General features: G+C 32.1%; 20 protein-coding genes, 4 long non-coding RNA genes and 1 pseudogene across 36 annotated transcripts; 13 read left to right on the forward strand and 12 right to left on the reverse strand.

Annotated features, from left to right (window-relative positions):
* The first annotated feature begins 6,470 nt into the window (after positions 1-6,470).
* LOC139529881 (uncharacterized) lies at positions 6,471-29,194 on the forward strand. Of its 2 annotated transcripts, none has more exons than XR_011665914.1 (9): positions 6,471-6,574; positions 6,799-6,915; positions 8,326-8,466; positions 9,309-21,518; positions 21,906-21,974; positions 22,337-22,400; positions 23,049-24,727; positions 25,261-25,325; positions 27,109-29,194. It is a non-coding gene; the product is annotated as an uncharacterized lncRNA (long non-coding RNA). The 2 variants fall into 2 exon arrangements; XR_011665915.1 differs by having other exon boundaries at positions 22,342-22,400.
* A 5,798-nt stretch (positions 29,195-34,992) lies between these two features.
* LOC139482769 (uncharacterized) lies at positions 34,993-36,153 on the reverse strand. Its single transcript, XR_011654946.1, has 3 exons — positions 36,048-36,153; positions 35,532-35,642; positions 34,993-35,266 (listed from the first exon to the last, which is right to left on the reverse strand). It is a non-coding gene; the product is annotated as an uncharacterized lncRNA (long non-coding RNA).
* A 13,335-nt stretch (positions 36,154-49,488) lies between these two features.
* On the forward strand, positions 49,489-52,160 carry LOC139529882 (uncharacterized). The gene is made up of 2 exons (XR_011665916.1): positions 49,489-51,469; positions 52,007-52,160. It is a non-coding gene; the product is annotated as an uncharacterized lncRNA (long non-coding RNA).
* Positions 52,161-71,145: 18,985 nt separating this feature from the next.
* Positions 71,146-105,628, forward strand: LOC139529885 (glutamic acid-rich protein-like). 2 transcript variants are annotated; one of them, XM_071325835.1, is made up of 12 exons: positions 71,146-71,261; positions 81,013-81,856; positions 85,266-85,349; positions 86,151-86,325; positions 86,677-86,795; positions 89,193-89,381; positions 98,733-98,851; positions 99,633-99,727; positions 100,222-100,276; positions 100,913-101,086; positions 103,081-103,207; positions 103,968-105,628. In XM_071325835.1, the coding sequence occupies exons 2-12, from the start codon at positions 81,027-81,029 to the stop codon at positions 104,851-104,853; spliced, it is 2,853 nt and encodes a 950-aa protein (XP_071181936.1). In that variant the 5' UTR covers positions 71,146-71,261; positions 81,013-81,026; the 3' UTR covers positions 104,854-105,628. The 2 variants fall into 2 exon arrangements, with proteins under 2 accessions (XP_071181936.1, XP_071181937.1); XM_071325836.1 differs by having other exon boundaries at positions 71,210-71,243.
* A 2,477-nt stretch (positions 105,629-108,105) lies between these two features.
* Positions 108,106-110,497, forward strand: LOC139529883 (uncharacterized). The gene is made up of 3 exons (XR_011665917.1): positions 108,106-108,635; positions 109,378-109,446; positions 110,209-110,497. It is a non-coding gene; the product is annotated as an uncharacterized lncRNA (long non-coding RNA).
* A 710-nt stretch (positions 110,498-111,207) lies between these two features.
* Positions 111,208-127,603, reverse strand: LOC139529892 (eukaryotic translation initiation factor 3 subunit M-like). Its single transcript, XM_071325846.1, has 10 exons — positions 127,492-127,603; positions 122,034-122,172; positions 117,549-117,690; positions 116,917-117,040; positions 116,393-116,487; positions 116,130-116,213; positions 115,465-115,564; positions 114,646-114,727; positions 113,660-113,803; positions 111,208-111,518 (listed from the first exon to the last, which is right to left on the reverse strand). Exons 1-10 carry the CDS (start codon positions 127,531-127,533, stop codon positions 111,313-111,315), a joined length of 1,158 nt encoding a protein of 385 aa, XP_071181947.1. The 5' UTR covers positions 127,534-127,603; the 3' UTR covers positions 111,208-111,312.
* Positions 127,604-133,690: 6,087 nt separating this feature from the next.
* On the forward strand, positions 133,691-329,521 carry LOC139529887 (cysteine--tRNA ligase, cytoplasmic-like). 2 transcript variants are annotated; one of them, XM_071325839.1, is made up of 22 exons: positions 133,691-133,891; positions 135,337-135,461; positions 138,077-138,168; positions 283,160-283,248; positions 284,176-284,272; positions 284,599-284,697; positions 285,536-285,682; positions 287,481-287,621; positions 288,135-288,223; positions 288,808-288,929; positions 290,029-290,135; positions 308,490-308,618; positions 309,727-309,960; positions 317,438-317,538; positions 319,286-319,326; positions 319,867-320,015; positions 320,467-320,532; positions 324,993-325,074; positions 325,942-326,078; positions 326,446-326,505; positions 327,537-327,620; positions 329,307-329,521. In XM_071325839.1, the coding sequence occupies exons 2-22, from the start codon at positions 135,359-135,361 to the stop codon at positions 329,445-329,447; spliced, it is 2,310 nt and encodes a 769-aa protein (XP_071181940.1). In that variant the 5' UTR covers positions 133,691-133,891; positions 135,337-135,358; the 3' UTR covers positions 329,448-329,521. The 2 variants fall into 2 exon arrangements, with proteins under 2 accessions (XP_071181940.1, XP_071181941.1); XM_071325840.1 differs by lacking the exons at positions 133,691-133,891; positions 135,337-135,461; positions 138,077-138,168; positions 283,160-283,248 and adding an exon at positions 283,281-283,295.
* Positions 141,316-226,993, reverse strand: LOC139529894 (uncharacterized). The gene is made up of 7 exons (XM_071325847.1): positions 226,815-226,993; positions 176,988-177,074; positions 161,677-161,774; positions 152,803-152,932; positions 152,222-152,398; positions 144,737-144,915; positions 141,316-144,334 (listed from the first exon to the last, which is right to left on the reverse strand). The coding sequence occupies exons 1-7, from the start codon at positions 226,906-226,908 to the stop codon at positions 144,032-144,034; spliced, it is 1,068 nt and encodes a 355-aa protein (XP_071181948.1). The 5' UTR covers positions 226,909-226,993; the 3' UTR covers positions 141,316-144,031.
* Positions 229,217-240,615, reverse strand: LOC139529890 (DC-STAMP domain-containing protein 2-like). Its single transcript, XM_071325844.1, has 4 exons — positions 240,419-240,615; positions 239,312-240,007; positions 238,514-238,611; positions 229,217-230,486 (listed from the first exon to the last, which is right to left on the reverse strand). Exons 1-4 carry the CDS (start codon positions 240,419-240,421, stop codon positions 229,238-229,240), a joined length of 2,046 nt encoding a protein of 681 aa, XP_071181945.1. The 5' UTR covers positions 240,422-240,615; the 3' UTR covers positions 229,217-229,237.
* On the reverse strand, positions 249,799-255,325 carry LOC139529886 (DC-STAMP domain-containing protein 2-like). Its single transcript, XM_071325837.1, has 4 exons — positions 255,267-255,325; positions 253,175-254,141; positions 252,377-252,732; positions 249,799-251,440 (listed from the first exon to the last, which is right to left on the reverse strand). Exons 2-4 carry the CDS (start codon positions 254,129-254,131, stop codon positions 250,159-250,161), a joined length of 2,595 nt encoding a protein of 864 aa, XP_071181938.1. The 5' UTR covers positions 254,132-254,141; positions 255,267-255,325; the 3' UTR covers positions 249,799-250,158.
* On the reverse strand, positions 258,886-264,088 carry LOC139529891 (DC-STAMP domain-containing protein 2-like). Its single transcript, XM_071325845.1, has 4 exons — positions 264,030-264,088; positions 262,881-263,545; positions 261,907-262,004; positions 258,886-260,559 (listed from the first exon to the last, which is right to left on the reverse strand). The coding sequence occupies exons 2-4, from the start codon at positions 263,535-263,537 to the stop codon at positions 259,311-259,313; spliced, it is 2,004 nt and encodes a 667-aa protein (XP_071181946.1). The 5' UTR covers positions 263,538-263,545; positions 264,030-264,088; the 3' UTR covers positions 258,886-259,310.
* On the reverse strand, positions 276,498-282,065 carry LOC139529884 (E3 ubiquitin-protein ligase DCST1-like). The gene is made up of 4 exons (XM_071325834.1): positions 282,012-282,065; positions 280,237-281,425; positions 278,615-279,009; positions 276,498-277,909 (listed from the first exon to the last, which is right to left on the reverse strand). Exons 2-4 carry the CDS (start codon positions 281,413-281,415, stop codon positions 276,631-276,633), a joined length of 2,853 nt encoding a protein of 950 aa, XP_071181935.1. The 5' UTR covers positions 281,416-281,425; positions 282,012-282,065; the 3' UTR covers positions 276,498-276,630.
* On the reverse strand, positions 314,849-316,394 carry LOC139529898 (small ubiquitin-related modifier 3 pseudogene; annotated as a pseudogene).
* A 590-nt stretch (positions 329,522-330,111) lies between the features above and the next one.
* Positions 330,112-332,700, reverse strand: LOC139529897 (collagen alpha-1(X) chain-like). Its single transcript, XM_071325858.1, has 3 exons — positions 332,567-332,700; positions 331,033-331,086; positions 330,112-330,562 (listed from the first exon to the last, which is right to left on the reverse strand). The coding sequence occupies exons 1-3, from the start codon at positions 332,637-332,639 to the stop codon at positions 330,156-330,158; spliced, it is 534 nt and encodes a 177-aa protein (XP_071181959.1). The 5' UTR covers positions 332,640-332,700; the 3' UTR covers positions 330,112-330,155.
* A 6,160-nt stretch (positions 332,701-338,860) lies between these two features.
* LOC139529889 (sodium- and chloride-dependent glycine transporter 1-like) lies at positions 338,861-387,475 on the reverse strand. 3 transcript variants are annotated; one of them, XM_071325842.1, is made up of 16 exons: positions 387,187-387,475; positions 377,643-377,753; positions 376,578-376,773; positions 359,241-359,375; positions 358,730-358,873; positions 357,444-357,606; positions 354,769-354,901; positions 354,187-354,321; positions 353,583-353,686; positions 352,396-352,520; positions 351,858-351,970; positions 351,475-351,603; positions 350,883-350,982; positions 347,524-347,633; positions 345,557-345,733; positions 338,861-344,745 (listed from the first exon to the last, which is right to left on the reverse strand). In XM_071325842.1, the coding sequence occupies exons 1-16, from the start codon at positions 387,286-387,288 to the stop codon at positions 344,596-344,598; spliced, it is 2,127 nt and encodes a 708-aa protein (XP_071181943.1). In that variant the 5' UTR covers positions 387,289-387,475; the 3' UTR covers positions 338,861-344,595. The 3 variants fall into 3 exon arrangements, with proteins under 3 accessions (XP_071181943.1, XP_071181944.1, XP_071181942.1); XM_071325843.1 differs by lacking the exon at positions 387,187-387,475 and adding an exon at positions 386,639-386,880; XM_071325841.1 differs by lacking the exon at positions 387,187-387,475 and adding an exon at positions 383,159-383,468.
* Positions 387,476-395,616: 8,141 nt separating this feature from the next.
* Positions 395,617-423,484, reverse strand: LOC139529895 (prostaglandin reductase-3-like). 5 transcript variants are annotated; one of them, XM_071325848.1, is made up of 12 exons: positions 423,235-423,484; positions 421,660-421,747; positions 419,813-419,908; positions 418,688-418,786; positions 417,394-417,433; positions 416,862-416,890; positions 415,923-415,997; positions 405,314-405,385; positions 404,797-404,858; positions 403,685-403,787; positions 400,060-400,245; positions 395,617-396,001 (listed from the first exon to the last, which is right to left on the reverse strand). In XM_071325848.1, exons 1-12 carry the CDS (start codon positions 423,369-423,371, stop codon positions 395,930-395,932), a joined length of 1,059 nt encoding a protein of 352 aa, XP_071181949.1. In that variant the 5' UTR covers positions 423,372-423,484; the 3' UTR covers positions 395,617-395,929. The 5 variants fall into 5 exon arrangements, with proteins under 5 accessions (XP_071181949.1, XP_071181950.1, XP_071181953.1 ...); XM_071325849.1 differs by lacking the exon at positions 415,923-415,997 and adding an exon at positions 409,641-409,715 and having other exon boundaries at positions 423,235-423,472; XM_071325852.1 differs by lacking the exon at positions 415,923-415,997 and adding an exon at positions 412,112-412,186 and having other exon boundaries at positions 423,235-423,472.
* A 163-nt stretch (positions 423,485-423,647) lies between these two features.
* Positions 423,648-436,586, forward strand: LOC139529899 (nurim-like). Its single transcript, XM_071325859.1, has 4 exons — positions 423,648-423,782; positions 429,324-429,487; positions 433,088-433,255; positions 434,408-436,586. The coding sequence occupies exons 1-4, from the start codon at positions 423,662-423,664 to the stop codon at positions 434,687-434,689; spliced, it is 735 nt and encodes a 244-aa protein (XP_071181960.1). The 5' UTR covers positions 423,648-423,661; the 3' UTR covers positions 434,690-436,586.
* Positions 436,587-441,247: 4,661 nt separating this feature from the next.
* LOC139482946 (uncharacterized) lies at positions 441,248-442,423 on the forward strand. The gene has a single exon (XM_071266975.1). It carries the CDS (start codon positions 441,248-441,250, stop codon positions 442,421-442,423), a length of 1,176 nt encoding a protein of 391 aa, XP_071123076.1.
* A 4,657-nt stretch (positions 442,424-447,080) lies between these two features.
* On the reverse strand, positions 447,081-456,768 carry LOC139482770 (uncharacterized). Of its 2 annotated transcripts, none has more exons than XM_071266835.1 (7): positions 456,468-456,768; positions 454,911-455,021; positions 452,604-452,677; positions 450,398-450,538; positions 449,779-449,893; positions 448,600-448,672; positions 447,081-447,731 (listed from the first exon to the last, which is right to left on the reverse strand). In XM_071266835.1, exons 2-7 carry the CDS (start codon positions 455,004-455,006, stop codon positions 447,577-447,579), a joined length of 654 nt encoding a protein of 217 aa, XP_071122936.1. In that variant the 5' UTR covers positions 455,007-455,021; positions 456,468-456,768; the 3' UTR covers positions 447,081-447,576. The 2 variants fall into 2 exon arrangements, with proteins under 2 accessions (XP_071122936.1, XP_071122935.1); XM_071266834.1 differs by having other exon boundaries at positions 447,484-447,731; positions 450,398-450,541; positions 456,468-456,589.
* An 8,004-nt stretch (positions 456,769-464,772) lies between these two features.
* LOC139529901 (uncharacterized) lies at positions 464,773-471,626 on the forward strand. The gene is made up of 3 exons (XM_071325860.1): positions 464,773-465,509; positions 469,627-469,672; positions 471,216-471,626. The coding sequence occupies exons 1-2, from the start codon at positions 465,067-465,069 to the stop codon at positions 469,670-469,672; spliced, it is 489 nt and encodes a 162-aa protein (XP_071181961.1). The 5' UTR covers positions 464,773-465,066; the 3' UTR covers positions 471,216-471,626.
* A 14,500-nt stretch (positions 471,627-486,126) lies between these two features.
* Positions 486,127-502,292, forward strand: LOC139529902 (uncharacterized). Its single transcript, XM_071325861.1, has 5 exons — positions 486,127-486,239; positions 492,727-493,047; positions 493,910-494,038; positions 496,764-496,898; positions 500,555-502,292. The coding sequence occupies exons 1-5, from the start codon at positions 486,182-486,184 to the stop codon at positions 501,574-501,576; spliced, it is 1,665 nt and encodes a 554-aa protein (XP_071181962.1). The 5' UTR covers positions 486,127-486,181; the 3' UTR covers positions 501,577-502,292.
* Positions 502,293-511,518: 9,226 nt separating this feature from the next.
* LOC139529903 (rab11 family-interacting protein 2-like) lies at positions 511,519-538,175 on the forward strand. Of its 3 annotated transcripts, none has more exons than XM_071325864.1 (11): positions 511,533-511,904; positions 514,474-514,512; positions 514,763-514,871; positions 515,666-515,794; positions 516,205-516,368; positions 524,909-525,024; positions 525,920-525,958; positions 529,412-529,469; positions 530,129-530,890; positions 531,714-531,874; positions 532,567-538,175. In XM_071325864.1, the coding sequence occupies exons 1-11, from the start codon at positions 511,871-511,873 to the stop codon at positions 532,714-532,716; spliced, it is 1,761 nt and encodes a 586-aa protein (XP_071181965.1). In that variant the 5' UTR covers positions 511,533-511,870; the 3' UTR covers positions 532,717-538,175. The 3 variants fall into 3 exon arrangements, with proteins under 3 accessions (XP_071181966.1, XP_071181965.1, XP_071181963.1); XM_071325862.1 differs by lacking the exon at positions 525,920-525,958 and adding an exon at positions 527,429-527,539 and having other exon boundaries at positions 511,541-511,904; XM_071325865.1 differs by lacking the exon at positions 525,920-525,958 and having other exon boundaries at positions 511,519-511,904.
* Positions 538,176-540,150: 1,975 nt separating this feature from the next.
* On the forward strand, positions 540,151-542,360 carry LOC139529904 (neuronal acetylcholine receptor subunit alpha-6-like). The gene has a single exon (XM_071325866.1). The coding sequence runs from the start codon at positions 540,431-540,433 to the stop codon at positions 541,676-541,678; it is 1,248 nt and encodes a 415-aa protein (XP_071181967.1). The 5' UTR covers positions 540,151-540,430; the 3' UTR covers positions 541,679-542,360.
* Positions 542,361-550,362: 8,002 nt separating this feature from the next.
* LOC139529905 (neuronal acetylcholine receptor subunit alpha-6-like) lies at positions 550,363-552,121 on the forward strand. Its single transcript, XM_071325867.1, has one exon. It carries the CDS (start codon positions 550,689-550,691, stop codon positions 551,859-551,861), a length of 1,173 nt encoding a protein of 390 aa, XP_071181968.1. The 5' UTR covers positions 550,363-550,688; the 3' UTR covers positions 551,862-552,121.
* Positions 552,122-569,747: 17,626 nt separating this feature from the next.
* On the forward strand, positions 569,748-571,933 carry LOC139529906 (neuronal acetylcholine receptor subunit alpha-6-like). Its single transcript, XM_071325868.1, has one exon. It carries the CDS (start codon positions 570,186-570,188, stop codon positions 571,422-571,424), a length of 1,239 nt encoding a protein of 412 aa, XP_071181969.1. The 5' UTR covers positions 569,748-570,185; the 3' UTR covers positions 571,425-571,933.
* Positions 571,934-576,716: the final 4,783 nt, after the last annotated feature.

A 576,716-nucleotide genomic window follows, 5' to 3' on the forward strand; every position in this document is an offset into this window, starting at 1 on the left:
CAATCCTCCCCCTTTATACTTTGGCATTGGAGGGGACCAAATAAAAGAAGTTAAAAGTCACTGTCACCTAGGTCTCAACTTTGAGAGTAAGGCTAATTGGAAATTACATATAAATGCAATTTATAAAAAAGCATGTTCTAGATTACATTTATTAAGACAAGTAAAATATAGTTTGGATCGAAATGTACTTATTACAATTTATACAGCATTTATTTGCCCTATTCTAGAATATGCAAACATTGTATGGGATAATTGTACTTTACAAGAAGCTAACTTATTAGAAATTGTTCAAATTGAAGCTGCTCGTATTATTACTGGTCTCCGACGTACAACTTCTCTTAAAAAATTATACACTGAAATAGGTCTTGAAAAATTATCAGACAGAAGGAAGAAGCATAAACTTACTTCATTTTATAAAATAAAAAATGGATTTTCCCCAAATTATATGATAGACTTATTAGAACCTTGTTTTCTCACACCGAATGATTATAATCTTAGGAGAGACTCTCAGAATTATACCATACCAAGGTGCAGAACAGTTTCATATTATAAAAGTTTCATACCTTCTGTTGTTAAACTCTGGAATGAATTAGACACTAATGCTAAAAATGCTTTGTCGATTAACCAGTTTAAATCTGTACTTGATAAAATATATAAACCAGAGATTCCTCCTAAATATTTTTGTTCAGGTATAAGAAAATTTAATATTATTCATTGTCAATTACGAAACGATGCAAGTAATTTAAATTCTCACTTGTTTCATGATTTTTTGACAGAAGAACCTTCCTGTTCTAAATGTTTATATAAATGTGAAGACAACCAACATTATTTTTTTGATTGTCCATTATACACTATTAATAGGATCACACTCCTTGATAAACTGTCTGCTTATGGAGTTGATATTGATTTAAACTTGATACTATTTGGTGATCAATCTTTGAGTTTTGAAGACAATGTGCAGATAGTTAAGGCCGTTCATGAATATATAAAAAATTCAGAGAGATTTGTATAATGAAATGTATTTTATAGTCCAAAACCAAATTAACTTTTACTTTGTATGTCTGTATTTTGTATTATATTAAGCTCTTAGACCTGAATCAGCAGAAAAATAATTAATATTGAAACAAAAGTTATAATGAAATGACAGTACACTGAAATTAATATTATTAAAGCTAAAAAGCTACTAAATGCAACTTTATTTCTATATCATTCATATATTCAATTTGTATATCTTTAATTTCTTAAATCAATTTTTTTTTCTTTTATTATTAACATTCTAAATTCTTTTTATATTATTATAATTCTTTAATGTATCAATATGGTTACTACTCGCTGTCGTTTTTCTTCAGGTGCAATAATTTAGTAAAAATAAGTACATGATATCAAACATGTTGTTTTAAAAATGAGTTATTAAATTTATTATTTTAGATAGCTGACTGGAGACCATTTAGTTTAATATGAGACCTCTAAATCAATGTTGGAGTTTATAAAACTTAATCTTTTTTTTTTTCATAGTATATTTTTTATTAATTTTTCTGAGTTTACATTTGAAGCATTTTGAAAATAGTCATACTTTTGATCTGAGCTAACTATTTGAAACATCATTCCAGTCAGCTAAGAGGTATTTTTGAAAAATTAATTCTGTTTTGTCTTTATGTTTGTGCATGTGTTGCTTTGTTTGAATGTAATATATTGTACCTTGTTTTGTGGAGAGGGCTTACATAGGCTATGCCTGTTGCCCAATCCAATTCAATTTATTTGAATAAAATATTGTTTAAACTAAAGTTAAGAAAGTCGTTCACAATAATAATAATAATAATAATAATAATAATAATAATAATAATAATAATAATGATAATAATAATAATAATAATAATAATAATAATAATAATAATAATAATAATAATAATAATAATAATAATAATAATAATAATAATAATAATAATAATAATAATAATAATAATAATAATAATAATAATAATAATAATAATAATAATATCTTTATTTAAATAGAGTAACTCATTTGGATTAAACCAATTTTCAATAAGGCACGTATATAAAGTAATATAACAACAACAACAAAAACACCTATCATGGTATACATTGTGGCTTAACTTATAAATTTAACACTTTTAAAAATAAAATGACTTCTAAGAGTTTTTGAATGCAGATATACTTTTTGATTTTTTAATTCCACTGGACAATGAATTCCACACTTTTGGACCACTAAAAGAAAAACTTGATTTGAATTATATGATTCTATGAGAACAAGAAAGGCGACAGCGTTGTTTCTATTAATTCAAATGGAACAAGAAGAGCAGCTATTACAGGCTCAGGATTTACTTTTACAAGTAAAATATTATTTTTTGTCAATTTTTCATATCAAGTAACATAATGAAAATCATAAACGCGCCTCGTACACCAACACTGCAGGTACACGTATATAGGAAAACCAACTTTTTCTTCATTATTCTGATTTTTTATGTATCGTCTCAGTTGTTGTCACACGAATGTTTACTCCATAACCATTTTGTTTTCTATATGTCATATTTTGCCGCATTTTTTGCTCTCCCCACATCCTTCCTTTTGTCTATATTATTATGATATTCTCCTGGAAAGAGCTCTTTTTGAATAAAAGGGATCAACGAACCATTACCTTACCTTTAAGATAGATCAGTAAACATGGGCATAATTATGGGTGATTATTCAGACTAGTGCACACATTTTAAGCCTCGGTCACACCTTACCGGATAGCTCGAACGGACGCCTAACGGATAACTTTTTTTCAATCCGTTCATGTCCGTTAGACGTCCGTTCTTATCCGTTAGGCGTCCGTCCATATCCGTTGCATGTCCGTTAAGCGTCCGTTTTATCCGTTGACGTCCGTTCTGTCCGGTGGAAAATTTTGAGCATGTTCAAAACTTTGAACGGACGTACAACGGATAAAATGTCCGTTGAATGTCCGTTAGGCGTCCGTTTTGTACGGTACTCGTCCGTTTTGTATCCGTTACGTGTCCGTTATGCATCCGTTGGAGATCCGGTAGACCAATTCACCAACGGACGTCTACCGGACGCCTAACGGACGCCTGACGGATAAAACGGATGTGAAATGGACATTAACGGAAGGATAACGGATAAAACGGATGCCTACCGGATGTAAAACGGACAAATGCCAATTGAAATTTCGCGTTAGAAATGCCAATAATTGGTATGTCAGATTTTCTCGAGTGTCATGAATATTTATTATTCGTGATGGATCTTGGAGTAAGAGCACGTCTTCGCTACCAAACAGCTCTTATTCAGGCCAGACTCAACTTAAATGTAGCAAATATAAACCTTATAGCTGTCGAAAGGAGAAGAAGGAGAAGACAAAGGAGATGGTGGACACGACCATGGCTTAGTCCTGAAAGACGATGCAGTTTTGGTCTATATGACCAACTCATTACCGAACTTAGGCGGGAGGATCGGCAGTCCTTTGTACACTTCCTTCGAATGCCCACAGAGATGTTCGACGAGATATTGCAAGTTGGACCTCGCATAGCCAAGAAGAATACCTTTTACAGAAATCCATTGGAACCTGGACTCAAGTTAGCAATTACACTTAGACACCTGGCTTCTGGAGCAAAATATCGTAGCATGCAGTACGGATGAAGAGTTCCGTATAACACACTATCCGTTTGCATACCAGAGGTACATAATATAAACAAATTCAGAAAATCAACTTAAAACTCTATAAGACTGAATTACCACACTGCTTCTACCTTGATTTTATTTTAATCAGAGTAGCTCTATATTTGCACATATATCATGCTAAACAAGACGCAATACAAAATAAAATCAACTAAACCTGTTAACTAAAGTGACCCTCGTGTGTAAAAACGTAAAAAAGAATCTGATAAATTGTTCTATTTGTTTGGTACGTGTGACCTTGATACCTGTCCTACTGACCACACTTTCCCAGAAGCAAATATTATAACATATATACATGTACCAGATACAATCATTTAAAGGTCACGTGTATGTGGTTTATTGCCTTTAATTTTCAGATGGTTTATTGCTTTTAATTTTCAGATGGTTTTGTGCATCCGTTTTATCCATTACGCTTCCGTTAGGTGTCCGTTTTATCCGGTACTCGTCCGTTGGATGTACGTTCGACGTCCGTTCTGTCCGGTACGTATCCGTTTCACGTACGTTCAATGTCCGTTGTGTGTCCGTTAGGCATTCGTTACATGTCCGTTAGTAAACCAACGGACTCCCAACGGATAAAAATTTTGTCAACGGATAACTTTTTTTTTATCCGTTAGGCGTCCGTTCGAGCTATCCGGTAAGGTGTGACCGAGGCTTTACAGTTCAAACAAGACAATGCCGGGCGTGGCATCCCCTCGTATGTAACCTTCGACATATAATTTAAATGCATCGTAAGCTGTACACGACGTCTTTTAGACATCGTATGGCCAGCGCCATCATCGTAATCCATCGTGTAGCCTTCGTAATCCATCGTGTAGCCTTCGGGATCCATCGTGTAGGATTCGGCTGAGATATGAAGCTTAAATACCCGTCTTCGGTTAACCTTCGCATGTCCATCTTTTGCTATCGTATATAATTCCGGCACCATCGTATAGACTTCGTTATTCATCGTACTTGCTTTGGTCACTTTTTGGTATTTTAACGAGATCGGGACCAACTTCGTTCGAACTTACAATTTTCGGGTGTCCATCGTATATAAAAATCGGGACAGTGTGACGCGGGCATTAAGAGTAGACTAGTCCGACAGCGAACCAATCTATTTGTCAGTAGGACTAGGCAAAGTTCTGCGTAAGGAGGGTAGTGCACCTTGCCTAATAATGACTTCACGATTCAGCTAGCAAGCAAGCTAACCAAAGTTATTAAATTTGCCTATACACACTCAATACAATCGGCTGTAATAGTTTATATACTATTATACATAATAGGTTTTCTCATTGTTGAAGGCGTTACAAGATATCAAAGGCAAATTTCTGTCTTTATCCTTCTTCTTGGTGAGCATGCCTTTTTCTAATAAAAGCTACCTATTGTTAGGATTGTACATAATGTGTTTTAGTGTTGGGTATGCATGAAATACTTGCCCCCGGACGTTCAACAAACAACTATCAATTAATCAATCGAATGTATTGTTACCTATTAAATGCTTTCAGTCCTGCTATATACTTAATGGGAAATTTGTGTTTCGGGTGAATCATCAGATGCGAATTGGAGAGATCTTCAAAAAATATTTCTAAAGCACAATATTACTAGATGGAAAATAAGAGTTTTAAAAAGATTATTGCAGTTGGTAAAACAACACGTTATTCATTAGAAAAGAAAAACTTAAACATAATTATTTATAATGGATTGAAAAACAAGTTATTGCATCTTTTATAAATCCCTTTCCACTTTGCGGGTGCGAGTGCTGCCTTTTAGCGGCATTAGCCTACTTTTTTTTCGAAATCTACAAGGGTGTGTTTTACGTGCAAGAGATATGGATCTCTCTTAACACAGATCAGCCATTATCGTCCGGGCCTTCCAACGTTTCCTCAAGACCATACTCGCAAATGGTGTCAAGGGAGAGCCGAAAATGCAGTCCCTAAAATTTTCTCCCCGGAACTGGTATCGAACCAGGAACCCATTCTTTACAAACTGGAAATCGAAAATGCATTTTTTTTTACTTAAGATTTATGATAAAACCAGACTCAACAGACGCCATCTAAAAAGGCATTTATTTAACTAACGTGCCAATAACTGTCTTGACTTCATAATATGTATTCTAACTTTTAAGAGACAAAAAGATAAACCAGCGAGCACAACTTCCACCTCTAATTGAACCAAATGAAATTGTTATCAATGATTTCAATAAGTCTTGAATTCTTGGGGTTCTTTAAAATGCTGAATCTAACTGTGCATTTTTTTATGGTCTCATTTTTGAATCGGCCCACATTTGTGTCTAATAGGTCCAAAATTAAAATTTGTTTGATTTTAGCCAAATTGAATTATTGATGTTCTTTAATAAGCTTAATTTAACTGTATTTAGTTTTTTTGATTTTGGAACATATTTTTAAATTGGTCCACATTAAGGTCCAAAAGGTCCAAAGTTAAGTTTTGTTCATATTGCATATATATTTTATTTTTTAACTAAGTTACCCCAAGTATCATTGGTTATGCATGTACTCATTAAATGCTTAATTTAGACAATATCATGCAAAAGTTTACAAAATTTATGCAGGTTCTTGGAGCCTCATGTTTTTAGATTTTACTCTTTGTTAAATTAATACTTTTCCTCTTAGGGGAATTCTTTATTATCTGAACCAAATTATGTTACATATTTTGTGAAATAGGTTACATTTATTATATTTTTCTACCCAGTCAGTTACTCAAGTGTGAAGTGAGTAGATTTCAAGTAAAAAGTTTTCTACCTGTACATATGATCATGTGATTTACAGGTGAAAATTTGAATTTTGGTTTCAAATTAGTTTAATCTTTACATGGACAAACACTTGCATTTTTTCCTGAAATTGTTTTAAAGACATGAAAAAGTTTAAAGTTTCATGAGGAGTTTAAGGTAAGGAAGCAGTAAAAATTACATCAATGTTATCTATTTTGGATTTCAAACTTTATTTAAGTTCCAGAAAATTACTTTTAAAGAATTAAAGATTTCACAAATTTTTCATACATAATTAATAAGGTTGGATGTGAAACACAATGATAACTCTTAACCATTTCTTCATGCTAATTTATTTATTTGAGATGTATAACATTTTTTCATTGACTTGTTTTAATGTTAAGTTCTTGGCTTCTAGGAAATTATACAGTTATAGTCATCTAAATTGGTATAATTTAGGAAAACCAGACACTAAACACTATTATATAGATTTTAAACAATGAAAGACGCAGAGCATATAGGTATGATAGTCAATAGTAAATTAAAAACAAAAATGATACAAACCCTGTTATATTACCTTTCAGAGACCTAAATGAATAACTGAATAATATCTGCCTGTTTCTCTACTATGATTTTGAGTTACAAATATTTGCTATGTATTATAGTTGTATGTCTATCCAAATGATATTGCAGGGATGGACCTTAGCCAGAGAAGCATCAACAAAAAAAGCATGAAGTTTAAAAAATGTTAATATAAACAAAATTGTACTTTCTGTAGCTATTTAAAATGCCACAAAAGTCAGTAAAAGACATTAAGTTAAACAAGGAGGTTATATGCATCATCTGCTTCAATTTACTAATAAATTTGGACCATGTATTTATTTTGAAAGCTTATTATTCCCAAACTACGATAGTAGAGGGCCATTATGTTTCCTGTTCTGTGTGTCTGTTTGTTCGTCTGTCCGTTCATTCTTCCATTCATTCTTCCGTACTTTCGTTTGTCCGTCTGTTCGTTCATCCATCAGTCTGTCATAGTCCTAGCTCCCTTTCAATTTTTATAAATTTTAAATTTTACGTTTCCCTGTTATAAAAAGGGAGGATTTTCCAGTTTTCGGACAATAAGTCACAAGTGCTTTGAGCAGATTTCATGAAAATTTGTAGAATTGTTTATTTTTATTGACTTAAGCTCCCCTTCGATTTTTATAAATTTTTGATTTTAAGTTTCCAAGTTTATGAGATTTTATTCATAAAAAAGGTGGGATTTTCCAGTTTTCGGACAATAACTCAAAAGTGCTTTGAACAGATTTCATGAAACTTTGGTGACTAGTTTATATCTATAAAAATAACCTCCCTTTAGTTTTTTTTATAAATTTCTGATATAACATTGAGGAGTAATCAAACTTTATTCGTTGAAAAAGCGACGGACGTATCATGCGCCCATGGCACAGCTCTTAATTGATGAAGTTGAAATCTAATCAACTTGAAACTTTGTACAGATGTTCCCTATGATATTGTCTTTCCAACTGTAAAGCCAATTTGAGTTTTGAATCCAATTTCACAGTCCACAGTACTGAACATAGAAAATGATGGTGCGAGAGGGGCATCAGTGTACTATGGACACATTCTTATTATATGTACCTTTGGTTTTAGTTCATCATAATCATATTGCAAACTTGGCTGTGTTTACACAACAAATGTAATTTTCCTTAATTTTCAAAATCCAAGGACTACGGGTAATCTCATTGGTTGTACACCACAATAAAAATAAAGTTACATCATTGGTTAATTTCCATTTTAAAGATTTTTTTAAACCAATCATAATGTTTTGTGTATGCTTTTGAAAAATATCACAGCATATTGATAACAAAAAAAAGTGCAGCTGAAAAAGGCATATATAGATATGGAAAAGTACATTGAATTTTGTATTTCAGAGAATTTACAAGACTATCCACAACATTCTCATTTTGATGAATTGTTAAACCACAGAAACTTAAAAAAGACCTACAGAAAACCTAGGCTGTAGAGTATATACACCAGTATAAAAGAATTGGCTAGTCGCGTTCATCTATAAGGTATGTATTGGTTGAATATTACATTTCCCCTCATTATTTTTGTTGTTGATGGAGTCAAAAAGCGAGACATAGGTATGCTGTTGACGGCGGCGTCAACAATGTATTAGTTTGTGATTATGTAAGTTGATGGTGAACTGAGTCAAAGATATTTAGTACACAGCTGTATTAGCACTAGCACATTTCATTACCATGGAGATTATTTGGCCCTGCCCCCTCAGTTGTGGTTTTATATTGACTTTTAAACTTTTGCTTTAATAGTTTTCATGTATTAGCTTGTGACTATGTAAGTTTATGGGGAACCACTAGTGGTAGGTTAACGATGATTGGTATGTAGTTTTATAAGCATTAGCACCTCTTACTACCATGGGGATTATTTGGCCCCGCCCCCTCAGTTATGGTTTATTGATTTTTAAATTTTTGCTTAGTTATGTATTAGTTTGATTAGGTCAGTTTATGGGAAACCATTAGTGGTTGGTTAATGATAATAGGTCTGCAGTTGTATAAGTATCAGCATATATCATTTCCATGGAGATTATTTGGACCTGTCCCCTCAGTCATAGTCTATTGACTTTTAAACTTTTGCTTAGTTTGCATGTATTAGTTTGTGATACGGTTGGTTTATAGCAATGATTAAAGATGCATCAAAGAAAACATATGACCATGATGACTCTCTTAGATCAACAAAAAAATACCAACATTTTATAAAAAAACAAAAATAATATAAATTATAAACTTTCCATCCGGTGACCAGGCCAACGAACCAAGATTTATAAAGAATGATAAATAATATAGATTTTTAAGTTCCATTCTTTCATATTTATTAAAAAGAAATGATGTTTTAGAGGAGCCAACAGCTGAGCAGAGAGCAGAAGAGAGATTGATGACCTTGAAGAGTAAGCAATGTGAACAGTAAGACAGCTGTTTTAAAAGTATATCTGGGGTTACCAAATATTATGGTAAGAACCTCATCTTTAATCAAACTTGGTGAGTATTCTTTTTGTTGGTTAGATATTATGCATCATTATGAAAAAAGGGGGATGTAGGGTATAAATCAATAAGGCAGCTACCCAATGAAAATAAATAACCAAAGACAGGTCTTCAACTATATAACAAACAACAAACTAATTGGAAATCTTGACTCTCCCGCAAGAGAAAAATGTCACTCTTATTATTGAGGAAAATGGCCACTACCTCAATGGTCTTTAAAATTAATTCAGTTGCTCTGGTCATTTTTCAAAATTTAACAAGTGAATGGAGTTGTTTTGATGAAGCTTACCTTTAATCAATGGGAGATAACTGCGACCACATGGGTCATAATTCTGAAAACTTATCCTGAAATCCTGGGCTTAAAAACTTGAAATCCTGAAGTCCCGAATTTAAATAAATTTAAATCCTGACATCCTGAAATTCAAAAAATTAATTCCCGGATCTTGAAAGGGTCAATCCCGAAATCTGGAGCTTAAAAACACCCAATCCTGGAGTCCCGATAAAGGTCCTATCTACCCTCATATCTATAATTGATAACTAAGATAAAAGAAATACAGAAATTGTTTACATTAAATTGCCTTTTGCCATGCTTTCATCAACAAAAGATTTTTTTTTTCATTTTCCAAAATAAATTCCAAGGCTAAGATGTAGGATGCCATTTTTCTAACAAAATACCACTGCATGGAGACCCAAATCAGCACACTAAAATGTCCAATGTGTGTCCTACATCTTGAAAAAAATATCATTTTATAAATGTTCAAATATCTTCAAAAACATTTTTTTTTTTTACTCATTTCTACTCTGTTGAGACTATTTCACTAGCACTGCACTTTGACTTTGACAATGACTATTAAAGACAAACAAAATGTTTATTGAAGTTGAATGGCCTTAGTGATAACTTGGTTGAGGACATGGAAAGCATTTTGTCATTGTTGGTTGTTTTATGGGCTTTGACCTCTTGAGTCATAAAGACCTTATGTATGTTAGTTCCATTGAAATGTTCAATGCATTGTCAATGCTAAACATTTGATTGACTTTGACTGATTTTTTTTAAGTTTCTGAAGAGTATAAATGAGTTTGAACAAAATGCAGCATAACTTTTTCTCCATGATAAGAAGATTTGATTTTAATATTTTCACCAAATTTACTGTTGATAGCATGGCTTATGGTTTGTGCAATACTAGAATATGCTATTTTTCACAAGGAGCTTGTCACTTTCTGAGTTTCACTCAAAAACATTAAAGAATCCATCAAATTTGTAAAGCTAAGCTTAAGGTTTGATATGTTACACACATAGGAGCTTCAAATTGTTAAAAAAAAATTACTGAATTATCTTGTGTATTTTAGTCAGCTTCCATTCACTTTTTAAAAGTTTGAAAAAATACATTAAGATAATTTATTACTTAAAGAGGCATTTGCTATGAAAAAAAAATACAATAACAGCACTTCATTTTTGATAAACATAAATTAAAGCGGAATAATGAAGTAACGACCTGCAATTAGCAAGTAGATATAGGAAGATGTGGTGTGTCGAGTGCCATTGAGACAACTCTCCATCCAAATATCAATTTATGAAAGTAAACCATTATAGGTCAATGAACGTCCTTCAACACAGAGCCTTGGCTCACACCGAACAACAAGCTATAAAGGGCCCCAAAATTACTAGTGTAAAACCATTCAAACGGGAACGCCAACGGGTAGCAGTCTGTTTAGTTAAATTTTGTAAAAATGAGCTAAAAAACTTTGCATATTTATTATTTTTTTCCAAGACTATAATTTAACCTCATTTTGGTCTGGATGCATGCAACATTTAATAGGTACCATTGTAGTAGAAGGTTGCTCAGCTTGGTCAGATAATAAAAAGAACAGAATGTCAAAATAAAAAAATGAAACAGGGGAGCCACCGCACACAACAGGTTTGGTGACTGGTTTTTCCAACAAAAAATATGAATCTTACACAAGATTGAAAATAATGTCAGAGAAAACAACCCAACCAAAGAGCAGAAAACAGCCAAAGGCCACTTATGGCTCTTCAATTCAACCAGAAAATTCAGCATCAGGAGGCAGGCTTCAGCAGGCCCTACACAAAAATGTGTACTAGTTCGGTAAAAGTGGATGTCATACTAAACTCAAAAACATAAATGAACTAAAATTAAAAAACATACAAGACTAATACAAAGCCCAGAGGCTTCTTACTAGAGACAGGTGCATAAATACAGTGAGTTAAACAGGTTTGTGATCTCAACCCACACCTATACCGCTAGGAGCCAATGTAGAAAAAACAAACACACAGCAATTCACACAGTAAAACTCATTTAAAAAGAAGTCTATGTCCCATGTCAGAAAAGGTAACATAATAAACAGACTAACTAAGCCAAATGGCAATAGTTTTGGTATTTTTACAGCAGTTACAATGCTAAATTTCATGGAAAAATAAAGTAAAAAACGTTGATTAAAAAAAAATAAAAAAATTTTGATTTTCCTTTAAAGAAAACAAAATAAAGTTTAATTGATTTTATTCTTATATGTCCGTATGTAATTTTGTATATTTATTTATGTTTCATTTCAGAGTTCACCAACAGATGTTTAATGTTAAAATTTTGATTTTTGCAGATTGCAGCAGGGAGATGTTACAGTCATAGACCTTGAATAGACTCCGTTGTACTAGACCAGGGAGGGTAGCGCATAGTTTCCGCAGCACTATACAATAGTAACAAGATCACTCTACCATGAGCTTGTTAAAGGGCCCGTTTGATGAAAGTGACACCAACGTTCTCCACAACACTACAGATTTGTTTTTGCAGATGCAGCCGAGGGGATGTTTCAGTCATGGATCCATTTGATGGATGTGACACCAACATTCTCCAACACTAATAATTTACAAATTTGTTTTTGTTTTAGATGCAACCTCAGTCATAGACCCAGAGTATGGGTATGTTGTAACAGATGAAGAAAAGTGGCATATAGATTTCTGTATGTCCATTTCTTTGTATAAAAGTGACAAATTACTTATCTTTCTTATTTATATCCATTTCAGAGTTCTTACAAAGATGTATAGGTATACAATATTTATTATTTTTGTCTTTTTGTGTGTTTTTGTCAATGAGAGAAAACATACAGAACAAATCAATCCGAAGTATTTTAAAACTGGTGTAATTTGAGACAGAAAACCCTGGAACACAAAAAAATATCCTACCTCACAAAATTTAACACAACATCTTATGTTCACCTTTTTTCATTGAAGCAGCACACACAGTGTAATCAAGAATTTATGCATGTCCTTGAACATCTAGAAATGAATATCTCTAATAGTAAACAGTCTGGTATAATGATCAACTAGATCTACACTAAAAATAAAGTAAAAAAAGTTAATTTGAAAAAAATATATATTTAATTTTTGAAATTTACCTCAGAGAAAAGAAAATAAAGTTTAATTGATTTTATTCTTATATATGTGTAATGATGTATATGTATTTATATTTCATTTCAGAGTTCACCAACAGATGTTTAATTCTAAAATTTTGATTTTGCAGATTGCAGCAGGGGGATGTTACAGTCATAGACCTTGAATAGACTCCGTTGTACTAGACCAGGGAGGGTAGCGCATAGTTTCCGCAGCACTATACAATAGTAACAAGATCACTCTACCATGAGCTTGTTAAAGGGCCCGTTTGATGAAAGTGACACCAACGTTCTCCAACACACTACAGATTTTTTTTTACAGATGCAGCTGAGAGGATGTTTCAGTCATGGATCCATTTGATGGAAGTGACACCAACGTTCTCCAACACTAATAATTTACAATTTTTTTTTGTTGTAGATGCAACCTCAGTCATAGACCCTAGAGTATGGCTATGTTGTAACAGATGAAGAAAAGTGGCATATAGATTTCTGTATGTCCATTTCTTTGATGGAAGTGATAAATTACTAATTATTAATTAATTAATTACTTAATTATCCATTTCAGAGTTCTTACAAAGATGTATAGGTATACAGTATTTATTATTTCTGTCTTTTTGTGTATTTTTGTCAATGAGATAAAACACACAGAAAAAATCAATCAGAAGTATTAACTGGTGTACAAATTTGAGAAGGAACACAAGAAATATCCTACCTCACAAAATTTAACACACCAGACATCTTAATTTTCACCTTTTTTCAATGAAGCAGCACACACAGTGTAATCAAGAAGGTATCCATATCCTGGAACATCTTGGAATAGCATATCTCTAATGGTATTTCCATAATATAATCCTCAAAATTCAAACAGTGAGGTATAATGATTAACAAGATCATACATAAAAAAAGGAAGATACCAAAGGGCCAATCTAAAACCATGTGGTGAAAAAAGACATGACAACACATAAACAAAAGAAGTGACAGAAAATTGTCTACACTGATAACAAAATATTGTACAGCAACAACCCAACCAAAGACCTGAGAGGTTCTCAGGCATCAAGCACCAATCCAACCAAAGACCAGGGATGATTTCCAGCACCGAGCACCAACCAAAACAAAGAACAGCCATGAACTAGGGCAAATAGCACCAACCCAACCAGAGACCTAAGAGGTTTTCAGGCACCATGCACCAACCAAACTAAAGAGCCAGGGATGATCTCAGGCACCAAGCACGAACCTTTCCAAAGAGCAGGGATGATTTCAGGCATAACACACCAACCTTACCAAAGACCAGGAATGATCTCAGACACCAAGCACCAACAAAAAAAGGGTGATCCCAGGCACCACAGAATGGTAGCAAGTATTTGATATGTTAACTTATATACTTATTGTTTAAGTTAAATGTTTTTTTTTCATTCTTTGCTCTATTTTTTCTATCAAAAATTGTCAAAATGCAACATGAATTTTTTATGTGTTTTTTCATCTCTTTCTTCAAAATGTTTTACTTAATATAATAGGTAAATAATTTCTTGAATAGAAAAAAATTGGAAATGTTAATTTACTTTAATCAATGAATGAAAAAAGAATTGTTCAAACCTTTTTCATGCATAACCAAATTATTAAATGTGTTAAATAAAAGATTATAAATAACAAATTTCTATATTTTTTGGAGTAAATTAAGATATGCTTCTAGTTCAATTTTTACAATTGAACTGTTCCAAAATTTAATAATGTATCTTTTAAACAGAAAATATAAGGTAAAATAACAAATAATGACTCGGGTTTACATGAAAACACTGATATCTTGAATGACAATAGCATAGGTGGATCCAGGGAGCCTTGCCCCCCCACCCTTTTGTGGGAAGATTATATAAGAAATCACTGTAGCATGGCTGGAGCGGGCCCCCTCATGAAAAGATCTGGATTCGCCACTAAGTAGTGAAATAAAAATTCACTAAATTAGAAGGGGAGGTAACTGGTATGAAATTAGGGTTTCGATACAATATCGTAATTCAACTAATAGATACAATTTTGCTCTAAATTAGTGAACTAAAATTCAGGTACACTATGCCAAGATCAAAATTCATGTATATTTTACTCTTGAGAAAGTTGAGGGGGTACATTATTAAACCTAGGGTGTTTTATTATTAATCTATACAATATACTGCTTAAATGTGATGCTATCTGAATTGAAATCAGTTTGCCCAGGTGAAAAAGCCTATTTTATGGTAGAAGCATTTAGTAATTGGGAAAATGTGATTGAATTTGATTCTGATTTTCTGAAATTAGTTAATATTTATATATAAAACAAAATAATTTATGATTTTCACAAATATTCACCATCAAAATTTTTAACAATGTTTCTGGATTATGATGAGCCATTTTTAATTATAAAAGTTTTCCTCATCTTATTTATTACAGAAGCAATTAGAACATATTTAGTTTGAATACATGAATGACAGTATTTTTAGTAAGCATTTCATGAGAACAACGTAGTTAGAATTTTGACCGTAAAAATGAATAAAAAAAATTCGGGCATTCAATAGTGATGTATAGATACAATTTAGAAAGTACTATAAGAATGGAAATCAAATATAAAACTCAGAAAGAAGATAGATTTGATTTGATTACAACATACACAAAAAGCGTCCTCGATTATTAAACCATTGAACAAAATTTTCTTCCGGAATGCAGTAAAATGATTTGCCCATCAATTTCAGTAGTTCAATTTGGCATACTTTAATATGCAACAACAGTCGAAGCTAAAAAAAGAGGTTGGAGATTAACCCAGAGTGGAAAGCCCGCTTATTTGATTTGTTTATAATATTTTGTCAAATTGATTAATGTAGAAATGGTGATAGTTGAAATAACTTTAGATGAGGTTTATTAAGTTGTAAAACATTTTAGGTCGTTGGGTCCAATGATCAACTGATATTAATAAAACATTTTTAAACATTGTCTTGTTTGCATTGCCAGTGCTTTTGGGTGGTTGAAATTGGGTTTGCATAGCAATTCATGCAATTTTTGCTGGTACACCAGTTTAAAAGGATAAAAACTGAAATTTCAGATTTGTAATTAAACAATTTCCCCAATTTTTTTACTGTTTTCAATACATCATTGGAGAATAACATAGTACATTTGTACTTGAAACTAAATTTAGGTCACAGTCATCTGCATTTAAAGTTTCATAGCTGAACATTATTGTTCATCTTGAAAGTTGTTTTTGAAGATCAAACAAATATCAAATTATCATTTCAGAAATACATTGAGCTTTGAGCGCTGCGTCTCTTACTAACATATAACATAGTTTCTTTTTGGTGTAGCTTTCAGTAGTTAGGGTCTGGTTATTTCTTCTGTTTTTTCATTTGTTCTTTGGATGGTGTTATGGTTTTCAAGTGTTCTGCTTTCAAAGGAATCTTCATATGTAATTCTGAAATGAAAGTATTTGATATTTGTAAGGTCATTTAAATCTATGAAAAAAACCCAATTTGGAGCTTAAAGCTACTTTGAACTTTTTATAATTTTTGAAACAATGTCAAAAGCAAATGTCTTAAATCAAATTCTATATTGTATTTGACATGTTATGATGTTTTGGAAACCAAAAAATTAAATGTATATTTGTATCTTAGATTGAATTCAAATACAGTATTGTGAAAAATGTCCCAAATGTTATTTACTTGAACGTCAACAAAATTATTTCAGGGTATCTGTTTCTTTAAAGCACTTATTGGGAACAAGGTAAAGGTGAAGTAAAAGTAACATTTCAAAATTATAAACTAATTGGATGTATCTCTTATCTATAAAAATCACTTAAATCTTTAACCAAATGGGAAAGCAATTAATTAAATCATTTCACAACCCCCTAAAAAAAAAATTCATTCTGAGTTATCTAAAACTATCATCATTTCCCAGAGAAATTTAAATAATCATCCCTCGCATTAAATGGTAGTAAAATCTATTTTACTTCAGATATCTCATTCTTGGGTTAACTTTTCAACTCTTAATTTCCAATAATATGCTTTCATTCAGACATATTACAAATTCTCCATACAAATCCCAAAAAAATAATCTCGTGAAAAACTAAAATTTGTGGTTCTCATGAAAAATAATTAAAAAAAACTGTCAATAATAATGAATCCACAGTATTCACTTTTTGCTTGAAAAAAATTGTAATCAAGTTTTATCATTAATCCTCAAATGTTGTATATAAGCAACATTTCTTGTTTGTTTCTTTGTCTTTACACAATTTAAATCCATTACTTTTAAGCAAAGGAGATAACTTTTAAAATTTTAATTTTATGATGAAAATTCTAAAAATAATTTCTGGGAACAGGCTATTTGTTTATGTCTTCTTTGTCCATTCAACATCATATTTTTCTAAAATCAGTGTAATTTGTATTCGATTTAAAAATATTTAGTAACTATTTGGTTTATAATTATCAGTACATAATTGACAACTATTTTTAATTTAAACCTTTTCATCACATTTAACAATGGCTCATCATAATTTGTAGATAAGATTTTGACATTTCTTTTCGAAATTCCCCATAAATTTCTTTCAAAAATTGCACGCAATCAGTTATATTAACCAAGCAGGTTCCAATTGGATCATGTACCATACTTTGAGGGCAGTGGCAGATTCAGAGGGTGGGAGTTTTGGTGTTGGATTCCCCTTCTTGTCGAGCCTTTGACTTTAGTTGAAAAAGTGAGACATAGCAGTCTTACATTCCGTCATTGGCGTCGTCCTTGGCAGCATCATGAAATATTCACTCTTTGCTTAAAGTTTGAAATTTTAATAACTTTCTTAAAAACTCTCCTTGATTTGTACCAAGTTTGGACAAAAGCTTTCTCCTGGGAAACATTACATTCACTCTGTGGTTAAAGTTTTAAAATTTATAATAACTTACTTAAATTCTCCTGGATTTGTACCAAGTTTGGACAAAAGCTTGTTTATGATCATAAGATAGTATCCAGAAGTAAAAATAAAATTCCATTTTTTCTGTTTTTCACTTATATATGGACTTAGTTTTTCTTCAAGTTAACATTACATACAGTCTGCTGTTTTTTAAACATTTATGAGATTCATAAACTATTCTGGATTTTTACCAAACATGAACAGATGCTTCTTTCAATCAAAAGATAAAAAAATACTAGGCATTGCTACAGTGAATCAATAAGATAGACATATTTTGGTTCCTATGGGTCCTTCAACAGGATTGAAACTAAAGGAGAGTACAGAGTTCTGTAATGATAATTTGCATTTCACATTGACACCATCAGGATAAATTAGAAATATGGAGTGAACGTAGATGTGAACTTTAACTGGATCAAAAATGTTAAATAAAATATGTTTTTGTAAATTTGGACAACATTTGACTTGCAATTATGTACCATTTACGATGCTGGATGTAGTACAGACTTGCTTACCGTACTATTTCAACACTGGAAGAAGTATGTTTGTCTGAGCGAAGCCAATTGGAAGCACGTACCTCTTAGTGAAGCTAATTGGGAGCCATACCCTCTGTCTTGTTGCGAAGCTGATTGGAAGCAGTACATATATACCACTGTCTGCTAAAGCTAATTAGAAGCAGTACCCCCGGCAGAGTGGTCCCAATTAGAGGCAGTAACTCTGAGCGAAGCCAACTGGAAGCATGTAACTCTCCAAAATTTGATTAAACACTATTCAACAAATTTTATTTAACATTCTTTTTAAACTTTACTCCCATTATTACCTTCTTTTATTTTTTATTTATTATTTTTCTTCCTGTTGACATAATGAAGTACAAATTATCACTTCACCATTTTGTACTCTTTAGTTTTTATTCTGATGAAGGTGCCATAGAAATTAAAACATGCCAATATATAGTTTTATTACTCCAACAATCCCTGAAGTATTGTTAAAAGAATTATCATAAGTGAATCTTTTATAGACAATTCAAATAAAAAAAAAATACTATGCATTTTGCTGATTATATATTTTTCTGGGAATTTCACTTAATGTAACTGTAAATGTAAAATACCATTAATACTTTTTGTCCAGCCTTCAACTTGAGTTGAAAAAAATGAGACCTAGCCATCCTACATTCTGTCATCAGCGTCGTTGGTGGCGATCTCAAATATTCACTCTTTGCTTAAGATTTTTGAAATTTTAATAACTTTCTAAAACTATTCTGGATTTCTACCAAACTTCGACAGAAGCTTGTTTATGATCATAAGATAGTATCCAGAAGTAAATTTTGTAAATAAAACCAATCAATTTTTCCATATTTTACTTATAAATGCCAGGATACAATACATTCACTCTGTGGTTAAAGTTTTTAAAATTTTAATAACTTCTTAAAATATTCTGGATTTGTAACAAACTTCGACAGAAGCTTATTTACGATCAAAATCTAGTATCTAGAAGGAAAAATATTTAAAACGTTGTTCCTGTTTTTCCGTATTTTACTTATAAATGGACTTAGTTAACCTTAAATTCAATCTGAAGTTAAAGTTTTTAAAACATTTATTAGATTCATAAACTATCCTGGATTTTTACCAAACTTGGACAGAAGCTTCTTACAATCAAAAGATAATATCTAGAGGAATATTTTTATTGATTTTTATCCCCTCATTTTTGTTGAGCCTGGGATTAACAGCAAAAGTCATTGAGACACTAGGTTCTGGGGAACCCTTACAATTTTTTTGATGATCAATGCAATAGAATCAGAACATAAACTAGTTTGAACCCTGCCTTTTATCTTGAACCCTGCCTTTTATCTTGGATGGGAGTCCCCTCTCTTTATAAATGGCTAAAACCACCCCTTGGGGTTTAAATAATTGCTTTTTTATCATTTGAAGATGGAAAAATAACTATTTACATTATTACATGGGATTTGTTTCCTCTACAAATGACCAAAAAGAGTTATTTCCTGTCTGTGTATTGACTGGATCTAGTTCTGACTGTTATCAAATATTTATTGTCATATAAACTGAACAATAAGTTTGTGACAAATAATATAAACATACACAAAATACATTTAACAAACAAAACCATGAAAACAAAAAAAGCAAAAAAGCAAAACAATCTATCTATATGATATATAAATATATTTTATAAATAAATCAAGAGTCCCCTGTCCTCAGTTCTAATGCCTGTTTAAAATAGGACCCTAAGCTTTCTACTTCTTTTGAGGTTGATGGACAAAGAAGATATTTAATTTTTTCATTTTCTTGCCAGGACATAAAATCTGGCATATGTTTAATTACATTCCCTATAAAGTTATCTCTTAGTTTAGCAATTTTTTTGCAGTATAAAATAAAATGGGCTTCATCCTCCATTGGAGGAACCAGTCATTCCAAGAGTTACCTTGTTCTAGTCCATCTCTATTAATGTCAAGATATCAGTGATTTCTCTTCTTTTCAAACAGAGGTTTTTGGAAGCAGTCTTATGAAAAACAAAATTTTGACATCACCAATTGATATGATACATGTATCAAACTTGATTTGGGAACAAAAATGTTTCTTTTGAATTGTAAATTTTGGAACTTTTTTCTTCAGTTATTAAAGTTTGAAATTTAATGATTTTTATCACATGCAATTTGAATTTGGACAATTGTTTTTTTATTCTAAAGAATCAGCATGTTTTTACCATTTCTTTAGTTCATAAAAAGATTTTCTACTTCATACCACTGTTTTGCATTTTATAAATTTGTATTTTATATTTTCAGTGTTTCTTGTACAATCAAAACTTCAATGAAAGATTGCACTCATGTTGAAGTTGTGTAACTCCTAGTATGAAATTGTTTATGAAATTTCCCCACTTTTATTAAAATTTACAGACGGTACCAGTTTTGTGTAATTATAACTACTGCAGTTTGAAATGTTTATAATTTTTCTTGAATTGAAGAAGGTAACAATTTTTGTTTCAAACTCACATCTTTAGAACTCTCATAATGAGCATGCAAATTGATTAAGATTAATTGTCATCACCAATTTTTGACCTTTTAAAATTCCATATACTGTATTTAAATTTCAGTATTTAAAAGACCATTCTCCATTGTTAAAGCAAAAATATGAATTTGCACAACTGAGCTACTTCAGGCTATGGTCAATTTTTGGAGTATAATTTTCATGCTTATGATGTGCATGATGATAAACTTAAAAGAAGAAATATTTTATTAAACTAGGCTTCAAAATATTAGAAAATGTTTGTGATTTACAGGTGTTAGCCAATTACTATTCTGTTCTTTTTTTATAACTCCTTATTTTAGGTCTTTACATATTAGATGTCTTTAAACTAATATAAGAGCTATTATTTAGAGCTCTCTAAATAAAAGAAAATACAAGTTACCAATTTAAAAGCACATCTGGTATTTTTACTGTATTTTATGTATGAATTAAAAATATTATTTGTATATTACATTATATTATATTACATTGAGAACTGGAATGAATGGAAAAAGAAAATATTGTGAGATGCTTTGGAACATTCTTTGGACAATTGTACACTTGATAAAATACAATGGAAAGGACATTTCGTTAAGTGCATAAATTAGATTCAGTGAACTGACCAGCACAAAGAATTATGTTGAAAAGCATGAAAAAGTAACCATGGTAGCAGCTCCAAGGAAGATGGTTAAATAAATCTTCAACCAAGTCTGAGGCTTTACAAAGAAAATAAGAAGGCAAGTTTAATTAAGTCAAACAAGTTCTATACATTTTATACATTATTTGATAAAAAGTATATATTTAGAGCTTACAATGCAGTTACAGTGCAGAAAGTGATGTTGCTAACGTAAAATGTTATTTTTTGCCTTTCAATGGGAGATAACTCATTGTAAAATGTGCAGATGATTTACCTTTATGAACAATAAAATATGTTTAAACCATTATTTTTGAGGAGTTGAAACTCAATAAGTAAATTTATAAGACTTTTTTTTAATTTTTCATCTTTTACATTGATTTTACAGTTATTGATGTTATACTTTTGTGTACAGAAATCTGAACCATATTGGTGAATGTAGAGGAAATGGAAATATAAAGTATCTAAATTATCAATTTTTATATTTTAGGTTCTTTCTGTAAGATGTTTTCATGGTGTGGGAATAAGACTTGGTGGTCTAATACAGCTTAATATATAGGTAGGTACCAGTATACAGTTTCGAAAAGCAGAAAGAAAAAAAAGATAAATGTAGTACATTTGTACATGTATAAAAATAATTAGATCCATTTTTTTCTTTCCTTGCCTTGAAATAATCAAACACTAAATTTCTGTTATTTATTTCTACCCCCTCTTTTGATATCAGTACAAATACAATGTATAGTGTAAATTGAAGGATCTAACATGATTATTTGGTTTGTTATGTTGTTGGATTGCTGTCTAGTCAATATGTTCTCAACATCTAGTACATGAATATAACCCATTTCTTTTTAATTTTAATACAGTAACAAGTGATCCTTTTAAACCATTTTTATATTAATAATATGACATTTTATATTTCAGATTAGCTTCACAGCTTGTCTGTAAGGATTGAAGTTGGGAATGGGCACTGGAGCTGGCTTTTATGGTAAGAATCAGTACTTAAATTACTGAATTATTCAGCAAAGAGCATGTACAAACCTAGTTCTTCATTATGCTAAGAAGTACTATACTTTAATTATGCAGAGAAGTAGTATACTTTAATTTTTCTTAAAACTATAATCGTATATATAATCTGGAAGGAGGACATTAGGAGGTATGAAGATAAATAAAGGAAATAAAAAAATATACTGTTACTTAGAAAATCTGTTTTCTAAAATTGTCCCCATATAAAAAGTAAAGAAGATCATTGTCAATGAAATAACTCTCCCAGAGACTAAATGACATGGATGTAAGCAACTAATGGTTACTGTATGGCCTACAACAATGAGCAAAACATATACTTAATTTACAATTAACTATGAAACAGAAAGTAGGCCACCTGAAAAACTGTGAAACAATTCAAACAAGAAAATCAACAGCTAGATTTATGATAAAACAATGAAATAATAACAAATATGTTGGACAACAACCAACTACTTGTCATCCCTTGTTTGCTAAAGAAGACTGGTTGTTTGTGAATTCATGTCAACACATCACTTTAAAACAAAGTAAATCAATTTTCTATGCATCATCAGTGCAACAACCAGTTACTGATTCCAATATTGTTCTGTTAGAATTCATATTTCTTTTTCAGGTGACTTCAACTGTGGCTGCTGGAAATTATTGTGCAATACGACTGAAACAAAAAAGAATGTAATTCAGACTATTTTTGTGTAATGTTGTTTGATAATTTTTATTACAAATAAAAAACAAAAATAATATGTAAAGATTCTTTATTTTCAGCAAGACTGGAAGTTGTATGCTAAATTGATACTTCAGAATTTTACAATATTACTTGTAGACCTACTTGAGACTATCTTAATAATGGTACATGTGTATTCAAAACATTTCCAGTAGGTTAAGAATGGAGAATCTAAAAAAAAAAAAAAAAAAAAAAAAAAAAAAAAAAAATGTATTTTTTTATTTTTCTTATTTGTATGATATAAATATTTTTCCAATGTTTTGTTATTTTTAGCATTTTTTTTAGCTCAAACAAATTATTTCAAAATAATAGTAAAGAAACATCCTGGTGAAAAAAGATTGATTGATTTTTAGTGTTACTCACCACTTTCAGCAATATTGATTATATCTTGGTGACCATTTTTTTCATGGTTGAGAAAGTCAGAGTAATGGGAGAGAACCACCAAGGTGCTAAATATTTTTTGTAAATGTTTGAATATTTTATATCAAATTATTTATTTTTAATTATGGCTCTACCGTTTTGTAATTTTTGTTAGATATAGCAATGATGTGGAGTCCCAACAGGTGAATTTTTTTGGCAATGGGAGGTAATAAATCATTCCCCTGTTTAACTCCTCATTCTTGAAATTTCCTCATGGTGGGAATATATAACTATTTACTTGATTTTCACATTTGTTTTTGCTTTGATATCAGATGCATACTAGCTAATACAAAAACATGTATTGACTGTTATTCAGAGTTCTGTAAATAAAAAAATGTAAACAGAGGTCTAAATAATAGTTTTGAGGGTGGGAGAAATCATGGGTCATTACGGGTAGAATTGATTTCGTGAAATTTTCAAGATATGTGATTAATTGAGAGTGCATCTGATATTTTTTATTTATTTCTATAAATAATGGACCAGAAACTGAAAGATTGCAATTAAGATAATGATGACAGCCATCCTGGCAGCCAGGACAGCAGCTCAAAGGAAGACGGTCAATAAAATCTTCAACCAAGTCTGAGGCTTAACCATGAAATTGAGAAGGCAAGTTTTTTGTAGTCAAACAATTTCTATACATTTCCTAGAAATACATGTGTATAATTGTAAAAAAGTACATATTCATCTTTCTTGCAGAAAATCATCTTTGAAGAATTTATTTACAAGTTTAATATTTTGAGATAGCAGGTACATTAACAAGAATTTCTATAACAATAAGGAGAGTGAATCCTCAGATAGGAATCCACTTTCAAGGGGAGACTAGTTTAATTAACAGCAAGATTTGTTTATTCAATGGGAGACAACTCATTTTCATTATTCAAAGTAGTTGAGTGCAGAATTCAAATCATAAACCTTTGACTATTTTTGTTTGTTTTTCAATCTTTTATATAAATATTACAAAATATGTGAATGTTAAACATAATTAGTACATGAAGTAAGAAATCAGAACAAATTGTAAAGTAATCTTTAGGTTGACATATAAACTAGTTTGTAAAATTAATAAATGTATTAATTTCTTTTTAGATACTTTTTGTGGCATGTTTTCATGGTGTGGGAATAAGACTTGGTGGTCTAATACAGCTAATATGTAGGTAGGTACCAGTAATATTAATCCTGTTTAAAAGAAAATAATTCTATAAGTAATATTATTTGGAAATAATTTAATTTTGGATGTAACGCGTCTTCTGATTGGCTGACGTTATTTTGTTATCAGCCCATAGACATAATTTAGTCATGTGACCGTGACGTCAGCAACGTTTTTCATGATTTTATATTGGGAGATATCATCAAAATGCGATGATTTTATGGATTTTCTGACCTAAAAGCTTTAAGAATACCTTTGGTCCAAAATGTTTAATAAACTAAAGGTGCTAAGGGTAATATTTAAATTACAAGACATAAACTATTTCTGGATCAGGGAAAGTGAATTATGCTATAAAAAGTTCTGAATTGTGAAAAATTAGGCCTTCATTGGGGCTTTTGCGAGAATTGCATACTCAACAGGTCATAACTTAGTAGTTTATATTGTGTGGTGCCAAACAGATGATGTGGTTATTTTGTATCAATAATGATACCAAGTGATCCTTTAAAACAATTTTGATTGACTAAGCATTTTATATTTCAGGTTAGCACCACAGCTTGTCTGTAAGGATTGAAGCTGGGAAAGGGCCATTGGAGCTGAATTTTATGGTAAGAACTAAAAACAGATTGAACTATTCATCCAAGAATATGTAAATGCACCATGGATTTTATTATGTACACATGAAGATCTAACATTTTTAAAATGTTTTCCAAATTAAAAGTTTTAATTATACCGGTAATCATAAGGGTATATAAGAATAAAGAGAGGTTATAAGATTGCCAACTACACAACTATCAATAAGAGAATCAACTTAGTCACCATAAGACATTCAACAATGAGCAAAATCGTTATGAATTTTAATAATACAACAGGTTGAATATCACAATAGGTACTCATATTCATCATTCTAATCCCTGATGCATAACTTTGAAGGTAGATTTTTCTGAAATCGGGATTATTAATCTTGCATATTTATCCATTTATTAAAAAATCAAGAATAGATGCATGCAATAATTTCTGATTTTACAGTATCAATTTTAAAGTAAACATTAAGAGGCCCTGAATATGACAAAATGTGAAACAATTTTAAACAAGAAAACCAACGCAATGATTCATAAAAAAGAATAAACGAAAATTAAGACACACTTTGATTACTTTTTCGTCCTTATTTAGGTCATTTTCAAAAAATGTGGATATTTCAGTTGTGAAATAACAATAAAAAAAATATTCAATTTTCAACTTTAATATATGAAATTGAATAGTTTAATAACAATACAACCTGAAATAAAAATATGCAATCTTAAATGCTACTACAAAAATATTTTAAAAAATAACATAGAAACAAGTATGGGACATATGTCAACTACATAACGGATTTAGTTTCGGTCCCTAATTTTTTTTTAATAATATTTACATTTTGCTTGATATATATTAACATAAAAATCATCACACTTTTTTCAAAACAGTTAACATGGTTAAAATAACACTTTTTAGAAACATATTTTAAAGTGAATTTAATTCAGCATTGTCAACTACATAACGCTTTTTGTCAACTACATAACGATTCACTGCGTTATGTAGTTGACCTATTTGTGGTTTTTGGATGTTTTTCTTGACCCTAATACTACCAGATAAATGGTTTTTATTGAATTAGAGTCAGTATTATAGACTTTGAATGATTTATGTAAAAAAAAATATTTATGCCAAAATTTATCAATGTTTTTGCCGTTACAAAGTTGACATAGAATAAAATTACGGAGTAATTTGTACTCACCAAAACTAATCTATAATGAAATGAATCAATGATGTCATCCTGTAACTTTAAGCACGTCATCAGAGGATGAAGAGTAAGTAGAGAACACTTCCTTAGTTACAAGGGATATAATCAGTTGTTTATTGGCAACATTATTTCATGTGTGTTATGTAGTTGACATTTTTTTAAGTACGAAATGAAAAGTAAAAAAAAATGCTAATAAAATCTAATAATTCCCTGTATTTGTGTATACATACCTGCAGTGACACCTATATATTTATAATAACAAAAGAAAAATAATAATTTCCGCTGGGTATTAAAACCAGCATTTAAAAAAGACTAGTTTTTCAATTTCGTACAAGCAATTTTGGGGTTTTTGGACCCTTTGAAACCCACTGGAAGCAATTTCTGTAGCTAAATTTCATATTGAATTTGCTGGAACTTGTTACACACACCAAAAACTAAATGGTGTATCTAAAAATTGGATAAAAATATTTACACTTTTTTAGAAATATTGATTCTACAAGAAAATCCACATTTTTTGAAAAAGGCCCATTTGCTAATAATTGTATCAGATGATGTTTAAATTTTTTATATAGGTTTGATCATTTGTTTAAGAATGTTTATTTCTTTTACAGGAAACTCTGGCTGCTGCATACATTGATTATGTGATAGTGAAGAATGTTATTCAGAAATTTTTTGTATATGTTTCAAAAAATGTAATTTTTTACACACAAAAAAAATGTGTAAAGATTCTCCATTTTCAACTAGATTGGAGGCTTGTATTTAAAATTTCAAAATTACTCTTACTGTTTCATAATTTAGATCTTATTTGTTATTCCCCACCCCCTGAAACTGTATTTCATTTTTACTTTGAAAATGAAATGAAATGAAACAGACCAATTTTACTTGTAAACTTAATAATGGTCTGTTCAGTCCAAAGGCTTCCAGTCAGTTCAGAATGGAGAATCTAAAAACAAAAAAAGAAAGAAAAACAAAATGTATTGTGTTTTTGGAGTTTCCTGAATTGTTAGATATTTTTACAACTTTTTGTTATTTTTTTGCAGTGCTTTTAGATAAACAAATTAAAATTATTTCACAATAAGCAGAGTAAAGGAACATATTGGTGAAAAAAGATTGATTGATTGAATTTTGGTGTATAATGCCACTTTCAGCCCAATTTGTAATATCTTGATGGCCATTTTTTATGGGTTGGAAAAGTAACAGTAAAATCTTGTTATACCAAGCCTTAATTTGATTGGGTTTGTTCAGAACTAAAAAAAAAATACTTTCACATGCAGATATTTATTTTCATAATGAGATCTGACTTTTTTTATGCTTTTAACTCTGTTAAATTCATAAACATTCTATTTCACCCTTCAACTATTGATGCAGTCCTTGGAAGATTGATCAAATTGTTAGATTTGTGGATGCAAGTCGAGAATCTGCTCTAAATAAATTTATGTTGATATCAGCTGAAATAACCTATCCTTCAATATGAGTAATTAGATATAAAAAAAGAAAAAATCCATTCTTTGATTAGAGAACCTTTAGAAGTTATAAAAAATAGTACACAATGTTGGCAGAGACTGAAGATTATTTGAAAGTATAGGGGAAAGTCCCATTTAATCTTGATAATTGTGGGTTAAAGTTGTAGATGGATGAGCAAACATATCATACACTGAATTACTATACCACATTCTGGCCCAAGGCATAAATCAGGCTATAAAATATTAACTGACCACTAGACTTATCTCCCTTCCTGGGTTCCATAAATAAATATCAAAATATACTACTTAATTTTAAAAACAAATAGCTTAGAAATTTGGAAGGAGTAAAGAAACTATATAGTTTAAAATAGCTTGAGGTTAAAAATGTGAATGAATGAAATGTAATCGGTTCACTTGAGGATCCAGAAATTTTCATAAAGGAAAAAAAAGGGGGTGCTCACCGATTGTTAGAGGGGCCTCCTCCAGTGGTACTTCAGTGATTTCCTAAATAATCAACCAAATTTGTCCCACCTCTGCTATTTCATTGGTAATCTAATCATTTTTGCACCAATCAAGATATTTAGTTTGTTTTAATTACCCAGTAAATAAGTTGAGTAATTCTCAAAAAATAATTTGTACATGCATGTTTTGATATTTTTATATTATAGCTTTTACCACAGTTTTACTTTTTATAAGAATTGTATTGTTTTTGGATGTCATTTTAAAAGTTGAGACAAACTGAGGATTCTTATTTTATATGGAATTCTATTATTTATTTATAAGTTAAGTAAGGACTAGATTGCCTTTAGTTTATATATTAAACAAAGAATAGTCACTAAATGATTACAAAATGTACTACATGTATCAAAAAATTTACATGATTTTATTTTAATTCATAAACTTTTATACGTAATAATATAGACAAAGAAATTACATTAGGATTATTTCCCCTATAATAAAAACAACTAGGAAAATAGATAGTATCCTCAGTACTGTCATTTATTTTGCATTATTGTAATATTTTTCTACTGATACCAAACCCATGATGCAGATCCTTTTCCTCCTTTTTATTTAAAGATAATTTACAACCGTGATCAAAAGCATATCACAAGTAACTGTTTGTTTGATATTTACACACATCTTTAAAGAAGCAGAATGTGTTTGGTTTCATTTGGTTATTTTGTATCATGTAGGATCATAACTAATTGGTAATTAAAATTTATTTGGAAAATCATCTTATCTTATATTGTATCTGGATGACAAGTAAAGGGGGAAGAGGTTTCTGTGATCGAGGGGATGACACATTGACATCTATCATCATCATTGGCTTGGCATTGTATCATCAGCAGAACTTAGGGATACTTAACAGGGTTGTCTTTTTTAAAACTTTATTGTCCAAACTTTAAAGGTGCTGGATAGCTCCATATTTGTATGAAGATGCCAAATGGTCTTTTTATTTGACTAGTTACACCATTTTTATGTGTAATATGGACAACTATATTTGGTACAAATGTATATGGATTCATTGCTAGGTATACATATAAAAAAGAAGTGGTGTGATTCCTAATTAGACAACTCTTCACAAGAGACCAAATGACACAACTAAGGAGTCTTTTATACAATAACATCAGAGTGTTCGCCTCAAGTTGGAACTCTGGCATGTTAAAACCTAAAGACTCAAAAATTGGTATTTGCTGCTGCTCTTCTTGTGGATTGCACAAAGCAGGGTTAATATTCATGTACCTATCCTGAATATGCATTTAATTGCCACAGGACTTTTAACAGCTGTCCATCATTACCATCATGAGAGATCGCCTAGCCTTACAGTCATGGTTCAGTGATTAATGTTCAGTTTTGGGATTAGGTATTTGTTTCTCTGAAACTAAGTAATTCATTATGTTTATTCAATGAATAGAATAATTGTAAGGTTCACACATCTATCTAACAAGGTTCATCTGACCTTGACCTTATTTTCATGGATATTTTAGTCCATAGTTGGTTTTTTTTGTTGAGCCTGCGACTTTTGTCACAAAAAGCTCGACATAGGGATAGTGATCTGGTGGCGTCAGCGGTGTTAGCTAACTTCTTAAAAGCTTTATATTTTAGAAGGTTGAAGACCTGGATGCTTCATACTTTGTATATAGATGCCTCATGTTACGAAGTTTCCGTCAGTCACATGTCCAATGTCCTTGACCTCATTTTCATGGTTCAGTGACTACTTGAAAAAAAAGTTAAAATTTTTTGTAATGTTAAATTCTCACTTATTATTAGTAATAGGATAACTATATTTTGTATGTACGTACCTTGCAAGGTCCTCATGCCCATCGACAGTTTTCACTTGACCTCGACCTCATTTCATGGATCACTGAACAAGGTTAAGGATTGGTGGTCAAGTCCATATCTTAGATATTATAAGCAATAGGTGTTGTATATTCGATATATGGAAGGACTATAAGGTGTACATGTCCAACTGGCAGTGTCATCTGACCTTGACCTCATTTTCATGGTTCAGTGGTTATAGTTAAGTTTTTGTATTTTGGTCTGTTTTACTTATATTGTATGCAATAGGTCTACTATATTTGTTGTATGGAATAATTGTAAGGTGTACATGTCTAGCGTGCAGGTGTCATCTGACCTTGACCTCAGTTTCATGGTTCAGTGGTCAAAGTTAAGTTTTTGTGTTTATGTCTTTTTTTCTAACACTATATGCAATAGGTCAACTATATTTGGTCAGTCACATAGGTTTTATTTGACCTTGACCTAATTTTCACGGTTCATTGCTCAGTGTTTAGTTTTTTTGTGTTTTGGTGTGTTTTTTTTAAACTATAGAAATAGGTCAACTATATTTGTTGTATGGAAGAATTGTTAGCTGTACATGTCTGCCTGGCATGGTTCATTTGACCTTGATCTCATTTTCATGGTTCATTGGTCAATGTAATTTTCTTGGTTAATGGTCCGACACCACAATTGTCGTCCCTTGGAAAGTAGTGATTTGGTCCAGCTGAAAAAAGTTGAAAATTAGCACTTCGGAAGCTGTCAAAAGATTTCAAGAGGCCCTAAACATAAAATTGTCCATATTTTGAGTTAGAGCCGATGAAGTTTTCTATAATTTTGATATAATTTGTCCCAAAAGTAGTACAACACACTGTAAAAGTTTCTTTGAGAAAGCGCAGGTGGGATTTTTTTTATTTTCATTTATGTTCTAAAAAGAAATGCACTACGAAATAATTGTGTTCTCGGACCTAAGAGGTGAAATCTGTAAATATAGAATCTGTACTTTGGCAACTTCCCTAAATGTTTTGATGGTGTCAATTTGTCAAATAGCATGAAACTAAAGGATTTAAACTTTAGTTTTATAGAATTTCTGCAAAAATGACCAATTTTTGCATTTTATGGTCAAAATAGACATTTATAGCTTTTTCAATATTGATGCATAAATGGCATCCTGACTTTCTATTTGACAGGTTTTCATGTGTCAATATTTGTGTTTCTATGCCTTTATCTAGTTCTTTTACTTATTTATGAACTCTGAATCTACAGAAAAGAAGATTATCTCAAACAATATGTGCAAAATGTGTTGTATAAATGACCCTTGTCTAACGCCCTGTTTGGATGAAGTAAAAAGTGGGGAGCTTGGTACATAAAATTTGAAGTCCATAATAAAGACCTCACTAAATTTGTATCAAAAGCACTTTACAATGTCTATTGTACCTGTTCCATTTCACATAATATCTTTCTGTTCTTCTGTAGGATAGCAAGTGATTTAAATATAAGCCTGTTGAGAATCAATTGCATGCAAGTTTTTCCCTAAAAAGGCAAAAATCTTTGTATCAGACCATACTGTTTGTAAGAAAAGTTAATTGCAAGAGTCTTTTTGTGCTCAGATTTGTTGTATCATGTCACATGAGTATAGAAGTTATAAAAAAGACACAAATTTTTATTTCTTATAGCCTCAGTATGCATTTTTTAATGTAAATATATGGCACCGCCTAAATTTACCCTAAATTTTTTCCAGTCTTACTTGGCCTAAGACCCTTTTAAACTAATATGATATGTTATTAGTAACTTTTCTTTCCATTTAAAGTACTTTTAATACATATGTAAGGATCATTTATAACCAAAAAGCTTCACAAATAAAATTGATGGAAAATATTACATCTTCATGTAAGGCCCCCCTTCATTGAAAAACCTCAATTTTTAGGCGCAGGATCATATAAATTTTACTTTTGAATAATTATGCCAAGTCTGATAAATCAAATGAGTACTCTATTGCTTTTAGTACAGGATAAGTTATATATTAAGGCATTTAAAAAGTATTTTTTTGCAATATTTTAATTTTAAAAGCCCCAAATGTTGATAATTGAAATTTTTCAATTTTAACGTCAAAATTTTACGCGCAAAGATGAGTATAGAACTTAACTTATTGTCTATAATATACATCCTATTGTCATGAAACTTTGTAAGCAGTGTTATAATTTATTAAGCTTTGGTCATACCAAGTTTTTTTTAAATTTGTCAACTCTTTCTATCCTATTAGGTCCGAGACCACAATTGTCGTCCCTTGATTTTCATAGTCTCTAGTGTTGACAGTGGGTTACTTGCCATTAATTTTTATACCCCTTTCAAATTTATTTCTCCATGTTTAATGCCTCAAATTGCAAGTAGGGGGGTGAAATTACACTGTAAAAAGATTTGGGTCCAGAATTTTAAAGGAAAGTAGTGATTTGGTCCAGCTGAAAAAGGTTGAAAATTAGCACTTCGGAAGCTGTCAAAAGATTTCAAGAGGCCCTAAACATAAAATTGTCCATATTTTGAGTTAGAGCCGATGAAGTTTTCTATAATTTGATATAATTTGTCCCAAAAGTAGTACAACACATTGTAAAAGTTTCTTTGAGAAAGCGCAGGTGGGATTTTTTTTATTTTCATTTATGTTCTAAAAGAAATGCACTACGAAATAATTGTGTTCTCGGACCTAATGTTAAGTTTATATGACAGTTGTAACAAAGCTTTATATTTTAGGACTATCAACATACTATTAATGATTGGTAAAGAAGGCGAGACATTTCAGCGTGTGCACCCTCTTAGAATTAAAAAAAAGTTATAAAAGATATTCACAAATAGGTTAACTGTATTTGGTATACAGAATGATTGAAGTTAACGTGTTTGTCTGATGAGGTACATCTGACCTTGACCTTATTTTCATGTTTTTTGGTCTGCATTGACTTTTCATGACACGGTTCCAATTAACTAATGTATCAGATTATTGTAAGGTGGTTTATCAAAAATTTCTGTTATTTTCATAGGTCATTGCAATTGATAATGTTGCCTGTTGTAAACCCTATTTCTTTTTAAAGACTTTCAACTATCAGACAGATGCCAAGTGACCAAGAAGAGCTCGGTTGGCCCTTATGGCCTTGTGAGATAAACAGTACAGATCAGAGAGTACTCACAGTTTAAGTGACAAAACAATTAATAAAAAAATTATGTATCTAAGACTAAAATATCAATCGGTACACATTCAACATCCAAAGAATTAAATATAAAGACACCATTACCAGTCATAGAAAAATATGACCTTGTTGCACAGCCAAAATATAGGTACCTACAGATTGTAGTACCCTGAAAGAACATAATGTGTTATATTTTATATGGTTTTAATTTACTAATAAAAAAATCAATACTTATACCAACAAAATCATTATCCAAAGATTAAACTACTGTGTTGAATAGGTAAACCTTTTAGATTTTTTTATTCAAATTGTATTTAAATTTCCAGGCTTGATTAACAACATCAATGTAAAATTTAGGATGTTCCATTTTATTTGAAATAAGTTTTCTACAGGACCAGTAATAAAACTTGCACACCAAATATTTGTATTTATGAGTTAACTGCAATTTCATTCATGTTGACATATTTGTAGATCTTATTCTGATCGTTTTCCTTTTTAGAATAATTTTCTTCAGAAATAGCTGTTTTTTTGATTTCCGGACTGTGCGTCCATTAGTTCGCTCATCTGCCAGTCTGTCCCACTTTAGGTTTAAGTTTTTGGTCAAGGTAGTGTTTGAATGATGAAGTTGAAGTCCAATCAACTTGAAACTTATTACCACGACAGTGCAAGTGGGGCATCCCTTTTGCTATTCCTTTGGTTTTTGTTCACTTATAATTTTGATATTGATGGCAAAGAATAAACAAGTAAAACTATGAGCTACTGCTCACTCAGTCTGATGATACCCCTGCTGTGACTGCATTATATCAATAGTATAAAAAGATGTAATTGTTTGGTAAACAGGAAGTTGTTGATTGATGAATCTGAAAACGCATCACAGGATATAGCTGACTCATTAAACCTTGAACCCAAATTTCAGAAATCATTGTAATTTGGTTCCTGAGAAAGATGGGACAAAAAATATCCATGGAACCAAGGGTGGACAGATGGACCCGACCTTTTTAAAATACTTACTATGGTCTAATCATTTATAGCTTGTTAAGTCTTTGGAGTGATTTAGAGATGAATACTATTTTCCATTTTAGACTACATGTTGACCTCTACATTTTTTCATTTTAAACTTTTATTTGCTGCCTCATTCATGTCCAACCTTTTGCCTTACTCATACTTTCTGATTAATTTTTAACCCTGCCACATTCTGTATGTGCCTGTCCGAAGTCAAGAGTGTAATTCAGTGGTTGTTGTATGTTGTTGTGTAGTATATTTGTTTTTCATTCATAATTTTGTACATATTAAGATTAGGCGGCAAGTTTTCTCGTTTAAATCAGTTTTACATTTGTCATTTCTGGGCTGACTTTGGGGTATGGGATTTGCTCATTGTTAAAGGCCATTCAGTGACCTATAGTTGTTAATTTGTGTCCTTTAGTGACTCTGGTGGAGAGTTGTCTCATTGACAATCGTACCACATCTTCTTAATGTTATATGTCAGATTTCCATAATTTGTTGCAGCTAGAAGTTGTAGCTATGTCACTGGAAATGCTAAATCATTTTTACATTTTCTTAAAAAATTAGAACTGACACAAGGTTGATATTGAAAGTTTTTTTTATTCATTCAACTTTTAAAATCAATGTCATTAAACTAAATGCTAAAAAGGATTATAATAGTCCTTGGTCATTTTTTGCTGGTCAGGTGCAATTGTTGCAAGCTTCTTGATCCTCTACTGAACTAGTGCAGTGTATTCCCCCATGTTGAGGAGCTGGAGTATTACATGACCTTTTCCTTTCTCTATAACCTTGACAACCAGAATTGACGATACATGATGACCATTGTCCCCAATCACTAAATTTTTCATTGACAGCTGTCAAGAAAAAAGCAATTATTTATTTGTGTTGTATGTTAACAAATATAATCCACAATATGGTTCCTGTATCTTTTGCTCATGGTTTATTTAAACATTATTTTTAAATGTCTGGCAACATTTTCAATTTCTTTCAAGTGATAAAAAAAACCCTCTTTAAACAAGAAGTCTAGCTAACATGTCTAAAAGAACAAAACTTTTATTTCCATCTATGAACATATTTTCTTAAGTGGTATGACACATTTTTATATTTCAATATACTTACGACAAGGATGCTCATTACAACTGACAGAATTCACACCATCTCCAACACAGTCAGTGCTGCCATTTGCAGTGGCAGGATTATTACAACTTCTGTACTGAGATTGCTTTCCACCTGTAACATTGAATAAATATTAAGTAGACAAGTATGAATTTAGAGTAGACAATGAAGCCAGCCTTGGGTTGCAGGGTGTTTTTTAGCTGTGGTGACCTTGGGCTGTTTTCTGCAGTGCAAAAATCATTATGGTAAATATGTTCAGTCAAGTAACTAACAAAACTGATTTATCTTACTCTGGTTTGTTCATAGATCATATATATATCATGGTAAAGTTGTTATGCAAATTTGGTTTACCATGTATAAATGTACAATATTTGACACCTTGCTTTACAAGAACAAAGTGATTAGAATTATGATGAAAAATTAATTATTCTATTAATACTTTCTTTTCAACTTCAACAAGCTATGTTCAATATGATTTTCTGATCTCAAATAATTTCTATCATAAGAAGCTATCAATACCTCCACATGTGACGGAACATTCTTTAAATGCTGACCAGCTTGACCAACCACCATTTACAGGTATTCTGGATGTGAATGGAAGCTGAGATCCTGCACCCCAACCCTGTAAACAAATACAAATGTAAAAATAATTAGGTAATGTGTCTCTTTAGCCTTCTGTGTAGCGGTTTGTTGAATGTTGTGTGTCTTTTAAAGATATTATTAAACCATCAGAATTTGTTAAAAATTGTCTTTTCAGGGCATTAATTCATCATTTTGCTGTGTATAGTTTTACTTCTATCTATAAGAATTTTATTTGAATATCTAAAAAAAATTGCTAATTTTGGTCAAATCTGAATTTAGGGCAACAACCTCTAACAAGTTGTAGTCTTTTTTTGATATTTTTGATTTGCTGATCATTTTGTTGCATATAGTTTATAGCTATCTATCATAGTTTTTCAAATGACTCTGCAAAATCCTAAAAGATGGTCAAATATCATCATTAAGGACAATAATTATTGTAAGATGGTCAAATATCATCATTAAGGACAATAATTCCTGTAAGATGGTCAAATATCATCATTAAGGACAATAATTCCTGTAAGATGGTCAAATATCATCATTAAGGACAATAATTCCTGTAAGAAGACTTTCATGATTTTCTATTATGTTGCATTTTTGCACATCTTATACTGATAATTATTTTGCAGTTTAAAGTATAATGTATAACTTTTTATGCCCCACCTACGATAGTAGAGGGGCATTATGTTTTCTGGTCTGTGCCTCCGTTCGTCTGTGTTTCCGTTCGTCCGTCCGTATGTGCGTCCGTTCGTCCGTCTGTGCGTCCGTTCGCTTCAGGTTAAAGTTTTTGGTCAAGGTAGTTTTTGAAGAAGTTGAAGTCTAATCAACTTGAAACTTAGTATTTTTGTTAACTGTAGGTATATTTAGTTTAGATCACCAAATTTTTGTTTCATAATTGTTTGAGACCGAAAGCTTCTGGATTAGTTGTTTGATGATGAATTTCTCCAAAAATTCTTTTTGATAAACTTTTCTCATATTTGACTACTATTATGATTTGGACATTAAAGTAAACAGTGGTATTCATCTTTGATAGACCTAGTGCTACAATTTAATAGGTAAACAAAGAATATGAACACAGGAATATCCATCCAGAACACAAAATCAGTACATAGACAGCATAAGGGAGCTACCATTTAATTTTTATGGGGGGGCTAGGATGAAATTTGAAAAAAATAGGCAGGACAGGATTTTTGAGTAAAAAAAAAGGCAGGATGAGACACTTGCAAAAAAAAAAGTCAGGACGACAATTTATGTAAAAAAATTAAGAATAAACTAAAAAAAAAAAAAGGCAGGACCGAACAGAGTGAAAAATAAAAAGGCAGGACAGAGATTACAGCTAAAAAAAAATGCAGGACAAAAATTTTCATCCTAGCCCCCCCATAAAAATCAAATGGTAGCTCCCTAAATAAACGAACAAAAGAAAGGAACAGTGCTTTTATTGCTGTTCTTCATCTTATACATTATCATTTGCACAAAATTTATCATTTTCACTCAAAAGTTTGAATAACTTTTAAAAAATTAAATGTATGAAAATATTGATGTGTCAGTTGACCTGGCCAATCAACCAAGATGGCCGCCATGGCTAAAAATAGAACATAGGGGTAAAATGTAGATTTTGGCTTTATAACTCTGAAACCGAAGCATTTAGAGCAAATCTGACAGGGGTTAATTTGTTTATCAAGTTAAGATCTATCTGCCCTGAAATTTTCAGACGAATTGGACACCGGATTGTTGGGTTGCTTTCCCTAAATTGGCATTTTAAGGAAATTTTGCCGTTTTTGGTTATTATCTTGAATATTATTATAGATAGAGATAAACTGTACACAGCAATAATGTTTCGCAAAGTAAGATCTACAAATAAGTCAGCATGACCAAAAGGGTCAGTTGACCCCTTAAGGAGTTATTGCTCTTTATAGTCATTTTTACCAACATTTCGAAAATTTTTGTAACTTTTACAAAAATTTTCTCCTCTGAAACTACTGGGCCAAATTTAACCATACTTGTCCATAATTATCATTGAGGTATTTAAATTAAAAAATATGGGGGGTGACCCGGCCAACCAACCAAGATGGCCGCCATGGGTAAAAATAGAACATAGGGGTAAAATGAAGATTTTGGCTTAAAACTTTGAAACCAAAGCATTTAGAGCAAATTGGACAAATGGGTTAATTTGTTTATCAAGTCAAGAATTAGTTGCCCTGAAATTTTCAGATAAATCGGAAAACTGTTTGTTGCCATTTTTGGTAAAAATTACCAATTCAGGGGCAGCAACCCGCCATGGCTAAAAATAGAACATAGGGGTAAAATGTAGATTTTGGCTTATAACTCTGAAACCAAATTAGGATTTAGAGCAAATTGGACAAATGGGTTAATTTGTTTATCAAGTCAAAATCTAGTTGCCCTGAAATTTTCAGTTAAATCGGAAAACAGTAAATTTTTGAAAATTTTAACAAAATATTTTCCTCTGTAACTAATGGGCCAAGTTCATTATAGATAGAGATAATTGTAAGTAGCAAGAATGTTCAGTAAAGTAAGATCTAAAAACACATCACCATCACCCAAACACAATTTTGTCATGAATCCATCTGAGTCTTTTGTTTAATATGCACATAGACCAAGATGAGCGACACAGGCTCTTAAGAGCCTCTATATAGAAGAATCATCCCGTTGTAACTTTTGAACAGACGGTCGGACATTTTTGGGTTTATTATATAAAATGTAGAGCTCGTCGAGAGGAACATTTTATACGCTATATAGTTAAGGTTTTTTGTACATTTTGATTTATTTTATCAGATGATTTTTTTGTATGTTGTAAGGAGAATTTTCTAATGGTTCTTGTCTGTGATCTATTTATCACATTGCATGGATATAAATAAGAAAAATTTATATGAAAAGTTTGCTAGTTTGAGTTTCCAGCACCATTTGATCAACATTTATTTTTCATGATTTGTTCTGTTCTCTGTCTGTTTATCAGACTCTTTAGGTCAACAATGTTTGGTGTACTCTGAGATGGTGTACAGAATGATTGTAATGTGAATATGATTTCCTAATAAGTAACCTCTGACATTGGCCTTATCTTGATGTGTTGTCAACATTTACTTTTTATATGACTGCAAAACTTTTGCTGTCTTATAATTATAAAGCTATGTCGTCATTGTGGTCTGTAGACATATGTTTTCCAGACAATAACTTGAGTATAAGTTTATATATCTGAATGAAATAGAACCACAAGTTTCCATACCCAATAAAATGGTATGGATTGATTTTAGGGTTATTGTCCTAACAGTTTAGCAATAAAAGGCAAAAAAAAAAAGAAGGATTTTCCTGTTTCCAGACCATAACTTTAGAATAATTTTTTCATTGACTTCTATCAAATTGTCATACAAGATTTCAAAACAAAAAAGCAATGTTGGAATTGATTTTGGTGGTTATTGCCCAAACCATTTAGGAATTAAGAACCAAACATACACCAATACTTTGTATAAATTACTTACCTCTCGACCATTTTAAATTTTAATGAGAATAGTCTTGTATTCTTTGGGTTTTTTAATATGCTGAATCTGTTACCATGTTTTGTGTATTTAGATTTTAGATTTTGGGCCTTGTTTTAGAAATGGTCCACAATCGGGTCCAAAGGGTCCAAAATTAATCTTAGTTTGATTTTTTTGTTTGTTAACATTTTGGATTTTGGAATTCTGACCCTGTTATTAAACTGGTTCACATTGAGGTCCAAAGGGTAAAAAAATAAACTTTGTTTCAAACCAAAAATTGAAGTCTTGTGGTTCTGTGATATGCTGAATCTTTTGGATATAGGGCCTTGTTATCAAACAGGTCCACATTGAGGTCCAAAGGGTCCAAAATAAAACTTCAAAATTTAAATTAATTTGGTTTAAAGTTGCAACAGACAGGGTTTATCTGAAATTGACCTTATATTTTCATGGGTCATTGATATCGTAAATGTTCTGTTATACCTAGATTAAAACCTGCATTATTGGTCTTAGACTTTCAACATCTATAATTCTAAAATTACGAGGTTCAATTTGTCAGCCGTCATCAGGTAAAAACGACAAATCAAAGAATTCAACTCTATATATAACTAATATAGGACAATGGTGTAGATTAAAAATTACACCACTCCAGACCTTTTTGTTTTCCACATAATTAATATTGCCAATAATTAACAAGTTCCGGGTCTAATCCGATACCGATACCAATAGTATATTCGCCTGTTAGCTATTACCTTATCTGTACGTTCCGCATTTGACAGGCGCACCACCAAACGGTGTATTTAGGATTTTGCTATATACACGGGTCATAATCAAAGGGCTGACACTACTAAATTCAATCATTGTCGAATTGTTCCCTATTATAGCTTTATTCAGCAATCAGCAAGACTTTCTAAGATAACTAATATAGGACAATGCTGTTGATTAAAAAATACCCCATTCCTGGAAAGCCTGGACCTTTTGTTTTCTTAATAATTAATATTTCCAATAATTAATATTTCCAATAATTGATAAGTTCCAGGTCGACGGGTTCATACACGGAAAGATTTGAAAGCAAAGAAAACTGTGTATATTATAATCGACATGACTTTATCAGATGACAATACCAATTACTAAAATAAGGCATAGTTATATACTTTAATTCAGTCACGGACCCGCGATATCACGGGTGTGTACTTGTAGAATTTAATTTTCATCATTTTCAACATAAAGCAGGGTTAATAGTCATATTAAATTAACATGTTCTCATCCTTAAATATGCATACTTATTTGCAGCTGAATTTTAAGCAGCCAATACCCATCCATCATCAGTTACACTGGCAAGACAGTTCCCTGTGAACATTTCTGTCCAAGTCATACAGACATTTGGGACAAATTTCTGATAACATTGTTTTCCTTTGAACACCTATTCATTTGTTGGCAAATGACATCTGGAATATGATCTAACTACGTTAAAAAAAGTATTGGTTTGTATCCCTTGCAATGCATATGATATTAGTCTTAAATCTTAGGTCAGTGGCGGATCCAAGGGGTTGGGGTATGGGGTTGGAATACCCTTTTTTGGACGATCATTGCATTTGAAAGGGGACATATATGTTTTTCCCTCTTTATCCTAGGTTTGGGAACCCCCTCCTTTTAAATTAAGATCAATCTAATTTTCTTATAACTTGCAAAAATTCAGTTAATAATTTGCATTATAATCTATTAATAATAGGTTGTGTAAGAATTGTCAGAATTTGTAAACTAGTCTTGATAAATGGAAAAAAAACAGCTTTGTTTGATAGGAAGAACGATAAACTGTACTGAGAATTTAAATATCAACTACGAGGAGATATTTTTTATAATCTACTTCACGGTAGGTATACACCTTATCGCGGCTGACCCGGCCGCTTGAACTTTTGACGCATACAACAATCACTTTTACTATTGTGGCGTCAGATATTTTGTATTGTGACGTCAAAATTTTACGGGAACCTGTGTGATATCCAGTAATGGCGGACAAATAGCGATAAGGTGTATAGTCGTGGTTTTTCGGGTGATTTGGTCCATTTTTTTCGAGTGTAGTTCGGGCTTTTTCGAGTGATAAAACATGCGATAAGTTCAATTAACGAATATTTCGTAATTATAACAGTTTTTAACAATACTACCCATCTTATATTGAATACTATATATGTGTTGATCAACAAAAAGAGGCTCAATTTCCTTTTATTTAATCAAAACAATCAGTGCTTGTTATTGTCCGGTTTTTTTTCGAGAGCAACTTTGAAATCGTCCGGGTTTTTAGACAAATGGTCCGGGTTTTTAGACAAATGGTCCGGGTTTTTGACAGAAAAATTTGAAGGTATTCTAGACTTTAAAAAATGTCTTTTTTCTAGTTTATAACTGTAATTAAGTGAATGACAATATCATATATTCCCAATATGTCATCAAAAACATATCAAAATGAATATTTTTTTCAATTTAATGCAAATATTCTGTTTGGAGAGCGTTATACAACTACTTTTCAGTGAATATTTAGAAATAACTTGATCCTTAACAAAACGGTGTCTAGCACTCATATTCATTTTAACTTCATTTCATGCTACTGTTGATTTTACAGAACTTTAATAATATTTCTTGTGGTGAACTCCGGAGATAAATAAAAGAAACCTATTAATAAAAAATATATACTGAAAAACACACACACTAAATCCATCCCATTTTTATTGCCATTGAACACAAAATTTGAATAAAATTTCAGATAAAATCAACAATGAAATGAATAATTCATTAGTCTAAATATGATCCTTTAGCAATGATAGACAAATACAAAATGTGTATACGGTAGGCAATAATGGTGTATATTATATGCTATATCACCAGCTAGATTGTCCAGTGCTTCGAACGACAACAAGAACAACATTGTAATGTCTCGATTAGTATTCATATTTTCCACTTTTTAGACACTTTTCTTTTATTCACGGAAAGGAGGTTATCATGGTGTTTAGTTGCTGTATGACCAATTATTATATTTGTATAATCAGACTCCTCCTCACAGTTGTAGCATTAGGCATTCCCGGTTTCCATTTCGTAATGCTTATGTTCCGGACCACTAGGCATCAATTCCTCTCTTTTAAATAAATGGTTGTCACAATTAAATAAAAAATAACTTCATCTTCAACCTCACCTGTAACTGGCTCATACCAAGAATATGTTTCGTAAATTTATTGTAAGCATTTTCAGAAGGTTCCTCACCAAAAAGACTGTTCCTTATGTATAGTCATTATCTTTTCTACTTGCATCTGAATCAGTACGAAACATTCCCCATATTCACTGTCATATAATAATACTGATTGATAATTTAGTCTTTGATGTAGTTATTGGCTTTGACTGACTAGCTGTCAGTTACTCGTGTAAGTACTCTCAGATATGTACTTTATATATTTAATAAGGCGTTTCCCACGTTAGGGGGAATATTGGGTGCCTACCAACATGACCAACCCCGCAACATTTTATATGTTCCTGTCCAAAGTCGACAAGAGCCTGTTATTCAGTATGGTTGTCGTTTTTTGTTCTTCATTTTTTGCATAAATCAGGCTGTTAGTTTTCTCGTTTGAATTTGCTTCACATTTGTCCGGCATTTCGGACCCTTTATAGCTGACTATGTGGTATGGGTTTTACTCATCGTTGAAGGCCATACGATGACTTATAGTAGTTAATTTCTGTGTTATTTGGTCTCTTTCGGAGAGTTGTATCATTGGAAATCATACCACATATTCTTGTTTTTATATTGTTATATTATAGTTCCTAGTTGCAATTTTGAGACGCACTGGAAATTTTATTTTATTTTTTAGGTTTACACTGACCAAAATTGATCAAAGGATGGGCATGTAGATCTTATGTTTTATCTGTGGTCCATATATTGTAAGGTTAGGTATCCTTTGGGATCATCAATTCTTTTTTTATTTCCAATAAGTATGCATTTTGTATTTGATGGGTTTGTTGAAAAAATCGCATATGTTTATACTTTCATATATCTATAGCACACTAATTTCCTTCATTTTATTAACCAACTATAAATACGGTAAAGGATAACTGTGAGATTTTATCTGTAGTTGTCTTTCAGCTATAGCCGTCATTCTTAGCTCGTATTCGTGATATTTCCAACTATAAAATGATAGCTCGGAGATGGATTTCAGTCAGTTTCTATAGGAGTTAAGTGGTCCAGACAAAATACAAACTGCATAGTCAACTAGATTAGTATTCAAAGCCAAACTTGTTTTTAACCATTTGTTCAGGGACATAGATATACTGTTCCAAGTTTTGTTGTATTTAATAGAAGTATTGTTGTATGTTCAATGTTTACCTTTCGGTAAAATTTATTTCCAACCATTGATTAATATTATTGATGTTGAACAATCAAACTGGATGGAGAGTTGTCTCATTGGCACTCATACCACATCTTCTTATATCTATAAACCCTTTTCTCCGTGCGTTTGGGACAATTGTCCTGTTACATCCATCAGTTAATTTTCAAAAAACGTCCTCCGGCAAGAGAATCAATACATTAATGATACAAACCTTTCAAGATCGAAATAAATTCACGGCACAAAAATCGTAAGACAATTTATACTGGCAAGTTTCAATTCCAAGAGTCATAATTCTTTTAAAAAAAAATAGCTAATCTTCGAACATGTCGGAGACATTACTGACCATGATAGTCCTTCTAAACATGTTTTTGAATCAATGTTTTAGTTATGCTTCAGATATTGGCATGTTTAGATGTGCAGTTTTGCATGTATTTCAATATACATGTCTGTGCTGTATCTATGCATTGAAATAATAGCTGCTCAAATACTTTATCTGCATGTTCTATGATTTACTGTTATGTATATGTTAGCGGCAATAAGGAAAAGCAGGCATTAAGCTTAAATCCTAGGCAATAAGCTAACGCCTAGGCATTAAGTTATTGCCTGAAATTTTCAGGCATTAAGCTTATTTGTCATGAAATCTGATGATGATTATTCAGCCTATTGCCGAACATAATTTCAGGCAATAATTGAGCTTTGGAATTTTTGTATTTTCGGTGATTTATTCCTGATATAAAGTAGTTTCTTATTTATGTTACTAATATTAATGTACATTCATTTGACAAATCTTCAAATTTTAGTATTTTTCATATTCAAAACAGAAGTACCTCGTACTTTTGTGTGGTATTGCAAAAACTAGATTAAAAAAAAAAAGTGATTCTTTCCAATAAAAAAGGGGAGATGCTATATAATATTTATTTGAAATGTTTTCCACTTCACTAGTCAAGCTGATGTGAACTGGTCAAATTTGTTTGCTCACACCATTTTTTTTTAAACATTTTTGTTAAATACCCACAGACAATTTTGACCTTTTCACTTTTTTATTTTGATTGTGAGCATTTTAAATTGACAACATGTCTATGAATAGTTGATGTTTTCCCGATTGTCCCACTTTTTGAAATTACAGGTAAACAAGACGTAATGAAATTTGTGGGACAATCGGGAATATGTTTGTGAGACAATTGGGAAGTTTAAATGGTGTCTTCCTCCTATTCCCACTTTTTAAAAATCACTATTCCCACTATTCCCACTTGCAAAGAACAATAGATATTTTGATAATTAAATTGTTTTATATAACAATCAAGGTTAATTAAATTTCACCTGTATTTTTGAAAGAAAACTTTAAGTATATCATGTGAAAAAATAATTTATAATTCACTGTTTATTCGTAAGATGCGTTTTCTTCATCAAAGGATTACCATAGTATTAAGAATAAAAAAGAAATAAAGATAAACAGAAGTAATATTATATAAAATTGAAAAATCATTGAATTTGTAAATCTAAAAAATTGCCATCCGAACACATAAATTAATGATATTTAATGAAAAAAAACCTTTCTATTTTGCAAGATTTTCGTGAACAATAAACACAAAACGAACCTAGTACGAGTTTTTTCAAAACACTTTGATGAAATCAATATAGAGGGTTTTGGGCACGTATTACCAAAGTTGGAACATTCTTGTTAAAAGAAAACATAGTTTGGTGTGTGTTAATATTTAGTACTCAAAGAATTAATCGTAACACATTAGCAGCAGCAGATACCATATACTATAGTATGATAAAAGTACGTTTTACTCCTGGACATGTCCGAGCCTATTTTCAAACTTTACACATTTCACCCAATGGTTGACGGTGCAATGTATCCACTGGTACACAGTCTAAAAAGATCGAAACTAGTATACACAATGGTCAACAATAGATTAGAAGAGCATATGGATAGATACCTCAACCAGGAAATTATAGTCTTTATCAGCAGTTTGCATGAATCGTGTAATATAAGTGACTGGTATAATGACACACACATTCATTTAACTACAGTGTAGCTAAAATAGAATATAAACTAATAACCGCTTTTAGAAACAAATAGTCGGATGTTCTCATTCGAGTTTCTGCCAGACGTAGTAATGGTAACAAACTAAGGACATATAGAACATTCAAAACCGAAATTAATTGCGAACTTTAGTTAAAACACTGTTATCTCCTTCTCAAGGTAGAGCATGAACTGACTGACCTGCTTTATGTGTGATGGAAACTGAGGAACGTGTACTGCTTGAATGGCCCCTTTTGAAAGAACAACTTTATGAACACATAAACAGTGAAGAAAAATGATAACATGTTAAACGAATCGTGAGAAACTGTCTTTTGTATTGGAGTACAAAAACGTTAATGTTATGCACAAATTAGCCATAACCTGCAAATCTATTTTAGACGGAAAGAAGACGTTGTTTTTGTCGAGCCTGCAACTTTTGTTGCAGAAAGCTCGACATAGGAATAGTGATTCGGCGGCGTTAGCTAACTTCTTAAAAGGTTTATATTTTAGAAGGTGACACAGGGGCGGATGCAGGAATTTTCGAAAGGGGGGGGGGTGCTAACCCAGGGCAAAGGGGGGGGGGGAGTTGCAGGGGGTGCAAAACATATGTCCCGATACAAATGCATTGATCGGCAAAAATAAAGGGGGGGTGCGCACCCCCGGAACCCCCCCCCCCCCCCCCTGGATCCGCCACTGTGACAGACCTGGATGCTTCATACTTTGTATATAGATGCCTCATGTTACGAAGTTTCCGTCATTCACATGTCCAATGTCCTTGACCTCATTTTCATGGTTCAGTGACCACTTGAAAAAAAAAGTTCAGAATTTTTGTAATGTTGAATTCTCTCTTATTATAAGTAATAGGATAACTATATTTGGTATGAGCGTACCTTGCAAGGTCCTCATGCCCGTCAGACAGTTTTCACTTGACTTCGACCTCATTTCATGGATCTGTGAACGAGGTTAAGTTTTGGTGGTCAAGTCCATATCTCGGATACTATAAGCAATAGGGCTAGTATATTTGGAGTATGGGGCTATTGGTACTTTACGGAACGGAACGGAACGGAACGGAACGGAAAAGAATTTCATTTAAGGTATCCAAAGGGGGCATTTATCAAAATTTCGAAAAATCTTTAAAACAAAACAAACTTTAAAATTTCTGTGTTTTACGGTTTTCCATATACAAATAACACAAATGTATACTAAATCTCATCTTCACAGGTGAAATGTGTAATAATGTATAACATCGGGAAATACTCTGTAGATGAATATGTCGGATTGTCCTGATAAATTATCATGAAATTAACGCATTTGCAAGTCATGCATTATGATATCTAGACTGACCTCACGTCGTCCTTGATTAGAGACAGTGATCAAGTTGAATCTGATTTAAACTTTTTAATTTATTTTTCCGTTCCGTTCCGTTCCGCAAAGTACCAATTGCTCTGAGGAATTGGTATTTAACGGAAAAAACGGAAACAGACATCTTTAATGTAATTAAAGCAGTATGATAACAAAAATTGTCTGACACCTCTTTTTGCATGAGTGGTATGTGTTTTAGATAGCATTTTCGACTTGATCAATAATACAAAATTTAACACAAAGGCAGGTTACACAAAAAGTCTTTCTCCTTCCATCGGTAATTATATTTTAAAAAAGAGGCCTTCAACAGCCCGTTCCGACGATGATTAGAGACAGTGATCAAGTTGAATCTGATTTAAATTTTTAATTTATTTTTCCGTTCCGTTCCGTTCCGCAAAGTACCAATTGCTCTGAGGAATTGGTATTTAACGGAAAAAACGGAAACAGACATCTTTAATGTAATTAAAGCAGTATGATAACAAAAATTGTCTGACACCTCTTTTTGCATGAGTGGTATGTGTTTTAGATAGCATTTTCGACTTGATCAATAATACAAAATTTAACACAAAGGCAGGTTACACAAAAAGTCTTTCTCCTTCCATCGGTAATTATATTTTAAAAAAGAGGCCTTCAACAGCCCGTTCCGACGATGATTAGAGACAGTGATCAAGTTGAATCTGATTTAAACTTTTTAATTTATTTTTCCGTTCCGTTCCGTTCCGCAAAGTACCAATTGCTCTGAGGAATTGGTATTTAACGGAAAAAACGGAAACAGACATCTTTAATGTAATTAAAGCAGTATGATAACAAAAATTGTCTGACACCTCTTTTTGCATGAGTGGTATGTGTTTTAGATAGCATTTTCGACTTGATCAATAATACAAAATTTAACACAAAGGCAGGTTACACAAAAAGTCTTTCTCCTTCCATCGGTAATTATATTTTAAAAAAGAGGCCTTCAACAGCCCGTTCCGACGATGATTAGAGACAGTGATCAAGTTGAATCTGATTTAAACTTTTTAATTTATTTTTCCGTTCCGTTCCGTTCCGCAAAGTACCAATTGCTCTGAGGAATTGGTATTTAACGGAAAAAACGGAAACAGACATCTTTAATGTAATAAAAGCAGTATGATAACAAAAATTGTCTGACACTCTTTTTGCATGAGTGGTATGTGTTTTAGATAGCATTTTCGACTTGATCAATAATAAAAAATTTAACACAGAGGCAGGTTACACAAAAAGTCTTTCTCCTTCCATCGGTAATTATATTTTAAAAAAGAGGCCTTCAACAGCCCGTTCCGACGATGATTAGAGACAGTGATCAAGTTGAATCTGATTTAAACTTTTTAATTTATTTTTCCGTTCCGTTCCGTTCCGCAAAGTACCAATTGCTCTGAGGAATTGGTATTTAACGGAAAAAACGGAAACAGACATCTTTAATGTAATTAAAGCTGTATGATAACAAAAATTGTCTGACACCTCTTTTTGCATGAGTGGTAAGTGTTTTAGATAGCATTTTCGACTTGATCAATCATACAAAATTTAACACAAAGGCAGGTTACACAAAAAGTCTTTCTCCTTCCATCGGTAATTATATTTTAAAAAAGAGGCCTTCAACAGCCCGTTCCGACGATGATTAGAGACAGTGATCAAGTTGAATCTGATGTAAACTTTTTAATTTATTTTTCCGTTCCGTTCCGTTCCGCAAAGTACCAATTGCTCTGAGGAATTGGTATTTAACGGAAAAAACGGAAACAGACATCTTTAATGTAATAAAAGCAGTATGATAAAAACAAGTCAGACCCTTCTTTTTTGAATGAGTGGTAAGTGTTTTAGATAGCATTTCGACTGGATCAATATTTAAATAAACAGCTGCGCCATGAGCGCATGATACGCCCGTCGTCTTGTGAAAAAACATTTTAATGTAAGTGCGGTTCTACCCACACATCAACCTATCTTAGAATGAAAATGACCTTTATTTTACACATGAGGAATGTCAGGGAATGAAACTGTACGTGTATTGCTTGGCCGCTCAAGTCCTCTTGATTTATAACGGATTAAGAAACAAATTGAAAACATGTAAGATTATTTGCAAAAGTAATTGCATACATTTAATTCACTGTCCGTTTCACTGCTAGTCATGATAGCCCTACGATACAAACATTTCACTAGATTTTTTCGGGACAAACTAACATGTAAATCAAAGAATTTCAAAGAAAACGTTGTCGGATAAGTCCGAAAATTAATAAGTGCGCTTAGACTAAGAATGTTTTAAGGGTTTTATCAAACGAAGTTATGGGAAAGAAAAGAACGAAAATAGAATGCTTTTTGATACACTCTTAAAAGGACCCTTAATGCATTCTTTGTGTAATCGTAAACTATGACTTACGAAGACTTTAAGAGAAGTTTCTTGTTACCGCGGGCCCCTGTATCATGAAAACCTATCTTAAACGCTTTACAAGAAGATTACGATGGTGATAAGAGAGTATCTGCAATCCCCTCGTGGGTTATCTTAACAATTTAACGGCTATCTTAGTATACACTTACGATAACTAGTTAAGATAGCCCTATTATCGACTTCGAAGTAACCGTCTTTGATTTCTAAGAGAATATTAGTATTTGCGGCAAAATCGGTATTAAAACTAAAGTCGTCTACTGTATGTGTTTAAAAGAATGCTAAAAATATACTATGATTCGTTTTTGTTGCAGACTCTACATCCACTGTCAAGTAAAGCCCTGTTTAATGCTCCTTTCTGGCATAGATAATAAACGAATATTCAAGTTAATAAATTCTATTCTTCAAAAACACATCTACATGGAATGGTAACAATAAATCAAGAGAACAAATCAACTAACATATCATACAAATACGGAATGCAATCCGCAATACGAAAAACCCCATAACTGGTTAAGGCGAGATAACTCTCTTAAAAGGATGTTATCTTTACCAAACGTCTTGACCATACCAAACTGACATATAACACCTGTTCATTGATAATTTGTATTATTCTATGTATTTTTTGTGATTTTGTCCCATGTACATTTTACTTCATAACTCTTTATTAACATACTGTTTGTAGATTTTTTTTACTGATATGTAATAATACGTATCAGTATTACCACCGTAGGTATAGTGTCCGGTTGAGATCGGGTTTTTTCGAGAGCGTCCAGTTTTTTTCGAGAGATTATGACTAAAAATGTAAACAAACAGACATGTTTTCCTGTAACACGTAAAATAAATGCTTAAACTAAATTTACAAGATCAAACAAATTAAGTAAGTATTTGTGATGAAAGGATGTTGCCAACCATACATACTTTGCAGTTAAAAAAGTTTGATTTGGCCTAATAATGCTTTTATGCCAAAATATAGAAAAAAGCAATTTCTATACACATACCAATGCAAATTTCAAAGAGCATGCACACATGATGTCTTTATATCCTTACATTTACATATGCTATAACAAAAGTTTTAGTTATTGTAATTAAAAGGCAATTTTAAGGGTATATTCATTTCCATCTGTTCAAGTTTTTTCGAGAGCAGTTCGGGTTTTTTCGAGAACAGTTCAGGTTTTTTCGAGAGATAAACCAATTTCTTACGGTTTAAAATGTGCTATTTAAGTACATTTGAGTTTAAAAACGAATGAAAAGTCATCGGTTCTTTCAAAGTTTATAACTAATGCATTACAGCAGTTTGATAATGTTGCATAAGCACATACATTTCATAAAAAAAACATAATTTATTTCTATATATTGTTGTATTGCATTATGAATTGCATGGACACCGGTATGCTTTATACCTATATTATTTGGATTAATCAAATCTACCTATGTCTATAGAAAAAAATGTTCACATCATGCATGATCACTGTATTCAAAGGACACTGGTTAACGTATGGTTAGATCAATCAAACATATTGCCATCCATGTTATTGAAATGACGGAACTAAGCTAGTGTACTGACTCGTCCGTAATTATTTCATGATGTTTCCGAAAGTTGACTTACATTTACTATCTTCTTTGTTACTTTTCCCTCTTTTGTAATTTCCCCTTATTTACATGCTCACGTTGATGATTCAGCATCATTTATTGATATATCTGCCAGATTCCGGCACAGTGTACGTTTATAGCATATTGACAATTTGAAGAACTGTTTATTGTAAACATATATAACATGTATTGTGTTTTGATGACGTATAAAACGTTGGATAAATGACAATGATGACAAATATGCCACTTCACCAGATTATTTGTTTTATTGTTTCACAACCGTTTGTTATTACTTGTAAACACACAGATACAACATTTACACTATAAAAATGTTCTATAAACATTCAAATACCCTTTTTTGGTAATTTTTGTATGATTCATAGCACCCCCCTCATTTCGTTATTTTTAAAGTATGGAAAGCAATTCGTGTCATAATTTGCATACATAATGTTTGATACTTGTCGAGTTTTCAACACATTAAAAGCTGAACACACCAGTTTTGACTCACAGTTATGTTACAAACTTGATATATTGTTAATACTTGTATTTTTTATGTGAATGTATGGAACACAATTAGTGTCATAAGCCAACTTTGTATTTTTGTATGTTTTGGCAAATCTTTTTGATTGATAGGTTTTATATTGAGTTTTTATTTGTTCTTTCAGCTTTTTACCGTTTGATGTTCACGTTCAGTTTGGAGTTATACTTACCTGTCATCATTTGTAATCATTCATTGAACACCAGCATACCTTTGTTATTCATGCTACATTGTGTTAATAGAGTGGATTATATGACAATAAATAAAACGGTTATCTTTAATGAAGTCCATTATTTAATGCCCGCAAAGAATAGATGGGAGTCATTACAGCTAGCATGCTGATGTCCAGATAAACATATTGCATAGATCCAAATATACGTATATCGATATGGAATTTATGTGATTTAAAAAATCTACATTTTAGAGTGCCATGGATTTTAAGCTGAAACTATTCGTAATTTGAACAATCGTTTTGTGGGCACGGTCAAATTTGATTGATATTTAAGTACGCATTGCTTTTGCGCCAATTCTTAAAAGTTGTAGTTTTTCATTTGCGCCAAAAAATAAATATTGCTTCTGCGCCATTGTGCAGGTAAACTAATTAAAAAGTGAAAATATAGAAAATTTAAACAATATCTACGGACACACCAGCTGTCATCAGGAGATAGGAGAAAAAAAAACAGATTCAGTGGCGGATCCAGGGGGGGTGGGGGTTCCGGGGGGGTGCACCCCCCCCCTTTATTTTTGCCGATCAATGCATTTGTATCGGGACATATGTTTTGCACCCCCCCTTTGCCCTGGGTTACCTGGGTTAGCACCCCCTCTTTCGAAAATTCCTGCATCCGCCCCTGCAGATTAAATACGGAATGCACCTCTAGAACCGAAATTTCCCGCTGATATTATAGTAAGACCTTTGCCTATAGGTTTTGTAACAGAACAGACTTTTAGTTTTTATAAATACTTTGATTAACAGCAGTTATTATTGTGGTTTTATGACTTTTAAGGAGTTACCATTTTTTATAGTGCTTTGATAAATCCGAAAATGTTTTAACAATTTGCAAACATTTTTTTATTATAGTGTAAACCAGTGTTTAGTGCTCATATTTTTATGAAGATATATTTTAAACATATGTTTTAATATTTATGAGACCTTGTTTCTAATATAAAATTGAGAATGGAAATGGGGATCACTGTTTCTTATCATCTTCGGAAGGCCCCTTTTTTAATTTATAATTACCAATGGAAGTAGAAAGACCTTTTGTCTAACCTGTCTTTGTGTTATTTTTTATACGTCCGTCAATTTTGACGGGACGTATTATGGTATACAAATGTCCAGTGTCCGTCCGTCCGTCCGTCCGTCTGTCTGGTGTAAACATGTCGCACCGTAACTTGAGAACGACTTATCCAAATTTTTTGAAACTTAACATAGTTGTTTCTTATGATGGTCAAATGATCTGTATACTTTTTTTGTGAAAATAAGATTACAACTTTTTGAGTTATGGCACTTTGTAACTAAAACAGGGGTGTGTTTTTTTCACATGTCGCACCGTATCTCAAAAACGATTCTTGATTATGGCTTAAAACTTCAAAGGCTTCTTAGTTATATTAATCTTAATATATCTGTATACTTTTTGGTGATGATTCAAAATGTCATTTTTGAGTTATTGAGTATTTTGTAAAAAAAAAGGGGGGGTTTACATGTCGCACCATATCTCAAAAACGATTTATGATTATTGCTTAAAACTTTACACACTTCTTTGTTATATTAATCTAAAGATCTGTATACTTTTTGGTGATGATTCATTTTTATATTTTCGAGTTATTGAGATTTTGTAAAAAAAGAGGTTTTTTTTCACATGTTGCGCTGTATCTCTATTGCTTAAAACTTAACAGGCTAATGTTGCGTCGGGTTTCCAAATACATCTTGTACAATCTTCCTATTGAGCGGGAATAAGGAATGAGTCAGGATATACTAAGCATGACATCCTGTACAACCCTGTGTTATTCAAAAACGATTTATGTTTTTTCACAAGACGACGGGCGTATCATGCGCTCATGGCGCAGCTGTTTATTTAAATATTGATCCAGTCGAAATGCTATCTAAAACACTTACCACTCATTCAAAAAAGAAGGGTCTGACTTGTTTTTATCATACTGCTTTTATTACATTATAGATGTCTGTTTCCGTTGATTCCGTTAAATACCAATTCCTCAGAGCAATTGGTACTTTGCGGAACGGAACGGAACGGAAAAATAAATTTAAAAGTTTAAATCAGATTCAACTTGATCACTGTCTCTAATCATCGTCGGAACGGGCTGTTGAAGGCATCTTTTTTAAAATATAATTACCGATGGAAGGAGAAAGACTTTTTGTGTAACCTGCCTTTGTGTTAAATTTTGTATTATTGATCAAGTCGAAAATGCTATCTAAAACACATACCACTCATGCAAAAAGAGGTGTCAGACAACTTTTGTTATCATACTGCTTTAATTACATTAAAGATGTCTGTTTCCGTTTTTTCCGTTAAATACCAATTCCTCAGAGCAATTGGTACTTTGCGGAACGGAACGGAACGGAAAAATAAATTAAAAAGTTTAAATCAGATTCAACTTGATCACTGTCTCTAATCATCGTCGGAACGGGCTGTTGAAGGCCTCTTTTTTAAAATATAATTACCGATGGAAGGAGAAAGACTTTTTGTGTAACCTGCCTTTGTGTTAAATTTTGTATTATTGATCAAGTCGAAAATGCTATCTAAAACACATACCACTCATGCAAAAAGAGGTGTCAGACAATTTTTGTTATCATACTGCTTTAATTACATTAAAGATGTCTGTTTCCGTTTTTTCCGTTAAATACCAATTCCTCAGAGCAATTGGTACTTTGCGGAACGGAACGGAACGGAAAAATAAATTAAAAAGTTTAAATCAGATTCAACTTGATCACTGTCTCTAATCATCGTCGGAACGGGCTGTTGAAGGCCTCTTTTTTAAAATATAATTACCGATGGAAGGAGAAAGACTTTTTGTGTAACCTGCCTCTGTGTTAAATTTTTTATTATTGATCAAGTCGAAAATGCTATCTAAAACACATACCACTCATGCAAAAAGAGTGTCAGACAATTTTTGTTATCATACTGCTTTTATTACATTAAAGATGTCTGTTTCCGTTTTTTCCGTTAAATACCAATTCCTCAGAGCAATTGGTACTTTGCGGAACGGAACGGAACGGAACGGAACGGAAAAATAAATTAAAAGATTTAATAAAGATTCAACTTGAATACTGTTTCTAATCATCGTCGGAACGGGCTGTTGAAGGCCTCTTTTTTAAAATATAATTACCGATGGAAGGAGAAAGACTTTTTGTGTAACCTGCCTTTGTGTTAAATTTTGTATTATTGATCAAGTCGAAAATGCTATCTAAAACACTTACCACTCATGCAAAAAGAGGTGTCAGACAATTTTTGTTATCATACAGCTTTAATTACATTAAAGATGTCTGTTTCCGTTTTTTCCGTTAAATACCAATTCCTCAGAGCAATTGGTACTTTGCGGAACGGAACGGAACGGAAAAATAAATTAATAAGTTTAAATCAGATTCAACTTGATCACTGTCTCTAATCAAGGACGACGTGAGGTCAGTCTAGATATCATAATGCATGACTTGCCAATGCGTTAATTTCATGATAATTTATCAGGACAATCCGACATATTCATCTACAGAGTATTTCCCGATGTTATACATTATTACACATTTCACCTGTGAAGATGAGATTTAGTATACATTTGTGTTATTTGTATATGGAAAACCGTAAAACACAGAAATTTTAAAGTTTGTTTTGTTTTAAAGATTTTTCGAAATTTTGATAAATGCCCCCTTTGGATACCTTAAATGAAATTCTTTTCCGTTCCGTTCCGTTCCGTTCCGTTCCGTAAAGTACCAATAGCCGAGTATGGAAGGACTGGAAGGTGTACATGTCCAACTAGCAGGTGTCATCTGACCTTGACCTCATTTTCATGGTTCAGTGGTTATAGTTAAGTTTTTGTGTTTTGGTCTGTTTTTCTCATACTTTATGCAATAGGTCTACTATATTTGTTGTATGGAATGATTGTAAGGTGTACATGTCTAGCGGGCAGATGTCATCTGACCTTGACCTCATTTTCATGGTTCAGTGGTCAAAGTTAAGTTTTTAAGTTTTGGTCTTTTTATCTAATATTATATGCCAGAGGTCAGCTATATTTGATGTATGGAAATATATTATAATCTATACGTCAGTCCCGCAGGTTTATTTGACCATGACCTCAATTGCACAGTTCATTGCACAGTGTTAAGTTTTGTGCTTTGGTCTATTTTTCTTAAACTATAAAAAATAGGTCAACTATATTTGTTGTATGGAAGCTTTGTTAGCTGTACATGTCTGTCTGACATGGTTCATCTGACCTTGACCTCATTTTCATGGTTCATTGGTCTTTGTTTAGCTATCTTGGTTAATGTTAAGTTTATGTGACAGTTGTAATAAAGCTTTATACTTAGGACTATCAATACAATATCAATGATTAGTAAAGAAGGCGAGACATTTCAGTGTGTGCACTCTTGTTTTTTCTAATTTTAAGAAAACAGTTTTATAAAGTTCTTTAAATGTTTGCTGAATTTTTACTTTTTGTTTTTCATAATTCTTATAAGAATTGCATTAATATCTATTTATGTTTTTATGATAAATATGAATATAGTATTTTGTATATTAATATTGGGACTTCAATAAAATATCTATCTATAAAAGAAATAAGACAATTTACTATATTTGTTTCCGTTTTTTCATATCATTTCAATAAAAAAAACACAGAAATATTACACACACACACACAAATAACCTATTACCTATCCAAAAACACTGGTCAATTAAAAGTTGATTAAACGATATTTGGGCGTTTTTCAATAAAAGCGTTCCTTTCAGACCTAAAAAAATGGAAAATCAACTAGTCTAAAATTTAATTTCAAGAGTTATTTTGAATACCTCTATTATAGACCTGTTTGTAAACAAAAAGTGCAATCTTAAATACTCTTTAAAATTATATTATTTTCATAATTTGTGTACTGTTTCGTACGAAACTGCTTCTAAAAACACAAAATTTTGCAATTTTAAATGTTTCCTATAGACATTCCAGTTTGTTTACTTTATATTCTAGAAAAATCTCATTTTTTTCTGAATTGGAGAACCATTTTTTATCGATAAAGATTAGACAGTACTTCACATATGAAGGTACAACTCATGTTACGTAGTGGACATTTTGATGCGTTTCGTAGTTGACAAAACCGTTTCGTAGTGGACAAAAAGTTTCGTAGTTGACATCAACCCTATTCTATGTTAATGAAAACATAATAAAAATTACATGAAACTAACCTTTGTTATTTGCTTTGCACGAATATAATTGAAAAAAAGAGTAAAAAAAGACTGCATGGTAGTGGTAGTGTCCACTACGAAACGTTTTTCTCCCAAACTTGTTTCGTATAGGGGACCGTTTCGTAGGGGACGTATTCACATGTTTTATTTTTTTCTCACAACCCCAATATTGCAATAGTAACAAGACTGACTGTATTCATTAAAGCGTAATTAAGCTGTACACTGATATGTTTTTCACAATTTTAAAACCAGTTACTGAAGGAGATTTGACCCGTTTCGTAGTGGATATTTACAAAAATACGGTATCACTCTGGTCCATTTGATGTGCTCAATTTTTCTTACCAACAGTTTAATTGCCGTTATAAAAGCATCACTTCTTTTGTAAGACCCTAATGTTTATATCTCTTGCAAACAAAAAATTACATTGATTTTATAAAATTGTTTATAAGCAAGTTTTAATGACTTCGTTTCGTAGTGGACATTGTGTTAGGGGCACACCTGCTAAAATAAAAAATCCTATGTTAAAAGCTGTTTATTAAAATATGTTGGCTCTAAACATACTTTTGAATTAACAAAGAACTTATATTCAGTAAAATTAATATTTATTTCTACATTTTTTTTACGATATTTGAGAGTATGAATGTTGAACAGGCGGTCTAGGGACATGTCATTTTGGTTGTTTTGGACCATTCAGGAATCAATATCTTATCAATCCCTCTAAAAAATAAACTGTTTCTTTGCTTAAAAATGTTATATCTAATTCAATGTACTGACTGCACAAAAAATTACTTGCAAAGACCAAACACATTTTTTTTAAAGTGGCTGGGACAAGAAAGTACGTTTTTATTGAAAAACGCCCATTTATACAGTATAATCTTTTGTTTGTTCAAGTTTTCCTCCTATTCCCACGTGAATTTTTTTTACTTTTCTTACCAGATTAATAAAAAGTGGGAATAGGAGGAATGAACCGCTAAAATGTGGTACAATCAGGATTAGTTTTGATAGTGATTAATTTGTGTTTATAGTTTGTAGCAGTTAATTACATGAAAAAATGATAATATTTACATATTTTATTGTGTACATAGTAGGTACAATTGAAGAATCAACAAACATAGAATGTAATACAAAGTCATAAAATTTAAGTCTTAGATGCATTTTAACACTAGTTTTTATTGTCTTTGAACTGGCTGTCGGTAACTACAAGTACTCTCAGATCTATTCTTTAAGTCTTTATTGTGGGAATGCATAAGTAACCGTCCAGGTGTAGTCTGTATTTTTTGTAAGATGTATTTCTGTGTGTACCCATCTAATTAGATAAGCCTTTTTTCAACTGGTTACAACATTTATTGTGAGGGTGGGAACCTTCAAATAAGTTTAACCTCGCCAAATTCAGCATGTGTCTGTCCTGTAATTAAGTGGTTATCTATGGCAAGCCGTTCTCGTCAAAACTATGTTTAAACCCTTTTTTCGAAAAAAATACACACTGAGATTTAAAAAAATAAAATAACACACTGAGAAATCAAAATTACACACTGAAATTTAAAAAAATAAAAAACACACACTGAGAATTCAAAATTACACACTGAGATTTTAAAAAGACACACTGAAATGAAATAAATTGAAAAACACACACTGAGAATTGTTAATTACACACTGAGATTTCAAAAATACACACTGAGATTAATATGCAAATTACTAATGAATATTCATGAGATGAATAATTCAACAGATTAATATCTTGATCTCAAGAACTCTTGTCATTATAATGAAATGCGATTCCTTCAACCAACATTCGTAATAAATTTCAAGACTTAACATCGCTCATATTCATAAGTTTGTTGCCTATAATTCAGATCATTACTACCAGTAATTAAACATGTGTCCCTTTTCAAAAGTCTTCCAACTGTTTCTCTGATTTCGCTAGTTAATCTATAATATTTTTGTTACGTTTATATGCTATAATAGACACTTGAGTAAAAATTTCACTGCATTCTTTTGCAGATTGTTCCAATGTTTTACTTATAATTTTAATAAAGTTTTTCACCATTTGGTTATATTTTGTAATAAGAGTCAGTGGGTATTTTTCTTGTTCTTGTATTTTTAAAGGTTTTTTATTAATAATTTGGAACCAAATCGAAGGACTAACGAGTTATGTCCCCTTGTTGTTTTAAGCTTGTAATAGATTCAGATTAAGTATGCTAATTAGATATGTGCGCATAAAAAGTGCGCACAAATCTCAGTGTGTAATTTTAAATTCTCAGTGTGTAATTTCAAATTCTCAGTGTGTGTTTTCAGTTTATTTATTCTCAGTGTGTCTTTTTGAAATCTCAGTGTGTAATTTTCAATTCTCAATGTGTAATTTTCAATTCTCAGTGTGCTTTTTTCATTTTTGTAATCTCAGTGCGTTTTCATGAAATCTCAGTGTGTAATTTTTAATTCTCAGTGTGTAATTTTCAATTCTCAGTGTGTAATTTTCAATTCTCAGTGTGCGTTTTGAAGTTTTTAAATCTCAGTGTGCTTTGTTGTAATTCTCAGTGTGTAAATTTTTCGAAAAATGGTTTAAACATAGTTTTGACGAGAACGGCTTGCCATAGTATCCCACTGTTGACGGGAACATTGAGAATGGCGAGTACTACTGACTGTAGAACTGATGACTGTAACCTAATGTTTGCGACGGGAACAATGAGAATGACGAGTACTACTGACTGTAGAACTGATGACTGTAACCTAATGTTCAACTTGGTGATGGGAACACTGAGAATAACGAGTACTACTGACTGTAAAACTGATGACTGTAACATAATTTTGGTGACAGGAACACTGAGAATGACGAGTACTACTGACTGTAAAACTGATGACTGTAACATAATGTTCAACTTGGTGACGGTAACACTGAGAATAACGAGTACTACTGACTGTAAAACTGATGACTGTAACATAATGTTCAACTTGGTGACGGGAGCATTGAGAATAACGAGTACTACTGACTGTAAAACTGATGACTGTAACATAATGTTGGTGACGGGAACACTGAGAATGACAAGTACTACTGACTGTAAAACTGATGACTGTAACATAATGTTCAACTTGGTGACGGGAGCATTGAGAATAACGAGTACTACTGACTGTAAAACTGATGACTGTAACTTAATGTTTGCGACGGGAACACTGAAAATGACAAGTACTACTGACTGAATCTTACCGTTGGTGATGGGAACACTGAGAATAACGAGTACTACTGACTGTAAAACTGATGACTGTAACATAATTTTGGTGACAGGAACACTGAGAATGACGAGTACTACTGACTGTAAAACTGATGACTGTAACATAATGTTCAACTTGGTGACGGTAACACTGAGAATAACGAGTACTACTGACTGTAAAACTGATGACTGTAACATAATGCTCAACTTGGGGACGGGAGCATTGAGAATAACGAGTACTTATGACTGTAAAACTGATGACTGTAACATAATGTTGGTGACGGGAACACTGAGAATGACGAGTACTATTGACTGTAGAGCTGGTGACTGTAACATAATGTTGGTGACGGGAACACTGAGAATGACGAGTACTACTGACTGTAAAACTGATGACTGTAACATAATGTTCAACTTGGTGACGGGAGCATTGGGAATAACGAGTACTACTGACTGTAAAACTGAGGACTGTAACTTAATGTTTGCGACGGGAACACTGAGAATGACAAGTACTACTGACTGTATCTTACCGTTGGTGATGGGAACACTGAGAATAACGAGTACTACTGACTGTAAAACTGATGACTGTAACATAATGTTGGTGACGGGAACACTGAGAATGACGAGTACTACTGACTGTAAAACTGATGACTAAAACATAATGTTGGTGACGGGAACACTGAGAATGACGAGTACTACTGACTGTAAAACTGATGACTGTAACATAATGCTCAACTTGGGGACGGGAGCATTGAGAATAACGAGTACTAATGACTGTAAAACTGATGACTGTAACATAATGTTGGTGACGGGAACACTGAGAATGACGAGTACTACTGACTGTAAAACTGATGACTGTAACATAATGTTCAACTTGGTGACGGGAGCATTGGGAATAACGAGTACTACTGACTGTAAAACTGATGACTGTAACTTAATGTTTGCGACGGGAACACTGAGAATGACAAGTACTACTGACTGTATCTTACCGTTGGTGATGGGAACACTGAGAATAACGAGTACTACTGACTGTAAAACTGATGACTGTAACATAATGTTTGTTGACGGGAGCACTGAGAATACCGAGTACTACTGACTGTAAAACTGATGACTGTAACATAATGTTCAACTTGGTGACGGGAACACTGAGAATGACGAGTACTACTGACTGTAGAACTGATGACTGTAACATAATGTTCAACTTGGTGACGGGAACACTGAGAATAACGAGTACTACTGACTGTAAAACTGATGACTAAAACATAATGTTGGTGACGGGAACACTGAGAATGACGAGTACTACTGACTGTAAAACTGATGACTGTAACATAATGTTCAACTTGGTGAAGGGAACACTGAGAATGACGAGTACTACTGACTGTAGAACTGATGACTGTAACATAATGTTCAACTTGGTGACGGGAGCATTGAGAATAACGAGTACTACTGACTGTAAAACTGATGACTGTAACATAATGTTGGTGACGGGAACACTGAGAATGACGAGTACTACTGACTTTAAAACTGATGACTGTAACATAATGTTCAACTTGGTGACGGGAGCATTGAGAATAACGAGTACTACTGACTGTAAAACTGATGACTGTAACATAATGTTGGTGACGGGAACACTGAGAATAACGAGTACTACTGACTGTAAAACTGATGACTGTAACATAATGTTCAACTTGGTGACGGAAACACTGAGAATGACGAGTACTACTGACTGTAAAACTGATGACTGTAACATAATGTTCAACTTGGTGACGGGAACACTGAGAATGACGAGTACTACTGACTTTAGAACTGATGACTGTAATATAATGTTGGTGACGGGAACACTGAGAATGACGAGTACTACTGACTGTAAAATAATGTTGGTGACGGGAACACTGAGAATGACGAGTACTACTGACTGTAAAACTGATGACTGTAACATAATGTTCAACTTGGTGACGGGAACACTGAGAATGACGAGTACTACTGACTTTAGAACTGATGACTGTAATATAATGTTGGTGACGGGAACACTGAGAATGACGAGTACTAATGACTTTAGAACTGATGACTGTAACATAATGTTGGTGACGGTAACACTGAGAATAACGAGTACTACTGACTGTAAAACTGATGACTGTAACATAATGTTGGTGACGGGAACACTGCGAATGACGAGTACTACTGACTGTAGAACTGATGACTGTAACCTAATGTGGGTGACGGGAACACTGAAAAGGAGTACTTCTGGTGTTGGAATCCCGTTGTCGTTGTTCTTGGACAAGGTTTGCCTACACCAACCAACAAACAGTGTCAAGTCAGACGGACTGTTGTAGCTTGTACTCTTTATGTGACGCTTTTCTTTCATTCTTCGATTCTGGAACCACCATTTAACTCTACGTTGGCTGAGTTTCAGTTTCTTTGCTAGCACTTGACGATCTTCAATCTGGAGGTATTTACTGTTACTATAATATCGTTCTAATTCCAACAGTTGTGCGTTTGTGAAGGTAGTTCTGGTTTTCTTCTTTGGTGGTTGAATAGACGACGTCTCAGAATCATCGGAGCACGAACCAGATGAAGTAGATTCTAGATGTTGAGTTTGAAGAGCTGATACTCTCATCAGAGAAAACTGAATCGTCGAGTCATTTTCTCTTATTCTGTGAACGTTAACTAATATTATATCTTGGTACTGCTAGTCGGAGTGTTATAACCTCTGCCGGTGATTGGTTAATGCTGTTGTATGGTAGAGATATTTCGTGGATGTGGCTGACAATCGCATTGGTATTAATAGATTCGGGTACTCTGCTACTCTTTGCAAGTTCTTCGATGCTGAAGGACATCTTAGTTTTTGCATTTTGTTGGTGGGTTTCCATCGTAGTTGTGCTAGTAGTTTAGTTGTTTAAAGACACTGTGACAATGAGATGATTTTCCCATTGATGATATGTGGGTTTTTTGTCCGACTATCCGGTCTGGATATTGCGAACTTTCTACTTATTGTCTGGTTCTGATTCAGTTGACCGTTTAGCTTTTACTTTGTTTCTAAGAGTGAGATAAGGAGTATCTGGCCGTTCCAAGATCATAAGTGCTGTTGTAACTGTCTCTGGAGGTGGCATCAATAGTGGCGATATGTGAGGTGGTGTCCGGAGCAACTCGGGATCGTCTAGGTCGAAGCCCTCGTCATAGTCGATCCGGCATCGCTTGCCTCTGTCTTTAGTTGGCTGGAGATAGTATTGGCGATGGCATGCCTTCCTGGGGTTGTAAGGACTGATGACAGTGTCCGTCTTGATGATAATGCCCTCAGGTTCCCCTTGATATTTTGTGGGTACTATCCCTGCTTCCCTCTCGTGCTGTTTTGGCTTCTGTCTGTTGGTTCTGGTCTACCTTGGTGGTGTGTGGTATGACCTTAGCCGATGTTGCAGCACAGCTTTTGGCCTGAACCCACTGGTCATAACGCTTGGCGTCCCTTCTCCTGGTGGATGGTGGTTTACTTTTTTTCAGGGCCGGCTTGGCTTTATTGGAGGGTATCTCTTGCTCCTTAGCCTTGGTCCACGTCAACTGTACTGTCACCTGGTCAGTACTTGCCGCCGAGAACTTCCAGGCAGGTTCTTTTCCAGTCAACTTCATGGCTGCTAACAAAGCATTCAATTCATCGGGGATTTCCATGATGATTGTCAAAAAACAGTTCACTCATTTAATTTGCTGTCAATCAGCTCAATCATACAAGCTGATTAGATTTGATTAAAACTTCAAATTTCATTTATTAATTAATAAAAAAAACTCCATTTCAATTCAATTCAATTCTTTATTACTTTAAGCACATTATGCTTATCAGTGCAATAAATACAAATAAATTTCTATAACACAACAAGACAAGACAAATACTTTATTAGAGTCTCACCTCAAAATTGACATACATTTATACATTAATAAAATAACAATAATATTTAAAACAACATGAGCCACTCTAAAAAGAGTTATGAGAGACTATAAAAAAAAAACATTTCTATAAAACACATTATTATCTACAATTATATAAAATACCTTTTCTTTTTAATAATACATCACAGCAGATTTTGGCTAAAAAGTAACACACATTTTCATCAGTGAATAAAAATTTGAATTTATCATCATCAGACAAATTAACAAAATCACAATTAAAAGAGCTAGCATGTCTAAATAAAATAGCTCGTAAATCTGCATATACTGGGCAGTTAATTAACACATGTTTCTCATCTTCAATAATGTTATTTTTCTTACATTGCTCATTAAAACATAATCTATTGTCAACCACAATGCCTTCATATCGACCAGTTTCTATTCTCAGAGGTGCAACACCACATCTAAATTTAGCATATGCACTCTTATATTTTCCAGGCATATTAATACATAAATATTTTTCTCTATTAAAACATTGCTTAAACATTCTATACGTTCGCAATTTACTTCTTTCATTGTACATTAAGTCAGAGTACCACTTCTCTTTATATCTACAAAAATTTACATGTTCAATTTGTTTAATTGTATTTTTATCAATAGAAAAATCAGTATTACATAAAAACTCCTTATCCATTTCTTTAAATTTCACATTGACTCTATAATTCCAATTTTTAAATTTACTATTACAGCATTTATTGCCCCATAAGAAAACCTTTTTATTAACTCTACAATGAGACATTTTAGTAAGTCTCGACCATAATCTAAAAATGCATGTCCACTGAGATATAATAGTGGGCATCCAACCCATATCTCCATATAAGGCTAAGTTAGGGGTGTATTTACCCACTCCCATAAAAAATCTCATTGCTCTATTTTTTACAGCATTAATACAAGAAAAATCCTGGTGACCCCAAATTGAGGCACCGTATTCAATGACAGACATAACAAGTGTATCAAAAAGTTTTGTAAATGTATCAAATTGAAAACCCCCATTAGCTTTACATTTAGCTATTAATAAACCTAGTGACCTACTTGCAGATTTAGCTACTGCCTTAGCCATACAATTGTAATCAACATGACATAATACATCAGAGAAGCAAATAAATATTCTATAAATAGTTAAATTTTTATTTTATTTATTAGACAATGTGATTTATAAACTGATATTCAATTATAAATGGAAATGAGAATTTTTATCATTTTTTGTGAAATGAGTATATTATGTTTTATATAACTAATTATTAGAGATTCAAGCTCAGGATTATTTATTTGTGGAAAAGACGTATATTTATTTTAATATTTTATTTTTACGCTATTTTAATCTGTAAATATGCATTTGGTATAACATATAGTGTCTCGTAAGTCAGTTTTTGGCTGGATATTGGTTGTTTTATTATGTATGTATATTGTGTATGAATTATTTTTATTGCAATCAATATGTGACACTTTAATAAACAAATTATTTATTTATTATTTATTTAATATCAAGTATTGACCAATAACAGTTTGGTCCTATGATTAAGTGCATTAAACAAGAATTTACACAAATTACGCAAATCTTTTACATTTTCAGTGCTGAGAAGTTGCACTAATTTGAACGACGATGGACGTCTATAATAATAAGGTTTAATAAACTGTCTCCTCAAGTCTCTATAGCTTTCACATTGTAACACAAAATGGAATTCATCTTCAGTGGTATTCAAAGTACAAAGAGTACACTTTCTATCTAACCTATTTACTCCATGATAACAGCCTACTTCAACAAACAAATTATGAGATGACAATCTAAGGCGAGTTAAATACAGTCTAAAATTCATATGTTTAGTTAGATAATTCTGTAAACATATATTATTGACAATATATTTATATAAATAACACTTGGATGAAACGTTCAGTTGATCATTCAAAGTCTGTTTTGCTTGATCATATATCCTTGTTTTTACAAATAATAATAAATTTGTATCAATAATCAAATTGTCTTGGTTATACCAGATCTCATTTAAACCTAAGTTAAATAATAATTGTTGTAGTTGATAAATCCAACTGCTTCTAATATTACAGAAATTAAACAGTTGTTCCCTGTAGCAGTTTTTAAGAATACAGTTGCTTGTAGATAACAATTTTAACCAGTACTTCACTATTTTGTACATTCTAAAATATATTAAAGGATATCTACCCAATTCAAAATAAACCATAACATTTGTTGTACATTGTTTGACACCTAATATGTTTTTGCAAAAATCAAGTTGTATTTTTTCAATATTTAGAGCTTTATGGAAGCCCCATATTTCACAACCATAACATAAAATACTGCTAATGTAAGTATCAAATAAATTCAAATATGTAAAAACATTCAAATACAATGACGAAACCTTCGACTTTAAACCAAAAACAGCTTTTCTACTTTGCTCAGCTAAATGTTTTTGAGCTTTAACAAATTTACCGTTAAAATTTAACAGTACACCAAGGTAACAAAATTCATCCACTATGTCAATAGCATTGCCATCATAATACCAAATTTCTTCATCTTTTACAAAACCTCCGTTTCTAAATACCATAATTTTTGTTTTGGTAATATTTACAGTCAACCCCCATTTACAAGTATATAATAATAATGTGTCTAACATATCTTGCAAGCCAATAACTGAATCAGAAAATAAAATCATATCATCAGCATACATAAGTAAAAATAATGACAAGTCTTGCACTTCATATGGTATATTACTATTACGTAGAAACTCCATTTCAAAGTCATTTACATATAACGAAAAAAGTATAGGAGAAAGAACTTCCCCTTGCATAAGACCAACTGAACTTGTAAACTGCTCAGAATAAAAACCATCAACTTTTACACATACTTTTACTGTAGAATACATTGATTTTAAAACAGACAGTAATTTGCCTGTTATACCAACTCTTGACAGTTTCAACCATAAGTTAAGTCTGGTTACGGAGTCAAATGCTTGTTTGTAGTCAACGAAACAGCAATATAAACGTTTTTTTCTTGAAAAGTGCTTTCTGAACGAGTGTCAACAAAGAATAAATTGCATCAACAGTGCTGCTACCCGGGCGAAATCCAAATTGCGCATCTGTAATAATATCATTATTCTCAGACCATTTAATAAGTCTTGAATTTATAATAGATGTAAATAGTTTCGCTAAATTACTGACTAAACTGATTCCACGATAGTTCGCTGGATCGGACGAGTCGCCTTTTTTAAAAACAGGAATTAACACTGCGAGTGCCCAAGATTTCGGAAAATGTCCTGATGCTAATATCTTGTTGAATATTTCCTCTAGGAACGGTAGCAGAATATCCTTAAATTCAATGAATAACTCGTTAAATGTACCATCAATACCATGACTTTTACCACGTTTTAGGTTAGAAATACACTTCAAAATTTCATCTTGTGTAATAATTTGATCAAGTTCATCATATGTTGCGTCGGAAACGGACTCTGGAGTATCGACTGTCACATTAATACCATCATTTGTGACCAAATTTCTAAAATGTTCGAAGAATTCAGAAAGTGACACATCAGAAGTTTTGGTTCTCTTCTTTTGAAAAAGTTTATAATATTTCTTTGGGTCGATTTTACGCAATGTAGCTATCATATCACCCTCTTGACGCTTATATTTTCGTTTTAGTTTATTTTCTAAACGCTTGTATTGTCTTTTAGACATAATTAATATTCGATGATTTTCAACATTTTTGTCTCTATTAAATGTATACAAAGAACTAGTATAGATAGATCGAAGTCTTTTGCACTCGTAGTTAAACCATGGTTTGTCATCTTTATATCGGGTCGTCTTACTACGGGTACGGTCACAAGTATTATTTGAATTATGTGATTTACAAAAGAATGGTGAAATAATGTCCATCAAATTGGAAGTAAACGATTCAACATAATTGTCAATACCATCTTGGGATTTTTCAATATCAGAAAATACTATCTGGCTAAGTGAACCACTGTTTAAAGTTAAAGACTCATAACACTGATCTTTTAGCTCTTCCTTACATCGGTAACTTTCATATGAGTTGTTTGACGTACCACTGTTACGCTCAGGCTCTTGTGAATCGTGTAATATGCACCGCGCAAGCGAACATGTCAAGGCGCATGGTCACTAAAAGAAGTGAAGTTACACACAATAAACTGGTCTATAATGTGTAAAAAGTCATATGGAGCCAATAGGTAGTCCACAACACTCATTCCCCGGGAACCACAAAATGTATAGTCAATAGCTAAGCCATCCTTATGCCGACCGTTCAAAATACGTAAACCAGTGCTTCTACACAGATTTAACAATTTTAACCCGAACTCATTAGTACTTTGATCTGGATTTCTTCTTACTGGTAGATTTGTGTCACTTAAATACCCAAAAATATGGTTGAAACTATCAAAAATTGGGCCACATACATTGTCATTTATTATAAAATCATTAACTATAGCAGTTCTTGCATTCATATCACCTAGTAAAAATACTCTTGACGTTTCTGGTGAATATTTTTCAACAGAATTTAACAAATCATAGAATAAATCACAATTATACATTTTATAATAATTTGAATAGGCAGGAGGCAAATATACACATCCAATAAAATAATCAAACCCACAAGTTGATATATCCTTTGACACCTTGAGCCATATAATTGTATCGTTCTGAATATCAACTACTTCAACATACTTTGCAAAACAGTTTTTTATTAACAAATATAGTCCACCGTCTTGTTTATATTTACTTTTTAGTAATGGGACTGGCTTACAAATATAACCATCTACAATATCATCAAATGACTTATCAATCCAACACTCAGACAAAATAACAATATCATATGTTTTAATGTAAGATAAAAAAAAATTGGCTCATTAAGTTTATCATGTAAACCACCATTAATGTTCCAATACAAAAAGTTAATAAAGGAGATGCTTCTCGATGTGTCCTAGTCTGGACCTCTGTGCATATCTGCTAACACTTCAAAGCAGGATCCACTAGACGAGCCATCACTCACTGAAGATTTACTAGGTTTTATACTTGAAACGCTCGGTGTTTTTTTGGCCACTAAAAACCCTGGACCCGACGATGTATCCGACATTCTATCACCTGACTGATCATGACGTGTAATTTTGACTAGCTCGTTTGATTTAACCACAGTCTGCTCACCATCAATACAAAGTTTATCTTTATTAAACGAAACTCGTTTACCTGCCTCCTTTGCTTTTTTATACACAGGAAATAATAGTTTGCGTTTTTCATGTATAGCTTTCGGAAATTGTTCAGAAATTGAAATGGTTGACTCTTTTAATTTTCGAGAGTTTTGACGTACAGTGTCCCTTTGTTGACGTTTTATAAATTTGACAATTATGGGGCGCGGCTTACGCACAATCCGAATCGACTTGCTCACGAATTTCTTTCCCATCCTAAAGGCAGATGCTATTTCGATTGGTTCACGAATTTCCAGAGATAAAGCACATATGCTTCTAATGCAATCAATACAGTCTTCGCCCTCCTCCTCCTCGATACCAAAAAACATCAAATTGTCCCTCAAGTTTTCACACTGTAGTTGTTCAAGCTGATCAACCATTATACTCCTGTTAACAACACGCAATGAAGTTATATCATCGGCAATGACAGCCATGTCAGATTTATTTTGTTCGAACCCGGCAGATATAAACTGCTGACTATTTTCAACGACCTCAACTCGTTTCACAAGACCATCAACAACTGATCCCATTTTCGTTAACTTAGAGTCAATGCTTATAACTGATGACTTTATTTCATCAACGGAATCCATTCTCAAATTAAGATTGTCAATTTTATTTATCAGGTCGGACATCCATGGGGTGGACTGCTGAACGATGTAGGAGGGCAGGGGGACATAACTCATAAACAATAGACAAGACAAGACAAGACAAGACAAATACTTTATTAAAGTCTCACCACTTGTTACATATAAAATATACAGCTTTTTAAAACACAAATTAACAACAAGAGCCACTCTATAAAGAGTTATGAGAGACTATAAAACAATTTTTCTTAAATTATAATACAAATACAACTTATGTCAACTATCATGAATATAAAATATTAACTGTTAGTTACAAATATATTGATTAAAAAACAAAAGACGACAAACGGCTTTTATAATAATATGTATGTATGTACTGGCCGACTGGTAAATGCCTCCGAAATCCGAAGAACCCGTCGAAAGCTGCGAGGGTACAGTGGCATCCATGTACACTCCCTATTGGGATTAATGGAGATGTGTCACTAACGTATATTTATACGACAATTATTTTTACAAGGACAATTCAATCCCCACCCAACACAAAGGGAGTGCTAGGACACCGGGAAGTCTGTTATTATCGAATAATAATATTAATAATAATAAAATTAAAAAAAAATAATTAAAAAATATCTTGAATATTTATTGTTATATTTACAATTATATGTCTCTGTTAATAGCTAATTATTATATAACTTGATTGCAAAATAATGAAGAAAAAAATCTTATTTAAATGATTGGTCTCTGATTGTTATTAGAGACGAATTGTAAGTTTGATGTGAACCTTGTTTTGCTTAATTCTTTCTTGGATTATTACACTACAATATATTAATTACCAGATTTTATAATATTTATGCATTGCTTTCTCATTTAATGAATGTGGTGATGCAATCACACGAAATGGTTGTCCGTTTCAGTAATCTGCTGTAAACGAGGATGTGTGGGTAATCAGATTGAAATTTTACATTCGGTACATCTTTGTTCGTTTTACTGTGCGTATGTACAACTCGAGAAAATAACTGGAACCGGAAGTTGTTAAATGTATGTGAACGTTTTCTTGTAAGTGGAAAAGTGATATTGAATGTATATTACACTATTTACATTGTTTACAACATCGAATGAACCAAAACGATAACTTTATTTCACAATATGAATATAGTAAAAGACGAATTATGAATCTCCGTCAACCATGGAGGGATAGTTTCTGTTGTTGACGGTTGTGCTCGATTCTGCTCATGAGCTAGTAAAAAATAAACCAATAATTAAACTGCATGATCAATCTGTATCTGTAGTGGTACGTGTAGAATCCTGTTTAGGCTTTTAAACACGGTTAAGAAGAGCTCCGTTGTTATGGGCGGTGTTCTTGTAGAGCGGTCTTAAATGCCTCTACAGAACCTGCATGCACAACTTTATTTGGTAGTTGGTTCCAGTGAATAGTAGTTTCCACAAAAAATGAATGTTTATACTGTGGTTTGTTGCTATTCTTTACTTTTAGTCCTCTGGTGTTACTGAGGACTTGACGTTCAATGATATTGTCAGTTTCACAATTTGAATATGTTTTGGCTTTTATCGTTCATTTAGGTCGTGCTGGTATGACAAAATTGTCGGCTGGTAGAGCCAGCACCAGACCTTCAACCACTTTGTAAATCAGAATAAGAAGGAGGCTGTGTCTTCTTTCCTCTAGCGTCTCCATTTCAAGTTGGCGTCTCATGTTTGTTATGGACCCTGTTTCTCGACTCCTGTAATTTTTCTTAATGAATCGTATGCCTCTGTTTTGGATACATTCTAATTTGTCAATATCCCCTTTCATATATGGGTTCCAGATTGTTGCGCCATATTCCATTGTCGATCTTACAAGGGATATGTATGCCACTCTCCTACATTCCTCTGGTACGTTCCTCAAGTTCCTCCTAAGAAAGCCCAAGGTGGCATTGGCTTTCTTGCTGATGTTATTTATGTGGATGCTCCATTTCAGGTCGTTTGAGATTTGGAGTCATAAGTACGGGTTCACTTGTACCTCTTGTAGGATGTGTTTGTTAATTGTGTAGAATTTGTATGCTTTTTTGTTTATGGATAGAACATAGCACTTTTTGGCATTGAAACGCATCCCCCATTTGTTGGCCCAGATTTCTAGTTGTTCCAAGTCTGTTTGTAGTTTTTGTTGGTCTTGGCTATTTTTAATTGTTCTGTATAGTAGGCAATCGTCGGCAAATAGTCTTACTGATGATGTTACACTGTCTGGTAGGTCATTGATGTGGCACAAGAACAGGATTGGTCCTAAGACTGTGCCCTGGGGGACCCCAGAGTCAACTGTTAGGAAGGAAGTTCTTAAGCCATTTGTGTGTGTTTCCTTAAATTCCATATTGATCTAACTTATGTAATAATTTGTTGTGTGGTACTGTGTCGAAAGCTTTTGAGAAATCTAATATGCCTACATGTACATTTGTACGTCGATTTGGTGTCCCTTGTCATGTTCTTGTAGGAAGTCGTTGATGATGGTTGTCTGTGTCGTCTTCCGAAGACACATTTAGTTTCCGGACAATAACTTTAGTTTTAGTGAATGGATCTCTATAAATTTTTTCCAGAAGGTTCAGTACCATGAAAGGATAGTTAAGATTTATTTTGGGGGTTATGGTCCCAACAGTTTTACAGGAACTAGGAGCTGAAAAGGGGGCCCAAATTAAGCATTTTTGTAGTTTTCAAACAATAACTTTTGTTTAAGTGTATGAATATCTATGAAATTATATCACAAGTTTCCATAACATGAAGGGATGGTTAGTATTGACTTTGGAGGGTTTTGGCTCAAAATGTTTTGGAATTAGGGGCAAAAAAGGGGAAAAACTAGGTTTTTCTGGTCAATGGACAATTAAGACAATTTAAAAGCAGTGTAAGGGAGGTAATTAAAAAAAATTGAGTATACAATGTTAGGTATGTTCGGATTTAAATTATGATTAAAAAATGTCACGTTTTTGAATAATTGCAAAAAAAGGGTGGTGGTAGTAATTTTTAGCTCACCTGGCCTAAAAGGCCATGTGAGCTTTTCTCATCACTTGGCGTCCGTCGTCGTCGTCGTCGACAATTTTTCAAACATCTTCTCCTCTGAAACTACTGAATGGATTTGAATGAAACTTAGCATGATTGTTCCTTAGATTATCCTGCACAAAGTGTGTGCTTCGATTTTTGATCCGTCAAAAAACATGGCCGCCGTTACTTAAAATAGAACATAGGGGTCAAATGCAGTTTTTGGCTTATATCTCAAAAACGAAAGCATTTAGAGCAAATCTGACATATGGTAAAAATGTTCATTAGGTCAAGATCTATCAGCCCTGAAATTTTCAGATGAATCAAACAAACCATTGTTGGGTTGCTGCCACTTAATTGGTAATTTTAAGGAAATTTTGCAGTTTTTGGTCATTATCTTGAATATTATTATAGATAAAGATAAACTGTAAACAGCAAAAATGATCAGCAAAGTAAGATCTACAAATAAGTTAATATGACCAAAATTGTCAATTGAATGATCAGTAGGGTGTATAAAATAAAGTTTGTGCTTTATTTTTTATTTCGTCAAAAAACATGGCCGTCATGGCTAAAAATAGAACACAGGGTAAAATGCAGTTTTTGGCTTATATCTCAAAAACTCCAGCATTTAGAGCAAATAAGACAAGAAGTTAAAGTATTTATTAGGTCAAGGTCTACCTGTCCTGAAATTTTCAGCCGAATTGGGCATACCTGCCAACTTTTGAAAGTGCTCATGGGGGTTTTTGTGCGCGAAAACAATTTCAAAGGTTACAATACTTTGCGACAACTATTTTGTGCGTGCTGTTTTGTGGTCTAGAAAAAGTGTCATATTTGTAAGATGAGCTTACATGACTTTTTCTTAAGTTTATTTGCATCATTCTAGTTATCATATATCAGTAGAAAAGATGAACATGTGGCTGCAAGACCAGGAATTAATTTCATGTGTAAGGATATTAAATAATTGTTGACTTTTCCAAATTAAAATTATGCACAAAGAAGGACCTTTATCAGGTTGGGAACAACACCTAGTGGTAACCCCTCAATGTAAGGACATTAAAAACCACTTTTTAAGTAAAAATGAGCACATGATATTTATATTATTTGAAGAAACTTTTCCCAAAGAACAATACACCTTATGATCTATCTGGTATTATATGGTCAACACAAAGAATTTTGATATGTTCTTGGCCTTATATATCTTCTTTATTTTTCAAAATAATTGGACCCTCCATTAAGAAAAGTTGTTCTAAATATAAAGTCAGAATTTCCCATTTTTAAGTTAAAAAATCAACATTTAGTGATTTTTCTATTTTATTTTTTAAAAGAGTAAAATGCCCCCTTTACTAAGGGAAATCCCTCATTTAAGAGATTCCTCATGTGGGGGGTTTTGTTTTGTCCATGTGAAAAAATAAAGAATAGTACATTGTACTTTAAATAATTTGGTAATTTAATTGAATACAAATTTTATAACATTTGTTACAGCAAGTGTAATATCAATGAATTAGTGAATAAACTACTATTTATTATCTTTATGGTAGTACTGCATCATTAAAGTTTGTCTATCAGTCATGCTTTTATTCTTGTTCTGTGTAAAAACCTCCTTGCAGGTGAAAAATCATTTGCCATGTTCACGATTTTAACAAACAGAGGAAAACAACACAAGTTCAAAATCTAGGATGTTAGAATATTCTTGAGAGAAAACTTTTTTGATTGGCTGATTAATTTGATCATGAGAAACATAGAATTTGATTGGCTGAACACAATTGTATTACATTGGACACAGTTCAAAATCGGGAACAATCATATTTTTCGTGTAGATTTTTACAAAATCGTGTTTTAGAGGGATTTTCACGATCACGATCGTGCAATCGTGACAAAGGGTCAAAATCGTGTAGTACACGCCTAAATCGTGAAAGTTGGCAGGTATGATTGGGTAACTGGTTTTTCAGGTATAATGCCCCTGAATTGATGATTTTAAAGAAATTTTGCAGTTTTTGGTTATTATCTTGAATATTATTATAGATACAGATAAACTGTTAATAGCAAAAATGTTAAGCAAAGTAAGATCTACAAATAAGTCAATTTGACCAAAATTGTCAATTGACCCCTTAAGGAGTTATTGCCCTTTAAAGACTTTTTTCACAATTTGTTCATCATGTTGACTTACTTTAAAAAATCTTCTCCTTTGAAACTGCTGTATCAATTTCAGCCAAACTTAGGCTAAATGAGTTTCAGAGTATCTAGTATAAATTTTATATTTCATTTCCTTGTATGTCAGAAACATAGCTCCTATGGCTAAAATAGAACATAGGAGAAAATGATTTTTTTTTTCCTTTTGAAGAAAATAGGACGATTCAAAGAACATTTAAATAAATTGAAAAGCCAAAATAATCATTGATGAGAGATTTAACCAAAAAAATTAAGGTGAGCGATTCAGGCTCTTGAGAGCCTCTTGTTAATATTTTTTCTCCAAATTTCTCCAAATTCCAGTTTTTTGAAAAGTTTGAAAAAGAATCTTTAATTGCACAATATTGGACAATAGATTTGTAAGATCTTGACATTTGTCTTGTGTCAGAAACCCATATTATGTCAAAAATTTGATCACAATCCAAATTCAGAGCTGTATCAAGCTTGAATGTTGTGTCAATACTTGCCCCAACTGTTCAGGGTTCGACCTCTGCGGTCGTATAAAGCTGCGCCCTGTGGAACACCTGGTTTTATCATCTAAAAGAAAGTGTACATTTCATTGTCATGCACCAAAATTATTAGTACCGGTAAGTCATTTGGCAAGAATTTTTACCTGAATTCAACTTGAAGGTACATGTACGTATATACTCCCATTATAGTGTTTAATGCAGGGTGTTTTGGCGTGTAATGGTGCCCTGCAATGTTTTCTTAAGGCTCTGTCCTTTAAAGAAAAAAATTGATGCCATGCCCCTTTTTCTGTCGTATTGTAGAACACCCTGCTTTAATTTCAATATGGGTTCTGTAATTCCTCTTTTAGCAAAACCATTTCGAGTTATTTCCCTTGGAATGAAAATCAAAAACTTTAATTGCCGACATTTTATTGAATTTCGTTAATTACATTTGTACAGTTATGAACTTGAGTTGGCCTCAACCAATTGTTATGAAATTTATACACAATTCTTATTACCACAAAACACAGATCTAGTTTCAATTTTGTTGGCGTCACTTTAACCGTTTTAGAGTTATGCTCCTTTATAAATAGATTTTTTTTTTAGTTTACGTTCTCTCACTTAATTTTACCTAAACCAAATGTTATGAAACTTATACACTATACTTATCATCACAAAATACAGATCAATTTTGAATTTTGGTGGTGTCACTCTAACCATCCTAGATTTATGTCCCTTTATAAATGGAAAAATTACAAATTTTTATGCAGTTAAGCTGCATTATGCGAGCGCCCTAGATTTGTGTTCTACCCAATAAATGCTGAAATACTTGCCATTGTTATTATCTAGCTCGCTACTATGTTATATATAACTAATTGAACATTTTTTTAATACTTTTTATTCTGGATTACAAAAAATATGACCAGAAAAACCTTAAATGATCGTCGATTTATCCAAAAGTTTTGAAGTTACACATAGGAAGTAGTGCCTATTAAGAATCCTTGTGTAGTTCATTATGACTTGTGCTTTTAGCTAAGATGTCAAAGAACAATTGTATGAAATATTTAATCGCCGAAAATCTCTTAAGACAAGTAGTTTAGATTTCCCAAATGGCAAAAGTCGTAGTGATATTGTTTGTCATCAATACGTAGTACAATTACGTCAGTAGTCTATTATATAATAAGTTCAACTGTTCACGCTGTTGGCGGCAATTTCAAATTAGAAAAAGAAATTTTCGTAGCTTTTCAATTTGGAGGCAGGTGTGCAAATTAGCGGTGGTCCGAGGTCCGCGACCTTCCACTTTTGCAAGCGGAATTTCGACTAGGATGGTTGGTTTCTAGCTACGCCCGACGTAGTCACCTTCCACTTGAAAGAAAATAAGAAATTACTTTGCAAACCTTCCATGCAAGTCACCAAAGTCTCCAATTAAACGAGCTAAAAACTTATTTTTATCATTATTATTCATGACAGCGATGTTTATTTTGTTCAACCGCTAGCTTTATACAGAAAATCGCCGACAAATATTGTTCGAATTCGAGTAAAATCGTATCTGATTGACAAAAACAACATTGTAAACACATAACAATGGCGGCCGTGAAGACAAAATTTTACAGTATCGGATCCGATTCCGGAAGCGGATAAGGATAATTCCGGGTTTGGCGATCATTTACAAAATAAATCAAAGCAGGTGAAAAAATAAATCTATGCATGGTAAATGAATATAAACACTAGAATTGTAAACCAAAAGATATATGTAAAAGAAAGAAAAAGCAGAAAAATATTTTATACAGAAACTCAAAATTACTTTTTGACAAATTTTAATTTAAAAATCCAATACAACGTGACAGCTGGGAACAGTATATCTAACAATATACATGTACATGTTCATGGTCACAGTCTAAATTTTCTTTATCAGTGATAAATGATGATAATGCATGTGAGATGCTTTTAAAGTGTAAACATATTACTGCAATTTCGAAGGGTTATTTGTTTTTCTCAATTTTGAAGGGTCAATTAAAGTAGCTGAAAGTTTCTTTATTTTAACAAATAATGCAACTATATTATATATACCTGAATGTAAGTAAATCATAAGATATATAGGTGGCATTCTTTGGGCCACTCTACCCCCTCCTGTTTGATAACTTGGAAACGGTCAAGTTCCCCACCCCTAAACCATATGAGGGGCAGATCCAGGATTTTAGGCTAGGAGGGGCACAAACTTAAATTTTCGCCAAGCAGAGCGAGGCTAAAAAAATTTGAGGTAAAATTATCGGAATATTCTTTATTAAGCTGAGAACAACCCATGCTTTGCAAATTTAAGGGGGTGCAAGCCCGCAACACCCCTCCCCCTGAATCTGCCCTTGCATATATTCAAGTATAGGACAATATAATAAATAAAATGAAATATAGGGGGAGTCCCTGGAGTTACCCCACCCCCTGCTGTTTGAGAACTTGGAAACGGTCGAGATCCACACCCCTTAACCATATATATTCATGTTTGTGACAATATGAAAAATCAAATGAAATATAGGAAGAGTCGCTGGGGGTCACCCCACCCTTCCTGTTTTAGAATTAAAAAATGGTCCAGATCCCCACCCCTAAACCATATATATTCATGTATGGGACAATATAACAAATCAGATGAAATATAGGGGGAGTGCCTTGGGTCACCCCACCCCCTCCTGTTTGAGAATTTGAAACCCGTTGAGATCGCCACCCTTTAACCATATATTCATGTACGGGACAATATAACAATTCAAATGAAAGATAGGGGAGTCCCTGAGGTCACTGTATACCCTTCTGTTTGAGAACTTGGAAATGGTCAAGATCCTTACCCCTAAACCATATATACTCATGTATGGGACAATATAACAAGTCAAATAAAATATAGGGGAAGTCCCTGTGGTCACCACAACCCTCCTGTTTGAGAACTTGGAAAAGGTTGAGATCCCCACACCAAAACAATATATATTCATGTATGGGCCAATATAACTAATTAAATGAAATATAGATGGAGTCCCTGGGGTCACCCTACCCCTCCTGTTTGAGAACTTGGAAACCAATGAGATCCCCACCCCTAAACCATATATAATCATGTATTGGACAATATAACAAATAAAATGAAATGTAGGGGAAGTCCCTAGGGTCACCCTACCCCCAGTGGCGGATCCAGAAATTTTCATTAGTCGGGGCCCGCTCTAGTCACGCTTCAGTGATTTCCTATATAAGCAACCAATTTTTTTCCCAAAAAGGGGGGGGGGGGGGGGCGGGCCCCCTGCCCCCCTAAATCCTCTGCCTACCCCTACCTGTTTGAGAACTTGAAAACTGTTGAGATCCCCACCCCTAAATTATATATATTCATATGTATGGGACAAAATAACAAATCATTTACATTTACTATGAGCAGGTCAGTCAGACCTCACCTTTGATCCCTGTTGTATAGAACATTTATCTAATTCATAACTTTTGTACTATAGAACACAAACTCAGTTTTCTTTCCAGGGAAACCAGTCCATTCATACTATTACATGTTCATACTAAGTCAACTTGAACTTCTAGCAGTCAAATAAAACCAAGGTTAACTACCAAGTAGAACAACTGCAATCATTGGGAACTTGTACCACTGCAGACTCACCATAAAAATATATACATTGATATATGCATTGCTTTTGAAACCTTGATAACATATAAATTATTTGCCTTAATAAATAAATCATTAGATAAACATGAATGTACTATATATGAATGTTTAGTGTTGAGGCAACATTGCCACAGTTTTCATAATTACGGTTGCCTTGGTTTTTGGTTAACTGCCTTCAGCGCTTACAGCGCTTTGATTTAGTTTCCGTTCTCTAACTTACATTTTGTAAGTTTGCCTCAACCGAATATTATAAAACTTATACACAATGCTTATTACCTCAAAGCAAAGATCAAATTTGAATTTTGGTGGTGTCACTCTTACCGTTCTAGAGTTATGCACCTATATAACTGGAAAAGTTGCAAAAAATTTAGTTTCTGTTCTCTAACTTAAGTTTGCTTCAACCAAATGTAATCAAACTTATAAACAATGCTTATTTCCACAAAGTTAAGATTAAGATTGAATTTTGGTGGGGTCACTTTAACCATTCCCAAGTTGTGCCCCTTTATAAATGGGAAAAAAATGTAATTTTTTTAGTTTAGGTTCTCAAACTTAAGTTTGCCCCAACCAAACATTATGAGACCTTTATACAATACTTATTACAACAAAACTCAGATCAAGTACAAATTTGTGTAGCGTCACTATTACCGTTCTTGAGTTATGTCCCTTTATAATGTTATATGCAATTAGGGGCATCATCTGTGTGCATGGGGACACATTGTCCATTTATTTATTGTCGACTTTCAACTTTAGTCGAATGAGACATAGCGATCCTACATTCCGTCGGTGGCGTCCACAAATATTCACTCTGTGGTTAAAGTTTTTGAAATTTTAATAATTTTCTTAAACTACACTGGATTTCTACCAAACTTGAACAGAAGTTTTTTTTATGATTAAAGATAGTATCCAGGAGTTTCATTTTTCCGTATTCTACTTATAAATGGACTTTTTCTGCGGGGAAACATTACTTTCATGTGACAGTCACTCTGTGGTTAAAGTTTTTAAAATTTTAAAAACTTTCTTTAACTATTCTGGGTTTGTACCAAACTTGGACATGTTGGACAGAAGCTTGTTTATGATTATAAGATAGTAACCAGAAGTAAATTTTGTAAAAAATGAAATTCCATTTTTATCTGCATTTTACTTTTAAATGGACTTTTCTACCAGGAAACAACACATTCACTCAGTGGTTAAAGTTTTTAAAATTTTGATAACTTTCTTATGCTATTTTGGATATATGTACATTGTACCAAACTTGGACAGAAGCTTGTTTATGATCAAAAGCTTGTGTCTAGAGGGAAATTTTGTTAAAATTTTGTACCTGTGTATCTGTATTTTACTTATGAATGGACTTAGTTTTTCTTCCAGTTAACATTACATACAGTCTGCAGTTAACGTTTTTAAAACGTTTATTAGATTCATAAACTATCCAAAAGTAGGCGAGACACTGGAACCCTTACAAATTTTTTTTATCTATGAGAATTATGTGATAATGTACATTTGTACATATTTTCAGATTTAAAGAGAGAAATGGCAACCAGAAGATCCAGGATTCAGATTAAACCTAATATTGGTGGTAAAACCTCTTCTGGTTTAAAACGTGGACAGACTAATGAAGAGAAAGGAACCAGTGTTCAAATAAGTGCAGAGCTTGCAGCAGGAGCTGCAACTGCTGTTGGTTTGAAAAAAGGTATCAGTCCAACAAAAGACCTAGGAAGGTCTACAGAAGTTCCTCGAAATTCGTCAGGCAAAGTTGGTATAGTGGTATCATCTCCAAGTATAAGGGGAGATAACAAAGGAAACACAAATCAACAGAATGACAAAAACTCTGCACACAAAACAAGTTCTGGTGTGACTAAACCAGCCTTTACAAGACTCAAAACTCTAGGGTTGAATGTTGGATCACGGGAAATTCTACACAGGAGTGAATCTAAAGAGGAAGAAAATGACAGCTCAGATGAAAATAATGATGTTAGGCTAAAGATAGTTGAACAAAATAAAGAAAAAAGTCCAAGTAGTAAAAGGTCTCAAAGCTCTGTACTAAATAAACCTGGTACTTTTACAAAGAGATTTAATAGTAATGTCCCTAAACCTAAAACACAACTGCCATGTTCTAGTCCTGTGGATAAGATTAGTCCAAATAAAAGTTTGATCCTCTCACCACACACATCAGTTGAAGATAAAAATGTTGAGAAAAAGGTAGTTGATTCTCATGAACCAGAGAAAAATATAGAAAATGTTAACAACCAGATTCAAGATGGTTCAGAATCTAGTCCAAAACCTTCAGTCATACAACGTCTGCCATTTAGATCAAGATTTCCTAAAGCAAAACCAAACATTGAAGCTCTTAAACTTAGAAAGTGAGTATGTTATATGTTAACTAATGGCATAGATTCACCTTGGTTTCTTTATTTCCTTCATTATTATAATGATTTTAAAAAAGGTGGAGAATGTTATTGCAACATTAATTAGTATCATTGGAAGTAAGGAACGCTTTACAGAAAGGTTAAATAATTCACCATTGATACATTTATATTGATTAAAACTTTGATTTTCCTGTTTGAATGGTTTTACACTAGTAATTTTTGGAGCCCTTTATAGCTTTCTGTTCTATGTGAGCCAAGGCTCTGTGTTGAAAGCTGTACTTAACATAAGGCTATGATGGTTTCCTTTTTATACGACCGCAAATTTTGAAAAAAATTTCGTCGTATATTGCTGTCACGTTGGCGTCTGCGTCGTCGTCGTCGTCCGTCGTCCGAATACTTTTAGTTTTCGCACTCTAACTTTAGTAAAAGTGAATGGAAATCTATGAAATTTTAACACAAGGTTTATGACCACAAAAGGAAGGTTGGTATTGATTTTGGGAGTTTTGGTCCCAACATTTTAGGAATTAGGGGCCAAAAAGGGCCCAAATAAGCATTTTCTTGGTTTTCGCACTATAACTTTAGTTTAAGTTAATAGAAATCTATGAAATTTTGACACAAGGTTTATGACCACAAAAGAACGGTTGGGATTGATTTTGGGAGTTTTGGTCTCAATAGTTTAGGAATTAGGGGCCAAAAAAGGGCCCAAATAAGCATTATTCTTGGTTTTCGCACAATATCATTAGTTTAAGTAAATAGAAATCAATGAAATTTAAACACAATGTTAATGACTACAAAAGGAAGGTTGGTATTGATTTTGAGAGTTTAGGTCCCAACAGTTTAGGAATTAGGGGCCAAAAAGGGACCCAAATAAGCATTTTTCTTGGTTTTCGCACCATAACGTTAGTATAAGTAAATAGAAATCTATGAAATTTAAACACAAGGTTTATGACCATAAAAGAAAGGTTGGGTTTGATTTTGGGAGTTTTGGTCCCAACATAATAAGGGGCCGAAAGGGTCCAAAATTAAACTTTTGTTTGATTTCATCAAAATTGAATAATTGGGGTTCTTTGATATGCTGAATCTAACTGTCATGACTGTGTATGTAGATTCTTTTGGTCCCGTTTTCAAATTGGTCTACATTAAGGTCCAAAGGGTCCAAAATTAAACTTAGTTTGATTTTGACAAAAAATGAATCAGTTAGGTTCTTTGATATGCTGAATCTAAAAATGTACTTAGATTCTTGATTATTGGCCCAGTTTTCAAGTTGGTCCAAATCGGGGTCCAAAATTAAACTTTGTTTGATTTCATCAAAAATTGAATAAATGGGGTTCTTTGATATACCAAATCTAACTGTGAATGTAGATTCTTCATTTTTGGTCCTGTTTTCAAATTGGTCTACACTAAAGTCCAAAGGGTCCAAAATTAAACTTAGTCTGATTTTAACAAAAATTGAAATCTTGAAGTTCTTTGATATGCTGAATCCAAAAATGTACTTAGATTTTTTTATTATGGGCCCAGTTTTCAAGTTGGTCCAAATCAGGATCTAAAATTATTATATTAAGTATTGTGCAATAGCAAGTCTTTTCAATTGCACAGTATTGCGCAATGGCAAGAAATATCTAATTGCACAATATTGTGAAATATCAATTTTTTTTTCAATTAGAGTTATCTTTCTTTGTCCAGAATAGTAAGCAAGAAATATCTAATTGCAAAATATTGTGCAATAGCAAGATTTTTTTTTAATTGGAGTTATCTTTCTTTGTCCAGAATCAACTTAAATCTTTGTTATATACAATATACAATGTATATTCACTTTTTACTACCAACTGATAAATTAAAATAATCTTTACCATTCAGTGATAACAAGCAGTTTTTGTACATCTTAATATTTTATGATGTATTTAAATGAGTAGTTATTGTTGCAAACTCCATTAGAAATTTTAATTGAGATTAGTTTTGGAATAAGGGAAAGGGGGATGTGATTAAAAAAATTGGGTTCAATTTTTCTCATTTGAAATTTCATAAATAAAAAAGAAAATTTCTTCAAACATTTTTTTGAGAGGATTAATATTCAACAGCATAGTGAATTGCTCTAAGAGAAACAAAAATTTTAAGTTCATTAGAACACATTCATTCTGTGTCAGAAACCTATGCTGTGTCAACTATTTAATCACAATCCAAATTTAGAGCTGAATCCAGCTTGAATGTTGTGTCCATACTTGCCCTAACCATTCAGCGTTCAACCTCTGCGGTCGTATAAAGCTACGCCCTGCGGAGCATCTGGTTACTAATTGTGACTTCTTACAATGTATATCTGAATATATGTAAATGTTGTAGAATTACTGAATAGATTTAAATGACTGCAGACTTTATATACATTATATAGAATTATGAGAGTTTATTATGGGAAATTTGAATGTAAATTAATATGAATGATTAACTTACTGTAAATTCAGAAAATATTACTGGTACATGCATTTATTACCAAGAATAAACAAAAATGTAAAATTAGTTATTGCGATTTCTGGAAAATTTGCTTGTCGATAAATATCATCTGTGTATTCTTTTTATTGGGATTCTCACATTACTTACATTTAAAAAAAAAAAGATATGATATACAAATGTATATGATGATTCTCCAACATACAGGATTACAGGACTATTAGAATCATATTCAAAACAGTGTAGCTGTGGCCATTGATTGACAACCTTAAAGTATCCCATTGACTGGGGCAGATTAGGTGAACGTGTGTCTGCAACGACAACTGCTCACTACTTACTTATTATAGAATTTAAACTGTGGGGTCACCAAAGGTTCTTAACGCCTTTAATATTAAAATAGTTCGAAAAATTAATCAGGAATAACTTTATGTTTTGATTTATATTATTGATATAAATCAAAACATCGTGTTATTCCTGATTAGTTTTTCTAACTTCTTTATTTAGGTGTTGAGAACCTTTTGTGACCCCACAGTTTAAGTGCCTTTAACAAGTACATAGTGAGCAGCGGTTGTTACAGACAAACGTTCACATAATCTGCCCCAGTCAATGGGATAATTTAAGGTTGTCAATCAATGGCCACAGCTACACTGTTTTGAATATGATTCTATATATATATTTTTTTAAATAATGCATAAAAATGAAAGACTCCTCAAAATATTTTCACTTCAGTTCCTTTATTTTCATGCCAGCTTGGAGATTTATAGTGAGTCTTGATATCTTCTGAAATTAATTTGCAAAATTCCTGTTTGATTTTACAATCATCCAGTTAACATCCAAATTATATTACAACTAAACCCACTAACCATCTATTGAAATAGAAAATTTAAAACTCAGTACATGTATTCACTTGAAAGTTGACAAATTAGATACATGATATTATTGAAATCTTTATTTTTTTCAGTAAAAATATAAATCTGTCTGGAAGTAAAGAAGATATTTCAGCTAGACCTTCATCACCACTTAAATCACCACGACTAGGAAAAATGTAAGTTCACTCATTACTAAGCTGGAATATTGGTAGATGTCATTTATATTTTTTGTCTTATTATATTATAATTAGTAAATCAGTTTATGCAAAAAGCCTTATCATGAAAGTTAAAACAAAAATAAAAGAGCAGATTTAAGAGATTTATGAGAGTTAAGATGAAAGAAGAGTAAAAGAAAAAAGGGTTATAAATACATGTACTGGTATAATTTATTCAATATCATAAATATCCAATTGTTGTACAAAGCTTCTTTACTTGTTTTAAAAATCTGTTGAGTAATTGAGAAGTCAGGCAGTATCACAAAAATTTACACTAAATTGAGTGAAGAAATTATATGCATGGTACCTCTCGAACACTGAAAGTTAACTATGAACCAAAAAAGTATTGAATTACAGGCTCCTGACTCAGGACAGGGGTATAAAGAATGTGAAAGGTTTAAACTTGTTAATGAGTGTCACCATCCCTCTTCCATAGGACAGCACAACATAGGAAGAAGCTGTAAAAATTAATTAGAAATGGCTCAACTCGTCAGATTGACGAAAAGCACAAAAACAGCTAGCATATATATGAAGACAAAAGACACAAAGTACCAATCTGAGAGATCTTTAAGTTGCTGAAAGCAAGTTCAAATCCAATAACAACAAATAAAAATGATTCATGTTCTCCCAGACTCATAGATCAATCACTCACACCCAACAAGTTTAGTGTAAAAACATCATAAACAGTCAGAAAAGCACAAATTGTCTCCCTTTAATTACAGTTATGTAAGTATGAACAACAATGTAATGATTTTATTTTAGTCTGCCTCCTGTAAAGTTTATAAACCACCATGCTCAGAAACCAGTCAGTCCAGTGGAAGTAGACAAATCTCAGGATACCAGTCCAGAAATTAATGTTCATACAGATGGAGCTACAGAGGCCAGGAAAAGACATTACAGTAACAGTTCTATCAGTACTGTACACAGTGATACACAGGTTAGTAGGTACAGATCAGCAGGTTTTATATTCAGTAAAATACCAGCCACAATCACCTGATTAAGCTGTAATAGAGATAAAAGTACTGTGTCAAAAATATCACTTCTGACACAATGATTTGTCAATATTATCTAATTTGATAAACTTTTTAAAGTTTTCAAAAATCTCCATTTTTTAAGTTTTAAAAAATTCCATTGAAGAAAAATATCTTCCTTCAATTTCAATGGATTCTCACATCACTCATCTACAATCACATAGAAATATAGTAAATTTTATACAGAAAATGAAGAAATAGTGATATTTTTTACCATTTATACATCAACTTGAATTTAAATCCAATTTATATGACAGGGATTGTTGAAGAACAACAAACAGAAGAACGGATACACTGATGAGGATGCACCAATAAATAAAAACACTATGACTATGGGGGATCTTATATACTGGAATCCCGGGAAAAATCAAATGGCGTAAGTAGTAGTAATAAAAACACCATGACTATAGGGGATCTTATATACTGGAATCCTGGCAAATATCAAATGGCGTAAGTAATAGTAATAAAAATACTATGACTATGGGGATCTTATATACTGGAATCCTGGAAAAAATCAAATGGTGTAAGTAACATTAATAAAAAACCCATGACTATGGGGGATCTTATATACTGGAATCCTGGCAAATATCAAATGGCGTAAGTAATAGTAATAAAAATACTATGACTATAGGGGATCTTATATACTGGAATCCTGGCAAATATCAAATGGCGTAAGTAATAGTAATAAAAATACTATGACTATGGGGGATCTTATATACTGGAATCCTGGCAAATATTAAATGGCGTAAGTAATAGTAATAAAAATACTATGACTATGGGGGATCTTATATACTGGAATCCTGGCAAATATCAAATGGCGTAAGTAATAGTAATAAAAATACTATGACTATAGGGGATCTTATATACTGGAATCCTGGCAAATATCAAATGGCGTAAGTAATAGTAATAAAAATACTATGACTATGGGGGATCTTATATACTGGAATCCTGGCAAATATTAAATGGCATAAGTAATAGTAATAAAAATACTATGACTATGGGGGATCTTATATACTGGAATCCTGGCAAATATCAAATGGCGTAAGTAATAGTAATAAAAATACTATGACTATGGGGGATCTTATATACTGGAATCCTGGCAAATATCATATGGCGTAAGTAATAGTAATAAAAATACTATGACTATGGGGGATCTTATATACTGGAATCCTGGCAAATATCAAATGGCGTAAGACCGTAAGTAATAGTAATAAAATTACTATGACTATGGGGGATCTTATATACTGGAATCCTGGCAAATATCAAATGGCGTAAGTAATAGTAATAAAAATACTATGACTATGGGGGATCTTATATACTGGAATCCTGGCAAATATCAAATGGCGTAAGTAATAGTAATAAAAATACTATGACTATGGGGGATCTTATATACTGGAATCCTGGCAAATATCAAATGGCGTAAGTAATAGTAATAAAAATACTATGACTATAGGGGATCTTATATACTGGAATCCTGGCAAATATCAAATGGCGTAAGTAATAGTAATAAAAATACTATGACTATGGGGGATCTTATATACTGGAATCCTGGCAAATATCAAATGGCGTAAGACCGTAAGTAATAGTAATAAAATTACTATGACTATGGGGGATCTTATATACTGGAATCCTGGCAAATATCAAATGGCGTAAGTAATAGTAATAAAAATACTATGACTATGGGGGATCTTATATACTGGAATCCTGGAAAAAATCAAATGGTGTAAGTAACATTAATAAAAACACCATGACTATGGGGGATCTTATATACTGGAATCCTGGCAAATATCAAATGGCGTAAGTAATAGTAATAAAAATACTATGACTATGGGGGATCTTATATACTGGAATCCTGGCAAATATCAAATGGCGTAAGTAATAGTAATAAAAATACTATGACTATGGGGGATCTTTTATACTGGAATCCTGGCAAATATCAAATGGCGTAAGTAATAGTAATAAAAATACTATGACTATGGGGGATCTTATATACTGGAATCCTGGAAAAAATCAAATGGCTTAAGTAATAGTATAATTGTAAATAAATGCTATGACTATAGGGTATGTAATATACTAGGAGAAAATGAAAATGTGAAGAAAAAATTGTAGATGAGTTACTTGTATCTGTGTGCTTCAAAATATAATGATTATTTAAGTGGATTTTTTTTGCAAGGATATCACAGAAATATTACATCAGTCGAAGAAAGATACCAATAGGATATTCAAATTTATAAGTCAAAAACAAACTGCAACGCCAAAACAAAACAAAATACCAAAAGTAACAAAAGTAACAAAAGTATAGAAAACAGAATATAGAAAACTCAAGAATGAACAACACAATGCCAACACACATTAGTGGAGATTGATCGCAGGTGTTCCAGAAGGTAAGCTGATCCTGCTCCACATGTGGTGCCCATTATGTTACTCATATAAGTACAAACCTGGCAATAAGCCTAATCCTGAATTCATTTGAGGAAACGACAAGGGATTGTTATTACAACAACAGGAACATATCTGTCATTATGTGTGTGTTCCTAGAAATATAACATGGTGATATTAGAAAAAGTTTGAATAATAGAAGTTCTGCAAGGTTCTAAGTTCCGCTTCAGGGAAATTAAAAAAAAAAAATTTGCAGTTTTGTCAAACTGTTGGATTATCATGCATGGGTGTATCAAAGGCCAGTTTTCCCAAATTAATTGACCAAAAACAATATGTCAGGGTATATATGACTTTACAACATACAAAATTGTACATATTATTTTTATTTTCATAGAACCATCATTGAAACACCAAAGAAGAAAGCAAAAGTAATAGTAGAGAAAGAAAATGTGAATACTGAAGAAGAAGAAGAAAAACCCCAAGAATCAGAAGAAGCTGATGTGACAGATAGTAAAGACCCAGATATGCCTGTACCTCAAGTAAAAATAGGACCGGATGGAAACATTATAATTAATGAAGAAAGGTATGTGACAGATAGTAAAGACCCAGATATGCCTGTACCTCAAGTAAAAATAGGACCGGATGGAAACATTATAATTAATGAAGAAAGGTATGTAACAGAAAGTAAAGACCCTGATATGCCTGTACCTCAAGTGAAAATAGGACCGGATGGAAACATTATAATTAATGAAGAAAGGTATGTAACAGATAGTATAGACCCAGATATGCCTGTACCTCAAGTGAAAATAGGACCGGATGGAAACATTATAATTAATGAAGAAAGGTATGTAACAGATAGTAAAGACCCAGATATGCCTGTACCTCAAGTAAAAATAGGACCCGATGGAAACATTATAATTAATGAAGAAAGGTATGTAACAGATAGTAAAGACCCAGATATGCCTGTACCTCAAGTAAAAATAGGACCGGATGGAAACATTATAATTAATGAAGAAAGGTATGTAACAGAAAGTAAAGACCCTGATATGCCTGTACCTCAAGTGAAAATAGGACCGGATGGAAACATTATAATTAATGAAGAAAGGTATGTAACAGATAGTATAGACCCAGATATGCCTGTACCTCAAGTGAAAATAGGACCGGATGGAAACATTATAATTAATGAAGAAAGGTATGTAACAGATAGTATAGACCCAGATATGCCTGTACCTCAAGTGAAAATAGGACCGGATGGAAACATTATAATTAACGAAGAAAGGTATGTAACAGATAGTATAGACCCAGATATGCCTGTACCTCAAGTGAAAATAGGACCGGATGGAAACATTATAATTAACGAAGAAAGGTATGTAACAGATAGTATAGACCCTGATATGCCTGTACCTCAAGTGAAAATAGGACCGGATGGAAACATTATAATTAACGAAGAAAGGTATGTAACAGATAGTAAAGACCCTGATATGCCTGTACCTCAAGTGAAAATAGGACCGGATGGAAACATTATAATTAACGAAGAAAGGTATGTAACAGATAGTAATGACCCAGATATGCCTGTACCTCAAGTGAAAATAGGACCGGATGGAAACATTATAATTAACGAAGAAAGGTATGTAACAGATAGTATAGACCCTGATATGCCTGTACCTCAAGTGAAAATAGGACCGGATGGAAACATTATAATTAACGAAGAAAGGTATGTAACAGATAGTATAGACCCTGATATGCCTGTACCTCAAGTGAAAATAGGACCGGATGGAAACATTATAATTAACGAAGAAAGGTATGTAACAGATAGTAAAGACCCAGATATGCCTGTACCTCAAGTGAAAATAGGACCGGATGGAAACATTATAATTAACGAAGAAAGGTATGTAACAGATAGTATAGACCCTGATATGCCTGTACCTCAAGTGAAAATAGGACCGGATGGAAACATTATAATTAACGAAGAAAGGTATGTAACAGATAGTAAAGACCCTGATATGCTTGTACCTCAAGTGAAAATAGGACCGGATGGAAACATTATAATTAACGAAGAAAGGTATGTAACAGATAGTAAAGACCCAGATATGCCTGTACCTCAAGTAAAAATAGGTCCAGATGGAAACATTATAATTAATGAAGAAAGGTATGTAACAGATAGTAAAGACCCAGATATGCCTGTACCTCAAGTAAAAATAGGACCAGATGGAAACATTATAATTAATGAAGAAAGGTATGTAACAGATAGTAAAGACCCAGATATGCCTGTACCTCAAGTAAAAATAGGACCAGATGGAAACATTATAATTAATGAAGAAAGGTATGTAACAGATAGTAAAGACCCAGATATGCCTGTACCTCAAGTAAAAATAGGACCGGATGGAAACATTATAATTAATGAAGAAAGGTATGTAACAGATAGTAAAGACCCTGATATGCCTGTACCTCAAGTAAAAATAGGACCGGATGGAAACATTATAATTAATGAAGAAAGGTATGTAACAGATAGTAAAGACCCAGATATGCCTGTACCTCAAGTAAAAATAGGACCAGATGGAAACATTATAATTAATGAAGAAAGGTATGTAACAGAAAGTAAAGACCCAGATATGCCTGTACCTCAAGTAAAAATAGGACCAGATGGAAACATTATAATTAATGAAGAAAGGTATGTAACAGATAGTAAAGACCCAGATATGCCTGTACCTCAAGTAAAAATAGGACCGGATGGAAACATTATAATTAATGAAGAAAGGTATGTAACAGATAGTAAAGACCCAGATATGCCTGTACCTCAAGTAAAAATAGGACCGGATGGAAACATTATAATTAATGAAGAAAGGTATGTAACAGATAGTAAAGACCCTGATATGCCTGTACCTCAAGTAAAAATAGGACCGGATGGAAACATTATAATTAATGAAGAAAGGTATGTAACAGAGAGTAAAGACCCTGATATGCCTGTACCTCAAGTAAAAATAGGACCGGATGGAAACATTATAATTAATGAAGAAAGGTATGTAACAGAAAGTAAAGACCCTGATATGCCTGTACCTCAAGTAAAAATAGGACCGGATGGAAACATTATAATTAATGAAGAAAGGTATGTAACAGATAGTAAAGACCCTGATATGCCTGTACCTCAAGTAAAAATAGGACCGGATGGAAACATTATAATTAATGAAGAAAGGTATGTAACAGATAGTAAAGACCCAGATATGCCTGTACCTCAAGTAAAAATAGGACCAGATGGAAACATTATAATTAATGAAGAAAGGTATGTAACAGAAAGTAAAGACCCAGATATGCCTGTACCTCAAGTAAAAATAGGACCAGATGGAAACATTATAATTAATGAAGAAAGGTATGTAACAGAAAGTAAAGACCCTGATATGCCTGTACCTCAAGTAAAAATAGGACCGGATGGAAGCATTATAATTAATGAAGAAAGGTATGTAACAGATAGTAAAGACCCAGATATGCCTGTACCTCAAGTAAAAATAGGACCGGATGGAAACATTATAATTAATGAAGAAAGGTATGTAACAGATAGTAAAGACCCTGATATGCCTGTACCTCAAGTAAAAATAGGACCGGATGGAAATATTATAATTAATGAAGAAAGGTATGTAACAGAGAGTAAAGACCCTGATATGCTTGTACCTCAAGTAAAAATAGGACTGGATGGAAACATTATAATTAATGAAGAAAGGTATGTAACAGAGAGTAAAGACCCTGATATGCCTGTACCTCAAGTAAAAATAGGACCGGATGGAAACATTATAATTAATGAAGAAAGGTATGTAACAGATAGTAAAGACCCTGATATGCCTGTACCTCAAGTAAAAATAGGACCGGATGGAAACATTATAATTAATGAAGAAAGGTATGTAACAGATAGTAAAGACCCTGATATGCCTGTACCTCAAGTAAAAATAGGACCGGATGGAAACATTATAATTAATGAAGAAAGGTATGTAACAGATAGTAAAGACCCTGATATGCCTGTACCTCAAGTAAAAATAGGACCGGATGGAAACATTATAATTAATGAAGAAAGGTATGTAACAGAGAGTAAAGACCCTGATATGCCTGTACCTCAAGTAAAAATAGGACCGGATGGAAACATTATAATTAATGAAGAAAGGTATGTAACAGATAGTAAAGACCCTGATATGCCTGTACCTCAAGTAAAAATAGGACCGGATGGAAACATTATAATTAATGAAGAAAGGTATGTAAAAGATAGTAAAGACCCAGATATGCCTGTACCTCAAGTAAAAATAGGACCAGATGGAAACATTATAATTAATGAAGAAAGGTATGTAACAGAAAGTAAAGACCCAGATATGCCTGTACCTCAAGTAAAAATAGGACCAGATGGAAACATTATAATTAATGAAGAAAGGTATGTAACAGAAAGTAAAGACCCTGATATGCCTGCACCTCAAGTAAAAATAGGACCGGATGGAAGCATTATAATTTATGAAGAAAGGTATGTAACAGATAGTAAAGACCCAGATATGCCTGTACCTCAAGTAAAAATAGGACCGGATGGAAACATTATAATTAATGAAGAAAGGTATGTAACAGATAGTAAAGACCCTGATATGCCTGTACCTCAAATAAAAAAAGGACCGGATGGAAACATTATAATTAATGAAGAAAGGTATGTAACAGATAGTAAAGACCCTGATATGCCTGTACCTCAAGTAAAAATAGGACCGGATGGAAACATTATAATTAATGAAGAAAGGTATGTAACAGAAAGTAAAGACCCAGATATGCCTGTACCTCAAGTAAAAATAGGACCGGATGGAAACATTATAATTAATGAAGAAAGGTATGTAACAGATAGTATAGACCCAGATATGCCTGTACCTCAAGTAAAAATAGGACCGGATGGAAACATTATAATTAATGAAGAAAGGTATGTAACAGATAGTAAAGACCCTGATATGCCTGTACCTCAAGTAAAAATAGGACCGGATGGAAACATTATAATTAATGAAGAAAGGTATGTAACAGATAGTAAAGACCCTGATATGCCTGTACCTCAAGTAAAAATAGGACCGGATGGAAACATTATAATTAATGAAGAAAGGTATGTAACAGATAGTAAAGACCCTGATATGCTTGTACCTCAAGTAAAAATAGGACCGGATGGAAACATTATAATTAATGGAGAAAGGTATGTAACAGAGAGTAAAGACCCTGATATGCCTGTACCTCAAGTAAAAATAGGACCGGATGGAAACATTATAATTAATGAAGAAAGGTATGTAACAGATAGTAAAGACCCTGATATGCCTGTACCTCAAGTAAAAATAGGACCGGATGGAAACATTATAATAAATGAAGAAAGGTATGTAACAGATAGTAAAGACCCTGATATGCCTGTACCTCAAGTAAAAATAGGACCGGATGGAAACATTATAATTAATGAAGAAAGGTATGTAACAGAGAGTAAAGACCCTGATATGCCTGTACCTCAAGTAAAAATAGGACCGGATGGAAACATTATAATTAATGAAGAAAGGTATGTAACAGATAGTAAAGACCCTGATATGCCTGTACCTCAAGTAAAAATAGGACCGGATGGAAACATTATAATTAATGAAGAAAGGTATGTAACAGAGAGTAAAGACCCTGATATGCCTGTACCTCAAGTAAAAATAGGACCGGATGGAAACATTATAATTAATGAAGAAAGGTATGTAACAGATAGTAAAGACCCTGATATGCCTGTACCTCAAGTAAAAATAGGACCGGATGGAAACATTATAATTAATGAAGAAAGGTATGTAAAAGATAGTAAAGACCCAGATATGCCTGTACCTCAAGTAAAAATAGGACCAGATGGAAACATTATAATTAATGAAGAAAGGTATGTAACAGAAAGTAAAGACCCAGATATGCCTGTACCTCAAGTAAAAATAGGACCAGATGGAAACATTATAATTAATGAAGAAAGGTATGTAACAGAAAGTAAAGACCCTGATATGCCTGCACCTCAAGTAAAAATAGGACCGGATGGAAGCATTATAATTTATGAAGAAAGGTATGTAACAGATAGTAAAGACCCAGATATGCCTGTACCTCAAGTAAAAATAGGACCGGATGGAAACATTATAATTAATGAAGAAAGGTATGTAACAGATAGTAAAGACCCTGATATGCCTGTACCTCAAATAAAAAAAGGACCGGATGGAAACATTATAATTAATGAAGAAAGGTATGTAACAGATAGTAAAGACCCTGATATGCCTGTACCTCAAGTAAAAATAGGACCGGATGGAAACATTATAATTAATGAAGAAAGGTATGTAACAGAAAGTAAAGACCCAGATATGCCTGTACCTCAAGTAAAAATAGGACCGGATGGAAACATTATAATTAATGAAGAAAGGTATGTAACAGATAGTATAGACCCAGATATGCCTGTACCTCAAGTAAAAATAGGACCGGATGGAAACATTATAATTAATGAAGAAAGGTATGTAACAGATAGTAAAGACCCTGATATGCCTGTACCTCAAGTAAAAATAGGACCGGATGGAAACATTATAATTAATGAAGAAAGGTATGTAACAGATAGTAAAGACCCTGATATGCCTGTACCTCAAGTAAAAATAGGACCGGATGGAAACATTATAATTAATGAAGAAAGGTATGTAACAGATAGTAAAGACCCTGATATGCTTGTACCTCAAGTAAAAATAGGACCGGATGGAAACATTATAATTAATGGAGAAAGGTATGTAACAGAGAGTAAAGACCCTGATATGCCTGTACCTCAAGTAAAAATAGGACCGGATGGAAACATTATAATTAATGAAGAAAGGTATGTAACAGATAGTAAAGACCCTGATATGCCTGTACCTCAAGTAAAAATAGGACCGGATGGAAACATTATAATAAATGAAGAAAGGTATGTAACAGATAGTAAAGACCCTGATATGCCTGTACCTCAAGTAAAAATAGGACCGGATGGAAACATTATAATTAATGAAGAAAGGTATGTAACAGAGAGTAAAGACCCTGATATGCCTGTACCTCAAGTAAAAATAGGACCGGATGGAAACATAATTAATGAAGAAAGGTATGTAACAGATAGTAAAGACCCTGATATGCCTGTACCTCAAGTAAAAATAGGACCGGATGGAAACATTATAATTAATGAAGAAAGGTATGTAACAGATAGTAAAGACCCTGATATGCCTGTACCTCAAGTAAAAATAGGACCGGATGGAAACATTATAATTAATGAAGAAAGGTATGTAACAGATAGTAAAGACCCAGATATGCCTGTACCTCAAGTAAAAATAGGACCAGATGGAAACATTATAATTAATGAAGAAAGGTATGTAACAAAAAGTAAAGACCCAGATATGCCTGTACCTCAAGTAAAAATAGGTCCAGATGGAAACATTATAATTAATGAAGAAAGGTATGTAACAGAAAGTAAAGACCCTGATATGCCTGTACCTCAAGTAAAAATAGGTCCAGATGGAAACATTATAATTAATGAAGAAAGGTATGTAACAGAAAGTAAAGACCCAGATATGCCTGTACCTCAAGTAAAAATAGGACCGGATGGAAACATTATAATTAATGAAGAAAGGTATGTAACAGATAGTAAAGACCCAGATATGCCTGTACCTCAAGTAAAAATAGGACTGGATGGAAACATTATAATTAATGAAGAAAGGTATGTAACAGAAAGTAAAGACCCTGATATGCCTGTACCTCAAGTAAAAATAGGTCCAGATGGAAACATTATAATCAATGAAGAAAGGTATGTAACAGAGAGTAAAGACCCTGATATGCCTGTACCTCAAGTAAAAATAGGACCGGATGGAAGCATTATAATTAATGAAGAAAGGTATGTAACAGATAGTAAAGACCCTGATATGCCTGTACCTCAAGTAAAAATAGGACCGGATGGAAACATTATAATTAATGAAGAAAGGTATGTAACAGATAGTAAAGACCCAGATATGCCTGTACCTCAAGTAAAAATAGGACCGGATGGAAACATTATAATTAATGAAGAAAGGTATGTAACAGATAGTAAAGACCCTGATATGCCTGTACCTCAAGTAAAAATAGGACCGGATGGGAACATTATAATTAATGAAGAAAGGTATGTAACAGAAAGTAAAGACCCAGATATGCCTGTACCTCAAGTAAAAATAGGACCGGATTGAAACATTATAATTAATGAAGAAAGGTATGTAACAGATAGTAAAGACCCTGATATGCCTGTACCTCAAGTAAAAATAGGACCGGATGGAAACATTATAATTAATGAAGAAAGGTATGTAACAGATAGTAAAGACCCAGATATGCCTGTACCTCAAGTAAAAATAGGACCGGATGGAAACATTATAATTAATGAAGAAAGGTATGTAACAGATAGTAAAGACCCTGATATGCCTGTACCTCAAGTAAAAATAGGACCGGATGGAAACATTATAATTAATGAAGAAAGGTATGTAACAGATAGTAAAGACCCTGATATGCCTGTACCTCAAGTAAAAATAGGACCGGATGGAAACATTATAATTAATGAAGAAAGGTATGTAACAGATAGTAAAGACCCTGATATGCCTGTACCTCAAGTAAAAATAGGACCGGATGGAAACATTATAATAAACGAAGAAAGGTATGTATCAGATAGTAAAGACCTAGATATGCCTGTACCTCAAGTAAAAATAGATCCGGAAGGATGCATTATAATTAACTCATTCGCCCCAAAGACATTTTTGGAAAATATTTTCTCGTGGGTTTAAACCCACCCCCAGTGAAAAATGGTAATTTTCCGTCTATTTTCTGATTTCAAAACGACCTTGAGAGGTGAACACTGACAAGACTGTGTATTTTTGTCATTCAAGTATTACCCTATAGTTACAGTAGTCCATTCATGGTAGGAGTATATTGGACTTCAGTGTCTTGCTTGGGAATTATTATTGTCAAGTCAGGTCTGCCTAAATGTCCGTTTTTATGGATTTTTGACAAAACGGTGACCTAGATTTTACAGACTAGATTCCTATTGGCCATATTATACCTCGTTGTGTTCCTATACCACCTATGCATGCATATATGATAACAGTTTTTACCAACAGTCACTTCCAGTTACGTAGTGGCCATCAAAAGATGCCCACCCCCACCTGATTTTGGCTACTTTTCATGTTTTTCCGATTTTGAACTCTTAAACGGCTTTCAAAGTGCCAAATTTTCATGAACAGACATCTGAGAAGAGTTGATAGACCATGAACTGCTTAGTTGAAGTCCCTGCTATCATGACAGTTCAGCTGGGGCAGTTAAAAAAAAGAATGGAGGGTCATACGGGCCATCAAATAATGGTTGTCGCCATCACGCCTACAGGCGGGATTGGGGGTTAAAGGGTTAATGAAGAAAGGTATGTAACAGATAGTAAAGACCCTGATATGCCTGTACCTCAAGTAAAAATAGGTCCGGATGGAAGCATTATAATTAACAAAGAAAGGTACCAATCAATTCACCTTTTGCATAGTTTTATAAATATAATAAGGTTGATTTGATTTTCTGTGTTCTGACACTACTTTTAATTAGTGCTGTTAGGCTATTTCATGGCAGCAGGTTATAACTCACAACCTGAGTGTTGACTGGTTAGTGATTACAGTACAGGGAATAACTACTTAGAACACTCAGCCATTGAGGCAGCTGTGTAATAAGGGGTATAAAACATCTGATGATATAACAGTACCTTCAGATAATTGGCTCTTACAAATTAGGAACAGCCAATCTTAAGTATACAATACTGTCCATAATAATAAAATACCCATAAGTGCAATATCTCTTTATCTAAAGATGTTTTTAAATTGAATAGTTGCACAATTAAAAATATTACAGATTATACAAACAGTTAATGTTGTAATACTTTCAGTTTGATTATAAAGAAAAAGGATGAATCACCTGTGTCTGAACTGATAGAAGAAACTGGAAGTACAGCTACATATAATAGCTTTAGAAAACCACTCAGTAGAATTGCCTGGTCTGAATGGGGTATGTCTAAATTTTTAACAGATACATAGGGTAGCTTCAGAATACCAAAAGAAATTGATAAAATCATTTCAGAAATATTAAAAACAATGAAAAGACCTAACTGATTCCACAAATTATGACATCATTAACCACTCCATAAAAAACTGGGGGTGATCTCAGATGCTCTAGAAAGAAAGCCAGTACATTTATGGCACCTGTCATAATGCTCAGTTGGTGATAAGTTTCATTATTAAGTTGCATTGTACAATGTTCCTTTCCATTTTCATTCAATTTTTACCTGTGAACCAGCTTTCAACTTAATTTTACATCATTTTAACAAAAATCACACAGCGTAAACACTAAACACTAAAATCAGATGTCATTGTGTGTATTGAATGGAAATCTTTCGTGTGATTAGTATTACTGCTCCATTCTTCATTTAGGGTTTTATTAGATTAGTTGATATATTGCAAGTCAAGTAACAATAATTATCTATGTTTTATGCAAGAATTGTTTAATCCAACAGAAACAAAGAAGTTTTATAGGGCATTGAGTTATATAGGAACAGATTTCTTACTATTGATTTATTTTACAGAGACAGAAAAGTTTTATGGAGCATTGAGTTATATAGGGACAGATTTCTTACTATTGATTTATTTTACAGAGACCGAGAAGTTTTATAGAGCATTGAGTTATATAGGGACAGATTTCTTACTATTGATTTATTTTACAGAGACAGAAAAGTTTTATAGAGCATTGAGTTATATAGGGACAGATTTCTTACTATTGATTTATTTTACAGAGACAGAAAAGTTTTATAGAGCATTGAGTTATATAGGGACAGATTTCTCACTGATGGTAAAACTTTTCAAAAGAAGAACAAGATATGACATCAAGGTAAAGTATATATGTTAACTCAGATTTATGATTATCTGTATTACATAACCATACACAGGGCATGCTTTACCACTCATAACGTGTCTGCATAAATAAGAGATATAGTGTAATACAACTTCTGCTGGAAACACCACTGGAAAGCAATTCCATTTAATTTATTAAAGTTTATTTCATTAATATTGTGGGTTCATTTATTTTCATGGGTTCCAATTTTTGTGGATTTAGGAAACCTGTATTTTTGTGGTTATTTGATTTCGTGGTTTTGCCAAAGTCTGCATTAGAGCCTATGTAAAATTTGCCATTCATAGAACATTTAAATGTGTGGTTCAACAGTTCCGACCAAACCTACGAACAAAATGCTCAATGAACAATAATGGATCCACAGTAACATAAGTAATATAGTTACTTTTAAAGAATGTTCTTTGGACTTTGGAAGTTTGTGATTAAAACAGCTTCTTTAAACTCACCTTTTGTTACTGTTTCTCATTTTGCAGACCAAGTTTAAAAGAGAAGATAAGCTAAACAGAAACAAAGTGGAACTGGCTCTCAGTAAGTTGGAATTATAGTAAATTGTTAGAAGATTGCTGTTTCCTGAATGTTCAGTGGCAAATATTTGATGCATGTTCAGAACAATGCTTCCAAACAAATAGAGCCAGCAGGACTTCTTTTCTATCCGATTTGAAATCTCTAAAAACAATCAAGTTAATCTTTGTGAAATCAAGGATTTTAAGATGATTACTTTGGACATTTGTTATTGATTCCATGAACTGAAATTAGTTCAAACATTGATTGTTCTGTCAACTTACTTTGTGTATTTTGAAGTTTGGAACTTGAGTGGATTTTCATTTGTTTTACTCTTTATTATCCCTATAACATACAGAAAGATTATTATCCCTATAACATTCAGAAAGATTCTAACGTTTTAACACGTTTCTTAAAACTAAACGTTGACTCGACAGCAGTAAAGATCAGAAAAGAGGCGGCAAAATTAAAATGGGTGGTTAATTTATTCAAGTATCATCGAGTTAAGTCGTGCTCAATGTTATTTTACAGTTAATTTGTCAGGCAAACAAAGAATCTAAGCTGTCAAGTTTGAATTTCAATGATTTTTTTTTAGTTTGACCAAGAGATTAGCTATTTTTGGTTCTAGTTAATATAGCACATATGATTTAATTTATTTTACAGAGAACAAAAAACCATTTGATATGTCATTCTTTGCAAAAGAAGAAAAACTTGATGCGATTGAAACAGAGAGGAAGAAGAAAGAAGATGAAGAAAAATTGAAAAAAACAAAAGAAATGAGACAGGAAAAAAAGAGAGAGAAAAATGCACAGAAAGAGAAACATAAGGAGAAAGAAGGTAAAATTACTAGTTTTGGGCATTGTAAATATTGATTTGTCAAATTCAAAGGATAAATTAACTCCAAAACAAAAGAAAAGAAATCTTGGAAAGATTTTTTTTATAGAAAAGGTCATACAGAGTCTTTAACAGCATCCAAATATTCTGATTTTCTCCAGGATGTTAAAAGTTATAAAGATTTACAAGGTTTTAGAGCTAATTCTTGTAAATTTAAGAGAATACGAACTCTGCTTTGTACCAGATTTGTAACACTGATTTTCACTAGCTAGCTAACAATGTAACATTGCCATAAAAAACAATGTATACATAAATTGACTTTGAGTGACATGTTTTGGAGAGTAGCAGCAAATAACTTAACATGGTTTAATTTCACACAGCAAGGGGAAAATCCAGGATGTCCTGTAGTAAAAGTGAAAAAAATACCTAGATGTTTAACCACACAAAATACATTGCATTCCACTGACACTGAGAATATACACAGCAAGGGGAAACATTGTTTTTGGGATACGATTGCTTTTAAGCAATCTGTAGACTTATACCATTGACTCAGGGCCATGCCCTCATGTCAACCGATCGCAATTTAAACAGAGGAATGTGTACAAAAAGGAGTCTTGCCCACTGAACCAAAGGAAATTAAATATTTAAAGAGTTAGGAATGGGGTTCCACCTAGAATTCACGTAGCAAAATAGGTGATAAGGTATGCAGTGAAATACCTTCTCTCACTCTCAGTGACTGCTGTGGAGAGTAAACTTGGAGTTGATAGTACAAAAATAAAACAAAATTAAAAACCAATTGTTCAACAATTGAAGGCCTTTCCACCAGTTTATATCTATTTTGATATTAAAATATAAAAAATCAGTCTAAAATGTCAGTTCATATGGCTTTATGATGTATAGATATGAATTAAAGCAAAGGTCAAAATTTTAGAACGTCAAATTAACCTATGACCTTGACCTCAATTTTAAGGTCACAAACTGAGGATTTCAAATCAAAAGACCCTAGTCTCTAATATGTATGGTTAATAAGTGATATCACTTTAAACATAATTTAAGATATGATAGGGGCTAAAACTCCCATTCATTGTTTACGCACCCTTTCAACTAAAATTATTTAGTTACCACATGTCGCAACTAACAATTTATACAAAATAATTTGTCGATATCTTATAAGGTTAATGAAAATGAGTGAAAATAAGACAAATTCAAAAATTAGAATATGACCTTGACCTTTGACCTTGATCTAATTTTCATTTTTTTTGGACCAAGGACCTCAAATCAAAAGATCCTAGGTCTCTATCACTTATGGTGTTCCAGTTTAAAATACATTTCAAAATTTCAAATACAAAAAGGGAAATAAGTCTCATATGGGGCGTTCATATTGCTTCGGTCGAAATTGGACAAATCATGCGAAGGATATAACGAGCAATTTTATAAAATAAATTTGTCATAATCTTTTACGGTTGCGAAGGAGTTGTGATCACAAGGAAAACAGTGTTTGGGGAGATAACTCCTACAAAGAAAAGTATTCGGTTACGCAGGGTAAATTTCAAAAGCGCATAAACTGTTCGATATCATATACCAAATATCTAAGCGACATATTGCGAAACAAATGTTTATCGCAAGAACAAAATTTGGCAGGGAAAAAAAAATAATCAGAAGAAAAACAATAGGTCTTTCCACAGAAAAGTGGAAAGACCTAATAAGTACATTGTTCATACACTTGTATCAAGGATTGGCTATTTTTAAAGTTACGTAAATTACATTTTACGAGCATTTCACATGGTCAGTTGAATTATTTTTGAAAATAATACTAATACATGTATCAATGAAAACAATGGCAATTGTATCCCTCAGAGCAATCTGCTCTTTGATTATTATATTTTTTCGAGTCAAATGTATGTCAAAATTATTTTGCTCTGTTTGTTAGGAGAAATTTATATAACTTATGATAATTGCCTTCATTCCTGTAATAACCTTAGAATATTAATTTCTAGAAAAACAAACAGCAAGGAAAAGTACAAGACCCAGAAAAAATATCTACTATGATTACGAGGATGCTACAGAGGAGGACGTGTCAGAGATAGAATCAACACCTCCCACACCTGTAAAGACACCTATAAGGTAGGTTTTAGATATTGAGTGAGGCACATTGAAAATATTAACTATATGGAAAATTGCATTGTAAGCACTCTCATGTGTACATTTTTGCCAGATTTTTATCAAATTTAAATTAAAGTTTTATATGAGCAATGTCTCAGACAGGTTCCAAAATCAATGTTGCTCAAATATTTTTTTTAAGAGTTATGCCACTTGGAAATATTTATTTATGTTGGAAAATGTATTGTATTTGCTTTCAAGATTTCACTTCTCTAAGATATTTGTAAAAAGTTTTAAAGAACAATTTTTTTTTTTATGGTTTTTGCACTTGGGTAGAAAAATATGCGCAACACATATGAGTTTTGTTTCTTTATTGGTACAATAAAGAATTTGAAGTTATCAAGCTTTAATTTTTATCTCAATATGCTAAACCTTTGAAGAAGATTGGCATTTCATGCTGTAAAATTAGAGTGTACATGTATTATGACTCCCTTTTACTTTCCACAAAAGGAGATACTGTGGATTCATTTATTTTCGTGGGTACCAATTTTCGTGGATTAGGGAAAACTTGCATGTTCGTGGATATTTAATTTCGTGGTTTTAATACAGTCTACATACAAGCCTATAGCAAATTTGTCATTCGTGGAACATTAAATTTCTTGGTTCACCTGTAACCACAAAATCCACGAAAATTGGTATCCAACGAAAATTGATGAATCCACAGTACATTGCTTTTTCCCTGGCTACAATAAATGTTACAGAATTTTGTTTTCTCTTTTTGCAGAATTCCATTCAAGCGATATGAAAATGCTCCCTTTGTCCCGCCATTTTGTTTATCACAAGATGAAGATGATGACAGTGACATTATGGAATTACAGGTCACTATGAGTGATTCAGAAATCTTGTCACCACAGAAACAAGCAAGGTCAGAGGTCAGTTCACAAATGGAGAGGTCAGTTAGTATTAATCCTGCTACATTTACTTCCAAAATCAACTCTGACATGGAGGGATCGATAGCTATTAATCCTGCTGAATTTCCTCCAAATGCCAATGTGCAGATTACCCATGATGCAAATAATTCACCTTTGGTTCTTGTTTATCACACACCAGAGGATGGCAAAGGAGAAACTGTAATTCATGTCTACCAACTTCAAAATCAACCAATTGGAAATCTACAAATTCCATTAGATGGGGCATCAAATATTGTGGAATTGCCAAGCAATCTACAGTCAACTGCTGGTACTAGCTCAGCCAATGGCAAGTCATTTTGTATTCAGGCACAAACGGATGAGCCAATGGAAGGACTGGAGAGTGGTGACAATCTTCCCTTTATAATTGCTACAGGGGAAGATAACCCACAGTCATTACTTCTACCTCGAGGAATAAACCAGGAACCATCATCAGAACATGACAATGATGATTATATAAATGTTATTGACATTAATGCCAGTAAAATTCCAACACCAGGGAAGAATTTAGAATCTAAAGAACATGATGTTTCAGACAACTCTATGTATCAGGTGGTCACTGTAAATCAAGACGATGACCTTGACAATGACAATTCAAGGTCATCTCCAAGTGTTAGTATTGACAATGAATTTGTGGCCTCTGATGTTGATCAGAAATATATTGAACATGAAGACAAAGGAACAAGGAAAGGAAAGAGATGATGTTATATACAAATTATTTTGACTTTGAGCATTAAGATTTTTTAACAGAAACACTTCACAAAAAATTAGAATTTTGATTACAGATTTGTCCTATACATAAAAGTAATGTATTGAAGATAAAGTATTTATAAAATTAAGACTTAAAAGAAAAATCTTAAATGTTCACCACACATAATTGAATGCATATGAGCTTTATTATCCTATTTTTACATTGCTCATACACATCAAGTTTCTCTTGAATATCCTCTTATTATCGTACATCCTAGAAAGTAATGAAAACCTAGTCTGTAACTACCTAATGTACAAAAAATACCTAGGTCAGTTGTTTCTAAATTCTTGTATTTACTACCTCTATTTAAAATAAGGAAAGCTTATATACTTGTTGATTTCAGTGATAACAATATTTGGTACAAATTTCTCCCTATACTATTGATTTTTTTACTTCTTCCAAATTCCTGTCTACAGTATAAACTATATGATAAGAGGAATGAAATTGCTTACTTGTTTATTCAATTCTTGTATTAATCTTTCAAGATTTCTCTCCATGCATGTTGAACTTTTGATTTTGTTTTCATAATTTATAATGCAGTTGATAATAAAGTACCAAAATCATTGATTTAAATAATTTTTTAAAGTTTTTATTTTGTCTTAAAATTGTTAAATTTGTATTTGTATTTTATGAATTATGGTGATACATGTTATACATGTATTGATATTAATTGTCTAGTTGTTAGTGTCATAAATTATCTAGAAATAATAAATAAACATAAATTATTATTGATTTAATTTTACACTTACACCATACACCAAATATAAGTTAGCCTATTGCTACTGGCATTTGCAAAACAAACCTCATTATGAAAACTGAACATTGACAAATGAACCATAAAAATAAGGTTAATTTCAGATAAACTCTACCAGATAACATGTACACTATATGCAAACATTCTGTACAGCTACATAGAGTAAACCTTTCTGTCATAGCATCCTAGAGCGCTACACCTCAGATTTAGTTAACCAATTGCCTAAAATATCTGACAAAATCATGAAAACTTGACCTTGATCAATGAACCATGAGGGGTTCCGATCCCGGATCCCGCTTACTGTTTTGTCAGGTTCCCGTATCCCGCTTACACTATGTACGTAAGCAATTCTCATTTTTTTGTCATTTCCTGGGTCCCGCTAGACCTCATTTCCCGTTTTCACGACACAATAATTTGACTTTCCCGCGTCACGCTTACTAAAAATCGGCAATCCCGCGTCATGCTTAGACCCCAATAAGACCCACCATGAGTGCACACGCTGAAACGTCTCGCCTTCTTTACAAATCATTATGTTATGTTAATAGTCCTAAATGAAAGGCTTTCACAACTATCACATCAAATTAACAGGATCTAAGAAAATAAGGTCAATAGATATAGGAAGATGTGGTGTGAGTGCCAATGAGACAACCCTCCATCCAAATAACAATTTAAAAAAAGTAAACCATTATAGGTCAATGTACGGCCTTCAACACAGAGCCTTGGCTCACACCGAACAACAAGCTATAAAGGGCCCCAAAATTACTAGTGTAAAACTATTCAAACGGGAAAACCAATGGTCTAATCTATATAAAAAAACGAGAAACAAGAAACATGTATAAATTACATAAACAAACAACTACTGTACATCAGATTTTTCAAGGTCATATAACCCAAACAAGAAATACATGTACACCTTAAAATCATTCAGTACACAGAATATAGTTGACCTATGGCTTTTAGTTTCTATGAAACAGATTTAAGCAAGAAAACTAAACATTGACCAATGAACCATGAAAATGAGGTCAAGGTCAGATGAACCATGCCAGGCATCATGTACATCTTACAATTCTTCCATACAACAAATATGGTTGACCTATTGCTTATAGTTTCAGAAAAACAGACAAAAACACAAAAACTTAACACTGAGCAATGAACCGTGAAAATAAGGTCAAGGTGAAATGAAACCTGGGAGACTGACATGTACATTATAAAATATGTCCATGCACCAAATATAGTGTTGAATATAGTATGAGAAAAAAAGACCAAAACTCAACTTAACTGTGACAACTGCACCATGAAAAATGAAGTCAAGGTTAGATGACACCTGTCAGCTAGACATGTTCACCTTACAATCATTCCATACACCAAATGTAGTAGACCTTTTGCATAAAATTTAAGAAAAACAGATCAAAACACAAAAACTTAACTATAACCACTGACCAATGAAAATGAGGTCAAGGTCAGAAAACACCTGCCAGTTGGACATGTGCATCTTGTAGTCCTTCCATACAATGAATACAGTAGATCTATTGATTATAGTAACTGAGATGTCGACTTGACCACCAAAACTTAAGCTTGTTCACTGATCCATGGAATGAGGTTGAGGTTAATTGAACTGTGACGGGCATGAGGACTTTGCAAGGTAAGCACAAACCAAATATAGATATCCTATTACTCATAATAAGAGAGAAATTAACATTACAAAAAATGTAACTTTTTTTTCAGTCACTGTCACTAAACCATGAAAATGAGGTCAAGAACAATGGTCATGTGACAGACGGAAACTTTGTAACATGAAGCATATATATATATATATAAACAAAGTATGAAGCATCCAGGTCTTCCACCTAAAATATAAAGCTTTTAAGAAGTTAGCTAACACCACCACCGCCAGATCACTATCCCTATGCAAAGCTTTCTGCGACAAGTCACAGGCTCAACAAAAATGATGTCAAGGTCAAATGAAACCTGCCAGACAGTCATTTCATACACCAAATATAGTTGATCCATCGCATACAGTAGTTTTAAAAGTATTTTACATGAAAAAAAAACCAAGTTTTTGCCAGACATAGTAAGTTATGTGCTATCAAACGTGTGAAACCTTACCTCATTCTTTATATGCATGACCCAAGTCAGGAGGCTGTAATGCACTGGTTGTTGTTGGTACATGTCTGTCATATTTGTATTTGTAAATGGCTGAGGTTTTTTTTATAAATCAGGCTGATAAATTTCTCCATTGAATTGTTTGATATCTTTCATGTCAGGTCTTTTACCTGCAGCAGACTATATGGTTTTATATCATTGTTGAAGGCTGTACTGTTACCTATAAATGCTTACACCCACTTCACTTGAACTTTGAACTCATTGTAGTCAACTAATTGGCATTCATACCTTATCTCCCTATTTTATACTGAGCCATGAAAATGAGGTCAAGGATAACAGACATGTGGGTCAGGATCCCTAATAGACCTTGAGATGAGGAACTCAGATGACGTAATTAAAAAAAATATTAGTCCGCCATACAATTGTGGATGCTGTGATTTTAAAAATGGACATAAATGAACAATAAGAACTGTTTTATAGAGCTGGTGTGATGAGAAAAGAAAGATGTAGATTTGACCTGAAATAAATTATTAGAAAGGACAATTTTTTTATTGAATTTTATGATCCGAATTTTGGGATTATTTCATGAGGAGAGTGACATTTTTCACCATCTTCCGGGGTCCATCAATTTGCGAAAAAAGTAATCTCACTTGCCACCCCGAAAATTTAACCAGACATGTATAAATGTATCAGCTTCGATATGAGCCATCATACATGTTCAAGTAAACGATATGGACTGAGCAACGGAGGAAAACGTTACCATTACGGCCTATGGAGAATTAATTGTAAATGTATACCCAAATTGAGAAGCTTAATTCCAGAAGTTTTCAGGCTGATTTATGGATGATTTCACCTTGTACACCACCGAAAATGATGGTTAGTAGTTTTTTATTTATACCTTGTTATTATAAATGGTTTAAGATAAATATTATTGATAAAGATCAGCAAAAACTCAATGAAACTTTGCTTTTAAAATGCATTACTGGCACGGGGCTGAACACTTTTTTTAGGCACAATCATAACTTTGTTTACTTCCGAGAGATCCGAAAGGAATTTGTTTACTATATTGAAAAAGGCAAGAAACAACTTTTAAATATTATTAAATTGTAAGTAAACATGACACAATATAGTCTTTGTTATGTAATTATCACTTCGGTCTACAGGAATACCTGATAATCAAGGGAGATAACACACTTCATACGAGTAAAGTGAGATACATCATCGCATGTGCTTTTATCCAATGATTTGACCCCTGGTCAGTAGATATCATATGCAAAAAAACAGAAAAAACATGTACATGTTTTAAGAAAATCATGAACTAATATTTTTAATGCACTTGAGCAAAACAATAGATATTGTCATTTCTCAGTGAAAAGGGGGAGGGTCAAACCTTTTTGAAAACAATATTTCTGCACCTATTCAACTATTAAGCTAGTTAGCTACTACCCATTGCTTCTAAAATAAAAGGTTTAAATGAAGGTGACTAAGCCACAAGGGAGAAGCATTTGTCTTTCTTTGTGATTAAACTTTCAAGAATTAGATTTTTCTCTCTCAATAGTATTTCTGTATTTAAATCAAATGATAACACAGCCTGAGTAATTTTTTTGTCTTATTTCAGTTCCAGACATATCATTACTTTTTAACCTGAGATGGCAAACTAGAGGTTTTAAAAAGTCCTGAATAACTGGTAAGCATTTTGCTTTATTAGGCAAGCTCTAAATTGTTTATTTATGGTATTTATGCAATTGAAATTACAGTCGGTATGTTAAAAATATGCAAATATGAAAACTGTTGCTATGGTCTTGGTATTAAATGAAAAGGCTTAGTTACAGATCGTTTCGACTCAATATTTCGAGTTAAATCTTGCGGTAACTGTTTCTCACGTAACACTGCAAACTATATTTAGCTCTATTTTGATCTGTCGTTATTTAATGACGCCATAATACATGTGATGTCACAATGTTTCCTTTAAAACCTCATGTGGATTTCTCACTAATAAAAGGTTTTCACTGAAATACATGTTAAAAACATTTTTTCTCAAATAGAATTATGTGAAAGGACAAGTTTTGAAAATTTGCACTATATTGCACTCTAATTATATGATAAGGATGACTTTCCAAGTAGTTAAGAGTGCTTTCCACAGTTTTAAATACCAGATTTCCACTAGTAAGAATAATTATTTTGGTGTTGGTTTTTTTATAAAATCTTCATTTTTGCATAATTTCTCTGTCAAAATGCACTTTAAGGCACAAGAAAATTTTATAGAATGCTTTAACAGGGTCTGTGTATTGTAATTAAAGGTTATAATCAGAAGTTTTGTCCTTGTTTTGACTAGTGAAGGTATTCTGGAAGAAATTAATTATACAAACACATTGTATTCAAAATAAATGAATATAGCGACGAAAGTGTCATTGCCGTATAGTGCTAAAACAACTTTATTTTTTTTCAGAAATGGACAAAAATACACAGATTTATTCAGAATGTTATACCGATGAAGATCACATAAAAATATTTGGAAAAATCAGAAGTATGAATTTCAATATGGGTCAGGATCCCTAATAGACCTTGAGATGAGGAACTCAGATGACGTAATTAAAAAAAATATTAGTCCGCCATACAATTGTGGATGCTGTGATTTTAAAAATGGACATAAATGAACAATAAGAACTGTTTTATAGAGCTGGTGTGATGAGAAAAGAAAGATGTAGATTTGACCTGAAATAAATTATTAGAAAGGACAATTTTTTTATTGAATTTTATGATCCGAATTTTGGGATTATTTCATGAGGAGAGTGACATTTTTCACCATCTTCCGGGGTCCATCAATTTGCGAAAAAAGTAATCTCACTTGCCACCCCGAAAATTTAACCAGACATGTATAAATGTATCAGCTTCGATATGAGCCATCATACATGTTCAAGTAAACGATATGGACTGAGCAACGGAGGAAAACGTTACCATTACGGCCTATGGAGAATTAATTGTAAATGTATACCCATGTGACGGATAAAAACTTATGAACATAAGGTATCTGCATACAAATTTTGATGCTATAAGGTTTTCTACCGTCTGAAATATAAAGTTTTTAACAAAATGTTAACACCACTGCCTCTAGATAGCAATTTCTGTCTGGCATTCTGTGACTTTCATCATAGGAGACTAAATCAGCAATTTTATTTTAGGTTTTGGGTAATACAATATTCAAATGCAAGCACTTTCATTTTGACCCTGTGAGTCCAACAAAAGAAGGAATAATTGACCCTACAACTCCTGTGTGTCTCTAGAAGATAAATATTGTAAGATAAAAGGTGTTTTGTTAGAAACTATACACCAGTATACTAAAACAAATATTAATTATGGTGAGTTTCATAGCACTATTGTATTGTCAAGATTTTATCCATGAAAATAAATGAATCAACAGTAGCTCAAATATAACAGTAAAATAAAATCCATTGCCTGTATTTATTTATTCTTTCAATATTTGACAACAGTGTCATTTTTTTCTTTTTTTAAACAATAAGCACATCAGATGGTATTTCTTAAACAGTTCTCCTTATTGTGCCCCAACTTGTTGAGTACGTAGCATGTCCAGCTGCTTCAAGCTGGTTTGAACTGTATCCAGGTTGTCTCTCCAGTGTAACAGACTTTGTTGTATCATCTGCCAATGTTGTCGGCCAAACTGTCGATGGATAGAGGAATGGATGACAACTTTCTTCTGCATCTGGTCAATCTTCACTCTCACGGACTTGGTTCTTAAAACTACAAAGATAAATAAAATGTCAGACATTTAAAAAAATATTTCTTGAAAGTGAGATACACAATTTTTTAAAGAAAAATTATAGTTTAGTTTACAGTAATCAAAACCTGAATACTGTAGATTCATTTATTTTCGTGGATGAGGGAAAACTCGTATGTTGGTGGGCATCTAATTTCATGGTTTTGCCCAGGTCTGCATACAAGCCTATTGAAGATTTGTCATTCTTTGAACATTTGATTTTGTGGTTTACTTGTACCCACAAAATCCACAAAAATTGGTATCCAACGAATAATAATGAATATCCTTCTGTTGTCAACTCCCATGTATACGATTGCAAATGACTATTAGTATATTAAGTTACACCAGTTGAAAAATTAAAATTTATTTATATTGTAGTTCTATAACATGAGGCTGTCAGAGCGACAGCAAAACAGATTTATTAATATTTATTTGTGTCTTGGCATTTTTCAATATCACAAGAACCATAACTGATGCACGGTTAAAGTGAAAATAATCAATATCAAACTTGATCTCCATTTTGTCATCAGTTACAACATATTAAAATTTGAAAGGCTTGGTTGAATGGTTCATGAGTAAATGCAACAACACAACTGGAAACACCATTTTTCAATCTTTCAAGAACCAAAACTCCTGAACGGTAAAAGTCAAAATCGTCATTATTGAACTTGACCTCCATTTTTTCATCAGTAACAACATATTAAAATTTTAAAAGCTTTGGGTGAACAGTTCATGAGTAAATGCACGGACAGGACTGGAAAGGCCATTTTTCAATCTTTCAAGAACCATAACTCCAGTACCGTTAAAGTCAAAATTGTCATTATTAAAATTGACCTCTGTTTTGTTGTCAAAAGCAACATATTAAAATTTTAGAAGCTTTGGTTGAATGGTTCATGAGTTAATGCAGAGACAGGACTGAAAACACCATTTTTCAATCTTACAAGAACCATAACTCCAGAACTGTAAAAGTTAAAATAGTCAATATTGAACTTGACCTCCATTTTGTTTGTCAATAACAAATAAAAATTTTAAAAGCTTTGGTTGAACGGTTCCAGTGTAAATGCACTGACAACATTTGGCTGCTGCCCGTACAATCAACTGCCTGGCTGCCCGCCGTACATCCCCAAATCAATAACCGACATTTTTGCCACAAAAATCTGGTTAAAAATATAATTTTCCATGCATATTTCTCTTGTGTTTAAACATTGCTCCTAGTAACAAGTGAAACTGCGAGCTACTGCTCACTGATGATACCCCCGCCGCAAGTGGATAATATTAATAGTGTAAAAAAGTGCAAGTGTTCGGTAAACAGGAAGTTGTCGAGTGATGAATCTGAAAACGCATCACACGGTATAGCTGACTTATATAAATCCTAAAACCAAATTTCAGAAATCCTTGTATTGTAGTTCCTGAGAAAAATGTGACGAAAATTTTCAACTTGGCTATCATGTGTAAAATCATACAAGTGTTCGGTAAACAGGAAGTTGTCAAGTGATCAATCTGAAAAGGCATCACAAGGTATAGCTGACTGAGATAAACCCTGAAACCAAATTTCAGAAATCCTTGTATTGTAGTTCCTGAGAAAAATGTGACGAAAATTTTCAACTTGGATATCATGCGTAAAATCATACAAGTGTTCGGTAAACAGGAAGTTGTCAAGTGATCAATCTGAAAAGGCATCACACGGTAAAGCTGACTTAGTTAAACCCTGAAACCAAATTTCAGAAATCCATGTATTGTAGTTCCTGAGAAAAATGTGACGAAAGTTTCATGGGACGGACTGACTGACGGACGGACGGACTGATGGACGGACAGACAGAGGTAAAACAGTATACCCCCCCTTTTTTAAAGCGGGGGTATAATTATATATGTAATTTTGAATTTTGAAAACAGACTTAGATGATCTTGTATATACTTCCTAGGCCATTCTTCTGTAAATGACAAATGGAAAACTGTAAGACCATTTAAACTCTGGAGTAATACATTTTTTTTCTGAAGATCTGAATTCTGATGTAAGAGACATGTATAGTCTTTCAAGACAGTAAGTTGTGTCCTTGTTGTTTATGTCTAGTCTGTATTTTCTGTTGCATAAATACAATCTTATGAAATGTTATTGAGAACTTACTGTCAATGATAAACTCTTCAATTTCTGACTCCTGAAGATCTAACTCTTTTTGGATGACACTATAATCTAACTCCTTTTTATTTTCTGACATCTGCATAAACGTCAACATTCTCATCTTACGTAAGTTCTGGTCATGTGATAAACCTATAAATAATGAGACAAAAAAATCATAAGCAAGTTCAGATAACTTGGTGTATGTCCACTCCTGTAAACACATCTCGAGAATATAATTTGCAAATACTGTCGTGTTGACAAACTCTAATCATAGTAATGAGATAGCTATAGTGTTGTTATGTCTACTGTACCACAGCTGAACTACAAGACATGTGTGTTGATTTTTTTTTTAAATTCTGTCAAATTATCAATGTACACCAAATAAAGTTATGTTACTTCAGTTGTAATGCAAAAGTCATAATTGATGTTCATATTAAAATTTACAAAAAACATGAACTGTTTATGGGTGTTGCTACTTGCTCCAACAACTGACCATAGGACCTGACATTCGACACAATGTAATATCTGAAATTGATATTGCATAAAAATCACAGAGCAGACAAAAACTTGGAAACTATTAGTAAGATCAATTCTTTTATCACTATTTTACAAATTTTTCTTTGATCTTGCTGAATGATATGAGTGGTATGAAAATTATCGCCAGAAACTAAGGGAACATGTGCCGTTGTCAAGGAATTTAACGTCTTCATAGGTAAAATAGCGATAAACAGATTATCATTGGTCACCTCAACTCAATTGCTTTTCTCACTTTCGCCGTAATGACTCAAGCAGGAAAATCAATCTCGTTGAAATAACCAACGATAATCTATAAACATTCCTGTTTACAAGTGTACTATAGTTTTATTTTCAATTAAAGAACTTTATCCTTTTACATACCCAGTACATGTACTTGAAATATCAGCAGTATTTAAGATTTGACAATGCAATGAATTATTTTATTGAACTGTTGGTACTATATCAGTTATGTTTACCTAATGACTTGACAAAGTCTGTATTTGTTTTATAGAACTGTTGGTACTGTGTTATTGTCCCTGATACAAATATGGATAATAACTGAAAAAAGAGACAAAAGGTTTAAGAACAGTTGACAAATTAATCAAGCTTTAAAAACCTTGTTTCACAGTAAATTACTGACAATATGATAAATATATGATTTCATAGTATTTATTGTCAAAGAAAAATAAAGCATACATCAGGCGTTATATTACTATGGATCTGAAATACAAGAGATGTTTAGCTAGCTATAAAACCATGTTTAATCCACCATTTTCTACATAGAAAATGCCTGTACCAAGTCAGGAATATGACAGTTGTTTACGTTTAATGTGTTTGAACTTTTGATTTTGCCATTTGATTAGGGACGTTTTGTTTTGAATTTTCCTCGGAGTTCAGTATTTTCGTTATTTGACTTGTTTGTCATTGGCTGAATACTAGTATTGTGAATTTAGTGGGTATACTGTGAATTTAGTGGGTATACTGTGAATTTAGTGGGTATACTGTGAATTTAGTGGGTATACTGTGAATTTAGTGGGTATACTGTGAAAGTCAGAATGGAAAATTTCTGACAGTGTTGAACAAAATACAAAGTTTCAAAATGAGATGGTTTTGTAAACTTTTCACAGCTTGTTGCCAAGTCCTGTTCCTTCATTTATTATATGTATAAATCAACAACTTTGACATAAAAAAGATACATTGCATTTGTTAAAAGAGGACTAAAAGCATATACAATAGCATTCAATGTTTCCTTATACATGTATATATGTCACCCTTCTATTCCAATACATACTTACATCATGTATGAGTTCTCCTTCCAGGAACTTGACAGGCTTCAGTAACAACAGATGATCCATCAGAAATGTGTTTGGGTCTGCTAAATGGGTTACTATACATCTATAAATGTACAATATTATTGTTTCATTAGTTCTACATCTAATATTCTTTAATAAGATGATGAATGTGTTGCTGTCAGTGTTAATGAGTGTATAAAAGAGACCGTTCGAAATCTGTATTAAAGTCTGGGTCTCTTCACCAAAAAATCTTTGGATAAAAGTTAATAACTTATACTGGAAAAGTTATGACTTTTTTTGAGAAATGAGTCACTGCAGTGTGTAGATCTGAACCTGCTGGTAACTAATCATGCTGGCCTGCACCTCTAACCTCTATGGTTCTACTTCATGGCAATTTCATTAGGCCTCCTTTTTAACTTACACAATGACACATTCGACTGCAATTTCTAAATCAAACTAGAGAAGTTTAATTTGGAAAAACAAACAAAGTATTTAGTTTTGCTTCAAGGATGGAATTGATATTTATACCGAAAAGTTCAAGGCAATGATTAAACAAGTAACACCATAATTATAATGTTCTTCAATACATTTAAGTCTACATGAAAAAGAAAAGATTTACAGGACAATTCCTAAATTTGTTAGCTTTATAAATGACAAAACCTACATACCTGTGAGCATCATTTTTAGCCTGTGAAGCATTGTCTTCTGTGTATGTACCAAGAAGATCTATCATTACTTTTGTTGCTGCTTCACTGAAAAAAATTATTAAATAGAAAATATTAGTTTGATAAATCGAGTCTTCTCTTACATTGATTGATTGTTGGTTGCTTAAAGTACAGTAGAAATATTTCATGCATGTTCAGGACAATCTTCTCTTACAATACCAACACTAAATCAAGTTTTTCATATATAGCCTCAGTAAAGTTTTTACCTTGTTTTAGTATCTAATAAAGCATCATGTAAACTTCTCAGTATATTCTGGTACTTTGTTGGTGATACATCCCACTGTTTGGCCCATTTCTTTACCTACAAATTAAAGAATAAGCCAGTAAGCTTAAAAAATCTTCATAACTCTCATTAAGCAAAGTTCTCCTATTACAGTTAAGCTTGTCTAGTTTATATCATCTCAATATGACTGTACTTGGACATACCCGTAATACAGAATTAATATGAAAACACCCATTTAATAACACCATAATATAAAGAGAACCCCTGTCTTAACAGAAGGAAAATTCTTCAGCCTTTAAAGGACGGTTACAGACATGTTTTACTGTTTATTAATTATATCTATACATATGTGATAGTCAAGCTATTCATATTAAAGAATTTAAAATTCAGGAACTCAATTACAGGTCATCTCTTATTTGCCATTGTCCAGACCTTCTGTAACTACATGTAACATAGTAACACAAGTGAAGTCTGAGTTATAACTGCAACTAAATAATGACTACTTACATTGGTTAGATTTGTATTGACTAAATACAATAGATCTGTTTGGTGGGCTAATTTGACTAAACATAGGTATACATCAGCTCTGGAGGAACTCTTCTCATCCAAACCAGAAAACAAGTTTGATAATCTGTCAGAAAGGTAGAATATTGTAAAATCAGAGGATACAAGATTCATACAAAAAAAAATTTGTATCATAGAAATAGGTTTGTTGAAGCCGTATAGTTGTTGATTTCTGTGTCATTTGGTCTCTTGTGGAGAGTTGTCTCATTGGCAATCATAACACACCCGTCTTTTTTATATTTGCAACGAAATTGATTATAGCCATTTGATATTCATGCAACGTAAACATGTTGTACTCCATCCCGTTCTTCAGTCTAGTAGTGAGCAATGACCCTACAATAGTCATGGAGTTCTGATGAATCTAAGTGATGATGACAAAACACACAAAATAAAAAAATCCTCTCAATGGCATCTTGTGAATCTATATAATAAAGTTGAGAATGGAAATAGGGAATGTGTCAAAGAGACAAAAAACTTGACCGTAGATCCAGAAACAACACAAGGATTGAGCTCCAAACAACTATGCATACAAATTAAAACAACGCCCCCTAAATTTAGTTACAGAGTTAACTTACAATTTAATTCTCAAACTAGCTCTTTTGTCTCCACTGCTTGATTTAGCAACTGCTTCACAAAACTGGAGTACTGGTTCTTGTATCTGATCAGGTGGCAGCACTAATACAAGGGAGATTATACTGTTCATAGTCATCTCCAAATCTGTAAAATAAAAGGAGATAATACTGTTCATAGTCATCTCCATAGAGATAACAATTGAGGACCTTATAGCAAATATAAGGAAATAAAATAGTTTCTTCAAGTCATCTCTAAATCTATAAAATAAAGGGAGACTTCTGAGTAAAAAACAGCACGTATAAAAGGGAGATAATACTGCTTTTAGTCATTTAATTTGTGGAATAAAAGAAACAAACAGCTTATTAGTTACCACAGAGATAAAGCAGATTATCCACAAAATCGTATTGCTTTTTTGTTTGTTTGGCAAAACTGATGTTTTTCGCAGTTGTGTAAATTTATTTAAAACTTTGCTTTTTGAGGAAATAAAACATTGCCACGTGTGTACTGTTAATAAAAGAGTCATACAAAGTTTAAAATTTAAGTTGGTTCTCAGGCATGCAGTTTATACTCTAGAATTTATTCGTCGAAATCATGGAAAAGGCCAGTATCTCCATAGAATTGAACTTTTAATGAAATAAATTAGAAATTTGGGATACACAAGAGCATCAAATTTCAATATGAAAAGTGTGTTGTTTTTACACTCTATTTTCTTATTTCTACTGTATATTGTAATTTTAAAACTTCATGAGAAAACATACATGTGAAATTTGCAAATACATTCTCTGACTTAAAGAAGTCAAACAATACATGTACTATTTTTTATTACAAGTTTCAGTTAAATGCTATTTTATAATTTGAAGCAGTTTCAATGTTACAGATAAACTATCAATAAAACAATACATTATTTTATGATGGACCACAGTTGAATCATATAGACAATACTAAAATATGCAACTTTTGGTAACTTATCTTTCGATAAATTTTATTTAAACTTTATTCATTCAATATTTCAGGATTAAATGACTATATAAATAAGAAGACGATAAGGAAATTTAAATCTATTTTTAGTATTACAGGTAAACTATAAAAAAAAAAAAGACAAAAGATGGTATTACGAGTTCAGACATTTTGCTTTTCAATAATGACATTCAAACAGTCTACCTTAAAGGCCCAGATACCTATTGGATGTCAGTTTTGTGAAGTAGAAACGAAGATTGAATGGAAATGTTTGGATTGTTCATTATTGATGTGTAATAGATGTAAAGAAAAAGTCCATCTAAAAATTAAAAGTGCCAGTAATCACAGAATAATAAATATAAAAGATTTAGGGTTGTGTCAACAATCCACGGAACATTTCAAACTCAGTGACATTAAATGTCAAGAACATGATGGACAGGTCTGTTGTTTGTTTTGTCAAACTTGTGAACAATTTATTTGTCTGAAGTGTCTGACTAAAGTTCACCGGGGTCATGAAGTAATGGAAGAAGAGGAGTATAAGGCAGAAATGATCAGACAGGAATTCGAAACAGAGAGCAAACTAAGCAAGCTAACTGTTTCAAGTGAACCTCAAGTAATGAAAACTGAATCGTGATAAAGCTAATATCAAAATTAAAGTTGAAACAAAATTTGTTACAGATCTTAGTCGTATTTATTGTCTGGTTTCCTGCCAGGATGGATCAGTTTGGATAGCAGACAACAGAAAAACAGTTCAACATATCAAAATTGAACAAAACAAAATTGAGGTTATATCACGGTTTAGTATGATTGTTTGGGACATGGCAATTACTTCTACTAATACTATCCTTGTGTCGGATGGAGGATCGCTACTGAAGTGGATGAATGCTGGAACTGGACAAATCACTCACACTATGTATGACATTGCACCACTAACAACATGCAGAATACATATTACTACAGATAATAGAGTCATCATTGGAGCTATACCCGCTGGGAAAATATTCCCTGCTAGAGGAAAGCGTGTAGTCATAGTAATGGATTTAATAAGTGGAAATACTCTGACTGAATTTGAATATAACAAGAACAACAAACCCTTGTTTACATATCCTTACTGTATTACCACTACAAGTCAGGGTAATATTTGTGTGGTTGATAAGTTAGATGAATCACGAAGAGGTAGAGTTATAATACTCGGACAATCAGGACAAGTGATACAAATATACACAGGTCATCCTGATATTAACACTGAAGACAGACCATTTAAACCTTCTGATATACTCACAACACCCTTAGATAATGTAATTGTGGCCGACAGTAAGAACCATGCACTACATATCTTAGACAGTAACGGACAAATCATATCTTACTATAGGGTAAATCTTATAGGGATACAAGGACTATATTCTCTAGCTCTATCTACACCAGGACATTTATATATTGGGAATTACACATCAGATGGGAGTCCAGAACAAAAAGCTAAACTGTTTGAATTAAAGTACTCTGGATTTTAAAGATAAAACTGGTTAATTAACAGATTTTGTACATAGGGTAATGGCATTAAAATGGAGCAGTTGCAAGTGAGACTTGTCACCAAAAACTTGGATAAAGGTTACAGAATCACAATTTAAGAAAAGGTCAATCAGAGATCGATATATTCACTGAGATATCAATTTAAGAAAAGGTCAATCAGAGATCGATATACTCACTGAGATATATATATTCACTGAGATATCGTTTAGGAACACTAAGACTGAAAACTGACAAAGCATGTTATCAAGTCATGTCAAACAAAGGTTTCATTGATCATTGTTTGTTTTACAAATGTTTCATGCATTATAAAAATTATCAATTGACATGCATACATTAAAATAATGTCAACTAAAGGCTCTAAAGAGCATGTGTCACTCAACTAGGTCTATGTGCATCTTAAACAATGGGCACTCTCCAATATTGCGGACTAGAGTAGAATTTAGGACAAATCTCTTTTATGTTGATCTTGTATAGCTGATAATTTTTTTCTGTTCACAGTTTCTATCTAGTTTTTTTTTACTAGATACAAAACAAAAAGGGTAGACACATAGTTCTGTGAGGTCAATCACCCAAAAATTGGTTAAATTGTCATGTAAGAGCAAGAACTCCAATAAGCAGTCTACCTTATGATTTCTGCAATGTTGATTTATTTGTAGAATTGTCCTGCTGATCATTTGTGGTTTTTTTTAAAGTGTCTATTTATTTATTATAGTTTTCAAGATGATAAGCAAAAGCAAAAAGGTTGCAAAAAGTTCCAATGATGAATCTTTCCAAAAAAATGGTTAAATTAGTCTGTTCCAGTCAGATTTTATCCATCTACATCTATAGTGGTTTTCAAGATATTAACAGACAAAACTTGCATTTTACCCCTATTTTCTATTTTCAGCCTTGGACCTTGGTAGAGGTGTTGGTTGATGGACAGATATAAAATCAACAGATCTAAACATCCTAAAGTCAAAGTTCAATCTTGTCAAATTTTATTAAAATCTGTTCAGTAGTTTCAGAGAAGAAGATCTTTGAACAAGAGGATCACATAAGCTGTTTACATGTACCTTGTGTTTCACCCAAAAATAAACTTATACAATACAGCAAGTTTTTTTGATGAGCAAGATTGTTTGGTGAAAAAGGGAAGTTGGGAGCTCTTGACATTCTGAGTATTTCCTCTAGCTTTTATGGTTTTCATGATATATTAATGCACTTTACCCATATGTTAAATTTTTAGTCATGGCATTTTTGACTTACTGAAAAAACAACAAAAACATACGACATGCCCTCAGAATCATTCTACCTTGCTTTTGGTTTAAATTGGTTTAGAAGTTTCAAATGAGAAGATATCTGAAGAAATTTACAAGGGATAAGATGGATGATGAATGCTTAGTAATGACAAATGCTCTTGTTGCCTTTTAGGTCATGCTAGCTAAAAAGCATTCAAAATATATATGAAATAATAAAAATCCATAACTTGAGTCTTTAATAAAGCTGACAGATTTTTAGTTATGTCAATTCTAAAATATCCAATATCTTAACATCAAGATGGGGTTTCATTTATGCACTTCCATCATTCAGTCAGTGTCTATAAAAAACGTCAAAAATATGAGGACCATGGAATAAATTTGTAAAAACTATGGAGTTATTTTAAAAATATATGCAAAGAACTAAATTTTCAAAGAACTTATTGGGTGAAAAAAGGGATTTTTTACCTTGAGGAGCCACATCAAGAATGGATTTTCAGGATGTGCTAATCTACGTAAAAATTCATCTTACCTTGTATACTGAAAATTTAATCACATATGTGGTAATGTCAGACAGCTTAGAAACAAGACATCATACATATCCAAGTTTCAGATATGAGTCAAGAAATTGAGAAAAGGCTACCATTACCTGAAATGAATTACACTTCTGTGCCATATTGCTGAAAGCAGCAGTCAGTCATGGGCTTTTTTTAAACCAAAAAGGGAACTAGTAGTGCTGTGTGTGCATTTTATATGAATGATTATTACCTGCATCATTATTTAGATTTTCCCACAGATATTTGCTGGCTTCTATGATCTGACGTAAATCTCCTAAGCTGTTCCCCTCAAGAGCCTCAGCAGAAATATCGGCTCCCACTTCTTTGAGGTAGCCTCGCAGCTCAAGAACCTGAAAATAAAAGATAAATAAATCAAGATGTACTGTGAAAAAAAGTTTAAAGCTAAGAGTTAAAAAGAATACATAATAATAAAAGCCACCATATTGCTTTTGTTATGATTAATTGTTTTCCTTCCACCCATTTTTTTTTCTTGTGAAGTATTGATATTTCAAAAGATTTTGCCTAAATATTTAGTATATGACATTGTAGAGTTACATGTATACACTTTTGAAACTGACCTTGTTTAACAGAACACTTTTATCTCCCCAAGCACTGTTTTCTTGTTATTACTTAGATCTCCTTCCCAACACCGTTAAAGAAAGCAACAAATTCATTTTTCCAAATTGCTAATTCTATACTCAGAATGATACATATTATTTTGACAAAATGCAACAAAGACTTCATATGAGAGTCATGCCCATAATATGATAGTACTTTATTTGTCACCGATTTATCTCACCTCACCTCTGATTAATTGTGACAGTATGATTGGTTTAGGGCTGTCACGTGGTGACCCTATGGATCAATACAGGGTCAGTAGAATTGGTATGTATTTCACTATGCACTTTTATACACATCTTTCATAGCAGGGAAAGTCCTGTGTGCAATAATTCGTTGAATCCATCGTGTCCATAGAGGGCAAGTAAAATCTATAAATTCTGCCTATATGGGTCAACCCCTATGAATTTTACTAACCCTCTACGGATCAGTATTCAGACTCATCCCTATAGATTTTACTAGCCATCTAAGGATCTGTATAATTCGGCCTCAACCCCTAGTATAGATTTTACTAACAGTAACAGACTATGGATCTGTAGGTGGTCAGTAGCAAACCATATAACTTCAGTATAAGATGAGATAGATAAGATAAATTTTATTTTCCAAATTAGGTCCCCAGGGGGGCATATACACATAACATATATAATTGATACAACATACATTATTTTACATAACCATGATAACATTGTAAAATAAGCTATTGAAATAAAGTCATACAGGTATTATTTGTTAAATAAAAAAAGTATTCAAGAGTTGCTACTCAAGAGATGTGGCGAACTTTTTTTATTTACTTATATTTTTTTTAATTTTTTTTTTATCACTTGATTTTATAATATTTGCTGGAAATGTATAAATGTATAAGTTTATTAAAGTGCTCTTGTGAAACTTATCCTGCAATGGCGGTTAGTTGTTCACCCAAGGACATTTTTTCTTTTTTTTGACTGTAGACTTAGATTTGTTTTTTTATTACTGTGCATTGTCAAGCTTGGCTACTCATAATAGTTTCTCAGTCACTGAATGAACGATGTTGTTCCATACTAAAGCTGCTGACCCTGTTTGTTTACATTCAAAGTCCCATGGTGTCAAAATCATGTGACGCATTGAATCGTTCTACCCAATAAAATTGCTCAATTGTCAATCAGGTGATTTTTTGCAGACTAAGGCAATTATATTATTTTTGTGTGTGATATTGCTTGGAAATAAGTTGCAATAAATTAGGGAATTATTCATTACATGCATTAGGAAACCTCATTATTAGCCATGAATTTCGACATCAATGGAATTTGATATGAATATTTTCAAATGTTCCTATGGTCAGAATATTAACACTTTAAATTGAACCAAAAAAATTTGTTTATGAAAAATATATGTAAATAGTTTTTTGTTGACCTACTCTATATTCCTGAACAAAAATCTGGCATAAACATCATCTTTTTTCCCAAAGTTTTTCTTTCATTTTAGATGGGGTTTTTTTTGCAGGATAATCTTGTAAGAAGTACATACTTTAAGGTGCTTGTCATTTTGTAATTCTTAAAAATATGATTTGCTTGGCCTGTTTTGTCTGCCACTAAGAATGATAACGCTTAATGGAATGTACACTTAGCAATGGAGGCCGGAAGTGGGATTATCTTAAGTTCTGAAATGTTTTTTGGCATTTGGAAGTCAGGTTTGAAATGGCCATTAGAAAATTTGCATATTTGTACAATATTTTCAGGGCTTTCCAAAGTAGCCAGTAGACGGCGGCAATCCGCTGTTTACGGTGGCTTTAAGTGCCGGCTACTTCACTGACAACAATCTAAATTCAAAATGAAAAAAAAAAATCTTTTTAAAAACTTTTCAGGCAGTTGAGAGACGTTTTGTCGCAAAGTCACGGTTACGATAAACAGCGTTTACCTTGGGCTAAATACAGTTCATGTGAATTCCGGTCACTGATTGGTCGTCTATTTAAAGTTGGAATTAATCATTTCTTTTCAAGGATAACAAGGGGGTCATTTGTTTACAAATGTACGAGGTTATGCAAAATAAATCTACCAAGATTTCTAATAAATCAGATCATTATATAAATAAAACTCCTGTTAACAAAAGAAAATGAATTTTGAGCATAAGGTAAAGAACATAAAGAACTGACCATTAGGCCAAAAAAAATATATGTCTATTAACGGTTATCCCCGCTCGACCCTAATTTGAGCTCCAACCCTAAGCCATTTTACATAGAGTGAAAAATTAATAGAACTTGTGTCAAAAGCCAAGTGTAATAGATGTGCCTTGATATGCCTAAGTTAATTCCCCTTAATATGGACAGATCAATTATTTAGTATCTAAATGTTTATTTTAAGTTTAATTTGATTTAAATATCAATGAAGATACATATAATGTAAAAGTAAGGATTGTTAATTTTACTGTTCAGTCTATGAACTGAGCCCAAGAATTTGCATCAAAATGATGTTGAATAAAAAGTGAACTTATCTCCTACACTACTTAGAAAACACCATATTTTCAAATTAAACTGTCACATCAATTATATTATGTTAGTTCACAGACACCACATGGTTTCTCTCTCAATCTATAGGTGACAATTGTTGCAAGAAGGGATACTAATGAAATACACAATACCATAAAAAGAAAAGTTTTTTTTTCATTATATATATGTGATTTTGATATTTTACAAAATTTAATTTTTTCAATAAATTGCAAGATTAAAATAATTTAAAAACCATATATAAAAATAATTAGTTTTCAAATAAATCTTGAAAGGCAGGAAACATCAAAGAATATTTCCAAATTCTACTTTTTTTTCAAATTTAGAAAAAAGGGGGAAGGGTCTACCCTAAATGTGCCTGTGCATTTTCCTAAAAATTTAAAAGTTTTACAATTTTGTGTAGAAAACATCCGTTAGTTAAGTAATATTATCTGTCGCCTTATCAGTATGAAATGACAGATTTATAGCACTACTTAACCATTTTATAATTGCGAGAAGATATGAAATTTTCACTTTCTTGTGCATGGATCTGGGACTGTGTTTTATTATTTAACTTTTGATGTTTCTGTAATATTTGAAGCATATATTCATTTATTCAACTTTTCTTCAGTACCTTCTTTGATAAAGTTAGCCTGTTTAATGACAAGTTGAGAATATCATTTGATATTCAGTCGGAGTCGGCCTTGCACAGGCCTCCAAGTACTCGCCGGAATGTATCAGTTCACTCGAGTTAAGAGTAAGCCACCACTTAGGTGCAGTTCGCCAGAGTTAGTCACCCTATTTTGGTGCAAGTTTTACTACCTTAAATAACATAACGCGAAGCTAATTTACTTACTTTTAAGACTAACTCTGCGAACACTTTATTTTACATTTAAAATACTAATCTATTTTTGAACTCCATTTAAGAAAGTTTTCTGACTGTTGTTTATCCGACTTTGTTTAAATTCATGCAATTATTGTATATTTGTGAATAAAATATAGTTTCATTTGATTTATTGTCTGTTGTTCAGCAATAATCTGATATCAGGTATCCCGATGGTCGAATAGGGGCGAAGTACTGGCCACTACATGCCCGGGAGGTGTCGTCACCCACCCCCACCGTTACACCAAGTTAGGATTGCAAATAAATTTAATCAATTGCCTGATACATCCCAATGTTCACAATCGTGAATATGACAGCTGTTTGAAGGAAACTCGCAACTCGTGTAATGAAATAAAAACTTTGCTGCAATTTTTTTCCAACCAATAACCAAGGGAAATAATCCAATCATTAAAAATACGGGTGAACTCGGCCCATGGACAACTCGGACCACGGAAAGACGGACTGCACAACTCAAAATCATGGCACAAAAAATCAAATGGACAAGACAATGGAAATACCGACCGACCTACCCTATTTATTTTGATGATGTAACCTTCAACAGATATATATTTTCTTTTGGCCTTGCACTTGCCAAAAATAAAAATGAATATTTGAAAGATGAAATTACATGAATTATGTGCCAGGAGATTGCCAGAATGCAGGATTTTTTGCGCTACCAGTGGGTTTGAGCAACCCCCTACACCCCCTGCTGTAACGCATGTGACAGCTCCCTATAATTTTAAATTAACCTACTACTTCAATTTCAAGGGAATGCCCTGTACTTAAGAATAACACTGAAATCATATCTTTAGAAAAAAAAAATTTATTGAGAAGAGTAGAAATAGGTATTCTGCTCCTATTTTGAACGCTGGTATTAGCGTACGTAGTGACGTCAATGCTGAGTTTTTCCATGTGATGCAGGCACAGATCCAGAGGGGGGGTTCCGGGGGTTGGAACCCCCCCTTTTTTTTGGACGATCAATGCATTTGAATGGGGACATGTAATTGGAACCCCCACCCCCCTTTTGTACTGGGTTAGGAACCCCCCCCTTTTTAAAATGGCTGGATCCGCCCCTGTGACGAGTACAATAACAAATTCCGAAAGAACCAAAAAGATCATCGATCATAGACTACAGTAGGATATATATGAAAACCTGACTTTTAATTAAGATCATTACTAACTTTACTTATTTATACATGTATATAAAATGGAAAATACAAAAATATAACCAAAAACAACACTAAACAAGAAATATTTTGATTATCTATGAGGGGGGATAGGAGCTTTATCGGGACCCTGGCATAGGCTGTTTTTAAGCTCAGGATTTCAGGATTTATCCTTTTGTGATCTGGAAATTCTTTTCTCGTATTTCTGGATTTAAATTTATCTAAATTCGGGACCTCAGAATTTCATGTTTCAAAGCCCGGGATTTGGAGATCAGGACCCCTCTAAGTTTTGATATAAAAAAATTCTCCATATCAATTTATTTTGGAAACATTAACCAGGCATGTGCCGGAGAATAAACATCAGTACATTGATGGTTTTTTGTAACGAAAGAAGAAGATAAAAGTAACGCATGTTGTGGTTTTACCCGGCTGGTGTAAGAATGTGACCATGTATGAGATTAAGAGAAAGACTGGGATTAACTTAAGAAAATCATAATTCCAAATTCTTGACTGTTATTCGTGTGTAATAGATCTGGCGTTTTACCTGCTCATTGATGGGTAAGTCTATGAATACCGGTATGCTCATTTTTTCTGATGGCTTGTTGTCAAATCACACTAACGTGTTAATTTCTTGTTTATCAGTGGCAACATAAAAATAGGTGATCAGGGAAATTTAGCCAAATAAATGAGTAACCGGTCATTTTGCAATCTTAACACAAGTTAGTTTTGGAATACATCTTATTATTACTGATATCTATTTATTCATTTATCTGTTTATCTTTATCTTTTTTATACATTGATTGATTGATTGTTTGATTGATTGATGTATAGATTGATTGTTTGATTGATTGATTGATTGATTGATTGATTGATTGATTGATTGATTGATTGATTGATTGATTGATTGATTGATTGATTTGTTGATTCGATTGACACGTGTAACAAGGCAGACAGAAGGAATTGCCTAATATTGTTGAGTGATTTAGAATATAAGTGTTCTCGCCCAATGAAATTGTAGGATATTCATTCATTCATATCTTTAATTCCTCATAAATGAGATTCAATGAACATACAATTAATGAATATAAGCAAACGTTACAACATAATTACACACAAATTATTAGTATAAGAGCAAAGTATAAGGTAAATACACAAAAGATGATATATAAATAATCTATAAAAGCAATTAAAGTATAACTGCAGTGACACATCATGTATTGACACATCGTGTATTGACACATCTAATAACACTGTCTAAGAGATCGGCTATATTCTGCTACACACTGAATAACATGTGCATGACACAGCTTGAGAAATTGAACCGATTCATCTATGCTTGAAAAAATTGTCAGTGGTTTTCGACCGAGTAACATTTGAAACAGGATTTCGTCGTCATACATGTTTAATTCACAGTAAAGCTGCACTGGAAAATTGTCACTTAAAATGTCCCACCAGACTTCTCGCTGTGCATTAATACTTGGACAATTGCAACAAGCGTGTACATAAACATCTTTAAAATTCCTTGTACATATATCCCATATATTACTTGTTGTATTTGGTATTTCAGTTAGTAATTTAGTGATTAAAAAAGAATTTTTAATCTCATTAAAAGAATGTGAGTGTTTCCAAAATTCTGTAATTGTCACTGACAGGGGCGGATGCAGGAATTTTCGAAAGGGGGGTGCTAACCCAGGGCACCCAGGGCAAAGGGGGGTGCAAAACATATGTCCCGATACAAATGCATTGATCGGCAAAAATAAAGGGGGGGGGGTGCGCACCGCCGGAACCCCCCCCCCCCCCCTGGATCCGCCACTGACTGATGTATAATAATTCCTGAAACGTTTGAAGCTGTCATCTTTTGACAGTTCAAAACAAAGAGTTTCTACAAATGATTTACAACTCAGTGACCAGAAGCACATTTATCAGATAGAAAGGCTGGATTTATCACAATTGTGGAAACTGACTATAAAACGACTATAACTAAATTGTGAAACAAGTAAATGAGTTGAAGTTCACTTGTCCAGTAAAATTTGTACTTATCATGAGAATATTTTGAAATAACTTCAAATTACAAAAAAAAAAAACAATATCAAAGCAAAGGAAAATAACACAAAGCTTTAGCTCTCTAAAACTCTGTTTACCGAACATGAGGTTGGGAAGAATCAGATGAGTAATTTCAAATATTACGATAAAACAAAATACTAGAATGTGCGGTCCATAGTACAGGAATGTCCCATTCGCGATTCTCAATTTCTATGTTCAGTGGACCGGCGTGAAATTGGGGTAAAAACTCTTATTTGGAATATTGAAAAAATTGAAAGATCATATCATAGGAAACATGTGCATTAAGTTTCAAGTTGATTTGACTTCAACTTCATCATAAACTACCTTGACTGGCCAAAAACTTTAACACGAAGCTGAACAAACGGACGTACGGACGGACGAACGGATAAGGAAACAGACGCACAGACAGAAAAACATAATGACCCTTAGTGGGGCATAAAAAAATAGGATTTTGATTTAAGTTTAGATGTTCAGAATATTTTATAAGAACATTTCGCTGACATAATGCAAAAAGTATTTGATTTTAAAAGTCGGACCAAAATATTGGCAGTGAAATAAAATTAGTTGCAACTCAAATGTATTTATTGATTTTAAACTGTAATAAAATAGGATGGTTCCTCGTTAAAAGATTTACATTCATACTCACAATCAGGAAACATACAAAATTCCTACCTTTATTTGAACTGATGTGTGACCTAATATCTCAAACACAAATATTTCACAAATTTTATGAAAGTCCTTACATCACTTAAATTAACAAATAAAAGAAATGCTGAAAAATGAAGGCATGCATCAATGTTTAACATTGTAAAGTGTTCCAAGCTCAAATGATCTCTTATTTTTTTGTATTCAAGAATTTGTTTCATTGTCAGAGTAACTTTAATATATACGAGTAGATGTGGTATGCATGCCTGTGAGACAACTCTCCACCCAAGTCACCTTTGTAAAGTAAACGATTTTAGGTCAAAGTACGGGAAAACCAACAGTTTACTCCTTATAACTAGACTAGAGGCTCCAAAAAGCCCTGTCGCGCACCTGAAATTTTTATTTACAATTGATGCATTAATTTCTCCCTATGTCCTATTTTTAGCCATGTCTGTTATGTTGGTTGGCAGGCAGGATCATCGGACACATTTTTAAAACTAAATACCATAATGCTGATTGTGACCAAGTTTGGTTAAATTTGTCTCAGTAGTTTCAGGAGAAGACTTTTGTAAAAGCCATGATTACAAAATTAAGTTCGGAAAATTGTTAAATTTAACTTTAATGGACAATAACTCCTGAAGGGGTCAATTGTCCATTTTGGTCATATGACTTCTTTGTAGGTCTTAATTTGCTGAACATTATTGCTGTTTACAGTTTATCTCTATCAATAATGATATTCGAGATAATAACCAAAAAATGCAAAATTTCCTTAAAACTACTAATTCAGGGACAGCAACCCAAAAACAGATTGTCCGATGTGTGAAAATTTCAGGACAGATTGATCATAACCTGAGAAACATTTTTACCCTTGTCAGATTTGCTTTAAATGCTTTACGGTTTCAGAGATATAAGCAAAAAACTGCATTTTATCCCTATGTTCTAGCCATGGCGGCCATCTGGTTGGTTGGCCGGGTCACATGACACATTTTTTAAACTATATACTCCAATGAAGATTGTGGCCAATTTTAGTTAGCTATCGAATTGACCTCAGATGACCATATAAGCGATGTAAACATTAATATAGATATAAATATATTGAGCCAACTCGTGCAATCGGATTTTTAGAGGTCCGTTTAATTTTATTTAAATAAAGATTAGAAATATATGTTTCTCATCGTTTTTACCTGTAAAAGAAAGAATTTTTGTGGATCGAATCAGTCATCAATTGATTAACCTTTGTTTCACTTTCATTGTTGACATTCTTTTCCTTTGAAGAACCAGTACACGTACAATGAATGCGTTGTCCACCTGTAGTTACGAGGTTAAATTGAGGTTCACATGAATACGGATTTAATGAAGTCGAATTCTTCACTTGCAAGTGAATAATTCATTATCAATTCATCATCAATGTTATTTAGCTTATTTAGATTTTTATATTTCTCGTAGCTAGTGTCCCTTTAAACAAGTTACATCAAATTAATTTGCAATAAGATTTTTCCAAAAAATATTTAATTAAATATGTAATTTTTTTCTTGATAAGATTGTGTGGAAGTGTATTGTAGAGGGTAATAAAATCATAACTGTCAACAGAATTAAAAGGACCATCAAAACACGTATTTTATCTTAAACCCCTAAAGAATTTTTAACACTCCAAGAATAATTAATACCATTATTTGCATAGCTTTATCATAAAGTTAAAAACAAGTTCTTAGATAGTAGCAAAGGGGGTAGTTAGAAGCACTGATAAATTAGTATATTGAACACTTACTAGATGCTGAGACGAAACGGAATTTAAATGGTTGTTTGTGCAATTTAGGTATCAAGTACATAGCAGGGACTTTCAAATGTTCGGAAGAGACTTTAAGCTAGGTAGTCGCAGTGATATGATTGTTAACAATTTGACTATCTGTGGACCGTAAGGACCTAAATGTAGAAGAATTGATAATTTCGTTTTATAGAACTTCCGTGTAGTATATGCATCTCACCACCACTACATTATTGGCTGCTTATTTAGCTCATTTCCTAAAATCAGATGATGAATTGATTATTTGTATTGTGACAATGAGGATGTGCTATTCAGTGACTAAATAAAACTGTTTGAAATGGTTTTGTGTGGCTTTGTAAATATTTTTTTTGATTTTATTGTTCAATTTCTTCCATTTTGTGAAAATTGTAACATATCATAAAATTTGCATAGGGAGGGAGTAGTACTAAATCCCGTATATCCAAAGAGTTTTTTTTTAAAGGGGACAGGTTGAATTAGTCGATTTCCAATCAAAGTAAGATTGAAAATGTATTTACATGATGTATCAAGTTCACCTAACAAAATATATTACTAAAGGTTAACGTCAAAAAGTGCTTCTACACAAGTCAGGAATATGACAGTTGTTATCTTTTCGTTTGTTGTGTTTGAGCTTTTGTTTTGCCATTAGAATATGGCCAACTTTCCTTTTTTGAATTTTCCTCGGAGATCAGTATTTTTTTTATTTTACTTTTTTTACAGGTGATTTTATTTCATGTGATCGAAATTCAAACTTTATAGATAAAGGAAGATGTGGTATGACTGCCAATGAGACAACTCTCCATCCATGTCACAATTTATAAAAGTAAACCATTTGTATATAGGTCAAATTAAGTATGGTCTTCAACACAGAGCCTTGGATCATACCGAACAGTAAGCTATAAAGGACCCCAACATATTACTAGTGTATAACCATTCAAACGAGAAAACCAACGGTCTAATTTATATAAGTGCCGCATGTGGAGCAGGATCTGGTTACCCTTCCGGAGCACCTGAGATCACCCCTAGTTTTTGGTGGGGTTCGTGTTGTTTATTCTTTAGTTTTCTATGTTGTGTCATGTGTACTATTGTTTTTCTGTTTGTCTTTTTCATTTTTAGCCATGGCGTTGTCAGTTTGTTTTAGATTTATGAGTTTGACTGTCCCTTTGGTATCTTTCGTCCCTCTTTTATATAAAAAAAACACTTATGAGCCAAATCAACAAACGACAACTACCGAACATCAGGCACTTCTCTCTCATCTGAAACAATAGTGTAACACCACAAAATAGAAAGACACACTATAAAATATCAATTTGAATGGCTCGACTCAATTAAGACGTAGTAACACAAATGAACATACACTGGACGAATAAATTTGATCTATGATACAATGTAAATACAAAGTTAATAAAAATAAGGGATGAATAATTAAAGTAAAAGTATTATACAGCTAAGAAATGCTAAACAATTTCAGGAAACACATCAAGTTCCTATCATCTAATTATAAACAAAATGTATTTTAACTTTGGGTAATATAATTTCTTTTAATTTCCTCTCCTTTTCCTTTTAGGCATAAATCCATTACCACAAATAACATGCCATATTTTTCAGGATTAAATTTTAAATCCTGGGACTTAAGAGTAATACCTTATATTATTTAGGCAATAGACTTACAGCCTATGCGTTTATACTGAGCGTATTGGCATTTGCCTAGGATTTAAGCTTAATGTCTGATTTCACTTATTTCCGTTAATATATATTTATAAAGACATAAGAAAACCTACGAAGCAACATCGCAAATTGTAGGGGAATATATTACAAAATCAGGGAGATTCCAAGAACTTGCAATCCCTGATTCCCGATCCTGCGCCTAAACAAGTATACCAAAGTACCGCGAGATATTACCTCGAGCAACGGTGTACCATAAGAGGAGGAAGATAGCACACAGAGAACAGTAGTGTCAATTATTGACCTTAGGATCAGGATCAGGAAACATTTGAGTATATGGACATCTTATTAACAATGGAAATGAATTCTTCAAAGTTATCTTTATTCAAGAATATGATTATCGTTACAAAAGTTCAGTTATGAGACAAGCAACAATGTTACCCTTCACCGCTTTAGAATGAACACTATAATCTATAGAAGTAGTTCATACATGCTGCTTCCGGTTCTAGTATGTCCATATTTTCATGATTTATAGAATAAAAAGATATGTTTGGTTTAGTTAATGACTTTATTGGAAAATATTGAAAGATTCTTATATCCTAAATAATCAAAATAACCATCTGCTCCCTACATATAGCGAGTTCAACTGCTGTAGAATTAGAGGCGAGTCAGTTAGGTTTGTCCACTCGACTTCCGCTATTTCATCACGTTTCGGCAGCTTCGTTGCCGGTATATAAGCTCCGTTTGTGATCTATTTACACACAGACAGCTTCGACTGGTATGAAAGGTAAGTAGTTTGGTATTTAAAATTGACATTTTCAGTGGTGTGATATATTTTAGCTTATGTTTGTAACATTGGTGACAGCTTTAAAGTTGCTGCATAGCAGACGATTTCTCGATTTTTTACACGTATGATTTCTTTAAAGGTAACAACAGTATGCTTAAAACCTGCAATATTGGTATTTGAAAATGCAAACATGTAAGCGTAATATGATCTCTTGTAGAAAAAAATCCTAAAGCAGTATGCTAAATCTGCAGCAGGTACATTAGTTGTGACTTATAAACTACTTCAGTACTTGATAACAATACAAACAAACGACAAAGATGATTATCTTGTGACTATAACAAAATTTAATTGGTTACCTGTAATTAACTTCTAAAAGACGACATACTCTTCAAATTTAAATCATATATGATACTTTAAATTATACAAAACAAATGATGATGTTTTATATGTTTTGACTAAAACTCTATAGAAATGTGCTGCTATTGTATTATTGTCTTCCTGTACTCAAATTTGCCGAAATGTGTGAAAAAAAACCAAACCCCAAACAAATCAACATTGCCATCAGTGCTCTTTTATTTCACTTTAATATTATACATGTGCATAAACATGATAAAGCATAAGTAACAGCATACAAGATTTATCTAAAGTCTGGTATACATATAACCATACAGCATAAGCTCTGTAGAGCTCACAAGCCATAAAACACACAAAACAGTAAGCACATCATGCAAAGCATAAATACTGGTATAAAGCACAGCAAATTGAAATATATGGCAATCAATAAGCAAATTAATGTGCTCCATGGCTCTGAGTTAATGGTTAAACAACGTCACAATTGATTAACTTTTGAAGCCAATCTTGAAATTGATAAGCAATAAGTCAAAGCTGTCAATCACAATCACAAGATGAAATATTTGTTTGTTTATCATACCATAAATAATAAATGTAACAAATCCTTACCACCATATCAATGTATCTTCATTGTAGCTGTGTCAGATTTGTTCTTTGTAACATTCCTGTGTGATTTATTTACTGATATAAAATAAGAAGATGAGATATGATTGCAAATGAGACATTTGTCATCTAGAGACCAAATGATGTAGATGTTAGCAATTATATGTTACCATACTGTCCTCAGCAATGACAACAAAAACAATAACAACATAGAGTTTAATTTACTAAAGTACCCCCAACACTGTCTAGCTATGTCACATATTATCTGTCTGTCTGAGGTTTAGCACTATGAAACCAGGTTCAATCCACCATTTTCTACATTTGAAAATGCCTGTTCCAAGTCAGGAATATGACAGTTGTTGTCCTTTCATGACCTACTGAATCTCAAATATAAGAGTCAATATAAATATATAATATGTTAAAGTATTTTATGAGATAATTTAGAAATACATGTAAAAGGGAAAAATGATTTAGTTTGATTTATATTTTAGATTAACAAAGTTGTACCATTGAATGGCATTGCGTGGACTAAAATTAATAAGTGAATCTCAGTTGACTATTGGATTATTTAAATCAGTTACTACAGTACAGATACTACAGACAAACAGGATGGCTAGTAAGTTATGTTGTAATGTTGAGGTATATTCTACTAAAATAACACACTGTATCTGCACACAGTTTCCCAGCCTGGCTGTCACTGGTCTTGCCACCAGAAAGTTAACTTTCACCAAAACATTTAAGTACAATCCAATAAAATGTAACAACACACACTTACCTGAATAATTTTGCACAATCTCAAACTATAAAAAATGCAAATTTGAAAATAATTAAATACAAAATCAGGAATTAGATGTTGCACAAATGCCATGGCAACAAACGGGAAACTTGTAAGGACTGCAATAGGAAAATCAGGACCTGTTCAAATAGAAAGATTTTGAAAGCAGAGAAAACAGTGCACCTTATAATCAGCATGAATCTATAAAATGACAATACAAATACTAAAAATCTGAGCTTAAGATGAGGCGTAGGTACTTTAATTTAGTTACCAACATTGTGGGTGTGTTTTTATTAGAAATTAAGAATTATATAAATGTCAGCTAAATTAAAACAAACTCTTACAAGGCCACAGAATTTGTACAGGCAAAACACTTGTCTGTCCTATGGAAGGACTACAAAATGTAAAAGAGGGGCGAAATATACCACAGGGACAGTCAAACTCATAGATTGAAATAAACTGACAACGCCATGGCTAAAAATGAAAAAGACAATACAGACAAATGATAAAACACAATAAAGACTAAGCAATATGAACCCAACCAAAAAACTGGGGGATGATCTCAGGTGCTCCAGAAGGGAACGCAGATCAGGCTGCTCCACATGTGGCACCCGTCGTAACATATCTGAATTAAAGTTTGAATGGATCAACAGCAATAAGATTACAATACATGGTTGTAAAAAGGATAACTGAAGCTAAGCTGGTCACCATAAGGTCTTTAATGATGGACAAGTGTTCACATTTTATAATAGGCTTCAAATCTCCAAAAGTAAAGAGAACTTGTTAAGAGATTCACCAAAATTAACCAAATACCTGACACAAACATTAAAATTTAAACCAATTTTATTTTAGAAATGGACAGATTAGTTTCAGCACTTAACAATGAAACTTAATAGAATCTTAATTAGTATGCTGCAGGTTGTTGAGGGCTGATTGAGAATGAAAGTTTTACAACAAAACAGTAAAATTTTAATTTCCCCTTTATGACTTTTATATTTCTGTGAAGCAACATACACCAAGGGTCTGCATATGGAGTATTTTTTTTTATCATGATTTCAATTACAGACAGATGCTGCTTACAAGGAAGCTTGTAAAGCAAGAATTCCGGTTAACAGACAGCATCAGACTGTATAAAGTTGACCATGATATAATCATGGTAATATCTGTGTCACAATGAAAAGGATCTTCTTGTTAGAGTTGTGATCCTGTGCACTTTTCCTTGATTGTGATATCACTAATTTCTACCTGACCTGTCTGGAGAATCTGGGTTCACTGTCAGTTTTAGGTTAAAAATTTGCTTAATTCAATAGTTTTGTTTTTATTTTTGGTCATCATGGTCAGGTTTTGTCTGTTTTAATGGACCTATGGTATTTTATTACCTCCTTGATAGTCCTCCCCTATTTTTTTAATTTTTTTTTTATCTTATTTGTATTAGCTGAATGAACTGAGACATGCTTGAATCGGAAGCATGAATAAAAGAATATATACAACACAAATAACCAAAATATGTCTCTTCTATTCTAATGGTCTTTGAATATCAATGCTTGCAGTTTCAGGAACATGCTGTCAATACCATGTCTTTCTGTTGGTCTATTCAGTTTAAAATAAGGAGATGTGGTTTGTCAATGAGACAACTATCAACCAAATTTTTAAACAAAGTGGATGTAAGCAATTATAGACAACAATCATGACCATACAGACTTCCATAAGGAAAAAAAAATACCACATAGTCGTCTTTAAATGGCTCCAATACAATGGGCCCTTCCAGTTACTTTCTGACAGGTGGGGATGGATGGTGAGATTTTTTGTTATAGGTATCAGAAAAAACATCATGAAAAACTACCTATCAGATCTAAAAATTTAGACCTATCCGATGTAGAGTGTCTGTTCATATTGGGCGGATGGGCTTTCATGGGAAAAATTACCTACTGCTGCAAGACCCTCAGAAGTGTTTTTGCCTATAATTGTATGTGTCAGATGTTAAAAAAACCAAATAACACCCCTCAGAATATACTTTTTACACCCCTCAGAAAGGACCATCCATCCCCCTTTACCAGACATTAACTGGAATGGCCCAATTATTCAATCGAGAAAACTTTAGACCTAAGTAATAACTATTCATTTGTTTGTTTGTCTGTCAATTTTTTTCAGTTCAGCCCGACTCCATAACAACAGAATGAAGTGAAGCCAAACATACGTCATTTCGGGGCTTTTTATAGCTGACTATGCAGTATTGGCTTTACTCATTGTTGATGGCTGTATTGTGACCTATAGTTGTTATTTTCTGTGTCATTTTAGTCTCTTGTAGAGAGTTGTTTCATTGGCAATCATTCCACATCCTCTTTTTTATATGTATGTAGGTTAATCTTTATGAATGCATTCAGTTCTTCTAACATGTAAGAAAGGACATCATTTAAGGATTTATTTGGCACTACATGCGATACATATATTTACAGCCAAAGTAAAGAAGACCCAGCCTAAGTGGACCCCTCCTAAAGGTACAGAAGTCCCACAGCTCAAGTTATATAACAGTTTGACAAGACAAAAGGTAAGCACTGTTTGACACTAACAGTACCTGGTTTTGGTAAAGACTAACCTATTCAAAGACAAAAAGCAAGATTACTTTCCTGGTCTATTCTGAAATTTAAATCTACTGGACAAAGGTCTATTTATAGCATAGGTGCTCCACATTAATCAACTTATTTTAAGAAAAGTCTGGCTGGCTTTTTTTTTAACTAATACATTTATCTCACATCAACTTATATATTTATAGACAACGTCCAGCTGGCTTTTGTGGGTTAATCTAAGAAAAAATGTGAATTCCACCTGTATTGAACAAAAATGTCCAATTAAGGGTAGTATATATTTTTGTGTTGAATAACACCTGATTATTTTATGGACAGATATCGGTTGTTATATATTAAAGTTGATTTAGTCATTTTCCAGTGGTACTGTAAACGGTCACAGATTTGATCAAATAATTCAAATGCAAATGATGATGACACGTAAATTTCATTGTTTTCCCCCCTGGCCAATAGATTATCAGTAAATATATTTCAGATTCAATAAATATGTGATTCTTGCAATAATGCCTGTAAGTGAAATGTAAAAAAAATAAAAGGAATATATGGTAAATTTTCCCTGAAAATATTATAGATTTCCTTTTTTTCTAATGTTGAATATATTCACTACTTAAAAAAGAAAAAAAATCTAATTAAAAAATGCAGACAAAATAAAAAGTTTGTACAAAACTGATTGTTTTTTAAAACACAGTATTCAGTTTCAATGGCCTGATCTATATATTTGTCTACGTAATAAATCTTTTTTTTGTGTTATAAAAGAGAGAGACATCATAATTATGTTTAAATATAGAAAGTGCAAAATATGAAGAATTTATATTGAATAGACTACAGGGAACAGAAATAACGTCATTTTTTTTTGTACAAAGACATTTTTCTAAAACTTAATGGAGTTGTCTCCATAGAGATTTAGTCAAATTACTTTGAAGGGAAAATTTAAAAATAATTTGTCTTTCAAATGAGAAAATATTTTTAATACATATTAAATATGTATGAGAGACTGTTTGTTGTGGAAATAAAGTACATTTTATGTATAGAAAGAAATGAATTATTCAAATGCTATTGACAGTGAATTTATATTTTGTCAGTTTTAATGGAAAATAATGGTTTTATGAATTTAAATAGATGATGTAATAGACAAATGAAGATGTGTCTGATGCATAATCTAGATTTTGTGTGAGAGAGAAAAAAATCAGTCAAATTTGGATCATCATGGATAAAACTATGTTAGAACTAAATTATGATTATAACAAAAATGAATACACATTAACAGGGTTCGTAGAGATAAGTTTGGTTGGAAGGAACTTTTTGTGTCACATCATTATCAGCTTTTACAGATGGCTGTGAAGTATACACATTTTCATAGATATCTCACTGGCTTTTCCTTATTATTTTTATCACAATTTTCTAAAATGATGCCATATCTTTTTTTTGTTATGATTTTACATGTCATGCTACTTGAATGATATTGGTTTTTGTCAGTTGTGTAAAAAGAGAATGTATGACGCAAAATAGTGGTTAACATATAATATTATAAATGGTTTTCCAAACTTCTAAGATATTTCTGGCTACGTCTATTCTCAGAGATTTCATCCTTCCATGAAATTATATCTTCAAAACACCCTCTCATTTGAAATACCATATAAAATGTACAAATATTTATTTTATATCAACAATACTACATGTACTGTAAACAGAAGTTTATAATTTGAAGAAAAAGGGAAAAACCCCAGAATGCTTAATCTTCTTGTAGTAAAGGAATAAGCTTAATCCAGACACATTAAAATTCACTGATAGATCAGGTGGGTTGTAATAACCTTTCTTTAATACAACACAAAAATTTTCCTCAAATGTCAGACAGATTTTGAGACCTGGGGTAATTAGCTTTGAAATCTAGCATCTTTCTTCACCAGTAATATCATTAATTTCAGGACTGTCACCATTTGATGAGCTGCAAAGCACCCTCTTATTTAAAATCTAGCATCTTTCTCCACCAACAATAGCGGTCAGTCTTGCCTACACTTCTAGGTCTTTTGACACATTAAACTGTAAAATGTGCCTGATGAACATCCATTTTAATGTTTTTACTCCTCATGTTATCTGTTTATATAATGAAACATTCAGTGTAATAAGCTTTTAAGGGCATACAATACAGTTACAGGGGAGGTAATGACGTTGCTAATGTAAATTGTTATTTTCGTGACGTCAAACTATGACTTATTTGGAAAAGATTCAGTTTTCGACTGATTTTTATCATTCAAACTTATTTAACTTGAAAAAAAGTTCATGGACCCCTTATTTTTTAAAATGCAATTTGGTTTGATTATGCGAGAAGATTAGGTGGGCCAATTTTCATGAAAACGTAAAGAGTGCATTTTTTTTTAAATTTGATAAATATACAGCAAAAAATTATGTTTTTTTTCTTTATTCATGAACATTTGATAAATTTGAGTTATTTCTGAATAAAAAATGTATAAATTTTTAGGATAGTTATAAAATACAGAAATTACAAATTATTTAACAAAAAACAATTTGTTTTTATCTTTTAAAACAAAAAAGTTATGGTTTTCTTTCGAAAGGGAAAATACGGCCACAAATCCGAATTTTTTAGCAAATATACAAAATTTCGACCTCATTTTACACAAAAAGTAGCACATGAAGGTATAATTTTCTATTACATATTTGATTTAATCAGGTAAAAAATAGTCTATATGGAAATTTTTATCAAAATGTAAATACAGTATAAAACTGTATTGTATGCCCTTAAAGTCTCAGTACATGACACAAGATGCAACAACAAAAATGACATGACCTTGTAAAATGTTTGAGGTCACCTTGGGGCCTTTAATAGCTGACCATACAGTATAGATTTTTCTCATTGTTGAAGGCTATGCAGTTGCATATAATTGCTTTTTCCAATTTATTTTTCATCATGCTTAAAGATATTGACTTAGTATTTGCTATATAGTTTTCACCATGACAACTCAAAGATCAAGTTAGCATTTTGTTCCAGTACAATGAACTGTTAACCAATAGGGGACTATATATTGCCAAGTAATACTCTCAAAATGCTTGTTAAATCTGCGTAAAGGCAGCTAGAATAAACAAAAAACATATTTAAGATTTTATGATATAATTTTATTTGAATCTCTTATCATTTACAACATTTTTCCCACAATTTGTGTACAAATTTCAAACAAATATACATTAACAAAGTTGTACACTCAAACTATGTATTCACACAACTCCCATGTACACAATTACGCATCCATCACATACCTTTAACCATTCCCATACCACACACCAACAAGCACACATATAAAACAAGAAGTGTATTTACTCTATTAAGCTTGAGCAACACACATAACAAAATATAAAACAATGTCAACTCTATTTATAGAAAATAATTCATCATATGTAAAGCTTTGTGATCCTAAAAGTTACGTAAAGGACTTGTTGTTTTATTATAAAAAAACTTTGAAGTTTTATTCAACTTCGCGTTTATTGATCAATACAGCTCTACCAATGCTACAGAAAGAAAACAAAGACTCTTTCAGTTTTTGAGAAAGATGTCTTAGACTAAACAGACTACCATTACTTGTATCACAAAATCTAAATTGAAAAATATCTTTTATACCTAATGTGTGTCCCAATGTTTGCATGCTGCAAAATGACGGATTTGAATAATGATGAACTGTTTTCTTTTTCCATTTAAAAATTTACTGTCATGACACCAAGTTTTAAATTTAGATTCTACTTAGAACAGTTTTGATAGGCTCTAGCAGACAAAATTATAGCCAATTGAAATATGAATAGCTAACATTTAAAAGTATGTTACCATTGACAGGTAAATTTTGTGAGGATGATACAAATTCTCAAATTTCTGAAGAAATCTCACATGAAACATTGACAAGCATGCAAAAACTGGGACTTCACGAATACACATACCATAGTTCACACTCTCAGCCAGTGATTTTTGGACAATAAGTTAAGGCATGTATATGTCACCAAGTAAAAGAACGCACACTAAAGATGAATACAGACATGTTAATGAGATGTTGTATCACAAATCTATGCTTTAATGAGAGGAATGATTATAAATGGCCTAAAAATAGCAAGAAAACTAACGTAAAGTAAAGAAAACATGCACTTTGACCTGATTTCTTTTTACATGTCTTTTTGTCCACCATTTCCATGTAGATATTTTTATTGGCCTTAGCTATGGGATACAAGTGAGACAAATGACCAACTTTAATTGGGATTCTGTAACTCTTGATACAAGATATATACCTTTCCCATTAAGCTTACACAGCTATTTCTTTCTTGTTATTGCAATAACAAAAAGGTGTGTGTTACATGTACATGAAAGTCTTTGTTCTATGAAAATCATCTGAAAACTCTTAATAAAAATATGTAAAACATGTTAATTTTCAGAGAATAAAGATCTAGAAAAACCCAGCACCCAGACAAGCTTGAAATATTTCATAGACTTTTATTAAACAATTGTTTTTTAAAAAGATATAATAATTTATTCTTGGACCTATTTACATAAATGAAATAAATTCAAATAATACAATCATGATTACCTATTTTTTAACCTATCATTGATAACCAATGTTTTTTACTGTAAACTAAATGAGGTCATTTATTCATCATATGTAGAAATGGGGGAAATAACACTTACGTACCACATAAAATGATTTGAACAAAATCATGCATAGGATTAGAAACCATGTATCATTTAATAATTATAAAAAGTGAGCACAAACAAACATTATAGGGCACTTGAGGAGTACAAAATACAAAAAGGTGGCACCATACTTTGATCAAACTTTACAGTTGTACATACCAGATTCAAATCATCTCCCTGATTTTTTTTTATGAATTCAATGATATATGGGAGATAACTCTGTGAAATGATTTCATGTGAAGGGAGATGACTTTGTAAAATGACTTTATGTAAAGGGAGACAACTTAACATTAACACATTGACAGTGAATGGATAAAATGATGTGCAACAGTTATGAAAATACATTTAGAAGCACCATGGTATCTGTATAACATGAAAGTTAAAGCTCAAATGGAACCTCAGTGTTTGTGGATGGTTAATATAGAAGCCTACTTTTAGTCACAAACTTCTAGAAATACCAGTCCTTACAATAGAGAACATTTTATCTGTGTGGCTTATTTTTTTTAAAATAGTCAGATAAAAAGGATGAGAATAAGTTTGATAAGTGCAATGCTAATATTTAAAACAAAACACAGTATGTGCATTAGAAAATACAATGTATGAAGGAAATGAGATAAGTTGCAATGAAAATGTGGTTTGATTTTGATAGACAACAGATCAGTGGAAATGCTGTGAAATTTACTGCAATTGGTAACGGGTTATCAAGCCATAAGATTTTCTCTTTCCAGAATATATTTTTTTCAAATTGCACAATTTGTTTATATTTTGGTCTGAAATCTTTTAAGAACCAACCCATTGAAATGGGGTTAACAGAGAAGACCTAAAACGATTTTAAAACATTCATTTAGACTGATGATTGTTAAGTAGAATAAGCACTATGATATTCACAGTTTTGACTTGTTATGTTCAGGAAAATGACAAAAATGCTTTTTGATACTTGCTAGTTTATTAAGTATAAATTTGACATCTTATAACTGAGTTTTATTCTCTCTGCTAGAAATGGAATTCATAATGGTAAGGGGAAATCACTCTAAATGGAACCTGACAATTATTGTTTTCAATTAGAGTTACTCCCCCTCTGTCATCAATAAAAATATAATTATTTAACAAAGAAAAACAGCAATAAAAAGTGGCTAATATGGTCACAATTGTAAAATATGATAGCAAGATAAAATAATTAAAACAATAAGAGTGTAATGTAAGGTGTTTCGACTGGAAACATTGTCTGTATTTCTATCTGCGTTTATAATATGATTATCTCTGTAACCAGTCTTATAAGTTATTTTATCTGGCTTTCTTGTTGAAGTTAGTCTTTGCTGTGGCCTTTGTATAATTTTACACAACATTGTATCAGAATTTGGATCTTTTAACCAAATATGAATTCCAAACACTTGGAAATTTTCATTAAACATACACGGTGGTAACTTGCTTGTGTCAAAGGTAAACTGAAAAAAAGAAAAAAAACATGGTTAGATATAGAAACTAGTAATCGAGGATAACTAATATTTTCTTGTGTTATTCTTAAATCAAAGTTTGCATCAAATACTTTAATCTTACACTGCTTCATATTTTCTTACCACATATCAGATGTATTCTAAACTATAAAAAGGAATTAAGAATATTTAATAGCTGTTAAAATAAAACATTGCTGACAAAAAGCCCAGAAAATCAGCAATTTTTCAATATGTTCAAAGTAAACTTTCCCAAAAATATGGACATAATTTTTCAGTAGATTTCCATTTTTACACTGCTGTTGGGTTGCTACCTATAACATTTAACCACACACATTTCTATAATCAGCTCTTAAATTAAAAGCAGTTTCAAATATAAAAAAAACCTTTATTTACCTGATATGTCTCGGGACGTAATTTAAACCAAGACAAATCTGATTGACTACTGTCTAGGGCAAATCCTTGGAATGACCAACCAAAAGCTCCTAGTTTACCCTCGCTGTCATACATTAGGAATACAGGGTAAATTTTCTCACAGGGTAAACTTCTTGATAAGTTATAGAAATAGTGAGTACCTGAAAAAAATAAGATAAAAGTTAGTTATTGTTATTAAGACCAATGTGATTAAAAGGTGATGTAGAGCATATGTAAGTAAAAAAGAATAGTTGGTACTTTTCAACCTTAAAAGTTTTTTAGGGTCACACTTTGATAATATTGTTGACAGACATTCATTTTTTAACAGGCAATTACTTGTAAAAATGAAAAATTATTTCTGACCACTGACAATCATCAGCTGACCACTAGGTCAAACAGGGTCAGGAAATTTGGTTTATTTGAAAGAGAGAGAGAAAGAAAAGATAGCCTTTAAACTAAAAAATTAGAGAGTTTTGAGAAAACATATCATCCTTTTTTTAAGACCATTGCCCATTGAACATTAAGGTTTAGTTTTTGTTGTTAAAGAAATTCATAACTAGAGTTTCAGGAACAGGGTAAATGATTTAAAACAATCCCCACACCTAAAAAAAAAACCCACCAAAATGTTCATAATAGAAAAAAATCTTAGTGATTTTGCTAATGATACAGTATAACTATTGAGACAATGCTTTGGTATGCCTCTTTAACTTATCACTGCTCACCATGCGATCAGAATAACCAATGTTAACTCCTTTACACAAGTCCTCTGGGGGAAAATGTGATGACATAGAAAATTAGTTATGAAATATTGAAAAATTATGGATCACTTGCATTTTCATTAGATAATGTAAATTTTTATTTCGAAACATTGTCAAATAATTCATTAGTTGTCAAGGGAAAATGGGTAAAAACAATTTATTCCATACTTATAGAAAGATTTATGACTTGTAGTGAAAGGTACAAGATTTTATATTACAAATTCCCTAAAGATCTATAGATTATATATAGAAAACAATGCATTTATTGAAAATATCAACAGAATTGCTCCTAGGCAGCTTTTCTAGCTTCCTTAATTACAATGACAATACCTAAAACTACTTGCTTTGTAATATTTCATCTGGAACATAATTGAAAAAAATGACTTCAAACGAAAAGATATCCCACATATTGTAATAAATATGTTAAACACTACACAGTTACAAATGCTTTTGGCTTTTTAATGATAGAATAATTTAATCCGTTTGACTTTTTAAGTACTGCATAAATACTAAATATATTAATTCTTTAAATTGCTTCTGTGATTAGGTTTTAAATGTGAAAATGATGTATTTAAATTCTACATCTACAGAGCCTGTAGCTTAACTGATTTGAAAATGATCACATTATTTTTTGAATTTTTGATTTTACATAACTTGAGGCTGTACGGATGAATCTAGAGTGAAAACATATGGAAATTCTCGTCATTTATGGGTTTGAATTATTTATATATGGCCTTTGGCTGAAAGCTTTTAAAAATGATTAAACTGTATTTTTCATTTTATGATTTTTCTACTATTTTTGATGCCTTTCCTGATAACTATACTACTGAGAATAAGAAATTGAAAATATAAAACAAGTCTATTTTGTCTCTGAAGCTTGTAGTTAACAAATTCTGGATTGTGATTGGTTGAACACAATATAAGACAAAATTGAGAATGGAAATGGGGAATGTGCCAAAGAGACAACAACCCGACCATAGAAAAAAACAACAGCAGAAGGTCACCAACAGGTTTTCAACACACCTCACTGAAAAGTGGGAAGTATCAAATGAAGATTTGAAGACACAAACTAAATTATCCTCATAGAATTATACAGAAATGTAGCATTAATATTACGCTAAAAGTTGTATATATTTTTTTATAAATAGCTAAAAAAAGACTCAATTTAAAGCTTCCTTCAGAATTCATAGAAAAATGGTTTGCACTATAGACAAAAATTGAATATTAAACAAAAATGATGTTTGTAGATCAGAAACTTAGTTTAAGCCCATTTGAGATTTATTGGCACAGTATAGTTTTGGTTCTTGATAGAAGTTATGGGGACAGAAATGAAAGTTTTATTACTCCTTTTGATTGTAACATATATTGTTGAGAGACTCAAAATGTGTCTAGGATACAACAATACTATTTTTCTCTTGCTCAAAGAACAAACTTAAGAAACAGAACTTTTTGTTCCTTTTCATTTAGTTAGTACTAACAGTCCTTATATTGGTACATGACTAATTTGTACCTTCATGAAAAGTCAATTAAGGAACTTACAATTCAAATATTTATTAAACTGTAGATTACAAATTTGATTGAGACAAGATCCACAATATTAATAAGTATAATATATGTAGGTGTACTAAAAGGAAGTTATACCAAACTTATCTATATTAGGTACAGCCGTACACTGAAATCTCATGTCAATGGCGTTACGTTATACTAAAATCCTCTATATTAGGTAAAACCTTACACTGAAATATCATGTCAAATGGCTTTAGACTAAAGACATCTATATTAAATAGATATGGTATTCCTCTAAAATGTCACATCTAATTAGCAATCTTAGAAATCATAATGAAATCTTTGTACTTTATATGACTCATCTTTGTTATTAAGATGCTTATTACTTATTGATGAAGACATATAGATGAAAACTTTTATCTGATGATGATTACAGTCTACTTTTTCATATGTTGAAAAGTTTATTTCTTTGTGTCGTGGCTGTAAAAATAGGTGAAATTAGGGAAGTTATGATCTTCAAATCTCATTTCATTTCATATTGTCTTCTTTTTATGGGAAATCGGAGAAATTTTTAATGATTTTTCATGTAATCTGAATTTTATGATAGAGTTTCATATTGCGGCAAATAATTGATGTTTATAAGCATCATCTTTATGATTTTTACAAAATAAGTCCACCAATCAGAAATATTTATGGTCGCGGAAGAAAGGTTAATGCCAGTAAACTGTACTGAGGTAAAATCTTACAGGGAAAAGAAATTCATTGCAATTTGTGACATTATCATCCCTGGATAGTTGTAAACTTTCCACAACCTAAAGATTTATACTTGGAATAATCTTTAATCCACTACACTGCTGAGATCTGGATTTTAATGCCAGCCTTTAGATAAATAGAACCATCAAAACTTAAAATGAGAAGAAAGACCTATAATGCCTTCTATAAAGTGCTGTAGAATAATGAGTACTTGGGGACCAAAGTTCTAGTAGACTCAGGTGTTTGGTATCTGATTAGTCCCTGGTGAAGATAATCTTTAGATGTCAACAACATGTTTTTGATTGTTCCCTTATGCAGATTATCTTTAAAAGTTAATGGGTAAGAAAGGATTTCAAAACAAACTTGAACTATGTATAGCACTTTTTAACAAAGTGCAGCTATTTTGAAATTTTTATATCATATTTATCCACTATTGTCAATATTGTAACATCATAGCTGTAATACAGATTGTACATCTATGGTAACACATTAACTAGTAAGATAACCTATGTAAGTAAAACTCACTCCAGCTCAGCTCTGTTCAGGTGAAGTACAAATGATAAAAAAAACAGTTCACCAAAAATTATGATTTGCTTGATATGGGCTTATGGGCAAATGTTTTGCCTTGCTTTGCAAAACAGTACAGATTCCTAATTTTGAAACTTAAGATCAGAAATGTTGACAGATATTTACATGTGGTGAGCATATTAACCCAAATGTTGAAAAGAGAATCTGAAAGTTACCATTAAAATGCAGAATTGACTTTATAATCAAGGTCCTGTTTTTCTATATAAATCTGTATTATCATGGGACCAATGTCAATTTATTTTAAAAACAAAAGTTATTCACATCGAAAGGTGAGTATTAAAAGAGAGTTATATTGCTATCTTCAACCTTATAGTTTCTACTGGTCTGCAGGGTACCAGTTGTAATGATAGACAAAAAAGTCATCATGATACTAAATTAGTTTTTTGGAATAATTAGCTTCATGAAATATTAAAATTAATTATGGAGAATCAACAAAAGAATTGTTTATACAGCATTTTTCTATTTGCTTTAAAGTAATTATCCACAAAACTATTTACATAGCTTTTTCAATCTTTATACCCCCAAAAGTAAAAAAAGATGAAAAATAGCAGGTCTCTTAAATGGGTCAAAATGATCAATAGTTTGACTATGTATAACACTATACCAGACTGTATGTTGTAAGATCAGTCATGAGAGTCTATAAGAACTTTCACCATTTAATAAAGCCACATTAACAGAAAGAAGATGTCTGCTTTGTCTAATGTGTGTTGACACATAAATGATTTGTGATGAAATTTGAGATTGTTACATCATTTCATAAAAAGTATTTTGACATTTTCTTCCTTTCTATTAATAAATGATTCGCTAATTGTTGTCAAAACAATGAAATATTTAGATCATTTTTTCAAAGATCTTTATGATTTGGGAACACTTGATAACATTATAAAGGTCTTATGCATCTCACATTCAGTGATCGTAGAAAATGAAAAATTATGTGAAGGAATATGATTTGTGAATTGCGGCTGATTACATTGGGCAGATGGTTTCCCCCGTAATTGGATGAGGCTAATTAATTTAAGTCTTAGTATGACCGACGTCCAAAAAGATGACTTTAAAAACGGTAATGGCGAACCAGCTGTACGATTTGTAATTGATACCTCGTTCCATTTTTGATTGGTTGAGAAATTGTGATAATTGGTTTTAAGGTGTTATCAGGTCTAATAACTGTAATTAAGACATTGATAAAAATCATTCATATCACTTTTGTATTCTTTTCATCAACTTTGTGTTTTGAGGGCACATTTATAAAACCTTTTGTTCCACGAAACTTTTGAATTAATTTTAGTAAAGTGACCACCCCAATCGGTTTGTAAATTAGATTTAACATCATATTGGTATTCATCAATGTCTATTTGACGTCGAGTGTTTAGTAGTGATATATAATTTGCTGTTGGGCATTGGACGTATCTTGTCAACTCGCCATTCATTTAGATATCACAGGCACACTCTCCTTCATTCAGGTTATTAATTATGGGTCTAATATTTTTTGAAAAGTCAATGTTATGTTGGTCGAGTGTAAACAAGAAAAAGACGGACATATGTTAATAGGGAGGAATATGACAGTGTTGACTACAGTTAACATAATTTTAGGCCAAATTTGTTATTTAACCTGCATATAAGGATAATTCTAGTTTCAACTTTTATTAAATCAGGAAAATTATAAGTATGATTTTATTTTCAACTTTTATCAAATCAGGATTTTTTTTTTAATCTTAGAATACAATTTCTACTATTTAGGAAGAAGTTTTGTTTTTGAGTTGTTTTCTCATTAACTTTTGCATTGTATTTTCCTTTTATTAGTAAAAAAAGTCTTGTATAATTAACTTATTTTAAGTTTTGTTGTTGTATAAAATAATAAATGGAGATTAACTGCAAATTATATTGTCATCATCAAGACTGCCGTAAAACTAATGGGCTCCGCTTTAATTAAATTTTAGAATAAGTGGTAAATCTTAGTTTATTAAAGTTTGAGTAATGGTGATTAAATCTTACTTTGAAAAATGAAGTGTTACCTAAAGGCAACATTTGAATTTTCAGTTTATAGTGTTAATTTCATGTACAAGTGTCGTTACCACTATTTTTAATTTGATTAACACTATGATCATGTGTTTTATACTTTTAACATGCATCAGTTTCCTTAAAAAATATCACACTTTCTTTTATAGCAGATTTTCAAGTAAATTTAACATGCAACAAATGCATATTTTGTTGACTTTATGTACTATATAATTAGTTCATGCATTGAATCATCAGTTTAAAAGAATGAGGTACCAAAGATTTAAGTGGAAGAATTTGTTTAATCAGAAGAAGCTGAGAAGATGCTTGTGAAATATTAATTTTGAAAGGAAGTGAAGTGTAATTGCCAATGAGACAACTTTATCCACCAGAGAACAAATGGTGTAGATATAAGAAACTTTATGTCACCAAAGACCTTCAAAAATGAGCATAACCCTAAAAGTAGTCTACTCCAAAAGTTCTCAATATGACAAAATGTGAAGCAATTTAAATTTAGCACACCAACAGACTGAGCAAAAACTGCAGACAAATATCAGGGTGGTCTAGAGCTTTTAGTTGACTGGTTTTATGTATTTTTTATTAAGTCTGTGCATGACACATGATAAATATGCTGTAAGGTAAATCAACATCTGAAATCGTTGACATTAATCGTTGACATATTTCTTCAAATCAGTAAAATAATCATATCGTTTTAAAGCAGATATTCAGTTGATGACATCACTTAAGATATCAATCAATTTATTGTAAGTTACATCAGGTCATATTGTATGAACTGAATCAATTTATTTTCTGCCATAGTGACTTTCCTCAATGATAACTACACACTAATCACGTCAATTTGTGTACTTTTGCATGAGTTATTTTTGAGTTTCATTACATTGCTACCCAAGCTTTCTATGATGTTATACAGGTAAAGTCTATTTCTATCGGGGAGCAAGTCTATAGAAAGTCAATATAATTATAATTATCTTACAACAAAGGCAATAATGGGCACCCCTGGTGTTCAGCTACTGCGATTTCGATATTCATTTTCTGCACCACAGTGAATATATTTTCATATTGTAACGTATTCTTATTCAATTAGTACTTAAGTCGACAGTAGTTAAGTTTAACTAAATAAGGTAGATTGGTGAGGATTTTAAAGGATGTTTGTATAAATTGAGTAACAGACCTACAACAGATGGTCTTAAACCATCCTTTTTCGCAGATGGCTGAAAAAAAACCTCATTTGTGGTTTTCCTTTCAGTAGAAATTTGACTTTAATCAACTAGTCCAAATGGATATAAATGTTTCTCATTCTTAATGTATTTTAAATTTTCTTAAGGAACAAAAAACTGTCACTAACCAAAACCAGTCATTATTTTTACTAATCAAATTTTAAGAAGAGTAAGAATTATTAGCAGGCTTAGTCTAGGATTACACTGCTGTTAAAGCTATTGATTAAGGTAAACCAAAGTTCATAGAATAAGTGGGTTTCACAAAATCTATGCGAAGGCTGTTATTTACATGTATAACTTCATTCTATACTAATATTAATGATGGTTATTATACCTTATACATTCTACAGTTAGAATATAGAATTGCAAGAAAATATATAGGCCATTAGTTTTCTCATGTGAATTGTTTTACATTTGTCATTTTGGGGCCTTTTATAGCTGACTATGCGGTATGGGCTTTCGGGGCGGGTCCAGCCATTAAAAAAAAAAGGGGGGGGGGGTCCCAACCAAGAGTAAAGGGGTGTTCCAACTATATGCTCCCATTCAAATGCATTGATCGTCAAAAAGCCATATTTTGTCCACAAAGTTTCAATTTTGTTATTGTAAATACAATATTATTGTTAACTTACCCATTCTAGGTACACATGTACCCTGGACCCACATTGGACCAAGTTGTTTTGATTCTAATGGTATAGACATATGACTAACTATAGGGTCAACTCCTGTTTGTATATATAGCCCTTTCCCTGTCTGTATATGGTGTTTGGCTATAGGATTGCACACTAATTGAGGATGTTTGAAATATGCTGGAATAAAAGATACAATATCATGTATTAGTCTGTATTTGTATTTAACAAATAGGTAAATTAAAATACCTTTGACTAACCTACTTTTTAAAAAATCGAGTTTATCAAAAGTTAACTATTTGATGAAACCGAAGAAAAATATAATATCTAGAGATGAATTTCAGGTGCTAATTATTATATTGAGGAAAAAATAAACTCAAATTATAGGTGAAAGCTATTCCTACCTGAATAAAAAGAGATACATTCTATGTGTGCATGTCCCAAGTCAGTAGGAGCCTGTTATTAAGTGGTTGTTGTTTGTTGCTGTTGATCATATGTTTTGAGGAAAAAATAAATACAATGTTAAAGCTATCACAACTTAGATAAAGAGAGATAACTCTATGATAAAAGGGTAGATAACTCACCTGTAATTGTATAAAATGTTCTACCAGGTTCATGTGGGTCATGACCATATAACAAAGGAGGCATGATATCATAAGGTGGTAAAGCTATTGACTCATTTAGTGAGTTATAACCTTTCATATAAGCTGGAATCTGAAATTATACACAAATTGTCAAAATATGAAATTACATGTATACACAAACTGTCAAAAATATGTGAATATAGAAATAAGTCTTTAATGTAAGTACAGAGTTCTGGTTAAGACAGGTTTCTGGTTTTGTAACGGTTAATTTAGACAGGTTTCTGGTTTTGTCTAAGTTTGATTTAGACAGGTTTCTATGTCTAGGCAGAGTTCAGTTAAGATTAAGATGTGGTTCCCTATATTATGTTTCATTGTATTCTTTTCATTTTTGAGCAAACTATCTTTTACATTTTTATGCCCCACCTACGATAGTAGAGGGGCATTATATTTTCTGCTCTGTGCGTCCGTTTGTCGGTCCGTTCGTTCGTCCGTTCGTTAGTCCGTCCATCTGTCCCGCTTCAGGTTAAAGTTTTTGGTCACGGTAGTTTTTGATGAAGTTGAAGTCCAATCAACTTGAAACTTAGTACACATGTTCCTTATGATATGATCTTTCTAATTTTAAAGCCAAATCAAACTTTTGACCCCAATTTTACAGTCCACTGAACATAGAAAATGAAAGTGCATGTTTCAGGTTAAAGTTTTTGGTCAAGGTAGTTTTTGATGAAGTTAAAGTCCAATCAACTTGAAACTTAGTACACATGTTCCCTATGATATTATCTTTCTAATTTTAATGCCTAATTATATATTTTTTATCCAATTTCACGGTCCATTGAACATGGAAAATGATAGTGCGAGTGGGTCATCTGTGTACTTTGGACACATTCTTGTTGGTCTCAATTTTACATGCACAGTAAACACACAATACTAAACAAATATTCCATTAATATTATGTGATATTGTTGAGATGTAGAAAACTTTATACCTTTGGAAAAAACAATTTGATGATGATTAAATGTGTATTGGTACATGACAACTGAAAAATGTATTTTTATGATTATTGCTATGGTTAATATGAGAAAAAGGTCGTGGTATGATTGGTATGACCTTGGGGACTGGTTTCCATTCGAGTTAATGTTATCCCTGACCCTATAAGTACATCTTGGGATACCAGTAATTGATTCCAGAGAGGCTTTTAAGTGATTACAGTTTGATGATGGATGTCAAAAGTTACAAAAGTTCAACAGAAATCATTAATGTTTTATTATGTTTTTACTAATTTTAGATGAAATTTAAAATTTTATGGGAACAATACAAAATATGTTTTAATAAATTAAGAATTGAAATGAGGAATGTCTCAAAGAGACAAAACCAAAGAGCAAAAAACAAATGCTCTTTAGTATGTTGTTGTCTCTTTGACACATTCCCTATTTCCATTCTCAATTTTATTAAAAAGTACTTAGAAGTCACATGACCTTTCGTGGTGTTCCGCTTTAATTTTAAATTTTGCACGTTTCAAGCTATGTCATATCTAATGTTCTGATAAATGTTATTAACCAGCAGTACAAAGTTTTGATGATAATGACAGCAAGAATAAAACAGTTTTAACCTTCATTTTAAGTTTGCACTAAGATGCCATGATATTGTAGGTGTTTTGAATTACCAGAAAGGAAGTACATGTAAAACAGAAGTAAATGTCAGTAGTGTGAGAAAGGCATAACAAATTAACATGGAATCATAAAACTGGGATATTTTAAATCCTATACATTGATTCTGAGTTTGTGAACATTGATATTCTGTGAGGAAAGCTGTAAAACAGCCAGTCAAACAGAGAGTGTCTTAATATGGAGAACTCTTGTCCTTATCAAAGGAGGTATAATAAAAATAAGTCATTTGAAAGATTCTGTAGAAAGGAAGTGTCTCCAAGGGGAGATAAATACATTTAATGAAACAAATTAATTACTGATTAGCACTTATAAAAAGTTTATCCCTTGAAAGGTTGAATTCTGATTCTCTGTATCTATTATACAATATTGTAAAATAAGTTGTAAAGAAATAACCTATTCAGAAAATGTTGGCAGCTGGCTTGAGTAAAAGGCTCCTTCATTGTGTAAACAAACTTTCTCTATGTTGAACATAGATATTTTAAAGTTACTGTTAATATATTGTTTAATTTAAATATTGACAGTGTATGCAGAAGCAACGTCCTTCTATTTGTACTTTTTGCTGTATAAATATTTAAAATGTGCTTAAAGTACTCACAGTATTCTATACAAATTTACATTAAAATATAACCATTCACAGGCACAATGTTGTCCTCTTTACTTTTTATCAAATATTTAACTTGGGTAAATAAAAAAATTGGAAGACTTGATCAATTAATTGAAATTTGATAAATTTCTATTTTACAGGGCAGACTGACTTTTTAAGTCAACAATTTTGCTGTCAGAAATGGATAGAGGCTATATTGATGCCTTTGTATGCTGACTATTCTTCCATTGTATTGGGAAAGTCAGCACTAAAAGGCATTGGAGATAAATGAAATGAACATTGCTGGGGTCTAATAGCAGTGTCCCTTGGTCTAACTTAGCAAATGAATGTATTTGAGTTGAAATGTTTTATAACAGTGACTAAGTCACTAAATGAACAATTCAATGTTCCTGGTTCATTGCAGTGACTAAGTCTAAATGAACTGTTGACCATTTGTGGCTAATGTTAATAACTACATCTAGATTTAAAGCCCTTAGTATTTAATAACAGTAAAGCAATTTTAACATTTTCAATAGATAATGAATAAATTTCCAGAAAAAAAATATAGAACTGATATATTGGTTATAAATATTTCAGATAATAATTATTATTTTATTTTATAGGACTGTATAATAATGAAGAAGAAATGAACGAAGCTAACACACAATTAAAATTCATCTACTTTACAAACATCGAATTCAGAATATACATTTCAATAATTTCTCTAAGGATATTTTAAATGTGATAGATTTTTCATTTTATCCCACTCAACTTCTGGTGTAAATTTAATGAACAACATTTTTAAGCTTTTAAAATTAAACAAATTCTGTCATGAATTGGTTTTCATTCAATTTTCACAAAGCATCAGTAAACAGGATTGCATGTCTTTCTCGTCATCTGTCCAACGTTCATTTAAGAAATCAATCCAAGAAATTGCTGCTTTTTGTTTTAAAGCATATTTTTATCAATGTCAGTTGATTGTTTTAAGTTTGCATGCAACAGATATTCATTACGATTTCTTCATTAGATTAGGAGTTTCTTCCTCGGCTAATTATGGTGAGAAGAGGAATTGATGTTTATAAACTGGTAATAGAAATGAATTAAATTTGTGGCCCTGATTTAGGAGTGATATGTCCTTACATGGAAGAATAAAGTTAAGTGCTCAAGAATTTGTTTGTGAGGCGAACATAAATTTTTTTTTTGGGGGGGGAGAAAAGAAAAGCACATTTATTTACTGTGAATAGAAATGAAATATTCACAGGATTTTATAAAGCTTTTCATTTAGGTTTTGATGATTAAAATTTCAAATCAATTCTGACAGATTTTGATTTTTGAATAAAGTCATCTTCCAATCACTTACACTTAATATTTTGCTGCTTTAAAAGGACAAGGATTAAACCAGCCATCACTGCTTGATTCCTATATATTCTAGAAGCTAGTACATTCCTTGCACTGCTTGGCTTTACTTTGTGACTTCAACTATTACATTACCAAAGACGTTTTATATATGAGCATTTCCTTCTAAACCAAGACATAATTTCAAAGCATGTCTTGATGTATACCCCACACCTCCTTTTATCCATGTCTTTAAATGGAAAGAAAACCTTATCCTCCACATCTGTCGTTATGTCTGAAGACCAGTCACTATTATATTACATACTACTTCGTGTCTATAAGGAGTGTTTTATAATAGAGTAATTATATTTTGAGTACATGTATGTCTATTTCTAGAGAAGCCATAGGCAGCACAAATTAGGATATATTTAGATGTTTAATTGATACATTACAAAGAATTGTCTGCTCCATCACAAAACATCTAACCCTGCAGATCGGTAACAAAACATCTTATCCTAATGACTAAAAATCAATGTGATATGATATACAATCAAATACTTTATTTATTTAATGAGTTGTTATGATGCTGCATGTTTATTTATTAAAAAAAACGGATTTTAGGGGAAATTCTGTTAACATAACAAGACAATGCTTGAGTTACATTTCTGCAATTTGATCCTGTTTTACTTTATTTTCCTAATGGAAGACACATTTATTGTAGACATCCTCTTTGACAGGGGTTTATGGTGTAGGTTTTATGCCGACCTTCAGATCTGTAGAATATAGGTTGATTATGTTGAAACTTTTATTGATAGTATTTTTGTTGTTGCTGTATTTCTAGTCTTTGCACGGCATATTTTTCTGGGATACTTTATTCCTAATCTTACAATGCATTGAATATACTGTATTCCTAATTTATAATGCATTGAAATTCATTCCATTTTGGGTCGGTCAAGCACACTAATCACTCTCATCAAATTGTAATCATTTCTTAGACGCAATAACATGTAATACCCTTAAAAAAACTAATAAGCCTGAGTCAATCATTTGAACCAATATCCCAAAAAGTGTCTAGTTTATATTTATATAAATATATTTAAAAAAGCCGTCACTTTGAAACAAAATAAATGTTTTTTTCTTCCTTTTGACCTTTATTAAATGTGGTGTTACCAGTCTACAGTTGTGACAGTTCAGAGATGAAGATGTCTATCTATAATGGTCTATCTAAATACTGTATTACAGACCCTGATAAATCTTGTAAAAACGCATCGGTCTATCTAAATACTGTATTACAGACCCTGATAAATCTTGTAAAAACGCATCGGTCTATCTAAATACTGTATTACAGACCCTGATAAATCTTGTAAAAACGCATCGGTCTATCTAAATACTGTATTACAAACCCTGATAAATCTTGTAAAAACCCATCAGTCTTTCTTTTTAAACTGACCAGTTGAATTATAAATTGATAGAATTTGATGGACTCTCTAGTATGTGGTAAAAATGAAGCTAGAATATGACAAATAGATACAATCTTGTTTACTCAGCTTTTTATCTGCTGTTAAACTGACCAATTGATATATCATATGAAAATCAACAGTAATTCATATTTATCAAAATAAAAATCTTTTTTTTGGTCTCTTATCTTTAAAGTGCAGAAGATAAGGACAGTTTATCTGTGGGGAATTGATAATCTCCCTAGGGAATCAGAGATAAATGACCAATAATGTACGATTTATGTTTCTTTAAGTTTCTTAAGATATTATTCAATTATAAACAGATGCTCCACTATTAACTGTAGTCCCTGTAGTTTCTGACCATTAACTGCAGTCCCCTTAGTTCCTACCTAGTGGTCAAGAATTCATCATAATGACCAAGAAGTGGACAAGATTGAATATCGTGGGTCGCATTATCACATCAAACACAGAATTGTCATTTTCGTCAAAAAGATTTGGAGGTCGGAGCTGGCACAATGCGCTGTTGTTTAGATTCCTAATGATTTGTTTAGGTTTCTTTTATTCAGTGACAATGGCCTAATGGTGTGAATGTTTCTTAAGAAATTTTTACATTAAATTGTCCCCAAGCATCATTTTTTGGTTTGTGCTGCTGAGCTGCCATTTTGATAATTAGTTTAATGGATGCAAAATGCATTTAGAAAATGATGATGACTTTAGCATCATTTCTCAGAGGGACGTGGAGGCTAACGTGACATTTTGACAGTGAATCAACACAAAGTCCACATTTTTTCATACTTGCTTTCATCTAAATGAGCAAAACATTAAAGCTTTTTCTTTGTTCTTCTTAAAGTTTTGTGCAAGTTTGATAGAATCCATATTATATAAATAGCCTTGTGTTTGTGGTTGAATGTGTTCATCAGATATCAGATCTGTTGTATAGCTAAAAGCTTTTTATACAGGGTTTCCTATCAGTAATAGTTTTAGGGGAATAATTTATTTTTGATTTTTTTTAATAAATAGAATAAACATTCAGTGTCTTGAAATATTTACCCTCATTCTGTCTACAGTAACATAATGTTTGTATGATTTTTCAATTTTTTTTTATGAGCTTTGAATTTAAAAAAAATGAAATGTTGATGATGAACAGAATTACAGGCAGGTGCACGGTAGAGGTGTTAAACTTTAGAAATATTTATCTGATATTTTTATTTTTCTCATAATGTCATGAGGTTAACTGGACCAAATACTTCAACAGTCTGTATGCATCCAGTTATATCCAATGGTGAGACAATTTTCTCGTTTGAAGATTCAATCTTTTTTTCACAATTCAAAAATGAATTTGCCAACATTGATATTACTTTAAAGTGCTATAGAAACAATAAATGCAATAGACATTAAATTTGGATTTTATTTTGAAAAAAAAGTTTTTCCATGTAATGAGAATTTACTATAACTCTCATGTTGGAAGAGAATTGGTGTATTTGATGTGGTCTCATATTCACACATTGTATGTTTTAAATGAGTTTGTTACTTCCCAGGGACTAGAACATTCCATTTAAACTATCTCATATATTCTGTTTCATGACAATTAATTGAAATTATGACTTGATTCTCCAACAAATCATCCAACATGGTGATTTCCCTTTACTATCGAAGCTTTTAATTCATAATTCTGTATACAGTTTCATTTAAAAGCCTTAGAAGATTAATAATGTGCCATCTCTCTCTTTTACATTTAGAGTATGGTGTAGAGATTTGTTTTTGATTTGAGGCTCTAAAAAGGCATAAAGCATTCCATAATGAATATCACTCATTTCAAGTTTTAAGTCCAGATCTAAGGCATTCTTTTTGTTGTAAGGATATTTAGTGGTACATAAGGAAGATAATAAAAATCAGAAAAGAACTTTAAAGATTTAACAATAATTTGGACTAATTCCTAGAATGTATAGTATTTTACTTTTATAATTGCACACACTCTGATGTCGAGATATGTTTGGTATACTCCAACACGTAAAAGTTTTTCCTTACATGGAATTTCCACATTTCTTACTAAATAATAGTTGAAATATAGCATTACATTTAAGGTCAAGTGGTCAAGGCTAATTTTTATGAAGAATGTTAAAATTAGTAGTATTGTAAAGCTATAACTCATCTTATGATGTAGAGTAGTAATATTGATCCATCATTTTTGTTTGCTTCCAACATAAGCTGACAAGAACATTGAAAATTTCACTTTACTGTCAGACTCTCTGGAATCAAGCTTCTCAAATATCATCGGTATTGGTATTTTGCAAAAATTTTTAAAAAACCTGCACGCTTAAAAAAACAACATAGAAATCTCTGCTCTGTCTTGGGTATTAGTTTTAATTTTGTGTCTGATAAAGAAAAATTTGTCTGATAAAGAATCAAACTTCTCAAATGTCATATATGATTGGTATTTTAGCAAAAAAAAAAGAAAATAAGTTAGAAAAAAATCAAACACATGCTTAAAAAAACAACATAGAAATCCCTCTCTGTCCAGGGGATAAGTTTTAATTTTGTGACAAATAAAGAAATATTTGTGTAATAAAGTATTAAAATTTCACAGAATTCATATAAAAAGGTATAAAAATGACAAAAAGTTAACAGTAATTTTATTAATGCTACAATTGATGGTTCTAGTAATTATGTTTATATTGACGTTTATGACTCGGCATGATGGGTAACAAAATACGGGTTAATAAAATATTTAAATAAATTTTGTGATTTGATCAATGATACAGTTCTATCAAAGAGAATATATATCAACCGTTCAATAATATTTATGAAGATTTCAAAGAATCCCAAAATATATATTCTACGTTATTATCTTGAAAATGATTATAATTGGTATTAATTAGCTTTATCTATGGTATTAATCTGTATCTTATTATATGTTTTTCGTTCTAAAGTCAATATCTTCTATCAAGATTCAAAGATTGAATTTACATAAAGTAGAGAAAATTGAGCTGATATTAGAAAACATTAAAGGTTCCATTATTGGTTCTCTATGATACTGTGTCTCACAATCTGATCGAAATGACTGTTTCTGTATAATTTGTTTGTTTTAAGAATAAAAAGGAGATATGGAGTTTGTCAGACAGCAGTTATCATGAATTCTAAATCCAAAACAAGAAAAACATAGGATCTTACTAGGGTATGTTCTACTGTCCTCCAAGAGTAAAAACTTAGTAATAGATATATCTATAGAAGGAGACTTAGAGTATAGTGTAAGACAGAAACATTATTTCCGTCATCACTATGAAGATTTCATTTTATTTACTGTCTTGTTGATTTTCATTGATGCCATTTTTCACAGTTTATGGAGTGAACTTTTTTATTATGTAAAAACTATTTCTGCTATCTTTTTAAGATTTATATCAATAAAGTTAGTGTGAAAAAAGGCCTCTTTTTTATCTTTTGGAAGTGATAAGAGTTATAAAAAAAAACATTGTATGACAGAAGGTAAATCTTTTCTTGTTGTAGAAAAAAACTGTTTCTTCTTTGAATACATTATTTTTCATGGATTTAATTTTTGTGGATTTAATTGATTGGTGTTTAACACCACTTTCAGCACTGTTGGGTATTTGGGGTGGGCATTTTTTAATGGTGGAAGAAGCCATAGTGCCTGGTGGATTTAGAGGGTAGAAGCCAATGTTATCAAATTTTTCATTATCCCATGAAAGTGGGTCCACATAAAAATATATGAATAAACAGAATCCTTTATGATTTCTATACAGGTGAGAGAAACAAGAGTCAATGCATTGCTTGAATTCTCACACAACTAATTCATAACTATTATAAAATGTATACTAACCATAGCTTGAATTCCAGCTATCCAACCATTTAAATCATATATTGGTATATCTTTTGTATCTCCTAATCTTCTATACAGAAATCCATGGTATTGATTAGCTGCAAAAAAGAAAATATTAATATATAAGTTGTCATTATTCTTCATTAAAAGTGGATTTAAATTGCTTTGTTTTTGTAATTTTAGACTACAACTGGTGCTGTATGTTTTGTTATTTTACTGGGAACGGCATGGAATATAAACCATTGACCTTTGCTTCACGGAAAATATCAATCAATTGAAACAATTTGTTCCATATCTGTATATTTTCTGAAAACTTAAACATTTTTGAAAATAATCTTTATAAATAAAAACAGTGAAGAGTTTTGTAATAAAATGTTACACTTCCCTCAAACTTCTTATTGATTTTTGTCCTCATTCTTTCAATCAACCTTTACAATGATGACAACTTTGACAGTACTGCAATTATAGTGTGATAGTAAAAACTAGTAAAAACATAAACTTAGGAAATGAATGGAACCCTTCTCTTATGTAATTTTGTTGTAAAATACAGAAACTTTTAAGTTCATTGTGCAAAACACAAAGTATTCCATGAATGATTTCTTCAACTAATAACCATAGCAAACCAAATGAACAGAAAGAGGAATTTTAAAAAAGGAGCTTTTATATTGACATGTTTATCAGTGAGAGCTGAACATCCTTCTGTTGTAATGTAAATCACACCCCAAACAATTCCGCTATGTCTGATTACGGAATTATTCTTAACAACAATTTCAATGACAGGGACAAGAAATTGTTCTGCCGCTGTACGGCACTGAGATCATAGATTATGTTGTATTGAATTGTATATTACATAGAGTTTGTACTTAGTTGATATACAAAAAGAGCAGAGCTCCATGCATTAATCAACTTGTCTGCTATTCTCTAGAGGCTGTATAAGCCATTTACGTCAACTTAAGCAATTGTGGACAATTTATTCCATTATCATATGAAGTCCTATCATTGCTCTCGTAGGATTTCCTCTGGATTTTACATAATGCATAGATCAGATTGCACATCATTACAAGTATTATCAAAAAATCATTTTTTATAAATTCATAGACATTGGTTGTCTGTATTTTTGACTCTTGTCCAAGCTTGTGACATTCTGGTGCTTTCCTTCATTAGACATTTGATAGGTTCTGTCTGGGTACTTCCTCAACAGACTTATACTTAATGTTAATTGTTAAGTGACCACCTTTTATATAATTGTCCAGACAAAATATAAATAAATAAATAGAAATTAGTCTGCTGGACATCCTAGAACACAAAGTTTTGTCCCATAATAAAAAAATATTTGCAATAATTAAGCAAGGTTAGTCGCTAAAAGTGATTGTCCATTGAAACACAGAGAGTTGACCCTCTTCAAAATTTTTGATGTTAACCAATCAAAATCAATGTTGCAAAGAACATTTAATATTGTTTTACAATTTGACTCCTGCCAGTCATGATGATATCATTGATAACACCCTTGTGTTTTCAGATTGATACAAGTTTCTGGACTATGAAATATTTAGTGACCACACTATACTTGTCCAAATATTTCACAGCCAATTTGTCAATTGTTTTAATAATGGTGTATCAGCATCAATCATTCCTACTATCCCTGGGGATTAATGTGTCTGACTATTTAATCCCATACTAAATGTCTGGAACCATGACTTATGATTGACAGGTACCAGTGTGTCTTTCAGATGCTCTGTATCCCTGTCAGTCAACCAGATTCCAAAATTTAACCAGTACAGGGAAGAGTTTGGCTACTGTTTGCATATTGAATGTGATTTCATATTTATTCTTGGAGGAAATTCTGGATTGTCTGAGAATGAGCTTTTTCATGATGTTTGTCATATTCTAGAAACTAATCAGTTACAATTTGAATAGTAGTATACAACAAGTCCATGTGCAAAGACAACCATCTTTTCATTCTGTCGCTAATGTAAACATATCACCATGTCCATTTAAAAAAAATCTTTTGAGATGAAAAAAATAAAGAATGTTATATTAAAAATATCAATTAGAATATTGATTTATAGAAAATGATAACCAGATTTTTTTAGTTCTTTGGTTATTTGATGTGAAGTGATAGATATAATCTCTTCTAATCTCTTTTTCCATATTTTAGAGGTCTTCAAAAGAAAAATGGGTTTTTGGATTTAATCTTGCATAATGCATTACAGAAATTATAAAGGAGGCCATTACTTGAATTATTGGCTTTTTAACCGTATGTTGTATCTTGTGTTTAATAATTTGCATGTGCGTAATGAGTCACAATGCAAGTCTTCGTGCAGCAGACAGGTTACACAGGTGCGACAGACGTCAGGTAGCTAATTACTTCTCTTGCAGTGACAACATTTCACAGTTTTGTCATCTCAGGTGTATAAAAAAGCAATTGTCATTAAAGATAGGATTATGTCATTAAAAAGAAAAGTACTACCAGAGAGCAGTCTGATGAAAACTAAGCTTGGGAACAATAAACATTATATAAGTCACCATTGTTGTAATTAATTCAGGCGGGATACCTTTCAGAACAAACAAAACAAATCGGATTGTAAAAATTATAGAAAATTAAGACAAAAGGCACCATGAATCATTGAAAGAGTTTTTTTTTAAATTGGTTCAGAAATCGAAATAAAGCATTGAATTTGATTGTAGCCATTTGCTAATTGGAGTTTGTATTTTTTATGATCACATATTGAATTATGAGGAAGAAATGAATTGTGATGTCATATTTTGATATTTATGATATAGTTCCATTGATATTTTAGTGCACATACAATTTGTATTCTACATTTATTGAAGAAGAGTCATAACTGCAATGTTATTTATGGATGAGTGTTTTAACTCTATAGTGTGTAATCTTTCAACTGTATCTAGGTCCAATAATCTTTTTACTATTTGCAGGACAACACTTAAATGCTGCAGGCTACACCAAAAACTCTATAGAACATGACAGAGAGGATTCACCCCCACCCCCACCCCCACCCCAATATCATGTTTATCATTACTCCTTAATTTGGCCGTACTCCTAAATGCTCTTATTTTCTATTCCTATTTAGCATGTTTTGTGCTCCTTGTTATTACTACTAAATGTTGTGTAACTAGCTAAAGTGCTGATGTATTTTGTCTTCATACTTTGAAACAGATCACCATGATTTAATTGAATATATTTGCTCGTTGTAGCTACAAGATAAACAATCATTGAAAAAATAAAAGATATCAGTAATATAGCAAATATTTGATAAATGCTTTTTGCAAAAAAATAAAATAAAAAAATTAGATTTGATATTGAATATTTTTTCAGTAAATATTATCAGGGTTTATTTCATTGTTAGGATTTTTCCATCAATTTTCTCCATTGATGAGAACAAAGAAGAGTTAATCAACAATAATTTAGATCAAATAAGTCCATTTCACAATACAACATGCCCCATTAGATATGAAATCAATTTGTCAACGAGACACTGTCATCATTCTCTTCAATCTCCCAACTCTGTCCCAGAACAATGGGGGGAAATCGTAGGAAAGGAAAGATTACGGATTGGGCTTAGTTACAATTGTTTTAATGACTGTAATAGTGTTTTATGTGGTTTACTTTTATTAACTTTTGGTAATATACGGATCCAGGTAAAAGGGACAGATTTTTACACTTTATTACCCCCCCTGTTAATCAAGTCACATGACAGTGTGATGTGATCACAGATTTTTGTCATTTGGTGACTTTATGGTGTTATTCTTGATTTTTGATTCTTGTTTGATTATAATGTTTCTAAGTGACATTAGCAAATTATATTATTTTATGAAAAAGTGTTAACAAGCAATTTTTTTATTTCCTTTTGTCAAAAGAATAAAAACTAAGATATTTTTTTTTTTTTGTGGATATGGAAACAAAGGGTACTAAAGTATAAATAGGATGTCAAAGAGACTGCAACCCTTAAACGACAGTAGTAAATTAAAAGACTTTAGGAGGTCAATATTCATGATCTTTTACAATTACAGTAAAGACCAAATGTGTTGAATAATGTGAAAACATTATAAAGACAAATTCTTTTAAAATTTAGGAACCAACATTTTGTAGTTTTGTACCAGTATATTTTCCAACTTCAATATTCTATAATGAATATGAGTAAAATATGTATTTATATCAATTAGCTTTATACATCCCAATCAAAGGTCTGTCAATTACAGATATTTTGGTAGACAAGTTTTTTTATAGAACGGATATTACATTCCCCAACAAAAATATGTTAATTTACCAAAATCATTTACCAATTAATAGGACATTGTCGTTAATACACAGAGGAGTAATTATAATGGGGGCCAGTCATCGAGTGTGTCCTAACGGTACTTCAACTAAATAGGATCTTTCTTTTTTGTAATTGAGTCATCAACTTTTTCATATTAAATGTAATTTGCACAATTTTTTTTGTCTGTCAGAAACATCTTGAAGCATTTGAGAGTTCCTGCATAACTTTTTTGGATTTCGTGCAGACCTTTGATTAATGGGTGTTTAATTAAGAGAAGAAACCCTCCAAGTCAATGATTTTAATTTGTAACCAGGAAACACAAAAGAAAAGGTTAAATTGAAACCATTATCACTTTCATATAATGTATTACGCCTTTTGTCTTTTTCTCTAGATTTTTTTGTGATTTCCTTTTTAATTACAATATGTCATTTTCGTTTGGGTTAATCTTGTTTACTGATAGAAAATGTTATGCATAAAAAAATCAGAAAATTGGATCATCACCGAATTATGAAAGATTGAATTTTTAAGTAATAAAGACACTTGATTGTGACACCGTATTGGGATGTAATTGACCTCCATGCATTACTTATTAAAGTAATTGAAGTTCTAGTTATAATAAGATTTTAAACAGGATAAAGATAATTGAATATTGGGTAAAAATGAAAGAAATCCCCTTTTAATTTTTTTTTGATATCACTGATTGCAAAAATGTGATTCCCAAAACCATGAAGATTTTTAACTTGGGTCTTAAATTCCTATTAAGATCTATTTTTACCACCAATTTGTTACCAATAGTATCTTTATCCCCTGGCTTTTTACTCAGTTAGCTTAAACTACATATGACATTACAGGTCTCAAAAATAAATGTGCTGATTTTATGAAAAAATTTCATTGCTCATGTTGTACTAATTTTAAACTTATCCCCTTGTAATAATTCCTAGAGTAAGTTTAAAGCTTTTATATGAAATAGAAACATGATAATTGTAGTGAAAATTGAATCCTTCTGAAAATTCATCTGTCAATTGTAATTTTATTCCTGATAATTTAAAGTTTGTGAACGTGAACATGCTGTTTTTGAAGAAAGTTTTATCCCTCATCTGTAACCTATTTCCTTAGTAATGACGGTGAGATCATGGACACTGATTGTACCGATGATATATTTGTAATTAATTAACTCACACTTAGAGGGAGCAGTCATTAAATCATAGCAGGGATCATTTGTTTCACATTAAAATCAGATCTGTCCAGCTTCTGGTTACAATAAATAATAATACTTAAAAGTAATGGTTGATTAGACCTACAGAATGGACGCTGTCCAGCCAGCTATAAATCTGAAGATCAAATGGAGTAGGCTGATCTTATACCTTGGTGATCTTTCTCATAGATACTGTTAATATGCAGTAAATAATGATATTTACCAGCTGGTCAAGCTTGTTTAGAGAGTAGAGTAGAAGGTGACCAGACTGTCAAAACTAGTGGTCAGTGTAGAACTATTGATTATGAGTGTGAGATGTTGGTGATTAACGTTGGGTCAGAAACCTGTCAGTCAAACACCTTAATGCTCTCTATACAGAACATGATAAGGAGAAAACAACTCTATGATATGGCTATGTTAAAAAGCTTAGAATTTCAAATCTGACATAGTTCTGTATTTGAGATTTTGGTACATTACAATGAATGATCCAGCAAGAATGGATTCCTGAGATCATTGTTACCCTCTCCAAGGCATTCTCATATTCTCATTTTTTAGGGGAAATCACGTCAATGTGAACAAATAGTAGGAGCGATCCCCTGAAAACCTCCCCCATATTCTCAGAGAAGAAATTTCTAGATCTGTCTTCATTGGAAAAGCTCTGAAGTAAACTGAAATTCTTTGAATGAGAGATTCAAACTTGATTTACATTAAAGAAGAAATCTTGAAAAGATGTTAAACAATGGTTGGCCAACTCGACTCATTCAAGTCGTACTCATAGAAATGTTATTCCAATAATTTAAAATCAAAATGTGAAATGCCCAATTACACTTCACCTCAAAAAGGTTCACTGAAATTGGTTGAGGAGATGATTAGAAAACTGACAAGTAGTATACCAAAGGAGTAAATAATTAATAAGTTGTATTGTATAGAAACCTATGGTTAGAAACAGCATGAACTGGCTGATACAGGGCAGCAAAGACTCAGATAGTGGAAATTTTTTATGCATTGATTGATAAAACATGCAGTAAATTATGTATTAGATTGGAAAAAAAGCAATTGAATGGATTGTAGGGTATTAGAGGTAGACAGTATTGAGCTATTTTGACAATTGTGACAAGGACAGATTTACTGTCATATTTCTGTAGTCAGATTTATTCATGAAGTAGTCAGAAAAAATATCTTTGTCTCTACAGTTAAATATAAGCGAATCCTAAACTGTTTGTTTATTGGTCAAACAAATTTTTGTGTTTGTTAACCGGATTTTTGTGACAAAAATGTCGGTTATTGAATTGGGGATGTATGGCGGGTGGGTGGGCAGGCAGGCGGGCGGTCAGGCAGGCGGGCGGGCGGCAATCTAATGTTGTCCGTGCTTTAACTCATGAACCATTCAATCAAAGCTTTTAAAATTTTAATATGTTGTTACTGACAACTAAATGAAGGTCAAGTTCAATAATGGCGATTTTGACTTTTACCGTTCAGGAGTTATGGTTCTTGAAAGATTGAAAAATGGAGTTTCCAGTCGTGGCCGTGCATTTACGCATGAACTGTTCTACCAAAGCTTCCCAAATTTTAATATGTTGTTACTGATGAAAAAATGGAGGTCAAGTTCAATAATGACGATTTTGACTTTTACCGTTCAGGAGTTATGGTTATTGAAAGATTGAAAAATGGAGTTTCCAGTCGTGTCCTTGCATTTACGCATGAACTGTTCTACCAAAGCTTTTAAAATTTTTATATGTTGTTACTGATGACAAAATAGAGGTCAAGTTCAATAATGACGATTTTGACTTTTACTGTTCAGGAGTTATGGTTCTTGAAAGATTGTAAAATGGCGTTTCCATTCACGTTGTTGCATTTTCTCATGAACCATTCAATCTAAGCTTTTCAAATTTTAATATGTTGATACTGATGACAAAATGGAGGTCAAATTTGATATTGACAATTTTCACTTTCACCATTCATCAGTAATGGTTCTTGTGATATTGCAAGGACACAAATAAATGTTAATAAATCCGGTTTGCTGTTGTTGTGACAGCCTCTTGTTATAGCCTGCAGCAGATTTATGAAACATATCAATAGAACAGAATTCTAAAGAAGGAAAAACACAATTCAATATTAGTTAAAGGACACGTGGGTGTATACTTAATTAAGAAAGCAAGCTAAAGAATGAGAAAAAGCCATAAACATTTTTTTTATCATTGTTTTCCTTAAAAACTTAACTATCCTTTAAGAAAAAAGAAGAAAGATAAAGAAAAAAAAAAAGTAAAACATGAGGCTGCAGTTCTAAGATTTGGTAACAGTTACAAACAAACTAGTTATTTCAGTCATGTAACGCCTCATTGCTTACAGGAGATGGCATCAAACAATTCTCTGCTCCATTGTACAGATTACTAATATTACCTAATAAAATTACAAAAAACAGAGAATAGCGCCTTAAAGTTATTGTGTAAAGCCTTTGATGTTAAAACAGATGGGTTAGAGAAACCTGTTTTAATGGTTTACCTATTGCAGGTGATTGATTTAAAACACTTGTAATTATTTAAACAACATTTGAAAATAAATGGTTTCTCCATCATGGTCTAATTAGATACAATTGTTTCTGCCTTTGTCCTGGTAATGATGGATGGAATATCCTCACAGAGTATGGCTCACAAGATAAACAGGCAGTCAGTTCAAGTCTGACATTCCAATTTCATCAGGACATAATTACAGTTTTCAATTGAGTAATTGAGCATGAATCCAAAATTTCAAATTGTCCAGTAAATTTTGAAATAATTTGAGGTAGAAAAGTTATTTAAGGATTTTTTTGAAACACACTTTTTGTCTACCTTCAATAGATAAATCTGAGGATTCTTTAAACTCTGGAAGTTTTTAAGGGCCTTGAATGGCTATACAGCCCTCACACTTTAGAAAAGATTATCAAAAATTTGACATCAAATGCACGGAAATGATAAATTTGCAATAATAAAGGAATAATAGATTAAGTATTCATCTTTTTATTAAATAGTACAATATGGGGATGGATATGAGACATATAGTCTTGTTGAAACTAGGGGAGATTACTCTATATGACTGAACTTGGAATCATTTACATAATGTGGGTAGTGATTACCAGAGCTGCACTCGTTCACCTTATTATGGCAACAAAAATATGTCTACAGATATTTCTAAAATCTACCCTGTTTTGTACTTATTAACCTTAATCAATATTTACAGTTCCGTAATTGCATAAAAGTTTGTACTAAAAGAGTAAATACAAATCGAAACTGTTTATTCTAGAAAATCCTGTGCTGATCAAAACCAGTTTTTTTATATTGGAACCGTGGAGTTCTTCCGACTACTGACTATATACAAAAGGTTTATTATCTAAAGTCTGTACTAATATCCGACCCGAGTAGAATAATTATATTGTAAGAGTTAAGACTTGTTGTATTGATTGGACGAAAGATGTTTTATGAGAACTCTTCTGTCATATTTCAATACAAAATATTTCTTTGTCTAAATCGTTCAGTGTCGTGATAATGAAAATTAACTTACATTTGGGTAGAAAACAAAAAGCAATATAGGTTGATATAATGAATGGTTATTTCTATCTTTTATTAATGTTTGTCTCATTGTACATGTACCCCTGGTCCTATCTTTCCCTATACATTTGGTCAAATCGGAAAATATGACAAAGATGAAAATGATTTAATGAAAATATTGAATTCAAAATGACATTACATTTTCATAATTAAGGAACTGAAATGGACCATTTATTGACTGTAAATTATGAACCATTTCAAAACCAAAGTTTGCACTCACACTTTTATATCATATGCTTATTTGCATTTAATCTGGTCCCCTGAGTGGTAAGGTTCAAACATGATGGGAAAAATCGTTCTCTTACAAAAAAATCTGTCAAATGAAAACTTTATTCGTTAATTGACACTTCATTAAAAGTTAAACAACTTAATATTGAATTTCATTACGGAAAGTTTGCATCATTTGCGTGTTAGATTAAAAATTGTTACTTTCGCTCTCGGTGAACTTATAGATTGAAATGCGAAAGTTCTGTCTGATTATCAATTGCAAAAGTTGACACCAATTAATTCATTATTTAAAGATTAACACTTCATTTGATTTAAATCGCTACTATGGATCATTACGAATTGACAATTACTGTCTTAGTAAGATATTCTATATACGTTAAACTAGGAGGAGGGTTTACAGCTAGCTACCATTGTTAAACAGCAGAACTTCCTAGCAGGGTTCTGTTTTATAAATGGTAAAAACGTGATAGTTTGAGAAGACGGAAATCATTGACAATCACCAGTTGGATATGAGATTGATGAGTTCCTACCCAGTCTAGGGGTCTGAACTGAGTTTTTCCATGAGTTTATTACTAAATTAAACACATTTTTCTGGTGAATACTTGAGAGATTGTTCAGGTGAATTATGTGACTAATAAGGGTATCGATTCATTGAAGGATACATCTTTGTTCATTTAATCCTTGATAATCAAGGTGAGCAGTACGTTTATTGATTAAAGAATATGTCTCTCCTTAGCAACATTTTATAAGAATTTCAAAGATGTTTAATTAGTTTGTTATACATGAGCTTCTCAAGATTTGGTACAAGGAGAAATGTCATATATGAGACTTTGAAGCTCTAAAATATTGAAATTTAAAGCTCTGATACTGGCATTTCTGTATACTGAAGTGCTGAAGAGTTTAACTGATAACGGGGACTGTTGATGTCTTGTGCTGTCTGAAGGTTTAGATACCAGGGATACCCCACCCCTCTTGTTTTGCATTTTTATTTCTCTTCAACATATTCTACAATTTCTTCACTACTCATGACTAATCTTAGTTGTATATTTTAATAGATATAGGTTTTTATATAAGTATTTGACTTTTCAACTAGAGCTAGTAATGCAAGAAGGTCTTACAAGAGTCATCAGTTTGTCTGATACTTATGGATCAGTGATTCACTAATGCTTATTAATCATATATTTAATATATTTAAATTATAGATTATACTGGACCAGCTGTTTATATATGTTGGAATATATAATAAATATCAGTAATTACTCATATAGGTACAATTATAATGTGGACTAAATGTAATTGCTTTTGGTTTAACTATGACTTACTCAGCAAAGAAAATAGAACATGCCCTCTGCAGAAATTCTTTAATATATCGTTCTATATATATATACACTCATTGATGATGTCTACTATGATTGCTTGGAATGGTGTTATATGAATTGATGTAATAAATTGTCAAAAACAGACCTTAAGTTAAATAATTTTATAGCCCTTGATTTAAAGTTATCAATGGTAATTTTGAATGCAATTATTTGGCTTTGAGGCAAAAGTAAATATTACTTTGCAGATTGAATTTCTTTTATTTGTGGGTAAAATTAATCTGTTTATGAAGCGATTTGCTGCATATGGCACATAACGTCTATGATCATGGATGTCCCATAGTTAAAATGTCGTGTGTGACCACCCCTTTAAATATCAGATATTCTTTCTCAATTTTCTGCCTGAAGATTAAAACTTTTTTGATTTGTGCATTGATGGAGATAATCTGTAACAGTAATCTTGTCTGATTCGGCCATATTTTTGTCAGTCAGATGGTGGTTTTTTAGACTTTCTATTGTATGCTAATTTGCATTGTTGTGTTGCAAACATCTAATCTTCGTAGGTTGAAATATCAGCGTCTGACACTTTGTTATAAGATCAAAGCTTTGATATAATCCTATTACGACATACGGTCTATTGAGTCCAATGCTGTTCTTCAGACTAATAGAGACACTTTTCAATTGCTTTTTCATATTTTTGTCATTGACAACATTTTCTATTGTAATTATTTTGTGATATTTTAGGGTTAACTTGATCAAACTCCATACAAAAATTGTTTTTCATTGGAAAAATTATACAAGATATTTCTTTTTAACAGTCTTTAAGCGTGGCTGTTATTCTTCCGATATTGTCCTAAATATAGAACATTTAGATTAATTTAATTTCTATGATAGTTTATTTTTTATGTTAAGGTAATTGTCCTACTGTGGGGCCAATTTGTATTCATTTTTTTTATTTAAATGTTTTAAGAAATTTCACAAATATAATGATGTGGGATGGTGATATTACTGACTACAAAAGTGTGGAGCTGATAAATTTCAGGTAAAAGATTCAATTAAATGAAAAGGGATGGGATATACATCACCAATATCACCAATAGTTCATACATCTATAGTCAATGTAAAACCATGATAAAATACTGAAAATCATAATATTTGGCCTGTGATTTCTTAATTTTCTGCTAAATTTAGAAACATAAGAATATTTTATTAAACTTCATAGTAAATTTTCTGATGTTTCTTTTTATTGGATAATAATTTTGCTTTAACCAGAAGGTTTTTTTTCCTGATGTTGCCTGCTTTTCTGACTTCTTAGAGAAATAAACTAGATTAGGTTACCAGATGTTGAAAGTTATCCGTTTGTGGGTTTTTTTCTTGCAATAAAATTGTGTAATATTACGTTCAATTAGGTGTCAACCTTAACCCTCTTAGATGTTCATGGTGACATCCTCATTGGAATTCATTTGCATAATCACGTTTAATATTAGCTTTTTTTGACGAGTGGTTGACACTTTTTTCATGTCAACTTGCAGAAGCTCAATTTGCTTTTATTATTGGTTTGATCTGATTGTAACATCTCAACAAAAAATCGAAAAAATATAAATGTTTAATCATTTTCGTGGAGGGCAGGAGAATTGTTTCTGCTATTTTAGAAAATTTGACTTTTGACTTCAAGTGCACCAGATGTTATTGTAAAAACCAGAGACTACCAGAATGGTTTTGATATTATGAATCAAACTTTGGCTAATGAGAATCGATAAAGATTATCAAAAGTTTTAATTGTTTTACAAGCAGTGTTTTAATGGTATCAGCAGATTGAGTAATTTTATCAATGTTTGGCACTGACTGTTGAAAAGATGGAACATGTTGTTGTGCCTTATAGCTGCAAAAGTAATTAATTCTCCTAACTACATAAGAACACGTGTTTTCTGATGATTCCATAGGTAAAACACATAGTTAGCCTTAGTTAGGACATCACTCACTCGTTACCACCAGTGTACTACAAGTCTGACATAACCACCAACATGTAACCGAAGAATACAAATGAAGACTTTGTGGTTGGGGTAAATGACAAATAGGATATTTTTTTAACCAGGGAGTGAGTTAAAATTTTGAGATGAAAGATAAACCAAAAAATATGATTAAAAAACCAGGCATCTATTAAATAAGTCAAACCAACCAATCAATTAAATACTGTTAACCAAGAATATGTCAAACTTCAGTCTTCTCTTACAAACAAAGTTAAAAAATCAAAAAGATTTTGAAATTGCTGTGAAATAATATCTAAGTATTTGATAAATAAGAAAGTAACTAAGTTCAAAAAGTTGGTTTACTTAGAAATATAACCTTTGAATTTTCAGAAATATATATAGGAAAAACATCTTTCTTGAGAAATATATAAAGTTTGGGTGGTTTTCTGTATTTAAAAAACTAAGCCTTATTTTTTTTTTGCTGTCATAACTGAAGACAGTTTAAGATTTGTCTTGGTGAAAAATCTTGTCATTTTGATAAAGTATTGAAAAACTCCAGATTTGCAATGTTGACATGATAGAGTTGCCATTTGTGCTTCAGTCTAAGTAGATGTTTTACAGCATGTGTGTGCTTCTTATAAGTACTTATACATTTGTGAGAGGTTTTTATAGGAAAAAAGCAATTGTGGATGCACTTGTTTAGTAGATTTAAAAAAAATGTATTTTTGACAACATATTTAGATGCAAATATACAGGCAATTGAAGTTGCTACAATTAGTGTCATGAAAAGAAAGTTTTTTGTTGATGAGGTTCTTAGGTACTTGAGAAATGTATTTGATATAAGATTGAAAAGTCCACTTCAGTCAATGATCATGGGTCTTTTAATCACATTTTTTAGACTGATAACTTTTTACATGATTATTTTTGATAAAATTAAGCTGATATTAAACAGCAGTGTTATATTAAATTTTCACACTGATTTGGAAGTATTTCCAGCTTATTTTAATGGTTTGTAAATAATTGAACACCTAGCAGAAGTATATAACTATGTGTAGGATTACATTTGGAAATGTTTGGATAGGGTCTAGTAATGTCTATGAGCTTTTGATGGGCACAAACAAAGCTAGATGATTATTTCACTGAACATTGTCAATATTTTATCCAGTATCAACCAAAAGAATTCACAGTCTGTTTACATGTTCAAGTTAGTAAACAAAATTGAAAACTATCAAGTCCCTCAACCATTACCTAGAGCTGACACTTATAATGTTATGAAATCATTTCATCTGAGAACTGACAAACTGTTTACTGTGTGTGTAAACAAGTTAACAGAAGATGAAGCTTTATCACCACAGAGCTGACATTATTTACCTTGTTAACAACCTGTGTAAGTCAATTACCAAACTTACATGTATACTGGGACAGTATTTAGTCTGTGTATAAGTCAGTAAACAAGATTATAGCACATCAAGTGGTAAATATTAAGTGGTAAACACTTGATAAGTTCTACACTAATCTGTTTGTTCTGCAGGTTTTTGATCTTTAGTCTAAGTATCAATTAACTTGGAATGCTAAGTAACTTCAAATAGATATTGATAATGTATTGACAGTATTAAAACAGACTGATGTTCACTTCTATACAATTGTTTGGATTCAGTCTACTTTGATGACACTAATATAGTTCTATATACAGTTAGATTTTCTAGATGCTGTTAGAGATACTTTGAAGTTGAGGCAGATAAATTCTTGATTAGAAAAGTTTGTCTTTGATAGGTAGAATCTGCTGGAGGTGAGCAGTCATGATATAAAAGAGTGATAAAATCTAAGCATTCAAAGATTGTATAATGCCTGGCCACCCTTATGGAGCTGCATTTATGGTTAAGCATAGATTTTTTACATGATCCATTTCCAATGTTGCCTAGGTTGTCCCCTTTTATTAGAATCCTGGATTGGCATTTGATGAGAATAGTATCCTATTTAAGACAGTAGACTGTATTAACCTTAAAAGTACAGAGTGTTTAAAAGTCTAATTTCGAGAAAGAATTTTTAGTTTTTCAGTGAAACTTGAAATAAGTTTGTTGGAATGTTACAGTCAAGATTCCTTATGAATATGATCGTATATCATGCAATTACTAAATTTACAATCATGTTGTAAAGTTACAAGTTATGGTTTGTACATGTGATGATATAGTGTAAAGACATTCTGTATCGATTGGTGGTTTCTCCCATTCCGGAAATGATTTTTAATGCTGTAATCACCGGTAGCAGAGTTTGTATATTGTTCCTAGCAGGTAATGATAAGTTTAATCACTGCGATTACGGCTTATTTTATGGACATCTTTCATTTAAAACTCACCTAATTCAGAAATAAATACAACGCGAAGTGAAAATTACAAATCAATATGTTTTTGTAGAAAATTTTGCCTGTGGTGTTTAACAAGTGATTGTGTCAGGCTTATATCAAATCTTATTTCGTTAATATTTTCTTAATTATATTTTATTTTGAAAAGAAAGGATTTGAAATAGGATTTCGTAATCCATTCGTTTCCAACAGTCAACCTTGATATAGTAAAATGGTTTTGTTACTAAGCTGCATGTTTCATAATTTCCTTGAAAAATCTGAATTCCAAATTACTAAGAAGTTGAAAAGGGGCTTAGAATTTTGAGAAAGAAAAAGAGAAATTGTACTGATTAAATTCTGCTATACACTATGTTAGAGTTAAGTCCCTTTTACTCACTTTTGCAGATATCATTAACTCTTGTGTAGCCTTTTCGCTCAGCTTCATGTGAGGTTCGAGGTAGCTCTTTCCATACTCCAAATCTTACTGAAAAACACACAAGAAAGAAATGATTATATTAGTGCCACAGTATTTATGTATGCCATACAAATGAGACTTTGGCTGTTTTGACAACATATTGCCTCGTGTGTGTGTGTGTGTGTGTGTGTGTGTGTGAATCTTATAGAATTGGTGGTATACTGGTATGTCTTTGTCATTCTTAGGAAGTAAACTTTTCATGTAAAACTTCTCTAGTCAACATATAAGGAAAAAAACTGGTCAAGTAGAAAAAAAAATCCAGCTGAAGCATCAAACAAACAAGCTATGGCTAGAAATTACAAATAAACATTTTCTCCATAAGTTTTACACCCATTGCAGCAAAAATAATCCAGATCAAACAAATGTACTCTAAAACAATAAAAACATTATATATCATTGCCCTTGTGGATGTAAGCTATTACTAGTACAAATAAATTGTGTTGCTTTGGTTCTTCCTGGGTTTAAACAGTATAATATACCATAATACCTGTCACATCAGTTATAATAGAGTCGCTGATGTGTCCGTTAAGTCATTTAATGCATGTATGATGAGTACAAATAACGATTTAGATCTACCATTGATGCAACCGATACCGTGCTTAAATTGATGTTTACAAACTTTTAACATCTAGATTGTCTCTGTTTGCGGAAACATTGTGTGTGACTAATGATATGGTAGTGTCACGTTATACTTGTTTGTCTCACTTATATTTTCCAATCCGCTTTATAAAGTATATATTGTTAAACAGTAGTTTACAGAGATTGGCAGTAAAATTATTTTTTAAAGCTTTGTTTGAATGTCAAAATATAAGCACTTTATTACCGTATTAATAATTTCACTGTATAAAGTAGTGAATATTTAAAGCATCAGTGATACAAAATTATTGAAGGTTAGAAATAATTCACCAAAAATTCAGGCACTGAGCAAAGATTTGAGGTGTATAAGGGACCTACCAAATTTTGACCTGTTTTGAGTATAATAATATATTTTTTTTCACCATTTATAAAGGAAAAATTGTGACAAAAATTACAATTACAAAAATATAGCAGATATTAATCATTACTTTTCAATTTAATCTACTAAATCCAGACTTGGAAAGAGTTTAAAAAGGCTGTGTTAAAAACCAAACCAAACCAAGTAAATGGCATTCATTGACTGAATGCTACATGTATATTATAACATAAGTTAATCTTGACAATGCGGTATCAAAATAAGGTGATGCTATTTAGTGTCTGAAAGTTAGTATACCACTAATGGAGCTCTATCTCTATCCTATGGAAACTAATTTACGCCAAATCTTTGGAAGTTCTGAGCTTCTGTTGATGTTTATGTCTCAATATTGAGCTTGAATGACTTTTTGTAAGAGAGTCATTGGTTGATAGCTGTTTCAAACCCTATTACACAACATCATATTTAATTTGTTACCGTTTGTGTTCAATACCACCATCATTGCCCAACATTAGCATGGTAATTAGTTTTAATAATTAATTTTAATGCTTCATTATTTATTTGAAAATATTGACTATGTCATATTAATATTATAGTAAATAATTAAGCCCAATAAATATCACCTCCTTATCCTAATTCTAGAAAATTATACTTTGTTCTATAATAATTGGTCAAATTTAGAAGATGATTGTGTAAATGATAAAAATTATGAGGTGTGGAAATTACCTTTTCTATGATTAAGTCAGACTATCTGGGATTATATTGAAAAAGTTTACTGTAACAGCATATTTATAATTGGTATCGATCATATAAACTATAAATTTGTGTAACGGCAAAGAGTAAGGAAGGAAACAGTGTTTGTTTTCTAAAATTCTCTGTTGATTTAGCATCCGCAACTATTTAACTGAAATAGATTTATGTCCCAATGACAAGTCGGTAAATAGATCAAGTGTTGTCATAAATAACATGACTCGTTGTTCAACTGTTGAGTAAAGATGAAAAAATATTAATCTGTGAGCCGAGTTATCACGTTTCTTTAGAGTAAGGGGAGATCATTGTTTGTAGGGATATCATGTTTCTTTCTGTGTAAATACCAGCAGAATAACTCTGATGGCAGAGTCGACATGTTTATTTCAGAGCTAATGTAAAAGCAATCCTTTTCCTCTGATACTAATAATGTAACTGCAATGTAGCAGGAAGCATAAACTATAAACATGTTTGGTTGAAAATCAAGCATTACTGAATCAACTTTGAAAATGGTTTAAAACATATTTCAAACACAGTATTGCCTGCTTAGTGTAGGGGAGGGTTGATTTTCATTGTTTTTTTGCATTTCTGAAGTGTTTAACTGATGATGTGATTTTTTTCATAAATCCTACATGATAATGATTTAGTTCTGCAACACTGAGACATCAGTTTCAATTTAAAAAAAAGAAAATCCTGCACCAAGAGGGGCTTGTAGCTGGCCCCTAAATTAAAATGTGTACTTGTTCAGTGAAAATGGACATCGCACACAGAACTCCAAAACTAGAAAATCCTGCACCAAGAGGGGCTTGTAGCTGGCCCCTAAACTAAAATGTGTACTTGTTCAGTGAAAATGGACATCGCACACAGAACTCCAAAACTTTTAAAGGAATCCATACAAACCTATGGAATGTTTGTTGAATATGGATATATATGTTTTCATGAGAATGACTCTGAGAAAGTAATTATATACATTGCATAAGTAAAGTATGTAAGTATATGACAGAAATCACAGATACTTAACATACTAAAGTATCTCCAAGAACAATTATTTCACATTGCTACAATAAAGCATCAAATAAAAACAGCAATTTCCACAATTACATATTTATAATGAAACTCAGATGAAAATACAAAGTATTCACTAATGATAACTTATATCATTTTTATTGGCACAAAGAAAGTAGAAAAAGAAAGCATGTTGTTTTAATTAAAAAAAACTATTCTAAATTTTTCATTTGTTCATATCTCATTTGACAATAAACAAAGTTAAAGTGTAAATTAAGTGATCAAATCTATGAACCTGAGTATATCATAAAGGAGTATTCAACATCTGCATGGCATAAAGAGTTGTTTGATGATTAAAGATCTCATTTTCCAATGACATTAAGAGTTGGGATTTGTTTAACTCTTTACTAAGTATAATATTTTTGGGCTGTTGTCTGCTCTTTGGTCAGGTTGTTGTCTCTTTGATACATTCCCCCGTTTCCATTCTCTATTCTATCTAGTTACTGAGATGTTACATGTAGCTAACAGACTGTTACAAGCATCTTATCGATCTAGACTTATTGTTATATCTTACTATCATGAATGTTTTAATCCAAACCATTATGTAAATATGTTTGAGTTTATGTATTGTTATATTTTACGAGCATCTTGGGAAATAAGTCTTTGGCTCCAGACAGCTTCTTCCCTTAAGCTATGGAGGAAGAAAGCCATCATGGTTTGTGACATATTTACAGCATATTAAGAATTGGACATAAAGATCACATCTTATTAATTTAGATTTAATGACTCCCTCTGTCCACATCAATACATAACGGGATTGTATGTCTATAAAGGTACGACTGGATGGCTGCTGATATCATCTCATTCTCCCTATATGGCCTGTTAATATTTACTGCGATCTCTTGTGTACCAGCTTTTATCTGATGTACAAAAGGTACAGATTTTATGTCTTTAGCCTTTTATCATCTCACGGTCCATAGAAGAATTACTTGATAGACTCAAATCAAACTATATCTTCTTGGCCACATGTCAAATGGATGTCAACAGTATTTAATGGACAAACAACTTTCAGATTTAGAAAGTCTGGACAGAAAATTTTAACATTGATATACAAATGTGCATTCCATTTTAAAATTTTAAAGGTTGAAATTTTGAAAAAATTAACAGTTATCATTTAGTTGTTTAACGTTTTTGCAGAAAAAAAATTAAATTAAATAATGGTACTTCTTTTAAGATGAAATTTTTTTAGTCTCACATTTTCTTAAAAGTGTATTTAATGTCCTGAACTATATGTATGTTATGAATATTACCCCTCTTTTGTCACAGCTTTGGAAAGTCACATGTAACTTGACGCCTACTCTTTAATGAGTTTGTGTAAGCTCATTGTGTTGTTTATAATTTGAATAATTGAAGATTTAATTTAACTCATCATGAGTTACATAAACTAAGCTTGCATGATCTCGTATGATTCATATTTTAATGTTGGCTGGGAAAGCATTGTCTAAAACTCACGCAGGCATACCGATTACTGTTTCTTCCTATTAAATAAGTATATATGTGAATTTACGTGTAAAGGCAAACTTGCATCCAATAAGCAATCATTATCTAACAGTTACCCTTCATTAACTACATTATTGACCTGGAAATTAGAAAATTTAATGAAAAATCCGACAGCATCCAATTTCTACATAGCAATCACTTGCACTGTATGATACTGGTACCTAAATGATTATTGGTGTACATGATACCAGTACTACGATCCTTATTGGTATATTAACAATGTTATGTTTCAGATAATGTCTGTTTTTGGCAACAAGTAATTACAAACATTCCAGTGATTTAGATATTGGTCATTCAGATGTTTAAATTAACAGGTTCCTAATGGGGAATAGGAATCAATTGCATATTTCACTGACGTTCTGTGAAGGGTTGATGTTAGGCTATTGCTGCAACTCATGCATTATTCAGTTTGGTCATTAGTCTTAGAACAGAACACATATTTACAAAATAATAGAGAGTGTACTTTGTGTTGTTTGTATGATCATTTACATTAAGTCATAGAACTTGAAGATCGGTAGGAATTTTACCGATTCCGGCATGAGCAGTGATTTTATCATGCAATATTGAGATGATCAGCCATGACAATTGATGACTGAATGAAATATTGTCTAATGCTTCATCAAACTTCTTATAGATGATATGTTATAGTAAATTTAAGCCAAAGTGCCAAGTTCACAAAACTTTCAAAAGGATTTTTAATTTAATTATTTGACAGTAATTTCCAATCATTTTAAGGAATTTCTTTTCAACTAAATTGAACTCAGGCATACTAATATGTATGTTTTCAATAGTTTCCGAAGATACCAGATTTAGAGGATGAATTTAACATATAAATCTGAATGGCAGAAATTATGGTTGAAATTGTCCATCGTAGGATGAGAAAACCACCTAGACCTCTTAAAAAAGCCCAAACAAACTCAAGCTTATTACTAAGTGCATCTATGTAAGAATTTTCCTTTTGTAAGACCTTGACTACCGATTAGACTCAACGTTTAATTCGGTAATCATGTCATGAGAGAAGTAATTATCTTCATACAGACTGCTTCTATTTTAAAATATTAAAAAAAAAATAGCAATTGAGATGAGAAACCTTAGAAACTCTGTCACCAGCTCATCCTACATTTTCTTTATTCGGCTTCGTTCTGTTGTATTTAGTAATAATGGATATTATTTATCTGTCTCTAACATTATATATAGTTCTCTGACATTTTAAAAATTGAAAGAAAGAAAAAAATTGTCTTGACTAAGAAGAATAATGACAATGGTGTTTTCAGCAGAGAACTCTGGGAACTTGGGTAATTGAAAAAAGATATTGTATCTGGAGTGATAGAACAGTTTATATTATAAGAAAGATAGGATTAACTAAGATACAGTAACAAACCTTTGGAGTAATAGATTTTGTTACTTGTTTCACAATAAATATTAAGAATCAAGTTCATCGTAAGTCAGACATGAACTTTTTAGTATACTCAATACGATCAACTTTAGTCATAAGATTTTTGTTGAAAGCCAAGAATCCTGATCTCAAAGTCAGGCCTTTGGTTCATTATTGATTGGTTGATTGATGACTTTACTTTAATGCCACTTTCTACAAAGAGTGATATTTCAGGTAGATTTCAGGACATTCACTACTTTAAGCAAGCAAATTGATGGACAACTTTCAACAATGAGCAAAACCCATATCTCAGGGTATACCCTTTTTGGTATCCGGCATGAATATTTAATAACAAATATAATATATGCGTATTGTTATTCTTTTACTTTTCTACATTGGCTAGAGGTATAGGGGGAGGGTTGAGATCTCATAAACATGTTTAACCCCGCCGCAATTTTGCGCCTGTCCCAAGTCAGGAGCCTCTGGCCTTTGTTAGTCTTGTATGATTTTAAATTTTAGTTTCTTGTGTATAATTCGGAGTTTAGTATGACGTCCATTATCACTGTACTATTATGCATATTTTAGGGGCCAGCTGAAGGACACCTACGGGTGCGGGAATTCTCGCTACATTGAAGACCCATTGGTTGCCTTCGGCTGTTGTTTGCTCTATGGTCGGGTGGTTGTCGCTTTGACATATTCACCATTTCCTTTCTCAATTTTACCAAACACCATAGGATATTTGATATGAATGTAAATGAATACATGTATATTGGAGTTATTTTCCTTTGATATGACCTTTTGCTGTGTAGTTTCTCCTCTATATATTATTAAGAAATGTTCTAATAACTAACTAAGATGGTTTTAATGAAGACTGTTTGAATATGTTGTATATTCTGGTATGTAAATGAAGATATTGGAATTACTTCCCTTTGATATGACCTTTTGCTGTGTAGTTTCTCCTCTATACATTATTAAGAAATGTACTAATAACTAAGTAAGATGGTTTTAATGAAGACTGTTTGAATATGTTGTATAGTCTGCTATGTAAATGAAGACAATATTATTTGTGTGTTGAGATGCACGGATTATCTGGGATCAGTCGGGATAGGAAACAGTATATCCTGAACCAACGTTGTGATTGACATACGTTAATATACATTGATTTATCTACTTCGGTCAAATTAAGAGAAAGATAATCAAAGAAATCACATATCGGGAATTAAGATTCTTCAGAGACGTAGGACATTGAAGAAAATTGTAACATATAGGGAATTAAGATTCTCCGGAGACAAGGGACACCATTCCTCAGTTAGATTTATAGGAGTCTTTTGTACTGTGTTTTATTACTTATGAAACATAAACTAATTCTATTATAATGCTTTCTATAGATTAGGATTAAAAAAACAGCAACTATTTTCCGCCAAAAATGTATCTTTATCATAAACTTGGGAATTTCCATTTGCTTGGCTAAGTGAACCTAATAAAAATCATGAGACAGATATATATCTATTAACACTTCAAAGCAGGACTTATATTATTTGTTGTACTGCACATTTTTCTTCATTTGATGCATTTATATTACACGTTTATGTAACAAGTTAATTCATATGTCTCTTGCATGCACTTTTTGGCTTATGAATAATTCCAATCAAGTGTAAATTAGTTAAAGTAAGGAAATTGTGTTCATTTAATTTAATAAAAAACAATGTTAATTTAACAGAAAACTTTAAGTCTCAAATGCAGATTAGATAGCAGTTGTAAGCAATGAAGAGACTTTTACGACATATAGTGCTTTTGTATGTGTTCCAATCAACATTTTTAGAATATTATTTCCTCCCCCAGAATCTGACCATTTACATTTTCATAGTACAGTCAAAACACATCAGATGCTAAAATATAATATTCTGCTCAAATTTGTTATATCTAGATATTGATTTCCAAGCTCTGTTTTGGGTCACTATGATAAATCTTTATAAAGATTACTGGCTGATATCAGACATGATACACTGCCCTTGTGATAAATCAAAAGAGGTTGGAAAGTACAAAATGGACTGGCTGATATCAGACATGATACACTGCCCTTGTGATATATCAAAAGAGGTTGCAAAGTACAAAATGGACACATGAAATGTTTATCAACACTTTATAAACATCTTGTTGTGATAAAAGTGCAACATAAAATAGATAGTTTTACAGGATTTCTATGTGTTTATTATGATTTGACATGCCTTGGTGTCTCTAGCACCAGACCATCTGTTCATCACACCTGGAAGTACAACAGCATTATGGGTAATTGATTTTACCATTACATTGGAATGATCAGTAATGATTGCCACTATGACTTGATCTACCTCAGGCTTTGACCTTTGTGAATACCTTTACAATGTTGGTATAATTAGAGGGTGTTTTTTCAGGAAATAAAAATAAATAATGACTTACTATGCTCCTCTTGAAGTAAATGATTTATTTTTTCTACTTAAGAAAAAAATCTTACATAATACTTAGTAACATAATCAGACAGTTTGAATTTGTGCATGTACTGGCTCTTTAAACTTTTGGCATTGATATATTTTATCTGATGAGAATCATATATCCCAGGCTACTGTACTAACTGTCATTAACCAGACAAGCAATATTTTGTAACCTAGTTTGAAAGCTTTTATTTATGATAAGAAATTGATGTTGATTTAAACATGCTTAAATTAAAATTGATAAACCAGACATTATCACAGTGAAGCATTTGGTCAAGATATTCAGAATACCCTTTAAATTCCAGATTTATAATGAATCAGTATGAATAAAAGGAGATGTGGAGTAATTGTCAAGTACATAGTATAATGAAGAAAGTTTTGGAAATTATACTGACCAAACAAACTGTTAAAAAAATCAAAAATAAATACATTTGTACCATCATTGTGTGTCAAATCAATGATAAGACCAAAAAATGTTATACACTTGCATGATTTTTGCCTTTAGGCAGAAAATGATAGGATAGGTGGGCTATGTGGGTAAGGTATAAAAAAAATTTCATGGATCATTGTGTATGTAAAAGTATTTAAAAGTCCTTATACAAAATTTCGCAATTTTAACAGTGTTTTAACTAAAATTGTGGTAAAGGCTGTCAAGACCTAAATTATTAATCTGTGGATCTATAAAAATAAGAAACTTCTGAAGTTATGTGTGGCAACGATGTTGTTACTAGAATGTTTGATACCGTGCAACAGGTTCTGTTGCTGAAACTGGCGAAGATGCCGAAACGAATGACAGTGACCGAAGACTGGTCCCCTGCCTATTGAACATAAATCCACTGGCGGAACTAACTCACAGACTGGTAGAGCGAATACAAACGAAGACTTTCAGTATAGATTTTATTTTCACTTTAATGAACGGATGATGTCAGTTCAAAAGGCTGACTCCGACTGAAGAATTAACTTCAGTCGAAACATTATAAAGATAGACAATGTTTACAGGTTGTCAAAGAATTAAGATTATATAACAATAAAGTTGACAAATTTTACAAACATAAGATTAACACTTTAAAGTAACAATAGACCGTAATTGAAAAACGGATTAATGTCATTGTTATCAAACATGTCCTGGACAAGAACTGATAAAATATATATTGAAAAGAATTATCTATGTACGACATTAACGGATTAAAATAATTATGAAATGAAATAGTTGTGTAACATAAATTAACACAATCCCTTGTATAGTTTTTCTCACAGTTTTAGATTAAAAAGTGACACACATGAAAGATCTTTAAGAATGCAAATCAAAGTACATTGGCTGTTGAATTCGAATGAAATTGTCCGAAAGATTAAACAGAAACTATAAATAATATAAGAAACAAGTCCAAATGTCCGAAATAAGAAATACATAAATTAGTGCGACTTTTTCCACGTTCACAGATTTATCCCTCCTCGAATGAAACGCGTCCTCGCGTTTCGCAAGTATTGAAAAAATGACAATTATCTATAAAAAGTTCGTTGGTTGTTGAAACGTCCATTTCTGGAACACTGACTTGCATTGGGACGATTTATATGATTATTCCTACAAATTCTTATTTGATTTTCCATATCGGCAGATTGATCTGTTAGAATTATAAATTTGTTCCGAAGTTCATGGTTTTGAGTAGCAATATTTCCGATTTCATTAGTTTGATAGTCACATTTTAGAATTAGGAAATTGTTTAGATCTGATATTTTTTTCGTGCATGCAGCATTGTCTTCCTTTTCTTTCTCTAGTTTGGTGATTTTGTCTAAACATTCTTTCAACTGCTCTGTCGAATCTAGTTGGTTTTGACTTTTCACTAGTTTGCAGGTGAGAGTTCTTATAGTCTCTTGTGCACTTTTTAAAAGTTCTGATTTTGCGGAAACCACTGATTTGTTTTTCCGTAATTGAATGTTTGCTTGTTTTAGTTCGACTTTCATTGGGGCTGCCTGGTCGAAAAAGTTCATGAATGCTGAATTTCGCACACTGCTGAATGGCAATTCCCTGAGACTGTTTTTATTTGAATAATACTGTATTAAACGGCGATTGTCTCTAAGTTGTTTTTTTGTTGAATTCTTTTGTTCACTTGACACTTTCGAACTTGTTGATTTAGTATATCGAACTTTACCGAATAAACTTGGTCTAGCTGTGAAACACTGTCTTTCGAAATGTCCGAATTTGTCGCACGAGAAACATCTTTTGTTGTAAGCTAGACACATTTCGAAACGATGATGTGCAAGTCCACATTTACCACAAACTGGACAATGATGTGTGAAATGATTCTGTCTCCACATACTCCACTGCGGTCTTAGATTAAAATCCATCACTGAAAGTTGATACGAAGATGGGGAAGAACTCTGGTCGCTTGACTGCTGAGGTACGCGGTAATGTGTGTTGTACTAAAAAGACAACACGCCTCTGGATTACCTCCGCCAAATGTAACCGGGAGACTGGCTACTGATTTGAAGTTGAGATCGAGCTGCAACCCACGACCGGTTGCAGATGTTGGCGATGCCAACATTAGATAATAACTAGGATCTAGTCACTTGACTGTGAATACTCACTTTAACTCCACTTGTAGAATTAGACACAAGTCCTGTGCAGTAGTTAACAATTTAATGATTCAGGATGGAATACATGTAGTTTTACAAAATGATGTACTTTAACACATTGAATAGATTGATACAAATTGAGCGGATGTTGTCAGTACGAACGCCCGACTCTCACTGAAGTTACAAACTTCAGAAAACATATTTAAATCAAGAAATTACATGGTGACAATTTCATAATAGAAAGGAGATAACTAAATGACAATGAAATAATACGATAAGAATTAACAAAAGATTATAACAAAAATATGTCGTTTGAGCTTAAGGCTAAATAGCGCCGTAATTGAAATGACTAAAGGATTAATTATTCTTTACGTAAGAAAACTTAAGAACTATGTAAAGCTGTGACTTTATCTATTATTTACAAAAAGAATTATCTTGAAACAAATTTCTGACTTTGTGAAAATATACTTGACACTTAATTATTACTTATAATACAAAAAGCTTTATAAAGAAAAATCGTTACATCATAATGAAATTACTTTGACGGACAAACATTGCAAATAAAATGATTACGATAAAATAATGAATAGTTTAACAATATAATGACAATTTATGACCGAACAGTTTGTCAGTGAAAGTTCAAAAGTATCAGATTTATGAAGAATACACTTTTTAAATAGTATCGAATAAGTTACACAAATTATCCCTATCACAGATTCCCTCCCCTTTGAAATTCAAAGCGTCCCCGCTTTGTGGTTGAATTAAACTATCTTCTGCGGTAATGTCTGTTTCCTCGAAAAAGTTTGTTGTTATTAGATGATTGACCATTTGTCTGTTGTTGAATTGATTTTAAGCGATAATTTTCATCCGATAATATTTGAATAGTTTTATAAAGTTCATCATGACGCCAAATGAGTCGGTCCTTTTCGGTTTTGTGTTTTTCTTCCTGTTCTGTAATCCATGTTTGAGTTTGCTTGTTAAGACCTGTTATTATGTTAACAAAATTTTCACTATCACTGAGTTTAGATTTAAGTTGAGAAACTTCGTCTGAATATTGTTTGGCAGTTTTTGATTCTTGAATTGCTGAGTCTTCTATTTGCTTCTCTAGACTGGTGTTTTTACGCTTGAACTCTGATAGTTGGTCTTGCAATTTTATGATATCCTTTCTGTGTGTGACTTTACATTCTTGGAGTTGACTTTTTACAGACTTAAGTTCGGAACGAAGAATAAAAGTAACGTCCAAACAATTTTGAAAAGATGTAGATCTTATGCCTGAGAATGGCAACACGCACATTGCATTTTTTCTTTCAAAATATTCATTAAGTCTTTTGGTATCGCGTTCTTTTTTACGATGTGATTTCTGGACGCGCTGTAACTTGTTTGAAGATTGATTCGATTTATTCCAACACTGCCTTGAATAATGTCCGAATTTGGTGCATTTGAAGCATTGTTTATCGATTACTGAACATATTCCAAAGTGATGATTTTGTAATCCACATCTGACACACAGTAGATTTTGACTGGGATAAAATGTCCGCGTTGTCCACTGAGGTCGAAAACTATATTCCATCGCTGAATTAACGAAGATGACGGGAACTAGCGATCATAATGTCACTTGCTGCTTGAGATACTGGTACCGTGTGTCGAACTAAAAAGACAACACGCCTCTGGATTACCTCCGCCAAATGTAACCGGGAGACTGGCTACTGATTTGAAGTTGAGATCGAGCTGCAACCCACGACCGGTTGCAGATGTTGGCGATGCCAACATTAGATAATAACTAGGATCTAGTCACTTGACTGTGAATACTCACTTTAACTCCACTTGTAGAATTAGACACAAGTCCTGTGCAGTAGTTAACAATTTAATGATTCAGGATGGAATACATGTAGTTTTACAAAATGATGTACTTTAACACATTGAATAGATTGATACAAATTGAGCGGATGTTGTCAGTACGAACGCCCGACTCTCACTGAAGTTACAAACTTCAGAAAACATATTTAAATCAAGAAATTACATGGTGACAATTTCATAATAGAAAGGAGATAACTAAATGACAATGAAATAATACGATAAGAATTAACAAAAGATTATAACAAAAATATGTCGTTTGAGCTTAAGGCTAAATAGCGCCGTAATTGAAATGACTAAAGGATTAATTATTCTTTACGTAAGAAAACTTAAGAACTATGTAAAGCTGTGACTTTATCTATTATTTACAAAAAGAATTATCTTGAAACAAATTTCTGACTTTGTGAAAATATACTTGACACTTAATTATTACTTATAATACAAAAAGCTTTATAAAGAAAAATCGTTACATCATAATGAAATTACTTTGACGGACAAACATTGCAAATAAAATGATTACGATAAAATAATGAATAGTTTAACAATATAATGACAATTTATGACCGAACAGTTTGTCAGTGAAAGTTCAAAAGTATCAGATTTATGAAGAATACACTTTTTAAATAGTATCGAATAAGTTACACAAATTATCCCTATCACATATGTTTGAATTTTTGATGATTGTAGTGTCTGTGGAAGACATATCCTTGAAGCAATAGGACAGAGAATCAATAGAATACACTGTTTATATAATGATGACAGAGTTTTAGTAAGTCATGCAATTGACTTATGATACAATTAAATCAGCTAAAGTATTATCAAGGAAAAACCTACATTTGAACATTACATAATATCTAGGCTTCTAAAGCTGTCAAGTTTTTGATAGCAATGAAAACAAACTGCCATTTATTTCAAATCTTTGTAAATTAAGTGACTCTATACTCGAAGTAAAAGCGTTTAAGTGACAGTTACTTAAAACTAACAGAAACTGACAGAAAAAAGAACATTTATTGTGTTTGTATTCACATCAAAGAACCAGCAACCTGGATCCAAAAATGAGCATGTGCATATCAATGTATGACCTTAAATAATGAACAAGTATCTTGCACTATAAAGTTTGAAAGCTCTGCAATGATCCTGAAAAATTTCACGTTTGTTTCAAATGTTATTTTAACACCAAATCCATGAAACACTGCATTGAGAACTATAACTTTGCTTCAAGCTAAGTATATTGCAGATATAATGTCTCCCTTTTAAACATCAATGTATTTCTCCCAAGTAATTTTGGGACTTTAATTTTAACCAATAAATCATCAGTCTTAATAGCTACCTTGACAAAGTTGGAGAGAAAACAAAGAAAATCAAAACTAAATTCCAAAAAAATGTAAGATGACAATTTCAGAATGACAAGCTGATTTGGTGTCTATTTTATGTTACTTTAAATGACTGTATCATATGGTAACGGTTTATGACATGTTTTGAGATTGTTGATTAATGAAAAAATAAATGTTTAGTATCCTCATTTGCATTTTCTTTTTTTTTTCTTTGTTTAAAAAAGAAATGGAATGAAGCATGAAAGTATTATTCCCTCTGGGACTTGCACAACTGTGATACTTGTTTTCAAATTTGCTAACTTTTCCATAATCACATTGTTCTTCATAACGTTTTCTGACCTTTCTCGTTGTATCACCGAATCCAAGATCTGATAAAGTAATTTTTTCCTGATTGATAAATTAACACTGATCGACTTCTTGGAGAGTTCAGTAATTTATCATGTAGCTAAATGAAGAAATATCCAGAGTTGTACTACTGAACCAGATTTAATATTAATTCTACATCGGTTATTTTTTACGTTATTTTTTACGGCGAGGATTTGATATCATGTGAAAGCATATTGTTCCTTGCTCAATTATATAGAATTAAGATTTAGCAAGGATGGGGTCGCAATAATTATGTAATTTGAAGAAGTATAAGAAATAAGAATCTGAGTTACGTCCGTGATAACAGTAGGAAAGCTTTTTCATTTCTTTGTATGTTATATAAAAGTAACATTAAGATGAAGGGTGCCATAAACACATGCAGTTATTAGAAAGTGTTGTGCAATAAAACAAGGGACCATTCTTTTATTATATTAAATGTAGAATTAACTCGCAGACATAGAATTTAAGCCCCAGACAGTGAAAAGACTATCTTGGCATGTTCCTGGTATAGGGGTAGATTGTTTTAGTCTCATTACGTAACCAAATCTTAATGGTCGGGGTTAGGGGGTAATTATAAATACATTTGATATCAAATATAGCAGTAGGAATAAGTACTGTTAAGTCATATCTAATCAAAGATGACAACAGTAATACATATTTACATGTAAAAAACTTTCATGCACAGGATCTGGCCTCTGCAGTGACAATTAACGTATTACATAGTCCTTCACATCCCACTGCTTGACATCACATAAACTTTCATGTTATATAAAGATGTTACCCATGATATAGTTATAACCTGCTCCCGCCCACCCCTTTTAACTGTAAAATTTAAATTTATGCTAGTGTTATTAAAGTCTGATTTATTACAAACACCTCAATATCAACAACATCAGAAAGCCATTCAAGTTGAATGTTAAGATTATTTTTCTAATAAAGAAGCAAAATTGTCATGGTGAATTAGTAAAAATAAAAAAATATTTTCCTAAAAGACACAGTACATTTTATGAATTTGACAAAAAAAATTAAAAATTATAGGCAATAAAATGTATAGTATGTGTGTTGAAAATTAAAAGTACAATTTATGGTATAAAGAATTAGCCATGTTTCTTCAGTTTTCTACAAAGCTAGACTGGTATTAAATTGCACTTAATGAAACATTTTGCAGCAGGTGACCTTACCAAAAGAAAAAAAATATCATGTGTTTTAAATGATACTTGTCTATAATTCTTTTTTTGGTTCCACGATTTAAATTGATTTGTACGGAATGCATGTCTAGAAATTTGTTTATTAATTGATAGGATATAGCTTTACATGATCCACTTGAGATCCTCCGTGGGTTTTGTCGTGTTTCGTCTGAGAATGGTACCAGTTTGACTGGTAATTTCCCTGATAATTCTATTTGAATATGAAATATTAATTGTCTGGATATTATCAATTTCCCCTTGAGACAAAATTGTAAGATATGTTTTTGAGACATGATGTTAACAGTTTTTTCAACTTATAAAAGTGAACTGGAAATTTTTTTAAAACGTAAAATCACTACATGCACACAACAAAACTCAAAGCAAATGAATGTGAAGCTCTTTTTTAGCTGTTCTTCATCAGAAAGTCAGAATCATTCATGGAGTTGTCAAATATCTATGTAGTCAACATTTTTTTGCACTTGTTGGGTATTCAGGAACATCATGCTTCAAGTGATTTAAACGAACGAATCTTAAAAAAAATGTGAATGAATCTCTTAATTTATAAAAAGAAAATGAACAGAGCAGATTCAAGCTTATGACTGACGAGGATTAAACAAGATATCATAAACAAACCTTGTTATATTTCCATCAGAATCCTATTAGTGTTTTACCCAAATGTTTGTTGTCTTGTTAGAGGGTAACAAATCATTATTCACAGTCACATGACTGTAACGAAGATAACTACGGCTGATGCTGGGAAAGTTTGTCATTTTTGAGGTGATATGATTGTTTTTCCATACTAATGTCTGCTCAGTTTACAACCTGATCTGTGTAGTTAATGAAAGAAATCAGACAAGATATGATAAACTGATGACTAAGACTTCTAATGAGGCAGGTATACAGTTTAACTACTGGAGCCCTATATCTGATCCTTATATAATGGAAACCTTTTTGTGTCAGGAATTATAGTTTTGGCTTATTAATATTGTTAGACTGCTGTCTTACTTTCTTATTTAGTATACAGTGAACTTTTGTTGGTATAGGTGAACCACACATTTGAAAGTGTCCACCTAAATACAAATTCTGTTGTATGCAGACTTTGGCAAATCCACAAAAAAAGGTATACATTCCACGTGCATACATTCACAAAAATAAATGAATTGACAGTTGTATATTTGTCTCCAAATCTTGGCTAAATATTCACTGTATCATCTATTATAGGGTTGCAATTTCTACCTTCTGACTTCAGAGTTCAGACCCCAGTGAAGTACAAATGTAGGATCTCACAAGTGGTATTATTGACAGGGATTTGACAATGTTCAGGAAGTCTATAGACAATGGTTAGAAAATTAGATACCCCTTTCAACATATATCCAGACCTTAGAAAATCATTTTTTTTTCACATTTACTTCAGTCATCAGATATGAGTTAATTGGTGGTAAATTATTTCAAGATTTGAGAATTTACAATGCAAAAGATAGTGTGACACCAGCATGTTTTGAAATGGATCCATATTATAACTGAGTTTGATTTTTAGACTTTTTCTGTATCAGAGAAGTAGTGAAATCTATGAACACATTTCTAATTCTTTGTGTTGGTATTAATGTCTAGAAACTTCAATCCATCTCTAATTACATTCTAATTTTCAATGTTTTTTTTGGGGAATGAATAATAAATTGTCTTGTATTGTCGTATGAGAGAAATAAATGTCAATTTTGTTTTAGATTTTGTAGCTTCTTCCTTGACAGTTTAATGCAAGATAATATCAAACATTTTCTCCAAGTGTTTTGTAAGATGGAGAAATTTTGGAAAAGTTGATAAATTTTTTGCGGTAATTGCAATTAACAAATGTGTTTGTAGTACTGAACAGACGCACTATTTTTGTAAGGAATGATTCTTTAGATGATTGGTATTTATTGTGGTGTTAGCTCACACTTTCAAAAGTGCTTTTGGAATAAAGGAAAGATTTCTTTTGAAGAGGAGATAGATTGCTAAATAATAGTTAGTTGTGATGTCTGTGCTGTATGAAGGGAAACTATTGTATATGACATATTAAAGTGTATGGAATTGAAGGAGAAATGTTTTATTGATTTTAAGCTTATGTGTAGTATCTCAAAAGTCTAAAAATGAATTATCAATTTAAAGATATGATTGAAATCATTATTTATCTCTGAAGATATTATATTTCAAATTTGTAATTTTGAAGTATTATATTTATGTGGGTTTATACTTATGATAGGCCAAGTATAAAGGCCAGTTTAAATTAAAATGTTTGCCTATTAGGACACAATTGTTTGCTGATTATAAACAAAACTCTCAGTAATATTAAAGATTACGAAATAGCAGTTTTTTATTTGTCAGTCAGTCTGTTAGACTGATAGTTATTTTTTTTATAGGATGCTAACCTAAATACTTTATATTAGATTGCAACCTTACTTGGGGGTCATTATATTAAAGGTCAAATATAATGAGAATCATAAGATCCCTCCCTATTTTGAAGTTACCATGTCAAAGGTATATTTCAAAGTTACTATACAAGTAGAATAAAATTCTATTTCTACTAAGAAGCACTTTTTTAAGATGTACCTTCAGAAGAAAAGCCCACACCCAAACATTTCAAAGCCAAAACTGTATGTGTACTGAAATACCATACGTTAGGAGCAAAGGGACCTAAAAAATTAAGCAGCTATAATGCAACAAATATAGAACAGAACTTAAACCCTATTACAGACAATGTGAAGAAATAAATATATCTAAATGTCAATCGTCTGTGTAACGGATATTTACAATCAATGTGATCTTGTATTGTAATCAGCCTTCAGAGGGATTCTGTAACATTTATAGGGCAGAATAACTGCAGATCTGTCATATCACTCACTTATTTATAGTTCTTATAGCATACATGTACATTCAAATTAACTTGACTTCTTTGGTAACAGATTTATTGTGGATTGTGTTGCTCTACATTGGGTCAACTTTTAATGTTTTTTTCAGAAAAGCAATTTAGATTGTCCACAGGAGAGAAAACTGAAATGTGAAATTGAAAATCCCTCTATCTAGTGAGTTTTAAGTAACAGTCTCCATTTAGAATGCCCTCTTTCCCAAGTCTACATCGAAGTCATATGTCCATACAGAATGTCCCAGTCTAGGTTATGGTCACTTTTTTTTTGTCCATACAGAACTTGCCTGTCTGTAGTTGTAAGTTATGTCCCCATATGCCCTCAAAGTTGTCCTGTCTAGGTTGAAGGTATGTCTACGTTCATACATTGTAATAGTCAACTAAATTATTTTAGTCCCTCTGTATTTCAATTTAGTTCATAAGTTTAATTTTTATATAAATTCCATACTGTTCCTCTGTCTTTGTTAAATCTAAACAGACTAAACTCCAATACAATCTATATGTCTAGGTTTTAATCTTACCTAGGATGTTAAGTAATACATCATACGTCAAAGTTTAAACTCAGTAACTAGGGTTAATTTGTAGCCCCATGGAGTCCCCATTTAAAGTGCAGGTTAAATCATATCCCCATGCATCAGTCTCCCGCCTTCACATAATATTTTTTATTTCTTAAGTTCAGTTTTTTTAGCTGAATTTAAGAAGATAAAGGAAATAAAGTTTAATAGATAAAATCATTATGTAAAGTTAGAAATGACAGTTATGAAGTGTATATCTGTTATTTTCAATTCTGATAGTGCCAAAGCTTCACATGATTTATATAGGAAATGTTCTCTTTCTGATAAAGAAGTGTTAAATAGGTGTTACATTGAAGTTTTAAAATATTATTTTTAGTTAAAAAAGAAAGTTGAGACAATAACAAATGGTACATTAGAATAGTAATGATTAATCTTGTGAAATACCAGCCTCACAAATCAATGAATTAATGGTCTTTATATTTTGATGTGTTTGTCAGACATTTATACAATAAAACGTAAAAATCATAATCCAAAGTAATTATAGCAATGAAATGAGGGGTATATATTTATGATGATCAAATACACCAAACAAAATTTCCTATGCACTCTTCTGTCAAATTCCATCATTGATAAAATAGTGTTAATTTATCTATTGTCTTCTTTATACAGATATTCAAATCCACTTTGATTAGTAGAAATGGGTATTGAGTATTCTCTGAGCCAGTTATGTGTTTTTTATAAGTTGTAGGATCAATAGCCTGTGATGTAACAGTTAGTTAGAGATGGAACATGCCATTTTAATTGAAACTAGTCCTATATTTCATTTCTACAAATGTGATCCGCAGTGCTCCAATCATTAAAATGGGAAATGTCAAAATGTTTATGTCTTAAATATTCAAATGGGGAATATTTTGGATTAATTTTTTTAAGACAGACTATAGCATTGCTTTTAAGGTCTGACTAATTCAAAGTTTGAAATTAGCTATAGATTTTTTGAAACATGTTGCAGTGTTTTTATGAGGCAATATTGACAGTGCAATAGGCTGACTCTTCAAAAATCTTTTGGAATATTCAGCAAGCTGCATTTTTTTGGTACTAACTTTTAACAATCTTTAGCCTTTTAAAGAATAAACACCAGAGACTTTATTGGTTACAACTGTTAGGTTAATGTACTTTAATTCATTGAACACACCCCAGTAATCCAGTTAGGAAATCTGACATAAGTTATTTTTTTGTTTATTTTGAAACGGTTTTCTTTCATCTCCAGTCGACCATAAGTTACAGTACTAGATGAGAAGCCAGACTGTTTTGGTTTATAAGTATAAACAAACAGGAGAAAATACATGTTAATCTGTTAAATACTGTGGAAATCTGTCAGAACTCACATCAGTCTCAGATCAATAACACTTCCTTACTATCAGCTAACACACTCAATGCCCCAATTGTTTTTCTTCTTTTTTTGAGTTTCATTGAGATGAGTTGGATTTAACTAGAAAAATTTGAAAGTTCTTCAGATAGGATGCCTTCTATAGGATGTGTAATTTACAGTAAATGTTGATGTTTATCACAAATCTTTATAGATATATTACACTGAAAGAAACCTTACAATACCAAAACAAATGTAAAATTCTTAAAATGAACATACATTTTTCAGTGATTTAAAACAAGTTCCAAAAAAAACAACATTTGAAACTCCATACCATGGAGCAACAGTTATAGATAAAACCCATTGAAAGCAAAATAAAAGTTATACAGAAACTTAATATAACAAAAATTCGATGGGAATCTCATATTTTGAAGATACCAAATCATTCTAAGAGTGCAACTATGTACAATCTGCAATCTCAATCTTATAATGAGCCAAAAGAAAATGAATAAAAATATAATTAACACCTTGTATGATCTTGTCTTATCTAAGGGCTACAAAAAACTTTGGCAGAAAATTGTTTTTGTAGCAAAAAATCACGATGTCCGACTGTCAAACATCTGTGATACGATAGAACGGATTTACCCAAACATACAGCAAAACATCGATTCTCGATAAACCATATGGCAACCCAGACAAATAATAACACGCCTTCTTTATGCTTAGAAGATATGATATAATGTTTTGACAAAATCATACATTCGATACATTCAGTTCATATTTTGACGGAAGTAAATGGTGAATGAAATTGTTTAATGAATGATTTTAACAAGCGGAACATCAGAAAGTTTCATCTTCATGCAGTTCAATGAATAGAAAATATTTATAGACGAAAACTTAGTTTTTGTATATATGATTAAAATCGATAAATATTATTTTATTTGGTGCTCATTAATGTGTTTGATTATATAACAGAATTATAGCTTCTATAAATTGGAAAATTTGGAAAAATTTAACATTTTGATAGATATTTCAAAACTTTGGCAAGGAACCTTTTTATCAGTAGATTATTGGTAAAATAATAAACCCATAACGTAGTCATTAAATAACCAAATATTGTGTCAGAGTTCTCTAAAAGTGGTGGTCCGAGGGATTTGACACCAAAATTTTCAAAAGACTGATACAATTTTGATATTTTGAAATAGAATTAATAGTGGGAACCAGCAATTAATTACTCTTCAAGTTCCACCAGATATATAAATATAAAGGTTTTGAGATCTCTTGTGTTACAAAACCTATCTATATAGTATTGATCTGTTGTCATGTTAGTCCAGTGTTTGCCATCAGTAAAGTACCAAGCATGAGTTAAGTCTTAATGTTCATGTATTTTTAACCAGTTCCATTATATGATATGGCATACAGCACAGAAATAATGACAACAGTAGAGATCGTATTGTTTTATGTTCTCTGATCATTGATTGTCTCTCGTTTCTATCCAGGCGATTTACAGACTTATGATGTCATGCTTATATTTCTTCCTTAACATTTTTCTAGTCATCAATTTTTCATGAAACTTGTAATAAAAGCAGAAATATATTGTAGAAGATACTAAGATAATATAATCAAGGTTATCATGTGGTTTTGAAACTTTTATCTTTGAAGAATGAGAATTGCCTGAGAATTTTCACCCCTTTCATCACTAATTATGATTTATAGTTATTTTGCATGTCATTATAGAAGTGAAGTTAGTCTGACACATATGAAACAAAAAATAAAATAAAAAAGAAGAAATATTTCATGAGAATGAAAAGATAAAGACACAGTGGATAATATCTCAAAATTTAACAATTTTTCATTGAAAAGAAGTAACAACAATTTAATTGACAATGTTATCATTTTATAAGAAGTCTTATTAATATATGTCAGTCAGCTTTGCATATTAATAAATATTTCCATTAAATTTTTGATTAAAACAAGAAAAGTATTAACTTAGTATCCTCGATATGCTTTCAAACATCTTTACAAAACTGTGTACCCTCTACCCCTTCAAATCTCTGCATAAGAAAATCAAACCCACCTTATTCATTCTCAATATAAATCATTGACCCTGACTCAAACTAAAGCCCTTACATTGGTTAAATCTAGGTCACTATATGATAGCATTATCCAGTTTTAGACAGAAAAAAATACTACAATTCAAACATGCTATTCCTTAAATTATTGATAAATCTAAAACTGCACTGGTAGCGCTCAAACACACAACTTTCTTGGGACAAAGAGCATCAAAGTCTCTGTATCAAATACAATTTGACCTGACCAGTGAAAAGTCAAGTGCACCTTTTATATTCGGTTATCTCTGTTTATCAAGGATCAAGATTAATTATTGAAATTAAGGTAGATTGATCCAAACATCATAAATTGTAATAATGATAAAATAATTAATCATATAATTTATGATCATAATCCGATTAATAGGTTATACTTATGATTATAGATGGGGAATTAAAAAACTCGATCATGTGTGACACAGAAAAGGACTTTTCATCTGACTAATGGAATCGTCAATAAAATTTTGATGAGTTAGCAAGTATATATTCAGCACTTGGAGGAGATTAAATTGAATTCTTATCTTTTTAGTTGATTAAAGTTGAGTTCATCCTAATTGTACAAATTGGAGTATAAAATATTTACAAAGATAATTATCTGATATGTGACTGTACAGTTTTATGACATTTTCCATAAAAAAATAATAAAAATGTCTTATTTATCTTATCATGGCAAGTTACTTAAGTATATCATGCAATACCAGATAAAACGGTGAAATTTCAAATTTTATTTTATTCTAAATCAGCAGTGTCATTATATTTATCAGATGCAGTGTTCTCGTCTACTGCACTTATAAATTGTTGATAGCTTGGAAATATTGTCATGACAAAAAACAAACATGCCTTGCAGTAAATATTTGGGATTTTTTTCTGTGAATGATAAGGTTCAAATTTATAGTATGCTCCTGTAGTAACAGTCTTCACTACAATTAAAACCAAACTTATGTGTCTTGGAGTCTCAAGACAGCAGCCTGAGATTCAGTGTTTGTTGTGTTGCTGTTTCTCATATATGTTTCTCGATTATTGTTTTTTTTTAAGGTCTTTAGTTTTCTCTTCTGAATTTGTTTACCTTTTATAGCTACCTATGCAGTATAGTTTTTTTGTTTTTTGAAGGCTGTACAATAACCTATAGTTGCTAACTTCTAAGTCATTTAGTCTCTGAGGTGGAAAGATGTCTCAAAGGCAATGCAGGGTACCACATCTCCTTATTTATATATTATATAAAAAAAAAATTGATCATGTGCTATTTAATAACAAAGTGATTTTTAAAGGCCCAGTCCCTGCAAGATCCAAATAGTTAGTATTATCCTACTTCATTTTCAACAGATTTCCAGGAAAACAATTTCTAAACAAAATTTTTTTTATGAACTGGAGTGTTGGTAATATATTTGTGTAATATCATTAGAGCCAGACAGCTTAATTGAATTAATTATTTTCAAGGACTTTATCCTGTACACAAGTGTTTCATCCTAATGTATTTTCAATTGACCATTATACCTTCATGATTACTTTAGAGTTAAGAACCAAGGTCAAGTATTACCTGTATATACCTGTAAAACGTTTTAAATATATTTTTTTCTGGAATGTTTTGGTTTACAAAGGTGCTTTGAAACTTTAAATATTAGCTGATTGCTGAATGACAAAAAGTTGTATTTGAAAAGGAGGTGAAATAATGAGGTGTGTTTGATTTGTTCTTCAAATGTTACATATAGTCATCAGATGTGAAGGTCATATAAAACATTCTATTAAGGATATAGCTGCAACTGTTGGGGTCAAGTTTTAATCCTGTGAAAGAATTTAGCCTGTACCAATTCCATGTACAGAATTGTAGAATGACCTTGACCCTTTTAAGCCAAAAATACCTATACAACTTTTCACTAATTAACAAATTATATAAACACATTAAATTGAGCTTAAACGGTAATAGTTACCATTTTGTAATCGTGCACGATTGGAATGCTTTTAGATAAAAGTTTGTAAATTGAATCTATGGATTGAAGCTGGTAAAATATAAGACAGACAGACGACTCTTCTGTAGCTGTAATACAATAACGATCGTCAAAACTCTGTAGAGTAATTCTATTACTGTCAAATTCCATTATGTCTACCTTGACTTTAATTTAGCTGGATTGTCTCTAACTTGGGTATAATTGGCCTCATCAAGTTACCATAATATTAATTATTGTACAACTTTATTTATTTATCTTCTGTATGTATTCTATTAACGGGGAAACAGAGAATACAGAAATTTTGTTTTATCAATGAGTCATTTGAGAAGAAAACTTTAAATGTTTGAATGAGTTGCAATGATAGTGGTATTAGGAACAAGGAGGATATTCCTTAGGGACGTTTGCTGAGATTTGATATCAGATTATACCCTGTATTATTGAATTTGGACATTGATGGTGTATTGGAATGTAAATGTTTTTGTATGATCTGTATGCTTTTTGGATGAGATTATCTTACTCTGTATTATACCAGGGGAAATAGACCTGCAGATATACTACTATTAGTCACTTAATAAACTAGCTTTGTTCTGGTGGGGGAATTCTGGCATATTTAGTTTGTCAAAGCGTAAAATATTATGGAAATTCCCTTACTGGGTTTGATAAAATTGAGAATGGAAGTGGAGAATGTGTCAAAGAGACAACAACCCGACTTTTGTTTGATTCTGGTGGAATTCAATTGCCTAATTCTAACTCAGAGATATATCAGAAAGACTCCTTGGTAATTGTTATCAAGAAGTTGATATTTGTTTTGTTGGGTTGCCTCCCCCTTGACATATAATTCCTATTTTCTTTCACTCCTATCCACTATGTTTGATGTAGAATATTAATCTGTAAGAGAATATTTACCGTTGGTCTGTATTAGTCTGCAACATAACTTCTCTCATTTACAAGTTTTGTAGCATGATATTAATTATTTTTCTATTCAATAGAAGTTTTATGAATTCAATGGAAGATTAATGTTTTGTTGTTTGACCTTTTCACTGGAGAATAGGTGAGCTAATAGATATTATTCCATTGTCCCAGCTTTTACAACATCGGAAACACAATGTACAATCTGCTGCCATGGAAATGCATGTCTGATGATTTAATATGCACCATGTTTTATTATCTCAAAGTTAGGGTGACCTGGTCATATTAAAAACCTTCATTTTCTATCATATTAAGGAGGGTGGAAATGGGGTACCTCACAAGATGAATACAGGTAGTAACTAACATTGTATCGTTATATTGTTTTTCTGTTTGACGCTTATTGACTTTAGCATTGAAATATCATTCTGCTCATTTTAGACACATTTAATGCTAATGTTAGTGAAAGGAAGTTGTAAAAAGCTTAATGATAAATCCCACTTCCATCCTCATTTAAGGGAATTTTCTTTATAAAAAAAGGTGGCCTGCTGTTACCTATTGAGTTGAAAATAATAGTCTATTGTGTCAGACCCAATCAAATCAATTTCATAAGTCAGCTGTCTTATGGCTTTAGATCATTCATCAAAAATATAAATCATCTTACTAATCCTGTTTCATGGTTACGTGTGATTGTTTTCCAGTTAAAAATAAACTTTGACCTAAAAAGAACATGACTGTTTGGTGCAATGTCCACTCAAGTGCACCTTTCTTTAATTGACCTAAATGACCAAATCTTTATGGGCAGTAGATTTGTTGAACAATTTTAATGACCTTTTGAATTTTTCTGCACTACATTTCTATGATCCAATCATATATAGACAACTTCGATAGAATTTAAAGTTCATTATACACAAACATCACCGATATATTTGACTTGAGTAAATCAGCCAGAAGAGATTTTCATCCTATTCGATAAAACCACTTTCATACGGGATTTAGTTACGTTCAATCAGCGTTAACACAACAACACAGAGATATTAGTTCTGAGCTTCTTTATTAATAGATTTCTATGGCCTTTTGTAAATCTACCAATATATCTACATACAAACTAGCTCACAGATCAGTACTAGTACATTTTACTTATCTAAGGATTTTTTTTTATATCCTTCCATAAATTGACTTTGACTGTATCTTTCTACTGAAATGACTGTTCTGGGACATTTAGAGTACTACAAAAGGCCCGAAGGATTCTTGTTGGTTATTTTCATTTGAGCATGTTGGTTTTCCCAGTATTTGACAAAGCTTAACTTGGGCAATGTTGGACATTTTTAAGTTTGCTGCAGATAACTCCAATGTATTCTGCTTGTCACTGTGAATTATTAAATGCTATAAATTTATAGTTTAAAGTGAGTTGATTTATAATTTCTCAAAATATTTTAGACAAAGCAGTTCTTTCCTCCATTTTGAGTTCTAATAGGTTTCACATTTGATTTTTTGTAACCATTAGAGAAATGTAAGATTACCTTTTCATCTTAGAATACCACCTGTGTCAAAGATTCAAAGAATGATATTTTGCCATTAGGATGTTATTTCAGCTATTAATACAGAATTACTCATAAGTGTAGTAATTAGGATTAGGACAACACAACCAATTTCGAAATTTATGTTGATTATAAGTTATGGTATCACAATTCTTCAACATACGTATAACATTTTGGAAAAATGAATGTAATAAAGGTTTTGTCCCTTTTACATAATAAGAATTAAACAGGAAAAAGTATGAAAAAAAAGCTTTCGGCTACAATGTTTTATATGATTCTTTTTCAAATCATTTAATCATCATCATCATCATCATCATCATCATCATCATCAGACATCAGGATTGAGCTTTATAAACGTTTTATCTTTGCTTTAAAATGAAATGTTGATAATTGTTGGATTTCCTTTCAAAGCACAGTTCCTCTGTGCTGAATAATCAGTTTCTTTTTGAATTTCTGACTTCCTTAGTAAGTGAAATCTATTTTTCACCTTTAAGAGTAAATATTTGTGGTCTGAATAAGAATGGTCATTAAAAGAGAACACCATCATTTCTAGGAATGTTGCTGAGGAATCTCTGACAGTGAGGGATAATGATGGACTGTCAGTTAATTAAAGCTCTCTGCTTTGTTCCTACCATACACTATCATTCTTTTGTTGATCATAGGTTTCTAGTTGCAGTGGAAATGAAATATTTCCATTAATGGCTAAGGGCTGTGTTTTCAAGTTATTTTGATATTTGCTTTGTGTTTGATGATGTTAATGTCATTACCAAATAAACGTTATATTTACCCAGATCAAAGCAGGATTAATTCTCGTCTTCTTTATGATTTTGTTAATCTTTAAGAAAATTTGAAACCGCATGATGCTTATTAGGAAAATTATCAATTAAAGGTCGGCCGAAGTTCCTAGCTGATTATAAAGTTTGCTGGATTAAATTCTTAATGGAGAAAAATTATTTCTCCCCTTGAGATGAGGAAATAAGGCAGATTAAAATATTGGATAAAATTATAAGAAATTTATCATGGCATGTTCCTCACCACACTTGAAGGAGCGTGCTTGATTATACCCTCTTAAAATCATCTATTTTGCCACAAATTTGAAATTAATAACTCCTTTTGTCCATCCCACTACACTATCATTACCATATTTGGTCAAAATTGTGTTAAATTCATTGAGTTTGTAAATGACATTTACAAATTAGTAATTAGCATAAATTGTATTGATTAAAATTGATTAGCCAATGATGTTTGATCAATACAGTAGTGACTGAGTAGCCTGCTGGTTCTCTTGTGTAAACAGTTAAATCTGAGCTCTATAGCTAGCTCCTAATGTAAATAGAGTATTATTGAATTATACAACACAAATCACTAGAATACACAATCACTACCATCTTAAAGCAAAGAAAACAGTAGCATTCAAATAAAGTAAAGAATTGGAATATGCTCCGACTTTACTGTAAAATGTTACTTGTCTAAAGGGATATCAGATATTTCTCCTTCCAGATATTTCCCCTCCACAGAGTTTAAGTAAAGAACTGCATTGTATGCAATCATATGCAAAGTATGAAAAACATGTTCAAACTTAAAGTTATGATTAAAAAAAAAATTTCAAGACAGTATAACCTTGATTCAAGATGTCAATTGGCTTTTTGTGTTGTTTGGTTGATGTTGCACTGTTGTAAATTTCGAACCATATCATCCGATGATCTCCTTGAATTCTAGGAAAATTTTTGATTGTCCTTTGGAACAATGACAGAAAGTGCCATAATGAAGGATCAGCAAACTTATCTTTGACATTGTAATATAAGAATGCAGAGATTTGGCATAGATCAGAATTAGGAGAGCAAAAATATGAGTGGCTAGTTTAACATGCTGTATTTGACCTTAGTTAGTAGAATGAAGCCCTAACTAGAATATTGACCGTTAGATTAACAATACTACGGGGATAAGACTAAAGAAATTAGAGTTGATTATGTCTACTGTCCAAGTTCTCTGTATATATATGATTAGCTCTATTGATAGCACTAATGTATTTTCCATTAAAAAGCATTAATAACCAATTAGATTTTCATTTTCTTTTTCAAATTAGAATTAGAGTATAATATAGCTGGAAAATAGCAGGGCTTGCTTTGTTGATGAAACTACAAAGTACAAAGGTCCGGTTGATTGATTGTGGTATTTGATGATTTTATTGGTAGCTGGACTCATCGATTCCTACCTTAATGTAGACATTTTATTATGAATTTTCACTGATCAATACAGGAGATGTATGTATTTTGTAGAGAAGTCATTTACGGTATCAATGAAGATCTTGAAAGAGTATAAATATTTGATATCTATGTGAGATATTTGTCTTGTAGATATATTGGCTTGTAGATTGTCTATTGTGACAATATCGGCTAGGCTCTCATAGTTCAAAAGATGCTGCTGATTAAGAAAAAAAATAGCTTTTGTAAAGAACCAGAAAAATCAAAAGGTTCATTCACTGATTGTCAAAGTACTAATGACTTTCGGCACCATGTTTCTGTTTATCAGTAGTACGTATCTAAAGGCTATCAAAATATATATGCTTTAGGTAAAAAAATAGTGAAATGTTTTCAGCGAGATTATATTCCCATTATAATGATCTAGAGATAGATATACTGCTTTTGGAGAAAAAAAATATGAAAGTCATTTGTCAAAAAGGCCATAAACATCAGGCATTTCTTTTGACAAAAACAAATTTTAAAATGTTCTTGAGTAAAACTGAAGATAAAATGTACTTTGGTTATGGTTTCTGAAAAAACAATTCTCCATTATTCATCTTTTACAAGTCTTTATCTCACACTTGAGAATATTAAGTCTTTCTGTCATTAAAAGTAAAACGTTTTCAAATATGCATTAGTTTTATTTTGACTAGAAACACGAGGAAATGGAGATTTGCATCATCCAGTATAGATCAATAGCTGGATTGATCTTTCTAACATTGTATGTATGTAAGTAGAATTTGATGACTGCAGCACTTGTTCCATCAACTGCTACATTATTTATTTACTAAAAGGTCATTAAAACTCAGGGAATCTTTTTTTCAAAATTACTGTGGTGTAAAACGTTACCATGCCATTGATTGTTGCTATGGATGTTCACAGTATAAATGGGTTGACTTTTTGTTCAGGATGCATTGACATTTTGTTTCTTAGTTTAAATATTTCCAATCCATGATAACTGCCTCTGAGATCTAAGTAATATGGTGACATGCTTGCCTCAAAGCAGGAGTACATTATGTTCAATTATCAGGGTGGGTCAAACTTAAGGACATATTAACATGAGCTCTGATTTAATAAAATACTCAGTTTGTCGGGTAATCTTAAATATGGGTTTGAATAGACAAAGGATTAATGAAAGATTTTTAATGCAAAAGTTATACTTTGATAGTTAGCATAAACCAACATAACAATAAATAGCAAGCTCAAAATTTACTGTGAAACTTGAAAAAGAACAACACATGACCACAGTAAGGCCAAAAGTATAGGTAAGCTGAACTAAAACCCACATGACTGATCAGCAAGCCAAAAAGTTACAGTTAAACTGAATTGACATGACACAACTACAGTCTAAGTTTGGCGAACAAAATATTTGTGATTTAGAAAGCTACGATAATAGACTAAAGCTGATGTTCATTGATTCTAATCATTGTACTTAAATCCATTGTCTGAAAAAAGTCATAAATTTAACTCACAGTTTTGTGGATTTTCCTTTTTAAGGAATACAAGTTTTAATTGAATTCATTTCAATGCTCAATAATAGATGGTGTTTTCTTGGCATTTATCATTAATTACAATTTCAGTGGCACATGTTTAAAATTGGAAGAAATAAATGTATTATTGACCAAAATGACAGATACGATTCAAATTGTAACCTCACAAATTAGCATAGTGACCGTTTGACTCTGATGGTTATCTGAGTGGCTCAAGTGTTTAATCAAGCTGCCTTTGAAAATAGCATAAGTAAACATCTCTGATGCATTGTCATCTGGTCACTTGTCAGTTTGGCCAAGGGTTTGACAGGCGACCATCGTCCATTGATGTAGTGACAATGAATGCAGTATGGATAGTGGGTCTTTCCGAGACAAAAGTTTTATTGTGTCTGAGGGAGATGGGTGATTATCTACCGAGTCCAACAATAAAACTCTAGCTTTACTTGTAAATCAAGCAATTCGTAGAACCGTTTAGGAAAATAAAGTTGACCAAAAAGAGGCCACAAATAGCATGCTGGGCGGATAATTATAGTGTTTAAGATAATATTGTCTATAAAATGGAAATTTTTATTGCGTTTTTTTAACTAATAATAAGGGAGTCTAATGAACTGTTTGTGAATAGGAAATTACAACTGGTGATTTTCTGAATATAGATATAAAAATGCCGGAAACTGGTCAAGGTTTTTGGTATTCTGGTCATCTCGGAACTGAGAAAAAATCATTTCAGAATAGATAATATTCACATGAGGTTATTTTGTATAACTGTGCAGAATAATTGTTCCATTCAAGAAATGTTAAAAACAAGTACAAAAATGTATATTTATAAATTTCTGGTACAAAATTATACTTTCTTTTATAACTTTAAAAATCCTAGTAATAGTTTTTTAAAGTTGTTACATGTACAATCCATTTTACTTGTTATTGTCAGACAACTGGTAAATTTCATTTTATTATTATTTCTAGAGAGTGATTATCCCACATAAATCAGTTGTTGATCTTGATAAATACAACAAAACTTATCCTCAGATCAAACATGCTGTAATCCTAAACATTTTTTTATAGAGTTAATACCTTTCCAATAAAATTTCACATTTCTCATTTTATTCATCAAAAAGTCAGTGATACTTGTGAAGTTTAATTACTTGATGTGTTCTCTGCTGTTTTCTCCAACATCAAAAATCATTATTATTTAAAAAAATAACGGGTGAATAATATTTAAAGTAGTTGTCAATAATAATGGCCCATTAATGTATCAAGGCTGGATTTTTGTCCTTAGACATCCTGACCATCAGAGAATTGTCATAGATGGTTATCAAAGTTCACTTTAAACAATTTTCCATATGTCCAGGGCATATGACACATGATATTAGTGTTTTCTGCTTTCGGCCAATCAGATAATGCGTTTTATGGTCTTGATATCTTGCATAATTGTGTCAAGTTTTCCCGACTGATTGAAAAGTAATGTTTTGAAATTTGATATTATCCGGGAGAATATCGCTATTGGCTTTGAACATTGATACAAAATAAAAGAACAGATAAACTTTTATGTAAAATATGATAGGGGGATGTTAATGTGAAATGTGAGTCCATGTTGTAGAACTTTCCCTCTAATCATACAGATGGTCAGTCATAAATGGAATAAATTTAATTTGTAACCAACAAAGAATTTGAAATAAAAGAAAAACGTATTTTGGAATTAGCATAATGTGAAAAAAAAATGAAGTTCTTTCTCTAAATGTAAAAAAGTATAAATCGTTACAACAGAATACTAATTTTACTACTATTACAAATAGTAAACTGTCAAAGAACGAATAATATTTTATCAAAATAAAAAAATAAAAATTAAGTAAGCGGATCTAGCAGATGTTAGTTTCTATAAATGGAAATGAAATTAGAGATAAACATGATAGGGAAATGTACAAAGGACAGATGATTTTCTCTGTTTGCCCTCTAGCTCAAGTAATTTCTTCAGTTATATACAATTACTGTTTCTACAAATATAAAATGTTGTCACTTTAAATTTTATAATAAAAGATGAATTAGATGAATTTGGTTAAAAGGTGTTAGACCACAATGTTCAGGTGCTACCCTGTAATTTGTGATTTAGGTCAATATTTATTGGTAAAGAAACATTAGACCTGACGGTGAACACTGTCAATACTACCCTATAATTGTAAAATTATGTAAAAGTTTTAGCCTATGCAATGTCTCTTTAAAAAGTAAATATTAAGTTTCAGTATAAAGAATAACCAACATTTTTTTACAATTAAAATTGATTATAAGTTATATTGGTTTTTTTGTGAAAAGAGCTGAATTAACCTACATTTGAAACATCTGATTATAAATACATAAAAAAAGAAATCTTTGAATAATTTACATCACTGCTATAGCTTCAAATGATCTTTAACCTTATTGCGGTACTTAGGTCCTATAGTAAAGGTATATAAACCGTAGTTAAAAATAATCTGTTGACGATTTGTAGTCCAGTTGGAATCGCTATAAAATCTTTTATTTTCACACTATAACTTTAAAAGTCATTTATAAGAAGATGTTTACTTTTGAAGACTATAATTTTCCACTTGATTAACATAGACCTGTAGTTTTCCTTTACTGTGTAGTACAATAATTATATGTGGAGAGTTTAATGTATTTAATGGACCATTTATAATACAATTACAAGCTAAAATGATACCCTGAGCTTTTAAAGCAATTTGTAATCCGATTTGAGATATTTTCTCATATTAAATTGAGAAAATAAATGATTTTTTATGAGGTGAAAAAGGAATGTATGAGGAATTGAATAGATTTAAAAATATAAATAAAACATATAATTTCTCCCTTCTTTTTTCTTTCGCCAAATAAAAAAGTAAGAACAAGTATGTTTACTGATAAGACAACTCAGTCTTCACCAGAGACCAAATGACATAGAAGTTACAGCACATAATAGACCAAGGAACAAGTAGTACGTTTGCTGATAAGACAACTCAGTCTTCACCAGAGACCAAATGACATAGAAGTTACAGCACATAATAGACCAAGGAACAAACTTCAGCAAGGAACAAAACCCATACCACACAGCAACTTATAAAAGGCTTAGAAATGACAAATGTAAAAAAATTCATAAGAGAAAACAAGTGGCTATATGGATAAAACATTAAATGGTTGATAATGTTTTGGGGTTGCTGTCTCTTTGACCTTTACCCTTATGAGCTTTGATTGAGTGAGATACCTGTACGTGGATGTTATCAATCATGACCTTCCATTATCTTACACAATGTTCGGTATAATTGACATATTTTCCACAAGACTAGATCCCATTACAGCGGAATGACATATTTCGTAACATTTTGTTCAGAAATGCAGGAAGTTTTCTTTTTTATGACAAATTTTGTGTCAATTAAAGCACAAAATAGATGAGAGAAAAAGTTTGTTGTAATGATAATAGTTTCCTTTCGTCTCCGGAAAGGGAATGGTATATCCTGTCAATCTATAAAGACCTGCTTCGTCCTCATTATGACAACTTACCATTGGAATATAGCTTACATATTATGCCAAGTAATTCTTTAAAAGCTTCCTTTCTTACGGAAAAATCACTTCTGTTTATTAATGATTTATAATGTGTAAAAATTTAAACCAGTTAGTTACATGGCTTCAGTGTACTTTAAATATTGGAAATTATTTCACTTAAGCATGCATTATATGACAATGAGACGGCAACCCAACATAAAGGTCACTATTGATACTAAACTTTCAAAGTCCTATATAACTTTTAACATTACATAATGAGCTATTAGCTACAGTCTCTATAACAAGATAATTAGATGACCTTACCAATTGAATGGTTGCTTCATTTAAATTGGTTACTAATGTTATATTGTATGCTGTATTTTTACTTTAGAATTGTTTCATTTACGGGATGTTGTGCTTGAATTGTTTCACTTTCCGGCAGCAATGTTATGTTTAATTTTCTAATTATTTTAAATTCTTTCCTGAATTGGTTGTTTTAATTTTGAATAATCTTTGAATTGTTTCGTTTTCTGTTATTTTTTTGGTTCTTTATGGATAAATTTAAAGAAACGTAATTTGAAGAGGATTATCTGATTGATAAAATCTATTTTCTATCTTGTCCCTTTCATAAAGCTTGTATGCTACATATAATTAAATAAAGAAAATGACATTTTCTTCAAATTACACCAATTTACTGAAGAAAGAAAATTGATACACTTGATTTGGTTGGTATTAAAGTTGTAATCTTCCTAACGGAATGCTCAGTATCTGGCCAATCGATGTTCGACAGCGATGTTCGGCAGCGCTACGTAGAATTGATCTTCCTGATGATCAAAGCGTTATACTCGTCTAACATTATTGTATGTCATGCAACGGTAAAAAGACTTGTTACAATGATCTGTATCTTGTCCTGTTATATAAACGCTTATTCTTAATGACGTCGTCAATAAACTCCAATTGTTTGCAGCCAAGGTAAAATATTTACTAAAGAAAACAATATTGGGAATAATGGATTGTTTGTTTTGTGTTAAGTGGTGTATTATTAGATATTCATCCTCAAAGAGCATTAATATGAAATACCATCAGAGACATTTACAATACATACTGATTCCAGGTCAGAACACGGTCTCAGATTTTTGGTTAGGAAAGTTTTTTCATGTTGCTAACCGCAATGTTATTAACTGTAGATTTTGTTTTCCAAGACTTATTACGGTATACAGTCTAGTGCAAAAGAACATTATTTCTATTGAACTAAAAATGGCATAATTAATGAAATTACGTAATTTGATTTTACATTTAAAAAATTGATTTTTATAACCGAGCAAATTTCAAGTGTTTAACTGTGATAATTAGTTCAATATTTGAATTTCAGAATGTTTTAATTAAATATAATATATATACCCTAAACCTTTATATGGCTTTCAAACTTCAGCAGAAACAAATTCGGAGTTTACAAACGGAAATGTTTTCAAACCTGATATCGAGTTAAGCCTATAATCCTGTTATCTTCACATTTTTTGTCCCATCTCTATCAGGTGGGTCTCATTGGGGTCTAAGCGTGATGCGGGATTGCCGATTTTTTGTAAGCGTGACATGTGAAAGTAAAATTATTGTGTCGTGAAAACGGGAAATGAGGTCTTGCGGGACCCGGGAAATGACAAAAAAATGAGAATTGCTTACATACATAGTGTAAGCGGGATACGGGAATCTGACAAAACAGTAAGTGGGATCCGGGATCGGGACCCCCCAATGAAACCCCCTATAAGCCAAGAATGAGACTTATTGTTCTGCAATATCAAACATTTTAAAACTTGGTGGTTTTTTTTTTTAATTTTTAGATAAATGTCTAAAAAATGAACATTTGTTTACATTATGCCAACTAAATTGGTATTAAACTATTCCAGACTTAAAAATTCTTTGTTTCCAAGATTCTGTTTCATAGGTGACCTTTTAAAAAAGTTTCATGCTCTATAGCAATTTTAATGCATACCATGCAATGACGTCTTTTTTTGCAGTCATGCTTGCTTTGTTCCCATTAGTCTTTTGAAATTTTCGTGATATTTCTACTGAAGCTATGTTAAATAGTTCCACAACAGAATTGATCTCTTACTATCACAACATCTTATGAAGATCGTTGATGGAATAATTCTCTTTTGATCTGGAAAATACATTGGTTATGAAACAATATTTTTCCGTTTTCAATAATTTAATTGGTCATCAAAACACTTCATAATTTTTTTTTTAATCAAAATGAGAGTTTTATTAGAACGTGGTAATGTAGTTATTATTAAGTCAAGTTATTTGATTCAGTTATTACAAAGCTTTGTTTACCGAAAACTTCAGGCATTTTATTACCAATTTACTTCATTTCTAAATGTGGATATCATGTATTATGCCCAAATAACATTAAAATGGCAAAAATGGTTTTATCTGATTTAAAGAGTTTGTTCTAAAAAGTTAATGTGGTTTTAAAAATCTCATGTTTTCAATAAAAGAATAAAGATCAGTAAGTACCATGAATGCCTAAAACAACTGGACAGGTAAAGAAAACATTCAGGTCTTCAGCTTTGAACCTGATCTAATCCACACAGTGGCTCAAAGTTCAAGTAACACACCTAACCCACAGCTTTGAACTAAGCATTTTAGCAATAATTTTTCTAAAAGAGGGACAAAAGATACCAGAGGGAAAGTCAAACTCATAGATAGAAAATAAACTGACAACGCCTGGCTAAAAAAAGTAGACATACAGACAAACAATAGTACAGAAGACACAACATAGAAAACTAAAGACTAAGCAACACGAACCCCACCAAAAACTGGACTTAAGTATATCAATAAAGGACTCATTATAACTTCATCTGATGAGTCAATAGTCTAATGATTTACAGATAGACATGAATTTCTTTTTGTTGCTTGTCACTTTCAAAAGTTTGTCCCCCTTTCTAAAGCGCATCCTTATTAACGTCACTTTAAATTTTTGACCCAAAACCATCTACTTTAGCAATGAGTGTTGTATGAAACCCTACTGATTTATGAACCTCACGGTTAAGGTTCTTCTTCAGCTTTCTGAACAAGATATGTTAATAGCTTACTTATTGTACAGACCTATCATTTCTATTTGTTTATTTTGTATAATGATTTGATATAATAGATCTGACCCAGATATAACCTCTGTCCAGTAATATGATTGGCAGACAGTTGTTCTAATTAGTCCAATAAAACAATCACATAACATTGAACTCTATTTGACTTGGAAGATTTTTGTTTTAATTCTATATATTTTTCTCTGAAAATCAAAAGGAAAATTATCAACACAGCAACAAATTATTTTCCTGGAAAAAGGTAGTGTACCCCTTGAAATAATTATCCCACAAATGCACTCCTACTGAGATACCTAGAAGTAAACATGATAAGACAAAAGACAACATTGTTCTATTCAAAGAAAGACAATAGAAAACATTAAACCTAAGTATAATAACTGACTAAATAACCTCTTCTCTCTTGTCATGTTTACAAACCCCCCAAACATTTCCTTAGTCATGTTAGATATGGGCAGTTGATAATTGAATTAAAAGGTAATTTATTTCATACAAAATAAATAATTGATATTTAATAATTTTATCTTAATCTTGATCTAGATTAATAACTGAGATAGACAGATTGTATAAGAGATAAATAAGATTGACAGACAGATTAGCTAATGAGTTGGTATAAACATATTACAACACAGTTAAAAAAAGATATCTTTAACATTCTTAGTCCTTTGTCACTGGGTGTCCTCAACAATGTGCAGAGGAGACACACATATCTAGATAGATCATTTATATACCTGATTTCTGAAGGAAGACCTGGAAATTATATAATCCACTAAATAAAGGTTTGAAAAGACAGAGTGTTTTGGGTGACTTGTTGACCTGTAAAAATTGTGAAGGATCTTAGGTGATAATTACAAGACAAAAAGTATAATACAAGATGTCTCTTGTCATTATTCTAAGAACATAAATTTAAATCAAGATAGACAGATTGACAAATAGATAAACAAGATAGAACAAAGATCCTAAGTACAAAAGGATTATCAACATATGTATCTACACTGATCACATGATCATACTTTATACAGAGTTACTTCCCATCAATCATCTCTGAACAGGTGCTTGTTATTAAATTGAAATTAATGGCTATGTCAAGTGCATATGTCAAGATTCAATAGTTTTTTGGTAGCTTACTGTAGAGATAAGTTGAGAAGAACACTTATTTCAAATTTAATGAATGGTAAAATAAAAAAAAAAAAGATTTTTGGCAGACACAACATTAAACTGTTCAGTACTAAAAAAATGTTGCCATATGCATTAGTTTTCCAATTTTATTTTTTTTCATTTTCAAATGCTATTCAAATGCTATGTTTGTCATAAATAATAAACTTCAAATTGTGTGAGCTGATGTTTTGAAACTTATTTAAGTTTTGCTCTATTGAATAAAATAAATATTTAAATAATTTGCAGTTTTTTTTCTTAAATATATATACATAAACTGTTAGTAAAACAGAGTCATTTATGATCTTATTTCATAACAGTTTACATAATGAAGTAATATATATGTTCTTAATTTGTTTCACTTGAATAAACATATGAATTTTGCAATGTAAATAAAAGAGGGTTGACTTTTATTACAAGTTGCCTCCCTTTGATATATAATATATTTATATCAACAGTCTAATGTTATGTAATTTATTGTATATGTTTTAATCCAGACCAATCTATTACAGTGTTATTGGCATTCAAGTCCATTGTATTTGACATAAGCTATTCATTCACTTCTAATCTTGCAGTTTTCTTGCTTAGTTGAACAACTTACTTTTGTTTAAACTTTCTCCTCTATTTATATATCTGATTTCTATCCTCAAGATAAAAGGGTTTTGAATAATCCAGAATTGATAAGATTTTTTCAATAACTGATACACATCTTTCTGATTGGTTGATTAAAGAAATTTGTAATTGTTAATCAACAGGTTGATGTAATCGTTGGCTAATTGGAATACACTAGAAATAATTCTTTTAGTACTTGAGGTCTAGACAAAGGAAGACAAGAACCACATAAATAAAATGGAAAAAGGGAGGAACAAACAGAGAAAAAGACTCTATAGCCCAAAACCCAAATGGACATTTTGTTCTGCTGACCATTTAAGACTTGAGACACGCAATTGAATCATTATTGGAAGAATTTGATATCCTATTTAAAATTATTTGAAAAAATAAACTGGATATCAAATTTTACAATTTTTATTTATTTTTTGAAAGTGTCATTGATTGATGATAAATGAGAAAACATCTTTATTATATTATTGTCGACCTGTTTATGATCATACATGTCCCTGTTATACCTTCAAAGGGTAAAGGTATATAGGTTTATTGGTACATGTAGCGTTTTCAACCATAAATATTAATTAACTCTTCTTCACATTAATACAGGATAAACTGAAGAATTCAAAATAATATTGAATGTTGCCCCCGCCATTTGTCATTGAAAAGACGGAGTAACCAGTACAAATTATATTTAATATCTGGAAACAAATTGTTATATTCATAATATCTAATGAAGCTATGAATTCAGCTTTTAAATATTTATGGTACAATACTTTCTGAACAATAAATCTTAAAGTTATATTGTATCTATACGTTATTGGTCAAGGAGGGAAATTAATGAAAATTATAACATGGTTTGATTGATGCTAACATCAAAATCAGAACCTTTTTGAAAAGTTACATTTCAAAAATGATTTGGAAAATATTGCATTAAGCCTTAGGTTGTGATGTAATCGAAAATCTTACGCCTATCTATCTTAACCAATTTCTTATATGTCAAAAACAAACTTTTCAATTAATGGTTTCTCTTTACTTTCTCGTTTCCATCCGTGGAATGATCAGTACGTATTGTAATTTTGACAATTTCTAAAACATATTGATACATGTTCATCTTTAAACCTTCATAAACATATCTTACGTTGTCCGATAGGGGATCTTTATTGGCCAGATATCGTAAACTGATTCTGAAACAAAGCTATTAAACTTTTACCTTTCAAGGAGATGAAGATCATTTTCTATCTATTTGAGAATTCATAAATTCATCCACGGCTCTCTAAGAAATAGTTTTTGATTAATCGTAGCTCTTTATTTGTCCATTTTTTGTCATCAAACTGACGTTATGACGGGAGATAACATCAGACTTTTTCTGAGGTAGATTAGGTCAAATTGATTTAGAATAGTGTCTAGGAACAGGGATACTATTTCATCCATTGTAAAGACGTATGCCTGATTAAGGACAGTAACGTTGCAGAAAATAGATTACACGCTTTATTGTCTTAATCAGAACATTTATATACAGTTGTCTTCTTGGACATTTGCTTTTGACATCTAATCAGTTAACTTATAACAACAAAAAATGTTGGTTCCTCTTTGGATTCCTTGGTACCAAAATGGATATTAAACAACAGGGAACCAGCTGCTGATATGTCACATTCCTCCCTGTTTTTGATATAAACAGACTAAAAACTATAAATATTCATTATTGACTTTTGTATTTTATTACTTCAAGCTTAGAGAGTTTGGAATAGATAGGTCTGAAAATAACAGAATTTATAAATGATCTTTTTATGTTTTGTAAATGGTCTCTTTTTTTCAGTGTCATTAATCTATGTCTTATAGAATATTTAAAATGATGAAAATATCTTCATGCACTTTGATATGCAGTTACCAAGGACGTTTTGTAACCAAGGATATTGCAGTAGAAAAAAATTTGTTATTGTATTTTATGCTTATCAGGACATGTATAGGATTTAATTTTACGATACTTGAGAAAGATTATTCTTAGCATTAAATGTATCAATCCATTCATGTTATCAGCTATGTAGTACTTTGTTACCAATAGTTTTATCCCGATATACAACATCTTATTTTACATTGCTGAATAACATGCAATGTCACACACAATTCAGGCAACATAAAATTTTTATTTCATTGAATTCTTCTGTCAAAACAATTCCCAAAATAGCAACTAATGTCATGAGTTAGCGTGTAGGTTGTATATGCAGCAAAGAAAAAAAAGCAAAAACATCAACAGATCGGATGTAAAATTGCCACTGGAAATTTATTTCTGCGACCTGGAGGTAGAACCATCATGTGTCTGTCATCTTTCTCTCTAATTAAAACTTATTTCTTCCTTACTGTAAATCTATAAATTGACTGAAGAAAACGAAAGTAATTATTTCCTCAGTGATTAGAACGGAGAGTGTATCACCTGGGTCGCTGTTTTCTGTAAAGGAAGTTTGGCACAAACACACGATTTAATCACAAAATAATAAGTCAAATGACCATCAGGCTGTCTCCGCTATTTCCCGCCAAGGAAATAAACTAAGTATTGATAAATAGAATATTGACTGACCATTCTTGATATTATAGGAAGGGTATGCCTTGTAGCTCAGTAGAATATCAAGTAAAATAATGACTGCTTTCTTTGTTTGTATTTCCTGCTGTAGGCAGGGTGTTCCTGTGCAACAACTCATCAATAGAACCAGTTACAATACCAGTACAAGTCATTAGAGAATTACAGATACCAAACAAAACTATATCACAGTTTATTCCATGGGCTGCCATATTGAAATCTTTGCCTAACAATAAAGGATATGTGAGACAGCAACCTATCAACACAAAAGACAGACTATCTCAATAATTAATGGACAGTTTCTGTATATAACAATTACAGATACCAAAATAACACAACAAAACCTTTTTCAGTTCAACAATAATAAATAGTATCCAGATAAGTATTTCAGAACTTTAAAACATCTAGTATCCCTCCCCCCCCCCCATCCCCCCCCCCCCAAAAAAAGAAGATAGTTTGATTGAACCTGTACATTTCGGTGGTCATACTCATTCGTCAGACTTTTATAAGTATAGTATTGAATGAAAACCTTGGATTCAATACTATACTTATACTTGGATCCCCCGTTACTTGATTTATATTTTACAGAACTCACATATATGATCAATCATTGAGCCCTGTTACATTTACCAAGTTCTTCCCGGAGTAAAGTTTGGAATGATGGGAGATTTCTCTTAATTGTCAGTAGTCACAGAAACTGACGTTGATTGTAGCATAGATCAACATAGACAATCAGCGGATAGAATCGGTCGGAAGGTTATATACAACAATAACAGGAAGATAACGGAATGAATTAAAACACATTGATGATTGTTGGGAGGCTTGATTCAGGATATTACAAGTTTTCATTAGAATGTATTTCTGTAGCAATTGTTCTATTTCTTTAAAAATAAAGATTAAACTTAAAATGCAAATCACTTTTGGTTACAATGTATTTCACTGTTGTCTTATGCAGATAATATTTAGATTTTTATCTAAATTATGAAACTTGTAAATATACAAATATAATGAGTACTTTGTTATTATATCAATATAGTGCACCCAATAATGTGAAATCTGCACTCTTTTTTTAAAGGCAGCTTTATTTATTGAGAAGCTCCACCCTGGGAAATGTCACAGTTAAAACACCCGCGAGTGTACTTCATGTTTCATGTTGCAATTTTCCATAGAATTTCCCACAGCATGTAGCATAGTGCTGTAAACTTGATACTATTGTATAAAACAATTTGTTTTAAAGTCATGACCTGTACTCTTGATGTAAAAATGTGGATCAGATATTATAATGTTGACATAAGAAGTCTGAAAACACATAATAATAAGGCTGTATTAAAACCACTGAGTTTGGCGTTACTTCTAGTGACACAATGGACCATTAACGCATGCTAAGTGTCGACGTCTCTAGTTACCCAGTGGTAATGGTGCAGTGTAGGATATCTGTGTAAATTTCCAAGTCCTAATTGTCAGGAGATTCCAATAGTTTTCACAGAATCGTCGCGACGTGTGAACAAAGATTATTTTTTTATTCAGATAATTCTCTCAATGTATGAACTGAAATGAATTTCTAATCTATTTAGACGGACAACAACGGACTGAAGGTCTTCTCTTTGTTCTCCAGACAGATATTAGTTACGTTCAGATTCCATATTTTTTCATTTAGACTTGACATGGAGATAAAAATATCATTTTTTTGTTAGAAGTGTAAAAGTATGATGCAGTCATTATTCTATTGAATTTGTAAAGGAGGTCATACAGATTTCCTATCTTTATTTCTGCAGGTTTCGTGTCTGGGTTATTTTTGGACTATAGATCTTTATATAATCCTCTGAGGCCATGAGTACTGTAATATGTGCTAAATGTCACCAATAATCCTGAATATGTGTCCCTATTCCTTGATGTTTGTTAGGAAGTGTTTAAAGTTAGACCTCTTAATATCTATGTCTCAAAAAAACAAAAATAAATCCCAAATTTTAAGATATTATTTTTCGGCTCGGTCAGTTTGGCTCTATATATATAATTACTAGTAATAATTATAGCCCTTTAAGAAAGATATTTTATAACAACAACAACAACAACAACAATACTTTATTTATTATAGAAAATGGTGGATCCGTATAATACAAAGGCACTTGGTCCAAATATAAAAAATTAAGTGCAAGTAAAAATAATTATGGTGTGTACGTTTTCTTCTAAATGATATATGACACTAAACCATATCAAAGGTTAAAGATAACTAAGATGTAACCTAATACCACACACATATCTCTCAGACAGACTTTAAAATAATTGTGAAGATATCAGTAGATCCAACTTAATAATGCCATTGTATTTCAGCCTTAGTTCTTTACGTCTGTACTTGAGATGAACTTCATTTAACACCTATTAGAAATATGTAATCTGAAAATGGTTTATGTAATATTACATTTAAATATATTTGTGTCTAGGAAATTTTGATTTATACAGTGATTGGATAGTAATTTTGCAGTGCATATTTTATAGTTTGCTACAAATGCAAACAAACTTGTACATTGACACTTTCACAATGAGTTCGAAAAAATTGTTTATGTTTATCTTTAAAAAAAATGTAAATATAAAAACAATCAAGTAGACAAAAGACAATTGTTTATGAATTGAGGTGTGTTTGGTTTTACATAGTTAAGATCTGTTTGTTTTCTTATTTTTAGAGGCATGTGGGCTAACTAAGGACACTCACTGATGTCATAGCCATTAGATAAAGTTTTATTACAAACATCTGGGCTAAATTCTCCTTAAGAAAATAAATGAATCTGGTAGTCACTGAGATAGAACCTGCTTTTTCTATCAAAACTTTACACAATTTGATTATATCCTCATTTTACCATCCAGCTGTATTTATCCTTACATAATCAAGAAATACAAAGTAATGTTACATTATTTATACACAATCTTTATGTCATTTTACCCAGATTATTTATGAAGGTTTACACAATTAAATGAGAATTATTGGGTGTGATTGTAATGTATAGAAATATTGATTAAGGGGAGGGATAAACAAACAATCAGCTTTGTTATTCCTCTTTTCTGTTAAATCACAAAATTTTAGGAAGGAAATTTGAGTGTGGTTTTGAATATTGTCCTTAAAGACTTTTAAGTGCACCATATACTTAATTACTATATTAAGATTGCTTCAATCAGCACTTCACCAAATGGAACTAAATATACAGCTTTTAGTTCATTCATTTGACTGTAATAAAACACACTCTAAAAATCTTTAAAACCAACAAGATATATAAAGTATATATAATTGAATAACAGGATAGCAGGTGCCCCTTTTTAAATTAAATTTAAATGTGTAGATTTATTCACTTGCTTGACAATAGAAAACCATTAAACAAGGAAAATATTTAATAATTGATTATAATTGTCTAATTTGATTAGTGAATATTATTAACAGAGAGAGATAGGTACTTTAGAAATACTTAAGACACTCCAGTATCACATCAAATACTTCTTCTTATCACTGATAACAAACATATACAGATTCTAAGTATTTTCATGGCTAATATAAAACATCATTTTCTTTTATCTATGTATTAGTGGTTGTACTTAGTGATGTCATGACAATTATTATTTATTTTACAACTGCTTTTAATTGTAAAATGTGTTGTTGGTTAAGTCAATGTAAATATATACTTGATTCATCAACATGTTATATTAATTTATTAGGGGGGATAAGTCTTGAAAATTGAGTATTTCAAATTTTAATATTCATCCCTCTTTCAAAAATTTGTTGAAATTACTTAGAACTCAGATAATATATTACTTTATTTCATATACAGACCTGTTATTTTAAGTATGAAAGTATCCATTTACTGAAAGTGCTATCAAACTGAAATTAAATATTGTTGAGTCTGAGAATGAGATGAATCTATACTTCTCTCATGTCTATATGGATATCTATTGTAATAATTTGTTTATAGGAATCAGTAGACTGTAAAAAGTGAGATGATTGAATTTGTTGTTACAGTAATCTGAAGGGGCACCTGTGTTTCTGTAACATCAGTAACTTAGCTCTACTGGATCAAATCTATATACCTTCTTAATTCTCCTAATATTCATATTTTACTAGTAAAAGTGTTTTTGTGAGAAATTTCTCTGTCGAATTTGACCTGAGAATCTTTTTTACATAATTTACCGAATGACTTCTGTGATTCGTTATATAATCAACCAAATTTTTTCCACAAAAGTAGGGGGCAGGGCCCTCCTGGATCAATCTGTGCTTACTTTATTAAAATATTAAAAGATCATTTCATATGAAATTAACTTTTTATATAGTGTATGTAATGTCATGAAAGTTCTTTTAATAGGGCCTTTTAATTAGAAATAAAATATTCTTATTCTTATTCTTATAGTCATGATGGCTAACATTTTCCTTCTCTTTTAATTTATTTGAATACTTACAGAACTTATAACTAATTATTAAAGATTAATCCTGTCTGGTGTTTTGCAGTTTTGTCTTTTTGTGAATTAAAAGTCACAATAAAGTTCTATAAAAAAATAGCCAATTATCACTTTAAGATCACGATAAAATTCTATAAAAATACGAACATATTATCACTAAGATGTAACCGTTTGTGTGGTCTGGTTTAACATTGGTAATAACCAGAACATTTATTGTAGTTTTATAACATAAATCAAAATCTCCCAATTTTATTTGTGAATCCCCTATGATAACTTTGCCTATCTTAACTGATATATAGTGTATATGTACTGATGATGTTCGTTCCTATGTGGGGTCTTCTAACAAAGCTAATTTAACTAGCAGACATTTAAAAAAAATGCAAACTTTATATGACACGACAGAATTTTTATACACCAAGCAAAAATAAGCTAATTTTGTAAAAGATAAAAAAATTGTCTGAATCATTATTATTAAAACATTTTTTTATTAAAAGCAAACTTTTTATAATGTTTTTGTTACAGTTGGCAAATTGAAGTGAATGTTTCAAGATGTTTATATAGCTATGATAAGTATTGCAACAATTTGGCTCATTGGTACAGGCACAATTACAAATAGTAGCATTAAAAAAAAGGTGATGTGGTATGATTGCCAGTGAAACAAATAATTACACTAAAGTTCAAATGAAGAGGACATAAGCAATTACAGGTAACATTGTACAGCCTTAAATAATGATAAAAACCCGTATCTTATAGTTTACTATGATAGACCCTGTCATGAAAAATGCGAGACTATAGGTTCAATTGAGAAAACTTACAGACTAAATATTAACAAATAGAGTTATGAAAAAAAATATGAAAGACATGATATAACAATAATTGACCACCTGAATTACAGGCTCAAACTTATATGTCCATTGTGATTTAGTGAAAGTGAATTGCTTGTAAGTCTAAGTATTCATTTAAAGTTACTCATTCATAATGGTAAATTTTTATACTTGGAAAAGAAAACAAAAAGTTTATACATTTTTCATGCATTTGATATTAGATTGGATGAAAAATATAAATTGGTTTTATTGTCAAGCAAGTTGTATATAGATTTATACATGCAAATTCATCTTAAGAACAAAAGAACAAAAAACAAAAGCAAAGAAAGTCCCATCGATTTGACGGAAGCTTTCACAAAAAGATTGGTTTTGTGTTACGTTGTCTTTGTATGATTTAAACTCTAAGAAGACTAAGACATACAACAGTTTTTGATTAGTATGTTTTGAAGTCTCAGTTCCCAATTAAAGTCAGCCATACCAGTGTGTAAAACGGAAATGAAGAGTCCTAATGCTGTTACCTTTAATCAAGTCAAACGTTAAAGTTAACGCTAAATTGATCGACGATCCTCCAGTATTTTCCTATTTATTTATCGATTGAGAATATAATCTATTTTCTCTATACAATACCAGGGATATGATCGGGTTGTATGATGTCCTACAGCAAGACTCATGCTACACTCCGGATGCTAAATTGAAATTTTACCGTACAAATTCATACATTTACAACCAACAGGAAACTAATTTTTTAGGACCAGGTGGTTGCGTTATGTGGATTTATTTTCAGTAAGACTATAATTAGGTTGATTTTAGCCATTGATTTTTCATTCAATTTAGAGAGAAAAACAAATAAAAGTATGACATTGGTTATATAGCTATGATGGATGAATGGAGATGAATTTTCCCTTGTTACTTGTAATTTGACTTCCTGAGTAGCATATTTACATATGGTCGGGTTTGAAACCAATAATCAGCATGGTGCTTTTTGAAACCAGTAATAGACATGGTGCTTGGTAGTTAAAATTGGTATGTTTCACTCTTTTAGAAAGGCAAAATCAGGAAAAAATCCGCCATTAGCTATTTTAGACAAAAGAGTTTTTAAAAATTCGAAAACAACTCCTGCTGTTCTGAATTTATCTTCATTCTTTAATAATAAATGCTCAGAGTCAGCTAAAAGTTGTGGCAGCCTAAATGAATTTGAATAAATGGGTAGATACAAAATAAAAGGAACCTTATAACCTGAGACTTGCTAAATGCATTTATGATAAATAAATAGTCAATCTTTGTATATATCCACTGGGTAGAGACAACAACACAAATCATGTTGTTCTTGTTAGTATATGTAATGTTTAGAGAATGATCATTTTCATTGAATATTAAAACAAAGATGATTTTCATTTTGTAAATTCAAGTTACTGGAAATTGGAACTTTTCTTACTATTTTTTTTCTTTTTTGTGTGTCTAAAACTCCATATGAATTTATCATTGATATTTTTTTTGAAAACAATAGTATATTTTGATATGCTGTCAATAGAGACAGTCTCAGATTAAACCCTGATAAGATTGATGACAAACTAACCCTAAGTTTTTAAAAGATTTAGATTATGATGTTGCTTATTCCTTTCGACAGCTAATCACTTAAAGTTAAAATTATATTTTAAATTATTTTATGTTTTGTTTTTTTATTGTAGGTAAGTTAAATGGACAGAAAATGGGAGAATAGAAATGGCTGACAGGTTTGTACTGAGAATTTATTTATATCCAGTTATTCCAGTAGTACTGTAGTATCAAAAATTGCAAATTATTTGACAGTTTGTTATAGGCCTGCAAACATATCTTAAAATCTGATTAAATTGACAAAAATACTGAACACCATGGCAAATCAAAAAAGGTGGAACTCCAAAGACTCTGAGACCTAGATGACCCAGTGTACATGGATGTTCTAAATGTAACCTTATACTCCAAAGATTCTGAGACCTAGATGACCCAGTGTACATGGATGTCCTAAATGTAACCTTATATACTCCAAAGATTCTGAGACCTAGATGATCACCCAGTGTACATGGATGTCCTAACCTTATACTGTCTTTGTAATGTGTCAAAAATAAGCAAACTCCATATCATAAAGTAAGCTATGACATGTCAAAATGTGGAACTATGCATTCAACTGACATGACAAAACAGTCGACATGTTTAAAGGAGAATTTGATAGACATTTCCTTCAGACTTTAGTTTTGCAAATTAAAACATTAATGTGTTAACCTTAGCCCTGTCATTATTTGACAGTATATTTACTTTTAGATTGCTTCAATTTATTCTATTTGCATCTAAAAAACTGTAAATCAATTGGGAACCTATTTTTTGGTTTGTCGTGTTATTGTGTCATTTTAAACCGTTCTATCCAAACATTACCAAGAAACTAAACGTTTGATCAGCACTCTTGAGACTCGTCAGTCCTTATGTGGAATAGAATAACGTTAAAATACATATTTAATCAATAGTCTGCAAAATAATAACAGGTGTAATATTATATTTATGGTTTCCATGGTAATCATTTGTAATTTTTCTAAATAAGGATTCTTTTATTTTTCTGTTGATTATCAGTTATAGATCCTTATATCACCTGCCATTATTTCCAATCTTCAGATTCCTATTATAACTTTAAACCTCTTAGGCTCTACCATAGTGAACAGTTTTCAGTTTAATTTGTCTGTCTTTTGAAGTAATACAAATATTTAAATGTAAATAGATCTAACTATTTGATTAACCATGTTGATAAACATTCAGAAGTATTTGTCAATATTTAAAACTTTACCATGTTTTTTACCCCCAAAATATACCTATTGGCAACTTAGCTTCTTTTTTTATGAGGAAAATTAAGGAAATTAAAACCTGATTTTTTCAGTTAAGTGACTTTGATTAAATGTTGTTTTTTTTTCTTCAAATAATTAACAACATTTCTTCATGATTTGGTTGTCTTTTTTTCTGAATTTTATTTTCTTTTTATTAGGGACAGAATCACAAAACAGTAGTTAAAATTTCCTAATGTAAATAGATTGTTTTTAATAGTTTTAATTGATCCAATTAAATTCCAATTGATGTTGTACTTACACGACAGTGCTTCCCACATGTCATCGTTCCTATTGGGAGTCGTAAAGTCCACAAAACAAAGAATAAACACCAAAAATAATGTGATTAAATCCATCTAGGTAAGGTTTTCCATGTGTATACTACTCTGACATTACAGCATGTGCTTTGTGGATAATTATAGGACAGATTTATACATGCAAACATCTACAACCAATCAGATCGCTTCATATTGTTGACACCTTTAAACACAATGAAAAACATTTAAGCCAGACAGAGTTGTCTCCCATGCAACAGCTTCAGGCTTTAATTTATTAGATTAAGTTTTACTCAAATTTAGATTAGGTACTTTTATTGATGTAGTTTGTGAATTAGTGTTTAAATAATTTGAGACAATGCTTATTACAAATTTTCCTTACATGTTTTTTTTTTAACATGATTTAGAACATACTCACCCCTTCTCGTCCAATGAGAAGTCAGTTTTTTGCCCTCTAATTTTCATAGTACATGGTTTTCCATGCACTATGAAATGCTATACATGAATGACTTTTCATTGTCGGTTAATTATGAAAGTGAACTCTTACTAGTTGCACTAACGAAGTGTTCAATCTCCTAAGGCATTTTCCTTGGGAAAATAGCCTACTGATTAAAGATGAAAGAGCAAAGATTTAAATTAAAAAAAAATGAATTTTGCAAAATTTTATGCATTTGTTAATGGAACACATATATAGAATACACAAAAAAAATTGGTAAGGATAAATAAAATGATATTTATTTAATTTATATACCTTACATTTGAGGGAATTATTGTCTTTTTCTTTCAAAAATACACAATGCCAGACTGCTGATATATAAAGCAAAAGATTGTTTTCGGAGAAACACAATACATTTAAATTTATCAAATAAAAGTAAGCATTTAATGTTGAATGGTCTGAATTCAAATATTCATACAGAGAGTACGTCGATTTATATTTATAAAAAAAAAATCAAATTTCAAAAAGGGGATTTACATAGCATTGTGTTGCTTTTTAAAATAAAAAAAAAATCTAAAGATATATAAGTATTAAATTTTACCTGAAGCAGAAGAAAAACAATTTATCCTTCACAAACTATGTCAGTACTATTTCATTTCATCCATTGAAATGATCATTACATGTACCTATGTTTTATATTTAGTTCATTATAAAAAGTGAACTCTTATTTAGGTTTGACTATTACAATGGGAAGGGATAGTTTTGTAAGGTCACTCGAAAGTGTGAATATGTTCTAAATTGGTCAGACAATACTTGGTCATGTTTTATGAAGATTTAAGCCCTCGGCTTCGCCTTGGGCTTAAATCTTCATAAAACATGACCAAGTATTGTCTAACCTATAAGAAAATATATCATGTACAGGGCTAATCAGAGGGATGTACTTAACTTTGGTCGGATTGTTGTCTCTTTGACACATTCACCATTTCCATTTTCAATTTTGATAAGTGGAAATAGGTTTGTGACTTGAAAATAAAATCTGATACTTTGTTTTGTTATTTAACAAATGCATAGAATCAATTTAATACAAATGGAATATCTGTTAATACTTGATGCATAATATCTTTTTTGCATCTTATGATCTGAAGGCTTGTACAAAGAGAGACAATTCTAATATAACTTGAGTTTCATATTCTTTTTTAGTAAAAAAAAAATTAAATGTTTTGAAATATATGATTATTGCTTGCACTATCAAAGAAATATAATTCTTACAAAGAAATTTCTGTAGTTTTTCCAGTCACCTTCATGCTGTGAAATTTTATTTTGTTTTAATATCGGTGAACTAAATTTTTTTGGAAAGTATGTTTTCTGTAAAAATGCAAAGAAAAAAAGAAGATATACAGTATTTAATGTCTTAATATACAGCTTTCCACATATCGTCGTTGGGCTTCAAAAATGTTGTATATGACTTTTTTTGGCTAAAAATACTTTTGGCACCAATGGTCTGGGCGGGAGGAAATCTTTGGTATTACAAAATAGCATACAGTTAGATCAATCAAAATGTGTGAAATAAGACATATTACAAAATTGCCAATGTCAGTTGTTTGTAAAGTTTGCTTCCAAAATGTTGTATGAAAACTTGAAAATCGTTGTAGAATAGCTTTGGGAAAAAATAATTGTACATTTCTTTATTTCTGTGAAAATAATTTAAGTTCTTGGATAATCCAGAAATGTCAAAGTTTTTATTTCACTGCTATTTACGAAAATGTTCAAGTTCACATACGACATTTTGGAAGAATGCATTTTACCAAATTTTCAAAGCCTGTTTGTGAGATATTTTTTTCTTGAAAAATTTGTAATTTACAACATTTTAGAAGCCCAGCAACGATATATTGTTGAACATGATGTTTAGTCTTGATTAAATCTTAATTATAAAAGTAAAGTAAAAATCAGATATATATAATAAAAGCTGTGCTTTCATTTTCTACAAATAGGACAAATACGTTCAAAATCATAAAAGCATTCCAAACAATATGTTCCATCACAGTCCATGTTTTTACATGCTTGTAATGTACAACTGGACCTTTGATTAGCTCCACAGTTCATACAGAATTTTAGATCTGTTTTTTCCACTTTAAAGCAGGGACATATTGCAGATAACATTTGTTTTACAGACATTCTCTGCTCAGCAATTTTTTGTTTCTTTAATGAGGTAACATGTTGTTTAATGAATGTGTGCCTTCCCTTGCGGTTGTAAAGGATTTTCTTCTGCAGAAAAGCAATACGTTCTTTTTCCTGTTCAGGATAGTAGAAGGCACATATTTTACGATTGTATCTTGCTCCATAGGCTTGCAGTAAAACCAGGAGAAGAGCAGCTGCATAAGCTGAACAAAGAACTGGAATGTCCGTAGCATCTGGGGGTGTAGGACTTGGCAGGCATACAGTTGTATTATAGCTAGCTTCGTATGTGTTTTCAATGTTAATGTTATTTATAAAAGTGTTGATTAAGGTAGCCATTTGTCCTCCTCTGACCTTTAGGTTTATTTTACTTTTTCCAGTGACCTCTACATTTACCTGGCCATACCTGTTTACAAGGAACAATATGTAGAACAGTACGTAATTAAGGAACACAATCAGAGCACTCAGTAACACGTGTAGGAGGAGCTGAGAAATACCCATCAAACTCTGACTTCTTTCTTTTGGAGACATCATGAAGGATGTACTATCTGTGTAGAGTTTCTTTTCCTTCTTTTGAAGAGGTAACACACCCTGTTGTCCTTTCTCTCGTGTTTCAGAATCATAACCCTTAAACTGGGAAGTTATGTAAATGTTATCAAATTCATCCTTGGCCAGATAATTTTTCAAATAAAAAAATGATTGGGTTAGGAGCAACAGAAGGGAAAGAGCTAAAAGTTTGCTCATAATTTCCACGATGTGAGTAAATGTAATTTTCTTGTCTGTCAGAGCGGCATCAACCTCCGCTATCAATTCTTTAGCTGTTTTAGAAGCATTATAAACATTGCCAATCTGAGACTTCTTAATGATGTTCAATTGAAACCATTTATTGACTTCCTTGACCAGATTGACAGCAGATTCGGCTAGTTTCTCAGCTGCATTATCAAGTGTTTTGACTGGTGAACATACAAAGGATGGTTTGACTATAACACAGACCTGTTCTATATCTAGGATTTTACAGATAGGTGTTAAATCTAATCCTGGAACATACCTGCAAAAAATGTGACAGCTACTGTAATTTTTGCTGATTGTTATTTTCCAACAATCAACACATAAACTTTTCATACAGACTAATCATATTGTTTTTGATCTATTGAGTCTTATGATTGATTTTGCACTTGAGAACTATTGAGTTTACCATTGAGAACTATTGAGTTTACCATTGAGAACTATTGAGTTTACCATTGAGAATTATCATACCTCAGTATGTTTTTTTTATACAAAAAATAATGAAATAGTTGTGCTATTTCATTCCACAGACTATATGCCAGTCAATAGTTTTAAAGACTATTACCCCGGTTAATAGTTTCATAATCATCTTTCCCGTGCTTTTTCATCCTTATTTTTCATTGGACAATAATGATGTCATTGACTATTTTGCTTGGCAACGTCAAACTCTAATATTGTAAACGGTATAATCTGTTTGTGTCGATTGTAATTTCACTTACAAGAAGCAATTATAATAGAAAAGAGAGAAAGATCTAAAATATAGGTCCTTATTCACAATATGGGTTCGGTCGTCGTATTCTAAAAGTGAATTTGCGTTTGGTGTACTTAAGCTTAAATTTATCATATGTACGGAAAATTTAACACTACAAGTATTTCTAGTCTTTATTGCAATTAATGAAATATTCACAAATACAAGAAGAACTATAAAAAAAAACCGTATATTTCATCTTGTGCATGCCAAGTTACTAGTATGTGACATTCTTTTTTCTTTTCTTTCAGATGATATGTACACTTGAAAATTAGTTAATTTGGTATATAAAAACACTTAATGACTGTGTTGTTCAGTATAATAAAACACCTAATGACTGGTTGTGCGGGGTAATAGCAAGTTTGTTGTCTCTTCGCATACCAACTATTGCTCTCGGCTTTGCCTCGAGCAATAGTTGGTATCTCAGGGACAACAAACTTGCTATTACCCTCACACCCAGTCAATAGGTGTATACTGTTGAGTTTACCATTGAGAACATTGAGAACTATTGAGTTTACCATTGAGAACTATGAGTTTACCATTGAGAACTATTGAGTTTACCATTGAGAACTATGAGTTTACCATTGAGAACTGTTGAGTTTACCATTGAGAACATTGAGAACTATTGAGTTTACCATTAAGTTTACCATTGAGAACTATTGAGTTTACCACTGAGAACATTGAGAACTATTGAGTTTACCATTATTGAGAACTATTGAGTTTACCATTATTGAGAACTATTGAGTTTACCATTATTGAGAACTATTGAGTTTACCATTGAGAACTATGAGTTTACCATTGAGAACTGTTGAGTTTTCCATTGAGAACATTGAGAACTATTGAGTTTACCATTATTGAGAACTGTTGAGTTTACCATTGAGAACTATTGAGTTTACCATTATTGAGAACTATGAGTTTCGCATTGAGAACTATTGAGTTTACCACTGAGAACATTGAGAACTATTGAGTTTACCATTATTGAGAACTATTGAATTTACCATTATTGAGAACTATTGAGTTTACCATTGAGAACTATTGAGTTTACCATTGAGAACTATTGAGTTTACCATTGAGAACTATGAGTTTACCATTGAGAACTGTTGAGTTTACCATTGAGAACATTGAGAACTATTGAGTTTACCATTATTGAGAACTGTTGAGTTTACCATTGAGAACTATTGAGTTTACCATTATTGAGAACTATGAGTTTCGCATTGAGAACTATTGAGTTTACCATTGAGAACTATTGAGTTTACCATTGAGAACTATATGAATATTTTCTTCTAAAAAGAGGGGGAGATTTGTTTTGATTTATCTTGAATTAAACTAGAGGCTCTAAAGAGCCTGTGTCGCTCACCTTGGTCTTGTGCATATTAAACAATGGACACGGATAAATTCATGACATAATTGTGTTTTGGTGATAGTGATGTGTTTGTAGATCTTACTTTACTGAGCATTCTTGTTGCTACAATTATCTCTATCTATAATGAACTTGGCCCAGTAATTACAGTGGAAAATATTTTCTAAAAATTTACAAAAATTTATGAAAAATGTTAAAAATTAACTATAAAGGGCAATAACTCCTGAAGGGGTCAATTGACTGTTTTGGTCATGTAAACTTATTTGTAGATCTTATTTTGCTGAACGTTATTGCTGTATACAGTTTATCTCTATCTATAATAATATTCAAGATAATAACAAACAAGAGGCTCTCAAGAGCCTGAATCGCTCACCTGAATTTTTTTGGTTTAATCTCTCATCAATGATTATTTTGGCTTTTCAATTTATTTAAATGTTCTTTGAATCGTCCTATTTTCTTCAAAAGCAAAAAAAAATAATTTTCTCCTATGTTCTATTTTAGCCATAGGAGCTATGTTTCTTGACATACAAGGAAATGAAATATAAAATTTATACTAGATACTCTGAAACTCTGAAACTCATTTAGCCTAAGTTTGGCTGAAATTGATACAGCAGTTTCAAAAGAGAAGATTTTTTAAAGTAAGTCAACATGATGAACAAATTGTGAAAAAAATCTTTCAAGGGCAATAACTCCTAAAGAGGTCAATTGACAATTTTGGTCAAATTGACTTATTTGTAGATCTTACTTTGCTGATCATTTTTGCTGTTTACAGTTTATCTTTATCTATAATAATATTCAAGATAATGACCAAAAACTGCAAAATTTCCTAAAAAATTACCAATTAAGTGGCAGCAACTCAACAATTGGATGTTTGATTCATCTGAAAATTTCAGGGCTGATAGATATTGACCTAATGAACATTTTTACTCCATGTCAGATTTGCTCTTAATGCTTTCGTTTTTGAGATATAAGCCAAAAACTGCATTTGACCCCTATGTTCTGTTTTAAGTAACGGCGGCCATGTTTTTTGACGGATCAAAAATCAAAGCACACACATTGTGCAGGATAATCTAAGGAACAATCATGCTAAGTTTTAACCAAATCCATTCAGTAGTTTCAGAGGAAAAGATTTTTTAAAGTTAGCAAATATGATGAACAAATTGTGAAAAATTGTCATTAAAGGACAATAACCCCTTAAGGGGTCAATTGACAATTTTGGTCATATTAACTTATTTGTAGATCTTACTTTGCTGATCTTTTTTGCTGTTTACAGTTTATCTTTATCTATAATAATATTCAAGATAATGACCAAAAACTGCAAAATTTCCTTAAAATTACCAATTAAGTGGCAGCAACCCAACAATGGTTTGTTTGATTCATCTGAAAATTTCAGGGCTGATAGATCTTGACCTAATGAACATGTTTACCCCTTGTCAGATTTGCTCTAAATGCTTTCGTTTTTGAGATATAAGCCAAAAACTGCATTTGACCCCTATGTTCTATTTTAAGTAACGGCGGCCATGTTTTTTGACGGATCAAAAATCGAAGCGCACATTTTGTGCAGGATATACTAAGGAACAATCATGTTAAGTTTCATTCAAATCCATTCAGTAGTTTCAGAGGAGAAGATGTTTGAAAAATTGTTAACGACGACAGACGACGACGACGACGACGACGACGACGACGTCGACGACGACGGACGCCAAGTGATGAGAAAAGCTCACATGGCCTTTTAGGCCAGGTGAGCTAAAAACGGCAAAATTTCCTTAAAATTACCAATTCAGGACAGTAACCTAACAACGGGTTGTCCGATCCATCTGAAAATTTCAGGACAGATAGATCTTGACCTGATAAACACTTTCACCGCGTCAGATTTTCTCTTAATGCTTCGGTTTTTGAGGTATAAGCCAAAAACTGCATTTTACCCCTATGTTCTATTATTAGCCGTGGCAGCTATTTTGGTTGATTGGCCAGGTCACGCCACACATTTTTTAAACAAGTTACCCCAATGATGATTGTGGCCAAGTTTAGTTTAATTTGGCCCAGTAGTTTCAGAGAAGAAGATTTTTGTAAAAGATTACTAAGATTTACGAAAAAATGGTTAAAAATTGACTATAAAGGGCAATAACTCCTTCAGGGGTCAACTGACCATTTTGGTCATGTTGACTTATTTTTGTAAATCTTACTTTGCTGAACATTATTGCTGTTTACAGTTTATCTCTATCTATAATAATATTCAAGATAATAACCAAAAACAGCAAAATTTCCTTAAAATTACCAATTCAGGGGCAGCAACCCAACAACGGGTTGTCCGATTCATCTGAAAATTTCAGGACAGATAGATCTTGACCTGATAAACACTTTTACCGCAGTCAGATTTTCTCTTAATGCTTCGGTTTTTGAGGTATAAGCCAAAAACTGCATTTTACCCCTATGTTCTATTATTAGCCGTGGCAGCCATTTTGGTTGATTGGCCAGGTCACGCCACACATTTTTTAAACAAGTTACCCCAATGATGATTGTGGCCAAGTTTAGTTTAATTTGGCCCAGTAGTTTCAGAGAAGAAGATTTTTGTAAAAGATTACTAAGATTTACGAAAAAATGGTTAAAAATTGACTATAAAGGGCAATAACTCCTTCAGGGGTCAACTGACCATTTTGGTCATGCTGACTTATTTGTAAATCTTACTTTGCTGAACATTATTGCTGTTTACAGTTTATCTCTATCTATAATAATATTCAAGATAATAACCAAAAACAGCAAAATTTCCTTAAAATTACCAATTCAGGGGCAGCAACCCAACAACAGGTTGTCCGATTCATCTGAAAATTTCAGGACAGATAGTTCTTGACATGATAAACACTTTTATCTCATGTCAGATTTGCTCTAAATGCTTTGGTTTTTATACGACCGCAAAATTTGAAAAATTTTTCGTCGTATATTGCTATCACGTTGGCGTCTGCGTCGTCGTCGTCGTCGTCGTCCGGCGTCCGAATACTTTTAGTTTTCGCACTCTAACTTTAGTAAAAGTGAATGGAAATCTATGAAATTTTAACACAAGGTTTATGACCACAAAAGGAAGGTTGGTATTGATTTTGGGAGTTTTGGTCCCAACATTTTAGGAATTAGGGGCCAAAAAGGGCCCAAATAAGCATTTTCTTGGTTTTCGCACTATAACTTTAGTTAAAGTTAATAGAAATCTATGAAATTTTGACACAAGGTTTATGACCACAAAAGAACGGTTGGGATTGATTTTGGGAGTTTAGGTTTCAACAGTTTAGGAATTAGGGGCCAAAAAAGGGCCCAAATAAGCATTATTCTTGGTTTTCGCACAATAACTTAAGTTTAAGTAAATAGAAATCAATGAAATTTAAACACAATGTTAATGACTACAAAAGGAAGGTTGGTATTGATTTTGGGAGTTTAGGTCCCAACAGTTTAGGAATTAGGGGCCAAAAAGGGACCCAAATAAGCATTTTTCTTGGTTTTCGCACCATAAAGTTAGTATAAGTAAATAGAAATCTATGAAATTTAAACACAAGGTTTATGACCATAAAAGGAAGGTTGGTATTGATTTTGGGAGTTTTGGTCCCAACAGAATAAGGGGCCCAAAGGGTCCAAAATTAAACTTTGTTTGATTTCATCAAAATTGAATAATTGGGGTTCTTTGATATGCCGAATCTAACTGTCATGACTGTGTATGTAGATTCTTAACTTTTGGTCCCGTTTTCAAATTGGTCTACATTAAGGTCCAAAGGGTCCAAAATTAAACTTAGTTTGATTTTGACAAAAAATGAATCAGTTAGGTTCTTTGATATGCTGAATCTAAAAATGTACTTAGATTCTTGATTATTGGCCCAGTTTTCAAGTTGGTCCAAATCGGGGTCCAAAAACTTTGTTTGATTTCATCAAAAATTGAATAAATGGGGTTCTTTGATATACCAAATCTAACTGTGTATGTAGATTCTTCATTTTTGGTCCTGTTTTAAAATTGGTCTACACTAAAGTCCAAAGGGTCCAAATTTAAACTTAGTCTGATTTCAACAAAAATTGAAATCTTGGGGTTCTTTGATATGCTGAATCCAAAAATGTACTTAGATTTTTTATTATGGGCCCAGTTTTCAAGTTGGTCCAAATCAGGATCTAAAATTATTATATTAAGTGTTGTGCAATAGCAAGTCTTTTCAATTGCACAGTATTGCGCAATGGCAAGAAATATCTAATTGCACAATATTGTGAAATAGCAAATTTTTTTTTAATTAGAGTTATCTTTCTTTGTCCAGAATAGTAAGCAAGAAATATCTAATTGCAAAATATTGTGCAATAGCAAGATTTTTTTTTAATTGGAGTTATCTTTCTTTGTCCAGAATCAACTTAAATCTTTGTTATATACAATATACAATGTATATTCACTTTTTACTACCAACTGATAAATTATAATAAATAAGATTCAGTGATTACAAGCAGTTTTTTTTACATCTTAATATTTTATGATGTATTTAAATGAGTAGTTATTGTTGCAAACTCCATTAGAAATTTTAATTGAGATTAGTTTTGGAATAAGGGAAAGGGGGATGTGATTAAAAAAATTGGGTTCAATTTTTCTCATTTGAAATTTCATAAATAAAAAAGAAAATTTCTTCAAACATTTTAATGCCCCACCTACGATAGTAGAGGGGCATTATGTTTTCTGGTCTGTGCGTCCGTCCGTCTGTCCGTTCGTTCGTCCGTCCGTTCGTCCGTCCGTCTGTCCCGCTTCAGGTTAAAGTTTTTGGTCAAGGTAGTTTTTGATGAAGTTTAAGTCCAATCGACTTCAAACTTGGTACACATGTTCCCTATGATATGATCTTTCTAATTTTAATGCCAAATTAGAGTTTTTACCCCAATTTCACGGTCCACTGAACATGGAAAATGATAGTGCGAGTGGGGCATTCGTGTACTGAGGACACATTCTTGTTTTGAGAGGATTAATATTCAACAGCATAGTGAATTGCTCTAAGAGAAAACAAAAATTTTAAGTTCATTAGAACACATTCATTCTGTGTCAGAAACCTATGCTGTGTCAACTATTTAATCACAATCCAAATTTAGAGCTGAATCCAGCTTGAATGTTGTGTCCATACTTGCCCCAACCGTTCAGGGTTCAACCTCTGCGGTCGTATAAAGCTACGCCCTGCGGAGCATCTGGTTGAGTTATAAGCTAAAAACTGCATTTTACCCCTATGTTCTATTTTTTGCCATGGCGGCCATATTGGTTGGTTGGCCGGGTCACGCCACACATTTTTAAAACTAGATATCCCAAAGATGATTGTGGCCAAGTTTGGATTAATTTGGCCCAGTAGTTTCAGAGGAGAGGATTTTTGTAAAAGATTACTAAGATTTACGAAAAATGGTTAAAAATTGACTATAAAGGTCAATAACTCCTAAAGGGGTCAACTGACCATTTTGGTCATGGTGACTTATTTTTTAAATCTTTCTTTGCTGAACATTATTGCTGTTTACAGTTTATCTCTATCTATAATAATATTCAAGATAATAGCCAAAAACAGCAAAAATTCCCTAAAATTACCAGTTCAGGGGCAACAACCCAATAACGGGTTGTCCGATTCATCTGAAAATTTGAGGGCAGATAGATCTTGACCTGATAAACAATTTTACCCCATGTCAGATTTGCTCTAAATGCTTTGGTTTTTGAGTTATAAGCCAAAAACTGCATTTTACCCTTATGTTCTATTTTTAGCCATGGCGGCCATCTTGGTTGGTTGGCCGGGTCAAGCCACACATTTTTTAAACTAGATACCCCAATAATGATTATGGCCAAGTTTGGTTTAATTTGGCCCAGTAGTTTCAGAAGAGAAGATTTTTGTAAAAGTTAACGACGACGGACGACGGACGCCAAGTGATGGGAAAAGCTCACTTGGCCCTTAAGTCAGGTGAGCTAATAAAAATTAACCTATGCACCAAAAATATTTCCTGATGCAAATAAAGATATTGAAAATTGTTAAAATGATGAAAGTTTAGTCAAATGAAATGTAAATATTGTAAGAAAATATATTGATACAACACATACAGAAGTAGAATCTAAGTTCAGGAAAGTTTGAAAATGACCTTAGTTTAACCCCAACAATAGAGAAATAAATCAAAGCTCTGTGAGACATGTAGGACTACTAATGATACTTACTTCTTTACATCATTAAGTGTATTCTTACAAGCACTGTATGCTTTGTTGAGCTCCCTCACACAGTCATAATACACACCATTCATTACTCTATCACACTCCTGTAAATATATAAAGTAGGACTTAATACATAGGTATCTGAATACTTATTGTTATTTACACTGCAGGATGAATGTACAAAATGTTAAAATACCAAAAATGTTGAAGTCAAAGATGATTTTTTTCAAAATCACAATCTACTATTATAACTTTTCTGGAGGCTTTCACTGAATAACTATTCTACATGTGAAGCAATCAGTTTACCACTTATTATTTTACTTGTGAATCTGAATACACTGTAACACTGGCTTATTATTTTACCTCTGAAACTTTACATATTTGACTTTTTATTTCTGCACAACTTACTTACTAGCTATATTAAGTTTACCTGTGAAGCTGTTTATTATGCTCCACTAGTATCCACTGCCTCACTGGACACTGGCTTTCAATTTACTATGTTACAAAATATCAACTTCATCACTGAATAACTATTTTACCTGTGAAGCAATATCAATTTCATTCCTGACTTACTTCTTTACCTGTGAATCTATATTATCTTCATCCTAGACTTACTATTTTACCTGTGGAGCTCAGGCCACACTCATCATACTGACTTACTATTTTACATGAGAGCTGAAGACACTCGATACACTGACTTACTATTTTACCTGTGGAGCTCAGGCCACACTCATTATACATTATACTGACTTACTATTTTACATGAGAGCTGAATACACTCAACACACTGCCTAATTATTTTACCTGTGAAGCTGTATCCAGTGCACCACTCACTAACTTGACACCATTTTTAACAGCAACAAGAGCTTTATAAATTGGTCCTATGGCTTTATCTATTGCTGTTCCTAACCTCTTTATATCCTCTGCCTGTTTACCTAAAGCTTCCTTAATCTGCTCTATTGGTACCTGGAGCTGTTGTCTGAGAGAGTGTGACTGATTCTGAAAGAGTTCAGTACTACAGGCCATACTTCTTGACACTTCTGAAGTGTTTATAGAGATGTTTTTGATTGGTCTTGATAACAGGAGTCCCAATATAACTGCCAAGATGGCTACCCTTCCTCTACCAGTAAATAGACTAGGAATCATCAATACCACAATACAGCGGACATGGACAGATAGTGCTAGACCTAGACATGCTAGGGCTGTGACTCCAATAGATATATACCCAGCTATATCCAAGGCAAAACCAAAACTGTAGATTAGCAGAACAAACAGTATTCCACCTGTCAATATTCCAGAGAAGATACCAAATATAGCCTTTAGGCAGGTGAATGTATGGCGGTCACTTTTAAATAGTTTGTCAGGAAATGTATGGTGGTTACTTTTAAATCTTATGGCATCATTGTATGAGGGTGGGTCGTCAGCCTTTCTCTTGATAGATTGAAGTTTCAAACTCCCTGGTGTTTTGTCTGCATGTGTCATTCTCAGTTTCCTTTCTGTCTGTACAAAAAAAACCAAGACTTTTTACTCTTTGTCAAGTTGAACCAACTTTAGCTTTATGTTTTTAGATTTTCTGGTTTCTTCAAATGATATTTACTCAACCATAATAAAAAAAAAAAATTTTTTAAATATAATTAGATGGAAAGTATTTAGAAGAAAAGCCTTTACTATTTTTCAATTTCTTTCTTCCTTAGCAATAACCATTTAAACTTTACAGCTTGCCATATTACTAACTTGTACATATGATTTAAGATTTCTATAACTGTCCCTATATGTCTATTTCTGGTAATTTATTGTTGTAAGCTTGCCATCTTTTCTTGCTTTATGTTATACCCTTATCTCTTTTTGGTAAGGTAAAATCAAATAAAATGAAATTTAATAAAAAATAAAATAATAAAAAAACCAGCTTACCATATGAAGCAGTTTAAACTGCAGGAAAAACTTTAATGTTATATATGAATATTCATGTTCAGTCAAACAGTGTATGTATATTGATGATCAGTGAAATTCAGGAAATAGACAATTATATTAATGACCATGTAACATAAGGTCATGTGAAATGATTAACAGTATTACAATTAATATTAATTATTATTCCAAATAAAGCATTGTTATAGTCACACATGAGTTCTTTGGTCCAGGATGATGGAAAAATTACTAATTGGCACTCATACCATATCTCCTTAATATTATATTGAAATCATACGTTGATTTTTTCACACATAACCTAATATGTACTCTGGATAGAATTGGATAAAAAAATCAGGTTTTTACATGCTATTATGGCTATGCTATTTATGGGTGATATCACAGAATTAAAATATGAATCATATTTTTTTTTACAGATATTACTGATCAATCAAAAACAATTTATCAGACAAAGTCAAACTTTATGTAAAAAATGCCTAAACAGTTCACAAATATATTTGTAATGAATTATCACCAGGAAAAAATATTTGATATTTTACTATAATAATTTATGTCAATGTCACACATATAATTTGGTTTGAATACATACTATACATAGGCAACTTTTCCAGAAATATATTGCGTTCCCTTTGTCAGAAAACTGAAATGAGGATAAGTAATGTCATGGCCAAACAAAGATAAAACCTTAAACATTTCTCCATCTTATGGGATTAATTTTATGTAAATGGGCCATGTAGTTATTTGTAATAGTTTTTCAAAAAATATTGGTTTTTAGTTTAAGTGATTGGACATTATTTGAGTGGGAATTAACTTTTGTCCAATGACTGTATATTGCAGTAGTATTTTAAGGATGTCTGCTGGTCATGTTTTTGAATTCTTGTCATATTTTCGATTTTCTCAGGTGTTATCCATACAAATGTATTAAAATATTTTTTACACGAGACCCCACTTTTGTCTTCATAAATCTGTTCAATAGATCATTGATGACCATTTGAATTTTTGTCATGAAATCCTTGTTATTTTTTCTTGGTTTAAAGGGTAAAAAACAATTCCAATGTTAACAAATAGTAAAGTCTGAAGAAAACCCTTTTCCCGCCATTTTCTAAATGTCTCGTATTTTGAAAACTACACACGAGACTATCGATTTTATTACTTCATTTTTTTTAAATATCAAAGTTGTTTTCATTTTAAGCAATCACACGAAATCCTTGTTATTTTAAATTAGAGCAGCAGACATCCTTAAAACTGTACTTGAAACAATGACAAGGGTAAACAGTTTTAAACCATTGCTTTGACTTAAGCCTATTCATTAACAATGGTTTTTAAACCAAAATTCAATCATGATGAGTAAAAAGTAGAGGAGATATTCAGGGATGATTCCAGGTGTTTTCAAATGGGTCCCTTGAACATTAAATTGGGAATTTTTATTCGACTAATTGGGAATTTTTTAAGCATAAAATCTAAGACGAAATAACATTATTTTCCTGTAAAAACGGAAATTGTATATTATTATTAAGTTTAACCTGTACACTAATGTTCATGTATTACAGTTGTAACATTTTGAATAATTCTGGATGGGCTTACTGTTATTACATGAATATCATTGAACATGATGTACTAGTCTATCAACTTAGCTATAGTTACCTAAGCCTATTACAAAAACATATATTTCAGCTAACATAAACCACTGAAAAAATCATTCATCGGGTATTTGTCAACAGCAGGTCATCTCTATAATTTTACCTTGATTCAAATGGATTTCAAATTGAACTGGTCAATTGTCAAATTCAGAAAAGCAATTACAAAAGTTCATATATACGTAATTGATAAGATATTTAAAGCATTGAACCAGTGATCTTTAAATTTATTTGGATCATCTTCAAATCTTTTGAAATAGTTCCATTATGATGACATCGTATTTCATGAATGGTCTATCATCAACATTATTTTCAAAAAACGCTCAAACTTTTGTCTTTTGAGGAAATAATTTCTTTTACAAAACAAGGTTTTAATCATATTATATAACCGGCTCTGCTGGGCTATCTGCTTTTACGAGATCGGCGCCTATTAAACTTTATCCATCAATGTTATATCAAAATTTGAATTTGCTCTCTGCCGAGGTCTGCTTTGACACCCATTTTTATCAACCTGCTGGGCGATCTTCTTTTACAAGATCGAATACTCCCATAACATATTAATCAATTGAATTCGGCTGCTAAAATTGTTTGCCACATGTTGACACAATTAAATCGTTGTTAATAAAATGCGATCGTAAACAGCATTCTTATCCGGATTTTAAAACGTTTTAACAAACTATGAAAAATTATAGTTGCCTTAATCGGTGACATAAACTTTTCTGGAAATATCGATTTTTATTTTATTTCCCTGAATTGGGAATTAATTTTTATGTACATTTTTTTGGGGCCGCTGGTCGATTTAAGGGCCGCTAAGCGGCCCTAAACTATATAGTGGAATCATCCCTGATATTTAAGTCACTCCTGTTTTTGTTGTTGGTCAAGTTTTGTTAGAGCAATACAAATGTACTAGCTAATGAATTGACAGAATTGATTTCTTAATCTTGCTGGGTAAGACACTTTATAATGAACCTAGTAAGGTATTATCCACATATATTGAAGTGTTGGCTAAGACACTTTGAAGTTGTAAACTTTAAAGACTTTAATACTGCAACTGTGCTATGTGTGTTGACCATTTCAGTCACTGATCATATAAATCCTTGTTTGTGTTTTTTTGTAGAGTGTCATGAAGGGTGCAGTTTAAATCAATTGTCTAAGTACATTGTTTTACTCATTTAACAAATTAAAAATTCTGATTAAAACTCTCCGAAGATATCAGGCTTATAATTTAGTACACCCAATGTACTTTTTGTCTACAAAAGACTAACCAAAGATACCAGGATTATAATTTAGTACACCCAATGTTCTTTTTGTCTACAAAAGATTCACCAAAGATACCTGGCTTATAATTTAGTACACCAAAGGTACTGTTTGTCTACAAAAGACTCCCCAAAGAAACCAAGCTTATTATTTAGTACACCAAATGTTCTTTTTGTCTACAAAAGATTCACCAAAGATACCTGGCTTATAATTTAGTACACCCAATGTACTTTTTGTCTTCAAAAGACTCCCCAAAGAAACCAAGCTTATTATTTAGTACACCAAATGTTCTTTTTGTCTACAAAAGATTCACCAAAGATACCTGGCTTATAATTTAGTACACCAAATGTATTTTTTGTCTACAAAAGATTCACCAAAGATACCTGGCTTATAATTTAGTGCACCAAATGTACTGTTTGTCTACAAAAGACTTGCCAAAGATACCAGGCTTATAATTTAGTACACCAAACACATTTTGTCTACAAAAGATTCACCAAAGATACCTGGCTTATAATTTAATGCACCAAATGTACTGTTTGTCTACAAAAGACTCACCAAAGATACCTGGCTTATAATTTAATGCACCAAATGTACTTTTTGTCTACAAAAGATTCACCAAAGAAACCAAGCTTATAATTTAGTACACCAAATGTACTGTTTGTCTACAAAAGACTCACCAAAGATATCAGGCTTATAATTTAGTACACCAAATATACTTTTTGTCTACAAAAGATTCACCAAAGATACCTGGCTTATAATTTGATGCACCAAATGTACTGTTTGTCTACAAAAGACTCACCAAAGATACCTGGCTTATAATTTAATGCACCAAATGTACTTTTTGTCTACAAAAGATTCACCAAAGAAACCAAGCTTATAATTTAGTACACCAAATGTACTGTTTGTCTACAAAAGACTGACCAAAGATACCAAGCTTATAATTTAGTACACCAAATGTACTTTTTGTCTACAAAAGATTCACCAAAGATACCAGGCTTATAATTTAGTGCACCAAATGTACTTTTTGTCTACAAAGGACTTACCAAAGATACCAAGCTTATAATTTAGTGCACCAAATGTACTTTTTGTCTACAAAAGACTCACCAAAGATATCAGTCTATAATTTAGTGCACCTAACATACTTTTTGTCTACAATAGACTCACCAAAGATACCAGGCTTATAATTTAGTGCACCAAATGTTCTTTTTGTCTACAAAAGACTCACCAAAGATATCAGTCTATAATTTAGTGCACCTAACATACTTTTTGTCTACAAAAGACTCACCAAAGATACCAGGCTTATAATTTAGTGCACCAAATGTACTTTTTGTCTACAAAAGACTCACCAAAGATATCAGTCTATAATTTAGTTCACCTAACATACTTTTTGTCTACAAAAGACTCACCAAAGATATCAGTCTATAATTTAGTGCACCAAATGTACTTTTTGTCTACAAAGGACTTACCAAAGATACCAAGCTTATAATTTAGTGCACCAAATGTACTTTTTGTCTACAAAAGACTCACCAAAGATATCAGTCTATAATTTAGTGCTCCAAATGTACTTTTTGTCTACAAAGGACTTACCAAAGATACCAAGCTTATAATTTAGTGCACCAAATGTACTTTTTGTCTACAAAAGACTCACCAAAGATATCAGTCTATAATTTAGTGCACCAAATGTTCTTTTTGTATCTACAAAAGACTCGCCAAAGATATCTGGCTTAAAATTTTGTGTACCAAATGTATTTTGTATCTACAAAAGACTCGCCAAAGAAACCAAGCTTATAATTTAGTACATCCGATGTACTAAAAGACTCGCCAAAGAAACCAAACTTATAATTTAGTACACCCAATGTACTTTTTGTCTAGAAAAGACTCTCCAAAGATACCTGGCTTATAATTTAGTACACCAAACATACTTTTTGTCTACAAAAGACTCGCCAAAGAAACCAAACTTATAATTTAGTACACCCAATGTACTTTTTGTCTAGAAAAGACTCTCCAAAGATACCTGGCTTATAATTTAGTACACCAAACATACTTTTTGTCTACAAAAGACTCGCCAAAGAAACCAAGCTTATAATTTAGTACATCCGATGTACTAAAAGACTCGCCAAAGAAACCAAACTTATAATTTAGTACACCCAATGTACTTTTTGTCTACAAAAGACTCACCAAAGATACCAGGCTTATGATTTAGTGCACCAAATGTAATTTTTGTCTACAAAATACTCACCAAAGATACCACGCTTATAATTTAGTTCATCAAACATACCTTTTGTCTACAAAAGATTCACCAAAGATACCTGGCTTATAATTTAGTGCACCAAATGTATTTTTTGTCTACAAAATACTCACCAAAGATACCACGCTTATAATTTAGTTCATCAAACATACCTTTTGTCTACAAAAGATTCACCAAAGATACCTGGCTTATAATTTAGTGCACCCAATGTACTTTTTGTCTACAAAAGACTCGCCAAAGATACCTGGCTTATAATTTAGTACACCAAATGTATTTTTGTCTACAAAAGACTCGCCAAAGATACCAGGCTTAGGATTTAGTACACCCAATGTACTTTTTGTCTACAAAAGACTCGCCAAAGATACCTGGCTTATAATTTAGTACACCAAACATACTTTTTGTCTTCAAAAGACTCCCCAAAGAAACCAAGCTTATAATTTAGTACATCAAATGTACTTTTTGTCTACAAAAGACTAACCAAAGATACCAGGATTATAATTTAGTGCACCAAATGTTCTTTTTGTCTACAAAAGACTCGGCAAAGATTCCTGGCTTATAATTTTGTGCACCAAATGTTCTTTTTGTATCTACAAAAGACTCGCCAAAGAAACCAAGCTTATAATTTAGTACACCAAATGTATTTTTTGTCTACAAAAGACTCGCCAAAGATACCAGGCTTATAATTTAGTACACCAAATGTTCTTTTTGTCTACAAAAGACTCGCCAAAGATACCAGGCTTATAATTTAGTACACCAAATGTATTTTTTGTCTACAAAAGACTCGCAAAGATACCAGGCTTATAATTTAGTGCACCAAATGTTCTTTTTGTCTACAAAAGACTCGCCAAAGATACCAGGCTTATAATTTAGTGCACCAAATTTTTTTTTTGTCTACAAAAGACTTGCCAAAGATACCAGGCTTATAATTTAGTGCACCAAATTTTTTTTTGTCTACAAAAGACTCGCCAAAGATACTAGGCTTATAATTTTGTGCACCAAATGTATTTTTTATCTACAAAAGATTCACCAAAGATATCAGGCTCATAATTTAATGCATCATATGTATTTTTTGTCTACAAAAGATTCACAAAAGATACCAGGCTTATAATTTAGTACACCAAATGTACTTTTTGTCAACAAAAGACTAACCAAAAATATCAGGCTTAGGATTTAATGCACCCAATGTACTTTTTGTCTACAAAGGACTTACCAAAGATATCAGGCTTAGGATTTTATGCACCCAATGTATTTTTTATCTACAAAAGACTCACCAAAGAAACTAAGCTTATAATTTAGTACACCTTATGTTCTTTTTGTCTACAAAAGACTTGCAGATACCAAGCTTATAATTTAGTGCACCAAACATACTTTTTGTCTGCAAAAGACTCACCAAAGATACCAGGCTTATAATTTAGTACACCAAATGTTCTTTTTGTCTACAAAAAACTAACCAAAGATACCTGGCTTATAATTTAGTGCATCAAATGTACTTTTTGACTACAAAAAACTAACCAAAGATACAAGGCTTATAATTTAGTGCACCAAATGTACTTTTTGTCTACAAAGGACTTACCAAAGATACCAGGATTATAATTTATTATACAAAATGTTCTTTTTGTCTATGAAAGACTAACCAAAGATATCAGTCTATAATTTAGTACACCTAACATACTTTTTGTCTACAAGAGACTCGCCAAAGATACCAGGCTTATAATTAAGTACACCAAACGTGTTTTTTGTCTGCAAAAGAATTATCAAAGATACCTGGCTTATAATTTAGTGCACCAAATATACTTTTTTTGTCTACAAAAGACTGACCAAAGATATCAGGCTTATAATTTAGTACACCAAATGTTCTTTTTGTCTACAAAAGACTGACCAAAGATATCAAGCTTATAATTTAGTACACCAAATTTTTTTTTTGTCTACAAAAGACTTGCCAAAGATACCAGGCTTATAATTTAGTGCACCAAATTTTTTTTTGTCTACAAAAGACTCGCCAAAGATACTAGGCTTATAATTTTGTGCACCAAATGTATTTTTTATCTACAAAAGATTCACCAAAGATATCAGGCTCATAATTTAATGCATCATATGTATTTTTTGTCTACAAAAGATTCACAAAAGATACCAGGCTTATAATTTAGTACACCAAATGTACTTTTTGTCAACAAAAGACTAACCAAAAATATCAGGCTTAGGATTTAATGCACCCAATGTACTTTTTGTCTACAAAGGACTTACCAAAGATATCAGGCTTAGGATTTTATGCACCCAATGTATTTTTTATCTACAAAAGACTCACCAAAGAAACTAAGCTTATAATTTAGTACACCTTATGTTCTTTTTGTCTACAAAAGACTTGCAGATACCAAGCTTATAATTTAGTGCACCAAACATACTTTTTGTCTGCAAAAGACTCACCAAAGATACCAGGCTTATAATTTAGTACACCAAATGTTCTTTTTGTCTACAAAAAACTAACCAAAGATACCTGGCTTATAATTTAGTGCATCAAATGTACTTTTTGACTACAAAAAACTAACCAAAGATACAAGGCTTATAATTTAGTGCACCAAATGTACTTTTTGTCTACAAAGGACTTACCAAAGATACCAGGATTATAATTTATTATACAAAATGTTCTTTTTGTCTATGAAAGACTAACCAAAGATATCAGTCTATAATTTAGTACACCTAACATACTTTTTGTCTACAAGAGACTCGCCAAAGATACCAGGCTTATAATTAAGTACACCAAACGTGTTTTTTGTCTGCAAAAGAATTATCAAAGATACCTGGCTTATAATTTAGTGCACCAAATATACTTTTTTTGTCTACAAAAGACTGACCAAAGATATCAGGCTTATAATTTAGTACACCAAATGTTCTTTTTGTCTACAAAAGACTGACCAAAGATATCAAGCTTATAATTTAGTACACCAAATGTTCTTTTTGTCTACAAAAGACTCACCAAAGATACCTGGCTTATAATTTAGTACACCAAATGTATTTTTGTCTACAAAAGACTCGCCAAAGATACCAGGCTTAGGATTTAGTACACCCAATGTACTTTTTGTCTACAAAAGACTCGCCAAAGATACCTGGCTTATAATTTAGTACACCAAACATACTTTTTGTCTTCAAAAGACTCCCCAAAGAAACCAAGCTTATAATTTAGTACATCAAATGTACTTTTTGTCTACAAAAGACTAACCAAAGATACCAGGATTATAATTTAGTGCACCAAATGTTCTTTTTGTCTACAAAAGACTCGGCAAAGATTCCTGGCTTATAATTTTGTGCACCAAATGTTCTTTTTGTATCTACAAAGCAGTGGCATATCATAAGGTAATGCATATTTCTGATAATGATAGGTAATGGAAGTGATCAATTCATGTCATGGCTAGCAGGTTGTTTGTTGGTTTTTTTTCCTTCAAGGAAATGATATAGATTTTCTTTAACTATATTAATCTTTTCCTTAGGAAAGAAGACATTTCCTACGGATACCACAAGTTAAATTTACTCCTGTGTTGGAGTTTTTCTATTGTATTGTTTCCTGTCACAGGAAATTAGTTAACTTTTGTATTTGATTAATTTTTTAAATACAAATTAAAGACCTTACAAATTTAAACAGAGATAATTGATTAGTTTGTTATTGATATTTTTTGTATTCTTGTCTTTCATTTTTGCTAATGGGCTTTTTCTATATGCCTTTTTGGTTTCTTTATTACATGTTTGTTTTTATTGTGATCATGATAATAACACAATGTTTGCTCCTGTACCCCTATTTTGGACATTTTTAACTATAAAGTCTGTTTGTTTTGTTCACATATCCTTTTCACTACAAAGTAACTTTATGCTATTGTCTTACAAGTGAGAGGTTTAGCTAGATATAAAACAAGGTTAAATTCACCATTTTCTACATAAGACAATGCCAGTATCAAGTCAGGAAAATACAGATCCCATAGATGTTCTTGCTACGGTTCTTTGATGTTTAAAATGCATGGCACCCACCCTACATGGTTGTCAGATTTAATACCCTGCACTTGATTTTACTTCGATATGTATTTACATATCCTATGATCCCAAATTGAGGCATCACACAAGCTTTTTATTGCTGGAAGGGAAAAGTTCAGGTACAAGTATTTTTGTTACCCTTTTCAACCTTTAAGGTCTTTGAAATGGGCATGATTTCATTGGCATCAAATGAAGTACCTGAGCAAACTTTAAACTACAAAGAAATTAAAAAAAACCACTAAAGTCTCCATGTTGATGTGTTTTTACCTGAAGTTTCTGTTGCTATTTTTGTGCAGTGTCTATAATTGAGTGAATGCTGTGTCTCTATTCAGGTGAAAAGCACTGTCTGTTATTGAGGATCATTGAGTGAATTTCAATGTCTTTTGTTCCTTAATTAAAAGAAAGAGAGAATTGGTACACATATATTTATTGATTCATAGTACATTTTTTGGTTAGATATATATATATAGTATGACACTAAATGCACATACTTTACTTTTGTGAAGGATCCATGCTCATGGCAGAATGTTGCATGGGGTTGCATAGATAATCATGGGGTGTCACCGTTTTGACATGTTTGATTTAGCATTACAAACAAGACAAATGTACTTCATATCTCCAAAACATTCCTCACAGTAATTAGATTGACATTTATCACATTGATGGAAGCGAATTCTGCCATCTTCCTTATTTTCACAGCTGATACATGTCTTATATTTAGGTAGACAAGGACAGAAATATTTAGCAAATATCGGACATCGGTATTCCATCCATCCACGGAAAGTTAAACGATTTTCCATATGGAATTGCTTGTTACGAGATATGACATGCTGAGTCAACCAATTCATCAGAGATTTTCTCTGGTGTCGTATTTTCTCGTGAAGATATTTTATCCTCTCAATATCTCGTTCTGGATAGAAGAATGTGACAATTTTCCTTCGTAAACGTAAACCATAAGCTTGCATTATAAGGAACACAAATGCAAAGAAGTAAAGGAAACTAAACTTATAGATATTATCATCATCTGGTTTACTGGGAGTTGGGATGCAAGTTGTTAGGTTAAACTCTACTCCAAAGTCTGAATCCAATTTGATAGTGCTTAGGAAAGCTCTTAAAAATGCTGAAATAAATCCACTGCCCTCTACAGATACACTCAGAGAACTAGTGCCACCGATATTTATATTCAGGTTACCATAGCGATCAATGAGCATCAGAACAAAATAAAGAACATAGTCAAAGAAAATGATTACAGTAGCTATCAAGATATGAATTCCAATTTTAGTAATACCAGTTTTAGCATGATCTATTTCTTTCGATGATAGCCATGGTGACCGAGTGTCAGCGTAGTTTCTGCATTCTTTTCTCTTCAGCGGTAAAACTGAAGGTTTTCCCTGTTCCTTGCATTGCTTGTCGTAAGTCTTAAAAGCTTTTGAAATGTAGATATTGTCATAACGATCCTTACTGAGAAACTTCTTAAGATAGAAGATTGACTTGAGAAATAATAACAATAGAGTGATGACGAGAATGTTACTGACTATACCAGATACTGTTAGAATCCATTTCGTTCTAGACTGTATGTCCTCTTTAACTTGGGAAATGATTTGTGCTGCTGTTTTTGAGGAATTGATATTCCCAATTGTACTGATATCTCCATCAAAGTCAAAATAAAAGAAGGAGATGACATCATTAAGGACAGAATTAACTGCAGTATTTGCACCTTCTATGACAGTGGATATAAATTTAATAGGCTTACAGACAAGTACATTGGCTACTTGGACAACTTTACAAACAGCCTCAATGTCCAGAACCACACATATCTTATGCAAAACACCTCTTTTTGACCTACAAGGAAATTAAATGTTCATCATTAATATACTGAAATACTATAAGTCAACTGATGTTTTGAGGTTCTTTTATTGTGTTTAGCAAACTTTGAAGCAATTTAGATTATGTGATTTTCATCAAATATTCAGTATAAAAAGTACTATGAATAATGCCAATATCATTCCTTTTTATCAAAATACTGAAACCAAACAAAGAAGGTGTTACACAAATACAACAAAGGTATAGATAAATGATGAAGCACAGCTAGTTGTTACACCATTTGTACTTATATGTTCGCAGTAAGAATGTCCTGCACATTAAATTATGCTTAAATGATCTGTCATGGAATTTTCACACTTGTGTAAAGAAAAAGAGTTCATTACCAGTAAAGATTCATTATTATTCATGAAGTATATTACTAAATAAAGGCAACAGTAAGTAGTATACCCCTGTTCGAAATTCATAAATCAATAGAGAAAAAACAAATCCGGGTTACAAACTAAAACTGAGGGAAACGCATCAAATATATGAGAACTACGACACAACAGAAACACAACATTAAAATGTAACAGACACAGAAACGAACTATAATATAACAATGGCCATTTTCCTGACTTGGTACAGGGCATTTCAAGAATAAAAATGGTGGGTTGAACCTGGTTTTGTGGAGCCAAACCTCACGCTTTAATGGCAATGTTAATTATAACATTAAAATGACAACATTACATGACAGGACTACAATACAAATAAATGGGAGAAAATATACGACAGAGAAACAAACAAATTAGTAGCCAACAAAAGGTACTAAATGTGTCTTTTTTTTAATGATTTAAGTTGCAATCATCATGGTTTCTGTGTAATTCTAAGTTACAATAATTTAAGTGCATGTGGTTTATGTTTATTCTCTAACCTATTTTATAAGGGAATGTAATTTATGATTATTCTCTAACCTACCTTTTCAGTAAATGCTTTTTATGCAGTCGTGTTTTATTGGTTATCGTCTCAGCATTCTTAGATTTTAGATAGATACCATATCTTTGTAAGGGGGATTCTTGTCCCATCAACTGTTTAGCTAACTCTATTGCATTTTTCTCTTGCTCTGTAATAGCTCTCCTTCTTTTCCTTTTTTTTCCAAACAATCTACCTAAACCATTTCCTATTGACTTTCCAGTATTGGCCACATCTTTCCCAAAGTTGATAATATCCCTTGTAGGGTCAACAGATTTGAGAGCTTTTTCACACTCAGATTTAGCATTGTTAATTCCCTTCTCACATTTAGACTGGGCTGTATTAATACCATTACTGCATTCCTAGGAAAATAAATTGTAAAGTGAAAGTTTTGAAAGGGGGAAAAGAGAAGTGTATGTCTTCACATGATAGAACTTAGATATATGTTATCTTAAAAATGATAATGATATGTTTGTTCATATATATTTTGCTGATATTTTGGTATCTTATAGTTATGATTTGTAATCCCCTACCATAGCCAAGATCAATTCAGTCATGCTCCTTTACAAATGGAAAAATTGCTGATTCGTTTCCATTCTCTGACCGAAGTTTGCATCAGCAAACAAATGCTTTAAATCTTATACACAATGCTTATATTTATATATATGTTTAAAAGGTTATCAGTTCTACTTCCTAACAAGCTTCTTGTGAAAAAAGAAAAGACAAATACTATTTCATTTCTCTTATTCTTTGAATGCAAAGATCATACCCTAACTTAGGTTCACTAAAGTAAATAAAAGTTACCTTTGCTGCATTTTCTAGTGCATTCTTAGCTGCATTGAGACCATTCACAAAAGCCTCAACTGCATCAGTAACTGGTGCAATATCATTTTTGATAGAATTTGCAATGTTCTTCAGTTTGACAAGGCCTTCATAAATTCTCCTCTCTATTATTCTGATTGGTTCTTCTAGTTGACCTCTGAGAATGGAAGTCTGGTTATAGATCAGTTCCTGGGTGCAGGCCATTGATTGGGATGCTTGCTCTGCATTGTAAACAATGTTTACTACGGGACCAGCAAGTAACAGGGCGAATATAATGGACATGAATACAGTTCGTCCCTTTCCAGTGAACAGGTTGGGAACCATTAGTAAGAAGATACATCTCATGTGTGTAGACATGGCTAATGCTGCACAGATAGGGAGGGAAAATCCTATTGTTATGTAGCAAGAGTTTTGTAGAGAATACTCATAACTGTATCTCAAAAGAACAAACAGGATTCCACAGGTAATAACACCTCCAAATATTCCAAAGATGCCTTTTACGATCCTGTGATCTCCACGGCTGCTGTTGACAATGTTCTTTCCAAAGGATTTGACTGGCTTTGGAACCAGTTTAGGAAGTCTGACACCTATAATATTTGAATGTCCAGGAACATGAGAAAGTCTTTTTTGTAAGATATTATCAGGAATTTTGGCCTTGTTTTGTGGAACCAAAGTTTCTGTACTTTCACTCTTGTTTTTGGACATCAGGACTAATTCGTCAGTCATCTTTTTTGCCATTGACATTCTTTTGACCTTGTCTTTAAATGACAATTTCCTGACAATGAAACTAGTTGGAAATGTGCCAGTTTTACCAGTTGACCTATTATGTCCCATTGACCAGCCGTTACCAACATCTTCAACGATTGATATAGTATCTCCGACACAAAGGTTTATGTCTGTATCTGTGGTGGCCTGGTATGTAAATCTGACTTTATACATGATTGCAGACCTGGAATTTAAAACATTAAGAAGGATGATCTTATGATCTCTTAAAATACTTATTTATTTATTCAGACAGCATTGGAGATTGATCTTCTGTGTCATTGGGTTGCTGAATCATTGACTTAATAAACCACTTCTGTTTTATTTATACTTGTCCTACTTATATGGAAATGTGATAGCAGGTACTTGCTGGATTTAGTTTTCCTAGAGAGATAAACGTTATCCTAGTACTTTAAGCTTGGACTTGAAAGTTACTTCTAATTGTACTTTACCAATGTGAGGGACAGTCACTTGTACTTGGCATAGTTATAAATATTAAAGTAAATTGACAAATTACAAAGATAAAAGAAATTAAAAAGAAGTATTTAACACATAGACTATCATGTATAAATAAGTGTTTCCACTTTAATGATACAATCATGTTTTTTACATTCCCTTATCTGTGGCCAAGTTCGGATGGATATCTATAGTAGATGGGATTGACTTGGTCATATATAACACCTGTTATGATTGGATATAGCTTTCCTGCCATTAAAACTCGAGGATCCCTGTGTTAGTGGCAGTTTTATTTTAGATCGACTCGATATCCTGGATGTTATGATGTCTATCCAATCAAATTTGAATGTAAACATATTCAGAGTATGGGCCTTGTACCTCCGGTAATCTAGACCTTATGACTCTTCAAAATTATTTACCGTTCATATGGAACTCTAGTCAGAACTCAGATTCCATTCGAACTTAGTCTGTTAGTCACATGAATACATATGGTGAGGGGGACACAATGTTCTGTTTTATGGACATCCATGTGGACATTTTGCCACTACATTTGAAAAAAAAGTTATAAGAACTTAAAATTGACAACTTACATATATCAAGCTATGAAAGGTTATGCTGCAATATGTATTTTTTATATAAAGAAAAATAATGTTAATTTAATTTGATTTTTCATAAAAGGAGACATTTTTAGAATTAAATTATACAATCATAATGAATTGACACAATATCGAGAGAACAAAAATATTGAAAAAATTGTTGTTTTTGTTATACATTTAAGTTTAAATGCTGATATAATAAAGATTTAATTTATTTAAAACATTTATTTAGAAAATATAGTGTACAGAATCCAACTTACCTTAGTTTCTACAACTTTAAGTGGATATGAATATATGCATATTCAGTTGACCTCTGAACTTATCTGTCATGTCATTGTTTTTTATTGGTATGACCCATCATTGACAAATTAAGTATCAAATTGTTAAAAACAATTAGTAAATTAGTCTACGATTCATCATATATGTATACATACAAACTTCTATAAATAGTATTCATTGTGTAAATGTTACAAATTTGAAAAGGGAGTCTGATATAGTTGTTACTCATTACTGTGCTATATTTTGTTGGTTATTTCTGGCCAAACAAGGTTATCATTTTCCCTTGGCCTTTTGAGGTTACGGATCATAAGTGATACTAAAAATTAATACAATGAAAGGAGCCAATAAAAACAATAACAATTAAAATTTACCTATCTGCATCAGGAAGATTGAGAGGTGGCTGAGTAGAGTCAGGTTCAAGCAGGTGACTCTAATTGACCCCCCATTATTGTCTTGTTTCTGTTATCACCTAACTGTTATTCACCCTCCTATATTTTCTGGTTTCTGTAATGCCCAAACTAGAGTGTTTCCTCTCCCATTGTCTAGTTGTTTTGATTACCTAACTCTCTAGTGTATCTTGCTGCCTTTTTTCTTGTACTTTGGTCTATTGGACATCATTATTTAAATTTAAAAATGTTTTCTTATATATTGGCATTAGGACTTCCAATTTCTTGCATTGAATGCAAAATTGTGAAATAAAAATAACCAAAATAGCCTTTTGGATAATCTTGTTGCTCATGTATAATTTTTGGACAAAACTTTGTGGGAAATGGAAATTTTAGGTCAGTTATTTGAATTTCGACATATTATGACATCATAGTGTAATGACAAGTAAAATTAAAATCAGATTGGTCTATATTGTTGTCAACTTTAGATACAATGGCAATGAAAATCATTAAAGCCAGACAGAGTTGTCTCCCATACCATAGTTTCAAGTTGTAACTAATTCAGATTTTTATAATCCATTTTTATCAATATGGATTGATTATTTATTTAAAATAATTTGAGACATTACAAAAAATGATGAAAAAAATTATATGTAGGGTTTATAAAACAGTTGTGGCCTTATGTATAATTAACTAAGTGACTTGTAATTCTCAGAAGAGATACATAAACACATATTTGAGACTAGCAAACTAAATCTAATAAACCAATATAGTTATTCAGTCTTGTGCATATAATTAGTTACATAGTGCGCTAGTGACCTAATACGATATATATGTGGTGAGAGTTCGCTCTCACCTCCATATGAAATTTACTGACACCATATATATCATATTAGGTCACAAAGCTTGAATCCCCATATGAAATTTTCTGACCCCATGTATATCGTATTAGGTCACTGGCACACTATGGAACGAATTTATCTTACTGACTATCTTAATATGTGATATTTAGACTAGCTAGTGGATTATAAAAGTGTCCATGTCTTCAATTCTGTTTCAAAAACAAATGCCAACAATTACAACTTTTCTCACCGCCTTGTTGTTTGTATAAAGGAACACAACTCCACTACTAACCTAATATTGAACCTTACTAGCCTAATATGGAATATACACGGTCTCCAGGCGGTTGCTCTTAACCAATCATATTCTTAGAAATGTATAGGAGGTAAGATACATTGTTAACCAAGCCCTAATTTGGACCTGATAAGGATCTTCCATCACTGTATTGGATACCTAAACTGCATAAGTGTCCTTACAAACAAAGGTATATTGCTGGGTCTTCAAAGTGCTCCACGAAACCTCTTTCTAAATTATGTACATCTATTTTATCAGCAATCAAAGATGGGCTTCAAAGTAATTATGAAACTGCCTATTCTAGAGGTGGCGTGAATCAGATGTGGATACTTATAAATTCCAAAGATTTTTTAGAGTACATACAATCTAACTCTATTTCATCTTGCAATAGTATTAAGACATTTGACTTTTTTACATTTTACACAAGTATTCCAGATTCCAAACTAAAAGACTAATTGAAAGAGTTGGTATTGCTTTGTTTCATAAAAAAAGAATGGCCAACGTAGAAACAAGTATCTTGTCTTAGGGAGGGATAAACTCTTCTTTGTAAAGGACCACTCTGATTCAAGCAAAAAATTCTCTGAAACTGACATTATCAGGATGCTTGATTTCTTGATTTACAACATATTTGTTACGTTTGGTGGACATGTTTTTCCACAGACTGATGGCATTCCAATGGAAACCAATTGTGCCCCTCTTCTTGCCGACTGGTTTCTACATTATTATGAGGCTGATTTCATACAGAAGTTAGCAATATCCTTTAACTCTACTTTCCACTATATTATAGATGATGTTCTTTCGTTAATTAATTCAAAATTTGGTGACTATGTTGAATGCATCTATCCCATCGAACTAGAGATAAAGGATACAACAGATACAGTTAAGTCGGCCTCATATCTTGACTTACATCTAGACATTGACAATGAGGGTCGGTTGCAAACAAAACTTTATGACAAAAGAGATGATTTCAGCTTTCCAGTTGTGAACATTCCATTTCTAATTAGTAACATTCCAGCAACACCTCACTGGACATTAAGCCACCAACAATCCAGCAACACATGCATACGGGGTATATATCTCCCAATTGATAGGATATTCCTGTGCTTGCATTTTCTATCATGATTTTCTTGATAGAGTGTTGCTGCTTACAAGGAAACTATTAAACCAAGAGTTCCAAATGGTGAAGTTGAGTTCATCCCTTCGTAAATTTTATAGACGCCATCACAAGTTGGTTGACCGGTATGAAATAACAGTTCACAAATGATATGGGATATGTTCCTTACGTTGTAACTACAATCCCCTTCCCTTTCATGAATGTGACTACCAAATAAGACTATATACTGGATTTGTTATAAAATTAGCAACACGACAGGTGCCACATGAGGAGCAGGATCTGCTTACCCTTCCAGAGCACTTGAGATCACCCCTTGTTTTTGGTGGGGTTTGTGTCGCTTATTCTTTAGTTTTCTATGTTGTGTCATGTGCACTATTGTTTGTCTGTTTGTCTTTTTCATTTTTAGCCATGGTGTTGTCAGTTTATTTTCGATTTATGAGTTCATCTGTCCATCTGGAATCCAGTATATAAAAAATAATAATCCATGTGTGGCTGCCTATAATCTCAGAAGATGATGGGATGAGTTTATGGGTCATTACTTGTATAAGCTCACTGGATGAACCAAAATGTGCTTACAGGTGTTAATGAAATTGCCATCATTGTGGAATATGGATGGTGCTCAAAGGGGATTTTCATTTATCTCAAACTGAAATACCTATCTCCAATGTAAATTAAAAAGAGGAGTCTATATCAAAGGTTAGACTTTATCATCCAACAGAATCAATGGAACACAAATGTCATACTCCTGACTTTGGACAGACATTTTCTGAAGAAAATGGTGGTTGAACCTTGATTTATAGCTAGTAAAATATGCCATTTGTATGACGGTTACTTCGTGTGGTGAGAGTAGTCCATTGACATACTGGCGTCTCATTGGAGTATACCTCACATTTCTTTGTTGATGTACATTAACATAAAAACAAGCGGGAATAGAATCTATAAATAAGATAAATAAGATAAATAAGATAAATGAAAATATTTAATAATAGTAAAAAGCAATACTTGATGTATATTCATAAGCCAAATTACAGCTTGAAATAGCTGGAGCTGTTTGGCAAGTTTGAAATTAAGATTGAGTGATCCTTCTTTATGTATATATTCCTTGTTGGAGGGGATAATATGCATGTGTGTTAAATTTGTAACAAACTGGCTAATAAGGGGTGCAAAAATTAAAGAGTATTAATAAATTTGCCAAATAACATCACACTTTTTTCGAGTTGCCTTCAAGTTTATACAAAAAACTTTGTTACATTTCTACATATATAAGTTGAAAACTGAAGATTGTATGTTTTTTAACAAATCTTGGTGAACATGGGGTCTGTATTCTTCACTGAATCTTATATTTAAAAAACAATAAATATCAGAAATATAATATAAACATGATAAACATGTTATTTTCTACAGATAGGACAAGTATGTCCACAATCATTAAAACACTCAGAACAATAAGTTGATGTGCAGTTTGTGTTTTTACATTTTTGTAATGTATGACTGGACCCTTGATTAGCTCCACAGTTCATACAGAATTTTAGATCTGTTTTTTCCACTTTAAAGCAGGGACATATTGCAGATAACATTTGTTTTACAGACATTCTCTGCTCAGCAATTTTTTGATTCTTTATTGAAGTAACATGTTGTTTAATGAATGTGTGCCTTCCCTTGCGGTTGTAAAGGATTTTCTTCTGCAGAAAAGTAATACGTTCTTTTTCCTGTTCAGGATAGTAGAAGGCACATATTTTACGATTACATCTTGCTCCATAGGCTTGCAGTAAAACCAGGAGAAAAGCAGCTGCATAAGCTGAACAAAGAACTGGAATGTCTGTAGCATCAGGAGGTGTAGGACTTGGCAGGCATACAGTTGTATTATAGCTAGCTTCGTATGTGTTTTCAATGTTAATGTTATTTATGAAACTGTTTATAAAAGCAGCCATTTGTCCTCCTCTGACCTTTAGGTTTATTTTACTTTTTCCAGTGACCTCTACATTTACCTGGCCATACCTGTTTACAAGGAACAATATGTAGAACAGAACGTAATTAAGGAACACAATCAGAGCACTCAGTAACACGTGTAGGAGGAGCTGAGAAATACCCATCAAACTCTGACTTCTTTCTTTTGGAGACATCATGAAGGATGTACTATCTGTGTATAGTTTCTTCTCCTTCTTTTGAAGAGGTAACACACCCTGTTGTCCTTTCTCTCTTGTTTCAGAATCATAACCCTTAAACTGGGAAGTAATGTAAATGTTATCAAATTCATCCTTGGCCAGATAATTTTTCAAATAAAAAAATGATTGGGTTAGGAGCAACAGAAGGGAAAGAGCTAAAAGTTTGCTCATAATTTCCACGATGTAAGTAAATGTTATTTTCTTGTCGGTCAGAGCTTTCTCAATCTCAGCAATGAATTCTTTAGCTGTTTTAGTAGCATTATAGACCTTGTCATTCTGAGACTTCTTGATGATGTTAAATTGAAACCATTTATCGATATCTTTGACCAGATTGACAGCAAAATCAGCAAGTTTCTTAGCTGCTTTATCAAGTGCTTTGACTGGTGAACATACAAAAGATGGTTTGAGTATAACGCAGACCTGGTTTATATCAAGGATTTTACAGACTTCTGTGATACGTAAACCTGGAACCCACCTGAAAAAGAGTATAATAGTTACTGTTTTAATCCTGGAACATATCTGTAAAAGAGTATACTAGTTATTGTTCTAACCCTGGAACATACCTGTAAAAGAGTATACTAGTTACTGTTCTAATCCTGCAACAACTCTGTAAAAGAGTAGACTAGTTACTGTTCTAATCCTGGAACATATCTGTAAAAGAGTATACTAGTTACTGTTCTAATCCTGGAACATATCTGTAAAAAAGTATACTAGTTACTGTTCTTATCCTGGAACATATCTGTAAAATAGTGTACTAGTAACTGTTCTAGGAACATATCTGTAAAAGAGTATACTAGTTACTGTTCTAATCCTGGAACAACTCTGTAAAAGAGTATACTAGTTACTGTTCTAATCCTGGAATATATCTGTAAAAGAGTATACTAGTCACTGTTCTAGGAACATATCTGTAAAAGAGTATACTAGTCACTGTTGTTTTCCTGGAAAGTACCTGTGAAAGAGTATAATAGTTACTGTGAAATCTAACCATGGAACAAAAAAGTACCTGAAAATAGTATATACTGGTACTAGCTTCTGTAAAATCTAAACGTGGAACATACCTGAAAAAAATTTAACTAGTTTCTGTGAAACCTAAACGTGGAACATACCTGTAAAAGAGTATACTAGTTACTGTGAAATTTAAGCAATTTAAATTTTTTGCTTAAATCAGTTTGATAGAATAGTTATCAAAGGTACCAGGATAGAAACCACTTGTGACAGACCAATGAGCATGATAAGATTTTCTATAAAGTTGCATTACCATCAGAACAACTTGACAACTATTTTGAGGCCCTGCCCACCACCCCAAAAAAATCTCCCCTATCAGATATGTTCATTAAGTCATAACTACAATCCCCTTCCATTTCACGAATGTGACCCACCAAGTTAGACTTTTTAACGGATTTGTTATCACATAAGCAACACAACGGATGCCACATGTGGAGCAGGATCTGCTTATCCTTCGGGAGCACCTGAGATCACCTCTAGTTTTTGGTGGGGTTTGTGTTGTTTATTCTTTAGTTTTCTATGTTGTGTCAGGTGTACTATTGTTTGTCTGTTTGTCTTTTTCATTTTTAGCCATGGCGTTGTCAGTTTATTTTTGATTTATGATTTTGACTGTCCCTTTGGTATCTTTCGTCCCCCTTCTACACCATGGTCAATTACAATTAATTACCAATTTTCAGTGTTAAGTTTTCTGCTTAGGTTAATTTGACAGAATATTTCAAGCAGCAGCTGAATCACAGTTTTTATCTATTGTTTGTTTTAATTAATAATCAAATGATTCTGATGTCAGACATGATGGACGATTGATAATAATATTTACTTTGTAGCTCTACGAAGTGTCTCCCTACATTTATTGTATGCATTGCTGAGTTTTCTTGTACAGTCACTATACACACTGTTCATCATTCTGTCACACTCCTGAAAATATATGAATTATAAACATTATAGATCTCTAACAATCAGTAAACAGTTACTCCTATATTCCAAATACAGAATAACGGTACATTATATTGACATACAATGAGTTTGATTTAATTATCTTCAAAATACACACTCCATAAGTAATATTCATTTAACACTGCTTAACACTCTCCTTAATAAGTGTTTTTACCTTTGAAGCTGTATCCAGTTTGACATGGACTAACTATTAATACACTGCACCATTCACCTTAATTTCTGATTTACCCCTGAGTCTGAATATACTCAGCACACTGCTTAACTATTTTACCTGTGAAGCTGTATCAATCGCACCACTGACTTACTATTTTACCTGTGAGGCTGTATCAAGTGCACCACTGACTTATTATTTCACCTGTGAAGTTGTATCCAGTGCACCACTGACTAATTATATTACCTGTGAGGCTGTATTGAGTGCACCACTGACAAATTATTTCACCTGTGAAGCTGTATCCAGTGAACCACGGACTAATAATTTTACCTGTGAAGAAAACCACTGACTTACTATTTTACCTGTGAAGCTGTATCCAGTGCATCACTGACTAACTATTTTACCTGTGAAGAATACCACTGACTTACTATTTTACCTGTGAAGCTGTACTCCGTGCACCACTGACTACTATTATTTCCTGTGAAGCTGTATCCAGTGCACCACTGACTCATGTTTTACCTGTGAAGCTGTATCCAGTGCACCACTGACTACTATTTTACCTGTGAAGCTGTATCCAGTGCACCACTGACTTACTATTTTACCTGTGAAGATGTATCCAGTGTACCACTGACTTACTATTTTACCTGTGAAGCTGTATCCAGTGCACCACTGACTCACTATTTTACCTGTGAAGCTGTATCCAGTGCACCGCTCACTTTCTGGACACCATTTCTAACAGCAACAAGAGCGTCTTTAATTGGTTTTATAGCTCTATCTATTTGTTTTCCAATTTCCTTTATATCTTTAGCGTGTTTATCCAGGGCATCAGTAATTTTCTCAATTGGTACCTGGAGCTGCTGTCTCAGAGTGTGTGACTGATTCTGAAAGAGTTCAGTACTACAGGCCATACTTCTTGACACTTCTGAAGTATTTATAGAGATGTTTTTGATTGGTCCTGATAACAGGAGTCCAAATATAACTGCCAAGATGGCTACCCTTCCTCTACCAGTGAATAGACTAGGAATCATCAGTACCACGATACAGCGGACATGGACAGATAGTGCTAGACCTAGACATGCTAGGGCTGTCACTCCAATAGATATATACCCAGCTATATCCAAGGTAAAACCAAAGCTGTATATTAGCAGAACAAACAGTAATCCACCAGTAAAAAATCCACAGAAGATACCAAATATAGCCTTTAGGCAGGTGAATGTATGGCGGTCACTTTTAAATAGTTTGTCAGGAAATCTAAGGGCATCATTGTATGAGGGTGGGTCTTCAGCCTTTGTCTCTTCAAATCGAAGTTTTGATTTTCCTGCTTTTTTTTCCACATGTGTCATTTTTCTACCTGTACCAAGTAAACAAATTTTGTATACTCTTTGTCAAATCAAACTAAGTTTAGCTATCAACTCTGGCAGAAGGATGTTGTCAAATCAAACTTAAGTTTAGCTATCAACTCTGGCAGAAGGATGTTCACTGATTATGTTGCCCATTTTGTTATCATTATTATTAGCTTTTAAAGAAAGAAAAAATAAAGCTTTTTTTTCAAATTTGACCAGCTACCTCCACTTTTCTTATAAAAAAAATCATAAGATGAAATTAACTACATCACTGCATTATAATGATAACTTGGTTGAATTCTTATTACTTTTACAAAAGATATGAAAATTCAATAGATCTACAGTTTTAAGCCAATTATTTTAATGCTTCTACCTAAAAGAATAAGTGCACAGGTATAATTTTTCTTGCATTTGTTATTTCATTTTAGTAAATGTAGTTCTGTATTTTTCAACTATGAGCCTTCCATTTTAAAAATAAGAGAAACAACTTACCTTCTGAAGCAGTTTATACAACAGAAATATTTGATATGAATATTTATTTTCAAGGAAATATACTTGGATACTTATAACCATTGAAATTCAGGAAATAAACAATTACATTACAATACTTGATAAGTGTTTCTCTCTGTTCATTCAAAATTCTGACTCAACCTGAATTTGTTTTATCCAATCACACTGTTCAACTGGTCAGAAATTTTAACAATATGCTGTAGATAAACAACAGTCATAATACAGTCAAAGTACAATGTGATCAAATAAAGCATACTTATTCTCCTGGAAGTTTTGATTTTCAAGGCATTATTTCTATTCAAGTTTTGCTTAAGATTATTAATGAGGGGGGATAGGAGGGGTCATGATCCCGAAATCCCGTGCTTAAAAACATGAAATCCCAAGGTCCTGAATTTAAATAAATAAAAATCCCGGATCCCGAAATTCGAAAAAAAGAATTCCCGGATCCCGAAGGGGTAAATCCGAAATCCCGAGCTTAAAAACACCCGATCCCGGAGTCCCGATAAAGGTCCTATCCCCCCTCATTAATTATTGTAATATTGTAATGCTTTAGTTAAGAGTCCTGAGTGAGTGTCAGCCACCTGTGATGAACAGAAATTTAAATCAGCACTCAATAGAAAAGTATAGGCAAATAAATGTTCTCCAAGTAACTTATTCCACATAGGTAATAGATACAAATTTCTTATGAATGGTTTCATAAATGTGTTAAGGCTCTTATTATACATTACATATAACTAGCTTTGTCTTCATTGAAATTCCAAGACCTCATGCAACTAATAGTAAAATTGAGAATGGAAATGGGGAATGTGTCAAAGAGACAACAACCCGACCAAATAAAAAACAACAGCAGAGGGTCACCAACAGGTCTTCAATGTAGCGAGAAATTCCCGCACCCTGAGGCGTCCTTCAGCTGGCCCCTAAACAAATATATACTAGTCCAGTGATAATGAACGCCATACTAATTTCCAAATTGTACGTCAAGAAACTAAAACTTTCTTCAAAAGTTAATGAATTATCCATAAAATTAAATAGTTTTTATAATGATTGTTTGTCAGGTTGTAGTCAGTACATAAAATCTATTGAATACCAATGTTTATCAGCTTAGACAGTTTTTAGGCATGGATTCTTGTCAACCCACAGGATATTGTTAAGATTAGGAAATGGGGTAGGTTTATAAATGAGACATTACTATCCACCAAAGACCAAATGATGTGCATGTAACAACTATTATGTCACTGTTACCTACACTTTCAACCATGACCAAAACTCTTACTCTGCCCAAGAGTGCCTGCAATTGGGGAACAGAATGTGAAACTTTTGAGTTCATTAAACACATATAAGGGAGTTTTTTTTCAAATTCTATTAAGACACATATAGTTGTGCTTAACTCAAATTTTGTTTATGAAGTTATTAATTAATATGTCGTTCCTCAGAGTAGGGTTGTTTTTCTAGGAGAAATTATATGATCTGTTATAATCTCATTTTTCAAAGAAAACTTTGAGTGTTTATTGAATTATTTTTCTAGAAAATGGACAATATTTGAAGCTTTATCTCATTTCCTGAGGAAGACTTAAAGGAAAAGAGTCTTTCCCTATAAACAAAGCTGTTTATATCTATTTCCTGGTCATTTGATGATGCCACAGAAAATTTATAAACTTGTATTGTTTTTGTTTTTATGCCCCATTTATGGGCATTATGTTTTCTTGTCTGAACGTCTGTCCGTTCTTCCATCCTTTCGTCCGTCCTGTTTCAGGTTAAAGTTTTTGGTCGAGGTAGTTTTTGATGAAGTTGAAGTTCAATCAACTTGAAACTTAGTACACATGTTCTATTTGATATGATCCTTCCAATTCAATGCCAAATTGGAGATTTCCCCCCATTTTCATGGTCCACTAAACATAGAAAATGATAGTGCGGATGGGGCATCCGTGTACTGGGGACACATTCTTGTTTTTATCTAAAATCAAGTAAGAGACCTTACAATTTTAAACATAAAGTCATTATTAGATATATTTCATTGCTGATATTTGAATTTATCATTCATGAATTGAATCTTGCATGTTTAATGTTTGGGTGGAAAATACATGTGTTAACTCCAAAAACAAGATAAGAATATATTACAAATCAATGTAATAAGCTGCTTCAGAATGTTATGCATTGTGGGTATTATTTTCAAGAGAATTCATTAATATTTTGTTATATGCTAACAACCTCCTAAACAATGGAAATTCAGCCAATGACTGGACATCATATCATTCTGATTTTTAGGTATTAACTATGTAATCTCACATAATCCTTTGGATTTTGAAACAGCTACTTGGTAGGTTCTGCAAAGAAGGTTGGCCAGGATTGATGGAAGTACATTTAGATTGCCACTGTTAAATAAGGATATGTTGTATATTGGCACCAATATTTATCAAGTACAGACCAAATACAGGTCTCCTCAGGAGATGATGCTAGGGTTAAAAAATGTACTGATGACATGGCACTCACCCTCCCTTTGTCAACATATTGTATCTTAAAGGCAACAGTAGTATACCACTGTTCAAAAGTTTAAAAAAAGTTGAAATAGGATATACTTTTGACTTTAAATTTAGTAGTGTGATCTTTCAATTACAAAGATTTAAAAAAAAAAACATAGCACTAGAAACATATCTATGACGCTGAATAATAAAGTATCTTCTAAATACTTATAACTGTATAAACAGTCAGCTCGACAACAGAGCTGAATTTAGGGTCAATGTGCCCAGTCCAATCCCCCCATCCCCCCCCCCCTACACACACACACCCTTTTCTCCTTTTTTTGAGTGGAAAATACATGTGTTAACTCCCAAAACAAGATAAAAAAATATTTTCAATTTATTAATGTGAACAGTGATTCAAACATTAAAAGTTGATTTCTGACAAAATTTCAAAAAGCATTTTAATGTCCCACTGAATAAACCACACAAAGGACAATAGCAATGTATTCAATTGGAGAGTTGTGTAAAAGCATACATTGTACATCATTAAATTTAAATAGTTTTCTTGTATAGTACAAAACTGTTAAATGCTTTATTTATGTCTCCAAGGCATATATTTCATAGTTGAGTTAAATTTGCTTGAATGTTTTATTAATGTCTCTTAAATATCGCATACTCATCTTAGTATGTCCCTCTTACTCTTCATGAGTGATTTGGAAATGTCTGTTGTTGGATGACTTTGGACGTATGTAGTTTTGTTCACTGCTAAAAATTGTTTTACAAGTCTTTTTTTCTGTACTGAGCAAATTAAATCCATATTTTTGTGTTTCAGTTGTCTTATATTTGGCTGTATTTGGCATAATTGTGTAATCAGTATTTTTGCTCTTACAATATGTGTCATTATTGAGTATTGGTACATGTTTTCTATATTTAGTAGGATTTTATTATTTTGTGTAACTAAAAATTGAGAGATGTAAAGGTTCCATTGAATAAATTTCAAAAAGAAAACTAGCTATTGTATTTATAATTCACTGAAACAACACACTTTAAATTGAAAAATGTTGGATTGACAGGTAAACCCCAAATAATTTGCCAAGGGGGAGGGGGGATTGGAATTATACATATAACCATAGATGTACATCTATGATATAACTTACTTTGTCTTCAATCAAATTCAAAACTAAATAATAGTCAGCTCTAAATTAAAAAGGCCTTAAATTGATAAAAAGTAAAAAATCATGTCTGTTTAACCACCATAATGGTTGTTCTCAGATTGTAGTAAGGGTGCTATAAACAGTTTCGTACTAAAAACTAGGGGTATTTCCCCAGTGAGATTTACATACTGATGGAATTCCCTGCTATTTATATACCACTAAATGAAAAAGTTGATTGTTTTTTATGTTCAATGTGAAAAACATATATTGAAGTTCAATTAAAATGCCACTTTTGTCAAGATTTAAAAAAAAAAAAATGTTTTTGTGACTTCCTACTATATGGGAGGCAACTCCATAAACAGCTGATTTTCACCTGTTGCAAAAAGCACTTTGATTTGTCAGGTAAGATAGCTCCTTTCGGAGCAGGCGAACGTAGGCTGAAACTACATTTTCTTAAATCAGCCGGATAAGCTCTTCGAAATGCATATTATAAGAAATCTCAAATATATGCACAGGTTACTGATCCGTGTGTCCAAAGGTGGTCTGTTTTTAAGGTTTTTTAGGGGGAAAATGCCTAATTTCCAGCTGATAACTTGTACCAATTTGCATGTTTAAACAAGAGATGTTGGATTTTTTTTTTATTTATTCAGAAAGTTCATAGAATTATCTTTCCATTGATGTATAGATATCTATATAACTATGAATATCTGACTTCTGCATGATGGGTCCACTATTACATGCCCTGTTACAGAATGAGGTCACGTAAAAAACTGTTGATTGCACCCTTAAGGAACAAATACAAAATATTAGTGATGTTTTAGCATAGAAATGTGTTTGCGAATGGAGTAAAATAATTCTGAAAAATATTGTACGGCATGTATACATTAATTTAAAAGCATCAGTTTGGTATATTTAATGCAAATATTACAGATTTGTACATAGCAACCAGATATAAGAAAACCAGACTCTGTGCGAATATTGAAGTTTTTTAATTTTTTGCGACGTCATGATATTTTTATTCAATCTCTCATATATTTGGAACCAAAAGTTGCATATGAAAAGTGTAGATTTTTTCTACTTTGACCTTTACTCCTGATCAGTGTTACATAAAGTTTTATTCATTATGATATATATTTGGTACTTTTTATAGTCAAAAAGGTACACATGCCATTCCTAAGAAAAACACTATTTCAATATTTTCTCAACTCAGCTATAACTTAGTTCATATAGTACTAGGAACAAAATCTATTTAAAGTAACTTTATTCATGCCTATTTCATAGTTTTTATTCTATTTATTTAAAAGAAACCCTATTTTATGATTTATTTTCTTTGTAAAACTGATGAAAATGTGATACAGGAAATGTTTGGGATTTGCCAGTTAAACTGTTTGCCACTGGCCAATATGCCACTACGGCGCGACATAAAAAAAGAGCTGTAGTTTCACTATTTGTGGTCACAATCCTTAAAGTAAGACATCATTTTAATCGGTATAGTGTACAGATACAGAAAAGCTGAGAATTTTTTATATATCGCATACAAGGTTTTGCTTAAGGAACAAATACAAAATATTAGTGATGTTTTAGCATAGAAATGTGTTTGCGAATGGAGTAAAATAATTCTGAAAAATATTGTACGGCATGTATACATTAATTTAAAAGCATCAGTTTGGTATATTTAATGCAAATATTACAGATTTGTACATAGCAACCAGATATAAGAAAACCAGACTCTGTGCGAATATTGAAGTTTTTTAATTTTTTGCGACGTCATGATATTTTTATTCAATCTCTCATATATTTGGAACCAAAAGTTGCATATGAAAAGTGTAGATTTTTTCTACTTTGACCTTTACTCCTGATCAGTGTTACATAAAGTTTTATTCATTATGATATATATTTGGTACTTTTTATAGTCAAAAAGGTACACATGCCATTCCTAAGAAAAACACTATTTCAATATTTTCTCAACTCAGCTATAACTTAGTTCATATAGTACTAGGAACAAAATCTATTTAAAGTAACTTTATTCATGCCTATTTCATAGTTTTTATTCTATTTATTTAAAAGAAACCCTATTTTATGATTTATTTTCTTTGTAAAACTGATGAAAATGTGATACAGGAAATGTTTGGGATTTGCCAGTTAAACTGTTTGCCACTGGCCAATATGCCACTACGGCGCGACATAAAAAAAGAGCTGTAGTTTCACTATTTGTGGTCACAATCCTTAAAGTAAGACATCATTTTAATCGGTATAGTGTACAGATTCAGAAAAGCTGAGAATTTTTTATATATCGCATACAAGGTTTTGCTTAAGGGTGCTATAAACAGTTTCGTACTAAAAACTAGGGGTATTTCCCCAGTGAGATTTACATACTGATGGAATTCCCTGCTATTTATATACCACTAAATGAAAAAGTTGATTGTTTTTTATGTTCAATGTGAAAAACATATATTGAAGTTCAATTAAAATGCCACTTTTGTCAAGATTTAAAAAAAAAAAAATGTTTTTGTGACTTCCTACTATATGGGAGGCAACTCCATAAACAGCTGATTTTCACCTGTTGCAAAAAGCACTTTGATTTGTCAGGTAAGATAGCTCCTTTCGGAGCAGGCGAACGTAGGCTGAAACTACATTTTCTTAAATCAGCCGGATAAGCTCTTCGAAATGCATATTATAAGAAATCTCAAATATATGCACAGGTTACTGATCCGTGTGTCCAAAGGTGGTCTGTTTTTAAGGTTTTTTAGGGGGAAAATGCCTAATTTCCAGCTGATAACTTGTACCAATTTGCATGTTTAAACAAGAGATGTTGGATTTTTTTTTATTTATTCAGAAAGTTCATAGAATTATCTTTCCATTGATGTATAGATATCTATATAACTATGAATATCTGACTTCTGCATGATGGGTCCACTATTACATGCCCTGTTACAGAATGAGGTCACGTAAAAAACTGTTGATTGCACCCTAAGATAATATTCTGTTTTTCTGCATATACACAAATTTTGTATATGAAGTAATCAATTTAAATTTTATTATGTTGCATATATATATATGACTTAAAGGAAAAGAGCCATTCCCTATAAACAAAGCTGTTTATATTAGGCGAGTGTAATATTTGAAAAAGACGTCTAGTTAAGGACTTTAATGCACCCACCTAACACACGGCTAATTTCTTTTTTAAATGAAAGAATAATGATTTAACTTTGATTTTTGCCCGGTCGTCACAAAATCGTACGGTGCAGTTTTTGTAAAATTGACGTTTATTTCAGAAATTAGTTGAAAATTATAAAATTACGACATGTTTTTCAAGCAAAGGAAATTAGTCGTATCTCTTCTTTTAGACAGAATAATTAGGTGAATTAGATTCTTAAAATAATGAAAAACAATATTAACAACTGTTAGTCCGCATGCTTTTGCATTCCTTCTAAATATTTGACATTTTGTTAGAAAATTTTCATAATCCTGACCCTTTCGAATCTACAATTAAATTTTTATTAAATGCTTTTGCACTCTATCCGTTTTAGAACACACTAAATTACTCATCAGTTATCGTTTTTTCATTCAAGATCAAGACTTTATCTCAACATTTCTTAAAATCACGAATTTCTGTAATTTTATGATGTTGGGTAAAATCACCGGAAAGTTTCCGGAATCCCTTATCTATGTCGTTATCGTTTTTTACTGAATATATTAGTCGATATCCGTGTATTTAATAGTGCTGTTAGAGTACGATAAATCATATTTAAATGGTTCTATTTCTATATTTAACTTCAGTGTAGCTTAAATAGATATAAAATCATTCAAAATTAAGATCAAATCAAAGTAAAACATAGTTTTTGAGTTCTGTAGAATGCACCCCTTTCTAAATAAGGAATCGTATCGGAAAATTGTAGAAAATCTTCCGAGTCGTGTCAAATTTTCACAGTCCAGTTCACAATGAAACCATTCCTATGCTACAAAGCAAAAACTATCCATCGATTGACACAGATATGCATAGTCTGTCATGTATTTACTACATAGAAACTATGTAGTTAAACACTTAAATGAAGATACAGTTGTATTGCCGCAGTCTGAAAACGAAAAGATGAAGTTTACAGAAGACTGGTCGATGAATATGAAAAAAAATGAAAACATCCCATTTGAAAATACAAATTATCATAAGAGTTGCTATAAATATTTCAAAAGTAAGCACAACCTATCATCTTCTGTTTTGTCTGTACAAAGATTTTGTACTACATGTACCAATTCTACCGACCAGTCTCTTCTCATATATCAACGAGGGCAGTAGATCTACAACTATTCTGATTTGTCTGTTTGTATATTTTGCAAATGTATAAAGCCTATAAGTGCTATAAGCAAGTTACACAACTTCATAAGGTATCCTCAGAGAAGCAAACTCAAGCTGTATTGAGTGTTACTATATCTCCTACAATGGTCTGATTTACAAAATAACTCATGCTAATTTTTATTAAATCTTTTTACCATCGAGCTTGCATCGCTGAAAATTTGCTACAAAATTTGAAATCAGAAAGTAAAGAGCTATTTAATTCTGAACATAAAACAGCTTTTACTAACATTTCGACGATTCAAGATGACGTGGCTGTACACAAGGAAGTATTCTGGTTAACAACTTTAATTACTTGATCAGTTAATCGGGCTTAATTTCTGCCCGAGGATCGCTGCCGAGAAAACTACATAATATATTATCAGCTTCAACAAAAACTAAAAATATATGGTCAATTTATAGTTACATGTATACAGCATCAACAAGGCCAAGGTACATCCAATATTGTATACAGTAGCTCTATAATTTTGTCTTATATCGTAATGACGGAAATTTACTCGTTCAAAATGACTGATATACAGTCTGTCAAATTTAAAGATTTGAGCAGTGACTGCGAAACTGGTTGCAAGCACTTTATGCAGGTACTAGCATTTTACGGAAGCAGACATAGGGTAAAGTTGTAATCCAATCAGATGAATATCCATTATCTAAAAACATTTCACTGGATTATCCAATTGAAATTATGCCACCTGCTTTTAAAACATTTCTGTATTGTCTTTTGGAAGATGGCGCATCTGAGGCAGTTAATAAAGCGTACGATATTCCTATTGACAAAGTTCTTAGATGTATGGCTTTAGTAGAATGTATATTATTTATAAATAATTTTTTTTACTCTTTTTCATTGAGGTTTATTATTACAAATGCACCGTATTTATGGACACACCTTTGATGTTTGACTGCTCAGGAGATTAGAAAAATAGGGCATACTTTCTACATGGCATTACTTTTCTTCTGGGGATCAAAATTTTATCCAAGACAATGTCGACCTAACTACAGAAACAATAAAAGTTCTCCGTATGACCTTGGTTGGCTAAAAGGCAACATCGGTCCGGTATGATGTCATCCAACTTTCTACAATATTTGATCTGTTCACGCATTGGTATAGGTATAGTGGGAGGGTTGAGATTTCAAAAAACATGTTTAACCCCGCCGAAATTTTGCGCCTGTCCCAAATCAGGAATCTCTGGCCTTTCTTAGTTTGGTATGATTTTTTATTTTAATTTCTTGAGTATATTTCGAAGCTTAGTATGACGTCCATTATAATTTCAAACTAGTACATTTTTTGTTTTTGCTAGAGAACGCCTCCGGGTTTGGGAGTTTCTTGCTGCATTGATGGTCTTCGGCCGTTGCCTGCTTTTTGAACGGGTTGGTGTCTCTTTGACAAATCTCTCATGTCCATTCCAAATTTTTAATTCAATCTGTATATAGTAGATCTTGTGTCCGCTTTGAGCAAAACCTCTGCTGTACTGATATTATATGCCCATGCCAAGGAAGTTGTCTTTGTATGGATATGTTGACCGATAATAATGATGAGATAACAAGTTAAGATGAAGCTATAATATTCCGATATCACAATATTCCGACACCTAAATAGTCCAACATCCCATTGGTCCGACGTTTCGATCATTTAGGTTATACGCTAACGGGATTTAACATAAGAAAGCCAAATAAAAGGTTCAATATTAGGATAATCTTGTCCTCCGTTTGAAGCGGTGAAACAATATATAAAAAAGTAATACTTATAGTGCCAAAGTAGCCGAACGTCATCACTAGCGTAATTTAAAAAAAGTACAAACTACTTTGTCAAGTGTTGTTTGATTAATTGGATATCTCAAGATACATGGCGGCCGACTAAAGTAAAATCAAACACAGTTTGACGTACTATGAGTGATCATATTTTCCTTGTGATGTTTTATATTAAAATTGTCACAATTTTGTTGATATAAATATACTAGTAGCACTTTACTCATTTTAGTAATGTTAGTACGGTACTCTAATCATATCTGATTTAGTGATGTAAATGAAATTCAGTATGATCCAGACTCAACATATTGCACTACAATAATAAAAAAAAATCTGCCCTATGTTTGTCTGATCTTGAAGCGGTTGGCAGGCTTTCAAACTAACAGGAGACCATACGCTTCCTCAATTTTAATGAACAGCTCATCATGGGACCTTTCTAAACAATTAAAAATACGTCATATGTTATATTTCCCCCTGCTTCAAATATTTTGTTTTTGATTATTTATATCAAATTTGCAGATATATGTTTGTAAATACGTGCAAGGGATACTTCCCTTAGGGGCCAGCTGAAGGACACCTACGGGTGCGGGAATTCTCGCTACATTGAAGACCCATTGGTTGCCTTCGGCTGTTGTTTGCTCTATGGTCGGGTGGTTGTCGCTTTGACATATTCACCATTTCCTTTCTCAATTCTAATCAAATGATATTGAAGTATTATAAGATTTAGATAATGCAAGGGCGACTACAGATACATTTGTGTGACTTAATGGTTGATTTTCAAAGACTCCAAGAGAAAACGTTACGTAACATGCGTTACCGTTAAAATCGATGAAAATTAATTAATACTATGATAGAAATATATTTTCCCAACGGTAATACAGCATTCCTGTAAAATTGTTTCGTTTTTTGCATTTGTTTTGAGTCGATTTTTCTACTGGAAGTATCCGTTAATTGAAATTGCACTCATGACCTTTGACCTCGATTTAAAAAAAAATGCACCATAATTTCTTTTGACGACCGGGATATTTAGAAAGTACACATTTTTAGCTTTCCAGTGATACATAATTTAGCCGTGTGTTAGGTAGGTGCATTAAAAATGTAAATTTGGCTCTCATATCACTCGCCTATATCTATTTCCTTGTCATTTGCTTGTGCCACAGAAAATTTATAAACTTTTCAATTTCTGTTTTCTGATTAAAACAAGAAACTTTACAATTTTAAAGAAAATAAATCCATTGGGCATATATGGTCCAATTGTGACTTTACATTGCTATACATTTAGATATCTTACAATTCCAAATTGAAGTACCATACCAGGTATAAGTGCCAGACATAAAAATATTCTATGCCAGAGTCAACCCTTGGGGTATTGTTGGAGAGCATGATTTCAATGTCATCAAATTGTCAATCACTCAACTACAATTCCAAAAATCACAATGCATCCTTCAATAGACTTAACTCATCAAGAGGGACAAATAAGATGAGTAATTTAACAGAAAGGGACAACACAACATTTGAGAAAATGTCATTCACAAGGAAATATGAGGATGAGTGCCATGCAATCAGTACATTCAAGGACATTAGCATCAACTTTTGAGGAGATCTGTATTTGGTAATCTAAATGAACTTCCATCAATCCTATTCAATCTACTTGGCAAAATCTACCAATTAGCTGTTTCAAAACTTATCCAGAATTATGGGAGATATTTTGGGTACTTAAAATGAAAATAACGTCACATCACTGGCTGAATTTCCATTGTTTAGGAAATCTATTCTCTTAAATCTGTGGCATTGTGCATTCCTGATGAAGTTAGAGGCAGAGAAGCTCTTCCAATGCATAAAATTTATTTAAAGTGTTGTTTTCAATTTTTTTAGGTGGTTGTCTGAGTAGAATGTATATTGAAAAGTTTTGATGTATTCTGCTAAAAGTATTACCCACAATGCATCACAGAATACTTTTTTATTTAAAAATAAAATGTCTCTTATTTGTGGTTCAGAGGATAAAAACTCCAAATAAAAGAGAAAATAAATCTTCTGCGGCATAACCAAATGACATGGAAATAGATGTTAATAAAGGACCAGCAGGATACCGCTGTTGAAAAGTCATAAATGAATTGAGGAGAAAACAAATCCGGGTTAAAAACTGAAACCGCAACTGCTTTGCCTGTAGGAAATGGCTCTTTTCCCTTAAATTCTTCCAAGGAAATGAGATAAAGATTAGAAAATTTATCAATTCCTAGAAAAACAACCAAACTCACACTGACCTATGAATTGATAATTTGATCTACAAAATCAGCATAACAGTATGCTTTGTCTGATAGAATCTGAGAACATCCTCCATTATATTGGTTAAATGAATATTAATGTTCCACATTTTTTCAATAAAGGGTGTTTTTTTGGCAGACTATGCTGAGTGTGTTTTGCTCATTGTTGAAGGCTGACTGGTGATCTATGGTTATTGACATCTTAATCATTTGTTTTTTGGTGGATTTTTGTCTCATTAGCAATCCTACTCCATCTTTTTATAATTATATTATGTCCAATGAGATTATAAGAATGCAGGTTCAAAACTGTCTAAAGAATATTTTGATTTTGTGTTTTTGTCCCTTCCTCTCACCCTTATTAATTGGTCAAATACAGTATCTATTGTTTGGTAAGTTGGTATGTTTCAAATTGAGTTAATTGCACTGTCTGGTAGTTTATTGTACTGTTGGTTTGCTATTATTAAAAAGAGAAAGGACAATTTCTCTACAAATTTTTATTTTTCAAAGTACATTTTTTGATAAAAAATATAACAGGTTTATAAAAATTATATTTATTATATACACTTCAAGATCTGCACTCATGACAGAATGTTGCTATATACATTTACTGGACTAAGGTTTAGATATGTTTGATTCAGTTTTACAAATGAGACAACTGTAATTCATATCTCCAAAACATTCCTCACAGTAATTAGATTGACATTTATCACACCGGTGGAATCTAATTTTACCGTCATCCTTATTTTCACAGCTGATGCATGTCTTATACGCGAGACAAGGGCAAAAGCATTTAGCAAATATTGGACATCGGTATTCCATCCATCCACGGAACGATATACGATTTTCCATATGGAATTGCTTGTTACGAGATATGACATGCTGAGTCAACCAATTCATCAGAGATTTTCTCTGGTGTTGTATTTTCTCATGAAGATATTTTATCCTCTCAATATCTCGTTCTGGATAGAAGAATGTTACAATTTTCCTTCGTAAACGTAAACCATAAGCCTGCATTATAAGGAACACAAATGCAAAGAAGTAAAGAAAACTAAACTTATAGATATTATCATCATCTGGTTTACTGGGAGTTGGGATACAAGTTGTTAGGTTAAACTCAACACTAAAGTCAGAATCCAATTCAACAGTGCCTAGGAACGCTCTCAAAAATGCTGAAATAAATCCACTGCCCTCTACATCAACACTCAAAGAACTGGTGCCACCGATATTTATATTCAGGTTACCAAAGCGATCAATGAGCTTCAGAACAAAATAAAGAACATAGTCAAAGAAAATGATTACAGTAGCTATCAAGATATGAATTCCAATTTTAGTAGTACCAGTTTTAGCATGATCTATTTCTTTCGATGATAGCCATGGTGACCGAGTGTCAGCGTAGTTTCTGCATTCCTTTCTCTTCAGCGGTAAAACTGATGGTTTTCCCTGTTCCTTACATTGCTGGTCGTAAGTCTTAAAAGCTTTTGAAATGTAGATATTGTCATAGCGATCCTTACTGAGGAACTTCTTAAGATAGAAGATTGACTTAAGAAATAATAACAATAGAGTGATGACGAGAATGTTACTGACTATACCAGATACTGTTAGAATCCATTTAGTTCTTGCCTGTATGTCCTCTTTAACTTGGGAAATGATTTGTGCTGCTGTTTTTGAGGAATTGATTTTCCCATCGGCATCGAAACCTCCTTCAAAATCGAATGAGAAGAAGGAGGTGATCCCATCTAAGAAGGAATTTATCTCATTAGTAGCTACTTCTATGATATGTGCTATGAATTTTAGAGGTTTACAGGCAACATAATTTCCTACTTGGACAACTTTACAGACAGCCCCAATATTTAGAACGATACATAACTTATGCAAAAAACCTCTCTTTGACCTACAAAGGAAACAAATATCCATCATTAATCAATAAAGTACTGTAATTTACAATAACTCATTTTTGGACACTTTTTTGTGTTTAGCTCTTTGATACATACTTTAATAAACACTTAAACAAATAGGGGGTAAAATTATATAACAAAGGCAACAGGTACAATGTCTTAATTCTGTACAAACATATTTGAACATGGCAGAGTTAACAAATTGGTCCTTTTAAGCCCAATATCAAAACAAGTTTTGTTGGTGTGTATTATAATACATTATTTCATTCAGGGTTAATAATAAATGTTGCTTGAAGTTCACTAGTGCTTTTCTTCTTCATACTGATATGTGTTTATTCTGTCTGAATTGAAACTTTTAAGTGCATGGTGTTAATGTTTGTTCTCTTGAACCTACTTTTTCAGAGCATGCTGCTTATGTTTGTCTCTAACTTACCATTTCAGTGCATGGGGTTTATGTTTCTCTAACCCTACCATTTCACCACATGTTGATGATTATTTTTATTATCTAACCTATTATTTAAGTGCATGTGGTTTATAGATATAGGAAGATGTGACATGAGTGCCAATGACTCATGATAATGAGACCACTCTCTAAGTACCAATTCATAATAGAAAAAACATTATAGATCAAGGTACATTTATGTGTATTCTCTATCCCTACCATTTCAGTGCATGCTCTGTATGTTTATTCTCTAACCTACCTTTTCAGTGCATGTTGGTTATGCAGTCTGGTGTTATTGGTTATTGTTTCATCATTGTTAGAGTTAAGGTAATCACCATATCTTTGTAATGGTGTTTCTTGTTCCATCAGCTGTTTAGCTAACTCTATTGCATTTTTCTCTTCCTCTGTCATAGCCCTCCTTCTTTTCCTTTTTTTTCCAAATCTAAAAAACCCTCCTATCGACCTCACAATTTTATCCCCAGTTCTTTCTACTTTCCTCACAACGTTTTCCCCAGTTCTGGCTACGTCGTTACCAAATTTGATGACTTTATTTGAAGGGTCTACCCTTTTAAGTTCTTCTTCACACTTATTTTTAGCAAAGTTTATTCCCCTCTCACATGCAGACTGGGCCTTTTCCACTCCTTTACTACATTCCTGGGGAAAATGCAAAGTATTAAAAACATTATAAAGGGAGGAGATCATTTAACATGAAGGAAATAACAGAGAGTAGAAATATATGAAAATGGGAGAATAAAAAAGAAATCATTGAATACATTTGATAGTGGGAAAAAATACATAGCCTGGAAATTTGATAAATGAGCAGAAATAGAACTTGTACTGGTAATGAGGAGAAATAGAACTTTTACTAGTAACGAGGAGAAAAAGAACTTTTACTGGTAATGAGGAGAAAAAGAACTTTTACTGGTAATGAGGAGAAAAAGAACTTTTACTGTTAATAAGGAGAAATAGAACTTTTACTAGTAACGAGGAGAAAAAGAACTTTTACTGGTAATGAGGAGAAATAGAACTTTTACTAGTAACGAGGAGAAATAGAACTTTTACTAGTAACGAGGAGAAAAAGAACTTTTACTGTTAATAAGAAGAAATAGAACTTTTACTAGTAACGAGGAGAAATAGAACTTTTACTGGTAATGAGCAGAAATAGAACTTTTACTGGTAATGAGGAGAAAAGAACTTTTACTGGTAATGAGGAGAAAAAGAACTTTTACTGTTAATAAGGAGAAATAGAACTTTTACTAGTAACGAGGAGAAAAAGAACTTTTACTGGTAATAGAAGGGGGAACAGAAAAAAAGGAAGCTAGGAAACTATTCTACTAAGGAAGGAAAAAAATCAAAAGCTTTGAAATACTTGTAATGGAGAGGAAAAAAATGCAATTAACAGGGATGGATAATTAGAAATTTTGGAAATGTATTTAATTGGAAGGAAAGATAGAAAGCACAGAAATACAGTTAAAAGGGAGGGAAAATAAAATACAGAAAAATGTTTCCAATGAATTATCCTTTGATAAATAATATAAACAGTTAGAAGAAATATGGTAACAATTTATTTAAACTTAGTTTGCCTGTGTTTTATATAATTAAGACTGAAGGAACCATTATTTATTTCATGAAATACTATAGTTTTCTGGCTTGTTTTGTGTTATAGGTGAATCGCAAATTCAAGAGGTGAAAGAAATACAAATTTTCAGTTGCTTTTGTCAATGTAGAAATGATCAAAACCCTAGACTCAAATATCTATGAAAATACATTTTTTTTTATCAATACCAAAAAATAAATTGAATAAATTAAAGCAACGACAAATTTTGTTTTATTTCTTCATTTTTAGCTGCAAAGATGATGCAAAGTAAATAAAACTAATACCTTAGCTGCATTTTTTAGTGCATTTTTAGCTGTGTTGAGACCATCGACAAAACCTTTAACTGCATTAGTGACTGGTGCAATAGCATTTTTGATAGAATTTGCTATGTTCCTCATTTTGACAAGGCCTTCATAAATTCGCCTCTCTATTAGTCTGATTGGTTCTTCTAGTTGACCTCTGAGGATGGAAGTCTGGTTATAGATCAGTTCCTGGGTGCAGGCCATTGATTGCGATGCTTGCTCTGCATTGTATACAATGTTTACTACGGGACCAGCAAGTAACATGGCAAATATAATTGACATGAATACAGCTCGTCCTTTTCCAGTAAACAGGTTGGGAACCATTAGTAAAAAGATACATCTCATGTGTGTAGACATGGCTAGTGCAGCACAGATAGGGAGGGAAAATCCTATTGTTATGTAGCAAGAGATTTGTAGAGAATACTCATAACTGTATCTCAAGAGAACAAACAGGATTCCACAGGCAATAAAACCTCCAAATATCCCAAAGATGCCTTTCACGATCCTGTGATCTCCACGGCTGCTGTTGACAAAGGATTTGACTGGCTTTGGAACAATTTTAGAAATTTTGTTCTGTACAGTATTAGAATGTTCAGGAACACGAGTTAGTCTTCTTTGTAAGACATGATCAGGAATTTTGGCCTTGATCCGAGGAACCAAAGTCTCTGTATCTTCGCTCTTGTTTTTCAATTTAATTTCTAGTGTGTCAGTCGCCTTCTTCGCCATTGACATTCTTTTGACCTTGTCCTTTAATGTCAAGTTTTTGGCAATATAACTAGTTGGAAATGTTCCTGTTTTCCCACTTGACTTATTATGTCCCATTGACCAACCATTACCGACATCTTCAACATTTGATATTGTATCTCCGACACAAAGGTTGATATCTGTATCTGTGTCAGCTTGGTATGCATATATGGCTTTATACATTATCTCTAGTTGGTCAGTGGTCTTCCTGACCCTTGACATTCTTTTGACCTTGTCTTTGAATGTCAAGTTTTTGGCAATATAACTAGTTGGAAATGTTCCTGTTTTTCCACTAGACACATTATGTCCCATTGACCAACCATTACCGACATCTTCAACATTTGATATCTTATCTCCGACAGAAAGGTTTATGGCTGTATCTATGGAGGCTTTGTAGTTATAGATGACTTTAAACATGATTGCAGATCTGGAATTTAAAACAAACAGAAGAATGATCTTATAATCTCTTGAAATATTTATTCTGCATTTGTTACTATGAACTAGTGATTAATTGTAAAAGTGCAGAATTTGTTTCATGTAATTTAAAACATTTACACTTGAAATTATAAGTATTTGTTAATGTTAACCTGATACTTGTTAATGTAAACCTGATACTGTCCCATTTTTCTCAATGATAAAGACATAGCAACAAAATTTTGAATGTATTACTGAATTGACACAGTTAAGATTGTCAATGTGTTGCTGTCGTATTAATATATAACTTTTCTTTTCTTCAATTATGGGATTAAAATACTTCATCATTTTTAATTTACTTTGTTTTATAGATAAATGATGAAAAAAGATAAAATCAAGCATTATATCCCAAGATAAATGCTATCACAGATATGAATCATAAGCTGTATTGATTGTCTTTCAAAACTTGAAACATTTCATTATTTTGATTGCAAATACACAATTTCTACACATTTAAGAAAATATAAATATATAGACTAGAAAATTAATCTTAATAAAACAAATCAATTAAAAAAAGATGAAGAGAAAATGTCCCTTACCTTTCTCCTATAGTTTTGAGTTGATTTTACGACTAGTTACTGAATATTCATTTCACCTCTTTAAGTTAAACTTTCACATCCTTGTATATTGGGTTGATCCATCATTGACAATTCTACTTTTGAATTGTTGTCAAACAATCAGTTAAGATTCATCAGATACCAGATTTTGTTATTTGATATAGATTTAAGAGTGTCTGACGAAGTAGGTTCTCAGTAATGTGTTGGTTTGGTTTTTATGCCAAATTAAGGTGTGATTTTACATTATCCATTAATTCAATCCACCATTTTCCACATAAGAAAATTCCTGTACCAAGTCAGGAATATGACTCATGTGATGTGTTTGAGCTTTAGATTTTGCCATTTAATTAGGAACTTTTCATTTTGAATTTTCCTCGAAGTTCAGTATTTTTGTGATTTCACATTATACATTAACAAATGATACTTACAAAAAAACACAATTTCAACTTAAATTTGAGGATCCTAAGGACCTTTGTTTAAAAGGAAATTTATACCTGAGAATAAGTCTATTTACAAAAAAAAATTGACCAATTGCTTTTAAAGTTTCAAAGACAAATAATGTTTTTGCAATAATTTACCTTAAATCAGCCTACAGAACTTTCTATTGGTTTTTGATGCTCATCAAATTTATGATTAATTTGACTTTCCACAGTGATGATTGAAGTGCCACTGTGGTGAAATGGAAATTCTTCTTTAATAATAGTTCTGAATTGATGTCTATTGATTATTTTTGTTGTTGGATTATTGTCTCATAGATATGTACCCTTTATCCCCTTTCATTTGTCCTAAGACTTGTTTGACTGTGCTGTGTATGCCTTGTTGGGTTAATAATGTTCAAAACAAGTAATATTTTTACCAAATTTTGGGTATTGCATTTCAAATGAAAATAAAAATAAAAAAGAAGATGTGGTTTGATTGCCAATGAGACATCTCTTCAAAAGAAACCAAATGACATAGAAATTAACAACTGTAAGGCCTTCAACAATGAACAAAGACCATACAGATTATCTCAGAAATCTGTCTTAAACCCAAGAATATCAGTGTTTATATATTAATTTCAAAGAAGAATAAGAGCATTTACATCTTTTATTAGTAGTAACATCATCATATGATTTTTTTTGAATTTGTAGGAAGTATTTACCCCACAGAATGGTAGACATGTTCTATGGTACAGCTGTGGACCAACAGTATATGATGCCTCTCATATGGGACATGCCAGGTTTTATATTGTTTATAAATTAATACTTCTCATCTGGGACATGCCAGGTTTTATGTTGTTTATAAATTAATACATTTTACCTTCAATAAATCATCTTACAATTTCTTAAGGTTTAAACATATGGCATATATACTAAATTTAGTCCTGGTATCTATGATGAGTTTAATTACAATAAAATTGAGAATGGAAATGGGGAATGTGTCAAAGAGACAACAACCCGACCAAATAAAAAACAACAGCAGAGGGTCACCAACAGGTCTTCAATGTAGCGAGAAATTCCCGCACCCAGAGGCGTCCTTCAGCTGGCCCCTAAACAAATATATACTAGTCCAGTGATAATGAACGCCATACTAATTTCCAAATTGTACACAAGAAACTAAAATTAAAATAATACAAGACTAACAAAGGCCAGAGGCTCCTGACTTGGGACAGGCGCAAAAATGCGGCGGGGTTAAACATGTTTGTGAGATCTCAACCCTCCCCCTATACCTCTAACCAATGTAGTAAAGTAAACGCATAACAATACGCACATTAAAATTCAGTTCAAGAGAAATCCGAGTCTGATGTCAGAAGATGTAACCAAAGAAAATAAACAAAATGACAATAATACATAAATAACAACAGACTACTAGCAGTTAACTGACATGCCAGCTCCAGACTTCAATTAAACTGAATTAAGCAAATTAGTCAAATGTAGAAGTTTTGATGTCAAATTTATAGTCTTGGGAAATAGAGTGCAGGCTTAGACAACATTAATATTCAAATTAGATAGGTCCTTTTTAGGGCCTTATTGAACCTACCCCGTTATTAATGCAGGTAGCACAAAAGTTACTTTTAGAATATAAATACTTTATACATTACTGTTACCTGTACTTGTATTTTCTGACTCCATAATTATTCTTTTCAATTAATTGATTTATATTACAGATCCTATATATCATTTGACATCTTAAGAAGAGTTCTGCAGGATTACTTTAAATATGAAGTGTTTTACTGTATGAATATCACAGATATTGATGATAAGGTTTGTGCTGTATAGAGAGGGAAAAAGGGGGGGCGGGGGTAAATTGTGTTCCAGAGAGAGAGAGATCCTATATATCATTTGAAATCTTGAGAAGAGTTTTGCGTGATTTCTTTAAATATGAAGCTGGGGGATCATCTGTGTCCTATGGACACATTCCATTTTTTTTTTTATTTTCAAGTTTTTTGCTTTAAATTTAAAAACTGTAATGGTTTGGTTAAAAAACTGCAGTAGTAAAAATGATCAACAACACAAGAAAAAGTAAAGAATAACAAAAATATATATAATTATGTGTTGGTCCAATCACAACAAATGTTTGTATGTTACAGATTATCAAAAGAGCAAGACAGAATTATTTGTTTGAGAAATATGTAGAAGAAAATCACCCATGGAAAAGGATTATGGATGATACTCTAGAGGCCATGAAGGTAACTAGAGATTGAATTATAATCTATAGAACAAAGACAACATAGGTCATATCAATTAGATATACTGTAGATTCATTTATTTTCGTAGGTATCAATTTTCGTGGATTAAGGAAAACTTACATGTTCATGGATATTTCATTTTGTGGTTTTCCAAAAGTCTGCATACAAGCCTTTAGAAAATTTGTCATTTGTTGAACATTTAATGTTGTGGTTCACCTGTACCCAAGATATCCACATTAATTGGTAGCCAACAAATAATAACGAATCCACAGTAAGCTATGAGTTTGTCTGATGCTGTATTACAGATTCCTAAACTGCAACAAGTGTATTACAAATGTACAATATTTCTCCACTCGAGACAGTTAAATTTGATTATCTAAAGCGTGAGGCTTGCCGAGATTTTTAAATAGTTAAAATTTAACTGTCGAGGGTGGAGAAATATCGTAATACACGAGTTTAAGTGTTGGAATCTGTTTCTCTGATGATATTTATCATTCTTTTTCAAAGATTTTCAGAAACTTGTGTACTTTATATGCGACGTCATTAGGCATGGTCCTCTTTTATTGACGTCACAATAGAAAAATTCAGAAGAAAACAAAACATTTTGACGTCATAATCAAATTTCGATTAATCATTTGCTGAGAACAGATTTTTCACTAGTGAGTAGAAATATTTTTCTCACAACAATCAAGAAATGTGAAAATAGTGCAAAAATTAGAGAAACAATGTTATTCTACAGAAAGAAATCTCTGCAATACCTTCTCTCTCCTCCTAATCCTATGCATCCAACTTTCATGAATGTACGTTTATATTGAATCCTTGTCTGATCTTTTTGAAGCCCTTTGCTGAGAAAGTGAGGACAGAAACTGACCCAGATAAGAAAGCCATGTATGACAGAATGTCAGAGAAGGTCAACAAAGCACTCACAGCATTGGAGGCTGTTGTCAATAACAAAGGTCAAGATGAAATCCAGCAAGCCAGAAAAGTAAGGTTATATGACGTTGTCAAAACTGCCATGATTCAGTTATCAGAAATATAAATATATATAAACTAAATTATGAAATTCTTCAAAGTCAAAAACATTAAGGTTTCAGGACAGGAAATTATTATCAATACAAAGACGATAGCATATAGATATATGAAAAAGGCCTTCAAAAATTAATAAAACCTAATCCGTATTTACATTTTAAAAAAGTGTAAAAAAAGAGTAAATCAAGCTTAATTTAAACTGCTATTAAAATAAAGATATGGCAGACTATTTAAAAGTTCTTTCAAGGTGAAACTCTCAAGACAAAAAAGCTTAGATCAAGGGCAATAAGGAAAATTATAGTTTAATGCTTCCAGCAGCATAAAAAACCAGAATAGATATATGAAGCTCTTAAGAAAACACTTTTTTTGACAATTGTCCAAATGAACTCAGTTTCATGTGGAAATAATAAGAAGCTGGCGAGGAGAGGCGCACAGTCAGTTCTCATAAAAATGCTGACATTTTGTATGTTTGCCTCCAAATTCATCAAATATGTTGTCAATAAGAAACTCAGCATACTGATCAACTATTCCTTACTTCCTTGGTTCTTTTAATCTACATATTGTTAATACCACTACCTGAGTTAACAGTTTCACAGTATTTCTGAAGACCCTTTTTTACTGCAGACAGAATTTTTGTCAATTTAATAACATTTATTCTCCTTTGAAACCACACAACAGAATTTCATGAAACCTTTTCAGATAATAAGGACATACTATGTAGTTGTGCATATCGACGGGAAATTGTGATTCAATTTTTTTTCTAGGAGTTACGCCCCTTTGAACTTATTTACTTTAATGAACTACTGCAACAGTTTGTCATCGCAACTCCTCTGAAACCACACAACAGAATTTCATGAAACCTTTTTAGATAATAAGGACATACTATCAAGCCTAATTTAAACTGCTATTAAAATAAAGATATGGCAGACTATTTAAAAGTTCTTTCAAGGTAAAACTCTCAAGACAAAAAAGCTTAGGTCAAGGGCCATAAGGAAAATTATAGTTTAATGCTTCTAGCAGCATAAAAGGCCAGAATGGCTAGAGGTATATAGGGGAGGGTTGAGATCTCATAAATATGTTTAACCCCTCCGCATTTTTGTGCCTGTCCCAAGTCAGAAGCCTCTGGCCTTTTGTTAGTCTTGTATTATTTTTAATTTTAGTTTCTTGTGTACAATTTGGAAATTAGTATGGCGTTCATTATCACTGAACTAGTATATATTTGTTTAGGGGCCAGCTGAAGGACGCCTCCAGGTGCGGGAATTTCTCGCTGCATTGAAGACCTGTTGGTGACCTTCTGCTGTTGTCTGCTCTATGGTCGGGTTGTTGTTTCTTTGGCACATTCCCCATTTCCATTCTCAATTTTATATGAAGCTTTTAAGAAAACGCTTTTTTTGACAAGTGAACTCAGATTCTTGCGGAAATAAGAAGAGGCTGGCGAGGAGAGGCACACAGTTAGTTCTCAAAAAAATTCTGACAGTTTGTAAGTCTGCCTCCAAATTCATCAAATATGTTGTCAATAAGAAACTCAGCATACTGATCAATTGTTCCCTACTTCCTTGGTTCTTATAATCTACATATGGTTAGGTTAATACCACTACCTGAGTTAAACAGTTTCACAGTATTTCTGAAGACCCTCTTTTACTGCAGACAGAATTTTTGTCAATCTAATGGACAATTCCTTTGTAGATTGCAGAATAAATTTAATGAAGTACCTTAGCTATTTCAATATTTATAATGACCTTTGTATATTCCAGGCCTTATTAGAAGCCTCAAGAGACATTGTTGCTGATTGGTTGGATAGTTTACATGGGTCAGAGGTCACAGATAACTCTATATTCACAAGTCTGCCAAGATTTTTTGAAGAACAGTTCCATGGCGACATGAAAGCTTTAAATGTAAGATTTGATAATGTACAAAGCTTTGCCTTCTGTGTCATAAATATTCCAAGACAATGCCGTTGTTTCATAAAAATTCAATGTAATTCATGACATGCTACAATGAGACAGGAATCCAACAACAACCATTGACCAATATAACCATAGATGACATGTAGAGGTCAACTCATGGTTACAAGCGTTAGTAAGTTGTCCATTGTCAATGTCAAGCTGTAAAAACTAACAAATCTGCTCTGTTTACTAACATGGCACTGTAAACATTCAGAGATATCAATTCCAAGAAGGGGATTAAAGAAGGTCACATGGTCTCTTCTGAAATATATCACTCCAACAGTTATGCTGCTGAATTTGGCATTTAAAAAAAAATTTAATGTCATTCATTGCAACAGTCAAATAGATTATATACCTGTTTGTGTAACTTTGTGAATGATCACTAAAGAAGATAACTATATTCTATTGCATTAAATATGTGCCACAATGATGTTTCACAAATTGTAACTTTTTGTTTTGTAGGTTTTACCAGCAGATGTGTTAACAAGAGTTAGTGAATACATACCAGAAATTATAACTTTTGTACAGAAAATTATAGATAATGGCTTTGGGTAAATATCATAATTGATTTTAGCACATTATTTAATGAATAATTCTTGTTGTGTAATGTTCCTTCAAAAATAATTAATTCATATTCAAGGAGGAAACAGATTAACAATTTCAAATGGAAAATGAGACCATGTTTTGAAAGGTACACTAGGCATCAGATTTAATGTTCCCATTCTTAACAGGCAGGACTGCATTTCAAACATCTCAAGCACCTAAGAGACACCCCTTACAGAGAAACGTGGACTTATTTCTATACCCGGGGGGTACCTTTAGGGGGTTTGGGAGTTAAATTAATTGATAATATGGAATGACTTAAAAATACTGGAGAAAAAAATATTTTATTGTAGATTAACCTAAGAAATGTTATGGTGTAATAGGTTTGCTGATCCTGGATTTTATTCATTCTTTCTTGTAAAATAAATCTGTCATTCCATATGCATTTTTACAGTATTGAATTTATTAATGGGGAAATACTTAATGTTTGTAATTAAATGTCACCATGAACACTGACATTGACGTCCTATAGTTATGTTTAAAATGAAGTATGATCCACTTTTTTATGTATTTTTTTCAATACTCATTTCAGATATGAATCAAATGGCTCTGTATATTTTGATACCCCTACATTTGATCAGAGTGAGGGACATTTTTATGCCAAACTTGTACCAGAATCTGTTGGAGATTCCAAGGCTTTAGCAGAAGGAGAAGGTATTAATAAAAATATATATAAGAAATTTGCCATGTCTGTTATTCTTGAATAGATTTTTAAAATAAAGTGAGACGTTTATCAAAAACATGGCATGTAGTATTTCTAGAGTTATATTAAAGAACTTCACCATCTATATACTTCAAACCATTCAACCAAAATGGTAAAGTGAATAAGATGTATTTATGTCTTGTTCTTGTTCGCCCTCATGTTTGTACACAACATATTGGCTCAATTACAATAATCTGACATTTAAGGAGGTGGACCTAGGTTAAGGGAGATAACTCTTTAAATCAGTCAAGCGTTTGTAAAAGTCAAGTTCACCAATGTATTTTAAAAGCATTTACCTGAAACAGATTGAAAATAATCTATGTAACCTAGAAGCTTAGAATATGTTTTTGAAAATGGTTGACACAAACGTACTGATGATTTTAAGAGTTATTTCCCTTAACCTAGGTCTACCACCTTAATTGGAAAGAATTCTCTTCAATTCCCTCCCACTCCCGCCAAATAAAATATCTAAAATTAAGCATATTGGAGCCTCATCTTAATTCAGGGGATTGGTCAATATTGTTAAATCTGAAATAAAACTTCTTTATAGGCTGAAAAAATGCTGAAATAATTTGTTGTAGTACTATGAACTTGTTATTATTTCTATGATACCAATTTTTATGGATTTTGTAGGTGTAGTTGTAAGACAAGAACTACAAATATAAACTTTAAATTTAAATGTTCAATGAAATAAACATTTTCTATAGGCTTGTATGCAGACATTTAGAAAACAATGTGTTGTAATATGACAGTTCTTGTTCATTTGTTTTTGATGCCTTTTGTTATTTGATTTTGTCATGTGATTATGGACTTTCAGAATTGATTTTCCTCTAAGTTCAGTATTTTTGTGATTTTACTTTTTTCATATACATGTATAAAAATTATTTTCCTTAATATTTGAAAAATTGATACACACAAAATTAAAGAATGAAGTGGATTAATTTATTTTTGTGGATTGGGCAAAAGTTACATTTATAGGGTATCAATGAAATCAACCTATGAATAATAATGAACCAACATTACACAGTGTGATATATGTTTATTCTACAGGTGACCTGTCTAAGGATAAAGTTACAGAGAAGAAAAGTCCAATAGATTTTGCCCTGTGGAAGGCATCCAAACCTGGGGAGCCATCTTGGGATTCACCATGGGGAAAGGTAAGGCATCCAAACCTTGGGAGCCATATTGGAATTCACCCTGGGGAAAGGTAAAGCATATATTTGAGGGTTGTCACTTGAATCACTAAGAAGGTGGGTAAAAAAATCATATGATGGGAGCTGTCAATCAATTCTCTATAAGGAAAGACAAGTTATCAACCATGGGAACAATATGGGATTCCCAAGTAAGAAAAGTGAGGCATTTCCTAATTGAAGTAAAAGGTAGGAAAGAGGAAATTTTAGATTTAGTATATAATCTGATCAGATTGGTGACCACGGTCAATTCTTTTAGATGTAAAGGGAAGGAACAAGGAAATAAGTCCAGTTTAATCTGATAAAATAAGTGACAAGGGTAAATTCTTTCAAATGTATAGAACAGGAACAAGGAAATTTTTAAGTTCAGTATAATCTGATCAGATAGGTGACCAGGGTCCATTCTTGTAGAAGGAAGAAGAAAATAATCTATTGATGAAAGATCTCAGATACTGGTCAATGTTTCCCTGATTAAAGATCAACAACTAACTTTAATGTCAGAGTAACTTTGACAAGCATTCAGAAATCTGTTGTAACACAATGAATCATTATTTAGGGTTTCTTTGATAATATGTTGACAAAATTAAAAATATTTTATTGTTTTCCTCCAACTTTATTTACTTATGTATGAATTAAAAATCTAGAAAACATACTCCAACTGTTGTTACCACAACTGATTACATAAAATCAAGTAGAATTTCAGAAGATTGAAAAAAGACCTACTTTAATAAAGGTCAACCCTAATTAAGGATAAATAGTGTTGTCTGTGTACTGATTGAAACTTTAGTCTGGGAAAACATGATTTATTTATTATTTTTAATTGGCTTTGGACTAGCTTTCAGTAAATGAGAGTACTCTCATATCAGTGCTTAGAGTTGATTGTTTTTATGTTAGTTGGTTTATTATAGAACCTGTCGCAGAAAAAGAACGACATACGGAAATTGATTCGGCAGTGGCAGGGTTAGCTAACCTCTTAAAAGCTAAATATTTCTGAAGGTGGACGACCTGGATCCTTCATACCTTGTACATGTTGTACATGTATATAGATAACCTTATGTTATGAAGTTTTCATCTGTCATATGTCCATTGTCTTTGACATCATTTGCATGGTTCAGTGACTATTTAAAAAAAAGTATTCTTATCAGACTGTTTTCACTTGACCTCCATCTCATTTCATGGATCAGTGAACAAGGTCAAGTTTGGGTGGTCAAGTCCATATCTCAGATACTACAAGCAATATGTCTGCTATATTTGGTGTATGGAATGATTGTAAGGTTTACATAGCCAACAAGCAGGTGTCATCTGACCTTGTCCTCAATTTCATAGTTCAGTAGTTATTGTTAAGTTTTTGTGTTTTGGTCTGTTTTTCTAATACTGTATGCAATAGGTCTACTATATTTGGTGTATGGAATGATTTTAAGGTATACATGTCCAACAGACAGTTGTAATCTGACCTTGACCTCATTTTCATGGTTCAGTGATCACAGTTATGTTGGTGTGTTTTGGTCTGATGTTTTAATACTGGATGCAATAGGTCAAGTATATTTGGTGTATGAAGATAGCTTACAATTAACATTTCAGTTTTATACGACATTGACCTCATTTTTATGGTGCATTGCTCACTGTTAATTTTTAGTTTTTTAGTTTTTTTGGTCTGTTTTTTTTCTAATACTTTTTGCAATAAGTCAACTATGTTTTGTGTATATGTCTGTCTGGCAGTTATCATCTGACCTTGGCCTCATTTTCATGGTTCATTGATCGATGTTAAGTTTTCCTGGTTTATTTTGTTTCTTTGTTATTTAATATGTCATCTATATTTAAAACATATTTGGTGTATGGAATAATTGTAAGGTGTACATGTATTTCCAGTTCGGTTGATCTGAACTTGACCTCATTTTCTTGCATCATGTTAAATTGATGTGATAGTTGTATTAAAGCTTTATATTAAGGACTGTCAACATAATATCAATGATTAGTAAAGAAGGCCAGACATTTCAGCATGTGCACTCTTGTTTTAACTTTGTACAAATTTGAGTGAAGCCATTTGCAACTGACTTTTATCTGTCTGCATTTTTTTGATTTTTTTCTCATTGTTGAAGGCAGTAAAGTGACCCATGATTGCTTTTATTCCATCATTTAAACTCTGGTGGATAGCTGTCTCATTGACAATCTTCCTGTTTTTATATGGAAGTAGAAAATACCTTTTACAGTCAGAACATCATTGTAACAAGTAAATCAGATAACCTGACTTGATCAAGTTGAATATCAGTTAATGTTAGACAAGAAATATAAAAAAAGAAGATGTGGTATGATGGCGAATGAGACAAGTCTCCACAAGGGACCAAAATGATACAGAAATTAACAACTATAGGTCACTGTACAGCCTTCAACAATGAGCAATGCCCATACTGCATAGTCAGCTATAAAAGGAAGAAAGTAGAAAATAACCATCAAAAGTCCTGTATTTGATTGAGGCAGGCTATGCAAATAAGACTTGACTTTCTTTTGGTTAATACCAATTAAGGATAGACAAAAAAGTAGGATATACCCATTGTAAAGTCTTGTTTGATTAAAGAGGGTAACACTTTACTATGATTAAAAATCAACACTTTAACTTATTTAAATATGTCCAAGTTTATCAGGCATTAAGAAATCTGTTGTGAGAAAACAATCAAATATATTTCAGGTATTTTTCAGAAAATATTTTTAGTTGATTATTTTTTTAAATTAAAAAAACATAAGTTTTCCTGTAACTTTATTGGTTCATTTACTTATGTATGAATTAAAAATCCAGAAAAAGTGCTCCAACTGCTGTTACCATGTACATAGAATGGCTTTCGACCATATTTTCCATTTTTAGTCATCACAACATGATCTCCTTTCTTTAGTTTTAGGACAACAGAATTTGTTGCACTGTTAAGATTATTCACAGCTACAGGGTACACACACATGATGTAACCTTGGTGGTTAACTTTCATGCAAACTTCCAAACCAGAGCCAACTTTAGTTAGAATAGTACTTGTGAACATATAAGTCCCACTAATTGGTACCAAGAATATCCCTGTAGCAGGATTGTATGCTTTTCCTTCATTTGATTTGATTACATTGAATTTAATTATTTCATTAGGTTTTAATATTACATGGGTCTAACTCCAGCTGAAAATCCTATGTTTTTAGACTTCTCATTGCGTTTGTAGGTAGAAATATCTTTAGCCAGGCTATCATATTTCTGTTCCAACTTTTCTTTTCCAATTGTCAGTTTTTCTATTCTTTCATTTTGTTGTTGAATTTGTGCTTCTAAGTGACGAGTTTTGGTTTCATACACTTCTTTCAGAGAGTTTTTGATAAGTTCAATAGTTTCATACAAATTGAAACTATGCTCTCGTTTTGTCCGACCAAGTTTTTCTTCTGATATTGCAGCATTCTGTTGTCCACTAATTCCTAATACCAGAGAGGAAAACAAGAGCACAAGAAGTAAATATGTGCTACACATAATGGTTGATATGATACAGTTATAAAATAATGTCTACTATATCAAACTTTTGGATTTCAGTTCCAGAATTTTATAGATTTTCCTCCAGATGTTACAATGTATAATATTACACAAGTCTAATTAGATTCTATCAAATTTCTTGTTTTATTTTTAATAGTGACACGTTTTTGAAAAAAATGTTATTTTATTAAATATTGTTAAAAAATTATTGTGTCCATGGTGCCATTGCTATAATGATTTGATTATCATTTAATTATGAATGTGCTATGGCACCATATGTGTTGCTACAGATTTGAACCTTGAAATTCTAGCAACTACATTCTTTCTTAATAAACTATCTCAATTATTTTAGTTGCCAAGCAGTAGATTGTAGATGAAAGCCGAGTTAAGGATGTTCGCTTGTCATGTTTTGGAATTTTTGTCAGATTTTTGGAATCCTCTGGTTTTATTTATTTGAATATCTTAAAAAATTTGCCCATTGATCCCCATTTTTCTTTTTATAAATCTTTAATATGTATAAAGATAAGCCATCTGTGAAAGTCTTATAAAATTTAATTATTTTTTTAATGTTTTTGAGAACTTAAACATATCAATGATAAAGCTATGAAAAGTCAAGAGAGAACATTTTCCCGGCAAATTTCCAATGGCTAATATCTCAAAAAGAACCACATAGACCTATATATTTTTTTGCTTTTTGCTTTCTTTATTAATCCCCTATCAATATAAACTAGTGTTTTGAAAAGCTTATTATTTTGAAACTGAGAAGTGAAGTCCCTTAAGATAAATACATATATGTTTTTAGATAATCACCACTTACCCCTTACAAAAGGTCCTATTTGTAGCTAAGACTCCTTACAATAGGAACCTCTCTTTATCTCTCTTTAACAATATTTACCCCTTACAAAAGGTCCCATTGTAGCTAAGACTCCTTACAATAGGAACCTCTCTTTATCTCTCTTTAACAATACTTACCCCTTACAAAAGTTCCCATTGTAGCTATAAGACTCCTTACAATAGGAACCTCTCTTTATCTTATCACCACTTAACCCTTACAAAAGGTTCCATTGTAGCTAAGACTCCTTACAATAGGAACCTCTCTTTATCTCTTTTTAACAATACTTACCCCTTACAAAAGTTCCCATTGTAGCTATAAGACTCCTTACAATAGGAACCTCTCTTTATCTTATCACCACTTAACCCTTACAAAAGGTCCCATTGTAGCTAAGACTCCTTGCAATAGGAACCTCTCTTTATCTTATCACCACTTAACCCTTACAAAAGGTCCCATTGTAGCTAAGACTCCTTACAATAGGAACCTCTCTTTATCTTATCACCACTTAACCCTTTCAAAAGGTCCCATTGCAGCTAAGACTCCTTACAAAAGGAACCTCTCTTTATCTCTCTTTAACAATACTTACCCCTTACCAAGTTCCCATTGTAGCTATAAGACTCCTTACAATAGGAACCTCTCTTTATCTTATCACCATTTAACCCTTACAAGGTGTAATACCACCAAATCATGGTACGTCACATCCGGTTGCATACGAAAGTAGGTCTAAAAAAATATTCCCTTGAATTTGACCATTGTAGGTAATTAATCCTACATTTTATTGCAGTAAAACTATTTCTGTGTCATAAACATATGTCTTGGGTATTTCAAAACACCATCATTTTTTATTTGTGATTTCTGTAGAAAATTTTGTAATCTTGAGGTTACATGGTGACTAAACCTTGTACACAGATATAATAAGGGGAGAAATTTGATTGGTTAACTTACAATGATGGTTATTTTCTTATATGCAATGAAATGTTATGTGAAACTTTTTCTATAGAACTGGACAGGATAAAACTTTACTCATGCCAAGTATTTCTTTATTTGAAACAAAGATAAATTCTGCACAATTTTTTGAAAAGTGCAAATTTAACAAAGACTAATAGGGGAAAATCAATGGTGGTATTACACCTAATATGGGAAGCTGTACATGCACCTATGGCCTTGTGAGTAATCTCATGTGTTAAAATTTCTTGCTATTTAAGTGAAATAATACAAAAAATGAAACATTCTGAGTGGATTGAGTCTCCAAAACACATTTTATGAGAAAATTGTCTTGAAATAGGACTGTACCATGAATATTCAGTTGACAGAACAAGCCATACTAAGTGCATACATTTATTTTTTTGGAGGGGGGTGGGCTTTTTCTTCTTATTTCTTATATTTTGCTATGATATAACATTTTCCTAGGTAATACTTAAATAAATATATAGTTATAAGTAGATGAAATTATTTTTAATGTTGTAACGACAAGTTAATCACTAAAAGAGAAGCCTTTTATGTCCCTCTTTGGAACGCGGCGTAAATTTAATTTTTACGTAAGGACTTATTGAAACCTTCATGGAGACAGTAAACTTTTATATGGATTGTTCATTCTGCTAAAATGCTTCAATTACTCATTTCTTATAACATTTCCACCATAAATGATTGAAAGTTACCCCAATATTTTTATTTATTGGCCTGAAAAGTTGAAATTTTGAGGAAATGAGAGGTATAAATTGACCCAAAGAGACCTTATAAAGAAGACAAATAGGTTTATTAGTGGTATTTTATGTTCCTAAAATCACCTTGTGTATCATTTTCAACTGTTTGTAGGCAGATAAGATAGATATTTGATCATTTATTGGTCCACACTCTATTCTATCTTGATGCGGCTTGGTTTGGATTTGTCGAAGAAATTTTGCTCGAATCGCTGTAGATGTCGTCTTTCAATATACTAGATTTTTCTCAAACTATTGAACTGATTATGACAAAACTTGACAGAAATGCTTGAAATAACCAGTATTACAAAGGGAAAAAGTCACATTCAGTTTATTGAACAAAAAGGTCTTCTTTAGGTGTAATACCACCAAATCATGGTACGTCACATCCGGTTGCATACGAAAGTAGGTCTAAAAAAATATTCCCTTGAATTTGACCATTGTAGGTAATTAATCCTACATTTTATTGCAGTAAAACTATTTCTGTGTCATAAACATATGTCTTGGGTATTTCAAAACACCATCATTTTTTATTTGTGATTTCTGTAGAAAATTTTGTAATCTTGAGGTTACATGGTGACTAAACCTTGTACACAGATATAATAAGGGGAGAAATTTGATTGGTTAACTTACAATGATGGTTATTTTCTTATATGCAATGAAATGTTATGTGAAACTTTTTCTATAGAACTGGACAGGATAAAACTTTACTCATGCCAAGTATTTCTTTATTTGAAACAAAGATAAATTCTGCACAATTTTTTGAAAAGTGCAAATTTAACAAAGACTAATAGGGGAAAATCAATGGTGGTATTACACCTACAAAAGGTCCCATTGTAGCTAAGACTCCTTACAATAGGAACCTCTCTTTATCTTATCACCACTTAACCCTTACAAAAGGTCCCATTGTAGCTAAGACTCCTTACAATAGGAACCTCTCCTTATCTTATCACCACTTAACCCTTACAAAAGGTCCCATTGTAGCTAAGACTCCTTACAATAGGAACCTCTCTTTATCTTATCACCACTTAACCCTTACAAAAGGTCCCATTGTAGCTAAGACTCCTTACAAAAGGAACCTCTCCTTATCTTATCACCACTTAACCCTTACAAAAGGTCCCATTGTAGCTAAGACTCCTTACAATAGGAACCTCTCTTTATCTTATCACCACTTAACCCTTACAAAAGGTCCCATTGTAGCTAAGACTCCTTACAATAGGAACCTCTCTTTATCTTATCACCACTTAACCCTTACAAAAGGTCCCATTGTAGCTAAGACTCCTTACAATAGGAACCTCTCTTTATCTTATCACCACTTAACCCTTACAAAAGGTCCCATTGGAGCTAAGACTCCTTACAATAGTAACCTCTCTTTATCTTATCACCACTTAACCCTTACAAAAGTTCCTATTGTAGCTAAGACTCCTTACAATAGGAACCTCTCTTTATCTTATCACCACTTAACCCTTACAAAAGGTCCCATTGTAGCTAAGACTCCTTGCAATAGGAACCTCTCTTTATCTTATCACCACTTAACCCTTACAAAAGGTCCCATTGTAGCTAAGACTCCTTACAATAGGAACCTCTCTTTATCTCTTTTTAACAATACTTACCCCTTACAAAAGTTCCCATTGTAGCTATAAGACTCCTTACAATAGGAACCTCTCTTTATCTTATCACCACTTAACCCTTACAAAAGGTCCCATTGTAGCTAAGACTCCTTGCAATAGGAACCTCTCTTTATCTTATCACCACTTAACCCTTACAAAAGGTCCCATTGTAGCTAAGACTCCTTACAATAGGAACCTCTCTTTATCTTATCACCACTTAACCCTTTCAAAAGGTCCCATTGCAGCTAAGACTCCTTACAAAAGGAACCTCTCTTTATCTCTCTTTAACAATACTTACCCCTTACCAAGTTCCCATTGTAGCTATAAGACTCCTTACAATAGGAACCTCTCTTTATCTTATCACCATTTAACCCTTACAAAAGGTCCCATTGTAGCTAAGACTCCTTACAATAGGAACCTCTCTTTATCTTATCACCACTTAACCCTTACAAAAGGTCCCATTGTAGCTAAGACTCCTTACAATAGGAACCTCTCCTTATCTTATCACCACTTAACCCTTACAAAAGGTCCCATTGTAGCTAAGACTCCTTACAATAGGAACCTCTCTTTATCTTATCACCACTTAACCCTTACAAAAGGTCCCATTGTAGCTAAGACTCCTTACAAAAGGAACCTCTCCTTATCTTATCACCACTTAACCCTTACAAAAGGTCCCATTGTAGCTAAGACTCCTTACAATAGGAACCTCTCTTTATCTTATCACCACTTAACCCTTACAAAAGGTCCCATTGTAGCTAAGACTCCTTACAATAGGAACCTCTCTTTATCTTATCACCACTTAACCCTTACAAAAGGTCCCATTGTAGCTAAGACTCCTTACAATAGGAACCTCTCTTTATCTTATCACCACTTAACCCTTACAAAAGGTCCCATTGGAGCTAAGACTCCTTACAATAGTAACCTCTCTTTATCTTATCACCACTTAACCCTTACAAAAGTTCCTATTGTAGCTAAGACTCCTTACAATAGGAACCTCTCTTTATCTTATCACCACTTAACCCTTACAAAAGGTCCCATTGTAGCTAAGACTCCTTGCAATAGGAACCTCTCTTTATCTTATCACCACTTAACCCTTACAAAAGGTCCCATTGTAGCTAAGACTCCTTACAATAGGAACCTCTCTTTATCTCTTTTTAACAATACTTACCCCTTACAAAAGTTCCCATTGTAGCTATAAGACTCCTTACAATAGGAACCTCTCTTTATCTTATCACCACTTAACCCTTACAAAAGGTCCCATTGTAGCTAAGACTCCTTACAATAGGAACCTCTCTTTATCTTATCACCACTTAACCCTTTCAAAAGGTCCCATTGCAGCTAAGACTCCTTACAAAAGGAACCTCTCTTTATCTCTCTTTAACAATACTTACCCCTTACCAAGTTCCCATTGTAGCTATAAGACTCCTTACAATAGGAACCTCTCTTTATCTTATCACCATTTAACCCTTACAAAAGGTCCCATTGTAGCTAAGACTCCTTACAATAGGAACCTCTCTTTATCTTATCACCACTTAACCCTTACAAAAGGTCCCATTGTAGCTAAGACTCCTTACAACAACAACAACAACAACAACAACAATTTTTATTTGTCAATCAAGACGCCCCGAGGAGCAGTACAATTACAGTTTAAATTAAAGTGTACAAATAATTGTGTTGATTTTTTTCATTGAAATTACAATACATGACAATAAAATTAAAACAATATTATATAAGAGAAGGGAGACAACAAATACAGTATATATTCTCAAAGATAATGAGTGAGTGAACACAATCAGTACCGTTTTATAATTAGAAGAAGAGCTGGACTACTCATGTGTTTATGCTTAATTTAACTCTTCTAGATTTTATTAAACTATCTATTAATTTAATCATTATGTTATTAACAAATGGATCTTCATTTGACATCAACCATACAAATTTAGATTGGTCATTTAAAGTTTTAAAATTAGTAAATTTAGAGGATAAATTTGAAATAAAACTGGACCTTTCAGTTTTAAGTGATGGACATTGAAGAAGAAAATGAATTTCATCCTCAACAATGTCATTATTACATAATTTACAAAATCTTTTATCTGGTGGTATTCCCTTATGTCTTCCCTTTTCTATTTCAAGTTCATGGGCACTAATTCTAAATTTGGTTAACTCATTTAATGTTTTACAATTATTTAACAATAAATATTTTTCAAGGCCTATATTATTTTTAAATAGTCTGTAGGTCCTTAATTTATTTCCTTGCACCATGCCAGGTTTGTCATTATTTAATTGGTTAAGCCAAATTTCATCATATTTAATTCGGAGTTTTTTAATGATAATTGACTTTATATGAGATTTGTGATTTAACAAATATTCTGGGGTTAAATTAAGATATTTAAATAATGAATAAATGCTTTCCAACCAATTGTCTTTATATGTTTTAGATAAAATTTTAGACTCTTCAAATGCATCTTTAATGAGAGAGTTATTTTGTTCTGTGAGTCTGAGCCAAAATTTAGCCATATTAAGAATAACCTCAAGAGATAGGGGGTAGCGCCCCAACTCTCCCATCACTGCTAGGTTTGTTGATCTTCTAGGTACCTGTAGAGAATATTTACAAAATTTAATATGTAATTTTTCAATAATTAGATCTTTGGACATTTGGAAAAAATAGTTGTCTCCTTTTGATTGTAACTTATTTGGAGAGAATTGACCCCAAATTTCTGAGCCATATAACAAAATCGGCTTCAGCATGTGGTCAAAAAGATGTAAAAGTGTTTTAATATTAGGTTTAAAATGGGTGAAATATCTTTTTAATTTAAAAAAGGCTTTTAATGCTTTATTATAAAGATTAAACTTAGCATCTGTAAATCTGCCAGATACAGTGAATATCATGCCAAGATAATTATATTTTTTCTCATTATTAATAAGCTGACCATTAAATGTGAATTTTTCCTTTGAAATTCTTCCTGTGTTATTAAAAATTAATACTTTTGTTTTTTTCATGTTAATTTCTAGTCCCCATTTACTACAATAATCCATTAAATTATCTAAACAATTTTGTAATCCAGATGAAGTTTCAGAAATCATAATGAGGTCATCTGCATACATTAAACAGTTAAGGCTTCTGTTGTTTAGTAAAACTGGGCAACAGCCAGAATCAAATATTTCAGGTAAGTCATTTATGAAAAGTTTAAACAATGTAGGGCTCAGATTATCCCCTTGACGAACACCAATATCTGATGGGAAATTTTCAGTTAGTGTGTTACTATTAGTTTTTACACATAAAGATGTGTTTTTATACATATCTTTAATTACATTATAAAATAAATCGCTCAATCCGAGCTTTCTCAATTTAAAAAATAATGCTAAATGCCAAACCTTGTCAAAGGCCTTTTTAAAATCAACAAAACAGGTATAGAGGCGTTTATGTCCCTGCTTAGTGTATTTATCAATTAATGTTTTAAGTACAAACATGTGGTCACTAGTTCTTTTTCCTTTACCTCTCCTTATCTTATCACCACTTAACCCTTACAAAAGGTCCCATTGTAGCTAAGACTCCTTACAATAGGAACCTCTCTTTATCTTATCACCACTTAACCCTTACAAAAGGTCCCATTGTAGCTAAGACTCCTTACAATAGGAACCTCTCCTTATCTTATCACCACTTAACCCTTACAAAAGGTCCCATTGTAGCTAAGACTCCTTACAATAGGAACCTCTCCTTATCTTATCACCACTTAACCCTTACAAAAGGTCCCATTGTAGCTAAGACTCCTTACAATAGGAACCTCTCTTTATCTTATCACCACTTAACCCTTACAAAAGGTCCCATTGTAGCTAAGACTCCTTACAATAGGAACCTCTCCTTATCTTATCACCACTTAACCCTTACAAAAGGTCCCATTGTAGCTAAGACTCCTTACAATAGGAACCTCTCTTTATCTTATCACCACTTAACCCTTACAAAAGGTCCCATTGTAGCTAAGACTCCTTACAATAGGAACCTCTCTTTATCTTATCACCACTTAACCCTTACAAAAGGTCCCATTGTAGCTAAGACTCCTTACAATAGGAACCTCTCTTTATCTTATCACCACTTAACCCTTACAAAAGGTCCCATTGGAGCTAAGACTCCTTACAATAGTAACCTCTCTTTATCTTATCACCACTTAACCCTTACAAAAGTTCCTATTGTAGCTAAGACTCCTTACAATAGGAACCTCTCTTTATCTTATCACCACTTAACCCTTACAAAAGGTCCCATTGTAGCTAAGACTCCTTGCAATAGGAACCTCTCTTTATCTTATCACCACTTAACCCTTACAAAAGGTCCCATTGTAGCTAAGACTCCTTACAATAGGAACCTCTCTTTATCTCTTTTTAACAATACTTACCCCTTACAAAAGTTCCCATTGTAGCTATAAGACTCCTTACAATAGGAACCTCTCTTTATCTTATCACCACTTAACCCTTACAAAAGGTTCCATTGTAGCTAAGACTCCTTGCAATAGGAACCTCTCTTTGTCTTATCACCACTTAACCCTTACAAAAGGTCCCATTGTAGCTAAGACTCCTTACAATAGGAACCTCTCTTTATCTTATCACCACTTAACCCTTTCAAAAGGTCCCATTGCAGCTAAGACTCCTTACAAAAGGAACCTCTCTTTATCTCTCTTTAACAATACTTACCCCTTACCAAGTTCCCATTGTAGCTATAAGACTCCTTACAATAGGAACCTCTCTTTATCTTATCACCATTTAACCCTTACAAAAGGTCCCATTGTAGCTAAGACTCCTTACAATAGGAACCTCTCTTTATCTTATCACCACTTAACCCTTACAAAAGGTCCCATTGTAGCTAAGACTCCTTACAATAGGAACCTCTCCTTATCTTATCACCACTTAACCCTTACAAAAGGTCCCATTGTAGCTAAGACTCCTTACAATAGGAACCTCTCTTTATCTTATCACCACTTAACCCTTACAAAAGGTCCCATTGTAGCTAAGACTCCTTACAATAGGAACCTCTCCTTATCTTATCACCACTTAACCCTTACAAAAGGTCCCATTGTAGCTAAGACTCCTTACAATAGGAACCTCTCTTTATCTTATCACCACTTAACCCTTACAAAAGGTCCCATTGTAGCTAAGACTCCTTACAATAGGAACCTCTCTTTATCTTATCACCACTTAACCCTTACAAAAGGTCCCATTGTAGCTAAGACTCCTTACAATAGGAACCTCTCTTTATCTTATCACCACTTAACCCTTACAAAAGGTCCCATTGGAGCTAAGACTCCTTACAATAGTAACCTCTCTTTATCTTATCACCACTTAACCCTTACAAAAGTTCCTATTGTAGCTAAGACTCCTTACAATAGGAACCTCTCTTTATCTTATCACCACTTAACCCTTACAAAAGGTCCCATTGTAGCTAAGACTCCTTGCAATAGGAACCTCTCTTTATCTTATCACCACTTAACCCTTACAAAAGGTCCCATTGTAGCTAAGACTCCTTACAATAGGAACCTCTCTTTATCTTATCACCACTTAACCCTTTCAAAAGGTCCCATTGCAGCTAAGACTCCTTACAAAAGGAACCTCTCTTTATCTCTCTTTAACAATACTTACCCCTTACCAAGTTCCCATTGTAGCTATAAGACTCCTTACAATAGGAACCTCTCTTTATCTTATCACCATTTAACCCTTACAAAAGGTCCCATTGTAGCTAAGACTCCTTACAATAGGAACCTCTCTTTATCTTATCACCACTTAACCCTTACAAAAGGTCCCATTGTAGCTAAGACTCCTTACAATAGGAACCTCTCCTTATCTTATCACCACTTAACCCTTACAAAAGGTCCCATTGTAGCTAAGACTCCTTACAATAGGAACCTCTCTTTATCTTATCACCACTTAACCCTTACAAAAGGTCCCATTGTAGCTAAGACTCTTTACAATAGGAACCTCTCTTTATCTTATCACCACTTAACCCTTACAAAAGGTCCCATTGTAGCTAAGACTCCTTACAATAGGAACCTCTCTTTATCTTATCACCACTTAACCCTTACAAAAGGTCCCATTGGAGCTAAGACTCCTTACAATAGTCACCTCTCTTTATCTCTCTTTAACAATATTTACCCCTTACAAAAGGTCCCATTGGAGCTAAGACTCCTTACAATAGGAACCTCTCTTTATCTTATCACCACTTAACCCTTACAAAAGGTCCCATTGGAGCATAGACTCCTTACAATAGTCACCTCTATTTATCTCTCTTTAACAATATTTACCCCTTACAAAAGGTCCCATTGGAGCTAAGACTCCTTAAAATAGGAACCTCTCTTTATCTCTCTTTAACAATACTTCACCCTTACAAAAGTTCCCATTGTAGCTATAAGACTCCTTACAATAGGAACCTCTCTTTATCTTATCACTACTTAACCCTTACAAAAGGTCCCATTGTAGCTAAGACTCCTTACAATAGGAAACTCTCTTTATCTTATCACCACTTAACCCTTACAAAAGATCCCATTGTAGCTAAGACTCCTTACAATAGGAACCTCTCTTTATCTTATCACCACTTTACCCTTACAAAAGGTCCCATTGTAGCTAAGACTCCTTACAATAGGAACCTCTCTTTATCTCTCTTTAAAAATACTTACCCCTTACAAAAGTTCCCATTGTAGCTATAAGACTCCTAACAATAGGAAACTCTCTTTATCTTATCACCACTTAACCCTTACAAAAATTCCCATTGTAGCTAAGACTCCTTACAATAGGAACCTCGCTTTATCTTATCACCACTTAACCCTTACAAAAGGTCCCATTGTAGCTAAGACTCCTTACAATAGGAACCTCTCTTTATCTTATCACCACTTAACCCTTACAAAAGGTCCCATTGTAGCTAAGACTCTTTACAATAGGAACCTCTCTTTATCTTATCACCACTTAACCCTTACAAAAGGTCCCATTGTAGCTAAGACTCCTTACAATAGGAACCTCTCTTTATCTTATCACCACTTAACCCTTACAAAAGGTCCCATTGGAGCTAAGACTCCTTACAATAGGAACCTCTCTTTATCTCTCTTTAACAATATATACCCCTTACAAAAGGTCCCATTGGAGCTAAGACTCCTTACAATAGGAACCTCTCTTTATCTCTCTTTAACAATATTTACCCCTTACAAAAGGTCCCGTTGGAGCTAAGACTCCTTACAATAGGAACCTCTCTTTATCTCTCTTTAACAATATTTACCCCTTACAAAAAGTCCCATTGGAGCTAAGACTCCTTACAATAGGAACCTCTCTTTATCTCTCTTTAACAATACTTACCCCTTACAAAAGGTCCCATTGGAGCTAAGACTCCTTACAATAGGAACCTCTCTTTATCTCTCTTTAACAATATTTACCCCTAACAAAAGGTTCCATTGGAGCTAAGACTCCTTACAATAGGAACCTCTCTTTATCTTATCACCACTTAACCCTTACAAAAGGTTCCATTGTAGCTAAGACTCCTTACAATAGGAACCTCTCTTTATCTTATCACCACTTAACCCTTACAAAAGGTTCCATTGTAGCTAAGACTCCTTACAATATGAACCTCTCTTTATCTTATCACCACTTAACCCTTACAAAAGGTCCCATTGGAGCTAAGACTCCTTACAATAGGAACCTCTCTTTATCTCTCTTTAACAATATGAATGAAAAGATGAAAAAGTGAAGCTTTACTTATGGCTAAAAGTATATTAATGGAGAGTTTTGGTGGTTGGGTCTTTTTTTTCAATAGAAGGTTAGACTAAAGACAAAAAATCTTACTACCCTCAGTACTAAAAATAAGTGATATTTATAAACAGTTTATCATTTGTTGATGTTGTTCACAAGTGTTTCTCGTTTCCTGTTTTTTTCTTCTATAGATTAGACAGACCATTGGTTTTCCTATTTGAATGGTTTTACACTAGTCATTTTTGAGGCCCTTTAGAGCTTGCTGTTTTCGGTGTGAGCCAAGGCCCTGTGTTGAAGACCTTACTTTGACCTGTAATGGTTTACTTTTACAAATTGTGACTTATATGGAGAGTTGTCTCATTGGCACTCACATCACCAGTGAGGGTGCAATCAATTTTGGTCGCATGGTGTTTAATGTTTCCTTGATAACCTTTTGTATAGGAAAAGTTTATTCATTATTGTTGTAGAGCCTATTTTATGCTTAATATAGGAAAAGTTTATTCATTATTGTAGAGTGTATTTTATGCTTAATATAAGAAAAGTTTATTCATTATTGTTGTAGAGTGTATGGTATGCTCAGTATAGGAAAAGTTTATTCATTTTTGTTGTAGAGCCTATTTTATGCAAAGTATAGGAAAAGTATATTCATTCTTGTAGAGCATATAGTATGCTTAGTATAGAAAAAGTTTATTCATTATTGTTGTTAAGAGCGTATAATACGCTCAGTATAGGAAAATACTACTTAAAGATATTCTTGGTTAAAAATTTAAGTCTCAATACTGGCCATTAGCACTTTATTGTATTATTGTGTTGCCTGAAATAAAACCTGCACTAAGGGGTTGGGATATATTTTAAGGGTTATGGGGCAAACTGTCTAGGAATAAATGGTCAAAAAGGGGCCAAAAACAAGCATGTTTGTAGTTTCAAGACAATAAATTAGAGTTATCTTTCTTTGTCCAGAATGGTTGTTGAATCACCTAAAACCAATGCTTTATGAAATCTTCTTTGAAAATTGGAGTTATCTTTCTTTGTTTAGAATAATAGTTGAATCAACTTAAATCAATGCTATATACAATATACAATGCAATATTCACTTTTACTACCAACTGATTAATTAAAGCAATCTTTAACATTCAGTGATTACAAGCACTTTGATTACCATTCTAGGGTTATGCCCCTTTACAAGTGAAAAAATTCTTAGTTTCTGTTCTCTTAACTTAAGTTTGTCTCAACTAAATTTAATGAAATGTGTATATAATTATAGATTATCGGTGATCATCTCAACGAGATTGATTTTCTCGCTTGAGCCGGGACGGCGAAAGCGAGAAAGGCAATCGAGTTGAGATGAGCAATGATAATCTATTTATCGCTATTTTACCTATGACGACGTTGTCAATTTCATGTCAATTTCGTTAGCAACGCCACGTGCTTACTTAGTTTCTAGCGATAATTATCCATCTCAAGCGAATAGAATGATATGAAAATTATCACAAAAAAAGATGAAAGGAAAAATGCTCAAAATAGCGATAATGCTTATTACCTCTAAACTCAGTTAAGTTCAATTTTTGGCAGCTTCACTTTTACAGTTCTTGAGTTATGTCCCTTTATAACGCTATATGCTAGCGGGGGCATCATCTGTGTCCCTTTGGACACATTCCCCATTTATTTTTTTAGAAGTTACTATTAATTGATATTAATTTTAACCATGACTGTATGACATTTTAAATTTTAATACTTTATGATGTATTTAAATGAGTAGTTATTGTTGCAAACTCCATTAGAAATTTGAATTGAGATAATTTTTGGAATAAGGGAAAGGGGGAGGTGAAAAAAAAAAAAAATTTGGGGGGGGGTCAATTTTTCTTATTTCAGATTTTAGAAATTAAAAAGAAAATTTCTTCAAATATATTTTTTTGAGAGGATTAATATTCAACAGCATAGTGAATTACTTAAAACCCTTTCCTCCATAATGACGCCTGTGTAGTACCTTAGTTGAAATGCTTTGACTACAAAATGTCTGCATCAGACTTAATAAAATTTGTATCGAATATGAAAAGGATATTCATAAGAATATCTGACTAAAATTTATTTGATGGAATATTTGTTTTTGGCAATGCATTAATACTTCAAAGCATATTTTTAATATTTTGTTGAAAAATCCTATGCGAATCAAGTATGCAAAACATAAATTTCAATGGAGGAAAGGGTTAAAACCAAAAAAAAAAATGTTGAGTTCATTAGACCACATTCATTCTGTGTCAGAAACCTATGCTGTGTCAACTATTTAATCACAATCCAAATTCAGAACTGTATCCAGCTTGAATGTTGTGTCCATTCTTGCCCCAATCGTTCAGGGTTCGACATCTGCAGTCGTATAAAGCTACGCCCTGCAGAGCATCTGGTTTCTAGTATGAAATGACAGGTTAACAGTCAAATATGAGAGAATATATTTTTCAGACCCTCTTTCATATCTATGAAACCAAATACGATGTTCCATATTTTGGTGGTGTATGTATAACATGAAAATGACTTCAATGGGGGTTTTTTCAATGCCTATTTCATATTTTGTTTATCTGCAACTCCTTAATTGAAAATGGCAAGACAGAATTCCCCAATGTTTTATAAATTCTTCTATAGGACATGAAGAGCTACAACTCTTTATTTTAATATTTGATTATACATGTATTGATGATTTTTTTTTTTGGTTAACCATACCAAAACATTTACTTCACCATTTCTGCTTATATTGTTTGGAGAAAGAAGCCTACTTGAGTCTTCATTGAAAACCTATACAATGTCAATATAGAGCCCCCAGAATGGAACAGTCAGTCCACTGATGGCAGGCAGAATTTGGTTAATTTGATGCGAACCACTTTTATCCATTGTCCCTCTTTTTTAGCTATTGGATTCTTGGCAATCATTCTTAACATTTAATACATTGAAATTATATGTTATGCTTTATTTTAGGGTAGACCAGGGTGGCACATTGAATGCTCAGTAATGGCCAGCAGTATTTTAGGAGAGTCCATGGAGATCCATACAGGAGGATGTGATCTGAAGTTTCCCCATCATGATAATGAACTGGCTCAGGCAGAGGTATGTACCCACAGTGGTGGGAGGGCTGCTCCAGTCAAGCTCCAGTGATTCCAGAAATAATCAACCAAATCGTCTGTCCCCCTCTGAATCAGCCTCTTTATACAAGTCCATGTAAAAGTAAAATGACTACCAGAGGTTGTATAGAGCTATCCTTGTGTCTATTGGTTCAGCTCACAGCACTTTGGTTAAATGAATCAGCCTTAACAGGTGGCTGAACTTGAATTGAACTTTCAGAGATTCTTAGGTTTCTGATTGCATTGTAAACCCTATTCTATTTTAGACCCCAGCGAAATTTAATAAGTTGCAAAATGTAGATTTTGACATATCTATATACAAAATTGGAGAGGTGGGTATAAATTTGTAAGCCCTGCACAAATTTCATACACATGTAGCTCCATTGGTGAAAAATGAATGATCATTGTAGGGTCTACAAACAAAGATATAGGATTACTTTATGTCCCCTTTTAGTAGTGGTGGGAGGATTTTATAGCTTCTGTAAATAATGTTTAGATGGTTTATATGCTGTTCCTCCCTTAACCCATCTGTCCACTTGCTTGAAGGCCCATGCAATTCCTCATGAAATGGTTAGATAAATTTGGTGAAACTTAAGTTACTTAACCCAAATGTAGAAATCTAAGAACTCAGAAATTTCAAAGTCCATGAACCACAATGAAGGGATGGGCCATATATGTTTCATGCACATGCAGATGCTCATACAACAGCATCAAAAGAGTAAACTAGCCAATAGTTTCAAAGTCAATAGACTATGACTGAGGGGGAAGATCAAATAATCTCCATGGCAATTAGATGTGGCTATGCCAATACAACTGTATACCAGATATCATTAACCTACTACTACCAAACACATTGTAGACACCCCCAACACACACACACACACACAGCACACTAATTTCAACCTCCTTGATACAAGAAAAACATACAAATTAAATCAGTTAAGAATATTTGAAAAGGGATATGAACCAAATGAAATTTAAAAATGATTGAATAATAAAAATTCTTACAGTCCTTTTGAAGCCTTGTATATGGAAAGGATGTATTGACGTTACACAATATAGTTGTTAACTTTTGTTTTACATTATATTTGTAGGCTTACTTCCAAAATGACCAATGGGTGAAGTATTTCCTTCATTCAGGACACTTGACAATAGAAGGCTGCAAGATGTCAAAATCACTGAAAAACTTTATTTCTATAACTGAAGCTTTAAAACAGCACACGGCCAGACAGTTACGACTACTGTTTTTACTACACTCCTGGAATGATACATTAGATTATGGCTCGAACAGCATGGAAGGAGCATTGAAATACGAAAAACTATTACAGGTAATTATTTATAGTATTTACCTAGTTTTGAAGGTATTTGTGGTTCTTTTCGACAAGTGTATATTGACTGATTGATTGATGGTGTTTAAATTCCACTTTTAATACTGGCTATTTTGTTGCAGTTATACTGATTGGAAATTGAACTGAAATGTTTGTGATTTACGATATTATTAGTACACAATGAAACATACTGTTTCAACTGAACTTTTCATTTTTCTAAGTGTAATTGTGACAAACAGTATCAATGCCTCAGTGTTAGCTACATCTTTGGGCATTACTTGTAAAATTGAAATTCTTAAGCAATTAGATTTATTTCATTAACACTACCAGTGAGGTATGCATGATCAGATCTAAAGAAACCAGTATAAAAAGTTACTGTCTATTTGTTAATTTTAATAGTGAGGAAGCACCAAGCATTAGCCGAATTATCTAGGTACTATACCACTAAAATGAATTGAGGGTAAATGGTTTTTTTTTTGTCAAACATGCTTGCAATTTAGTGGCAGATCCAGGATTTTTCATAAGTGGAGGCCCACTGACTGCCTAAGAAGGGGCCCTCTCCAGTCATGCCTCAGCGATTCCCTATATAATTAATCAAATTTTCCCACAAAAGGGAGTGGGCAGGCCCCCTGAAAAACCCATAAATCCACTTCTGCAATTTTTATTATACAACCGCAAAGAAAGGAGTAGGTTCAGTAAGACCCATTTTTGGCCCCAAAATATAGCAGTTTTTGAAAATTGTGAATATGTAATCGTTAAGATATTTATTGAAAAGTAGAATGCTTCTGCTATATAAATATGGGCTGTTTTTGACAATAAAATGCATATATATCGAGTACTAGCATCATTAAGTCGTGCTAAGTTACTGAAATCTTCACAATTTGATCATTTTAGTCAAATTTTAGACGGTTTCCGTCTGAAACGAAAGTGGCCGCATTCGTGTTCATTCATAATATTGAAATGTGAGTTGTATTTTATGATAATACATAATATATATAAAGGTTGAGGATGAACACGGATGCAGCAACATTCATTTTTGACAAAAACCATCTGAAAAGTGACGATTTTTGGCACATTTGATATATTTTTCATATTTAAGCTTGAATCGGAGCATTTTTAATGAGTAATCAGTTAAAATCTTTCCCATAAACTAATTGAATCAATTGAAATAGACACTTAAGTGTTTAAAAAGCGTCTAAAATTTTTCGTAAGATGAACTTGAAAATTGAGGCCGAAATCAGGTCTTACCGGACCTACTCCTTTACGGTTGTATACTAGAATGACGTTGGGAGTCGTCCGAAGACATATTGGTTTTTGCACTATAACTTTAGTTTAAGTAAATAGAAATCTATGAAATTCAAAGACAAGGTTTATGACCACAAAAGGAAGGTTGGGATTGATTTTGGGAGTTTTGGTCCCTACAGTTTAGGAATTACAGGCCAAAAGGGTCCCAAATTAAACTTTGTTTGATTTCATCAAAAAATAAATAATTGGGGTTCTTTGATATTCCGGATCTAACTGTGTAAGTAGATTCTTAATTTTTGGTCCTGTTTTCAAATTGGTCTACATTAAGGTCCTAAGGGCCCAAAATCAAACTTAGTTTGATTTTAACAAATATTGAATTCTTGGGGTTTTTGATATGCTGAATCAAAACATGTACTTAGATTTTTTTATTACCGGTATTGGCCCAGTTTTCAAGTTGGTCCAAATCAGGGTCCAAAATTAAACTTTGTTTGATATCAACAAAAATTGAATCCTTTGAGTTCTTTGATATACTTAATCTAAACTTGTATTTAGATTTTTGATTATAGGCCCACTTTTCAAGTTTGTCCAAATCGGGGTTCAAAATTAAACTTTGTTTGATTTCAACAAAAATTGATTATATGGGGTTCTTTGATATATGTTGAATCTAACCTGATGATGGTGATGTATTTTGATTTTTGATATTTGGGCCCGATTATCAAATTAGTCCACATTGAGGTCTAAAGGGTCCATAATTGAACTCTATTTGATTTCATCGAAAATTGAATTCTTGGGGTTCTTTGATATAGTGAATCTAACCATGTATTTAGATTTTGGATATTGGACCATAATAGGTAAATGTCCAATTTTAAATTTTTAAGTTTTTAAGTTCAAGTTCTGAGACCACATTCATGATGTGTCAGAAACCTTTGTTGTGTCAACTATTTAATCACAATCCAAATTCAGAGCTGTATCAAGCTTTAATGTTGTGTTCATACTTGCCCCAACTGTTCAGGGTTTGAACTCTGCGATAGTATAAGGCTGCGCCCTGTGGAGCATCTGGTTTCACAAGATTTTGTGATGATTCAATATACACCCTCTCTTGTGCAAATTTGTTTAAAAAAATACCTGTTTTTTCTTATTTTGAATTGGCCATTTATTTCCTGCTTGTCTGTTAAAAAAATTCTCCCCAATAAGTAAACTTTTTTTCTCATTGTGAATTGGCCATTTATTTCCTTTTCATCTGTTCATAAACTCTCTCTTTACGACCTTTGTTGAATTATGACTGCATACCAATGCAAATGTAATATGAACAATATTGTGTTTTTATTCTCAACTAATCAGGAAATGAAATATAGGTTTAAAAGAAACTTAGTAGGGGAGAGGTTAGCACCTGTTAAAACATTTGAACTGCTGCATTTGTTTGCACCTGTCCTAATTCAGAAACCTGTTCTTCATTGGTTGCTGTTTTTTTATGTATTAGCTTGCTGTTTGTGTGGGCCAAGGCTCTTGAGTTGAAGGCCCTTCTTTGATTTATAACTGTTTACTATTTATTTCCTTGGATGGGGAGTTGTCTCATTGGCACTTATACCACATCTTGTTTTTTGTCGAGCCTGCAACTTTTGTTGCAGAAAGCTCGACATAGGGATAGTGATCCAGCGGCGGCGGCGGCGTTAGCTCACTTCTTAAAAGCTTTATATTTTAGAAGGTGGAAGACCTGGATGCTTCATACTTTTTATATAGATGCTTCATGTTACGAAGTTTCCGTCAGTCCAATGTCCTTGACCTCATTTTCATGGTTCAGTGACCACTTGAAAAAAAAGTTCAAATTTTTTTTAATGTTGAATTCTCTCTTATTATAAGTAATAGGATAACTATATTTGATATGTGCGTACCTTGCAAGGTCCTCGTGTCTGTCAGACAGTTTTCACTTGACCTCGACCTCATTTCGTGGATCAGTGAACAAGGTTAAGTTTTGGTGGTCAAGTCCATATCTCAGATACTATAAGCAATAGGGCTAGTATATTCGGTGTATGGAAGGACTGTAAGGTGTACATGTCCAACTGTCAGGTGTCATCTGACCTTGACCTCATTTTCATGGTTCAGTGGTTATAGTTAAATTTTTGTGTTTTGGTCGGTTTTTCTCATACCATATGCAATAGGTCTACTATATTTGTTGTATGGAATGATTGTTAAGTGTACATGTCTAGCGGACAGATGTCATGTGACCTTTACCTCATTTTCATGGTTCAGTGGTCAAAGTTAAGTTTTTGAGTTTTGGTCTTTTTATCTAATGCTATATGCCATAGGTCAACTATATTTGGTGTATGGAAATATTTTATGATCTTTATGTCAGTCGAGCAGGTTTTATTTAACCGTGACCTCATTTTCACGGTTCATTGCACAGTGTTAAGTTTTTGTGTTTTGGTTTATTTTTCTTAAACTATAAGTAATGTGTCAACTATATATGTTGTATAGAAGCATTGTTAGCTGTACCTGTCTGCCTGGCATGGTTCATCTGACCTGGACCTCTTTTTCAAGGTTCATTGGTCTTTGTTTAGTTATCTTGGTTAATGTTAAGTTTATGTGACAGTTGTAATAAAGCTTAGCTTTATACTTAGGACTATCAACATAATATCAATGATTAGTATAGAAGGCGAGACATTTTAGCGTGTGCACTCTTGTATTATAGATTGTATACAAACATCCTGCTGTTTTAACAGTCACATGGCCAATAAAAGTATGGATTCCTTAGTTATTACTTGAGTTTGACCTAACAAAGATGAGAAACAAATTAAGTGACCCATCAGTATTTTGATGACTTTATTAACCTTGAAACACATAGATGACCGGTAAAATAACTTCTGGAAAATAGTTTTTTATATTGAATTATATAATTTTGTTTTGAATGACCGTAAATATCCACTAAAAAAGTTTTTTTTTTTAAAGTTTATTCAATTCAATTTTACAACTTGTTAGTGGCATTCATTAGTTTACATGTACTTGTCAATAATTATGGCATGATATTGATGATTGTTACAAAAATGATGACTATGACAATGATTATGACAATTATGACAATTATGACAATGATTATGATGATTTTGCTGATAATGACAATAATGAAAATGATGATGACAATAATGACAATGATTAAGAGATTTTTTATGATTATGCTAAAATGATATGATTATGAAAATGATGGTAAATAGTTATGATTTTTTCAATGATTATGATTATGACTATGTGATGATTTTGTTGATAATGACAACATTTATGACAATGATGATGAAGATAATGAAAATGATGATTATGATTATGAGTCTATGACGATAATGATGATGATGACAATAATGGTAATGATTAATGGATATGACAAATAAATGGTGATGACAGTGATCTTATATATGGCTCATGAATGGTGATAAGAATGATCTATCTAATGAATGGCGATGATGATTTATATGATCCTTGTTTAATGAATGGGGATGAAACTATCCAATGTCAAAATAAGTGATTCCTGTTGGATGAATGTTAGAAATGATGATTCTTTGTGGATGAATGCTGATGAAAATGATCTGTCTTGTATGAATGATTTTGTCTATAGTCATTGGTAGTTTGTTTCAGAAGAAGATGACAACCTATGAATATTTATAGTCTTTGGTATGTTTTATTTTCCTCCTGTTTGTGACTGAAACACGTCTATGGAGTCCCCATCCTCCATATCTAACTCTGTTGGTGTGTCTGTTTCATTGATTGGGTTACCATCAAACCTGAACCGTACCATTGATGATGTTAACCCAGCTCTGTCACAGTAGGCATTCATCAGTTTACGTAATGGTGTTTTACGTTTGATTTTAAAGTGAACTGTGTTCCCATCTTGTCCTGTTACCTTGATGTTTATATGTTCTATACCGGCACCTTCTGTTTTGACATCCTCTTGTGGCTGTTGGGTTTCTGTTTCTTCAGGCATTGTGGATGAATTTTTGATCTTGTCAAAGACTTGGTCTAAAAAAAGAGAAAAAAAAGATTTTGTTTCAAGTTTAAGAGATAGGTTTTCACCGATATACAGAGCAATAGATTTTCTAAATTTAAAACTTCAAAAAAGTACCACTTCTTGAAAACAAACTAAGCAGAATCCAGTATCAAATTATGTTCCAGATGATTATATATTCAAGTGGATTGGCCATCTTAAATCAGTTTTTTAAGACTATTCTGCCATGTTTGGACTCAGCAATTGCTATACTAGTTATAAATCAATTAAAAAACATTTAAGAGATGAATACATCCTAAAATAGACAGCCAAATTGATCATTCTTCCAGATGTGACTTTTATGGTCTTTTACAAACCAATGTTTGGTTTAGAAAAGTAGTTTATACAATTATGACCCATCAAACCTTAATATGTGTAGAGAGTACATTGACCTATAATGGTCTCCTTTTATTAATTGTTATTTGGATGGAGAGTTGTCTCATTGGCACTCATACCACATCTTGTGATATCCATATATTAAGTTGATTTAAATTAAATATTCCAGTAAAAATATCAGATATCAACTTATTCCAGTCACCTATGTAAAATATCCCAGCACTGCAAAAATGAAAGGATTTAATCTTTCTTTGTGTACAAGTGTTATGTAAAGGTACTAAAAATTGTATTTGTATATATTGGTTTCAAAGTAATATTAAATAAATAAGTTAAATAAAGTTTCCACCACTGCATTGAATGTCATACAACATTCCACCACTTAATTAAGACATATTAAAAAATTTCAAATTAAAGATGTAGGATTGGGCTGGCTGTGAGTTTTAATCATTATAAATTTAACTGTCAAGAATGGAGAAATATTGTATTACAACAGATTTGGTGGAAGAATCTGTTTCTCTGATGATTTTTAGACAATATGCAGAAAAACTTATAATTAATTTGTACATGTCCAATGATTTGCTGTAAGGTACATTATTTGACATTTGACTGTAACTTGATAAAATGGGAAATAATTTTATAATAAATAAGGTTTCAGAACCAAATTGAAAGACATAAAAAAATAATGATATTGAATGTTACCTCTCAGAAGCTTGTCTGTTATTTTATACAAGTGGATAATCTAGTTCAGCCTTCTTGTAATGACAACTTCTGAATTTAAAACAAACTTTACCCTAGGTGGTATATAGGTAATGATGAGTGATTTAACTCACAGAATTATTTATAGACTTACCCAATCAAATCTGCTCATCTTGACAGACAGGTTTTATAACAATACTCACTGTTAGTGTCATCAGAATTACTTCTGCCAGGCATTTCATTGTCACTAATTAGATAATTATCACAGGAAATATAATTGTTAAATTGTCAATTAACTGATTAAAATAACTTCTTCCAAAGGGCATTACACACAAAGAAATTATTGTAATACACCAATTATCTTTTTAATATTTGTCATATGTTGAATTTACTGAAGAATTTAAAAAAAAAAAAGTGAAAATCCCCCTTCACATAAATAAAAGTATTTCATAATTGAAAAAAACAAATTCATTATATCAAATGCTAAAACAATTTATTAAGCAATAATTTAAACTGTAATAACATGTATTTTAGGACACAAATTAAATTTTTTTTCTCATTATAATTATTTCAATATTTGTAATGTATTGAGCTTAAAATTTGCTACACAATTAAAATTTAAGTCATAATGATTATAATTTTTTTAAATAGTCTCTTTTTTTTGGGGGGGGGGGGGGGGGGAGGGGGGATTGAGTGAACAATGTCATCAGTTTTCTTTCTTTTTTTGTCTTTCTGAATTGAGCATGATACACAGATTTGACCATATTTATTGTGATACCACAGACATATAATACATGTCCTTTGCAGGGTTTTTAAAGTAAGTTTTCTACTGTTAAATAGTCATTCTCGCTACATTGAAGACCCATTGGTTGCCTTCGGCTGTTGTTTGCTCTATGGTCGGGTGGTTGTCGCTTTGACATATTCACCATTTCCTTTCTCAATTTTATAGTCCTTGATAAATTAAAAATGTCATCTTGCTTGGTCATGTCTTAAATTATTAACACTTTAACAGCCCTCACATTCAAGTGAAGTTAATTCTTTCCAAATAAAAGTAATGGTTTTAGCTATTTAAGTTAACAGATCTGAATAATCCATGAACCATCTTTTGGCAACCTCTTTACTTCCCTTTCATAAAAACATTCATTAAATAAATTTGTCATTTAATTTTAGGAGTTTTTCCTGACAATCCAGAGTATATTAAGAAACACAGCCTCCACAGGTGTAGCAGCTTTCCATAAATGGAACCCAGAGGAAGTCAGCCTCAATACAAGGTACAGATACAGGAAAAATATATCTTCTCATTTATATGAGGGTAGTAATGTCCTTTACCACCAGGCGTGAAACAGTCATTTTTGGCTATCGTTAGCTTCAAATTGGTTAAGATTTTACTGTGATTTGTCAAAATTCACTTTTCATGAATCATCAGAGGTCTCAACTAATTATCATTACCGTCATTTTTTGGAAAAAAATGAGTGATTTGTCAAAATCAATTGATTTTCATATTGTCTAAAAGAAAGTGTACATCTTATTGTCATGCATCAAAAATTACTGTTAATGTCATTTGGCAATTATTTTTACCGTTATTTGCATGATGGTCCCGAATGACCAACCTCTTATATACACCAAACTTTGAAAAAAAGGTTGAAGATAATTTCTTACAATTATAATGATTATAGTTTTACGCTTATGTCAAATATTTAATCCCAATTCACAATTTATAGAAAATGTAAGTACTAGTTTCAGTTAAAAGTAAAATCACAAAAATACTCAACTTTGAGAAAAATTCAAAAAGGAAGGTCCTTACTCACATGGGAAAATCAAAATAGATTCAGAGAAGAAATTATGTGTAAATATAGTTTGAAATTAAATATCCAGTATGAGATATTTTAAACAAATATTTAACTGTAAGTTTTGTATATTTTTTTAAAACATCGATTTTATGCTGAATGATCTTTAAATTTTTTTTCATTTTTTTTTTGTATATTTTTTAAAAACCTCTTGGTAGCTTTGTTTGTTATTCTGTATAAATCAGTTTTCAGGATGCTATAATATTCATTATTTTATGCCCCTGGTGTAGTGGAGTTTTACCCTTGTCTGTATATCTGTTTGTACGTTCCAAAGTTGGTTTTCGTTCTCTAACTTTAAGTTTCCCCCACCAAAGGTTATGAAACTTATACACAATGCTTATCACCACAGATTACAGATCATGTTTGAAATCTGGTGGTGTCACTTTAACTTTTCCAAAGTATGATATGTAAAATTGAGAATGGAAATGGGGGATGTGTCAAATAGACAACAACCCGACCATAGAACAGAAACAGTCGAAGGCCACCAATGGGTCTTCAATGCAGGGAGAAACTCCTGCACCCGGAGGCGTCCTTCAGCTGGCCCCTGAACAAATATATATACTAGTCCGGTGATAATGGACGTCACACTAAACTCCAAATTATACACAAGCAACTGAAATTAGAAATCATACAAGACTAACAAAGTCCATAGGCTCCTGACTTGGGACAGGCACAAACGTGTGACAGGGTTAAACATGTTTTTGAGATCTCAACCCTTCCCCTATACCTCAAGCCAATGTATAAAAGTAAACGCATACCTATACACATAGTAAAATTCAGTTCAAGAGAAGTCTGAGTCTGATGTCACAGTCAGAAGAAAATAAACAAAATGACAATAATACATAAATTAACAAAGGACTACTAGCAGTTACTGACATGCCAGCTCCAGACCTCAACTAAACTAATTGAAAGATTATGTCTTCTTTATAGGAATCTCAGCACAATCCCTCCCGTTAATATAATATGTGCATATTTGAAAAATTGTTTTTAAAAATTAGATTTTCTTGGACTAAAACTGCTTATACTTCTTTTTCATATACACTACATGCAGCTGTGTGATACAAGAAATATCTCTTTATAGCTAACAGGCAACAACCATAAGAGAATAGTGTTTTTTGCATACCAATAAATCCTATAGATATATTAAAATGACATGTTTGATTTATTTCAGATTGATGGACACAAGAACTAATGTCCATGCTGCTCTTTGTGGTAAGTTTGATCTGCTCTTTGTGGTAAGTCTGATTCAAACTAAATGTCAAAGCTTAACAAATAGTGTAAACCCATGGGCATATAACTACTGGTCATGTTTATTATTGAAATACATTAGGAAACGACTTCTAGTTGCAGGTCCAGTTGAAGTAAAAAAGAAAATGAAATTTCATATTTTTGGTCCAATTGACCTTCTTTAAACTGCTGTACCCAGATCAGTTTCACTCTGACCTAATAACTGTAAGGATGCAGACCACATAAAGGTTCATCTATCAGCATCCCTGGGTCTTCCAGGTCTAGAAATAAGAATAAAAATTATGCTTTTTGCACCTGATGACCAATTTTTGGCTAGCTTTATTCAATGTGTAATAAGTTTGTAGGATGATATAGTTTTTGATAGTTTACTTTTATTATTATATTGGTTTCTGTTTTATGATTACAAAAACCATTCAAATTCAAATCAGACTTATGCCATATTGATTCAATGTTGATTGGTATCAAAAGGCATTTTGCTGACTTAACAGTTTTGTTTATTTACAGATAATGTTGACACCAAGACAGCATTAGATGAAGTTAGAGAGCTGATAAAGGCCAGCAATATATACATCAACAAACACAAGACAGACAAAACTCTACCCAACAGAATGTTACTGCAAAATATAGCTACATATATTACTAATCTACTCAAAGTAAGGCATTACTGCAAAATATAGCTACATACATTACTAATGTACTCAAAGTAAGGCATTACTGCAAAATATAGCTACATACATTACTAATCTACTCAAAGTAAGGCATTACTACAAAATATTAATAATTTGTATATTTTTTTACTAATTTGATTTGTTTAGGAATAAACACATGTTAAACTATATTTTCAAATAGGAAATAGATATTACATGGTTATTTTTAGAATATATCAATACTTCTAATAAATTTCATGATATTGTTAAAAGTTATACATTTGTAATCAATCATTTGAAAAAAATTATCTTCAAAAACATGTTTTTATAGAAAAATATTGATAGTATCCAGTGATTGTTTATCCAAAATATATATATATATCAGTTTTTCTGAAGAAAGCACTATTTGAAATAAATGACGATTTCTCTTTTTAGAAAGTATATTTTTTTATTTTAGATGTTTGGTGCAATAGAAACAGATGATAGCATAGGATTCCCTATAGCTGGTACTCAATCTGTTAATGTAAGTTGAAATACCTATAGCTGGTACTCAATCTGTTAATGTATGTAGGATTCCCTATAGCTGGTACTCAATCTGTTAATGTAAGTAAGATTCCCTATAGCTGGTACTCAGTCTGTTAATGTATGTAGGATTCCCTATAGCTGGTACTCAATCAGTGAATGTAAGTAGAATTCCCTATAGCTGGTACTCAGTCTGTTAATGTATGTATGATTCCCTATAGCTGGTACTGGTACTCAATCTGTTAATGTAAGTAAGATTCCCTATAGCTGGTACTCAATCTGTTAATGTAAGTAAGATTCCCTATAGCTGGTACTCAGTCTGTTAATGTATGTAGGATTCCCTATAGCTGGTACTCAATCTGTTAATGTATGTAGGATTCCCTATAGCTGGTACTCAATCTGTTAATGTAAGTAAGATTCCCTATAGCTGGTACTCAGTCTGTTAATGTATGTAGGATTCCCTATAGCTGGTACTCAGTCTGTTAATGTATGTAGGATTCCCTATAGCTGGTACTCAATCAGTGAATGTAAGTAGAATTCCCTATAGCTGGTACTCAGTCTGTTAATGTATGTATGATTCCCTATAGCTGGTACTCAATCTGTTAATGTAAGTAAGATTCCCTATAGCTGGTACTCAATCTGTTAATGTAAGTAAGATTCCCTATAGCTGGTACTCAGTCTGTTAATGTATGTAGGATTCCCTATAGCTGGTACTCAATCTGTTAATGTAAGTAAGATTCCCTATAGCTGGTACTCAGTCTGTTAATGTATGTAGGATTCCCTATAGCTGGTACTCAGTCTGTTAATGTATGTAGGATTCCCTATAGCTGGTACTCAATCTGTTAATGTTAGTAAGATTCCCTATAGCTGGTACTCAGTCTGTTAATGTATGTAGAATTCCCTATAGCTGGTACTCAATCTGTTAATGTATGTAGAATTCCCTATAGCTGGTACTCAGTCTGTTAATGTAAGTAAGATTCCCTATAGCTGGTACTCAGTCTGTTAATGTATGTAGGATTCCCTATAGCTGGTACTCAATCTGTTAATGTAAGTAAGATTCCCTATAGCTGGTACTCAATCTGTTAATGTAAGTAAGATTCCCTATAGCTGGTACTCAGTCTGTTAATGTAAGTAAGATTCCCTATAGCTGGTACTCAGTCTGTTAATGTAAGTAAGATTCCCTATAGCTGGTACTCAGTCTGTTAATGTATGTAGAATTCCCTATAGCTGGTACTCAGTCTGTTAATGTAAGTAAGATTCCCTATAGCTGGTACTCAGTCTGTTAATGTTAGTAAGAATCCCTATAGCTGGTACTCAGTCTGTTAATGTATGTAGAATTCCCTATAGCTGGTACTCAGTCTGTTAATGTAAGTAAGATTCCCTATAGCTGGTACTCAGTCTGTTAATGTATGTAGGATTCCCTATAGCTGGTACTCAATCTGTTAATGTTAGTAAGAATCCCTATAGCTGGTACTCAGTCTGTTAATGTATGTAGGATTCCCTATAGCTGGTACTCAATCTGTTAATGTTAGTAAGATTCCCTATAGCTGGTACTCAGTCTGTTTATGTATGTAGGATTCCCTATAGCTGGTACTCAATCTGTGAAAGTAAGTAGAATTCCCTATAGCTGGTACTCAGTCTGTTAATGTAGGATTCCCTATAGCTGGTACTCAATCTGTTAATGTAAGTAAGATTCCCTATAGCTGGTACTCAGTCTGTTAATGTATGTAGGATTCCCTATAGCTGGTACTCAATCTGTTAATGTAAGTAAGATTCCCTTTAGCTAGTACTCAGTCGGTAAATGTAAGTAGGCTTCCTTCCCTCACTCAGTTTGTGTAGGTATGAGTAGACGAAACTTGTATTGATATAGGAAAGAAAGCTTGTTTATAAAAAACATAACAGAATTCCTCATAGCTACTGCTCTGTTTGCAAGACTATGCTATATATTTAAATAGGTGTAATCCAAGGTATAATGTCTAATGGACCGGTCAAATTCCAGTATTTGCATATATGCAAATGTAGGATTTAAAGTCATATGAAATGAGTGACTGGTTAAAAATAATATTTATCTAATTCTTGAACCAATTCATGTATATATCATAAACTTAGTCTTCTATGCACGATTTTATCAGTTTTTACGCAAATGTATCGTATAATCATCATTTTTTTTTCTCTCAGTCTGTTATGATTTAACAAATATGGCAGCTCATTAAATTCCGTGTTTTGACTCTGAAGTTTACCGATTGTCAGCTTATAGTAAACATTCAACAAAAAGCAAGGATATTGAGCATGTGTTTAACATGTACGTACCGATTATCAGGTTATCTACATGTTGATATCGTAAAATATCAGCTGCGAGACATAATATGAAGCTTTTTGTCGAGTGAGCGTAGCGAACGAGATCAAAAAGCCTTCATATAATGTCAAGCAGCTGATATTTTACAATATCAATATGCAGATAATCTGATAATCGATTTATCGGGCTATATTTGCGTGTTTCAGAAGTGTTTTCTTTGTTTCACCAGCACACAAAAGATGGCTTGATAAGTTCGGGTCAAAGTTATTAACGTCGGTTCAAACATTATGACGTCGCTGATATGTCCGGGTCAAAGTTATTAAGGCCGGGTCAACGTATTTGACGTCACAAAGACATGATACGGAATAATATTAAGAGCTGAACAGAGTGATATAGACAGTGGGACGACCGATAAAATCAGATTATAGTTTATTTCAGTGACAGATCCATGCATATTGCGATCACCAGATTTTTACGAGGAGTTTCACGCTAAGGTCACTTTGCATATGGAAAATATGTCGGTGAATTGCTTCCTTGAAGCAAGCAACTTCTTCTAAATGTGGACAAATTAAAGAATTTTCTTTAGAAAAAAGTATATGTACATAAGTTTAATCATGAAAACTATCTATTTTGTTATAAAAAAGTATTCATCATTTTTTTTTAATTTAAGGCTTCATGTGACTTTAATAGTGTCCCACATGAAATAATGTCCACGATATTATTTCATAGTAAATACTGTCCATGTATACAATTTTCTATGAAAATATGTTCTCAGGTATATAAAAGTGTCCATGAACATGAACATTATTTATTACTATAATTCTGTCCAGGTGGACATTTTTTCTCAGGATATTGTGTCCGCCAGGACAATTTTTGATATGATTAAAATAATAAATGAAATTAGTTGCCTTGTTATTACTAGACATATTTAACCTATAATTGCAAACTTTAAAACATTGTTACTTTGACAGAGAGACTTGTTTCATTGGTACTCATATCATCCTAATTATCTTCTTATTTATATTTTTTAATATATAAACATGTATAAAGATGTTAGTTCAAATAAGTTACAGATGTTGTTTACTAATATTTTCCTTGGACATTGTACCAAAATTTTATATTTTCTTTTGCCTTTCTTTTTATAAAAAATATAGTATAGTTGCTCAAAATTGATTTTATACTTTACACACTTCATTCTTATTGTTATTCTTTCATTGTCATTAGCATTAACTGGGTATTTCTGAGAACTTAAATGTCTCTTTATTCACTTCCATCCATTATTTGTTTTTTTACATTTGTATATTAACCAGTTTCTATTCAATTGTTGAGATTTTCATATATTAAAACTTGAAAATGACTTTTGTGTTACTTCCCTTAGAGGAAACAATTTAATAGCAACTTCATTGAAAACTTGTCCTGTGGGTGGATACTATTTCATGGTTTTTGCAGTAAAAATTTGTCCACTTGAGGGACAATATTTCATGGCAATGAACATTATTAAATACCAAAATTCTATGAAAAACTGTCCAGGTGAACACTTTTTCACAGGACACTTTTATGTCTTACATAAACAGTATAAGATTTATATATGTAAGGACAACTAATAAAGATGGATAGAGGTAATTATAGAATAACTAATCGAAGAATTCAAATAGAGAAAAATATTCAGCGAGTGACCGAAAAACACATTAATTCATGAATGCACATAGCGCATGAGTTAATTATCAGTGTTGTTCGGTGACGAGTTGAATATTTTTCAATATTTGAATTCTTTAATTAGTTACTCTTTTTATTACATTGGCAAATGGATTTTTTTAAAGAAATTAATGTAAAACATGGAAGGAACTATATCTTTTTTTCTACGCATTCACAATTTATTTTGATTAGCCGTTATCGACGTCTTGACAACGCCTATTGTTGTATGACGTCAGAGAGTGAAATAACCATGTTTATTTCACATGTGAAATTATAGGTTTCTATTTAACTGGGAAATCAATGAAATTCATTGCAACCAATGTAATAACAGATTAAAACAAGCACAGAACATTTAATAGGTAAAAAGTTAGATAGGATTAGTGAAACTTGATTTATTTTTTTATGAATATAGAATTTTTTTTTAGAAATTTTACGTTTTTCATTTAGATATTTGTGTTTTCTGTTTATAGATAGAAGAAACTGTTATGCCATACCTTCAAGCCTTTGCACAGTTCAGAGACACTGTTAGGCAGGTTGCAATAGAACAGAAAAGTAAGCCTTTGTTATTTCACTTTGGATGAAGGGGTACTGGGAGTTTTCACTCTACCTCTGTTGTCCATTCATCATTCTTAGTTTTCCATATGTAATTGTTTTCTATAATTCCTTTGAAAATATGGGGCCAATAGAAAGAAGACTTCACAATCTCTATTAAGTGTCTGGTTGTATACGAGAACCTAATTAAGCCTGACTTTTCATTCATATTGTGGTATCGGAAGATTGACCATTAAAATAAATGAAAGAAATACTTTTTTTTTTAAATGTTTTTCAATTAGAAATATAAATGTCATGCTGTTCATTCAGTGTTAGGTGTGACATTCTAGGTGTATAATGCAGTGTTAGATGTAACATCACCTGCAATGATAAGAGTATTATTCATTTTAAATTTTTAATTGATTAATAATTTGTTTCATAAATATCCTGAGTTGCCATTTTTAGAATTGCTAGCTATATATATAGGTGAATGATATTTTCCCCACCACTGCAACAAAGTGCAGAGGACATAGAAATACCAGGTGCTTGGTAGTGAATCTGTCTGTCTATCCAGTCTGATAAGTGCTCTCATACATTTCTTCTCAGGATTTTACAATATTCATATCTAAGGGAGTTATTTCCTTTAGAGATGTAAATTATATGGAAAATTGCATTTTAAGCATTTCAATGCCTTCAAGACTTTTATGTTATTAATGTCAAGAGTTAACAATAGCAATGTCTCTGTCAAGTTAAAAAATTAACAAACTTTTATTTACAGGAGTTATGTCTCAAGAAAATCTTCCACTGTAATTGCTATAATCTGTAATATTGGTATGCAATGATTAAATTACTAACTGATGTAAAATGTTACTGTATTTTTGATTTCAGTCAAACCTGTGTTAATACAGTGTGATGAAGTTAGGAACCGAGTCTTGCCAGATCTTGGGGTCCGTTTAGAGGACCAGGATAATGCTCCAGCAGTCATCAAGTTTATGGACCCAGAGACCATCAGAAAAGAAAGAGAGGTCAGTCTCGTTGGAAAAGTTAACTGTCATTAAAAGCTTTAAATGACTACGGTACAAATGATTAATATGGCCATTATGGTTATCATTAGTCAATCTTTATTAGAGTTATTGCCCTTTGATGACAATTTTAACCAATTGTTTTATCAATTATCTTTTAAACTTTAATAGATATATATACATTTTATATAATAAAACTGATCAGCAAGACCAGATCTACAAACGAAACTTTGTTGTCAAGGAGACAATGATAAACCTTAATATATAAGTTACCGGTACATAAAAGTTAGATGTGTTTCCTGGAGTTTTATTCATTATGATGATTAATCTTTTGAACTAGTATAATATATTATTTCTGTTCTTTTTCCAGTTTGAAGAGCAAAGAAAACAAGAGAAAGAGAAAAAGAAAAAAGACCAAGAGGCTGTTAAGGTCAGTTTAATCAGAAACAAAATTAGATATGTGGGTGAACTTTAACCAAATTTCCTTGATTTCAAGCAAATTTTGCCTATAAAACACTTAAAACTGCAAATTGAATTTTTAAGTCAGATATGTCAATCATTTGTGTTTCCCGAAAACCAACGGTGTAGTCCTTTTTTCATTGAATTCAGTGGAAAGTTAAAATTGCTGTTTTGTCACAATGTAAATGTTTAAAAAGATACATTGTATTATACATTGTATATCCAGTCATTCTAACTATGATTAATTTTGGTAAGCTTTTAAGTACAAATTTGAAATTTAAGCTAGCAATGGGGTTGTATTGGGGCTTTAGATAAAACACTCCTTTTCTGAAAAGTAATTTTGTTATGTAAAAGATAAAGGTTTTATTACTGATTTTATTCACTTCCAAAATAATTCAGGTATTTTTTTTTAAAGAATGCAAATCTTTTCTCCATACACATGATACATACTTTATTTAAAGTTCATACATTTAATTAACAGGGATAAACATGAACCTATCACATGAAAAATGAAAAATGAAATAGCCTTGAAATCATATATGATTAATATATTTTGGACTCTCAAATGCCGAAACTTGAATACTGTGGATTCATAATTATTCATTGGATACCAAATTTCGTGCAATTAAGAGTGTATGTTATGAACCAAAAATTTTGATGTTGAACGAATCCCAAATTTTCTGTATGAATGTATGCAAATTTGAGCAAAACAACCAAATTAAATATCCACAAATATGAAAGTTTTTCTCAATCTATGAAAATTGGTACTCACGAAAATGAAACCATAGTATTTGAAAAAAATAGTTTTGCAGCAGATCTTTCATCACAGCCATATTGATATACATAGACCTAAATTATCCTTATGGATGTCATGTTGATCTAAGTAGAACAAAGTTGTCATTATAAATGTCATGTAGTTATTATTTGTCCAATTTGTCTCAGGACATTTTGTGTCCATTTTAACTTGTCCCTTAATCATTTGATGTAATTTTTATATTCTAGGCAGCAAAAGAAGCTTTGGACAGAGTACCACCAGGGGAACTCTTCAAAAAAGAGACAGATAAATATTCAAAGTTTGATGAAAGGGTAACTATGTGTCTTTATCTTGATAGGGACAAATTTAAATTAAAACTGATTTAAAATGAAAAATCAACAAAGTAAACTAATTACAGAACTTGATACAAGCCATTAGATTAGATTCCTTCTTTCACACTAAACATTGTCACTTGAAATATCTTCCCTCAAGTATAGGTGTTGTTTCACAATCACATAACATAGAAGACACTCATAGACAATTCATAGTCTTGCATCATCCCTACATTTTCTCTTAACACCAGATCCACTGAAACTGCTCCTTGATGAAACATCATCTTTACTTAATGCATGTATTTGAATTATATTTTTTTTTTAATTTGTGGTGCATTTAAGTATGAGAAAGATTGGTGCAGTACCCTGTATAGCGGCTCATCTGCAAATAATTATGGAGTTCATCAAAATTGTAAAACATTGTTGTATAGTGTGGCTTTAGAATCTATTACTTGTCAGAGATGTCATTTTTGGAGGAGTCAATCAGATTTCCATTTAAATAGAGATGTTTAGTTTAAACATATTTATTTATAGTGGATTGGGAAACAAGTTTTGCAACTTATATTAATCCCTTTCCACTTTGCGTGTGTGAGTGCTGCCTTGTAGTGGCATTTTCCTACTCTTTTTTGAAATCTACAAGGGTGTCTTTAACGTGAAAGAGATATGGCTCTCTCTTAACACGAGTCAGACATTTATCATCCCCTTCTGACAGACTATCATTGTTTCTTTAAGACCATACTTGCAAATGGTGTCGAGGGAGAGCCGAAAATTGAGTTCCTGAAATTTTCATCCCGAAGGGGAATCGAACCAGGAACCTTTGTGTTAGTGGTCCGATGCACTAACCACTACACAACGGCTCTCTATGTGTTTTTCACTTACAAATAGTTCCTTGATGAGTGAATAGAAGACTTACAATAAAATTGAGAATGGAAATGGGGAAAATATCAAAGAGACAACAACCCGACCATAGAGCAGACAACATCCAAAAGCCACCGACGCAGCGAGAAAATCCTTCACCAAATGGTGGTCCTCACCTGGTCCCTAAATAAAATTGTGCACTAGTTTAGTGAAAATGGAAGACTTACCAAGGCCAGAGGCTCCTGAATTGGGACAGGCGCAAAATGGGGCGGTTTAAACATATTTTGTGAGATCCCAACCCTCCCCTATATCTCTAGCCAAGGTAGAAATGGGGAATATGTCAAAGAGACAACAACCCGGCAAAAGAGAAGACAACAGCCAATGAGAAAGTCCCAGACCTGGAGGTAATCCTCAGCTGGACCCATATTAAAATTGTGTACTAGTACAGTGAAAATGGACGTAACACTAAACATTAAAACATATAAAAACAAACTAAAATTAAAAACATACAACTAACCAAGGCCAGAGGCTCCTGACTTGGCACAGGTGCAAAATTTTGTGGAAATTAACATTTTTTGTGATCTCAACTCCAACCCCCCATAGCACGAGCCAATGTAGAATAAAGAATTACATAGCAATCAATACACACAGTAAAACTCAGTTTAATAGAAGCCTGATTCCCAATATTCACATTATTGTTGACTATATTTAGAACTCATAAATGGGAATGAAACAAAAAGAACTGCTTAAAAAATGTGCATCTGAAAATTAGAAGGGGTAACACAGAAGTTAAGAGGTCAACTACATATAAATTGATATCTATTTCAGGGTATACCAACTCATGATGCTGAAGGTAATGAATTAACAAAATCTGCTCTCAAGAAACTGACCAAACAATATGAAACACAGGAGAAGAAGTATAATAAACTAATGGCTACACAGAAACCAGACGATGGTGATGGACAATAATGTAATAAGTGCTGGACTCTGATCTGATCTGCATGTTGTTTTATCACTTATTTATTAAATGTAGTCATAAACAATACTTTTTGTCTGTAATTGTATACATTTTAACCAGATTTTCGATGGAAAAATCGGTTATAGAATTGTCTTGTGATTGATGTACACAGCAATTTAACTAGAAGTCTTCACTGAGAGAGAATCAAAAAATTAACTGGCTTGTAGGGTTAAGAGGTGATGTTTTAGTGCATAGGTGAACGTAAAAAGATTACCCTTGACTTTTCAGTTTCAGTGCAAATTGTTTTTACTTTTGGTACAATAATAAACTAAATAAAGAAAAAGATTAATTGAGTGGTTGATACTCACCAAACAACAAAGTTACAAGTAACAAATCCAGCATTTCCGCTTATCCTGAAGCTTATGAAGGACCTCAATGTATGCTCTGTACATGCATAAAGACAGTACCATCATGCCAAAACAATGGATGGAGAAGATTGGAAGTTGAACAACCGATTAATTAGAAATTTTTTATCTTGGCATAGTCTTTACTGAGCTTACATTGTACACAAACTCCAATAGTTCATCTATGAAGGTCAAATATCAGGTATTTTGTAATAAATGAAAATAAAACATGCACTTAGTGCAGGTGTGAGAGAGAAAATATGTACAAAAATGTATTTACCGTACTTTTATTTTTATTCTTTACATATAATTATTTTATTTTGATATGTAATATCCTGAAAAGTAGCAGTAGCCATATCCATGAATGACCTCTGACCCTGACACATAATGTTTCACACAAACTTTGTCACCCTTGGTTAATTCCAAAACAATGTTTGTACTTTCATTGCCTCCATTTATTTTTGTTCCATACATCAACACTATATCTTGACCATTTTTGTCAAGACTAGCATGAAAAGTAGCTCCATTTCTAGACATGATAGTAGCTGAGATATGGTAAAGGCCTGTCTGTGGTACTGTGAAGTAACCAGTACTGGGATCATATCCACCTCTACGATTCAGGATTACATTGTTAAACTTGATGGGTACTTTTCCCGTTATTGTTGGCTCATGAGTAGTCAGACTCACTGTAAATGCTGGTCTATCTTTTCCCGTCTTGTCATCTGCAAGAAATGTACTTTTATTGCTATGTCCTCTAATTGCCATTACTACAGGCAGTAACTACTATATACTATCTTTTGACATTAAAGTAGAAATCAACAAATCAACAAATGCCTTCAACTTTAAAAAAAAACTTGATTGATTTACATGTACATCTACATGAGGATAAACAGAATCACCAGTTGACTCTGTTTTCATCAACTAAAGTCTTATAATAAAATAGTCTTTGAATACTGGCTTAAATAAAAAAATGTTAAAAAGGCTAAATAAGTATGAAGTTGAAGAGCAATGTACATTGTTATAAAGCAAGTTATTTTCACCAATATTTTTTTTTCACATTTTACCGTTTATAGTCTACTTGTCTGCTATTTAATTTGCCGGTTTTCTAATCGACTTGATGTAGTTTTATAGGGAAAGATCCAAGTTTACATATTCGCAATGAATTATATATTTTACTAATGACTTTACTTACCTTTATTTTGCATAGCCACTATCTTGTCAATCATTTTGTCAAAAATCTGGTTCTCTAAAATAGAAAAAAGGGGCTGTTAAGTGGGCTGTCTAAATAGAATAAATAACTTTTATAAAGTGCCAGTCTTTGTAACAATAAGGTAATTTGGAAAAAAAAAATTCAAAACATGACTGAAAAAAACCTACCATCCGAACCATCTTGTTTTGAAATTACCCTTTTACCTAAGAAAATGGTAGGTCTTTGTTTTCTGTGTGTCTGGTAATTAGAGAAATCTCTAGGTTGACTTCATATTTAAATAGTTAAAGGATTAATCAATTCCCGATTGGTTACACTTAATGTACTGAGATCGTTTAAAAGTATTCTATTTGCTTAACATCATTGTCCCCAAAAATTGATAAAGCACAACTTAAATGTTTGCAGAATGTATGCAACCAATATTACTGATTATAAAACTTTGAATTGTTCCAAATAGCTAGGATTTTCTACCCAAGGAATAGATTACCTTAGCAGTATTTGACAAAATCATTCGACTTATCTTGAAATTATAAGTGGTGACAGAGTGACTAGATTAAAAATTCGTAAGGGTTCCACAGAACCCAGTGTCTCGCCTACTTTTGCTGTTAATCGCAGACTCAACTAAAATGAGGAAAAACATCAATAAAAATTTCCCTCTCGATACTGTCTTTTCATTGAAAGAAGCTTCCAAGTTTGGTAAAAAAATCCAGGATAGTTTATGAATCTAATAAATGTTTTATAAACTTTAACTGCAGACTGTATGTAATGTTAACTGGAAGAAAAACTAAGTCCATTTATAAGTAAAATACGAAAAAAAGTGATTTTTTTTTTTTCTAAATTTACTTCTGAATAATATCTTATGATCAGAAACAAGCTTTTGTCTAAGTTTGGTAGAAATCCAGGATAGTTTAAGAACATTATAAAAATTTTAAAAATTTAAACCACAGAGTGAATGTTTTGTTTCTGGCAAAAAAACTAAGTCCATTTATAAGTAAAATACGGAAAAGTGGAAATTTATTTTTACAAAATTTTCTTCTTGATACTATCTTATGATCATAAACAAGCTTCTGTCCAAGTTTGGTACAAATCAAGGATAGTTATGAAAGTTATTAAAATTTCAAAAACTTTAACCACAGAGTGAATATTTGTGGACGCCGCCAACGAAGACGCCGACGACGACGGAATGTAGGATCGCTTAGTCTCGCTTTTTCGACTAAAGTCGAAGGCTCGACAAAAACCAAATGAGAGAAGATATAGTTTAATTTTGTATTCTACTTGTTTTTATAAGTTGGTATGATATAATCTACTGTTAATTCAGAAATTATTGCCTGCATTTATTATTGCGATTTTGTCACTTTAGACTTAAATGCAATTTAATTTTTGCAATATAGAGAAAAATCCAGTTAAATTCATATCAAAAATTTCAAAATGCAAGATTATTATATAAACCCTGTCAGATTGTTCTCAATAATAAAAGCATTGCAATAATTTCTGAATTTACAGTACATAGTTTACTTACCACACGTCCCACCTCCATGAACAAAACTTATTGATACCACAAGCATGGTAACAAATACTGCTACAGAAGTCATACTGATTCATGAAATATGTTCAGGAAAAGTGAGATGGTTATGGGCAAGTTCTTCATTTACACTATGGATTCATAATTACTGGTTTGCATGCCTTGCAACAGATGCCAAAAGGTTATTAGAATAAAATAGGATACTGCAATTGACTAGAATTTGTTTACATGTCCTAGTTGAGTTCTATTCACTATACTGTGAAAAGTGTGGATTCAGTATTATTCCTGGGATTACAAATTTTGTGGATTTCGTTGATACATGTATACAAACATTTTGAATTTTCAACAAAGAAAAACATTTCTAATGGCTTTTATGATAATTTGGTCCCAAAATCAAATATCCACCAAATTAAATATTTTGCCAATCTATGAACATTTGTATATACAAAAATAAATAAATCCAAAATGTATACTATATTAAAATAGAATCATTGTAAGTTGTACATTAATGGCAGGGTTCAGCTGATCTTCAATATTGTTTTCAAGGAATATGGAAAATAGACAATGTAAAGATTTTTATAATCCTTATTTGTACATGTAGTATCAAAGTAAGACCTCGATCTTGAAAAAAAATCATTCAAAATCCGGTCCTACTAAAAGGCGCCCGGGGAAAAGAAAAAGCGCGCGGAGAAGGAAAATTAGCGCCCGGAGAAGAAAATAATGATATTTTATAACAATATTTTTTTTCCTTAAAACATAACTAATCATTGCTTGTTTTGTCCTTAATATAAATGGGGATATGTACGATGCTACATCTAAAGTGTTGTTGTACTTTTACATTTTAGATTTCAAAATTGTATATATATTTTGTTACTAAAAATAATCGGTACCTGAGGTCTAATATTTTCGCAACGGCATGGTGAACACTTTTTTATACAGATGCTGAGATAGATTTATTATATCTTTTTATAAAACTAAAACTGTTTCAATAGCTATGGTTATCAGGGTTTTAATGCTTAGACTTAAATTTAAACCAAACTTCTGCTTTTTACCCCCTTGTTTTAACGACGGTACATATCGTTTTTGAAAAAAACATGTCTTTTGATGTCTTACATGTTATAAATCTTCCTCATAAACTGTGATCCATTATTATCAGTCTTTCGAAATAGTATTCATATATTTTTGTTAAAATTGAAATATTCATACTTGTTTTTGTGCTTTATTACAAACGTATATATTATCTGAATTGGCAAATTACTTGTCTAAAATAAAAAAAATAAACAATTTTCATAACTGAACAAAGGTGTCTCATGCCAATAAAATATAAATATATTTTCCCCGGGCGCTATATTTTCTTCTCCGGGGGCTTTTTCTTTTCCCCGGGCGCTTTTTCTTCACCCGGGCGCTCCCGGGTGCATTTTAGTAGGACCCTCAAAATCAGTAAAGCAGGTTAGACATTTCACGCCCGTGTCCACTAGTGTTATATGTTGATACTGTTTATAATGCTTTTTTTGTTATTTTTTTATTTATATGGATCTTGTCTGTACACCAGCTTTGATTATTTGTAATATCCTCAATTTTTCACTTATTCTTACAACATTTGTATAAACTTCAAGATTATAAAAAAACGTTTTTTTTCTATAGTGAACATTGATTGGTTAAATATTTCTCAGTGTGTTTGAATTTGTTTGTCAGCTTTTTGGTCATGAATGTTTGTCTCTAATATTTATTTAACTGTGCATTTGTATTCAGATATCGCAGATCAAATTTATTCGTTCATTGTAATCATACGTTTTTTGATTGAGTTAAGTCTGCCAATTGATATTTTATCGTATGTTTTTCTATGTTGTGATGTTATGCTATTGTTTCGGAAAAAGGGAGAAGGTTTGGATCCATTAAAACGTTTAATCCCGCTGCAAATGTTTGCACCTGTCCTAAGTCAGGAATCTGATGTACAGTAGTTGTCGTTTGTTTATGTAATATATACGTGTTTCTCGTTTCTCGTTTTGTTTATATAGATTAGACCGTTGGTTTTCCTGTTTGAATGGTTTTATACTAGTAATTTTGGGGCCCTTTATAGCTTGTTGTTCGGTGTGAGCCAAGGCTCCGTGTTGAAGGCCGTACTTTAACCTATAATGGTTTACTTTTTTAAATTGTTATTTGGATGGAGAGTTGTCTCATTGGCACTCACACCACATCTGCCTTTATCTAATTAGTGACTGTGCTAAGGCTGGCTTAAATGAGTTTTGTCCAACTGACTGCTTGTGTTCTGTTCAAGTTTATGTCTTTATTCAGTTTACATTCAACCATTATGGATGATCATTTTAAGTTTTTACATTTTGAACTTCTTCTAGAGAACCACTGAATGGAATGAAACCAAACATGGCATGAATGTTCCATATGTGGTGCTGACCAAGTGTTGTTACTTTGTAGCCGATCCATCATCCAAGATGGCCGCCAGCGGGGGACCTAGTTTAACATAGGACCCTATGGAAAATGCATACAAATGACTTCTTTTAGAGAACCACTGAATGGAATGAAACCAAACATGGCATGAATGTTCCATATGTGGTGCTGACCAAGTGTTGTTACTTTGTAGCCGATCCATCATCCAAGATGGCCGCCAGCGGGGGACTTAGTTTAACATAGGACCCTAAGGGAAATGCATACAAATGACTTCTTTTAGAGAACCACTGAATGGAATGAAACCAAACATGGCATGAATGTTCCTTATGAGGTGCTGACCAAGTGTTGTTACTTTGTAGCTGTTCCATCATCCAAGATGGCCGCCAGCGGGGGACTTAGTTTAACATATGACCCTGTGGGAAATATATACAAATGTCTTCTTTTAGAGAACCACTGAATGGAATGAAACCAAACATAGCATGAATGTTCCTAATGAGATACTGACCAAGTGTTGTTACTTTGTCGCCATTCCAACGTCCAAGATAGCCGCCAGCAGGGGACTTAGTTTAACATAGGACCCTATGGGAAATACATACAAGTCTTCTTATAGAGAACCACTGAATGAAATGAAACCAAACATAGCATAAATGTTCCGTATGAGATGCTAACCAAGTGTTACTTTGTAGCTGATCCATCATCCAAGATGGCTGCCAGTTGGGGACTTAGTTTAACATAGGACCCTACGGGAAATACATACAAATGTCTTTTTTTAGTGAACCACTGAATGGAATGAAACCAAACATAGCATGAATGTTCCTAATGAGATGCTGACCAAGTGTTGTTACTTTGTTGTCATTGCAACATCCAAGATGGCTGCCAGCGGGGGGACTTAGTTTAACATAGGACCCTATGGGAAATGCATACAAAAGTCTTCTTCTAAAGAATCACTGAATTGAATGAAATCAAAAATAGCAGGAATGTTCCTTTCCTTATGAGGTGCTAGCCAAGTGTGGTTACTTTTAGCCAAATTTTATATTTTTTTGTATGATTTCAAAAACCCAAGTAGAATCAGGTGAGCGATACAGGCTCTTGACAGCCTCTAGTTATATTTTGTTCTCATGTTTTTTTCTGATACACCAGTCCCAGGTTAGGGTAGGATTGAGGGCTCACAAACATATTTAACCCCACGTCATTCTTGATGTGCCTGTACCAAGGCAGGAGCCTGTAGTTAAGAGATTGTTGCGTATTGTCATACTTGTTTTTCGTAAATTGTTATGTTATAAAGAAGCCATTAGTTTTCTCGATTGAATTTTTTCATGTCAGGGCCTTTTATAGTTGACCATTTGGTATGGGTTTTTCTCTTTGTTAAAGACTTCACAAATGCCTATAATTGCTTACATTCACTTCATTTGAACATTGGCAATCAAAACACATCTCTATATTTTTGTATGCAGTTTAATTTGTTTAAAAACTGTATTATCTGGTAAGAAAGATTTATAATTAGGGTCACAGAAAGACTTAATTATTAGTTGCCTTTTCATTGATGTTCACCCAATCCTATCGATCCAGTTTTTACACAAGACAATATGAATTGAACTAAATTTGCTTATAATGATAAGACTACCTAAGGATGAGATTTCTACCAAGATTCTGATGAGGCTGGCCCTGTTCTCTTGGTTTCTTTCAATATAAAATTGAGAATTGAAACAGGGAACGTGTCAAAGAGACAACTCCCGACCAAAGAGAAGAAAACATCCAAATGACACCAATGTGTAAACATAGCGAGAAAATCCTGCACCCTGAGACCTGGTTCATGTAAAACAAAAACATTTCAAGCAAATTCTTTATTAAAATGAAACACTTTGTGGCAATTCATTGTTTGTTCATCAATTTCATTTATTTAAAAGCAAGGAAAATATGATTTGTGCAATAAAATAGCTGCCAAAGGCTGTATTGGAAAAAATAAGTATTTCAAAAGTAAATCAGTTAAGCATTGACAACAGGTTATTACTCTGTACATGTTTACCACTTTTATACAACAAAGTCAAATTTATAACCACACTGAATAAAAAATAAAACAAAGAAACAAAGAATTTGATTAAATAAAATGTATACCATATACTTATAACATTCAAAGTATGCAAAAAAAAAATTCACTCACAAATCTAACCCTAATATTAACTTTACTACTTATAAATAATAGATATTCAAATAATTTTTGATGGTTACAAAAAATTAGCAACTAAAACCTGTGATTTTGTTACATGTAAGGAATTTAAGGTAGATTCATGGTATACCGCCATCTTGGATTAAACAATCACAGTAAAAAATCGGTCTAGTTATTTGCCTAAATCTGCAAATTTGAAGACAGATTTGTAATTTAATGGTTAGACTGTTTAATAATATAAGGAAAACTTGGCAATTTATTGTATAATCCAAAATATTTAAACACATATCATTTTTCTTGCTTTAAGAATCATTTTTTTCAAACTAGCCATTTAAGGGAAGATAACTCTTTTAGTAAAAAAATTATACTGGACAGATAGGGAATTTTTTTCTTTTTACTTGTAGCAAGAAAACAAGTTCGGTGACACCATTTTTTCTTTTTATTTTCTTAAAACATATTACAAAACCTATCTTTTCACAATTTATTTCAAAATTCTATCTCATAGATTTTTTTTTATGCACACAAATGTGTTTTTCCATGAACAATCTAACCAAATTTAGGCAATTTTCAACGACTCATAGCTTGAAAAATAGCACGGTGACCCCTCCTTTTTATTACATTTTTGAAAAGAGCATATCAAAATCTATATTCTGGCTAAGTATAAGAAAATTCTGTCTCAAAAAGTATTTACTTATGATCTACCTTAACTAATCAGTCAAGAATAATATTCAACTTTTAATTTAGGAAATATTTGTCAAGAAATGTTCTTTATACAGTTTTATTAGTCAGTGGAAAATCTTTAAGAAATAAATGTATCAGCCTTTAACTTTCAAATGATTGTTTTATGGGGAAATGTTGTACAACTGTTGAAAAGCATAAACATATGATAAAAATAAAAACATGGTGATAAAAAAATATTCAGCCTTTAAACAGAAATGCCCCTTGACTATGAATTTATAAAGAAAATAGCTGTGATTGGTATTCTATATCATATCTAATAAATGCATAAACAACGTAGCTTTTGGAATAAGTGATTAGTTGAAACTTAGCTAGGATCAACCTTGTCTGCTTGAGGAAGTATTCATTTAATCAATGTCAGGAAAATAGTGCTTCATAGATATTAAACATAATTTAATTTGTATCTTACTTTTTTAATTCTTTTTCTTTCCCAAAGAAGGTATCAGAGACAAAATTAAGGTTCAACCTATTTTTTAAGGATCGAACCATCAAATCTTATTTTAAAGATTATGTAAAAAGGTAGCACTTGAACATTCAGCAAATAAATTTATAAATTTGTGTTTAGCACTAGGATTGTAAACCAATAATAGAAATGTGAGCACTATGGTATGTACACAAGACACTAAGGAGTGAACACTTGATCAATTCAAAATAACAATGTCATACATAACACAAAATAAAGGCACAGTAGCAAAAAAATACAATATAACATATAATATAAAGCAAGAGATTCAGCTCAAAGCAGTTATATATAGCAAGAGATTCAGCTCAAAGCACTAGATTCAGAACAATACTGTTCAAAACTTGACATGTAAAAATAATGTACTTTAACTAACAGAAGATTAGTTCTGAATTAAGATTAACAATGGTACACTCAGGCAATTTTGGTACTCGAAATATCCAATACCATAAGAACTGGTACTGATAAATCTAGTAAATAAAGGGCCATAGTATAGAATTTCCCCCTTCTTTCTATTTAAAATAAAAAAAGGTCAATATCATTGACACTTTTATGTGGGAAATATTTACCCAGACAGGGATGTTGTGAGTCTGTCTCAAGATTGATTATCAATTACATTTTACAGATCTTGAATTCATTTATTTTTAAATTTCTCATTTAATAATTACTAGCCAAATAAAAATTATAATACAGTAAACTGGTATAAAGTAAAAAGGAATTCAGTAAGATTTAGCTATATATTACTCAGAACTCATTTTACTTACTAACAATATGCAATATTTTTGACACCTTTGGAGCTACACTATATGTTATAAATGTATATCTTCTGTTTATAAAATGTTTGATATGCAAAGATACTGATCTTATTTTGAGCAAACTTCACAAAAACTATACAACTTTTGATCACAGGAGTAAAGCTTTTAAAGTGAGATTCATAGTAACTAAATATATGAGTAAACTTTGATCACCGTTTATATTATGCAAAATATAAAGTAAAATAATCTTGTATATTAAAATGTGATAAAATCATTTTGTTTCACAGGTTATCAGGTTTTAAAGCTAATTAAATATTAAAAAAAAGATACAAGCAATTTTAATCAAGTTTTAGAGCTAAATAAATATTAAAAAAAAATACAAGCAAAAGTCATGTCAATAAGCTACATGGAAAGCAAAAATGAAACAAAATTAGAATTTTATCAAATTCATAAGCATAAACAAATAATCAAAACTGGACAAGTGAACATTTTAATATAAGATTCATACATTGTGAAATAAAGCTCATGTGTTGACTTGTTATATCAAATCTTAGATCTAATGTCATAGCGAAACCATATGTTGTCTTAATGTATGATTAAAAGGTGGGTGTAAAAAGAAAAGAAGTGTTTAAAGGAGGAAAAGCAACAACTGTTTGTAATCTATAGAAGAATTTTCAAAGTTAAGTAATTAAGGGACGTGAAAATTGCAAATAGCCTTGCAGTATTCATATTATTATTCACAGACCAAATAAGACAAGCTGCAAGTAAATTTCTAAAGTTATCAAAAAAATTACATTGAAGATTAGTGAAATTTTTGGATTTGTTATGCTACATATGAGCAAGGTTTATTTCCATTGATTTTGGAGAAAATCCCAGAAATGGAAGAAAAAAATGATATATATGGTAGAACTAAATATTACATGATACTTACACTATAAAACCAGTCACCTGTCATTATTTACATTGTATTTACATAACAATCATTCCTCATTAAAGTTTACTTGAAAAATAAAATCATAAATAAGTGTGATGAACACATCCATTAATTCATTTTAACATTTATGTCACACATGAAGCCAAAAATATTTTCAAACAATGAATTCTGGAATAGAATCATCCACATTATGGTTTGCATATTCTCTAGGAATTAACTTATAAATAAAATAATGGCAGCCTTTAACAGTGAGCATGACTTCTGAACAACAACTGGGGACATTTTAATCCCAACGGAATAATGCCACTTTGGTAATAGCATATACAGAAAAGCACAGCTTTATTCCAAATCTTAAAATGCTCACAAAATTATCAGAAAAAATAAAAAGAATGACAGCTTTCAAACAAATATCAGCATTATATAATCAAATAACAAACCCTGGATTAATGTCTATTTACAACAATGAAGCCATCATATATACAATTAACACAGAAAAGAAAGGGTAAAAACCTACTGAAGTTAAAACAAATTGAAAGTTAATTTATTGAAAACTGAACAAAATCAGTGACCTGATTAGTTAATATTTACATACTTTCACTTGACGTTCTAATGGTGGAAAAATACAATGGTCACAGAGATACCAGAAGCATGTTATACTGATGATCATTTTAAATTTGAGTTCTAATGGTGGAAGAATACAACGGTCACACAGAAACCAGAAGCATGTTATATTGAGGATCATTTAAAGTTTGAATTCTAAAGGTGGAAAAATACAACGGTCACAAAGAAACCAGAAGCCTGTTATACTGATGATCATTTAAAATTTGAGTTCTAAAGGTGAAAGAATACAATGTTCACAGAGAAACCAGAAGCATGTTATACTGGGGATCATTTAAAGATATACATTTTAAGATGTTAGTAACTTGAACCTGAGATCAAAAGTACCAGTATTATCACAGAGGACTAAAGAGATCAGGATTACGTTTACAATTTTATTATCAGAAGATATAAATATCGGCCTTACCATAACAGTTAAATTGTATTAATAACGTCAAGGGTGTTTTCTTGTTAATTTAACCGAATATAAATTCAGCATCATCAATGTTTCCAATTATCAAATGGTACAAAGTTTCAACTATTATTTAGTGTAACTTCCAGGGAATGAAACAAGCAAACAACCTTCAGAAATTTCAACATTATATATATATGTGTGTTGAACATTCAATGAGTTAACCTGAATGTAAAAATACTTTTGGAAAAAGAGTATTTATATAAAATTGGTGATTGTTATGAGCATGTAGAATTTAATAAGTTTAACATGATATTGTGTATAATTCATTCTAATTGTTATACATGTCAAATAACTTTTGTTCTTAAGATCTAGATGATTTTTAATAGTGTTTTATTTAGAAAAATTTTGGGCAAGACAATTTAAATTTAGTTGGTGATCTCCTAGTTAAGAAGACCAAATATGGGCAAAATTTGATTGTTTACCATACAGACCATTCCATGTGAAAAGTCCTAATTCATTGTATTGAATCCCAATTATAGAACTTACTCCTTTTGAAATTACTAAAAATAGACAAAATTTAATAAGTGTCAAGAGACATGGAAATGATTTCCCATTGAATACTTGCAGAACCAATTTTAATTTTACATTTGCAAATCTCAACCAAAAAAGTCAATTTAGATGATTAAATAATGGATTAAAATTAAAGAGTATCAAAAAAGTTATTCCTTAACCAAGATCTCAAGTCTGATAATTCTCTGTAATTATAGATTTTTGTTTTGATTGACAAAAGACACTTATTTATGACATTTGGAATAATATAAAATTCAAGGAATAAATCATCAACAAAATCATATTTAACCTTATGATTCCTAATCTTAACTGCACAATTGCTTCGTTCTCATTTGTTATCAAAAACATTAATGGACCACAACAAAAATCAGTAAAATTCATTCTAGCAATGTTTGAACAGTTTTACAACATAGCCCTATTAAAATCACAGTTCATTAAACTCATATTTTAAAAGCTGAAATAATTCATTTTTACATTTTGCTTTAATTTAGTGTTGTAAAACAAACTACTCTCTCACTGAAGTTTGCCTTCTTGCTCTAATTGTAAGAAGCTTGAGTTTCTAAATTTAAAACTACATAATCATTGAATGATAATCATAATTTAAAATTAGGAATTGACCACAAAAATAACAAGATAATTATTAAAGAAATAAACTTATTCAACAATCAATTAAAGGATATTTCTTTCGGTAGATTTTATAAAAGCAGTCTGTTCAAAGACATATTTCTGCCAATAAAACTGAAAACAGTACACTAGCTAAGATAAACTTTTAAATTAAAAAAGTTTTCAATACAGCACTATTATTTAAAATATCAAAATTTAAAAGGTTATTTATACAGCACTATTATTTAAAATATAAAGTATAAAGTATAAAACGACTTTTAAATTAAAGTTTTTATTACAGCACTAATATTTAAAATTTCCAGCAAATAAAAAAGACTTTTAAATTAAAGTGCATTACAGCACTAATATTTAAAATCGCAAGTAAATATATATGTAAAATCAAAAGAAATACTTTTTAAAGGATAACAGATAAGCTTACTTTCAAAACAAGTAAATAACCAAAAAATAAGTTAGTTTGTACCTTCTAAAGCAATACTGTGAAATGTCTTCCAATTTCTATGTAAACCAAAGGAGATTTTAAGTCTGCAAATGTTGTGTCAGACAGACAGACAGACATAATGACACATCTCTTTAAATTCAACTCTAAAAGAATTTAATATCATTGAACTGAGATTAAAGGGCAGTAAAACTGATTTTAAATTAAAACTGAAATATGTAACAAACAACAATATAAATATAACAAGTGTAAAGTATTTTAAAATCATGTGATCCTATGCATAAAGAAATCTTACATGTAAAAAAAAAGTCATCATGGGATATTTGGGATGAATTCTATTTTACAAATTTGATATTTTTTTAAGAATATGAACATTTAACATAATTTGTTCTAAATCAAAATAACAGGCCGGACTCCATACCCAGTTAATAAACAAAGTTAAAATATGCAATTACTCTGATTGATGTTTGAAATTAAAAAAATAAATAAAATATTTAATTCATAATAAAATTCATCATATGTTTGAATATTTTTTGTATATCTCATGGTGTATAACAGAATCTACATTAAAACTTTCAAAGGAGTCAAAAGAAATAAATAGTTTGAAAAGAATACATAAATATACATTTATCTGCACTATGCTAGGCGGTGCTGTCATAGAAGTGAAAAGTACAGGTTACAGCCCCACTCGGTGAGGAATTACAGAATCAGATCTACCCTAACATCTTTAGGTTGATATTCTATGCACTTTATAAATATCCTTACGCCTGGTATTTCTTAATCATGAGAAATTCGATGGACAAGGTATAAATTGTAGTTGTCACTACACCTAGGCAGATATAACTATTCATAAACCTATACAAATAGTATACCATTCTCATTCAATGTTAATGACTCTCAGACAAACAGTTCTACAATATACTTAAGTAATACTTTTTACTGACTGTGTTTAACTGTTCTAACATTTGCATTGTTTACATTAAGAAAGGCTCTGGTAGGATTTTTAAAATACAACATAAAATACCCAACAAAAATATTTAAATATCAATGAACTAAAACTTTGTCAACATTTTATCCTGAACTATAACAGTAGAGCCTGAGCTCTGTCTAATAAGAACCTGATCATTTTATCACAAACATTACCAAAGGGATAGTTTTAGCAATTTCAGAACAGATCATCTGTTGAAGTAGTCACATGGTATTTACTGATATGAGTAAGAATATAATGTGTCTTCTTGGCTGGTTATTGCCGAAGTTGAAACATACAAAAATCAAGCTACATGTGTAATCTAGGTGATTTTCACATCTTTATATTCTCCCCCTGATTTCTGTTGAAAGATTGCTCACAAGATATCATACATTCATTCAATCAAAACCATTGATACTTAATGCTGATAATTCTCAATTCATTTTCAATACAGATAAACAATCAAATTGTCAACAATTTCATTCATAATACATGTATAATAACTCAGTTAACAATCAAATAAGACTTCAAAAATTACACACTTTTAACAACTGTTCATAAATTAACAATTTAAAATATTAGAGATTCTTTATGTTGAGAATCGATAATCTTCTAAACTGATACAAAACTATCAAAAATAACAAATTTTACAACATTTCAATAATAAAAGATATTAACTTATGAGATTCAAATACTTTAACATAAAACTTCAATCTTTAGATCTTTGATGCGGTAAAAGAATTAACTTTTGAACATGATGCTGAAGTCCTTTGAGTTTGCTAACCTTATGAATATTTGGTTGGACTTGATCATAAACAATATGTACATTAATGCTTAAATCAGAAACATTCATAATGGCTGAAAATATCTGAACATAAATGCTGCTTAGCCGTATAAAAACAAGGCAATAATTTGTGTTTCTGGTCATTGAGCATTACACACGCGGTGCTATCAGAACTACGCGGAGATCTCACGTATATTGGTAATCGTGAAGTTAGGATTAGATACGATTCCATCGTCTTCATCATCCTCATCATCCATTTTAAACTGGGGAACTTTATGTGCAGGACCCCAAGCTGGTGATGGCCTCAATAAAAATTTGATTTTCTGCAAAACAGAATGTAATATAATTAAAAACTTCATTTCAACTAGAAACTTTAAAGCAGTTTGAGACAAATTATATCTCAATACTCAATATACAAACAAATCAACCTTTTTTTACATACATATTAAGAATTTCAATTTTTTGTTCCTTTGGTCTGGCATTTTTTTACAATAAAAAATTTCAGAAAATCAGAAAAAAATGTACAAAGAACACCCTGTTTTGTGAGTTGTGAGTTGTTTTACTTACTTTATACAAGGGACCACTGAATATACCTTTAATGATTTCAATGCAGATCAGAAGAAATTTTTTTAAATAAATAAAACAGCCTTTGTTATTAAAAGAACATGATTCATCACATATCAAAAATTCAAAATGTGTTTTTTTTCTAGTACTCAAACTGAATGCCTATGGCCAAAACTTCAAATTTCATTAAAACAACTATTTCATTTTAAAACAGCCACACAGAGGATTTAATCATGGAAAAGCTTGAAATGTTGCTGTTTATATGCAAAAGTTTCTTTTTTTTTCTTTGATTATGTTGTTTGCATGTTTAATAACCTATTGTTAATTCAGAAATTAATGCATGCATTTAATATTGTGATTTTGTCATTTTACACTTAAATGCGATTTAAATTTTTGCGATCTTCCAAAAAATCCTGTTTTATTCAAATAATAAAAAATCAAACCTGTCGCATTTATCGCAATAATAAAAACATCATAACAATTTGTGAATTTACAGTATACATTCTAATTTAGGAAATATACAGGCGAGTGCACACATTCTAAAGTTGTCTATGCAATGTCAAAACTTACCTCAAAGAGTGACATGTTGCCTGAGGGAGTATAGTAAATTTTCTTAATGGCGAGAGCAGAAATAATAACCATAGGTACGAGTGACAAAACCCATCCTAGTCCATTGGCCCAGCCTGGATAAGTATAATTTCCGTACGCCAGAGGCTTGTACTGGATCAGGTTAAACAACAGCACAGACTGAAAAAAAACAACATAAAAAATATAATATTTTATGTAGTTTCTGTTTAATTCAAAACAAGTGAACCTGTGAGCTACTGCTCTCTGATGATACCCCTCTCCAAATACTTGACAATAAACAGGAAGTTGTTGTTTTTAAAAGTGGGGGTAAAATTAAAAGAAATGATTGGACATCTTTACATCGGAAAACTGAACCTTTGCATAGCTCAATAGGTTATTTATTTTTATGGAATTAAAACAAAAAAAGACCCTCAGACTTTGAATAACCTTACTAAAGATGTACATTTCAGTTTTTCAAGCAGTTATATTTAATACACTATTTAGATAACAAATATCCTTAAAACTAATTTATGTAATTTTTATTTGCCTGATACTAGCTTAAAATGTATTGATATCCAAATCATACTTACTTGTAATTAAGAAGGTAAGAAGATACCAAAGACGCAATATCAAACAGAGAAAGGGTTCAGGTGCTTTGTGAGGTGGGCAGTTCCTCTGCCATGAGCAGAAAATTATTTGTTGCTTATCATTACATCAATTAATATCATTAAATACACAAGTGTAAGGGAAGACAAAACTATCATAATTATTCTCCTCAAGTGTTAGAAGTAAAATCACAAAAATACTGAACTCAGAGGAAAATCCAATCGGAAAGTCCATAATCACTTGGCAAAATCAAATGACAAAACACATCAAAAACGAATGGACAAGAACTGTCATATTCCTGATTGGTACAGACATTTTCAAATGTAGAAAATGGTGGATTAAACCTGGTTTTCAAGCACTAAACCTTTCACTTTGATGACAGTCTCATCAAATTCTGTTACATTTACAATGTAAATTTGGGGAGATAAAAATATAATGTAAGCGTTAAACTACCATCTAAATATTGTATTATTCAGAAATGCTTTTTCAAATAACTTATTTTCTAATACAATAAACTGTTATCACAAAGATGTCACAGAAATTTGCATACCAAATATCATTGATTTAACATTAGCAGTTCATCTTAAACTGATCTAATCACAAACTAATATATGTAAACTTAGATAAGTTTCAAAGTCATTAGACTCTGACTGAGGGGCAAAGCCAAATATTATCCATGGAAATGAGATCTGCCAATGCTTATACAACTGAATACCAATCAACATTGGCCTTCCACTAATGGTTCACCTTGAACTGACCTAACCACAAACTAATACATGATAACTTACAAAAATTTTCAAAAGTCAATAGACCTGACTAAGAGGGTGGAGCCTAATTTATATCTCCATGGAAATGAGATATGCCAATGATTATACAACTGCATACCAAATATCATTGACCTACCACTGGTGGTTCCAAATAAATAAATTGACTTTAACAAACTAATACATGTAAAATAAGCAAAAGTTTTGAAGTCAATAAACCATATCTGAGGGGCAGGGTCAAATAATCTCCATGGAAATGAGATGTGCCAATGCTTATACAACTGCATACAAAATATGATTGACCTACCACTAGTGGTTCATCATAAACTAGACCTAATTACAAACTAATACATTGCTGACACCGTCACTGCCGACGCCGGAAACAACATACCTATGTCTCGCTTTTTTACTCCGTCAAGGCGAGACAAAAATCAGGCAAACCACATCCTTTTATTGGAACTTGAAAGAAATGTAAAATGAAAAATGTGTGCACTATATTTTGACGATAAACAAAATGGCAATTCACAATGACAGTAAAAGCAAATGATTTGAAAACTACTCACAAGTGTAAAAGTAGGATAAAATATAAACAATACTTACAACAAGTGTAAGGGGAGATAAGTACTTCCAGAAGATTGTGAAGAATATTTGTGTTTTTCTTGACATTGGACCAATCATCATCTGTACATCTTGTAAGAATCTGTCTGCTCCTGTTAATCAAATAAACATGTAAATTAAACCAATATATGAAACAGTCTGTTAAATTTGTTAGGTGAAATACTATCAAGTAAGAATATTTCACTCTTTAAGACAGGAAAGTATAAAGTTTCTTAAAATCATGAAAATAATCCATGCACAGTTTTTTTCTTTAACTGGATTCATTATTAATTGTGGGTTACCAATTTTATCAAATAAATAAAAGAAATATATGCATCCGCCTGTTTAGCTTGTAAGGCAGAATACTAAAAAGTTAAATCAGTAGTATTAAAATATAAAGCTACTTCAAATTTAAACCAGAATGTGTCCAAAGTACACGGATGCCCCACTTACACTATCCTTTCCCATGTTCCATGGTCTGTAAAAATTGGGTAATAATCTAATTTGGCATTAAAATTAGAAAGATCATATCATAGGGAACATATGTACTAAGTTTCAAGTTGATTAGACTTCAATGTCATCAAAAACTACCTTGACCAAAAACTTTAAACCTGAAACTCCCCCTTTCATTTTCTATGTTTAGTGAACCGTGAAATTGGGGTCAAAAGTCTAATTTGGCTTTAAAATAAGAAAAATCATATCATAAGCAACAAGTGTACTAAGTTTCAAGTTGATTGGACTTCAGCTTCATCAAAAACTACCTTGACCAAAAACTTTAACCTGAAACTCCCCCTTTCATTTTCTATGTTCAGTGAACAGTGAAATTGGGGTCAAAAGTCTAATTTGGCTTTAAAATTAGGGAGATCATATCATAAGCAACAAGTGTACTAAGTTTCAAGTTGATTGGACTTCAGTTTCATCAAAAACTACCTTGACCAAAAACTTTAACCCGACACTCTCCCTTTCATTTTCTATGTTCAGTGGACCGTGAAATTGGGGTCAAGTCTAATTTTGCTTTAAAATTAGAAAGATCATATCATAAGCAACAAGTGTACTAAGTCATGTTTGGCTTTAAAATTAGAAAGATCATATCATAAGCAACAAGTGTACTAAGTCGTATTTGGCTTTAAAATTAGAAAGATCATATCATAAGCAACAAGTGTACTAAGTTTCAAGTTGATTGGACTTCAGCTTCATCAAAAACTACCGTGACCAAAATCTTTAACCTGAATGGAGGCACAGACAAACGGACGGACGCACCAACGGAGCCACAGACCAGAAAACATAAGGCCCCTCTACTATCGTAGGTGGGGCATAAAAATAATTCATGCAGTTTTTCTTCTTTTTAGAAACAGGATTCATTATTAATTGTGAGGTACCAATGTTTCTTGAGATTGTGGATAAGGGTGAACCATAAATTTAAATGTTCAAGGAAGAATACATCTTTTATAGGTTTGTATGTAAATTCATGAAATCAATAATTACCTAAAATAAAATGTAACGGGCGCGAAAATGTGTACCCATGAAAACATATCGTCGCTGTTATGCAAAAACCTCGTATCTAAGGTTTTGATAATTTTACACCAGGCAGTAAAAACTGAAATCTTGTTATCGATTATTTAGAATTTAATATGCATGTTCCGCTGTATGCGAAAATATCTGATCTTCTAACCAATCAATTACCAAGACGAGCAAAAATGTCTGCACCTATATTGTATTTTCATTATTTTTAAGCTAATATATTAGCTTTGAGAACCTAAAATTGATAAAACCGTACCTGTAATAATGTCAGCTGCCGTGAAAAGTGTTTTTCTTTTGAGATACGATATTATCGCACAACAAAATGTCTCACCAATCCGACTACACTTTTTCGTCACATGTCAGAATTCGGGTTAATGATTGGTTAGAAGATCAGATATTCTCGCATACAGTGGAACATAGATATTTAATTCTAAATCTTCGATAAAAAGATTTCCGCAAAAAATTGAGATACGAGGTTTTTGCATAACAGCGACGATATGTATCCACAGTGAGCAATCTATTTCAAATCATGAATTATCTGATCAATATATATACCGTATTCGGGCATGTATAGTCCGCACTTTTTTCCCTTATATATGTAGTTTGTACAAGGGGTGCGGACTATACACAACTATAGACGGTTTTCGAAATTTATAAAAAAAAAAATTTTTTTTTTTTTTTTTTTTTAATTTCGTTTTTTCTGCATTAATAATGTATATTGAAAAAGTTTATTATATTCACTTCATTTAATATTTATTCTTTTATAACTTTTCTTTCAAAATTGAGTATTTAAAGTAAAGGTGTGACATCCTGCATAGGTAATCAAGAGGGGTAATTAAGGATTAAGTATGGGTGTGTAGCAATTAAATAATGATGTCAAGTTTTGACAGGTGTTAAATATTATAACCCCAGTCAATAAAACAACATGATCAATGAAAAGATTAAATAGTTTTAAAATTTTGATAACTGCTAATTAATTTAGATGTTTGATCTCTTTTTTTCTTTTGTTCCATAATATTCAAATTATTTCTGTAATATTATATATCAGCTTGGACATACTTAGACAATTGTTGATTTTAAAAGGGATAATATGATTAATAAATACTTTTATAAAATTATTAATAACCTGATGAAAAGCTCTACCACTTCATTTTTTTTCATGAAATAAATAAAACATAATTATTTTTTTATAAAATACATGGATTTTTAGTGAACTAGACTTATTTTTTTTTTACAAAACTTTTTTTCTCGATTTTGAGGGGACGAAAAGGGGGTGCGGACTATACATAAATGCGTACTATACACGGCCGAATACGGATATATATGATGGAAATAAAACGTTTATGAAAATTTTTCAACTGGTCTTTAATCTGAATAAAAAATATATCCATAAAAGTACCGCTTAGTAAGACTGATTTCTATGATAGTAATCTTTTATGGTAAATCTGTCTCTTAAATACTTTTATCTCCGCAAAATGATTATGTGATATATTCTGCATACAGCATGCTCACGAGTATGTTTTGTTTTATTGTTGTGGTTGAGCTCATTAACATATACCCCACATCTGTGTCATATCCTATCTGATAAAGAGAGGGGCGCCACTGATAGATGGGTGGATGGGTTGATGTTGTAGATCAAGTTAATATGATTACTGCTTTGTACTTGTTTAACACTCATAGCTGGATTCTGAGTGTGTTATATCAAGTCTTCAGGAAGATGTGTCAACCTACCCAGAGACATTAATATTATATTTGAGATGACCAGTATCAACTCTTACTTCAAAATGGAGAATCAGGAAATACTCCTTTTAAAGTCTCTGGTTTGACTGTTTGATACATACCATAAACCCAACCAACCAGGGCACTTTCTCCGGCAGCCATAATAAACACAGACCAACTTGAAACGTAGTTGTCCATCAATTGTAACACAAACATACCACCCTGAAAATTAGTCAGAGAAGTTCTCCATCAACTATTACACATAGTAACAATCAACATTATCAAACATAATAAATTTATGCTTAATTGTCAATTATTTATTAAAAATAAACATTCAAAAGTGAAAAATACAATGTAATATATCAATATTTTATTTAATGATTGTATATAATCCAGAAAATGTTTTACTAACTAGTGTAGTATATATAGAGAGAAATGAACACGTATGTATAAAAATTAATTCTAGACTGTTAGTCACTTAGATTATCTAGAGAGATGAGTAGATATGTAAAATTTAATATCTGTTACAGACTTTAAAAACTCAAATAAATATCTACCATGACAGAGTTCAACTCATTCCCACATTGGTTAGATAAAATTTACATGAACAGCCACTGGAATGTGAACTATAGGTGATATGACTTCCATCTTATTGCACGATTATTTTCTAAAAGACTTATCCTCAAAAGCAGTATAACTGATTGTATATTTTACCTGAGTTGTAACAATGATACCACCACAGAATCCAATGATACAGGTGACTAGTACTACCCATACTTTCTTCTTCCTCAATGATGGGTATGTATCCTGAATGGCTGTCAGACAGGTCTCTAACAGAGCAAACTGCAAATAAAATTATCAATAACCTTATGTTTATCAAATACGATACTGAGTAAGTAATACATACAGCAAGAAAAAAATGCCACAACAACAGTTTTCAATACAGTCTTCTTTTTTGTTGGTAAAAAAAATAGACAAATGGTTATTATGGTCCATATGTTTGAAATTATGGATTTGTACTTACAGCCCCTTTTTTTGTTATTATTAATTATAGTCCCCATTTTCTATCCACATGTTAATTGTTGTATATAACTCACCTCACTACCCATTCCCAGGGTGATCATCATAACAAAAAATAATATAGCCCACAGGGGAGATATAGGTAATCTGGTCACTACATCTGGGTATACTACAAAGGCTAAACCAGCACCTGAAATAGAGAACATTCAGAGTTATTTCCCTTATATAGGTAATCTGGTAACTACATCTGGATATAACAAGGGCTAAACCAGCACCTGAAAAAAAGTACAATTCAGAGTTATTTCCCTTATATAGGTAATCTGGTAACTACATCTGGGTATACTACAAAGGCTAAACCAGCACCTGAAATAAAGTACAATTCAGAGTTGTTTCCCTTATATAGGTAATCTGGTAACTACATCTGGATAAACTACAAAGGCTAAACCAGCACCTGAAAAAAAGTACAATTCAGGGTTACCTGAAATAAAGAACAATTCACAATTATTTCCCTTTAAAAGTGAAAATGATTTTTAAGTTTGATTGAAAAACCCATCAGTGTAATCATAAAACAAGCTAATTTAGCATCTTTTTAAAAAGCTAGCCAATGATATTTACCTTCATCTACAACTTTATCTATCGGCATGTCTAATTCTTTGGCCAGGTATCCAATGATACAGAATATCACAAAGCCAGCAAATAAACTTGTACAAATATTGCCAAACGATACTATTAACGAATCTCTGGAAAATAAAGTACAAAAAATATGAAATCAATCTGTTCCTTCAAACCATTTTGTAACCAAGAATTTTTTAGTTGAAATCTAATTTTAACTGTTCCAGTGAAAAATGGTAAAAGACTGTTTGTATCATACAGACAGACATTCTTTACTCAATATATTTGGGAGAGATCTGTTTGTGCCAAAAATGCATCCTTTTGCGCCACCTGTTTTAAATTTACATGGTATCATTTGCGCCAAAAATAAAACATATGATTGCACCTATTCGAAGAAAAATGATTTCCCTCCTCCTTTGTTCGGCAAATGTTTCCTATTCTGAAACATACTTTCTTCTTACTGCTGTTGCATGGGTGTATTTCCAAATTTAATGTTTGTAGTAGCTTGTTACTTCCCCTTATTGTCTTAAACGAACAGTTCATAATAATTCCCGTTGAATGCTTCTGCTCCAGTACTGATATGTCTTTCGGTATATACAGAATCAGCCTATACAGATGGTGGGAACAAAGCATCAACATCTGTGGCTTAAACATAATCAGCAAAAGCTTCTTTTTTCTTCTCTTTTGGCATATCATGTAATAAATATTCAGCAAAGCAATAAGTTTTCTTCTCTCTCTGTACATGGACTGTCTAATGCATTTTAAGTCATTTCTCTACAGATGCTCATCTTCATGGTGAAATATCTCCGATATATGATTCTTTTTAAGCCAAAAATAAGAATAAATATTAATCATTAATGTTTCTGAAAGAAATGTGCAGGTAAATTGGTGCAAATAAGTGCCGAATATTGGCACAATTGATTCATTTGGGAAACAAAATTTGGTGCAAATGATACCCGCAAAAGGACTGCTGCCATATATTTCACCTTCGTTTTGTTTTTAACTTTCCATTTTCATTTTTAGGCATTCATTTAGTTTTATTTTTCAATCTAAAAAAAAAAGAAATTATTTGGCTATAAAATCTTGCCCCATTCAAGAAATTATTTGGCTATAAAATCTTGTCCCATTTCAGTCAATATATTTAAAACATCTGTTGACTAGATCTCATGTTGGACAAAGAAGGTACTTACTTCAAACAATTATTGTGAAATTTATTATAACTTGAAAGTGTGATCAATCCACCCCAGGCTGGACTCAGAGCAAAGAAAATCTGGGCTGCTGCATCTGACCATACCTGGAAAATTGAAAATGTATTATTGACCTTTGACCTATAATGGTTTACTTTAACATTTTGTGACTTAGATGGAAAGTTGTCTCATTGGCACTCATATCACATCCGTTTATATCTATTGCAGGTGATATTCTTGTAAATCAATATCTAATATTAAGTATTGCTCTTTATTCCAATCAATACATCAAAACTACCAAATAATTCAATCTCCCAAACATATTGGTCAACTAAAAGGATTTTTCTGTTAAAGGTTTGGCAAGATTTTGATAATTTTTTACAGAATTATTTCCTTTTTGTACAGTTATTGAAATTAAATTAAGCAATTGCTATTATTCTTTAAATTAACTATTAAGTGATTTCAGATGTTCCAAAAACATAGATATAACAAGATGAAGACAAAATAAGAAAATATTTTGATTTTAAACGGAGATTCACCTAATTTCCACTGTTCTTAGATATAATTTAAAAGGAAGATAAGATTGAATGACTAAGTATCTACTTACCTTAGCATCAGTTAACTTCTCAAATCTTGGTGTGATGTAATATAGGACGCCATCCATAGCACCAGGGAGGGTAACCCCACGGAAAAACAAGATACACAATACCAAGTAAGGAAATAAGGCTGTGAAATATACCACCTGAAAAAATAAATTCTTTAATACACAATACTGACAAAGATATGTTTTGTTTTACACAGATTTAGGTATTCAAGAATATCTATTACATTTTCTAGAACAAGAGTTCAGTTCAAGAAAGGTTTATTGGTATACAAAGGTTATACTTTCAACAGGGTTTTGTATTAGATACAGGATTCGGATTCAACATGTTTTAGTATATATAGTGTACACTTTAACAGGTTCATTGTTTATTTAATGGTGTCTCACCTATCCCTAGGGAAAACATACATTGTGAAATTGTTTCTATGCTTATTTTTTTTTTTACTATAGTACTCTTTAATCCAAACCTTGTCAGACAATTTTTATATTTGACTAAAAGTCCTTTGACAATACATAGACTTATGTGATAATTATTAATTTATTTTTTTATCTTTGTTTCAGTTTTAACTAATATTGTGTATGACAAACCTTTCCAGTGGACTTTACTCCTTTTCCTAAAGCTAAGAAAGTTAGTGTCCAGGCAGCAGCCAAACACAAGATAACTTTCCAACGTACATTACCAATTACTTCAATACCAGGTGACAAACCCAAAATCTCAACCCTGAAAAAATATAACAATGTTTAGTAACCACACATGTAATATATATGATTGCATTGGGTACGACCTTTTTTTCTTACTAGGAAAGACCTAAAATATATTCGTAATAAAAGAACAGCTATCCAACTTCTTTTCAAAATCTATAAGGGAATGTAAAGGTGAGGCGCAAGGCAATTATTTTGTAATATATTCCAGGTACTATTTACATATATATTTCAATGGGTGATAATCACTTTTCTTATATAATTGTTTGTCAAAGCTATCACTTTACCACATAGAATCAATGATAATACTGTTACTTTATTATTCATCCCTTATTTTACTGATTTTGTACTTGCATTGTATCATAGATCAAATTTCTTCATTCAGTGTATGTCCCCTTGTGTTAATATGTCTTTTGATTGAGTTAAGCCATTGCATTTGATATTTTATAGTGTGTCTTTCTACATGTTCTATGTTATGATGTTATACTATTGTTTCAGACCAGGGCGGATGTTTGGTTCAATAAAAAAGTTCAAGCCCGCTGAAATTGTTTGCTCCCTGTCCTAAGTCAGAAATCTGATGTTCAGTAGTCGTTAGTTGATGTGGTTTTTCAGTGTTTTTTGTTTTTTATATAGATTAGATCATTGGATTTCCCGTTTAAATGGTTTACACTAGTAATTTTTTCTAGGCCCTTTATAGCTTGCTGTTCAGTGTGAGCCAAGGCTCTGTGTTGAAGGCTCTGTGTTGAAGGCTGTACTTTGACCTATAATGGTTTACTTTCATAAATTGTGACTTGAATTGAGAGTTGACTCATTGGTACTTTTACCACATCTCCTTCTCATTTTAAATGTATTAAATAAACTGTTGATACAGATGTATGTCTCACCATAATATGTAATTTTGATGGTATAGTACAAATGGTGGAATTAAGAGAACCATACTTTTGATAGGACAAGAGTGCACATGCTGAAATGTCTCGCCTTCTATACTAATCATTGATATTATGTTGATAGTCCTAAGTATAAAGCTAAGCTTTATTATAACTGTCACATAAACTTAACATTAACCAAGATAACTAAACAAAGACCAATGAACCTTGAAAAAGAGGTTCAGGTCAGATGAACCATGCCAGGCAGACAGGTACAGCTAACAAGGCTTCTATACAACATATATAGTTGACACATTACTTCTAGTTTAAGAAAAATAGACCAAAACACAAAAACTTAACACTGTGCAATGAACCGTGAAAATGAGGTCACAGTTAAATAAAACCTGGTCGACTGACATAAAGACCATAAAATATTTCCATACACCAAATATAGTTGACCTATGGCATATAGCATTCGATAAAAAGACCAAAACTCAAAAACTTAACTTTGACCACTGAACCATAAAAATGAGGTCAAGGTCACATGACATCTGCCCGCTAGACAAGTACACTAAACAATCATTCCATACAACAAATATAGTAGACCTATTGCATATGGTATGAGAAAAACAGACCAAAACACAAAAATTTAACTATAACCACTGAACCATGAAAATGAGGTCAAGGTCAGATGACACCTGCCAGTTGGACATGTACACCTTACAGTCCTTCCATACACTGAATATACTAGCCCTATTGCTTATAGTATCTGAGATATGGACTTGACCACCAAAACTTAACCTTGTTCACTGATCCAAGTGAAAACTGTCTGACAGACATGAGGACCTTGCAAGGTACGCACATATCAAATATAGTTATCCTATTACTTATAATAAGAGAGAATTCAACATTACAAAAAATTTGAACTTTTTTTTCAAGTGGTCACTAAACCATGAAAATGGTGTCAAGGACATTGGACATGTGACTGACGGAAACTTCGTAACATGAAGCATCTATATACAAAGTATGAAGCATCCAGGTCTTCCACCTTCTAAAATATAAAGCTTTTAAGAAGTGAGCTATTAAACGCCGCCGCCGCCGGATCACTATCCCTATGTCGAGCTTTCTGCAACAAAAGTTGCAGGCTCGACAAAAACTGTCATTTTAAGATTGGATTAAAGTGCACCTGCTCCTTATGGGATTCTAAATCCCAACCTCAGTGTTGACTGGCTAGTGATTCAGTAGCTTGACTACTTAGACCAACAAGGACCAAAACAACAATGAACCAAGATGAGGGGATGAAATCTAGTCTGAGAATAGCTTTTTCACAACATTTTAGAGGCAAGACAATAAAAATATTATTGAAAGAACTATTTCTCATAAACAGTTTTCAGAATACCAAAAAGCTGCAAAGAAGAACTAAACAGCACAAAATTTAAGTTGAACATCAAGACTACAAGAACAAATTGTAGGACCTACTTGATTTTTAGTTGCCAAGAACAAGATTTTCAGGAGCAATGCTTCCTTTTTTTTTTAGTTAGGACTTTTACTCATGATATTCACAAATCTCAGCTGAACTTGTATTACAATTCTTGTTTATCCCCACCATCACGATATTCTTACCTGTCACAATTATAACATACCATATAATACATAGCAACATTTCACAAGCTTACAATTGATTTGTCAACATACTCAAAATAATCTTGAGCAGGAGCATGTCTTTCTGCATGGGTTGTATTCAAAAGGTGATGAATATTTCCTTCAATAGCCGAGGTAGCATTATAACAAGTCTGATTGAAGTAAATACTGCCATTCACAGCTGCACAAGCATCTGCAGCACTGTATGAGTAACAATCTGAAAATACAAATAATAATAGTGTTAAAATGGGACTTCAGCAAAACTATGAAGATAACAATCTGAAAATACAAACAATGATAGTGTTAAAATGGTACTTCAGCAAAACTATAAAGATAACAGTCTGAAAATACAAACAATGATAGTGTTAAAATGGTACTTCAGTAAAACTATAAAGATAACAGTCTGAAAATACAAACAATGATAGTGTTAAAATGGGACTTCAGCAAAACTATAAAGATAACAGTCTGAAAATACAAACAATAATAGTGTTAAAATGGGACTTCAGCAAAACTATAAAGATAACAGTCTGAAAATACAAACAATAATAGTGTTAAAATGGGACTTCAGCAAAACTATAAAGATAACAGTCTGAAAATACAAACAATGATAGTGTTAAAATGGGACTTCAGCAAAACTATAAAGATAACAGTCTGAAAATACAAACAATAATAGTGTTAAAATGGGACTTCAGCAAAACTATAAAGATAACAGTCTGAAAATACAAACAATAATAGTGTTAAAATGGGACTTCAGCAAAACTATAAAGATAACAGTCTGAAAATACAAACAATGATAGTGTTAAAATGGTACTTCAGTAAAACTATAAAGATAACAGTCTGAAAATACAAACAATGATAGTGTTAAAATGGGACTTCAGCAAAACTATAAAGATAACAGTCTGAAAATACAAACAATAATAGTGTTAAAATGGGACTTCAGCAAAACTATAAAGATAACAGTCTGAAAATACAAATAACAAGCATTCTGAGAGTATTGCATGTCAATATATAGTCCCCTAATGTTTAAATCTTCATTGTACTGGAACAAATGCTAACTTGATCTATAATTTGTCATGGTGTGAACTATATAACAAATATCTTCAAGTATGACGAAAAGTATGGAAAACTGATTATTTGAGTGAATTTCTAAGTCTAAAGGCCATAACTCTGCATAAGATGGTCCAAAATAACAGATCTGATATGCAATGTGTTCAATTGACTATCAATGTTTGAATTGAAAGCAGTCTTCATCCAATCAAAGATGTATTACAATAACTTTCAAGTTTGCTTAATATGGATATCTTTTTACATGTTTAATACCAAGAATTAAGGGTACTTACACTGTGTAGCCCAGTCTGGATGGCAATCTTCCCATGGCAACACAGCCGTAAAGGATATAAATAGGTAGAGTATACACCATCCTATAATTACTGTGTAATACAAAGCAACCATTCCTGATATAGCTATCATACCATAGCCCAGTCCTGAAAAACAAAGTCATACGTTATTACTGTCTTGTGCAAGTACCTGATAATTAAAATTTATATGGAATTTCAAAGCAAGTTTTAACCTCTATGAAACTCATTCAAAATAAGATGTGTAAAGAGGTGTAAAAAAAGGTTCAGTCATTTCCTTCATATTCAGTAAAAAAAATATCATTATATGAAAATAAGATGTGGTACAATTGCCAACGAGACAACTATCTACCAAATTTACTAAGTTGTTTGAAGTATTTTTGTTTATTGAAAAGTTTCTTCCATGTTCGTGATCTTAAAACTTTGCTCGTCATCAACATTTGAATTATAAGGGTAATTATCAACCATTTTTACAACAGTATTTTATGTTACTTACCAGTAAACAAAGGACAAAATCTGTCAAAGATGGCGGCAGGTCCCAAGGCAGCAAACTGTCCAAAAGCCAACTCCAGGAACATCAGCGGTATACCCAGTAAAAACAACATCAGAATGAAAGGAAATACAAATGCACCTGAAATCATACAAGTTTTTGTTTGTTATTTTATAATACAGAAAATGCAGATAAGGATTGAAAATCATTTTAACTCTTTCAGCTGAAGACATGAATGCCCCACCTCAAACTTTCCAATTTTCCAAGTTGAAAAGGAGCCTTACTCTAGAGTGCAAAGTGAATTACTGCCTAAATTCAAACTCTGGTAGTTTTGGTTCTTAGCATTATGAGTTTCATAAAACTTGCATGATGCAAACTGAACTGAAATAGGGAAGCAAACAGAATTGCTATTTTACAAGTTATAAAGGGATGTAACTCTAGAACAGTAAGCAATTCACTGCTCAAATTTTACCTCTGTGTGTTGTTGCTATTTGCATTGTGTATGAATTTCATAAAACTTGCATGAGGCAAACATAATTTAGATTGTGGAAATAACAATAAGAAGGACAAAAGGACATAAGACTGACAAGGTTAACACATAATGACCATGTTGCCTATGGCTATAGGGTTGAATGCAATTTCCATGGTGTTCATTTGTGATCTTATATTGTCAGTGATCCACAAGAAAAAAGGTTTAGACTCAAAAAAATTTGAAGATATAAAAAAATGGCCAACAAAATGACCGCCTCATAGTTGTTCTTGAATGTAATTAATAACAAAGACTTCATTCTTTCTCCTCAGCCTTGACACCCTGCAGACTGAGATGATAATTACTACAACAAAATAAACCTCTTCATAAAGTACATTTCAATTTAACCATATCTTAAAATTGAGAATCGAAATGGGGAATGTGCCAAAGAGACAACCCGACCAAATAAAAAACAACAGCAGAGGGTCACCAACAGGTCTTCAATGTAGAGAGAAATTCCCGCACCCGGAGGCGTCCTTCAGCTGGCCCCTAAACAAATATATACTAGTCCAGTGATAATGAACGCCATACTAATTTCCAAATTGTACACAAGAAACTAAAATTAAAATAATACAAGACTAACAAAGGCCAGAGGCTCCTGACTTGGGACAGGCGCAAAAATGTGGCGGGGTTAAACATGTTTGTGAGATCTCAACCCTCCCCCTATACCTCTAACCAATGTAGTAAAGTAAACGCATAACAATACGCACATTAAAATTCAGTTCAAGAGAAATCCGAGTCTGATGTCAGAAGATGTAACCAAAGAAAATAAACAAAATGACAATAATACATAAATAACAACAGACTACTAGCAGTTAACTGACATGCCAGCTCAAGACTTCAATTAAACTGACTGAAAGATTATGATTTCATCATATGAACATCAGGCACAATCCTTCCCGTTAGGGGTTTAGTATCATACCATCATAACATATATGAGAAGAACATAACCCGTGTCATGCCAACAACTGTTTTTAAAAAAATAATGTGTTTAGTTCCGATGCAAAGACCTTATCAGTGACTCAATATTAACGCCAAAATATGCAATCTTTAATGACTTGACAACAGTATCGTAATTATATCCCTTCTTAATAAGTCTATTCAAAGGTTTTGTAAGTTTCTGAGGTGAATACTGACACCTTTGTGCTTACTTTTTTATATATGTATATTGTGCCCATTGACTCATACTGTCAAGAGAAATTATTTTTGCATTTTTGTCCATTGACCTTGTGTTGCTAGAAAAACAATTATCTTTGTTCTAGGACAATAAATGTTTTCACTAGACAGAAAAAAATACAGGAACAATGTCCTTTCCCCTACCACATTGTTTTACAGTGAGTTTATCAACTTATAAGGCAATATGTGAAAATTATCATGTTTTTGTGCCACAAAACAGCAAAGGGGATTTAGAACAATTACATCCCCCTTTATTATGTAAATCTGAGAGAAACAGTTTCAGGAAGACACAAATAACATACAACTCTAATAAATATCCCTCTGATAAACACATGATATATTTGCAACTGGACATTACTCTAATAAATATCCATCTGATAAACACATGATATATTTGCAACTGGACATTACTCTAATAAATATCCCTCTGATAAACACATGATATATTTGCAACTGGACATTACTCTAATAAATATCACTCTGATAAACACATGCTATATTTGCCACTGGACATTACTCTTATAAATATCCCTCTGATAAACTCATGATATATTTGCCACTGGACATTACTCTAATAAATATCCCTTTGATAAACACATGCTATATTTGCCACTGGACATTACTCTAATAAATATCCCTCTAATAAACACATGATATATTTGCCACTGGACATTACTCTTATAAATATCCATCTGATAAACGCATGATATATTTGCCACTGGACATTACTATAATAAATATCCCTCTGATAAACACATGATATATTTGCAACTGGACATTACCCAAACAACTATCAATTGATTATATGTTCAGCAAAGACCAACAAATGACAATATTAGAAATACTTAAATAAAAAGCTCTTTATAATTTTAATTCACATTTTCTTCCTCAACTTCTTGGAGTAAAATGAGTGCATAGCATTTAAGTATAAATTACATTATATTTTCATTTTGTACAATATTTATTGGGTGTCAAGTGACTGCATGTTATGAAATGAATTTTATATTTTTCGACAGACAAAATGTTTTTGTTGGAATACAATCCCTTGCTCCTTATGATTTTAAATGCATTGACATTAAACTTCCATTCCACATTTTTTTGGCACCCTGAAGGTCGTTTCTATTATGTAATATAATAATCTGATAACAATCACTAGACTGCACTGCTGTCTTTCATCTCATAATTAGGCAAAGTCAAGGTAATTATCTAATTACAACCTATCAGGAATAATAGCAGAGTATGAATGTACTTATCAGATGAATACAAACTTCCCATCACAATGTATTGTAGTCATTTGTACCCATAGAATATGAGGCATCAAAAAAATCTGAATGTGTGTATGTAGAAACGTCATGAACGAAAACTACAAAACCTGATTAGTTTCTAATCAACCTGTTCTAAACAACCAATACAAAATAACCACTCATCAACTCTCATCAATAACCATTCATCAACTTAACATTTTTTTTAACAATCAACAAACATTCAACTAACACACAACTCACCAAACATTCAACCAATACCAAGCAACTAACATTCAACCAGGACCACACAACCATTGACATTTATATCAAACAACCAACATTCAACTTATACCAAACAACCAACATTTAACTTATACCAAACAACCAACATTTAACTTATATCAAACAACCAACATTCAACTTATACCAAACAACCAACATTTAACTTATACCAAACAACCAACATTTAACTTATACCAAACAACCAACATTTAACTTATACCAAACAACCAACATTCAACTACTATCAAACAACCAACATTCAACTTATACCAACCAACCTTGATTAAATAATATCAAACAACCAACATTCAACTTATACCAAACAACCAACATTCAACTTATATCAAACAACCAACATTCAACTTATACCAAACAACCAACATTCAACTTATACCAACCAACCTTGATTAAATAATATCAAACAACCAACATTCAACTTATACCAAACAACCTTGATTAAATAATATCAAAACAACCAACATTCAACTTATACCAAACAACCAACATTCAACTTATACCAAACAACCTAGATTAAATAATATCAAACAACCAACATTCAACTTATACCAAACAACCAACATTCAACTTATACCAAACAACCTTGATTAAATAATATCAAAACAACCAACATTCAACTTAAACCAAACAACCAACATTCAACTTATACCAAACAACCTTGATTAAATAATATCAAACAACCAACATTCAACTTATACCAAACAACCTTGATTAAATAATATCAAAACAACCAACATTCAACTTAAACCAAACAACCAACATTCAACTTATACCAAACAACCTTGATTAAATAATATCAAAACAACCAACATTCAACTTAAACCAAACAACCTAGATTAAATAATATCAAACAACCAACATGCAACTTATACCAAACAACCTTGTTTAAATAATATCAAAACAACCAACATTCAACTTATATCAAACAACCAACATTCAACTTATACCAAACAACCAACATTCAACTTATACCAAACAACCAACATTTAACTTATACCAACCAACCTTGATTAAATAATATCAAAACAACCAACATTCAACTTATACCAAACAACCAACATTCAACTTATACCAAACAACCTTGATTAAATAATATCAAAACAACCAACATTCAACTTATACCAAACAACCTTGATTAAATAATATCAAAACAACCAACATTCAACTTATATCAAACAACCAACATTCAACTTATACCAAACAACCTTGATTAAATAATATCAAAACAACCAACATTCAACTTATACCAAACAACGTAGATTAAATAATATCAAACAACCAACATTCAACTTATACCAAACAACCAACATTCAACTTATATCAAACAACCAACATTCAACTTATACCAAACAACCTTGATTAAATAAAATCAAAACAACCAACATTCAACTTATACTAAACAACCTAGATTAAATAATATCAAACAACCAACATTCAACTTATACCAAACAACCTTGATTAAATAATATCAAAACAACCAACATTCAACTTATACCAAACAACCTTGATTAAATAATATCAAAACAACCAACATTCAACTTATACCAAACAACCAACATTCAACTTAAACCAAACAACCTTGATTAAATAATATCAAAACAACCAACATTCAACTTAAACCAAACAACCAACATTCAACTTATACCAAACAACCTTGATTAAATAATATCAAAACAACCAACATTCAACTTAAACCAAACAACCTAGATTAAATAATATCAAACAACCAACATTCAACTTATACCAAACAACCAACATTCAACTTATACCAAACAACCTTGATTAAATAATATCAAAACAACCAACAATCAACTTATACCAAACAACCTTGATTAAATAATATCAAAACAACCAACATTCAACTGCTACCAAACGACCAACATTCAACTTATACCAAACAACCTTGATTAAATAATATCAAAACAACCAACATTCAACTTATACCAAACAACCTAGATTAAATAATATCAAACAACCAACATTCAACTTATACCAAACAACCAACATTCAACTTATACCAAACAACCTTGATTAAATAATATCAAAACAACCAACATTCAACTTATACCAAACAACCAACATTCAACTTATACCAAACAACCTTGATTAAATAATATCAAAACAACCAACATTCAACTTATACCAAACAACCAACATTCAACTTATACCAAACAACCTTGATTAAATAATATCAAAACAACCAACATTCAACTTATACCAAACAACCTTGATTAAATAATATCAAAACAACCAACATTCAACTTATACCAAACAACCAACATTCAACTTATACCAAACAACCTTGATTAAATAATATCAAAACAACCAACATTCAACTTAAACCAAACAACCAACATTCAACTTCTACCAAACAACCAACATTCAACTTATATCAAACAACCAACATTCAACTACTACCAAACAACCAACATTCAACTACTACCAAACAACCAACATTCAACTTATATCAAACACCCAACATTCAACTTATACCAAAACAACCAACATTCAACTTATACCAAACAACCAACATTCAACTACTATCAAACAACCAACATTCAACTTATATCAAACAACCTAGATTAAATAATATCAAACAACCAACATTCAACTTATACCAAACAACCAACATTCAACTTATACCAAACAACCTTGATTAAATAATATCAAAACAACCAACATTCAACTTATACCAAACAACCAACATTCAACTTATACCAAACAACCTTGATTAAATAATATCAAAACAACCAACATTCAACTTATACCAAACAACCAACATTCAACTTATACCAAACAACCAACATTCAACTTATACCAAACAACCTTGATTAAATAATATCAAAACAACCAACATTCAACTTATACCAAACAACCAACATTCAACTTATACCAAACAACCTTGATTAAATAATATCAAAACAACCAACATTCAACTTATACCAAACAACCTAGATTAAATAATATCAAACAACCAACATTCAACTTATACCAAACAACCTTGATTAAATAATATCAAAACAACCAACATTCAACTTATACCAAACAACCTTGATTAAATAATATGAAAACAACCAACATTCAACTTATACCAAACAACCAACATTCAACTTATACCAAACAACCTTGATTAAATAATATCAAAACAACCAACATTCAACTTATACCAAACAACCTTGATTAAATAATATCAAAACAACCAACATTCAACTTATATCAAACAACCAACATTCAACTTATACCAAACAACCAACATTCAACTTATACCAAACAACCTTGATTAAATAATATCAAAACAACCAACATTCAACTTATATCAAACAACCAACATTCAACTTATACCAAACAACCAACATTCAACTTATACCAAACAACCAACATTCAACTTATACCAAACAACCTTGATTAAATAATATCAAAACAACCAACATTCAACTTATATCAAACAACCAACATTCAACTCATACCAAACAACCAACATTCAACTTATACCAAACAACCAACATTCAACTTATATCAAACAACCACCATTCAACTACTACCAAACAACCAACATTCAACTACTACCAAACAACCAACATTCAACTACTACCAAACAACCAACATTCAACTTATATCAAACAACCAACATTCAACTTATACCAAAACAACCAACATTCAACTTATACCAAACAACCAACATTCAACTTATACCAAACAACCTTGATTAAATAATATCAAACAACCAACATACAACTTATACCAAACAACCTTGATTAAATAATACCAAACAACCAACATTCAACTTATACCAAACAACAAACATTCAACTACTACCAAACAACCAACATTCAACTTCTACCAAACAACCAACATTCAACTTATATCAAACAACCAACATTCAACTACTACCAAACAACCAACATTCAACTACTACCAAACAACCAACATTCAACTTATATCAAACACCCAACATTCAACTTATACCAAAACAACCAACATTCAACTTATACCAAACAACCAACATTCAACTACTATCAAACAACCAACATTCAACTTATATCAAACAACCTTGATTAAATAATATCAAACAACCAACATACAACTTATACCAAACAACCTTGATTAAATAATACCAAACAACCAACATTCAACTTATACCAAACAACAAACATTCAACTACTACCAAACAACCAACATTCAACTTCTACCAAACAACCAACATTCAACTTATATCAAACAACCAACATTCAACTACTACCAAACAACCAACATTCAACTACTACCAAACAACCAACATTCAACTTATATCAAACACCCAACATTCAACTTATACCAAAACAACCAACATTCAACTTATACCAAACAACCAACATTCAACTACTATCAAACAACCAACATTCAACTTATATCAAACAACCTTGATTAAATAATATCAAACAACCAATACTGAGCAAACAACATTCAACTACTATCAACTAATACCAAACATCAATATAGTTCTACTTTCTATTTTCAAAAGCCTTTTGAGATTCCCCGGACAGAGGTCTACAGAACCTGAATAAATTTATCTTATATACAAAAGGTTATTCAGAAAATAAGTAATTTAACATGACTACACTTGCATCAGATATTTCTGAAAGTCTCATGTTTGTATCCAATGAAATAACAATCATATGAAATAACATCAAATGCAACGTTATTTTTTAATGTGGCCTTAGTACTAATAAGATATATACATGGTACATAACTGAGTCAATTAAGAAGCAAAGACACTTTCTGTCTTGTATTGGGAATTGTCTTGAATGCATTAGAACATGGAAGTATTATATTGTTTATAAAACAGTCAATATAATACTTCCATGATTAGAATAACAAGTACTCTGATGTTAATGAATTGGGTTGACAAACATGCTGGGCACAATAAATTAACTAAATATGTATATTCAATTTTGACAAATTTTTCATATCAACTTTACAAGTTAACTCCTGTTGTAACAACCTAATTTTCCAAAACTTCAAGGAACAAAATGTACTTGTAAATAAACCATTAAGTTTATAATGTAACTGTTGTGACAATATCAATACTTTTACAATAAAAACATCAAAAATAATACAATAAAGACTTTAATGTAACTGAATAATGTGCATTAAACATTAATATTTTGTCTGCAAAAAAATCCTTTTAGATTTTGGTTTAAATGTCCTATGTGCAGAGTTTTATTGTAATTCTATGTATATTTATTTGGATTTAATGTTAAAAGAAATTAAATTTTATGGTATAAATCTTTTATGTGCTGAGCGAGTCTTTATTGTGTTTCTAAAAATGAATATATATGTGGTATAATTGCCAATGATTCCACCAGAGACAGTGATGTAGAAATTAACAACTACTATGGATTCATTTACTTTTCGTTGGTACCAATTTCCATGGATTGAGGAAAACTTGCAATTTCGATGATATTAATTTTTTTATATTTTGCAAAGTCTGCATACATTCCTTTATACACTTTGTTATTTGTTTTCTGTAACTCTAATAATCATTATCCTTCCTTTCAAATTTTTTTAGAAAGTTGTGTTCTTTGAATGTGACATTATCACGCATGCAAACACCTTTATTTTGACGTCCCAAGGAAAGTAAGAAGAAACCAAGAAAATTTTATGCCAATTTCAACCAATTGTTTGTTTGAAAACAATAATTTCGCTAAAGAGAACAATTTTTTCACAATCGGTTGGGAAATATGAAGATAGCGAAAAAATTAGAAAAGAATGTGCCCATGCCATGCAGATGCCCTTGCTTTTAAATATGCAAAAGTCAATAAAGGGACATAACTCAAGATGATGAAAGTTACGCCACCCAAAATTCAAACCTGATCTGCGTGAGGAGGTATCAAGCTTCAAAACATTTGTTTTAGTTTAATAACATTTGATTGACATAGTTGAGACAAAGTAAGAGTGAACAATAGATGATGCCCCCTGCTTGTATATAAAGTTATAAAGGGACAAAACTCGAGAATGGTAAAAGTTGTGCAACCTAATTCTGATCTTCTATCTATATTTTGTGGTTTTAAACTAACATTTGAGGAAAATTAAAATTATAGAACAGGACCTTAATTTTGAGGAGTACAGACAAGGGTAACACATACTGCCCCTTCCCATGCAGCAAGGCATTATAAACATAGCTCAATCATTTCATTAATTATCAATATGGTCCATGATTCTGTGTTGTTTATTTTCTAAAGCTGTGAAAGGTTAACTTTGCCACCAAAATCTGAAAATCAATAAGTAGCAAAACTATTTGTTCGACATTCACCAATGAAATATTTGTTGTCGGATTATACAATATTTATTTGTCATAAAAGTTTTTAAAAAAACATGCACAGAGGACTTATTTTAGTATGTGTGCATGCATCGGTTCAATAATTTCCTTTACATTTCAATAGCTATAAATTCTTTTAATATGACTTCAAACATAGTCTGAACTTTACAAGGATACCAGTTAATTCCAGTACAGTCGAGACAACAAAATCTGTTACAAACATTTGAGGACCAGAGGTTACCGGATTATTCCAGCTCAGTGTGCACTACAATGTAATTCAACAAAGAGGCATAAAAATACATTTTATTTTACACCTGATGTAATTTTTATTCTTATTTCGTAGTGAATTTCCTTTATCCAAAAAAAGAAAATCAAAGGACGATAACTGTGTCCCTGAACAATATGAAAGTTTCCTTTTAATTACATATAATATGTTAATACTAAAGCATTCTAGCCCAAAATCAAAAGTTAAACATTTTTTTTTTCAAGTAAATTTTATTTTTAATTCAGTGCAGGCCTTAAATATTGGCATTCTGCCTCATATTAGTTTAATAACCTATCATAAATCACTAACTACTGGACAGAAGGTGTCAAAACCAAAAGCATGCATGGTATTCATTTAATTTATATTGAAAAACTGACCCAGCTCAAACATGACAAGAGTTAAAAATTCAAGTGTAAATTCTTTAGCCATGATTTGTTTAAATATAATCAGATTTTGTGGATCAGTGACTTATTAGTTTTAACAGTAAAGTTTTGTACTAAAGCCAAGGTCTCAGTTAATTAACAATACCATTTATGATATATTGCCATATTAACAACTACATCGTAAAATGATGATATAAATAGCTTTCAACCATGTAAACATCAATACTTATTCATTATGGTATTTAGTGTCAGAAACAATAGTCATTTGTCATTAATTACAACTCTATTTAATTCCGTATAAGGACAAAACAATAACTGCCTCCTTCAGACTCAAATCAAAAATCAAAACAAAACATAAAATATGATTTGACAAGAATAAAGACTGAGTACTATTGCACTATTGGATATTTTTTATTGGTGAAGTAAGACAGAGTGCCCAGAGCAACAACTAGCCTTAGGTAGGGTAAACATAGTAAAAAAAGTTTGAGTTAAATGAACCTACCACTTAAAAGTATTGTTCGATATGTTCATAAAAGTAGGCTTGAAAAGGCCAACAAATTTTACCAAGATACTTCTAAAGAACCTGAAACCAATCTTTAATAATGCCGAGGCACATCATGCAAATATGTCTTTGCATAGAATGTGAACTGAAACCATATAAAATTGTAAAAAAAAACATTAAAAAGACCTCACTGGGTTTCTGATTTTAACAAGACATACTGTATATAGAGCTGAAAGCTTCAGTCTTTACACAACAAGTTATAGTAGTATCTTAGTCTTCATGCTAAATTCCAGACCCCCCAGGCAAAGCAAGTTTAATTCATTTTGAACCTGTAAAAATCCTCTATACAGGCCTGCATCATTTTTTTTTGGATAAAATTGATCTTTGTGTCTGTGGATTCAAAAGTTTTTTGCTATTTAAAATATTAATAAGTTTTTTTCTCATTAATTCTGCAAGTTTGATCTAGAAAAGAACCAAAACCATACAACCATTTAAGTGAACCAGTGCAGCAATCATAAATCAATCTATTTTTATCTTTGGTTCTATATACTGCATACATTTGTGATGTGTCTTTTATATTATTTATAAACAGTTAGCTTATTGAACTTTTTACAAGAAATATCCATGCCAAATAATTAATGATTAAATCTTAATTTAAATGGACATTAATTTTTCAATTTCACTTTTGAAAAGTGTAAAGATTAATCAGAAACAAACCCAAAATCAATTTAATGGGTTACGTCTATTGAATTGAAATCTACCTAAAGTAGACCAAACAATATTCCACAATTGAGCGGGAAGAAAAAAGCCCGCCAAAGTAGAACATAAAAGGTAAAGGTGATTGGTATCTAAGTACACTCCTTTCTTTAAAAGAATGTTTTACCTTATGTGTTATATCAAAGGCATTGAGTTTTATGAATGAAAATATAGTAAACAAGAGTTACTATTGATTTTGGAGATAAAACATCGTAAAAAGTTTAAATCCATTGATATTATTTGTGGTTTAAATCAACATTACCATATCAATTTACTACGTTTTACAGAAAATGATGTTTATAAACATTGCAAGAGGTAAACAAGTATCCTGTCCCAGGATGTACTAATATTAGGATTTTTAGGGGTTTTCTTTTTTGACAAGACATTTTAACAGAAGCTTGAAATTGCAAGAAAGCAAGAAGGCCATGATAACAAAAGAATTATTCCTTTCTTCGATATTCTTTTCTTGTTTGTTTGTTTTTTTGTTTGTTTGTTTGTTTGGTTTTTTTTGGGGGGGAGGAAAATATTGCTCAATCTGTTTTACATGAAATTATAATAGGTCTCTGTACCTCACTGAATTCTGCTTAGTTTATAATTATGGATTATTGGAACATTGGCACGTTCTCAAACCTTTCCTGAAGATTAGTAATTGAACAAAACTTTTTATGACTTTCAACTTGAAACTCAATCCGGTTTGTTAGGCTATAGAGATCAATTCTTTTTTTTTTTTATATATAAATTTTCACATGTTTGTAAAGAGCGTGACATTTCTAACACGTAAAATGTGTACACACAGATGTTTATACATGTACATCATGTATTGTCTACCTAACCCCATACATCATCACCTGTAACATTAGTAACATATTTTATCAATGTTTACCATCGTATTAACTTCAATTCCCAGATCATTGTACAGGTTGTACTACGATGTACTGCGAAAATAGCTTTTTATAAAAAAGTTTCATGATCAAGAAAATCCTGTTGTTTTTTTTAATGAAACATCTTAATACTGTTCTGTTTTTTTTTTTTAATGAAACATCTTAATACTGTTCTTAAAGAAATAACAACTACTTATCTTTATAACTAAAGTCTCTAAAATAATTCATGACTAAAATCTGTTATTTGTTAATCTTGTAATGCTAATAACTTTTTGGTATTAATTTTCTGTCATTCAAGGGCAATAACTCCTATACATTGTCATCTGTCTATTTAGGCCAAAGTGACTAATTTGTAGATCTTGTCATACTGATCATTGTAAATATTTTGTAATTATTTAAGCTTCACTCTATTATAGTACTCAATGCCAAAAATGACAGCAAAAAACGATAAAAGTTCTTATTTAAGGGCAATAACTCCAATAAGAAATTATCTGAAAATTTGTTGCAAAATGAACTGCAGGTCTCAACAATTTCAACATACATGTAATTGCTTCGTCAATTTTTCTATTATCATTATCTACAGTGGTTTTCAAGATAATAGACAAAACTTGCATTTAAACCGTATGTTCTAATTTTAGCCATGTGGGCCATGTTGGGTGGCAGGCAGTATAATTTGACGATTTTTTATTATAACTAGATAACAATCAATGATTGTGGCTAATTGGCCTGGTAGTTTTAGAGGAGAAAGTTTACAGTGAATGACAGATGTGGGATGCCAAGTGAAGAAAAATTTTCATTTTGGTCAATTGAGTTAAAAATAAAGTATGATTGCCAGTGATACAACTATCCACCATTTACTAAATTACTTGGAAGCAAGCAACTATAGGTCCCCTTAGTTTTCCTCTTGCAATGTTTGTAAACATTATTTGACCATAAAAGGTAGTAACTTTATTCATTCATTATAAACAATAAAAACTTTGAGTGTTAATACTATACAATATGTATATAGACTGAGTTTGTACCTGGTACTGATTTACAGATTCATGACGTCAATGCTTCATTTAATGTCTTCATATTAGTTTTATTTTGGGCATATACCTATACAATTGCGACGTCAGTATGTAAAGGTCACCCTTCAAACTATAAGTATGATGTAATTCTAGGGGTTATCTTGGAAAGAACACAAATAATTATGTAAGCTCTAGATTGTTTTTCTTGGTAAAATCTGTACAACTTCAATGTATTAATTTTTCCTTTATATAACAACCACAAAAAATCTGTCTTTGAATGAACATAATCAAATTTTCCCATTATAACCACAAAACTATAGCCTACAATTGGTGATTACATGTGACACTTTAGTCCTCTAGAAAACCTAATAAAGTTAATAAAATATACAAAATCATTTAAATGCATGAAAACTAGTGTTATATTTAAATTAATAATTTATTTGACTATGTATACTGATGAACGTAAAAGTATATACAACAAAACATGAGTTCTTATGACTGAAAGCCTCATTCAACTTAAATTTACTGTTTTCGTTAATACATGTACACAGACATTAACAGACAAATAACTAGTGAAAATACCATCAATCAAATGAGTGGTCAGATTTGACTTTGTAAACAGTACAAAGTGAATCTTCAAGATTTGACGTAAATAACATTTAATTCTGCCTTATGATTGTAAGTGGCATTTGTTGTCTCTCTATACTATCTGTCAACAGGAAATATTATACCAATGTTTGTGGGTTACAGCCACTTGACCTTATTTTAAAAGTTAAACACAGTAAAACATTGACTATATAATCATGATCTTAGGCCTTTTTTTTTAATTAGTTGGTTTACGGATCCGCCGACCCGATTTTGTTTAAAAGTGAAATAAAATTAAAATTTTGATTTCGTGTTGTTTTTTATTCCGCCGACCCGATTTTTCGAGTGCTGTGAATAAAAAAATCCGAGGCGTTCCAAAACGTTTTGTCTGTGTCAATAAAGCGTTTGTAGTGAACGGCGTATTTTGAAAAGCTTCGAAATGACGCAGACGAATTCAAAAACCCAACGAGGGAGGACCATGGAGTCTGACGGCTTCATCATACATGAAGACCACGTGCACCTTAAATGTGATGGTATTGTGTTCACCTGGAGAGTGAGAGATCTTGGGTTTGAACCTTGACCCGGTCAAATCAAAGACTTAAAAATTGGTATCTGCTGCTTCTTCGCCAAGCACGCTGCAATTGCAATTATTAAAGGAGTCAGAATAATGTGTTTGGGTAAGGTAACATATCTTTGGGGGAACTGTTACCTTGTGAGCTACCACATTTAAATTCTGGCTCAGTGTGTCAGTTTAGCATTTCATTTCTCATTATCATATTCTCATCCTAATTATGCATCTGATTAGCCACTAGACATTAAACAACAATTGACCATCCATCCATCAAATGCAAAGCATATCAAGATAAGAGCTAAACTATTTCTCCTCCTCAACCCCTGTAATGTCATGAATGAACAGCATTTTTTTTTTTTTTTTCCTCCAACTCAAATTTTTCATAACAGTTATATGTGAACAAAAAAAAAATCTAAGATTGCTATTTTATTTTTATTTTTTTTACCTCCTCCGACCCTAACCTTTGACACTAGTTGTCCGTAAACCAACTAATTAAAAAAAAAAGGCCTTACTTTACATTGTTTACACAAGCTTAGTCTATTTTAGATATTTCACTAATTAAAATTTTGACTTTTTTTTTTATTTATAAAAATTGTTAGGCACTGAAATAAATGAATAAAGCTTTTAAATTTTTTGCCTCTGTAATAAAACATTACTCAGTACTCTTGTGTTAAAAATATGTGCTCAAAAACACCAACTCCAGTATTGTAATCGGTTAAATTCAGTCAGAGTTTCATAACTGTAAATTTACATCAAAGTTTTTCAGACCCTGACCACAAGGCATAATATTTCAATATGATGAATTCATTTATGGAGTATATTAAAACTATCTTAACTTTTGCCCTATGGGTTTCCTTACTTTAATCAAATATTAAAATAACAATTCATTACAGAATATTTTTCCCAACAGACAATTGTATATTGTCATTAAGAGTACAATGACAATGTTTATTTGTCTTTAAATTAACACAGTGTGGGTTGGAACTGGCCCAATTATCACCTGACTTATAGAACAACACCTGGTTATTTATCTAAGTTACTGTGTCACATAATTAACCTGACATATTTTGTCAGATGTCCAAGATGGTCGGACATCAAATTAACACATACATAAATATAAAGTATATGTGTCATGTAAACATTGCATCATTCTAAATATAGTACTATATATAAACTTTAATATTTGTGGACGATTCCAGAATACATGCTCTCAGTAAATTCAGCCCTTTCACATAGTCCATAGCCATTGGGCATGTTAGGGAGCAATACAGTTGTATCTTCAGTTTATAGAAATTTGGGAATCTGTTGCAAAGTGGTCCGACACAGAGGTTGAGAGTGTGAAACTCTGATTTGACAGGTGCACTAGACTCTTAATCTTAAATGACTAGAATTGTCGGTTTTCCAGAAGAAGATTGGTTGTTCTCTGGGAACTACGGGTCTTCCTCATCAAATAAAATCTTACCACCATGAAATATCACAGATGTGCTTTCCTTTCCATAAAGCTCCAATGTTATAATTCTCTATTTATTAAAATTGATGCAAATTAGGATTGTCGTTTAATATAGTCTATCCTTTTGAAAATACAGGTTTCATTATTTTTCATGTGGACTTGTACTTTTTCTATTTGTAGGAGTACTTTTCTATTGATTTTATTAATACTTTTATTATTATAATCCCTCAATCCTCATGACTTTTAATGTGTAGGGTAAAATGGTAAAACAATCAAGAAAAAACATAATGAAAGGACTGTGAGAATAACTTACTTGAAAAAAATCAAACATATCATAAAACAATGATTATACTTAAAATTGTTTTATAAAATGTTCATTTTCTAATAATTCTGAAAAATATTTTATGAAGCTAAAGACTAAACAGTAGCAGCTGCACTGTACATTACTTTTATTCAATTTTGAGTTGGTTGAGAACAAACAAAATGACATTTAAATTTTCCCATACTCTATCTAATACAGTTATAAGCATCAAACAACATTAAAAGGAATTAAAAATCTAAGAATCAAGCAGTAATAACACTTCAAACAAATTTCAGACTAAATTTAATGCCATATTTGTTCTTGGTTGTGTAAATATGACCCATGGTCTTACTGAACTGAATAACTCTTGACCACATCAGAAAACAAACAAAAATTGTCCTTACAAGTTGACCCCTGTATTTAATACATACAAAAGAGAATTAATCCATTATTTTAAGTCATATAAATAGTCTTTTGTTCCATTTAAATCTAACTTCGCTAACAACCATACTTAAACATTGAAATAGGGGTGTTAAGCTGTAGCATCGCTTTTTTAAACAGAATTCATACAACTACTGCTCAATTATAATGACAGGTAAATATTTAAAATTTTCCAAATTCAAAAGACCAAGTTTTAAATCATATACCCAAAACAATTTTCCCCAAGATATCAAACTTGTCAATCAGACCTTTTACAAGTACCACATTGAGTGATAAACAGTTTATTTGACCTTTTAAGTGTTCCACTGACAGAAAAACAGTAAATTTGAACTTTTGTTTTTACCACTCTTACTGATAAAACAGTCTATTTTTATCTCGTATGCGTACTATATACTGATATACAGTCTCTTTGACGGTTTGTACCACTGAATAATAAAACAGTCAATTTTGACCTTTTATGTGTACTACAGTTCATTTGATCGTTTCATTGTACCACTTCTTCTAATAAACAATCAATTTGACTTCATATGTGTACCAGTATATTTGACCTTATACTACATTAATGCCGCCTTTGCTATGGCAGGATCATAAAAATATTTTCAAAATCAATAACCCTGAGCTAGCACTTGTAATTCAGTCTGAGATTCTTACCCCCACCATTACTGTAGGCCAAGTATGGAAACCTCCAAACATTTCCCAGTCCAACAGAGTATCCCAGGAGGTACATCAAGAAATCCAACCGTCCAGACCAATTGTCTCTCTCATCTTCCTCCCCAACAAGGTCATCATCAAGAGGGGTCAGGACAGCAGTACTGGAAACCTCCTGCACCAACGATTCATTGGGATTCTGAAAATAAAGTTTTTTTGCAATTTTAATTGAAACGAATCACTAAAACTATCTTTTGACATTGGTACAAGAAATTAACGTCTGTTTCTTGAAACAAAAAATATATTACTAATTATGATCATCCAACTTACTTAAAGATCTCCCATTACATATGAATTCAATATTGACCAAAAGAATTAAAACTATTTACCTTAATTTTGCCAACTGTCATTTTCATGCATAAACCAACCAGTAGCCAAAGCTAGGAGAAAAGTAACTTAATTTTCTTTTTATATTTTGTAATTTATATCTGTCTAGACAAAACATGACAAAATAGATGAAGAGTGAGGAATGTTGGACAAATTGAAAAATAACAAAAGTCAGCATAACTGTTGTCTTTTAAAAAAAAGAACCTGAAATTGAATATAAGGCAATTGATATAACTGGATCCCTACTCCTTACAAAGTATGTGTCTAGTAACAGCAGGGGGTCATATTTTTACCGGACATTCAACTACAATGACCTGTCCATTTGTCAAGGTCTACATTGTATGTTCAGGTTATTGATTCCGTTCATTGGGGATTTACATTTTTTCTTTATAAATATGAATTCCTGAACAATTGAACATGACAGCAGTACTTTCTGCTGATTTATATTTTTAAATGTGAAGAAGAAAAGATGAAAACACTGATTTAGATACACTGAAATGCCAGTTCTACAAATCACAAAATAGCTCAAAGTAGAAGATCTAGCCTCATGCTTAAGTTTGTAAGTTTTGCAGACTAGTGGAACAATAAAATTTTACTCTGGGGGAGTTGATAGCTTACTTAAATATTTAAAGTGTGTACATGTGTCATTATAACTTAAAGTAACCCAAAAGATTTAATTACTATATCATCATCCTGTGGTCCAGCGTAGTCATTGTCTTTATACCAGGCCACTCCCCATTTGTTCTTGTTCTTTTCTGAATCAGACTCATGGTGGTATTTTTCTGTTCCTCTCTGCAAAAACAAAATGGAAATCAATAAGTTATGAGAAATAGAATTTCAATGAAATGGAGAATGGAAATGGAGAATGTGTCAAAGAGAAAACCCGACCAAAGAGCTGACAGCAGCCAAAGGTCACCAATGGGTCTTCAATGCAGGGAAAAACTGTCTCATACTCCAAAGAAATCAGTTCTTAAAAATTTGAGAGCCATGGTAATACTGTTCATCTGTCAAAACTCAAAATAATCAATCAAATATGTAACCCTTTTTAAACAAAAGTTAAAGTCTGTTTGGCAGAAAACATATGACCTAGAAACTTTTACCCCACAAAAAATCAGGATGATTTTAAATGCTCCAAAAGGGTAAACAGAACCTGCACTCATGTTCTCAACATAAATGTTTGCCACACACTAGTCCAGCACCTACATAGTAATAACGCTATAAAGACAATAGGCTTTTTAGAATGGACAAACTCAGCAACCTGACTACATATACTTAGAAAACTGGTTGTCATAGGATTGGATCAAAAATCAGCGGAGTATTGCCATTTTCATTTTGATAATGTTGAATGTTGATGTACTCAATAGTATGCCTAGTGGAAGTACATCAAATGCATCATGGATCATATCTAATGTATATCTAAACCAACTGAACACAAAAATAAGAAAACAGAAATTTAAAGAGAGAACATGTGTAAATACATTGAATCTGCTGTTCATTGTTTCTCTCTAGTCTCAGAATACTCCTGAAAAGAGTCTGTACAAAATTAACTTATCATTAATGATGTTCCCTTAAACGATCCCTGCAGAAAAAGATAAGAGTATCCTGTGCCAAATAAAAACTTTCCCAAAGGATCAGTTTAAAAACATTTGATATGAATCAAATAAAGTATCTAAATATGGTCGAATGCCCTGAAAATAGCTCCATTTATATGCCATATTGTTCACCTTTATGATAAAACGTGATGGGAGACTTACATCAATGCCAAAGGTCTAGACACAATAAACCATCACTCAAAGTTCATATTCGCACAGCTAGCTATGGAAACAAATAAGAATGCAGTGTAAACAATGGTTTTATTCCTCAAGTAACATCTGAAGTTAATCATTGCACACCAACTGGAAACTGATCAATATTTTCTGTACAACACATTTCATTTTTGATATAAATATCTAAAAAATCTTTATTGCATAAATTTAATGAATAAGAAACTAGAGAACTTTTACTCAACATGTACATGATTGAAAATCTCAAAATTCTATTATCACCATTAGCTCAAAAATAATCTGAATGTGTAAAACATCCAAACTTCATTCATATCTACTCTTAAATGACTTTTGAGGAATGTATACAATAAATATATTATGACATTTTATATAAAGACATGAAAAGGTAAATACAACATATTTAAAATTTACATGCCAATTATATCATATCTTTCTCAATCTAATGTCTCCATTATTATTCTCACTAATTTATATTTGATTAGAAGACCATTAAATTTTAACCAGAAGTATAATTTATACATACTACATGTACTTTATCCTTTACCATGATTCTGAAAAATTTTGTGACTTTGAATAAGATACTTTGCCATTTTATATATTCATGTAATTCCAATACAAAGTCATTCGATCATGAGGACAAATGTTCTAATTTCTGACATTGAAGGTATAAAATTAGGATTTTTTGGAGGAAATAAGATATATACATTGTAAATCAGTGATCTGGAAGGATTTTTTCTCTATGGGCCCAGGGCCCCTCAAAATTAAGTTCAAGGGGCCATTTAAAAAAATAATGGGCCATGTTGTCAAATGAATGGGCCATTTGAATTGACTACAGTGAAAAAAGTAAAAAGTGTATATCTCGGCAAAGAGATGGTGGTACTTACCTTTATGATTTTAAATAATATTATAGATATTGTGCCTGTGATTTTGTTATTTCAATTCTACAAAGAATGTAAAACAATTTCTTCCAAACCAGATAATATTTAAGATATCCTTTATTTACAATGTTTCTACTGCTACTGTTGTCTTGTTCATGTGCATGGTTTTTTTTACATTAAATTTGGGTCTTCGTCGATACCATACTTATTCCCGACGTTCCGTATTAGAGGACGTATTTGGCATTTCCTCTGCACTTCTTGTATTATTATTACTTCATCACGATGACAACAATAACAGGAGAAAGTATCATTAATTGATAAAACAAAACAACAATTCGCTGAAGGCATGTTTACAAAATGTAAAAACAAGCCAAAGACCAAAAAGTGACAAGGACAGTTAGTCGCCTTTTATGGAGACAAAAACTATATTCATAAAAAGGCTTTGGGGTTTTTCAACGAAAAAGTAGCAAGCTGAACTAAGTTAAAAGATAATAATTAGAGACAAATCTCGTCTGTACTAGCCAAATTTTACAAATTTAAGGTTGTAAAAAATCATATCATGAATGATGGTTAATTACGTTTTTTGGGTAATCAGTTACACCCATGGTTCTATTATTTCCATAGGAAAACACCCGAGACGTCCCAAAAATATATAGGTGCTCCTATCATTGGAGGAACATTACACAGTTGTGTACACACACATGGCGGCACGGAACACGATCGGAAATCCATTTGACAATATCTAAACGTATCGAAACGAAGTGAAAAATATCGTGCGCCATGTGGGCGCTTACATAAGTCACTCTATGTGCCATTTCTGGTCGATATGCGCTATAGGCGCAGGGCGCACGACTTTCCCGATCACTGGTAAATAGACATATCTAGAATTCTGGAGTATATTGTATTAAGTGAGTAAAGAAGAGGGATTAACAATTCTACTTATCTTCATGGTATTTTCTACAAAATAAATATATATAGTTTTATACTGACTAGTTTGAGGATTATCGCTTCAATGAAGCCTCACAGGGATAAAGATTAGTGATCAAATCTGTCATTTAGACCAGAGTAGGCATAGACTGCTCTGATGGAAATGTAAGTTTCGACCAGTCTGACAGCAAAAGTGTGCATTCAGAGCAAAATATATTCTATTAGAACACACCCGTGATATTGCGCGTCCGTGACTGAATTAAAGTATATAACTATGCGTAAGCCTTATTATACATGTTATAGTATTGGTATTGTCATCTGATAAAGTCATGCTGATTATAAGATGCACAGTTTTCTCTGCTTACAAACTCATTTTGTGTGAACCCGTCGACCTGGAACCTATCAATTATTGGTAATATTATTTATTTGGAAAAGAAAAGGGTCTGGAATGGAGTATTTTTTAATCTACAGCATTGTCCTATACATGTATTAGCAATATATAAAGTTGAATTCTTTCATTTGTGTTTTTTCCCCACGACTGCTGACAAATTGCCTCTTATTTTAGTATTATAGATTACATATTTTTATATAAGTTGAGCCTGTCAGACATGCAAGTCAAAACCTATCTAAGCTAGTCCTGTGACTCAAAAACCTATATCATGATAATAAAATGGAATCCTTTTTATTAGATACATCTTTGGTACATGATTGTTACAACATCTTACTCACTACAAAAGTTCTAGTCTAAACAAGATGAACTCAGAGGTCAAATAAAGTTCACTACAACTACAACACTTTTTACATTTCAATTCAAACAAAACATTGATTTATGTGAATTTAAAAGGTTGAAAAGGTTGGAATTTCTTTGGATTCATTGATTACTTTCTGCAGGAGTGTGTAACATGTCTAACCATATATACTATAAATTAGACCTCCACATAAAACATCAGGTTTTCTCATTATGCATTTGTCCAAATATCTGACATATAACATTACATTTATTGTCTTTTTTATGATTTTTTGTGTATGTACACTATGTGGGAGTTTTTTTCACTAGATAAATGTTTTATGAAATAAAAAAGAAATGGGACAGATGTCCATTTAGTTTTATTTGTGTTCTTGAGTTTTTATCTTGTCTACTTGTACCCTATTTCCTAATTCCAATCCTTTTGATTCTTTACTGAGACAGGAGTATAACATTCAAATGTTTTCCTGAATTAAACATGCAACCGCTGTCTTTTCTATTAGTATTTCTCTGCAGCACACAGTACATGTATATAGTGATAGGGGAAGGGAGTCTGCAACTGATCATGAACATAAAGATTGAAATTTGTGAAGCTTTTACTAACATCATGTCTTTTCATATTTTTTGTACATCAGTATTAATTTATTCATCAGATTTTCGATTGCTGTGTTAATTTTGGGGTGACATGAACTTTGTCATATCTGCATTCTTTAGCACACATTTGTATAAACAGCCTCTTCTCCTAAACCCCTAATTGAAAATTTATCATAATTGTCTCAGAATTTTAATAAGAAATGCCAAAGTGCAAATCCTACTTAGTCCAAATAATTTTCACTCCTGTTTTCCTACTATAGCATGGACCTTGCATATGTTTCACTCCCAGTACCTATAGTTGCATCTTCACTCGCCAAGGGTAACGATCCACTCCCGCTCTCTTCACCCTTGGCGGACTGAGATAAAATTTTGGAGACACAAGGAAAGGATTTTTATTGGTTGCAGTAGCAACTCGCTGCATCCAATCAAAAAGCGCCTATAAAATGATCATGTGACGTGTAGATGTAGAAAGTGTTTGTAAACAATTGCCACGTGTTTATTGCGCAACAAGTCTTTACATCACTTTATACGACTATATTTAGTGGCAACTTGAATGTTTTCAATCAACTAATAGAATTTCCCGAGTATGTTTCATGCACAAATGCATGAATGTTGACGTATATTTTCGTTTCCAGCTTTACCAACTGTGTAGAATCTAGACGCTACTGTGTTTTTACCTCCAAATTGAAGTAAAAACACAGTAGCGTCTAAGTGCTACCATTGGTCAAGAACAATGTATTCGGAATGGGCGTGACTTAATCTTTTGATAGATGGCGCAACATTGATATCACAAATGTTAGCTCAATCTGCCAAGGGTGAAGAGAGCGGGAGTGGATCGTTACCCTTGGCTAGCGAAGATGCTATAGTTGAAGACTGTCATTACATAAATTACTAAAACCTTGCCTGGTCTTATAATTATTCATCATTGAAAATTTTAAAAGGATTTTAAATTTCTTACATTTTGACATCATTCAGCCCTAATGAGTTATGTTTGCTTTATTATACATTCATTTTTATACATTTAAATATGGATAATTAAAATGCAGCCTTTTAAAGCAATGAAGGTCAAAGGTAGCACAAACCAAGTGAAACCTACACAGAATTCAAATATTTTCTTTGGTTAACACCAACATATTTAAGAAAAGAAAACTTCTATGCAGCACAATTTAGTCAATATTTATTCTAGTAGAAATAACTTCCTCTGACCTTGAACTTTCCATACAATGTTACACACAGCAACCAGAACATCTAAAAGTTATTTCCCCTTACCTCACCCTTGCTTTCTTGGGAACTACCTTGAATGTCCTCCATTAGAGGAGTTCCAGCAGCAATGTCAGGTATACTGCGATTAGTGTTTTCGTTTTTGTAAAATCTATCAATTTTTACATGTCCCTCACTTCTTGAACGATTCTGTTTTAAATCTGCCATTAATCAAAGTTTACAATAAAGTTTATTCCACTTATTTCATGCATTTGCTTCAGTCCATTACATATAAACTTTTCAAACTAAATTGTATAACCTGGAATCTGTTCAACTAACGATGTAAACAAAGAATGATGCAATGTTAAAATTATTCCACCTTAGCTGAAACTCTTCCAAAAATGATATCAAAAAGGTTCCCATTCTGGCATTCAATAAAAGATTAATAAGTATTGATTATTTATTGACCCTTGACTAAAATTGCAGAGGGGCTTTTTAAAGGGGTCATCCCAATAATACCATCTTAAATACATATCAACCTAACACAAAATGTAATTTATATAGTGTATATATTATAAAATAAGACATTATTGTATGCATATATATGTCAAGACGTCATACATATATTTCTATTATGACATTTTTCTAAAAATGAAGCGATGATTATCAAGCTTGAATAGAATTATTACTGAAAAAATTCTAAATTTGACTGTGAATAGGACTTATGTCCAGTTAAACACAAAAGGCTAATCTTTGGACATTTAACTGTATATTTCATACAAAGATTTATTTTATAATCAGATTGAATTTTTCAAGTTTTTCAATAGAATAACCTCAAACCCAAATCAAATAAATGTTTCTTACTAAAATGACTATCTGCTCTGAAAGACAGCTTAGTACATGTAAATAGCATATTATTATTCCTCAATCTCTTGCTTGTTTTACAAAAACATACAGGCTTTAACAGCTCCTAACTAGTTTTTATTTTCAGTAAAACAGTATCAGCAAAGGACAAAATGATGTCAGATACATGTATGTAATCAAAAGGAATACAATTTATTTATTTTGGCCTAACAATGACTTAAAGAATAATCACTACCCTATGTACTGGCCACTACGTATACTAACACACACAGAAATAAACATACATGACCCAAAGTTTACCCCCAAGAATTATAATTCTGTACATTATTATGTTTTATTCAGTATATATCAGACAGCTGTTACAAATCACAATTGATTATTCAAATTTTCCAATAAAAAATAAAAATTCAGGTTTTCTGCCAGTTTTTCATATGTTTACAAATGTAGGTCTAAGACTTAAGTAAACACTGAATCGACTGGTATAAAAGTACACAAAGGATAGCAATTAAAACAAAGCTACAGTTGAGTGATCTAGGTACATATTTCTGAGACAAATATCATGTATTAGTTTTTAAACCTGATATTCTCTTAATTTTTTCGGTGAATAAGTACATGCATAATGCACCAGACAGGAATTTGACAATGAATATTTGTTTATTTGACTTTTTCCAGTATATTTTAATTTCACATAATCAGTGATCTGGAAGTTTTTTTTCACTATAGGCCCAGGGCCCCTCAAAAATAAATTCAATGGGCCATTATAAAAGATAATGGGCCATGTTGTCAAATGAGTGGGCCATTTGAATTGACTTCTGTAAAAAAATAAAAATCATTATTTTTTGGCAAAGAGGTGTTGGTACTTACCTTTATGATTTTAAATAATATCATGAATATTGTTCCTGTAATTCTGTAATTTCAATGAAATTGAATATCCAATAACTTCTTCCAAAACGGACAATATTAAAAATAACCTGTATTTACAATGTTAAAACTGGTACTGTTGCCTTGGCTTGTTCATGTTCATGGTTGGTTTTTTTTAACATTAAATTTGGGTCTTCATAGATACCATACTTATTCCAGACAATAATTCTCTGAAGTCATGTTTACAAAATGTCAAAACGAGCCAAAGACCAAAAAATTACAAGGACAGTTAAGCGCCTTTTATGAAGACAAAAACTATATTCATAAAAAGGCTTCGGGGGTTTTCAATCAAAATAATAGCAAGCTAAACTAAATTAAAAGATTATTATTAGAGTTAAATCTCGTCTGTAATAGCCAAATTTCACAAATTTAAAGTCGTTCATAAAAAACTATATCATGAATGATGGTTAATTACGTTTTTTGGGTTATCAGTTAGACCACATGGTTCTATATTACCATAGGAAAACACCCCGAGACGTTAAACCGCATGGTTCTATTACCATAGAAAAACACCTGAGACATTTCAAAAATATATAGGTGCTCCTATGATTGGAGGAACATTATACAGTTGTGTATCCGAGATTTGTTGTAATAAGTGTTGTAGATAAGTTTCATAACATTTAGTTAATACAAAACAAAGTAAGAGAACAGAAGCCATTTCTGGGAAGTACATAATGTACTGATGTAGGGATGTAAGAACATACGAAGGGAAGGATAAGGGTTAACCGTAATGCCCCATTGGCTATGGATGGGCCATAAGAATGTTGATCTGTGTTCAAGCCATTTCATGAACAGTAACTCTATATAAATGTCAATCATTTTTGTACATAAGTCTAATGTTATTGAAATAACGTACCCCCCTTTTTAAATACTTTGCAAGCCAATGCATACATTTGTGCAAAGAAAAAATCTGTTTCTTGTTTAATTTTCTTTCTATGTTATATACTGGTATGTGTATTGATATATTTTTGTGATATATATTCATGTAATTGCAAGTAATATTTATATTGTTAACAATGTTTTTTTCCTTTTTAAATTGTATTTGTTATTTCTTTGATTGGTATATGAAATCAAATTTCAGACTGACAAGTATAATTAAATTTTAATTGAAGTAAAAATGTTTAATAGTCTTTCAAATATTATATTATTTGAATGCATTGTCTCTTGTTGTTACTTGTGTGTTTATTAGTGTATGTTGTATTTTGAATGTATAACAACTATACCATAATTTGAAGATAAAGGCAAACATAACTACTAAGGTTTGAAAAAGTAGATTTTATGTTAATAATATAAACATTTTTACACCATTTTAAATCATTGTATGACCTGTCAGTGGTATCCATAACTTTTTATAAGGGGGCACTCCAGTCATCTTTCAGTGATTCCCTACATAATCAACCAAATTTTTCCCACAAAAGGGGGACCCCGGACCCCCAGGATCAGCCTATGCCTATGATTGGTAATGACAATCATAACACAGTACATGTTTTTTGTTTACCTCTTTGATCATACTTCAACATTGACATTTTATCTGAAAGATGCTATAACATTTTTTTGTTATAAACTGTAATATTTGTTTTAAGTTACTAATTTATTAATTCAAACAATAAAGCAAAGCAGGGTATTAACCAAATTTGGAGGATCATTTGGATATATTTTGGGATCCCACAATACATCATAGGAACTCACAAAATTTCATGGAATTCAAAATACTCAATAAAAATGTGAGATTGTGATAAAAAAAAATTATCCAAGCACACTCACCATGTGGGTGAACAAGTTGCTGGTGTAGGTAAGATTGCGTAGACAGATGGAATCAGATTACAGTCATCAATCAATCAAGGTACATGTTTGTACACACTTGTATCATGTATGTATCAGATACTGTGTACACTCCAATCAATGAAAGTACAATGGAATTTCAAAGCTTAAGTATTGACAGACTGATAAATAGCGTTTTCAATAAAAGAAAACCAAAAAAAACAAGGGTGACGCAATGACTTTTCGGTCTGTTTACTCTTCATGAATGGAATCGTGACAACAGCTTGACATCAAAACAAAATACACAAAAAAGACAATAACAACTATTTAAACTCTTTAAAACACAAAACTGACATTAAGAAAAACTTAATTTGACTTTTAATTTTGATAAATTATTCCGTATTGGCATTCTTTACTGCATTATTTTAATGTAAACACGTGCCACGTTGTTTTGGTTCTCCATGGTTGAGAGCACAACAGAGGAACCCATGTTTCGTGAATTTCTTCCCTGTAAATAAACACTTCAGGTTTTAAATTTTGGTTCTACTTACTAAAAGATCGACTTGAGCTTCATTGTCATCTATAATTTCATCCCCGTTCCTTTCTTCTTGTGTACGTCTGCTGTGAGAATCGTTGGTGCCGTGAGACGACATGATGTTTTTACCGCGAAATCGGACCTTTTACGGACATTGCCGAACGAACACATGCGAATGCTCTGCATATGTCTCCTTTTTAGGAGCACCACTCTGCTCTGTTTTTAATACCAGGCATTTGTCTCTGATAATACAGTTGTCAGTATTGTTTGCAACTGAGCAACTTGTGTCTAAATAAATAAATTGATTAATGAAATAGAGATTTCTTTTAGATTTGCATACAAATCTATTAGGAAATATTTATTTGCACTGTGAACAAAATATCTATTTCAGTAGTATCTCCTGAATTGCACTAACACATTAATAAATGGTTATATCTCATGATCTCGGGCATAAATTAATTATATATACAAACAAGGACGTATAACTAATAGACGTCCTTGGTACAAACAATAAAACAGAATATTATATAGATCCAAAACTCAAAATATATATATACCAATAGAGTAACATTGACTTTCATAACAGAATTAACAAATAATTGAAAAAATCACAACAAATATTGCTCAGTGTATTGTTATCGGGTGGATCATTGGTATATGTTTCCCCAGATAGCATTTACTTTGTATACACTGCCAGAATGTAGACTTTTCATTTATCTATTTTTTTCACGGCGGGACCGACCGTGTTGTCTTGCTAAAAATAAACATATATCAATCCTTTATTTAAAAAAATCTATTTGAGTGGTCTCCCCTTAAATGGCTTCGTTGACAATTCAAGTAAAACAAATACAGACATTTGGTATTTGATAAATCAATGTGTTTAATGCAAATCATTATTTTCTATATTCTTTTACACTGTCTCAGCCAGTTTTTTGCCTAACTGTCTCAAATTTTGCAGATTTAAGCAAAGAACTAGACCTATTATGACTGACTGCTTTTTAACAATCCAAAACTTTAAATAATTTGTCCATGTTGAACATGATGATAATCAGAAACATATTATAGATATAGTGATAAATAACTGCATCAACTCTAACGTCTGTAATATTTTTGAAGTGTTGATTTTAATTTTCAATTGATAGCAACGTTCTCTTTCCTTTGTCCTGAGAAACCTTACTTTAATTTTAAATAGTCAGACAAGGTAATGGTTTATCAATTTGGTGATGTCTAAAATACACTCTTCGTACAATTTCCGATTTCTACTTCTTTAGATTATATATATAAAAACAAAGTACCAATTTTTAAGTCCCATTGGTACATCTCCTTCTGATTATTAGTATTCCACGATTGTAATGTTTCATGTAATCCGGCAAAATAGCGGCGTCCATTTCTACAGCATATTGTTCGAAAGCTCTCTGTCTGAACTCGAACGTCATCAATCGAGTTCAAAGAAATTCGCTACCTTCACCAACGGCAGTCACTTTAGATGCAACGTCTCGAAAACAGCACGTAAATATTTATGATCATTTATGCCAGTCTTACCCAATCTGTCATTTTATAGGTTTTTTGCAGCTTCTTGATTTAGAGATATTGTTTAAAAGGAAAATGTGGTAGCATATACAACTAACGTTGTCAAAGAAAGCTAACACTTAGTGTTATAAGTTAAACTCTTTTGAAGTGACTAAGACAGACAATAAGGACTGATGATAGAGTGTATTAACGAAGTGTTCAGTAAAATATTTGTATGCATTACAAACACGCTTCCATGCTAATGGATGAAAACAACACCGAAACAACTTTAGCGTTAGTTTGACAAAGTCAAGGTTTTGTGTCATGTACGTGACAAAAACTGAATGTCAACAGTTATACAAACCAGTATACGAATCATTCAAATTAATCTTTTTTGACAGAGTAGCACTATATCTACTCAGTAAATAATATCTCAAGGCCACCATTGCTATCTGTATTTTTGGTAAATAGATTCTATAACTCATTTTAATTACTGAAATTAAGATTCTAAAATATCTGAACATCAGAAAAGTAAGAAGACATAACGACCAGGATCGTCATGTTCAACCATTGTCGTCCAACCATCGCCAATCTTGTCCAACCATCAGGTCATTGATCGAATCATATCTGATGATATATTGCTCAGAAAAGGGTTCTGTACTAAACAAGTAAAGTGATGACTGTGCTTTTGAATAAAGACATGAATTACGTAATATTATAAAAAGGAATTTATAATATAGAAATCATAATAACAATGACAATCAATCAATCAATCAATCAACCATACATCAACAATCAATCAATCAAAGGAGGATCACCACAGTATGGAAAATTTGGACAAACATTTATATAAAATTGAGAATGGAAATGGGGAATGTGTCAAAGAGACAACAACCCGACCAAATAAAAAACAACAGCAGAGGGTCACCAACAGGTCTTCAATGTAGACTAGCGAGAAATTCCCGCACCCGGAGGCGTCCTTCAGCTGGTAGCATATATCGATCGCCAACTTTAAAGTGAATAGTTTATTACAAAAAGGAAGTGCTCACTGTTAAAAGATATTTCCCGGAAGAGAAACACTATCTGACTGTTGTGATAGTGTTAAGATAACTTAAATAAAACCAATATAAAGGAAATAAAATCTGAACGGTACTAGTGAGGGGAAGTCAACATTTGACTAGATCGTTAAATTCAAACTTTCTTTTGTCGACTTTCACATAAGAATTACACAGTTAAATGCAAAAAGGGAAATAAGACGGGAGCAAACACCATACCACTGCACCATATCGCGAGGGTGCAGCCATAACAGTACATTTTGCACGAAATCGTACACCACTACCTTGGCTAAACGATTACGACATCATCCTCATAGGCATCAAAGTAACTTCAAAACGACGACGACTAGTAAGAAGACTCATACACATTTGTTCGAAAGCAAATACCGAATGCATGTTCAGCGACCTGGAACAGTACTCAAAGACCATACAAGAAAGAAAAGCAACCTTACCAATCAATACGTTGTGGAACGAATTTTAATCTGTTTTTACAACTACTATCAACAAACATATACCATCAACATACACATCTGCTAGATACAGCCAGCCTTGTCTCAACCGTAACATCTAAAAGCATGGTAGGGGAAAAGGGGGAGCTCATAAGAAGGTAAAGACAATCCAACACAAAAGCAGACTGGGATCGATACCATAGAGTCCAACAAGAAAGATACATGCAGGAAACCTTCAACAACAACGTCAATAACATAGTATCAGACAATAAAACCAACAAGGAAATCTATCATTTCAACCAATTGTCAAAAGCAAAACAATCAAACCTGATAACTCTGGTATTACCCCACTACAAGGGCACATTATTTAACACCATCAGAAAAAGCGAAAATGCTGAACCGCCAATTTTTAATAGTCTTCAACAAAGTAAAATGGAATAGTATGCCACACCTTGGAGAATCACCACAAAACAAAGTATCACACATTAAATTAAAAGTTGAAATCATCCCTTCGTAAATTTTACGGACGCCATCACGAGTTGGTTGACCGTTATGGAATAACCGTTTCACAAATGATATCGGATAAGTTCCTTACGTCGTAACTACAATCCCCTTCCCTTTCATGAATGTGACCTACCGAATTAGACTATTTATCTGATTTGTTATAACATGAGCAACACGACGGGTGCCACATGTGGAGCAGGATCTGCTTACCCTTCCGGAGCACCTGAGATCACCCCTAGTTTTTGGTGGGGTTCGTGTTGTTTATTCTTTAGTTTTCTATGTTGTGTCATGTGTACTATTGTTTTTCTGTTTGTCTTTTTCATTTTTAGCCATGGCGTTGTCAGTTTGTTTTAGATTTATGAGTTTGACTGTCCCTTTGGTATCTTTCGTCCCTCTTTTAAGTCACGTGAGAGAATGGTGTACTAAAACTTCTGAAAGGATCGAATCCTCACAAAGTTAGTGGTACAGACAAAATATCAACCATGTTCCTAAAGACTACAGCCGAGCGACAGTGATCACTCCAACTTTAACCATACTGTTCAAGACATCATGCGATTGATCAATGAACAGTCCCAGACTGGAAGCTAGCAATCGTCACTTCACTATATAAAAAAGGAGATAAATCAAAGGCTTCCAACTATAGTCATGTATCACTGACATCATAGATATAAGAATATATGGTAAAAGTGCAAATGTACAAAGTATTGCCTTCAACATGGAGCCAATACTGAACAGCAATTTATAAAGGGTCCATAACATGTCTAGCGTAAACCATTCCAACAGAAAAACCAACGGGTCTAATGTATATAAAAAACGAGAAACACTAATGAACCACACCACTAGACATCAGGTTACTGACTGATGACAGCTGCATTTGCAGATTGTTTAAACGTTTTAATAGCCGCCAACCTACACCTTCACTTGAAACAATACGGTGTAACATCACAGCCTGATCAGTTTGTTGTAAAGTTGTAGAGAACGTCATTTACAGCCAAATCATTAACCACCTATAGGGGACAATAACATACTAGTCGACCATCAGTTCGGTTTCAGGAAAAAACGATCATGGAAGCCGGAGACAGTTCATCAACATGGATTACGAGGGCATGTCATCTAAGCCAGCTGCTGTAACATCTGGAGTGCAACAGGCAATTACAGTCTAGGGGTGATTCCTTTTTTTTGTTTATATCTATAATACTAAAATTACGAGGTCCAATTTGTCAGCCGTCATCACGTAAACACGACGAATCACAGAATTCAACTTTATATATAACTAATATAGTACAAAGGTGTAGATTAAAAATTACACCACTCCAGGCCCTTTTGTTTTACACGTAATTAATATTGCCAATAATTAAGAAGTTCCGGGTCGAATCCGCTACCGATACCAATAGTATATTCACCTGTTACCTATTACCGTATCTGTACGTTCCGCATCTGACAGGCGCACCACCAAACGTTGTATTTAGGATTAATATGCTATATACACGGGTCATAACCACAGGGTTGACACTACTAAATTGTCAAATTGTTACCTATTGTAGTATTTTAATCAGTAAGACTTTCTAAGATAACAATACGAATACTAAAAATCTGGACTAAAAATAAGGCGTATAGGTACAGTTTTCAATTTGTTAGTGGGCATGACGTAAAACAGCGAAGCAAAGAATTCAACTTTATTTATAACTTATATAGGACAATGCTGTAGATTAAAAAATACTCCATTCCAGGACCTTTTGTTTTCCAAATAATTAATATTATTGTTTCAGTTCGACGGGTTCAAACAGAAAGACTTGAAAGCAGAGAAAAACTGTGTATCTTATAATCGGCATGACTTTATCAGATGACAATACTAATACTAAAATAAGGCTTGCGCATAGTTATATACTTTAATTCAGTCACGGACCCGTGATATCACGGGTGTGTTCTAGTACTAATAAATGATCTACCATTAAATGGTATGGTCCTTAGGAACTCCCTGTCACATATCATGGTCGCGGGTGAGTCTCACCGACTCCTTCAAGGAGAGAATCAGCATGTACAGGTTTAAAGGACCAACTTGTTTTTATCCTTTGTCTTACACAAGTCCGATTTTGCGATAATGTTCCAAGCTATTAATGAATAAAAATTTAAACACTGATTGAAAATATGGTCGCACTCCACAAAGTTTCTACTAAATGAAATATTTCCTTGATGTTTGTGTTGCTCAATATTTAGTTTTCTATATGTTGTGTTTTCTGTACAGATAGTTTCTGTTTCAAATGTCATTCCTCATAAGTATTCCTTTAAAACTTCTTGATAAAATAGTTTTTCTCTGGAAACTCAGAGGACACAATAGTTTATTTATCTAAACATTTGCTTAAAAAACGATATTTATAAAAGCCTGGACACAAAATATTATAAATAAACTGCTCCATTTAAAACTTATAGGCTACAGGAATATTTGTTCTACACATTAACTGTTTTTAATGTACAAGAAATCTACATCAATGCAGGGAACAAAAGTGTTCATCGATATCTGTTCTGTTCCAAAATGTAATTTTTCACACAATTCAATTAGAATCGTTTTTTTTTTGGATTTCCTGTTGAAACCACCAATATTATTTAGTGTTTCTTTAAATATTTACTGTTTTTGAATGTCATGCCATAAGTTTCCCTTTGAAATTTCTTCAGAGTAAATATTAATAAGATGTGGCATGAGTGCCAATGAGACAACTCTCCACATGCAAGAAACACCTATGTTAGTCTTTACTGTATGTTAATAAATATAAGTATACTAGTACAATTTGTTTTGGTCCATACACATACCTCCGCATATTTTGTTTTCTGGACACAATTCATTTGGTAGTGCTTATTACTTAACACAAATGCATATACATCAAAAGGACACAATTTAAAATAAAGGACACATTGAAGTGTTTTTTTTTGTGTGTCTAAAGACGAACAAAACTTGATCATATTTATAAATCTATTTTTGTAAATTTACTCAACTTATAAAGTGCAGAAAAAAACCAAGCACCAAGTTATGCTACTAATGAACTTAGAAGCAAACATGATTTTTACTGAGTGCAATATACATTCTGTTCATAGTATCAATTCAATTTTGTATTGACAGAAATTTAAACTAAATGTGTTTGTGTGGACTACAGGACACTTAATTATTATCTGTAAAGGATGCATATCCACTTCTTAGAGTAGTATACCTTTTTATAGCTCCTCATGTGTTTGGATATTAACATATGCTTGTATTTTATAAATTTCTAGATTTAAACATTCCTGGTTTATGTAAATTCAAAAAAGCACATCAGACACATTAAATTTATAAAGTCTTCTTTTCATTTAGCAGCAAAGAAGACATTGTGACTTAGTGGTCTAAGAAGTCAAACGACTGTTTCACCAGCCTATAAACACTGAGGTTGTGAGTTGAAAATCAACAATTGACAAGGACTCAGTTTTTATACCAAATGTCATGATTTTTGCTGGCTTCCTCCACCAACCACCATTGAGTCACAACCTTGTCATATATATATGTGGGAAGCTGATAGTGCAGAGCCTTGCATTTTTTTAAATTATTTATGAAATAACTGGCTGAAGCATTTATTCTTGGAAATCATATGAAACTTAAAATTATATTCCTAAATTGCTAAGTTTTACTTTAAAACAAGTGTATGTGAACTTTCTTGTAATAGAAAATATGTTATCTGATCAAAATCTTTATTATTGCATTCCTATTAAATAATGGTCTTCCAGTCTTAGCCTATATTTTTTCCCATATGCATTGACTTTAACTACCAGACATATCTTTAGAACAGATTAATATTGTCTCTTTGACATATCCCCATTTCCATTGTCAATTTCAAATAAACCAAATTGTATAACAACTGTTAAAGCAAAGATTAATAAACAAATGGGAAGCCATTGAAAATATAAAAAAAATTGTAATGGTTCCGTGGAACCCAGTGTCTCCCCTACTCTTTTTGTTAATTGCAGGCTCAACAAAAATGAAGAAATAAATCAATAAAATATTCCTGTTGATACCATCTTTTGATTGTAAGAAGCCTCTGTTCAAGTTTGGGAAAAATCCAGGATAGTTTATGAATCTAATAAATGTTTAAAAACTTTAACTGCAGACTGATAGTGATACAAAATGTCCTTCTAGATACTAGCTTTTGATCATAAACAAGCTTTTGTCCAAGTTTGGTACAAATCCAAAATAGCATAAGAAAGTTCTTAAAATTTTAAAACCACAGAGTGAATGTGTTGTTTCCTCGCAGAAAATCTAAGTCCAATTAAAAGTAAAATACAGAAAAATGGATTTATTTTTTACAATATTTACTTCTGGATTCTATCTTATAATCATAAACAAGCTTCTGTCCAAGTTTGGTACCAATCTAGGATAGTTTAAAAAAGTTATATAAAAATTTTAAAAACTTTAACCACAGAGTGAATGTGATATTTCCCATCAGAAAAAACTAAGTCCATTTATAGGTAAAATACGGTAAAAATGGAATTTTATTTTTACAAAATTTACTTCTGGATGCATTTTATGATCATAAACAAGCTTCTTTCCAAGTTTGGTAGAAATCAAGGATAGTCAAAGAAAGGTTTTAAAATTTCTAAAACTTTAACCACAGAGTGAATATTTGTGGATGCTGCCGTCGACACCGAGGATGGAATGTAGGATCGCTTAGTCTCGCTTTTTCGACTAACATAATATCATGGCTCTAAAATTTAAGTGATAGGTAATAAAATTGGTACAGTAATGCTTTCATAAAATATGGATGTAAAAACCAACATTCTATAACTATGAAATCTTAAATCCAAAAGCAAATTGATTTTATCCCAAGAAAAAAGAAAAATTGTATCCACAAATAATGGCCTGCCATAGTCTTCTGACCTATTTTATTGATATTGATTCAAACAAAACAATTTTAAATTAATTTTTTATATAAATTAGTTCATAATTAGGTAGTCTAACAATACATGTATTACCTTTTCACTGTGAATGAAAAGTAATGTGATCATAAGAATCCATTGTTAATCAAATATAAATCAGCTTTAATCATTATGATATATTTATGAGTCATCATTGAATGAGAATCACCTCACTCAATTAGTTCTAACTTGGATATTCCCTGACACATAACACTCTATAGTCTCTCTAAGTTCTCTGATTATATAATGTATCTGTATCCCTAAGGATTTGTGCTTGTTGCCACTTATTTCTTCACTGTTCCTTTTGTCATAATTTACTGGTAGAAGGTTTATTCAATTCAACTACTATTTTTCCTATGCTCTTTTGAGAATACAAATACTGAAAAAGAAAAGAATAAATAAAAATTCAAATATTTGAACAACCGAAATATAATTTTATTTTCATTGTTGATTTTGTCAGTCAGATATGATTTTACCTGAATTTACACATTATTTGACAGCGATTTTCTGTATAAAGCTAGCGGCTGAACAAAATGAACATTGCTGTCATGAATAATAATGATGAAAATCAAAGCGCTGTAAGCGCTGAAGGCAGTTAACCAAAAACCAAGGCAACCGTAATTATGAAAACTGTGGCAATGTTGCCTCAACATTAAACATTGATTTTCATATTTAGTACATTCATGTTTATCTAATGATTTATTTATTAAGGCAAATAATTTATATGTTATCAAGGTTTCAAAAGCAATGCATATATCAATGTATATTTTTTATGGTGAGTCTGCAGTGGTACAAGTTCCCAATGATTGCAGTTGTTCTACTTGGTAGTTAACCTTGGTTTTATTTGACTGCTAGAAGTTCAATTTGACGTAGTATGAATATGTTATAGTATGAATGGACTGGTTTCCCTGGAAAGAAAACTGAGTTTGTGTTCTATAGTACAAAAGTTATGAGACACGAATCAGACAAATGTTCACTACAACAGGGATCAAAGATGAGGTCTGACTGACTTGCCCATAGTAAATGTAAATGATTTGTTATTTTGTCCCATACATATGAATATATATAATTTAGGGGTGGGGATCTCAACGGTTTTCAAGTTCTCAAACAGGTAGGGGTAGGCAGAGGATTTAGGGGGCAGGGGGCCCGCCCCCCCCCCCCTTTTTGAGAAAAAATTTGGTTGCTTATATAGGGAATCACTGGAGCGGGCCCCTCTTAGGTCAGTCAGTGGGCCCCACTTATGAAAATTTCTGGATCCGCCACTGGGGGTAAGGTGACCCTAGGGACTTCCCCTACATTTCATTTTATTTGTTATATTGTCCCATACATGAATATATATGGTTTAGGGTGGGGGATCTCATTGGTTTCCAAGTTCTCAAACAGGAAGGGTAGGGTGACCCAAGGGACCCCCCCTATATTTCATTTAATTAGTTATATTGATCCATACATGAATATATATTGTTTTGGTGTGGGGATCTCGACCGTTTCCAAGTTCTCAAACAGGAGGGTTGGGATGACCACAGGGACTTCCCTTATATTTCATTTGATTTGTTATATTGTCCCATACACGAGTATATATGGTTTAGGGGTAAGGATCTTGACCATTTCCAAGTTCTCAAACAGGAGGGTGAACAGTGACCTCAGGGACTCCCCTATCTTTCATCTGATTTGTTATATTGTCCCATACATGAATATATATGGTTTAGGGATGGGGATCTCAACCATTTTTAAATTCTAAAACAGGAGGGGTGGGGTGACCCCTAGCGACTCTTCCTATATTTCATTTGATTTTTCATATTGTCACAAACATGAATATATATGGTTAAGGGGTGTGGATCTCGACCGTTTCCAAGTTCTCAAACAGGAAGGGGTGGGGTAACTCCAGGGACTCCCCTATATTTCATTTTTTATTTATTATATTGTCCTATACTTGAATATATGCAGGGGCGGATTCAGACGGGGGAGGGTTGCGGGCTTGCACCCCCTTAAATTTGCAAAGCATGGGTTGTTCTCAGCTTAATAAAGAAAATTCCCATAATTTTACCTCAATTTTTTTTTAGCCTCGCTCTGCTCGGCGAAAATTTAAGTTTGCGCCCCTCCTAACCTAAAATCCTGGATCTGCCCCTCATATGGTTTAGGGGTGGGGAGCTCGACCGTTTCCAAGTTATCAAACAGGAGGGGGTAGAGTGGCCCAAAGAATGCCACCTATATATCATATGATTTACTTACATTAAGGTATATATAATATAGTTGCATTATTTGTGAAAATAAAGAATGAAACATTCAGCTACTTTAATTGACCCTTCAAAATTGAGAAAAAACAAATAACCCCTCGAAATTGCAGTAATATGTTTACACTTTAAAAGCATCTCACATGCATTATCATCATTTATCATTTATAAAGAAAATTTAGACTGTGACCATGAACATGTATATTGTTAGATATACTGTTCCCAGTTGTATTGGATTTTTAAATTAAAATTTATCAAAAAGTAATTTTTAGTTTCTGAATAAAATATTTTTTCTGCTTTTTCTTTCTTTTACATATATCTTTTGGTTTACAATACTAGTGTTTATATTCATTTACCATGCATAGATGTATTTTTTCACCTGCTTGGATTTATTTTGTAAATGATCGTCAAACCCGGAATTACCCTTATCCGCTTCCGGAATCGGATCCGATTTAGTAAAATTTTGTCTTCACGGCCGCCATTGTTATGTGTTTACAATGTTGTTTTTGTCAATCAGATACGATTTTACTCGAATTTATACAATATTTGTCGGCGATTTTCTGTATAAAGCTAGCGGTAGAACAACATCGCCGTCATGAATAATAATGATAAAAATAAGTTTTTAGCTCGTTTAATTGGAGACTTTGGTGAACATGGTGAAAAGGTTTGCAAAGTAATTTCTTATTTTCTTTCAAATGTAAGGCGACTACGTCGGGCGTAGCTAGAAACCAACTATCCTAGTCGAAATTCCGCTTGCAGAAGTGGAAGGTCTCGGACCACCGCTAATTTGTACACCTGCCTCCAAATTGAAAAGCTACGAAAATTTCTTTTTCTAATTTGAAATTGCCGCCAACAGCATGAACAGTTGAATTATATAAGACTACTGACGTAGTTGTACTACGTATTGATGACAAACAATATTCCTACGACTTTTGTCATTTGGGAAATCTAAACTGCTTGTCTTCATAGATTTTCGGCGATTAAATATTTCATACAATTGTTCTTTGACATCTTAGCTAAAAGCACAAGTCATAATGAACTACACAAGGATTTTTAATAAGCACTACTTCCTATGTGTAACTTTAAAACTTTTGGATAAATCGACGATCATTTAAGGTTTTTCTGGTCATTTTTTTTGTAATCCAGAATAAAAAGTATTAAAAAAATGTTCAATTAGTTATATATAACATAGTAACAAGCTAGATAATAACAATGGCAAGTATTTCAGGATTTATTGGGTAGAACACAAAACTAGAGTGCTCGCATAATGCAGCTTAACTGCATAATAAGTTTTGAGATCGTTTATTTTTAGACTTTGGTAAAAAGGTTTGCAAACTTCATTTTTATTTTCATGTTTTCTTTCAATTGGAATGGGCGTAGGAAGTCCGACTGAAAAAGTTGAAGGTTGTGGACCTCTGACCACCCCTTATTTGATCCCCTGCCTCCAAATTGAAAAGATACGAAGATTTGGTCTTCTAATTTGAAATTGCTGCCAACAACATGAACAGTTGAACGTATTTTGATAGACTACTGACGTAGTTGACTACGTATTGGTGACAAACAACATTCCTAAGACTTTAGCTATTTGGGAAATCTAAACTACTTGTCTTTAGAAATTTTTAGCGATTAAATATTTCATACATTTGTTCTTTGACATCTTAGCCTACAGCTTAGGAAATTATACCCTACATAAGGATTCCTAATGTGCTCTTCTTCCTATGTGCAACTTCAAAACTTTTGGGTGGTTCGACGATCATTTAAGGTTTTTCTGGTCATATTTTTTGTAATCCAGAATTAACAGTATGAAAAAACTGTTCAATTAGTTATAAATAACATAATAGCCAGCGAGATAATAACAATGAAACATATTTCAGCATTTATTGGGTAGAACATAAATCTAGGGTGCTCGCATAAGGCAGCTTAACTGCCTAAAAACCCTTTTCTTGTTTAAAACATAAACATCTACTAATTAATCATAGTTTACCACTATGAATAGAACTGACGTTTGTTTTTGTTGCACTTCAGTGTTACTGTTGTTCCTTTGTTTTCCTTGGTTTCTATTTGTTTTCCCTCAATTGATTTATGACTTTTGAACAGTGGTATACTACTGTTGCCTTTATTTATCAATGTTTGTAAAAGAATTTCCTTTCAACCTAAAACAGCATCTACTATTCTATCAATGTTTGTAAAGTATTTGCATTCTTACCTCGACAGCATCCACTATTTTATCTATGCCAATAAAAGGTCCCTTTGGAGAGTTCTCTCCCATATCTATAAAACTTTGTAATTCTTTTTTGTCGATCATGTCAGCCATTTTGGAAACATATGGTACCCAGTCCCTGACAAAGTGGTTTAAGAAGAATCCTCTAATACTTGCTGACTTCGTCAGTAACTTAAATAAAACAGTCAAAATGAGGTTAGTCTATTTAAAGCACTTATTTGCAATATTGAATCGATCTCGCAAATTTGTCATACAAAATAATGGATGAACATCTTATTAAATTAGAAAATGTCTCCTTTTCTTCATAAATGTTTTCCCTTGAGAATCCATTAAGATAAATAAGTGCATATATATATATATATATAGATTACTAAAAAATCCAACATTTCCGGTATGAATAGTTTTAATTCACTAGTACTTTCATGTTTAAATAACAATCTTCAGGTGAAACTATACATGATTAACGTAACTATGTAACGGTAGGTATGTAACGTCATAGTTGTCGTTGAGTATATAAAGGGAGATAAATCGTATTACACTTAGTCTATATATAGAAGTATGGAGCGTCATTATTACACAATACCGGAAATGTTGGATTTTTTAGTAATCTATATATATTTCTATACACAAGAACATTTATTATAGTGATCTTTATATATATATATATATACATAAACACTTTACAAGTCTAATGAAATAAACAAAGGAACATGTCTGAGAACTTTTACCTTAATACCTTTAAATTGCACGTTACCTAACTAGCACTTTTGAGAAATGACACTATGTTATGAACTTCATCAATATATTTCAATGACACATACCTTTGACTAGCCAGCTAAAACATGTTATGTCCTAATAAATGAATAATTTATCTACAAAATGGTAGACACCTCAGAATCAACAGGCACTGTTGAAAGTGAAACTAACAATGATATTTAATTGTTCTCATGTTTCCTTTTGAAGATACTTATTTACTTTTGTTTTAAATCTTAATTTTGATAGTAATAGCATTTGTTTTAATGATCAGGGACCCAACAAACTGGCGAGGAAGATTAAATGTTCGATCACATGTACAAGTTCACTTCTTAAATATCCAACAAACAAGAATGTGTCCAAAGTACACGGATGCCCCACTCAATCATTTTCCATGTTCCATGGACCGTGAAATAGGGTAGAAATCTAATTTGGCATTAAAATTAGAAAGATCATATCATAGGGCACATGTATACTAAGTTTCAAGTTGATTGGACTTCAACTTCATCAAAAACTACCTTGACCAAAAACTTTAACCTGAAGCTAAAAACTTTAACCTGAAATTTGCACTATCATTTTCTATGTTCAGTGAACCGTAAAATTGGGGTCAAAACTCTAATTTGGCATTTAAATTAGAAAGATCATATCATAGGGCACATGTATACTAAGTTTCAAGTTGATTGGACTTCAACTTCATCAAAAACTACCTTGACCAAAAACTTTAACCTGAAGCCAAAAACTTTAACCTGAAATTTGCACTATCATTTTCTATGTTCAGTGAACCGTAAAATTGGGGTCAAAACTCTAATTTGGCATTTAAATTAGAAAGATCATATCATAGGGCACATGTATACTAAGTTTCAAGTTGATTGGACTTCAACTTCATCAAAAACTACCTTGACCAAAAACTTTAACCTGAAGCCAAAAACTTTAACCTGAAATTTGCACTATCATTTTCTATGTTCAGTGAACCGTAAAATTGGGGTCAAAACTCTAATTTGGCATTTAAATTAGAAAGATCATATCATAGGGCACATGTATACTAAGTTTCAAGTTGATTGGACTTCAACTTCATCAAAAACTACCTTGACCAAAAACTTTAACCTGAAATTTGCACTATCATTTTCTATGTTCAGTGAACCGTAAAATTGGGGTCAAAACTCTAATTTGGCATTTAAATTAGAAAGATCATATCATAGGGCACATGTATACTAAGTTTCAAGTTGATTGGACTTCAACTTCATCAAAAACTACCTTGACCAAAAACTTTAACCTGAAGCCAAAAACTTTAACCTGAAATTTGCACTATCATTTTCTATGTTCAGTGAACCGTAAAATTGGGGTCAAAACTCTAATTTGGCATTTAAATTAGAAAGATCATATCATAGGGCACATGTATACTAAGTTTCAAGTTGATTGGACTTCAACTTCATCAAAAACTACCTTGACCAAAAACTTTAACCTGAAGCCAAAAACTTTAACCTGAAATTTGCACTATCATTTTCTATGTTCAGTGAACCGTAAAATTGGGGTCAAAACTCTAATTTGGCATTTAAATTAGAAAGATCATATCATAGGGCACATGTATACTAAGTTTCAAGTTGATTGGACTTCAACTTCATCAAAAACTACCTTGACCAAAAACTTTAACCTGAAATTTGCACTATCATTTTCTATGTTCAGTGAACCGTAAAATTGGGGTCAAAACTCTAATTTGGCATTTAAATTAGAAAGATCATATCATAGGGCACATGTATACTAAGTTTCAAGTTGATTGGACTTCAACTTCATCAAAAACTACCTTGACCAAAAACTTTAACCTGAAGCCAAAAACTTTAACCTGAAATTTGCACTATCATTTTCTATGTTCAGTGAACCGTAAAATTGGGGTCAAAACTCTAATTTGGCATTTAAATTAGAAAGATCATATCATAGGGCACATGTATACTAAGTTTCAAGTTGATTGGACTTCAACTTCATCAAAAACTACCTTGACCAAAAACTTTAACCTGAAATTTGCACTATCATTTTCTATGTTCAGTGAACCGTAAAATTGGGGTCAAAACTCTAATTTGGCATTTAAATTAGAAAGATCATATCATAGGGCACATGTATACTAAGTTTCAAGTTGATTGGACTTCAACTTCATCAAAAACTACCTTGACCAAAAACTTTAACCTGAAGCGGGACAGACGGACGAACGAACGGACGAACGAACGAACGAACGAACAGACGGACGAACGGACGCACAGACCAGAAAACATAATGCCCCTCTTCTATCGTAGGTGGGGCATAAAAATACCAGGCAATGAAAAATTGGGAAGGGGTAGAATATCACAAGAAATCATGTGTCGGATAAATTTTCATATTCACTGCTGACTATTATCTTAATCAAATAATATGAGGCAGGCATTACCTGTAAATGGGGACGAAGTCTGTATGAATTATTTTTTTGTAACTTAAATATTTGTTAAAAAAAGAAACGGAAATACTGTAACGTTTCCAATTTTTGTTCTGTTGTTAGGGATTTTAGTTGTGACGTTATTTATGTTATGACGTCATATGCAATGTAACAAAGAAACGCTATCATCAGGTAACGTTTTTTCATATCAAGGAATTATTAAAAATGAAATTGGTATTGCATTCCTTCCTATTGTATACTAAACTGATAAATATATATTTTACTCAAAGTTTCATACAAATGAGACCTGAAAAAGGAAGTACATTGTAGATTTCTGCGCAGATGCGGGAATTCAAAACATGACATAAAAAAAATTGAACGATTTTGAGTTCATTAGTACAATGAAAATTTCGGGATATTATATTAAGGTGCAGTAAAAATAGCATATAACCTTACCCTGATTGGTATTGTTGCTAAAGTTCTGGTAGGTTTAAATCCCTGGTCAGATTCATAATCTGTTATATAACCTATTACTAACAATCTACCTTTGGTCTTTAATCTATGAAAATAAAACAAACAATGGCATTATTTCAGTCTCAGGGTTTGGCTTTTATATACATTCCCTCAAAAGATTTTTTTGGGCTTTGATGTTCCTTTTCTAATTAACAATGCTTTTACAATAATCAAATTGTAATATATCTCAACTATATCTGTCAATTGTATAATGAAATAAATGGAGAATGTATCCAAGAGACACAGATGATGCACCCACTTGCATATAACATAATAATTACATTAGATGTATGTTTCATTATAATATGTTATTCTGATTGGCTATCTGCACATCACATGTTATTCCTTAAGCAATTTCATTACACAATAAAGCTTATCATTCATGATAACACAAAGTCCCACAATAAAGTGCACAGGTGAATTAAATAAAAAATTAATAAAATTCGTGTTTTCATTATTCTTGCTAAAAATGTGATTATAAGTATTGAATGCTTCTTTTTGTAACTTCATAGGGTTGTAAAAGTGTTGACCGTGTACACATTTTTAGAATGAAGCGCATCTGCGCTTCATACAAAATGTACTTCAGTCAACGCTTTTACACCCCAATGAAGTTACAAAAAGAAGCATTTAATTCTTAAATAAAGGACTAGAGAACTGCAAAAGTGATGCCACTTAAATTCTAACTTGAATTGTATTTTGTAGATGTAAGGAGAAGGGCAACACTTAACATCTTGTGAAATTAACATAAGCTGCACATACAACAAGTTATAGGCATCTTCTAAGCTGGTTCTTATCACATATGTGTTAATCAATACAATATTCATTGAACTCTTCAATTTGGAGGTAAAAACACTGCAGTGTCTTGATTCTACACACTTGGTAAATACTATATTCTCTTTAAACATTGTTATAAAATTGTAACTTTTAACAGATTCACTTTCTTCTCATAATTTGGTATCAATAGAGGACAATAAAGGTGAGTTAACAAAGTGAAAATTCATCTCATGCAGTGGCAAACTACGCAAACTTAATGTGAAAATATGATATGTCTTTACCCATTTAAACAAGTTTCAAACATTTCTCCTCCTATTGACTCATACACAACATCTACTCCATTCTAAAATAGAAATGTGATATTGAAACGCCTAAAATAAAACCTTCACAATTATAATTCTGCTACAGGTTTACAAAAGCTAAATTTCCATTTAGTTGTTTGATTTCAGTTACCACATTGCTTACATTTATTCTTCAATCTCTTCATAACTTTTACTGGAGTGTAAACTGATAGCTTTAACATTGATGTGAAGCAAATATGAAAAACTATCAACCAAGGGCAATAACTCATGTTTTTTTAGATTTGAAATTAGATATATATATTAAGCAATGATAATTTAAATTTCAAGACCACTATAAAAGAAAGTAATATAATGTTTTTTTTGCAGATGTTACCTAGTGAAGGTTTTATTTGGCAGCGGTAAATGAACTTTTTTAAAATTTTAATCCCTTTATTTTTGTTCTCTTAAAGTTTAATTTATTTAAAATTGACATATCTATACATTATTATTTCCTTACCTTATATTCTGTTTTCAGCACTGTTTTTAGATTTTCCTTTTTATAATTCACAGGTCTATCACAACCAATTTTCTGAAATAAGAAATGTATTATCATAAAATGTTGATAAAAAAAGTAAGCATAAAATCACTTTTTTACAGGTATTTCACATTCCTAAGAGAAATTTCTTCTACAAAATAAGCAAGCAATACTCTACCTGATGAATCACTGAGACAAATGGAACAAAAGTGTAACTCATGCATTTTTGCATTTACCAGAAATTGAAATAGCATCTTTTATCTGGTTTATTGATATGAATGATCATGCTAACGATACATTAATAGAACTGTTTTTGTGCAAAATTGTACAGTTTCTGCAAAAAGTGGTTGATAATTTTAATCCTTAAAGGGAAACTTCGCAAAAAAATCAAAAATTGATATTATGTTTATTCTGTATAAAAATGCTCAAATTCATAGATATTAAAGTTTTATTCTGCTAGATAAGAGATCACCATCGATTTTAAATTTAGAGTATCAATTCTCTGCGGTCGGCCATTTTGTCACCTTCTCCGATTTGCAGTCAAGATATGTCTAAGGACCAAAACTACAGTAACCCGATGTAGTCGTAATTGCGTGTCGATATCTCGTCAATCGTACGGTTGTTTTATCCGACTAGTTAACTAACTTGATACGGAAAATTTTATTCTTTTTTTAAATAACCAGGATCTGTTATTTTTAGACTGATAATATATGAATTAGTGAAAAAGTCAAAATTTCAAATCATAAATAAGTCTTCCGTGAAACTTGAATTGTTTTCGGAAATCTTATTAGTTCATAATTCTTTTATGTAATAAACTTTATTCAAATAAATTAGGATCTTCGCTCCACTGATCACCCGCATGGCTAAAGGTATTACTCCCAAAGGTATTGGAGGGGTGTGAGGTGACACGTCCAGGTATTCAAGCGATTTCCTGTCGAGTTTGCAAATTCATGCATCGTTTCACTTCTTAGTGTATTGATAAGTGTACACAGCCGATAACTTTTAACTTTCCATTTTGAACTATAAGGTGTATAATATACATCTCTATCTTGCGTGTCCGAAAGTGATATTACTAAACTCATACGCTTGTTTATGAATAACATTTCTGGTGAAAAGAAATTTATTTATAAAATATAAATAATACCAAAAAAAAAACAAAACCAGATTTGATGAAATAAAAATCTATATACGTATTTTTTCCAAGTGTAAATTTGGTAAATTGTAATATATACTCATTGTCAATGGTGAAGGCCAGAAATATTGTTTTAAAAAAATGTACGCACTTGTCGATCATTCGTATATACGCCTGGATTATAAGTTACGGAACTATAGCGCAAATTAAAATATATACATGTATACATAGAACATGAGAAAGAAACATACATTTTGCGTAAATTGGGGTAAAAGTTTTGTAAAATGACAAGTTCACGTATGCCAACAGTATGTAATCATCAAATGTCGATAGACTATTGTATACCAAAAGAAGAAGAAGAAGAGATTTAAATACTGGTCGATATATAACTTTATTTGGCTCATCGAAGTTATGGACATTTATATATCAATTAGATTGTTCTCGAAAAAAGGAAGAAATTCGCCATCATCACAATTGTTCCGACATGCATGTAATATATATACGCAACTGGAAGTACACTAATACCGAGGGATGTGAATATTTTCCAGGAAAACTATAGAGTATCAAAGTTTCAAATCAATTTCGGGATTTATTTTCTCTCTTGATATTCAATGACAGCAATTTGCAGAATAAACTGCTTGTCCGCTTTACTGGTATTCTTGCCAGTTGAAACAGACTTATATTACATTAAAAAATAGGGAAAGATGACATTTAATTCTTTCATTTTTTTTTATACATCGTTGGTCACATAGCTAAAGTATTATATATAGTTACGGTGTGAGACGAAGAGTATTTTAAGAAGGACATTCCCGATTATGTATAAATTTTATTGATGTTTTTCACACTTGAAAAGCATATCTGTTCGTAATTTGTTGATTCCATTCCAATTAGATCCTTTAATTTCCTGTCAATTCTTTAAAACATCTTTTTTTCAAATATCTGAAGTATTCATGTGTTGTGAGATTTAAAATATTTTGATGAGCACATTAATTCCTAAATAGGTAATTAAAGATCACTTTGGATTGACTAAAATATATAATTGCAATTGTTAATGATCTGTTTGAAATATTTAAGGCTGCCGATCCTAATTTGAAATAGTACAATTTTTAGTTCATAAACTCGTGTTTAGAAGGCTATTTTTATTTATAAATACTTCAATTAAAATAATTCAGAATTTTATCGTTACTAAAGTATTCAAAAGTCATAATTCATTAAAAGTGATCTTATGCAAAATATAAAAATATACAATAGCTATCCAGTTATTGTGCGATCTTATTATTCCCGTTAATTAATTTTAATTATTTTTTTTTACATTCATGTGTCTGAAACTTTGTCTGACTCCCGTTTACAATTGATACGAAATGTTCTTCACACCTGAAATGCCAGTGAACCGTGACGCCTAGATTTCACTGAATGAGGATCAAAAGATTAGAATTACATAATGCTAATCTTTTAATTACCTTGAGTTAAACTACGCATTCCACATTCTTTAGGTGTCACAAAACAATACACATTTTATTGTTTCCACCGTACAAGCAAGTGAAAATGATTGCTGGAATGAAGCAAAAAGGTCAGAATACAAACATGTATTTTTAATACACTATCGATCATGTCAGTTTCATATGTTTGTTTAAAGTATTTTTAGAAAAAAAAATCATAAAAATGTTCTATTGTAGGTTTTACTTTTATTATTAAAATTCGTTTTAAAAAATCCACACAATCTAATTTTAAAAGTTGCATGGCTATCACTTTTTTTTCGTTGGTTAATAGCTACACCAAAAGTCGTCGATGCGCTTTAAATCGCGTTATTAGATGGTTAACGAACAAGACTTAAATGAGATATTTTCACTCCCGGCATGCATCAAAGACTTAAACTACGTCACATAAGTCAGGAAGTTTCAAAAATAAAATTAATAATTCCCAATTTTCTTCTTTATTAGATTTCATATCAAAATAAAACTTGGTGAATATGTTTTTTATGGTATTATGAACATAATAAGATGAAAAGTGAAAAATCGCGAATTATCCCTTTAATGTTAAAATATTATACAAAGACGAATTAAACTGAAATCAAAATTTCATGTGAAAGTTTTATCAAATATGTTTTCCTGGTAGTATTTATTACTGAAATTATACCTTTAACAAGAATGTGTCCTCAGTACACGAATGCCCCACTCGCACTATCATTTTCCATGTTCAGTGGACCGTGAAATTGGGGTAAAACCTCTAATTTGGCATTAAAATTAGAAAGATCATATCATAGGGGACATGTATACTAAGTTTGAAGTCGATTGGACTTAAACTTCATCAAAAACTACCTTGACCAAAAACTTTAACCTGAAGCGGGACAGACGGACGGACGAATGGACAGACGGACGGACGAACGAACAGACGGACGGACGGACGGACGCACAGACCAGAAAACATAATGCCCCTCTACTATCGTAGGTGGGGCATAATAAAAATTGTACTTTATCATATGTAGAGCATGTTCCAATGACATGACATCCAGCTCTCTTGGCCCATTGTACCTACAAAGGGAGATCACTCAGTACTTACCTTTAAAAATTGTACTTTATCATCTGTAGAGCATGTTCCAATGACATGACATCCAGCTCTATTGGCCCAGTGTACCTACAAAGGGAGATCACTCAGTTCTTACCTTTAAAAATTGTACTTTATCATCTGTAGAGCATGTTCCAATGACATGACATCCAGCTCTCTTGGCCCATTGCACCTACAAAGGGAGATCACTCAGTTCTTAGCTTTAAAAATTGTACTTTATCATCTGTAGAGCATGTTCCAATGACATGACATCCAGCTCTCTTGGTCCATTGTACCTACAAAGGGAGATCACTCAGTACTTACCTTTAAAAATTGTACTTTATCATCTGTAGAGCATGTTCCAATGACATGACATCCAGCTCTCTTGGCCCATTGTACCTATAAAGGGAGATCACTCAGTTCTTACCTTTAAAAATTGTACTTTATCATCTGTAGAGCATGTTCCAATGACATGACATCCAGCTCTCTTGGTCCATTGTACCTACAAAGGGAGATCACTCAGTACTTACCTTTAAAAATTGTACTTTATCATCTGTAGAGCATGTTCCAATGACATGACATCCAGCTCTCTTGGCCCATTGTACCTATAAAGGGAGATCACTCAGTTCTTACCTTTAAAAATTGTACTTTATCATCTGTAGAACATGTTCCAATGACATGACATCCAGCTCTCTTGGCCCATTGTACCTACAAAGGGAGATCACTCAGTTCTTACCTTTAAAAATTGTACTTTATCATCTGTAGAGCATGTTCCAATGACATGACATCCAGCTCTCTTGGCCCATTGTACCTATAAAGGGAGATCACTCAGTTCTTACCTTTAAAAATTGTACTTTATCATCTGTAGAGCATGTTCCAATGACATGACATCCAGCTCTCTTGGCCCATTGTACCTACAAAGGGAGATCACTCAGTACTTACCTTTAAAAATTGTACTTTATCATCTGTAGAGCATGTTCCAATGACATGACATCCAGCTCTATTGGCCCAGTGTACCTACAAAGGGAGATCACTCAGTTCTTACCTTTAAAAATTGTACTTTATCATCTGTAGAGCATGTTCCAATGACATGACATCCAGCTCTCTTGGCCCATTGTACCTACAAAGGGAGATCACTCAGTTCTTACCTTTAAAAATTGTACTTTATCATCTGTAGAGCATGTTCCAATGACATGACATCCAGCTCTCTTGGCCCATTGTACCTATAAAGGGAGATCACTCAGTTCTTACCTTTAAAAATTGTACTTTATCATCTGTAGAGCATGTTCCAATGACATGACATCCAGCTCTCTTGGCCCATTGTACCTACAAAGGGAGATCACTCAGTACTTACCTTTAAAAATTGTACTTTATCATCTGTAGAGCATGTTCCAATGACATGACATCCAGCTCTATTGGCCCAGTGTACCTACAAAGGGAGATCACTCAGTTCTTACCTTTAAAAATTGTACTTTATCATCTGTAGAGCATGTTCCAATGACATGACATCCAGCTCTCTTGGCCCATTGTACCTATAAAGGGAGATCATTCAGTTCTTACCTTTAAAAATTGTACTTTATCATCTGTAGAGCATGTTCCAATGACATGACATCCAGCTCTCTTGGTCCATTGTACCTACAAAGGGAGATCACTCAGTACTTACCTTTAAAAATTGTACTTTATCATCTGTAGAGCATGTTCCAATGACATGACATCCAGCTCTCTTGGCCCATTGTACCTATAAAGGGAGATCACTCAGTTCTTACCTTTAAAAATTGTACTTTATCATCTGTAGAGCATGTTCCAATGACATGACATCCAGCTCTCTTGGTCCATTGTACCTACAAAGGGAGATCACTCAGTACTTACCTTTAAAAATTGTACTTTATCATCTGTAGAGCATGTTCCAATGACATGACATCCAGCTCTCTTGGCCCATTGTACCTATAAAGGGAGATCACTCAGTTCTTACCTTTAAAAATTGTACTTTATCATCTGTAGAACATGTTCCAATGACATGACATCCAGCTCTCTTGGCCCATTGTACCTACAAAGGGAGATCACTCAGTTCTTACCTTTAAAAATTGTACTTTATCATCTGTAGAGCATGTTCCAATGACATGACATCCAGCTCTCTTGGACCATTGCACCTATAAAGGGAGATCACTCAGTTCTTACCTTTAAAAATTGTACTTTATCATCTGTAGAGCATGTTCCAATGACATGACATCCAACTCTCTTGGCCCATTGCACCTACAAAGGGAGATCACTCAGTACTTACCTTTAAAAATTGTACTTTATCATCTGTAGAGCATGTTCCAATGACATGACATCCAGCTCTCTTGGCCCATTGTACCTACAAAGGGAGATCACTCAGTTCTTACCTTTAAAAATTGTACTTTATCATCTGTAGAGCATGTTCCAATGACATGACATCCAGCTCTCTTGGCCCATTGTACCTACAAAGGGAGATCACTCAGTACTTACCTTTAAAAATTGTACTTTATCATCTGTAGAGCATGTTCCAATGACATGACATCCAGCTCTCTTGGCCATTGTACCTACAAAGGGAGATCACTCAGTTCTTACCTTTAAAAATTGTACTTTATCATCTGTAGAACATGTTCCAATGACATGACATCCAGCTCTCTTGGCCCATTGTACCTACAAAGGGAGATCACTCAGTACTTACCTTTAAAAATTGTACTTTATCATCTGTAGAACATGTTCCAATGAGATGACATCCAGCTCTCTTGGCCCATTGTACCTACAAAGGGAGATCACTCAGTTCTTAGCTTTAAAAATTGTACTTTATCATCTGTAGAACATGTTCCAATGAGATGACATCCAGCTCTCTTGGCCCATTGTACCTACAAAGGGAGATCACTCAGTTCTTAGCTTTAAAAATTGTACTTTATCATCTGTAGAGCATGTTCCAATGACATGACATCCAGCTCTCTTGGCCCATTGTACCTACAAAGGGAGATCACTCAGTACTTACCTTTAAAAATTGTACTTTATCATCTGTAGAGCATGTTCCAATGAGATGACATCCAGCTCTCTTGGCCCATTGTACCTATAAAGGGAGATCACTCAGTTCTTACCTTTAAAAATTGTACTTTATCATCTGTAGAGCATGTTCCAATGACATGACATCCAGCTCTCTTGGCCCATTGTACCTACAAAGGGAGATCACTCAGTTCTTACCTTTAAAAATTGTACTTTATCATCTGAAGAGCATGTTCCAATGACATGACATCCAGCTCTCTTGGCCCATTGCACCTACAAAGGGAGATCACTCAGTACTTACCTTTAAAAATTGTACTTTATCATCTGTAGAGCATGTTCCAATGACATGACATCCAGCTCTCTTGGCCCATTGTACCTACAAAGGGAGATCACTCAGTTCTTACCTTTAAAAATTGTACTTTATCATCTGTAGAGCATGTTCCAATGACATGACATCCAGCTCTATTGGCCCATTGTACCTACAAAGGGAGATCACTCAGTTCTTACCTTTAAAAATTGTACTTTATCATCTGTAGAGCATGTTCCAATGACATGACATCCAGCTCTCTTGGCCCATTGTACCTACAAAGGGAGATCACTCAGTTCTTACCTTTAAAAATTGTACTTTATCATCTGTAGAGCATGTTCCAATGACATGACATCCAGCTCTCTTGGCCCATTGTACCTACAAAGGGAGATCACTCAGTACTTACCTTTAAAAATTGTACTTTATCATCTGTAAAGCATGTTCCAATGACATGACATCCAGCTCTATTGGCCCAGTGTACCTACAAAGGGAGATCACTCAGTTCTTACCTTTAAAAATTGTACTTTATCATCTGTAGAGCATGTTCCAATGACATGACATCCAGCTCTCTTGGCCCATTGTACCTACAAAGGGAGATCACTCAGTACTTACCTTTAAAAATTGTACTTTATCATCTGTAGAGCATGTTCCAATGACATGACATCCAGCTCTATTGGCCCAGTGTACCTACAAAGGGAGATCACTCAGTTCTTACCTTTAAAAATTGTACTTTATCATCTGTAGAGCATGTTCCAATGACATGACATCCAGCTCTCTTGGCCCATTGTACCTACAAAGGGAGATCACTCAGTTCTTACCTTTAAAAATTGTACTTTATCATCTGTAGAGCATGTTCCAATGACATGACATCCAGCTCTCTTGGTCCATTGTACCTACAAAGGGAGATCACTCAGTTCTTACCTTTAAAAATTGTACTTTATCATCTGTAGAGCATGTTCCAATGACATGACATCCAGCTCTCTTGGCCCATTGTACCTACAAAGGGAGATCACTCAGTTCTTACCTTTAAAAATTGTACTTTATCATCTGTAGAGCATGTTCCAATGACATGACATCCAGCTCTCTTGGTCCATTGTACCTATAAAGGGAGATCACTCAGTTCTTACCTTTAAAAATTGTACTTTATCATCTGTAGAGCATGTTCCATTGACATGACATCCAGCTCTCTTGGTCCATTGTACCTACAAAGGGAGATCACTCAGTTCTTACCTTTAAAAATTGTACTTTATCATCTGTAGAGCATGTTCCAATGACATGACATCCAGCTCTCTTGGTCCATTGTACCTACAAAGGGAGATCACTCAGTTCTTACCTTTAAAAATTGTACTTTATCATCTGTAGAGCATGTTCCAATGACATGACATCCAGCTCTCTTGGCCCATTGTACCTACAAAGGGAGATCACTCAGTTCTTACCCTTAAAAATTGTACTTTATCATCTGTAGAGCATGTTCCAATGACATGACATCCAGCTCTCTTGGCCCATTGTACCTACAAAGGGAGATCACTCAGTACTTACCTTTAAAAATTGTACTTTATCATCTGTAGAGCATGTTCCAATGAGATGACATCCAGCTCTCTTGGCCCATTGTACCTATAAAGGGAGATCACTCAGTTCTTACCTTTAAAAATTGTACTTTATCATCTGTAGAGCATGTTCCAATGACATGACATCCAGCTCTCTTGGCCCATTGTACCTACAAAGGGAGATCACTCAGTTCTTACCTTTAAAAATTGTACTTTATCATCTGTAGAGCATGTTCCAATGACATGACATCCAGCTCTCTTGGCCCATTGCACCTACAAAGGGAGATCACTCAGTACTTACCTTTAAAAATTGTACTTTATCATCTGTAGAGCATGTTCCAATGACATGACATCCAGCTCTCTTGGCCCATTGTACCTACAAAGGGAGATCACTCAGTTCTTACCTTTAAAAATTGTACTTTATCATCTGTAGAGCATGTTCCAATGACATGACATCCAGCTCTATTGGCCCATTGTACCTACAAAGGGAGATCACTCAGTTCTTACCTTTAAAAATTGTACTTTATCATCTGTAGAGCATGTTCCAATGACATGACATCCAGCTCTCTTGGCCCATTGTACCTACAAAGGGAGATCACTCAGTTCTTACCTTTAAAAATTGTACTTTATCATCTGTAGAGCATGTTCCAATGACATGACATCCAGCTCTCTTGGCCCATTGTACCTACAAAGGGAGATCACTCAGTACTTACCTTTAAAAATTGTACTTTATCATCTGTAGAGCATGTTCCAATGACATGACATCCAGCTCTCTTGGTCCAGTGTACCTACAAAGGGAGATCACTCAGTTCTTACCTTTAAAAATTGTACTTTATCATCTGTAGAGCATGTTCCAATGACATGACATCCAGCTCTATTGGCCCATTGTACCTACAAAGGGAGATCACTCAGTTCTTACCTTTAAAAATTGTACTTTATCATCTGTAGAGCATGTTCCAATGACATGACATCCAGCTCTCTTGGCCCATTGTACCTACAAAGGGAGATCACTCAGTTCTTACCTTTAAAAATTGTACTTTATCATCTGTAGAGCATGTTCCAATGACATGACATCCAGCTCTCTTGGCCCATTGTACCTACAAAGGGAGATCACTCAGTACTTACCTTTAAAAATTGTACTTTATCATCTGTAGAGCATGTTCCAATGACATGACATCCAGCTCTATTGGCCCAGTGTACCTACAAAGGGAGATCACTCAGTTCTTACCTTTAAAAATTGTACTTTATCATCTGTAGAGCATGTTCCAATGACATGACATCCAGCTCTCTTGGCCCATTGTACCTACAAAGGGAGATTACTCAGTACTTACCTTAAAAAATTGTACTTTATCATCTGTAGAGCATGTTCCAATGACATGACATCCAGCTCTATTGGCCCAGTGTACCTACAAAGGGAGATCACTCAGTTCTTACCTTTAAAAATTGTACTTTATCATCTGTGGAGCATGTTCCAATGACATGACATCCAGCTCTCTTGGCCCATTGTACCTACAAAGGGAGATCACTCAGTTCTTACCTTTAAAAATTGTACTTTATCATCTGTAGAGCATGTTCCAATGACATGACATCCAGCTCTCTTGGTCCATTGTACCTACAAAGGGAGATCACTCAGTTCTTACCTTTAAAAATTGTACTTTATCATCTGTAGAGCATGTTCCAATGACATGACATCCAGCTCTCTTGGCCCATTGTACCTACAAAGGGAGATCACTCAGTTCTTACCTTTAAAAATTGTACTTTATCATCTGTAGAGCATGTTCCAATGACATGACATCCAGCTCTCTTGGTCCATTGTACCTATAAAGGGAGATCACTCAGTTCTTACCTTTAAAAATTGTACTTTATCATCTGTAGAGCATGTTCCATTGACATGACATCCAGCTCTCTTGGTCCATTGTACCTACAAAGGGAGATCACTCAGTTCTTACCTTTAAAAATTGTACTTTATCATCTGTAGAGCATGTTCCAATGACATGACATCCAGCTCTCTTGGTCCATTGTACCTACAAAGGGAGATCACTCAGTTCTTACCTTTAAAAATTGTACTTTATCATCTGTAGAGCATGTTCCAATGACATGACATCCAGCTCTCTTGGCCCATTGTACCTACAAAGGGAGATCACTCAGTTCTTACCCTTAAAAATTGTACTTTATCATCTGTAGAACATGTTCCAATGACATGACATCCAGCTCTCTTGGTCCATTGTACCTACAAAGGGAGATCACTCAATTCTTACCCTTAAAAATTGTACTTTATCATCTGTAGAGCATGTTCCAATGACATGACATCCAGCTCTTTTGGCCCATTGTACCTACAAGGGAGATAACTCTGGTAACAATCACAATCAGTCCTGCACAATATTTATATGCAATTATATATTGAATTCCATTGAAAATTTAATATAGCTTTTCTATTATCAGCCTTAGATGGGAAACTTAATAGGTATTGAGTGGTAGGGATGAGCCTCTGGGATAAGTCAATATCTTTATTTTTGCTAAGATATGATATCGGCAAGAAAGGTAGCTGATTAAATTGTAACTATCTGATTCTACTGTATATGTCAGACATTTTTTTAATCAATTTTTATTCCATGAAAAAGACTAATCTCAATCTAAAAAAAATCCTATATTTTCTTATAAAGCCAATTAAAATCTTTAATTTTACTTTTTTTTAAAATAAAATCATGGAACTTTTTTTCCAATAAAATCATGGAGTAAACATCTTTAGTAAAAGATGGTTGCTTTCACTGAGTTTTTAAACATTTTTTGTTTATGTTCATGTATAACATCAAACAATACAATTATATTTCTTAACATACTAATAAAAATATTTTAGTTGAATTTATTTGTTTTTGTTCACAATTGTGTCAAGCTTTCAGTTTCTGTATTTTAAAGTTTTGACTCTGAATGCATCCCAAATCATTTTTCCACAAAAACATGAGTAAAATGTTATTGTACTAAACTACTCACAGCAAACTGTCCAGTGCCCCCTGCAGCAGCTGAAATAAAATATACATAATCATTTTTACATCCTTTTCGATATCATGTTGACATTGCTCCTTTCTGATATTTCTCATGTAAGTAAAAGAAGTTAAAGTGGCAAGTAAAACATAATAGTTATTCTAAATACTCCTGATATTACTCAAAGGGCATTAGATTAAAGAAACACAATATTTGGTAACTATCAATAGGAATGAAATGAGAATTCTCACAAATCCATTTCAGCATTTTCAATGTAACCATCTTTAATCTGAATTTCTTGATGGAAAATATGATTTATATGATTGATTTTTGTTTGATTAACATTCAGAGGCATCAGTTAATGGATTTAGTGGAGTTACTTGTATCATGAAATGGCTGCTTTTATTAATTTGAATAATTAGACTGGGTAAGTATCACAATAATGACATGCATCGTAATAATAAGTCTCAAATTTCTGATTTCAATTTCACAGAACTTTAATACCCACACAGTAATTTCTAAACTAAGAGTTCTTTAATACCTGTAACAAGAACTGTTTCTCCAGCTTTTAACTCTCCATACTGAAATTGATTAAAATAAATCAGTTAGTGCTGTTAAACAAAAGAATGCAATTTGACCTACTATCAAGTTAATTAATTCAAATGAAATGTTTAATTGTTGATAACTGATATGCCTTAATCCTCCATAGAATGATGTATTTTTCCATATGAGAACACAAAAAAAGGTCTAATCTAACAAGCCATATATAATGTATGGATTCATTTATTTATATACTCTGTAATAGATTTAGCCCAAGAAACCCACCCACTACATGTAATAATAATTAATCAGTTACTGTTTTAACTTTGGTATCTTGTACAGTTTATGTCACTGTGCAGAACAATGTCAACAAATATATCACACTAGTTTCCTCCTCTCCATTTTAAAGGTGAAACTTCAATATCATTGATATGATGTTAACAGTACAATCAATTGCTAAGGGGAGATAATCAACTATTCTGACTGATTAAACAAAAGTTAGCTCCACTGGCATACACCACATCACCCGTATAATTGGGACAAGCTTAAGTGACTTGATCGCATAGTTTTTTTTTCTGTTTAGTTACAAAGGTAGGATTCTTTTCTGTTATGATTTTAAACACTAAAACAGTAATATTGTCTGATACAATCTGGCTTTATAAAGTTGTACTTGGATCATGTGACTCCAAACTTATTAGGGAAATATTAATCTTCCTGTTATCCAATGTGACGGTTTATCAAAGTAAGGCTGCAGTTCCAAAATCAGTATTTGATTTAACACCCCGAAACCACTGTTTTCCTAAAATTTTGCTCTATTTTCGGTACATTTGACATTGACCTTAAACAACGTAAAATCAATTGGGATATTTTGCTCATTATATTTGACCTTTTACCCAAGTAATGCTGATATCCCATATGAAGTATTTGATTCAGCACTCTAAATCCATATTATATTTGAGGAGCAGATTTCTCTGTGCCTATTCAAGTTTTATATTTGTATCTTGCTATTTTAATCTTGTGGGTGAAACATGAATTACTGTAAATTCATAAATTATTGAGAGGATTTTATTGATACAAATAATACGGCGGAATGAGTCACAAAATATTAAGACCTTACATTCATAAATAAAAATATTTTCCTGAAATTGTAAGTACAGGCAATTATTTCTGAACTTAACAGTATTTGAGTTAGCATTCCGAAACAAATCTCACTGACATACTGACAGTCCTAAATATATATAAGTCCTCCCGGCTTCTTTGAAGTGTTTTTGCAGCAATAGTTGAAATTTAGTTACCTTATCTAAAGCAATGGCAGCAGTGGCTCCACTAACTTGTAAAGGGAGATAATCAGCTGACACTCTTGGTAATTTGAGCAAATTTCTCTCTGAGATATTCTGAAAAATGAGTATTAAACAAAATAAATACTACTTTAACTCAAAAAAATTTGTCAAAATATTTTGACAGTAGAAAAATCTAGATTTATCACTTTCCCTAACTTTAACAAATAATTGCTCATTAGACTTCCTAGAAACTAGAGGCTCTAAAGAGCCTGTGTCGCTCACCTTGGTATATATGTGAATATTAAACAAAAGAAACAGATGGATTCATGACAAAATTGTGGTTTGGTGATGGTGATGTGTTTGTACATCTTACTTTACTGAACATTCTTGCTGCTTACAATTATCTCTATCTATAATGAACTTGGCCCAATGAAAATTGTTAAAAATTGACTATAAAGGACATTAACTCCTTAGGGGGTCAATTGACCATTTCAGTCATGTTGACTTATTTGTAAATCTTACTGTGCTGAACATTATTGCTTTTTACAGGTTATCTCTATCTCTACTAGTATTCAAGATAATAACCAAAAACAGCAAAATATCCTTAAAATTACCAATTTAGGGGCAGGTGAGCTAAAAAGAGTGGTACATTCAAATCTTACATTCACAACAGCAAAATATATTCAGCAAATTAGTATCTTCAAATCTAAACAAAGCTTCTTTCATATTTTCTTCGGTAATAAAATAGTTTAGTATGATTTTGTTCTGTATTACAAATGCATTATTTTTTTTAAAACACAATTTCAAATTAATTTTATTTCCCAATCATGTAGTTGTAAATGCATGCATCTGATGTTCAATAGTTGTCGTTTGTTGATGTGGTTCCTAAGTGTTTTTCTTTTTTATATATAGATTAGACCTTTGGTTTTCCCATTTGAATGGTTTTACACTAGTAATTTTTTTATGGGCCCTTTATAGCTTGCTGTTCTGTGTGAGCCAAGGCTCCGTATTGAAGACCGTACCTTGAACTATAACGGTTTAGTTTTATAAATTGTGATTTGGATGGAGAGTTGTCTCATTGGCACTCATACCACATCTTCCTATATCTAATTAATACTCAAACTGAAATAACCATTTTACTTTGTATTCACTAAAAGCACCAAATTGTGAATAAGTAACTGGCTGGCCAATTCTGAGAGAAGCTCCAGGTCCAACGGCTGCCACTTCACCTACAGCCTGCAAAATAACAGGATTATAGTGAAATACAGTCATCACCTGCAGCCTGGAAAATAAAGGATTACAGTAAAATGTAGTCATCACCTACAGCCTGCAAAATAACAGGATTATAGTGAAATATAGTCATCACCTACAGCCTCTAAAATCACAGGATTATAGTGAAATACAGTCATCACCTGCAGCCTGCAAAATAAAGGATTATAGTAAAATGTAGTCATCACCTACAGCCTGCAAAATAACAGGATTATAGTGAAATACAGTCATCACCTACAGCCTGCAAAATAACAGGATTATAGTGAAATACAGTCATCACCTACAGCCTGCAAAATAACAGGATTATAGTAAAATATAGTCATAACATGCAGCCTGGAAAATAACAGGATTATAGTGAAATACAGTCATCACATGCAGCCTGCAAAATAACAGTATTATAGTAAAATATAGTCATCACATGCAGCCTGGAAAATAACAAGATTATAGTGAAATACAGTCATCACATGCAGCCTGCAAAATAACAGGATTATAGTGAAATACAGTCATCACCTGCAGCCTGCAAAATAACAGGATTATAGTAAAATATAGTCATCACATGCAGCCTGGAAAATAACAGGATTATAGTGAAATACAGTCATCACCTGCAGCCTGCAAAATAACAGTATTATAGTAAAATATAGTCATCACATGCAGCCTGGAAAATAACAAGATTATAGTGAAATACAGTCATCACATGCAGCCTGCAAAATAACAGGATTATAGTGAAATATCATCACCTACAGCCTGGAAAATAACAGGATTATAGTAAAATATAGTCATCACCTACAGCTTGAAAAATCAAAGAGTATAGTGAAATACAGTCATCACATGCAGCCTGGAAAATAAAGGATTATAGTAAAATATAGTCATCACCTACAGCTTGAAAAATCAAAGAGTATAGTGAAATACAGTCATCACATGCAGCCTGGAAAATAAAGGATTATAGTAAAATACAGTCATCACATGCAGCCTGGAAAATAAAGGATTATAGTAAAATATAGTCATCACCTGCAGCCTGGAAAATAAAAGATTATAGTAAAATGTAGTCATCACCTACAGCTTGAAAAATCAAGGAGTATAGTTAAATATGGTCAACACATAAGGCCTGCAAAATAAAGGATTGCAGTAAAATAAAATCATCAGTACAGCCTGAAAAATGAAGGACAATCTAAAAAGTTATTATTATACATGTATATTAAAGTTAACCCAAAAATAATCATATAGACTTCAATTCATAGCATTATACACCTTATCACAATTGAGTCCAATCGGGAAAAAACAGTCATTTTAAAAACTACCTGTTTGGGTCAAAAGTTAAGCAAAAAAAAGGTCATCAGTAAAGAGCTGAGAGAGGAAAAAATTTAGAAAGAGATCTCAAGAAACTTTGATGGAGAATGATCCACTTTTTCAAAAAAGTATTTTGTTTGAAGTGTTTAGATGGTTTAAACAGGTCTCATCAAAAAGTATCATGAATGGTGCATTGTTTAAACAGGGTCCCAGATAATTTCAACTCATGAACTGAATGAAAAAGTTGTGTAATTTTAGATCTAACACTGAATGGATGTAGCAATTAGGTGTATCAAACACTAGTTTTTGGTCAGACAATCTTAAAATGACAACTCATACATGTATGGCACTTAACAGTTTTTGAAAAGAAAACAAGAGAAAGATATGCTTATTACAACAGTGAACACAAATTTAGTTTTATCTTTACAAACCTCAAATCCGCAATCAAAGGGAGGTTTCACAGTTGTATCATATCTGCCTGCAGTGTAGTTTATATCTGATGCATTTATTCCAACAAATCTATAAATAAAAAATGTAAAACATGAACATGTGAGGTTCCTGGAACTCAAAATTTTCACTGAAATAACGAAATTGATAGCAGCTTTAATAGATCACTATGAGGTGAGGGTTTGGGTCATTGTTGAAGGCCATACACTACAGTAAATTAAAGTTGTTAACTTCTATGCCATTTGATCTATGTTGGGGAGTTGTCTCATTGGCAATCATACCAAATCTTATTATTTTTATAATCAAGATTAACTTTGTTAACAGTTGTGTAATCTCAATGAACAATCCTTTCATAAAAAAAAATTAAAAAAAAGTATGATTGACAATGAGATAATAGTTTATCAGGTTGGGAAGATCTCAAAACATGGTCAATATCCCCATTTATTAATATAATACCTCAAATATGGTCTTACAGTTTTTTTTGTTTTTTGTTTGGTCCTCTGCTTGAACATGTACAGAATATATTTTTTTTCATCAATTTGGGAATCAGAATATATTTTTTTAGAAAAATACCATACCCACTCCTGCCTTTTAAAGTTCAATGATTGTTCTATCTGAACTTATTATTTTGTTTTAGACAAAAATTATATGTAGAACATTCATCCTGGACATGCATGAACTATTTGCCACTGGATGTTAAGCAACCAACAATCAATCAAAATTTAGGACATAGTCTTGGTATAAAGCTGGCATTTACGGTAGCGTCTTTCTCATATTACATTCAATTTCTTAAATCTTCAATTCTAAAGTTCCGTGTTTTCATGTTTCAGTCAGATTTTTAACACGTGAAGCGCTTAAACGCCATCAATCAAAATTATTTAGTCAAAATATTACACTAGAAGGTATGGGGAAAATCTTAATTCAGAATTTTTTTTTTATCCTCTGCTTGATCAGAGTATTTTTTTCTCTCATCAATTTGGGAATTAAAATATGTTTATAAGAAAATACTAGTACAAAAAATTATGACGTCTAGGAAGGCTATTTTAAATTTTTGCTTTGATACTTTCTTGCCACTTGTCAAAGCAAAAAAAATACAGTATCCCCTCCTGCCATTTGAACATGTGGAAGTTTAATGATCTTTCCCTAAACATTTTCCATCTGAACTTATTGTTTCATTTTAGACAAAACTATATGTAGGACATTCAGCCTGAATATGCATGAAATATTTGCCACTGGACATTAAGCAACCAACATTGTTGAACAATCAATCAATATATTCAACATAGTCTTGGTATAAAGCTGGCTTTTAAGAAAGTCCAAATAATTATGACGTCTTGGAACGCTATTTTAAATTTTTGCTTTTACGCCTTCATGGGACGATGTAAGCGTTACAGTAAGGCGTCAAAGAATAAAATTATAATAGCCTTTCAAAATGTCATTATTATTTGGACTAGAGTTTAAGGTAGGGCCTTCCTCGTATTATAGAAAATCTCATAGAGTTTTATTGTCATTTGATTTTGTAAATAAAATATAGGGAAGAGACGTTTTAAATTAAACACCTGTTTTTCACAAGAACTTCACCAGCTCCAGGATTTGGCAAACTTTCTTGCGTAATTTTGACAACATCACGGAATTTCTGACTTATTTTTGTTACAACGAGTTTCCTCATCGTAGAAGGTAACTGTCTAGATGCCATTTTTTGAAAGTTGATTTTGCAATATAATTTTATATGCACTATTTCAGCAAAGTTTAGGTTCAAAGTCCGTCTGCAAATTTTGGAGTTATCTGCCCTTGTCCTATTTGCTTACGTTTTTAAAAAAAAATGACAAACATTTTCTTTATATTTGATAATGGTATTGAATTCAAAAAAATATTCAATATTTACTTGAATAATGCTAATGGTGTATGTTTTTTCAAAATTTAAGATAATATGAGGTTATATAGAATACAAATTATTGGGGATGTAGGAGGCTTATTTTTAACAAAATGTTGCAGACTACTATGTTTCTCCTGTTTGGTATATTCTCCTTTACATTGTTAGCAGGAACAACTTTCAAGCTTGTCAGGTTTCTTTCCACACAACCTGATCAAGAATATGTTATTAAAGGTACATTAAAAAAGACTGACTGGGCGTTGTCAGTTTGTTTTAGATTTATGAGTTTGACTGTCCCTTTGGTATCTTTCGTCCCTCTTTTATAGAAATAGATTGTTATAACTTTATATATGAAGTTATTTTAAAGCTACATAATTTGTAGGAGTGCCTCAAGTACCCAGCTGGGATCGCAGACTTAGCTCATATTGGATAAGACCAACTGCTGTTGCGTTGTAAATTGGTGGTGGGTACGCAAGGCTGTGTTGATATCCTTTTATATACCAGTATCTTGAACATGCAATACTCCTTATCGCTAATCCCGGCTGACCCGGCCCCTTGAACTTTTGACGCATACAACAATAACTTTTCCATTACCTTACCTTACCAGGAAATCTTTCTCCATCCACTTCGGGACAACTTCATTTGAGTAATCAATATTCCACCACCACATCTATTTACACTATTTTACACACATTATCGGTAATTATATATTACACTTGAGTACGGAGATATCGGTGTTTCATATTATCCTCCATGTATCACTGAATTAGCAATGTTTAAAATAATTTCAACATTATACGAGTATATATATACAGTACACTATTTGACATTGTGGCGTTAGATATTTTGTATTGTGACGTCAAAGTTTTACCATGTTTACGGGAACCTGTGTGATATCCAGTAATGGTTGACAAATAGCGATAAGGTGTATTGATTATAGGCGAAATTAGGCCTAAAAAAAAATGTTGTGTTTCCGGTCACCCGACCGACCGTCCTTTAGACCCCCGACTCAAAAGTTTTTAAAGCTGATGTGGGAAAAAAATAATTTGTATACATACCGACCGTTTTTTCTGAAAGAAAATAAAAAATTCTAAGTCCCTCGATCTTTTTATCGCCCCAAAAGAAAACAACGCTAATTTTAAACTCGAGGCTTATTTTTAGAATGTACAGGAGAGTGGAATCTTTTGGCTAATTATATATGCAGGAGCATGCGCATTAGTTATTTTCGTTTGTCAGTGTTTGAACATGGCAAGTTCCAACACAACGCGTCCTATTCAATGTTCAACGCGGAAAGTGTGACCATTTCACGGAGAAACAAATATTTCTAAATTTTACAGAAAGTAACACCTTTTTTGACATTAGCAATGAAATTCATCCAATGTCTAACATCGATGAAAAAAAATACACAACACAAATTTTGTGCTCGGCCACCGGCAAAAATGACTGGACCGAGATTGATGACAATAACACAACTGTTGGAACAATGCAATCTTTTGGAATTAAATTTATCAAATTTTCATGCCAGACCCTTCTTCAAAATGAAGCTGATATTAATCCATCTGAAACTGGTCAGCCAATCAATGCTTTAGATATTCTGATGAAAAGCCACAGATGCTTTGCCAAAAGAAAGTGTCCTGCCAGGTACAGTGTATCTATAATACTAAAATTACGAGGTCCAATTTGTCAGCCGTCATCACGTAAAAACGACGAATCAAAGAATTCATCTTTATATATAACTAATATAGTACAAAGGTGTAGATTAAAAATTACACCACTCCAGGCCCTTTTGTTTTCCACGTAATTAATATTGCCAATAATTAAGAAGTTCCGGGTCAAGTCCGATACCGATACCAATAGTATATTCACCTGTTACCTATTACCTGATCTGTACGTTCCGCATCTGACAGGCGCACCACCAAACGGTGTATTCAGGATTAATATGCTATATACACGGGTCATAATCACAGGGTTGACACTACTAAATTGTCAAATTGTTACCTATTGTAGTATTTTAATCAGTAAGACCAGAGGCGGATTTAAGGGGGGGGGGGCAGGGGGCTGGGCCCCCCTTTTGGGAAACAATTTGGTTGATTATATAGGGAATCATTGAAGCGTGACTAGAGCAGGGCCCCTCTTAGGTCAGTCAGTGGGCCCCCACTTATGTAAATTTCTGGATCCGCCACTGAAGACTTTCTAAGATAACAATCAGGGATGGGGTAATTGAAAATGTAATGGTAATTAAGTGTAATGCATTACAATTTTCCATGTAATTGAATGTAATGTGTAATTGAGTATTTTTTTAATTACATGTAATGGTAATTTAATTAATTACATTGAAAAAAGCATGTAATGCTCAATTACTTTTGAATTACATTTCAATTACATGTACTTTATTGGGGTTAAAGATAAGGACTTGCGTTTAATAATATAAATTGTAAAATTATATTTATTTTTCAAATATTGATATCACATACTTTTTTAATATATGAAGTCTGTAATTCATTCGGAAGTTTTTATATTATTTATTTGACCTACATTCATGACAGAATTATTTTGAATAGTCTTATAACTAAAAAAAAAATGAGGATCAAATATTTGTGTTGTTCAGTTTTTAAGAAAGATCTTTTAACTAAATAGATTGATAAGTAATTAATCACATTGTAAAACAAAAACAAAAAAATGTGTCACTTTGAAAAATCTTTCCTAGATACTTCATTTAGAATTTAAAATCACTGCACACAATCATTTTGTCAAATTAGTACACACAAAAGGATTATAGAAATAAAAATTAACAGCTGCGAAAACAAACAGCAACTAATCAGATTAAAATGTCCAGGGGCAATGCCACTATTACATGTATTTCATCTAATTAGCAAAATATTTCTAATATTTAGACATTATATACATTGTTTGTACTAAACATTATTTTCAATATTGTGACAAGCACACTTTTTAATATTTTTAAAGTAAAAAAAATTATTTTTAATTTATTTATAATTTCTTCATTGAATTATGTTTAATTTAAATGACTTCACTTGATGTCAAAAGGTAAACGGACAGGAAGTCACAGGACAAAAAGTCACAGGACATAAAGTCACAAATTTGGTAGGACAAAAAGTCACAAATAATTTGTTGACAATTGTTTGAATATATAAGAGAAATATCTTGAAATATTTACTTTTAAATACATATATTCATACTAAAGTTTAGGAAATGTGTCGTTATACCTGAAAAATCAAGGTTTTTTTAATTTTAATCATGCAAAAGATATATTTCTTGGCACTATGAAGCCATTTAAGTGACAACCCACTTTGACTTGATGTATTGACAAGTTAATGGGAACAAATTCCCTCTCCTATCAATATGATGATCTTCTGATCAAGCAATATCTGCCAAATATGTTCCTATCAAAAGACTATTTAGAATTGCTGTCCAAGTGTTCAGACCAGAGAGATTCAGACTAAATAACAAAACATTAAAATAACTAATGATTATCAATTGCAACGCTTAAACTATGCTTACATGAATATTTTACACATGCATGTATAATATTGTTAAAAAATATGATGAAATGTAATGTGTAATTTAATTAATTACTTTAGTAAAGTAATTGTTATTTAATTAATTACATTTCAAAAACTGTGTAATTAGTGTAATTGATCATTTTTGCAATGTAATGTGTAATTTAATTAATTACATTCCAATGTAATTGACCCCAAGTCTGATAACAATACGAATACTAAAAATCTGTGACTAAAAATAAAGCATATAGGTACAGTTTTCAATTTGTTAGCGGGCATGACGTAAAACAGCGAATCAAAGAATTCAACTTTATTTATAACTCATGTAGGACAATGCTGTTGATTAAAAAATACTCCATTCCAGGAGCTTTTGTTTTCTAAATAATTAATATTACCAATAATTGATAAGTTCCAGTTCGACAGGTTCAAACAGAAGGATTTGATAGCAGAGAAAACCGTGTATCTTATAATCGGCATGACTTTATCAGATAACAATACTAATACTAAAAAAGGCTTGCACATAGTTATATACTTTAATTCAGTCACGGACCCGCGATATCACGGCCGGGTGTGTTCTAGTATAATATATTTGTCTATCTGTAGGTTTGGGATGATGTTTGGTGCATGTTCCTATAAATGAATCTGCCCCACATCTTCTCAATTTCTTTCTCTGACAATCCTAAACTTTTGGTCCTGAAATAGGGGAATTGGGTTTAAAAAGCTAATTTCCTAGGGGAAGTGCTGCCCAATTTTTTTTTAGGTTTAGATTTTAAAAGGGGTAAACTAAAAGTTATCTCGGGGAGATTTTTAAAGTGGGTAATCAATCTCTTTCTATTAAATCGCAAACTTTTGTCTGGTAACTGGAAATTGAGTTTTATATATTAATATAAAAAAAAAAAATTAAAAAAATCCCTACCTACCGTCCCTTCAAAATTTCAAGGGGGTGATTGGAAACACAACATTATTTTTTTTAGGCCTTATACTGGTTTGTGCTACGATCATATTCACTGTAAAATATCCCTACACATGCACACAGTTGCTTATCTGTGCTACACTACAAAAGTAGTGGTACTCCAGATAGTGGAAGAAAGAATAAAGAAGAAGAATTTAGCTGGTAATTTGAGCTATACAATGTAACTTGTCTCATCTCTTCTTTTATGGTTATGCCATATTTTTTTGAGGAGTTGTCATCTTCTTGTTCTTATGGTGTCCATTTCAACACAGTATTGTTTACAATTTTGTAAACCCCCAATCTATGCACCTAACCTTATTGAAATTTGAAAATCTGTTTATCTTGACTTGATCTGTCCAGTTTGAACTTTTAACGTGGGTCTCATTGGGTTCTAAGCGTGACGTGTGATTGCTGATTTTTTGTAAGCGTGACTGTATGAAATACAAATTATTGTGCTGTGAAAACCGGAAATGATGTCTAGGGGGACATGAGAAATTACAAAAAAATGAGAATTGCTTACATGTACAGAATTTAATTATTGTACGTACATTAGTGTAAACGGGATACTAGAATATATGTCAAAACAGTAAGCAGGATACGGGATCAGAACCCCCCAATGAGACCCCCTTAAACGTCAAACAACAATCTCTTTACCAAATGTTGTGACGTCAGAAAATTTCTATTATAGGAACTTTTGTATGTAATGTCCAGTAATTGCAGATGAATAGCTATAAGGTGTATATACATGTATGGGGATACTACTTGTATTGAGTGATAGCCCTTCTAAAAAGGGATATTATTGTTTGGTTACTGTATTTGCATCAAGATCATGGCAGTATAATGAGGTTTTTTTTATAATGGTCATTTTACAATGTTACATGGCAGATGCCTATCAGTTGGCTAAAAGTGTATCAAACCTTTAAATTTCTCTTAGTCCCTAAAAATGTGTGACAATTTAGTCACCACTCTATATCTTCTAATAAAAATAAACTGTTATGTCTAAAATTGTCAAACAAAAATATATTGTTGCATGATAATGTTTGACATCCTTGCTCTACAGTATATTCTTAGAATTGTGTTGCAATGCTTTTAAAGGGACAGTAGAGAAATATTTTTGGGGATTAAGATAAAAAAAACAATGAGATTTCAATAACATTATAAAAATTAGAGTGAGGGTGAACCTACTCCCTGTTTCAAAGAAACATCAGATTATCGTTACATAGGTTTATATATGCAATTTCAAATAATGCTTTGTCCACAGTGTTATCTTTATTCAAACAAATTTATATATTGTAATTTTAGATTCATCAAACCTAATTATGATAGTGGTAGACTTTTGTCTTTTACTGCTGTTCATGGTACAACATAGTGTGATGACATCAAAATCAATAAAGAAAGAGTTATGGCCCTTGTGTAAACCTCTCTACAGAACATTGTATACAATATCCACTTGTTTAGCTCTCCAGGTTTGTACATCATTAATAATGTTTATAAGATATTCTGGTCATATTTATATTTGAAACTCTATATAAAAAATATATACAATATTCTCATTTCTTATAATTCAAGTATGGACATAAAATCTTAGAACTACTCCTTAAAATCCAGAACAAAAAATTGGGGCCACATATATGCAAGCATTTTTTTAATGAATGCTAAAAACTTTTTGGATCGTATAATGGTATGATCATGATGTTGTCATCTTCTGCGTCGTCCAAGACACATTTGGTGTCCAGACAATAACTTAAGTTAAAGTGAATGGATCTCTATTTAAATTTAAAAAGAAGGTTCATTACCACAAAAGGAAGGTTGGGATTAAATTTGGTGACGATGGTCCCAACCGTGTTGAAATTAGGGGCCCAAAAGGGACCCAAAACAAACATTTTTCTACTTTCAGTATATTAACTTGTGTATGAGTACATTCTTGTATTTCAATTGCTCTGAAATTGTATCACAATGTTTAATACCACAAATAGAAGGTTTGGGTTCATTTTGGGGGTTACAGTATAGTAATTAGGAACCTAAAAGGGTCCAAAAACAAGCATTTTTGTAGTTTATGGACAATAACTTGTGTTTAAGTGTATGGATCTCTCTAAAATTGTACTGCAAGGTTCCATATACTACAATGGAAAGGCTGGGGTCGAGGTTGGGGTATTGCTTTAAAGGGGGGGGGGGGGTCAAAAAGTTTGGGGGGTTCCAACTTTTTTAAGGGGTTCAATTTTTTTTTCTTTAAATTTCTCAAATTTCATATTTTTTAAAAGTTTCAAAAAGAAATCTTTAATTGCACAGTATTGCATAATAGATTTGTAAGATCTTGATATTTGTTTAGTGTCAGAAACCTATATTATGTCAAAAATTTGAACACCATTCAAATTCAGAGCTGTATCAAGCTTGAATATTGTGTCCATACTTGCCCCAACTGTTCAGGGTTCAACATCTGCGGTTGTATAAAGTTGTGCCCTGCAGAGCATCTGGTTTGTCTATAAAACCTATTGCAGATTATTTACCAGGCTAAAGTTTATGAAATTCATATGGCAACAGTATTGCCTCTTAATCTTTTATAAACAGTTATTGCTCATGAGTTTATCTCTCTTCACACAAAACATCAAACACACATATTACTCCATTTCTCCTAAAACAAGATATGTAAACATATTTATTAGAAACCAATAATACAAGTATTATGTGCATATTTTATAATCATGTCTACATGTTTATGGGACATTTTACATAATATCAAACTGAGTCTTGCTCCTTCAAGTAATTATGATAATCTTAATGATTGTCTCCATTGAAACTTAATAGAGTTACAAATGTGTGTCTTCTTCATACTCATCAATACCATTGAATAAATTTATGTTTACAGCAACCAAAAAACAAGTTTTTAATACAATGAAAATAAATCTAAGGAGGCTATGGATGTCTTAAGCAAAATTATTTAATAGTAGTTTCATGTCATCCATTTAGTTTTCAAAACATCAGGGTTTTCTTTTTTCTCTAACAAGATTTAATTAGATAGCTGTGCAGGGACTTTCCCTGAATAATAAAAAGATTAGAAGTGGATTGAATACACTAAAGATTCAAATGTTTAAAAACAAGCAGTCCTTAGATTGAGAACATTGACCATGAATAACTTAAACTTTTAAAGATGTCTGTCTTAATGTCCTATCATTTACATAAGTTATATTTTTCAGACATTGATGTATTTCTGGCAGAGAACAGACATAAGTTTATGGTTGATTAACACAGAAGATGTCTGTCTTAATGTCCTATCATTAACATTAGTTATATTTTTCAGACATTGATGTATTTCTGGCAGAGAACAGACATAAGTTTATGGTTGATTAACACAGAAGATGTCTGTCTTAATGTCCTATCATTAACATTAGTTATATTTTTCAGACATTGATGTATTTCTGGCAGAGAACAGACATAAGTTTATGGTTGATTAACACAGAAGATGTCTGTCTTAATGTCCTATCATTAACATTAGTTATATTTTTCAGACATTGATGTATTTCTGGCAGAGAACAGACATAAGTTTATGGTTGATTAACACAGAAGATGTCTGTCTTAATGTCCTATCATTAACATTAGTTATATTTTTCAGACATTGATGTATTTCTGGCAGAGAACAGACATAAGTTTATGGTTGATTAACACAGAAGATGTCTGTCTTAATGTCCTATCATTAACATTAGTTATATTTTTCAGACATTGATGTATTTCTGGCAGAGAACAGACATAAGTTTATGGTTGATTAACACAGAAGATGTCTGTCTTAATGTCCTATCATTAACATTAGTTGTAATTTTCAGACATTGATGTATTTCTGGCAGAGAACAGACATTAGTTTATGGTTGATTAACACAGAAGATGTCTGTCTTACTGTCCTATCATTAACATTAGTTGTATTTTTCAGACATTGATGTATTTCTGGCAGAGAACAGACATTAGTTTATGGTGGATTAACACAGAAGATGTCTGTCTTACTGTCCTATCATTAACATTAGTTGTATTTTTCAGACATTGATGTATTTCTGGCAGAGAACAGACATAAGTTTATGGTTGATTAACACAGAAGATGTCTGTCTTAATGTCCTATCATTAACATTAGTTGTATTTTTCAGACATTGATGTATTTCTGGCAGAGAACAGACATAAGTTTATGGTTGATTAACACAGAAGATGTCTGTCTTAATGTCCTATCATTAACATTAGTTGTATTTTTCAGACATTGATGTATTTCTGGCAGAGAACAGACATAAGTTTATGGTTGATTAACACAGAAGATGTCTGTCTTAATGTCCTATCATTAACATTAGTTGTATTTTTCAGACATTGATGTATTTCTGGCAGAGAACAGACATAAGTTTATGGTCGATTAACACAGAAGATGTCTATCTTACTGTCCTATCATTAACATTAGTTATATTTTTCAGACATTGATGTATTTCTGGCAGAGAACAGACATTAGTTTATGGTTGATTAACACAGAAGATGTCTGTCTTAATGTCCTATCATTAACATTAGTTGTATTTTTCAGACATTGATGTATTTCTGGCAGAGAACAGACATAAGTTTATGGTTGATTAACACAGAAGATGTCTGTCTTAATGTCCTATCATTAACATTAGTTGTAATTTTCAGACATTGATGTATTTCTGGCAGAGAACAGACATAAGTTTATGGTTGATTAACACAGAAGATGTCTGTCTTACTGTCCTATCATTAACATTAGTTGTATTTTTCAGACATTGATGTATTTCTGGCAGAGAACAGACATAAGTTTATGGTTGATTAACACAAAAGATGTCTGTCTTAATGTCCTATCATTTACATTAGTTGTATTTTTCAGACATTGATGTATTTCTGGCAGAGAACAGACATAAGTTTATGGTTGATTAACACAAAAGATGTCTGTCTTAATGTCCTATCATTTACATTAGTTGTATTTTTCAGACATTGATGTATTTCTGGCAGAGAACAGACATAAGTTTATGGTTGATTAACACAGAAGATGTCTGTCTTAATGTCCTATCATTTACATTAGTTGTATTTTTCAGACATTGATGTATTTCTGGCAGAGAACAGACATTAGTTTATGGTTGATTAACACAGAAGATGCTCCTCTAACCTCCCTTTTCTTCACATTAGTACAAATATTTTGTTGGATGATTCTGTTTCTGGAGAATACATTGACAGAGCCGTTCTTTCTAATTGGAATCAAGCAGGTTAGTAAAGTGGTTCACTGAAAATATTTTAAGGCGAATCTAGGGACTGGTCATTTTTGGCCATGGTGAGTCCAACAGTTAGAAGAAGATATTTTATTGCAATATCATATATTATTTTAATCTCCAATGACCTAATAGAGCAATGAAATCACATTCAGATCACTTTTAAACTTTTCAGTTTATACAAAATATTTTAATCTTGATGCACCTTTGGACTCTTTTTGAAAATGGTGAGTCCAGACAGATTTTCCTGAGTCCAGGACTTATGGTTTCGCCTTAGTGTGAACCTGCGGCTGTCCATTCTTAAAATACAAAAATATAATTTTTAATAGAACATATTCATGATATTTAGGTACAACAGTCAAAATAGTACAGTAATTTCTTTTTATCATTTTCTTTTAAGTTTTAGATGATAATTTGTGTGTATTTGTGTTAACAGATGTTAAAATTACAAAATGCTTTATTGCAAATGAATGTTTTGAAAAGCTTTTAACAAAATATTACATTTAACAGGAGTTTTTTTCTGAGATGATATTATAAGGGCCCAGTATATAGAATGCAGGATCCCTATGATTTTCACTATACTTGTGTGTTCAATATGAATTGGATCAAGCTTATCAGTTCAAATAGGAGTCAGTTTCACCAAAAAAAAAGAGTAACATCCATGATTTTTTTATAAGGATAAAAAAAAAATAGAGCTTTTTTAAAAGTGTGCAATAAAATACAGATTTTGTTCGACAGCTTAAATTGTTCTGCAACTGTATTTCTCCTTTTGAAGGAAAAGATTCTTGGCTTATTAAGCCCTGTAAAATCTCGAAAAATGAATGTACATTGAAAATCACTTATGAAATCAATCTAAAGACTGAAGAATCTGGTAAAAAAAGGGTCATATCTGAATTCCTGGTTATTTAATAACCTGGCAGGTATTTAAATATCCTGTGTCAGAATTGAAATTTATGGGTGTCTTCCTCAGGATAGGCATCAGTTGACAGGCAGGGATCATTGAACAAGTAATGCAGCCTATAGTAACTGTTGATCTTAAATTGTCGATCTCTATCAAAATTAATAAAGCAGACAAGACAATGGTGTTAACTCTTGTTCCTGTTAACATAATTATTATAATACTTATTTTTGTTTCACTTCTATTTTCAGCTGTATAATCACATACAAGGATACAGATCCCCTAAGAGATTCTTTAGTCGTCAGTTCCAGGAACTTCTCTCTCACATGCCCCACCCTGGTACAACCTGTTTTATACTGATCCTGTGGATGTTCCCTATAATGACCCTGGATCGATGGTTGTTAGCTACCGTGCTGACGATGTACATGTGTAAGTCTTACAGTGTGACACACCAGGATTACCTGTACACAGAACAACAGATACAAACAGCTGAGTATGTTACTATGTCAACATCTACTACCATTACAGAATAGAATGATGCAACCCATGTCAAATAGGAAGAACAGTCCATTATTCCTTTCAAATACTGTAAATTCAGAAATTATTAGTTTTATTTTTATTGCGAAAAATGTGACAAGGTTGGTATCTCAATAATTAGAACTCAAGTTAAAATATCTGATACCTACGTAGGTATGCAGATTTCCCTAAACTCGCATTTTACATTTATGTCCATTCTTCAAAAATGGCAATAATTAATGCATGCAATAATTTCTGAACTTACAGTAAGTTATAAGGCTTAGAAACCACTGCCAGTAGGAATATTTATTAGATGCTTTTAACACAAGTTAGAGGTTGATGTATTAGTATGGTTTATACATTTTATTGTCTGGATAAAGGTTTATTTTAGTCAGAACAAAAAAGTTGCTTAGGAAATTATGTTATGTAAGCTTATTACAAATAGTAACAATGATATTATTTTAGGCAGCTAATAAGAAAATATATATTGACCTCTTTAAATTAAAGATTTTTTATTAACATATCATAGTAAGGGCATTGCTACCATAACATACATTATCATATACTTAGACTAAATAACATATGATTTTTACTGTATGATAATAGCATTAAATTAACGTAAATTCCATATTTTTCGAATTGGTGCTTAGCGGGCTGATATGAAAAGTTTATCACATGCTTCGATTGTTATCACATGCCTTTCCGTAACGTTATCACATGGAATCTTGGTGATACTCGGCAAATTCCGGAAAATACACCTCAATGCTAAGTTTTCAGTGAAAAACAGTACGAAATAGTGTACAAAACAATTATTTAGATACTGAAAAGTATATTGTGTAAAATAATAACAAAAAAAAATAAAAATAAAAAAACAAACAAACAAATTATTAAATAAATGCATTCTTTATAAGTTTTAAACATAATTTAGAAAGTTACTTTGAAAAGGTTGACTTTTCCAAACAGTGTTCACTATGTATATTGTTTTTTTTTAGGGGTTTGTCGAGTCGTCCATATTTAAAATGTTTTCTCCTCTGTTGAGGCATATGGTAGAAAGATTTGATATCGATTGTACTAAATTTGGGTCCGACGTCCGTGAACTTTCAATCTTTGAACTTCTATTTGGGAACCACGTAAAAGGATCAATATATGATCTGTTATTTTCATCCATTGTTGAAGCATATGATAAAAAGATCATAACATGTCATTTTTCATATCGCATGTATTATCATCCCTCGGTCAATACCAGCACTCGAGCCATGCGGCTCTTGGGCTGATATTGAACCTAGGGCTGATAATACATGCGATATGAAAAATGACATGTAATAATCTGATAGTATAACATGTTGATCTGCATCATTGAACTTTAAATAAAAGAAAACGATTCTTTTTACAATCAGAGACAAATTAAATGTGTTTTTGAACTCTTATCTTTAATACCCTTATGGAGGCAGAGGGGACATTAAGTTTACCCTTGTCTGTCCTTACATGCTTCCAAAACTAGTTTATGTTCTAAAACTTTAGTTTAACCTCAACCAAATGTTATGTAAAAGTGCACAGATCTAGTTTGAATTTCAGTTTCGTCACTTTTACCATCCTTGAGTTATGCTTTTTATAAAGTTATTTGCATTATCTGTTTCTTCTGGACATACAGTTCTCCAATTATTTAAATTTCTATCAATGTTTTGGACATGAAGGACATACAATTAGTAATAAAATCTGTTAGGTATTGTTGAACTTTATGTATTTTGTATCAATTTGTTATATTACATTCAATGCTCATTAGTTTTACAGTTTATTATTTTATATTGCTTAAATGTTTAGTTTATTAAGTCTGTGTTCATAACTTATTTTATTGTTATACATGCTTTTTTTATATATATTTTGAATAAAATCAATAACAAGGTATTTGTTGTGTCTTTGTTTTACAGTTTTTACTAATAGAAACATTAACTGTGATCATGACTTTATTTGCATACTATCACATGGAATTGCTGCAAGGATTCAATTGGCCAGTGGTTTATTCCATTATGTATGTTCTACCATATGTTAGGTAATTTCTATAAAGATCTGAATAATATCTGTTAAATTTGGCTGCATGACTCAGGTTATTCAGGGTTAGTATTGTGTTATGATGCTGCTGACTGACATGACATAAACACAGATAAAACACAAATAATTATTGATTGATTGATGTTTGCTTAACTTTCAGTGACACATATCAATCTTTCCTGTAAAAAATGCTGAGGCTTTTTAAACCATTTATTGATGAAATGCTCATGATTGGGAAAGACAATTGATGTTTGTTTTAACTACAATAGTTTAACATTTAAGGATAACCAGTACATAGAACACAAGTTACAAACAAGTTACAAACAGCTAAATCTGATACAATGTCCACATCTTTTTTCATCTGCTCTTGTTTCAAATAAGAAAATGATAGAATCCAATACTAAAGTCAAGTTAAGTGTACCGAAATAGCAGAATGAGGTTTTGAAATAATACAAACCATTATCTTTGGTAGACTGCTAGATTTATTCACAACTTTCTTGGACTGTGGCATATTAATTAATTGTTTGACATGTTTTCAAGACTATTTCATTGATAACCTCTTAATTTGGTTTATGCCACTTCTCAGTTGTTACGGGACATAAACATGCATATGTAGTGTAACAATTGTTTTTCAGATGATGCAACTTGAGTACTGAGTAAGGCTCCAACAAATCAATTGAAATTTGCAACTGTTATTTGTTAGGTGCCACTAACCACAGATCAAATTCTAATTTGAACAATTCACACTTGTCTTTTTGATAAAGGGGAAATAAAGTCATAGATGCCAGGATTAAAATTTTGTACAGCAAACATGTATTTCCTCTTCAAAAAGACTCATCAGTAAAGGCAACAGTAGTATACTAGATTAGGCTGATATATGTATCTTGTATGTAGTTGTGTCATCAGAAGTTCCTAGTTACATACCAGTTTAAGTGCAAACTACTGTTTTGAAAAACTATTAAAATAATATTGGCTATACTTTGGAGGTATTTCAGATTTTTAATTAGAGCCCAACATATAGAATACAGGAGCAGTATGGTTTTAACTTTATCTGTCTGTTTGTTCAACATGATTTGGACCAATGTTCACTAGAACAATATACAACCAAGTCAACCTGATACACGTAATGGGATTACCTCTTGCAGGTTCAAGTTGTCTCTCCTTGATTGATATCAGGTCATCTACTCTTTAAGTTAAACTTTGGTTAACACAAACTTTTTTCCCTGTCGATCCGAGTTTGAGGGTAAAGCAATATCTGATGCTAACCAAATTTTAATAAAAGCAACAGTAGTATACCGGTGGTTCAAAAGTCTTAAATCGATAGAGAGAAAGCAAATTCGGGTTGCAAACCAAAAACCGAGGGAAACACATAAACTATAAGAGGAACACAAAAGAACAACTGGAACACCGAAAAGTGCAACAAGACAAAACGCCAGCACACATATAAACGAATTTTTTTATAACAACTGCCATACTTCTGACTTGGTACAGGACATTTTAAGAAAAATTGATTGGTTGAATCTGGTTAAGTGGCATGCCAAACCTCCAGCTTTATGACCATGTTAAAACATATTGCTAAACACGACGTAACAGAAAAACAGCACATACACACGCAAGAATATTCATAACAGAGAAACGCACATTTAAATACTATAATAGTTGACACAACAAGGAAACAGCAGAACAATATTACACCAAACACAAATAAATCCATGTTGGATGTAAAAAACACCAAGACATGCCCTACAGCAATGAAAATTCACATTCAGTATAACAGTCATATATCCGTATAAGCACTCATATACTGATGATTGAAACAGGAGACATCTTAATATTCCCAGAAATGAGAGATACTGCTCTATTCTGGTCAAATTGAAAATGAAAACATTTTCTTTTACATTGGGAAAAAGAACTCAACTAAAAGGGCCATATTTTACCAAACAGTTTCAAATATAATCGATGATCCTACAAAATTTCAAACAAATTAAAACAATATAATCCTTTTATTAAATAAAAATTCATATACAATCCTAAAATTGACTTCCTCTTTCATCTCAGACAGTCTGAACCTGCGTAAAGCAGAACAAACTCTATAAAATTGTCAATGTGTCTTTAATTCATAATCATTGTTTATAATATTACACATTAATTTATTTTATCTTAATGTTTACATTGGCAGCAAAAAATACATTGTCCTTAGGTAGTTTACATATATATATAACTGTTTAGGGACATCAAGGTTGACACATTTATCGAAATATATATAATGATAACCATATCACCATTTAACATTCTAATTCAAGACCCAAACAAAAGTTTTTTTTTAAATGTCCTGTACCAAGTCAAAAATATGGCCATTGTTATACTATATAGTTCGTTTCTGTGTGTGTTACATTTTAGTGTTGTGTTTATGCTGTGTCGTAGTTCTCCTCTTATATTTGATGTGTTTCCCTCAGTTTTAGTTTGTAACTCGGATTTGTTTATTTCTCAATCGATTTATGAATTTTGAACAGCGGTATACTACTGTTGCCTCTATTTGTAGTCTGATAACCCCCCCCCCCCCCCCCAAACCCCTTACACATGTACTCTTAGCATCTATTTTGTACCATAAGCATGAGATGGATTGGGAACGTGCATAACATGTACATCACGGAGGATTATATTTGTAGATAGCAAATAAAATAGTGATTCCTTTGAAAGTATTGGTATGTCAAAGATACCCGTACACGTCCATTCAGTATGGAGATGAAAGCATAGGCAACCTAGCCTGCTGAACATTGGATAATATTTTAACAGAATTATTTATTAAAAATTAAATACACAAAATATATATCTCTGTTTAGAGATGTTCAAATTAAGACTGTGATACTTTTATAAATAGATATGCCGATATCTTTGTTTACAGTAGTAAAGGGCATTTCAGATAGACTTTATTCTTATTAATTGAGATAATAAAATTAACGGTACCAATTTTCTTGCACCAGATGCGCATTTCGACAATACATGTCTCTTCAGTGATGCTCGTGGCCAAAATATTTGAAATCCAAAGCTTAAATAAAAGATGAAGAGCTATAATCCAAAAGGTCCAAAAAGTATAGCCAAATCCGTGAAAGGAATCAGAGCTTTGCATGAGGGAGATACATTCCTTAATTTATAATAATTTCTATTATTTTGTAACAGTAAATTTTAATAACACAAAAAATCCGTATTTTCATGCCAGTACCGAAGTACTGGCTACTGGGGTGGTGATACCCTCGGGGACTAATAGTCCACCAGCAGAGGCATCGACCCAGTGGTAGTAATAAAATTAACGGTACCAATTTTCTTGCACCAGATGCGCATTTCGACAATACATGTCTCTTCAGTGATGCTCGTGGCCAAAATATTTGAAATCCAAAGCTTAAATAAAAGATGAAGAGCTATAATCCAAAAGGTCCAAAAAGTATAGCCAAATCCGTGAAAGGAATCAGAGCTTTGCATGAGGGAGATACATTCCTTAATTTATAATAATTTCTATTATTTTGTAACAGTAAATTTTAATAACACAAAAAATCCGTATTTTCATGCCAGTACCGAAGTACTGGCTACTGGGGTGGTGATACCCTCGGGGACTAATAGTCCACCAGCAGAGGCATCGACCCAGTGGTAGTAATAAAATTAACGGTACCAATTTTCTTGCACCAGATGCGCATTTCGACAATACATGTCTCTTCAGTGATGCTCGTGGCCAAAATATTTGAAATCCAAAGCTTAAATAAAAGATGAAGAGCTATAATCCAAAAGGTCCAAAAAGTATAGCCAAATCCGTGAAAGGAATCAGAGCTTTGCATGAGGGAGATACATTCCTTAATTTATAATAATTTCTATTATTTTGTAACAGTAAATTTTAATAACACAAAAAATCCGTATTTTCATGCCAGTACCGAAGTACTGGCTACTGGGGTGGTGATACCCTCGGGGACTAATAGTCCACCAGCAGAGGCATCGACCCAGTGGTAGTAATAACAGTAGTTAGATAATATTGTGTCAAAATAAAGTTTTATTTTTCTGGTGTGAAGTGAAATGGCTTCGTCATCAAGTCTGACTGCACAAATTCACATCTGTGGGTTTTGTAAAGTTGAAAAAATACCTGAATGGACATGTTTTGATTGCGACCAACCGATATGCTATGAATGTAAAAGATTTCATTTATGGGATTTGAAAAAGAGATATCATAACATTTTGAGGGCTATTTCATTGGTCCCGGATAGTAGTTCGAAAACAAAAACAAATCTGAAAGACATCAGTTGTGCAGATCATGTAGATCGCATTGTACTAATTATTGTCTTGAATGCAAAACACTTGTTTGTCCAGAATGTTTGTCTGTTAGTTCTTGTCATTTGGCACATAGGAATAAAACTATAGATAAAATACATGAGGAATCCCTGGAAGAGCTTGTGGTATTAGAGAATCACATAAAACAAAACATTCTGCCCTGTGTCAAAGGAAAACTTGATTCATTAGATGCATGGAAGGATAAACATAAAATGAAGTTTCAAGAAGAAAAGAAGAAAATTGAAGAACATGCAAATGAGTTGAGGCAGCTAGTAACAAAGTTTGAGGGTACATTGATCGAAGAGTTTGGAAAAACTTTTGATGCAAATGCAGATGCTATTTCCAGAGAACAGGACAAAGTAAACCAGCTTCAGGAGGAATTGAATGTAAAAATCAAACTGATAAAACAATCAAAGGTCAAAGACAATATACTACAAATCCAAAAGGATGTTATGTATTTGTCTCCCAATCCTGTAGACTATGACAAACCTTTATTGATACCAAAGGAAACAAAACAATTCTCTAAAAGTCAAAAGATTTCAAAAGAATGTGACTTTGGACATCTACTTACAGTTCCTTTGAAAGGAGAACCAGACACTGAAATTAAAGCTTCAAAATCGTATGATTTTGAGAAAAACCTTTTTGTTAACCACAGCTCGCTGGCCATATGTAAAGATGGTACAATTTTAGCTTCAGATGAAAATTGTTGTTATGAACTGAAACCAGATAAAAGCCCAAGATTAATAGGCGGGATGAAAAAAGTTATTGACATGTTTTTTTTAGAGTCAAAGAAGCTTGTATTTGCTGTTGAAAAAAATCGTGCCATCCAGGTCAAAAATGAACATGATGAAATCCAAACTTTTTACACATTACCAGATTCAAAAAACTTTGTTCTAGCCCTTTGTGTGAGTAGAGAAGGACATATTATGATTCTTTATCTAGAATCTACTCCAACATTCGTGATGAACAGTGAATTTTCAAAGATGCATATCAAATGTTTATCGCAAGATGGAGTTTTAGTGAAAACTATAAAATGTGAAGAGAAAGTTTTATTGAAAAAAGAGTCTTTAATGTCTGGTTTTCTGTACAAATTCAAAATAACAGAGAACATTAATGGAAATATTTGTGTACCTACTTTTTTCCAAGATGAAGTTAACGTTTTTAGCCAGGATGGGAAGTTAATTCGGAAGGAACAAATAGGGAAACCGATGGATGTAGAGTCCACATCATTAGGAAGTATCATTGTATTAAGCTTAACTGGCCAGGTTGTTATTCTGAATTCTAATGGAAAGTTTGTGAAAAACTTCGCTCTGAAAGATACTCTACATTGTTCACCTATGAACTTTTACAGTTTTTGTCTAAAAAAACCAAGATCTTGTCTTTGTTAGTGAGGGTAAAATGCATATTGTTCAGTTTTACAATGAACATTGATACTGATCAGTAGAAGTAATATATTATAGTTAATGATAGTACACAAATATTTTTATAGTTAATCATGAATGAAGTTTCCTTGAATATTGCTAAAATGAATATTGTAGACAATGAATTCTGATATAAAACAAATTTGATTTGATCGAATTTAAAAAAAACAAAAAAAAAACAAAGGATTGTTAGTACCTTGTTATTGTTTTTTGTCTATTCTATAATTTCATTTGATATCATGAACTAAAGTGATGAATAAAAGGAGATTGTGATTATGTGTAAATGAGATAGCAACTTTACGACCGTCATCAACTTCCACTTCAACCACTGAAGATGTTTCCAAATTGAGTTTGGGACATATCAATGGACCTGTGAGAGGGTTAAAATTTGTTCACTGCGCCATCAACACCAAATGGCTTTTGCCTCTAGTTGTTTCTCAGTTGTCTTAGAAACCACCTACAAATTCAAACCATACTTGGTTATAATCATCCAAAGGGGTTGATGTTTCAGTATAAACATAAGGTATCATTGCTAATGGGACCACTATAACTCGGATACCATACTAATGTTTCTGCTGAGCTAGTACCTCTGCCATTTCTAAAAATATATATCATGATAGTATGACTGCTAATAGGACTATTATAACTCGGATATCATACTAATGTTTCTGCTGAACTAGCATCACTGATATTTCTAAAAAATATGTCGTAATAGTATCACTGCTAATGGGACTACTATAACTCGGATATCATATTATTAAATGTTTCTGCTGAGCTAGCATCAGTGACATTTCTAAAAAAATATGTCATAATAGTATCACTGCTAATGGGACTACTATAACTCGGATATCATACTAATGTTTCTGCTGAGCTAGTATCACTGACATTTCTAAAAATATGTCGTAATAGTATTACTGCTAATGGGACTACTATAACTCGGATATCATATTATTAAATGTTTCTGCTGAGCTAGCATCAGTGACATTTCTAAAAAAAATATGTCATAATAGTATCACTGCTAATGGGACTACTATAACTCGAATATCATACTAATGTTTCTGCTGAGCTAGCATCACTGACATTTCTAAAATATACCATGATAGTAAACTATAATAAAAGAGTTATATCTTGTAAATGAATATGAAAAGAGAATATCACCATTTCTCATCTTTCTAGTTTTACCAACCGATCAGAATCTGAAGATTTATTTTTAAAGTTAGTGGCATTATGTGCCATTTGACAGCTTGTTGTTGCCTGTTATGTTTAAAGTAAAATAACCCAAGTTAACGATAAACAGCAAAATGGATAATTAACGCAAAATCAACAAACATAAAAAGAAAATTGTAGGAAAAAAAAGATATACAAATATGCCACAGACCACTATGACGGAAACCGCCAAGTGGCTCATTATGAGGTTTTTACCAACTAAATCATTTTTATATAGAAAATAAAAATGAAAAAAAAAATACGTTGTAAATTTTATGATTCCGAAGCACTATTCTAAATTGTCCTTCATCAGGAACGATCAAAGTTGAATTTTTGAAAGCCAAATGTTGAAAAAAACAAAACAAGAAAAGGTTGATTAGCTATATTACTGTGTCGTGGTCAATTACATCAAAGAGTTGATGGTCAATACCTAATCAGGGTAATGATTTTTCTCTTGATTAATGTAACAGTTTATACAGTACATGGGTTGCACAGTAGAGTTACAATAACATTGATAAGTTTATCAACACATTTAAAGACCACAAAGCTATGTATAGGCTTTAGTATGATCTTATCAGAATCTTTCTATACTCCAAATACAGTTGATTTCGAAGGTTTCAATTCCCTCAGCCTAAGTTGGCCATAGATGGTTTTTGGCTATTTCTTTATGTTCTTTTTGCCATATGTTCATTCACATTATACCTTCAACATTTATTTGCCATATGTCATAATCGGTAAAACATTTGGTATTTAGTCTTAGGGTGACTTCCACTAGCAAAATATTTACGCACACTGTCATCTGCTGCCTTCATTTCTTGTAACATGCTTTTAACACAAGTCAGATGTTGCTGAGGTAGTACAGTTTATAAAAAGTGTTAAACACATATGAATAAAGGTTGTTTTAGTTAGAACAAATCTCAGTTGCTAAGGAGAACCAAAATCAAGTTGCTAAGGACAACATCAGGCTTATATTATGTTATTTTGTGCAAATAGTAAGTGATATTATTTTATGAAGCTATCAAGAAAATCTTGATTAAACTCTTTGAATTTCCGATTTTTATAAACATAAGCATATACGGACTAGATAAAAGTAATTGAACAAGACAGACCAAAGTAGACCCTAATATTTTCATATAAAATTATACCCTCTGATATATAAACAGATGATGAATTTGGGTTTTAATACAATTGAGATGGATTAAATATTAGTTTATTATTGATATTTTCTCAACCAAATGTTACGAAACATTGCTTATTAACACAAAACACAGAATTTGGGTTGCCATAACGTTTATCGTTCTTGAGTTGTGCCTCTTAATATTGTCACATGCAAGAAGGAGCTTCATCTGTGTGGACATATCTCTAATTATTTATATTTTTCTATCAACATTTTGGACATGAAGGACAGGCAATTGGTAATGTATTTTGTCAGGTATTGTTAAACTTTATGTATTTTGTTTCAGTTTTATGATAATATATTTAATGTGCTGTAGTCTTACAAGTTTATATTGCTTATATATTTAGTTTATTAGGTGGACATCTGTGTTCATATCTTATCTTATTGTTATACATACCTTTTTATATATTTTTAATAAATCAATATTTCAGTATTTGTGTTGTCTTCGTTTTGCAGGTATTGCTATACGATTCTTGTATATTTATATCACTTGAGCTGCTGTAAGGGGTCAATGGGTCAATGTGAGGTATATTTCCAACATGTTTTGTCTGTCATTTGTGTGTTTATTTCAAAAGATCTGCATAATGTTTGTTAAATTTGGCTGCATGACTCTCCGGTTATTCTTGTTGAGTATTGTGTTGCTGCCTGACATAACATTTAACACTTTGAATTTTTCGAAAAACTAAGGATTATCTTATCCCAGGAACAGATTACCTTAGCCTATTTGGCACAACGTTTTGGAATTTTGGGTCCTCAATGCTCTTCAAATTTGTACTTGTTTTGTTTTATAACTATTTTGATCTGAGCGTCACTGATAAGTCTTATGTATACGAAAAAAAAGTAAAAACACAAAAATACTGAACTCCGAGGAAAATTCGAAACGCGCGTCTGTCGTTATAAATTATAATCCTGGTACCTTTGATAACTATTAACCACAGTTGACATACACATATTGATGTTTCCTCTTAAAATACAGAGGCTTTTTGGGCCAGTCAAAGATAATATATGGTTCCTTAAAGAGAACAATGTGACACATCAAGAATACCAGAACATTTAACAAGAGATACAACCCAGTATCATACCACCTCAACATCTTCTATCATTTGGTCTTATTATAAATAAGAATATGATTCTTGGGAATGATAGAATCCAATACTTAAGTCCAGTTCAATGTACAAAAATAGCTGAAGGCGGCATTGAAACAATTCAAAACATAATTTTTGGTAGACTGATAAAATACACAATTTTTTTGGAAGATGACATATTAATTCAGTTCTTGGCATGTTTTCAAGACTATTGAATTGATAACCTGATTATTTCTGTTGTGCCTTTTCTGAGAGGTTAGAGTGACATACAATTTCATATATACATGCAAAATTGGTTTTCGGACTAATTAAATGGGTAACCTCAACTACATCAAATTGAAATTTGGAAATATTGTTAGAAACAACTCACCACAGATCAAGTTCAGATTTGACCAATTCACATTTGTCTTTTTGATAAAGGGGAAATAAATACCAAGATACCAGATTTTATGCAGCAGACATGCGTTTTTTCATCAGTGACGCTTGAATTAAAATACATGTAGTTTAAAAGGCCAAAATAATTACGAGGTTGAAGAGCAGCGAGGAACTAACATTCAGAAATTTTTTGTCCACAGCTATGTCAATTTATTCCTAGGATAAACATCCTTAGTGTAGATAGCCTTATTTTTTTACTTCTGCTAATAGAAAAGAACCTTCATTATCATCATTATCATCATCATCATCATCATCATCATTTGGTCTTCAAGAAATATGTTTGGCAAATCTTTGACTTAAGAAAGTATGATTGTCCAACACCATGAAACTCTCAGACATACTGTCAGTTTCTTGAAAGTATTTGTAAAGATTTGAGGTCAAAGATCAAGGTCACAGATCACTTGTATTTAAAAAGAAGATAAGTATTTTGCAGAATAATGCTATTGATAAACATTAATGTTGTTGGTTCATGTCTGTCATATTTGAATTTGGTAAACTTTTTAGTTATGAATTAAGCAGACAATATAGAACAGGTTTCCTGGTTGTTGAAGACGTATGGTGGCCTACTATTTGCTCATATTCACTTCATTTGAATTTTTATGGATAGTTGCCTCGTTGGTAATCATAACCACATCTCCTTATTCTTATATCAGAGGTTTGCAATTAAGTATTATTATTAAAAGGCATTTTTAAAGCGCATTATATAACACTGACTACAAGCTACTCTAAGCGTTTTACATGTTAAAAAGATATACACAAATCCATACGTACACGAAACTACAAAGTAAAAAATATGTTTATAATCCTGGTATCTTTGTTAACTATTTAAAAGCAAACAACATCAAATCAATTATAAAAAGCTAGGACTCTAAAAGAAATTTACCACATTGGTTGAAAAGGGATAAAAAGAATTATAAATGAATTAGTAACAATATAACAAGTACATCATATACTAAGTACCAGAAAAGAATCAAGGGTTAACATCTTGTCATTAACCTTGAAAAATAAAGGAATTCAACGATTAAAGGTCAGGTCAAATTGTGGGTCCAAATGGATTTGAATTTACAACTGAAAACATTTTTTGCAACACACTTGTGTAAATGTATTAAATTTTATTTTGCTGGTAGACTAAGTGTCTTATATTTTATTTTGCTGGTAAGTGTCTTAAAACAAATATGACTTCTGGTGTTCATGGTTGTTACATTTATATATTTCGATCAAGTTTTAAAGAGATGACACAGTCTCGACAGCTTGGATTTCTTTGGTATAATTTCACCAGAGTACATCACATCTGAACGGAGTACATACTTTCTTCCAGACAAGATCTTGGATCCCTCATGTAGAACATCATGTTCAAATATCAACATTGAACCTAGAAATATAAACAAGTAATAAATGTGAGAAGTAACACAATTTTTGAGAAACTACATTGTAAATGTTTACTTCAGGTGTTTAAACTTTAGCGTTTTCTTTTGTCTTTTCAAATTCATCAATCATGTAGCCAACAATTTCTTAACAAACCAAATGAAATATCATTAATTTATCTAACATGTAGAAAAAAAAATTGATGAAGTAGCACATGCTTTCAGTGAAAGTAAAACATGTTAAATAGTAAAGGGGACAACCATTAGATATTCTAATGGGGGACGCAGAGGTTTGAACATTTTTTCTGCACACCATTTATTTTTCAGTCATGGTGATAAAGGATAATTTTTGGAGACATCCTTTATGAATATTTGTTTTAATCTTTCATGCAAAACTATTTTCAAAAATGTGTGGGTCGGGATAAATATCCCAACTTTTCCTTCCATTAAAGAAACATTCAAGTTACACAATTATATACATGTTTATTACTATACTTCTCAAGAAAAAAAATAATATTGAAACTTCATAAGTCGTACAAAGTGTTTGATTCTATCTGTTCTAAAAACTAAAATTATGGATAAAGAAAGATAACTCTATAAACAACAATTATGGACAAAGGAAGATAACTCTATAAACAACAATTATGGACAAAGGAAGATAACTGTTTAAGCAACAATTATGGAAAAAGGAAGATAACCCTTAAAACATCAATTATAGACACAGGAAGATAACTCCAACTCAGAGTATTTTCTTCTTAATTTCCTGATGCAATCCTGTTTTTCATTTTAAAACATTGATTATTCTCTACTGTATTTGAAAGACAAATCCTGGTATCAAAACCATAGTAAAGGGAGATTATTCCCGTAAATTATTACCTGTTTGTGGGATAATTTCTGTTTTATCTTCCTCTAACATGCACAGAAATGTAGTGTTGCCACCTTCAAAATTCTACAAGTGTAATAAGTTACAAAAAATACAATGATTCACAGATTAAAACTATTATAATCCAAACAAATTTTGTATGCTTTCTATAGAAAGTCAACATTGTTCCCAAGTATAACGTATCGTCTTTTATAAATCACAAAGAGACAACAACCTGACCATAGATCAGAAAGCAGCCACAGGCCACCAATGGGTCTTCAACACCGCGAGAGAATATGCAATAGGAGGTTGGTCAAAGCTGTCCCCTAAAAAATCATGTACTGGGGACTGTTATATACGACTAATGGTCATTTTGATATCTCACAAAAAAGGAAACTCAAAGATGGAGCCCTAAAAATTATTTTACTGCAAAGAATTATCTAGTAATTCAGTGTACATATTTAATTTAATGTGTTCTATATTTTCCGTTGTGAATAATTCATTTGATTTTCTCAAGCTTCATTTGCTCTCTTGTTTCATACCCATCAACTCCATTCTATTTTATTTGCAATGTTTTTACACAATTTCGTTTTCTCCAAAAAGAAAAGAACTTTAAGCAACCAACAATCAATCCATAATGATAAGTATATTACATTTTTGTAAATAACATTGTACATGAATCCCCAAACAAATGAAATAACACAGAAAAAAATATAATGTTATTAATGTAACAGTAAAATCACAATCAATATATCATGTTACTAAAAACAAATATATTTGTTTGTATATATTTGTTACATATCGGTTTTTCTAAAGATATACTGAGAACTCTCACAAGTATGATTTCCCAGTAAGAATAGATTACTTATAAAATTGGAACTGCCTACAAAAAACATTAGGATGCCAAAAGTAATGATCGAACAAATTCTGAATGTTAAAAAAAGGATAAATGACAAAAAATGTATTTTATAGTATAATCAGTACCATCTGCAGCTTAATATATTACATAATTTGCTTTATAGATCACATGCAACAATAATTTCAACCAATGTTCAAGCTAAATATGTACATATATTTACATTATAATACTTGTTTTCATTGTAATTCGATTTTAATCAAATATATGCACTTAATTAAGAACTGAATTGATTTGATATGGAAACCAATAGATTAAGATATATATTATGACTTACTTGATTAAGATACACCTGTACGGACATGTAACTTCGGTCTCCATCCTCATTCATGTAAGATCCATCTAAATGGGGGTGGAAATTGTCACCCGGATTATACCGCAACACTCTTATTCTGTAAATATATATGTACACTCGATATTTCTCAACACTTTTATTCTGTAAATATATATGTACACCCAATATACCTCAACACTCTTATTCTGTAAATATATATGCAGATATGTACACGTTTGTTTGTTAGTACAACCCCACTTAGAACGTTTTTTCCTAATTCAAATTATTTGCTATGCATGCAACATTCTCACTAATATTATTTTACCATTGTTAAACATTTATTAAACTACGTCTATCATTTAATCACTTTTCATACAATCCACAATAATGGTTGCAATTTTGGATAAAAGTGCATGTCTACGTGATGATGTTGAATTACGAATTTATAACGTTGTATTTGATTCTAGGTAGGGGTATGGGCTGTAAGTTAACCCGGCTAAAAGAAATGCTATTAAATTAATGCATTATGTCCTTGTTTTGTTCACAAGTTATGATTTCAACCAAAATAACCTTACCATGGGTCAATAACCTCAAATGTCTGGTTATACTACTTCAAACATACCTCTCATTCAAACCGACAACTTTTCTGTTGTTCCATATATCAGGAATAAGATTACCAACTCGTCTCCACATCGTGTCTGCGACTTCTTTTGATTCCAGAGTACACCGTGAACAATTTCCATACTCATCTATTTCATTGCTTCTACTTGAAAAAAAGGTGTAAAAAAATCACTGATTTAAGGTGGTATGGGTGTTTTTCTCTATCTTGGATTGTAAAAATCAGAGAACCTAAGGTCTAGATTTTCAATTCAGTTAGCAAACTGTGATGCGGAAATGCAGATAACTAATGTGCATTTTCATTTAAAAGAACAAATTTATAAGATTATGACTTATAAATTTAATATTTTTACAATTGTAGATTATTTTGCTTGATTTTAAATATTCTTAATTTGGCATTTTGAGGGAAGGTAACTCTGAAATAGTACCTTTTCCGGGGGAATCTACATGGAATTTTACAATTTTGTATTTTGCCGAAAAAACGAGCTTTGCCCCTATCCTTTCTTTTGATATTCTCAAAGCATTGTCTAAAAGCTATCTTCTCGTGTATTTCATTTTACAACTCTATAATTATATTGATTTTGTCACAACTTGCAATTGAAGCTTTAGAAAATGCGCGGTGACCTATAATTTTTATCATATTTTTAAACATATATCAATATATACTACGTTTTGGCAAAGCCAAAATTAGACAAACATGACAAACGCTATCTGATATATTCTTTCTATTTTCAACACCAACTTTTATTTACGGGTATAAAAATGATGTGTAGCCATATTCTTTAATTTTTATTTCACCTGCGTTTATTTTTGTTTCGAAACAGTTTGTGTGATACTTAATTATTTCCATGTTTATAAGTCGCTAATCTAAAGTGCAGATCTAAAATCAATCATAAACTTTATTTCATTCCATTAAGCTATTATAATGTTAATATGTGCGAATTTCGTATATTTCACTCCGAACTGTAAATTACACCTCACATGAAATAGACTATACACTTTAGAAATCTGTGTAAAGTCGCACAATAATTATGTTGTAAACTTCCTTTCTTGACAGACCTTTTAGAAAAATCAAGATTAATGAACATTTTGATATTGATCCCTAAACTTAATGTCCGTATCCCCTATCTTTTGTATGTATGACACTTTCATTGGTCATCTCAATAAAAACGGATTATGAAAACTACACGAAAGAACATGATCGGCTAGACATTGTTTACAACAGGTCAAAATCCTCAAAACCATTGAAGATTGATATAAAGAAGAAACAATAAGTTTCACCTATGACAAGGGTAGGAATACCGTCCTGTAGCAAGTATTTGACAACAAAGACTATTTTATATGTTAATTAACTGTAATCATAGCCGTATTTGGGTAGTTTGAACTTTTTATGTATGGACAAATTATATTATTTTGATTTTAGAAAATAAATAAGAGATAAGTAAAAAGCAAAAATGAAACGGTAGAAATTTCACCCAATGAAGGTACATTTTGGTATTGTTTCAACTAGAGCAAGTCAATTTGACTATATATATGTGGTCACAATGGCAAAAAGGTACATTAATGTATATCTTATATATCAAACGTCAAGAATCTCGTTATATCATTAATGTGTTTTCCTTTTTGTTATTTGGAGTGTGGTGGCGTTTGGTACACATCGTTTCCCTTTAGTTCATTTGCAACTTGTATATGACTAGGGACGATATAGAAATTGACATATTGTAGCGTATATATAGACACCCGTCTGTTACCGAAGACTATATGTGTCCAAATATTCGCATTTTGTATATAGATATAGGAAGTGGTATATTTAATTTTTTTTAAATTTTTTGTCGTTCTGTTGCAATTTTATTGACTTCTATCCATATTTAATTTTACTCATAAAGTTTGAAATATTCTATATCTATATAAATAATGACTTAAATAGCATTTTCTTCTTTTGAAATTTCTGAAAATGTCGCAATCAATAAAGCTGACACCATACATATAACAGTATCATTGCGAAATTGTACATTTTAATAAGTTTACAAAAAGGAGTAACTATATGTATGATAGTTATTTTCAAACTTTAAAAATGGGAAATTAACAAAACATTTCTATAATATGAATGTACATTCCCAAATGCTAAAGCCATGCATATAGTTGGTTGAATAATTTGTCCCTAACAATGATAAATACTGTTTCTTGATTGATAAGCATATGATTCCTACCGTCTTCCTTTACAGTTTAAAAATGTTGGTTCAAACCCTTTGTCTTCCGCCTTTTTTATAAGATCGTCACATTCCTAATAAATAAAGAACATAATAACATCCTGAATATGCATATAACATTTGCTCCTGAATGTTAATGTAGCCGACAAAGGAGCAACATTTTCGCTATCAGATCAGCAGCCGAAAAAGCCATTGACAAAAGAGGTACATGATTGCAATTGAGTGTGTAATGTAGCTTATAAATTAGGTACATGCTTGCTATTCATAGGTGGATCCTGCCCCCCTTTCGTGGGATAAAATGGTTTATTATATAGGGAATCACTGACGCGTGACTGAAGCCCCCCCTAGATCAGTCAGCATGCCCCCTAGCTTACACAAAGTTCTGGATCCGCCACTGCTACTGTATACTTGATGTTTACGGTGTTGATGGAAACATAATATCACCAATTGCTTATAGCATTTTATCTGGTTGTTAACGTAGATGACAAAGGAGAACAGGGTTTCTCCTGGTGTTTATACTCTGTGTAGTATTTGTATCCATCTGATGAGTTAAGCCTTTTACAACTGATTTGTAAAGTTCCTTCTTATGGTGTACTGTTACACCACTGTCTCAGGTTAGGGGAGGTTTGGAATCCTGCTTACGTGACTTTTATGTTTAACCCCGCCGCATTATGTATGTATGTGCCTGTCCCAAGTCAGGAGCATGTTTTTCAATGGTTTTCGTTGTACATAAATTAGGCCGTTAGTTATGTCATTTGAATTGGTTTACATTTTCATTTCGGGCCTGTTATAGCTGACTATATGCGGTATAGGCTTTGTTCATTGTTGAAGGTTGTACAATGACCTATAGTGGTAAAAAAGCGTATGATACTTTTTTACTAAATTGGATGATTCAGGAATTAGTACACATTTTTATGTACATTGAAAGCTATATATTCACATGTAGAATGTTGTATTAAACTTAATGGCAATATAACAGATTGGTTTAGCGTTATTTCAGGTTTAAAACAAGGATGTGTAAATATCGCCTGTTATGTTCAATATTTTTATTAATAGTTTAATTGATGTAATAAAAGCACTAGACATTGGTGTACACATTGATGGTTAAAAAGTTGGTATACTTTTATATGCTGATGACATTGTATTTATTGCTGAAAATGAAAATAATTTACAAACTCTATTAGATGTATTAAGTAATTGGTGTGTCACCAATTGTATGAATGTAAACTTAGATAAAACCAAAGTTGTCCATTTTAGGAACCCTTCGGTTCAACAAACTTCTAAATCTTTTTTGTTAAATAATAATACAGTACAAATAGTATCTTGTTACCAATATCTTGGTCAGGCTACTGTTGACAGAATATCTCGAATATAATGAAATGGCTAAAGCTGTAGCAAGGTCTGCAAGTCGAGCTCTAAGTTTATTAATTGTTAAATGCAAAGCACATGGTGGTTTCCAGCACAGTACCTTTACAACATTATTTGATACTCTGGTCTGGTCAGTCATAAGCTATGGTGCATCCAATTGGAGTACTCGTTCTTTTTCTTGTATCAACGCTGTCCAGAACAGAGCTATCAGGTTTTTATGGATGTGGGCAAGTATACACCAAATGATGAAATTAACGGGGACATGGGCTGGAGACCACTTAGTATAAAGCAATGGACATGTGTCTCAGTCAGGCACTGGGCAAGATTTAGTGTCATGACCAAAGACAGAATAAATTATATAGTGTTCAAATGGTCACATAAAAATGCTGTAAACAATAAAAAAAAAAACTGGTGTAATAAAACTTAAAGATTGTAATTTTGATTTGTATACTAGTATTGATTGTGTGTTGCATAAGAATATTGTTCTAGAAATTGAAAATGTTTTATTTAATAAATATATTGTAGAAGGGCAAACAAAATTTTTGTCACAGAGTAATGGTAACAAGCTTCGTACTTAAATCACAATATTGTACAGAGGTATCTTTAAAACAAAATATGTCTATTAAATTTAGAAGTGCTTATGCAAAATTTAGAGGTGGTGTTGCGCCACTTTAATAGAAACAGGACGTTATGAGAATAAACCAATAAATGAAAGATGTTGTTTTATGTGTAGAAATGAAATTGAAGATGAAAAACCTGTATTTAGTACTTTATCTTATCAGTTAAGATGTTATAGTCCCTACCATCCTTTAACAATGAAGCGGTGTTCCTTTCCATTGTCTTTGCAAATCTATTGATTTTGTTTAATCCGTACATTCCTAGACAAATATAATAATTAAGCTAGTTTGCCGTCACATTGTCGTGGTAATTACTTCCTACCTTTTTAGATAAAACTCTATGTAAAAGATACGCAAGTTTTCCTTCCCATTGTCTGGGTAAATCAATTTGTTCCCTTGTTATTTCTGTGCTGTTCATTATACAACTGTGGCACTGAAAATAAAACAAAGTTGACTTATATCTGACAAAAGAGGAACGAAAGATACCAGAGACACATTAAAACTCACAAATCGAAAAAATAAACTGACAACGCCATGGCTATAAAAGAAAACGACAAACAGACAAACAATAGTACATAAGATACAACATAGAAAACTAAAGACTATAAGCAACACGAATCCATCAAAAATTGGGGGTGATCTCAGGTAATCCGGAATGGTAACCAGATCTTACTCCACATATGGCACCCATCGTGTTGCTCATATTATAAAAAAAAACCCGATAAATAGTCTTATTAGGTAGGTCACATTCGTGGAAATGGGGGACAAGTAGGACAACGCTAAATCGCAAAGTAGAAATGTCATTGTCTAGTTCATTCTGCCAGTGTTCATCTGACAGTATGAACACACAAGACTGGTTTCATACAGTTCATATAAAAATAAGGAGATATGAAAGTATTGCCAATGAGACAACTATCCACCAAATGAAGTGGGTGTAATCAATTATAGGCAACCATACGACCTTCAACGATTGGAAAAACCAATTCCATGGCCCCGACATTAATCATATGAAACAGTTCAATTGAGAAAACTACCGGCTTAATTTATAACAAAACAATTTACGAAAGACAAATATGACAGACATGAACAATCGACAACGACTGAACTATACACTACTCACATTAACGTCCTCTGCTATAGACAGTCGTTTCATACGAAATTATACATCTCCCAAAATTTCTATAGCTACGAACGGCATCTTATTCTTAATCATTAAAATGTATTTCATGTATGAGCAAGCAAGTCGAGACAATTTTAAATCAAAGCACCGAAGTCTTTCTCATTGTTATGTCCTTTAGTTGTCTTGTCCATTTAAATCTTTCTGCACAGATCCTTTCATCGTGTCTCTTGATACGACAACTTACTAACTTAACGACTGTCTCAATATACAAATTCTTCACAATTTTAAAATTGCATGAAATAATGTCTTGATGATGAAAAAGTCCTTTAATGGTGGAATAATGATAAACAAAATTTGAAACTTGCAAAGCAGATTTGACGTATTTAAGGAAAGGATTTTATAAAAGAAATATGTATTTTTATCATCCTCTTGAAATAAAGATTATTTATTTATTTAATAAAAACGGCAGGCGTAATCAGATTAATAAGAGAAAGGATTAATGGCCGAGTACAATATAACTCAGAAGTTTTCTTTATTTTTCTTCCGATAATAGTCCATAGTCTTACTTTTAACATGCTACCAGTAATGCCACAGATGCATGTTTCATTACCTAACTGAAGACCGTTTCGAAAAAATTTCAAAACTTTATATAAGAAGATGTGGTATGATTGCCAATGATACAACTCTCAACCATCAATTATCAATTATTCTAAATTTTTTGATTCACATATAAAGATAAATAGGATAATTATAACATACCTTATGAGGAAATGTATACAAAATATCCACAAATTTATACACTGTTTATTCCGAGGAGTTTAATAGCTTCGGAATAGATTTACGCATTAAAACGGTCATGAATTCGTTTAGTCAGACTAATCCATTTTTATGAATGACAAGATACGAACAACAGAAAAAACTTGTAAATATTATTGTTGTGTGTAATACAACATGTTGGTTTTCTATTGAACTATAAGTATTGGATTGTCATAATCTTCAATGATTTTCTTTTATTTCGCTCTTTTTGATTTATATACTTTTATAATCTACAGTCAGATGCATTTTGGATGACTTACAAAACGCCCATGAATATTTTGATAGAACGAATAAACCTCGAATAAACCAATAAGTTGTTATCTTTATCAAAAGACTGTTAATCACGTAGAAACCGTTCATTTGTCCAAAAGTACGACAAGTTCAATACAGGTACAGGCGGTTGTGCCCAATAATGTTCGACTATACCTTAAAAAACAACTACAGGTGTTGTGTCCAAATGATAGTCTGCTACCTTTAATAAAGAAACAAGCGTTGCGTCCAAATATATTCTACGTTCAATACAGAAACAGGCGTTGTGTCCAAAGATGTTCTACGTTCAATACAGAAACAGGCGTTGTGTCCAAAGATATTCTACGTTCAATGCAGAAACAGGCGTTGTGTCTGAGTAACGCTCAGGATAAAATTTGAATATCACGGCCCAGGCCATGTGTAAATTTCCAACAATCTATGGCTTCCATGAATTATTTCTTAAATGACACATTTTGAAAATATCAACATAGTTTGTTGAAATGGTTCATCTGAGAAAAACAGAGTTTAAATAAGAATCCCGTATTAGAAACACTACAAAAAAAACCAGATTGCTATTCAACATGTTAATTGGATATGAAAAACTAGTGTTCAGTCTAGGTGAACGAGTGCAAATATGCTTCCGCAAATTTGCAGATTTAACATTGTTGTGCTGATATTAAAAGTAGGTTTTAAAAAAAATAATAATATACAATATATGCAAACTATGGCATGGTATTGGTTGCAAAAAATCTATATTTTTCATTTAAATGCAATATTTTATATTTAATTGGTATATTTCTTCATTTAAATGCAATATTTTTTCATTTGAATGGTATATTTTTTCATGTAGATGCAATATATTTTTATTCAAATGGTATAATTTTTCATTTAAATGGTATATTTTTTCATTTAAATGCAATATTTTTTATTCAGATGGTATAATTTTTCATTCAAATGGTATAATTTTTCATTCAAATGGTATAATTTTCATTCAAATGCAATATTTTTTATTCAATTTGTATAAAATGTCATTTGAATGCAATATTTTTATTCAATTAGTATTTATGCAATAATTGCATCATGGGAAATTCTTTGACGTCTTAAGGTCAAATTTGCAACAACGTTTTTGATTGGTCGGTATTATATTTTTTTTGGATTTTCTCCCCTTTCTAACTAAATTTGGAGTTCGTGGGAGTTCGTGCACTGGCAATTAATGCCAATATTGGCCAGGTCGAGCAAAAAAGGCGAGTGACAAGTAATAATAATTAATTTGACACACAACTTGTTCATGGATAGAAACAGATACATGCGTGCATTGCAAACACATCTCCAATAAAAACCCTTTCTGAAGAAACTCCCCTACAGTCTACACATTGAAATAAAAATATATATATACATAGCCCTTTCCCCCTATAAGTCCAGATACATATTATCAGGGCCTATTTTTGTGCTACATGTATATTATTTTTAACGTTTCTTGATCCTCAGAGACGTTGAAGGAGGGCAAACATGAAAAAAGAATAAAAAGCCTTCCAGGACGTTATAATTATTTGAACTAAGCTACCTCTTCTTTTGCTACATGAAGAAAAAAAATCCCCTTATTACAACAGCAGAACCGGAGACCTCGTGACAAGTAGAGACATAAGCTGTTATACTCCGGAACTAGTTCTTTAATAAAGACAATTCAGGATAAATTGGAACCAGTTACTAACCCATGTTACAACAATAGTCCCATGACACAGGACTTCACTGTATGGGGCGTTCAAATTTAGATATTTGTATAGAGATGTATATATGCGAGTATTGGCAGTAATGGTTATGGTGTGTGTGTGAGGGGAGGGTTTCAGATCAAAGATCGTTTCTATAATTCTATATCTTTTAGTTTTTACCATTTCACTATATTCTTTATCCTTTGATCTCTATTATATTTGTCCTAAACATGCGTGACATATTTGCCACTGGACATAAGGCAATCGAAAATCAATCAACTTATTCTGTATATTTTATCATTTCTTTATCATGTTATCTATAGGTTTGGTCCCGCCCCTTATCTATTTTTTGTTTATATATTTGATAATGCCATTGTTTTGGAAAAAAAGGTAGGGGCAAGGCGTTTTAAAAAACATATGAATGGGTCGCGTTTTTTTTTTTTTTGTTCTTCGGAAGTGAGCTGGAAGAAGTCTATTTCTTTTTCTTTTTTTTTTGCATTTGGAAGATCTTCTGGCTCTCTTTCATCTCTTCTTTTTTTGATAGGATATTAAGACGGCAGAGGCACATAACAAACATGGCGTCGTTTAGTATAAATGAAATTAATAAATTTATGAATGCAGATATATTAGAATGTGAGCTGTTTTATAAACGTTTTTATGGTATGACAGTAGGACGATAAGCTAGATAAATATAAGAACTACACGGACAATAACTGTTAAGGGACAATTATTTGATATTCTAGGGAAGGGATTTTGATTGATTAGTGTTTAACGCTACTTTCAACACTATTGGGCTATTCCGTGGTGGTCAGTTTAACTTATAAATGAAGGATGGGGAAGGGAAGGGAGGGCATTATTATTCATTTCAATCTGTCGCTTATCATGCCTATTTTTCAGCTCTTACCAGGCAACCATATTCATCTATGAAATCCTTCTGTCCCCCACCCGAACAAATAAATAAATATAAAATGGCTCTTATTTAACACAAGTTTAAATTGATTAATTGTATGTTGCTAATTTTAACACCCAGTGACAAATATTTCATGCTTGTTCATCAACAACACGAGTTTATAAGTCAGGTATATAACATAAAAACGAAGAGATGGAATGTGATTGCAAATAAGGCAACTATCCACCGGAGTTCAAAAATGAAGTGGATGTAAGCAATTATAGACAATTGTAAGTCCTTCAACAATGACAAAAACCTGATACTGTAAAGTCGTCTATAAAAATCCCGACATGAAAATGTAAACAATTCAAACGAAAAAAACTAACAGCCTAATTATATATAACAAAACAATTTACAAACTATCAAATATGAGTCGAGACATAAACCAACGACAACCACTAAACTACAGGCTCCTGACCTGGGACAGGTAAATAAAGAATATGGCAAGGTTGATATAGAAACGAAGATGTTGTATGATTGCAATGAGACAACTCTGCACAAGAGACCAAATGACATAGTAATCAACAGTTATAAATCACCGTACGGCCTTCGACTATAAGCTAAACCTACATCGCATAGTCAGCTATATAAAAGGCCCCGAAATCACAAATGTAAAAAAATTCAATCGAAAAAACTAACGGCCGAATTAATGTACAAAAAAATGAACGAACACAAATATGTATAACAAAGCAACAAACGACAACCACTGAATTACAGGCTCCTGACTTGGGACAAGCACATACATACAGAATGTGGCGGATTTAAACATGTTAGCGGGATCCCAAAATCCTCCCCCTAATCTGGGACAGCAGTGTAACAGTACAACAACATGTTTGTGAGCACTCAATCCATCCAGAATCTGGAACGGTGGTGTAACAGTACAGTAAAATAACAACCTGTACAATCAGTTGCAATTAGATTAACTCAAAAGATCGGAACGAGACACACACAAAAAAACTAATTTTAAGACAATAGACACAAAGCACCGACAAAAGAGTATTTGCAATTACTGGCTAAAAGCTCAAACCTAATAACAACTAGAACTGAAATAAATCTGGTTCTTCCAGATTGAGTTATCAAACAGTACACAACGCGCGACAAAGGATTTAAAAAAAAAGAAAAGAAAACAGTCTGCGAAACGTCTAGTTTACGTTGTATATAGATATAAGAAGATGTGGTATGAGTGCCGGTGAGACAACTTTTCATCCAAGTCATAATTTGTAAATGTAAACCATTATAGGTCAAAGTACGGTCTTCAACACGGAGCTTGGCTCAAACCGAACAGAAAGCTATAAAGGGCCCCAAAAAATGACTGGTGAAAAAACGATTTTAAGTCTAATCTATTTTAAAAAAAAGGTATACTTGCATTTAAATTAACATATACAATGGAAGTTTTTGAAAAGTGGCCCGAACGTTGTGACCATCGAAATACAAGTTAGGACCACAAGATTTTAATAAAACAGCCAGTGCAGGACTCGCACGAACGCCATATTTAGTTAGAGGGGCGATATTCTGAAGCGTTTTTTTAATTATTGGTCACCCATGTTTAGAAAGAAAGGGGAGAAATCCAAACAATTATCGACCAATCACAAACGTTGTTGCAAATTTGACCTTAAAACGTCAAAGAATTTCCCATAATGCAATTATTGCATATAAATAAAAAAAAAACAACTATTATACCAATTGAATAAAAAAATATTGCATGCAAATGATTTTTTATACCAATTATATAAAAAATATTGCATTTGAATGAAAATTATACTATCTGAATGAAAAATTATACCATTTGAATAAAAAATTATACCATTTGAATAAAAAATATTGCATTTAAATGAAAAAATATACCATTTAAATGAAAAATTATACCATTTGAATAAAAAATATTGCATCTAAATGAAAAAATATACCATTCAAATGAAAAAATATTGCATTTAAATGAAGAAATATACCAATTAAATATAAAATATTGCATTTAAATGAAGAAATATACCAATTAAATATAAAATGTTGCATTTAAATGAAGAAATATACCAATTAAATATAAAATATTGCATTTAAATGAAAAATATCGAATTTTTGCAACCAATACCATACCATATAGCAAACATTGGTTCACGGTGCAATTCGGGATACTGTATTAATCTTTAAAACACGCCAAATAAAATACAAAGTATAAATCTCCCTACGGGAGCCTTTCATGGCCTCCCAAATGAATTCTTTACTTCACCATCAAAGACAGTTAAACTGAATTCCAAACAACATAAATATTTAACATTTATTCTCTTAAATGGGCACAAGTTGGCAGAACTTGAGTACGAGTTGGTAATATAAAATGGTCGATGTCAAGGTTGATTTTTGGTCTCGAATCAGTAGTACTAAAGAAAAAAGACTATGAGGAACTAAATCAATATCACAAGAAAGTTCAGAGCAGAATACATTCTCTCTGTGCAATATTGATTAGACTCGGCAGTATCCTGAGCAGAATACATTCTCTCTGTGCAATATTGATTAGACTCGGCAGTATCCGGAGAAATGACTGCATTGAAAAGGAAATTTGCATTCGTCGACATTAGTTAAAGATGACACTTCGAATAGCTGTTTTATCTATGCAAAGAAATTAATTGACCAGTATGATCTAACATACATTTTTAGGCTTATTGAAAATATGCCATCTCCAGCTGTATGGAGAACATGGTAAAACAGAAAATAACTGGCCACTGGAATAAAATAGTGGAAAAAGATGCGGCAAATAAACCAAGTTTGGTATATCTAAACCGCACTGCAACACCTGGTACTTTCCACAAGAGAAACCGTGTTGATCAAGAAGTAAAATTGAGAAAGGAAATGGGGAATGTGTCAAAGCGACAACAACCCGACCATAGAGCAGACAACAGCCGAACATAACCCGTGTCTTGCCAACAACTGTTGTTTTTTTTTTAAAATAAATGAGTTTAGTTCCGATGCAAAGACCCTATAAGTGAATTAATATTAAAACCAAAATTTGCAATCTTTAATGACCTGACAACAGTATCGTAACTATATCCCTTCTTAATAAGTCTGTTTAAAGGTTTCGTAAGCTTTTGAGGTGAATACTGACATTTTTGTGCTTTGTAAAGAATAATACCATAAAAGATTGGATGTGAAATACCTGAACGTATAAGATGTCTGCATGTTGAGTTATATTTACGAATTATTTCCTTATACCGATGATAAAATTTAGTAAATGTTTTGACTAGTTTGTGATATCGAAAACCCTGGTGTAATAATTTTTCAGTAATACATAAATTTCTTTCGCTAAAATCTAATACGTTGTTACATACACGAGCGAATCGTACAAGTTGAGGTATATAAACACTATAAGATGGTGACAAGGGAACGTCACCATCTAAAAATGAATAATTAATGATAGGAAATGAAAAACCATATCTTTTATCATAAATTTTTGTATTAAACTTCCCGTTAATGATATAGATATCAAGATCGAGGAAAGGGCAGTGGTCATTGTTAGTATAAGCTTTATTTAAAGTAAGTTCAACAAGATAAATTTCTTTAGTATACATACTGAAGTCGTCATTATTGAGAGCCAATTATCATCCAAATATCTAAAAATATTGTTAAATTTTTGTATCAAATGTTGTTTCGATGGGTCTTTGCTGATTTTAGTCATACATTGTAACTCATAACAATACAAAAACAGGTCCGCAATAAGTGGTGAACAGTTAGTCCCCATTGGAATTCATATAACTTGACGATATACGGAATCTCCAAGGCAAACAAAGATGTTATCAAGTAAAAATTCAAGCGCATATATAGTATCAAATCATGTCCAATTGACATAGTTCTTTTGTTTATTGCTACTAAAAAATGACCTAAAAGAGTTTGAACATATGTACTCGCATTCTGACTTTTTAAATGCCCAGTTAATTAGGGATGTGATTTTTTTCTTAATAAGAATATGAGGCAAAGTGGTATATATGGTAGAAAAATCAAAACTTTGAACAGATTCAAAATCACCAATATATGCATGCAATTTATCAAGTACTTCCAACGAGTTTTTGACACTCCAAAAGTAATTAATTTCACTATTTTTAAAAGCCTTATTTGAACAATTTATTATCAGGTTTTTTATTGTACCAAATGTACTAGTAAGTAGAATAGACAAAAGGCATGTATCAGAGTTACAATTCAGCTACCGGAGTATATAAATGTATACTACAGACAGATAGGTTCAAATTCTATGAAAACATATTTGTTCGTTGTATAGAAATTATTGAACGTTTTATATTAAAGTGTAAGACATTAAAAAATACTAGGAAACATTTTATTAATAGATTAAAATAGTTTGTAGAACACAACACAGTCATCTATTAAGTTGCATAACTTGAAGTGTAGTTGACTATTTTTACAGATGATAATAGACATCACGCATCCGTCGTTACCAATGGTACTACACTCTGGTGAGATATTCCACCAGATAGAAACTTCTAGAGGATTGTGTTTTGCCTTACACCGGGAAAGATGTTCCAGGCTTGACTACTCCAAAAACTAATACTAATTTAAGACTTCCAGAAAACCAGGGGTTATTTTTGGAGTAGTTATTTTCCGAGAGGTAAATCTTTCTTAGAAGATTTTAAACATGGGTTGAAAATTGGCATGTAGAAAGGTGATACATGTACAATTCACTGCAGTGGCGGTTCCAGAACGTTTCCTAAGGGGGCCCGTTCCAGTCATGCTTCACTGATTCCCTATATAATCAACCAATTTTTCCCACGAAAGGGGGGGGGGGGGGGCGGCCCCCCAGACACCCCTGGATCCGCTTATGTTCAGGACATACATGGTTTCTATGAAGTTAAACTTAAGGTAAAATATTTAGAAAGCTGTGAAAATTGCAAAATTTGATTGAACAGATAGTGATTTTTAATTGGTGGTCTGACATCTTAATCCAAGGGCTAGGTGCGCTTAGTAGTCGATTTTTACCTTTTAGTCCTTTTATCTTTTCACGTCACGCCAGTTTAAAGTTTTTATTAAGATTAAATAAATGGATTAATTAGAGAAATCCCCAAAACTGCCCATGGAAATGCCCAAAGGGCAAAACGTTCGGATAAATGAAGACGGACAATAGAAAATTAATCTCCATTCCTGAAAAATAATGGAGAGTTTGAACAAAAGATTTACGTCACAGGTAGAGAAATCCTGTGGCATTAAAATTTTTAAATACAATATCTTAACGGCTAACTGACTAATTTTAAGGATAAGTTTTAAGATTAAGATTATGTCTATCATATTGTTTGGATGATATAAAGAAGAGGTAATTTTATAGTGGAAGCTAACAGAGACAGTTGTTGGATAGTAACTGGATGTTTTAATTCACATGAGAAATATACTTTTTAATTGTGAAGTTCTGTGATTGGATAAGAACGACTTTTAACTCTAATTATTATAGTGTGACTTTTATGTTATGAGCATATAGAACAAGGTGATTATACATACATGTAGCGGGATCCCAGTCTAACAGAGACAAGGAAAGGTTGTTTCAAAGCCTCGGAGTTCGTCTTATTCACCCTTTTCAAAAGACCCCTTCTAAACACGTTCTTTGTTCTGTAAAGTGACAGTTTCCATAATTAAGAGATTGACAATGCCACAACAAGCACCAGCTTTAGTATTACCGGTTGGATTTGAAAACATTTTAAACTTAGATCCGACGTACGATCTTCCATGTCCAACATGCCAGCCGAATAGCCTTGAAGCATTTGAGATTGAGTTGGTGAAATGGCAAGATCTCGAAAGCCACGCGTGCAAACCTCTTATTAATGCAGTTCTCGAAAACGATTCGTCGTATATCGATTATGAACATTTCTATAGGAGTTCGATAGTATCTGTCTATCATTCGTATCTTCATATAGGTGATGATTCTGTAAGAACCAGCCTGTCCTGTTATCGAATCGTGCAGACTAAATTAATTGCTCTTCTTACCACAATTGACAAGGTTGTGGAAGAAGCCCCAGAAGATGGACCATATGCTGAAGTTGGGAAACGATTACAGAATTTATTTATGGAAGAAGATGAATTTCAGCCTTTGTAAGTTTTATTGCAATACAAATTCTAATTGAAGAATTAAATTTCCTCAAAATCTGTATGATACTATCAGCTCGCATGTAATTTTGATTTACATTGTGAATTTGTCACATGCATCAGTTTTAAGGACAAGCTGACTCCTCTAAATCTCCTGAGTGCATTGTTTTCACATACATTATTCTTTAGTCCAAATGATTATGACGTCTTAATTAAAAGGCTATTTTGTCATTTTTTCTGTGACGCTTTCCTATGACATTGTATGAAGACATCACAGAAATTAAAAGGCAGTTACTATTTTGCCGGCACCGGCAAAACAGCAATTTTGTTATTTTCCCGGCGCTGATTAAAATATCTTAAATTAAGCCGGAAAAATAGCTAATTTCTGTAGAAATGGGTATTTGACCGGCACCAGAAATATTTAGTGAATTTGTTGTTGGTGCTGGAAAAATAGAAAAATGTGTTATTTTGCTGGCATCAGGTAAGCGGAAGCAAAGTTAAAAATTATTTTGTTTACACAAATAACTGACTTTTATTTTCAAAAGCAAGTTAAATTTAAACATTTATTTTTTATTTTTGAAGCTATGTGATTGACTTTGTTATATTGTATAATATTTTATCAAAATATGATGCAATGGGACTTTCACCGACTGGTTTTAACAATATTAATTACAACTACATGTTAAGATATGAATTCATTGCAACAAATGAATGCTCAATATTTTTATTTTGTTTTTATCTTTTCTTGTTATACATTCTAATAGTTATTTATACTTTGACTGATAAATGTTTTTAAACCATTATATGTGTTTCAAACGATGTAATAAGCTGTTTACTTATTTAACTACTGGTACACTAGTAATTATTTGATTCTTTTATGTTGACAGTGCACATTTTCATATTACTTTCAAAAGTAAATATCAAAGGAGTAGGTCCGGTAAGACCCCTTTTTGGCCCCAAAATATAACAGTTTTACAAAATTGTTAAAATGTAAACTTTTAGTTATTTATTGGACAGTTGAATGCTTCTGCTACATAAATATGGGCAGTTTTTGACAATACAATGCACATATATCGGGTTGTAGCACCATAAAGTCATGCTAAATTACTGAAATCTTCAAAATTCTATCATTTTAGTTAAATTTGAGACGGTTTCCTTGTAAAACGAAAGTGGCCGCATTCGTGTTCATCCTTAATATTGAAATGTAAGTTGTATTTTATGATAATACATAACATATATAAAGGTTGAGGATGAACACGGATGCGGCCACTTTCATTTTTGACAAAAACCATCTCAAAAGTGACGTTTTTTGGCATATTTGAGAGATTTTTCATATTTGAGCTTGAATCGGATCGTTTTTAATGACTAAATCAGTCAAAATCTTTTACTTATACTAATTAAATCAAGTGAAATAGACACTTAAGTCTTTAAAAAGTGGGCAAAATCTTTCGTCAGATGAAACTGAAATTTGAGGCCAAAATGAGTCCTTACCGGACCTACTCCTTTCACTAATATAAATACAATATTTATACTAATCACAAAAAACCTACAAATTAACAAATTCACTATATAGCTGGTGCTGGCAAATCAGCCATGTCTATATAGAATAGGCTATCTTGCTGGTTTGAATAAGGATATTTTAATCAGATTCGTCAAAATAGCCACTGCCAAAAAAGCCTTTCAAGATATCATAATTATTTGGACTATATAATTATTCTTCAAATAATATGAAGAAAAAAATCCTATACCTTTATCAAATTTGTCCTATTTTCTGTGTACGAGAAACCATGTATGTCTTTGAGAGACAAGTTATTTTTTGCTTTTTCTATTTTTTGCAATATCCTTAATAAAAATAGAATAAGGAAAAAGATCACTAGCTACGAGATATAGAAAAAAATCTAAAATACGATTATATTTGGTTCAATCATTTATGAAATTGAAATAGTGAAATAATCATTCGCTTTTGTCAGCCAGTATGGTTCAATTTTGTCAAAATAAGATAAGAAACATTGATGATGAATTTTTCACTTGCAAGTGAATAATTCGACCTCATTAAATCCATATTCATATGAACTTCAATGCAATTCGTTAGCTAGAGATGAATAAAGCATGCACTGTCTGTGTTCAGTTATTTAAAGGAAAAGAATGTCAACTTTGAAAGAGAAACAAGGTAAATCACTTGATTGACTGGTTCGATCCACAAAAAAATCAATCTTATAACAGGTAGAAACGATGGTTAACATATATTTTGATCTATAATATGAAATTAAACAGACCTAGAAAAATCAAATTGCACGAGTTTAGATATCTATTAATATCTATGTTTATGTTTTTATCGCTTATGTGGCCATCGGAGGTCAACTAGATAGTTAGCTAGATAGCATCTAGACTAAAAAAAAAAACAACAGTAAACGAAGCTACATTTTATGGAGCCCTTTCCCTGTAAATTGTTTGTTTTAGACTTTTTATAATTTGGATAAATAAACTCATCATAGATACCAGGACTAAATTGTATATATACGCCAGACGCGCGTTTTGTCTACAAAAGATTCATCAGTTACGCTCGAATCCAAAAAAGTTTTTAAAAAAAGCCAAATAAAGTACGAAGTTGAAGAGCATTGAGATCCAAAATTCCTAAAAGTGTTGCAAAATACAGCTAAAGTAATCTACGCCTGAGGTAGAAAAGCCTTAGTATTTCAAAAAATTCAAAATTTTGTAAACAGTTAATTTATAAATATAATAATATCAATGATAATTCATGTCAGCACAAAAAGTCTGACTACTGGGCTTGTGATACCCTCGGGGAAATAAATCTCCACCAGCAGTGGCATCGACCCAGTGGTTGTAAATAAACTCATCATAGATATCAGGACTAAATTGTATATATACGCCAGACGCGCATTTCGTCTACAAAAGACTCATCAGTTACGCTCGAATCCAAAAAAGTTTAAAAAAAAAAGCCAAATAAAGTACGAAGTTGAAGAGCATTGAGATCCAAAATTCCTAAAAGTGTTGCCAAATACAGCTAAGGTAATCTACGCCTGAGGTAGAAAAGCCTTAGTATTTCAAAAAATTCAAAATTTTGTAAACAGTTGATTTATAAATATAACAATATCAATGATAATTCATCTCAGCTCAAAAAGTGCTGACTACTGGGCTTGTGATACCCTCGGGGAAATATATCTCCACCAGCAGTGGCATCGACCCAGTGGTTGTAAATAAACTCATCATAGATACCAGGACTAAATTTTATATATACGCCAGACGCGCGTTTCGTATACAAAAGACTCATCAGTTACGCTCGAATCCAAAAAAGTTAAAAAAAAAAAAAAAAAAAAAAAAAAAAAAAAAAAAAAGCCAAATAAAGTACGAAGTTGAAGAGCATTGAGATAACAATATCAATGATGTTTTAGATTGTTTAAAATCAAATATGAGAATTTGAGTAAAATCGGTGAGCATGAATTTAACAGCTAGTGTCCCTTTAAAAAAATAAGTCTTCGGTGTTCCAGCTAGGCTGTTTTTCAGAAGGCGAGGCCTACATCCTTTTATGAGTAGCACGTTGTACCCTTTATACAGTTTCCAGGGTGCGCTTTACTTTTTCATGGTGCCCTGCCTTTTTGAAGATGATGATCTATATATTTTATTGCGTTCGTTTAGTCGTTTAGTTGTGATACGATCCTCCATTACGAAATTAAACTTCCTTTTAACACAAAAAATCCTCTATGTTCATTCTGGTGAAAGGTTTCAATTAGTCTATAGCACAAAAATACTCTGTGTACATGCTGATGAAAGCTTTCAATGAGTCTATAACACAAAAATACTCTGTGTACATGCTGGTGGAAGCTTTCAATTAGTCTATATCACAAAAATCTTCTGTGTACATGCTGGTGAAAGCTTTCAATTAGTCTATATCACAAAAATCTTCTGTGTACATGCTGGTGAAAGCTTTCAATTAGTCTATAACACACACAAAAAAGCAATAAAAAATAGCTATATCCTTCTAAGGTCAACTTTTCCAGAGGATTTTGGAACCCTAGTGTATTAATAATTTCTGAATTAAGATGATATTTACATGTAATACATGTACATGATGTATATTTATAGTTTATAATTGATATTTCAGGATTTTGCCTCCAGGTATAAGGGAATTCCTTGGTCTGAATAGATAGGTAAGGATTAAAATACGTTGAGTGTTATTAGTTTCTTGCATTTCATTGATGATATTGTACTTGTACGAAAACAATTTATCAGCCTGTAAAACATTTAGAAAATGCATGACAACTTCAAATTTTAGTTAGTTTACCTTTAGCCTAAAGGTTGATGAATGTTGTTTGCTAAATGTTCAGTGCAATCTATGTCCAAGCTTTGCTTACAAGGATTTGATATCGCTCTATCCTACTTTCCCCTTTAGAGACTGTTTAGAGTCCTCTGGTTTTGTCCAAATAATCCACATCATCAACATTCTAAGGCTCAAAGAGTGAACCCTGTAAGCTTGGACACAGTATCTGAATTTTGATCATATTGTGTCCAAAGAATTTTATCCTGGTTCAGGATGTAAACATAAGAGAACTTACTAACCTTTTTTTTCTCGAAATGACTACTGATGGTAGGTTAAATACCAAAATTTATGACAAACGCGATGATTTTAATTTTCCAATAGTCAAATTTCCATTTCTGTGTAGCAACATCCCAGCGGCACCAGCATATGGAGTATATGTGTATCAATTAATACGTTAGTCACTGAGAGATAGCTCAAATTACGTTGATTTTGTTGAACGAAGAATACTGTCTGCTTTCTCAAAAGTTGCTAAGACAGGGCTATGAATCAATCAAATTAAGGTCATCACTCAAGTAATTTATCTGATATTCTTCCTTAGATTCATAATAACCTTCCATCATTACCGAACTGAACAAAAAAAATAACACGACGGGTGCCGTATACGGTGCAGGAAATGCTTACCCTTCAGGAGCACCTGATTTCACTCCCGGTTTTTAGTGGGGATCGTGTTGTTTCTTATTTGCAACTGTTGATGTAAATGTCTTTTGGTTTTATGAGTCTTAAAGTTTGTTTAATCCTTGGTTTTGATTGTTATAATATTGTCTTTTTGGTCAATTGAATTTGAAAATTACAAGTATTATAAATCTTTCAACTGAAATCCCATTATTCAATTTGTATACATACATTCTTGAGAGAGTGATATCATATTTGCAGAGGCTGATTAATGGGGTTGGGGTGGGGACATGGTGGAACCCCCCTTTTGTAGGAACATATGGTTGATGATATAGGTAATCACTGAAGCATGACTAGAGGAGACCACTAGCACCGGTAGTACTAATAGTTTATAATTCTGAAATATTGCACCAAACTATTCCAAAATGACAAGATCGGGTATTTCACAACAGAAATTCAATTTATGTATAGCATCACAGGAATAACTCACATAAACCTCACTAAATCAACAACTGATATAAATCTAATCACCATGACCACATGAATAACTCACATAAATGAAATTACCTGAATAAATCGAATAAATTAAATCATGTGAATAACTCCCATAAATTTTATCACACAAACATTAACTCATAAAAATCTAATCACATACATAATTGAGGTCACGCGAATAAATTGATTCATTTGAAATAAACCAAAACATTCAAGACAGCAAAACTAAAACTTGTTATCATACTTATATAATATTTCCATTTTAGGCTAAAAGATCTTATTGTATATAGATGTCATGATTACAGCTGGGAGACGGATGTTTATAGATATCAGTGAAAAGATGTTTGCACATGTTTATTTAAAAAACATTATAGATAATAGTAGAGATGTCGGCAGATGCTCGGGCAGATGTGACTGGATTGTGGCAGAAAATGGAAACAAAGAAAAAGAAAAAAAGCTTGATGATATTTTAAGCAATTGTATTAATAGAAGTAGGAACATTTTTTTTTGTATTCTTAAATAATTTTTTACCTAGTTAAAAGTCACAGTAGACTAGCTCACTTGTAGGTTTGGAAAAGCAGTTGTAGAAATGCTGATGAATCTAAATAATTAATTGATTCATTTCTTTTGATTATATAGCAAGTAAAAAACAAAATAGTTTGTCCTCTGAAAATTATGTGTGCTTTATAATGTTGTATTACAATGATGACTATGTTTTTTTTATTTAAACTTCGATCATGGTGTAATATATGCGCAACACATTTGTAATTTTATAAACTTCATGGTAAATATATAAACACATTTGTAATTTTAAAAACTTCATGGTAAATATATAAACACATTTGTAATTTTAAAAACTTCATGGTAAATATATAAACACATTTGTAATTAAATAAACTTCAGGGTCAATATATAAACACATTTGTAATTTTATAAACCTATGATATGCAGTGACATAGAATGAATGAGGGTGAACATCTTGATTAAATTGTTTATCAATGAGTGTTAACGCCTGTAAATATATTTACTCACTATCCTCGTGCAGTATGGTATCTGGTTTATGAAGTATTTTAATTTGAGACTGTTTAAAATATTTTAAATGGTACACCAGTTGTGTTCAGATATACTTCAATTTATTGAAGTGTTGTAGGCTCTAACTTTATTTTAATTTTGTGAAATATGCAATGTTTATGTTTACCAAGAACTTGTCTTCTGTGTATTTAACAGTGTTTCATTGAACAAATGATATACGTAACATTGATTTGGAACAAATAAATTAATACACTGCAGTAAGAACTGGATTTTTTTTTATTCATACCCCTTGATTCGATGATTGTTCCAAATCTTGCCATCCGCATAATGTGTTCATTGTTTTTAACAAATACAGATTTTACTACCTCATTTTTATACTTTTTTTATTTCGAGAAGTAATCACTTGTATGACTTGTTTTAACATGTATATTTCTAAAAAAAACTTGATACTTTATATACCAAACCAAAAAATACTCATTTTTGTACCAAACCAAAAAATACTTATTTTTGTACCAAACACCAAAAAAATATATATATATTGTAAAATATTGAAAGTATTCATTTAGATTTTAAAAATAAAAGATTTATACATATTTGATATTTTTTCATACTTTATACAGATATTCGCTCCTTTCAAGCTGCTTTTATGCATAGAATAAGATTTTGTTGAGTTTTGAAAACTAATAATTCCCCTAACAATCTTATCTTGTTTTATGTTGAAAACAAATGTCACAAATATAATTCAATGGAAATATATTAACATTGAGAACAAATCTTTATACATCTAGGGACTGTGTTTTAAAAATCTTTGTTTTACTGTTGTGAAAGTTGCAGATTTTTTTAATCATGAACGTTAATGCAGTGGTGGCAGCCGTGCTGTCAACTTACTATACGCTTAATATTCCAAGAGGAGAAAGAGCTAGAAATCTACAACTTTCATATAAAAGGTCTGAAATTTATATCTGGACTGGCATATGTATTTTTTATGTAACTCGATCATGTCCATGCTTTATTAATCGAAAACAGGTTTTTTCTTTTTATCTTAGATATAAGAAAATGTGGTATGAGTGTCAATTAGCCAACTCTCCATCCAAGTCGCAATATGTAAAAGAAAACCATTATATGTCAAATTCAATCTTCAACAAGAACCTTGGCTCACACCAACGGCAGGCAATAAAGGGCCCCAAAAATGACAAGTGTAAAACCATTCAAACAGAAAAACCAACGGTCCAATCTATATAAAAAAACGAGAAACAAGAACACTTATGAAACACAACCAGTAAAATGGTTCCTTACTTCAGACAGGTGCAAACAAATAGAGCAGGTTTAAACGTTTTAATAGGTACCAACCTTCACCCATACCTGAAACAATAGTGTAACATCACAACATAAAATGACACACTATAAAATTTCAATTAAAATGGCAAAATCGGCATTGTAATTGGAATAAGAAATTTAAGAAGAATGTGTCGAGATTAAAAACCACTTTCTGAAATTTTGTGTAATGGACAGAAACACAGAAATTGTGAATTCCTGAAAATAAAAGACATATTTTGAATTTTTCATGGTAAAATCCATAATCAAAACTTTAAAAATGCAAAAAAAACACCTTTAGAGCTGATTCTTTTGGATCTCACAGGTATGATTTGAATGGAAGTGTTGCTTTATATTACATTATGTGTAGTATGAAGTGGGAAATGATCTTAAGTTGTTTATTTCTGCTGGAGATCAGTGTAGCCAATGATCTTGCCTGGGTTTATGTGAATAGTTATACTTATTATTATCTGGCACTAAAAAGAAAGAATATCTACTTTTAAATTAGCTTTACACTGTTCATTATGTTGAAAAGATTGGGAGGAATTATATTAATACATCAATTGTTATCTCCCTTGTCCCAATAATGGAGAAACAAAGCTTCTCACAGTGACTGCAAATGGAATTCAAGTAAACATTGATACTTTTTTTATTTTGTCATAATAATTATCTCTTGTAGAAGACTGGCATGGATAACTATCTCCTTTTTCACAATAAAAAATGGATTTCAAGCTTAATGTTGATTTGTATCTCCTGTTGTTAGTTATCTCCCATGTTGCACTGAAAACAAAAGATCGATTTTAAAGCTACATAATAGGGTTTGTTTCTCAGATACTGTTTAGCAGTAGGTAAAAAAAAAGAGAGGCGACAGATACAAGAGGGACATTTAATTCATAAATCATATTTCAGTTGGTTTTTTTGAAGTGTACATGTTAATCTGGCAAGTTTCATATGATCGTGACCTCATTATCACGGTTAAACGGTTATTGAAAAGTTTTTCTGTTTTGGCCTGTTTTCTTTATACCATAAGCAATAAGGTCAACAATATTTGATGTATACGTTGTTAGATGTACATGTCTACTTGGTAGGTTTTGTCTGACCTTGACCTCATGTTTATTGGACTATATTTTTTGCATCTAAAGATTGCATGGTGTATATGATGTCTGGCAGGTTTCATATAATCTTGATTTACGTTTATAGTTAATGGTAAATGTTAAATTGTACTGAGAACTTAGTCAGTTTCTCAAATACAAGAAGCAATAGATCAATGTGTGGTGTATGTAAAAGAGGAGTGTCTGCAATGATTGCATGATGTAGATTATGTCCGGAGGGGTTCATCTGACTTTAATCTCATTTTTATGGTTCATTAGTCAATTTTCAATTTTTGTAATTGAGTCTGTTTATCATTGATATGGTCATAACTATACATAAGCAGCTGTTTACAAAACTTCGAATTTTTGAAAAACAAAGGCTTTTCTACCTCAGGAATAGATAACCATAGCTGTATTTGGCAAAATTTAAGGAATTTGTAGTCCTATGCTCTTCAACTTCGTACTTTTTTTTGGCTTTTTTACTTTTTTAATTTAAGCTTCACTGGTGAGTCTTTTGTAGACCAAACGCGCGTTTGGCCCAAATACAAAATTTTAATCCTGGTTTCTATGATGAGTTTATTCTCATATACTAAAGCGATAGTTTTACTATATTTGGTGTATGATATGACTGTCACAACGATGTACATGTCCGTCTGGCCCTATTTACCAGAAACATTGAGTGGATATTGCTAAGTTTATTTGAAACTTGTACAATACTCGTCAGATGCACATACTTTTAAGTGTATTGCAAATCTATGTCAACATGTAGCTCTTTCTTATTCCATACACGGCAACATGCACATTTGCATTTTTTGTTTACCTTATCATGCCCTTTATTCACAAAGTGAAGAATATCCGCATTTTATTTCTACCATAATTAATCATAATTATTATGTGAATTTGAAGGAGTTATCGCCAATATCAGTGTATTTTTCTCTCTCCATTTTTAGCTCACCTGAAAGGTCAAGTGAACTTCTCTCGTCACTTGGCGTCCGTCGTCGTCCGTCGTCATCGTTGCCGTCGTCATCGACGTCCGTTAACCTTTACAAAAATCTTCTCCTCTTAAACAATTGGTCAAATTTAACCAAACTTGCACAAAATCATCATTGGGGTATCTAGTTTAAAAATATGTCGAACGACCCTGCCTGCCAACCAACATATGGCCGCCATGGTTAAAAGTAGAACGGTCAAAAGGGGGTAAATGCAGTTTTTGGCTTATATCTGTGAAACTAAAGCATTTAGAGGAAAATTAATAGGAGTAAACATGTTTATCAGGTTTAGATCTATCATCCCTGCAATTTTCAAACGAATCAGATAACCTATTGTTTGGTTGCTGTCCCTGAAATGGTAATTTTAAGGAAATGTTTGCAATTTTTGGTTATTATCTTGAATATTGTTATAGAGAGAGACAACCTGTAAACAGCAATAATGTTCAGCAAAGTAAGATCTACAAATAAATCAAACATGGCAAGAAATAGCCAACTGACCCCTTAAGGAGTAATTGCCCTTTAAAGTCAATTTTTAACATTTTTTGGTAAATTTTTGTAAACTTTTCAAAGATCTCTCACAAATTGAACGATAATTCAAATAATGATAATTCTAAAGTATCTATTGTAAGACTACACTGCATGGGATGGCCTACTTTTAATTCAACATGTTTAACGACTGGGCTAAATTTAAAAAAAAAATGGTCTCAATCATTATTGGGGTATCTATTTATTAAGATTTTAAAGATTGTAAACTTATTTTACATGATTTCCAAAACTACAGTAGATAAAGGTGAGCGACACAGGCTCTTGGGAGCTTTTAGTTTGCAGTTTTTTTTTATTATAGCAATTATCATTAAAAATATGATTTTAGAAAAAGGGAAACTGTTTGCAGCACGGATCTGCGAAATTCTATCTTCAAAAAATCAAACAATACCGTACAATGAATCTACTTTTCATGGCAATTGTTTTTCTTTCCCCTGAAATTTTTTAAAACTTTATTGGACAGAGAGAATCTGTGCCCAGCAAAATGGATCAGCTTGAAGTTTCAAGTCTGTCACCAACATGTCTGATATCTAGATAAATCAACATGACCGAAATTGATGATCGATTGTCACAAGGCTTTATATTGTCGTGAGACTTAGTCTATTGCTAAAATTTCATGACAATTTTCATAATTTTATTTTTTAAAGTCATATAAAACAACTGACTGGTGAAAAAATAATGTTTATCCAATTCTTGAGTGAGACTTAGTCTATTGCTAAAATTTCATGACAATTTTCATAATTTTATTTTTTAAAAGTCATATGAAACAAGTGACTGGTGAAAAATAATGTTTATCCAATTCTTGAGTGAGACTTAGTCTATTGCTAAAATTTCATGACAATTTTCATAATTTTATTTTTTAAAGTCATATGAAACAAGTGACTGGTGAAAAATAATGTTTATCCAATTCTTGAGTGAGACTTAGTCTATTGCTAAACTTTCATGACATTTTTTATAATTTTATTTTTTAAAGTCATATGAAACAAGTGACTGGTGAAAAATAATGTTTATCCAATTCTTGAACCAATGCGTGTATGTACGAGTAAAGAACTTAAACTGTGGTATTAAGATTGACGACATTGAGTTAAGCATACTACTGTATGCCGATGACATAGCTGTTATTGCGCCGGATGAACACAAACTACAGAGAATGCTTAATGAGGTTGCGTCTTGGTGTGATGACTGGAAACTTGAAATTAATCGGTCGAAAACCAAAGTAGTGCATTTTAGAAATCCTTCGATACTTCGGTCAGACTTTGATTTTGAATGTGGAACTCACAACTTAGAATATATTGACTCATACAAATATTTGGGACTTTGGTTCGATGAGTTCTTAACACTAGAAAAGGCAGTTACAGAACTTTCTAAATCAGTCAGTAGAGCTTTGGGAGCCCTTTTTGGTAAATTCATAGCGACAGGTGGTATGACCTGGAACGTTTATCACAAACTTTATACGACGATGGTAGAACCAGTTTTATTCTATGGTAGTGCTGTTTGGGGATACAAATTCCACAGAGTAATTAACAATGTACAGAACAATGCTGCAAAATACTTTCTTGCAGCTGGGAAGCGAACCTCCAACACAGCGGTGCGCGGAGATCTTGGACTAATTAACCTCAATGTCATACGAAGCAAAAACTATCATGCCTACGTCTAAAATATAATTGTAATAAGTTTATTGCAAATCAGCATATAATATAATGCTATAGCATCAACAACATATATAATATAGTAAGCGACATAATATAAATGCAAACAGAAAGCAAAATAATAACAAACAAAAAAAAACCAAAACCAACATATTAAACAAATAGTATTATATATAATCTACTTTATCAGTTGTGACCGTAGTGTCCAGTTCTCATTTAACAAACAACAAAGTTTTAATACCAAAGTTCTTGAACATGTTTGAATAAGTGATAAACATTTTGACATATTAGGCCAAGAACAATAATATTTAGGCAAAAATCTTAAACGCAGATGTCTATAGGCTGGACAAATCATTACAAAATGATATTCATTTTCAATAGCTTTCATATTGCAACATTGACATAATCTTTCATTACGAGGCACATTATTATATCTACCAGTTTCAATGTTGAGTTTAAGTGAACCACATCTAAGTTGTGTTAAGAGTTTAACATTGACATCAAGAAGTAAATATTTTTCCAAACAAAAGTCAATTTTGAACATTTTCAAAATATCCAATTTTTCACAATCCAACATACTAGAACGCCAGCTTTGTATAAACTGATCATAGAGGCGTAGTTTCAAAACATCATATGAAAAAAATACATTTTCTTGGTTATACCATAAAAAATTATAACCAAGATCATTTAACAAGGTACGAACATTTGACGCCCAATTTGTTTTACCATTCTCAGCATCATTAACTAACATTTTATATACATCAAATACAATAGGAGGTTTCTTGGTAACAATTTTCAACCAATATTTAAGTATTCTTTGTTTTCTAATAATATGCATTGGCAAATGTCCAAGTTCACCGATAACAGCACATATAGGTGAATTTTTACCAACTTTAAGTACAAATCTACAAAATTTATTATGAACCTGTTCAATGTCTTTGGCATGATGAAACCCCCATATCTCAGAACCATAGCTTAAGATCGATCCAACAAGACTATCGAACATTTCACATTTCTGTTGAGTTGATATGTACAACATCTTAAATGAATTAAATAGTGACGCAAGAGATTTATTAGCTTGCTGGGATAATCTCTTTTGGGTTTGCTGAAATTTTCCGTTATAGTGAAATAAATTCCCTAGGTAAACAAAAGAGTTCACAACTTTGAGCTCGTGCTTGTCATAATACCAACTGTGATTGACTTGTTGCCATCCATTACGGAATACAATTATTTCAGTTTTATCTTTGTTCACTTCAATGTTCCATTTTGAACAATATTTTAGAAGTTTATCAAGAAGTAGCTGCAGTGCCTCTGGTGTTTTACCGAATAAAACTGTATCGTCAGCAAAAAGTAGCAGATGAATCAAAATACCATTCACACTAACGAAGTCGTCGTTGTTACTTGTTTCAAGCTCCTCAGCAATGTCATTAATGAAAAATATAAAAAGTAAAGGCGATAAAGGCTCACCTTGTTTCACGCCAGAAATATTTTCAAACACTTCCGAAAATTCTCCATCAGTTTTCACACGGAGGCGCACAGTTGCATATATAGACTTTATCATAGTAATTGTTTTGCTACTTATTCCAGAGTTAAAAAGTTTATACCATAATATTCGTCTGTCTACATTATCAAACGCTTTACAGAAGTCAACAAATGCACAGAATAGTTTTTCTTTATTTTGTAAAGTATGAGAAATAATACCATGAAGCACGAAAATTGCATCAATTGTTGATTTATTCGGTCGGAATCCAAATTGGTTTGCTAATAGCTTTTCGTTCTCTTCAGCCCATGTTATAAGACGTTTGTTCAAAATATAAGTAAAAAGTTTTGAAAATATACTGACAAGTATGATTGGTCTATAATTATTTGGGTTTGACAGGTCCCCTTTTTTCGGCACAGAAATAACAATTCCATCACTCCAATTTTCAGGGTAATAACCATTATCGAACAGAAAGTTAAAAAGCGTCAATAGAATAGGCACAAAAAGTTCGGAATCGGACATGAACATTTCTCCTATGATTTTATCGAATCCTGGACTTTTACCCATTCGAAGGTTTTTAAGTGCGTCTTTAATTTCGAAATATGTGATAGTGCAGTCAAGTTCTTCAATAGAAAGATTATTCACATATGGATCGTTAATTAATTTTTTAATATCTGACGATATTTCTTTTTGGTCACCACCCAAGACGGCTTTAAAGTGCTTGTACATACTGTCCGCATCAACTTTACACGATGATTTGGTTTTTCGTCTAATTTTCGACCAAAATGCTTTTGGTTCCGTTTTTGCCAGTTTGCACAATTCAATACCTTTCGATTTTTTATATTGAAATTTTGCAGAACGTTTAATCTTGTTATATTTTGTTCGTGCCTGTATATATAATTGTTTGTTTGCTTCATTTCCATTACGTAAAAAGGTATTACGAACTGAATTGAACTGAGCTTTCTCAAGTTTACATCTCTGGTTGAACCACTCATTATGTTTTACTGTCTGATTAAATTCCTTTTCATGGGTCAATCTTGAACTACCGATCGAACACCTCAAACGCACAATTATAAATAATATCCGTTAATGACTTTACCGCCGAGTTTGCATCACCAACTTGTTGTAAATTTTCAACAATCTCAGTCATAACGTTCTTGTGCAAGTTCAACTTAGTTTTATATTCTTCCACTTTATCTTTTTTCCATTTTATAAAGCTGGATAATTTTGGCAAATTTTCTTCTGTAACAGTTTTGATACCAACTTCAAACACAAGGGGGGAGTGGTCTGAAAATTCATTAATATTAAGAATGCCAAAGTTTGAAATTTTATCATAATCATTTGGTGAAGCTAACATATAGTCAATTAAACTGCGACCATTAGGTGAACAAAATGTAAATTTTCCATCTCGATCATTTCCAAGTCTTCCATTGCAAATTGTTAGACCGGTGTTATAGCACAGTTGTATAAGCAATTTACCAAATCGGTTAGCAATAGTATCCAACGTACAACGAGTTGGGATATTGGGAACTTCATCATGCCACATAACATCAATGTACCTATCTAGATTATCAGAAGGTAGAATATCATTAATTAAACCAGTGCGACTATTAAAATCGCCGCATACAAACACACTACCTTTGTTACAATATTCTAAAAAAATACTCTCAATACAATTAAAAAAGTCACAATCATTTATTGAATAAAATGACGATCTTTCATGTGGAATATAAACAAAACATATATACATGTCATCTTGCATATGAAAAAAATCTTTTTTTAGTTTCACTAAAACAATACCATTTGTTAATATTTTTTCTACAATAATACCGTTATAAATATAAGGTTTACAGTAAACAGAAATACCACCTTCCCTTCTAACTCCAATATTCTTTTTTCTAGAAAAGCTTGTTAAAATTTCGAAATTTGAGATATCAAGCCTTTCGCTATCACTCAACCAAGTTTCACATAAAAAAAATTAAATCATATTCATTGATCATATTAAGGAAGTCATTATCATCAAAACATGAATATAAACCATGAACGTTCCAACTGAGACATCTAATGTTATTAAATTGCCCTCTAGTGTGCTGCTATTTTTTGTATTCTTTGCCACCAACATGTATCTTGTCTCTCACAAAATAAGCTTTATGTCCTTCGTCGCGCAGTTTTTTAAGTTCAGGTAGTAGAGTTTTCCTTCGTTTTTGTATTTCACCTGGCAATTGTTCTGAAATTCCAAAATTGGTGTCTTTTAGGTTTTTACCATTTTTTCTCACTTCCTCACGCTGTTTAAAACTACCAAATATAAGATCTTACGAGTTAACGATGATAGACTTATTTATCGCTATTTTGTGCATTTTTCTTTTGATCTTTTTTTGTGATAATTTTCATATCATGCTTCTCGCTGAGATGGAAAAATTATCGCTAGAAACTACGGAGGCCACGTGGCGTTGCTAACGAAATTGACATGAAATTGACAACGTCCTCATAGGTAAAATAGCGATAAACAGATTATCATTGGTCATCTCAACTCGACTGCTTTTCTCACTTTCGCTGTACCAGCTCAAGCGAGAAAATCAATCTCGTTGAGATGACCAACGATAATCTATAATTATCGCTATTTTGTGCATTTTTCTTTTGATCTTTTTTTGTGATAATTTTCATATCATGCTTCTCGCTTGAGATGGGAAAATTATCGCTAGAAACTAAGGAGGCCACGTGGCGTTGCTAACGAAATTGACATGAAATTGACAACGTCCTCATAGGTAAAATAGCGATAAACAGATTATCATTGGTCATCTCAACTCGATTGCTTTTCTCACTTTCGCTGTACCAGCTCAAGCGAGAAAATCAATCTCGTTGAGATGACCAACGATAATCTATAAATATCAAAAGTAGCAGCGTGGGCCTCGCGGCGACGAAAAGGGTGGCATCATCAAATAGACAAACTTGCGAACGATTTACATGTTGCTGATATTGTTCATAACGCCACTATCACTTTTACCAAGAAACGTAACGCGAACTATGGCATTATTCCGCAGTGGATCGCTACCCCTAGCTGTAGAGACAGGGAGATACACCAGACCACAGATTCCATTGAATAAAAGACTATGTAAATTTTGTAAATTGAATGATATTGACTAGACACGAAACTCACTTTTCAATGGTTTGCACTCTGTATGAAGACAGTAGATATGAATTGTTTCAAAATTCAAGTCAATGTATTGAAAATTTTGAAAACATGAGTACAGAGCTCAAGTTCAATGCTTTAATGACTTGTAATGACATTCAAGTAACACTGTCCTACTCTATTCACAAAGTTTATGTCAGGAGAAAAAGTTTTTTATAACATATAATTGTCCATAAAGCCTATTCTTTTTATCAGGGTAAAAAGATAATTTAAAGAAAATATTTATTAATTAAGGGAAATAACTTTTGGTACATAAAAAAATGAAAGTATATATGTATTGTAATAGTTTATGTAATATGTCGATAGAACATTTTAAATATATTTTTTTTTTTGAAAATTGTTGAAAGTGGTTTAAATGTACTGTTGATTCAATTTATTTTGTCTTTTTTCTATCACTTTTATTAATTTTAAATTATAATATAAAGTAATATTTTATTCTTATCGCAGTTTTACACATAATTTTGTTTTAGTCGTTAGATGCAATGTTTAAACTAGGTGTATTTAACATTCTTACATTTCTTTAAAATCTAATTTTTATTAGTCCATTTAATTTATCAGGTTTGCAAGATAAATACATGAGATTTCTTATCATTTCCTTTTCTTTTTATATAATTTTTTTTTACAATGTGTGATTGAGTGTCTCATAAGTCTTTTTAGGCTGGGTGTTGATTTTTTTTTTATGATCTTGTACTTGTGTTAATATTTTACTATTGTGTAAGATCACTGAACACGTGACACTTTAATAAAATAAATTTATCTGTATCATAAACTAAGTCTTCTGTGCACGATTTTATCATTTTTTACGCAAAAAAATCGTATAATCGCCATTTTCTCTCTCTCTGTCTGTTATGAATTGGAAATACGGCAGCTATTTAATTTTCGTGTTTTGAAGCCGTAGTTTACGATTGTCACGTAAACAATCCACAAAGAAGCATAGATATTGAGCACGTGTATACCATGTACAATGAGATAATAGTTTATTTCTGTAACAAATCCATGCGTATTGCGATCACCGCATTTTTACGAGAGGGTCACGCAAAGGTCAATTTGAATCATGACGGAAAATATGTTGGCGAACTGCTTCTAGTTGGAAGCAAGCAATTAAAAAAAGTAAACTTCTAAATGTGAACAAATTAAAGAATTTTCTTCAGAAAAAAATATGTGTATATAAGTTTAATAATGACAACTATCTTTTTTTTATAAACATAAAAAAACATATGCACCATTTTTTTTAGGTTTCATGTGACTTTAAATCATAATTTTTTGGAAAACATGTAGACTAATTCAGTATTTTAGTGTCTGTAACTATTTATTTCTAGTGTCATATAGTTCTATACAAATCCTTGAAAATGTGTGATCATCTGTATAAGTGTGTTTTTTTTTATTAAAATATGACCACAACTTTAAAATATGAAAAAAGATACATTTTTGTCACTGAGATGAACAATTCTCCTTTTTGAGAGGCCCTAAAGTAATGGGGGTGTCCAGGTAATCACATAATCACTTTTTTGCCAATATAGAGGTCAATATAATTGCATAAATATTTCGCTTTCCTTTACTCATGAGAACACAATCTAAATTCTTGCATTTAAAGCAGGTGGCAAATATATATGGTACGTTTGCATTGCTTGTCATTCACTAACTTTTGGGTTTTATTTATCTATTTTATTCCCAAAAGAGGGGGCTGCTTAACCGGTACCTCGAATTACCGAATAACAGTGTTATTATCCGAATAACTCATGTAATTACCGAATAACTCTTCAAATATCAATATTAACACATTTAAGTGACTTTTAAACATATATTATTGAATAAAATTATATTAGAAGTGTATTTTATAACCTAAAAATAAAAAAAAAGTTGCAGGTAAGTTAATATTGGTCATTATAAAATTATGGATATCGGTGTGTACTTCCAAGATGGCGACCAAGGAAAACGTAAGAAATGAAGAAAAGAAAGATTGCATATATGCCTTCAAAGGAAAACGCTATGAAAATATAGTATTAAATAATTTACTGTATATACAGAGAATTGTCTAATAATTGTTTTTCAGAAAGGATTTGAAAATTTAACCAGTACATCAAAGCAATGCAATTACTCCAATCACTAATTACTTTTCATAACAATTTACTCAACATTAAATAAAATGTAATTAAGAATTTTCACATATTCAATTCAAATCTAATCAAGAAATTATTAAAATTGATTGTTTTAATAAAAACAAAGCTTCTGAATGGATGATTTTTATGTTTATTCTAATAAAATTTTCTCAAAACTAAATATAAGATTTTCATTGGCAAATATAAATGTTTTTACAAGTCACTTTAATTTTGTATAAAAAGCCATGAATACATGTGTGCTGTCTTCCATTTTCAAAATGGCTTTATATCCGTGTGTTCAATGTGATGAAGAATGTGTTGATTGCACCATTCAATGCAGTTGTTGTGATCGTTGGGTTCACAGTGCTTGTGTCCCAATGGATGATGCATTGTTATTGGCCTGGTCAGATGTGTCTCTAAAGTTCCTTTGTAAGGACTGTTGCTTTACAGACAACAAGTATGACATGGCCAAGGCGTTAGAAAGGTAAGTAATTTTCATACATACCTTTTATTATAAGCTATACAAATGCGAAATTGGGTTTTTTATATTATTAATAGAGAGTGCAACATGGTACAAGAAAAATAAAATAAAATATTTAATTTCAAAGAAGACAATCTTTCACCTAGTTTATTATATTTTATTTATTTCTTATTTCATTTAAAATGTATTTAATTTACTTAATTTAAATTACTAAAAAATCAGAATTAAAAATAATAAAATAATACTCAATTAATATTCTTCTAAAATTAGTATTTACGTTTTTTTTATTGCTACTTTTATTTATTTTCATACATTGAATAATTTGAAAGTGATAATGAGTTAATTAGTTCCAATAAACAAAATAATCATTACCTCACACTTCTGTTAGATTGTTAATTGGGTTGTTGTTTACTGACACGTGCCCATTACATAATTAATCATTAAGAGATAATGAAATTATATTACAGTATGGACACTCTGCATTAAACAGGCTTGTGACTGTCTTGGTATACCAAGGCTGCATTACCAACACCAATAATTATAATAATGAAAAATAGAACACAAATAAATATTTACAACTATATACAATATGTACATCCTATGTTAGTTTTCTGTCAAAGGGTAATAATGTTCAATGTTTCACCAATAATTTTTCATTATTTAAAATAAAAAATTATTAAAAAAAGATATTTTAATAAAGTTAATTTGAGTTTTCCTGTTAAAAAAAGCTTTCTTCTGGCAAATTCTAATTTGTAAATTATAAAATATGTAAGAACTTTTGGATTATTTTAGTCATTCGATGTTAAAAAAACCCTCTTCTTAAACAAAATACATTGCACGTGGAGTCATTGAGAAAATAGTTCAGTTCATTTCCTAACTTTGTTAATAAACCAACTGACCGACTTCCTCAAAGCTACTAAGAAGGCACGGTAACCCTCTTCAGTGATGCCCACCCTCACATTGTTCATTGCCGTGACGTGGCGTGAGGGCTCCACTTTGGTGGTCTAAGATGAACACGTTGAGGGATTGTATGCAATCTTTCTTTTCTTCATTTGTTACGTTTTCCATGGTCGCCATCTTGGAATTACACACCGATATCCAAAATTTTATAATGATCAATATTAACTTACCTGCAACTTTTTTTTTATTTTTAGGTTATAAAATACACGTCTAATATAATTTTATTCAATAATATATGTTTAAAAGTCACTTAAATGTGTTAATATTGATATTTGAAGAGTTATTCGGTAATTACATGAGTTATTCGGATAATAACACTGTTATCCGGTAATTCGTGTTACCCCTGCTTAACCACTTCCGACATAAAATCACAAAAATGGTCTGTCAAATTGGATGAACTGAAAATGCGCAAATTGACAGCTATTCTGCTTATATTTGCTCATTTGTATATTATCTTCCAAGGTATATTACAAATGTAAACAAAGTCACCTGTTATGTGGTCGTTTTTTACCAACACCCTCACTGTGTATCTGGTTCTTGGCTACATCGTAAACATGTTTTCTTCAACTGTAATTAAAACTGTTTAGAAAAAAGTGTTATTTCGAAACTGTACATACATTACAGTACAAATATGTCAAATATATTAGATATTAGACAATAGATAATTTCATGGCCATACGGTTACGGCATAGGTCTAAATCATATCAAAACATAATTATATTTATTCTATGGTTTGGTTCGTCTGTAAGATCTGTTCATGATAGTAATCAGTTCTCGATAGCAATGCGCGTGATAAAAATAAAAGTAGTTCGAGAAATTGCACATGTTTTCTTTTTGTGGGTATTTCAAGGACCGAATAAAAACTTGCTTCAAGCAAGCATTAATTTCAATATTTCAAGTTTTCGGCCTTCTTTTACTTTAAGGGTCCCTATACTCTAGAGTTAAGTGGCATTCATGGTTATGGTTAGGTTTAAGGATGTTTTAGGTTAGGGTTAGGGCTAGTGTTATGTTTAGATATGGGTTAGGGTAAGGTTTGAGGTTAAGAATAGTTTAGTATAGCTCCTTTTGGGTTGGGACCCCTAAAGTAAAAGAAGGCCAAGTTTTCAGACATTTTACACAGAAAAAATAATATTTTACGATTTTAGCCTACTTTTCCTTATTATAATTCCCAAAACAACCCCAACTTCATCCCCTCAGTTCATACATGTAAATAGCATGTTTCAAATGTAAACAAAACTTAGCTCGAAAAGAAGGTCAAGACTCAAGTCCACATACGTAATACACAATTGTAAGATGTGGTGTGATGTGTTATATTCTTCCTTGTTGTTGATTTTGATAACATGGTCTTCTTTTCAATGCGTGCACTGTTTCCTCTTCTTTTAGTGTTTTTATCTGACGTTTGGATTCTTCATCTGCTCGGCATGCAAGTATTATCCTTTGCAAGTGTCAACTCGTCATCCCTAAGTAGTCTTTTCTTTACTCTTTCAGAGTTAGTTCCACACACAATACGATCTCGTACAAGTTCTTCCGTGATTGCTCCAAATGCACAATTTTGAGTCATGTTTCTTAAATCCATTACGAATTGATCTATCGATTCTGATTTTCCTTGTACTCTAGTGTTGAACTTGTAGTTTCGTTTTTGCGCGGAATGTAATATCTTTCAAAATGCGTGAAAAGTGGTCAAATTTTGCCTTTGTCTCCTTCCTGGATATGAAAGGTATTGAATAAGTTCCGGGTCCTGTCCGATCACATATAGCAACGCTTTGCATGTATCCTTTTCTTCCGCTTCGCTCATAGCCACATCCAAGTATAGCTCCATTGTCTGACGTCGTCCTTCCATCTTTCTGCCATATTTCCATCACTGGAAAAGTTCATTTCAGGAGGCTGCTTTAAATGCGCTTCCATGTTTTTTGTGTTGATGCTTTCGCCAAACAATAGTTTTAACATTCACGAGTTGTTCACATCTGCCACCATGTTATATTCTTCAGTTTCTTAATGACTGATAAGCATGATAAGTAAATCCATGTAAGTTGTAATACTTTAATAATACACTAAGACATGATTATAACAACTGCTTGTAATCCCCAAGATACAAATATATATTTAATCAGTTAAACTGTCACTCAATCTGGTAGGCGGTACTAAGATTAGATGCACGTGTAAAGCTTATCAAGTTAAGGAAATATAAATGATTGATATCATTACATGATGTTGCTATGAAAAAAAATCTATGGAACGCAGTTTGGGCCTTATCTTATCAACTATAAAATTTAATTCAATTCAATTATTGGAATAGTAATGCCCTTAAATATTGTTACTGTGACAGAAAAATATTTATAACAACATGACAACATATTATAACATATAAGAATTGGTTCAATAATTTAAAATCCATCTAAAATTAATATTCAATGCATATTTTTGTCCTTGAGTGATAATTCCTAAGATATCGGTTAAAGATGCATTAATTGATTGATAAGGCTAAAATTCATAAAAAAAAAAAAAATGTTTTCTAGAGACAAAAGGATAGTTAATTGATACTTTTCTTCAATTTGCGTAATTTTAAATCTTCTATTGATATGAAACATGCTATCCATACTATACTTTTTATACGGCCGCAAAATTTGAAAATTTTTTCGTCGTATATTGCTATCACGTTGGCGTCGGCGTCGGCGGCGTCGTCCTGCGTCCGAATACTTTTAGTTTTCGCACTCTAACTTTAGTAAAAGTGAATGGAAATCTATGAAATTTTAAAACAAGGTTTATGACCACAAAAGGAAGGTTGGTATTGATTTTGGGATTTTTGGTCCCAACATTTTAGGAATTAGGGGCCAAAAAGGGCCCAAATAAGCATTTTCTTGGTTTTCGCACTATAACTTTAGTTTAAGTTAATAGAAATCTATGAAATTTTGACACAAGGTTTATGACCACAAAAGAACGGTTGGGATTGATTTTGGGAGTTTTGGTTTCAACAGTTTAGGAATTAGGGGCCAAAAAAGGGCCCAAATAAGCATTATTCTTGGTTTTCGCACAATAACTTTAGTTTAAGTAAATAGAAATCAATGAAATTTAAACACAATGTTAATGATTACAAAAGGAAGGTTGGTATTGATTTTGGGAGTTTAGGTCCCAACAGTTAAGGAATAAGGGGCCAAAAAGGGACCCAAATAAGCATTTTTCTTGGTTTTCGCACCATAACGTTAGTATAAGTAAATAGAAATCTATGAAATTTAAACACAAGGTTTATGACCATAAAAGGAAGGTTGGTAATGATTTTGGGAGTTTTGGTCCCAACAGAATAAGGGGCCCAAAGGGTCCAAAATTAAACTTTGTTTGATTTCATCAAAATTGAATAATTGGGGTTCTTTGATATGCCGAATCTAACTGTCATGACTGTGTATGTAGATTCTTAACCTTTGGTCCCGTTTTCAAATTGGTCTACATTAAGGTCCAAAGGGTCCAAAATTAAACTTAGTTTGATTTTGACAAAAAATGAATCAGTTAGGTTCTTTGATATGCTGAATCTAAAAATGTACTTAGATTCTTGATTATTGGCCCAGTTTTCAAGTTGGTCCAAATCGGGGTCCAAAATTAAACTTTGTTTGATTTCATCAAAAATTGGATAAATGGGGTTCTTTGATATACCAAATCTAACTGTGTATGTAGATTCTTCATTTTTGGTCCTGTTTTCAAATTGGTCTACACTAAAGTCCAAAGGGTCCAAAATTAAACTTAGTCTGATTTTAACAAAAATTGAAATCTTGGGGTTCTTTGATATGCTGAATCCAAAAATGTACTTAGATTTTTTATTATGGGCCCAGTTTTCAAGTTGGTCCAAATCAGGATCCAAAATTATTATATTAAGTATTGTGCAATAGCAAGTCTTTTCAATTGCACAGTATTGCGCAATGGCAAGAAATATCTAATTGCACAATATTGTGAAATAGCAAATTTTTTTTTAATTAGAGTTATCTTTCTTTGTCCAGAATAGTAAGCAAGAAATATCTAATTGCAAAATATTGTGCAATAGCAAGATTTTTTTTAATTGGAGTTATGTCACCAAGGTCCACTCGAGAGCACTGTTAGATAAGGGGGAGCTAACTCGTATGTGCTGGAACCAAGGGACAGGGGGTCAGTCTATCGCTAGACTTAATGTTCTGATAGGCATAGCTAAAACGCAAGGAAGGTTTTCATAATTTAATTAACGATAACGATTTAAATGAATGATAACAAATCAATCAATAAACAATGCCAAATAATAATAATCTAATTAAAGTACAAAGTATCAATTCAAAATAACAAATCCAAAGTAAAACTATTTCTCTTTAAAATGTAAAATATAAAATAAATGCCAAAATTAATAAATCATAAAATGTACTTAATCTCAATTTCAGAATGTAAAAGTCTCAAAATAAAAGTTTCTCAAAAGTATAATTTTCTAAAGTTAAATTATGAGTCAGAGATAAATTTTGTCTCACACTACACAGTCAACTGGTAGACTGGTAGACAGTCTTATAGGGCCAGTATAATGACATGAGTAGTGTGAGGTTACGCTTCCGAAACACTGACTGTTTAAATATTTACTAAAAATAAAAGGTGAGTCAAAAATACATTTTTGTCTAAACACTACAAAGTCAACTGGGAGACTGATCGACAGTCCTACAGACCCAGTACAATAGACTTTAGTAGTGAAAGGTTAGGTTTCCGAAAGGTGACTGATTTTCCAAAATTTCACAATGATATTTATACTAAAACACAAAATAACTCGACATGACACGAGATGTTAATATTACTCTCATTAGTAAAAAGAGACTTTAATTAACAAAGCCTAATCCTAATAAGTGACAGATGCTAATTACAATTAATATTTCAAAATAAAGTGCTTTGAGCAAACTGTGACATTTCGAGTATTAATGCCACAGTATAGGTAAAATCAATTAACAAATTAATTAATATTTTACTAAATACAAACATAAAATTTTCTTTCTTAAAATAAAACATATTTTTTATCCAAAATAACACTAACACAAATTTAAGCCAAATAACACACCATGACATATATCTTTCTTTGTCCAGAATCAACTTAAATCTTTGTTATATACAATATACAATGTATATTCACTTTTTACTACCAACTGATAAATTAAAATAATCTTTACCATTCAGTGATAACAAGCAGTTTTTTTACATCTTAATATTTTATGATGTATTTAAATGAGTAGTTATTGTTGCAAACTCCATTAGAAATTTTAATTGAGATTAGTTTTGGAATAAGGGAAAGGGGAATGTGATTAAAAAAATTGGGTTCAATTTTTCTCATTTGAAATTTCATAAATAAAAAAGAAAATTTCTTCAAACATTTTTTTGAGAGGATTAATATTCAACAGCATAGTGAATTGCTCTAAGAGAAAACAAAAATTTTAAGTTCATTAGAACACATTCATTCTGTGTCAGAAACCTATGCTGTGTCAACTATTTAATCACAATCCAAATTTAGAGCTGAATCCAGCTTGAATGTTGTGTCCATACTTGCCCCAACTGTTCAGGGTTCAACCTCTGCGGTCGTATAAAGCTACGCCCTGCGGAGCATCTGGTTACAACTATCGAGAACTAATGACGTATTGCACACAATGTTTAAATTGAGCACAACAACAGATGTTTTGATTTTTTATTGATTTACGCCAGAGAAAATCGTGACGATAATAGGAAATGAATAAAAGTATCTACTAAATTAACACAATGAGCTTTGACCACATGTATTTGAAGAACTGGCCCTTCAGAGCAAAAGTGTGTTACACTATCGAGAACCGATAACATTAGGATACACCTTATCGCTATATGTTCCACCATTACTGGACATCACAAAGGTTCCAGTAAAATTTGAACATCTTAATACAAAATATCTGATGCCACAATGGAAACGTGATTGTTGTATGACGTCAATAGTTCAAGTGGGACAGAATCTTGGGTCAACTGGGACAGATTTCAAAAAAGCCATAAGATGTACATGTATGCTGTAAATGTAAACTGTATAGTATGAACTGAGGGTTATATTGTCCCTGACTCGTATGAGTCAAAATATGTATTCTAATCCTGAGTCAAAATATGTATTCTAATCCTGAGTCAAAATATGTATTCTAATCCTGAGTCAAAATATGTATTCTAATCCTGAGTCAAAATATGTATTCTAATCAATATGTATTCTAATCCTGAGTCAAAATATGTATTTTAAGAAAAATGGTTGCATTACAATGTTGAAATAAATTTTGAAATAAACTTGAAATCATTATTTTTTTGTTCTAGGTGGTTTTGGGGGACTGAACAGGGAAACATGTAAAATAAAAATTGCTAAAAGTTGCACGGATAATAAAAATTGTGAAAAATGAAGCACAAGAATTAAATCATAAGTTTTAAGAAAATAAGTACCAAAAGTTATTACTTAGGCGCTACATTCTTGGAGATCATACAGTCATTATTTATAATGGGCCTGGAGAACCTGTGGTCACCTTTTAGAGTCCGCTAGTTGCATCTCATCTAATTTGAAAAAAAAATAATTATATATTATTCATAGTAATAGGCTACTAACATTTTGACTAATGGAGAAAGCAATTAATATCTTGGGAACCAGTTAAGTAATTCATGAATGATTCAAAACATATATATATGACTGAGTTTGTCAATGTTTTAATGTTTAATGAAATGTGGGACGAGCACAAGAAATTAATAGTACCAACATGAAACACTGAAAATAAATAAGGGGAAACATGAGGCACACACATTGAACCAAACACAAAAAAACGAGAAATAAATATTTGAGACACGAAAACACATATAATATAATGGCGGAACACGTTGCATGAAAATAACCCTTTACCAACCTCTTAACAGAATACAACTACCATGACTGGAAGAGTCTTCCAATGATAACATATTTCTTCTTTAATTGTAGAATGTTTCTGTGCTTTAGCACCTCAAATGATACTTAGCCCAGACCATGATCAAATAAATGTCAAGGAAGGTCAAAGTTTAGAGGTTAACTGTAGTGTCAAAGACAGAGACCATGCAGAAAAATGGCAGATACCATACTGGAAAGCTAGAGGGCAAGTCTATCGTAGGCAAAACTTGCCTCAGAATATCACCAGCTACCACACAGCAACATTATACTTCCAGCGAATACACAAATCAGACGCTGGGTTATATAAGTGTTTATATAATACAACATCCTCAGTTATTACTAAAAGATTGTATATAATGGTAAAAAATGCTAGATGTAAGTTACATTATAGATATAAATATTTTAACGGTACTGGTATATTTTGTGTATTATAAATATTTTAACGGTACTGGTATATTTTGTGTATTATAAATATTTTAACGGTACTGGTATATTTTGTGTATTATAAATATTTTAACGGTACTGGTATAAATATTTTAACGGTACTGATATAAATAATTTAACGGTACTGGTATATTTTGTGTATTAAGATGAAGCCTAGATTTAAATTTGTTGAACTAGACAATCATGAAAATATCCTACGCCTGGTACTAAAGTAATTCAGATCTCCTGTTCAAAATTTCAGTTTTCTTTTATTTTGAATTTTATTCTTGACGCATTTGCAAAAATATAACATAAAAATATGTTTATTTAATTGTATATAAATAAAACTTTCAACTCAAAAAAACTATTATTTTAGAAGCAATATAGATTTAAAAAAAATTCAACAACTACATATAAATCATACTGCTTTCATGAAATAACATAACATATCATTATTATGCCCTGGATTAGATAGTAATGACCAATATATTGTCAGGGTCTGTTTGTTTGGTAGTCTAACATGGTTTATGGTACTTTGAAAATAAATGTAAAAATATTTATACAAATATATCGGTACAATTTTTTGTCACAACTCCTGTAAACAGTTTATAACAAATGTAATTATATATGGATAATAGAGATATTCATGCCTTTTATTTTAGATTAAGAAAATTGATCTGACATAAAAAAAAAAGAAAGAAATATTATTATAACACAATGTAATTTCCTATGAATAATCATGATAATTGAGCTATTTATGTGTTTTTTTTTTAGGTTAATAAAATTGATCATAAATGATTTATTGTTGTTTCAGCAAGCGTTGACCATAAATGTGGGAGTAATCAGTTCAAATGTGAAGAGAGCAGTCATTGCATAGCTTTACATTACCGCTGTAATAACTGGACTGATTGTGAAGATGGTTCAGATGAAATACATTGTATAGGTAAGAAAGATATCAGAGTAATCACTATATAAGTAAGGAAAATATTAGGGTAATCACTTTTGTTTATATGTAAGAAAGATATCAGAGTAATCACTGTAGAAGTAAGAAAGATATCTGAGTAATCACTGTATAAGTCAGAAAGATAGAGTAATCACTGTATAGGTAAGGAAAATATCAGAGTAATCACTGTAAGGTAAGAAAAATATCAGGGTAATTACTGTACAAGTAATGAAAATATCTGTGTAATCACTTGTTGATATGTAAGAAAGATATCAGAGTAATCACTGTAGAAGTAAAAAAGATATCAGAGTAATCACTGTAGAAGTAAAAAAGATATCAGAGTAATCATTGTAGAAGTAAGAAAGATATCAAGAGTAATTACTTTAGAAGTAAGAAAGATCTCAGAGTAATTACTTTAGAAGTAAGAAAAATATCAGAGTAATCATTGTATAGGTATAATGATATCAGGCTAATCATGTGCACTATATATGTAAAAAAAGGTATCAGAGTAATCCCTGTATTAGTAAGAAAGATATCAGAGTCATCACTGTATAAATAGGAAAGATATCAGGGTTATCACTGTATAAGTATGAAAGATATCAGAGTAATCACTGTTTAAGTAGGAAAGATATCAGAGTGATCACTGTATAAGTAAGAAATATATCAGAGTAATCACTGTATAAGAAAGAAAGATATCAGAGTAATCACTGTGTAAGTATGAAAGATATCAGAGTAATCACTGTATAAGTATGAAAGATATCAGAGTAATCACTGTATAGGTGAGGAAGATATCAGAGTAATTACTGTATAGGTGAGGAAGATATCAGAGTAATCAATGTAAAGGTAAGGAAGATGACAGATTAATCATTGTATAGTTTAGGAAGATATCAGAGTAATCACTGTATAGGTATGGAAAATATTAGAGTAATCACAGTATAGGTGAGGAAGATATCAGAGAAATCACTGTATAGGTATGAAAGATATCAGAGTAATCACTATAGGTAAGGAAGATGTCAGAGTAATCACTCTTATAGGTATGAAAGATATCAGAGTAATCACTGTATAGGTAAGGAAGATGTCTGAGTAATCACTGTATAGGTGAAGAAGATGTCAGAGTAATCTGTATAAGTAAGGAAAATATCAGAGCAATCACTGTATAGGTAAGGAAAATATTAGAGTAATCACTGTATAGGTAAGATGATATCAGAGTAATCACTGTATAGGTAAGGAAAATATTAGATTAATCACTGTATAGGTAAGGAAGATATCAGAGTAATCACTGTATAAGTAGGAAAGATATCTGGGTTATCACTGTATAAATATGAAAGATATCAGAGTAATCACTGTTTAAGTAGGAAAGATATCAGAGTGATCACTGTATAAGTATGAAAGATATCAGAGTAATCACTGTATAGGTGAGGAAGATATAAGAGTAATCACTGTATAGGTGAGGAAGATATCAGAGTAATCACTGTATAGGTAAGGAAAATATTAGAGTAATCACTGTATAGGTAAGGAAGATATCAGAGAAATCACTGTATAGGTAAGGAAGATATCAGAGAAATCACTGTATAGGTATGAAAGATATCAGAGTAATCACTGTATAGGTAAGGAAGATATCAGAGTAATCACTGTATAGGTATGAAAGATATCAGAGTAATCACTGTATAGGTATGGAAGATGTCAGAGTGATCACTGTATAGGTATGAAAGATATCAGAGTAATCACTGTATAGGTAAGGAAGATGTCAGAGTAATCACTGTATAGGTATGAAAGATATCAGAGTAATCACTGTATAGGTAAGGAAGATATCAGAGTAATCACTAAATAGGTAAGGAACATATCAGAGTTATCACTGTATAGGTAAGGAAGATGTCAGAGTAATCACTGTATAGGTAAGAAAGATGTCTGAGTAATCACTGTATAGGTGAAGAAGATGTCAGAGTAATCTCTGTATAAGTAAGGAAAATATCAGAGTAATCACTGTATAGGTAAGGAAAATATTAGAGTAATCACTGTATAGGTAAGATGATATCAGAGTAATCACTGTATAGGTATGAAAGATATCACAGTGATCACTGTATAGGTAAGGAAGATGTCAGAGTAATCACTGTATAGGTAAGGAACATGTCCGAGTAATCTCTGTTTAGGTAAGGAAGATATCAGAGTAATCACTGTATAAGTAAGGAAAATATCAGAGTAATCACTAAATAGGTAAGGAAAATATCAGTTATCACTGTATAGGTGAGGAAGATATCAGAGTAATCACTGTATAGATAAGGAAAATATCAGAGTAATCACTGTATAAGTAAGGAAGATATCTGAGTAATCACTGTTTAGGTAAGGAAAATATCAGAGTAATCACTGTTTAAGTACGTACAATATCAGAGTAATCACTGTAGGTAAGGAAAATATCAGAGTAATCACTGTATATATATGAACAAATCAGAGTAATCACTGTATCGGTAAGGAAAATATCTTGAGTAATCACTGTATGAGTAAAAGAAACATTTATGTATTAGATTGGAGAACATTATTGTATAGATTATAAAGGGTGAATAGAAAATAATCAGTCAGTGCATATATATGACACAAAATTCTAGGTGTAGGTAGAAGAAAGTTGATTCAGTATAATTTAAAAATAGATAATATATATGATATATATGATGGTTATATCAATGAAATCATAAACTGGTTAGTACTCAGTATGGTGATCACATTTCAGGTCTCTGTGAGAAAAAGTTCCGTTGTTTAAATGGGAAATGTATTGACCAAGAATTAGTATGTGATAAAGAGAACAATTGTGGAGATGCTTCTGATGAATATTGTCAGCTTCAAAACATTGCTGAACAAAAGAAAGGTATGTTTGTAAGCACTAACATTCTTAAGTGGAACAACAATACTAATATGCCTGGTCTGTAATGTTACAGAAGGGGCAGAGATACTAACTTGTAAGCACTAACATTCTTAAGTTGAACAACAATACTAATATGCCTGGTCTGTAATGTTACAGAAGGTGCAGAGATACTAACTTGTAAGCACTAACATTCTTAAGTGGAACAACAATACTAATATGTCTGGTCTGTAATGTTACAGAAGGTGCAGAGATACTAACTTGTAAGCACTAACATTCTTAAGTGGAACAACAATACTAATATGTCTGGTCTGTAATGTTACAGAAGGTGCAGAGATACTAACTTGTAAGCACTAACATTCTTAAGTGGAACAACAATACTAATATGCCTGGTCTGTAATGTTACAGAAGGTGCAGAGATACTAACTTGTAAGCACTAACATTCTTAAGTGGAACAACAATACTAATATGTCTGGTCTGTAATGTTACAGAAGGGGCAGAGATACTAACTTGTAAGCACTAACAATCTTAAGTGGAACAACAATACTAATATGCCTGGTCTGTAATGTTACAGAAGGTGCAGAGATACTAACTTGTAAGCACTAACATTCTTAAGTGGAACAACAATACTAATATGCCTGGTCTGTAATGTTACAGAAGGTGCAGAGATACTAACTTGTAAGCACTAACATTCTTAAGTGGAACAACAATACTAATATGTCTGGTCTGTAATGTTACAGAAGGGGCAGAGATACTAACTTGTAAGCACTAACAATCTTAAGTGGAACAACAATACTAATATGCCTGGTCTGTAATGTTACAGAAGGTGCAGAGATACTAACTTGTAAGCACTAACATTCTTAAGTGGAACAACAATACTAATATGCCTGGTCTGTAATGTTACAGAAGGGGCAGAGATACTAACTTGTAAGCACTAACATTCTTAAGTGGAACAACAATACTAATATGCCTGGTCTGTAATGTTACAGAAGGTGCAGAGATACTAACTTGTAAGCACTAACATTCAGTTTATATACAAAATTTAACAATCTTGATGCATCTTTCGACTCTGCAGTTTTGTAATGGTGAGTCCAGACAGATTTTCATTAGACTTATGAACTGGCCTTAGTGAGAACCCTGGCCAACTGACTGCCAGATTATCATGGGTATATGATATATAGAAATATAATTTCTAAATTCGGCTTTTATTTAAGAATTGAATGCTTCTTTATTAAATTCATTGGGGTAAAAAAATTGTTGACAGAAGTACATTTTGCATGAAGTGGGGAAGTGCTTCATTTTAAAAATGTGCGCATGGTCAAAGCTTTTACAACCCTATGAAATTACAAAAAGAAGCATTCAATACTTATAATAAAAGTTTTAGCTGAGATCACGAAAACATGATTTCTATCAAGTTTTTCTTTAATTTACCTGTGCACTTTATTGTGGGACCTTGTGTCATCGGCAGCAGTCCTTTTGCGCCAATTAATGTTTTTCAGGGGTATCATTTGTGCCAAATTTTGTTTTCCAAATGTATCATTTGCGCCAATAATCGGAACTCATTTGCGCCAATTTACCTGTACATATATTATATCTATCATAAATATTAATGATTAATATTTATTCTTATTTTTGGCTTAAAAAGTGTCATATGATCGGAGATATTTCACTATGAAGATGAGCATCTGGAGAGAAATGACTTGAAATGCAGTAGATGGTCCATGTACAGAGAGAGAAGAAAAATTATTGCTTTGCTTAATATCTGATACAAGATATGCCAAAAGAGAAGAAAATATAAGCTTTTGCTGATTATGTTTTAGCCACATACGTTAATGACATAGTGCTTTGCTCCCACCATCCAAATGAGCTGAAACTCTATCTACCGCAAGACGTACTAGTAATGGAGCAGAAGCACTTACGGCCCGGGGAATTGTTATGAACTGTTTTATGCATTTCATCCTTCAATGTTTGTGTTTTTGGACAATAAAGTGAAGTTACAAGCTACATTAAATTAGGAAGTACCCAAGCAGCAGCAGTAAGAAAGTATGTTTCAGAAAAGGAAACATTTGCCGTGTAAACTGCGGATTCCAAGTCAGAATAAAGGTGGATGGAAGTTATTTTTCTTCTAATTGCTGCATTCGTATGTTTTATTTTTGGCGCAAATGATACCATGTAATTTTAAAACAGGTGGCGCAAACGTAGCATTGGAGAAAAAAGTTGTGGTGCAAAAGGATGCATTTTTGGCTCAAACGGATTTCTCCCTCGTCATCATGAATTTTCATTGTGTAATCAATTTTAATTTCAGAAGGACAGGAGATTGCTGTTAGCCAATCAAAATAACGTATCATAATGAAACATACATGCAATGAAATTATTTATACTTGAACCAAAAATATTTGTATTTAAAACTTTTGTCTAAATCGTAGCTCAATCTTCTTTAACCTCATTAGTATGCAAGTTGTTTTATATATTTAATTATTTATTCCTTGATTTTTTTGTTTTAATTATGTCTCACAGAAGAAAAATGCAATTTAGATCTTATTTACTTTTAAAATCAGTGCTTTAATGATCTTTCATCAATATTAACATGATTAATAAGTAAAGGTAACATTTAGTATTGATTTGAAAAATTACAATAAAAATTTATGTATAGTTTTCCTCTTTTATAACGCTTTTCAACTGTATAAGGTTTTGTATTATTGAAAACAGGAAATGTATTTGTTTATAATTAATAGTAGTAATTACAAATACAGGTTGCACTATGTAAATACAGCTGTTTCTCAAACCACACCTCATTTGGGGAGATATAGAATATTCATAGATAATTAATTTTGTTTACATACTGGTTCCCAGTTCTGATCTGTTGGTTGCATCTCATAGAGACATAATTTGGGAATGTTACCAGTAAATATACATGTGAATATTATATTGAAATTTGTGGTAACCCTACAGTCGAGGTAGGGGTAGGTAAGAAATTTAGTGTAGTTTAAATTCTTAGAAGTTAGGGGCATAACATTGAAAATATGTCGCACAGCCCTATATTTTGACCTTAGAAAAAATAGTAGTGCATGTGAACTTTCCATTCTAAGATATGATTTTTTCAAAGCTTTACAGTAAAAGTTGTACAGTTTTAGTCATAAAGGGAGTTCCTATGGAAAATTACATTGTCAATATTATATTTACAGAAATGCAACCTACAGCAATAAAACTGTGCCTCATTTTTAAGTTAATATTTATAATATTATTTTATAATAGTTAATATCATTTCATACAACAGTGAATAATCAAGCTTTTTCCGCCACCATACATGTATCTCTAAGGAAGACTAAAATATTAATTCTAAATTATGCATACAACTTTCTCCAAGTGATTTAGATAACTTTGAATTTATCAAGTTCAATGGAAAAATGTAAATTTAGATCTATAATATATATAAAAAAGAAGATGTGGTATGATTGCCAATGAGACAACTATCCACAAAAGACCAAAATGACACAGACATTAACAACTATAGTATGTATATATTGGGAATGAAGATTAAAAGATGAAAATAATAATTTAAAAAAACAAAAAAACTTTAAAAGTTTTATCACTTTATATTACTATGTTGAAAGGGAATTAATTGTTTGTTCCTTGTAATGGAGAATTGTTTTATTTTTTAGATACAGCAAATACCACAATAAATGCCACAAAGACACAAGATGATCACATGAGCTGGCTAAAGACAACATTATATGTAGTGATTGGTTGTACTGTTAGTGTTGTTTTCTTTATTTCTGTGATTGTTGTGGCCGTCTTCCGAATCAGAATGAAACGTAACACTGTACGTAGAACATATGGTTCTGAAAGGTCAGGTAGAGGTCAAAGAGATAGTGGTCATGACCCAGTCAATTATCAAGCAGAGGATCCATTCTTAAATATGGCCCCATCTGCTAACTATGGCAATATTATTGTCAATGTGAACAATGGGATTCAGTATGTTCCAGGAGCTGAATTTGCTGAATTTACTGCAATAATGGAAGCTCCACCATCTTATTCAGACGTTGAACAGGAAATATTCGATACTCAGAATATATCCCCTCCTGATTATAGTACAATTGATAGAAATCCATTACGAGTCAATAGTGTGATAAATGTGACTCCGACTAGAAATCAACGACCTAATTCAGGTCAAACGCCTGTCAATAGACGAGACAGATCTAATCAGCCTGTCGATAGCAGGCCGAGAACACAGAATGCTGCTGTTCAGACATTAACTCATCGTTCACATGGTCGGCCTCAGTCAGGTACAGATAGTCTTCCAAGGCAACCAACCATAAATGTTCAAGGTGGCCAAATTCTTTTAACAAATATCTCAGATAATTCACAGCCTACACAAGTATCAGACAATGAACAAGTTAGCTCAGAGAGACCTTCATCTGCATTGCTTCAAGTTCAAAATGGTCAAATAATGTTTGGGAATCTAAACACTACTGACCAATCAGCAAGTACTGACATTGAAAGTAGTGTTCCTGTTGATGAAAGTCAGGACAATAATCCTAGAACTAATATACAGGTGTGTGAAGGACAAATTGTATTGGCCAGTGAAAATACCCCTGCTGTCATTACAGAAAACCCCACAGTTAATGAAAGTCCTAGCAGACGACAGTTAGATGTCTGTGAAGGTCAAATAGTATTAAAGTGATGTATCTTGCCAATGAAATAGTTACCTTTTGTTCAGTATAATATAATCCATATATGTGCAATTCAGTTCATTCATATTTGTAATTGTTCGTTATAATACTTGGAAAGTTTGTTTGACTTGACAGTTTGAGTACAGTGTGGTGATTGCTGTAAATATCTCAATAAAACCAGTCAAAATATGTTCATTATTCCACACAGAATAGCAATTATATTCAAAATATTGGAAATCCTGAACTAAGGTTAATGTTTTCCTAAAGCATATGTCTTCATGGAAAACAGAATTGTTATTTTCTTCAAATAATTCATTCCGTAAACTTTGGTTAGTTTATTTTTATTCAGGGTAGCATTAGTGTATTTAGTTATTTTTAGACTGTGTTCTAGGTTAGTTTTTATACTTGACTTACTTATATTATAATTTGTTTATATCATTTAGTAAATTATTGATATTTATAGATAATCAATGGTTTTTCAATCTGAGTGTTTTTCTCAGCTTCAATCTCATTTTAGGTTGCATAGCCCAAAGATGAGATCTGGCTGAGAAACATCCTTGAGTTTTAAAGACTATTGATAATCTGATGACTTAGTTAATGTTTACATTGACAATGGCCAGTGTGTCCTTAGTTTCTGGCAATAAATTTCTTTCTCAAGCTACATGTAGCTGGTCACATATATATGATCTGAAAAATTATCACAAAATATTTGTTTTACACAAAATGAGATATTCATACCTGCCAACTGACCCGGATTCTGCGGGTGTGACCCGAGATTTTCACAATTCTGAGGGATCACCCGGATCACCCGCCGGGTCATTGAAATAACCCGGAAATTCCGAAAATGACCCGATTTCACCCGTATTTCTTAGCCTTGAGATTGATTTTCATGACATAAGTAATATTCCTTTGAAATACCGGCAAATTCGTAATTCTTCCATGAACATGCAGTTCATCTAGCTATGTAAACTGTCAAATTAAGTGACCCATTAAGTGCATTGCTTCACTTGACAGCTTTGGTGTCAAACACACTGTTGATTAACACCAATTACCTTAGCTTTAGGTCGTAAATAAATTGCCCTGTTGTTTTACAAAGATATTTCAACTAAGAGTTACTTCCCCTTATTTGTCACCATTCAAAATTATTTCTTATATTTACGTTTTATGGGTGAAAAAGATTAAATCATAATAATATAAAATTCAAATACATATTGAAAAATAACTTTTCATTATTTTTATACCTTTATACAATTTTTAAAAAAAAGTTGAAAATTATTTTTTACATTTACACTTCCTTTAACTGTATTACTATATTTTATCATAGTCTAATTTCCTTGTTAATTAAGAGATGAATGTTGATAAGACTGTGATACACAAGTAAAAATCTTTAAAAGTGTAATGAAATAATAATAAATAAGATTTAAAATGACTTAACCAAGTGAACATGCATTGATGTTTTGGTATCTTTGATATACATTATAAGAATTGTACCATAAATACTGAAATTCAGCTCGAAAAAGTTCGTACGCGTTATGACCTGAGATTTGATTGTTTAATGCAGGTCATGACCTGCATTTTCATCGTCACAGGTTGACAGGTATGGATATTTGATATCTGTAAATGTATTGAATCAATATCTTTTAACAGAGACAAACAAAGATCTGCTTTCAACTCCAAATTCTATATAAAAGGAATTATACTGTATTGATGTTTAGAAATATAAATTGAAACACCATTGGTTTTAAATGTAAAATTGATAATAAGCAATATTGTAAATGTCATTTTTGACTGTTTTTTCATGAGCCATATGTATTTCTCAGATTATCCTGTGAGGGCCAATTTTGGCCTCAAATTTCAGATTCATATGATGAAGGATTTTGGACACTTTTTAAACAATTAGTTAATGTAAAAGATTTGAACTGAGTGAGCCATTAAAGATGCTCAAATTCAAGCTTAAATATGAAAGATCTATCAAATATACCATAATATATCACTTTTGAGATGGCTTTTGTCAAAAAAGAAAGTAGCCACATCTTTGATAAATTTTATTAATGTTATGTATTATCATAAAAAATAAATTACATCTTAATATTAAGAATGAACAGAAATGTAGCCACTTGCATTTAAGACGATTTATTTAAGACAAAAATTGTCTTAAGTTGAACTCAAATGCTAAAATTGTGCAGATTTCTGTAATTTAGCATAACTTAATGATGCTAGTACATGATATGTGCATTGTTTTGCAAATAACAGCCCATATTTATATAACAGAAGTATTCTACTTTCCAATAAATAGCTAAAAGTTTACATTTTAACAATTTTCTATATTTTGGGGCCAAAAAGGGGTCTTACTGTACCTACTCCTTTATATGAGTGTAGTTTTTTGTGATAGTCCATTTCTTCTTTAATCATAATATTCTTTCACTTTGTTGCTTTCTTCTTAAAATAACTTTTATCAATTTTAATTTGAGAGTGTTTTTTTCAAAGCTGGGGGTAGGGGGAAGGGAGGGAGAGGGTAATCCCTAGTTGTGATATGAATTAGCCTTTTCAGAATCTAGAGGACTTTGGGTAATCTAATTGTTGGTACACCAAAATGAAAATAACATTACATTATAAGTTAAATTTGTATTGTTTATCTTGTTTTAAAGCAACCACAACGTTTTGGTGTAGGTTTCTGGCAATATTACCCAAAATGCATTAGATTCTGATATGGCGAATTACAATACACCTTATCGCTATTCCCGGCTGACCCGTCAGCTTGAACTTTTGACGTCAACAACAATCACTTTTCCATTGTGGCGTCAGACATTTTGTTTTATGACGTCAAAATTTTACGGGAACCTGTGTGATTTCCAGCAATGGCGGACAAATAGCGATAAGGTGTATGTTTGTTTTAGTGTCTGTATAAAAAAAAGGAAAAATATTTTTTTGATATTCAGGGTGGAGTTTTTACAGCCAATTAAATTTCTTAAATCATAATTACTGTGTTTGTAAAGTAATTTTTTGTTTGTATTTTTTTTTGTTAGTTTGGGTAATGCATGTGATGTTTTTGACTGACATTAATTGCACATGGTTGTAGCCTGTAATAATTGTTATTAGATTCATTGTTTTAGTATAAACCAGGCCTTGATAATTGTTTCACATTTTGTCATCCCAACACCCTTTAGAACTTAAATACTATATGATATAAGTTTTGTTCATTATTGAAGGATGTACATTGATCTGTGGATGTTCCTATTTCTGTCAGTTTGTCTTCGGTTGGTCATCATTCTACATACAATTTATTTCTTATTTCTTATTTCATATTTAGGATAAATCAACAGTAAAATTGTATTGAATCACAAAACATTACATGTTGTAATGAGGGTGGTAAAGGGGGGGGGTGCTTGCACGAAAAAAACGTGAAATAAGACATAATTTCACGTTGAACGTGAAATAATTTCTGTAATGAACGTTGCACGAAAAATAAATACTTTTATTTGAACCTTTTGTGACTGAGTCACTGTCTTCTTGTATATATTAACTCTTTGTTTTACTTGATATTCCCGATTTTGTATACACATTTATGATATAATTGGTTTACGGCTTTTAAAAAAGTATTTCTTGACTATCCCTGCCAAGTGTTTGAATTTTATTTGAAAAATACCGAGCACCCAAAATAAGACTTTGAAAATCACAATGCATGTAAAATTAAATAAGCAGAACACGTTGAACGAGGCACCCGTCTTGCACGACTGAACGTCAAATAAAAAAGTAAAAACACGTTGAACGTGAAATAAAAAACGGCGATCACGTTGCACGAAAATAACCCTTTACCACCCTCTGTAATATAACAATTATAAAAAGATTCTACACCAAGTACAGCACAAGTTGTTCATCTCATGTTCACAATGTAAACATTATATCAGAAAAGCTGTAATGAAATTGTTCTGTTATTGATCAAAAGTAAAAGATAATAACATGCTTACAATATTCTGATGATCCTTTAAACAGTTATCATAGATGGTACCTATTTTGAGCACCCAAGTAAACCTCCAGTTTTATTGTTTGCTTAATGTTTATCTTTTTTTTCTGTGTCCAGTTTTTGGATTTTCATAATCTATTCATGGTTTTGTCTGTCCTTTCCCCCAGGCCTTTCCCACTTATTAAATAAATAATCAGTCTGGATTTGAATAAAACAGCCAGATTTTGTTTATAATTAGAACTTTTTTTACATGTACAATGATATTTAGCAGTAATTTAGAGACCATTTAGTTTATACATGTAAATTATATAAGAATCTGAGATGTTATGAGGAAACAATTATGTCTTTTGACAAAGGGCATTTTACATATTTATACACATTTATATAATTTTTTTTTACTTTATCTAATGTTTTTGTTAAATACATACAATAGATTTATAAAACTGTACATTTGAAGTTTATTCATATTTGAAACAGAGAGATTTGTTATTGATGTAAGTTGCTTTTTTCCATTTTTTTTCAGAATTGCCATTTAAATATTTCCCCCCAATGTTTATGCAGTAATACTGTGTGTTTCATGCATGCATCATTAGAACTGAATATATATTAATTGCACTGTCTGTCTTGCCTATGATGAAAGTCACAGAATGCTTGACATAGGGACTACAATCTGACTGTCTTGCCTGCGGTCAACGTCACAGAATGCTTGACATAGGGACTACAATCTGACTGTCTTGCCTGCGGTCAAGGTCACAGAATGCTTGACATAGGGACTACAATCTGACTGTCTTGCCTGCGGTCAAGGTCACAGAATGCTTGACATAGGGACTACAATCTGACTGTGGCATAACCTATTTATAGAAAGATTTATATTTAAGAGGTGAACCGGGATGCTTCATACCTTGTGTTCACAAAATATAGGATCCTTTCAAAATCTACATGTTTGTCAGGCAGGGTTCACTCAACGGTGACATCCCGTTAGTCCGACAACCATTACTCCGACAGCCCATTACTCCGACAGCCCAATATTCAGACAGTCACTACTCCGACAGCCCATTATTCCGACAACCGATTATTCCGACACCTCATTATTCCGACAATACATCTGTCTTAAGTGTATGGGTAAATTTTCTCTAAAAAGACCAACTCCGTTTTCTATAATATGTGTTGTTGTCCATTTTGATTCCAATTATTCTTCTCATTCAGGATATTTGTCTCAGTATATTGGAGTTGATACAAATGCTTATTGCAACTACTCGCAGAAATTATCGACTAATGTAGCGTCAGTCAAAATGAGAAAAACAAAGAGACAAATACAAACCCAGGTCCTAACAAATAAGAAGAGAAATAGGACGAAATAAGTGTTCCGAAAAGATGAGCAATTCCAGCTTCTACCAAGACACCCACTCGTGCGATTTTATGAATATCATTTTTTGGAATGTGAACACTGATAATGGCAAACTTGATACTTATTTTTCATTTAAAAAACTGTTTTTAAGAAAAAAATATTTAGATATCATTGATTTTATGAAAGGCAGTTCATATGTTAATTACATTAGGAATTAAAAATGCCGGATACTAAAAAATCATATTGCTATGTCTGAGCGCTACTGTTTAAATTGTACACATGAGGATGAGGGTCATTTTGCAATCGAATGCTCACTTCATAATAATTTGAGAGACGAACTCTTTTAGCATATTTCTAGCATTTGTCAAAACTTAGCTAGATAAACATGATAAATCTTCGAAATTTGATTTGATGTTAACACAAGAAAACTTGACTTATTATGGGGAAAAAAATGTACAACAGGTCTTGATTACTGTTATTAGATATCGATGTGTTAGTCGGATTTTCTGAATTCTATTTGGCTCTGATTCTGACCGAGGCCTATAGTGATATAATGATTTTCCAAAAAATGGATATTTTAATCAACAACAAAAAATAGAAATAAAATATGTCTGTATCATAATACCCAAGCGCCTATGAATTTTTTTTTTGGGGGGGGGGGTAGCTGGAGATCAATCAGATTTCATTAAGATTGATTGACGTGACTTAAAAATTAGTGCAGTAGATAAAAAGAAATTGGGGGGGGGGGGGGGGGGGGGTAAAAGATTAGAAAGAGAAAACGTATTTCCTGTTTATTTAACGTTTTAAATTTAGTTAATTAAACATCTTCCTTGGTTCATCTTTGTCTAAGCATATCATTGAGGGAAAGAAATTCAAAAGCAATTAAGGAATAACTTTAACAGAAATGATAAAAAAAAATCTACAATTAAATCGCAATTTTAGAGTAAGTCTCAATATAAAAAAAACGTTTTTATTTAAAACTTACCAAAGTCGTATTTCCCCCTTTCTTTACTCCTACGTCGTTCGAGTTAATCAGGGTCACCCAAGCTGTGCAGATTAAATCCAATATACCGAATTGCTTGGTCAATAACTATAACATAGCCTGACAAATTTTATTTTGCCCTGATACCCTGATAAGTGTCGGACTAATGGGTTGTCTGATTATTGGGCTGTCGGTGCAATGGGTTGTCGGAATATTGGGTTGTCGGACTAATGGGTTGTCAGACCAATGGGCTGTCGGAACAATGGGCTGTCGGACTAATGGGCTGTCGGAATAATTGTGTGTAACCTCACTCAACTTTATGGATCAGTGATCAAGGTTAAGTTCTGTGGTCAAATCAATCTTCGATCTTTATATATAAAGTGATAGTTCAACTACATTTGTGGTGTATGGAATGATTGTAAGTTGTAAGTTTCATCTAACCTTGACCTTTCTTATGGTTCATTAAACAATGTTTTGTTTTTGTGGTTTTATATAAAAAGAAGATGTGGTATGATTGCCAATGAGAAAACTCCACAAGAGACCAAAATGACACAGAAATATGATAATGGAATAAGCTCTCTCGCAAGCAAAAAACCCCTAACTGCAAAAGTATTAGGGCATACACTACAGGCAAGGGGACACATTCGTCTATTTCTAAGATGCTAAAAAATTATTTAAGGGTGTACATGTCTGTCGGGCATGGTTCATATGATCTTGACCTCTAAAGATGACTTTATCAATCAGACTTGTCAATTTCAAACTTTTTATATATGCCATCACAATGATATTTACTCTAATTGACCAGATAATATAAAAGTATTTGGCATAGACATTATACATATAATTCCTGCTTTTCTTGGGTAATTCTTGCATTATTCATTGGTGACAGTTTATTGTTGTTAAAGGAACATTTGATTTTTTACATAATATATAATACCAATAATCAAACATTGAAGATCTTTACAAGTTTATAATAAATTTGTGTTTAAAGTTTGAACTGGTCACAAAATCTATGATAATCATTGCCCTACACTTTGACTAGATTTACAAATTACAAATAAATGATCTAAATCAAATAACTACATTTAAACATTACAATGTGATATTGGTATATTTTACTTTAACATATTTATGTATATATAGTGTCTAGTTCAGTTGAGAGAATTGACTTAATTATGTTTCAATTTAATAGTATCTGGTTGTAAAATATTTGTTATTTTGAATGAAATTGTTGTAGAATGGTTGTTAGGATATTTTGTACATATTTATGCATTTGAATCCATACTGTGAATGAATATTAAAACTTTGAGCCAGTGAACATTTTGTTGGAGCAATTTGTATATCTTAGTTTATAATAAATTTATTATTTTTGAGTTTATATGAAATAAATATAAAATACATTTGTATGTTGTTACAGTCTATATTTAGCTATATTTGAAAGTAAACACTTGTATAATTTAGAATTTTAATGTGAAATTATTTCCATTAGTTAACAATGCAATGTTCCAATTGCAACTAAAACATGGTGTACATGTATGTGAGGTCAAAATTCATCTTGATATCTCAGTTGTATTTTGCAGAATGCTGAAGATCAAAATGGGGATTTCTTTGCAAGGAAAATAAAAAAAAATTTACAAAAAAGGCCTATTTTTTTTTTTTACATTTTTCTAAAAGATTTTCATCTCATCAAAATAAAAATGGATTCTTTCTTTCATCTCTAATAGGCTAACATTCAAATGTAAATCTGTTCTTAATTATCCCATTAGAATTGAAATGTATGTAGCTGGCATGTCAGTTAACTGCTAGTAGTCTGATGTTATCTAAGTATTATTGTCATTTTGTTTATTTTTTTTGGTTACATCTTCTGACATCAGACTTGGACTTCTCTTGAACTGAATTTTATTGTGCGTATTGTTATGCGTTTACTTTTCTGCATTGGCTAGCGGTATAGGGGGAGGGTTGAGATCTCACAAACATGTTTAACCCTGCCACATTTTTGCGCCTGTCCCAAGTCAGGAGCCTCTGGCCTTTGTTAGTCTTGTATTATTTTAACTTTTAGTTTCTTGTGTACAATTTGGAGTTAAGTATGGCGTTCATTATCACTGAACTAGTATGTATATTTGTTTAGGGGCCAGCTGAAGGACACTTCCAGGTGCGGTAATTTCTCACTGCATTGAAGACCTTTTTGTGACCTTCTGCTGTTGTCTGCTCTATGGTCGGGTTGTTGTCTCTTTGACACATTCCCGATTTCCATTCTCAATTTTATTTTGTCTGTCCTGATATTGTAAGTACTCTGGATCATTGTGCTGCTTTAAAATGTGAAAAACAAGGAAATTGACATTGAAAGCACATTAATGTCAATACTTCTGAATCAACTATTTATATCAGAGCAGTTTGACAATCTGAACCAAGTATTAATTTTTCTTGGACATTTTTGTCCTAGTACAAGTAAATATCATTATAATTGGAAATCAACTTTGAAAGTGATGTCATTTGAGTTTGACAAATTTAATTGGAAAGCTTTCATCAGAAATATCAACCGAATTTGAAAATCAGGACTAATAAAAACAGATGAGGGAAGTTCGGACCCTCAAAATGTAAATAAAGTGTAAGCACTGTTGTGCTAACATTTGTTGAGGTGAATTGAATTTATGTTCCAATATCAGGGTGGGTGGAAAAAAGACCAAAACTTAAGTTTGACAACTAAACTATGAAAAGGAGGTCAAGGTCAGATAACACCTGCCAGTTAGACATGTACGCATTAAATTCATTCCATACACCAAATATAGTAGACGTATTGCATACAGTATAAGAAAAACAGACCAAAACACCAAAAAACCTAACTATAACCACTGAACCATGATAATGAGGTCAAGGTCAGAAGATACTTGCCAGTTGGACATGTACACCTTACAATCCTTCCATACACAGAATATACTAGACTTATTGCTTATAGTATCTTAGATATGGACTTGACCACCAAAACTAAACCTTGCTCACTGATCCATGAAATGAGATCAAGGTCAAGTGAAAACTGTCTGACGGGTATGAGGACCTTGAAAGATACGCACATACCAAATATAGTTATCCTATTACTTAAAGTATAATAAGAGAAAAATTAACATTACAAATTTTTAACTTTTTTTTCAAATAGTCACTGAACCATTAAAATGAGGTCAAGGACAATGGACATGTGACAGGCAGAAACTTTGTAACATAAGGCATCTATATATGTACGAAGCATCCACCTTCTAAAATATAAAGCTTATAAAAAGTTAGCTAATGCCTCCACCTCCGTCACAAAACAAGCTCGACAAAAATGACTGAATATAGAGTTACAGGAAGCACCACTTTTGCAATAAAAGAAATGATTTTATTGTGTGGTTAGTGGAGAACAAGTATTTCTATAAGAGTGGCTTTAATAGTGGAGAACAAGAGTTTCCTGGAGAAAATTGCCAACCTCTCCTTGTCTGTAAAAACTTTTAGTATAATTATAGGAGCGCAAAAAAAGTTGAAATATAAACTTATCATTTCATATGAAACTTTAGTGTGTTATGATAAAAAAAAAAGTCTAACAGTAAAATGAGAGGCCATATAAGATATTTACGTACGTTATTGTGTATAAATGTAATAAAGAAATTTTGGTTATTGGATTTGTCGAGATAAGTTCGATAACTCTGTAGTAGGAGTTCTCACTTCCTGATAAGAAAGAAGACAACACAGAACGTAAACATTCAACAGTTCAAATTGTTTCATATTTGCATTTAAGATATAGATGAAATTAAAGAAACAAAGACATGCAAAATCTAAAAACATTTAAAGAATTTTATCGTGTACATGTTTGATAACTGTCATTTTATTTCGCACACCTGTTGAACAGCTGACGTGAATCATTGTAAAAGTACAGCTGTAGATGTGTTTACAAACAACAATTCCAACGTTCTGTTTGGTTGTCAGTAGACTTTTGAAATAAGTTGTTATGAAAAAGAGAGAAAAGAAAAATTATTAAATATGACGTGGGAACCAACACATGTACAACTAACAGGTGGGTACACAATTTACTACACTTTACAACAGTACATGTAAATGTATAATTTTAACAGTGTAATTTCCACAGGATGACATCACTTACTAAATGAGTAAACAGTTGTTGATACTTTAACATAGAATTATAATATGAGGCAGGCATAACCTGTGAATGGGGATGAAGTCTGTATGTATTATTTTTTTAATTCAATCACGTTGATAAAAAAAAACGAAATACCGTACGTAACGTTCCCGATTTTGATTCTGTTGTTAGGTAATTAGCTGTGACGTTCTTTAAGTTATGACGTCATATTCGATGTAAACAAAAGAAACGCTTTCATCAGGTAACGTTTTTTCATATCAAACAATTATTAAAATTGAATTTGTATTGAGATCCAATCTTATATTTTACTAGACTGATAAATACAAATTTTTTCAAAGTCTCATGCAAACAAGACAGATATCTGCGTAAAAGCGGAGAAAACCGGAACAGGAAGTAGATCTGAAAAAAAAAGTTAAAGATTTTGAGTTCATTAGTAGAATGAAAAATTCGGGAAATTTTCCCGATTTTTTTTTTTTTTTTTTTTTTTTTAATTGATTTTTCGACCATAATTGGGGACTTGTCCCCATATTATTTTAATTTGACACAAATGCAGTCAGCATGGTCAGTAGACAGTAATAAGATGATACTAATCTTCTAGTCCAAATAATTATGCCGTTTTAGTACGGCTTTTTGATAAAAAATTTTTGGACGCCTTCAAGGCGTAACAGCAAAATCAAAAATAGCCTGCTAGACGGCATAATTATTTGGACTACTAATCTTCCTACTTTTCTTGCAAAAAAGCATGTGTATACACTTTAACATGTCAAACATGTCAAATGAATTAGTAGGGATTTTTATTTTTATCTTTTCAAGGACTTGCGCAGAGACATAAGCATCAATTTACAACCAGTGTCATACTAAATTTGTTTACATCAGTGTCCTTATGAAAATAACCATAACATCAGGAGAACATTTGCAATCACATCATTGTCAAAGTTTTTTCCAAAGATTTCGCATTTATTTACAAGTAGGCAAAACATGATTTTATGTCATTTGGCCCAAGGCAATACTGATTCTATAAGAAATAATTAACATGTACATGTTTGAAATTCAATGCACCTTAAATACATTAGTAATAATAGCAATAAATAGTGATTTTTTTTACAGTAAAGAAATGTCATGAATGTCCATGGTTTACAAATACATGCACATGTAAGATTCATCTCCAGAAAATTTGAGTTGTCTCCCCTAGATTAGTTTCACTTAGTAGGCTACATTAATTAGGCTGTAATTAGTTTTCTCGTTTGAATTGTTTTACATTGTCATTTCAAGGCCTTTTATAGCTGACTATGCGGTATTGGCTTTGCACATTGTTGAAAGCCGTGTGGTGACCTAATACGTAACTACAGTTATTGATTTCTGTGTCATTTTGGTCTCTTGTGGAGAGTTGTCTCATTGACAATCATGTCACATCTTATGTTTTGAATCCCCTTACATTTGTTTGTCGAAACTTCATCTGTATGGCTCCCTTTACATTTGTATGCCTAAATTCATTTGTTTTGATTTAATTTTTAACTGCTGTGTCCAGATAAGGAGTGTCAAATGTACATGGTCTTGTATTTGATTTTATATTGCTATTTTTTAATGTCTGATTATCATGATTATAATGGATCCAAAATATTGATTTTAGACTTATGCTGGCTTAACACATTGGCGTATAGACCGGCGTGCATCAAACGTACAGAGAAAATAGACATAGTCAGTATACATAAGTTGCATGCCAGAGGAACGCTAAGCAATCGTTAAACGCGCGTTGCATAAGTTTGAAGTACCTCGAAACACAAAGGTATACGCTTGGTGAACTCAGGGAAATTTTTATGCAGCATAGAAAATTTCATCCAGCTCAAGCATGTGTCTAACGTATACACTTCGAGAATGTTCGACTTCAACTCAAATGTATGCAGGTGTGTTTGTAACAAACACCCCATAATAGAATGTCCAAGATACGACCGGGACGCGTCTCAAATACGTCCAAGAAACTTTTTTCCTACGTAGCGTACAGTACATCTACGTAAGACAAAGGCCAGACATACGCAACCATACGTTTCTTGAACGCCTGATAAACGCTTAGGGACGCTTCTCGTACGTCCAATTCACGCATAAAGCTTGTTGTGCACACGTTACAGATATGATTGACAGGTTGAATGCATCAAATATTACTAGAGCACACATGATTTTTTTAACATGCCCGGCGTACGTTGGAGCTATATGCTGATGTGTGACGCCGGTATTAGATATAAATATGTCTATGTTTTGTATTAGTATTTACAATTTTAAAAACTAAATAAGGTGTAAGGATATAATGTATATACATGTATGAATAAGCCTCCATTTTAACACTACATACAATGTACAAGCAAACCAAAAAAGGTACAAATATAACTAATAGACCATATTTTACATCTATATGATATGTTATAATGGTTCTGAATTTTTATTATGTAATTTCATTTTCAGTTGTCCTTAATATTTATCTTTATTTTAGTTTGCAGAGCCAGAAACCTCCTAACGAAGACCAAAGGTGGTATGTATTTATTTATATAATATTGTAGCAAAGAAACAGTGAAGACTTTTTAAAAGAGTTCTTGGATTTTTTTTCAATTATGTGCCAGTGCAAAAAGTTGCAAAAATATTATCTTGATAACAGTGAATTACAAATATGCAAACATTTTTACAGTTTGTAATATTAATTACAAATAATGTTTAGTAACCATCAGTTACCAATTTTGATTAAAACTGTGCAGGTGAAATGTTATAAATATATTTTATTTCAGGATCCAAACTAACAGATGTGTTTGTGGCAGTGCAGCTTGGAAAGGAGAAGTTTCAAACATCCACCATTAAAAATGCTCTCAACCCGGAATGGTTTGAGCAGTGTGATTTGTGAGTATTAATTAAAACAATAGTTGTAATGATATGTTCAAACAACTGTGTTTAGAAGTTACATGAACTGTTATCCATCCATAAATTGATACATTTAAATGCCAGTCTACAAAATGATCAGATAGTCCCCAACTCTTGAAAGTTTTTAATTAGATTTTGATGAAAACTTGCACAAAATTCATCTGAAAAATAAAACAATGGAGTAAATATACTTTCAGACAGGATCTACAGTAATTTATAGATATAAGAAGATGTGGTATATATGAGTGCCAATGAACAAATCTCCATCCAAGTTAGTTACAATTTGTAAAAGTAACCCATTAAAAGTCAAAGTACAGTCTTCAGCAGGGAGCCCTGGCTCACACCAAACAGCAAGCTATAAAGGGCCCTAAAAATGACTAGTGTAAAACCATTCAACATGTTCAAACAGAAATACCAATGGTCTATAGACATAGGAAGATGTGGTATGAGTGCCAATGAGACAGCTCTCCATCCAAATAACAATTTATAAAAGTAAACCTTTATAGGTCAATGTACTGCCTTCAACACAGAGCCTTGACTCTCACCAAACAACAAGCTATAAAGTGCCTCGAAATTAAAAAAGAGAAACAAGAAACTCATCAACAAACAACAACCTCTGAACATGAGCTGCATGACTTAACTTATACATGTACATGATGTATATAATTTTAGGTAATTGTAATTTGAACAAATTTGTTTACTGAGAAACATTTGTTAAGTTTTGTTAAAGTGAAATAGAGCATAATTTGAATTAAACACCTTCTCTATTGTAGACAACTACCAACGATGAACATGGAAGTACAACTAAATGTAATGCATCGTGGGATGCTATCAGATGATTTCATTGGATATTGTTCTGTACCGTTGTGGCATTATAAAGTGTACGAAAGACCTTCAAGTCAGTAAGTATGCTGTCATGCAATATGAAAAATACAAATATTCTAAGTTAATATAGAAAAGATGCCAATGAATGAGACAATTCTCCACAAGAGAGAACAAATGACACAGAAATCAACAGCTATAAGTCACCCAAGGCCTTCAGCAATGAGCAAATCCTAACCGCTTTAAATGACAAATATAAAACAATTAAAACCAGAGAATTAATGTACAAAAAAAGAACAAAAAACAAATATGTAACACAACAACAAACAACAACCACTTAATTGTAGGCTACTGACATGTGTGTATTTTACTACAACTCATGGAGATAACTTTGAATACAGGGAAAATGCAGTTATCCTTTTTAAATATGTTGCATAAAATATGGAATTTAAAGCTGTTTTATATCTTTATGTCATATGAATATTTTCAGATGGATACAACTGCAGGGTAAACCAAATAAAACTCCTGACAACAAATATAGAGGTGAAATAGAGGTCAGAGTGGCATTCTCTGTCAAAAGTAAACAAGAGGAAGCCGACTCAAACCTCAATAAGAAAAAGTCTTCATCAATAAAAGGACTTGCTTCTGCTATGGGTAACTATTATATATAACTATACTCATGATCATGGGAGAGGGTATACTGTTTGACCCCTGTCAGTCTGTACATCTGTCTCAAAGCTATATGTAACTATACTCATGATCATGGGAGAGGGTATACTGTTTGACCCCTGTCAGTCTGTACATCTGTCTCAAAGCTATATGTAACTATACTCATGATCATGGGAGAGGGTATACTGTTTGACCCCTGTCAGTCTGTACATCTGTCTCAAAGCTATATGTAACTATACTCATGATCATGGGAGAGGGTATACTGTTTGACCCCTGTCAGTCTGTACATCTGTCTCAAAGCTATATGTAACTATACTCATGATCATGGGAGAGGGTATACTGTTTGACCCCTGTCAGTCTGTACATCTGTCTCAAAGCTATATGTAACTATACTCATGATCATGGGAGAGGGTATACTGTTTGACCCCTGTCAGTCTGTACATCTGTCTCCAATACTCATGATCATGGGAGAGGGTATACTGTTTGACCCCTGTCAGTCTGTACATCTGTCTCCAATACTCATGATCATGGGAGAGGGTATACTGTTTGACCCCTGTCAGTCTGTACATCTGTCTCCAATACTGATGATCATGGGAGAGGGTATACTGTTTGACCCCTGTCAGTCTGTACATCTGTCTCCAATACTCATGATCATGGGAGAGGGTATACTGTTTGACCCCTGTCAGTCTGTACATCTGTCTCAAAGCTATATGTAACTATACTCATCATCATGGGAGAGGGTATACTGTTTGACCCCTGTCAGTCTGTACATCTGTCTCAAAGCTATATGTAACTATACTCATGATCATGGGAGAGGGTATACTGTTTGACCCCTGTCAGTCTGTACATCTGTCTCAAAGCTATATGTAACTATACTCATGATCATGGGAGAGGGTATACTGTTTGACCCCTGTCAGTCTGTACATCTGTCTCAAAGCTATATGTAACTATACTCATGATCATGGGAGAGGGTATACTGTTTGACCCCTGTCAGTCTGTACATCTGTCTCAAAGCTATATGTAACTATACTCATGATCATGGGAGAGGGTATACTGTTTGACCCCTGTCAGTCTGTACATCTGTCTCAAAGCTATATGAAACTATACTCATGATGATGGGAGAGGGTATACTGTTTGACCCCTGTCAGTCTGTACATCTGTCTCAAAGCTATCATGATCATGGGAGAGGGTATACTGTTTGACCCCTGTCAGTCTGTACATCTCTCTCAAAGTTATATGTAACTATACTGATGATCATGGGAGAGGGTATACTGTTTGACCCCTGTCAGTCTGTACATCTGTCTCCAATACTCATGATCATGGGAGAGGGTATACTGTTTGACCCCTGTCAGTCTGTACATCTGTCTCCAATACTCATGATCATGGGAGAGGGTATACTGTTTGACCCCTGTCAGTCTGTACATCTGTCTCCAATACTCATGATCATGGGAGAGGGTATACTGTTTGACCCCTGTCAGTCTGTACATCTGTCTCCAATACTCATGATCATGGGAGAGGGTATACTGTTTGACCCCTGTCAGTCTGTACATCTGTCTCCAATACTCATGATCATGGGAGAGGGTATACTGTTTGACCCCTGTCAGTCTGTACATCTGTCTCCAATACTGATGATCATGGGAGAGGGTATACTGTTTGACCCCTGTCAGTCTGTACATCTGTCTCCAATACTGATGATCATGGGAGAGGGTATACTGTTTGACCCCTGTCAGTCTGTACATCTGTCTCAAAGTTATATGTAACTATACTGATGATCATGGGAGAGGGTATACTGTTTGACCCCTGTCAGTCTGTACATCTGTCTCAAAGCTATCATGATCATGGGAGAGGGTATACTGTTTGACCCCTGTCAGTCTGTACATCTCTCTCAAAGTTATATGTAACTATACTGATGATCATGGGAGAGGGTATACTGTTTGACCCCTGTCAGTCTGTACATCTGTCTCCAATACTCATGATCATGGGAGAGGGTATACTGTTTGACCCCTGTCAGTCTGTACATCTGTCTCCAATACTCATGATCATGGGAGAGGGTATACTGTTTGACCCCTGTCAGTCTGTACATCTGTCTCCAATACTCATGATCATGGGAGAGGGTATACTGTTTGACCCCTGTCAGTCTGTACATCTGTCTCCAATACTGATGATCATGGGAGAGGGTATACTGTTTGACCCCTGTCAGTCTGTACATCTGTCTCCAATACTCATGATCATGGGAGAGGGTATACTGTTTGACCCCTGTCAGTCTGTACATCTGTCTCCAATACTGATGATCATGGGAGAGGGTATACTGTTTGACCCCTGTCAGTCTGTACATCTGTCTCCAATACTCATGATCATGGGAGAGGGTATACTGTTTGACCCCTGTCAGTCTGTACATCTGTCTCCAATACTGATGATCATGGGAGAGGGTATACTGTTTGACCCCTGTCAGTCTGTACATCTGTCTCCAATACTGATGATCATGGGAGAGGGTATACTGTTTGACCCCTGTCAGTCTGTACATCTGTCTCAAAGTTATATGTAACTATACTGATGATCATGGGAGAGGGTATACTGTTTGACCCCTGTCAGTCTGTACATCTGTCTCAAAGCTATCATGATCATGGGAGAGGGTATACTGTTTGACCCCTGTCAGTCTGTACATCTCTCTCAAAGTTATATGTAACTATACTGATGATCATGGGAGAGGGTATACTGTTTGACCCCTGTCAGTCTGTACATCTGTCTCCAATACTCATGATCATGGGAGAGGGTATACTGTTTGACCCCTGTCAGTCTGTACATCTGTCTCCAATACTCATGATCATGGGAGAGGGTATACTGTTTGACCCCTGTCAGTCTGTACATCTGTCTCCAATACTCATGATCATGGGAGAGGGTATACTGTTTGACCCCTGTCAGTCTGTACATCTGTCTCCAATACTCATGATCATGGGAGAGGGTATACTGTTTGACCCCTGTCAGTCTGTACATCTGTCTCCAATACTGATGATCATGGGAGAGGGTATACTGTTTGACCCCTGTCAGTCTGTACATCTGTCTCCAATACTCATGATCATGGGAGAGGGTATACTGTTTGACCCCTGTCAGTCTGTACATCTGTCTCCAATACTGATGATCATGGGAGAGGGTATACTGTTTGACCCCTGTCAGTCTGTACATCTGTCTCCAATACTCATGATCATGGGAGAGGGTATACTGTTTGACCCCTGTCAGTCTGTACATCTGTCTCCAATACTGATGATCATGGGAGAGGGTATACTGTTTGACCCCTGTCAGTCTGTACATCTGTCTCCAATACTCATGATCATGGGAGAGGGTATACTGTTTGACCCCTGTCAGTCTGTACATCTGTCTCCAATACTCATGATCATGGGAGAGGGTATACTGTTTGACCCCTGTCAGTCTGTACATCTGTCTCCAATACTGATGATCATGGGAGAGGGTATACTGTTTGACCCCTGTCAGTCTGTACATCTGTCTCCAATACTCATGATCATGGGAGAGGGTATACTGTTTGACCCCTGTCAGTCTGTACATCTGTCTCCAATACTCATGATCATGGGAGAGGGTATACTGTTTGACCCCTGTCAGTCTGTACATCTGTCTCCAATACTCATGATCATGGGAGAGGGTATACTGTTTGACCCCTGTCAGTCTGTACATCTGTCTCCAATACTCATGATCATGGGAGAGGGTATACTGTTTGACCCCTGTCAGTCTGTACATCTGTCTCCAATACTCATGATCATGGGAGAGGGTATACTGTTTGACCCCTGTCAGTCTGTACATCTGTCTCCAATACTCATGATCATGGGAGAGGGTATACTGTTTGACCCCTGTCAGTCTGTACATCTGTCTCCAATACTGATGATCATGGGAGAGGGTATACTGTTTGACCCCTGTCAGTCTGTACATCTGTCTCCAATACTCATGATCATGGGAGAGGGTATACTGTTTGACCCCTGTCAGTCTGTACATCTGTCTCCAATACTCATGATCATGGGAGAGGGTATACTGTTTGACCCCTGTCAGTCTGTACATCTGTCTCCAATACTCAAGATCATGGGAGAGGGTATACTGTTTGACCCCTGTCAGTCTGTACATCTGTCTCAAGATCATGGGAGAGGGTATACTGTTTGACCCCTGTCAGTCTGTACATCTGTCTCAAGATCATGGGAGAGGGTATACTGTTTGACCCCTGTCAGTCTGTACATCTGTCTCAAGATCATGGGAGAGGGTATACTGTTTGACCCCTGTCAGTCTGTACATCTGTCTCAAGATCATGGGAGAGGGTATACTGTTTGACCCCTGTCAGTCTGTACATCTGTCTCCAATACTGATGATCATGGGAGAGGGTATACTGTTTGACCCCTGTCAGTCTGTACATCTGTCTCCAATACTGATGATCATGGGAGAGGGTATACTGTTTGACCCCTGTCAGTCTGTACATCTGTCTCCAATACTCATGATCATGGGAGAGGGTATACTGTTTGACCCCTGTCAGTCTGTACATCTGTCTCCAATACTGATGATCATGGGAGAGGGTATACTGTTTGACCCCTGTCAGTCTGTACATCTGTCTCCAATACTGATGATCATGGGAGAGGGTATACTGTTTGACCCCTGTCAGTCTGTACATCTGTCTCAAAGTTATATGTAACTATACTGATGATCATGGGAGAGGGTATACTGTTTGACCCCTGTCAGTCTGTACATCTGTCTCAAAGCTATCATGATCATGGGAGAGGGTATACTGTTTGACCCCTGTCAGTCTGTACATCTGTCTCAAAGCTATCATGATCATGGGAGAGGGTATACTGTTTGACCCCTGTCAGTCTGTACATCTCTCTCAAAGTTATATGTAACTATACTGATGATCATGGGAGAGGGTATACTGTTTGACCCCTGTCAGTCTGTACATCTGTCTCCAATACTCATGATCATGGGAGAGGGTATACTGTTTGACCCCTGTCAGTCTGTACATCTGTCTCCAATACTCATGATCATGGGAGAGGGTATACTGTTTGACCCCTGTCAGTCTGTACATCTGTCTCCAATACTCATGATCATGGGAGAGGGTATACTGTTTGACCCCTGTCAGTCTGTACATCTGTCTCCAATACTCATGATCATGGGAGAGGGTATACTGTTTGACCCCTGTCAGTCTGTACATCTGTCTCCAATACTGATGATCATGGGAGAGGGTATACTGTTTGACCCCTGTCAGTCTGTACATCTGTCTCCAATACTCATGATCATGGGAGAGGGTATACTGTTTGACCCCTGTCAGTCTGTACATCTGTCTCCAATACTGATGATCATGGGAGAGGGTATACTGTTTGACCCCTGTCAGTCTGTACATCTGTCTCCAATACTCATGATCATGGGAGAGGGTATACTGTTTGACCCCTGTCAGTCTGTACATCTGTCTCCAATACTCATGATCATGGGAGAGGGTATACTGTTTGACCCCTGTCAGTCTGTACATCTGTCTCCAATACTCATGATCATGGGAGAGGGTATACTGTTTGACCCCTGTCAGTCTGTACATCTGTCTCCAATACTCATGATCATGGGAGAGGGTATACTGTTTGACCCCTGTCAGTCTGTACATCTGTCTCCAATACTGATGATCATGGGAGAGGGTATACTGTTTGACCCCTGTCAGTCTGTACATCTGTCTCCAATACTCATGATCATGGGAGAGGGTATACTGTTTGACCCCTGTCAGTCTGTACATCTGTCTCCAATACTCATGATCATGGGAGAGGGTATACTGTTTGACCCCTGTCAGTCTGTACATCTGTCTCCAATACTCATGATCATGGGAGAGGGTATACTGTTTGACCCCTGTCAGTCTGTACATCTGTCTCCAATACTCATGATCATGGGAGAGGGTATACTGTTTGACCCCTGTCAGTCTGTACATCTGTCTCCAATACTCATGATCATGGGAGAGGGTATACTGTTTGACCCCTGTCAGTCTGTACATCTGTCTCCAATACTCATGATCATGGGAGAGGGTATACTGTTTGACCCCTGTCAGTCTGTACATCTGTCTCCAATACTGATGATCATGGGAGAGGGTATACTGTTTGACCCCTGTCAGTCTGTACATCTGTCTCCAATACTCATGATCATGGGAGAGGGTATACTGTTTGACCCCTGTCAGTCTGTACATCTGTCTCCAATACTCATGATCATGGGAGAGGGTATACTGTTTGACCCCTGTCAGTCTGTACATCTGTCTCCAATACTCATGATCATGGGAGAGGGTATACTGTTTGACCCCTGTCAGTCTGTACATCTGTCTCCAATACTCAAGATCATGGGAGAGGGTATACTGTTTGACCCCTGTCAGTCTGTACATCTGTCTCAAGATCATGGGAGAGGGTATACTGTTTGACCCCTGTCAGTCTGTACATCTGTCTCAAGATCATGGGAGAGGGTATACTGTTTGACCCCTGTCAGTCTGTACATCTGTCTCAAGATCATGGGAGAGGGTATACTGTTTGACCCCTGTCAGTCTGTACATCTGTCTCAAGATCATGGGAGAGGGTATACTGTTTGACCCCTGTCAGTCTGTACATCTGTCTCAAGATCATGGGAGAGGGTATACTGTTTGACCCCTGTCAGTCTGTACATCTGTCTCCAATACTCATGATCATGGGAGAGGGTATACTGTTTGACCCCTGTCAGTCTGTACATCTGTCTCCAATACTGATGATCATGGGAGAGGGTATACTGTTTGACCCCTGTCAGTCTGTACATCTGTCTCCAATACTCAAGATCATGGGAGAGGGTATACTGTTTGACCCCTGTCAGTCTGTACATCTGTCTCCAATACTCATGATCATGGGAGAGGGTATACTGTTTGACCCCTGTCAGTCTGTACATCTGTCTCCAATACTCATGATCATGGGAGAGGGTATACTGTTTGACCCCTGTCAGTCTGTACATCTGTCTCCAATACTCATGATCATGGGAGAGGGTATACTGTTTGACCCCTGTCAGTCTGTACATCTGTCTCCAATACTCATGATCATGGGAGAGGGTATACTGTTTGACCCCTGTCAGTCTGTACATCTGTCTCCAATACTCATGATCATGGGAGAGGGTATACTGTTTGACCCCTGTCAGTCTGTACATCTGTCTCCAATACTCATGATCATGGGAGAGGGTATACTGTTTGACCCCTGTCAGTCTGTACATCTGTCTCCAATACTGATGATCATGGGAGAGGGTATACTGTTTGACCCCTGTCAGTCTGTACATCTGTCTCCAATACTCATGATCATGGGAGAGGGTATACTGTTTGACCCCTGTCAGTCTGTACATCTGTCTCCAATACTCATGATCATGGGAGAGGGTATACTGTTTGACCCCTGTCAGTCTGTACATCTGTCTCCAATACTCATGATCATGGGAGAGGGTATACTGTTTGACCCCTGTCAGTCTGTACATCTGTCTCCAATACTCAAGATCATGGGAGAGGGTATACTGTTTGACCCCTGTCAGTCTGTACATCTGTCTCAAGATCATGGGAGAGGGTATACTGTTTGACCCCTGTCAGTCTGTACATCTGTCTCAAGATCATGGGAGAGGGTATACTGTTTGACCCCTGTCAGTCTGTACATCTGTCTCAAGATCATGGGAGAGGGTATACTGTTTGACCCCTGTCAGTCTGTACATCTGTCTCAAGATCATGGGAGAGGGTATACTGTTTGACCCCTGTCAGTCTGTACATCTGTCTCAAGATCATGGGAGAGGGTATACTGTTTGACCCCTGTCAGTCTGTACATCTGTCTCCAATACTCATGATCATGGGAGAGGGTATACTGTTTGACCCCTGTCAGTCTGTACATCTGTCTCCAATACTGATGATCATGGGAGAGGGTATACTGTTTGACCCCTGTCAGTCTGTACATCTGTCTCCAATACTCAAGATCATGGGAGAGGGTATACTGTTTGACCCCTGTCAGTCTGTACATCTGTCTCAAGATCATGGGAGAGGGTATACTGTTTGACCCCTGTCAGTCTGTACATCTGTCTCCAATACTCAAGATCATGGGAGAGGGTATACTGTTTGACCCCTGTCAGTCTGTACATCTGTCTCAAGATCATGGGAGAGGGTATACTGTTTGACCCCTGTCAGTCTGTACATCTGTCTCAAAGTTATTTTGTCGCTTCTTTCTCAGAAACAACATACATATCAGATCTCTGTTTAATTGAGTATGCATCAATTTTCAATGCTATAGTATTACAGAAGTTTGTTTCGCAAATACTAATTTTTAACCACAATCTTACCTCAAAATTTTCAAATAAATCAGTAATCGACAATATTGTTATTTACTGATATTGGTACTGTTGTGTAAGCATAACCTCAAGTTGGTGATGGATTAATTATTTACTGATATTGGTTCTGTTGTGTAGACATAACCTCAAGTTGTTGATAGATTAATTAGAGAAGGCTAGAAATGTTTCTATATATATACTTTCAGGACATAAGGTTGGAGATAAATTTAAGTTTGTCAGAAGTAAATCCATGAGAGATCCACATTTCTCCAGCCCACCTGTGAAAGACCCATCAACTCTCCAAACAACTAGTGCTATACAGGTAAGATACACAGGAAACAGGGTATTTAGTTTTAAGTGCACATTTTATTTAACATTTGTTTGTTTGTGACTCATTTTTCAATATCAGTATGTTTGATTTGATTTCTTTCACAAAGGAAAAATACACACACCTTAATTTTGAAAGGCAACACACCCATTTCACATATAGAAAAAAAATCTTTGAGATTGCTTATGTTATAAAGGTAAATGGAATTCAAGTAATGAAACGGAAAGACCTAAACATATCTAATTTGACACACACACACACATACACACACTTATTCAACCCCTGAGTTGATACTTTATCTAAACATTGTTTGTATGTTGAACTTCCTCTTTAATATCTCTAAATCTTATCAATTTTGATTTATGTACTTTTAAAGCTTTAAAACAATACCCAGACATATTTTTATAATTATAATTAATGTTAGTAAAACTTTGTAGCCCTTTGCAATGGTATTTAAATATTCTATTGACTAAGTTTCTATTGATAAATAAGTACACCATGTACAGTCAAACCTTGATAAATAAGTACACCATGTACAGTCAAACCTTGACAAATAAGTACACCATGTACAGTCAAACCTTGATAAATAAGTACACCATGTACAGTCAAACCTGAGGTCTATGCCATTTTGATGGTACAAAATATTAATGATAAAATCTTTTTCATAAAAACATGCCTGTTTATAAATACGATAAAATTCCCATTGCAATTGAGTATCCTTTATATAAAGATATGACTGAAAAAGTTACAGTGACAAACAAAAAAATCTGTTATTCAACCTGTAAATCAAATTATTAGAATTTTAAATAACAATTTGCTATTGTCAAAAATGATATCTAATACTACAAATGTATGGACATAGAGTTAATAGTAATACTGATCTGTTTAGGAGGATAAGGTTTATAAAGCTGATGATAAAGATGATATGGTATGACCCCAGCATGAAATGAAAAATGAAGATCATATAAAATATGTATACATGTATTCATGATATTCAGCCATATGCATGATTCTCTTAACAAAATTTACATTTTGGAATAAAATTAAATTTTATATTTACAACAAAGCTTAACCAGACTTTTTTGTGAGATTTTTACTCCCTTTAAACTTTCCTTTTTGTCTGTTGCCGATGGAAATGGAATTATTTTCTTTATTTTTCTAATCTCCTGATATTGGTGTTTTGATTTTATGTTTAACTTCTGATATCATCTAGATCTTTTGTCATGATTAATTATGTATTCATTGAGGATTTCTTCCAGAAATTATTTTTGGGGAGGGACACATCAGAACTTGCAGAATATAATAATGTGGAGGAGAACTTGAAGGATTTTGATAAGATTTTAGGAGTTGTGGTTGTGATAATAATAAAATGAAAATAATCCAATGACATATGGTTTATAGATTATACAAAAAGCTTACATACCATTTTATACATTAATTTCTGGAACAACATTATACAAAACATAAACCATGTTTATTTTTATACCTATTCTCTATACCTTATATATATACCAATTAAAATGTTTATTTACATGTTAGTACTCACATATCCCATGTTAACCTTCCTGTAGACTGCATGTATATTGTTTATAGGATAGATACAGAATTTGTTTACCGTATGCCACTTAACCAAAATACAGCATACAATTTAACTTTAAATGTATATAATCGGAATATTGCCTTTTGCCCTTTCTCTATTTACCTTTTCCATCAAGTTCCATAATCTGTCCAGAATTATCCTTCAGGAAATCCACAAGTAAAACCCATGTAAAGCTTATTAAAAAAAAGTAGGTGGAGGTTTTGAAATGTATGATCAGCAATTAAATTTATAACAATATCGAAGCTGTTTTTCATTATCTTGATTATGAATTAAAGAAATCAGTAATTTCACAATTTTTGACATAGCTTTATTTCAAATGACGTGTCTCATAGCAATGGAAGAAATTAATGTGATAAGAATTTGCAATGTGTAAAGCTTAAAAAAAATATTAATGTCTATCTACTGTTTAACTACGATTGTCCTCACTGTAAGTCTTGTATTCACATTCTGGGTTAAGGTTCACGTTCACTTACACTTCAGTTTAACATAGCTTAGCACTATCTTGTATATTGAAACATTGTAATGTAATGTAATCATATATAGCACTATTGAATGCCATATTTTTTCAGTTTTATTACGAAAAAATATTGATCAAAAGTTTTGATTTTCTCTTTATTTTATTTGTTAATTAAAGTACCAAAAGAAAATCTGAAATCGAGCTTGTTATTGCTGATTAAATTTCTAGAATTTTGGAAAAATATGGCATTACTGTAAAACTAAGATATGTGTTATGTAAATGAATGACTATGTGCTTTGTATCTAATGCTTATGTTTAACATAATATAATCATTTGTCCAGGCTGCATCCAATCAAAATTCACCAGAACAGGGTGCAGAATTATCTAAAGGAAACGCCACCAGTTTTTCAGCCCTTGATATAAATCTACCAATTTGGGATGAACCAGAGGCGGTTAGTAGAATAGCCACTGTCGCCATTCCTTTTCACTCCCTGGTGTGAAATATTGGCTTCCTAATTTGTCCTTTGATTTAACTACAGCAGTATATTACTAACCAATAGGTGGTTGAGATTTTTCCTTAAGTAATCATAAGCTAAATACATGTATTGGATATATTCAAATATTAATGTAGAATTCTAACATAAAAGTTAAAAATGAAAAAGTACCTCATATTTAGTTTTACTAAATGAACTGAAGATGAATTTGATTTGTTGATATTTAAAAATAATATGCATGTTTTCAATTTAAAAAGGGGTAATGTTATTCTTGCATGACAGAATAAAGAACCTTATAAAATGTAAGTGTAGAGTCTCATCCAAACTGGCCTTGAAAGTTCAGACCTCATAAGCAATGGCTTTTTTGTGTGTATATTCTTTGGTTGAAGTCAAAATTTATGGTTCAAACTACTAAAACAAAAAGATACATTCATTCTCAAAGTTTGCAGTATGTAAGATATTAGATACTATAGGTCAACTATATATGATTGTAATGGGTGCCTGTCAGATGGGCAGATTTCATCTGATCTTGACCTCATTTTCATAGTTCATTGGTCAGTGTTAAGTTATAAGCATGTGATAGGCAATAGGTCATTTATATTTGGTGTATGAAATGATTGCATGGTGTATAGTACATGTCGTTCTAGTCTATATCATCTGAACTTGACCTTGTTTTCATGGATCATTGGTCAATGTTCAATTTTGTGTTTTTGTCTGTTTGTCTGGTTTTTTTTAAATTATTATAAGCAGTATGTCAACTATATTTGGTGTAAGAAGTGCTAACTAGTATCATCTGACCTTGACCTCTTTTCATGGTTCATTAGTCAATGTTAAGATTTTGTGTTTTTGAGTGTATGATTATCATAAGCCATAGGTTAACTTTATTTGGTGTGTAAAATAATTGTAAGGTGTGTTGTCTGCTCTATGGTCAGGTTGTTGTTGCTTTGATACATTCCCCATTTCCCTTCTCAATTTTATGTCTGTCTGACAGGATTTACCCTAACTTGACCACATTGTGGTGGATCATTTGTCTTTGCTAATAATTTGATTATTTTGGATGGTAGTATTGCGTAGAGAAGCAGAAAAAAATTAATCAATCTTTCAATAAAAGAAAAAAACATTCAAAGAATACAAGGGTTAAGTTTAAGCAGGTAAAGCTACTAAACAGTATTCACTATAGTTTTTAACGCAACAGTTCAATTTAGAAAGATTTTCAGTTTTCAAAAGGTTCAGGTTTGCATGTTTTACTGTAATTTGAAAGAAATAAAAGAAAAATCTTTGGTTAATCTCGTCCAATGAAAATATTAAACAACAGGGGCTTAGCTTTTCTGTATATTCTTTGTTTAGGTTTGGAGGTTTTACTGTAAATTGAAAATCATTTTCGAAACATTCTTTGGTTTATCTCATCCAATGAAATATGAAACAGCAAGCCTTGGCTTTTGTGTATATTCTTTGTATATCTGTGAATGGTGCATGTGTTCTTTGTTATCTTACTTCTTTATTTACTTTACTTATGTGTGGAATTTTCAAACATTTTTATCTTAATCTATTTCTAACTTTGCTATACATGTTTCTTATTCTAAATGTAAAAAGATGTTGAAAAATATTGTATATTATCCATTTTTACGTTTCAGCACTGGGAACACTTTGTATATGTTAACTTCTTTGCATGTAAGACCTGTCTTTGTATAAATTGTATAAATTGTGAACAGTATGTGTATCTAAATTAATTATATGGAAACAAATAATACAGCTTTTTATAACATATATTAGTGTATATCTGATCATCAATTGATATTAAGATGTATAATGCCTGTTTGTTAATTACAGAATGAACGATTAAGAGCTTGTAGTATGTCATTACGTAGATCTGGGGAAATGGAAAAAGGTCAGTACCATGTCTTGTCACTGATTGTTCCTCATTAATTACATTTTACAGAAGATTCAAATGTACTGGAAGATATTTACTAAACAATCAGATCACTTAAAGCATTTTGTAGACATGGTTGATGCAAAAAATTGTTCAAACCATTTAAAAAAAAAGAATATCAGTGCTATTATATCTTTATATATGCCAAACAAAAAAAAATTGTTTTTTTTAGACCCCTTTCAAAATAAATCTGAGGTATACCATGCACATAGCAGGTACATATTGGGTTGTTTGTTGGATTGAAAAGCTGAGGACTAAAGTATGGGGTGTTTTGAATTTTATAAATGGAGATATGTCTGATAGGTATTTGGATTAAAAATGTAAGGTATATAGATATGTATATTTCCATTCTCAATTTTATAAAAGAAGATGTAGGTTATATGTCAAAGAGACAGCAACCTAACAATAAAAATATCCTTAAATGTTCTTGCATGCATTCAGAAAGAAGTATTTAGTATAGACAGGTTTATCTGTATAATATTTGAATGAAGCAGTCAATATATTTCGGTCAAGTTATTTTTTTAATCAAGAATTAGAAAATTTTGCAGTAAGTAATCAGCCTGTAAACTTTTATTTATAGATACCATTAGATGATGTTTTCCTGTTTTTTTTACCAGGTCCAGACAACATAAGGGTATATAACCAGCCTGGGAACAGACAGTCACTACCAGCTTCATACCTTGGGACACAAACATTGCCACATCCAAAGGGTAAACGATATGGCCAGAATAGAAGATCAATGGATGACCTTGATTCTGCTGTGTCGTCACAGCCAGGTTACTTAGAATCTATTTTTAAAAAAGAAAGTGAAGTTTTTAAGACAATGACTACAGGCGATCATCAATCTGATTCTTCTGAATCAATTGAGGAACCGAAAAGTAATAAAGTCAAATCTGCAAAAGAATACAAGGAACCTATTCAAGAGTCTTGTGGCTCAGAATCAGATGGAAGTGTTGATATTAATTTTCCAGCAGTAAAACGTAAATCTGATTCAGTTGGAGAATGCAAACTTCCATCAGATCCTAAATTAGAACAATTAGAAGAACAATCTTCATCTAGTCACTTAAATAATCTGTCGCCTGAATCTGGTTTTGCCACTTTTAATTCTAGTCACACAAGTATCAGTAATGAATTTAAGGAGACATCTTTTCCTGACAAGAGTGGAGATCCAGTATACCATAACGAAGTGCCAAGTAGTAGTGAAAAGTTATCTCACACGGACCTTAATGGTGAGGACAGAAAGGAATCGGTCAGCCGTTCTAAGAAGAAAATTGCCCCAGAAGAAAAATTTTCATTTGGTCAGTCACCTGATAAACCTGAGCCAACAACCAATGGTAATGTACGAAGGAGAAGTAAGAAGGAAAGATCAAGAGGCATGGGTAAGCTAATCAAAAGGTCTATAAGTTTGACTGGGTATTTTACACATATAGAGTAAAGTACACTTAATTTAAGTTTAAACATAAGAATGGAACTTAGCTATCTTGTTCTATTCATAACTGTTCCTTTCCTCACTGTATTGGATATTTTAGAATTTGGTTATAGAAATAAGATAATATCATTGCCAAAAACACAACTATTCACCAAGGTATAAAGAGCAGGATGTAAACAAATATAAGTCACGATTACATTAATCATGTATTATTATAGCCTTAAGGTGGTACCCAACACCTTCACTAAAATTAATTTGGCTTGTTTAATTTTCATAAAATTTTGACAAAGTATTTACTTTGACACTTTGACAAAAATGTAAAAATGTAAAAAAATTTGAACCAACTGTTTTTATCTGGAAAATTACACTGGTTATATAGAAGTTTGTCAAACACTTATTTTCTTCATTGAGAAGCTTAATATTCCCTTAACATCACAACGTAACTAAAACATTTAGCTGATTTTACAGAGTTATCTCCCTATAGTGTTAGGTACCACCTTAAGTAGTTTAAAAAAATATCAATGTTTGTGAAGTTGAACTCCAAGATAAACATGTGCAATACCTTAAAAAATATGAAAGACTCACTTTTCTTTGAAGTCAACATTTCTTGTATGCCAAAAGGTCATGCAATATGACATTTATATCATAAGATTATTTATACACTAAAATGGCATAATTGGCTGGGCAGGATAATTAAGAGTATCAGTGATTGTAAGAATTGTAGGAAATCCACATATACTATATAAACAAACTTTCCATATATCATTGTTTAGGTAGCAGACGATATACAGTACAGGGTTTGGATTATCCACGACGTCAGAACTCACTGGAAGATACATTAGATTCCCTTAGACCACAGTTCATGAGAGAGGCCAGAGAGGTGTCGTCAATACCTAATGATCTTATATCTGTATATAGGCATATGACTAAAGATGTAAGTTTGATTTATCCAATCAAAATCCAGTATTTTATTGAATATAAGCACAGGTGGTATGATACATCTTAATATAAAGCATGAAAGTATTGTACACAATTAACGTTTGTAATATAAAACATGAAAGTATTGTACACAATTAACGTTTGTAAGTATCAAAATGTACCACTTCACAATGAGTAAAAAGCTTTATGCAAACAGGCTGTTGACTGTAATTAAATTTTTTGGGAAACAATTTGAATGGAAACCAAATTTAATCACAATTTGAAGTAAAAAGTAACAATAGAAAATGCAGGTATATCTAATTTGACAGTGATCTAATTACACAAAAAGGAACAGAAGAGACTTCTATTGGTCAAAGTACTATCTTCAAAATAGACATATGTTCATATCATATGCAAAGCTTCTGAAAAGATGCAAATGAGCTTAGAGACTACTGAAGATTGGCTATCAACACCATATTGTTTTGAATAACAAAAAAAAACTTACAAATGTTCAGTAAGAAAAAACTAAAGACGGCCAGTAAAAAACCAACTGCATACAGTTATCAATGATGTTAACATGTGGATTTCTTTCCTGCCCTACATTAGTTTGAATCATAGGAGATACCTGTGAGATGGCATCTCAATAAGACAAATAAAACCAAAAGAGACATCAAGCAGTATATGTACATATTTTCTTTTTCTTTTCAGGAGTTGATTAGAATAGTTATTCAACACAAAGCCCAGTTAATTAGAAAGGACCAATATGTTAAAGACTTAGAGAGTTATATAGATAGTTTGTTGGTCAGGGTTATGGAGGCTACACCCAGAATACTTCAAAATGGAACCAGATTTAAATAAGCTAAAAACCACTTCGAAGATTTAACCTGGCAGAAACATTTTTTGTGGATTTTTATTATTAGATTTATACAGTACCATGTGTTTATGCCAACACATTAGATTTTTACAAAACCCATGTGTATGTGCCAACACATTAGATTTTTGACAGCCACCTGTGTATATGTCAATAACTTTAAATCTGTAGTTGTGTTGTTTTATAATACAATTTAAACAGAGGCATTGGTGCACAGCTATATTTAGACATCTTTTTCTTTTTGATTCATTGATCACAAGTCTGTTGTCCAATAGGATAAATATGTTATAGATTTACAGATTTCCTAGGGCCTAAAATTCTTTAGACTTTTAAGTTATCTGCTTGTTCAATAGCAACCTATTGTAAAGTTCATTTTATTTTAAATGAAAAGATCAAATATAAATTATATTCTGCATCTGTAACTTATCATATAAAACAAAATGGCTATCTCTCTCATCTGAAAGATTGAAATTTGTTGTTAACAAGTTTTCACCTAACTTATTGTATGGATACAAATAACTATATCACTGTTTTATTGTTCAATGAAAAAGTTGTTATTAACCACAACTGCAAGTGTCAAATATGAGGAAATTATCTGTCTCAGCTTAATTTGATTTGGTGCATTTACAGCAAAAAGCATGCATGAGTTAAACATTTTTCTATTCTATAATCAATTCTTGGAATGCTATTTATATATGGGAGTAATAATAAACAATCATTTGATTTTTAAGACTAACAAAATGTAGTTGATTTAATGCTATGTTACAAAAAAAAATCAATGAATATTAAATTGTACTCAAAAATTTGCTAGTTTCAGTAAAAAAATGGATCAACCATTTATGATGATTTGCAGAATACTCCCATTTTACCTAAATTTTTATTAAGAAAAACAATGGAAATATTCAAAACAAAAATACATGTAGGTTTTTTTGCTGTAAACTAAAAATAGATTACTTTCAGTATTGGTGCGTCAGTTAGAAAACTACTATTCCGTTAGTTTATCTAGGATATTCATTGTGATTTTTAAAGAGATTTATTGTATGAATGGATAAATAAATAGATGAAAGTCATGAAAATAAACATGGCAAAAACCTAATATTTGAAAATGTGCCACAATGAAAACTTTAACTTGTACTTAACCATTAATTTTTGATATTTATTATGATTGTATGATGATACATATTAATAGATTGTCCTGCTTCATATTACCAAACCAGTTTAAGAAGATCTGCTTGTATTCAGGTTAATGATATTTAGTCTGAAATGGCATTAACATAATGTGAGACATCTTTCTGTGTCCACATTTTATTACATGATATTGCATGAAATAGATCTGTGATTTAATTGTTATTATCAAGGTGTCTGTTAAAAATATATTTATGCAAATCAAAATGTGTATATTTGGACTGTAAAGTATTTTTATTTGTGAAAAACAGAATTGAAACAAAACCTTTCATTCAAGAAATATCAAGATTTGTTCAAGAATCAAAAACTGATAATATAGAGCGTTAACAATTCACTTAAAAAGTTTTCTGCACATTTTTGATGTGTTACAAACTCATCTTTGACAGACTTGTTATTTCTAAAATAATGTGATATGTTAAAATTTTACTTTACTCTAGATGATCTGTTTATTACTTTGTGTGAAATTTGAAGTTAAAACTGTTTAGTAACACATAATTTTTGTAAGGAAATGTTAGTTGCAAATTGAAGAACAATCATGTTTATATTTGTGAGATTTTCATTTAAGTGCTGTGTTATTTACAGTATCATTAAGTTTGACTAATATTTTATATTTCTGTCAAGATTTATCCATCTATTTCATATTTCTTATTAATAGGGAATAGTTCTGTTATGTAAGCACTACAATATTAGAAATAGCATAATCCAGTATGTTTAGATTGGATTTTCATGTTTGAAGAAATGATATTGTTTGGCTGTAACCTGGAGAATACCAATATTTTAAAATCAATATGAATGGAAAAAAAGGATCATTACCTTGTATTCACATTTACACAAAACTGTGTGTAAATTGTATAATTGATTTCACATTTTGAAATGTTCTTTTAGCTATTTAAAGATCTGATTTGTCAATATTTTGAAACCAGTATAAGTAACCAATAAAGTGTTGTAAGATCAGATTGATCAATATTTGAAACTAATATTGGTATCCATTAAGTGTTGTAAGATCTGATTGGTCAATATTTGAAACCAGTATTGGTATAAATAAAGTGTTTTAAGATCTGATTGGTCAATATTTGACACCAGTATTGGTATCCATTAAGGCATTGTAAGATCTGATTGGCCAAATTACAATATTTTAAAATCAATATTGGTATTTAATCATTAAAGCATTGTGAGATCTGATTGGTCAATATATTGTGAAACCAATATCTATTACCAATAAAGGGTTGTGAGATCTGATTGGTCAATATTTTGAAACCAATATCTGTAACTTATTACGTTGTACTTACACTAAATTAAAAGTTTAACAATCATGATATATTATTATTAATTTGAAACCAATATTATACAATGTTTTATTTTTGTTTTTTTTTGTTACAAGATGTGTTGTGATTGTACATTCCTATAATCAATTGGTTGTGTTACTTTTTTTATATGTTTAATACAAAAAATGTTGTGAGTTGATTCACATTTTTTGTATAAATTTACATTTTGTTGAAGATTTGTATCAATTTGATCAATAAAACTTTGTTATTAAATATATGAGTAAGTAACAGTTGTTAACATAGGTACCAGTTTGTCATTTAGATTGTTTATATTTACTTCTTAAGTGAATATGTAAAATTTAATATTTATAATTCCTATCATACAAATACATTTTATTTTAGTTTTACTTTATATAAAACATAATTTTGTATTAAATTAAGAAATATATATCCATCTTGACTCCCATGGCTAAATATATACTGGGAACCCACTCCATTTTCTTTCCTTAAACAAATCTTATTTAACAAAAAGGTCATCAGTGTATTTTCATATTTGGAAATTGAAATAAATTTTTTGAATTGTAAACGAATGAATGATAGTTTCTGATTTACTAAAGATATTTACCTGATTTCAAACAGCTGTCATCCATTAGTAATGTTATCTAGTCGGATCATTAACGAAGGACTCCACCATCATCATATTTATTGATATTTTTATATTTATACAGTATATTTGGCTTGAATATTAACTTTTATTATTATTCATTTACTAGATTTACATATAATTTCATAATTTTTTCCTTGTTTTTCCAGTAATATATTTATACAGGATTATTGTATATTTTCAGCAGATCAGTTTTGTTAATTTGATTTTTTTTCCTTATGTATATTTTGCTTGCAAAGGACCAAGTGTATTAGTGTATTCAGGATATAGAAAATATTTGAGTATATATGGGTAATTAATTTTTTTTTTAGGTTATTCCGGTATTTCGATATAGTACTGGAATATTAAGATATATAAAGATTTTGTTTTTGTTATGTGTAATGCTTCATGTTTTTAAGTTTAATTTATGACATTTCTTTGGTTTAACATTAGTTGGTAAAGAGTTATTTTTAACTTATTTTATATATATGCATTACAACTAGCCACATAATCAAAGTATACGATTCCAAAATTGATCATTCCATATTTAATCCTACATTGTTTTGTTAAAAAAGAATAAAAACTTGCCAGTGTTATGATATTTAAGCACTTTTCCCTTAAAATAAGTTTTTGCGTGCACAATTTTGTCCTTTTAGAATTATAGATTTCTATACAAATGCAAGTTAGCTGACAGTTCATTATTAAAATAAAGTAACTGGTATCTGTATAGTTATAGCGTAGGTAGTTTGATTTATTTAGACATCTCTTATTTGACATAGCAGTGATCTTTATGAACGATTCCCATACGGATACTAATGAGATATAGAAAGCCATCAAAATGTGCCATAGAGATAAATAAACTACAATTGCCTTTAGGGTACATTGACTGTGTGTGTGTAGACAAAAATAAAAACTCAATTGACTAAAAACTTTTCATAAATTTTGTTTATTGCAATGGTATTGTCTGTTTTTATTTGATTTGTGATTTTTATTCCCACTTAGATTTTTTTTCTCTTTTTAGCCTAAGGATACACTACTTTGTTAGGGTAGATTTAGTCGTTTAATTTGTTGCTTCGTTAATACCTACTTCTAAGTGAATTTATTATCAAATATATTTTATGCTTTTTTTTTTACAAATATTAAATAGAGTTTATCAATCAAATTGTCACAAAACCAGTAAAGTTACAAATTTATTAAGAATACTCATTATGAAATTTCATATGCATTCATATTTTTGTATAATTTTTTAATGGTTCATGTTAATTTAAGCATTGTTTATGCTGCTTTGATCAAAACAAATAAATGTCATATGTATTTATAGCTTCTTGTTCGGTGTGAGCTAAGGCTCAGTGTTGAAGGCCGTACCTTGACCTATAATGGTTTACTTTTATAAATTGTTATTTGGATGGAGAGTTGTCTCATTGGCACTCATACCACATCTTCCTATACCTATACACAAACTCAATTATATTTGGAAAATTAAACAAGATATCTAAATAATAAAGATTTTTGTATACTAGCTACATTTAAAACAGTGTATGTTATGTAATGTTTTGTTCTTTATGTAAGGATGATCTTGCTATAAATTTTATATTAATTGAGGAATAGAATTTTTGATGTTTTTTCATGATAAGGATGATATACAGAAATTTAAGATTGTTAATGGCTAATTTTGTTATAAGTAATACTTTTGCTTTGAGTCAGTCAATTCCAGAATATATCCAAATTTAATACTCAACCAATGAATTTTGAACAAGGTATACTGATGCTTATAACAATGTTGATTAAAACACAAAAAATACAGATTTCTTTCAAATTGGTAAACGTATGATTAAACAAATGTTATATCCCTATATATATATATATATCTGATGAGTTATTTTATGTACTCAGTTAATTGTTAAATATGAAGATAGTTCACAAGAAAATGGTGAATGTTTTCTGTTTCTAAATACTACTGAGACTTGAAGATATGATAATAAATAGGGGAATTACCCTGGATAGATATTTTTCTAACATCAGGTCTTTGAGTGTTTGTTTAAAAAAAAACTTACAAAGGTACTTTACCCTTGTTAGTGTTACCATGTTAATACCTAACATGTATTATTTATTAAAACTTTATTTCTGATGGTTGTGTATCTTGAAATTACAAAAAGATAATTGTACATTTAGTTTGTTTTACCATAGATATTAGATAATACAAATATTATGATCTGAAATACATTTTACACTTTCTACTTAAAAAGCAGTTTGTAAGTTTTGGTGCTTAGTTTATAGATTTTAGACAAGAAATTTGAGTGTTTTCTACTGTTGAAGATTTTAAATGGAATGGTAAATAAATTATGCCACATTATTCTTTTTTTATCTTCTTTTTAGACAGTAAATGCTGTTTAATGGAGAGAAGTTCACAATCTTAGATATTACAGAGTTCTACATCTTACAGTGAGAATTACTGGAAGAAAGAATACACACTATGTTAATAATCTATCACCAATTTTCGCATAAATTTTGATATTTACGAAAACAAGTGGAACCCAATTGCCAAAAATTAAGATACATACATTTGCATAAATAGTTCCAGAATAATATTAACAAAGGATAATAAGAGTTTGATGATATCCTATCCCTATCGTATGCTTGTGGAAGCTGTTTATCTAAGCTAACTACAAGCTGCTCATTGATATGAAAGTGAATTTCTCACACCTTTTTCAACTACTGTGAACTCATTGTTATTTGTTGGATTCCAAATCATAGTTGATTTCATGTTTAAAGGTGAACCACGAGTTTGAATGTTCAAAGAAATACATTAACAATCTATAAGTTTGTAAGCAAATTTAAATGGATGTCAATCGTCATGGATCCTGCATAAACTGCACCAGCCTTTACAGTTATTGCTTGGCGGTAATTTGGAAATAACTCTATTTAAAAAATGATTTAACTATTGATGGGCAAATGAATATATCATGTATCCAGCTGAGACATTAAAACAATATCTCTAATTTTGAAAATAGAAAGGTAAGATTGTATAAACATAGCTTAATCGGTGTGAAAAATGTTGCTAGACATTGATTTTTTTCATGCCATTTTTTTTGTGAAACCTAAACTTTTCATATACATTTTGTACATGTAATAGGACGAAAGATACCAGAGGGACTTTCAAATTCAAAGGTCGAAAAAAATTATTAAAAAATACAACGGCTACTTTCCGTAAACTACAAAAGGTTCAACTATTTTAGATTATTAAGTACATCACAAGCAATATTCGCAAAGCAGAAATAAGTGTTCTCCCTTTTTTTAAGATACTTTTAAAAGTCATGATCCTAATTATTTGCGAGCTAATTTTCATCAGATAAAAGTTGAGCAAGGGAAAACTAAGTAACTCCATAATATAGACATATAGATTAAGGTGACAGTGATATTCAGATCTCTTAAATCAAGAGACAAATCAAGGTTGAAATTAATATCATATGGGAATCGCATAAATTCCAAACGGATTGAGATTTGTTGGGTCAACAGCGTACCATCTGCTTAAATGCAACACAATTCACAGAAGCAAATAGCACAATACTTTTTATACTTGAAAACTAAGGAATCCATGTAAGGCCTTCGTTAATTGATAGAGATAATAGTTGGCAAAAAGAACGCAAAGAAAACAGCTATCATGTTCTTGACTTCGAATTAGTAATTTCTTCTTTTATTTCTTTATCATTAATTCATATTGAGTAACGAACTAATACATCATTTACACAATTCGATATTAATTACGAATTTATGATATAGAAGCGAACGTATTGTTATGTAAGGGTAATATATTTATTTATTCATTTATGGCAAATTAGTTACGTTAACAAACCACATAAATAATTATGATTTTACTTTATATATTCTATGAAATTGCCTTCTTTTTATAACAAAAGCCTTGCAGTCATATTCAGTATCAAGTAAGCTAGAACTAAAGGGAAGTAATGTGTATCAGAGTAAAACTTGACAATTAATTGATAAAATTGTGAATGGAAATGGGAACGTGTCAAAGAGACAACAACCAGACCATAGAAAAAAACAACAGCAGAAGGTCACCAACAGGTCTTCAATGTAGCGAGAAATTCCCGCACCCGGAGGCGTCCTTCAGCTGGCCCCTAAACAAATATATACTAGTTCAGTGATAATATATATTATGAAAATAATAAGTAATGATTTTTATTGCTATCATTATATATGATGAAACAAAAACAAATTTATCTGTTTATTTCGACGTTAACTAAACCAAGACAACGATATAGCAGTTGTTGATGCTTTATTTGACATGCATTTGAAATGCAATGATACAATATCGAATAAGAGGTTTTGATTTATTTGATTATTACAATGATTAGTGACTAATTGATTACACATCATTGATACTATCAACAGATGTTTGTACAGTCGTGTAAGCGGAGAAGGGAGGACGTTCCTGTGTGTTACTTAATTGAATATATTTATAATTTGAAGGTCGTTGCAGCCTGAAAATATAGTATTGACGATATCGATCACTTGAAAACAGGAAGATGTAATGCAATTGATAAGAATGTTTGTTATATATTTATGAAAATGTTCTTTACAGTCTGAAAGATGGCATGGAATGGCTTTATCATAATATTATTTCAACTTTTCATGCTCAACAATGAAAACTTTATTTTTGGATCTACACTATCTGATATTGACAGACTTTATTCCAAACTATCCCTGGACTACAATAAAAAGATTAGACCAGGAGACGAACAGTCATTGACTACACGCGTTAATGTCTCATTTAATATGGGGGCCATTCAGGAATTCGACGAAGTAAACGGAAAATTCGCCGTCATTGGATTTTTTAGAATTACATGGCATGATTCAAGATTGACTTGGAACACAGTAGACTATAACAATACAAATACCGTAACGTTTTTACAGGAAGATATATGGACACCAACACTTGTTATTACAAATCCGTTTTTTAAAATTGACCAGATTGGAAATGATTTCATGACGGTAAGATATTTCAGCAACGGACTTGCATACTGGACACCAGGTGAAATCTTAATTAGTTCATGTAGTGTGGATATAACTTACTTCCCGTTTGACGAACAGATTTGTACAATACGTTTGATGGCTTGGGGAACTTTTCCGTTTGAAATTTTATTACAGTCATTTTCTGGCGTCAAACTGGATTATTATTCGGAACACGGAACATGGCGGATAACGTCAACAACTTTCGATGACATAGTAGACGAAGTTACTGGTTTGTCATTAATTGATATGTCAGTGTCAATGAAGAGACGTCCAGGTTTTTATGTCATCAACATTGTCCTTCCTGTTATATTTTTAATGGTTTTAAATTCATGCGTATTTTTGTTACCACCAGACTCCGGGGAAAGAGTTTCTTACGCTATCACGGTATTATTGGCGATATCTGTGTTTTTGTCTCTGATTGGAAATCATCTACCGAAAACATCTGAGCCGATGTCGTTGCTTGAATATTTTCTTATGTTTGACCTCGTCTTCAGTTCATTGATATGTTTGAGTACAATGCTTTGCGTCCGACTTCAGTTTAGAAATAAGAATAACACAATACCGAGTTATCTAAAGTGGACAATACTGTGCTGTAGACGGAATGATTTGAAAAAGACAGAAAGTTTGGTTGAAATGCAAAATAGCAAATCAGATGTTCATAATGCAGATTTGAACGCGTGTGACGGTTTGATTGATGATAACAAGCACGATATTTCGTGGCGTGATATATGTGAAGCACTTGATACAATTCTTTTAACGACTGCGTTTGTTGTACTCTCAGTCAGTGTATCATTATTCTTCTTGATTATAACGAAAACTATTTAAATCAACACGGAATGATTGTTTAAACTAACAAATGAGCAGTTTATGTGCCAATCATTGACGCCAATGGAGACGTATGCAATCCCATTAATTAATCATAAACAAACACAAGTATGCAAACATATGAACAATCGACAAAATAAAAGTGAATACAGAGATTTTTTTTTTTTTTTAAATTTGATCAAAACTTGCCCAATCAATATAAAATGAGATGAATGCAGATTTTCTCACATCATTTTTAATAACAGTCCCTTAACCAAAGATTAAGGAGACAGTAGTTTGACTATGTTCAAATGTCGTAAATCAATCTGGAAGTGACACAGCAAGTTAACAAACACAAACTGGTGGGATCGTACGAACTCCAAATATCATCCTCCATGCAAATTCATACTCTGTCATAATGTCACAATCGGGAATAGGACACACTTAGAAAATTAAAGACCAGACTCATATCAGCCCGGTCAAATACCCATAATTTTTGGTCTAGGTATTGCATTGGTAACGATACCCGAATGCTGTGTTTTTCACTTATAATGCTACTATTCCACTGCTAAATGTCTTTTCTTCATAAAAAGTATATATTAATTCCATAATTTGAAACAACTAACCATGTCTAGCAAATGTTAAATAACCCAGAATTAAGTGTGTTGAAAAATAATTTACCAAAATAAAAGAACAAATAGTAGTAGTTTCAATTTTTTTCATACACCAAATAAAGAGATAAGATATAAAAATGGTTCCACAATAGAGTAATCTACTGTTACTTATTTTTTATGCAGACCTGAAAATTTTCAAACCTATTGAGGTTATGCATCTTTTTATCCACTATTAGGTTCTTTTAACATTTGAATTCTAGTTTTCTAATTTTATGTTCTTTATACTATTTAAACAAAATCGAATGCTAGTTTCAATACAATTAAAGAAGCATTCTGTGGAACCTGATAGTTTCAGTTTTTGATCCGGGTTTTATTGTAATGGTATCAAAAACCAGTTCAAAATACTAACAACATTTTACAAAACACAACAAAGAAAACTTAAAACTGAATAACACGAACCCCACCAACAAAGCCGGGGGGAATCGAAGGTGCTCAAGTGTGATCATGTAGCACCTGTTGTATTGCTGACGTGAGACGAACAATTATCGTTGGTTGAAAACAAAATGAAGCAACATGAGATTTAGTTTCAATTTTCCCATAATGAATTTTGTAATCCTGTGTAGCTACATTACACCTGAGCCTGTGTATGAAATACACATCTCCCACTTAGTACGATTTTTAAGAACTCGCATTTCCCCTCATGATTTCCTTGATAGAGGACTTCGGCTCAATGTTAATCGATTTTATTAAGGGTTCCAATTGCCAAATTTAATATCACCACTTTGGAAGTTTTCAGACATCTTATGCAATCATGATTCGATACACCATCAATTAATATATTTCTCAGATATGTTTGCTTGCAAGAAGATAACGACGGATGCCACTTACGGAACAAGAAATATTTACCCTACCTGAGCACCTAGGTGAACCTCAATATTTTGGTGAGAATCATGATGCCTAATCTAGTTGTTTGTAAATATTTGTTTTTATTGTAAATAAACTCATCATAGATATCAGGACTTAATTTTATATATACGCTAGACGCGTGCTTCGTCTACAAAAGACTCATCAGTGACGCTCGCATCCAAAAAGTGAAAAAGGCCAAATAAAGTACGAAGTTGAAGAGCATTAAGAACAAAAATTCTCAAAAGTTTTGCCAAATACAGCTAAGGTAATCTGTTGTTTTATATTCGTCACTATGCTTATATCTACACTCATAGGACTTCTTGTAATAATATGTAGAGCATCTTTTTATTATTATTTTACCGATATTTGACCGTTTCCTTGAACATGTTTTTTTTGTCTATCGCCCTTACATGGCGGGTAAAATCATACATTGCTTTGGTATGCATTTGTTCAGACAAAACAAATTTTGTTAAGGATGCACACCTCTGAGGAGCCAAAAATTTCTAGAATTAAACTTTTTTTCTTAACCTGATTTTTGGATTTATAAGACTGTAACAAAATAATTGGTGAAGAAAAAATTATATGGTGGTGCACTTCTTTTTTTGCTACGGCCCTTTGAAATTTTGATGATTTTCCCATTTTTCATCGATTTTTACCTATTTTTGGGCTATTATCGTGAAAAAAATCACAGTTCCATAATTAAACTTTTTATAGTTATAGCGTAGGTAGTTAAATTTATTTAGACATCTCTTATTTGACATAGTGATGATCTTTATGAAAGATTGCCATACAGATACTAATGAGGTATAAAAAGCCATGAAAATGTGCCATAGAGATAAATAAACTACAACTGTGTGTGTGTGTGTAGAGAGAGAAATTAAAAACTAAATTGATTAAAAACTTATCAGAATTTTTGCTTTTTGTCATGGTGTTGTCTTCTTTTATTTGATTTGTGATGTTTATTTCCCAATTAGTATTTTCTTTCTCTTTTTAGCCTTAGGATACACTATTGTGTTAGGGTAGATTCAGTTGTTTAATTTGTTTCTTCTATAAAACCTACTTCTAAGTGAATTTATTATCACATATATTTTATGCTTTTTTTTTTACAAATATTGAATAGAGTTTATCAATCAAATAGTCACAAAACCAGTAAAGTTAAAAACTTATTAAGAATACTCATGATGAAATTTCATATGCATTCATATTTTTGTATACTTATGTTTACTTAGATCATGTAAATTTAAGCATATTTGATGATGCATCTGATCAAACCAAATAAATGTCATATGTATTAAAATGTACACAAAGTCATTTATATTTGGAAATTATACAAGATATCTAAGTAATAAAGAGTTTTGTATACTAGGCACATATTAAATAGTGCACATTAAGTATTGTTTCTTTTTTTTTTAATGTAAAGATGATTTTGCTATATATTTTACATCAATTGAGGAATAAGTTTTTTTCATGATAAGGATAATGTTACGTAATTTTAGATTGTTAATGGTTAATTTTGTTTTAAGTAATACTTTGTTTTGAGTCAGTCAATTCCAGAATATATCCGTATTTAATACTCATCCAATGTATGTTGCACAATATTATTGATGCTTGTAACAATGTTGATCAAAGCAAGAAAAAGACTTGAAATAGTTCCAAACATATTTTCTTTTGGGCAGATTTATTGACTCTAACATGAACATACATTAGAATGTTGTCCAAATGCATATCTTTCTTAAAACCCCATATATCGTTAAAGTGTTTGTTTTTGGAAAACCTCATAAAGGTACTTTACCCTTGATAGTGTTACCATGTTAATACCTAACGTGTATTATTTCTTAAAAATTTATTTCTGATGGTTGTGTATCTTTATATTACAAGGAGATAGTTGTACATTAAGTTTGTTTTGCCATAGATATTAGATAGTACAAATATTATGATCTGAAAAACATTTTACACTTTCTACTTAAAAAAAAAGTTTGTAAATTTTGATGCTTAGTTTATAGATTTTAGACAAAAAATTTGAGTGTTTTCTACTGTTGAAGATTTTAAATGTAATGGTAAATAAAATATGCCACATTCCTTTAGACTTTGTTATCTATTTTTAGGCAGTAAAAGTTGACAAATGGAGATCAGTCCAGAATCTTAATATGTTAGAGTATTCTAGTATTGTCTGGTAGTGAGAATTACTAGAAGAAAGTATACCCACTATGTTTATCATCTATCACCAACTTTTCACAGGAACCAAATTGCCCAGAATTGAATTAAATATGTTTGCATAAATAGTTCCTGAATAATATTAACAAAAGATAATAGATTTTGATGGTATTCTATTCCTATCTTGTGCCTGTGGAAGAAGTTTGTTTAAATTTGGTACCAGCTGCTCATTGATATGAAAGTGAATTTCTAACACCTTTTGCAACTACTGTGAACTCACTGTTATTTGTGGAGTTCCAAATTATTGTAGATTTCCTGGTTAAAGGTTAACAACGATATCGAATGTTCAAACAAGTACAGCATATTTCTGTGGGTGCATTTTTGAAAAAAAAGTGAAATAAATCTTTCTCACCAATTAAGCAATGTTTATACAATCTACCCTTTCTATTTTCAAAATTAGAGATATTGTTTTTATGTCTCAGCTAGATACATGATATTTTCATTTGCCAATCAAGTAACTTCCATAATATAGACATATAGATTAGGGCGACAGTAGTTGAGCGCAAGGAAAAACCAAGTAACTTCCATAATATAGACATATAGATTAGGGCGACAGTAGTTGAGCGCAAGGAAAAACCAAGTAACTTCCATTATATAGACTATAGATTAAGGCGACCGTAGTTGAGCACAGGGAAAAACCAAGAAACTTCTATAATATAGACATATAGATTAGGGCGACAGTAGTTCAGCACAAGGAAAAACCAAGTAACTTCCATAATATAGACTATAGATGAAGGCAACCGTAGTTGAGGGCAAGGAAAAACCAAGTAGCTTCCATAATATAGACATATAGATTAGGGCGACAGTAGTTGAGCGCAAGGAAAAACAAAGTAACTTCCATAATATAGACAATAGATTAGGGCGACAGTAGTTGAGTGCAAGGAAAAACCAAGTAACTTCCAAAATATTGACATATAGATTAGGGCGACAGATTTGAGCGCAAGGAAAAACCAAGTCACTTCCATAATATAGACTATAGTTTAAGGCGATCGTAGTTGAGCGCAAGGAAAAACCAAATAACTTCCATAATATAGACATATAGATTAGGGCGACAGTAGTTGAGTGCAAGGAAAAACCAAGTAACTTCCATAAAATAGACATATAGATCAAGGCGACAGTAGTTGAGTGCAAGTAAAAACCAAGTAACTTCCATAATACAGACATATAGATTAGGGCGACAGTAGTTGAGTGCAAGGAAAAACCAAGTAACTTCCATAATACAGACATATAGATCAAGGCGACAGTAGTTGAGCGCTCGGAAAAACCAAGTAACTTCCATAATACAGACATATAGATCAAGGCGACAGTAGTTGAGCGCTAGGAAAAACCAAGTAACTTCCATAATACAGACATATAGATCAAGGCGACAGTAGTTGAGCGCTAGGAAAAACCAAGTAACTTCCATAATACAGACATATAGATCAAGGCGACAGTAGTTGAGCGCTAGGAAAAACCAAGTAACTTCCATAATATAGACATATAGATTAAGGCGACAGTAGTTGAGCGCTAGGAAAAACCAAGTAACTTCCATAATACAGACATATAGATCAAGGCGACAGTAGTTGAGCGCAAGGAAAAACCAAGTAACTTCCATAATACAGACATATAGATCAAGGCGACAGTAGTTGAGCGCTAGGAAAAACCAAGTAACTTCCATAATACAGACATATAGATCAAGGCGACAGTAGTTGAGCGCTAGGAAAAACCAAGTAACTTCCATAATACAGACATATAGATTAAGGCGACAGTAGTTGAGCGCTAGGAAAAACCAAGTAACTTCCATAATACAGACATATAGATTAAGGCGACAGTAGTTGAGCGCTAGGAAAAACCAAGTAACTTCCATAATACAGACATATAGATTAAGGCGACAGTAGTTGAGCGCTAGGAAAAACCAAGTAACTTCCATAATACAGACATATAGATCAAGGCGACAGTAGTTGAGCGCTAGGAAAAACCAAGTAACTTCCATAATACAGACATATAGATTAAGGCGACAGTAGTTGAGCGCTAGGAAAAACCAAGTAACTTCCATAATACAGACATATAGATCAAGGCGACAGTAGTTGAGCGCTAGGAAAAACCAAGTAACTTCCATAATACAGACATATAGATTAAGGCGACAGTAGTTGAGCGCTAGGAAAAACCAAGTAACTTCCATAATACAGACATATAGATTAAGGCGACAGTAGTTGAGCGCTAGGAAAAACCAAGTAACTTCCATAATACAGACATATAGATCAAGGCGACAGTAGTTGAGCGCTAGGAAAAACCAAGTAACTTCCATAATACAGACATATAGATTAAGGCGACAGTAGTTGAGCGCTAGGAAAAACCAAGTAACTTCCATAATATAGACATATAGATTAAGGCGACAGTAGTTGAGCGCTAGGAAAAACCAAGTAACTTCCATAATACAGACATATAGATCAAGGCGACAGTAGTTGAGCGCTAGGAAAAACCAAGTAACTTCCATAATACAGACATATAGATTAAGGCGACAGTAGTTGAGCGCTAGGAAAAACCAAGTAACTTCCATAATACAGACATATAGATTAAGGCGACAGTAGTTGAGCGCTAGGAAAAACCAAGTAACTTCCATAATATAGACATATAGATTAAGGCGACAGTAGTTGAGCGCTAGGAAAAACCAAGTAACTTCCATAATATAGACATATAGATGAAGGCGACAGTAGTTGAGCGCTAGGAAAAACCAAGTAACTTCCATAATATAGACATATAGATTAAGGCGACAGTAGTTGAGCGCTAGGAAAAACCAAGTAACTTCCATAATACAGACATATAGATCAAGGCGACAGTAGTTGAGCGCTAGGAAAAACCAAGTAACTTCCATAATACAGACATATAGATTAAGGCGACAGTAGTTGAGCGCTAGGAAAAACCAAGTAACTTCCATAATACAGACATATAGATTAAGGCGACAGTAGTTGAGCGCTAGGAAAAACCAAGTAACTTCCATAATATAGACATATAGATTAAGGCGACAGTAGTTGAGCGCTAGGAAAAACCAAGTAACTTCCATAATATAGACATATAGATGAAGGCGACAGTAGTTGAGCGCTAGGAAAAACCAAATAACTTCCATAATACAGACATATAGATCAAGGCGACAGTAGCTGAGTGCAAGGAAAAACCAAGTAACTTCCATAATATAGACATATAGATTAAGGCGACAGTAGTTGAGCGCTAGGAAAAACCAAGTAACTTCCATAATATAGACATATAGATGAAGGCGACAGTAGCTGAGTGCAAGGAAAAACCAAGTAACTTCCATAATATAGACATATAGATTAAGGCGACAGTAGTTGAGCGCTAGGAAAAACCAAGTAACTTCCATAATACAGACATATAGATTAAGGCGACAGTAGTTGAGCGCTAGGAAAAACCAAGTAACTTCCATAATACAGACATATAGATTAAGGCGACAGTAGTTGAGCGCTAGGAAAAACCAAGTAACTTCCATAATATAGACATATAGATTAAGGCGACAGTAGTTGAGCGCTAGGAAAAACCAAGTAACTTCCATAATATAGACATATAGATGAAGGCGACAGTAGCTGAGTGCAAGGAAAAACCAAGTAACTTCCATAATATAGACATATAGATTAAGGCGACAGTAGTTGAGCGCTAGGAAAAACCAAGTAACTTCCATAATATAGACATATAGATGAAGGCGACAGTAGCTGAGTGCAAGGAAAAACCAAGTAACTTCCATAATATAGACATATAGATGAAGGCGACAGTAGTTGAGTGCTAGGAAAAACCAAGTAACTTCCATAATATAGACATATAGATGAAGGCGACAGTAGCTGAGTGCAAGGAAAAACCAAGTAACTTCCATAATATAGACATATAGATGAAGGCGACAGTAGCTGAGTGCAAGGAAAAACCAAGTAACTTCCATAATATAGACATATAGATTAGGGCGACAGTAGTTGAGCGCTAGGAAAAACCAAGTAACTTCCATAATATAGACATATAGATGAAGGCGACAGTAGTTGAGCGCTAGGAAAAACCAAGTAACTTCCATAATATAGACATATAGATGAAGGCGACAGTAGCTGAGTGATATTCAAATCTCTTAAATTGATAGAAAGAGACAAATCAAGGTTAAAATTAATATCATATAGGTATCGCATAAACTCCAAACGGATTGAGATTTGTTGGGTCAACAGCGTACCATCTCCTGCTTAAATGCAACACAATTCACAGAAACAAATAGCAAAATACTTTTATACTTGAAAACCAAGGAATCCATGTAAGGCCTACGTTAATTGATAGAGATAATAGTTGGCAAAAAGAACGTAAAGAAAACAGCTATCATGTTCCTGACTTCGAATTAATAATTTCTCCTCTTATTTCTTTAAAATTAATTCATATTGAGTAACGAACTAATACATCATTTACACAATTCGATATTAATTACGAATTAATGATAAAGAAGCGAACGTATTGTTATGTAAGGGTAATATATTTATTTATTCATTTATGGCAAATTAGTTACGTTAACAAACCACATAAATAATTATGATTTTACTTTATATATTCTATGAAATTGCCTTCTTTTTATAACAAAAGCCTTGCAGTCATATTCAGTATCAAGTAAGCTAGCACTAAAGGGAAGTAATGTGTATCAGAGTAAAACTTGACAATTAATTGATAAAATTGAGAATGGAAATGGGAACGTGTCAAAGAGACAACAACCAGACCATAGAAAAAAAACAACAGCAGAAGGTCACCAACAGGTCTTCAATGTAGCGAGAAATTCCCGCACCCGGAGGCGTCCTTCAGCTGGCCCCTAAACAAATATATACTAGTTCAGTGATAATATATATTATGAAAATAATAAGTAATGATTTTTATTGCTATCATTATATATGATGAAACAAAAACAAATTTATCTGTTTATTTCGACGTTAACTAAACCAAGACAACGATATAGCAGTTGTTGATGCTTTATTTGAAATGCATTTGAAATGCAATGATACAATATCGAATAAGAGGTTTTGATTAATTTGATTATTACAATGATTAGTGACTAATTGATTACACAGCATTGATACTATCAACAGATGTTTGTACAGTCGTGTAAGCGGAGAAGGGAGGACGTTCCTGTGTGTTACTTAATTGAATACATTTATAATTTGAAGGTCGTTGCAGCCTGAAAATACAGAGCAAGTATTTACGACATCGATCATTTGAAAACAGGAAGATGTAATGCAATTGATAAGAATGTTTGTTATATATTTATGAAAATGTTCTTTACAGTCTGAAAGATGGCATGGAATGGCTTTAACATAATATTGTTTCAACTTTTCATGCTCAACAATGAAAACTTTATTTTTGGATCTACACTATCTGATATTGACAGACTTTATTCCAAACTATCCCTGGACTACAATAAAAAGATTAGACCAGGAGACGACCAGTCATTGACTACACGCGTTAATGTCTCATTTAATATGGGGGCCATTCAGGAATTCGACGAAGTAAACGGAAAATTCGCCGTCATTGGATTTTTTAGAATTACATGGCATGATTCAAGATTGACTTGGAACACAGTAGACTATAACAATACAAATACCGTAACGTTTTTACAGGAAGATATATGGACACCAACACTTGTTATTACAAATCCGTTTTTTAAAATTGACCAGATTGGAAATGATTTCATGACGGTAAGATATTTCAGCAACGGACTTGCATACTGGACACCAGGTGAAATTTTAATTAGTTCATGTAGTGTGGATATAACTTACTTCCCGTTTGACGAACAGATTTGTACAATACGTTTGATGGCTTGGGGAACTTTTCCGTTTGAAATTTTATTACAGTCATTTTCTGGCGTCAAACTGGATTATTATTCGGAACACGGAACATGGCGGATAACGTCAACAACTTTCGATGACATAGAAGACGAAGTTACTGGTTTGTCATTAATTGATATGTCAGTGTCAATGAAGAGACGTCCAGGTTTTTATGTCATCAACATTGTCCTTCCTGTTATATTTTTAATGGTTTTAAATTCATGCGTATTTTTGTTACCACCAGACTCCGGGGAAAGAGTTTCTTACGCTATCACGGTATTATTGGCGATATCTGTGTTTTTGTCTCTGATCGGAAATCATCTACCGAAAACATCTGAGCCGATGTCGTTGCTTGAATATTTTCTTATGTTTGACCTCGTCTTCAGTTCATTGATATGTTTGAGTACAATGCTTTGCGTCCGACTTCAGTTTAGAAATAAGAATAACACAATACCGAGTTATCTAAAGTGGACAATACTGTGCTGTAGACGGAATGATTTGAAAAAGACAGAAAGTTTGGTTGAAGTGCAAAATAACAAATCAGATGTTCATAATGCAGATTTGAACGCGTGCGACGGTTTGATTGATGATAAAAGAGGGACGAAAGATACCAAAGGGACAGTCAAGCACGATATTTCGTGACGTGATATATGTGAAGCACTTGATACAATTCTTTTAATGACTTCGTTTGTTGTACTCTCAGTCAGTGTATCATTATTCTTCTTGATAATAACGAAAACTATTTAAATCAACACGGAATGATTGTTTAAACTAACAAATGAGCAGTTTATGTGCCAATCATTGACGCCAATGGAGACGTATGCAACCCCATTAATTAATCATAGACAAACACAAGTATGCAAACATATGAACAATCGACAAAATAAAAGTGAATACAGAGATTTTTTTTTTAAATTTGATCAAAACTTGCCCAATCAATATAAAATGAGATGAATGCAGATTTTCTCACATCATTTTTAATATCAGTCCCGTAACCAACGATTAAGGAGACAGTAGTTTGACTATGTTCAAATGTCGTAAATCAATCTGGAAGTGACACAGCAAGTTAACAAACACAAACTGGTGGGATCGTACGAACTCCAAATATCATCCTCCATGCAAATTCATACTCTGTCATAATGTCACAATCGGGAAGAGGACACACTTAGAAAATTAAAGACCAGACTCATATCAGCCCGGTCAAATACCCATAATTTTTGGTCTAGGTATTGCATTGGTAACGATACCCCGAATGCTGTGTTTTTCACTTATAATGCTACTATTCCACTGCTAAATGTCTTTTCTTCATAAAAAGTATATATTAATTCCATAATTTGAAACAACTAACCATGTCTAGCAAATGTTAAATAACCCAGAATTAAGTGTGTTGAAAAATAATTTACCAAAATAAAAGAACAAATAGTAGTAGTTTCAATTTTTTTCATACACCAAATAAAGAGATAAGATATAAAAATGGTTCCACAATAGAGTAATCTACTGTTACTTATTTTTTATGCAGACCTGAAAATTTTCAAACCTATTGAGGTTATGCATCTTTTTATCCACTATTAGGTTCTTTTAACATTTGAATTCTAGTTTTCTAATTTTATGTTCTTTATACTATTTAAACAAAATCGAATGCTAGTTTCAATACAATTAAAGAAGCATTCTGTGGAACCTGACAGTTTTAGTTTTTGATCCGGGTTTTATTGTAATGGTATCAAAAACCAGTTCAAAATACTAACAACATTTTACAAAACACAACAAAGAAAACTTAAAACTGAATAACACGAACCCCACCAACAAAGCCGGGGGGAATCGAAGTTGCTCAAGTGTGATCATGTAGCACCTGTTGTATTGCTGACGTGAGACGAACTATTATGGTTGGTTGAAAACAAAATGAAGCAACATGAGATTTAGTTTCAATTTTCCCATAATGAATTTTGTAATCCTGTGTAGCTACATTACACATGAGCCTGTGTATGAAATACACATCTCCCACTTAGTACGATGTTTAAGAACTCGCATTTCCCCTCATGATTTCCTTGATAGAGGACTTCGGCTCAATGTTAATCGATTTTATTAAGGGTTCCAATTGCCAAATTTAATATCACCACTTTGGAAGTTTTCAGACATCTTATGCAATCATGATTCGATACACCATCAATTAATATATTTCTCAGATATGTTTGCTTGCAAGAAGATAACGACGGATGCCACTTACGGAACAAGAAATATTTACCCTACCTGAGCACCTAGGTGAACCTCAATATTTTGGTGAGAATCATGATGCCTAATCTAGTTGTTTGTAAATATTTGTTTTTGTTGTAAATAAACTCATCATAGATATCAGGACTTAATTTTATATATACGCCAGACGCGTGTTTCGTCTACAAAAGACTCATCAGTGACGCTCGCATCCAAAAAGTGAAAAAGGCCAAATAAAGTACGAAGTTGAAGAGCATTAAGAACAAAAATTCTCAAAAGTTTTGCCAAATACAGCTAAGGTAATCTGTTGTTTTATATTCGTCACTATGCTTATATCTACACTCATAGGACTTCTTGTAATAATATGTAGAGCATCTTTTTATTATTATTTTACCGATATCTGACCGTTTCCTTGAACATGTTTTTTTTTGTCTATCGCCCTTACATGGCGGGTAAAATCATACATTGCTTTGGTATGCATTTGTTCAGACAAAACAAATTTTGTTAAGGATGCACACCTCTGAGGAGCCAAACATTTCTAGAATTAAACTTTTTTTCTTAACCTGATTTTTGGGTTTATAAGACTGTAACAAAATAATTGGTGAAGAAAAAATCATATGGTGGTGCACTTCTTTTTTTGCTACGGCCTTTTGAAATTTTGATGATTTTCCCATTTTTCATCGATTTTTACCTATTTTTGGGCTATTATCGTGAAAACAAATCACAGTTCCATAATTAAATTTTTTATAGTTATAGCGTAGGTAGTTTGATTTATTTAGACATCTCTTATTTGACATAGCAGTGATCTTTATGAACGATTCCCATACGGATACTAATGAGATATAGAAAGCCATCAAAATGTGTCATAGAGATAAATAAACTACAACTGTGTGTGTGTGTGTAGAGAGATAAATAAACTACAACTGTGTGTGTGTGTGTAGAGAGAGAAATTTTAAAAACTAAATTGATTAAAAACTTATCAGAATTTTGGCTTTTTGTCATGGTGTTGTCTTCTTTTATTTGATTTGTGATTTTTATTTCCCAATTAGTATTTTCTTTCTCTTTTTAGCCTTAGGATACACTATTGTGTTAGGGTAGATTCAGTTGTTTAATTTGTTGCTTCTATAAAACCTACTTCTAAGTGAATTTATTATCACATATATTTTATGCTTTTTTTTTTTACAAATATTGAATAGAGTTTATCAATCAAATAGTCACAAAACCAGTAAAGTTAAAAACTTATTAAGAATACTCATGATGAAATTTCATATGCATTCATATTTTTGTATACTTATGTTTACTTAGATCATGTAAATTTAAGCATATTTGATGATGCATCTGATCAAACCAAATAAATGTCATATGTATTAAAATGTACACAAAGTCATTTATATTTGGAAATTATACAAGATATCTAAGTAATAAAGAGTTTTGTATACTAGGCACATATTAAATAGTGCACATTAAGTATTGTTTCTTTTTTTTTTAATGTAAAGATGATTTTGCTATATATTTTACATCAATTGAGGAATAAGTTTTTTTCATGATAAGGATAATGTTACGTAATTTTAGATTGTTAATGGTTAATTTTGTTTTAAGTAATACTTTGTTTTGAGTCAGTCAATTCCAGAATATATCCGTATTTAATACTCATCCAATGTATGTTGCACAATATTATTGATGCTTGTAACAATGTTGATCAAAGCAAGAAAAAGACTTGAAATAGTTCCAAACATATTTTCTTTTGGACAGATTTATTGACTCTAACATGAACATACATTAGAATGTTGTCCAAATCTTTCTTAAAACCCCATATATTGCTTAAAGTGTTTTGGAAAACCTCATAAAAGGTACTTTACCCTTGATAGTGTTACCATGTTAATACCTAACGTGTATTATTTCTTAAAAATTTATTTCTGATGGTTGTGTATCTTTATATTACAAGGAGATAGTTGTACATTAAGTTTGTTTTGCCATAGATATTAGATAGTACAAATATTATGATCTGAAAAACATTTTACACTTTCTACTTAAAAAAAAAGTTTGTAAATTTTGGTGCTTAGTTTATAGATTTTAGACAAAAAATTTGAGTGTTTTCTACTGTTGAAGATTTTAAATGTAATGGTAAATAAAATATGCCACATTCCTTTAGACTTTGTTATCTATTTTTAGGCAGTAAAAGTTGACAAATGGAGATCAGTCCAGAATCTTAATATGTTAGAGTATTCTAGTATTGTCTGGTAGTGAGAATTACTAGAAGAAAGTATACCCACTATGTTTATCATCTATCACCAACTTTTCACAGGAACCAAATTGCCCAGAATTGAATTTAATATGTTTGCATAAATAGTTCCTGAATAATATTAACAAAAGATAATAGATTTTGATGGTATTCTATTCCTATCTTATGCCTGTGGAAGAAGTTTGTTTAAATTTGGTACCAGCTGCTCATTGATATGAAAGTGAATTTCTAACACCTTTTGCAACTACTGTGAACTCACTGTTATTTGTGGAGTTCCAAATTATTGTAGATTTCCTGGTTAAAGGTTAACAACGATATCGAATGTTCAAACAAGTACAGCATATTTCTGTGGGTGCATTTTTGAAAAAAAAGTGAAATAAATCTTTCTCACCAATTAAGCAATGTTTATACAATCTACCCTTTCTATTTTCAAAATTAGAGATATTGTTTTTATGTCTCAGCTAGATACATGATATTTTCATTTGCCAATCAAGTAACTTCCATAATATAGACATATAGATTAGGGCGACAGTAGTTGAGCGCAAGGAAAAACCAAGTAACTTCCATAATATAGACATATAGATTAGGGCGACAGTAGTTGAGCGCAAGGAAAAACCAAGTAACTTCCATTATATAGACTATAGATTAAGGCGACCGTAGTTGAGCACAGGGAAAAACCAAGAAACTTCTATAATATAGACATATAGATTAGGGCGACAGTAGTTGAGCACAAGGAAAAACCAAGTAACTTCCATAATATAGACTATAGATGAAGGCAACCGTAGTTGAGGGCAAGGAAAACCCAAGTAGCTTCCATAATATAGACATATAGATTAGGGCGACAGTAGTTGAGCGCAAGGAAAAACCAAGTAACTTCCATAATATAGACAATAGATTAGGGCGACAGTAGTTGAGTGCAAGGAAAAACCAAGTAACTTCCAAAATATTGACATATAGATTAGGGCGACAGATTTGAGCGCAAGGAAAAACCAAGTCACTTCCATAATATAGACTATAGTTTAAGGCGATCGTAGTTGAGCGCAAGGAAAAACCAAATAACTTCCATAATATAGACATATAGATTAGGGCGACAGTAGTTGAGTGCAAGGAAAAACCAAGTAACTTCCATAAAATAGACATATAGATCAAGGCGACAGTAGTTGAGTGCAAGGAAAAACCAAGTCACTTCCATAATACAGACATATAGATCAAGGCGACAGTAGTTGAGCGCTAGGAAAAACCAAGTAACTTCCATAATATAGACATATAGATTAGGGCGACAGTAGTTGAGTGCAAGGAAAAACCAAGTAACTTCCATAAAATAGACATATAGATCAAGGCGACAGTAGTTGAGTGCAAGGAAAAACCAAGTCACTTCCATAATACAGACATATAGATCAAGGCGACAGTAGTTGAGCGCTAGGAAAAACCAAGTAACTTCCATAATATAGACATATAGATTAGGGCGACAGTAGTTGAGTGCAAGGAAAAACCAAGTAACTTCCATAATATAGACATATAGATTAGGGCGACAGTAGTTGAGTGCAAGGAAAAACCAAGTAACTTCCATAATATAGACATATAGATTAGGGCGACAGTAGTTGAGTGCAAGGAAAAACCAAGTAACTTCCATAATATAGACATATAGATTAGGGCGACAGTAGTTGAGTGCAAGAAAAAACCAAGTAACTTCCATAATACAGACATATAGATTAGGGCGACAGTAGTTGAGTGCAAGGAAAAACCAAGTAACTTCCATAATATAGACATATAGATTAGGGCGACAGTAGTTGAGCGCTAGGAAAAACCAAGTAACTTCCATAATATAGACATATAGATTAGGGCGACAGTAGTTGAGTGCAAGGAAAAACCAAGTAACTTCCATAATATAGACATATAGATTAGGGCGACAGTAGTTGAGTGCAAGGAAAAACCAAGTAACTTCCATAATATAGACATATAGATTAGGGCGACAGTAGTTGAGTGCAAGGAAAACCAAGTAACTTCCATAATACAGACATATAGATTAGGGCGACAGTAGTTGAGTGCAAGGAAAAACCAAGTAACTTCCATAATATAGACATATAGATTAGGGCGACAGTAGTTGAGCGCTAGGAAAAACCAAGTAACTTCCATAATATAGACATATAGATCAAGGCGACAGTAGGTGAGTGATATTCAGATCTCTTAAATCAAGAGACAAATCAAGGTTAAAATTAATATCATATGGGTATCGCATAAACTCCAAACGGATTGAGATTTGATTCGTCAATAGTATATCATCTAATGCAACACAATTCACAGAAACAAATAGCACACTAATTTTTATACTTAAAAACTTAGGAATCCATGTTCAAGCCTAATTAGTTGATATTATGTAATAAGAAAAAAAGAAGTAATGCATTTTATTACTATCATTATATGATGAAACAAAATCAAATCAATCTGTTAATTTCGAAGTTTACTTTAAATTAAGACTACAATATATTAGTTGCTGCTGCTTTATTTGTCATGCATTTGAAATGCAATGATACAATATCAAACAAAATGTGTACTAATTTGATAAATATAATGATTAGTGACTAATTGATTACACAACAATGATACCATCAACAGATGTTTGTATAGTCATTTAAGTGGAGAAGGATGGACGTTCCTGTGTGTTACTTAATTGGATGCATTTACAATTCAAAAGTCGTTACAGCTTGAAAATATAGAGCAAGTATTGACGACATCGATCATTTGAAAACAGGAAAATGTAATGCAATTGATAAGCATGTTTGATTATACATTTATGAAAATGTTCTTTACAGTCTGAAAGATGGTATGGATTGGATTAATCATATTTCAACTTCTCATGCTCAACAATGACAATAGATATAGGAAGATGTGGTGTGAGTGCCAATGAGACAACCCTCCATCCAAATAACAATTTAAAAAAAGTAAACCGTTATAGGTCAATGTACGGCCTTCAACACGGAGCCTTGGCTCACACCGAACAACAAGCTATAAAGGGCCAAAAAATTACTAGTGTAAAACCATTCAAACGGGAAAACCAACGGTCTAATCTATATAAAAAAACGAGAAACGAGAAACACGTATAAATTACATAAACAAACGACAACTACTGTACATCAGATTCCTGACTTAGGTCGGTGCAAACATTTGCAGCGGGATTGGATTAAACGTTTTAATGGTAAAAAAAAAGCCTTCTCCCTTTTTCTGAAACAATAGCATAACATCACAACATAGAAACACATACGATAAAATATCAATTGGCAGGCTTAACTCAATCAAAAAACGTAAATTAATACACTATGAACGAATAAATATGATCTGCGATATCTGAATGTAAATGCACAGTTAATAAAATATTAGGGATAAAAATTCAAGGCCAAAAAACAAACAAATAAGTCCAAACAAAGCCATGGCAAGACACCACTGCGAAATATTTAACCCTACGAAAATTATCACATTTGAAAAAAAACCGGTTTTAATAATACAGGTAAATCTTGAAGTTTATACAAATGTAGTGAAAATTAGAAGATATTCCAAATAATCAAAGCTGGTATATAGACAAGTTCCATATTAATATAAAATAACAAAAAGGTATTTTAAACAGTATCAACAGGTCGAATTAAAAAGAAAACACGATTTGAGAGTACTCGCAGTTACTGACAGCTAGATAAAAGCCAAAAACAATAAATAATAAAAAATCATGCATCAGAGACTAAAATCAACTAAAACACATCCCAGGGATTTAGCATTTTAACGTCATGAACAGTCAGAGAAGACATGACTTGTTCAATGCCAAAAATAAATGTATCGACAGGCAGTAGGATAGCGAGGAGCGACTTCTACAGAGACAAAAATCAACGCGTCTGTGTCTCTATACATCCCGCCTCAAAAGAAGACACAATTTAGTTATGTTTTAATTTGCTAATGACAAAATCGATATTAGTGCCAATGTAAACTATATTCAGAGATCTAATTACAATATTGGTACGATAACCCTAACTTAAAAGTTTGTTTAAAGGTTAGATAAGTTTACAAGGATCACAAAGTGATTTCCTCGCTTTAAGTACAATATTACCATAAAATTTAGGATGTGAAATACCATTTTTAATAAGTTTTCTACAGGTACAGCCAAATTTACTAATCAAATCTTTGTATCTATGAAAGAATTTAGTAAAAGTTTTAAGTAATTTATTGTATCGAAATCCCTGACACAACAATTTCCAAGTGATGTATTGATTACGTTCGTTAAAATCTATGACATCAGAACACACACGGGCAAACCGAACGAGTTGGGATATATAAACACCGTATGATGGAGCCAAAGGCACATCGCCGTCTAAAAAAGGAAAATTAACAATAGGAAATGAAAAATTGTCTCTTTTGTCGTAAAATTTAGTATGAAGTTTCTCGTTTGAAATTGAAATATCTAAATGTAAAAAAGGACAACTGCTGCTGTTTATGTTAGATTTAGTTAAAGTCAGTTCTTTTGGGTAAATTTCGGAAGTATATTTAGAGAACTCTGAATTATTCAACGAAAAAATATCATCCAGATAACGGTAGGTATTTTTGAATGTATCAACCAAATATAACAATGATGGGTCTTTACTGAGTTTGGTCATGAACTGAGATTCATAGCAATATAGAAATAAATCTGTTATTAAAGGGACACAGTTAGTGCCCATAGGAATACCTACTACCTGACGATACACTTTATTACCGAAACGATTTTATTTCTAGTTCTACACTATCTGATATTGAAAGACTTTATTCAAACCTATCCCTGGACTACAATACAAAGATTAGACCTGGAGATGACCAGTCATTGACTACATGCGTTAATGTGTCTTTTAATTTGGGGGCTATTCAGGAATTCGACGAAGTAAACGGAAAATTTGCCGTCATTGGATTTTTTAGAATTACATGGCATGATTCAAGAATGACTTGGAACACAGTAGACTATAACAATACAAATACCTTAACATTTTTACAGAATGATATGTTTGAGTACAATGCTTTGCCTTCGACTTCAGTTTATAAATAAGAATCGCCGAATAACGAGTTATATAAAGTGGATAATACTGTGCTGTAGACAGACAGAATGATTTGAAAAAGACAGAAAGTGCAAAATAACAAATCAGATGTTCATAATGCAGATTTGAACGCGTGTGACAGTTTGATTGATAATGACAAGCACGATATTTCGTGGCGTGACATATGTAAAGCACTTGATATAATTCTTTTAATAACTTCGTTTGTTGTACTCGCAGTCAGTGTATCATTCGTCTTCTTGATTACAACAAAAAGTATTTAAATCAACAAGGAATAATTGTTTGGACAAACAAATGAGCAGTTTATGTGGCAATCATTGACGCCAATGGAGACTAATGCAATCCCATTTATTAATCATAAACAAACACAAGTATGCAAACATATGAGCAATCGGAAAAATAAAAGTAAATAAAGATATTTTTTTAATTTGATCAAAGTTTTAAAATTAATATAAAATGAGATAAATGAAGATTGTTATACACCATTTTTGTCTCGCCTTGGCGGAGTCGAAAAGCGAGACATAGGCATGCTGTTTGCGGCGACAGCTGCGGCGTCAACAATGTATTAGTTTGTGATTAGGTCTTGTTTTGGTTTTTGACCCGGATTTGTTTTTTTATATCGATTTATGAGTTTTGAACATCGGTATACTACTGTTGCCTTTATTTATGGTGAACCACAAGTTGTATGTCAATGATATTTGGTATGCAGTTGTGTAAGCATTGGCTTATCTCATTTCCATGCAGATTATTTGGCCCTGCCACCTCAGTCATGGTATATTGATTTTGTAACTTTTATTAAGTTTCCAAAGGGAAACGCATTAAATACAGTCGACTCTCGTTATGTCGAAGTCAGCCGGACCAGAGAAATATTTCGAGATACACGTAGTTCGACTCAAACGAACACCGGAAGTTCGACAATCTAAGGGACACAACTCTTGCTTAGCTTGGTAAAGCTAAAATAAATCCGGTTGAATATGGTAAGGGGATCGATATTCTAGTATCAGATTGATGTATTTGTATGTCACCGTCTTTTATTATTATAATGACATTATTTTTACTTATTCAATTGTATCAATAAATAAAAAAAATCCTATGGCTTTTCCAAGAGAGCAATTTCCAATCGATAGTTTCGTTATTCAGGTCGGTTAATTATAGCTGACAAAATTGTTTATTCTCGGATACAAGAGATTTAAAAAAATTTGATTTCTATTCATTTTGTTTTATCTCACTCTTTCTTTTCAAAAGAAAATATAACAAGATTAAAGACGCCGTTTGAGTAGTTTTTAGGTGATCACCAACGGAAGCCATAATCCTCACTTTATACACACCCAAGCTCATTAGTGTAAATCAAAACTAAATTGTTTTGTAAACATTTTAAATACTTTTTCATGAACATTAACAATGTAACACTAATTATTTATAAAAATTCTATAAAAGATAATCTTGGGTAAACACTCATGGAAATAGCATGTCATAAATCAATACAGTGGTCAGTGACCGGAAATTTAATTACACGTGTATTGTCAGATTAACTCTTCAATCCAGTTAAATCCCGGAGGTCATGTTTTGACATATGTGTATTAGTTCGAGATAAAAAATGAATTTTGAATGCTTTTGTTATCCTTGGGGCCGTAAATTTAGTTCGACTCAACCGAAATTTCGACTCATCCAATTTCGACTCATCAGGAGTCGAATTACATACTTTTGTATGGAATAAAGTTCGGGACCACGTGAAAACTTCGACTCATCCGAAATTTCGAGTCAACCGAGTTCGAGACAACGAGAGTTAACTGTATAAGAGGAGAATGACGACACAACATTACAATGTAAGACACACAGAAACGAATTAAGCATTAGACAAAATCCGATAAGAGTAACAAATATAACAGCAAAACTAAATACATGAATTTGGGATAGAAAAGTACCGTGACACGTCTTATAATGATGTAAATTCACACTCAAATATAAGAGGAAACAAACGACACAAAAGAAACACAACGTTGAAATGTAACACACACAGATACGAACTATAATATAACAATGACCATATTCCTGACTTGGTAAAGGACATTTTTTAAAGAAAAAAATGGTGAGTTAAACCTGGTTTTGTGGCATGCAGAACCTCCCTCTTTTATGGCCATGTTAAATATAACATTAAAATGACAACACAACATTACAGGACTACAATACAAATACATTGGAGAACCCATTTGACAAAGAAACACACGAATAATAGCTAACAAAAGGCACCAGGTTTAAGATTTAATACGCCAGAAGTGCGTTTTGTCCACACAAGACTTACTAGTGACGCTCAGATACAAAAGTTTGAAAGCCAAAACAAGTACAAAGTTAAACAGCATCGAGGACCAAAAGTTCAAGTAAAAGTTTGTGATCAGATCAAGGGAACCCATTAGGTGGAAGGTCAATGATAATTGGTATTCAGTTGTGTAAGGAATAGCATTCATTTCCATTGAGAATATTTGGCCCTGCTCCTTTAATTATGGTCAATTGACTTGAAACTTTTGCTTAGTTTACATGTATTACTTGGTGATTAGATCAGTTTAAGATGTACTGCTAAGGTTAAGTAAATTTTATTTGTTATGTAAATTTATTGCCGTTTGCAAGTATCGTTTCCTTTCAGATTATATAAACCTATCCCCCTCATCATGATTCATTGACTTTGAAACTTTTACATAGTTTACAAGTTAATATTTGTTTTCAGGCTTGTTGAAAAAGCGAACAACTTATAATAATTCAATGGTATTTGGTATGCAGTTGTTTAAACATTGGCACATATCATTTCCATGGAGATTGTTTAGCCATGTACCTTCAGTCATAGTTCATCGACTTTGAATATTAGCATAATTTATATGTTATAGTAAAGCTATTTTAATTTCAATATTTTCATTATCAAAATTACAAAAATGCGAGACATATCTCTTTGATAACGGTTTATCAATAACAGTCCTGATGTAACTATAGATTAAGGAGACAGTAATTTAACTATGTTTAAATGTCGTAAACCAGTTTGGGATTGACACAACAAGTTAACAAACACAAACTGGTGCGATGGTACGAACTTCAAGTAGAGCGAAATATTATCATCCATGCAAATTCATACTCAGTCATATCGTCACTTTCGGGAATAGGACACACTAAGAAAATTAAAGACCAGACTTATATCATCAAATATGAATTTTAGTTCTAGGTACTGCATTGGTAACGATACGCCGAATGTTGTGTTTTTCACTGATAGTGCTACTATGCCACTGCTGAATGTCTATTCTTCATAAACAGTACATATTAATGCCACAACTTGAAACTACTAACCATGTTACATAACCCAGAATTAAGTGTGTAGATAAATAATTTACAAAAAAATATATAGTGGTAGTTTCAATTTATTTTACCTTTTTTCATACACAAAAAAGAGATAAGAATGCTAGATTCAATGCAGTTAAAGAAGCATTCTGCGGAACCTGACAGTTTTAGTCTTTGATCCGGGTTTTATTGTAAAGGTATCAAAAACTACTTGTAAATACTCACAACATGTTACAAAACGCAATAAAATAAACTTAAGACTGAACAATACGAACCCCATCAACAAAGTCGGGGTAATCGAAGGTGCTCAAGTGTGCTCATGTAGCACCCGTTGTTTTGCTCACGTGAGACGAACATTTATGGTTGGTTGAAAACAAAATGTAGCAACATAAGATATAGTTTCAATTTTCCCATTATGAACTTTGTATTCCTATGTAGCAACATTATGGAATACAATCTCCTACGTAGTACGATGTTAAAAACTCACGTTTCGTCTCATGATTTCCTTGATAGAGGGCTTCTGCTCAATATTTATCTATTTTATCAAGGGTTCAAAATGGCAAATTTAATATCACCACTTTGGAAGTTTACGGACACCTTATGCAATCATGATTCGATGCACCATTACTTAATATCTTTCACACATGTCGACGATATATTTTCCATAAAATAAGATAAGGTACCGACGATAATAAAATAGAAAAAGAAATAAATGATATTGAAGAAGAGCTAGGTAAAATATACGAAGAAAAGGCGAAAGGAGCTCAAGTGAGATCTAGAGAAAAGTGATAGAGTTTTGGGAAAAAATAATTCTTATTTCCTTGGGTTAGAAAAAAGAAGACAAGTAAAAAAATCCATAAGTAAGCTAAAGGGAGATAATGGGGAAATAATTTCGGATCAAGAGAAGCTGCTTGATAAAATAAAAGATTACTATAAAAAATTATATAATAAAAATAGTTTAAACAAAGATTTAACCGAAACATATATCAGTGAAACAAAATTAGAAAATAAAGTCAATGAAAATGATAAACTTTTATGTAATGGAAAAGTTACAATGGAGGAATGCACACATGGTATCTATAAAATGAAATTGAATAAATCTCCAGGTCTTGTTGGACTTACGGTAGAATTTTATAGAATGTTTTGGAATAAACTTAGTTCACTACTTGTAAATGTCTTAAACACAGGATACGATAGAAACAGTCTTTCATATTCACAACGTACTAGTATACTAACTTTGATATTCAAAAAGGGGGACCCTTTACTTTTGGAAAACTATAGTCCAATATCTCTTCTAAATATAGATTTTAAAATTTTGTTATATGTTCTTGCTCAACGTTTAAAAAAAGTACTTCCAAAAATTGTAAATGAAGATCAAACTGGTTTTGTTAAAAATAGATTTATTGGGTTTAATCTGAGACAAATTCAAGATGTTATAGACTGTACAGAAACATACAAAATTGAGGGGGCAATTGTTTTTATAGATTTCACGAAAGCATTTGATTCTTTAGAATGGGATTTTATGCTTGGAACTTTGAAAAATTTTGGTTTTAATGAATCATTTATTAAGTGGGTTAAAACTATGTATACAGAATTTCAAACATGTGTCATGAATAATGGGTGGGTATCAGAAAATTTCACAAAGTAACGGGAAATTCGACAAGGCTGTTCTTTATCAGCTGTATTGTTTGTTTTGGCGGTTGAAATTATGGCTCTAAAAATTGAGAAATAGCAAAGAGGTAAAAGGAATCACTGTTGAATTAGATGGAAGAAGTCATAGTATTAAAATTTCGCAATTAGCAGATGACACAACCTTATTTTGTAAAGATAGACAGGATGTAGTTTCTGCAATGAATGTAATAGAAATTTTTTGGCTCGTTTTCAGGTTTATTGATAAATATAATAAAACAGAAGGTTTATGGATTGGGAAGTTGAAATCATGTAAAGATAAAATAGCCGGGATTAATTGGGGCGATAAACCAGTCAAAGCTTTAGGGGTGTTTTTTGGCCATGGAAATGAGGAATGCAAAAAATTAAATTGGGATTGCAAGATAGAAAAAATGATTAAAAAGTTCAAGACGTGGGAAAAATAAATTCTTTCAATTTTAGGGAAAATATTTATTATAAAACACTTATCTTGCCTTTATTTACATTATTTGGAAGCGTTTGCATAATTCCCGAAAGTTAAATTAAAGAGCTAGAAACACGAAGCTTTAAATATATTTCGAATGGTAAGCCTGGCAAAGTAAAAAGAAATCTGATAATACGTCCATATGAAAAAGTGGGCTTACAAATGGTTGATTTTAAAAGTTATTTTTTGTCGCTAAAGGCATCATGCGTATATAGACTTGTTAATGGTAAAATTGCCAACTGGAAGCTTATACCCTTTAACTATCTAAAAGTGTCAAATAATATTTTGTTTATATTCCACATGAATTTAAATGATATAAAACATAAAGAATATTTCAAATATGTTCCCGAATTTTATAGGGAAGTAATAAAGGCTTGGATTTTGACTGGGGGTGGGCAAACAAAACAACCAGACTCATATTTTGATATAAGAAAGCAAATAATATGGGGAAATAAATTCATTACATTTCATAATGAACCAATCATCTTTGAAAACTGGATAAAGAGTGATATAATATACTTAAATGACATTCACGACGACACTATGTCAATATCAGAAAATAATATTTTAAAAATATTAAAGTGTAAGGTAAACTGGATTGCTGAATTTCATAAATTGAAACAATCTATTCCACATAATTGGAATCATATTGTTAAAAAAGAAAACTCTGTTAAAAGTACAGTAAATGTCCAGAGAAATAAGATCACATGGAAAAATCGTTATTTTGAGACTACATGTTTTTTTAAAATAAAATGTTATATGATTCACCAGTGACAATATATAAACGAACCACCAATAGGGATATACAAGTGGCTTAAAGTTTTATCAATGAAAGAAGCTCCAAATATGAGGTCATTGTATAATTTTATTTTTAAACATTTAACTGAAAATAAATTAAAAAATTTCAGATGGAAACTGCTACAATTTATTGTACCAACAAAAAAGCTTCTATCACAATGGAAAATAACTAACCATTAAATGTGTAATTTTTGTAACCTAGAAGAAGACTATAATCATTATTTTTTAAGTGTTCTTATTTGACAAGATTGTGGCAACAAATAGATGACCTCCTTATAAGATGTAATATAGATTTTGTGATAAAACTACAACACCTAATATTTGGGTACAAAATCACAGACAACAAGTATTACTCAATCAATTTTTTAATTACAATACTTATTTTTTTTTTATATATAAGACATACTATGTATCTGAACAGACAACAACAAATATAGATGTCTACAGAATTTTTGTGAATGAATTTAATAAGAGAGTAGACACAAATAGAGATAAGATAATAAGTCCAATGTTATTAAAAATTAAAAATAACATAACAAATGAATAATTTTATAGTCATGCTATTCTACAGTAACTGTTAACTTAATAAAATGTATATCTGTTAATTAATCTAATCGGCTGATTATTCCTTGGGTAGGCAGTGGAGTGTAACAGGGTACATCAAGAGAAGCTTTGAATCTTGATAGTTTTTGATATATTTGATGAATACAATTATTATGTTGTAAAAAAAAATAAGATACCGACGGATGCAACTTATGGAACAAGGAATGTTCACCCTATCTGAGACCCTAGGTGAACCTCAATATTTTGGTGAGGATAATGGTGCCTAATCTTAGGATTATGACAGTTCTTGTCCATTCGTTTTTGATGTGTTTTGTTATTTGATTTTGCCATGTGATTATAAACTTTCAGATTAGATTTTTTCTCTAAGTTCAGTATTTTTGTAATTTTACTTTTTAGTTGTTTGTAAAATATTTGTTTGTTTTTGTTTGACTCCTTGGAATAATATGTAGAGCATCTTTTCAATATCTTTTATCCGATATTTTGACTGTTTTCTTGAAAATATTTTCTTTGGCTATCTCTCTTATATGGCAAATAAAATCGTTCATTGTTTTGGTTTGCATTTTTTCAGGCATGGAACTAAATATTTTGTTAAAAAAAAACCAAATCACTATATAACACTCTTAAATGTCATTCCTTACGCTTATATTACCCTGCTCAGTCGCTCCGTAATTCTTGTATCACGGTTTTGAGACAGGAGCAGGCATTATCAGGGATGTCAAAATGTCGGATGAAAAGTCATCAGCGATTTCACAATGTGTGAGGAGCTGTTATCAAGCTTGCATTCTTCTATCGTAAAACTGTCTTAGGGAGGATTAAAAGACCAGTAATAGAACGATAAACAGATTATCGGGTTTTCTTCATTCGCCAAAAAATACACATAGTTGCTCGCGGTTGATATTTTACGATATCAATGTGTAGAAAAACCCGATTATCTATACTTATCTGTTTTAAGAGTCTGAGATGAACATGAATTTTCTTGCAGAAAGAATTATACCAAAATTACATATTTGTTTTTATTTAGATCGATTTTTGTCTGCTGTCCAATTTTGGCATTTTGTTCTTCTTAAACACCTTATTTTTATGGTATTTTGCAGCATGTTATATCATGTGACGGACGCAAATCGAAATTAGGAAATGAACAAGTCAATAACTTCGCTTATAATTATAAAGATCAACTGTGTATTCACCGTTGCATGGTAGTTGTTAAAGACAAGTTGACTACAACACTGAACATGTGTTTATGTTTGGATTATATACATCAGAAATCGAAATGATACTGAATTGAAACCGGAGAGTACGATTTGCACCGGGACTCGAATCCAGGACCTCTTTGTGGCAAGGCAGCGCATTTACCTACCGAGCTAAATAAATACTTCTTTAACTCAACAGCTAAAGGCTGACTAAGTATCTACATATTAAGGGAACCAATCCCGCCATAGAAAATCAAAGACAGTTAAGGTGTAAAACAACCAAATCGTAGTACGTCACATCCGGTTGCATACGAAAAAGGGTCGAAAAAACATTGCCTTATATATATTGGACAGTTGTAGGAAATTTATCCTACTTTTCATCGATGTATAAAAAGTCTTTGCCATAGACATATGTTTTGAGTGTTTCTTATATGCAATGAAACATTATGTGATTTTTTTCTATAATACTGAACAGGATAAATCTTTAAAATTTTATAGCTTGATTGGGAACAGCTTTCCCCCATATTCTGATTCAGTTCTCACAATTTGTTTACCTTTATGAAAATGTAATTACGTTATAGAGAAAAAGAAATGTTGGGTCAACGATACTGTACAAGTAGCGTGTATACACGTAACACTTATTTAGAGTGGATTTTTAATTAATCGATACTACAAAATACAGAAAAAGTTCAAATTAGACCTTCATTTATTTACTGACATTAATGTTGTAATTAAGATATCGTGTAAATACCAACTGACAAAACGTTTGACCGTTTCTATATAGCAATGCTTTGTTCACACTGCTTTGTTTTAGTTATTTAATCGATGTTGTCCATTTACTGATTTTCAACCATTTATTTGATGATTTCATGTACAGTAAGTGTTTAATGTAAAATCCCAAACGTATTGTAACAGTAAATATCATGAACATAAAATTCATTCTAATAACAGAAATATAATAACTTGTATTAATTGTATCGATTACCTACAATAAGTTACAATGATTACATCGTCAAAGTTTCAAATAACATAAATAAGGAGATATAAATAATGCACATAGAGGATTGTTTGAGCTGTTAAAGTTTGGACAGTCAACATGTACTTTGTAAGAGTTATTTCTGTCGAAGGAGGATATTAATGTTATTTATTCAGTGAAACAAAATTGTATATTTCTAAAAAGGTGTATAAGCTACACGGTATACATTGGATGAAGAGTGACATAACAGTTGGTATATTGACTATGATGATAATTGATGAATAAGTAAAAAGTATTCGATTCACAGACTACATACGACATAAACGTGTTGGCGACTAATTAAATAATGTTAAAAGCGAATTTCATTATTTAGCTAATCATGGACTAAGTATGAACAATGATTTATAAATTCGGAGACAGTTTTATATGTACAATTTTATAACAAAGTGGTTACTGTACAAATGTGACAAATGGCGTGGAATAAATTAATATTTTTTCTGCTGCTTTTTCTGAGTAGAGGAAAACCTAATTTTGGCTCTACCCTATCTGATGTCAACAGATTGTATTCAAAACTGGAACTGAACTACAATAAAAAGATTAGACCAGGAGATGACCAAGCAGTTGCTGCACAAATAAATGTTTCTTTCAATTTGGGGGCCATTCAAGAATTCGACGAAGTGGATGGAAAATATGCCGTTATTGGATTTTTTCGAATCAAATGGTATGATTCAAGAATGACATGGAATCCACTAGACTACAATAATACGAACACTATGTTGTTTCTACAAGATGATATATGGAAACCAACAATTGTTATTACAAATCCGTTCAGTAAAATCGACCAGATCGGGAAAGATTTCATGACGGTGAGATATTTCAGCAACGGCCTTGCATACTGGACACCAGGTGAAATTTTAATTAGTTCGTGTAGTGTGGATATTACTTACTTCCCGTTTGACGAACAGAAATGTACAATACGTTTGATGGCATGGGGAACTACACCAAATGAAATTGTGTTGCAGTCCTCTTCTGAAATCAATCTGGATTATTTTTCTGAGCATGGAAGCTGGAAGATAATTTCTGCGTCTTCCGAAAGTAATGATGAATCAGTTGGTTCTTCATTCATTGATATGTCTTTCTCAATGAAGAGACGTCCAGGTTTTTATGTCATCAACATTGTACTTCCAGTTATATTTCTAATGGTGTTAAATGCATGTGTATTTGTTTTACCACCACACTCAGGAGAACGAGTTTCATACGCTATAACTGTATTATTGGCAATAGCTGTATTTCTGACTTTAATCGGGGATAATCTGCCTAAAACATCTGAACCAATGTCTTTGCTAAGTTACTTTCTAATGTTTGGCCTCGTGTTCAGTTCTTTGATATGTATTTGCACTATTCTATGTCTTAGACTTCAACTTAAAGATAAGAACCGTCACATACCATCTCTTCTTAAACGGCTGGTATTATGCTGTAGAAGTGATACACCAAGAACAGAAAGAGAATGGAGCTTTATACCAAACAATACATCAAATCGTCCTAATTCACATGTGAACGGCAATGAAGGTTTAACTAATACCGACAAGCATGATGTGACGTGGAACGATATCTGTATAACACTTAATACAATATGTTTATGGGTCTCCTTTGGAGGAATCTCAGTTAGTGTATTGTTATTCTTCGTTGTTGTTACAAAGTTAATTTAGATAGATACAGTAAAGTAAACAAGATTTTCGAGGAAAGATTATTGGTAAGAAAAGGCCGATTGTGGTTAGAATTGGAAGAGAAATAATTACAAAAATATCGAGAACCATCTTCACATTTGCATGATTTGCATAAAAAATATTATTAAAATACCCCGATGAGGTCTGTTACGAAATGTCTCAGCAAAACAGTTAATTAATATAAAATATCTTTTTGAGTCGGGTTTGAGTAGCAACTTCTTGTTTTAAATAAATCTCTAAAAACATGACCACTATATATCATGTATATTAATATGTACAATTCAATTGTATATTTCTGAATCTTAGTATCCAGATTTCACTATATTATCTACTTATGAAGAAAACTGACTTAACATTTAAAGGATTGCATTTTTTCTTCTTTTTTATGTCAGCGCCAACGTTTTGTTAACAATTGATAATGAAATTGAAAGAATATGCAAAAAATGCTGTACAAAACTAAGGGAAATGAATGAAATCTTGAGTTTTAAGTTAATAGTTATCATATATAATAATAAGTCCGTAATATAAATAGATTTTATAATTCACATGTTTGTCACATTTGGGGTTACACGATATTATAATTGTAAGAAAGGGAATTGGGTAATTTACTTCTATATAGTCTGCAATATGTATGTTATTATAGAAATGATAAAATAAATATGTGTATTTAGCATACCGAGATAATAGCTGTATCATTGCTTTCGGTTCTTTCTTTTTTACTGTAAGTACCATTTGTTTAATGATATGATGGACATCAATTATTTTTTTTTTAGAAATTCCAAACGTGTATTGACAAATACGTTTGTTCGAACTTTAAATGTACAAAAACTAATGTCATTATAATACCAGGGATATAATAATATGTAATAATTGAATTCATTACCTCCAATGAGTTCTTTGAGCTTATAACATCGTTTAACCTAAAAATAGATATAGAAGAATAAATATTTATATATGTTTATGCTTGTGGGAAAGAGTTTTTCAATTTTCTTTGCTCTTTTTTTTTGTAACTTTAATATTATTGTATTAGGCTGACATTATTTCGTTTTAACTATGAATTACAATTTAATCACAATAAAAGAATACTAAGTCATATGATTTATTTGCAAATTAAATTTGGTATTCTCTTATTTTGAAAAAATGACTTATTTGGACTATTTTTGGTAATTATTTACATCATAAAGCAAAACCTGCTTGAGTTCTTGCCTTCGATATAGATAAATAGTTGTCTGGGTTAAATATTCATAGCTTTATTTCCAATGGTGATTGATTCATAATTTTGACGATATTGTTCTATTTCAAACTGTAACGTTTGACTGAGTGTGGATTCACAAGGTGGATGACGAAAGCAGAGGAGGGGACATCCACCTTGATAACTCATCAATTCTCGCTCCTTCTGGAGTTGATACGATTCTTAGATTTTATTTACATCTTCGTAATCGATTAATTAGATCTAAAAATCAGTTTCCTACGCCTCATTTCTAAGCATTTACCTTGCAATTCACAACAGCGTTCATTACAGTACCAAATCTATGACAACCATGACGATTTTAATTTTGAAATTATAAAGTTTTCTTTCCTTTGCAACAATTTTCTAACTTCAACTGCGTTTGGAGTATAACCGTTTTTTCTTATACTTGTCTTCGTCATATGATGACTATTGGATTTTAGATGGAGCATGAGATGCGATTCGGGCGCAAGGGGATTTTACAGTGTTCTTTCTAATATACTTGGTCTATATGCCGTTTTGTGCTTTTTTGTTACATATTTGTTATTTTGTTTTCTTCTTTTTTTTTTTAGTGATTTTCACCTTTTATGCCTGTTTGTTTTGTTCACGCATCTTTGTCAATATAATGGAGTTTGATGCGACTGTCATACATGTGAGAGGTTTAGCTAGCTAAAAACCCAGGTTCAATTCACCATTTTCTACATAAGAAAATGACTTTACCAAGTCAGGAATATGACAGTTGTTATCCATTTGTTTGATGTGTTTGAGCTTTTGATTTTGCTATTCGATTAGGGACTTTCCGTTTTGATTTTCCCCGGAGTTAAGTATTTTTGTGATTTTACTTTTTTCTATTTTGATTGCCATTTTATTCATATTTAACTCATCCGAGAAAGTTTTGACTTTAAACCCTGGAAGTAATATATTGACAGGAATAACAAGAATACCACTTCAGAGATTAACACTAGGGATGTCAACGAGTACTCATGTACTCGAGTATCGATTACTAAAATAATACTTGACTAATCGATTTCCTGTTGGAATGTTGTTGCTTTCTTAAGCTTAAAAAGAAATGTTGTTATGAAGAGTGCCTCCCGCGAAATTAAATATCAATTAAAATTGGTAGAAATTAAATTATGATTCAAATATTTGCGTTTAACTGTCATTTGACTGTCATTTAAAATCTCTCCAAACAGAGGAAGGATATATGAACAAGAGCACTTTTCCAAGTCTTACACTTTTAGCTTATCTAAGTCATTTCTCAACCTCTGTACCGTGAGAGCATATATGTGCATCTGTAGGACTCTATGTTACCTAACAAAGTTATTGACCCTTTACATAGTTAGTACAATGAGACATTAACTATGGTAAAAAAAATCCTTGAACTATAATCTACTCCTAGGTAATAATGTTGAGAGTTTCACGTTCATAAGACAACGACCCACAATACATAAAATTGGTATAATTTTGTGTTTCCAGTTTGTAAGTGCTTTACCGGGCGAGTACTCGATAATCGCTAGGTAAATCAAACTAGTACCCGATCAGTAAATCTTCACCGAGTCGACATTCCTAATTAACACACAGTTGTTCCTTAATTCTCCTCTAATAGTTGATGTGCTTCCCTCGGTTTTAGTTTGTTTATCGGATTTCATTGCGCACTTTCATTTTTCACAATGCACATCATGCAAGGTTATTTTCTTTCTAATTTTCCAAATACGCCGCTATTATATTAAGAAACTATTTCTGACAGTTAAAAAGATGATTGTACAACAATATATGTTTTGACCTCCTTTTTTAAAAAAGGAATTCTTCCGTGTTTTTTTCTAGAGAATTAATAAGTAATTACTGTTCTAAAATGCACATAAACTAATTCAAAATTTCTCCTTTAAAATTAGGAATAAACTATTATGATATGTTTGCGGTAAAAAAGATTGCGCCATGATCATTTTGTTTTGTTGCTTTCCATTTTGCTGTAACGTGTAAATCAGATTTCAAAACATTGAAATAAAATCATTCAAACAGATCGATCATCATCAGATACTACTACTTTTGAAGACTCAAACTCAATGCCATACTATCATGTGTATGGTATATTTAGACTAACATGTAGATATTTATCAACAATGTGAATAGAAAATGAACAACACTGCAAACTTAACATGTTTTCAACGGTATTCAATATTCAACTTTTATCAAAACAGTTTTTGACGTTTTGTGGCGTTGATACTACGTGCAAGGGGCAATTTATAATTCGTTTGTGGTGTCCTGGTGTACTTTTGTAAATTGATGGGAGGTGTCCGTTGTTATTCTGCCGCTTACATGTTGTCATATACTATAATATTATTAATTTATGTATTTCTCTGTCCAGCCTGTTCTTATGTTTATTTGTACCGTATCCTTGTCACATAATATTGTCGTTTTAGCGGAATTTTATAACACTGTCAAACAAGCAGGCGGTTTGAATAGCCATAATACCAGGTTTAACCCTACATTTTTCCTTAAAAGTCCTGTACCAAGTTGTTCTCAATTAGTCCGTTTCTATGTGTGTTGGCATCTGTTTTTGTTGCAGTGTATCGTTATTGTTGTATGCTGTTGACCTCTTATACTTGATTTGTTTCCCACGGTTTTACTTTGTTACCCGGATTTCGCTTAATTCAACTACTCAACGGCAGTATACTACTGTTGCCTTGTTTGAAAATAGACATAAATCTAACAACTTTGTGATCCGTATTTCATTTACGTAATGAATTCAATTCAATATTTGTATTAAAATCTAATCTCATCGAGAACAAGCCACATTTATGAATTGTAAAACATTAATTCATAAAATATGAACCATTCTATACAAAGTTATAAGAGACTATCAAAATGCACAGATATGCAATGTTAATCAATATGAAATAAAGTCTCAATAAATATAAATTCCTTTTTAATAAAAATAACAGATTTTGAAACACACACGTATCATATTATCATTTCAAAATAATTTTTGTTGTTGTGATCTTAAATATGAAAAATTTAATTAAAGGTTTCAGAAACATAATATGATTGGTGTATACTATCGTCATAAAGAGGACATCGTAATAGAACAAGCGCTTCGTCTTCAATACAAATATTAAATATATGACACACTCTGATTTTTAAACTATATTTTCGTACCTCCCACTTTTAATCAGCAGTTGGGCTACACCACATGTGACAAAAGGACTTCTCTGTCTGGAAGGCAAAGTTATTGTACAATATTCTTCGTGTTTAACATTTTCTTCGCATAATTAGTACTTTGCCACCGCTACCCGTTATAGGTTTAACAGAATGTAAAACATCATACCAATTACCGACATGTCTATCGTGTGACGTTGACAAAAATAGTTTTACAACAAAAATATTGTCCATATTTTCAGGCAAAGTAAATGAATAAAATTTAGTTTACTGAAGGTTTTCATTTAATCTATACACTAAACGAATAATACGTTTCCATTGCAAAAATAGGTGTAATATCGTAGTCTCCATTTTAGTGTAACTTTCCTACTCAACAAATCTACAGGCCCTTTTACGTATTATAATGTAAGAAACTAATACCAGAATATGTTTTTACAACCCAGCACTTGCATATAACTTTACAAATAAATCGTTTCAAACATCACCTTAGAGATAACACTTGGCTGTTACCAACCCTAATTCTCTATTTTCCAAAGATGCAACGGCTTTTGCCGTGATATTATAGTATAATTGCTCATGTAAAACGAAACTAAAATAAATATAATTATTTAAAACCTTCAGAATGAATTATAACAACTTAAAATGACATCATATCTAGATATATGAGTAGTTGCTGGTCTAAAATGTACAATGTTACTCTTATTTGTGTTGATTATCATACAATTGCCCCCACACTATGCAGATTAATAATCTAACAAAAGTTGCAGCTCTTTCTCGTTGTGTGCTATATTAGTCAATGACATTTATTGCAAATACATAAATCTAAATAAGTTGAAAAAAATTAAATAACAAAATTACCAATCACTGAGGAATGATAAAAACGGAAAGTC

Source organism: Mytilus edulis, chromosome 7 (assembly GCF_963676685.1).
Source record: "Mytilus edulis chromosome 7, xbMytEdul2.2, whole genome shotgun sequence".
NCBI classification, from domain to species: Eukaryota; Metazoa; Mollusca; class Bivalvia; order Mytilida; family Mytilidae; genus Mytilus; species Mytilus edulis.

Excerpts from the sequence above, each read along its gene's own strand:
- LOC139529885 (XM_071325835.1), top strand. The coding sequence starts at position 81,027 with ATGGCAACCAGAAGATCCAGGATTCAGATTAAACCTAATATTGGTGGT. Across the intron at positions 81,857-85,265 it reads GAAGCTCTTAAACTTAGAAA|TAAAAATATAAATCTGTCTG; the intron begins GTGAGTATGTTA and ends TATTTTTTTCAG. Across the intron at positions 103,208-103,967 it reads CCTGTAAAGACACCTATAAG|AATTCCATTCAAGCGATATG; the intron begins GTAGGTTTTAGA and ends CTCTTTTTGCAG.
- LOC139529892 (XM_071325846.1), bottom strand. The coding sequence starts at position 127,533 with ATGAGCATACCGGTATTCATAGACTTACCCATCAATGAGCAG. Across the intron at positions 116,488-116,916 it reads TCAATACAAATCTAACCAAT|GTAAAGAAATGGGCCAAACA; the intron begins GTAAGTAGTCAT and ends TTTAATTTGTAG. Across the intron at positions 113,804-114,645 it reads AGACTTTGTCAAGTCATTAG|GTTTATCACATGACCAGAAC; the intron begins GTAAACATAACT and ends CATTATTTATAG.
- LOC139529887 (XM_071325839.1), top strand. The coding sequence starts at position 135,359 with ATGGCATTGCGTGGACTAAAATTAATAAGTGAATCTCAGTTGACTATT. Across the intron at positions 283,249-284,175 it reads TCTCATATGGGACATGCCAG|ATCCTATATATCATTTGACA; the intron begins GTTTTATATTGT and ends TTTATATTACAG. Across the intron at positions 287,622-288,134 it reads GCGACATGAAAGCTTTAAAT|GTTTTACCAGCAGATGTGTT; the intron begins GTAAGATTTGAT and ends TTTGTTTTGTAG.
- LOC139529894 (XM_071325847.1), bottom strand. The coding sequence starts at position 226,908 with ATGGATTTAATCACATTATTTTTGGTGTTTATTCTTTGTTTTGTGGAC. Across the intron at positions 144,916-152,221 it reads TACATGTGTACCTAGAATGG|GTACTCACTATTTCTATAAC; the intron begins GTAAGTTAACAA and ends TATTTTTTTCAG. Across the intron at positions 144,335-144,736 it reads TACGTCCCGAGACATATCAG|TTTACCTTTGACACAAGCAA; the intron begins GTAAATAAAGGT and ends TCTTTTTTTCAG.
- LOC139529890 (XM_071325844.1), bottom strand. Across the intron at positions 238,612-239,311 it reads CACTGGATACAGCTTCACAG|GAGTGTGATAGAGTAATGAA; the intron begins GTAAAATAATTA and ends ATATATTTACAG. Across the intron at positions 230,487-238,513 it reads ACACTTAATGATGTAAAGAA|GTATGTTCCAGGATTAGATT; the intron begins GTAAGTATCATT and ends CATTTTTTGCAG.
- LOC139529886 (XM_071325837.1), bottom strand. The coding sequence starts at position 254,131 with ATGTATAAAGTCAGATTTACATACCAGGCCACCACAGATACAGACATA. Across the intron at positions 252,733-253,174 it reads CACTAGAAAATGCAGCAAAG|GAATGCAGTAATGGTATTAA; the intron begins GTAACTTTTATT and ends TTATTTTCCTAG. Across the intron at positions 251,441-252,376 it reads AAAAAGCATTTACTGAAAAG|GTCAAAAAGAGGTGTTTTGC; the intron begins GTAGGTTAGAGA and ends ATTTCCTTGTAG.
- LOC139529891 (XM_071325845.1), bottom strand. The coding sequence starts at position 263,537 with ATGACACATGTGGAAAAAAAAGCAGGAAAATCAAAACTTCGATTTGAA. Across the intron at positions 262,005-262,880 it reads CACTGGATACAGCTTCACAG|GAGTGTGACAGAATGATGAA; the intron begins GTAAAATAGTGA and ends ATATATTTTCAG. Across the intron at positions 260,560-261,906 it reads ACACTTCGTAGAGCTACAAA|GTGGGTTCCAGGTTTACGTA; the intron begins GTAAATATTATT and ends ACTCTTTTTCAG.
- LOC139529884 (XM_071325834.1), bottom strand. The coding sequence starts at position 281,415 with ATGTTTAAAGTCATCTATAACTACAAAGCCTCCATAGATACAGCCATA. Across the intron at positions 279,010-280,236 it reads CACTAAAAAATGCAGCTAAG|GAATGTAGTAAAGGAGTGGA; the intron begins GTATTAGTTTTA and ends CATTTTCCCCAG. Across the intron at positions 277,910-278,614 it reads AACCAACATGCACTGAAAAG|GTCAAAGAGAGGTTTTTTGC; the intron begins GTAGGTTAGAGA and ends TTTCCTTTGTAG.
- LOC139529897 (XM_071325858.1), bottom strand. The coding sequence starts at position 332,639 with ATGACTTCTGTAGCAGTATTTGTTACCATGCTTGTGGTATCAATAAGT. Across the intron at positions 331,087-332,566 it reads TCATGGAGGTGGGACGTGTG|AGAACCAGATTTTTGACAAA; the intron begins GTAAGTAAACTA and ends TTTCTATTTTAG. Across the intron at positions 330,563-331,032 it reads AGTGGCTATGCAAAATAAAG|ATGACAAGACGGGAAAAGAT; the intron begins GTAAGTAAAGTC and ends CATTTCTTGCAG.
- LOC139529889 (XM_071325841.1), bottom strand. The coding sequence starts at position 383,317 with ATGGCAGATTTAAAACAGAATCGTTCAAGAAGTGAGGGACATGTAAAA. Across the intron at positions 377,754-383,158 it reads CCCAAGAAAGCAAGGGTGAG|AGAGGAACAGAAAAATACCA; the intron begins GTAAGGGGAAAT and ends TTGTTTTTGCAG. Across the intron at positions 354,902-357,443 it reads CCTGCTCAAGATTATTTTGA|GGTTGAGATTTTGGGTTTGT; the intron begins GTATGTTGACAA and ends ATATTTTTTCAG.
- LOC139529895 (XM_071325848.1), bottom strand. The coding sequence starts at position 423,371 with ATGGCATCTAGACAGTTACCTTCTACGATGAGGAAACTCGTTGTAACA. Across the intron at positions 405,386-415,922 it reads ATAAAGTACAATTTTTAAAG|AAAATTGGTTGTGATAGACC; the intron begins GTAAGAACTGAG and ends TTCTTATTTCAG. Across the intron at positions 396,002-400,059 it reads AAATAGTGGATGCTGTCGAG|TATTTGTATTCTCAAAAGAG; the intron begins GTAAGAATGCAA and ends TTTCTTTTTCAG.
- LOC139529899 (XM_071325859.1), top strand. The coding sequence starts at position 423,662 with ATGTTGCAGACTACTATGTTTCTCCTGTTTGGTATATTCTCCTTTACA. Across the intron at positions 423,783-429,323 it reads TCAAGAATATGTTATTAAAG|ATTCATCAAACCTAATTATG; the intron begins GTACATTAAAAA and ends TTGTAATTTTAG. Across the intron at positions 433,256-434,407 it reads TTCTAATTGGAATCAAGCAG|CTGTATAATCACATACAAGG; the intron begins GTTAGTAAAGTG and ends TTCTATTTTCAG.
- LOC139482946 (XM_071266975.1), top strand. The coding sequence starts at position 441,248 with ATGAAGTTTCAAGAAGAAAAGAAGAAAATTGAAGAACATGCAAATGAG.
- LOC139482770 (XM_071266834.1), bottom strand. The coding sequence starts at position 455,006 with ATGAACAGCACAGAAATAACAAGGGAACAAATTGATTTACCCAGACAA. Across the intron at positions 448,673-449,778 it reads TACAGGTGTATCTTAATCAA|AATTTTGAAGGTGGCAACAC; the intron begins GTAAGTCATAAT and ends TTACACTTGTAG. Across the intron at positions 447,732-448,599 it reads AGAAATTATCCCACAAACAG|GTTCAATGTTGATATTTGAA; the intron begins GTAATAATTTAC and ends TTATATTTCTAG.
- LOC139529901 (XM_071325860.1), top strand. The coding sequence starts at position 465,067 with ATGCCACAACAAGCACCAGCTTTAGTATTACCGGTTGGATTTGAAAAC. Across the intron at positions 465,510-469,626 it reads GAAGATGAATTTCAGCCTTT|GATTTTGCCTCCAGGTATAA; the intron begins GTAAGTTTTATT and ends TTGATATTTCAG.
- LOC139529902 (XM_071325861.1), top strand. The coding sequence starts at position 486,182 with ATGCGCAAATTGACAGCTATTCTGCTTATATTTGCTCATTTGTATATT. Across the intron at positions 486,240-492,726 it reads TTTGTATATTATCTTCCAAG|AATGTTTCTGTGCTTTAGCA; the intron begins GTATATTACAAA and ends CTTTAATTGTAG. Across the intron at positions 496,899-500,554 it reads CATTGCTGAACAAAAGAAAG|ATACAGCAAATACCACAATA; the intron begins GTATGTTTGTAA and ends TTTATTTTTTAG.
- LOC139529903 (XM_071325862.1), top strand. The coding sequence starts at position 511,871 with ATGACGTGGGAACCAACACATGTACAACTAACAG. Across the intron at positions 511,905-514,473 it reads AACACATGTACAACTAACAG|TTTGCAGAGCCAGAAACCTC; the intron begins GTGGGTACACAA and ends TCTTTATTTTAG. Across the intron at positions 516,369-524,908 it reads AGGACTTGCTTCTGCTATGG|GACATAAGGTTGGAGATAAA; the intron begins GTAACTATTATA and ends ATATACTTTCAG.
- LOC139529904 (XM_071325866.1), top strand. The coding sequence starts at position 540,431 with ATGGCATGGAATGGCTTTATCATAATATTATTTCAACTTTTCATGCTC.
- LOC139529905 (XM_071325867.1), top strand. The coding sequence starts at position 550,689 with ATGGCATGGAATGGCTTTAACATAATATTGTTTCAACTTTTCATGCTC.
- LOC139529906 (XM_071325868.1), top strand. The coding sequence starts at position 570,186 with ATGGCGTGGAATAAATTAATATTTTTTCTGCTGCTTTTTCTGAGTAGA.